The 405,529-nt window shown below is 43.5% G+C and overlaps 1 protein-coding gene, 2 long non-coding RNA genes and 2 other non-coding genes across 8 annotated transcripts; 3 read left to right on the forward strand and 2 right to left on the reverse strand.

Moving 5' to 3' along the window:
* Positions 1 to 6,339: 6,339 nt before the first annotated feature.
* Positions 6,340 to 379,948, forward strand: PPM1H (protein phosphatase, Mg2+/Mn2+ dependent 1H). 3 transcript variants are annotated; one of them, XM_066369322.1, is made up of 10 exons: positions 6,340 to 7,097; positions 148,052 to 148,217; positions 171,855 to 172,199; positions 183,758 to 183,870; positions 226,398 to 226,482; positions 259,646 to 259,764; positions 291,908 to 291,971; positions 295,666 to 295,773; positions 315,723 to 315,874; positions 379,908 to 379,948. In XM_066369322.1, the coding sequence occupies exons 1-10, from the start codon at positions 6,853 to 6,855 to the stop codon at positions 379,927 to 379,929; spliced, it is 1,419 nt and encodes a 472-aa protein (XP_066225419.1). In that variant the 5' UTR covers positions 6,340 to 6,852; the 3' UTR covers positions 379,930 to 379,948. The 3 variants fall into 3 exon arrangements, with proteins under 3 accessions (XP_066225419.1, XP_066225421.1, XP_066225418.1); XM_066369321.1 differs by lacking the exon at positions 379,908 to 379,948 and adding an exon at positions 345,285 to 350,017 and having other exon boundaries at positions 6,341 to 7,097; XM_066369324.1 differs by lacking the exons at positions 259,646 to 259,764; positions 291,908 to 291,971; positions 295,666 to 295,773; positions 379,908 to 379,948 and adding an exon at positions 345,285 to 350,017.
* On the forward strand, positions 184,064 to 184,171 carry LOC136396550 (U6 spliceosomal RNA). Its single transcript, XR_010749820.1, has one exon. It is a non-coding gene; the product is annotated as a U6 spliceosomal RNA (small nuclear RNA).
* On the reverse strand, positions 232,626 to 238,847 carry LOC136393209 (uncharacterized). Its single transcript, XR_010749060.1, has 4 exons — positions 238,668 to 238,847; positions 233,862 to 234,068; positions 233,468 to 233,608; positions 232,626 to 233,039 (listed from the first exon to the last, which is right to left on the reverse strand). It is a non-coding gene; the product is annotated as an uncharacterized lncRNA (long non-coding RNA).
* Positions 312,546 to 398,708, reverse strand: LOC136395124 (uncharacterized). Of its 2 annotated transcripts, XR_010749274.1 has the most exons (4): positions 398,494 to 398,708; positions 389,233 to 389,320; positions 319,440 to 319,509; positions 312,546 to 312,760 (listed from the first exon to the last, which is right to left on the reverse strand). It is a non-coding gene; the product is annotated as an uncharacterized lncRNA (long non-coding RNA). The 2 variants fall into 2 exon arrangements; XR_010749275.1 differs by lacking the exon at positions 389,233 to 389,320 and having other exon boundaries at positions 398,494 to 398,699.
* On the forward strand, positions 369,875 to 369,981 carry LOC136396476 (U6 spliceosomal RNA). The gene has a single exon (XR_010749762.1). It is a non-coding gene; the product is annotated as a U6 spliceosomal RNA (small nuclear RNA).
* Positions 398,709 to 405,529: the final 6,821 nt, after the last annotated feature.

Genomic DNA, 405,529 nt, shown 5'->3' on the forward strand with positions numbered 1-405,529 from the left:
ATACCTATTGATGACTGAGGCATATATACAGTCTGTAATAAACACATTGAGGGTCTCTCTGTTTCTGATTACTGTAATGTTTGAATTTAGGGACTCACTAATCCTAAATCTGGTAGCACAGATATTCCCAAATTTGTACCTGCAATAGGTGTGAAAGACATTTTTTTTCAGGGGCTCTCCTAAAAGGGATGATTGCCCCATTTTAATCAGGATATACCTCCCATCTGAAGTCCCAATTTTCATGAATTACATAATTAAGGAGTAAGTTTCATGAAAAATATTTGTCTGGAAAATCATGGGATGGGACCCTGAAATTAGAGATGGGTATAAAAATAAGATAGTAGATTTATCAGTCAGCTGTGAACTATAGAAATATTCAAAGTAATGTAATCCCTGCTTGCCTGCTGTTGGTAGAACAAGTTTTCAGTGTGTTGGGAAAACAGCTGTTAGGCTTGCTCGCTTGTACTTTGCATGAATTAGGGCACAAGAGTGTGGCAGCACCACATGTGTATAGTTTATGTAAGATTATGGGTGCTTGCCCTCAGGGCAGATTTCAGATTGCCTGCCCACCACTGTGAGGAGCCATTTTTGCTGTTCGTTAGCCTGAGAAGAGGTTTTCCCCTCCCTGTTTATTCATCCACCATTGCGAGACTCTATTAAATGGAAATGGCCCAATACTTTCTAGCTTCACAGTTTCTTTGCTGTCTGCCCAAACCCAATGTGGACTTGCCTGGGCTCACCCACTGGCATTACAGAAGAAAAGAATATATTCTCTATTGAAGTTAGTTACTGAATTATTCAAAAAAAAACATAGTTAAAAGGTAGTTATTCTACAACAAAAATTTAAGAAAGGGATTGTAAGTTTATCTGAGCATGTGGTTAGTTGAATGGATGACCACTATATAGTGATTCCCACTGGAAGTATAGTTCAACAAAGAAAAGGTTGTGAAGACCATTTTTGCTCAGTTAGATTTGCATCACTTAGAATCCTGCCCCCAAATTTAAAATTAGAGAAAGGGACCAAGATAAAATTACATTTCTGTTCTGTGAAAAATAAAAAAAGACTTATTAACAAGAATGTTATTTCACTAAAGGTTGAATTTTTTTTTTTTTTTGTAGTTTTCTGAAGTGAGAAGCAGGGAGGCAGAGCGACAGACTCCCGCATGCGCCTGAGAGGGATCCACCCGGCATGCCCACGAGGGGGAGATGCTCTGCCCACCTGGGGCATTGCTCTGTTGCAATTGGAGCCATCCTCAGTGCTCCAGCCAACTTTGCTCCAATGGAGCCTTGGCTGTGGGAGGGGAAGAGAGAGAGAGAGAGAGAAAGGAGAAAGGGAATGGTGGAGAAGCAGATAGGTGCTTCTCCTGTGTGCCCTGGCTGGGAATCCAACCCAGGACTTCCACACACTGGGCTGATGCTCTACCACTGAACCATCCAGCCAGCGCCTTGAATTTTTTTTTAATATAATTATTTGGTATATAGTAAACTGGAGTACTAAGTCATGAAAAAGCCAAAGGGTGACCCAGCAATTCCACTTCTGGGTATACAGCTAAAGAAACCTAAAACACTAATTAAAAAGAATATGTATCTTACCTCTATGTTCATTGCCATGTTATTTATAAGAGCCAAGATATGGGAACAACCCAAGTGCCCATCAATAGATGAGTGGATAAAAAGGCAGTGGTACATTTATATAATGGAAAATTAATCATAAGAAGAATGAAATCTTACCATTTGCAGCAGCATGGATGGACCTAGAGTATTAAACTAACTGAAATTAGTCAGTCAGAAGTAGACAAGTACCATATCATTTCACTTACATGTGGAATCTACAGAACAAAATAAATGAACAAACAATTGAAACAGACTCATAGATACAGAGAACAGATTAATGGTTGCCGGTGGGGGGGGGGGGAGGTTGGAGGAATGGCTGAAAAGGTGAAGGGATTAAGAAGTTCAAATTTGTAGTTACAAAATAGTCATGGCACCCTGGCCAGATAGCTCAGTTGGTTAGAGCATCGTCCCAAAGCATAAAAGTTGCTGGTTTGATCCCCAGTCAGGGCACATATAGGAACAGCTTAATTTACATTTCTCTGTCTCTCTCTACTCCCTTTCCTCTCTTGCTTAAATCAATAATAATAATAAAAATAGTTATGTGGATGTAAAATACAACATAGAGAATATAGTCAATACATTGTAATAAATATTAAATGTGTTGTAATGCCGGTGGCAGAGGCCAGGCAGGTTCACATTGGATTCGGGCAGATGGTAGAGGAACTGCGGAGCCAGAAAGCTATGAGCCATTACCATGTAATAAAGTCTCACAATGGCAGACAAGCACACAGGCAGGGGAAACTGCCTCTCAGGAAAAACAAACAGCAAAATGGCCCCTCACAGGCCCTGGCTGGTTGGCTCAGTGGTAGAGCGTCGGCCTGGCATGCAGGAGTCCCGGGTTCGATTACCAACCAGGGCACACAGAAGCGCCCATCTGCTTCTCCACCCCTCCCCCTCTCCTTCTTCTCTGTCTCTCTTTTCCCCTCCTGCAGCCGAGGCTCCACTGGAGTAAGGATGGCCCAGGCACTGAGGATGGCTCTGTGGTCTCTGCCTCAGGCGCTAGAATGGCCCTGGTTGCAACAGAGCAACGCCCTAGAGGGGCAGAGCATCGCCCCTGGTGGGCATGCCAGGTGGATCCTGGTTGGGCACATGCAGGAGTCTGTCTGACTCCCCGTTTCCAACTTCAGAAAAAAAGAATGGCCCCTTACAGTGGTGGGCAGGCAATTTGCACATTCACAGTCCCCCTGAGCGCAAGCCCCGTAGCCTTATACAGGCCATACCACATGGTGCTGCCACTCACTCACGCACCAATCAGGCAGAGTGCTTGCAGCTGGTAACTCCGTGAGCAAGCTTAACACAGCTGCCCCCCATTCTACCCCTTTAGAGTTACTTGTCTCACAATAGGTACATTACATACATTCCAAAAATGACAATTACAAACGTACCCTTCACAATGTCTCCCTGAGCACTCTGCCCAAGGAGTTAACTGGAGGCCCACCTCCAACTCCCCACCCCATGGTGCCAACAAGGCCACCCATTATAGGTGGGGGGCCTGTATAGTCCAGGGCCATGTCCATTGAAACAAAAAATGCCCTTGGTGCATCTCTACAACAGGGTGAGAGCAGCTTCCCAGAGCAGGATGGTGTCCCCCAGAGCTGCCCCCACCCTCCATCAGGGTCTCTCATACTGTCCAAAGGTGGCATGTCCATCCAACAGGGGAGCCAGTGCTCCTCTCTGGTTGTAGTCCAAGAGTCAGTCCACAATAGACAGCCCAGCTGTCTGTGCAAATCACCAAGGTAAAGGTCCATTACAAGCAACTAGGTTCACATAGGGCCTCAGACCTCCCCCCTCATCCCTGCCATCAGGGCAGCTCTGAAGATGCTGCCCCAAGGAGGAGTGCGTGGCAACGGTGTCTAACTTCTCCACCTCTGCTCCAGAGAGCATGATGCTATCTACCCCCTATGTCCCACAACCTCAGTAACCAGGCTGCCAGTGGCTCCATGGTTTTCTGCCTGAATTGTGCACCCAACTCCATCAGCTCTGCCTGGGTGTAGGGCCAGACTGCAGAATGCTCCACTGTCTGTGGAGGAGGCTGTGGCTGCCCCTGAGGGACTCTTTGCTGCTAGGTTTTTACCTTCTGGATAACCTCTGGCCAAGCTCTGAGTGTGCGGACGGCAGCTTCAGCCTGAGCCTCCTCCTCCTCAGAAGAGGAGCTGGAAACACCTGCTCCTGCAGACTCAGCCACTCCACCAGCACAGCTTCATCTGCTCCTGCGGCTGCTGGCTCTTGGCCTGAAGCTGAACTCGCAGTTGTTCCTCCAACAACTGCCACTGCCAATGTTCAACTTCCAAGGCAAACTGCAACTCAAGAACCTGTAGATGGCTCCAGTTTCAGGTGCTGTTAGTGCTCTGCAGCTCTCGAATCTGGTGGGCCTCCTTCTCCAGCTCTTGCTCCAGTTCACACAGTCGCTGCTCAGTATGCAGCTCATCCTGGAGCTTTCGACCTCACTCAGCTTCTCGCACAAAGCTCTTAGTTTTTTCTTGTAAGATAGTAAAAATCACCCAGCCCACAGTCCCCACGAGGAGAGCCACTGGGAACACCACTCCTCTATTCTACCCCTCAAGGGTGTCAGCAGTGCCATACCAATCTGCTCCAAGCCTACCCACTACTCCAGATGTAATGCCAGTGGCCAAAGCCTGACAGGTTCACGTTGGATTCAGGCCGACAGTAGAGAAACTGCAGAGCTAGAAGGTGTTGGACCATTACCATTTAATAAAGTCTCACAATGCAGACAAGCATACAGGGAAGGAAAACTGCCTGACAGGCAAACAAACAGTAAAATAGCCCCTCACAGTGGCAGGCAGATAACCCACCCATCCACAATCCCCCTGAGCGCAAGCACCCATAGCCTTATATAGGCCATACCACGTGGCGCTGCCACACACTCACACACCAATCAGGCAGAGTGCTTGCAGCTGGTAACCCTGTGAGCAAGCCTAACACAGCTGCCCCACGTGTGGTGCCACATGCCATATGGGTACTGGAATTATGGGGGTAGGGCACTTTGTAAAGTACAGTGTGTCCGTAAAGTGGTGGTGCACTTTTGACCAGTCACAGGAAAGCAACAAAAGACGATAGAAATGTGAAATCTGCACCAAATAAAAGGAAAACTCTCCCAGTTTCATACCTATTCAGTGCAGTTTGATGTGGGCTCATGCACAGATTTTTTAGGACTCCTTAGGTAGCTATCCCGTATAGCCTCTACAGACTCGTCACTGACTGATGGCCTGCCAGAACGGGGTTTCTCCAACTGCTTATCCCACAGAGTAATGTTATTCCTATGTAGTGGCGCTTTGTTATAAACATGCCAATATTCACGTTGCATTTTGGTCACGGATTCGAATTTAGCGAGCCACAGAACACACTGAACTTTCCTCTGTACCGTCCACATTTCGACTGGCATGGCCGTGGGCTGCTCCGCTGTATACACGGTGTTACGTCATCATCTGCGCATGCGCACATGCTGCCACATCATCCTCCAGAAACTGGGAGGGTTTTCCTTTTATTTGGTGCAGATTTCACATTTCTATCGTCTTCTGTTGCTTTCCTGTGACCGGTCAAAAGTGCACCATGACTTTACGGACACACTGTATAGATCTCCTAAACACTATGCTGTACACCTGAAACTAATACAAACAATACTGAACGTAAACTGTAATGGGGGGGGGGGGAGAATGCCTTAAAAATATTATAAAAGTAATCAACGAGGTTTACCCAGGCTTCCCAGAAGAGCAAGGATTCCAATTCCTCTTCAGAGAATTAGCTCCTCCTCCAACACCTGGGCTGCTGGGATGCCTTCTCCTATTTTGTAAGAACCAGAGCCTGTATTTACTCCTGAACTCCAAGTGTGGTGTCAGTGCATAACTCCTCAAGTAACACAGAATCCTGGCAAATTAAATGGTAGGTAAACATAGGAGCAGGATACAGAATAAGTAAACATGAACAGGATACGCTCTCTTGCAAAGAAAAAAAAAAGCCAATATTTAACTAATGCCACGCCTAAAGAAGCACATTTTCCACATTTTGTTTTAATGTAAGACCAACATTTTTTTATTGTTGCAAACATTTATTCATTTTTACTTTAGCATTTCATTGAGTTGCTCTGTTCCTTTAGTTTTAAAAGGCTCTTAATTTTGTAACGTTTGAAAGTAAGAAAAAAAAGAGGCTGCATTAATTTTCTCAATAGTAAACAAGATCAGCTTTGAAAATATACTTCTGTTGCTATATTGGAAGAAAACACTTGTATAAATTTATTGAGCCTTTAAGTACCAGGTAAAATAAAGCTTGCTTCAAATTTCTTAGAGCTCTGTTTTCTTTGCCATTAAGCTTATTCTGGGTTTCAAAAAGGTTTTGCTCCGCAGATAATGATGCGTTTGCTGATAATGAACAAGCGAAATAATTCTAGAAAGCCTAGGGGAAAACTTGAATAATGCCTGTGCAACTGTTGTAGGTTGGTTTTAAAGCTCTGCAAGTCTGTTGCACCAGGTGTTCCTCATTTCCACTTCAGGACGTGACCTCCCTCCAGGATTCCACCTGTCTTCTCTTTCCCCGCCTGCTCCCGTTTCCTTTCCTAAAGGTGTAGGCGGTATTCCTCAGAGAGCGGATTTCTCAACTGGCTTTTCCAGGCTGCCTGGCCCCACGTGACTTCCCCTAACACCTGTGCCGCCTTGAGCTTACAGCTCCCCTCTCCCCTCCGTCAGGTACAGACCCTTCCTGCCCCCCTCCTTCCCCCGCCAAGAGGTCGTGATCTTAGTGCGAGCCTCGCCGGGGCGTCAGGGGAGGGGCTGTGCTTCGGCCAAAGCAGTGGCTGGAGCCCTTGCAGCCTGATTATCACATGACTTGACAGCGGTAGCCGTGGCAGCAGCCGCGCTGGCTCCGCGGGATCATCTCGTGGGCTCAGTTCCGCTCACGCAGGAGTCGAGCGCAGCGGGCGAGGACGGGCCCTGCTGCGGTTGCAACCGCCCAACCGCTGGGGCGTGCGGCCTCTCTCCAGGCCCGCCCGCTCCATGCCTCGCCGTTGCGGAAGTATAACGAGGGGAGGCGGTGGAGGCACGGGACGCGGGAAGCCTGGGCTCGGCACCCTGCAGCACTAGGCTCCCGGAGCCGCGCGGCGCCCACCAGCGACCCGACTGCTCGACCGCTCGGCAGCCGCAGCAGCCTGCATGCTCCGCGCTGCGCCTCGCCGGGCCCCAGCCTCCGCCTCCTGCTCGCACCGCTGCTGCCGGGCGCCGGAGTAATATGCTCACTCGCGTGAAATCTGCCGTGGCCAATTTCATGGGCGGCATCATGGCTGGCAGCTCAGGCTCCGAGCACAGCGGCGGCGGCTGCGGAGGCTCGGACCTGCCCCTGCGCTTCCCTTACGGGCGGCCGGAGTTCCTGGGGCTGTCTCAGGACGAGGTGGAGTGCAGCGCCGACCACATCGCCCGCCCCATCCTCATCCTCAAGGAGACCCGGCGGCTTCCCTGGGCTACAGGCTACGCAGAGTGAGTGCAGCGACGACGGCGGCTCTCCCGCTTTCCTCCCAGTCCTTCCCCTCACGGTTCCAACCCCCCTCTCTAGTTCCTTGGCCCCAGGGTTCTCTGGCTGCCAGCTTCCTGGCCTCGGCGGGTACCTCTTAATTTACACTGGCCATTTCTGTCTTCTCCACGTCCCCTTCCCCCATCTCGCATCCCCAAGGACGCGGTGTCTCCAGCCCGGGAATGGGTGGAAGATGGGTGGGTGAAGCGCTGCACCGTGGGAAAGCTAAGGTTGGACAGATCTGTGGTTCCAGGGGGCTCCGACACTTGGGAGTGCGTAGAACAGTTCTGCTGAAGTTTGAAACAGAGCAGGGAAATGTGGTATTTTCGCCCTCCTCGTCCCAATTCTTTGTGCCTCCATATGAAGAGTGTGGGGTAGATCCTGGAGGAGCGGTCCAGGCGAGGGGTGGTGGTGGCGGAGGGCGGTGTCCGAGTCCGGGAGGCGGCTGCGTTCGCTTGTGTGGTTGCATGTTTCAGGTCTTCGTTTCTCCGACTTCAGTCTAATAGCGCATTTGCTTCTTTTTTAGCAGGTAATAAAACATTTCGCGTTCATTAAATGGCAACACAATTTCCCCCAGCCATTCGGGAAGGGAAAACTTACCCCACTGTTTAATGATAGCATTTTGGTAATCAGCTTTGGCGATTAGGCGAGCGTTTTTGAGTGATTTATTATTTCAAGAACCAATTGAGTTTTGTTGACAACCTGGAGTGGAACTGGGAAAAGAGGGAGGATTTTAATGGCCTCTGCCCCACTCTACGGCTACTCCTCCATTGACCATTAATGACCATTTTATGAATGGTTGGCTAAGTAATGTTTCTCTGTTTGCATTATGAAACTGGGAAACTCCAAAGGTGGAATTTAAGGAGACCGGCATTCCAGGGTTAATAGTGACCTGGCAAATGCAAAAATGCACGTGAAACCTTGCGACCTGGCTCACCTGCCCCTTTAAGCTTTAACTCAGTCTGCTCTGTAATCTGGGCCCTCCCTTGCTCTTGCACAGCCTTGCACGCTGATTGGTTTATCGGGAACCAATCAGCTCTTCAGACGCCAGAGCGCTTTGATGCTGACCCTATTCTTGTGGCTCGCATATCCCCCCCCCCTTAGTTCCAGACGCTTAGGGTTCCGGTGTGAGAGTTGGTCTGGAAGATTCCCTGCTTGGAGCCTGGAATTCTTTTTTCCTTCCCCGTTCAACATGTAACAGTTTCTATGTGGACTGAAATAGAAAATGTGTATACATGGGGCTAAGAGGGCTGGAGTGTGAGAGAGTGAGGAAGTAGAAGTGAAAGTGCTGGGTGCTAAAACAATAAAAATGAACACGATAAAGGGTAAGCGTGGTAGAGACGTTTGGGTTGGGGGGTACAAAATAGCTTTGTAACTTATAGGAGAAAGCCAAAGGAAAAATAAAACACCTGTGTAAGAAAAGACCTAAAGGAGGAAAAACTGCCTGCCGAAACATACCAAGCACTGTTTCTTGACTGGAATAAGGAAATATGTTTAAAAGTCAGTTTGGACCTTTTGCTAGACAAAAGGCAGCTTGGAATCATAATCCGCCCTGCAATTTAGAGTCCCTTGTGCCTGCCTGAAACCTGAATGTGTAGGGCGGGGTTGTCACTCCAGTGGGTTTTCCTGGGCGAGGGCACCTGTCTGAGGGGCGGAAAGACAAGCAGGCAAATGGTGAGAAAGATATGAAAGGCAGGAAGGAAGCTGTTAAGACATGAAATGTGGGAGCTACTTGGACACAATAAAAGGAGTACCTCAGATAATCAGTACAGAAAGCGAAAGGAGGAAATCCAGCAGTTTGTGTTGGGGCCCTATGGCAGGCACATGACATGCCAAGGACTGTAAAGACTATAAAGGATCTGAAACAAGACATGTAGGAGAGATTGTACTTACAGGGTGTGACCTTTTCCTAGCTGGATTTTAGTTTCCTCATCTTTAAGAAGCTTACCTTTTCTTAAACCAGGACGAGAGATATTCAACTGGAAGGTTAAAAAAAATCCCACTGTAGAATGTCTAATTTAAAAAATTATAAAAATAGTATACACATGTTAATTCAAGCAAATACCAGTATACAAATGTAAACCCTTTCTCAGCCTCCCCGAGGTAATGACAAATTCAGTGCTTGGTGCATGTGCACCTTTCTAGGCTTGATTGGATGCACCTATAAATATGTATCATGCATTTCTTCTTTCTTTGCTAAACAGACCCATTACTAAGTGAGTTATTCAGTCGCATTTCCATAAAACACTATGTTGCGGACTTTATTCCAAATCAATACATATAGAATTTCCTCATTCATTTAAAACATGTTCATGGTACTAGTAACAGCTAACATAGTGCTTGCCATTTAGTGCTTGTATCTTCCATGTTTGTATATCATTTGATTTTTCACAACAACTCTCTAAGGTAGTGATTTTCAACCTTTTTCATTTCATGGCACACTGTAAGTGACTACTATAATTCTCCGGCGCACCAAAAGATAGACTTTTTGCTAATCTGACAAAAAAAATAGGTATAATTTTGATTCATTCATAGTGGTTGGTTACTGCTGTGTTGGCTGTTGTCATTTTTTTTTTTAATTTGACAGTCTAAGGGAAAAGAGGTCAGTTCCCTGTTTTAAAAATTCTTGTGATACACCAGTTGAAAAATCACTGTTCTAAGATAGGCACTAACATTTCCATCTTATAGATTAGGATACGGATCATGGAATGGTTACGCAACTTTCCCCAGAGTCATACCACCTAGCAGAACCTGTGTTTGGACCCAAGCAGTCTGACTGTAGCCCAGACAACAAACTACCTCCTCACATGTATGAAATTATGGTACATGCATTGGTACCTACAATTAACCACTAATGTCATTTTGCTGTCTCCCTCTGTCAGATGTTGTACTGTTAGAGATGGAATTAAGCAAGGCTCGTGGAGACAAAATACCTTGACAAGGCAATTTTAATAACGTTTGCAGAAGAGTGTGCTACCGCTAGTGAAAGCTAGCCAGCCAACGCACAAGCAGAGGGCAAATTCTGCTTTTATCCCTAACGCTGGCCCTAGGCTACTGGGTCTTGCTCCATTGGCTGGAATGTTGACTGTACAATCTTATTCTTTCTCGATTGACTAGTTCAAATGGCTGCACAAAATGAGAAGGGAGAGATGAGGGTATCATTGACTAGATAAGGGGGTTTGGATGGTTGGAAAAAAACGGATGACCGGATGAAGGGGACTGGTGGAATGGTAAACAAGTTGTTTCTTCTTCCACTCCCTGGTCTGAGGAATCCAGATGCAGGGGGTTGAGAATTGGTCGAAGAAAAGAACATGAGGTAAACATTTCCTTCAGTACTGAACTACTTCCTCAAACTTGAAATTGTAGTTTATCTTCCTGCAAAAATGTAACTTGAATAACCAAAAGTGGCTGAAATAGGAAAGGGGAGAGAAAGGCAAGTACGGATTGGGGCTGTGATTAAAGGCTGCTACTAGCAATAGTCCCTGTTGCAATAGGATGTACTGGAAGGAGGAATTATCTTCTCTTTGTTCTAGGAGATACTGGAGAAGGGATAGTATTGGTAGGAAGAAGGCTGAGAGTGGGAATAAGATGCTAATGAGTCAAGGCCAGAGTCAGAAGTGGTTTGCTTATCTCTCTAGAAAGCAAGCTTTCCTGGGGAGAAAGAATTGGTATCACTTAGTGAGTGAAGAATTAGTTGAGCTCTAGTGTTGATGACCTTTTGGACGATAGAAAAATTGAGAAATGGTTTATTTATCGCCATTTACTATTAATCCTTTTCAGGAAGAGATACTCTCTATAAATTATAGAATTAGAGAATTAGTTTAAGCAATCTATATGAGACTTGGGGATCCAGAAACTGAAGACCCTCATTTATTAATTCAGTATTTATTGGCATTGGGCAGGGTGGAATTTCCTGTTTCTTCTAAAAGCTTCCTATTGCTGCTGAAAAGTTTAGCTGTTTGATTAAGGACTGCATGCTAGGTTTACAAGCACTGCAGGTACAGATAACCTCTGCAGGTGTCCCCAAACTACGGCCCACCAGCCGCATGCGGCCCCCTGAGGCCATTTATCCAGCACCCCGCCTCACTTCCGGAAGGGACACCTCTTTCATTGGTGATCAGTGAGAGGAGCACTGTATGTGGCAGCCCTCCAACAGTATGAGGGACAATGAACTGGCCCCTTGTGTAAAAAGTTTGGGGACCCTTGCTCTAGAGAGCTAAAATCTTTCGCAAAACTTGCACTTTGACTTTGAAATAATTTTAGATCTGCACAGAACAAGCCCATGGGAAGCAACAGTCAGACCCAGAGACCCTACTTGGCAACTATGTACTTCTTTTCTCTGCAGGTGCTCTCTGTGCTTCAGGGACTTGGAAGTCAGTTCAATTTTTAATGGGTTAGGAGCCCATTTTTTTAATTCACTTTTTTTTTGGGGGGGAGAGAAAAGGAGAAGTGGGGAGGAGCAGGAAGCATCAACTCCCACATGTGCCTTGACCAGGCAAGCCCAGGGTTTCGAACTGGCAACCTCAGTGTTTCAGGTCGTTGCTTTTCCACTGTACCACCACAGGTCAGGCTAGGAGCTCATTTTGACTTGTTTTTCTTCTTGACTTTTCTCCTATTGATGGTCACTTGGACTTAGAGTTACAAATGGATACGGATTTTGTGCTTGAAACAACCCTGCTAGAGAATGCCAGAGAATGTCCAATATTCTCTATATGAAAGCATCATATTCAGGTTTTTTATGTGATAAATTTCTTTGCTTGTTCAGAAAAAAAATAATTATAGCATAATTTTACTTAGGTGATAGCTGTAACTGTGCAATTTTTTTAGTACCTTTTTCATTAAAGTGCCCTGAACCAGGGTACCAAAAAAAAAAAAAAAAAAAAAAGCTACCTTGAGAGTTTCTGTTAAATGTACATTACATAAGTTCTTTGAGTCTCATAAAGTTCAAAATTATGAAATTTTGGATGAAATAACTTTATTTAAATTCTGCACGCAACTCAAAAATTTATGGGACACAGCAAAAGCAGTCCTGAGAGGGAAGTTCATAGCATTACAGGCATACCTTCAGAAGCTAGAAAAATCTCAAATAAATATCTTAACCCTGCATCTAAAAGAACTAGAAAAAGAACAGCAGGTAAAGCCCAGAGCTAGTAGAAGGAAGGAAATAATAAAGATTTTCAATTTCTTGAGGAATCTCCATACTGTTTTCCACAGTGGCTGCACCAGTCTGCATTCCCACCAGCAGTGCAGGAGGGTTCCCTTTTCTCCACATCCTCGCCAGCTCTTATTCTGTGTTGTTTTGTTGATGAGTGCCATTCTGCCTGGTGTGAGGTGATATCTCATTGTGGTTTTAATTTGCATTTCTCTAATGATTAGTGATGTTGAACATTTTTTCATATGCCTATTGGCCATCTGTTTGTCCTCTTTGCAGAAGTGTCTATTCATTTCTTTTGCCCATTTTTGGATTGGATTGTTTGTCTTCCTGGTATTGAATTTTTCAAGTTCTTTATAAATTTTGGTTATTAACTCCTTATCAGACGTATTGTCAAATATGTTCTCCCATTGTGTAGTTTGTCTTTTTATTCTGTTCTTATTCTCTTTAGCTGTGCAAAAGCTTTTTAGTTTGATATAGTCCCATTTGTTTATCCTGTATTTTATTTCACTTGCCCATGGAGATAAATCGGCAAATATATTGCTGCGAGAGATGTCAGAGAGCTTACTGCCTATGTTTTCTTCTAAGATGCTTATGGTTTTACGGCTTACAAGTAAAGCACAGAGGTAGTAGAAGGAAGGAAAGATCAGAGCAGAAATAAATGATATAGAGGCTAAAGAAACAATACAGAGGATCAATGAAATTAGGAGCTGGTTCTTCGAAAAGGTAAACAAGATTGATGAACCTTTAACCAGACTCATGAAGAAAAAAAGAGAGAGGACTCAAATAAATAAAAGTAGAAACAAGAGTGGAGAAATAACTGACACAACAGAAATACAAAATATTGTAAGAAAATACTATGAAGAACAGTATGCCAAAAAACTAGACAACCTAGATGAAATGGACAAATTCCTTGAAACATATATCTTCCAAAAATTAATCTGGAAGAATCAGAAAACCTAAACAGACCAATTACAACAAATGATATTGAAACAGTTATCAAAAAACTCCCCAAAAAGAAAAGTCCTGGGCCTGATGGCTTCACAAGTGAATTCTACCAACTATTCAAAGAAGAACTAACTCCTATCCTTCTCAAGCTATTTCAAAAAATTCAAGAGGAAGGAAGACTTCCAAGCTCCTTTTATGAGGCGAGTATAATTCTGATTCCAAAACCAGGCAAAGACAACACAAAGAAAGAAAATTTTAGGCCAATACCCCTAATGAATTTAGATGCTAAAATCCTCAACAAAATATCAGCAAACCGGATCCAGCAATATATGAAAAAATCACAACAGCATGATCAAGTGGGATTTATTCTTGGGAAGCAAGGCTGGTACAATATTTGCAAAAAAATCAATGTGATTCATCACATAAACAAAAGGAAGGAGAAAAACCACATAATTTTAATAGATGCAGAAAAAGCATTTTATAAAATCCAGCACCCATTCATGATCAAAACTCAGCAATGTGGGGATACAGGGAACATACCTCAACATGACAAAGGCCATCTATGAGAAACCCACAGCCAACATCATACTCAATGGACAAAAATTAAAAGCAATTCCCTTAAGATCAGGAACAAGGCAGGGGTGCCCCTTTTCACCGCTCTTATTCAACATAGTTCTGGAAGTCCTGGCCACAGCAATCAGACAAGAAAAAGAAAAGGCATCCAAATTGGAAAAGAAGAAGTAAAACTATCATTATTTGCAGATGATATGATAGTGTATATAGAAAACCCTAAAGTCTCAGTCAAAATACTACTGGACCTGATAAATGAATTCAGCAAGGTGGCAGGATATAAAATTAATACTCAGAAATCAGAGGCATTTTTATACACTAACAAATGTCAGAAAGAGAAATTAAGGAAGCAGTCCCCTTCACCATTGCAATGAAAAAATGAAGTACCTAGGAATAAATTTAACCGGGGAGATGAAAGACTTGTATTCGGAAGATTATAAAATATTGATAAAAGAAATCAGGAAAGATACAAACAAGTGGAAGCATATACCGTGCACATGGTTAGGAAGAATAAACATCATTAAAATGTCTATATTACCCAAAGCAATTTATAAATTCAATGCAATACCGATTAAAATACCAATGACTTACTTCAAAGATATAGAACACATATTCCAAAATTTTATATGGAATGAAAAGAGAACATGAATAGCCTCAACAATCTTTTTTTTTTATTTTATTTTTTTTATTTTTATTTTTATTTTTTTTTTATTTTTCTGAAGCTGGAAACGGGGAGAGACAGTCAGACAGACTCCCGCATGCGCCCGACCGGGATCCACCCGGCACGCCCACCAGGGGCTACGCTCTGCCCACCAGGGGGCGATGCTCTGCCCATCCTGGGAGTCGCCATATTGCGACCAGAGCCACTCTAGCACCTGAGGCAGAGGCCACAGAGCCATCCCCAGCGCCCGGGCCATCTTTGCTCCAATGGAGCCTTGGCTGCGGGAGGGGAAGAGAGAGACAGAGAGGAAAGCGCGGCGGAGGGGTGGAGAAGCAAATGGGCGCTTCTCCTGTGTGCCCTGGCCGGGAATCGAACCCGGGTCCTCCGCACGCTAGGCCGACGCTCTACCGCTGAGCCAACCGGCCAGGGCGCCTCAACAATCTTGAAAAGGCAAAATGAAGTCAGAGGTATCACACTTCCGGATATCAAGTTATACTACAAGGCCATTGTACTCAAAACAGCCTGGTACTGGCATAAGAACAGGCATATAGATCAATGGAATAGAACTGAGAACCCAGAAATAAACCCACAGCTGTATGGACAACTGATATTTGACAAAGGAGGTAAGTGCATACATTGGAGTGAAGACAGACCTCTTCAACAAATGGTGTTGGGAAAATTGGACAGCTACCTGCAAAAAAATGAAACTAGACCACCAATTTACACCATTCACAAACTAAACTCAAAATGAATAAAAGACTTAAATGTAAGCCGTAAAACCATAAGCATCTTAGAAGAAAACATAGGCAGTAAGCTCTCTGACATCTCTCGCAGCAATATATTTGCCGATTTATCTCCATGGGCAAGTGAAATAAAATACAGGATAAACAAATGGGACTATATCAAACTAAAAAGCTTTTGCACAGCTAAAGAGAATAAGAACAGAATAAAAAGACAAACTACACAATGGGAGAACATATTTGACAATACGTCTGATAAGGAGTTAATAACCAAAATTTATAAAGAACTTGAAAAATTCAATACCAGGAAGACAAACAATCCAATCCAAAAATGGGCAAAAGAAATGAATAGACACTTCTGCAAAGAGGACAAACAGATGGCCAATAGGCATATGAAAAAATGTTCAACATCACTAATCATTAGAGAAATGCAAATTAAAACCACAATGAGATATCACCTCACACCAGGCAGAATGGCACTCATCAACAAAACAACACAGAATAAGAGCTGGCGAGGATGTGGAGAAAAGGGAACCCTCCTGCACTGCTGGTGGGAATGCAGACTGGTGCAGCCACTGTGGAAAACAGTATGGAGATTCCTCAAGAAATTGAAAATCGAACTGCCTTTTGACCCAGCTATACCACTTTTAGGAATATACCCCAAGAACACCATAGCACTGTTTGAAAAGAAGAAATGCACCCCCATGTTTTTGGCAGCATTGTTCACCAATAGTGAAGATCTGGAAACAGCCCAAGTGTCCGTCAGTGGACGAGTGGATTAAAAAGCTTTGGTACATATATACTATGGAATACTACTCAGCCATAAGAAATCATGACATCGGATCATTTACAACAACATGGATGGACCTTGGTAACATAATACTGAGCGAAATAAGTAAATCAGAAAAAACTAAGAATTATATGATTCCATACATAGGTGGGACATAAAGATGAGACTCAGAGACATGGACAAGAGTGCTGCGTTTACGGGGTGGGGGGAAGGAGCAGGAGGGGGTTGGGTGAGGGGAGGTAGGAGGGTGTTGGGGGAGGGGAGGGACACAAAGAAAATAAGTTAGAAGGTGACGGAAGACAATTGGACTTTGGGTGATGGGAATGCAGCATAATGAAATGTCAAAATAACCTAGAGATGTTTTCTCTGAACATATGTACCCTGATTTATCAATGTCACCCCATTAAAATTAATTTTAAAAAAGATAAATAAATAAATTTTGCACGCAGCCCATAAGTATTTGGGTTTATTTTGGAATCCATAGGCTGTTCAGTCTGCCTGTCTTTGGCACTAATTAACAGTTACCAGTAAACTGCATGACTTGCCTGTCAGTGGTGAAAACAGAGAAGCCACTGTTTCTCTCTTGCTCCAAAGCTCAGAAATCCCCCGGCCTTTCTTTTTCCCTTGTAACCACCTCTGGCACACCCACACTTCTCACACCCCTTAGCACAGCTCCTGCCCAAGAACTTCCCGTTTGACTTTTGCAACTGAAAAACCTCCAGGTTCTTCACTTCTTGTTGTACAAGGATAGAAAATGAAATGGGGGTGTCTCATTTAACAGAGCTCTCCGCAGCACTTAAGTCCAGTTTTCTTACATACTTCTCTAACCTTTCTGGTAACCTGCAGAAGTGGTTGATTTTCCTATTTTAAAGTAGATGACGACGAGGCTCTCCTCCATTTTTTAAATTTAACAGTACTACAGTGTGTCTGTAAAGTCATGGTGCACTTTTGACTGGTCACAGGAAAGCAACAAAAGATGACAGAAATGTGAAATCTGCACCAAATAAAAGGAAAACCCTCCCAGTTTCTGTAGGATGATGTGGCAGCATGTCTTTACAGACACACTGTATATAGTGAAGTCATCCCCTCTAGGGTGGAACTCCTGGGCATGCGTTTTTCATAGGAAAATGCATCAGCTTCCTTCAAAGTCTAGCTTCCGGCAGGGGGTTTAACTAGTCTGAGGGGTCGTGTTTATTCTGTTTCATCCCCAGTTAGGTAGACATCATCTCTGATACTGCTCTACCACAAAGTGCTTCCTCATTATCATTGAAACAATACTAATTAATAATTTAAAACTGATACTAGAATTGTTTTCTAAAAATATTCTTGAAGATAATTTTTATTGAGATATTGTGACACATAACATTAGTTTCCTATGTACCATGTAATATGTATGTAATGTAAAATAATCACCACAGTAAATCTAGTTAACACTCAACATCCATAACATACATAGTTGCAAAATATTCTTTCTTGTGATGAGAACTTTTAAGATTTACTCTTAGCAACTTTCAAATATGCAGCACAGGATTATCATTATAGTCACCTTACTGTATGTTATATCCCCAGACTTAGTGATCTTGTAATTGTAAGTTTAAACCTTTGACCATCTTCTCCCATTACCCCCACCCCTGGACTCCCTCCCCTGGGCCTTCTTCCTTTCCCCACAACCCCCAGTCTGTTCTCCGTATGAGTTCGGGGTTTTTTCTTTTAGATTCCACAAAAAAGTGACATGTTACAGTATTTGTCATTCTCTGTCTGACTTCCCTTAGCACCGTGGCTTCAAGGCCCATCCATGTTGTTGCAAGTGACAGGATTTCATTATATTTTTATGGTTAAAAAATATTACATTTGGACGTCACGGAAATGGCGCCGTGAGCAGAGCGTCCGACAGATCTCCCCAAAATCACAACAAATTTATCAACTAGAAACAGGAAAATTTATCTTCGGAGCATTACGGAGTTCCACACAAACTGAAAGTGAAAGGACTGTTATCACTTGAATCTGAGAGACGAGGGTGTGGAGGAAGCTACCGCAGGGACGTTCATTCAAGCCGCGAGGAAGTGCGCCTGTGGTGAGTCATCCCGCACTCGGGAGCCGCGAGCCGCCGCGAGCAGCGCCCGGGTCGGTTGCAGACCAAGCACCGCCGCCGCGAGCAGCTGCGAGCAGCGCCCGGTTCGGTTGCAGACCGAGCACCGCCGCCACGAGCAGCTGCCGCGAGCAGCCGCAAGCAGCGCCCAGGTCGGTTGCAGACCGAGCACCGCCCACACTCCGGAGCAGCGAGTAGCCACTGGCGCGCCCGGTCAGGTTTCAGACCGAGCATTGCAGACCGAGCACCGCTAACGTTCCCAGCGGCCCGCGCACGGGGAGCGGGAGAGGCCCCAGGGCGGTATTCCCTACTTGGGAGATTCTCTCCGCGGGCGGGGCACCTCACCCAGCCATTCAAGCTAACAATCAAGCGTTGGGGGAGGGGCGCGCGCAGGCAGCCTGAAATACCTTCGGGAGCACAGCTGCCACCCAATTACTGAAATTAACTTAACCCGTGAAATCTGCGCACCCTCTGTTCTAATTGATAAGATCTCTCTCAGTTCACCGACCCAAGACAAGAGGCGTGATATTTTTTAGTGCCTCTCGCTAAAGGGGCGGGGGCAACTTCTGATTGATAGAGCCTCCATATTCAGGGATAAACGCTAACAAGAAGGACTTGGCAGATAATAAGATCTATACTACACTAGTCGCAAGCAGAGACTAGTGCCTCTTCTTCCCAGCCAAAACAGGCTACAAAGTGTGGAAAGCCTGGGTTGAGAGGTCCAACTGAATGCTAGGCGCTGAACAGTCACCTTGACAACAATTGACTCCCACCCCCGCCTGATTACATTGGAGGCCCTGACTGCCAGAGCCTTTCCCAAAGCCTTGCACTGAGTGGGGATAGAGTGGGGATTTCCCAGCTCTTTGAGCCTCTTACTCCCCAGGCAGAAGCAGTGGCAGCCTTATAGCTGGATCACCAGGCTGCTAATTCAGGAAGGGGGGACTAGGAGAGAGAATCCACGAAAGCAAACTCTCTCATCGTTGGACCCTGCAAACGCCAACAAGCCTTGACTACCAGCAAGACTAAAGCCAATTATATGACATTGCCATAGAATCCCATCAACTGCAAATCCCTACCTAAGTGTGACACAGGGGCAGAGCCTGGGGTACAGAGTCACCGACCAGGAAGAGGGAGAGAAAAGAAAAAGGAAGAAGTTAACATCTCAAAATCAAGAAAAATCCACAGACTTTACAACTTGTTCCACTAATTTTTTTTTTTTTTTGTTGTTGTTGTTGTTTGTTTCTTCTATCTTATTGCCTTTATTTCCTCCACCTCGGTCCTTCTATTCTCTGCCCATCTTATGCTTCCCTTTTCTTGAACTACACTACCCATAAGTGTTACATTTTATTTCTCTTCTTCATCCTCACCCTCCTTTGGGGTTATACTTCAGGACACTTAACTCTCACTCTCTCCTCTTTTGTTTTTTTTTTTGTTGTTTTTTTTTTTTTTGCTTTATTTTGTTTTTTTCTCTTCCTTTTTTATTTCTTCCTTCGTTTTTCTCTTTTTCTTATTTTTTCCTTTCTATTCGTTTTTTCTTTTCTCGTTTTACTTTCCTCCCATTTAATCCTAAATCACGAACAAATTAGTTAATTTGGGACTCAAGGCTTTTTTTGGCTTTATTTTTCTTTTTCGCTTTTGTTTTTGTTTTTTTCTTGTTTGTTTATTTTTGTGGCATTTTGGGTCCTCCCAACCCAAGGTCTCCATTGTATTTGGTCTTTGCTCCACTTAATACAACAGATTTTTACTTATTATTGTTATTTTTTTCTTCTTTATTATTCCTTTTTTTGTCCTTTTTTCTGGTTCCCTCTTATCCCTCTCATTATATCTCTTAGTTGACCATCACCCGCAGGCAGATCATCTTATGCTTGTCTAAGATTTTCTTCCTTTTTTTTTTTTTTTTGCATTTAGTAGGTCCCTACTCCCCTTTTTTTTTGCCCCTTGAACTCTTCACCGCAAACCAGGCCCTCCATTATAGGCACGATATTTCCCTGAGGAGGGGAGAGGAGGGAAGGAGAAGAAAGAAAAAAAGGGGGAAATAATAAATTATTACTGCTTTTTTTTGTGGGGTGTTTTACCCTTTTTTTTTTTACTTTTTACTCTTTATTAATTCTAATTAGTGCTATCAACAAGACCACCCTCAGATGCCAATAAGAAAGAGGAAATAGAATATTATGGATACAAAAGAAAGAGAGGTAACACAAATAGATGTGGAAAAATCTATGGAGAAAAGACTTAACATATTGGAAGCCTTGGAGCTAAATGACAGAGAATTTAAAATAGAAATCTTAAAAATACTCAGAGATATACAAGAAAACACAGAAAGGCAATATAGGGAGATCAGAAAACAACTCAATGAACACAAAGAATATATTACCAAGGAAATTGAAACTATAAAAACAAATCAAACAGAAATGAAAAACTCAATTCACGAGCTGAAAAATGAGGTAACATGCTTAGCTAGCAGAACAACCCAGATTGAAGATAGGATTAGTGAAATAGAAGACAAACAACTTGAGGCACAACAGAGAGAAGAAGAAAGAGACTCAAAAATAATAAAAAACGAGAAAGCCCTACAGGAATTATCTGACTCCATCAGAAAGAATAACATAAGAATAATAGGTATATCAGAGGGAGAAGAGAAAGAAAATGGAATGGAGAATAAACTCAAACAAATAATAGACGAGAACTTCCCAAGCCTGTGGAAAGAACTAAAGCCTCAAATTCAAGAAGCAAACAGAACACCGAGTTTTCTTAACCCCAACAAACCCACTCCAAGGCACATCATAATAAAGATGACACAAACCAATGACAAAGAAAAAATTCTCAAGGCAGCCAGGGAAAAGAAGAGTACAACATATAAAGGAAGGCCTATTAGATTATCATCAGATTTCTCAGCAGAAACTCTACAAGCTAGAAGAGAGTGGACCCCATTATTTAAAGCCCTGAAAGAGAGGAACTTTCAGCCAAGAATACTATACCCATCAAAGCTATCCTTCAAGTATGAAGGAGATATAAAAACATTCACAAATACAGAAAAGATGAGAGAATTTATCACCAGAAAGCCCCCACTCCAGGAAATACTAAAGGGGGTTTTCCAACCAGATTCAAAGAACAAAAGAAAACAACACCACAAGTAACAGCTCCACCAAGAACACAATAAAACCAAACTTAAACTGTGACAACAAAGGGAAAAAAAGGGGGGAGAGAATGGAGATTAACAGTAGCAAAGGATGATGAAGTGCAGAAATACTTATAAGATAGGGTACTACAATGAATATGGTAGGTACCCTTTTCATTACTTAATGGTAACCACCCTAGAAAAAACCACCACAAAAACACATGACTTAAAAAAGGTAGCAACAGAGGAAAGAAGTATGGAACACAAACAAACAGAAACAAATGATAGAAAAACAAAAGAGAAGAATCAAACTAGATACAAAACTAACAGAAAGCAATTTATAAAATGGCAGTAGGGAACCCACAAGTGTCAATAATTACACTAAATGTAAATGGATTAAACTTACCAATAAAAAGACACAGAGTAGCAGAATGGATTAAAAAAGAAAATCCAACTATATGCTGCCTACAAGAAACACATCTAAGCAACAAGGATAAAAACAAATTCAAAGAGAAAGGCTGGAAAACAATACTCCAAGCAAACAACACCCAAAAAAAAGCAGGTGTAGCAATACTCATATCTGATAATGCTGACTACAAGACAGAAAAAGTACTCAGAGACAAAAATGGTCACTTCATAATGATTAAGGGGACACTGAATCAAGAAGACATAACAATCCTTAATATATATGCACCAAACCAAGGAGCACCAAAATATATAAGACAGCTACTTATTGACCTTAAAACAAAAACTAACAAAAATACAATCATACTTGGAGACCTCAATACTCCGCTGACGGCTCTAGATTGGTCATCCAAACAGAGAATCAATAAAGATATAGTGGCCTTAAACGAAATACTAGAACACCTGGATATGATAGACATCTACAGGACACTTCATCCCAAAGCGACAGAGTATACATTTTTCTCTAGTGTACATGGAACATTCTCAAGAATTGACCATATGTTGGGCCACAAAGACAATATCAGCAAATTTAGAAAAATTGAAATTGTACCAAGCATATTTTCTGATCATAAAGCCTTGAAACTAGAATTCAAGTGCAAAAAAGAGGGGGAAAAACCCACAAAAATGTGGAAACTAAACAACATACTTCTAAAAAATGAATGGGTCAAAGAAGAAATAAGCGCAGAGATCAAAAGATATATACAGACAAATGAAAATGAAAATACGACATATCAGAATCTCTGGGATGCGGCAAAAGCAGTAATAAGAGGAAAGTTCATATCACTTCAGGCCTATATGAACAAACAAGAGAGAGCCGAAGTAAACCACTTAACTTCACACCTTAAGGAACTAGAAAAAGAAGAACAAAGACAACCCAAAACCAGCCGAAGAAAGGAGATAATAAAAATCAGAGCAGAAATAAATGAAATAGAGAACAGAAAAACTATAGAAAAAATCAATAAAACAAGGAGCTGGTTCTTTGAAAAGATCAACAAAATTGACAAACCCTTAGCAAGACTCACCAAGGAAAAAAGGCACAGGACTCAAATAAATAAAATCCAAAATGAAAGAGGAGAGATCACCACAGACATCATAGATATACAAAGAATTATTGTAGAATACTATGAAAAATTATATGCCACCAAATACAACAATCTAGAAGAAATGGATAAATTCCTAGAACAATACAACCTTCCTAGACTGAGTCATGAAGAAGCAGAAAGCCTAAACAGACCAATCAGCAGGGAGGAAATAGAAAAAACTATTAAAAACCTCCCCAAAAATAAAAGTCCAGGCCCAGACGGTTATACTAGTGAATTCTATCAAACATTCAAAGAAGACTTGGTTCCTATTCTACTCAAAGTCTTCCAAAAAATTGAAGAAGAAGCAATACTTCCAAACACATTTTATGAGGCCAACATAACCCTCATACCAAAACCTGGCAAGGATGGCATAAAGAAAGAAAACTACAGACCAATATCTCTAATGAATACAGATGCTAAAATTCTAAACAAAATACTGGCAAACCGAATACAACAACATATTAAAAAAATAATACATCATGATCAAGTGGGATTCATCCCAGAATCTCAAGGATGGTTCAACATACGCAAAACGGTTAACGTAATACACCATATCAACAAAACGAAGAACAAAAACCACATGATCTTATCAATAGATGCAGAAAAGGCTTTTGATAAAATACAACACAATTTTATGTTTAAGACTCTCAACAAAATGGGTATAGAAGGAAAATATCTCAACATGATAAAGGCCATATATGATAAACCATCAGCCAACATCATTTTAAACGGCATAAAACTGAGGACTTTCTACCTTAAATCAGGAACAAGACAGGGTTGTCCACTCTCTCCACTCTTATTTAACGTGGTGCTAGAAGTTCTGGCCAGAGCAATCAGACAAGACAAAGAAATAAAAGGCATCCATATCGGAAAAGAAGAAGTAAAGGTATCACTTTTTGCTGATGATATGATCCTATACATCGAAAACCCGAAGGACTCCACAAAAAGATTATTAGAAACAATAAACCAATACAGTAAGGTCGCAGGATACAAAATTAACATACAGAAGTCCATAGCCTTTCTCTATGCCAACAATGAAATATTAGAAAACGAACTCAAAAAAATAATCCCCTTCACGATTGCAACAAAAAAAATAAAATACCTAGGAATAAACATAACAAAGAACGTAAAGGACCTATATAATGAAAATTACAAAGCATTGTTAAGGGAAATCGAAAAAGATACAATGAGATGGAAAAATATTCCTTGTTCTTGGATAGGAAGAATAAATATAATCAAAATGGCCATATTACCCAAAGCAATATACAAATTTAATGCAATTCCCATCAAAATCCCTATGAGATTTTTAAAGAAATGGAACAAAAAATCATCAGATTTATATGGAACTATAAAAAACCCCGAATAGCCAAAACAATCCTAAGGAAAAAGAATGAAGCTGGGGGCATTACAATACCTGACTTTAAACTATATTATAGGGCCACAATAATCAAAACAGCATGGTATTGACAGAAAAATAGACACTCAGACCAATGGAACAGAATAGAAAGCCCAGAAATAAAACCACATATATATGGTCAAATAATCTTTGATAAAGGGGCCAACAACACACAATGGAGAAAAGAAAGCCTCTTCAACAAATGGTGTTGGGAAAACTGGAAAGCCACATGCAAAAGAATGAAACTCGACTACAGCCTGTCCCCGTGTACTAAAATTAATTCAAAATGGATCAAAGACCTAAATATAAGACCTGAAACAATAAAGTACATAGAAGAAGACATAGGTACTAAACTCATGGACCTGGGTTTTAAAGAACATTTTATGAACTTGACTCCAATGGCAAGAGAAGTGAAGGCAAAGATAAATGAATGGGACTACATCAGAATAAAAAGTTTTTGCTCAGCAAGAGAAACTGATATAAAAATAAACAGACAGCCAACTAAATGGGAAATGATATTTTCAAACAACAGCTCAGATAAGGGCCTAATATCCAAAATTTACAAAGAACTCATAAAACTCAACAACAAACAAACAAACAATCCAATAAAAAAATGGGAAGAAGACATGAATAGACACTTCTCCCAGGAAGAGATACAAATGGCCAACAGATATATGAAAAGATGCTCAGCTTCATTAGTTATTAGGGAAATGCAAATCAAAACTACAATGAGATACCACCTCACCCCTGTTAGATTAGCTATTATCAACAAGACGGGTAATAGCAAATGTTGGAGAGGCTGCGGAGAAAAGGGAACTCTCATCCACTGTTGGTGGGACTGTAAAGTAGTACAACCATTATGGAGGAAAGTATGGTGGTTCCTCAAAAAACTGCAAATAGAACTACCTTATGACCCAGCAATCCCTCTACTAGGTATATACCCCAAAACCTCAGAAACATTGATACGTGAAGACACATGTAGCCCCATGTTCATTGCAGCACTGTTCACAGTGGCCAAGACATGGAAACAACCAAAAAGCCCTTCAATAGAAGACTGGATAAAGAAGATGTGGCACATATACACTATGGAATACTACTCAGCCATAAGAAATGATGACATCAGATCATTTACAGCAAAATGGTGGGATCTTGATAACATTATAAGGAGTGAAATAAGTAAATCAGAAAAAAACAAGAACTACATGATTCCATACATTGGTGGAACATAAAAATGAGACTAAGAGTCATGGACAAGTGTGTGGTGGTTACCAGGGGTGGGGGGAGGGAGGACAGGGGGAGAGTTAGGGGGAGGGGGAGGGGCACAGAGAACTAGATAGAGGGTGGCGAAGGACAATCTGACTTTGGGCGAGGGGTATGCAACATAATTTAATGACAAGGTAGACATGTTTTCTTTGAATATATGTACCCTGATTTATTAATGTCATCCCATTACCATTAATAAAAATTAAAAAAAAAATTACATTTTATATATGTACCCTGATTTATTGATGTCACCCCATTAAAATAAAAATTTATTTATAAAAAAAAATTACATTTTACCATATTTTCCCATGTATAAGACATTTCCATGTATAAGACGCACCTTAATTTTGGGGCATGAAATTTGGATAAAAAATGTATTACGTAAAGTTATTGAACTCAAGTTTTATTCATCATAAAATTGATACAAATCCTCATCACTGTCAAAACTCCCGTTCATTAGCTTGTCCTCATCTGTGCCTGATGACAAATCACTGTCTTCATCAATGAATGCAAAAACAAGCACGAAAAAGCGGGAAATGCAAGTAAAAAAAGCTACAACCACTGTATAAGACGCATCCAGTTTTTCGACCCCAAATTTTGAAAAAGTGTGCATCTTATACATTGGGGAATGTGGTATATATATAAATATATATCTACGTATGTGTGTATATGTAGATCTTTATCCATTCATCCGTTGGTGATTTAGCTATTGTAAATAATGCTGCAGTGAATATAGGGGTGCACATATCTTTTTGTATTTTTCTGAAGTGAGAAGTAGGGAGGCAGAGAGACAGACTCCCATATGCGCCCAACCAGGATCCACCCAGCATGCCCACCAGGGGGCGATGTTCTGCCCATCTGGGGTGTTGCTCTGTTGCAACCTGAGCCATTCTAGCACCTGAGGTGATGGCCATGGAGCCATCCTCAGCGCCTTAGCCAACTTTGCTCCAATAGAGCCTCGGCTGTGGGAGGGGAAGAGAGAGACAGAGAGGAAGGAGAGGGGGAAAGGTGGAGAAGCAGATGGGTACTTCTCCTATGTGCCTTGGCTGGGAATCGAACCCAGGACTTCCACACGCCAGACTGACGCTCTACCACTGAGCCAACTGTGGCCAGGGCCCTAGGAGTGCACATATCTTTTTGAGTTAGGTTTTCATTTTCTTTGGCTAAATACTTAGAAGTGGAATTGCTGGATCATATGGTAGTTCTGTTTTTATTTTTTGAGGAATCTCTGTACTGTTTTTAAGTGGGCTTGCACCAGTTTATATCCCTACTAACAATTCAGAAGAATTCCCTTTTTTCCACATCCTTATCCATACTTGTTATTTTTTTTTTATAATAGCTGTTCTAATGGGTGTGAGGCGAACCTCACTATGGTATTGATGTGTCTTTTCCTGATGATTAGTGACATTGAGCACCTTCCCATGTACCTGTTGGCTATAAATATGTCTGTGCAAAAATGTCTATTTAAATCCTCTGCTCATTTAAAAAAATCAGACCATTTGTCTTTTTTACTATTGAATTGTATGAGTTCTTTTATATTTTGGATATTAACCCCTTATCAAATATATGATTTGCAAATATTTTCTTCCATTTGGTAGGTTACATGTTCATTTTTTGATGGTTTCCTTTGCTGTGCAGAAGCTCCTTAGTTTGCTGTAATCCTACTTGTTTATTTTTGCTTTTGTTGTCTTTGCTTTTGTGTCAGATCCAAAAAAATCATCTCCAAGACTGATGTCAAGGAGTTTACTGCCTGTGTTTTCTTTTAGGAGTTTTATGATTTCAGGTATTTTTTTAAAGATATTTTATAAATTACTTCCTTTTTTAAGATTTTTTAAAAATTTATTCATATTTAGAGAAAGAAGAGAAAGAGAACAGGGTGGGGGGAACAGGAAACATCAACTCCCATATGTGCCTTGACGAGGCAAGCCCAGGGTTTTGAATTGGTGACACTTTATCCACTGTGCCACCACAGATCAGGCTATGGTTTCAGGTCTTATGGTAAAATCTTTTATCTATTTTGAGTTACTTTTTGTATATGGTGTTAAGATAGTGATCCAATTTCATTTTTTTTCATGTAGGTCTTCAGTTTTCTCAATACCACTTATTGAAGAGACTGACCTTTCCCAATTGTATATTCTTGGCTTCTTTGTTGTAAATTAACCACATGTGTGTGGGTTTATTTCTGAGCTGTCTATTCTGTTCCATTAATCTATGTGTCTGTTTTTCTGCCAATACCATACTGTTTTGATTTCTATAGTTTTGTAATATTATATAATGGGAAATCAGGAAACATGATGCCTCTAGCTATTCTTCCTTAAGATTGCTTTTGCTATTAGGTTTGTGTGTGTGGTTCTATACAAATTTTAGGATTGTTCATTTTATTTCTGAGAAAATGCTATTGGAATTTTGATAGAGATTGCATTGAATCTGTACAGGATGGGGCAAAAGTAGGTTTGTAATTGTTCATATGGAAAATAATACAACAATTAATAAATAACAATACAAGAATTAAACTCTGTTTCATGTACTCACAACTGTAAACCTACTTTTGTCCCTTTCTATATCATTTTGAATTGTATGGACATTTTAAAATAATTTCAGTCCGTGAGCATGTAATATCTTTCCATTTTTCTGTGTTATCTTCAGTTTCTTTCATCAATGCTTACAGTTTTCATGTACAAGTCTTTTACCTCCTACATTAAATTTATTGCTAGGTATTTTATTTTTTTTATATGCAGTTATAAATGGGATTTTCTTAATTTCTCTTTCTGGTAGTCATAATTAGTGTATAGAAAAACAATTGGTTTTTGTATATTGATTTTGTATCCTGCAACTTGACTGAAGCTATTATTCCCAAAAGTTTTTTGGTAGAGTCTTTAGGGTTTATAATACATAATATCATTTCATCTGCAAATAGTAAACAGTTTTTACATCTTCATATCTGTGGGATGCTTTCTGTTTTTCTTGCTTGATTGCTCTGGCTGTGACTTCCAGATATGCTGAATAAAAGTGGGAAGAGTTGGCCATCCTTGTCTTATTCGTGATCAGAAGAAAAGGGTTTATCTTTTCACTCTTGAGTAGGATGTTAGTTGTGGGCTTATCATATATGGCCTTTATTAAGTTGAGGTACATTTCCTCTATGCTCACTTTATTGAGAATGTTTATCATTAATGGATATTGAATTTTTTCAAATGCTTTTTCTGTATTTATTGAGATGTTTATATGATTTTTATTCTTCATTAATGTAGTCTGTCACATTGATTGATTTATGTATGTTGAACCATCCTTTCATCCTTGGAATAAATAACACTTAATAATGGTGTGTGATACTTTCTAATGTATTGTTAAATTTGGTTAGCTAATATTTTGTTAAGTAGTTTTCCATCTATATTAATCAGGATGTTGGCCTATAATTTTCTTTTCTTGTGCTGTCCTTGTGTGGTTTTCATATCGGGGTAATGCTGGCTCCTTAAAATGAGTTTGGAAGTATTCCCTCCTCTATTCTGGGAACACTTTGAGAAGATAGGACAAATTATTTTAAAGAAATATATCTTTAATTTCTGATGTTTGGTAGAAATTAAAAATCAAGTACCTTTGTAGTTTTCTCTGATTTGTTTAATTTGAACAGAGGATTGATATTTTTCCCCACTGAATTTATGCTGTTTTCTTTCAGGTAATAAACATCATCTGCTTTTGTTCTGTCATCCAACCAGTGAAATCATTGAGTTCCTACTATGTATCAGGCACTGGCCCCAGGCTGACTCCATAATATGACATAGTCCTCATCCTCAAGAAAAGCTTATGGCATAGTCTTTCTATCATTGATGTCATTTTTGAAATGAAATCAGGGACCATTGAGGTTAAAAGAGACCAGCACTGAGTGGTGGGGGGTTGTTTTGTTTCCAGTGTCTTAATGCTTCTGAGCAATTAGAAATCTGAGTATTTGGAGCCTCCTCTAATCCACACTAGGGAAACATGCTGTTGTTTTTTTTTTCCAGCAAGCATTATGATTAGCTGCCAAGTTCTCTGTACCTGCATAAAGGTATGAATAAAAAAAAACAACATTATTCTGACACTTGTTAAAATAGTAAGAAAGACTTACCTGACCAGGCTGTGGTACAGTGGATAGAGCGTTGGCCTGAGACACTGAGGACCCAGGTTTGAAACCCTGTGGTTGCTGGCTTGAGTGCCGGGTGCCTGGCATGAGCGCTGAGGTTGCTGGCTTGAGCGTGGTATCATAGACACGACCCCATGGTTACTGGCCTGAAGCCCAAGGTCGCTGGCCTGAGCAAGGGATCACTGGCTTGGTTGGAGAAAGCAATCAGTGAACAACTAAGGTGCTGCAGCTATGAGTTGATGCTTCTCATCTCTCCCTTCTGTCTGTCTTTCTCTCTCTCTCTCTAAAAAAAAAAAAAAGGTAAGGAAGACTTTATTGATTGAATACTATTGCAATAGGGACATTGTAATAGGAGGAGATTTCAGGCTTAACTCCAAATCCAGCAAGGCTGATGGGAATTTATCACCAATGAGTTGAGAAGGTCAGTGGATGGAAAATTACCAAGAGGAGACATCCAAGTTAGGGGAATTCTTATTGAAGGTAAGTTAAGGATTTATACATCAAAGGTAGAAAATGAGACAGTTGATTAAATAGCAAGGCTGATCAGGTTTGACGGCTAAGTTCCTGACATAAAAAAGAAAACAAATCTGTTATCTACCATCATCAACATTAAAACCAGAAGTATAGAAGCAAAAAGTTTTTAGTTTTTTGAAAAAGTTGTGATATTGCTCCTATTTTTCTAATTTTCCACAAAGTTAGGAAACTGAATTTATCTGCCCTAGAGGATTTGCAAGGCCCTTTTCAGTTTTAAACTCTGTGAGTTTCTGGAGTTAGGCTAAGAACTAGTTTACCTCCAAGTTAAGTTTTTTCCCCAGTAGGGCCTCCTGTCACTTTTATTGTGATTACAATTTTGAACTCTTTTCCCCCAACACTGTACTATGAATATTTTCAAACTGCAGAAAAGTTGAAACCCTTATATACTCAGTACCCATATGCCCAGCGTTTAGATTGTGCAGTGCACTTTTTGCTATACTTGCTTAATCATTTGCCTATATCAGTACAATCTTGTTCTTTTTAAGTATATGTTTCTTTTAGTCTAGTGGCTATGATTTATCCTATTAGTTTATTTTACACAGTAGATTAGAAATCAGGCTTGTTTAGCTTTGATAATTTCAGTTGAGAAAACCTCCAAACAATTGAGTCCTCACCCCAGATTTAACTTTTACAACATTGATACCCTGCAAATGCTCACTCTGTACACTGTTCATAACATTCACATAACGGAGAGCTTTATGTGGGGTCAAATTGGCAAGTAGAAATGGATGACACATCTCTTTGCTATGCTCCTGCTTAGTTAAATCAGTAAGTAAATTAAAACTTGAGTCACTCCTCTTTTCAGCTGGTACACAGTCAAACATATATACTATGGATTTGAGGAGAGTACAGTACTTGGTTTGCTATAGACTTCAGAACGTGTTGCCTGGAAAGTAGTTGTGATGAATGAAGGCACCATTGTATTATGTTTTCCTTAATTCGAGGTAGATATAGTCCCCTGGGTGCTGTAGGGAAATCGAAATTCCTGCTTAATTGCTCTTTCTCTGGTGTGGTCAGATCAGTTGGCTCTTCTAAAATGTGGATCCTAGTGTTTTCTGTTACACTGTTTCTGCCATTGTTCTCTAAATGTAACATTTAAGTGCTTACCTGTATTTTCTTGCAGTGTGGGAACTTTATGCTTCCTTATTTAGAAGAGGATAATGATAACCACCAATTTACATCTGCGTGGCTCTGGATGAGTATGAAGACCCTGCCATGTACACTTAAATATAAGGATCTTTTAACCTAATATTTGGTTTAAGAGGAAAATAAGGCCGAGAGAGAACCTAAGACTCTCTTGCAGTCCCATGATCCTGGTGACCATCACAGATTCATTGAATCTGGCCATTCATTATGTGAATTTGTTCATTAATAAAAACACATCCTATCCCTGTAAACAAAATGTTACCAAAGAAAGTGTAATGTATAATATTTTGTTACTTAAAGGAAACTAATAATGCCTCTTCTCCAGGTGGCTTTAAATTGATAAGGGTATATTATTAGCACATCAAGTTTTGTAAAGATTTTTGTCAAAGCTTTTAAAAAGAAAATTGACCCTTGAACAATTCTGGTTTAAACTATACAGGTCACGTGTTTGTAGATTTGTTCCCCCCCAATAAATGCCTAGACTGTTTTTGACCCATGATTAGGAGTCTGTGAATGCTATGGGCTGACTGTATGCATTGATCTCTACCTTTTAATATAAAGGACTTCAGCATCCATGAATTTTAATATTGCAGAAGAGGATGCGATCCTGGAACCAAACCCTTGAGGATACTAAGGGACATCTAATATAGTTGAATTTGGGGATAGTAAAATATTATATGTGGGCTCTGGCTGGGTAGCTCAATTGGTTAGAGCATCATCCCCAAATGCCAAAGTTGCAGGTTCGATCCCCTGTCAGGGCACATACAAAAATCAGCCAATGAATGCATAAATAAATAAGTGGAACAACAGATCGATGTCTCTCTCTCTCTCTCTTGCTCACTCTAAAAAAAATCCCCCAAAACAACAAAAAACAATAAATAAAAATTAAAAATTATATGTGGATTTTCAGCTGTACTAGGGTCCGTGCCCCTAACCCCAGCATTGTTCAAGAGTCAATTGTAGTTCTATTGAGTATAATAGACTTTGTTAATTATACTTGATATTCTTAATATATGTGTACTTCCTAAACTTAACAGTACAGGTCTTGTCAAAATTTCCATCTTAACTTAAGAGTGTTTTTTTCATATTTTAATGGTTATGGAACACTTTAAGTCCTAATACCAATCTTTGTAGTGGTGTTTTTCTAAAGTTAATAAACAGATCATGTGTTATACCATAAATAGCTACTTAAAGTGAGGAAATATACTTAGGTATTCCAAATGATGCCACTCAAATTATGAGTCAGGCTTTATGAGAGAGCCTCTTTCAAAATTTACTTTGGGAGTTCTGTTTCTTAAATTCTTACTTAATCATAATTAAGTTTTTCAGGGGCTCTTGCAGCGACTGTCTGGTGGAGTGCGTGCACCAAAGACTTGCACAAGTCTGGCCTAGTGGAGTCTTGCTGGATGGGTGGTGTAATTAATCAGCACAGAGCAATGGGGCTGAGAGAGAGAGAGAGAGAGAGAGACAGGTTGTCAAGCTGAATGGACCAAAGTTGTTCGTGTACTCCACTGTCCTTTCAGGGAGTTGACGAGTAGACATTTAAGCTAGTAAAAAATGGTGTCTCTTTACCATATCACTCCCCTCCCGTCCCCTCCCCTCCTCTTCCTTCCCCTTCCCTTCTCTCCCCTCCTTCCCTTCTCCCCTCCCCTCCCCTCTCCTCCCCTCCCCTTCTTTCTCTTTCTCTTTCTCTCTCTCCCCTCCCTCTTTCTCTTCTCTCTTCTCCCTCCCCCCCTCCCTCCCTCCCTCCCCCTTTTCCCCCCTTCCTCCCTCCTTATCACCTTTTTCATGTAATTACTGGAAGGAAAAAAACCTCAAGTGATAGATTGATTTTTAAAATAAAAATGCTGTGGATTACTGAACTACTATATTTAGGTAGTCTGCTATGGTGTACTAATAGTTATTCTGTGCTTTTTTGAAAAGGTGAACGTTAACAGATTATATTTAGAACACCCAGCTGGCAAAAATAAAAGAGAAAATAAATGTTTAGTAGGAAGCAAATTTTCAGGTACAGTGACTATGAATAGCCCTTAAGAGGGAGTAGACAAACTGATGTAACTATAGAAAGAACTATAGTTTTATTATTATTATTATTATTATTATTATTATTCAGTGAGAGGAGGGGAGGCAGAGAGACAGACTCCCGCATGTGCCCTGACTGAGATCCACCCAGCAAGCCCATGAGGGGGCAATGCTCTGCCCATCTGAGGCTGTTGCTCTGCTGCTCAGCAACCAAGTTCTTAGCTCCTGAGGAGGAGGCTATGGAGCCATCCTCAGTACCCTGGGCCAACTAGCTCCAGTCGAGTCATGGCTGCAGGGGTGGAGAAGCAGATGGGCACTCTACCAATGAGCCAACCGGCCAGGGCTGAAAGAACTATTTAGAGGCTTTTTTTCCCTTTAAGATAAAAGGGAATAGCTGCAATATATTGTTACAAATAAATAATCTATGAGATTGAACTTTAAAATATATGTTTGGGAAAAAAAAGCAATTTTATCAGCCTTTTAGGACAGCGTTTACCCTGTGAAGTAGATTTAGAGAGCCAGATTTGATGGCCATTTGACATCCTTCCCTGTGTTCATCCATAATGGGGCCAAGCTGCTCTGTTGTTAGAACCAGGTGTCTAAGCCGGGCTGGTGATTCAGTGCAGCAGCAAATGGGAAGAAGAGCAGAATTGGCAACTCGGACTACAGCAGCTGGTGTTTGGTTTTTAAAATAACTAGGGTCTCAGCTGGGAATTGCATCGGCCCATAGTTGAAGCCCTGCCTCTTCCCCTCTTCCCCTCTTCCCCTCTTCCCGTGCCCCCAGGTCGTGGGGTCAGTGCTGAGAGGGGCTGTGGAGGAACAGTATGTGTGTATATATATGTATGTATGTATGTGTGTGTGTGTATACACACACATACATATGCATGTATATGTGCGCGCGCGCGTGTGTATGTGTGTGTGTGTGTGTGTGTGTGTGTGTGTGTGTGTGTGTATGAACAAAAAGGGTCACAAAAAATGGCTGCAGGGATGACTGAGTCATTTACTCAGGGTGGGATAAGAGGTCCTGCTGCAGTTTCCCCTGAAGGCAGGGAGGGTGGTCTACCACTTGATTGCTGGCCTAGTTAATTATTTCAGAATGTGGTGACCTTTCTTTGTTCCTAGAGGTTATGCAGGAAGGGCCCTGGTGTAATAAATTCCAGCCAAAATTTTCCTGTAAATACAGGTAGGGTCTCAGACCACCCCTGACGCTCTAGAGCAGGGGTCTCAAACTCAACTCAGCATGTGGGCCACAGAGCAAGATCACAGCCGTTTGGCGGGCCGCACTAGGTCTACAAAAGGCAACTGTTACGCAACACTTTTCTCATTGCAGTTGAAAACAAAAAATCAGTACAAGCACAATCGTACATGCAGTTTACTCAGTGTCACAAAAAGACCAGAAACTGTAGTTCGCATCACAACTGCTGTTAACTAAGCTAATATCTAGCTAGGATGCTAGAGAAATGAAAAATACAAGTAGGCCCCTAGGCTTACTTAATTTTATCCAAAATATTTTGAACTTCGAGGATTAGTCTGCGGGCCGCACAAAATTGGTGGGCGGGCCGCACGGCCGCAAGTTTGAGACCCCTGGTCTAGAGAATGCTTCCTTGTTGATGCGCACTGTGGAAGCTTCCTTGTCTGGTGATGTGTTCCTCCACGGTTTGGTGAGATTTGTACACTCATAATTCTCTTTTTCTTAATCTAGCTATTAGTCTAGAACCCAGGCTGATGTTTCTTTGTCTAGTGATGTTACATAGCTTATTGCTGTGTTGGTTTTTCTTCTTTATTCTATGTACTTTAGGTTACATAACATTCAAAACCCTTTTGATTTTGCTTTGATTACTTTTTATTGTTATTAATCATAATATTTCCCCCTAAAGTCCATCCATGAGTAACTGCAAGTCTGTATGGTGCCTCCTGCACAGCACGGGGGCCATCTGGCCACACTGGCCCTTTCTCACCTTGAATACTACCTGCCGCCCGCCCTGCAGCCTTGCCCGCCGCAGAGGAACCACGAGGTGGCATTGGTCTCCAGTGGAGCTGTCCTTCCAGTCCTCATTCCCAACCTTATGACTGTCATGGACCTTATTTTTAAATATATTTTTCTTGAATGGGTCCTTTGTGAAAGATTTTATCCAGCAAACTATATAGAATAAGTATTAAATTAACCAGGCACATGTCATCTTCTAGAGTCAGCAGAAAGGTTGGAAACTAACATTCAGCCAATACCAAAGGATTAACCTTTGTTTCAGTAAATGGGTGAGTCCTTATTGCCTACAGTCTATTCTTTATTAGCTTTTTTCCTTCAATATTTAAAATAGCTCAGGTCTCCTATTGCTTACCTTCCTGGGTCCTGGACCACAAGTTGAAATTCTGCCAATAGGCTTGACTTCAGCACCACCCTTGAGTTTTCAGCCAGGTGTGCTCAGATTCCTGTCAAAATCATTTTGTTTGGGATTCAGATCTGTAACACCTTCCTTGAGCACATCACTTCAAAGTCCCGGGTGTCCTTTTCCTGTCGAAACACTTTGTTTTGATAGTTTTATTTTCTTGGCTCAGAGTGCTGCTAGTTGGCCGAGAGACCTCATGTTTGTCAGCTGCAAGTTTAGTTAAACTCATGCTGAGAATATTCTTTTTCTAGCAGATTTTTGACTTTTGGGCAAAAGTTTATCTTGTAAAAATTTATATCAGTCACTGACTGTGAGTGAGAAAGACTTGAAAATATTTTTCAGGTGTCTACAAATGTATCAGGGTAGAAAAAGGCATTGATTAGGACCCTAGAACTTTTCTCATTGCAGAATTGATACGTGTTCATTAGAGGCACTTTCTACTTCTCAAAAGTACTATGAAAAATATAAACATTATCTACAAATTATATCACTCATAATTAGCTTCAATTGGTAATATGCATATATCTCTAAATACATTTGTATTTATTTACAAAATGGAGTAATTCTACATGCTAATTATTAGTTTTTCACTTCAAATGGTGTGACTGTCTTTCTATGTAAATAAGTATTGTACTCTTTTTTAATAGTTGCATTGTATATCCTTGATGGGTTTTTGTAAAAAGATTATTTTAAAATTTATTTGAGAGAGAAGGTGAGGGAGGAGCTGGGAGAATCAACTCATATTAGTTACTTCCTGTATGTGCCTTGACCAGACAAATCCAGGTTTTTGAACGGGCAACCTCAGCATTCCAGGTCAACACTTTCATTTATGTTGTTAACATACAGTATTTCATTGGTGGCAACCAATTTTTTACTATTGAAAACAGTCTGGGCCCTGGCTGGTTGGCCCTGCATGTGGAAGTCCCGGGTTTGATTCCTAGCCAAGGCACACAGGAGAAGCACCTATCTGCTTCTCCACCCTTCCCCCTTCCCTTTTCTATCTCTCTCTTCTCCTCCCGCAGCCAAGGCTCCATTGGAGCAAAGTTGGCCCTGGGTGCTGAGGATGGCTCCATGGCCTCTGCCTCAGGCACTAGAATGGCTCTGGTTGCAGCGGAGCAAGGCCCCAGATGGGCAGAGCATCCCCCTTGGTGTGCATGCTGGGTGGATCCCGGTTGGGCGGGTGCATGCAGGAGTCCGCCTTTCTGCCTCCCCCCTTCTCACTTTGAAAAAATACACCCCCCCAAAAAAAGTCCTGAATGAATATCCCTGTGGATAAACCTTTGTTAAGCCTTAATTTGAAATGTGGCCCTGGCCGGCTGGCTCAGCGGTAGAGCGTCGGCCTAGCGTGCGGAGGACCCGGGCTCGATTCCGGCCAGGGCACACAGGAGAAGCGCCCATTTGCTTCTCCACCCCTCCGCCACGCTTTCCTCTCTCTCTCTTCCCCTCCTGCAGCCAAGGCTCCATTGGAGCAAAGATGGCCCGGGCGCTGGGGATGGCTCTGTGGCCTCTGCCTCAGGCGCTAGAGTGGCTCTGGTCACAACATGGCGACACCCAGGAGGGGCAGAGCATCGCCCCCTGGTGGGCAGAGCATCGCCCCTGGTGGGCGTGCCGAGTGGATCCCAGTCGGGCGCATGTGGGAGTCTGTCTGACTGTCTCTCCCTGTTTCCAGCTTCAGAAAAATGAAAAAAAAAAACCAAAAAACGAAAAAAGAAATGTGACATTCTTCTGGGGAAAAATGTTTGAATTGGATTTTTTTTGTATTTCTAGTGACATTATTTAATGATTTGGAAAGATCGATGTTAAGATAAAAATTGTTTTGAGAAAAGGTCAGTATGTCCTTAAATTTTTTTTGTTTATTGATTTTAGAGAGAGGAAGGGAGAAAGAGTGAGAGAGAGATAAACATGGACTTGTGGTTTCACTTGTTTATATATTCATTGGTGGATTCTTTTATGTGCCCTGACGGGATCAACTGGCAACCTTGGTGAGTTCGGGTGTTAGGAAGATACTGTAACCACCTGAGCTACCTGGACTGGGCTATGTACTTTATTTTAAAATACTTCACCAAAGGAGTGTTTTGGTGAGCCAGGATTACTGATTTAAGGAACATTGTTGATTCTTTTTTATATATTTGGGATTAAATAATGAGTTGTAGAAAAATGACCCTAAGAACTAATTTAAGACCCTACTCTGAAGAATTGTCCAATGCTTCTGTCTTTCTCCAGAACTAACAGCATTCATTGGCTATCATGCCTCTGATGTCTTATTTTTGCTTTAATGCTTAGTCAATAATCTTGAAGGTGTGGGCATTATTATATGCATTTTAATTCCTCTAGTACTTAGTATAGAGTCATATACAGTACATTGATGCTCAAATATATAGACCTGATATAGTGGGGATATAATCCTTATGGTTCTCTCTTTTTATTCAGAAAATTAAATTTAACAGGATGACATTGTTCAATAAGAGTATATAAGTTTCAGGTGAACATTTCAATAGCATTAGAACTATTGATTATGTTCTATATCCATCACCCAAATCAAATTATTTTTGGTCATCTTATATTTGTCCTTCTTTACACCCTCCCTTCCACCCCTCCCCAGAAGCCCCTCCCTGACATTCCCCTCCCTCATGTTCCCCACTTTTATCTATATCCATGAGACTGTTTTATATCCCACCCATGTATGAAATCATACAGTTCTTAACTTTTTCTGATTTACTCACTTCACTCAGTATAGTGTTCTCAAAGTGCATCCATGTTGTCAGAAATGGCATATGTCATCATTTCTTATGGCTGAGTAGTATTCCATTGTATGTACATATGTACCACATCTTTATCTAATCCTCTATCAGGAGACACTGGTTGTTTCTATGTCTTGGTCACTGTGAATAATGCTATGATGAACATGGGGTGCATGTGTTGTTATGTACCAATGTTACCAAGTTTTTGCGGTACCCAGTAGAAGGATTGCTGGGTCATATGTTCTATTCTTAATTTTTTGAGGAACCATGCCTCAAAATTAGTACAACCATTTTTCCCATAATGGTTGCACTAATTTGCATTCCCATCAGCAGTGAATGAGGGTTCCTTTTTCTTCACAGCCTCTCTTTCTTCACAGCACTTGTTATTATCTGTCTTGTTGATAATACCAGTCTAACAGGTGTGAGGTGGTATCTCATTGTAGTTTTGATTTGCATTTCTCAAATAGCTAATAAAGATGAGCATCTTTTTATGTATCTGTTGGCAATCTGTATGTCCTCTTGGGAGAAGTGTCTGTTCAGGTCCTCTCCCTATTTTTTAATAGTATTGTTTGCTTGTTTGTTGCTGAGCTTTGTGAGTTCTATACATATTTTGGAGATTAACCCCTTATTGGAGCTGTTGTTTGCAAATATCTCCCATTTTGTCGACTGCCTATTTTTTGTCAGTTTCTGTTGCTGTGCAGAAGCTTTTTAGTTTGATATAGTCCCACTCATTTATTTTTGCCTGTACTTTCCTTACCTTTGGGGTCAAATTCATAAGTTGTTCTCTATGGCCAAGGTCCATGAGTTTAGTACTTGTTTTTTTCTATGTAATTTATTGTTTCAGATCTTTTTTTTTTTTTTTTTTTACAGAGACAGAGAGAGAGAGATTCAGAGAGAGGGATAGACAGGGACAGACAGACAGGAATGGAGAGATGAGAAGCATCAATCATTAGTTTTTCGTTGCACATTGCAACACTTTAATTGTTCATTGATTGCCTTCTCATATGTGCCTTGACCATGGGCGTTCAGCAGACTGAGTAACCCCTTGCTTGAGCCAGCAACCTTGGGCTCTAGCTGGTGACCTTGGGATCTCGAACCTGGGTCTTCTGCATCCCAGTCCAACACTCTATCTACTGCGCCACTGCCCAGTCAGGCTATTTTTGTTTCAGATCTTATATTTAGGTCTTTGATCCATTTTGAATTAATTTTTGTGCAGGGAAACAAACTATAGTCAAATTTCATTCTTTCGCATGTGGCTTTCCAATTTTCTCAGCACCGTTTATTAAAAAGAGGCTTTCTTTTCTCATTGTGTGGTTTTAAATCCTTTGTTGAAGATGATTTGCCCATATATATGATATATATGTGGTTTTATTTCTAGGATCTTGATTATGTTTCATTGGTCTGTATGTCTGTTTTTCTCACAATACCATGCTGTTTTGATTGTCCTGGCTCTATAGTATAATTTGAAGTCAGGTAGTGTGATACCATCAGCTTCATTCTTTTTCCTCAGGATTGCTTTGACTATTTGTGTTTTTTTAATGGTTCTATACAAATGGTGATTATTTTGTTCTGTTTCTTTAAAAAATGACATTGGGGTTTTGATGGGGATTCCATTAAATCTGTTTACTGCTTTGGGTCATATGGCCATTTTACTTATATTGATTCTTCCAATCCATGGTCATGGAATATTTCTTCATTTCATTGTGTCGTTTTCAATATCTTTCAATAATGTTTTGTAGTTTTTAGTATATAGGCCTTTCACATCCTTTGTTAAGTTTATTCCTAGGTATTTTATTTTTAATGTTGCAATTGTAAAAGGAATTAGTCTTTTGAGTTCATTTTCCAAAGTTTCATCATTGGCATATAGGAAAGCAATAGATATTTGTACATTGATTTTGTATCCTGTGATTTTACTATATTGGTTTATTGTTTCTAATAGCCTTTCTGTGGAATCTTTGGGATTTTCTATATATAGGATTATGTCATATGCAAAAAGTGATACCTTTACTTCTTCTTTTCTGATATGAATGCCTTTAATTTCTTTCTCTTGCCTGATTACTCTGGCTAAAACTTCCAGTACTATGTTGAATAAGATGGAGAGAGTGGGCAGCCTTGTCTTATTCCTGATTTTAGAGGAAAAGCCTTCATTTTTTTCAGCATTTATTATAATATTAGCTGATGGTTTGTTCTGTAAGGCCTTTATTATATTGAGGTATTTCCTTCTATTCTGATTTTATTGAGTGTTTTAAACAGAAAGGGATGCTGTAACTTATCAAATGCCTTCTCTACATCTATTTGATAGGATCATATGGTTTTTCTTCTTTGTTTTGTTGATGTGGTGTATTATGTTGATCGATTTCCATATGTTGAACCATCCTGTGCTCCTGGAATGAATCCCACTTGATTGTGATGTATTATTTTTTTAATGTGTTGTATTCAATTTACTAGTATTTTGTTTCGGATTTTTGAATCTGCATTCATTAGCGATAGTATTCTTAGTTTTCTTTTTTTGTTTTGTCCTTGCCAGGGTTTGGATTAGGGTTATGTTGACCTCATAAAGTGTGTTCGGGAGTATTGCTGCTGCTTTTGTTTTTGGAAGACTTTGAGAAGGATAGATACAAAATCTTTGAATTTTTGATAGAATTCAGTAGTGTAGCCTCTGGTCCTGGACTTTAGTTTTTTGGGAGGTCTTTGATAGTTGTTTCTGTTTCCTGCTTATGGGTCTATTTAGGTTTTCCACTTCTTTATGACTTGGTCTAAGAAGATTATATAGTTCTAGGAATTTATCCATTTCATCTAGGTTGTTGAATTTGGTGGTATATAATCTTTCATAGTATTCTACTATGATCCTTTGTATATCTGTGATGTCTGGTAATTTTTCCTCTTTGATTCCAGATTTTGTTTATGTGAGACCTTCCTCTTTTTTCCTTAGTGAATCTAGCCAGTAGTTTGTCTATTTTATTGATCTTTTCAAAGAACCAGCTCTTTGTTGTATTGATTTTTTTTCTATAGTATCTTTTTTGTTGTTGTTGTTCTCTATTTCATGTGTCATTGAAGGCTGCTATTTCCTTATTGATTTTTTGTTTGAGTGATCTATCGAAAGTCATCAGTGGTGTGTTGAGATCTCTAAGGGTGATTGTCTTTTTGTCTGCTTCTATTTTTAGATCAGTTAGTAGATGTCATATATTTTAGTGCTCCCTGGGTCAGTGCATATATATTAGGAAGTAGAATGTCTTCTTGAAACAATGTCCCCATTATCATTATGAAATGCCCATCTTTGTCTCTGGTTACCTTTGCTGTCTTGAAGTCAGCATTTTCAGATATGAGTAGGACTACACCTGCTTTTCTTTGGGTATTATTCACTTGGAGAATCATTTTCCAACCTTTCACTCTGAGTCTACTTTTGCCCTTGCAGCTTAGATGTGTTACTTGAAGGCAGCATACGGTTGGGTTTTGCTTTTTGATCCAGTCTACTACTCTGTGCCTCTTTATTGGTGAATTCAGCCCATTTACATTTAGGGTAATTATTGATGCTTGAGGATATCCTATAGCATTTTATGTTTTGTTTTCTGGTAGTTCTGTGTCTTGTTCGGTTCTTCTCTTTTTTTTTCTGTCAGTTGTTTTTTTGTTTGGTGTTACATAGTTCTTTCCCTTCTTTCTTTTTTCTAACTGTGTATTTCAGTAGTGGCTTTTTTGTGGATGGTTACCATTAGGTTATTAAGAGAAAAATGTTCATATGTACAAGAGTCCTTTGTCTTCTTAGTGCTTCTGCACTCCATCCTCCTTTGCTTCTGCAGATTTTTATCTTCTCCCTTTTTATGTTGTTGTCACAGATTTTCCTTGTTTTTAGTGTGACCTTGTTGGAGCTTTCACTTACAGTTTTTATTTGTTTTGTTGTGTCTGGTTGAATAACCCCCTTGAATATTTCCTGCAGTGGGGATTTTCTGGTGATAAATTTCCTCAGCTTTAGTATGTCTGAAAAAGTTTTTATTTCTCCTTCATATTTGAAGGATAACTGATGGATATAGTATTCTTTGCTGGTAATTCCTCTCTCTCACTACTTTGAATGTTTGGGTCCACTCTATTCTGGCTTGTAGAGTTTCTACTGGGAAGTCTGACGATAACCTCACGGACTTTCCTTTATATGTTATGTTCTTCTCTTTCCTAGCTGCCTTGAGGATTCTTTCTTCGTCATTGATATTTGATAATTTTATTATGATGTGCCTTGGAGTAGGTCTGTTTGGGTTGAAATAACTCAGTGTTCTGTTTGCTTCTTGCTTTCGAGGCTCTTAATTCTTTCTATTGGCTTCGGAAATTCTCATCAATTACTTGTTAGAATAGGCTCTCTATTCCCTTTTCCTTCACTTCTTCTGATGGACCCAGTATTCTTACATTGCTCTTTCTAATGGAGTCAGACAATTCTTGTAGAGCTGTTTTTTGAATTCATGAGTCTCTTTTCTCTTCTCTCTTTAGCATCTCTAGGTGCCTGTATATCACTGATTCTTTTCTCTACCTACCTTATTCTATTAGCTAAACTTGCTACCTCAGTCTTCACTTCATGTATTGAGTTCTTCATCTCTGTTTTTAAAGTTTTAATCTCCTTGGTGAGCTCATTAAGTTGCCTATTGGTGTTTTCTTGCATCTCATTGAGTATTTTCATAACTTCAAATTTGAATTTTCTGTCTATTAACTTGAAGGTTTCCATGTGATTGAGATTTTTTTCTGGAGACCTTTCATTTTCATTCTGAACTATGTCTTTGTTTTGTGTAGCCATGGTATTTGATTTCTTCTTCCTTGATGGTATTTGAGAGTGGTATTGTTAAAAACTCTAACAATGACAAAAAAAAATTAGAAAAATAAAAATTAAAGAACAAAAATAATAAATATAAACATTTAAAAAATTATGACAAGTTAAAAAGAGAAAACACAGAAAACAAAGATAGAAGACCAAAAAAAAAAAAATCAAAAACAAAACACCCACAAAAAATAAGAATAATAAATATAAAAAAGAGAATGAAGTTCAAAAGAGAAAGAAAAAAAATAAGTGAAAATAAAAGGAATAAATTTCAGTTTTGAGAGGTTTCTTCTAGTAGATGTCACTGTATTACAAGTTTTAGCTCTGAAATTCCTGGGCTGTCCTCTGCTGAGATGTTGCTGTCACAGTGATGTAGGGGGCGACAGTCAAGTTGGTGTGTAGCGCGTGTTTTGAGGGCTTTTTGGTTTTGGCTTTATGGCCTCCCTTTTCTGGCTTTCTGGCTCTAACAATGGTGATCTCAGCCTTCTAGGTGCTCTTCCACACGTCTCAACAGACCTGGGGACCAGATGTGGAGCATCTCTGTTCTTCTGGGGAGAGAGTGGCTCTGGAGAGCTAGCTCTGGCATTTGTCACTGCCGCTCTTCTACCTGCAAGGTGTGGGAGGCGGGATCTAGGAGGCTGGGCTAGGGGACTGCACTTTAGTTTTCTCTGGCTCTGCCAATTGTGCTGCAGGCAGACTGTGGGAACACTGGCCGTGACCCTGTGCTCTGGCCACTTCTGTTCAGTATCTCCCTCTCTGCCCCTCTATCTCACTGCTCCTCCTGGCAGAAGCAGACCCAGTCACTCTGAGTTTTTCTCTCTACTCCTCAGACAAAATCCAGACACCCTGAGCTTCCCTCCTTCCCGTATTCCAGCAGAATAAAAAAAAAACCCCAGTCACTCTGGGTGTCTCCTCTCTAGAGCCCACTGCTCATGCATTTTATCTTCTGCCTCCCTTTTCACCCCGTACCACCTTTAGTCCACTCAGTGTGTGGATCTTTCAGGAGTCCTGCAAGCCCGTATGGGGTTTATTTGCAGTGTTATAGTTGATCAATTTGTTGAAATTTCAAGGGGAGAGATCAGAAGTATCTTTCACGCTGCCATTACTCCTACACCATCTCAATATAGTTCTCTTCATTTCAAATGAAGGAAAGAGCTCCCTTATTCTATATTCTGATGTCAAATTATGTCTTTAACTCCTGGGATTACAGCAGTTATCACAATACTTACAAATTTCAGAAATCCATCTTCTCAATAAATGTTTGTAGGGGACATTGCATGATATTCTTTGTATCTGGAGTGCCCTGTGGTGAAACAGAAAAAATACTTCTGGCTTTTTTATTCTTAGCTGGAGGTAAGCAGTAGGAACAGATCCTGCTGGAAAAAGTAAATTTCTTAGTATTCCTGCTGAGAATGGGAAGTCTATGTGGATACTGAGTTCAGAAACCTGTTGAAGTTTCTGCATTACCAATCTTTTCTCTGCCCTTTCATTTGTTCAGCTTTTTTTTCCCTCTCCCTCATTTTCTTTCCTTTGTAGTGTTTTGTTTGTTTCTGGTATATTTATAAGGCACATGCTTATTAATCCCTTTCTATGCACAAGCTAAAGCATTATAAATTAGGCACAATACGATTTAATTCATCTGTGTCTGGATTATTTATACTGAAACTTGTGATTTGCTTTTGATTCTAAGGTTCAAAGTCACCCATGGTAACTGGCCCATTTCTCTCTTTTTCCAACCATAAGCTATTATCTTTTTATTTAAAATCATGTACATGTAGATATGAACCAGTTAGCATAAAGAAATTTTGTATTAAAATTTAACTTTTAAGTTAATTTCTACTCCCATATTGGTATTGGCTCTCAAGCTGACCTAGAGAGCTTTTGTGTTTGTCAGCTATGTATAAATGATGTTTGCTATATTAGAAATTAAAGCTCTGAGAGATTAAAAAAGTATTTATAAATTGATTTAAAAATAAATATATAAACATTTTGAATGAGAAATAACCGTATTTTTCAAAACAAAAACAATTTAGCAAGAGGAGTGGAATCATTGTACACTTGCATATGTCTTCAGTGTCTTACTTGCTTCTGCATTTAATCTGTATAATCACACTTATGTGTACACTCCACTTACACTCATGGAAGAAAGAGTAAAAAAGGAAAGTAATACAGTAGCATTGTGGTGAGATTATTTCAACCTTATCTATCCCTTGATGGGTCTTGGAGACTTCCAATGGGTCATTATACCTTGAGAACTGTTGATGGAAAGGATAAAGATTTAGCATCATATTTTATCTTATTTTTTTAACCGTATTTTACAGATAGAAAAACCACTTTAAAAAAAGTTAGTGCGCCCTGGCCAGTTTGCCCAGTGGATAAAGTTTTGGCTCAGTGTGTGGATGGTCCTGGGTTTGATTCCTGCTCAAGGCACATAGAAGTGACCATCTGCTTCTCTCCCTATCCCTCCCTCCCTTCTCTCTTTCTTCCTCCCTTGCAGCTAGTGGCTTGATTGGTTCAAGCATTGGTCCCAGGCACTGAGGATAATTCTGTTGGACTGAGCATCAGCCCAGGGCACAGAGGATAGCTGGGTTGGTCTGAACGTTGGCCTCAGGTGCTAAGGATAGCTTGGTTGATTCGAGCATCAGCCCAAGATGGAGATTGGATCCCAGTTGGGGTGCATGTGGGAATCTGTATCACTATCTCCCCTCCTCTCACTTAAAAAAAATAAAATAAAAAAATTTTAGAAAAAGTTGTGGTGGAATGTAATGCTTCCACTTCTAAAGAATGTTTGTACTGATTCAGGAGGACACTTATCCACACTGTCTGTGGTGTGTCTTCCAGATAAAGAGGACTTTCTTCTCTAACATTTGGGCTGTTTAAGACTGTTTGACAATTGGGAGGGGTTAGTATAATCCATCTTTTAATAAGTAATAATAAAAATAATAGGGACTAGAATTTTCTAGTTAGGGCAAAAGAACAAACCTTTGAGCACTTTAGGGTTATAGCAACTCTTGGGGTATTATTATTGGTATTGTACTGGTTTTCTTTGTATTGTCATACATTTACTATATATTTCACATGGGCTAGAGGGCAAAGGATACAGAGGTTTAGGCTTAGACTCTTATTGGGAAGATAAGCTCATAAAAAGAGTAAAACCTAAGCAAAGTGAATTGAAAATCTGATTACACTTGATTTAATGATGAGAATTCATACATCTCACAGTATGGTAAACCAAGAATGGTGGGCGGGTAACTAAGCCTCTTGCTTGGAGGACAGCCTTTCCTCCCCCATCCGGTACAGCACTGCAGGAATGAGCACCAAGTGCTAACATTGTTTCTAGAGCAAATGAAATAAAAGTAAACTTTTAAATAGTCTATCCTGGATTAAAAGGGACTAAAATTTTGAACTTTTTTCTAATTCTTTTAGAGTCTCAGTCGTTACTGTAATGTTCCCAAAAGTTATCATTTGAACTCTTTGAAGAAGAAATGCTTCAAAAATGGTGGTGATCATTCCCCCACAATTGGTTCCTATTGGTTCTACTTTAGGATGTCCTTTTTGAGGCATGATTCAATTATAGTCAAATTACAATTTGTAAAGTTATGTGGCTGTCTGAATCAAGTCTATGAACAGTTGGAAAAAGGTGTGAAATTGCTTGAAACTGCCTACAGATCCTTCCAGAAAAAAAACAACACAAGAATAAAGATTGCAACCATTTTTAAATTTAGTTCTTCTCATTGCCTGACAGTAGGTGACCTGAGAACACCCCCAGTGTTCTCAGAATTGTGAGTCCTTTGGCAGTGAAATTGCTGTGGAAGCAGCTGTATCATTTTGATCAATACCTTGAACGTCTATGTGGCCCTGTAGCCACTGGTATCATTCTGCTCTTCTCAGTGTCTCTGACCTAAGAGGAAAGGACACCGTGTCTTGCTTGAGATTTAGCTTTGAAAAGTCATGTAAGTCAAATTGTATTTTAAAAGCACTAAGAAATTTGCTACTTAAAATATGCCCTGAAGGACATAACATTGAGACTTGTTCTCTTCATCAGCATTTGGTTCTTTGGGAGTTGAACTTGACTATGCTACGTTTTTCTGCAGTGGAGGATAACTAAGTAGTGTGTTCATTTCAAATGTTAGCGACGAGCAGCTAGCTAGCATCTAGCTTCCTTGTAGGTCGTCAGGGGTAAGTGGCTAAGGCTGAGTGGTTGGGACTCTGCCTACCTCAGCTTCTTCCCTAATGTGCTTTTTGATGTCCTTACAGGATTGATTGATTTTATTTTTCAGTATCTTCGTTCATAACAGAACTGCTTGTGCTTGCATTTCTGTGGTAGGGTTATTTGAATTTGAATAGGAATTATTCAAAACAGTGTGCCCTAATTTCTTTCTCACAGAAAAAGTGTGCTCTTAGTGTTTGAACTTAAATTGCACATCCTTTCCTGAGTTATTTATTTTTACCATGTCTCAAAACATTGATTTTTCTCATTTGTAAAGCTAATTGTGCAGCTTTATAAGAAACTACGTAGTTTTTTTTTATTCCATAAATATAACTGATCAGGCACTTATAAATTGAAAGGTGAACCATCTCCATTTCAATCTACATGGTATTTAAGCTTTTCAGAGTATATAGTAGGACGAACACTGAAACAGAAGGTGTTTAGATTGGGTTATGCTTATGTTCATAAAATGAACCATTTGATTGTTAAAGTTATGTTTATTAAAGAAAATAATATATGATCAACAATGTTCATTTTAATAAGTCATAGGGGGTTCAAATAAAACTGAAGACTATTTAAGCTAGTTTGGCAGAAAACACTAAGTTAATACAGTCTTCTTCAGTCAGTTAATATTCATTAAACCCCCAATGAATATAAGGATTTTTAAAAGTTGCATATCCTATCTTAAGAAGTCCACACATGAGCAGGGGAGATTCTATGTGTATGACTATAATGAAGCTATGTGGTAAAAGAATTGATGAAATGCGATGGGAAACCTAGCAAATGGGTGTGGGAGACGGGCTTAGTTTTTTTTTTAAGAGTTTTTTTCTTTTTAGTTTTTTTTATTCATTTTACAGAGAGAGAATCAACTCCCATATGTGCCTTGACCAGGCAAGCCTGGGGTTTTGAACCGGTGACTTCAGTGTTTCAGGCTGATGCTTTATCCACTGTGCCACCACAGGTCAGGCTAGGGCTTAGTTCTTTCTGGGGAACATGGGAAGGGAATTAGCAAAGTTGACATTGATCTAACCCTTGAGGAATGTGTGTTGGCTAAAGGAGACCTATGAGGAAGACAACTCCATAAGTAAAAGCATGGTGATATGAAAGTGACTATTTCTGGGAATTAGAATACTTTTTGTTATTATCTGTAGGTCTGTTCTTGTAGAGCAGTGGTCCCCAACCCCCGGGCCGCAGACCAGTACCGGTCTGTGGTCCATTTGGTACCAGTCTGCAGAGAAAGAATAAATAACTTACATTATTTCTGTTTTATTTATATTTAAGTCTGAATGATGTTTTATTTTTAAAAAATGACCAGATTCCCTCTGTTACATCCGTCTAAGACTCACTCTTGATGCTTGTCTTGGTCACGTGATACATTTATTCGTCCCACCCTAAAGGCCTGTCCGTGAAAATATTTTCTGACATTAAACCGATCCGTGGCCCAGAAAAGGTTGGGGACCGCTGTTGTAGAGGATCCTCAGGGAAAATCTTCACCTGGAGCTTGAACCACTCTGACTAAACAGAGTGATTCCCCCTTCTTATGGAAAGAGTGGGTGCTGATAAAATTCTGACTGCTCTTTATGTCTGCCGGGCATGGCCTCTGGAACCTCCCTGTGAGACTGTGCTTCCCTTCGTTGTGGTAAAAGGAACCATATCTGAGTAATGCCTATGCATTTAGGAGTGCTGCTGGGCTGCTGGTGGGGTGTATATGTCTGCATTAGGTGCTGAGTTGTGGAGGGAAGTGGGAGGTACCTGAGCTCTTACCTGCTGCCCAGGGGAGGTCTCGTGGGATTTGTCATGGATGGAAGACTAAGGTGCATTCACTATGGACCTCAACTTTTGCTACAGGAAGGTAATAATGAGGCCTATCTCCTTATTTGCTGGTAGGGTCAGCTGGATATGTTCTGAAGAGGCTCTGTGGCATTCTTAGAACCCCCCTTAAGAATCACCGAGGATGGTGGCACAGTGGATAAAGTGTCAACCTGGAAATGTGGAGGTTGCTGGTTTGAAACCCCAGGCTTGCCTGGTCAAGGCACATATGGGAGTGATGCTTCCTGCTCCTCCCCGCTTCTCTCTCTCTCTCTCTTCTCTTAGTAACAAATAAATAAGAATCACCCTGGAACTCCCAAAGGTCCTGCCATGAGACACAGGGCTGCAGACACAGCCGACACTGCTCGTGTTTGACAAGAAATAAAGAGCCATTAGAACCCTGAGCCAGTGTTTTCTTTTCCTGGGATTTCTCACGCATTGCAGTTAAAATCAGAGGAAGAGCTTTTTCAGAAAGTGTCACATCTTTAAAAATACAAAGAGACCAGGGATAGGGCTGAAAGCCAAAAAGGTGGATTGTGATGAAAATTGTGACAGGTCTTGTATCTCCTGATAAGGAACTGTATACTGTATGCAGTGAGCAATCACAAAGGATTCTTTTTCTTTTTTTAAGGAAGGAGGTATTGAGAATGATATGAAATGTATTTGGGAAAAGTCATTGGTAGGCATGTGAGAGAAACATAGAGGTGAAGGGGAGGTGTGATGGGGAGATGGAAGAGGGGACTGTTGGAGGGTTTGTACAGGTAAAACTAGCAGATTATGGGGACTGATGATAATGAGGAAGAGATACGTGGTAGAGATGTCCAGTGCTTACTGTTCTCTGAGTCTCTTCCTGTCTGGGCACATAGGAGGCGTACATTTTTCTGTTCCCTTTTCCTCAAGGTTAGCCCATGTGACCTGTTTTGGCCAGTGCATTGTGACCAGAGGCCAAAAGTCCCTTCCATGCTGAAGCATTTAATTGTCACTGGAATACTTTCCAGCACCATTTTCCTCTTGTACAGTAATGAGGAGGCTGTGTGTTTTAGATGGTTCAGGTACAAGTTGTTGGAGCTTCAGTCAGCTAAGTCCCTGTAGGGAGGACAGTTGTTCTGTAGTTGTTCAGGTTTACTCTGATGGACATTTGTTGTATGAAGCTACTAAGATTTAGGAGATGTTTGTTACTATAGCATAGCATATCCTGACTAATACATGGTGACAGTCTGTAGCAGGGGTCCCCAAACTACGGCCCTCGGGCCGCATGCGGTCCCCTGAGGCCATTTATCTGGCCCCGCCGCACTTCTGGAAGGAGCACCTCTTTAATTGGTGGTCAGTGAGAGGAGCACATTGACCATCTCATTAGCCAAAAGCAGGCCCGTAGTTCCCATTGAAATACTTGGTCAGTTTGTTGATTTAAATTTACTTGTTCTTTATTTTAAATATTGTATTTGTTCCTGTTTTGTTTTTTTACTTTAAAATAATATATGTGCAGTGTGCATAGGGATTTGTTCATAGTTTTTTTTTTAGTTCGGCCCTCCATCGGTTTGAGGGACAGTGAACTGGCCCCCTGTGTAAAAAGTTTGGGGACCCCTGGTCTATAGCATACATTTGAAGATAGAACCTAAAGTAGAAAACAGGTTTTCCTTATTGTGTTCCATTTCATACTTAGTAAGTACCATGTGAGAAAAAACCTGCACCCACGCTGGTTTACAGTTAAGTAGGTTTCTTCGTAGGATTTCTTAGATCTTTGGATTTGTAGTGGTAAATTTTGAAATTCTAAGTTAAGGGGAAGAGTCTACACTGCTTCCTAAACTTATCCGACTATGGAATCCAGTTTTCTTTTTTTGGGGGGGGAAGTGCATTAACATTTTAGGGACTGCAGTTAAGGAAATATCAAGTTATGTAATTGCAGTGGTCCAGGCTTAAAACTATTTGCATAAACAGAGTTCTTGACTGGAAAGGAAGGGTGGATTTGAGGGGAAAATGGAAAGGATTGACAACAGTGGGCATTTATTTTTTATTTTTATTTTTTTTTAAATAAATTTTTATTAATGGTAATGGGATGACATTAATAAATCAGGGTACATATATTCAAAGAAAACATGTCTAGGTTATTTTGTCATTAAATTATGTTGCATACCCCTCACCCAAAGTCAGATTGTCCTCCGCCACCCTCTATCTAGTTCTCTGTGCCCCTCCCCCTCCCCCTAACTCTCTCCCTCCCTCCCTCCCATGTCCTCCCTCCCCCCACCCCTGGTAACCACCACACTCTTGTCCATGTCTCTTAGTCTCGTTTTTTATGTTCCACCAATGTATGGAATCATATAGTTCTTGTTTTTTTCTGATTTACTTATTTCACTCCGTATAATGTTATCAAGTTCCCACCATTTTGCTGTAAATGATCTGATGTCATCATTTCTTATGGCTGAGTAGTATTCCATAGTGTATATGTGCCACATCTTCTTTATCCAGTCTTCTATTGAAGGGCTTTTTGGTTGTTTCCATGTCTTGGCCACTGTGAACAGTGCTGCAATGAACATGAGGCTACATGTGTCTTCACGTATCAATGTTTCTGAGGTTTTGGGGTATATACCCAGTAGAGGGATTGCTGGGTCATAAGGTAGTTCTATTTGCAGTTTTTTGAGGAACCACCATACTTTCCTCCATAATGGTTGTACGACTTTACAGTAACAGTGGGCATTTAAAGGAGGTTATATTTAAAGGATTGACTTACTGGGCATTTAAAGGAGGTTATATTGTTTCAGTATACCAGCTCATTTCCACTTGCTTTCTTCCTAATCTCCACAGTGCTGTCTAGACCTGTGTCCCTTTCCTCAAGCTAGGAGTCCCTTTTCTAATCCTCTTTGTGGGCAGAGGGTCTTTTCACCTTACAAAATCTCTGTTTGACACGAGCTCCTCTTCTAGTTCACCGCGGGACATCTTTAAAATCATTCCTTTAATTCCCTGCTGTCTCAGATGGAGAAATGTTCTGCCAAAATGTTACTATCCCCTCTTCCTGCCCACCCCCCACATTTGTGCCTTGTCTTCCATTTCCTCTGTTATCCCAGCATCTCGAGCCTTTTCCTCTCCATTGCGTCTCCCTTTTCCCATAGATGTTAAGTCATTGCTTTTGCATCAAACAGCTTATCTCCTCTTCTAGTCTGCATCATCCCTTTAAGTTACTGTTGCTCTGCTCTTGTAACCCCTTTATTTCCTTCCTTACAGAAACTTTGGAATGCCTGCTCTGCCAAGAACTCTTCTGGGTGCCAGGGATACAAAGACAAATAAGATAAGCCTTTCCCGACTGGCTGATCCATCCAATTGGGCAGGCCACTGCCGTAGAGTGTGATAGTGTCACCTCAGAGGAGCAGCCGCACCATATCATGGGGTGCCAAGCAGGAGCGCAGAACTAGGCTGGGTCATCAGAGAAGGCTTCCCGCAGGAGATGAGTGAACTTGAAAGAAGTCAGCCAGCAGAGGGGCTGGAGGGAGAACAGATGTGGGTGCACTGAAAAGTGAGAGTAGGATGGACTTCAGGAACTGTGGGTGGTCTCCCCTCCTTGTTGCTACTTCAGTGCTACTTAGAAAGAGGCTCACAGGAGGTCACCAGCGACTTCTGAGGTCCAGATCTCTGCTGGAGCAGCAGCTGTGGCTGCTCACTGTAGTTCATGAATTCATTTATCTCTTAGCTTCTGAAGACACTTTCCTTCTCATCCTTTTAAAGATTTTTCTAACCATACTTTTCTCAGAAATCTCTGTCAAATACTGGTGTTCCCAAGCTCTCCAGACCTCTCCCTAGTCCCCTCACCATTTCCCTTAGCAGTTATAAAAAAGAAAAATCTAGCCCTGGCTAGATAGCTTGGTTGGTTAGAACATTGGTCCGAAGCGCAGGGGTTGCCAGTTCGATCCCTGCTCAGGGCACTTACAAGAACAGATTGATATTCCTGTCTGTCTGTCTGTCTCTCCCTCTCTCCCTTCCTCTCTGGCTAAAATCAATAAATATAAGTTTTTTTTTTAAAAAAAGCCGACTTAAAAAAACTATACAACTTTCTTTGGAAGTCAACTTTATCTTCAGCCTTGCTTCCCTTTTTGCATGGCCCCTCTGCTGTGCTCGTTTCTCCACTGCGCCTTCCTATATCGTGTGCTTTACATGAATCTGAATATATATTTGTTTGAAATCTGAGTGTAAATTATAGGAGTTGCCAGGGACATGAAGGAGAGTGTGGTGGTTACCAGGGGAGGGGGGGGAGGGAGGGGCACAAAGAAAAAGAAAACTAGATAGAAGGTGACAGAAGACAATTTGACTTTGGGTGATGGGTATACAACATAATCAAATGTCAAAATAACCTGGAGATGTTTTCTCTGAACCTATGTACCCTAATTAATCAATGTCACCCCATTAAAATTAATAATAAAGGGAAATAATTTTAGGAGTTGTAAAGACCTTGGTAGATAGATACTCCATGCCCTTGTGTCAGTTATGAGCTAATGATTTTGCCAGTGCCAGGCGGAAGCAGTTTGATAATATTGAGACTTCTTTGTGCCAATACCTATGAACAGCTGGGGAACAAATCTACTTTTAGTTTCTAGAGCTACGTTGGGCTGTTAATAAAATTCTGTTATGTATGTTTTCTGGAAACCTGTGTGCTCTTCTTGTTCAATCACATCATGATAGATTCTTTTTCCCCCCTTTGGTAAATTGTCATGTAACAAGAAATAACCTGCATATGTCTTGTTAGATTTGTTAGAGCAAAAAAATTAATCGAGTCTATATATTAATTCAAAGTTTCCTTTTGGGATGTGATAGGTAGAAAGTTAACCACTCTTGTAGAATGTTTACATTTCTGCCAAAGCTCTTGTGGTGTGGTTACTCATGTTATCACCAGTTGTTTCTAGTCCTGCTCCTGGGTCCAAGGCTGTTCACCATCTTCCCTTCCACACCACCTGGTGACCAGCTCGCTTTTGGAGGCTCTGTCCTTCCTGGTGAGAAATGAAACAGTGTTCCCGCAGCTTTTATAGGCTCTCCTTACTGATTGCAAAATTTGTCAATATTTGGAAAATTAAAGTTAAAGGTTGCCTGGGGTATAAAAGTGGTTCTAGGTATTCTTAGTATATATCTCAGGCAGTATCCTGGGACTGTGAGGAAATAATTCTCTGGTAGATGAATGAGGGGGTTTCTAGCTTAAGTGGGTTTCACTTTTTATCTTAATTTCTAATTAGAGTCTTTTAATAACCATTTTGTGGCATTATTGGCTCAAGAGTATTATGAAGTAGATGTCATCTTTTCTTTTTTTATTGAAAAAGGGAACAGGTGAGTTACTGAAAGATTTAACAAGGATAGTCAACAAATGTTGCCATCTGCTGTGGAAGACTTTGGCACTTAGTGGTAACCAATATAAAACCTGGGGATTCAAGAATTTAATCTGGCCCTGGCCAAGTGATTCAGTTGGTTAGAGCGTCATCTCAATGCTTCAAGGTTGCAGGTCAATCCATGTCAGGGTACATATAAGAGCCAATGACATAGATAAAAGTGAAATGGTTACCAGGGGGAGGGTGTTGTGGGGGGGATAAAAAGGGACAAATATACGGTGACAGAAAATGATTTGACTTTGGGTGATGTGGGTACACAACATAATCAACAGTTCAAATGCTATTGAAATGTTTATCTGAAACCTGTGTACTCTTATTGATCAATATCAACCCTTAAATTTAATTTTATAAATAAAAAAGGAAAAAAGAATCAACCAATGAATGCGTGAATACGTGAAACAACAAATCTGCCGCCCTCTCTCCCCCCTCCCTTCCTCCCTCTCCTCTCCTTCTCTTCCCTCCTCACTCCCTCTCTCCCCAACTCCCTCCCTCCCTCCCTCAGTCCCTTCCTCCTCTACCTTCCTTCTCCTCCTCCCTCTCCCCTCTCTTGCTCCCTCCCTCTCTCACTGTCCTTTCTCTTATCTACATTCCTCTGCTAAAATCAATAAATTAAAAAAAAATTATTAAAACGAATTTAATCAAGCAGAGGAGATAAACTATAATTAAAGTATCAGGTGATAAATGCTATTACAGGGGAAGCTTAGGATGTTCAGGACATGAAGGGAGGCCTCTCTGACTCTGAGTTGTGGCATGGGGAAGTTTTTCTGGAGAATGACATTTGTTTAGCCAAGATTTGTTATACAACTGCTCTGAGCCAGGTACTGTGATAATTGTTGGGGATACAGCAGGAAAAGAAAACATAGTCCCACCCTGCAGAGCTTGTGGGTCAAAGCTGAGACTGAAGGATGAGTGGTGATTAGAGGAGTTAGCCAACACATTCCCTCAGGGTGAGAGGCAATGTGTAAAATCTGGATCTAAGTTGAAGCTGGAGAGGAGCTGGGGGCCAGAGGATGAATGGCCTGCACACAGTAAGAACTCCAGATATACTTGTTAACTAATGATTAGTAAATGAATTGTACAAAATCGTAAACACATTTCCTGGAAACATAGTATCTTAGGCAAAACAAACAAAAAAACCCCACAAAGATTTTGAATGCTACATCTGATGAAGAAACTTGTTAAATTATCATCATCATCATCATCATCATCATGTGAGAGGAGGAGAGATAGGCAGACTCCTACATGTGCCCTGACTGGGATCCACTGGGCAACCCCGTCTGGGGCCCATGCTCGGGTACCAAGCTATTTTTAGCACCTGAGACTGATGTGCTTGGACCAACTGAGCTATCCTAAGAACCTGGGGCCACGCTTAAACCAATCAAGCTACTGGCTGTAGGAGGAGAAGGGGGAGAGAAGAGGGAGGAGGGGCAGATGGTCACTTCTCCTGTGTACCCTAACAGAGAATCGAACCCGGGATGTCCATATACCAGGCCAATGCTCTCTCCACTGAGCCACCAGCCAGGGCCAAAGCTTGTTATATTAAAAATTGCCTTTTGGGCAAATAAAGAGAATTTTTATATTAGTAGGGTTTAAAAGTTTGGCAAACTAGTATAATTTTATAGCTTGTAATATTGTTGAGGGAGAAAAGAAGAGTCAAGAATGATTCTAGAGTTCTGGGCCCAATTCAGAGTCAGGGTGGCCAGGCTGGGGACTGCTATGTGTTGTCCTTAAAGGAATGGGCTCTGGAGTTTCTTGGCCCAAGTTCCAATCCCAAATCAGCTTCTAGCAGTTTTCACAGGTGTGAGCCCAGGATTAGCTGTAACTCATAGGATGTTTGTGAGAATTAAACAAATGTGGGAAAAAGAAAACATGACAAATAGTTACTTGTAATTATTTGTTGGATATATACTCTTACTGGAAGCTCCTTCAGGGTAAGGTCTGTGTTTGTTTTGTTTGCTGCTGTATTCCCAGCCCTGCTAGAGGCCTGGCCTGTGGTGCAGGGAAACTCCCATCATGAAATTAGGGGGCTCTGCTGGGGAGGAAATGTAATTTTTCCACTATCCTTCTAAATCCCTGCCCCATAATAAGAGACAGATTAACAGGAGTGAAATAGAAGTTTAATAGAATGTACTCTTCTTGATACCTGGGAGATCCCCAAGAAAACTGAGTAATGTCCCCAAGTGGCCCAAGACATTACCTTAAATCAGCGGTTCCGGGGTCGAACGACCAAAACACAGGGGTCCCCTAAAGCCATCGGAAATACATATTTTATTTAAAAATGTATTGTATAATAAATACATATTTTATTTTAAAATGTATAATACATATTTTATTTAAAAATGTATTGTATAATAAATATGTATTTTCCGATGGCTTTAGGTGATCCCTGTGTTTGTGTTTTGGTCGTTCGACCCCTGCCGGGGTCGCGACCCACAGGTTGAGAACCGCTGCCTTAAATACTTGACTCAGCAAGCCAAAGTATTGGGGGAGGGTGTGGGAGTGATGGTGGGGGCGGGGCCAAGCAAGTTCTGGGAGGGTTCCAAGCAAAGTCCAGTAAACAAAGGTAAGGCTGTTACACAAATGTAAATCACTGCCTTCTCCATTAGTAAGAATTTCTGAAGTTGTAGAGGTCCTCTCCATTCTGGTACAGAGGGGGAAGATACTTGTACAAATGAAAACTTCACTTATAAAATGTAAAAATCTCTTACAAAAGGGTAACTTCTAGGTTTTCAGAGCTTTCCCTGTGCTTGCTTTTTCTTCAAAGTAGCCAGACAAGCCTTATGCCAAAGAGGCATATTTTGGGGGGTGGGGCATTTCTGCTCGGCTTCAGTTCCAAAAAGAATTTCATTGCCTACCATCAAGGGGCATTATTGTAAGGGTTAAGGAATAGCTGGGGCAGTACTGTGAAGCCAGCTGGCTCTGACTCCCTATGTCTGGCGCAGATCCAAATCCTTCCTGGTCACCGGCACCATTCTGGCTTGGTGGTTGTGCATGCAGTTTCATAGTCAGGTGGGTCAGCTGTGTCCTCTGCTTGGGTGAGACTTTTGAGGCGGAGGAGCAGTGTGTTGGGAACTTTGTTGTACATGGGAACTACACTGCTCACAAAAATTAGGGGATCAAGGAACGTGCAGACACTCTAGTACTTTCAGCCTTTTGTATGGTGCATTTTCATCAGTGAAATAAAAGTTGGTTTTACATCTCATTTGCTTAATCAAACAACTTTTTTTTGACTTCTTGTTTGCTTTTCTGATGTTCTTGTTTAATAAAAAAATCAAATGCTTTTTTTAATTGCTTCATGTTCATTTTGAAATATCCTCTAATTTTTGTGAGCAGTATATTTGTTAGGTATTGCCTGATGTATTTGTTTTATAGGGCTACTGAGAAAAATGACCATCAGCTGGATGGTAGAAAACAACCAGTTTATTGTCGCACAGTCCTGGAGGCTAGAAGCCTGAAGTCTGGGTGTTGGCAGGGCCAAGCACCTGAAGGCTGGAGGGCAGAATCTCTTCCAGCGTCTTCAGGTGGCTGTTGGGAGCAGTCATCAAATACAGATTTAGACCAGAGGCTTATTTATAATACAGTTTTTAAAATTTCAGAGTTAAGGTTTTGTCTTAGCAATTTATGTGAGAAAGGGCTGCTGACAGGCAGTTGCAGTATAAAGAGTGGGACAGAGAATGGAAAGCACAAAGGACCCAAAACGGGGGAGTAGGGGTGCAGAGGGAAGAGCTTGTAGGCTTTGGCTGCAAACCGGGACACCCCATAGCTCAGACAACCTTGGGCGATTTGCGTATTGACTCAGAAGTCCAGTTTCTTCATCTGTAAAACTGTGGGGATGATATCCAGCTCCCAGATTTCCCGGTGATGAAATGAGATGTCCTGGAAATTTCACGCCGTGCCTGGCACACGTTGGTGCTCATTCAGGTTGTCTGTCTCAAGTAGGAGGAGGGGGCAGGAGAGCCAAGAGTGTTGCAGAAAAAAACAAATCCAGTTTTCGAAAGAAAAACATGACAGTTGCAAGGAGTGTGAGTCGTTGCCAGTTGTGAACAGACTCCAGCATTGGGAAGTGATCTGTTTTGGTTTGAGCCCTTCCTCAGGAAGAAAGGGGTCAACAGAATCTGAAGAACTTCCCCAGCCCCACTCTCACTCACTCTCTTCCACATCTGAATGTCACTGTTGTATTTAACTGCTGTAGACACATTAGCATACCTAATCTTTATAGATGCATTCTATTTCAGAGTGGAAAGAGGAGGAGTTTATTGTTATGCTATACATGTCTGATGACATTTCCCTGACAGACTGACGCTGGACTCTGTTGTGGTTAATTTCCAGGTATTCCCATGTCCTACTTTCAGTAGACAGCTGGTGGAAGCTTTATCAACTGTGCAGCATCTCTTTCTCATATCTTCTTCTATTGTCGGCTTTATCTTTTGTTTCCCTTGGGTGCCTAGTGATGGAAGAAGTGGACTACTGTATTTATTTCTGAATAGTCTTTCATGTGGAGAAATACAGTTTATACCCTCTGAACATTCTCTTGCTGATCCACTTTTTGTATTTTTTGCTGTCCAAGGGTTCTATTCATGGAGAGAAGCCCCTTCTACTATGTATATTTTAGTACTCAAACTATTAAGTTTATATTTAAAAATCAAATTTTAAGAATCAGCTTAAAAAAAAAAGAATCAGCTTCTTAAACACTTCTTCAGTTTACTTAAACAGGGTTATAAACTTTAGATTTAAATTTCTTCTAACAACTTAAATGACAATGATGATTCTTTTGAATACCCCATGCACTGGAAACAGCACTCAAAGATCCAGTGATTATGAAACATAGAACACGCTTAAACCTATTCTAAAATGCCAGTGCCGTGAAGGTTCATTGAGTTCTTAAACTGGTTTACTTTTCTCAGGTTTATAACAATATACATTTTGATGACTTCTAGCGTTAAAGCAATACACGTTTTGATACTTTCCCAGGGATGCAATAATACAGTAGTAAAAAACCTTATCAACGCCAGAAAAATAGCTGGCAGGATCTAGTTATCAAACAATTGCTTTTGGTCATCTCTGTGTTTATCAGACCCAAGCAACTGGTTATGTCTCTAGGCCCCTTTTTAAAAATTTGTCACATCGGTAAGATTGGAGCCTTCCTGTATAGGTCCTAGTTTTTTGAAGCATGCTGTTCCCGCAGAATGTTTTATTCTCCAAATTTTGCTGGGCTTGTGTTTTCATAGACCATTGCCCTGTCACCTTGGTGGTTGCCAGGTCTTTTTGCATCGTTGGAATCTTATGTGTGCTTTATGACTGACTGAACTAGTGGGCCATATAAGGGTATCGTCTCCCAGGGTACGAGGGATGTAGTCTGCAATTAGTTTTAGAACATTCAGCTAATTCATCATTTTGGCTTGGTTCAGCTTTCTTTCCCCTTGGTTATAAAGACTGAGGACTTGTCCTGTTACCATTATACTTGTATTACTAAGTTCCCTGTGTTCACCTTTCTCTGTTTGAATAAAGAAATATTTACTTATTATTTTATTTTATTAAATGTTTTATTTATTGATTTTAGAGAGAAGACAGAGAGAGAAAGGCAGGGGGAGGAGCCAGAAGCATCAACTTGTAGTAGTTGCCTCTCATATGTGCCTTGACTGGGATAGCCCGGGGTTTTGAACTGGTGATCTCAACATTCAAGGTTGTTGCTTTATCCACTGTGCCACTGCAGAACAGACAAACAGAGATATAGTTAGAGGAAGCAAAATACGTAGCACTCTTCCACTTACTAAAAAACAAAAACTGAGCCTGCCCAGGTGGTGGCGCAGTGGATACAGCATCTGACTGGGATGTGGAGGACCCAGGTTCCAGACCCCGAGGTCGCCAGCTTGAGCAAGGCTCACCAGCTTGAGCCCAAGGTCACTGGCTTGAGCAAGGGGTCACTCAGTCTGCTGTAGCCCTGCCCTCCCCCCCCCCCCGTCAAGGCACATATGAGCATTCACTCAATGAACAACTAAGGAATCACAACGAAGAATTGATGTTTCTCATCTCTCTCCTTTCCTGTCGGTCTGTCCCTATCTGTCCCTATCTGTCCCTCTCTCTGACTCTCTCTGTCTCTCCCACAAGAAAAAAAAAAAAGTAAAAAAAAAACAAAAAACAAAACTGAACTGATCCTCTTCTCCCTTTTGGATGATAACACTTTGTTGTATACTTTAACTTTTCTTCTGGTATTGTTATGAAATTATGCCTTTCACATTGGTATAGCGTTACTACCTTTGATGCCCATATTGTGCCATCTTGGCCAGTTTGTCCTTTAACAGTACCACTGACCTCTCGGAATACCTTCTACCTTTCTTGTAGTCCCAAGTTGGGCCTTGCCCATCCTTAATTTTCCCTGCCCCAGGATATATAATCATTACCTCTATGAATTTCTGGTTCCTTTCTTTGGGGAATAGCTTGAAACCAAAGTCTGGATGCTAGTTTTATGTAATAAGTACTTGCAAAGGACATTTATTAATACTGTGTGCCAGTATTGTTCTAAACCCTTTATAAATAATATCTCATTCAATTATTGTAACAATACTGTGATATAGGTACTTTTATCCCCACTTTATAGATGAGGAAGCTGAATCCCAGAAAAGATAAATCACACGAGTTGGTGACCCAGCCAGAATTCGAATGCAAGAAGTGTGCACGTGAATCCTCTGCTGTCTAGGGTGCACGTGAATGTTGCTGGCATGGCAAGACGCTGTTGTAACTATTGAATGCTATCTAGGTCAGAGTGGGAAATTTTTGTTTTAAAGTTTATAGGTTCCATTGATTTTTCCAAGAAACTAACATGTACTAAAACATCTTCAATTTTAGACACACTATTTTATGAACAAATAAGAAAAAAATATCCTACTAAAGACTTAATTAACTAGGACACAGTGCTCATCCCGAGGGCCCTGGGTGACTCCTGCATAGATCACGCACCTCTGGGGCTTTGAAGTTTCTTTCTTGTGTTACAGGGGAGGCAGTTTCTCTTGACAGCAATCCTTTTGCCCATTTATCATGTCAAAATGTGCAAAATTTTGCCTACTGCTGAGTTCCTTCCTATAGATCTCAGCAAACTCAGTCTTTACTTTTTTTTTCTATTAAGCCAAGAAGTTTCACCATTTCATTTAAAGTGAACCAATTATGGCTTCTCTTTGGCATATCCAAATTGCAAGCATCAATATTCTTGTGCTCTGGGGCTGTTATTAAGTAAAGTAAGAGCACTAAGGCAGTACTAAGGCAATCAATTTGATAACACAGAGGGCATGCGTGTCAGCACTGACACGTGTAGCCATTTTTGATGACATGCGGCCACATGAGGCTGCATACCAGAGAAGTATGGGGCTGCATGCCGAGAAGGACGTTTCATCCTCAGCTCTTGCATGGCCCAGGTGCAGGAGCCGAGGATAAAACATTTGTTGTAGTGTAGACACTCTGTGCTGGAGGTCTGTAGGCCAAAACCACAGAACTCCAGCACAGAGTCTCTAGTTCTGGGACTTCTGGTTAGGGGATCTTGACCTCACTTCCGGTGGCAGAGGAGCTGGGAGCAGTGGAATGCCGCGGGGACGCATCTCTGGGGGCCCTGTGATCGCCATTACCAGCAACCGCATAATCACAGCAACCATCATCCAATCTACTGTTCTGGGGTGTCGTGGATTTCTAATTGACCATCATTACTGAGATAAGTGAGGGGGAGGCTGGGAGAGGCAAGGGCCTGTGCTATAGGTGCCGTTTCCCACCATTAGAAATAGCGGCAGCCATCTTAATTTACATAAGATGCAACTTGCAGAATTTCAAGACAGCATCTGGGTTCAGGTGTTTGTCGACTTGAGGTCAAAGCTTGAGAATCTGGAAAGGTGCCGCTTGGAGAATCAAGAGGAGTGCCACTACGAACAGGAAATTTGGAGTGCCTGGAACCGATTACCAGACACTTTTAGCATCCTGAATCATATAGCAATGGCTTTACTCACAATTTTTCTTCTACATACTTTTGTGAGACCTTATTCTCAGCGTTAAATAATATCAAAACCAACAAAAGAAACAGATTGACAGATGAAATTAGTAGCCCTTGCTTGGGCTTGAAGTGTACAAAATACCAACCTTCAATTGAAGATTTAGCCAATGAAATTCAGCAACAAAAAAGTCACTAATAGGCAGGTTAGTTAAAGAATTCCTCCTCCCCCTCACTTATCTTAGTTCACAGCACCCCACACAAGTTAAATAATATCAAGACCAACAAAAGAAACCGACTGACAGATGAACAAAGAAGTCACTAAGCAGGTAAGTTAAATAATTAGTTTTTGGTTTATTAAATACAGTTATATATTACAATTATACGTTTTTGTTATTTAAACAATAAATATCGTGAAATTATGGGTTTTTTCTCGAAGTGACACACCACCCGAGTTATGCTCGGTTTTTTGGCGAATTTTGACACACCAACCTCAAAAGATTGCCCATCACTGGTCAGTCGTGTGGATGTGTACAACATAGACCCTCGACAAAGGGATGAGTTGTGCCCCAGGCAGGGTGGAGCTGGACAGGGAGAGATATCATCCCACTACTCAAAATGGCGGGCAATTTAAAACATGTTTATTTCTGTAATTTTCCATTTAATATTTTTTGCACTGAGGTTGACCTTGGGTAACTGAAACTACAGAAAGCATAATTGCAGATAGAGGGGGACTGCTCAGATTATTAATTAGATAATATGCATAGGAAGGACTATCTTTACCTGTTAGGAATGTGAAGGTATGTCTCACTTGGAGACCAGCTCTGCCCTTTTGATTCAGCTCAGTAGCCTTAATGTTAGGTGCACACGTGCTCTGTGGTTGCACGCTTGTTGAGGCAGTGTCTGTAAAGATGTGTGTCACTTTAGAGCAAGTACCACTGGCAGTGCCCATCAGCACACAAACGTAATTTTACCAAAAAGGTCTCTGTTGTAGGGCATCAACTGGCGTCGTTTCTCCTTGGTGTGCTTCAGATTTTATCTGTGAAATGGCAAGCTTTGCATAAAACTAGACAGCAAGTTTTGTTATTAATGATCCTCAGTCTTTTCCTCTAATATGAAGTTGTTTTAAGCTAAAGATATGAGAACTAACTGGGTTTGGGTGCTGATAATCGTTTTTCCTTCATTATAAATGTACACTTACTTCCTAAGTGTTTTGAAAATGGCTTTGAAGACTTAGGGTCTAATACTCATTGTGCGACAGGAAGCCTCCACTCCAGTTAGAAGGCCCCAGACTTGCAGGACTGGAATGTCTCCTCTGTTTCAAGCAAACTACCTGTTACAGAAAGAGATCGGGTTATACAGAAAGAGGTGAATGACCCTGACATTTTGTAGCCTCCAAGTCCTCTATGTCTTATAGATGTGGAGTTTTCACGACCACCAAGAAAACCAAGGAGTGTATGTGGGAAAATAGTAATTTTCCTCCCACCTTTCTCAGTTCTTGCTGGACCAATAATCAAATTGACATGAGACAGATTAGCAGCAAAAGTATCCAAATTTATTATGTATGTACATGCAAGGGTTCTATAAGAATATGAGAACTAAGGACAGATTGGGCAGTTAAGGCTTCTTTATAATCCATCTTGAGCTAAGGAGAAAGGAGTGGCGTGGTTTGGCACTTGAAAGGGAAGGAAAGCAATTCACATGAGGATAGAAAAGCAAATGTTTGGTAAAATAGTGTTGCATGGGTTATTTTTCACAATTGGACAGAGAGAGGACTTTGATCTAAGGAACCTGGCTGGGCTCCTCCTGTTTTTCATGCCTCATTCATAGTAAACTACAGTTATCTGTGATGATCGTGCCCTTCCTGGAGCAGGTCTCCTATCTAAATTCTTTTGGGCAGGTCTCCTATCTATCAATACATTCTTTTGGGCATTTAGGGGGAGGGTCAAAGGTTTTTCCTGAGTCTTTTCATTTCTTAAAATAAAATTGAATAGCCCTGGCTGGTTGGCTCAGTGGTAGAGTGTGGGCCTGGCGTGCAGGAGTCCCGGGTTCAATTCCTGGCCAGGGCACACAGGAGAAGTGCCCATTTGCTTCTCCACCCCTCCCCCTCTCCTTCCTCTCTGTCTCTCTCTTCCCCTCCCGCAGCCAAGGCTCCATTGGAGCAAAGTTGGCCCAGGCGCTGAGGATGGCTCCATGGCCTCTGCCTCAGGCGCTAGAATGGCTCTGGTTGCAACAGAGCATCTCCCCCTGGTGGGCATGCCGGGTGGATCCCGGTCGGGCACATGCGGGAGTCTGCCTCCCTGTTTCCAACCTCAGAAAAATACAAAAAAAAAAAAAAATTGAATATCTTAAAATAATGTCCCAAAGAGGCATATTTTGGGGGTGGCCAACTCTGCTTCCCTCGCATGTCTGGGTGTAGGTGGCGGTGGTGAGGGGAAGGGCCAGAGAGTTTGCTGGAGAGGATGAACTCTGAGGCGGCTCTGGAACTGTCTCCCTGCCTGCGGAGATGGAGGTGTTGGGTGCACTGCGCGGTGTCGTCCTCGGTCCTGGGACCAGAGTTTGTGCAGTAAGTGTTGCATTGAGACCGAAATTGACATCCTCCTATACTACGTTCCCTGGCCTTGCTTCCCTCTTTGTAAAATCAAAAACTGAGACTATACTTTCAGGGTTTTTTTCTGTAGTTCATAGATCACATATTCCAAAAATTTATATGGAACCAAAAAAGAACATGAAAAGCTTCAGCAATCTTAAAAAAGAAGAATAGCCCTGGCCGGTTGGCTCAGCGGTAGAGCGTCGGCCTAGCGTGCGGAGGACCCGGGTTTGATTCCCGGCCAGGGCACACAGGAGAAGCGCCCATTTGCTTCTCCACCCCTCCGCCGCGCTTTCCTCTCTGTCTCTCTCTTCCCCTCCCGCAGCCAAGGCTCCATTGGAGCAAAGATGGCCCGGGCGCTGGGGATGGCTCTGTGGCCTCTGCCTCAGGCGCTAGAGTGGCTCTGGTCGCAATATGGCGACGCCCAGGATGGGCAGAGCATCGCCCCCTGGTGGGCAGAGCATCGCCCCTGGTGGGCGTGCCGGGTGGATCCCGGTCGGGCGCATGCGGGAGTCTGTCTGACTATCTCTCCCTGTTTCCAGCTTCAGAAAAAAGAAAAAGAAAAAAAAAAAAAAAAAAGAAGAATAAAATGGGAGGTATCACACTTCCTGATATCAAGTTATACTACAAGGCCATTGTACTCAAAACAGCCTGGTACTGGCATAAGAACAGACATATAGATCAATGGAACAGAACAGAGAACCCAGAAATAAACCCAAAGCTGTATGGACAACTGATATTTGACAAAGGAGGTAAGGGCATACAATGGAGTAAAGACAGCCTCTTTAATAAATGGTGTTGGGAAAATTGGACAGCTACCTGCAAAAAAATGAAACTAGACCACCAACTTACACCATTCACAAAAATAAACTCAAAATGGATAAAAGACTTAAATGTAAGTCGTGAAACCATAAGCATCTTAGAAGAAAACATAGGCAGTAAGCTCTCCGACCTCTCTCGCAGCGATATATTTGCCGATTTATCTCCATGGAGAAGTGAAATAAAACACAGGATAAACAAATGGGACTATATCAAACTAAAAAGCTTTTGCACAGCTAAAGACAATAAGAACAGAATAAAAAGACAAACTACACAATGGGAGAATATATTTGACAATACATATGATAAGTGGTTAGTAACCAAAATTTATAAAGAACTTGTAAATCTCAACACCAGGAAGACAAACAATCCAATCCAAAAATGGGCAAAAGAAATGAATAGACACTTCTCCAAAGAGGACATACAGATGGTCAATAGGCATATGAAAAAATGCTCAACATCACTAATCATTAGAGAAATACAAATTAAAACCGCAATGAGATATCACCTCACACCAGTCAGAATGGTGCTCATCAACAAAATAACAGAGACTTAGTGCTGGCGAGGATGTGGAGAAAAGGGAACCCTCCTGCACTGCTGGTGGGAATGCAGACTGGTGCAGCCACTGTGGAAAACAGTATGGAGAATCCTCAAAAAATTGAAAATCGAACTGCCTTTTGATCCAACTATCCCACTTTTAGGAATATACCCCAAGAACACCATAGAACGGCTCCAAAAGGAGAAATGCACCCCCATGTTTGTGGCAGCATTATTCACAATAGCGAAGATCTGGAAAGAACCCAAGTGTCCGTCAGAGGACAAGTGGATTAAAAAGCTTTGGCACATATATATACTATGGAATACTACTCAGCCATAAGAAATGATGACATCGGATCATTTACAATAACATGGATGGACCTTGATAACATTATATGGAGTGAAATAAGTAAATCAGAAAAAACTAAGAACTATATGAATCCATACATAGATGGGACATAAAAATGAGACTCAGAGACACGGACAAGAATGTGATGGTAACGGGAGGGGGGGGGTGGTGTTAGGGGGGATGGGGCGAGGAAGGAGAGGGGGGGAGGGGCACAAAGAAAACCAGATAGAAGGTGACGGAAGACAATTTGACTTTGGGTGAGGGGTATGCAGTATAATCAAATGTCAAAATAATCTGGAGAAGTTTTCTCTCAACATATGTACCCTGATTTATCAATGTCACTGCATTAAATTTAATAATAATAATAAATTTTAAAAAATCAAAAACTGATGTGAGGATTTGATGAGAGGACGTAAGGACACTGGCCAGCCACATAGGATCTGCGCAGGATACGTTAGCTCCTCCCCTCGCCCCCACACTCTCCGCAGACCTCTCCTCTCTTCCCCAAGGGAGGCAATCAGGATTCAGAGAAATGAAATGGCTGGCCTGTATGGAGGAATTGGGGCTACACTCAGATCATTTTAGTGCTGCTATCTCTGCCTCCCAAGAATACTGTGCATGCTTTATTTTATAAGTGCAGGGCCCTGGGCTGACTGGGGTGCAAGGCATTTTAACCTTTCTCTTCTTCCTAGTTGGATCAGGTTGTATTGTTGTTTGACATACAAATAAAGATAGTTGATTTGTCTCAGTGAAGCTCGCCTGTCCATATGGTTCATTATAGTTAGTGTTAGAGGTGACTCCTTTAATTTGTACTTGGATGTTTAAAAAATGTAATCAAAATGCAGCCTTTTTAAAAAAAGGTATGTGCCTCAGAGATTTGTCTGTCAACGTCTTGTAAATTGGATCATTTTCCCATCAATTTACATTCTAATATCAGTTGTTTTGGAGATTTTTGATGTTCAGTTGTCAGAGTCACCTGTTACCTTTTTGGTGTTTTTTTCTCAGGCTGTCAGGTAGTTAAACTTCAAACAAATACGTGAAATACACCAAGGAGTTCTAAGAGAAACAATAAAAATGTCGTTTTGTAGTATCATGATCCTATGCTTTGTATGTTTAACAATATATTATGCTGCATGCCCCAATTTCTAAATTAAGGAACAAAAGAGTTCTGTTGATACTTGTTACCTTTCTCAGTTCCCCATGCTGATGTTTTCATTCTAGTTTATCCCTAATCCTGATCAACATGCTCTGTGTACTCATCAGAAATCAGGATGTATGCAGAGCCTTTCAGGGCCTCCTAATTGTCTTAAAACCAGTTTGAAGGCTGTTTGTCTTTCAGTTAAAGGTTGTTCTCCAGTAAGGAGTGAAGGAATATCGCAAATTTTAATGTACAAACTTAAGAAAGCTACATAGTAGAAATGGTAAATTTTGAAGCTCACGAGTTATCCAAGCATTCAATAATATATTTCAAGAAATTGTTTAGAGAAATGTGGGTTGATCATTACCAGATAAAATTTTTACCTCTAAGTGTCTGTCTTCTGAAGCTTTTTATTTTGCAAGTCAGCCTGTTTTCTGTATTTGCAAAAATCTGTGTATTCGAACCTTGAAAAAGACAGTCTCTTAGCAACATAGGACGAAGAGGAAGAAATTAAGAAGTGTGTGATGATTTGCGTACGTTCTCACTGTTTTGAAAACCACCCTAAAAGATGGGTATTTTTCAGTCTGTTTATACATTTCATAAATTTAAGAAGAACAGAATCAGAGTGGTGTGGGTTCCTGTGTGCCCTTTTCCTTTTGGCCCCCACACGTGCGCGGTTATATTTTGGCTCACTTGGAGGACATAATGGGAATTCATAATTAAGAATTAATTGAAAGTGTGTGGAGGCCTTTCTGCTCCATAATGAACTTAAAAAGCATTGCCTTGATAAACAGAAGGATCAGTTTTAAAGAGAAAACAGAGTTCATGAACCTCATTTTAAACCTCTATAATTTATTTAATTAACCTTGGAAGCATTTTGCATCCATTATGAATCCATAGATGAGGAAATGCAGGAGTTGCTGCTGTGCCCCCATTTACAATAAATCTCATTATGTGCTATAGCTTAGTTCCTTTGCTTGTGAGGAATAGCAAGTGGGGGCAGAAGGGGAAGATTTGTAGTAAGGCTGTTGCCTGGGCTAGGCTGAGAAACCTAGCCAGGACTCGGGCTGCTCCTGTACATACTTTTGTGAAAGCAAGCCACAAGGCCAACTCAGATTTTGAAAGAGGGGGTGGTGAATTTATCTGTTGATGGGAGGAGCAGCTTGCATGCATAGGGATGGGAGGAATTTATGGTGTCCACCCTTGTAAATGATTTTTTACATAACTTAAGAGGAGTATTCATTTATGTCTCAGATACTATATTCCATTGATTTTGTGTTTACTCTGGTAATATGAATGTTTAGGTTAATTGCATGTGAAAGGTCTTTAAAAATATTAAATCATGATTCAACACTGAAACAAAAAGTTCTTGTGTTCATAAAAAGTCATAGAAACAGCCACAGGATTCAGTTTGATATCAGTGCAACAAATTTTTGTTGTCAAAATGACCACAGTTCTTATTTTTTGCAAAGAAATAACCAAGAGCTTTGCAGGATCTGAGACAGAGGTATGTAGCTGAAGCTGTGTGTCTAGTTATGGCAAAAGTATTGCCTTACAGATGATAAATTAGGCAACTTGAAAACAGGAGCAAATGTAGATCCCTTCAAAGAGATGAAAGGAAGTTCAAAGAAATAAGTGGCCAGTGTATCCAATTCGGAAGTTGCACAGGATTTGTTGAGGCAGAGAACTTCAATTTATCAAACTTCCTGTCAATTTAGAACAGGAGCTGCTTATTTTCTAGTGATTTGTCACTTGAGGAAAAATTGGGTTTAGACAGGACGTGCTGATAAAATCTAAGCATTCTTGAAAAGGCTCTGAAATTTTTCATGTTGTTAAAGATGCTAAAAAGAGATTAAAGGGGCACGCATTATGACAGCAGTTATTGTTGTGATACTTTGCACAGTTGCTGGAAGTTGAAAGTTGCAGCTATAACAGACATAAACTATATAAAGCAATTCCCGAGAAAGAGTTCTTCCCTGAAGACATTACTGTGCCTGTGCATGCATGTATGTGTATGTGTGGCACTTATAATCACCAAAGGTATGAATCCCAGTAATATATTTGAAAAGCCTTCCGTTGTGACATCGTGTAAGAACAAGAAAGCACCAGCTTCCAAACCGGCATGTGAGTGTCTGGATTCTGGAACTGCCTAGCGGGGGAGCATCGGTTGTAGAAAAACGGATGTTGGCAGCTGAGATAAAATGATTTGGAATGGTCAGCTTGGCATGTGGAGATGTAGGACTGTCTTAACCAGTTTATTGTTTTATGTTGGAACAAGAAAGAGATGAAAAGTCTAATTACATAAAGGTTTTTCAATAATTATGGAATAGTTCCAAGTATTAATATAAGAAAGAACTTTGCTCCAGTTTACTTGGCAGCGTTTTTTCTTAGTGGCGTGCAAGCGGATGGCTCCTTTTATAATTATAGACATATAGATTGCATCTTAGACTAGGTAAGTATGTGCCAGGCACTGAGCCTAGAGTTGCTCCTTTCATGGAGCTTCCAGTTTAGGGAACCGGGAGGATTTCTACTCAAGTCCTAGCATGCATTTCAGAATGCATTTTCACAGAGAGGGTGTGTATATGAACAAAATTAGTAGTCAGCCAATTACTTTTATAGAAAAATTAGTTCAAGTCCCAAACAGTTCCAAATTTTAAAGGCATTAAGTATTAGACTTAGTTTCTTGATGAGATATATATATTCCCAGCTGATCAGTAAATTATGAGGGTATTGTATAGATCCCATGAATAACCGGTGAGAGATTTCAAAATCAGTGTCAGGTGTGAAGCTTTTAGTTGTTAATGATGGTTTACTTCTGCAGGGGGTAAATGCTCAAACACTTTTTGCCTTTAATTTTTTAGAGCAGTTTTAGGCTCACAGCATAATTGAGAGGAAGGTACAGAGAGTTCCCATATGCTCTCTGCATATATGCATAGCCTCTTCCATTGTCAACATACCCCACCAAAGGGGTACATTTGTTACAATTGATGAATGCACATTGACAGAACACTGTCACTTGAAGTTCATAGTTTGCATTGGGGTTCACTCTTGGTGTTGTCCAGTCTATGAGTTTTGACAAATGTATAATGACATGTAGCCACCATTATCGTGTCACACAGAATAGCTTCACTGCCTGCAAAAGCCTCTGTGTTCTGCTGATTCATGCCTCCCCACCCCCTAGCTCCTGACAACCACAGATGTTTTTTACTGTTTTCATAGTTTTGCCTTTTCCAGAATGTCATATAGTTGGAATCATTCCATATGTAGCTGTTGGGCAAACAAGTGTGTTAGTTTTGCTCGCTTGCACTTTGCCAGGTTGGTGTAGGAGCACGGGGAGCACCATGTGTGTGTAGTCTGTGTAAGGCTGAGGGTGCTTGCCCTCAGGGTGGCAGGTTGTAAATTGTGGATTGCTTGCTGCCATTGGGAGGGGCCATTGTTTGCTGGAGAAGGGGTACCCCCCTCCCCAGAAAGAGAGAGAGAGGTGCTTTTTCTCTGCCACTTGCTCTTCTGCCGTTGCGAGACTAACAAAGGGAATGGCCCACCATCCTCCAGCTCCACAGCTCCTTTACCGTCTGCCCGAATTCAGTGCAAATGTGCATGGCCACAGCCACTGGCCTCACATCTGGCGCAGCTGGCAGGATTCGGATCAGATTGGTATGGAGCCACCAACATCCTGGAAGGGTGGGTCGTAGGAGTGGTCGTTGCTCTCCAGTGTATAGTTCCCTATGGCTCTCCTCTTGGGGACTGTGGGCTGGGTGATTTTTACAGCCCTGAGAGAGGCTGCCTGAGGCTGCAAGCTCCAGGGTGAGCTGCAGACCCAGAGACAACAACATGAGCTGGAATGCTCACTGGAGAAACAGCTGCAGGTCCGAGAACTGCAGGTCAGGCTACAGGCTGAGAACCAGTGATGGCTTGAACTGGAGTGAGCACTGGAGAAGGGGGCCAACTGGGTTCGAGAGCTACAGTTTGAGATGCAGGCTGATTATCAACGGCACCTGAAACTGGAGCAGTCTCTGGAGAAGGAATTACAGGTTCATGAGTTGCAATTTTCCCTGGAAACGGAATGCTGGCACTCACAGTTGCTGGAGACACAATTGCGGGTTCAAGAGCTTGAAATTCAGCTTCAGGCTGACAACTGGCAGCTGCAGGAGGTGGAGCTGCATTTGAGCAAATGGAGTGGCTCTTAGCTGATGGAGCAGATGTTTCTGTCTCTTCTGAGGATGAGGAGGCTCAGGCTGAAGCTGCCATCTGCAGACTCAGAGCCGGGCCAGTGGTTGCCCAGAAGGTAAAAACCCAGCAGCCAAGAGTCCCTCGGGGCAGCCACAGCTTCCTCCGCAGGTAGTGGAGCACTCTGTGGTCTGTCCTCACACCCAGGCAGATATGATGGAGTTGAGGGCACAATTTAGGCAGAAACCTACCGAGCCCCTGGTAGCCCGATTGCTGGAGTTGTGGAATGTAGGGGTGGATGGCATCATGCTCTCTGAAACAGAGATGGAGAAATTAGCTGCCATTACCACGCACTCCTTGCGGCAGTGTCTTCAGAACTGCCATGACAACCCGTGAAACCATTTCCCATACAGTGGTCGGCAAACCGCAGCTTGCGAGCCACATGCGGCTCTTTGACCCCTTGAGTGTGGCTCTTTGGCCAGCTTAGGAGTACCCTAATTAAGTTAATAACAATGTACCTACCTATATAGTTTAAGTTTTAAAAATTTGGCTCTTAAAAGAAATTTCATCGTACTGTTGATATTTGGCTCTTTTGACTAATGAGTTTGCCGACCACTGTAGGGAATGGGTGATGGCCACCATTCTTCTGGCAGAATGCTGGAGACTTGCCAGGAGCAGTGAGTAGGTAGCACTACTATAGTGAGCTAGTAAAGGTCTTTCGGGAACTAGGTTTGAAAAATGCTGCTTTTCACCGAGATCCCGTGGGCCAGATGAGGAAGTGTTTATGGCAGGAATGAGGGACCTGCCATAACTCTGTAAGTGCCCCATCAGCCCTTTTTGGGTCACTAGTGGCTATCTTGGGCCCCTATGTGGGGTAGTCCGTCAGTGCAGTTACGCAGATGGTAGCAGATTTAGGGGAGCTGGAGACAGCATGGATCATAAAGCAGTGAGGGCTGCTGCCTGTGCTGCTACCCCCCTCACCCCCACCCCTGCTGACTAACAAGGGAAACGGGCCTGTAAAGGTTACTTGAACACAGATGTGGGTAGATTTAGTTGCAGCTGTAACAGATAGAGAAATTGGATGGCAGGTCTGATACAGTTCTTTTGGAGCTTTGGTGGCAACTTGAGCCAAAACAGAGGTCCAGCTGCTGAAAAGGTGGGGGGCGCAGCTTCAAGATTACTTATTGGAGACAGCTGTGTGAGAGGAGACTCCTCCTCAAGATCCGTTTTTCCAGTTTGAATAGGGGGAAGGCCAAGAGACCTGTCCGGAGGCAAATTAAGGTCGGTTGAGGCCCCAGGCACAGAAGAAAATATTGGGCCCCTTAAAAAAAAGGGGGGGAAATAAAAATACATGTTAACCATATTTTTTAATAAATATAAAATATTATGTCCTGGTAATGTTAAAATTGCTCACATGAAACCAAACTTGGTGTCATTAGAGAAAATATAAAGTTGGGGTTTTGCAAGGCCCTTTAGAAGTTGGGGCCCAGGATGTGTGCCCTGTGCGCCCCCTGTTAAATCCACCCCTGGACATGCCTAACAGGAATGTGCGGAGAGGCCTGAGGCCCCATGTGAAATTGACAGTTCATTAATGACCTTCTAATGTGCAGCAGGTGTTGGCATTAGAACATAATAGGTGCTTTTTTTGTAGCAGCAGCAACAACAGATAAGAGAACTATCAAGGGGGCACAAGCCTTGAATGTATTTAACCCCGCCAGGCCCTGTGAGCTTGCGGAGGGATTTGGATGGGGCTGTGGCAATGGACAGAGCGCTTATGGAAAGGTGCTGAGGTCTGTTCATAAAGAGCTGTGTGGCTAGTTGCCTGTAATGGGCCTTTACCTTGGTGATTTGTACAGACAGCTGGGTTGGCTATTGTGGACTGATCATTGAGCAGTATAATGGACTCTTGAACTGCAATCCGAGGGGGGCATTGGCTTCTTGTTGGATGGATGTGCCATTTTTAGACAGTATGAGAGACACTGATGGGGAGACCCAGTTCTGGTGGAGACCCTCCTGCATCAGGAAGCTGCTCTCATCCAGTTGCAGAGACGCACCAAGGACACTTTATGGTTTCCATGGGTACACGCCCTCCCACCTACTGTGGGGCAGGGGGCTAGAGATGGGCCTCCAGTTAATGGGCAGAGCGCTCAGGGAGACATTGTGAAGGGCACCTTTGTAATTATTGTAATTATATAACTTGTGCTGTGGCTATAGTCTGTTTATGTAATAAAGCTCACTCCTCACACAGGGACCATCGTGGAAGATACTTGTCAACTAGATTGTGAAGTGAGCAACCCTAAAGGGGTGGAATGTTGGGCAAAGTAGTGTGTTAGGCTTGATTGCCTTGTACTTTGATAGGTGCTTGCCATCCGGGCAGCAGATTATAGACTGTGGATTGCCTACTGCCATTGGGAGGGACCATTGTTTGCTATTGTTTACCAGAGAAGGGATTTTTCCCCCACCAGTGGTCGGCAAACTGCGGCTCTTTGGACTCTTGAGTGTGGCTCTTCCACAAAATACCACATGTGGGTGCTACGTCAATAAGGAATGTACCTATCTATATACAGTGTGTCCGTAAAGTCATGGTGCACTTTTGACCGGTCACAGGAAAGCAACAAAAGACGATAGAAATGTGAAATCTGCACCAAATAAAAGGAAAACTCTCCCAGTTGCATACCTATTCAGTGCAGTTCGATGTGGGCTCATGCACAGATTTTTTAGGGCTCCTTAGGTGCTATTCCATATAGCCTCTACAGACTCGTCACTGACTGATGGCCTATCAGACGGGGTTTCTCCACCAAACTGCCTGTTTCCTTCAACTGCTTATCCCACCGAGTAATGTTATTCCTATGTGGTGGCGCTTTGTTATAAATGTGCCGATATTCATGTTGCACTTTGGTCACGGATTCGAATTTAGCGAGCCACAGAACATACTGAACTTTCCTCTGTACCGTCCACATCTCGACTGGCATGGCTGTGGGCTGCTCCGCTGTATACACGGTGTTATGTCATCATCTGCACATGCTCACATGCTGCCACATCATCCTACAGAAACTGGGAGGGTTTTCCTTTATTTGGTGCAGATTTCTCATTTCTATCGTCTTCTGTTGCTTTCCTGTGACCGGTCAAAAGTGCACCATGACTTTACGGACACACTGTAGTTTAAGTTTAAAACATTTGGCTCTCAAAAGAAATTTCAATCGTTGTACTGTTGATATTTGGCTCTGTTGACTAAGGAGTTTGCCGACCACTGCTCCAGCCTGTTTGCTTGTCAGCCCTGAGAGAGAGAAGAGGTTTTCCCTGCCTGCTTGCTTATCTGCTGTTACAAGTCTCTAACCCACCATCCTCTGGCTGCACAGTTCCTTTACTGCATGGCCATAGCCACTGGCCTTACACTCATGATCTAGATTCTTTTTTTTTGTTTGTTTGTTTTTGTTTTTGCATGTGGATGTTTGGTTGTTCCAGCACTATTTGTTCAAAAGACTGTCTTTGCCCCATTGTTTTGTCTTTTCCCCTTTGTTAAAGACCAGCTGTCTATGTTTATAGCATCCCTCTCTGGGCTGTCCTGTTCTATTAATCTATTTGTTTGTTCTTTTGCCAGTCCCACACTGATTTATTACTATAGCTTTATACTAAGTCTTGAAGTTGGATAGTGTTAATCCTCCAACTTTGTTGTCCTTTGATATTGTATTGGCTATTTTGTTTTGTTGTGTTAACTTCAGAATTAGTTTGTCTTGTTGTGTTAACTTCAGAATTAGTTTGTATCGGACTACACTAATAACTTGCTGAGATTTTGATTTTGATTGTATTGAAGCTATAGATTACATTGGGATAAACTGACATCTTACAGTAATATCTTCAATATTGAGAACCTTTTCATTTTGATATTTTGAAATTCTAGCTGTGGAATGGATGTAAGTTGAGGCTGCATGTGGTCTGGCAACTAACTTCTGTCAACTGGTTAGGTCAGAGTTCTAAAGAGGTGTTGCTAGAGATTCTGGGTAGTTCAGTTTGAAAAGCATACATAGGTCACTGCAAACCTTTGTTAATATCATCAACTTCCTCAAGTTCCATAATCACATTTAAGAATGTAGGCTCTGGAATCCCACTGTGGGTTTCTAATACTGGCTGTAGGTATCACCTTGGGTCACTTAACAAGATTAGGCAGATGACCATGTGCAGCCTCACCCTACATCATGTCTTGGTGTTCTCTTGTCCATAGGGTCCTATCTCTGTGAAAAGTGTTTCATACTCCAGGTGTCCTGCAGGTGGTGAGCTGCAGCGGGGTGCTGAGGGTTTAGAAATAGGCCTCTGGCTCTGTGGTCCTTTTCCATCTTCTAACTACAGAGGATCCAGCTGTCTGAGAAGAATGGAATTACATGAGGAAATGCCTCCTGCCTGTTCTAAGACTTGGACCTTGAGTTCTTGGTTTGGAGCCTGGCAAAATATTTGCAAATGCTCAAATTGCTGTGTAGTCATGGTCGTGAACCCTGTACTCAGTGCATTCACCACACAGGTGACCGAGTGGAGACTGGTAGGTTAAAGGTAAATGGGGGCTTCTGACCAGGCGGTGGTGCAGTGCATAGAGTGTCGGACTGGGATGCAGAGGACCCAGGTTTGAGATCCCGAGGTCGCCAGCTTAAGCGCGGGCTCATCAGGTTTGAGCAAAGTTCACCAACTTGGACCCAAGGTCACTGGCTTGAGCAAGGGGTTACTTGGTCTGCTGAAGGCCCACAGTCAAGGCACATATGAGAAAGCAATCAATGAACAACTAAGGTCTCGCAACGAAAAACTGATGATTGGTGCTTCTCATCTCTCTCCGTTCCTGTCTGTCTGTCCCTGTAAAAAAAAAAAAAAAAAAAAAAAAAGGTACATGGGGGCTTTGTGGTTCCTGTGATTGGAATTGGGGCCTTCTTGTTCTTAGTATCTTGTTCTTGCTATTAGCAGTCCATCTTTTCAGACATGGTTTACCGTCTTGCTTATGTCAGGGATCAAGGCTGGATTTTGGGTACTGTTTTGGTAAAATTTATCCAAGCAATGCCCATATCATATCCTGCTAGGTCCCAACCTTACCCTGAGGCTCTGGAATGTTTTCTACCATGGGAATCAGAATTCCACTTGATTAGAAGGTTCAGAGGCATCTAGCACCCTAGCGCTGAATCAGAATAAAGGGCATTGACTCCAGTTGAGATGTAGGGATCAGCTCAGGCAGGTGTGACTGGGGAGAGATTGCAGAGCTCACAAAGTGGGCCTATGTCCATGTCACATGGAACCAGAGGTAATGAATGGGATGGGGATGGTGCTCGTTCAGCTGGGAGCCATGCCCTCCTGCTTCGTAGACCCAGTGACATCATGACTGGTAATGGTGACCTGTCATTGTCATGTGTTCAGAAGAAACATTGGCAGGGATGCCTCCTTTGCTTGTCTGGAGGGGAGCTGGAGTGGAGGTAGGCAGAAGTGAGCCTGATGGACAAGGTGGGGTGGTGCTGAAACTTTCTTCTACAGGACCAGGCTCAGGTAGGTGATGGGATACAAAAAACAGTTCCTGACCTCAAGAAGTATAAATTTTATGAAGGTCACCCATAGAAATAAATATATGTACACTCTCTCTGAGAGATAAAGTGAAGTATTTCACAGAAGAGCTATTTAGGTTGAATTTCAGATGTTAAGTAGGCATTTGCCAAATAGATGGAGCTGGGGATTTGTGGGGTAGGGTAGAGAGTGTGCAAGTAATAGAAGTCTCATGTGCAAAGGCACTGAGGTATGAAACTGCTTTATGGATACATGTGAGAGTTTAAGAAATTGTTCAGTATTTCTGAAGAAATTTTAAAATAGAAGTGATATCAGACTTAAATTTCTGAAATCAAGTATTTTTTTCTATTACAAAAATATCAGAAAGCATAGAAAACTACAAAGAAGTAATACTTGCCCCAGGTATGGGTTTGCCCTTCCCTTTGCCTCCCTTAGTTCCTGCAGTGTTCTGGGGCCAAGCCTTGGTTGCCACTCCCAGGTCTGGCATCTGTTATCACTCTCACCACACAGGACTGACATTGTACTATTACAGTAAGTCCCTGAGTTACAAACATCTGACTTACGCACAACTTGTACTTAGAAACGGAGCGCCATAAGGACTAGTGGTAATCAACTGCAGTTGGACATCAGTGAAGATCATATCATAGAGTTGCTTTACTCCCATGGCAAAGAACTAACCAATGAAGACCTTATGGAACTAGAGCAGCAGATGATAGCATTTAGGTAGGAAAACAGGGACCTAGAAACTCCAGAACAGAAAAAGTTTTCTGCAAGAGTTGCTGATGTCTTCTGTCTCATTGAAGCAGGAATTTCAAAGTTAGAGGAGCAAGATCCTGATACAGAGAGGTTCACCAAAGTTTACTCTACAGTTACCAAAGGCCTGAGATGCTACAGGACCATTTCTGATGAGAAAAAGTAAAGCTGTGCAAACCTCCCTTGATGCCTACTTCAGGAAACTGATTCCACCCGCAGAATCAAACCCTGATTCTCCTAACACCAGTCCCACCCTCTCCAACAAGTCCATCACCTTCTGCACCATCCAAGATTGTCTAAAGTTGTATCTGAAAATGTTTTAAGTATTTATATCAGGGGTCCCCAAACTTTTTACACAGCTAGTTCACTGTCCCTCAGACTGTTGGAGGGCTGGACTATAAAAAAAACTATGAACAAATCCCTATACACACTGCACATATCTTAAAGTAAAAAAACAAAACAGGAACAAATACAATATTTACAATAAAGAACAAATAAATTTAAATCAACAAACTGACCAGTATTTCAATGGGAACTATGCTCCTGTCACTGACCACCAATGAAAGAGGTGCCCCTTCCGGAATTGCGGCGGGGGGGGGGCTGGATAAATGGCCTCAGGGGGCCGCAGTTTGGAGACCCCTGATTTATATGCACAGAAAGGTACAAATGAATGCTATCTTAAGACAAACATCTGTCACTAAGTTGCACTTAACAGGTAAGTGTATCTGTTCCAGCATACATACAAATTCAACTTAAGAACAAACCTACAGAATTTATCTCCTTCATAACTCAGGGACTGCCTGTATTTAATCTAGACTGTAACACCTAAACTAGCAAGAACCAGGACTGTCCAGTTTGTTCTAAAATCTAGCATGGCACCTAGTAGGTGCTCAACAATTGTTGAATGAAACAGAGTTTCAGTACACAGAGGTAATTGCTGTAAATTACTGTAAAATAGCTTCCTTCATTTTTTTATGCATAGACTTATTGGTATTGTTGAATTTTCTAATATTTGACTAGTTTTCTTTGTTTTTGAGAAATGTCTGTTATTTGTCATGTTTGTTTGCATATTTTAGAACAATAACCCTGGTCATCTAGAACTTTGCTATTAAACATAGCCATTAGCCATGTATGAGTATTTAAATTTAGATGTATGGTAACTAAAACTAAAATGTCAGTTCCTCGGTGACACTAGTTATATTTCAAGGGCTCAATAGTCACATGTGGCTATTGGCTGATATCTTAGATAGTGAAAATATAGAACTTTTCCATCATCTCAGAAGTTTCTATTGGACAGAACTGACCGAGAGGATGAATTGGTGGGGAGAAACACTGCAGGCGGGGAGACCAGGTAGGTATTCTGTGCCTTGTGTGAAGCATGAGATGCCATCTTGAGCTGGGCAGTGACACTGTCCGTGGTGAGGCAGGATTGAGTTAGAGCAGGGGTCCCCAAACTTTTTACACAGGGGGCCAGTTCACTGTCCCTCAGACCGTTGGAGGGCCGGACTATAAAAAAACCTATGAACAAATCCCTATGCACACTGCACATATCTTATTTTAAAGTAAAAAAACAGGAACAAATACAATATTTAAAATAAAGAACAAGTAAATTTAAATCAACAAACTGACCAGTATTTCAATGGGAACTATGGGCCTGCTTTTGGCTAATGAGATGGTCAATGTCCGGTTCCATATTTGCCACTGCTATCCGTAACAGGTGATATGATGCGTTCCCGGAGCTGTGACGCGTGCGTCCCGCGTCACCGAAAGTAGTACTGTACGTGAGCGACGCCGGGCTTTGCGGCACCACCACATACAGTACTTCTAGCATCCTGTGCTCCTCTCACTGATCAGCAATGAAAGAGGTGCCCCTTCTGGAAGTGCGGCGGGGCCAGATAAATGGCCTCAGGGGGCTGCATACGCCCGCGGGCCGTAGTTTGGGGACCCCTGAGTTAGAGGACTGTTTAGGGGAGAGAGTCAATTAGATTTGGGCTGAGATGAGGCAGAGGGAGGGGTTAGGTAGATGTCAGGGTTTAACCAGGGCAGCAGAACAAGTAGGTAGATGGTAGTGTGTCTGTGTGTGTGTGTGTGTGTGCGTGTGTGTGTATGCATGTATTAAAGGGATTCCATTACAAGAAATAGGGTTATGCAGTTGAGGGCTGGCTAGGCAAGCTGGAACCCCACAGGCTCAAGGGGAAGCTTTGTGCCCACAGGTAGCTGTCAGTCCTTCCTCCTCCCCTTTTCCCACTCTCCCTCCTTCCCCCCCACTCCCCTTCCCCCCCACTCTCTCCTTCCCCCCCACTCCCCTTCCCCCCCACTCTCTCCTTCCCCCCCACTCCCCTTCCCCCCCACTCCCCTTCCCCCCACTCTCTCCTTCCCCCCCACTCTCTCCTTCCCCCCACACTCCCCTTCCCCCACACTCCCTCCTTGTCCCCACTCTCCCTTCTCCCTTCTCCCCCCACTCTCCCTCCTCCCCCCCACTCTCCCTCCTCCCCCCCACTCTCCCTCCTCCCCCCCACTCTCCCTCCTCCCCCCCACTCTCCCTCCTCCCCCCACTCTCCCTCCTCCCCCCCACTCTCCCTCCTCCCCCCCACTCTCCCTCCCCCCCACTCTCCCTCCCCCACACTCTCCCTCCCCCACACTCTCCCTCCTTCCCCCCTACTCCCCCACACTCTCCCTCCTTCCCCCCTCCTCCCCCCCACTCTCCCTCCTTCCCCCCTACTCCCCCACACTCTCCCTCCTTCCCCCCTACTCCCCCACACTCTCCCTCCTTCCCCCCTACTCCCCCACACTCTCCCTCCTTCCCCCCTACTCCCCCACACTCTCCCTCCTTCCCCCCTACTCCCCCACACTCTCCCTCCTTCCCCCCTACTCCCCCACTCTCCCTCCTTCCCCCCTACTCCCCCACACTCTCCCTCCTTCCCTACTTCCCCACACTCTCCCTCCTTCCCCCCTACTCCCCCACACTCTCCCTCCTTCCCCTCTACTCCCCCACACTCTCCCTCCTTCCCTACTTCCCCACACTCTTCCTCCTTCCCCCCTACTCCCCCACACTCTCCTTTCCCACACTCTCCCTCCTTCCCCCCTACTCCCCCACTCTCCCTCTTTCCCCCCCACTCCTCCCACACTCCTTCCCTACACTCTCCTTGCCCCCACTCTCCTTCCCTACACTCTCCTTGCCCCCACTCTCCCTCCTTCCTTCCTACTCCCCCACACTCTCCTTCCTCATACTCTCCTCCCCACACTCTCTCCTACCCCCACACTCTCCTCCCCACACTCTCTCCTACCCCCACACTCTCCTCCCCACACTCTCTCCTTCCCCCACACTCTCCTCCCCACACTCTCTCCTACCCCCACACTCTCCTCCCCACACTCTCTCCTTCCCCCACACTCTCCTCCCCACACTCTCTCCTTCCCCCACACTCTCCTCCCCACACTCTCTCCTTCCCCCACACTCTCCTCCCCACACTCTCTCCTTCCCCCACACTCTCCTCCCCACACTCTCTCCTTCCCCCACTCTCTCCTTCCCCCACACTCTCTCCTTCCCCCACTCTCTCCTTCCCCCACACTCTCCTCCCCACACTCTCTCCTTCCCCCACACTCTCCTCCCCACACTCTCTCCTTCCCCCACACTCTCCTCCCCACACTCTCTCCTTCCCCCACACTCTCCTCCCCACACTCTCTCCTTCCCCCACACTCTCCTCCCCACACTCTCTCCTTCCCCCACTCTCTCCTTCCCCCACACTCTCTCCTTCCCCCACTCTCTCCTTCCCCCACACTCTCCTCCCCACACTCTCTCCTTCCCCCACACTCTCCTCCCCACACTCTCTCCTTCCCCCACACTCTCCTCCCCACACTCTCTCCTTCCCCCACACTCTCCTCCCCACACTCTCTCCTTCCCCCACACTCTCTCCTTCCCCCACACTCTCTCCTTCCCCCACACTCTCTCCTTCCCCCACACTCTCTCCTTCCCCCACACTCTCTCCTTCCCCCACACTCTCTCCTTCCCCCACACTCTCTCCTTTCCCCACACTCTCCTCTCCACATTCTCCTCCCCCCCACTCTCTCCTTCCCCCCACACTCTCCTTTCCCCACACTCTCCTCTCCACACTCTCTCCTCCCCACACTCTCCTTCCCCCACACTCTCCTCTCCACATTCTCCTTCCCCCCACTCTCTTCTTCCCCCACATTCTCCTTCCCCCCACACTCTCCTCCCCCACACTCTCCTCTCCACACTCTCTCCTCCCCACACTCTCCTTCCCCCACACTCTCCTCTCCACATTCTCCTTCCCCCCACTCTCTTCTTCCCCCACATTCTCCTTCCCCCCACACTCTCTCCCCCACACTCTCCTTTCCCCACACTCTCCTCTCCACACTCTCTCCTCCCCACACTCTCCTTCCCCCACACTCTCCTCCCCACACTCTCTCCTCCCCACACTCTCCTTCCCCCACACTCTCTCTCCTTCCACGACTCTCTCTCCTTCTCTGATTCTCTCTCCTTCTCCGACTCTCTCTCTCCTTCCCCGACTCTCTCCTTCCCCGACTCTCTCTCTCCTCTCTCCCCCACTCTCTCTCTCCTCTCTCCCTACTCTCTCTCACCTCTCTTCCCCACTCTCTCTTGCCTCTCTCCCCTACTCTCTTTTTCCTCTCTTCTCCCTTTTTCTCCCTCTCTGTTCCCTCCTCTCTTCCTTTTCCTCTTCCCTTGTCTCCCTCCCCCTGGCTCTACTTTTTCTTTCTCTTCACTCCCTTTTTTTCTCCCCATCTCCTCCTCTCTCTCCTGTTTGAGACAGCATATCCAGGATAATCTCCTTGAATGTCAACTGATCAGGGATTTAATTATATCTGCAAAATTCCTTCCCAGCAGCACCTAGATTAGTGCTTGATTGTGTAACTGGAAGAGCATGTGCACTATGAGATGGCTGTGCCTCTCCTCAGTCCTTTGACTGTCTTGAGAGACTCCTTTGTGGGGCAGCTGTGTTAGGCTTGCTCGCTGGTGTAACAGCTGCAGGTGCTTTGCTTAATTAGTGCATGAAAACGTGGCAGAGGCGCATGTGCATATAAGGCTATGGGTGCTTGCGCTCAAGAGAGATGGGGGATTGCGGATGTGCGGATTGCCTGCCCGCCGCTGTGAGGTGCTGTTCTTCCTGTTTGTTTACCTGAGAGGTGGTTTCCCCTGCCTGTGTGCCTGTCTGCCATTGTGAGGCTTTATTAAATGGAATGGCCCTAGTGCTTTCCAGCTCCGGTTTTTCTACTGTTTGCCGGAATCCAGTGTGAACCTGCCCGGTCTCAGCCATTGGCGTTACACTCCTCCTTGCGGCCCATGTTAGCATACTAGAAAGTGAATTCTGGGGAATATAGTTTTTCCTGGCCAAGTTGACAGCACAGAGACATCACCAACAATCCCAGTTTTCTGACTAGGGCAGTGGTGAGAATATTTGTGTTAGATAAACTGAGGTCAGGAATATAAGAGGAAGAAGAAGGAAGAACTTTTTTGCCTGACCCAGCCGTGGCACAGCGGACAGAGCGTCGGACTGGGACGTGGAAGACCCAGGTTTGAAACCCTGAGGTCGCAGGGTGGCTCATCTTGATCGTGGGCTCATCTGGCTTGAGAGTGGGATCATAGACTTGACTCCATGGTCACTGGCTTGAGCAAGGGGTTACTCTGCTGTAGCACCCCACCCCCCGTTGAGGCACATATGAAAAAGCAATCCATGAACAACTAAGGTGTCGCAACAAAGAATTGATGCTTCTCATATCTCTCTCTTCCTGTCTGTCTGTCCCTCTCTCTGACTCTGTCTCTGTCCAAAATAAATAAATAAAATAAAAATTTAAAAAAGAAAGGAGAGACTTGAGATTGAGAGGAATAGCTGATGAATTTACGTGTGACTTGCTGAGGCTTTGAAGTGCTGCAGACTATCCTGTATCCAGCTCATAACACTGTGTTCAGGGTCTGGACGGAGGACACAGATGGTAGGTCCTCAACATATTCATGAGAATTAGAACCAAGAGCTGTACTGCTCATCTAGGGACAGGAGGAAGAGAGCCTAGAACAGGGAATGCCTGCTCCTGAGGAACCAAAACGGGCTGAGCTACAATAGAAACGTCCCAAGGTAGAGCTGAGCACAGACAGGTGGAAGGCGTGGTGGTGGCCTAGTGTGCAGTTTGCTCTTTGCAGACGGAGGGAGGAGCAGGTGAGGCTGACTTGACAGCTGCTGCATGATCAGGGGAGGATGGTGCAGAGTCAGTGGAACCGAGAGCTCTGACAGGGCATCAGTGTGCCCACCTTTTCTGGGCTGCCTCCAGGCCAGGGACTGCAAACTCAAAGGCTAGCAGGATGCTGGCACGAAGGAGATAACCCCAATCCAAACTTGGGGCGCAGGGAAGGCTTCACAGAAGAAATAAAAGTTCAGATCACCAGATGGATAGGAATTTGCCAGATGAAAAGGGGACTAAATACCCTGCATTCCTGATAATCCCAGTCAAACTTGTTTTTTGCAAATTAATTTTTTAAAGCTCTTTGCAACAGTGATTCACAGTGTAGTCTGTTCTCTACTGGGAAGATGTCTGTAATTCTACTAAAGTGCATCATCTAAATTATATTACAGATGTATTTTATAATTGTATCAGAACAGCGAGAAACAAACGTCTTGCCATGCACACAATCAGTTAGCCAAATTAAGAAATTAAGGAATCTTTAATGCTGGTGCGGACCACACGGAGGTCTAAGCTTTTCAAATCAGTGTGGTGGGGAACACAGTTTGGGGCTAGCTTTTAAAGGGAAAATTACATACTGACTGAGGAATGGGGAGGAGAGGAAGCAGAGCAGTAAAACAAAGCAGTGAAACAAGCCTTCTTTCAATGTTTATCTATAGGGTTAATTCAAGGAGAAACATTCTGAGAACACCTGCAACTTTGCAAAGCTAGCCCAGCGCCACAGTCTCGGAAACCAGCCTCAAGGGCCAGGAATAGGGAGTCTTTTCAGAAAAATAAGTTCTGCTAAAAATCTCTTTGTTTTAGAGAAAGTAAGTTTTGCCAAAAATTTTTCATGTTAAGAGCCTTTTCTACACTTCAATAATATATAATTGTGTGTGTGTGTAGTTGTTAATTTAAACCAGTTTTTCTCTCTATTTTTATCTAGGAGCATGCTTAAATTGGAGTAAAATTTGTTTTATTCTCCAGAGGTCCAATTTAATGGTAGGCTTTGTAAAGGACCTTTGGTAATAAAAGTTTTATAGTCCTGTGGACATCTGCTTCTGGCAGAGATAACTTTATTTATTTATTTTTTTAAAATCTTTTTTGACAGAAATAGAGAGTCAGAGAGAGGGATAGATAGGGAAAGAGAGACAGGAAGGGAGAGAGATGAGAAGATCAGTTCTTTGTTGTGGCACTTTAGTTGTTCATTGATTGCTTTCTCATATGTGCCTTGACTGTGGAGCTACAGCAGACTGAGTGACCCATGCTCAAGCCTGCGACCTTGGGTCCAAGCTGGTGAGCTTTTGCTCAAACCAGATGAACCCATGCTCAAGCTAGCGACCTCAGGGTCTTGAACCTGGGTCCTCCGTGTCCCAGTCCGACGCTCTATCCACTGCACCACCGCCTGGTCAGGCTAGCAGAGATAACTTTAGGAAAGATGTCTTAATCCAGGTTACCACCCTGGCTGCCTATCACAATCACTAGAGGCATTCTTCAGAAATGCCCAAGAAGGGCCCTGGCCAGTTGGCCCAGTTGGTTGGAGTGTGTGTCGTGCTGATGTTCCAAGGTTGTGGATTCCATCCCCGATCAGGGCACATACAGGAATCAACCAATGAATGTGTGGATGGATGGAACAGCAGATTGGTGTTTCTCTCTCTCCCTACTTCTTTCCTCTGACCATCTAAAATCAATATATAAAATAAAATATATACCCAAGAGGGGTCCCCACTCCTTGGAGAGTCCAGTTGAATTGGTCTGCAGAGGAGCCTGGCCATCAATACCATTTTTAAGCAGCATAGAAAGTTCTAGTGTGCCGCCAAGGTTGAACACCTGGTTTGATCATAGCATTTGTATCTATTTTAGGCAGAGGGAAAGAAGAGCCACCATAGGTTCCTGAGGCAGCTAGGGGAGAAAAACAGTAGGAAAACCACTTCTTCCTAAACAGTAACTCCCTAGAACAGTGTATTTTCCCTTGCCCCCCCCACTGAGAGGGCGAGAACCCATTGCAATGGCCTGGACCAGTCCTGTCCAGTGAAAATCCTCCAGTGGAAAGGCTTGGCTGCCCATAGAACAGAACCCAGTCACTGCCACAGGTGAAATGATAGGTGTTGGGAAAATGGCTGTGTTAGGCTTGTAGCTGGTGTACCGACTGCAAGCACTTTGCTTGATGGTGCATGAGCATGTTTGCACAGCCTATGTAAGGCTACAGGTGCTTGTGCTCAGGGGCATTGTGGACGGAGGATTGCCAGCCCACCACTGTGAGGGGCCATTTTGCTGTTTGTTTGCCTTAGAAGCAGTTTCCCCTGCCTGTGTGCACTCATCCACTGTTGTGAGACTCTTAACGCTCTCTGGGCCAATGCTCTCTGGCTCTGCAGTTTCTCTACTGTCTACCCGCATCCAATGTGGACCTGTCTGGGTCGGCCACTGTCATTACAATAGAGGAGAATATATTTATCTCACAAATAGCTTTCAAGTAATGGTTTTCAGTTTTGTTTTGTTTTAAAACAGCAAAACCATCTATTGTAAAACAAGTTTTGGGTTTTTTTAAAACTCTAACCTTCACCCTACAGCTACCACTGTCCCTGAGATTCTTCTTAGGGACACACTAGGGTTCCTCAAAACACAGTTTAAAAACCAAAGCATCAAGTGCTCAAGCTACTTCTGTCTGAATAGAAGCAAAAATAGCATCAAATTGAAACCAGCTGTTTTCACAACAAGCACTCAAACGTGGTCTATTATTTCCTCCTGAGGTTTTTCCCTCCAGCAGAGCCGAGTATCTTTCCATCTAAACAAAATGTAACGTGACAACCCCTGTGGGCTGGAGGACATTTTTCTTCTTTCAGCATGGGTAATGTTTTTTTTTAAAACAGGAAATAAGTACTGAGAATTAAATAAAAAATTTAATTTTAGACTGTGGATGAAAAAAAAGTAAGATGCGGTTACGACTGAGCCTGGGAGGACCTGCACCGTGGCCTTGCAAACTCAGGGAACTCAGGTAAACACAGGGTGGTCTAAATCAAACTTCTCTGAGAGCCATTTATGGTGGGTAGTCATGTCCTAGGGAAGAACTTTCTCTCAACAAGGGTCAGTTCTGGCTTTTACTCAAGACTGTCTGCTGTCTTTTGCATCTATGATAATGCACCTGATAACATGCCTTTGGAATGTGAGGGGGCCAGACACCCCACCAGAGCAGAAGCCAATAGACCCCTTGTTGTTATAGTTACATGAACTGTTAACTGTCCTGGCCCTGCCTATGTAAACGTTTCAACTACATAATACGTTTTCACTTTTACCCAATCCCAGAGATCTCCCCCACTTCGCCTTCTCCCACCTCCCTAACCTACCACCAGTCAATTTCATGTAACCCCTTACGGCTTCCCCTTTCACTCTGATGTATAAAATACGTGGTGAAATTGCCATTTCCTGGAGCACTTTCTCAATCTGACAGTTTGGCTCAGATAAACTCATAAAAAATTCTTACAGGTTTGGAAGTTGTTTCACGTTGACAAGACATTAAAATGAAGTGCCTCAGACTTACTCCTTCCTTCTTCACTTAAAATGTCTGAGCTGGCATCCCTCCAAGACAAAATAATAGTAATTACTTTATGGTATTGGGTTGTTACTTCATGTCTAATAGAGCAAGTGCTATTAACCATTCTGGTGTGTTCTGTGCGGTTTCATTCTGCGATTGTAGGTGAATCATTTATTCCTCCCCGTGGTTGTACCCACCAGGCGCAGGAGCAGACAGTGTCTTCAGATCATGGGTAACCTGTTTAATAAAGTCTCATAATGGTGGACAAGCACACAGGCAGGGAAAACCTTTTCTCTGGCACACAAACAGCAAGAATGGCCCCTCACGGTGGCGGGCAGGCAATCTACCATCCACAATCCCCTATCTCTCCCGAGCTTATATAGGCTCTGCCCTGTGCTCACGCACTAATCAAGCAAAGTGCTTGCAGCTGGTACACCAGCGAGCAGGCCTAACACAGCTGCTCCACAGGGCGAGATAGACATCAGGACCTCTGCCAGCGGTGCCTTAGTTCTGTTGGAATAGACACATGGGAAGAATAAAAGAAGGTGGGATACACTGGCATGGGGGAGATGGCTTGTGAGCTGGGCCCCTCAACAGAGTAGGGGGAAAGGAGCAGGGAAGGTATTTCAGACAGGTAGGCATGACCAAAGGTGGTGGTGCGTGTCAGAGTTCAGGAAAGGAAACTACAAATATATTAATAGGGACAAGTGAGGCCAGAGAGGTAGTTCCAGTAGCAATAGAAGCTGATGCTGAGTGTTGTCTCCTCTGTGGCTGATGGGCAGCCATTCTCTGTGAAAATACTTAGTGCCTGCCTGCTAGGGGCTGTATAAATAGTACCTCCTGGTCTGTGTTCAATAACCAGGGAGCCCAGTGCATCTGCAGCTACTGCACAAATAGCCTATAATAGCAAGCAGGCTGCTCACACTGTATTTGAGTCCTGGGAGGAAGGCCCTGCCAAGATTTAAAAACATTTGGCTAAGCGTACGCCTCCAGAATGGTTCTCAGGCTGCGCATAGACTGTATTTCTAATCAGAGCAAAATATACATAGTCTAGGTCAGGGAACACCATACACCTATTTCTAAGATTATAGAGAGTGCTAGGAATAAACTTGGTGAAAGAACTTAAGCTTTTACTTGAGATAGTTGTAAGGTTAACCCGAGGTCGTCTTGATGCTGTGCTAAGGGAAAGACATAGCACTTATGTAATTCCAGTGGCCAAGGCCAGGCAGGTCCACATTGGATTCGGACAGACGGTAGAAAAACTGTGCAGCCGGAAAGAGTTGGGCCATTCCCTTTAATAGAGTCTCACAACAGTGGACAAGCATACAAGGCAGGGGAAACTACCTCTCAAGCAAACAGCAAGAATAGCCTCTCACTGTGGCGGGCGGGCGGGCGGGCAGGCAATCTGCAATCTCCCATCTCCCTCGAGCGCAAGCATCTATTCTATAGCCTTATATAGGCCATGCATGAGGTAGCTAAGTACTCGTGTACCAATCAGGCAAAGTGCTTGCAGCTGGTAACCCCTCAAGCAAGCCTAACAGCTGCCCCATAATGTGAGTGTGTGCTAAAAAAAATTAAAAAGGTAGGTGGCAGTTACATCATTGGCCTTGTTGCTTGTAGACAACTGGGCATAATTTAGGAACTAGTCATTGGACTTATATAACAGAATGTCATGTTTGCAAGGGACTGATAAGGGTGTTCAGATCTCACCAGTCTTTTCTGCATTAGTCAAGTGTGGAGCAGCTGTGTTGGGCTTACTCACTGGTGCACCAGCTGCAAGCATTTTGCTTGATTAATGCGTGAGCACGTGGCAGAGGCACGTGTGCACAGTCTATATAAGGCTATGGGTGCTTATGCCTGAGAGAGATGAGGGATTTGCCAGTTATTGGAATAAAGGATAAAACCACGCAAGATACTTGAACACATTTTGAACCAGCCCTTTTACATTCTTTTTATTCATCTTAAACTTTCGTTCTACCTTAGCAGTGTCTACTTATTCTGTGTGAAGGTTTTTTTCTTTAAAAACGCCAACTATAAATTCCATTAACCCCAAGTATCAGAAACACTTTGATTTTGCTGTTTGAAAATATTCATGACATTTTAACAAAGGCACTTACCTATAAAAACCTGATATTGTAAAATTTCTGAAATCCCCAGTTCATTCTGGCCCTTGGATTCTTACCTGAACGTACCTGTCCACACCACACCATCCTCCTGTGTCCACCCTTGAAGGAAATGCTTTTCCTTCAAAGTATTTATTTGCCTTTAGTTCTGTGACTCCCTTACCTTTAGTATGAGTGCTTAAAAGCACACCCTCATTGGTTTCTATAGTAACACTCACTGTTTTTTCTCATTAGGGTTTTTTGGGGATTGCCTAATCAGAGCTTCTAGACTTCATGAATACTCTTCTGTTTTAGAATTTCATGCCCTAGCCCAGCAATTTTTCAACTGGTGTGCCACAAGATTTTTTTAAAACATGCCACACCTGTTTAGTGAGGGGCACTGACCTCTTTTCCCTTAGCTTCTCAGATAAAAAGAATTACAACAGCCAACACAACAACAGCCTTCCAATGGGAATGAATCAAACTCATACCTATTCTTTTTGTGAGATCAGCAAAAAATACACTTTTTTAGTGTGCCGCAGAATTTCAACAGTTAATGTGTGCCACGAGATGAAAAAGGTTGCTGCTCTACAGTCTTGTCTGTGTTATTTGAGAACTTCTAAACTAAGCTTTACCACTCAATATATGACCAAAATGGTAGCTTCTATCCATGAAACAGTAAGACTTATCCCACACTTGAATCTATATATAAATATAAAAAAAGTTCCCACCAATGTTTGGATACTCAGTGGCCATCACCTGCCCTGGGGCAGTGCCCGTGGGGACTCAGCTGTGGCCAGGAGGAGCCTTGCAGAGAACTGATAGCGGAATAGTTGTGATTTGACCGGGATCCTTTGTGACTCTCCCCTACTCCTACGTATTCTCTCCATGCCTCAGTTCTCATCACATAGGAATACAAGTGTAAGGTATTTTTCTCCGCCAAGAAGGAAGGAAGGGGCCGGAGCCATGAAGTGTGGAATAACAAAAGGCTTTATTGAGTACAGAGCGCACATCCCGCCCGACGAGGTTCCCTGGCCCCGAGGAAAGATGGAGGCCAGGGAAGTTGCAAGGGGTGACCCGTGTGGGAGATATTTAAAGGGTCCTTAGGGTGGTTGAGCTAATATGACATGGTGAAATCTCACTGGCTGGCAGACGGTTGCTTTTTTCCAAAGGGTTCCTGCAAAGCCTCTTTTGGCGCGCTTGGTTGTTGGTGGTCCTAGCCAAAGTTTGCGGGTCTGGGTTCCCCACGTGACCATCCCCCATTATCCACCGATCTTACAACAAGGCTGAGCGGTCAAGTGTTACACGATTTGGTATTGGACTGAAAATGGCAAGGCAATTTATTTTCCATTCCTAAATTAACATAAAGCAAGAAGCATGTAAATAATGTCATGCTTGTCTTAAGATAATGTCTTCTTAGTTTTCTTTGAAGAGAAAGGCAGTTAAAAGTATGCCTGTGGGCCCTGGCCGGTTGGCTCAGTGGTAGAGCGTCGGCCTGGCGTGCGGAGGTCCCGGGTCTGATTCCCGGCCAGGGCACACAGGAGAAACGCCCATCTGCTTCTCCACCCCTCCCCCTCTCCTTCCTCTCTGTCTCTCTCTTCCCCTCCCGCAGCCAAGGCTCCATTGGAGCAAGGATGGCCCGGGCGCTGGGGATGGCTCCTTGGCCTCTGCCCCAGGCGCTGGAGTGGCTCTGGTAGTGGCAGAGTGACACCCCAGAGGGACAGAGCATCGCCCCCTGGCGGGCAGAGCGTCGCCCCCTGGTGGGCGTGCCAGGTGGATCCCGGTCAGGCGCATGCGGGAGTCTATCTGACTGTCTCTCCCCATTTCCAGCTTCAGAACAAAAAAAAAAAAAAAAAAAAAAGTATGCCTGTGTATGTGAGACGGTCTATCAGGTTTGGTCTTTGACTTTCCTAACAGAAAATAGTGTCTGACCTTAGGTGATAGTTCCCAGTAGTCTCGAGTCAGCTGTGTTTCGGTTTCTCAGGTCCCATCTTGGTAATAGCTTAGAAAGTTGTTTAAGAATGTCAGAAATGTGCCTTTTATATTTGACTAAAAATAAAATGAAGATGAAGACAGCTAACCATTTTAAAGGTAGACAGCTACCACCAACAGCTGGAGAACTTGACCATCTCTTCAGTGCAGATTTACGTCCTGCTTTTAAAATTTACTTGAGATTAGGATGTTAAACTGGATATAATTTATATCCAGTTCCCTGGTCCTTTAGGTTTTTCCAACCAAGCTTTCTTTTCTTTTCAGTTACTTCTCTTCATTTCACATTGCCACTACCCTGTGCCGGACACCGTCTCCCCATTATTGTTTTCATCTCTCTCGAATTCATTTTCTGGACTGGAGAGCAGCCAAAATAATCTAAAATTGCAAGTCAGATTACAGCATTCCCTTTCTCTTGCTTCAGACCCTTAATGCATACCTATTACATAGGGGATAAAACCCCAGACTCCCTGTAGTCTGCCGTGAGGCCCATGATCTGTCTCTGGAATGTCTCTTCAGTTATATCTTCTACAGAACACGTAACTCCTCACTGTCTCAGGGACTGTCCACATGTCTGCCTCTGTCTGCTTCTCTCTGTGAGAACTACTCTTCTCCCTCCCACCTCACCTGGCTGGTTTCATGCCTCGGCTTAATAGGACTTCCTTAATAGAACTCTCTAACATTCATATCTAAGTTAGGGCTCCTTGCTGTATTCTGTCATAGCTCTTGATTATTTTCTTTCTTGGCAGTTATCTCAATTGTAATTAATCTGTGTCCTCACAATCTGTTCAGTTTATGGAGGCTAGAGATCATGTTTGTTTTGTTTTCTACTCTAGTCCCCACAACCTTTTACACAGCCTGTTGTATACTGCATGCCAAAGTATTTGCCAAGTGAATATGCCGAGGAATAGATCAGTGCTGTTTTGTCTTACTAGACATGGTGAGGTGGAAGGCACGCTGGCACTGCAGTAGGAGTAGGAGCGTGTGGGTTCTAGACCCTGTTCTGGCATATAGCAGTTTTGTCTACTCTCTTGACCACCCTGTGCTCCTTTTGTTTAAGTTGGGGATAATGAGCCTGACCAGGTGGTGGCACAGTGGATAGAGAGTCGGACTGGGATGCAGAGGACCCAGGTTTGAAACCCTGAGGTCACCGGCCTGAGTGTGGGGTTGCTGGCTTGAGTGTGGGATCATGGACATGACTCCATGGTCGCTGGCTTGAGCAAGGGGTCACTCGCTCTGCTGCAGATCCCCTGTCAAGGCACATATGAGAAAGCAATCAGTGATTAATTAAGACTAAGGAGCTGCAACCAAGAATTGATGCTTCACATCTCTCTCCTTTGTCTGTCTGTCCCTGCCTGTCACTCTCTCTGTCTCTGTTACAATAAACAAACAAAAAAAAAGTTGGGGATAATGATCTTGACCTACCTGCTTTGGGGAGATGTTATAAAGATCAAGTGAGTCATTTTGTAGTTAAAACTACTTGGGAACTGCATGGAAGAGTGCATTTTTATTCTTAATATCATTGCCTTGAGAATGACTAGCAAAAGATAAAGAGAACTGAAGGACCTGGAATTGGGCCAGTACAAAAGCCTGGGGACAGAGTGAAGGCCAGACTCAGCAGTGTGTGTGTGTGTGTGTGTGTGTGTGTGTGTGTGTGTGTGTGTGTGTGTGTGATATGCAGAGCTGCATGGGGCTATCCCAGCTAAGGTCTTTGTGGGCAAAGCACGTGTAGGATGTAAGTTGGGTATTTTAGTCTTACCAATCTCCACACCTTTTCCACTTAGAGGCCGTGTTCCACAGTGGGATGACACTCATCTTCAAGGAAACGTCTTGAAATCTAGTCCTGTTCTGCCACTGACCAGGTCTGTGGCCTTAGAAACATGTTTAACCTTTACTTCTTTGTTTCCTTAGCTATACAATAGATTGGCAAGGAAAATATTATTATTTTTATTTCTTAAATGGTTGTTATCAGGAAGGATTGAAGGACTGAATGAAATAGTATTGAATATATGTAAATGTGCTTTGGAAATGTATGAGATAGTATATGCAGAAAGTAGTATCTAAATTCAGAATTGTGAAAGGTTCAGTATAATTGCCCATGGTACCTCCTTTGCATGTAATTTTATATGTAAATTTTTTGGCAATACATCTTAACTGAATAATTTCATTTGCACTTAGGGTACTTAGGAATGCAACAACTATTATATGTGGGGTTGTACACCCCTTTGGGAAAAGACTGTCCACTCACTGATTAGTCTAAGGGCAGTACTATATCTTGGTCAACATTGGTTAGCAAAAGAGCACTTCTCACTATTTGTGCATGGGGACTGCTAAAATGTATGCAAATGTAAATTTTTTTCCAGCTCAGAGAAGTCATGAATGTAGGGCATAACACATCCGGGAGAGGGATTGAGCTGGGAAGTGTGCCTTCAGCTCACTCCATTTGGAACACCTCTCTGTGCCGACATTATAGCACCTCTGTCTCCTGTTACGGATTACAGTGGCTTCCACAGATGTGTGAATTTTTTGGCTAGAGCAGAAAATTATTGACATTTTGGTCTTTCAATTAACATGTTTATGCCTCATCCCAGAAATTCTGGTGAAATTGCAAAAGCCACATGTAAGCTTATGGAGAAGTATTATTTGTCAGAAAACTTAAGTGCTGCATTTATTTCCATACATCCACATTTCAGAAGCTTAGTACGAGCTGTTGGCAGGATTTTGCAATCCTGGAAACTGATATTAAGTTCTGTGCCCCACAGTGAAAGTTAGAGATGCTACAGGTCTCAGCCCTGTGTCGTCCGTAAGTTCCTTGTTGTGTTTAAATCGAGCTGTAATTCACATACCATACAGTTCATCCTTTTAAAATGTACCATTCAGTGGTTTTTAGTCTATTTAGTATACATAAAATCAGAGCTTTTATCACTTTTATTTAATTCCAGTAACTTTTTGTCACTCCAAAAGAAATCCTGTACTACTGGCAGTGACTCCCCGTTCTCTGCTCTCCAGCTTCCAGCGATGACTAAGCTACTTGCTGTCCCTGGGCATTGGCCTGTTCTAGACATTTTCTATAAATGGAAGCATACAATGTGTGGTCTTTTATGTCTGACTTTTACTCAGCATAATGTTTTCAAGATTCATCCATGTTGTAGCATATATCATTATGTCCTTTGTTTTTATGGATGAGTAATATTTTATTGTATGGATATACCACTTTTTTATCCACTTATCAATTGATGCATATTTGGATTGTTTCTATTTTTAGGCATTTAGGAATAATGCTGTTGTTTTACATTTGTATATTAGTTTTGCAAGAACATACATTTTCAGTTCTCTGGCTACATACTTAGGAGTGGAATTGCTAACTTTTTCAGGAACTGCCAAGCTCTTTCCCAAAGTGACTGCACCATTTTACATTCCCACCACCAGTGGATGAGAGTTCTAATTTTTCCATATCCTTGCCAACACTTTTCTTTTTTATTATAGCCACACTAGTAGGTGTGACGAGGTAGATCATTATGGGTTTGATTTTCATTTCCCTAATGACTAAATGTTGAGCATCTTTTTGTGTGCTTTATTGGCCATTTGTATATTTCTTTGGAGGAGTGTCTATTCAAATTCTTTGCTGCTGTGTTTTCTAGGAAACGGAATATTGTCATTCCCCAGGCTAGGAAACTGTCACGCTCCCATATTTCTACCTACCCCATGAACAGAACCACACTGCCCGGTTGCTAAAGCCAGGAACCTGGAAATCTTCTCTTCTCACCCATTCAGCATATTTAACCCGTTAGTGTGTCCTGTAGTGTCTTCTTCCAGATCAACCCATCCTCTTCTCCATCCCCGCTGTCGGGCCTGGATTCCGGTTCTCCCATCTCTCCTGAGAAGCTGCTGGTCTCCTGGCTTCAGTCTGCTCCTCATCTCTCTCCTACATTACCTGTAGTAGATCTGCTTGCGGGGAATGCTTCCAGGGTTCCCCACATCCTGTCTCAAGGCATCTCCAGCCTTGGCATCGTTTCCTTTCCTTCTCCCTTCACAGCCCCTGGGCATGTTTTTGTTACAACATTTATCTCACAGTATTGGTGGGGTCTGGTTTTAATCACGGTGAGTTCCGTTTTCTTTCTTTTTTCTTTCTTTTTTTCCCTCCCTCAGTGCTTTTATACTTTCTGGGATAAAGTACCACTAAAATATTTATTCAGCACATATTCCCTGAGTGCCCACAATGTGCCCGGCCTTGTGCTGAGTGTTCAGGGCTGCCAGACATGATCCTGCCTTGGGATGAAGGGTTAGTAGAAAGGGATTTGTACAGACTGAGCAGAAGTCAGCTCAGAGAAAAGTTGGGACAACAGTAGTCCAGACCAATGGTGCAGTGTGTTTAGAGGCCTGAAGTAAGAAATATCTGAAATATCTTGGTATGTTTAACTGAGAAAGACCAGAGATTAGAATCAGAGGGAGTACTCTTGAGGCCGCTGAGGGAGGCAGGGGTTTTAGAACAGGTTAAGGGATTTTAGATTTTATCCTTTAAGTACATGGAGATGCCATTGAAAGGATTTTGAGCAGGAGACAGGATCCTGTCTTGCTTGTTTTAAATTAGAATATCCACATGGAGAGCTTTCATTCAGTGCTTACTTTGGAAGGCAGAGAGGGTGGACCTAGAAGAGCAGCTCACAATGCACCAGAGAGATAGTGTGCATGGTGGGAGTGCCTGCATTCGATCCTGCCTCTATTATTACTCTGTGACACTGGGCACGTCACTCAACTTCTCTCTGCCTCAATTTGCACATCCATAAAATGGGGCCATTGACTTGACATGTCCTTTTGAGTTAGTAATATGTGTAAAACATTTAGAACAAATTTTTGGCATGAATGATCAAAAATATGTCTTTTTTTGTGACAGAGACAGAGAGAGGGACATACGGGAAGAGAGAGAGATAAAAAGCATCAATTCTTTGTTGTGGCACCTTAGTTGTTCATTGATTGCTTTCTCATATGTGCATTGACCAGGGGGCTACAGCAGAGTGAGTGACCCCTTGCTCAAGCCAGCAACCTTGGGCTCAAGCCAGCAACCATGGGGTCATGTCTATGATCCCACATTCAAGCCAGTGACCTGTGCTCAAGTTGGATGAGCTCACGCTCAAGCCAGCGACCTTGGGTTTTCTAACCTGGGTCCTCTTGTGTCCCAGTCCAACGCTCTGTCCACTGCACCACTGCCTGGTCAGGCCAAAAAATGTCTTATTACCACAATTGAAAATATTTTAAAAGAATGACTTTAGTAACCCTGTTAAAACATTTGTAATATACTAAAAATAGGCAATAAGATATAAATATCTAGGATAAATACAAGAATTTGATTACTTTTATTTCACTATGCTATATACTCTTGTTTTTAACATCTAAAGCCAAATACTGTGGTGGTGAGAGCCGGTATGAAATTGCGCACTGCGGTCGCAGCCAGTCACACTGTTCTGTGTGACCACATGGGCTCTATGGCTGTAGTGGGTACACACAGTGACCAGGGGCTGGGAGTTGTTCATTCTGGCTTTACTCCAGGCCCTGCTTTTTTTTTTTTTTAATTGTGTCACGTGGGGCAAGATTTGTAGGCTTAGGGGACCTCAGCTCTGTACGGAGAAGTGGGGTCTCCTCAGGAACTCTTTGGACATTGATAGTGGAAAACCGATAATATGCAAAAAGCACTTTGCACAATGTTTGCCCAGCGTGGGCACTCATGCATGTGAAAGTGGCTTCTGCTGTTTAGTTTTCATCATCTCTGTAGCAGTTCTCTTCCCCATTTGCACTTCCTGTAGTTCCAGTTCTGCATCTTCTCCTGGTAATGTCTGCACTACATGTGGTAGTTTCAGTGGAAGTGCAAGTAGTATTTGTAAGTTAAAATTCAAGCTCAGTGTGTGCTGAGGTTCTGTTGCTACAGACAAAGTAAATATTTGACAGTGGTCAGTCAGTTAGAAGGTGGAACTTTTGCTCTCCAGCCTCGGTCCCTTCTGTCACCCGAGCAGTGAGAGGTCAGCCTGGACAGCGAGGCGGACTGAGGGCCGCTGACGGCAGCGGCTGGAAGCGAGGACAGTCGTGGGACCCACGTGTTCTGCAAATTTAGATGTTCCATGGCCCTTAAAAGGAAGTATCTCCTGAATCCTTTCATTTCTAGGTTCTATTATGGGAACGTATACTGAGCCGAGAGACCCATGGTCTCATGTACGTGGTTTATAAGAAATTTGATTAACTTTGAGGTGTTTTTGGTATTAAAGAAAAAATAAAAATTACTTCGAGGCTGTGAGAACCACACTGCTGGTTTAGGACAAGGCAGAAGGGGTCATCGTGTATTTGGCAGATTGTTGATAGCCTACACTGCTCTTGACCTTGGCAGAGTGCTAAGTCCTATTACATCTTAGTAGAATTGATGAGAAATGGAAACCAAAATGGCAAAATGAAAACAGAACTAACTCCCTGCAGCCACCCTGGAGTAGAACAGGGCACATTAAAGCAGCTTGCTGGAGCCGGGGGAGAAGCAGGCATTTGCTGCTACCATTGCCCTTTTAAACATCATAAGCAAATTCCAAGAGAATGTTTGCTTTCATTGCTGGTTAAATGTATTCATAAGACCTTTCCAGAAGAGGAAGCTGGTTTAAAGTAATTGTATGGGCTGTGATGATGTCATAGACAATTTTGTTTCCCTGGAGTTATTATTAGCACCGATGTGGGAGATGTGGAGTTGTGGGGAGGAGGCAGGAAGGTAAAACCCAGGAGCAAAGCACAGAAGAAGGCAAAACAATCCAAGGGGGAAGTTTAAGATAAAAAGTTTGAAGGGCCCTTGATCTGGTGTAAAATGACCTTTTGGTACCGGTCCGCAGAGAAAGAATAAATACTTAACATTATTTCCGTTTTATTTATATTTAAGTCTGAACTATGTTTTATTTTTAAAAAATGACCAGATTCCCTCTGTTATATCCGTCTAAGGACTCACTCTTAACGCTTGTCTCGGTCACATGGTACATTTATCCGTCCCACCCTAAAGGCCGGTCCATGAAAATATTTTCTGACATTAAACCAGTCCATGGCCCAAAAAAGGTTGGGGACCACTGGTGTAGAAATCAAAACCTTTAATCCAATATACAAACAAGGAAGTCTCTGATACAAAGTCACTTATCTGAGGCATAATGGGATTCCTCATAAGAGTGCACTACCCTCAGTCACGCAACAGTCAAGGGTGTGGGCAAAAGCTTAGTTTTGAAACTAAGCCATAGGCTATAATAACTTTGCCAGCCTACAGCCTGTCTCTGACACCCAAAGCAAGCAAACATATATGTCATATTTAAAAAACTTATTTGACCAACATTCCACCCCTTTTGCTTGCTTCAAAATCTAAACCACAGGTATCTTCCATGATGGTCACTGTGTAAGGAGTGGGGTACATTGCCACAGTACCAACTACAGCAGTAGGATTAACAAATCAAAAGCTATGGGCGAAATGAGAGCTGTCAGTGGCACCAAGAGGGGCAAATCTTTTCCATCTGGCAGAATACAGGCCAGAATTTTGTCTACAGACAGCACAGTAGCTGGCACCAGAGGCCACCCTGAGTGGGCATACCAAACCTTACTGGCCAATACACCAGCACCTGCTGGTTCTATGTGTAGTAAAATAGGAAACTCATTATTGGCCTTAAAGAAATTATGAAGGTGCCCTTCATAATGCTGTCCCCCTGAGCACTCAAGGGGTAATACACTTCTACCTTAGGTGGCCAGGTGCTGGTTGCCCAAGGAGTTAACTGGAGGTCCACCTCTAGCCCCTTTCCCCATGGTACCAACAAGGTTACCCATCTCAGATGGGGGGCCTGTACAGTCCAGGGCCAAGTCCATCGAAGCCGTTGGCCTTTAAGAAGGACTGTTGAAGCAGGTAAGAGCACATTGCTCTGCTGTCCAAAACCTGGCTCGAGTAAAATGTTCTTGGTGCATATCTGCAACTGAATGGGGGCAGCTGCCCAGTGCAGGAGGGCCTCTTCTGGAGCTGGGCTCCCCCGTCGAGGTCTCTCATTCAAAATCTAGAGTACTGTCCATAAGCGGCATGTCCAGGAGCCGGTGCCCCCCTCCTGTCACAGTTCCTGCTTTAAGAGTCCATTATACCACTCAGTGATACCAGCAGCCTGGGGGTGGTAGGGAACATGGTACTTCCAGTCCACCCCCAGCTCTTGAGCCCATTGCCTCACCGTTGAACTAGTGAAGTGAGTGCCATTGTCACTTTCAAGGACCAGCGGTCACCCGTACGCAGCACTCAGGCTCCAGAGCCTGTATGACTTCCCTCTGGTCAGGGTTACAGGCGGGGTAAGCAGCAAGCAGACTAGTGGCAGTATCTACACAGGTGACTGCAAACTTGGACCCTTCTGACTTTGGTAAGGGTCCAATGATGTCTATCTGCCATCGTGTCAGTAGAACATGACTCCTCTGGACCTGTCCAGGTGACACTAGTGGTCTCCAGGGTGCTCCTTGGAACAAACTGCACATTGCTCACAGGCTGCAAGTGCCGGGGTCCAGCCCTGGGGGGAATCCAGGGGTCCCACAGGAAGAGACGGCGTCAGCGCGAATTGAGTGAGAGAGCCGAATTCTTTATTTTCTCTTTATTCTCTCGTTAGCATTTATTGCCAGGTATTTCTGCCAAATGCTGGTCTTTCTTTTTTTTTTTTTTTTGTATTTTTCTGAAGCTGGAAACGGGGAGAGACAGTCAGACAGACTCCCGCATGCGCCCGACCAGGATCCACCTGGCACGCCCACCAGGGGCAAAGCTCTGCCCACCAGGGGGCGATGCTCTGCCCCTCCGGGGCGTCGCTCTGCCACGACCAGAGCCACTCTAGCGCCTGGGGCAGAGGCAAGGAGCCATCCCCAGCGCCCGGGCCATCCCCGCTCCAATGGAGCCTTGGCTGCGGGAGGGGAAGAGAGAGACAGAGAGGAAGGGGGGGGTGGGGGGTGGAGAAGCAAATGGGCGCTTCTCCTATGTGCCCTGGCCGGGAATCGAACCCGGGTCCCCCGCATGCCAGGCCGATAGCTTTCTTTTTATACACACACACTAAGTTACAATCACATGGTATTTTGAATACATTGATTAATCATTGTTTTTGTTTCACTATGGTTACATATTTCCAGGTAACAGTTAATTCATATCTATAAGCTATAAATCAGGTGGTAAACCATTCAAAGTACAGTTACACAATAACTTGAATAGCAATAACAATATTGGTACAAACTTCTAAAAGATTAGTACTAATTAATAATGCTACCTTACTGTTGTTGTGAGTCAGGGGCGCAGAGAGAGAGATTAGCAGACGAAATCATCAAGGACTAGCAAAGGACCACCGCTTGCACAGGCAAAATGGCCCTGAGTTCATGCAGTGTCCTAATTTTTTTCACAAGACTTCAAAAAGCTTTTTACTGAGAAATTGGCATAACATCAAGAGTAACTTTTGCTTAAAGATACATAGAGTGCACCTGCAAGATAGCTTAATAGCAACATAATATCAGAAGGCATTAATTGCTATTGCTTCTATGGATCCCACCACATTCCTCTCCTTATCTGAAGGGAAAACCTTGGAAAGTACAAAAATCTCATGAGAATGTTTCACTGAGAAAAGCCCAGCAACTGCCTTCAGTCACAAAACAATTCTCTCAGCAAAACATTCTTTTCTTGCCGGCTGCGCTCCCATCCAAGGCCACGCAACGGGCCACTCCACTACACCTTACCTAAGATTCTATTATCTAGTCAAATTTTATTTATTTACTATATTCATACACTAGTTAAGTTCTAACTATATTCTTCTCAGAGTGTTCCACCACCTGCAGGTCAGGTATGCAAGAAGAAAGGAACGTTTCTCTACTCTATCACATGAAAAGGCAGGGAGGTAAAGTGATGGATTAAGTGAAGGCTGAAAGGTGCTCTGTGTATAGTTACTGTTTCCTGCCTATTCATAAGTCACAATCTATTCTTTCTAACATGATTAATAAGAAGAAATTCTCCTACAAACTTAACCCTTTACGAGGGATATCATAGCCAGCCTCTTATGTTTATGAGCCCAGTTCAAGGGGCTTACAGGCTTTTCTGTGGAACTCACACCCTCTGTCTCATTTCCAAAGAAATTACTACGAATCTACAGGGAAAGCACAGTACTATATTATCCCTGTGCCATAAATAATAGCACACACCCAGAAAAGGGGGGATATAAGGCCAGATTAATTCAAAAAGGTCAAAGGGGGAAGCATCGTTGTGCCTTTCCTTTGTGGTGACTTTGTCAACCTGCAGCCATTGGTCTTCACTGCGGTGACTTTGTCAACCAGCAGCCGTTGGTCTTCTCTGCTGTGACTTTGTCAATCAGCAGTTTTTGATCTTCTTCTTCTGTGACCTTGTCAGCCAGCAGTTGTGGGTCTTCTCCTGCTGTGACCTTGTCAGCCAGCAGTTGTGGATCTTCTCTGCTGTGACCTTGTCAGCCAGCAGTCGTTGATCGGCTCCCGACATGCAAGTACCTCTGTATTGGACACAGGCAAGTTCCACGCCTTAACCGTAGCCCACACAGTTTTCTGTCCTGCATGGAGCAGGCGCCGGTGGAGCCACTGCGCAACATCACCTGCAGTCTCCAACCATCACACCCTTGCCAACGTATCTGCCTCATCATTCCCAGGATGGGCTAGAGGGGCATGCCCCGTGACACGATATACTGTCACCTGCTTTTGGTGTCCTGTTTCCCGTAAGTCCTGCCACATGGCCTGACCCCATAGTGGACAGTGCATTACCATCCACTGGTTAATGTGCCAAGTAGTAATCCAAAGGGTCAGTCCACGATAGACAGCCCAGCTGTCATTACAGATCACCAGAGGTGAAGGTTCATTATGGACAACGAGCCAAACAGCTCTTAATTCTGCCCATTGGCTGCTTTGGCCTGTACCCGTGTTCATCCATATAGTCTCAGTGGCTGGATGGAAGGCTATAGCCGTCCATTTTGCAGGTTGGCCCCTGCTGGAACCATCAGTATACCAGGCATCCTCGGAGATGGGCACCCGCCCCTCCTGGTAGGGACTGACTTCAGGTTCTGCCTCCTGAGCCCCAGCTGCACCAGACTATAAGGTCGCATAGGTGACTGGACCCAAGACTTCCTGCAGTTCTGCCCTCAACAGGCTGGTGCTAAGAGCATAGCATTGTTGCAGGTAGGCACCCCACTTGGCCAGGGTGGACATTTGGGCCATACCACTATGGGGTTTGGTAGCCCAATCTCTCACCCATCCTACAATAGGGTATGTTGTCTTGACTGTAACTGGTGTTGTGGTTGTGATACTCTCAGTGGCCAGGAGGGCAGCATACACAGCTGCCACCGACTCACTGCCCCTGGCAATTCTCCAGCATTCTGCCAGAACATACGAATGGCAGCCATCACCCATTCTAATAGAGTATGGTCTCCTGGTTAGCCATGGCAGTTTTGAAGACGCTGCTTCAAGGAGGAGTGTGTGGTGATGGTGGCCAATTTCTCCATCTCTGTTCCAGAGAGTATGATGCCATCCACCCCGATGTCCCATAATCGTAGTGACCAGGCTGCCAGGGATTCAGTAGGTTTCTGCCTAAATTGTGCCCCCAGCTCCATCAGCTCTGCCTGGGTATAGGGCTGGACCACAGAGTGTTCCATTACCTGGGCAGGAGGCTGTGGCTGCCCCTGAGGGACTCTTTGTTGCTGGGTTTCTACCTTCTTGGCGACCACTGGTCGGGCTCTCATTGTGTGAATGGCAGCTTCAGCCTGAGCCTTCTCATCCTCAGAAGAGGAGTTACAAGCGCCTGCTCCCACTGACTCAAAGCCAGTCCACCCGCATGGATACTGCTGCTCCTTTGGTGACCCTTTAGGCTCCTGTGGCTGCTGGCTTTTGGCCAGAAGCTGAGACTTGAGCTCTTGAATCCGCAGTTGTTTCTCCAACAACTGCCGGTGCAAATGTTCAGCTTCCAGGACAAACTGCAACTCAGGAATCCATAATTCCTTCTCCAGTGCTCACTCCAATTCCAGCCTTTTCTGTCGTTCAATTTGCAATTCATACTGAAGCTTTTGACCTTGGGCAGCTTCTCGGAGAGGACTCCTGGTTTCCTCTTGAGTAAGAAACACGTAGCCCATGGCCCCTAAAAGGACAGCCATGGGGAGCCAGAGCAGCAACCAGTACTCTACCCTACCCCTCAAGGGTGGCGGCCCCATACTGATCTCCAAATCCTGCCGCAAACTATGCCAGTTGTATGGCTAGGAGCCACCATTATGGCCATTCACATGCAGGTTCCCATTGGATTCGGGCAGACGGTAAAGAAATGGTGGAGTCGGAGGATGGTGGGTCATTCTGTTTATTGGTGTCTCACCAAGAGGGCAAGGGATCAGGGAGGCCCCTGCAATGGTGATAGCAGGAACCCAGAGAGTGAGCCCCCGCTCTGTCCCCATTTCATAGTGTAGAAATCAAAACCTTTAATCCAATATACAAACAAGGAAGTCTCTGATACAAAGTCACTTATCTGAGGCATAATGGGATTCCTCATAAGAGTGCACCACCCCATATCATGCAGCAGTCAAGGGTGTGGGCAAAAGCTTAGTTTTAAAACTAAGCCTTAGGCTATAATAACTTTGCCAGTTTACAGCCTGTCTCTGACACCCAAAGCAAGCAAACATATATGTCATATTTAAAAAACTTATTTGACCAACAGTGACCAACTTTTTTACAATGAAAATGAGGACAAAAATAAATTGACGAAAACAATATTGTAAATAAAAGAAACATTTTATTCATTGCAACAATAATACATTGTAATATGATAAATGCATAATAAAAACATTTGTAATATTTTATATTGTAATTATGCTTACATGCATATTAATTTTTAATAATTGTAAGAAAAAAAGTACTCATTTAGATACAAATATGTCACATCACACGCAATGGATCAACTCTGCATCGATCGAATACGGACATTTACAGATTAGTCTTCCAATATCAAAAAGAGGACATGTAGGAGGACACTTTTCGAGGGAGGATGGAACTTAAAAAAGGACTGTCCTCCCTAAAGGAGGACGACTGGTCACCTTACAAATTACCACACTCTGCCTTACATTCTGTGAGCATTTGAGGAACAACTCAGCTTTTTGGTGTGTTTTTCTGGATTGTGAAGAAGCCTCTGGCAAGGCTGGACCAGGAGGTATTTCTTACATAAACATCTGTGGAATGCCCACTGTCTATGCAGCCCCGAGGCAGGAGGGGAAAAGTTGTTTGGGAGACCTGTGAAGTACTGGTTAAGACTGGCTTCAAAGGAGCTTGTTCTTTAGGAATGAGAGTCAGGGACTCATTACTAAGGGATGGACAGAGAAATGGAAGAGGGCTGTTTTATTCATGGCTGTGCAGCACATTACGCTGAGCTTAGTGGCTTAGAACACAGATCTGTTATCTCACAGTGTTTCAGAAGGTTAGGGATCAGTAAGCGGCATAACTAGGAGGTCCTGCCTGAGCCTCATGATCTGCCATGCAGGTATTAGCCAGAGGCTTGACTGGGACGAGAAAGGACTCATTCTCACTTGGCTGGCAAATTAGTGCTAGGTTTTAGAAGGAAATCTCAGCTTTTGCCATGTGTCCTCAACACATAGAAGCTGGCTTCCCCAGAGTGAACCATCCAAAACAAAGAGCCAGGAGGAAGTCATGATGTCTTTTATTATCTATGCATATGCCATTATATCTATCATGTTCTATATGTTAGAAGAAAGTCATTAAGTCTTGTGCAAACTCAGGAGGGAGAGAATTAGCCTCCACTTTTTGGAGGGAGAGGTGTTGAGAAATTTGTGGACAAATTTAAAAACCATCAGAGATGTGTGCAGGTGCCAGGAAGAAGTCAATGCTATAAATAGGGTGCTGGAGGGACTAGGCAGGCCATTGACTTCCCAGTGGGATAGGGGCATCAGAAGTGTTAGAGTTGCAGTTAAGCAAGACTGGTGGAGACAAAATACCTCGGCAAGGAAACTTTAATAATTTATGCATAAGGGTGTGCTGCCGCCTAGTGAAAGCCAGCCAGCAAGCATGCAGGCAGGGGTTTGGGTTCTGTATTTATCCCCAGTGGGCCCCAGGCTGGGTCTTGCCCCATTTGCTGGGGTGGTGACGTACAATTTTACTCTCTCAATTGGCTAGTTTAAATGGTCGCGTGAAGGGAGAGATGAGGATATCATTAACTGGATGAAGGGGTTGGGGAATGATTGAAGAAATGAACATGAGATAAACAAGTTGTTTTTCCTTCAGCAGGAAAGGGTCAGGAAGCCTTGCTCAGGTCAAGGGACACAAGAAGAATAAAACAAAACGTTTTATACAAGTCTCTTTTTACTTTTCCTCTAAGCAGTTCCATGTTCCAATGATGCCTCCTCCTCCCATGGAACATGACAGTGAGGCTGCATGGAAGAGGGAACACTTGAAATGCACTGTCGAGTTTGGCTTAGGTAAAGACATACTAAATAAAAGCTCTTGTGCCCAGTTGATAAGATTATAAAATGGGCCCTGGCTGATTGGCTCAGTGGTAGAACGTTGGCTCAGTGTGTGAAAGTCCTGGGTTCGATTCTTGGCCAGGGCACACGGGAGAAGCGCCTATCTGCTTCTCCACCCTTTCCTCCCCTTTTTCTCTGTCTCTCTCTTCTCCCACAGCCAAGGCTCCATTGGAGCAAAGTTGGCCTGGGGACTGAGGATGGCTCCATGGCCTCTGCCTCAGGCGCAACTGAGCAACGCCCCAGATGGGCAGAGCATTGCCCCCTAGTGGGCTTACTGGGTGGATCCCAGTCGGGCACATGAAGTCTATCTGCCTCTCTGCTTCTCATTTCAGAAAAATGGGGGGAAATAATTATAAAATTATCTGGGCCCTAATAGTAATTGTGACCACTGTAGTCTAACCCTTTTCCATTTCTCGTATATGAAAGTTACTCCTGGTCAAGAACAACTTGGGTGTTCAGCTGGACTTTATAGGGAATCTGGCAAACATACTTTTTCATATGTATCTCTCACTGGAGGGAAAAGCCTTTACTAGTCAGGAAAAGAGGGAAGAAATGTTATAGAGGGAGAACCAGAAGAATGCAGTAGAAATTCAAATGAGGGTGAGATCTACTGGGGAAGGTTTGGGAGTAGGGAAGGTAAACCTAGAAGCTGAGCCCTAAAGGGTGTTTGGGATTTGACTGGAGCCACAGAAGAGGGGAGGGCAGGGTCTGGAGGAGGGGTAAGGAGAGGGGCTGCATGAACAAAGGGATCTCAGGATGGTAGTTTGTGGGATGGTTGCCTACCCCCTGGCTTGGCAGATTAGTTATTCTGGCGAGCAAATTAGATTGGTGAAGTCCTTTTGAAGAGCTTGGACCAGACCCTTGTCAAAGCTCTTGAGTACACTGAGGTGATGCCTTCATAGAGATGAGACTATTTTAACTGGAAGAAATGAACAAAAGGAGGAACAGTCATCCACTAGATTTAGCTGGTCCGCTGAGTGGGTGTTGTTCCCCTCTGCTGAAGGTGCTTTTATTTGACCCTAATGAGGAGTGGGCATTTTTTCTCATATATGAGCTTCACGTTGCCAAATACTTTGTATTATTGGCAGCTTATCTTCGCCCATCATGCATGTTCAATATTTACATTATCATCTTAAAGCTGAGCCTTTAAAAAAAAAATCTAAAATATTCTATTGAGGCTTCTTAGAGTTAGAAAATATTTTCAAAGGTCAGTAGAGGAGACCGTTCACTCCAATTTATGCCTTTTTCTTGTTGGCTTACCTTCCTTGAGTTGCGTATTCAGGGCATGTTTCTTAGTACAAACTCAGAATTATTTTACCCATATTGCACCAGCATACATAAATCTATTTCAGTATTATATGATAATTCTGGTTTTAGGAAAGGTTACTTTAAGAAATTTTTTCTCATTGGGAAAAGAAAGTTAAGGGCTCGTGGTATTTAGATTTGCACAATTTTCTTTCATGAATGGTTTTAATTCATGAAATTTTTTTTAAGGAATGGTTTTAATATAATTTTAAATATATTTTGTTATTGTAAAAAGAAATTAATTGATTTATCAGAAATGACAAGAACATAGTCTTGGCCAGATAGCTCGGTTGGTATGAGTATTATCCCAATACACAAAGGTTGCAGGTTCAATTCCCAGTCAGGGCACATATAGGAACAGGTCTCTGTTTCTGTCTGTCTCTCTAAAATCAATAAATAAAGTTTTTTTAAAAAAATGACAAGAATGTACTAAATATCATTGAAGTCCTGAATAGCATATGCAACCTCATAAAACCAGCAAATGTTTATTGCAAACATTTGTATACATGAGAATGTTTGCTGAGTAGCCAGCTACCCTAGGTTCACATTGTCTTATTTTTTCAAGTGTGATGATACCTGTTTCTGATTTTAACCAATATTGGTCCTTGTATTACTAATCATCATATTTCAACTGCAGTGACATATCCGGCTTTCTTAATGCAAACCTACTCTGCAGAAGACATGCCCACCTTCTTTAATTGCCTCTCGACCAAGATTCTTCCTACCTTGACACTGCTGATGTTGTGGGTGGGATACCTCTTTATTGTGGGGAGCTGTCATGTGCCCTGCAGAGTACTTAACAGGGTGCCAGAACTCGACCCACTAGATATTGGCAGCATCCTTGACCTGGTTGCTACCGCCAAAATGTCTCTGACATTGTTTGTTCGTTCGTTTGTTTTTAGTGGGGGGGGGGGGGGGGGAGACAGACAGGAAAGGAGATAGATGAGAAACATCAATTCTTTGTTGCAATTCCTTGGTTGTTCATTTATTGCTTTCTCATATGTGCCTTGACCTGGGGGCTCCAGCAGAGTGAGTGGCCCCTTGCTTAAGCCAGTGACCTTTGGGCTCAAGCTGATGAGCCCACACTCAAGTCAGATGAGTCTGCTCAAGCCAGTGACCTGGGGAGGGGGGTTGAACCTTTCAGGGTCTCAAACCTGGGTCCTCAACATCCCAGGCTGATGCTCTATCCACTGCATCAGTCACTGCCTGGTCAGGCTCTAACATTTTTAAATGCCCCCTGAAATAGGACCTCTACTCAAAATTTAGAGTCAGTGCTGGCAGGTGAGTGTGGAAAATGAAATTATAATATTGATGTGTATGAATGGAGCAAGAAAAGAACCTGTGTCCCACAATTAGGTGTACATATTGTTTTGTCCATTTTTATCAGGAGCCTCGATAAGGGAAATATTTTGAGAATGAATTTAGATCCCTGAATTCTGTTGGCTAATTGAGGGAATGACCTTTGCCATCTCTGTGACTCTTTTACCTATCTCTGTCAAAGCAGAGAATAAGCCTAAACCCTTTTCAGCTTTAAAATGTAAACTCTTCCATTCCCCAAATCTCAGTTCTCCCTTTTACTTCACTTTGACTAACCTGTGGCTTAAAACAGCAATAATAATGCTATATTGTGAGATTAATTTTTACTTAACAAGCAAATCTAAAAATTTCCACTATTAGGTTTATAGAGAATGATTACATCATTTCTGTTTGCTTTCTTTTGGAGAATGTTAATATGGTAGATAAATTTCCTTAAGTATGAAATCAAATCAGTCAAGACTTTGCCTCTGGTAACTTGAATGCATATAACTGGCAAGTTAGCCATAACATTTTCAGAACTCCTTAGCATTTTAAATGAATATTTCTGAATAGAAATATTTGAGTTGTGAAATGCATATACCTTAAGAGGATGTTTGAAGTTATAATTGTTTTTATTTGAACAGTTCTGTAGATAGAATTCATTTTGTATAATGGTATTTCAACAAATTTAAAGCCTTGAGTAATTCTAAGGATTGCATGATACTATTCTATCTGGGAGAACAACAACAAAAAACTTAAGAAAACTATTAAATTTTCACTAAAACACTTGGAAAACATTGAAATGATGTGTTAAACAATAAAGGATAAATTGGTTCTATGTCTCTGCCTCTTTTTTTTAAAGATTTTATTCATTTTTAGAGAGAAAGGATGGGGGGGGGGCAAGAAGCATCAACTCCTATATGTGCCTTGACCAGGCAAGCCCAGGGTTTCAAGCCGGTGGCCTCAGTGTTCCAGGTCGACACTTTATCCACTGTGCCACCACAGGTCAGGCTGTCTATACCTTTTATATAGGAGAAAATGATTGAAATCTCTGACTAATGGATCTTCTCAGCACACTTTTTAAAGTTGGCTATTCTGTGAGTCATCTGTTTCTAAAGAAAATACTGAAGTGGCTGGCTTTCATTACTATCATTAAATTTATTTAGTAAGAAAAGGTAGCTGTCTGTACATATTTATAAAAGCTGAACATATGTCAAGCTTGCTAATGTTTCTTTTTTTTTTTTTTTTTTTTTTTTTTTTTTTCATTTTTCTGAAGCTGGAAACAGGGAGAGACAGTCAGACAGACTCCCGCATGCGCCCGACCGGGATCCACCCGGCACGCCCAACAGGGGCGGTGCTCTGCCCCCCAGGGGGCGATGCTCTGCCCATCCTGGGCGTCGCCATATTGCGACCAGAGCCACTCTAGCGCCTGAGGCAGAGGCCACAGAGCCATGCCCAGCGCCCGGGCCATCTTTGCTCCAATGGAGCCTTGGCTGCGGGAGGGGAAGAGAGAGACAGAGAGGAAAGCGCGGCGGAGGGGTGGAGAAGCAAATGGACGCTTCTCCTATGTGCCCTGGCCGGGAATCGAACCCGGGTCCTCCGCACGCTAGGCCGACGCTCTACCGCTGAGCCAACCGGCCAGGGCTTGCTAATGTTTCTTAAGTTTATTTTTACTCCAAATTCTTCTCAACTTTCCCTTACAAAAATGATCAACATCCATGTTCATGCATCTGAAAGCCTTGGAGTCTGGGGAAAAGGGTCTAGTGCTGTTTACATCAGTTTGTCACTCTCAGACCATTCACATTTATTTTGAACAGAGCACTGATTTATAGTTAGAAGCCCTTGTATCTGTGCTTTTGTGTAAAAACCTTTCTGGAAGGTCTTCTCTTTCAACTAATGACTGTTACTATCTTCTAATCACTGCTATCATCTGTCCACCAGAGTCCCTGCCTCTCCTGGGAGCAGCATATATGGCCAGCAGCTGTCTTACAGTGGAAATCCCTGATTTCCCAGTGGATTCTGTTTAAGATTTTATTCTTTTTATCTCAGCAGCCCACTCTGTAGGCCTGCCATGATCTTTGCTCTCTGACCACATTTCCAGGTGGAAAATTCCAGAGCAGGGATTCTCTATAGTTTGGTATACTTTATTTCCAAAGGCTTTAAAGGGCAACAATGGGAAACGTTGGTGACCCAGGGACCAACTTTGCTCATAAGTGTATGTTATTTGGCCCACACCATGTTTTTAAAATCTAGAAAATTTCCATAATGTAGATTCTTGGCTTCTCTTAAAATGCCAGGGGACTTGGCAATACTGAGAGCCATGTTCCCATAATTAGCTGCAGGGGGGTTGAGGCTACCCCTCTTTAGAGAGGGACACTTGCTCTTCAGTTTGCCGCAAGCACCACTGTGCCCTAGATGTAACACGCCAGCCTAGGCAGCAATTGAGGCTGTGTCCTGCCCGGAGAACATGGAGACCATCTGTAAAGCCAGGAGCCGTGGCCAGGGCCACCAGCACAGCTGCCACCTGGCTCATGCAGGTTTGCACTGGATTCGGACAGTCGGTAAAGAAACAATGGAGCAAAAAACTGACAGGCCATTTTCTTTAATTCTAGCTTGCACCCGGCGGGCAAGTAAAACATACACTGGGCTCCAAAACCCACTCACATTCAGTGCTCACAAAGCCACTGACTTATCCGAGTTTTCTAGAATCAAAGGTTTCTAGCTCACCAGCCTTATTCTCCTCAGTTCCCCATCTCCTTCCTTATCCCAGATACAAACTCAGCACAAACTGGCATCTCACTCAGCACTCCGCCATCTTGGCTGCTTCTCCTGGCCACTCCACATGGCCTCCTTCTGCTCTCTGCTCTGCTCTCTCCTCTAATGATAATCTCAGGAACCAAGAGCGCAAGCTCCCGCTCCGTCCCCATTTTATAGTGTAGAAATCCAAACCCTTAATCCAATATACAAAACAGGGAAGTCTCTAATACAAAGTCACTTCTCTGAGGCATGATTGGATTGTACCACCCCACATCAAAACGGGTGGGAAAGGCTTAATCCCAAAACCAAGCCCCAGGCTACATGGATTCTGCCTGCCTTTAGCCCACCCCAACACACATTAATATCACCTGGGCAACGGCCTCCACGTGGGCAGTGCCATCTTTAACAAAGTGAGCATAATACATTTTATCTGCCCAACACCATCCTTCCTGGAGGTCTCAGCAGTGAGGGTGCGCTTTTTCATCTGCCACTTTCTCTACAACTTATACTTTCTCTTCTGCAATTAAAATATATACTACTCGGAGTGAAAGGAAGCATGATGAGATACATACTTGAATATACAAAGTATGCAATGTGCTGGGGAGAAGAGGAAAACATGTAAAAGCCAACACAGCAGGAGACAATTTAACAAATAGAGAAGGGGAAGCAACAAGTGTCAGCTGTTGTCAACCCCATGTCTGAAGGTTTTGTCATTTAAATCGCAGTTATGTTATCTAGTTACAGTTTGCAGAACTGGAAACTAATTAGAATGTTTCAGTTTAGTGCTTCATAGTGGTAACTGGCAGTCAGTGAGCAAAGAACTGCTCTGGCACTTTGGGCAAGTTCTAGTCTAGCTAGTCTCATCAAAGCTTTGAAGGAAGGAGGTGTAACCCCAAGTCTCAGGAGAGAAATGAGTTTCATAGCTTATATTGCTAATAAAGGGACAAGGTGGGATTTAACCCAGTCACATTTGATGTTTAAACTGATACTCTTAGCAAACCTCACTGCCTGTCTCAGTAAGTTTCTAATGTCAATCAAATTCATACTGTTTTTGATGTGACTAGGAAGACTGCGATTCTATTTTCTAACCGGGAAGAGCGGAGGTATAAGGTTGACTCTTCCTTCCTTGCGGGATTGTTGAAGTGTTAGTCGAGATGATGTATTGTAAAGTGTTGGGTTAAGGACTGTTGGTCAGATTTAGTTTGTAAATATGATTTTTAAATTTTGCTGGCTTACAGTTTGCATTGGGGGCTGGGCAGCGCCAGGTGTATGTGATCTGTGAAGTTGCAAATTACCTTCCTGCTTGGGAAGGGCCATTGTTTTGCTAATGTTTGCTAGAGGAGAGGTTTTTGGGCCAGAAAGTTTTGAAAGGAAAGAGCAGAAGGGGAAGAGGGATTCTGCCCCCACCACTGAGAGGTGCAGTAGGATTTCCTTTTCCTCCGTGATCCCTTGCCCTCCAGGGGAAAAGCAGGTTTTCCGCTTTTCCCTTGGCTTTCTGTGGCTTGCCTGTCTTGGTGAGACACCAATAAACAGAATGGCCCACCATCCTCCAGCTCTGCTGTTTCTTTACCATCTGCCGGAATTCAGTGAGAACCTGCATGTGAATGGCACAGCGGTAACAAGGACAAACACTATAAATAACCAGAGAAGAAGTGCAGTTCTGTCTTTCCACCTGCATATTCACATTGCTGGTATGGCCAGGAAACGGAACAGCAGCAGTTCAGTGCTGTAAATTAGAGAAGAGGATGGTGGAATATGATCCTCTAGAAGCAGAGGCTATGGTTTTGTTGTAAGTTTAACCTTTACACTTAGAGGGAGAAGGACAAGGCCTGCCAAAGCTTTCAGCAGTAAGTTATAGGAACAGCATTAGACAGAAATCCCATAATTTATAATCAGGGTTATCACCATGTGTGACCTTAAACAACTTGAGCAATTTTCTGTAATTCAGTGTTTTCATCTGAAAGTTGAAGCAGTTCATCGGAATTGTTTCCGAATTCCCAGCTTGATTTTCCACAATCATCCATTTGACATTGAACTGTGTGCTTCTTGTTAGTTTCTTCTTGTTTTGTTTTGCTTTTATCAGTGACTCTTTGTCCAAGTTTTTAGTCTTGTACGGAATACTTTCAAAGGTTTCAAATGTTGGTTCATTGCAACACCCCATCCATCTTCTCAAAGGACAAACATACATACTTGACACCCTCTCTCAGCCTCTTGTGCTTATGAAGATCTCTGTTAGCACACGTTTTATTCTTTTTTAAATTTTGGAATGTCATTTAATAAGTGAAAGTGAAGCCTAAAGAGGAAATCCCAGGCAGAAGGCTCCAACAGTAACTGAAATGGGGCTTTGTAGTTTGAGAATCGAAGATCCTGGTGCCAAGATTGGGTGTCAGGTGATAGCTTTGTTTCTCTCTCTCTTCAAGCAGGTGATATGCTTCCTGACTTCAGAGGTTTGAATGCAAAGTGTCAAAGGCTTTTTCTTCATCTGTAATTGTTCCATGAGACAATGAGCAGCGGATTTTGGAGGAGGAATGATGCTACTGCTTGGCTCACTGATGTGAATGAGCAGCTATTCAGAGCTCAGATTACTAACTGCAGATGTGAAAGAATCTTTTTCTGTCATTTGCTGAGACAGTTAACTTCCTTCAAAATGTGGCCAGTGCTGTTATTAAAGATAATGCATCATGCTATTTAAAATGCAAGTCACTGTGGGTTCATTTTGAAAATAGAAGCTTTAGTATCTTGCTTTAACCTGTATAATAGGAAGAGGGGCAGAAATGTGAACAAATGACTGATTCCATAGCTAGTGTGCAGTTGTGACCAGCATGTATTTATAGATCTGACCTTGCTTTTTATACCCTCTTCCCACCTCTGCCCCCATGTTTTGTGCATGAATGTTAATGAGGAACTGGAATTGAACCACATGCTTCCTGCGGGCTTGTTTCCTGATTGAGTCACTTCTTCAGACACCTCCAGTATCTCTTCCACAGATGCATTTCCCCCATTGTAATTATTAGCTTAGCTTTTGACTTTATACAATTTTAAGTAATCTGTATTTACAGTATTTCCCCATGTATAAGACGCACCTTAATTTGGGGGCCTGAAATTTGAAAAAAAAAAGTATTACATAAAGTTATTGAACTCAAGTTTTTTTTTGTTTTTGTTTTTTTTCTCTTTTTAGGGCCACAAACATTTTAGCACTCAGCAACATCGTGTTATTTTTTTTTCAGGAAAGTGAGGAATAAAAGTCAATTTCAAAATAAACAAGACTTATCTTATAATCACAGCCATCAAACTCATACTCTTGAGATTTGTGGTTCGCTGAGCTCCCCGTCACTAGAAACAGGCCCTGTTCAAGTTTTATTCATCATAAAATTCATACAACTCCTCATCACTGTCAGAACTCCATCCATTAGCTTGTCTTCATCTGTGTCTTCAACAATGAGCGCAAAAGGTGCAAAAAAGCGGGAAATGCAAGTAAAAATAATCTACAACCACGGTATAAGAGGCACCCAGTTTTTAGACCCCAATTTTTTCGGAAAATGTCTTATACATGGGGAAATACGATATATCAAATTTGAGGCAAATAATGATAAATTCATGATGATATCTCTTTATGAGTGACAATTATAGGTAAGAAAAACATGAAATCCTTAAACTGGCTTTTAGATTATATTCTCTTTTAAATCCTGTTAAAAAATGAAAACAATGTTTTGTACCCTTTTTCTGTTCATCTCCCCGCCCGGTGGTGGCAGGGCAGCTAGGGGAGAGGTGGAGGATTTGCAGACAGTTGCAGAAAAGCAAACTTCTACAAGGAATGTTGCGTAGCCAGTTATGGAAAACATACAAAGCTTTTCCACTTCACAGTCACACACGATAAACTGGACCAAGTTGGCCAGTCATGCAGGAAACTCCAGGGAAAGGGCCTATCTCCATGAGTGCCTATTAACAACAACACACTACATTCGTTTGTATGTATTTGCCAACCTCCAGGCCTGAGTTCTTACTCTTTGGGCTCTTGTCAGTCTAATAGGGTAGAAGGATAACCTGGATGTGTAATTATGATACAAGGTGGTCTCTGGTGCCTCTGAAGGTCAGAAAACCATTGGGAAGTACCAGTAAGGGGGGGGACTGGGACAATGTCTTAAGCTGACCTGGAGAAAGAGTAAGAGGAGTTAAATGCTCAGGGATTCCATCATTGTAACACTTTAATTTATATATGGCGCCTGTTAAGTTATCTGATTGCTAAGTGTTGTTCCTGTTGCCCAAACTGAGCCTTTTAGTAGTATTAAAACACACTGGTGCCTGACTAGGCGGTGGCGCAGTGGATGGAGCGTCGGACTGGGACGTGGAGGACCCAGGTTCGAGACCCCGAGGTCGCCAGCTTGAGCAAAAAGCTCACCAGTTTGGACCCAAGGTTGCTGGCTCAAGCAAGGGGTTACTCCATCTGCTGAAGGCCTGTGGTCAAGGCGCATATGAGAAAGCAATCAATGAACAACTAAGGTGTTGCAACAAAAAACTAATGATTGATGCTTCTCATCTCTCTCCATTCCCGTCTGTCTATCCCTATCTATCCCTCTCTCTGACTCTCTCTGTCTCTGTAAAAAAGAAAAAAGAAAAAAACACTGGTGAGTCTTGTATATCATGCATTCTGAGTGGAGGTGATAAAACCCTTATGGGGGCAAAAATTGGTTCTTGGGGGCAAAAATATTTAGGGGTTGGGGAATAAGTTCGTAGCGTTTTTACCGAAGACTTTTATTTAAACAAAAAACAATAATTATATCAATAAGTTAATCAATTATATATTCGCCGTTGCTGTTTACAACCTCTTCCCACCTCTCAACCAATTTGTTGATGCCGTTCCGCCAAAAATCGCCTGGTCTGGTGTCAAAGAAGTTGTTGAGCCAGTTTTTAAAGGACCTCTTTGTTATCGAAGGTAACGCCCTTCATATGGTTTGACAGGGAGCGGAAAAGATGGTAATCGGTAGGTGCAAGGTCCGGAGAATACGGCAGATGCTGAAGGACCTCCCATTCGAGCTCTTAGAGTGCGGCTTTGACGACTTTTGCAACATGGGGCCTGGCGTTGTCGTGAAGGAGTATGGTTTGACCATGTCGATCATGTCTTTTCAGTCGAATAGCCTCATTCACGCGGTGTAGCTGGGCAATGTAGAGCTCCTTGTTGACCGTGGCATTCTTTTCAAGCATTTCCCAGTTCTTCATCGAATTCAGAAGGCCTTCCACTGCGGCACGTGTCATCGACGTCAATGTCGCCATTTTTGAACTTTGCAAACCATTTCCGTGCTGTAGACTCGCCTATGACACCTTTTCCATACACGTCGCAAATGTCCCGGGCTGCTTCGGCAGCTTTTTGACCTCGATGAAAAGCAAAGAAGAGCAGGTGTCGAAAATGTTGATTTTTGCCTCCTGGGTATTCCATTTCTAAGCCTCAAAACTAATAAAAAATTAAATAACTCAAAAATACAATTAACATAGTTTTGTAGAGCAGAAAGAGTTTTATCGAATGAATACTTACCCTTTGCCAAACAGCAAACAAATCGTTGTAAAATAAAAGAAAATATAAAAATGCTACGAACTTATTCCCCAACCCAATAGATACATATTACAATGGTTTGTATACCTCCAAGGCGCAACTGTCCCTGAGAACTCTTTTTCCTTACAATTTAATTGCTCTTGTTGGGGAGCATTTTTTTGTTTGTTTGTTTGTTTGTATTTTTCTGAAGCTGGAAACGGGGAGAGGCAGTCAGACAGACTCCCGCATGCGCCCGACTGGGATCCACCCGGCACGCCCACCAGGGGGCGATGCTCTGCCCCTCCAGGGCATCGCTCTGTTGCGACCAGAGCCACTCTAGCGCCTGGGGCAGAGGCCAAGGAGCCATCCCCAGCGCCCGGGCCATCTTTGCTCCAATGGAGCCTCGCTGCGGGAGGGGAAGAGAGAGACAGAGAGGAAGGAGAAGGGGAGGGGTGGAGAAGCAGATGGGTGCTTCTCCTGTGTGCCCTGGCCGGGAATCGAACCCGGGACTTCTGCACGCCAGGCCGATGCTCTACCACTGAGCCGACCGGCCAGGGTCTGTTGGGAAGCATTTAAAAATATTTTTCCCCTTAGGAAAACAGTAGTGAAAATATTGAGAAACTCTGCTTTAGATAATCATCATCTCTCATGCGTATGCAATAAATGGCACTTTATTTCAGACATCACTATTTTTAGAATAAATAATAATGTTTATAATGGTTTCACATGTGAAACACGGTTTGTTTCTCCTCACTCTTAAGCATCATTTTTATTACCTGAAAACATTTGGTGTAATGCATGTTATGTGGGATTAAAAATAGTACTCTGGTGAGTTCTGTGTGAAAGATACTAGTTCTTGGAGAGGGAGGGAAGTCACAGAACTGTTTTTATCTGTGCTCTCTATTAGGTGTAGGTTCAGGGCTCCTTTAGATCCAGAGCCCCTTGAAAGCTCAAATTCCCCTCAGGCTTAAAACAGAATATTCTCATCCCCCATTGTGAGGTTATAGTTAATTTGTTTGTTATTCTATCTTAATGGCTTCCTGGCCTTCACTTTGAAATGTAGCAAAAAGTTTACCTTTGCAGGAATGTCAGGGAAAGCTTCCATTGGGAAGGGACCTGAACATTAGGGGAGAGTAAGTCACAATAGTTGATTGTAAAAGCCTCGCCACAGGCTCAGAGACACCAGATCCCAGCTGTTCCTAGGAGATTCCTGACCTCCTGACTGTCTTTAAAACTTACCAAGGACACCAGAAAGGACCATACTGATTAGGCCTGTGCTACATCGAAAGAACTTATGTTTCTGCAGCTGAATCCCCCTCCTCCTGCTCACCATCAAGTCAGTGACCAAGGCCACAAACCCCCGATATGCTAGTCGGAGCAGGTCCAGGTGCAGGCAACCCAATGCCAGCAAATTCAGGCAGTAACCCCATATCTAACACTCCCTCCCACAGCTCAGTGCTGACACCCTTTGCTGGTCTCAGCCTGCTGCATCCAGGTGCTTTTAAAACAAACTTTTCTTTTGAAACACACTAGCCTCGTGTTTTTGGTTCAGCCTGTGGTTTCTGCCTTTCAACTATATGCCATCACTTTGGAATAGTAAAAGCTTTTCTAAAATGTGGGGACTTAGGAATTTGCTATTTGTTGTACTTTTAATTTTAATAAACAATTTAAAAATTGATTCTTTTAGATGAGGGTAATGTTCCATTTGAAGATCTACAGCAAACATACACTGGGACTTGGTTTTAATGATAAGTCAAATGAGAGCCAAGAAAGGAGTATGAAGACATGAGGTTGTAGACATGTTCTTTATGCACAGCACCTTGCTGCGTGAATGGCTGCCCTGGGGAAACCCTCCCAAAGGGCCGCTAAGCATGCATTCTTATGAGAACCATAAGATATAATACACATATAACACGTGTTTTGCAATGAACATAAGGTGTATATAGTTTTTCGAATTAGTGTTGTGGGTTTCTTTGAGTATGTACCCAAAAGCGAGATCTCTGGGTCATAAGACAGTTCCAATTTTAATTTTTTGAGGAACCCCCATACTGTTCTTCACAGTGGCTGCACCAGTCTGCATTCCCACCAGCTGTGCATGAGAGTTCCCTTTTCTCCACATTCACCTGCACTTTTTATGAAAAGTCCTTCTGGACCAAACGGCATTAGTGGAAGTTAATTTGAATGGTATGTAGCCTGTCCATTTCTGTAAATACTTTGTGAACTTTGTCTTTATTCCTCATTCCTACTTTTCATTCCCCAACTTGGGCTTTCAGTGCACTTAACTTGGGAACCACTCCCTCAGTTAGTTAGATAGGGAGACAAATGAGAGGAGGAATGGCCTCCCTCCCCCTTGCATTTGTTTTAGGAGCAATGATGAGAATGTCCCTTTATCACTAAGCCTTCCCCAGAGCAGAAAAATTTTCTTCTGAACCAGAGCTAGTTTCCCTACAGAATAACCTCGACCTGTGGATGATGGAAAATGTGACAGTGACCATAACTCCCTTTCTAGTGTGGCAATCAGGAAACTAATGAGCTATGTTTGAGGCTTGACTTGAATGTGTCTAAATTATAGTAAGCCTATGGGCATCTAAACTCCTCCCCTCCTTGACCTTTCATTCTATTATTTTCTCCATTAATTTGAGGTTAACATTTATTTTTAACCATTTTATTGTATGCATTTGTAAAAGCTTTCATTTCTTCAGAGGGTTAAATCATGATGATTCTTTTCTCAACTTTTTATTCTAATAAACATTACAAACATACAGAAATCTAGAAAAAATAATTCAGTGAATGCCCAAATGCCTTTTACCTAGATTCACAGTTTAGTAACAATTTGCTAGTTTGCTTTATATCTCTATATACTTTTTTGTCTCTGCATCTTTAAAAACTCCTGTCCCTAGGTATTTCAGTTTGAATCAAATAAGGACAAGCACATTCTCTTACATACCACCAACGGCCTTCCTATTAATGCAAAAGTATCTAGCATATGGTTCACATTCATTTTTTCCCACTACCCTAGAAATATTCTTCATTGCTTATTTTAATATTAGGTTGACTTTTTCAAGAAACGAAGCTAGTTGTCTTCAGAATATCATATGTTTTGTTGGTTTTCTGATGGTGTTTAACCAGATTCTCCCCCTTTCCACTTCCAATACACTGAAATTTATGCCTAAAGGCTTGGTTAGATTGGGAAGAATCCTTTAATTGTGACACTATGTACATTATATTACATCACACCAGTAGCCATATCATGGCAGGTTGACCCATTTGTACATCTTTGATCACTTGGTCAAGGTGATGATCATCACACCATCACCCTGAAGGTGTGTTTATCCCCATAAATTAGCATTAGTCCATGACGTGGTGCTTGGGCACCATGTAATGACCCTTTTGCTGGTAATCTTTCACTTACAATATATAACATCCATTGGTGATCTTTCCACAAACCAGTTGTATTATTGGGATTGCCAAATAATTGTTTTTTAATGATCAATTGTGGCAATTTTTTTTGAAGAAGTTTTTCTCTTTATTAACCAGAAGTGAACTGTTCTTCCTTAGAAGACAGGATCTTCATTTAATTTCTCTTTAATTGATTGATTTTCAGAACAAGTGTCGAGCATAATAGTCATTTCCAGTGGTAGCAATTTAGTTGTTTTCTTTCTTTTTTAAACTGTCAGTGTAAAGAAAACCTTCCAAATCTGTAAGAATTTTTATGAGTTTATTTGAGCCAAACTGTCGACAATTGCCGGGAAGCAGAGTCTCTCAACAGATTGAAAAAGTGCTCTGGGAAATGGGGGTTTCACCATGTAGTTCATACATCAGAGTCCAAGGGGAAGACAGAAGGAGGTTACATGAAGTTGATTGGTGATAGGTTAGGGAGGCGGGGAAAAGCCAAGTGGGGAAATCTCTGGGATTGGGTAAAAAGTAAAACTGTATATTGAAACTTCTTTTACACAGGAGACATATGAAAGGTATGGTAATTAACAAGATAATAACAGTGAGGGGGTTTGTTGCTTCCTGCTCTGGTGGGATGCCTGCCCCAAGGAGACAGAGAAAGATCACCCCTACATTACAAAGGCCTGTTATAAGGTATACTAGAAAGCCCGGCGGTCATACGAAATGACCGCTGTTCTAGATATTATAAATTGTAATTAAAATGATTTGTGCAAAGGTGTCTGCTAATTCAAACTGAATTACCCAGGGCAGGCGGCGAGGACGCCCCTTTGCTTACTGCCCCACGGGGTTTCCCCCTTCTACTTGCTTAATTGCTTAAAGTAGAGTGCAGTGAAGGAAACCACTGGAGGTACATTTCTTAAGAGCCACCACTAGCTCAATAAATGTGATTTAAATAATAAAATGTTAATTCACATGTCAAAGATCTCTTTGTACACAACATTTCTTGTGTAGATCTTTCCATCATTTTTAAGCTCGCCTTGCAGAGGACCATCAATTATTTTTAATTTTACGTCCATTCTTTCACGAACTCTTGAACAGGCAACATAAAGTTGACCGTGTCCAAATGCAGGCTCAGGTAAAAAAATGCCAACACGCTTAAGCGCTTGGCCCTGAGACTTATTGATGGTCATAGCAAAGGCAAGTTTTACAGGAAATTGTCTACGTCTCAATTGAAACGGCAACCCTGTTTGAGATGGAGCCAAATCAATTCTTGGAATGACATGTATTTCACCTTTAGAGGAGCCAGTCAAAGACTTAGCTATTATGACATTATTTTTCAATTGGAGAACCTCTAGTCTTGTACCATTGCAAAGACCCCTTCTGGTGTTAAGATTTCTTAACAGCATAATAATTGCTCCAATCTTTAACCTCAATTTGTGAGGTGGCATGCCAGAAGGCGACAGACTATTTAAAAATTCCGTTGGAAAGTTGTTGGCACTCGCTTTATTATCAGCTACTACGGAATCAACACTTAAATATGTCGTGTCGTTCCCTTCTATGATATTTAAGACATCATCATTTAGTTTGTCTGTATCAGAATTTTTAGGACACAATATTGCTCTTTCACTAATTTGACTGATGTTTCCAGGCTGGATTTTATTACCAAAAACCCAATCCACTAAACTATCTTTGCATATCATTGACAAAGGAATCTCAACAATGTCTTCACTCAATCCATTATCATCAGAAAGAGTTCCATTTCCAAGTTTTAAAAGCCAAATCGATTAGTTTCTAACTTGAAGTTTAAGGACTGACAGTGTTCACATTTAATATTCATGTCACCAGAGGAATGCTCAAAAATTAAAGTTTCTCCGTTTGAAACTGCTTTAATCCTTTTTGCGTTTCGGTCAGCATTACTCTCGTTTTTTTGCATTTCCCTCTTGCCTTTGTTCAAGGGACTCATTTTGTCGAGACAGGCTTTTTTGTCTTGCATCTGAGGCAAGCCTTGTTTCTCTATGCTCATCAGTCTCATTTTGCCAAGAAAGACGCATTTGCTCTGCGACTGAAGCAAGCCTTGTCTTTCTCTGCTCAGTGGTTTCTTTTTATCGAGAAAGCTGTTTTTGTGCAGCTTTAGCTCCTTTTCTCTCCTCTTCAGTGCTGTATTTTCTAGGAGGCATTCTTAAAAGAAATTACGTTAAGACATAGTTTTTATGTAAACCAGATGATTGCCAATGCAAACAAATGTTCACCTTCCCCCTGACATGCTCAATTTCTGTTCAGCCTTAAATTGTTTCAAAAGCAGATGATTGCCAATGCAAACAAATGTTCACCTTCCCCCTGACCCGCTCAATTTGCGTTCAGCCGTGGCAACTTCACCCCATTGGCTAGAACAGTTACGCAAGCAACCAATAAGCTATCGGCAACAGACACTTAAGCCGCATATAATAAAGATTATTGTAGATGCAAAAGGCAACAGACACGTTTCAAAGCAATCCTTGACCTTTGTTCAGGTAGAGAATAAATCCCTAGGACATGACTGCCCACCATAAACCGCTTTTAGTTAAAAAGTTTCAATTTCAGACCGTCCTGTGTGTTTACTTTAGGTCCCTGAGTCTGCAAGGCCTCCTGGCAGGCTTTCCCTGGCCTTGTCAGGTTCAGCATGTGGCCCCTTTTCCTCCACAAAACTATCACTGTGGATGTAGGAATTTTTTTTTCTATGTAAAAATCTGTTCCAATTTGATAATGTTCAAATTATCTCCAAGTTAGCCAGTTATAGCTCTTTATTATCTTCGTGTGCTTTGTTTTCTAGCCCCCAAAGCTGCCTCTGATTCATGTTGTACTTTATAGACTCATCAAGAATCAGACATTTCCCCAAATAGGCCTGGTTTCTTTCAGTAGGAATGTTATTTAGAAACGAAGGTCTGTGTAAAGCCAGTATCCATGGCCACCATCACAGCTGCCTGGCCCATGCAGGTTCGCATTTGATTCGGACAGTCGGTAATGAAACAACGGAGCCAAGAACTGATGAGCCATCATCTTTAATCTTAGCTTGCACACAGCAGGCAAGTAAAAACACACACTGGGCTCCAAAACCCACTCATTCAGCACTCACAAAACTACTGACTTATTTGAGTTTCCTAGAATCAAAGGTTTCTAGGTCACTAGCCTCATTCTCCTTTGTCCCCCATCTCCTTCTCTCTACACAAACTCTGCACAAACTGGCTTCTCACTCAGCACTCCACCATCTTGGCTGCCTCTGCTCTCCTCCACGTGGCCTTACTCTGCTCTCCAACCTGCTCTCTGCTCTAATATTAATCTCAGGAAACGAGAGAGCAAGCTCCCGGTCTTCCCCACTTTATAGTGCATAAATCAAAACCTTTAATCCAATATACAAAATAGGAAAGTCTCTGATACAGAGTCCACCCCACATCAAAAAGGGTGGGAAAGGCTTAGTCCTAAAACCAAGCCCCAGGCTACAAGAATCCTGCCTGCCCTCAGCCTGCCCCCAACACCACACATTAATACAATCATGCCCATCCCAAGCAATCACCTGGGCAATGGTCTTCCACATGGGCAGCACCATCTTTAACAAAGTGAGCATAATATATTTTATCTGCCCAACAATTTAAAACAATAATAACAAAAATATTCTGTTTATCAAATGTTAATTGAAATTTCTGCTTACGAGAAGTTAAAGCTGAGTTTCAAAAAAATAATATGAAAGTGCAAAACTATAAATTATACTGGGAAACAAAATTTTTGTTGCATCCACAAAAACACTTATTCTTACCTAATTTGAGTGTGCTGATCTCAAATCTGACATTAGTTTTTCTCCGTAAGCTACAGTTTTTTTGCAATTCAAGATTTTAGGTTTTCATCTTATTGTAAAATTTTCAACAGTTTAACATAATGAGTAAAATGTCTTCTTGGGCATCATCTTTGAAAATATAATTTATATAATGCAGGAAATACACTAATACACTAAAAGATACGATTGCATCAGAATTTGTCTACAATTTCAAAATAGAACTATTAAAATACTTATTTTAATCATAAAATTTGTGCAAAACTTATTCTATTCAGGCAAAAATTTGCTTTTGTAGCTCTTGCATTTGTGTACTTGTCAAGGACAATCTCATTCGATGCTCCAGCAGTAGTCTGCTCATCACTAACAGCTCCAAGATTTTCGGCAAACTTATCAAGGTGACTGTTCAGGAAGTGAATCTTTTTTTTTTTTTTTTTTTTTTGTATTTTTTGTATTTTTCTGAAGCTGGAAACGGGGAGAGACAGTCAGACAGACTCCCACATGTGCCTGACTGGGATCCACCCGGCACACCCACCAGGGGCACACCCACCAGGGGCGATACGACGCCCCAGAGGGGCGTTGCTCTGCCTCGACCAGAGCCACTCTAGCGCCTGGGGCAGAGGCCAAGGAGCCATCCCCAGCGCCCGGGCCATCTTTGCTCCAATGGAGCCTTCTCTGCGGGAGGGGAAGAGAGAGACAGAGAGGAAGGAGGGGGGGTGGAGAAGCAAATGGGCGCTTCTCCTATGTGCCCTGGCCGGGAATCAAACCTGGGTCCCCCGCACGCCAGGCCGACGCTCTACCGCTGAGCCAACCGGCCAGGGCCCAGGAAGTGAATCTTAACGCTCATGTTACATCCAATGTCACGGAAAGCTAACAGCATCCTTTGAACCAGAAGTTCATAGTTTTCTGCTTTTTTGTTGCCAAGGAAGTTCTTAGTAACTGCCACAAAAGACTGCCAAGCTGCTTTCTCCTCCTTATTCATCTTCCTGGCAAATTCTTCATCACCTATGAGGGTTCGAATCTGAGGTCCATCGAAAATACCTGCTTTTATCTTCTCGAAAGACAAGGCAGGAAAAGCAGAAATAATATGTTGAAAACATTCACTTTCTCTATTCAAAGCCTGAACAAACTCCTTCATTGAGCCAAGTTTGATGTGAAGTGGGGGAAAAATGATCCTGTCTCGATTAACTACAGGTTCATTCGCAATATTTTGCATCCCTACTTCCAGAGCTTTACGTTTTGGCCACTCCTTCTGTGTCCAGTGTTTCTCCCGAGCTCGGCTGTCCCACAAACACAGAAAGCAAGGATACTTCGTGAAACGTCTCTGTTGTCCTAGCAGGAAATTTACCATTTTAAAATCCACACAAATGATTCAGTTATGCTCCTCATACTTCAGAAAGTCGAGGATTTTTTTTATGTCATTATAATCTTTTCGCAGATGAGTTGAATAACCAATTGGAACTGCTGAAAATAGGCAATATATGCATGTGTCACAAATGATGAAATATTGCGCCTTTGATGTTGACGTGTGTAACAGCCACATATATAACAGAAGGTGTCAGGACTGTTCTTACTTTTACGCCTACTCAAAGAAGCCATGATTCAATCTTAAAACAAAATAAGAGGGTGTTTTTATCAGACAATAATTTTTTACATTTAAAAACAACTACAATTATGTAAAAGTGATGTTTGTAAAACATTAATTGCCTTGTGGTTATGTTCAATCCAAGAGTCATTGCCCTTGAACTCCAATTTAATAACCAATGCATGCCATTAAGTGTAACAAAAAGAAATTAAAGTTACATAAAAACTAGAGCATGCACCAAAAACTGGATTTCAGATTTGGAATCAATGATTCAGAAATATATAGAAACAGTTCTAAAACCTCATGCAACATAAAATGAAAAAAAAACATACAAAACACATACATTAAAATTTTGAAACATCTATCTAAACAGCTTTGGAGTTTGGAGCTGATTAAAAGTTGTCATTTATTGTTCAGGTTACTCTATAAATGGCTGTTTCTAATCTCTGGGAATTTGAGAGAGCCTCTTCTAACAACTAATGGTGTTACCTTTGGATTAGAGTGAAATTCTGTTTATGGAGAGATATGGATGCAGTATTAAGTTTTTTCTTTGTTTATTCATAAAAAGAAACAGATAAGTGAAATACTTCACTGAAAACTAGTACATTCAATCTGAGACTTAGTGCATTTTATCATTTTGTAACTTGTTTCTCTGGGAGGGGAGAATATTTTAGTGGTTTGTGTTTTATATAGTTCTTACCAACAACCTCTTAGTTGCCAGCTCTAGTAGATACCTGGCCTGTTCTTAGCACCTGCCACTTTCCTTTCGTACCTCCTTATCCCCTTGGCTTCTGTGGCACCAGCAGACCTTAGGTTTTCCTTCTGGATCTGTGAACTTTCTGCTTCCTTCCTCTTCAGTGTAGGTAAGTTGTGGAGATAGACTTTGAAATCAGATGGAGATCTGACTTGGCTTTACCACTCAGTGGCTCTCTGAACCCATCTTAGTTAGTCAACTTGCTGGATTCAGTTATTTTTTTTTTAATGGGACAAATACCTTTCCTATCTATCTTACTGTTGGGAGGCTCAAATGAGATGATGTACAATTAAATTATAAAGTATTGACAAGTGTTATATTATTCATGTTCCTTAATAGTGAAAAGTATCTTGTATTTAATTTGAATATCGATAGTGTATAATTATCTTTGATATCAGAATAGTTACCCTATTGAAGATTTACCTTCCTGCTTGATACGCTATGTCAGTGGTAGTCAACCTGGTCCCTACCGCCCACTAGTGGGCGTTCCAGCTTTCATGGTGGGCGGTAGTGGAGCAACCAAAGTATAAATAAAGAGATCAATTTAACTATAGTAAGTTGTTTTATAAAGATTTATTCTGCCAAACTTAGCCAAAATCCAACATAAAGTACTTGGTAAGTAATTATTATTATATGCTTTAACTTGCTGTAACTCTGCTTTATAAATTTTATAAAGTAAAGTTACTTCCCTACTTTATAAATCACCATTACTGTGGAACTGGTGGGCGGTTAGAAAATTTTACTACTAACAGAGATACAAAAGTGGGCGGTAGGTATAAAAAGGTTGACTACCCCTGCGCTAAGTAATTAGAGTTCCCTTCATCCCTTTGTATTGCAGCCACTTCCACCACTGGGTAGTATATGGCCAGTAGCCGCCTGGCTCGTGCAGGTTCCCATTTGTTTCAGATAAATCATAATGAAACAACGGAGCCAAGAACTGGTGGGCCATTATCTTTAATCCTAGCTCACACCTGGCAAGTGAGTACATACAGTGGGAAAACACTTCCCTTTCCATTCAGGGCTCCCAAAGCCACTGACTCATCTGCGTTTTCCTATAATCAAAGGCCCTCACCAGTTCAGCGGAGCTTACAAAGCCTCTCACCTCTGTTCCCCATCAGCACAGCCTCCATCTTGGTTGCCTGAATCCTCTGCAACCACGTGGCCTCTCTCCCTGCAACAACATGGTCTCCTCCAGTACATATTAGCATAACCAAGCCCCTTCCCAAGCATGAAGGTAATTAACTGTATCACCTGGGCACCATTTTTAACAATAAAAATAAGCAAAACCAGAAAATACAGATTTTCCAAACTTATTTGTCCAACAGCTAACCTTTCCTTCCCTCACCTCCTCTTACCATTGCTTTTTTACTGCTGACCATTTTCTTCTTCTCTTTTTTATTTTTTTGTATTTTTCCAAAGTTAGAAGCAAGGAGGCAGTCAGACAGACTCCCGCATGCGCCCGACCAGGATCCACCTGGCACGCCCACCAGGGGGTGATGCTCTGCCCATCTGCGGTGTTGCTCCTTTGCGGCTGGAGCCCTTCTAGCGCCTGAGGCAGAGGCCATGCAGCCATCCTCAGTGCCCAGGCCAACTTTGCTCCAGTGGAGCCTTGGCTGAGGGAGGGGAAGAGAGAGACAGAGAGGAAGGAGAGGGGGAAGGGTGGAGAAGCAGATGAGCGCTTCTCCTGTGTGCCCTGACTAGAATCGAACCCGGGACTTCCACAGGCCAGGCTGATGCTCTACTACTTAGCCAACTGGCCAGGGCCTACAGCTGACCATTTTCTAACATTGGTCATGAATGTGGTAGACTCTCAGCCACCACTACTCAAATTCACCGCTCCCTTGAAGCTAGTGACTCATTAGAACCTACCCATACTTTTATTCTCAGCTCATTCATTGGGGGTTCCCGTGGCCCCAGTCATGTTCCTGCCACAATCCCAGTGACCCACTTTAAGTTCATGTTCCTGCCATCATAGCTCCATGTCTCTCGGCGATCCCCCTTTCCATCCCTAGAAGCCTCTTGAGCTTCTGACTCTGGCAGTATTAACCAGTAGCAGCGGCCGTAGCACAGGGCACTTGACTGCCTCACTGAAGAGAGTTCCAGTCCTTGGCCTCAGCAAAGGACTGTGTTTCATCCAGGTCAGAGCTGTTCAGTGTCACTAGAAAACCAAAAGTATCGCCATCACCTGAGAGCTTTTTTTTCAGGCCCGACCTTAAACCTACTGAGTCATAATCTATGGAATTGGGAATCGGAAACCATGTTTTAACAAGTTCTCATAATAATGCATAGGTATACAAAGATTGGAAATCATTATAAACAATGGAAGATGAAATTCTAAATGGACTTTTCCATAGAAACAGTGTCATAAATTGCATTTTTAGGTATTCAGTATTATGCTTTATTAGTTTATAGTTTTAGTAAAGTTTCCAGTTAAGCCTGTAAGTGGGTCTGATGTTTGGGTCAAATGTAGATTAAGTTATCAGTCATCTTATTCAGAAACCTTTTGTACTATAGAACCGTTTAGAAATACACTAATGAGTTAGGAACTAATTTTGAAAATGTAGGATGGTAGATTTTTGCACTATTTTTATTATTTGCTGATTAGTTCATACTTTGTGTCAATGCAGAAAGGATATGTTCCAACCAGCATACAAAAATATGTGCGATTTAGAAATGTAATGAGATGAAAATTAGGCTCATGGCCTTTTTTATGAAGAAAACGTTTCCTCTGTCATGGTTCTGATTCCGCTATGAAACTTCATTCTCAGCCATTTAGAGCCTATTTCTGACTACAGCCAGGAATCTAGAACAATGGGCTCTATTTTATTGTCCAGATTGAAATGCAGTAAGGAAGGTAAACAGCTCATTTCCAATCTATGGAATTTCCAACAGTTTCTGAGACTTATGTAAGTTCCTCTATATCCCAGGGTCATGATTGGGATGGTGATTAGTTCTCTTCAACTGCTAAATTTCTAATAACTGAGCCTTCTACTGTCTCCTGATGGTAAGCTTCAGGTTTAGTTCTCTTTATTAGTTTAATGTGTATTCATAGAATACAGCTTAAAAAATAATTCTCTCAATAAACATTGATTAGCTCAATTGATAACAAGTCAAAGATATTCAGGGGACTACTGCCTAACCAGTGGCTCTCAGAAGTTTATCTTAGGCCTCTGTCCGGTCATAACTGTCAGAATTTTTCTACCTTTTTTAAAAATTATTTTTTTTAATTATTATTATGTTTTTACAGAGACAAGAGAGTCAGAGAGAGGGATAGATAGGGACAGACAGACAGGAAGGGAGAGAGATGAGAAGCATCAATCATTAGTTTTTTGTTGCAGCACCTTAGTTGTTTATTGATTGCTTTCTCATATGTACCTTCAGCAGGCCTACAGCAGACCGAGTAACCCCTTGCTCGAGCCAGCGACCTTGGGTCCAAGCTGGTGAGCTTTGCTCAAACCAGATGAGCCCACACTCAAGCTGGCGACCTCAGGGTCTCGAACCTGGGTCCTCCACATCCCAGTCCAACGCTTTATCTACTGCGCCACTGCTTGGTCAAGCTGAACCTTTTTTTTAAAAGTGTCTCTTTTACTGCTTAGGACAGGTATCTAGAGAGTCTGGAGCTTGTAAAAGAATTTTAACTCCAGGTTGCTATTTCTCCCCTGAGATCCACCTTTCATTCAGGAGATATTTGACTGCCTGCAGTGTATCAGGCACTACACTAGTCTCTGAGAATACAAAATCAAATAAGATTCTACTTCTGCCTTTGAGTTATTTACTTATTACTATAATAATAGCACAAATGAGTGTGTATGAGAATTGGGTGTTATTAGACTCAATCAGCAGCTGACAGCCACCCAAGGGAAATTTATTATAGAATATTGGGGTTACCCAGATATTCTAAGAATGAATAGGTCTTGGGAACAGTTGGAACTAGGTTAGGTACTTAGACTCCACTGAGATTCTCTTTATTTCTAATCTGTCTCTTGTTTTACATAATCTGCTTCACTTCTTTATTGTCTCTCTCTGCCCCACACCTCTTTGTCGCTTTCCATTTACCGTGGAGCAGGCCTAACAGCTCAGCTAGGATCAGGTGGCCATCTGTAGACAAATCAGCTATGGCTAGGGACCACTCAGGTGTGTGAGTGGGATGGAGGGGGGTAAAAGGGAAAGACAATATAAGAGAGAGGATCTAAACAGATAAAGTATGGCTCTGCCAAGTCTTTGCTAAACAGTTCCCAGTCATTTATTCTCTCTCTCTTTTATTTTTCTTTCAGTGAGAGGAGGGGAGGCAGAGACAGACTTCTGCATGTGCCCCAACTGGGGTCCACCCAGGAAGCCCACTAGGAGGTGATGATCTGTCCATCTGGGGCGTTGCTCCATTACTCAGCAACCAGAGCACTTCTTAGCACCTGAGGTGGAGGCCATGGAGCCAACCTCAGTGGCCGGGGCCAACTCACTCCAATCGAGCCAATGGCTGCAGGATGGGAAGAGAGAGAGAAGCGAGGGGGGAAGGAGTACAGAAGTAGATAGGCACTTCTCCTGTGTGCCCTGACCGGAATTGAACCTGGGACTTCCACACACATGGCTGATGTTCTACCACTGAGCCAACCAGCCAGGGCATCTATTTTCTTAGTCTACACCAGTGGTAGTCAACCTGGTTCCTACCGCCCACTAGTGGGCGTTCCAGATTTCATGGTGGGCAGTAGTGGAGCAACCAAAGTATAAATAAAAAGATAGATTTAACTATAGTAAGTTGTTTTATAAAGACTTATTCTGCCAAACTTAGCAAAAATTCGACATAAAGTATTTGGTAAGTAATTATTATTATATGCTTAACTTGCTGTAACTCTGCTTTATATATTTTATAAAGTAACTTCCCTACTCTATAAATCACCATTACTGTGGAATTGGTGGGTGGTTAGAAAATTTTACTAATAACAGATACAAAAGTGGGCGGTAGGTATAAAAAGGTTGACTACCCCTGGTCTACACAGTTGCCCACATTTACAGCTACAGAAACTGGGTTTTAGAAATTAGCTTGCCCAAGTCACACAACTAGTAAATGGTAGAGCTAGGAAACCAGTTCAAGTTTCTGGTAATCTTCATCAGAGTAACCACTAATTACTTAATGGTTACATTGCAATGTTTTAAAACTATAAAAAGCAACCTTAAGACAATGTGGTGCTACTTTCACTGAGCATTCAAGGACTGGAGGGATTTGTCCGACAGGAAGAAGTTAGAGTATTCCTGGCAGGTGGAAACGTGTGCGAGAATTGTGTGTAGCAACACTGCTCTCTGTAAACAGCAGGCTATGTGTTATGGCTGAGCATGGAGGATGTGAGGAGAGCAGGTGGGGAGGCTGGAGATAGGGAGAGGTGCAGATCATGAAGACCTTTGTATGGCAAACTAAGGAATTTACATTTTATTCTGAAGTCCCAGGGGTCTGTTTGTAGAAATTTGAGCATGGGAGAGACATGGCCATATCCACGGTTGAGAAAGTCTGGTCACACCCTACAGGTGTGTTGAGGGTGGGGGAAATAACTGGGTAGGAGGTCTTTTTTTGCAGTAGGGCTTGGAGGATGTGATAAAGCCCTGAATTAAGATTGCAAATGGGGATTTTAGTCATAGTTGTGACGGAGACACTAGACAGTGGTTCTCAAAGTGTGCGCCAGGGCACACTGGTGCGCCCTAGAAGATTTCCAGGTGCACCCTATGGTATCCCAGAGAAATATGTGCCTGTTTGGGACCAAAAACCAACAGGGTTTTTGGAGTTTAGATTTTTGGGGGACAGAGGTGTGGGGAATTGGCTGTAAGCTGACAGTCTGCCCAATCCCCCACCTCACTTGCCTGATTAGGTTGCAAAAGGCTGTTGAGCTGTGGGGCTGGATTGTTTACACTACCCCCCATGTTCCCCAGAAAAAGTTTCTTCTATCCTTTGTTTGGTGTAAAGTTAAGATGATATGTATGGTGGGGGTTTTGGATTGATGATTAAACATAAGGAATTGTCTCTTGAAGCCTTTTGGATTTCTTAAAAGAAGAATATGTGGCAATATCTAAAGAAGCTTTGGACATTTTACTACAGTTTTCAACATTCTTTTTATGTGAATTAGGATTTTCTACCCTCAACACAATTAAGAGTAAAAAGAGAGGAATTCTTCAATGTATTGATGAGGAAATGAGAGTTTGCCTTTCAAATATATGCCCAAACATTGAAGAAATCGCTAGGACACATCAGGCTCATGTTTCTCATAAACACAGGAATGAAAAAACTTAACAAATTCATGCTTGGATCTGCCAAATTTGCTAAATCTTACTAAGAATGTATCTATATATATAAAAAGATAACTTTTTTGTTGTTTTTTATTTTTTTTATTTTTATTAACTTTAATGGGGTGACATCCATAAATCAGGGTACATATGTTCAAAGAAAACATGTCCAGGTTATCTTGTCATTCAATTATGTTGCATACCCATCACCCAAAGTCAGATTGTCCTCCGTCTTTGTAACCCCTCTTTTTTATGAATTCTAAAAAGCATAACTGAAAAAATGTAACATAAAAATGTTTTTAAATGTCAGAATAAATTTAATTTTGTATTTATTTCATTTAATTACCATAAAAGCACGCTTGGACTTTATATTTTTTTCTTTAATATTTGACTTAATTATTATAACATATTTCTCAGAAATGTGTATATAGTGCTCCTCCAATTATTTGTAGGATTTTAAATGTGCCCCGACTTCAAAAAAGTTTGAGAACCACTGGGCTAGTAGGACGGAGATGCTCCTGGGAATTCGTGGTCCACTAAGGCAGGAGCAGCAGAGGGAGGATCATACCTGAGACAGCGGCAGATTGCAGGAAGAAGGAAGAATGAGTACAAGTTTGGGCATCTTGAATTTGTGCAATATGCAAATACAGATACTCTGAAGGCAACCAGCCATCTGTCCTGGAGATATGACTAGGGAAGTGTTTAGTACTTAGATCTTAAATGCAGCCTTGGAAGTAGCGAAGGGCTCCCAGGGAATGTGGGGTAGGAAGGAGAGCCCTGTTGGGAGCCGCAGGGATCAGCAGCTCTTAGGGCTCACTAGCAGCCCCCACACCAAAGGTCTGGTTGGGATAGGATGTTTCAGTCAATCATATTTCCATTTCAATTTGCTGTATGTCGAGTATGATTTACCAGATATTAGAGAATTATCTTTGCAAGACAAGTACCTTTCTAAAGCCATGTTCATGTAAATTAATTTTAACTCTGAAAGCAGTTGCGGTTTTGCATTAACTGGAGGTGTGGGTGAGGGCAGTGATAGATCAACTGTTGGAAAATAATCCTTAGAACCTTCCCATTCAATGCAGAGATCCTCAGAGGGTCCACAAAAGGTGGCACACCAGCTTTTGGACATTTGCAGGGAAGAGATTCCCACTGTCTGAAGTAATTCAGTGCTTTGCTGTGCAGCTTTGCACTGATGGTGTCGGAACTCCCTGTCTGCCACCTCCGGGTCCCCTTTTGGCCTCTGGGATTGCCTTTCGGCACAGCAGTGTTTCTGTATTGAGAGAGCGCCCCATCCTGGCCCGCCATGCCCTTTCCGTGGGGCTCCCACTGAGCAGAGCAGTATGACTGAGTGCGCACCTGGTTGTGATGCAGAAGGTAGCATTCAGATGAAGGTTCCACCCAGAGACACACTCGTCTGTGACTGCATCAGCCACTGCTCTGCTGCGTCTGTGTGGGGTCTCACTCCACATGTTCTGCTCCCAGGTTCATTCGTGCTTATTATTAAATATGTTTTTTTCTTTGGGACATAGACTCATTTTTCCTGAAACCAGGTGATGGGACACCCCAATAACCATATTTTATTCTTTAAGAAACAAACAGGCAGGCTTAGCACTTGGTCGTCATTCTGGTCTTTCCTATGGGGCGTGATGGAGAAAATGAGTTCCTTTCTTCATTTATTCGGCTAACAGGATGGAGTGCCCCCTCTCTGCTATGTGATTCACGGTTGCGGAGACCATAGCCAAAATCAGCAAACACAATCATGTAGTATATCTTTCCTTGAGTAATGAAAATATATTGGTAGCTTACTTTGTTCTTTGTATTTAAGAATAATATTGGGCATCCAGTTTACAATAATTTCCATTTTCATGCATTTGTCTTCTTCAATGTCATAGCAAACTTTGTACTTTCTAACTTTTTGAGGATGGAGAGGTCAATTTACCTAAAATGGAACCCAGATTGGCCCTTCTGGGGCCTCAGTGTAAACTGGCATGGTCTTTCCCTTGTAAACTGGGGAGGCTGGAATTGTTAACTGAGACTTGACATGGTCTGTGCACAAAGGTAAAGAAATGTTAGATAACAACTAGCTTTCAAAGGGCTACTTTGTTATTGTTCACTCTTTAATCTGGAAAGAAAAGCAGACTTTCACTACAAATTAGTGTTGACAGGGGTAAAGATTTTCCAAAGCAGATTGTTTTCAGTTAAAGTTATGTGTTTAAAAAAAAAAAAAAACTACAGTAATGAAAGAGAATTTTTTTTTTTTTTTTAGGGAGAGGAGGGGAGGCAGAGAGACAGATTCCTGCATGTGCCTCAACCAGGATCCAACCAGCAAAGCCCACTAGGGGGCGATGCTCTGCCCATCTGGGGCCCTTGCTTCGTTGCAACCGGAGCCATTTTTAGTGCCTGAGGTGTAGACCATGGAGCCATCCTCAGTCCCCTGGGGCCAACTTGCTTCAATTGAGCCATGGCTACAGAAGAGAGAGAGAGAGAGAGAGAGAGAGAGGTGAAAGGGGGAGGGGTGGAGAAGCAGATGGTCGCAGGTGTGCCTTGACTGGGAATCGAACCGAACCTGTGATATCCACACACCAGGCCAACCTGAGCCACACTGAGCCAACTGGCGAGGGCCGGGGAAATTATTGCTCTTAATGTCTACTTGCAGTAATACTGTGCTTGCCTCAGAAAAGGCATGTTGGAGTGCTGAAACCCTGAGACATGTCACAATTTCTTCTTGTAATACCTGTGTTCTATTTATAGGTTGTTGTGCAACTAGTTTACAAGAGCATCATTTTTGTAAACACAACATGTTGTTTAAAACGTCAGTTGCTATGGGGAAATGCCAGAATAGCTTGTCTCAGATGTTTAACTAAGTCATTTTGTCTGTAATATTATTGGGGTCAATAAAATGAGGATAATGACACCACCTTTTTTGTGTTCAGCATTACAAGCATTAACAAAGTTGTTAGTTGTAAAGTGCTTTAAGCAGTTTGGTTTTCCAATAGTCAGAGAACCACCCAGTAAGCAAGTATTGCTAATTATGCCCATTTTACTGATGAGAAACTGAGGCACTGGGAGATGTAAATTAACTTGCTGAAAGTCATGCAGATACTCACTGTCTGATCTAGGGTTTCAGACCTGTGTAATCTCATTCCCCCAAACCGCATCCCAAATTTCTAGCCAAGAGAAATGTGTCTGCCTGCCCCCCACCTGGTGTTTCCTGACCTGTCTTGTGTTAAGGTGGCATAGTCCGCACATTTGTGGATATGTGGCTGAGTGGCCTCCCCCTTTCATATGAAGGACAAGAGAACATTTTTAAAGGTCGTCTTTAAAGCAGGCATCAGAACTCTCAAGTTAGAGTTTTATCCTTCTTACCAGCAATAATACTCTTCTGCATAAAATTGTCCTTCTTGTGTTGCTTTAAGGTTAAAAGGAAAATGTCAGAGCCCTAGATTGCCTGGGACTTTTCTTTATCCCAGAGCAAGGTAACAGCTAAGATTGTGTCTGGGGTTTTTTGAAGGAACGGCTGGTGAAGATTGATTTATTATAAATAATGTCTTTGGAGATTAGAGTACTTTTATCTTTTGGTTTCATTTTATTACATTTTATTAGTTTCAGTCTTTTCTTTCTATTTTTTTTTTAAGTTTTCTTAAATGAGAAGCAGGGAGGCAAAGAATCAGATTGCTGCATGTACCCAGCCAGGATCTACCCGGCAAACCCCCTATAGGGCAATGCTCTGCTCATCTGTGGCCATTGTTCCATTGCTCAGCAACTGAGCTATTTTAACACCTGAGATGAGGCCATGGAGCCATCCTCAGCACCTGGGGCCATCCTGCTCCAACCAAGTCATGGCTATGGGAGGGGGAGAGAGAAAATTGAGAGAGGGAGGGTTGGTGAAGGAGATGGTTGCTTCTCCTGTGTGCCCTGACCAGAAATCAACCCAGGTCGTCCACACACTGGGCTGACGCTTGACTGCTGAGCCAACCGGCCAGGGCAGTTTCAGGCTTTTTAAAATTCACATTTTTAAGTTACACATTTGAAATTGGCTTTCACTTTTTAAAAAAAAAATTTCATTTCTCTCACATTGCTGATGATACAGACACATCTGTTGAATAAAGAAAGGAAACCTTACTTTTAGAATTGGAATAGGTTGAAGCACATTGCTTTTCTCCCCTTTAATTATCAGCAGAGGTTAACAAGCATGTGCAAGTAATATTGTTCTAAAACTGCAAAAAGTAGTTTTCTACTTTATTTAATGTGAAACTACCCAAACTCAGAATCATTTTGGGGGAAGGCCTTTATTTTTATTTCACTTGGCCCCAACAGAGTAGCACTGTGCCATCATGTGGGAATTTCTCCAGCCACTGAAAGGGTGCAGACTTCCTTATCTAAAGCGGAAGTTGAACTTTGGTGATAGTAATGGTTTTTACAAGAGGACCCAGAGAATAACTGAAAGGAGATGTCCAAAGGCAGCTTTTTTATTTTTATTTGTACTGTGTTAAAAGTTCATTTCTAAACAGCCAATATGACAAAGAAAACACTGATGATGTCTGTGTGGGGAGATTTATAGGACAACACCATATCTTTTTTTGATCTTGGGTGTCTATTTTTTGATCTTCATTTATTGAATTGTATTGGTGAAGTGAATAGATTCTAACAATGGCCACCAAATAGAACCGAAAAATATATCCAAAGCTGATGCTACGAGTAACAAGATGCACATTAAACTACCCAACCCTACAGTATCTCTCTCCTTTGCTTCACTTATACATTATTTGTAAGCATATGACATTTTTAGCTTTTGACTTACAAAAACAGTTTCAGAGAGTTCAGCCTAATAGTTAAGTTCAAGAGTCAGCACACATTTTCTGTAACACTATTGATAGTACATAATATCGGCTTTGTGAGCAAGGGACAGTCTATCAAAACTACTAATTCTGCCATTGTACCTGGACAGCCACCATAGACAATATGTGAATGAATGAATGTGGCTGTGTTCTAATAAAACTTTATTTATGGACTCTGAAATTTGAATTTCATATGTTGCGAAATATTCTTCTGATTTCCCCCCCAATAACTCAGAAATGAACAAACCATTCTTAGCTTGGGGGCCATACAGAAACCCACAGTGACTTGGATTTGGCCATCGAGCCATAGTTCGCTGACCTGGTTAAGTTGAAGTGGGCTTCTGCCGCCTTTATCATTTCTGGGATCATGGAGCATTCTGTTAACCAATCTCACGATCTCATCCCACAGAACTCTCCACCTTCAAGACTTGTTACATTTCCTCATCTCCCTTTGTGATCAGTGTTCTGCCTCAGCTTGTTGCCACAGAAACCTGAGAGTCCGTCTTCCTCTCTCCTCCACCACCATGTCCAGCAGATTTTACTAGGGCTTCTCAGTTTATCTGCCTCCTTGCAAACCCTCTTCTCTCCTCCACCCGGAACCATTGATTGGCTCACAGCCTGTTTGTCACCCGGACTATTGTACAAGACCTTAACTGATCTCTTTGTTTTTGTCATTTATCCTCTATCATCCATCCTCTGTTAGGCCATTACTTTCAGTTTCCTAAATAATTTTTATTACACCAGTCCTTTGTTTAAGCATTTTTAGATTCCTCCCATTGGTCACGGGCTCTACAGGATCAAGTTCCCATAGGATTTCCTGGGTGCTTCGGACTTGGATCCCAGACCACATCTATACTCAGGTCACTTCCAGCCACTCTTTTTAAAGTTCACGTCACCCTATATTTTTACAGGCTGTTCTTGTGCGTGAAGAGCCTTTCCTGGTCTTTTCTCTGACGGTTGTTCTCCCGCAGTTCATAGGACTGAGCCTCACCTGTGACCCTTTCCCTGACGACTTTTGCCGAGTTGACCTCCTCTTCTCAGCTCCCTTGTGACACATACCTCAGCAGCGGCATTGGTTTGAGAAAATTGTAGTTACTTGTGAAAAGGTCCCCCTGTTGATGACTATGGGCCCTTTGAAAGCAGAAAGCATGTCCTAGTTGTGATCATTCCCTATTTGGTTACACAGTAAATATCTTAAGTAATTATTTTAATCAATGTGGTGAACATACACTGTCCGCCTAATAGTTTTCTCGGTTTCTGTGTGAAGTCACAGAGATCTGATTGCAGGATTGCAGAATCAAGTGACGCTGGGGCCAGAGCGGTTCCTTACGTGGCAGATGTGGACAGCGAGGTCTGGGCTGTGCTAGTGAAGACATGTCCTGCCTCGTGGGGCTGCCTCCTGTCGCGTCCGGCTGACTGGTGTCACGCAAGAGTTTGACAGCTATGTAGCCTGATGCATTGGTTTTCAAGAACAATGGGGAAAATTAAGATTTTTTTTTAATGTAAATATTTTCATTTTTAAATATTGGCAACTAGTTCTTTTTTAAAAAAAAACTCTTTGTGGGCAAAATTTTTAAAATAACAACCTGTCTGTAGACTGAATGTGGACTCTGAGACCCCAGCTCGCAGCCCCTGATTGGTCACAGGCCTTCATCAGCCATAGTCAGAGCCTGGGAACCAGAAGGTGTAAGTTCGCATGGTGGGAGAAGACAGGCAGGTATGTGGTCTTCTCCTGGCTGTGTTTACCCTGCCTTCTCAGCCATGCTCTCTCCTCCCTGTGTTGCACTTAGTCAACGTCCCAAATGTGAAAACCAAACACCAGAAAATTCCGTTTCATATCATCCTTTCTCCTTCCTTGGTAACACCCAGCTGACTGTTAATAGAATGGGCCTGGGAGACCTCTGCTCCCCTTCCTACCCTGAGCGGGGGCTGCAGCTCTCTGGGGGAAGCTATTACTCTTGATGGATGTCTGCCCACATTTGCTGATGGCTGTTACACGAGGCCTAAGTTTCTAGTCAGAACCTGGTTTTCCTGTACACACACACACACACACACACACACACTTAATCACACACACACACTTAATCTCACACACACACACACACACACACACACACACACACACACACACACACACACACACTTAATCCCTTGGAGCTAGGAATTAAGTTGTCCTTATGCTCCAGCCTGTATGAGTGGTCAGTAACCACTTCAGAGAATCACCTGAGAGGTTACATGAAAAAGAGAATTTTAATAATTGATAGCATATTTGGCCTTCCATCAATGATTCATTTCTCACCTCTGTCCCTGCAGCCTTTTGCTGTCTGCTTCTCAATTGTTTGTGAATCCTCAATAGCTCACCTCACCTGATGGCCTTTATAAAGCATCTCCTCTTTCTTACCTAGTGTAAATTGCTGCCTGCTTAGAAGTGTTAACACTTAATGTAAGCTTTTCAGCCTAAACTGTTCAGGTTTTTATTTTCTTTAAAACCAAAGCAGTAGAACAACCACCAAACACACACACACACACACACACACACACACACACACACACACTTCTCTTTTTGGTCATTTTCTGTGGTTCTGGGACCAGAGCTTCTCAGTCCAGTAGCCAGGGTCTCAGATGGCATCTGTGGGCATGTCTGGGTAGGAATCTAGAAGCAGCAGGTTCATACCATGTGAGTGCTTTCCTGTGTACAGATCACGCTCACATGTATGCAGCAGTGGGATTCAGCCGGTATGTACTGGTTCGGCAGAACCGATACCTAATTTTTTGTTGAGTTTGGTGAAATGGTTGTTAAAATGGCACTTGTCATCAGGGTTCTCTCTAAGGTGGGCACCCGGGCAGCCGCCCAATGCAGAAATCACAGATTTACATTTCTTACTCTTTTTTAACATTCATCTGCATAACAGTGTATTCTGAATGCCAATAGTAATGTTATATTACTACATAACATTACTACATTACTACAATAATAATGTCCCCCTGTTATTCCATCTACAGGGGGAAAAAATTGATAGAACTGTGCTTGTAATATTTATTTATTCATTTCATTAAACTCATTATATCTTTGATGAAATACTACATTTTAACTCCCTCACATGTGTTACCTTAGAAAATGAACAGATAATGTAAAGAGAAAAAATGCCAAACACCCAGGGGGTGACAAGCTGTTGGAAATATCTTAAATAACAGTTTTATTATTTTTTGTCAGGTATTATTTCATATTTTTTCATTGATATTTTAAAACTTTCTGATAATCTACTTTTGTATACCTCTTTTATTGTTCTTATTTAAGTATTAAAATGCATGAAATAATAAACTACCTTTCAGTATATCTTTTTTTTTATACTTAAAATGGTCATGAGGGCAGAAAACAGGTTGTTGATTATTTTAATCCCACAGCTGCATGTATGGCTTGAGTGTTACAATAACTGAGGAGAGGACTCAGAGGAGTGCTGGCGTTGCTTGGGCCCCTGTTCTGGGCAGGGTCATGCCATGCCACTTGAAGGCTCTGTGTACCTGGAGGGGGCCATGTGTCTGTGAGGCAACCAGAGGGCTGCTGATGGGAAGGGGTGGGGGTTGGGGATTCTATCTAAACCAGCATGACTGGATAAAGCCCCCCACCTGGGCCCAACAGAACAGGTAGATAGCTTTGTATTTGATATATTATTATTATTTAATAACATACTATCAATATATTGAGTGCTCACTGCTTGCTGGTCACTGTTAAATACTTTTCATGCTAGAGCAGTTAATTCTTACAACTCTTTATGATTAGAAGTGACTTACCATCCCCATTTCAGTGGGAGAAGGCAACTTGGGCAGGAACTCACAACCAGACCTGTCATTGGCAGAAAGCAAGTTAGTACCTGAGAATCCTTAAAAAAGTCAGCTGTGACTGTCCTTTGTTGATTGACTGACTGTCTTTTATAAATCTTTTTGATCCACTATGAGTTCTCTGGACCAGTGGCCTTTCCAGTGGCCTTTGTGACAAAGGCTCACTACTTGAGAGTACTTGTCTCTGTTTAGTAATAGGAACCTGTTCTATGTGTTATTATCAGACAAGAGTGCTTGTAGTCAAGGTTTTGACCAAATGAGAAAGCAAATATCTTGGTAGTTTAATCATTGCAATTAGAAGCAGTACTTTTCTGCTAAAATTCAGGTGGAGTAGATTTTTTTTATAAAAATTGTGACTAGAGTATGTATTTCACAAATAGAAGGCAGGAAACAGGTTTTCTAAGTGTGTGACAGTAGCATAGAATGAATTGCTTGCTCTTTTTAAATGGGTTCTGCTATTGCTATGCTCTTACACTCATGGTTATAGTCATTCCTGGTATCCAGGTCATAGCTTCAAGCTGTATCTGATATTACACAGATGATTTTTCACTTCCAAGTACTTAAAATCCTGTGTTTACCTGGTTTTACAAGAGGGGATAACCTAGGCGCTTTGATTCACAGGATATAAAGGAATTCCATTTTGCCATGTGTCCCTCTCCCAGGGTAAATGTGCTGTGATCTTCTAAGAGTTGCAAGACCTGGATGTTAACTTTCTGTATTGAAGAGCCAGTAGCTACCCTTCCCCTTCATCCTCTAACAGTTCTTTCACCCAAATTTTAATCCTAACTACAAAATTACCCTATTCTTAATTTTAGATTACTAAAATCTCCCCTCCTCAACACACACATACACACACACACACACACACACACACACACACACACACACTCACACACTCACACACTCACACACTCACACACTCACACTGCACCCACCTCCTACCTTAATGGCTCCCAGGATTTAATCCCTGAAGTACTGCTAAGGAACTGAGGTTTCTTGAAGGTAAGTGACTTGACCAAACTCTCTGCCATCCACTATTGGTGACTCACCTTTAAAAAGGAGAAAATAATGGTGGCTAACTGCTAGAGGGGGCAGGAGGATTAAATAAGTGAATTACTAAATGTAAAATGCCAACAGCGGTCCCCGACACATAGTTAGTTCTCAAACAAATGTAAGATACTATTATGACTCCACATCTGGGATGTAGCAGAATCGATCCCTGTCTGATTTTGTTAATTCACTCCACAAAGATTTGTTGAACATCCATCATGTTGCTACGTTCTGGGAAGATAGCTTGTGTTCTTAACTGCTATGCTTGATTACCTGCTGTTTAATGTCAAGGATGTTGTTTTCCTGCTTTGTAGGAAATTGGAAAATAAGGTCACCAAAGATAGGATGATTGGTGGTCCACCAGCATTTTGTTCAAGTCTTAAGCATCATGGGTAGGTTATTGTTTAGATAAAGCATGCACATCTTATAGTCCTTCCTGTTGATCTCAAGAGAGTGCCGACTTTATATTGGAGCATTGGACAAGGGGGAGTGTAGCTACTGATATAGAGACTTGCATTTAAAGAAATCATTGACTCTGTTAACAGTATGATGCTCCTTAGCTTGAGAAGCGAAGTTTTTCTCAATTTGTACTAGAGTAAAGGTTTCCTTTACATTTAGTAAACAAAGTATTTGCCTTTGAACAAAATCAAATATATAAGTTGATAGAGGCCAAGCTTTTGAAAATAAAGTAAATTGAGAAAAATCAGGACTTTCTCTTAAAGCTGTATAGAGTAAGGAGTTTGCAATAATATAAAATGTCAGATAAGAGTTGCATTAAAAAAAAAAGCAGTGGCTTTAAATTAATATGACCTTATCATATGAATCAGATATCTGACCAAACAGGTTGACAGGGTTGGGGCTGCTGTTTTCCCAGTAGGAGGCCATTGCTGACTATGTGATATTTCACTAGTGTCCTTCACAAACTGAATTCAACATGAAATAGCAAGGCAAGGCCACTGGATTGTTCTCTGGCCTTGATGAGTCATTGCAGTACAGCCCTCTGAGCCAAGAGCTGATAAGAATAGGACACATGGTAGGAAAATCAAACCACTAAGAGCTCAAGCAGGAAGCACCAGGAGCTCAGAAGTGTGTTCACAGCTCTGCTGTATTCAGCTGAGTGACCACGTGCATGCCACAGCCTTCTAGGACCCTGCATTTCTTGTGCATAAAATAAAGTTTCTAGGGTCTCTTGCTGAAGTTCAACTTTGGAGTTTAATATCTGCTGAGAGAGATAAGAGAGAAAGCTCTTTCAGAGGACAGTGCTTCGTGATTTATGTAATTATAGTAGCTTTGTTGACTGTTGGAAAATAGCAGTGGCAGATGAGTCAGCCTGGCATGCAGCTATTGGAGATCAGGGACGCTTTTTTTTTTTGCTTAAAAAAAAAAAGACCTGAGAACAAGATAACTTTAGGTGCTAGTGGTCAGGGTGATGCCAAGTTCCAGAAATAGCAGCTAGGCTCTTGTACAGAGGACAATATGGTAGGGGCGCTTGTCACAAACTGGTTTTCCCAGGAGAACCTCCATTTCATCTGTCCCTGGGCAAGGTGCTCCCATGGGAGGCCATTGGGAGTAACATCCCCATTCAATGACCAGTCCCACCCCCTGAACATGTTGGTTGGGACATCACTACCAGTGTCTAAGAAGAAGCAGGTGGTAGTTTTGAACCTCCTCCTTCGGCCTGGTTTTGTTTTCCAAGGAGGGGCATAAAAAGTCATTTTTTTTCCTGTATTGAATGCCTCCTTAGAGCAGGGGTCTCAAACTCAACTCAGCATGTGGGCCGCAGAGCAAGATCACAGCCGTTCGGCGGGCCGCACTAGGTCTACAAAAGGCAACTGTTACGCAGCACTTTTCTCACTGCAGTTGAAAACAAAAAAAAAAATCAGTACAACAAGCACAATCGTACATGCAGTTTACTCAGTGTCACAAAACGACCAGAAACTGTAGTTCGCATCACAACTGCTGTTAACTAAGCTAATATCTAGCTAGGATGCTAGAGAAATGAAAAATACAAGTAGGCCCCTAGGCTTACTTAATTTTATCCAAAATATTTTGAACTTCGTGGATTAGTCTGCGGGCCGCACAAAATTGTTCGCGGGTTTGAGACCCCTGCCCTAGAGTAAAGGTAGGGCAGCAGCTAGACCTTGAGCTTTGCTGACCTCCATCCTTCCATCCTCAAGAGGATCAGAACACCAGAGGCAGATTTGATCTCAAATCTCAAAGAGATGGACGAGGATGTCCACCTTCTTACAAATGCCCCTAGGCCAAAGACTTTCAAACTCTGCAAGCAATAATCTAGTTTTTAAAAAAGTTACACAAAACTGTAATATATAAAATGAATGAAAGTAGGTCTTTGTTTCTAAAAATAGGATTAAGTTGAAGTTTGTGATAAACCCAATAAGAATAATGATTAATACAGAAGTTTTGATTAGTATAGAAATTTGAAATAGGAGAAATAACAGATGACTAGTATGGTCTTTTCACTTAAACATATAGGTAAGTACAGTTGTACGTCAGTATTTGTGGGACATTGGTTCTAGGACCCCAGAAAATACAAAATCTGTGGGTGCTCCAGGCCCTGATTATAGAAAATGGTGTAGGACAAGGCACATAGTTGGCCCTTCACGTCACAGATTCCCAACCATGGATTTTCGATCAATTCAAAAATACTGTTTTCGATCCAAGGTGGGTTGAATCCAAGGTTGCAAAACTCATGGTTGAGGGGGCTGTAATTGCAAATGGTAATTTTTTTAAAACAATTCTCCTTTCTATCAAGTGATACAAGTCAATTAAAGAGGAAAGGTGGAAGGCTTATTATATATACCAAGGCTGCCCAAGATATATAAACTGGCACATATTTGTTCAGTGTAACACAGGGGATGAACTTTTAAATTACAGGTATTGTCTTTTTTCCCCAACATTTAAACAGGAAATTTAAAGTAAAATGTTATAATGTATGAGACACCTCCAGAGAATCCCGAGCTTTGGCAGAAGAGTGCTTGTACCCCACTCCCTAGTTCTTGCGGACTCAGATCTCAATTTGTTCTCTGTTTCCTGTTTGGTTGTGGCGTGGATGTGTTGACTTATGGAGATCTATACAGTTTTCACAACTAAAGAACATTTTATATAAGATATGGTGAAATTTGAATGAGATTTGCAGTTTGGTTGACAGTATTGTATTTGTGTCAGTTGCTTGTTTTGATAGTATGCTGTGGTTACGTAAAATGTTACCATTGGAGGAAGTTGGGTGAAGGGCACATCCGCACCTATAGTTATTTCAGAATTTAAAGGTAAAAAAGAAGTCATTTGAAAACAGTAATCTTATACTCGTTAGGAAATACAGCCACATTGAGTGGTATACACACCACAGCTATAAAGGGGATTTTCATTCATTTAACCTTTTAAAAAAAAAGCATCTTTTCTTTCCTTGCTGCTGAGTTCTGAATCCTCCACACCCCTATCACTGACTGTGCTGTGACACTGTTGAAGTTTTGTAAAGAAAACACAGCCAAAGGCACATCTAGGAGAGCTCTTTGGAGAAATCTGTTTTAGCTGCTGCTTACTTACTTAATAAGAAAATGGTGCTGAAACCCAAGAGCTCAGTCTGATACAGAAAAAGGCGCTTGAATAAGGTAGCATGTTTTTTGGAATCACTCCTATGCTTAAACATTTAGTAATTAGGCCAAAGCATTGTTAACATGCCGTGATATCACGATGTGGCTGCCTGTGCAAATCAGCGTGTCCTACAGCCTCATGTGATGATGCACTGTGGTGAGTATTCTGCAGAAGGAGAGAGAAAGGATTAGAGATAACTTAAAAAGAATGAACCTTGGACCCACTCCCTTCTCTGTGTGTAAAGTGAAAGTGGGCATGGCAGTAGTGTGCTGTAAATTACTTCCTTGTTCTTTGATAAGATTGATGGTGATTGTGCCTTTTTTAAAAAAATACTTCATTTCTTGATTTTACAGAGAGGGGGTTGGAGGATTGCGAGAAGTATCAGCTCATAGCTGCTTCACTCTAGCTGTTCATTGATTGCTTGTCATATGTGCCTGGACCAGGCAAGCCCCAGGGTTTTGAACCAGCGACTTCATCATTCCAGGTTGATGCTCTAGCCACTGAGCCACCACAGGCCAGGCTGGTTTTGCTTTTTATCACTTGGAGAAATGCAACAGAACTCCCTCAGGGAACAGATCTCTCTTCTTTGTTATTGCCAAAAGAGTGATTATCTTGTGTGTTTTGACTATAATGGATCGATGGAGTTGATCACATCTGTCAGATACCTGTGAAGGTGAACTGAGCTCAGAACAGTGCGTTAATGAATGTTTTAATGTGTGTTGATATAATTCTGTTTTTATTTATTTTTTTATTTTTTTGTATTTTTCTGAAGCTGAAAACGGGGAGAGACAGTCAGACAGACTCCCGCATGCGCCCGACCGGGATCCACCCAGTATGCCCACCAGGGGCGACGTTCTGCCCCTCCGGGGCATCGCTCTGCCACGACCAGAGCTACTCTAGCGCCTGGGGCAGAGGCCAAGGAGCCATCCCCAGCGCCCGGGCCATCTTTGCTCCAATGGAGCCTTGGCTGCGGGAGGGGAAGAGAGAGACAGAGAGGAAGGAGGGGGGGTGGAGAAGCAAATGGGCGCTTCTCCTATGTGCCCTGGCCGGGAATCAAACCTGGGTCCCCCGCACGCCAGGCCGATGCTCTACCGCTGAGCCAACCGGCCAGAGCTGATATAATTCTGTTTTTAAAAAAACCTGATCACTCAGGAATATAAACGGTCCTTTGTTTTAAGTGGGGGTGTCAGTTTTGTGCCAGGTGTGGAGTGGAGACTGCCTTTGCTGACTCTGGGGACAAAGCTCTCAGCGTTCTGGAAATCACTGTCTGACCAGCTTTCCTGGCTTCTTCTCCAGGGTTATCAATGCCGGGAAGAGCACACACAATGAAGACCAAGCCAGCTGCGAGGTGCTCACTGTGAAGAAAAAAGCCGGAGCCATTACCTCTACCCCCAACAGGAACTTGACCAAGAGACGGTCCTCCCTTCCCAATGGGGAGGGGCTGCAGCTGAAGGAGAACTCGGTAAGGCCCTCTTTTATCCCTGGCTCTGGGGGGGGGGGGGGAGCACGCACACTCTGGTCTCCCTGTGAGATGGTCGAGCTGAGTCCAGGTCTGTCATGGAAGAGAGAAAAGCTGTGTCCCTGGAGTTGGTGGAGTGGCAGGTGTCTACTCAGGCTCTCAAAGTTGAAGGTGACATATGTATAAAGAACTGGTGTTTAGGTTTTTAATCTTTAAAGTAAATAAAACACCCCAATCATATATAGATTTTATCGCAAGAATTAGTATAAGGAACGTCTGATGGTTTGAAGGTAGCTGCTACAAGGGTTTTGAGAAGGAAATGGTTTTGCAGCCTCCACAAAATGTGGAAAGAACTGTCGCCGTTGGCTTACAGCCCTGCTATGACTTTGCCCTTTATTTCCTTTTCTGGCCCATTGGAGTTGTCCAGTTGGAGCCTGTGCCTGATGCTATGGAAAATTAATATTTGTTTCACTTGGCCCAAAGCCCTTGTATCCCATGGGATGGCCCTGCACAAAAATCACAAAGCGCTGCTCCTCTCTCCAGTTTCTGGAGGATAAAACAAACAGCCCCAGAAAATTCAGAAGAAACATTCAGAAAAGAATAGGAACTAATACACACTCTGTCCATCAGCAGGTTACTTAGTCCTGCAGAAAAGAGACATCGAATGAATGACCCAAATGTGACTATTTATTCTGACAATCTTGATGATATTTTGTATGTAAATTTTTATACGGTCGGAAAGGACCTAGGATTCTCTTTGTAGAATAAGAAATAGTGTCTCATTGCATTTATGTTTAAGGAAAAAGAGTACTGATTTATTCTGATCGTATTATTTCAGCTCAAAATGAGAAAACAGAGTGACCCCTGGAGACTTAACTGCTGTGCTTGGTTTGCAAGACTGAAAGAAGCATTGACTTCTTCCAAAGTCAGATGGGCAATGTAGACTAATAGTGGTTAAGGCGCAGGTTCTGGAGTAAGACATCGTAGTGCAGTCCATTACTTATTAAGCTATTAATTTAGGAATAGTTGTTCATTCTTTGTATCTCTGTATTCTTGTCTATAAGAAGGAAATAACATGGTAGTAACTACTACCATGGTTAGAACAGGCTGGTTGGAAGTATAAAATCCAAAAGTCAATAGAAAATGTTGAGCTAGAATCTTAATGAATCAGTCTTGGATAAATACTGTATTAGTGGGTGATTATCCTGAAGTTAGTCCCACTCATGTCATTCTCTATGGAGAATGCCCACTAAATTTTGTATATTTATTTATTGGCTAATTGGAGATCACACAATTTCTTTCATACCTACTTTTCAGATTTGGGGGATTGAGTTACTATGGTAAAGGGCTTAGAAAATGTACAACATTAATGATGATTGGGTCTGGGTGCCAGTGACTCCCTGCCACTGGGATTATACAGTGGTTTCTATAAAAATAAGACATTTGCCCCAAGGCCAGTCAGTGGTGATAGCATTTTTTCTTCAGGTGAAGTTCCTCTTAGAAATGGAGCCAAGAGTAACTTTTTAACTTCCTGTCCTAGGAGCGGAGAGATCAGTGTGTAAGCACTTTCGGATGGAGCCTTGACCTCCTGTGAGGGTCCTGATCTCTGAGGGGTCTGTGCGGTGCTGGCTGGAGCGGACACACCCTGTCCTCTTCCCCTGCTGCAGCCGCAGCTGCCTCCCTCCTAGCTGCCTGTGTATTAGGCCTCTGTCAGAGTTTAAGGCAAGAGCCATTTTGCCTTTATTTATTTATTTATATTTTAAAGATTTTATTTATTGACTTTACAGAGGGCAGGAGGAGCAAGAAGTGTGAACTCGTAGTTGCTCCCTTTAGTTGTTCCTTGCTTGCTTATTGCTTCTCATATGCGCCTTGACCAGGCAAGCCCAGGGTTTTGAGTCAGAAACCTCAGTGTTCCAGGTCACCACTCTATCCAACTGTACCACCGCAGGCCAGGCATGTGCTGCCTTTATTTTTTATGTTATGTATATCTTCCCAAATTTTACTATTTTAATCACTTTCAGGTATACAGTTCAGAGTGGCATTAAATGCATTCATATTGTACAACCATTTCCACCTTCCATCTCCAGAACTTTTCATCTTTCCAAACTGAAACTCGATCCCCATTAAACACTCTCTCCCGTTTCTCCCCCTGCCATGAGGTTGCCCCTGGCAACCACCATTCCACTTTCTGACTCTATGCATTTGACTTACTCTAGGTACCTCATGTAAATGGAATTCTACAATATGATATGTCTTTTTATGTCTGGTTTATTTCATTTGTCATAATGTCTTCAAGATTCACCCATATGTAGCATGTGTCAGAATTTCATTCCTATTTAAGGCTAAATAATACTCCTTTGTGTGCATATACACCATTTACACCATTTTGTTCATCCATAATGCTGCTGTGACATGAACATGGGTGTACTGATATCTGTTCAGGTCCCTGTTTTCAGTTCTTTTGGATATATTACCGCCTTGGAATGGCTGGATGATACGGTAATTTTGTTTAATTTTTTGAGGAACCACCATACTGTTTCCTACATCAGCTATACTGTTTTACATTCTCACCAGCAATACACAAGGGTTCCAGTTTCTCTACTTCCTCACCAACACTCATTAATTTCTTTCTTCTTGTTTTTTAACAGTAGTCATCCTAGTGGGCAGAAAGATGTGTCTCATTGTGGTTTTGTATTTCCTAGTGATTAGTGATTTGAGCATCTTTTCATGTGCTTATTGGCCATCTGTATATCTTCTTTAAAGAAATGTTGATTCAAGTTCTTTGCCCATTTTTAAATTAAATAGCCTTTTTTATTGTTGATGTTTGCCCTGCTTTTTAAAATCTGGAGAAACTATAATCTAGGGTGGCCGATGACTCATGGAGTGCTTGTGTATTGGGAACTAGATGCTGAGGATTCAACAGGGAGCACAGCAGACTGAAATCCCTACTGGCAGGGAGCTTATGTTTATTGAGAGAGACAAACAGTTAAAATACATAGTATGGCAGATGATCAACTCAGTGGAAAAAGCAAAGTAGAGAAGCAGGAATACAGGAAGTGGGAGGTGCAAGTAGTTAGAGAAGGCACCACCGAGATGGTGACATTCGGGCAAAGACCTGAAGTGCAACTGTTTGGAAAAAGAGCATTCTACCATTCCAGATAATTGCAAGGACCCTGAGGTAGGAACAGGGCTGGTGTTTTAAAGAAACAACAAGAAGGCCCACGTGGCTGGAGCAGGGAGAGAGGAAAGCCTGGGCTGCAGAGGTGTTGTCTAAAAGGTAATGGGAATGTGGTGAGGCAGTCCGGCAGGACCTGAAAGGCCTGTTATCAGGACTTGGGCTCCTCCTCTGAATGAACAGTTTACTAAGCAGAGGACACTGGATACACTCCTTAAGAGCCTAGTGATCTTCCCATCTAAAGGACATCCCTTAACTGAAATACGGCGGTGCTTAGGAAAGGGTAGTGGCCTAGGTTTCTAAGCAAGAAAACATCTGCAGGAGAGAAGTAAGCTGGGTCTGCCCCTCCCCCATGGATCTGTCTCTTCATTCCACAAACATGCGTTTAGCGCTGTCCGTATGCTAGGCTTGGGGATAGGAAATGAATTCAGCACAGTTTCCACAGCTGAGCTGAGGAGGCAGAAAGAGTCAATAAGCAGCTGCACTCCAATAGAGTGAGTTTTAGGAGAAAGATGAAAAGTCAAGATTTTTCTGAAAGCCTAACTTAGATTGGTCACTGGCGCTTTGGGAAACAAGGAAGGAGAGGGGATACATTGGATTATGGAAGGCTTCCTGGAGAAAGTGACATTTCAGCTGCCATCTTGAAAGAGTAAGAATTAACCAAGCAAATAAAAAAAGGAGTTTCTGACAGATGGAACTCACAAATGCAAAGACTGGTTGGCATCAGAGCACAGGAGGCACATCTTCCAGTGTGGTGGAGCACAGTAGTCGCCTGGAGCATGACAGCCAGCAGCAGCAAAGCAGGTCTCACACATGAGGGCCGTTTAGAGCTCTAAGAGGCTGGAGTTTTAACCAAATGACCTTCAACATGAGCATAATGGACAAGACAGTGATGGCAGTGGGGAATCTCACTTGGCAGCGCTAGGGCAGCAGACTAGAGGCTGGGCCACCTAGGAGACTGGCTCGGACAGAACTCCGGGTGAGAAATGATGAAAGCTTGAAATCAGGCAGTGAGTAGAGCAAAGGAAGGCTCAGAAGAGAGAGTGTGAGAGACACAGTATTGGTGACCTGCTGACCAACTACATGGGACAAGGAAGAGTTGAAGATGCCAGGTTTCACCACTGGGAGCTGGTCCTTGAAGGTGAGCCATGGGAACAGGCACAGGTTGAAAGATGAGAGGCTAGGGAGAAATGACTTGAGTTTTGAGGATTCTAACTTACCAGGTATGTATGAAGTTAGAAACGTGGGTGTGGAACTCAGGAACAAGTCTAGGAAGGGGCTTAGATTTTAGGAGTTGCAAATCCATTGAAGTTCCAAGAAGACAGGAAAGCTTCAAGGAGGGGAAGCCCTGAGCCATGGAGAGGTCATAACAATAAGGATGAAAAGATGGGCAAAAACTATAAACGAGAAATGGGGTTGCAGGATAAATAATGGCATGATTACCATTTGCAGACAGAGATGACAGGCAGGAAGGGTGCAAAAGGAGGGTGCATGGGCTCCCTCTAGAATACCTGTGCTTCATTTCTCCCCCCTTCTTGACCTCTTCATCCCCAGTGAGTTTAGTAAGGTCAAGATATATATCTACATAGGTTTCTTTCATGTGAATATTACCTTCTTAGTGAATATGGAAGAAAACCTAAAATTGTCTGTGAATAAGATTAAATTCACACTGAAAATAAAAAGGAATTATAAGAGTTTTAATATGTTAGGAACATCATTGGTATTACAGAGGAATCCACTAGAAGTATAGCTTTCTATTTGATGACATCTTTTGTATTGAGCGGCAATAGGGTAGCAATAATATTTTTTCTTACTACAGATAATTATTAATTGGTATAAAGAAATTTAAGGCAACTTTAAGCCATCTATTATGCCAATTCATCAAGAAATCTTTTAGCCAAAGGAGTCACATTAATCTTCTTGAGTGAAAACAAAGGTTAAAAAATAACTTGGTGGATAAAATAATATAAGCTATATCATGCCTCTCCTGGCTTCCATGAGGCATTTACAGAAGGAGAGTTGTTTCTCTATGTTTGAGTGAGCTCTTGACTGCAACACCTGACTCATGAGAAAGAAAACACAAATCAATTTCAGGTTCCATCTACAGATAAGGAAAATGTCAAGGTAAAGGAGCAATGTTTGAAAGATGTCATAAAACTAAAAAAAAAACAAAAAAAACTTAAAAGGGATACAAGTAAGAGTTTTTATTTTTTAAAATTTAGAGATTAGTGATATAAGTAGTGAAATAAAGAAATAAACATCTCTTTCGCCCTGGCCGGTTGGCTCAGCGGTAGAGCGTCGGCCTAGCGTGCGGAGGACCCGGGTTCGATTCCCGGCCAGGGCACACAGGAGAAGCGCCCATTTGCTTCTCCACCCCTCCGCCGCGCTTTCCTCTCTGTCTCTCTCTTCCCCTCCTGCAACCAAGGCTCCATTGGAGCAAAGATGGCCCGGGCGCTGGGCATGGCTCTGTGGCCTCTGCCTCAGGCGCTAGAGTGGCTCTGGTCGCAACATGGCGACGCCCAGGATGGGCAGAGCATCGCCCCCTGGTGGGCAGAGCGTCGCCCCTGGTGGGCGTGCCGGGTGGATCCCGGTCGGGCGCATGCGGGAGTCTGTCTGACTGTCTCTCCCTGTTTCCAGCTTCAGAAAAATGAAAAAAACAAACAAACAAAGAAATAAACATCTCTTTTGAGTAATAGGTAAGAAGTATTAAAGTCTCCGGAGTGGATGTGAAGGAGAGAAGGACAAGTTAGGGCTGGCCCTTTCCCCATGTCTGGGTCACGTTGGCTGGTTTATGTGTGAAGAACCATAAGCCCACAGCCAGGTAGGGTGGAAGCAGGTGCTCAATGACGAAGTACAAGCCTCTTAATGTTTCCATGCCTCTGATTGTTTGGGGATACAAGGTGGGTATCTAGGAAAGAAGAGACTCTAAAATGCTGGTACATATTTCCAAAAGGTGTCTTCGTGAGATCTTCCCTTAGGAAAGATGTTGTCACCTTGCTGGGCAGCACCTGAGACTTCACAGCCTCCTGTCTGCCTCCCAAGATCTGTGGGAACTAATCACTATCGGTAGGTTTTCTTACCTCTGATTTGAGAGATTGTAAGGAGTCTTTATTTATCACACTCATTGCTGGTGCAAGGGAAAACATAGCTTTTCCAAGAGCTTTGCTTTTCAGTTCTTAAGGGCCTCGTTCTAGGAGCAGGATAAAAAGAGTGTACCCAATGAGTTCACTCTTGAGGGCATCTTATAGACCTCGTAATAAGAAGTTCCTGTCCTTCCCAGACAAGAAAAAGTTGGAGGACTTTATCACCACCAAACTAGTTTTATAAGAAATATTAAAGGGACTTAAAAAGAAGAATGAAAAAATATTAAAAATCTGAATAATTAAATGGCAATAACTATATAGCTATTAATAATTACTTTTTATTTAAATAGATTTTTTAAAAAGCTGGGGTATCAAAACTTACAGACTTTAAAACAAAGTCTATACCAAAAGACAAAGATGTACATTTTTATACATTAGCCAAGATATGGAGACAGTCTAAGTATCTATTGATAGATGATTGGACAAAAAAGTGATTACACATACACACACTGGAATATTACTCAGCCATAAAAAAGAGTGAAATCTTACCATTTGCAACAACACAGATGGACCTAGATATGTGAAATAAGATCTAATATGCTAAGTGAAAAAAGTCAGACAGAGAAAGAGAAATACCATATGATTTTACTTATATATGGAATCTAAAAACTGAAATACACAAATAGACAAACACATAGAAAAAACTGAAGGTTGTCATGTGGGAGGACATTTAGGAGGCTGGGTAAAGGGATTAAGAAGTACAAATTGGTAATGACAAAATGATCATGGGATATAAAGTACAGCCTAGGGAGTACAGGCAGTAATATTGTAATAACTGTGTGTGGTGAAGGATGGGTACTAGACTTATCTGGGGGGTCACTTCGTAAGTTATATCAATGTCTAACTACAGTGTTGTACACCTAAAACTAATACAATATTGAATGCCAAATATAACTGAAAAATAAAAGTTCCTGTCCTTATGTAAGATGTGTGATGAGAGAATAAGGCATTGTAGCATTAACCAGGACATCCTCCCCCCCCCCCCCCCCCGCCCCCATCTGACTCCCTGCTTGGAACAGATTGTTTTGGGCTTAAGACTAGACTTGTGGACACATGAATTCCAAGTCTATTTCCTTAAAAGTACCCTCATGTTGTGTAATTTAGTCAAAACACATCAAAGTATGTAGTTTCAGCGTCTATTAGTTCATTGTCTAATTACAATAGCCAGAGATGGCCATGCCCCTGGCGTGGCCAAGTTCATCAGCAGGGGAGAGGAAAGCTGATTATCTTTCTCAGCAGAGGCTGGGACAGCACTGTGGGAATTCATGGCAGATAGATCTGATCAAATTGGGGTGGGGAGAAGCAAAAGGGAAATGAGAAGGGGCTGTTTGAACTCTCTGGAGTGAAGATTAGCTGTTCTATCCTGTTTTTGCAAGGACTCTTACCTCCAGCTATACTAAATGAAGGTCACTTGTGATTCCAAAGCGACAATCCTGGAATATCTGGCCCTAGTTTGGCAGTCTGCTCCCTGCAATGATGTCAGCGATAAAAACAAACAAAACAACAGGAGCAGCCTTTTCTTTCTCCCACTGTGTTTGTTGCTCTAAATTTTCCCTCCTAATGAAGGCCTTTGTTCTGTGCATGTCAAAAGAATAATATAACCTTTTAAGTATTGCCTTAGATTCTTTGAAGCCAGAGTTCAGCGGTTTCTGTAAAAACTCCTGGTTCCAGGGACTGGGACTCTCGCCAGTGGTTAAGAAGGATGACTTTCTAACCATGTTGTCAGGATGATGTCAGAGTAACTTTACAGTTTCCACCACCATTAAAATTAATAAAAAAAATTTTTTTTTAAAAAGTTGGGCAATATGGCAGGACAATCTCTTTGGAAAAGTCTGAGATAAAGGAAGAATAACTCCTAATGTTCGTGTGTATAATTTCAATATCATATGATACTAAGTTTTTCTCCCATTTCCATTATGATTTCTCTTTTGATTTAGGGGTTATCTAGTAGTGTACCCCATGTCAATTTAGCAACTGGATAACAGCTCTTACTGACTCAGTCGAACTGACTGAAATGAAATTGTTCATCATCTATTTTATTGTCCTTATAGTTTACTTTGTCTTGCTAAATTATTGATGTTTGCATAAAATCCTGGCCAAAAAGAAAAAGCTTTCTGATTGAATAATTGAGTGTCTTGAATTTGAATCTTAGTGTTACCTTGTGTTTGTGAACATTCCTGAGCTAATTTATCCATCAAGAATAATTCGCAATACAATTAAACCAAAACTGTTGGGAACTTTACACTCCCTATCTCTCAGAAATTAATGTTTATTTAGTATATTTTAAGAAATAGGACTAAATTGCCAGTTAGAAATAAACTCCAAATGAACTAAACTTATCCTCCAGCTCACTGCCTCATAATGTTGGAGGAACTGAATCAAAGAAATCTGCATTTTATATTGTCAGCTCCTAAGAAGAAAGTAGCATTCTCACCTAAGTATATGAAGTTAAGGGTTCTGCCCACTGGGAGCAAAATACTTGAATAGTTTAGTCAAAGAGAGGTATGGTTTAAACCAGAGGTCTCAAACTCGCGGCCCGCAGACTAATCCACGAACTACAGTTTCTGGTCGTTTTGTGACACTGAAAAGTGTTGCGTAACAGTTGCCTTTTGTAGACCTAGTGCGGCCCGCCAAACGGCTGTGATCTTGCTCTGCGGCCCACATGCTGAGTTGAGTTTGAGACCCCTGGTTTAAACCAACAATAGAAAAGCAAACTCTGCAGTATGGGCAGGATTCTAAGTAGACAGCCATAGAACATGGATCCTAGGCAGGACATCTATGGAGTTGCTTGTGTTTCATCCCGGCTTCCTCGGCAGCTTACTCATGTCCCCCTTGCCGTGTTACTGTGCAGACCAGATGAAGACCTGGAAATTGACAGCACTGTGGATGAAATGCCTAAAGCAGTTACTCTAGATTCTGAATTATCTTCCTCTCTGTGGGACCTTGAAAACTGGCCAGAAACTTGATGGAAATGAAGCCATCTGGTAGTAGCTTTTGCGAAGACTAGGTCAGGTCTGTGTTCCCCAGAGGGAAAGAAGTTCCCTTTTCTTTGGCCTTGAGAAAGGAGGGAGGCAAGTGCATCCAGTGCTCATTCCCAGCCGTGGGATTGAACTCCAGGTGGGATTTCCACACTGTGATAGTCCTTGCTGTTGGCAGGTAGGACCCTTCCCCAGGTTATCTGAATACCTGGTGGTTGGGGTAAGAAAGGGACGATGAGTGTCAGATGCGCTGAGTACTTGTGTCTTCAGGGCCCGCAGCCCACAGGACACCACTTTTTCCCACAGGACAGCTATTTCTAAAGTAGCAATCTCAAAACCAACAGTTAAAGACAATGTTTTTTGAATATGTACCCCTGTGTTTTTTGATTTGTTGATATATAACCATACTGCTGTATATCCATATAGTATATAGTGATCCTAGAAATGTTATATTACAGATATTTTAATATATTAAAAAAACTAAAGGGGCAATAAGGATGAAAAGGCAGTATTTAAAAATAACAGCTATCAGTTGTGTTGTGTTTATTATATACTAGGGCTAGGCAAAGACTTCATGTTCCCATTAGCTCTCAAGGCCCAATCCATCATTAACAGTGGTGAGTATAATTCTGTATTTCAGCTGTCTCCCTGAGCATTTCAGATGCTTTTGGCTAGAAAGATTATTATTGTCAGGTTTGACTGGACTGGCATTGCTTGGAGTTAGTAAGTGCCTGCTGGGACATGTGTTTTATTCGCTCGTGTTTTCTGTCTGCAGTTTCTTTGCAGGACGCTTTTTAAAACCTGTTTTCTATTTTGTGAGGGAAAATTTAGTTAAACACTAAATAATGTAATGGACAAGACCACTTAGTTGGGGGCCCAGGCACCCAGCCATCGGTTGCAATATGCCAAAGTTAACAAATGTATGGGGGCATCCAGGCTGCTGGAGACAGTGACAAAGCCCCCACCGGAGGGCACCAGAGACAGCCTGTGTGAGAGATACCAGCAGAGCTCAATTTATTCAGCTTTAGGTGAAAACACATGAACGCATTTCTGATTTTCCTCCTGCGGGCTGACTGGCTGTTTTTACTACCACCTCTGCTTTGCATGCTTTACTGTGAAAAGTGCTCACTAGGGAGGGGGTAGCAGGAGGAGGTTGCGGGGGTGGGGTGGTTGCACGTTGTTAGACATTTGTGCAGTGAGAGAATGCAAAACCCTGGCTTCTTTAATCTGGTACAAACGTCCAGCTCATTTCTCAGTTTTCTTTGTGTTTCCTGCCTTACAGCTCAGCACTTCTGTTCAACTCCAAAGAGAACAGGGAGATTTTGTCTGGAATGTTCCTTCCTGGTCAGCGTGCCCTATGAGGGGCTGCCTCCTTGCCTCGCAGATGGCTCGTGAGGCTGTTTTCCCTATGGGATCCCCAGAGTCGATGGGGCTCCTGTTTCACTAGGACTAAAGTTTGGGCTGCTGGGTTTTGACATGCGTGATTAGCTGTGCTGGAATTGCACCAGAAACGAAATGGACATGTGCTGCTTGTATCAGGACTTATTTCAGCAGCCCATTCAGTTCGGAGCAGTCTTAGATTTGTTGCGATTCTCAGGAATCTCCTCCCAGTTCTGGTGTTACGGAAGATCATGAACACAAGAAAAATAAAATAAGCAGCATTATTAAAAAGCTGTTTCTAGCCTGACCAGGTGGTAGCGCAGTGGGTAGAGCATCAGACTGGGATGCAGAAGGACCCAGGTTCGAGACCCCGAGGTCGCCAGCTTGAGTGCAGGCTCATCTGGTTTGAGCAAAAAGCTCACCAACTTGGACCCAAGGTTGCTGGCTCGAGCAAGGGGTTACTCGGTCTGCTGAAGGCCCGTGGTCAAGGCACATATGAGAAGGCAATCAATGAACAACTTAGTGTTGCAATGAAAAACGGATGATTGGTGCTTCTCATCTCTCTCCGTTCCTGTCTGTCTGTCCCTATCTATCCCTCTCTCTGACTCTCGCTCTGTCCCTGTAAAGAAAAAAAAAAAAAGTTTCTAGAACTTCTGAGAAAGGAGGATGATATAACATTGAGCCTACTGTAGGAAGTCCTAAAAGAGAACCTGTGAACTTTAAACTCCCAATTTGTCACCTTCTGGAATCTTTCTTTATTTGGCTACAGGTGTATTCTTGAAAAGGGGTGGGAATGCATGTCTGAATTGTAAATCACATATAAGACTATATTTAAAAATGACTTTTAAATATATTCATGTTTATCTGAAGCAAAAACAAGGTAAGTGGTTAAAATATCAGTAGTTTTAAAATTCATGTGTCAGGAGTATATTACTCTGCATGTAAAGAGTTTGATTTTTCAGGTGTAACTTTCCATTCTGGGTTGGTGACTCCCTGACATCGTCTGATTCTACCAGAGATTAATCTGGGGCCACTGCAGAGAAGTTTTAGCAATCAGATCACGACCTGGGACATGGATGCAATTACTTGGGCTGCAGAGCAACAGAAGCCAGCGAGATTAATTATACAAGTTGTGTGTATTGGGAAATCAGAAAGGTCCTTTAACTTGGAATCTGAAGGAATTGGGTTCTAATCTTGATATCGCCACATACCAGAGAGTTACTTGACTGTCTGTGCCCTAGTTAAACCTTTGGTAAAATGGGATAATGATGCCCATTTTTTGGTGGTGGTGTGAGGATTAAACATATTGGGTGCCCAGTAGATAGACTTTGAATGTAGAGTTCCCATTGAAAAGTAATTTAGGAAGAAGCTACACAGTGGAGGTAAGTTAGGACAGGAGATACACATGGAGGGAGATGAGCACCCTGCTTGGCAGAGTTGACAATAAGAAGCTACCGTGCACATCTTGGTGTCCCTGGGTTACGGGTACCCTGTGTGCCTTACCTGCTCCTCCCCTTCCCCAGGCTGTTTATTAGTGAGTGTGAGGAATTACTGTTACCTCTAGCTTTTTTTGTTTCTTCTATACACTGAAACATCAAACCCTTTACATGCAGAGTAACATACACCTGACACAATGAATTTTAAAATTATTAATTTTTAACTATTTACCTTGTTTTTGCTTCAGATAAACATGAATTAAAAGTGCACTCTACTTTAAGGAAAACATAATCAAGGCATTTCTTGACTTACCACATAATTAAATTTGGCAGCTATTACTTATGCCTCACAAAACAGTAACTTTGAAGAAATTCTCCAGTCATATTTTAAATTATATCATTTATAAAAAATATAGTTTTATATGTGATTTACAATACAGACACATATTCCCACCCCTTTTCAGGAATACATCTGTAGCCAAATAAAGGAAGATTCCAGAAGGTAACAGATTGGGACATAGTGTTATACATTTTATTTATTGTTTAAAAAATTTTATTCAGTATAACATTTCTTTTGCTATATAGTTTTATGAATTTTAACATACGTGTAGATTTATGTAATCATGACCACAATCAGGATACAAGAGTTCTGCCACTACAATTCCTCCATCTTATCCCTTTACAGTCACCCCCACCCTCCGAATCCCATGGTCATCTGCACATACTTTTGTTTGTTTGTTTTATTAAGCGAGAGGCAGGGAGGCAGGCAGACAGATTCCCACATGTGCCCCAACAGGTATCCACTTGGCAAGCCCCCTACAGGGTGATGCTCTGCCCATCTGGGGCCACTGCTCCGTTGCTTGGCAATGGAGCTATTTTAGTGCCTGAGGCAAGGTCATGGAGTCATCCTCAGCACCCGGGGCCAACTTGCTTGAAATTTTTGAGCCATGTCTGCGAGAGGAGAAGGGGTGGGGAGAGAGAAAAAGAGAATGGGGCGGGGTGGAGAAGCAGATGGTTGCTTCTTTTGTGTGCCCTGACCAGGAATCCAACCCAGAACTTCCACACGCCAGGATGACGCTCTACCACTGAGCCAACCGGCCAGGGCCTGCACATTTAATACAAATCTTCCACTCCCGTGGCACCATGCACCTCTGCTTTCTAAGACACTGGGAGTTGCTGGTCACGTTGTAGATCGTCAGCCTCAGGAGATTGGGCACCGTGCTGTTCTCTCTCTCTGCTGCAGCCCAGGTCCAGTATGAGCCTGGCACATGGGAGAGGAGACACTAGGGTGTGTCTTAAATGAATGAATCCTTTTTTTCCTATGAAGTCTGTATCCTGGTTTTATCTTGTTCTTTAAATAAGGAGACAGTTGAGAGAAGGCATGAAACTTGCCCAAGATGACATAGTAGTAATTCCTGGACCCAGGTTTGTCTTGCTCTAAAGCTTATGCTTTTCCTATGCTAAGACATATCATGACAGGTAGGATTTGTTTGTGTTAACTCATTTGAAAGTGCATGTGTACATTACCCAACTTTTAAAATAACTATGGTGTGATGATACCTGTGACAGAATTACCCTTGGACCATTAGCTAATGTAAAACCTGAAACCTTGTTTATTTACCATATAAACTCAAAATCTTCTCCGAGCTAATACCAAATTGAGGGAGTAATCTTGTTTCTAAAGTGGCTCACAGTATGACAAATGAGATGGTGTCCCTAGTTGTGGGAACGTGGGTACGTGCGGTGGGGTGGCAGGGATACTGAGTGAACCTGTGGCCGTCACATCCCTGCGTTGGTACTTTTGCTGAGTCAAGCGGGTGAAGAACACAGCTAGCTCTCCAGCTTCCCCTGCAGGTGCCTCAGCTCCTCAGTCACTGATTCAAAGTAAAGCAATAACAGTGTGCATCCCAGCAGGGCATAAGAGCTGAAGAAAAACTCATGTTTTTAATACTGCAACTCTCCAGGCAGAGGAATCTGGATGTGTGTGTGTGTGTGTGTGTGTGTGTGTGTGTGTGTGTGTGTGTTTAATTTTCCTTCTTAAGAAGATAGGACAGGCCTTAGCTAAGAAGAGGATGAAGTGTGGCGTGTGTGTCTCACACTGGTCACATAAGGGCCATTAGGCTTAGCAGGTCAAGTACAGGCAGAGAAGGCAGTGTCCTGTCCCTTTGGTTTCCTTGGAGACCCTCGGAGATCCCCAGGATTCTGCTTGCACAACAGACATGGCCTCACAGGGCTGAGAGCTCATAACTAAAGGTAGATAAGTCAGCTGCAATCTTGAAGTAGGTTAAATTTATTATATTCTGTTGTTTTTGCAAATGTAAAGGGTCTCACATAAAATTCTTACTTCCCGAGCAGCCAAAGTTGAGAATTCCTCCTTCTCATGAATAGAGGGCTGTGCAGAAGTCAGGAGACCTATGTTCTATCCCCATATCTGCCGTCAGTTCACTGCGTGACCCTGGGTAAGTCACTTAAACCTACCTGGACTGACCGGATGAGTGGTGTCCAGACTGGATCCACGATTCTGATTTGGCAGCTTAGGAGAGAGGAATTTAGTATAAGGTGCTGAAGTGATGAGTTCCTTTGACAATTATTTCAACTAGAGCAGCACAGTTTTATCAGTTACAAATGTCAGTCAGGGTTTTGCAAGATTTTGGACAAAAGGATACCACTGTTGTTAAAAAAAAAAAAAAAGAAAGAAAAGAAAGCCCTTGAACTAGATTAAACCCAGCCCATCAAGAGATTTCAAAACCTTCAGTGTCCTGTGGCAGGGAACTTCAAATGAGTGATATACTGTAAAAACAACCATGAAGTGGGCCTTTACCACGTGCTTCTGTTCCAGGCCAGCTGGTAAGGTGGAAGAGAGACAGAAGCACAGAACAGCCAGTGGGTCCAGAGCACCCTTTCTATCTTAGCAAACCTTACACAACAGAGCACACAGTATTCTCAGTGCTTCATACCTGCTGGCTCAGTAAGCCTTCCTCTAAGCCTATAAATAATAACTCTATGAGGAATAGTTATTATCCCCACTTTGTAGGGAAGAAAATGAGGAGCCGAGACTGCTTGAGGTCACCACCTAAGTGATGCAGCTGGGATCAGAGTCCCTGCTCTACACCGTCAACCCCTGTGTTAAGCTGAATACCCTTCCCCACACCCCACTGGCGCATGGACAGGAAGCTGGTCCCAATGTGCACTTGGCACTTGAAACCACTTCTTTTCAACCTCAATTGTAACCTGGGTAGTATTTTCTAAAACACAAAATCTGATCATATTTCTTTTCTCAGCCTAACAACCCGCTCAGGAGCTGGCTCCAGTCTCTGAGCCCCAGTGTGTAATCTCTGATTTAGTCCCTTCCTCTCTTTGACTCCGAGTCCCACTTCCACACTCCCTTGCTCAACCCCCATCTGTCTTAGAATTCATCTCAAATATCACCTCCTTCTGGAAATCCCCACTGCACCCTGTACCCACCATTCATCATATGAAATCTCTGGACGGGCTTGGCTTTATGTAGTTCCAGGGCTTTCAATTTTCTTTTTTTAAACAGTTGTATCTTTTTGTCCAAAATCTTGCAAAACCCTGACGTTTGTAACTGATAAAACAGTGCTACTCTGGTTGAAATAATTGTCAAAGGAACTCATCACTTCAGCACCAACTAAATTCCTCTCTCCTAAGCTGCCACATCGGAACCAGGGATCCAGTCTGGACACCAGTCATCGGGTCAGTCCAGGGAGGTGTAAGTGACTCACCCAGGGTCATGCAGTGAACTGACAGGAGGTAGGGGCTAGAATGTAGGTCTCCTGACTTCTGCACAGCCCTCTATTCGTGAGAAGGAGGGATTCTCAACTTTGGCTGCTCATTATAATCTCAGGGGCGGGGGCTTTAAAAGGTTTCAAGGGTGGGAGCCCACCTTCAGAGATACTTAATTGGTCTGGGCTTGACCCCCACTCAATCAGTGCTGGATTACTCAGTCAGAAACAAACTTCTTTTTGGAAAAATTGCAAGTATTAGTTGTGAAAAGTATTAGTTGCATTTTAGACTTAAGCAGACCAGAGTTTGTAGCACTGCTGTGCAAAGCGGTTTTCCAAAGGGAGTGCTGAGTGCTCCGGCCCTCTCGGAAGTCCCCCCTCCAGGTTTCTCCTGACTGCCTGGAAACTCCCGGAACACTGTCACCTGGTTGTTGTGGTAGCTGCACAACGCTCCACCTGGTGGAGGAAATGGCTGGAATATTTGTCAGAAGAATGTTAGAATTGCTCTTTAAAAATGTAGTTGTGTTCCATGGCAGTGTAGCTCATGTTTTCATGCGATTTGATCTTCTTCGGTTTAAATTGTGGCTCTAGGAACGTGACGATGTTTGGTATAAAAGCCTCTGCACCTGGACAGTGAGACAGCTGCTCCCCTCCGTCCCGCCTGCCCCTGTGGCAGCTTCCTCAGAGATGTCTGCTGGGTGTTCGTTTAAATCAAGCACAGAAGGGCCATGTGTGCAGGTGTTAGTCGGGCGGCCTGGGCTCTTTGGGGAATTAGATGCGATAAGCAAGAATTCCCTGTTGCCACTTTTCCCTAGTTGTGAAGATGTAATATGACAGTATCTTCTTTACTGATATAGCAAGTGACAGGAGCCAGTGGTGGGTTTCATCAATGCTGCCATTCTGGCTGGCAGCTATGATAAAGCACGAACAGTATGTCAAGATGTGTGGAATGACAGTACCTTGTTTCTGTTGGTGACCAAGGCCCAGGTATTGCTGATACCATGGTGCTTTGTTGCCTTAACAGTCATAACAGGAGGAAATGCTAAATTTCAGAAGTTTGTGAAAACAAAGATAGATTCATGGATTCCCTGAATTCTATCCAAGGGTGCCTTAAACTAAGAACCTTTCTCCAGCCTGGCCTGTGGTGATGCAGTGGATAGAGTGTCAACCTGGAATGCTGAGGTTGCTGGTTCAAAACCCTGGGTTTGTCTGGTCAAGGCACATAAGACAAGCGGTCATTGAACAACTAAAGTGAAGCAACTATGAGCGGATACTTCTTGTTCCCCGCTCTGTAAAATTAATAAATAAAATCTTTAAAAAAAAATACACACACACCTTTCTCTGGGGGTTCAGTTTTATTCTACTTCCTCATTCTTTTCTGTGCTTGTGCCTTACTTACCTCACATGCTTCCTTCCTGCCCCGCATGCCATAAATCTCAGGACACGAGATACACATGCACATCCTTTCTTCTCTATGTCCCCAGCTCCTGTTACAGAATCTAACAACAGTGGCTGTCAAAGGGTCGTGAAGCCTGTATGACAGGACACCCAGAGGTAGGCTGTCCAGGGCCTGTGTGGCATCCTGAGCAGATGTCAAGGGCCAGGCTCCTTCTGACTGCCTGTACCACCCTGCTCATTACAGCTTTCATCCTTCATTGCAAGAGGGTTATTCCAGCTTCAGGTGTTGCTTCTGTGACCCAGTGCAATGCTGGTGGCTAAGGCCAGGCAGGTTCACACTGGGTTTGGGCAGACAGCAGAGGAACTGTGGATTTGGAAAGCATTGGGCCATTCCCATTTATTAGTCTCACAACAGCAGATGAGCCAACAAGCAGGGAAAACCGCTTCTCATAGCAGTAGGCAAATGAACAGCAAAACGGCCCTTCACAGCAGTGGGCAGGTAATTCGCAATCTGCCCTGAGGGTAAGCACCCATAGCATTACCTAAACTATACATACTTGGCTCTGCCACATGCTTACACACTAGTCATGCAAAGTGCAAGCGAGCAAGCCTAACACAGCTATTTTTCCAACATTCCACCCCGTTAGGGTTCCTTGCCTCACAATCTGTGTGTCAAGTATCTTCCATGATGGTCCCTGTATGGAGAGTGAGTTACATTACAGGAACAGAAACGAAACAGTACCGGCTACAGCAACCAAATTACAAAGACACAAGCTATACCAAAAATGACAATAATTACAAAGGTGTCCTTCACAATGTCTCCCTGAGTACTCCGACCAGGGAGTGAACTAGAGGGTCACCTCTAGCCTCCTATCCCACAGTAGATGGGAGGACCATATCCATTGAAGAAAGTATCCTTTGTGCATCTCTGCAACTGGATGGGAACAGCAGCGTGGTGCAGGAGAGCCTCCTCAGGTGCTAGGCCCCCTGTCAGGATCTCTCTTTACTGTCTACAACAGTGTATCTATACAGCAAGGGAGCCAGTGCCCCCTCTAGTTGCAATCCCTGTTTCAGGAGTCCATTACTCTACTCAGTGATCAATCAGTCCATGATAGTGCAGCAGTCTGTACAAATCACCCAAGGTGAAGGTCCATTACAGGCAACTAGCCATACAGCTCTTTGATAAAGACCTCAGCACCTTTCCATAAACTCTGTCTGTTGACTCAAGCCCCATCTAAAACACTCAGCAAGCTTACAGGGCTTGGTGGGGTCAAAGACATTCAAGGCCTGTGCTGCCTTGACAGTTCTCTTAGCTGCTGCTGCTGCAAAAAAGCACCTATTATCTTCTAATGCCAACACCTGCTGCACATTATAAGGGGACCAGTGGATTACCAGTTTCACATGGGGCCTACAGCTCCCTGCCTATCCCAGTTAGACAAGTCCCTAGGCCTGTGATAGCGAACCTTTTTATAAAAACCACCCACTTTTGCAGTGCTGGTCAACCTGGTCCCTCCCGCCCACTAGTGGGCATTCCAGCTTTCATGGTGGGCAGTAGCAGAGCAACCAAATGGCACCACAATTGGCCCACCAAAGCTCTAAAAGGATTTTATTAGATCTGCCATCTAATTATTCTTTATCTGCCCTGGCCACAATCAAATCTACCAATATCTGTATTTGGATAACCTTTATAGACCAGTTTCTCTTGTTAATCATGGGGGAAGGGGGACAGCATGGCAACAGCCTGCATATCCTTACGGTTTAGTGCTGCCTCCACCTCCCCCAAATCTGCCACCATCTGTGTAACTGCACTGATAGGTTGTTTGCCACTAGTGAACCAAAAACGGTTGATGGGGTGCTACAGAGAATAAGATCTTCATTCCTGCTGTAAACAGTTCCTCATCTGCCCCATGGGACCTCAGGTTGAAAGCAGCATTCCTCATACCTAGTTCCCAAAGGACTTGTTGCAGCTCAGTATAGGACTGCCACTGACTCACTGCCCCTGGCAAGTCTCCAGCATTCTGCCAGACCATATCAATGGCAGCCATCATGCACTCTAATAGGGTATGGTTTCCTGGGTTGTCATGGCAGTTCTGAAGATGCTGCCTCAAGGAGGAACAGATGTAATAGTGGCCAGTTTCTCCATCTCTGTTCGGGAGAGCACGATGCCATCCACCCATATGTCCCGCAACCACAGCAACTAGGCTGCAAGGGACTTGGTGGGTTTCTGCCTGAATTTTGCCCCTAATTCCATCAACCCTGTCTGGGTATAGGGTCACACCACAGTGTACTTACTCAGTGTGGAGCGGGTTGTGCCTGCCCTGAGGCACTCTTGGCTGCTGGGTTTTTACATTCTGAGTGACCACCAGCTGGACTCTGAGTCTGTGGACGACAGTTTCAGTGTAATCTTCCTGCTCATAAGAAGAGGACTTGGAACCACTTGCTCTTGACTCAGAGCCACTCTGCTGGCACAGGTGCTGCTCCTTCCATAGCAACCATTTTGGCTCCTATGGGTGCCAGCTCTCAGCCTGAAGCTGATTCTTGAGCTCTTGAACCTGCAGTTGTTTCTCTAACAGCTGTAGCTGCCAATGTTCAGGTTCCAGGGCAAATTGCAGTTTGCAAACCCGTAATTTCTTCTCTAGAGATTGTTCCAGTTCCAGGTGTCATTGGTGTTCAGCCTGCATTTCACACTGCAGCTCTCAAAACTAGTCAGCCTCCTTCTCTAGTGCTGTGATGGCGAACCATTTTATAAAAACCACCCACTTTTGCAGTGCTGGTCAACCTGGTCCCTCCTGCCCACTAGTGGGCGTTCCATGTTTCACGGTGGGCGTAGCGGAGCAACCAAACAGCGCCGTGATTGGCCCACCATGAAGGCTGGAATGCCCACTAGTGGGCAGGAGGGACCAGGTGGACTAGCACTGCAAAAGTGGGTGGTTTTTATAAAACGGTTCACCATCACGGCTCTAGTGCTTGTTTCAGTTCAAGCCATCACTGTTTCTCAGCCTGTAGTCTGAACTTCGGTTCTCAAATCAGCACTCTTCCTCCAGTGACCGTTCCAGCTCATGTCGTTGTTGATGCTCAGTCAGCAACTTATCCTGGAGCTTTTGACCTTGAGCAGCCTCTTGCACAGAGCTCTCGGTTTCTTCTCACGGGGCTGTAGTAAACACCCAGCTAGTGGCCCCCAAAAGGATAGCCACAGGGAACCATATGCTGGAGAACCACTCCTCTATCCCACCCTTCAAGAGTATTGGGGCTCCATACCTGTGTGATCTGAATCCTGCCCACTTTCCCAGATGTAATGTCAGTGGCTGAGGCCAGGCAGGTCCACATTAGATTTGGGCTGACAGAGAAACTCTGGAGCCACCAAGCATTGGGCCATTCCTGTTTAATAGTCTTGCAATGACGAGCAAACTGGCAGGGGAAAACCTCTTTTCATGGCAGCAAGCAAACAAACAGCAAAATGGCCCTTCATGGTGGCAGCAGGCAGTCAATCGTCAATCTGCACTGAGGGCAAGCACCCATAGCCTTACATAGACTATACACACATGGCTCTCCCACGTGTTCACGCACTTAACAGGCAAAGTACAAGCAAGCAAGCCTAACATAGCCATTTTCTCAACATTAGGCTAAAGCCAAAGTTCTTCAAGTCTTGGCAGGACTGAGTGGTTTAGCTGCTACCTCCGTCTCAACTGTGATCTCAGCCCCCTCCTCTCCTCCCTCAGTTCCCTTTTCAGTCACGTGGCAATGGTTCAGTTTCCTCTTGCTCATCAGGCATCTTCCTACCACAAGGCCTTTGTACCTGCTCTTATGGCTGCTCAGCGTTCTCTCCCCTTCTTGCCTTATCTTGTTTCCTTTCAGGCATCCCGGTCCTCATGTCTTCAGGAAGCTGCCTCCATTGTGCCCCTCTGCAGGCTGACCTCACAGCTCTAAGAACCTCTTCTTGTAGTCCTCACCCAAATTTCATATTCTGTTTATTTGTGTGATTATTTGATCAGTGTCTAGCCCCCTCCTGCTGGATTATTAATATTAGTCCATATCTGATGTCTCTTTTATCCAGTCTTATCCCCACTGCCTACTTTTTTGTGTGTCATGTAAAGAGTGCTCAATAAATATTTATTGACAAAAAACAACAAACCAAAACCAAAACAAAGAAACCTACTACTTTATCTCTTAGCACCTAGCACAGAATTGAGTGAAAAAGTATTAAAGGGCACAAAATAGAGTAATGATATATGTCACCATAACTATATAGTACCTTCCAGCACCATTCTAAGACCTAAAATGGTGGTTACCAGGGTAGGGAGTAGGAGAGATGTTGTTTAAGGAGACAAACTTGAAATGAGATATAATGCATAATATGGTAAATATAGAATCAATATTGTATTATAATATTCACACTTGCTAAAAGATTGGGTCTCAGTTATGCTAACCACAAAGAGTAAAACAATTGCATGATGTGATAGAGGTCCTACCTATTGCTATAGTGGTAATCATATTACAACATATAAATGTATCAAGTCAACATATTGCACACCTTAAATTTATACAATGTTGTATATTAAATAAATTCCAAATAAAAAAATAAGATGGACTGTAGGGAAACAGCTGTGTCAGGCTTGCTCGCTGGCACTTTGCATGATTGGTGCGTGGGCACATGGCAGAGCCACGTGTGTGTAGCATACACAGGGCTATGGTGTTTTCCCTCAAGGCGGTTTTCTGAGATTGCTTGAGCGTCACTGGGTCACTGGGAGTGGCTGTTTTCCTGTTTGCTTGCCTGCCGCCTCGAGGGGTGATTTTGCTTTGTTCACCTGCTAACGGGAGAAGTTTTTCCCGACCTGTTTACTCCTCTGCCTATTTGCTCCCCTGCCATTGGAAGACTCTAATAAAGAGAAATGATCCTATGCTTTCCAGTTCTGCAGTTCCTCTACCATTTGCCTGAATCCACTGTTGTGAACCTGCCTGGCCATGACCACCCGCATTACATGGACCAAAAACACTTTATTTGATGGCTTCCGCTCTAAAAAGAACCCAGTAAATATTTATTGCAGAATACATAAGCCTAGCAGTCAGAAGTGGATGCTGGCCCTGGCCGGTTGGCTCAGCGGTAGAGCGTCGGCCTAGCGTGCGGAGGACCCAGGTTCGATTCCCGGCCAGGGCACACAGGAGAAGCGCCCATTTGCTTCTCCACCCCTCCGCCGCACTTTCCTCTCTGTCTCTCTCTTCCCCTCCCGCAGCCAAGGCTCCATTGGAGCAAAGATGGCCCGGGCGCTGGGGATGGCTCTGTGGCCTCTGCCCCAGGCGCTAGAGTGGCTCTGGTCGCAATATGGCGACGCCCAGGATGGGCAGAGCATCGCCCCCTGGTGGGCAGAGCGTCGCCCCATGGTGGGCGTGCCAGGTGGATCCCGGTCGGGCGCATGCGGGAGTCTGTCTGACTGTCTCTCCCCGTTTCCAGCTTCAGAAAAATGAAAAAAAAAAAAAAAAAAGAAGTGGATGCTGTATGAACCTTACCTATTTAATTTCAGTATTTAATATCTTTCTCCTACAGCTATATCATAATTGAGCTTCTCTTCTCTCTGCCCCCCACTAAGATTTTAGGCATGTGTGATTCAAACGTGGTTTTTTAAAACTGTTCATCCTGAAATTATCTAAGAATCAGCTGGCAGGTACTAAGTTCATGGGAGGGAGGGAGCGTGGTTTTAAGGGTAGCTTCAGGGTGGGAGGGGAAGCAGGTGCTGAGCGACAGCTGTGAAACTGGGGGGGGGGGGAGGAAACGGGAAAAGAAGATTTGAATTGGTGGCATCTTTATTTTCTTCCCAGTAAAGAGATGAAAAGGTCTGGGAATGCGCTGAGGTTCCTCACTGCGTCAGTGGATGGTGATGATGCGAATTGGTGGCATCTTACAAAGCCTGGACTAAACTGGGTGTCTCAGGGAAGCACATGTTCTAAAAATTCAGGATCGAGACCCAAGAAGATGATGCTGTTAAGTGAGAGTGGAAGGACCCTAAAGCAGGAAAATGAGTCTACTTATTTTCCCTTGAAGAACTTGCAAAAAAGGGCCTTTCTCCAAAGACTCCAGTTGAGAAGTAGATAGAAAAGCTGGATTTCTAAACACATCTGTTTGGAGTTTCACCTCAAACACCTACACATCAAATTAAAGTAGAGCTTGCCTCTCCCCAGGTGGTAACTGAGCACGTGGTAATTTGAGGTCCCTCCAACCCCCTGGAGAGGCAGGGACCGCTTCATCCCTTGGGTGGTGGTCACAGCAGTGACAAATATGGGGACCCTTCCCTGAGTATCTGTTTGACCTCACTGTGTGCAGACCAAAGACAGACAGCCAGGGGACAGTGGCTACTGCGGCTCTCACGCCTCCCTGTCACCCTCTCCCACCAGGAATCAGAAGGTGTTTCCTGCCACTACTGGTCGCTGTTTGACGGTCACGCGGGGTCTGGGGCCGCGGTGGTGGCGGCGCGCCTGCTGCAGCACCACGTCACGGCGCAGCTGCAGGACATCGTGGAGATCCTGAAGAACTCGGCCGTCCTCCCGCCTACCTGCCTGGGCGAGGAACCCGAGAACACATCTGCCAGCGGCCGCACCCTGACTCGCGCTGCCTCGCTCCGTGGAGGGGTGGGCACCCCAGGCTCCCCCAGCACCCCGCCCACGCGCTTCTTCACACAGAAGAAGATTCCACACGAGTGTCTGGTCATCGGGGCTCTTGAGAGTGCATTCAAGGAAATGGTAGGTGGGGCTCAAGAGTCCAGGGCCCCAGGGGCAGGGAGGGCACTTGGGCCAAACCCCTACTTCTTGAAGGTTCCCTGGTAGGGCGTGTCTCTGACCTGTCCACTTGTTGCGTGGTTCCACCTGGCTCCACTGTGATGTCTCCCTTTTATAATATGGTTTCAATTCTCAGTAGGAGTTGGCAGCAACGTCGAGTTCCTGGCATTGCATTCTGGCCAAAATTAAAAAGAAGATGAAAGTGAGAGGTAGTGTGTGAGGCAACAAGCTTATTAAATAAATGTATGCATTACTGCTTGCCTTTCGGCAGCCACATATTAATGCCAGCTGGTTCATTTCCACTTAATTGAATTGAGCATGGTTGCCATCTGGTCTGTGCATGTGTATGGGTTCCAGATGTTTGGAGAAACAGAGCTTTAGTGCAGTGCTCAAAGTGACCCCCCTTTTACAAATCTGATCTGAGAAGAGCTCTTTTACCATGATTGGCAAGGTGGTGCTCACTGCTTTAAAAAAAAAAAAGTACCGGCCAATATCCAAGACTCATTTGTTTTGCTTGGAAACAGGGATTTGTTTGTACATTTAAATTTGAATGTGTCTGATCAATGACTTCAGCCTCCTTCCCTATCAGCCTCTCTGCTGTTCCTGTGCCTGTTGAGACTGCAAGGAAGGTGGGGGCTGCTCTGCTCCCACCTCTCCCCTCTCTGAGATCACCTGCACCAAGTCAGTGGTTTGGGTTCTAACTAGTTTCTCCGTGGAGGGAGCAGCAGCCTGCAGGCGGATAAAGAGGAAGAGATATGTAAAGATAGCGTAGGACTTGAGTAAGGCGAGTAGGCGGAATCGGAGGTGCACTGATGAGTAAATAATATTACATAGCATCATCTGATTTGTTTATTAAGCAAAAATAACTCATATATTTGCCCCTCAAACTTACACCCGTTCTTCACTTGAACTCATCCCTTTTTTGGTCCCAGTGTCTCTCTCCTGTCACACAGATAACATTTTCCCTGTGAGCAGCAGGTGGTTTAAAATGCCCCTTTATCTTAGGAGTGTCTGGTAGTCTCCAGTCCCGAGAAGAATACCACGAGGCTAGAAAAGCTGAATTAGGAAAAATGGAATCAAGGTAGTGAAATTGACTCCTGCTGAGGTTTATTTAGTTCTTATCAGTTCTCACTCTCCAGCTATCATGGGAAGCTCTGATGTGAATGAGTGTGTCTAGACACTGGTGTTCAGAATGCTTATATTTGAGGTAAAAGTTTGACCATGGGCTTATAGCCCTAATGGGAGAAATGCGAAAAGCAAAAGAAACTTGGGGTTTTTCATTTTTCAGCCATTGCCAGTGCGGTGACATCATCGACTGTTACTTGGAACTCTGCTGTATTCTCAGTTTTATCCACCAGAGGCCAGTGTCACATTGTGTCAGGCCTCTGCAGAGCCTCAAGCTTTTCTGCCTGTTAACTCAGTGTTACCATCAACAACTCTGCTTGAAATGAGAGGCCCATTCAGAAAGATACTTAGTAACAGGAGCCTCATTCTTGTTGTTTATATTTTTTCAGCTTTTAACAAGCCAGTTTGATTACCTGAAATTTATCTTGGAAACTTAATTATCAGCAAAAATAGTTTCATTTTCCTGTGTAGTTCATTCAAGTACACAAATACAGAGGTGGACAAAAGCAGGTTTCCAGTTATGAGTATGTGAATGTAAAAAAGCCAGTAGCCACGGCCACCATCACAGCCACCTGGCCCGTGCAGGTTCACATTTGATTCGGACAGATGGTAATGAAACAACGGAGCCAAGAACTGGTGGGCCATTAGCTTTAATCCTAGCTTCCACCCAGCGGGCAAGAAATACACAGAGTGGGAAAACACTTCCCTTTCCATTTAGGGCTCCAAAGCCACTGACTTATCCAAGTTTCCTAGAATCAAAGTTTTCTACCTCACCAGCCTTATTCACTTCTGTTCCCCATCTCCTTCTCTCTGCACAAACTCTGCACTAACTGGCTTCTCCTTTAGCACTCCACCAACTTGGCTGCTTCTCCTCTCCTTCACATGGCCTTTTCTCTGCTCTCCTTTATCTGCTCTCCTCTCTAAAGCTAATCTCAGGAACCAGGAACCGAGAGAGAGCAAGCTCCCGGTCTGCCCCATTTTATAGTGTAGAAATCAAAACCTTTAATCCAATATACTTCCTTGGTATCCAAGGAAGTCTCTGATACCAAGTCACTTAGGGTGGGAAAGGCTTAGTCTTAAAACTAAGCCTTAGGGCCTGACTGGGCGGTGGCGCTGTGGATAGAGCGTTGGACTGAGATGCGGAGGACCCAGGTTCGAGACCCTGAGGTCGCCAGCTTGAGCATGGGCTCATCTGGTTTGAGCAAAGCTCACCAGCTTGGACCCAAGGTCGCTGGCTTGAGCAAGGGGTTACTCAGTCTGCTGAAGGCCCACAGTCAAGGCACATATGAGAAAGCAATCAATGAACAACTAAGGTGGGTGTCACAACGAAAAACTAATGATTGATGCTTCTCATCTCTCTCCGTTCCTGTCTGCCTGTCCCTATCTGGCCCTTTCTCTGACTCTCTCTGTCTCTGTAAAAAACAAACAAAAAACCCAAAAAAACAAAAACACTAAGCCTTAGGATATAACAACCCTGCCTGCTTACAGCCTGTCTCCCACACCCAATGCAAACTATAAGCGAGCAAACCTATATATCATATTTACAAACTTATTTGACCAACAGTGAAACAGATTTCATTCTAGTATTATTCTTTATCAACTAGTGCATTATTTTCCATACAGAAAACTGTAAGCCTACTTTTGCCCACCCCCTGTGTTTATTGACAACTAACTGCATGCCAGGCCTAACGGGGGAAAGAACATTGACCAAATCAAGTGAGTCAAAGCTGGGCATTAAGTAAGCTATAAATGGGAAGGACCTGGAGAGAAGAAACGCAGGATGATGTAGGGGTGTGATTAAAAGAGTCAGGTGTGGAAGCTTCCCTGGATAAGTGAGGCCCAGTGGAGGCAGGAGTGTGTAGGAGGAAAGCAGAGGAAACCTTTTGCGTGAAAAATGTTGGAGAGAGAACTCAGGTGGGCCACAGGCCACAAGCTGGTGTCCACCATGGTTAGAAGGTAGATTTCAAAGGTAAGGATGATGGCAGGTGGACTGGAGAGGCGGTCTGGAGCCCACCTGTGGCGGGTCTGGTGTGCCATACTACAGATCTGTGGCTTTAAGGCTATCTCTTATTCCTCAATCCAGTCCACCCCTCAGCTTCCTTTTGACATGTTAGTTTTTTCCCAGATGGTCTCACCTGGACCCAGAGGCCCACCTGGACCTTGCACTGTGTGTGGCCTTATTAAACGACATACTTATTCTTCGGTTTTCATGGTGCTTGGTGGGGTGGCCCTACTTCCTGCCCTGCTAGCAGCTAAGCCAGTTGATGCCTGTTGGCCCAGAGTAATCATTAATACTGTCTCTGTGTGAATGATGTATTACGTTAACACTGATTACAGAAATATATGCTTAGCTTTTCTTTGCTCAATCAGGGACTTCAGAAGAAATTTACTCCAGTGTCATAGATACAGCGCATGACTTAGCCATTCAGTTGCTTGGGGTGAGCTTCCGAAGCCCTAACACAGAAATTACACAGTGTGCTTTCGATGTAATGGCTTAGAAGGCCATAGCCAGCTCATATAAAATACTTTTTCTTTCCTGTTCCTCTCAATATTAGAAGACAATCCCTTTGAGAGGCATTGTTTAAAGGTAAACTTTGGGTTTTGGGGACACCCAACATGCAGCTGACTTCCTTATCTTGGTGGCCTGATCTTGCTGGTTCCTTCTCAGGCTTTCCAGCCGTTCCTGATTTTTTCCCTCACAATAGCCAGCCACTTTCTAGCTTTGCTGTTTCTAAGTGTTCTTCTGGTCTTGCAGGTTATGTGCCATTCTGATCCTGTATAATAGGGAAACTCGGCATTAAATACGATCCAGTCATTTCAGCTGTGTGGCTTTCTTGCTTTCTCTCTCTCTTAATTCTTGAAGCTTTCCCAAGCCCAGCACCTTAACCTCAGCTCTGCTTCACTGATGAGATGTAGCTCCCACCCCACCTCCTCATGCCCTTCTCAACCACTAGTATAGATTGAACTAATATTTTATAAACGGCATTGTTCTGGACACCATGGGGGTCTAGAAGTAATAGATCAGATTGTTATATTTAGGTACATTTGTCGTCACAAATTATATGACTGTAAAGATATACAATATCTCATTTATTTTGATGTTCTAAATAACATTAAGTAGGGTGGTGGAATGTTGATTTCTATCTGAAAGGACCAGTCAGTTAAAAATATTCAGAAACATCAAGCCCGAATAAATAGTACTTGTTTCCAGGAAGAAGTAGGTATTGGTAAAAATATATATATAGACTAACATAAGTAGGGAAAAAATGTTTTCAACAAGGAAGTCGCCTGACCAGGCGGTGGCACAGTGGATAGAGCGTCGGACTGGGATGTGGAAGACCCAGGTTCAAGACCCCGAGGTCGCCAGCTTGAGCACGGGCTCATCTGGTTTGAGCAAAGCTCACCAGCTTGGACCCAAGGTCGCTGGCTTCAGCAAAGGGTTACTAGATCTGCTGAAGGCTCGCGATCAAGGCACATATGAGAAAGCAATCAATGAACAACTAAGGTGTCGCAATGAAAAACTAATGATTGATGCTTCTCATCTCTCTCCGTTCCCATCTGTCCCTAACTATCCCTCTTTCTGACTCTGTCTCTGTAAAAAAAACAAACAAAACAAAACAACAACAACAACACACCAAAAACAAAGAAGTCAACCGTTGTATCAAATACTGGAAGCTTCTTGGAGGGCGCTGCTTCTCTTTTCCTCGTCTGTCCTTGGGGTGCTGGTGTAGCACGTGGCTTGGGATGAAGGTGACCTCTGACCACAGCCTGTCATACTGTGCATGCTGGCAGAGGCAGGCTTGCCATGTGGCACCCTAACTGTATCTTATCTTGATCCTTCTTCATCTTGAGAAAGCTGCATAGCCAGTCCTGTCTGTGACCACTCAGAAAATGAACCATGGCTTCTTAAAGGACTAGTGTCAGAACTTTTTGAGTCACATCAGTCCTGTTCTCCAGGAATGCTTTGTGACAGTGCCAATTTTAGCAGCTAGGTTTTGTCACCTGTTGTGTTTAGGTTACTGTTTGACCCAAGATGATAGATGTGAATAAAACCAGTAACTCCTAAGGCCTGATGTCAGTGCCCTCCCCCCACCTCTTCACCTCACCGCACAATTCAATAGTCAGTATTTCAGATTCTTGTAGGAAGTCACTTGCATTATATATAGTTGCAGGAGACCTTTGCCCTTCAAGGAATAAGAACCAAATCAGCAGTGACTAGCTTTTTAGCCTGCCACCTACAGGATTTGAGTTCTGGACATAGGCAGGAGAAGATGAAAAATCTGTCTTATTTCCTTTTCAGTTCAGGTATAGATTCTTCACCACAGTGAGGAATGCTTTATAAATTTGGTTGTTACAAGGGAGAAAAATGGCAATATTTTAACTTGTAAAACTACCGTCCCTGTACCTGTTACTGATTAAATGGTTGGAAATACACTCAGTTTGGCTTTGTTGGTAAAAACCATATGGTGCCTGACCGGGCGGTGGCGCAGTGGATGGAGCATCGGACTGGGATGCGGAAGACCCAGGTTCGAGACCCTGAGGTCGCCAGCTTGAGTGAGGGCTCATCTGGTTTGAGCAAAAGCTCACCAGCTTGAGCCCAAGCTCGCTAACTCGAGCAAGGGGTTACTCGGTCTGCTGAAGGCCTGTGGTCAAGGCACATATGAGAAGGCAATCAATGAACAATTAAGGTGTTGCAATGCGCAACAAAAAACTAATGATTGATGCTTCTCATCTAACCGTTCCTGTCTGTCTGTCCCTGTCTATCCCTCTCTCTCACTCTCTCTCTGTCTCAGTAAAAACAAACAAACAAACAAAAACCCCATATGGTGACACTATAGTGAAAAAGAGGAAGATGTATGCAAAGCTGTTTTATAGCTTAGAAATTGTAGTGTTTTAAAAATTAGCATCTTCATGGTAAGTTGTGGACCTGCGCGTCTGCCTGTATTTAAGCTAGAGTTAGTTTTGGTTTGTCTTTGTTTCTGGAGTATCAGAAAGTTCCTCCGAGAAGGAATAAGCATGTGATTCCACTAACAACCAGCAGGTGGCAATATTAGGCAGTGCTGTTTTTTTCCTTTCCCATTGCCTGGCTGACAGATTGGCTTGTTCTCAGAATAAATCGAGATCGGACCCAGATACTAAAACCATGCAGAATCATATTATTTGTGACTGACACTATTAGCAATGTGTTCAGAACGACGTTTTAACCAAGTTAGGGGGAGCTGCCAAGTTCTTTTGAAAGTACCCCACACTTGCTTCCTTGTGCTGCCTGATGTTTCTTTTCTTTTACAACCTGAAATCGGTAGAAAACAAAGAATGATCATGGTGTTGCGTCATCTCTGGGACTTTCAAACTGAATTACAACCATCCCGAGCCATGTATTTTCTGTCTTGCAATTCTTTCCTGCTGAACTAGTCCCATTGGACACATATCTCTTTTTTCCTTTTATTGTCCTCAAGTCTTAAAAATTGGATTCATTCTTTGATGTAGACATAAAGCTAGAAATATTTAGGCAGACATAACACAGGATAAATCAGTCCTTCTAAGTAGAAAGTAGCCTTGGGAGGTCTGCAGGACTTTTGGTGGAGCAGATAATCAATTATCTCATTAATTGAATCTCAAGTCATTTTAGTTGATCCTTTTAGACCCTACTTGAAGAGGTATGATAATGTACATATTTTTTGCTAGTTTTTCTAAATTTGAGTCTTGAGGTTTGCTCATGTTAACTAAAATAGTTTAGCCAAATAGTTTTAGCTAAAATGAGGAAATATTCCAAATTGGTCTGTTTACCACAAAGCAGTGCGTCATTTTTCCCATGATTGCATTGATTTAAAAAAAAAACAAAAAACCGGAAGGTTTTTAAAAATAATAATAATTTTACATATTTTTGTATATTTTACCTAGACTTTGAGAGGCATAAGCTAATTGGAAAAGTTGAGAGTTTGAAGAAAATAGTTGACTTAATGGTAAATGTCTTTATTAACTTCATTTATCATGTTAGATCTGGTAGTAAAAGAACCATCCAGATGGTTCTTTAATGTTCCTTTTAGTACTAAGAGTTTGTGAAACATCTTTTACAGAGGAGAAGGTGGCATACGAAAAAAATAAATGCTATTTTAGCTTCTAGGGAGGGGAGAGGGAAGCAATTATTTTTAGAATATGGTCTAGTTACACCCAGTTTTTGGAGAACTAGAAGAGTGTAATTTAATATCAGTGAATCCTTCAGGGTGGCGAAGTCTATGGAAACACAACTTTCAAATCTTTGTCACTGTGATTCCAGAGAGCACACCCGCAGTTAGCATGTGTGCTTGTGTGCATGTGCGCACTTCCGCACAGGTATGCTACCACCCAAATGGAGGTGGTGGTTGAAAGCACGAACGTGGCCTGACCTGTGGTGGCGCAGTGGATAAAGCATCGACCTGGAAATGCTGAGGTCGCCGGTTCGAAACCCTGGGCTTGCCTGGTCAAGGCACATATGGGAGTTGATGCTTCCAGCTCCTCCCCCCCTTCTCTTTCTCTCTCTCTCTCTCTCCTCTCTCTCTCTGTCTATCTCTCCCTCTCCTCTCTAAAAAAAAGTGAATAAATTAAAAAAATAAATAAAGATTAAAAAAAAAAGAAAGCACAAACGTGTCAGCCAAGTTTCTTGGATGAAGTGTAGCTAGGCTTTAGTCCATTATTTATGTAAAAGTGCTGCCAAATTTAGCATTCCTTATACTGGGAGAGCTAGAGAGAGAAAGTAGTTGAAACAGGAAAAGAGGAAAGAAATGATGAAATTAATTAGAAGAAGAATGATTGAATCACTATTGATATAACAAAGGATAACTGGGCAAGCTAATTCGAATGTTTTCCCCAAAATTAAAGGCAAGTATAAATACTGCCATAGCAGAAAATCTTAGTGTTGAACACTCTGCCTCAATTTTTTTTGTAAGGATTACATAATTGTATAATCAGATTTTCTTGTGATGCAAACCATGATAACATTGCATGTGTGATGAAGAATAAACTTGAGTCCCAGAGGACATCCTTGCTGCGGACTCTGTACCACAGCGTTTCCCTGCTTTGGATCGCACCAGTGATTTAAGGCTGTCGGGAATCATTCATCCCCCCGCCACGTGCAGCATGCAAACAGTTGGGTGCTCAGGGATTTTTAAGAAAAATTGTCTTTCATTCTGACTTCAGGTATTTAAACAAATATTGATTCTGGATGTGAAAGGATAGTTTCTGTAGCTAGAGCACTTCCTTCCGATATATTAAAAGCTATAATAATATTGGGTGTGGACTTTACATACCAATTTATATGTTAATATGATGAAATATGTATCATAATATCATCTTTATTTATTTAAATGGGGGGTGAGTAAATCTACCCACAAACTTTTTTGTGGATAGGGTTATTGGTTCTGTTTTATACTTGTTTGGAGGTTCCGCTGGCTTGATGCTTTTTTCCTCCTCTTTCGCTTCTCTGTGACCCCTCTCTGGCCTCCATCCAGGCCTCTCCTCTCAGCCTCCAGCCATCCCTGGGCAGGTTCTGAGAACCACCCATTCAGTTCTTGTCATGCGACTTCATTTTAACTGACTGTGGGTTCCTGCCTGTCATCTCAGTGAGCCTTTGTTTGCATTGTAAGCTGTTGTTTGTGAATTGTGGAACACGGTTCTCAAGTCACGGCACAGGTAAGGTGGTGGGAAATCATTTCGAAAACCAGGGACGTTTTGAATGTATGACTTTATTTGCCCACTTAGTAGGCATTTAACCACCTTCTGCTGGCCTGGTGTGGGTGCTGAGGGTCTAAGCAGCGAGGAAGAGAGGTCTCTGCTCCCAGTCCTGGATTCCAGCTGTGGGAGGGACAGATGTCCTACTAAGCCCCTCACACACACCATCTAATGTAGTCCTCACCACAGTCCTTTAAGAGGCTAACTTATACCATTTTAAGTATATTTGTAAAATCCCACGTTGTCCTTGAAGGGAGTCCTCATGCTTGACCCTTGTGCAGCTTTTTATTTTTTTTAAGGTCTCACATATTTGTTATTGAACCAACCTACTATGCAGGGAAAAAATCAACAAAGAGAAAAAATAATTTTTTTCAATAATTTCACAATAAAAACGCCCAACTGTCCAGACAGAAGTGATCTTTCCAGTGCAGGCAACCCAGCCGCAGCATAACTGAGCGAGCCAGCGCTCAGGTGGGAGTCCTAGACCCGGCTTCATTTCCTCCCCAGCACCTCCTCTTGGAGCTGTACCTAATTTTATCACCACTTCTCACCTGAATCTATTGGACTCTGGGCCAGGCACCTCTTGATCCTACGAGTCTTGTGAAAAGACATGGCAAAGAAGAGTCAGCTGTGTGCACCACAAGGGTGGAGCCTGGTGCAGTTTCTGAGGCTGCTGTTCACTTACCCCCTTGTTGGAACTTTTCTTCACTTGCAAACTACTATATCCCACGTCCGCATTCTCTTCCCACTCCCCTTGGCATTCCAGCCTTCCTCCCCCCCTCCCCTCCCCCTCCCCTTTCCCCCCTCCCTCACTTCATTCCCAGGATGTTGGTTTCTCCAAGCTCCTGTCTTTGTACTTTTCCTCTCCTTCCTTTTTAACGCTGATTCTGTTCTATAGCCTCAGCTCACGATCCTTTGTTTCCAGTTGCCCACTGGTGATTTATCTAACTTTGTATTACAGCTTCTGGCCCCTGGAGTAAAGCAATTGCTGATAAATGCTGGATTACTAAATTCTCTTACCCTTTCTATGAGGAGCTGGCTGAAGCCACTGAGGTCTAATTCTGTGGGTTTCTAAGAAAGTGCCCTGGCCCTCGGTCTGCCACTGGCACCCTCACAATCAGCCAGGCACCATTTATTTTTCTTCTGTACTTAGCGCCCAACCTACATTCTTCCTGCCTCTGCCCCATCGGTAGATTACTGCTGGGATGTTTGGCATTATTTTAGCTAGTGTTCAGTTTATTTTCCTAACTCAACTCACATTTTCTGAGGTGACGGGACTTTTGCTGCTGTCACTGACATAGAATTTGATGAAGACATCTGTCTTGAGAATGACGCATATCTGTCAATAGAAATGTTGGTCTGTTTTTACTCTTCTTGGGGATGCGTCATTAGTTGGCAAGTAAAAACATAGTCTATGAAGGTCACCCCACTTCTCTGCATCTGAACAGTGAGGTTAATGATATGGTTGTGAGGACGGACGAGATGAGATTCTGTGTAAAGTGCTTAGCACACTACCTGACGTAGAGGGTGTGCTCAGTGAAAGTTGAGGGTTACTAGGCATGTGCATCCCTACTGTGAATTAGTGGGAAGAGGAAGTCAGACCAGAGTCCTGGAGCTTAGATCTTTGATCGGTAAGACAGGAGGTTGGACCTAGCCGGGTAGCTCAGTGGAGAAAGCATTGACCCGGTGTGCCAGAGGTTGCATATTTGACCCCTGGTGAAGAGCAACCAATGAGTCCACAACTAAATGGTACAATGGGTTGATGCTTCTCTCTCTCTCTCCCTCTCTTCCCCTCCCTCTCTTCCCTTTCTCTCAACTCAATGGAATTAAAAAAAAAAAATAACAAGAGGTTGAGTCCTGTCTGCATTGAATAAAGGACACCGTCCTTCAAGTCACCTCTCTTATCTAGCTGTAAAAGAAGCCATTGAGCCTGACCAGGCAGTGGTGCAGTGGATAGAATGTTGGACTGGGATGTGGAAGACCCCCAGGTTCGAGACCCTGAGCTCACGAGCTTGAGTGTGTGCTCATCTGGTTTGAGCAAGGCTCACCAGCTTGAGCCCAGGGTCGCTGGCTCAAGCAAGGAGTCACTCGGTCTGCTGTAGCCCCCCCACCCCGGTCAAGGCACATATGAGAAAGCAATCAATGAACAACTAAGGAGCCACAACGAAGAATTGATGTTTCTCATCTCTCTCCCTTCCTGTCTGTCTGTCTGTCCCTATCTGTTCCTCTCTCTGACTCTCTCTGTCTCTGCCACACAAAAAAAAAAAAAAGAAGAAGAAGAAGCCATTGATTGGAGACTGGCATTAAAACCATTGACCAGGTCCAAGCACGTGGCATTATCAGCCCCTCTGTTGTATTTCCCACATGGTAGCTCAGGCAGTCCACACAGAGACTAAGTTTCCCATAAGCTGTGATATTAATTGGATACAGTTGGTTTATTCTTCTCATTTTTTGCCTGATTATATCTGTTTGCCATCTCTTGTTTCCTGTCTCTGGTCTGCAGATGGTCTGGCGGGCCAGACTCTATGCCAGTATCCTCTCCAGAAATGCTCATTGGTTGTGGAAAAGTCAGTTCTGAGGATTCTCTTATCTCTTCTTTGAAGCACATTCAGACCCTTAGGGAGAGATGCTAAGAAAGTTTTTGATACAGGTTCCTGTACAATCCAGCACTCGTTTGTTTTCTTCTCCAGGACCTACAGATAGAACAAGAGAGGAGTTCGTACAATATATCCGGCGGCTGCACGGCCCTCATTGTGATCTGCCTCCTGGGGAAGCTGTATGTGGCAAATGCTGGAGACAGCAGGTGAGCAGACTAGCCTCCTGGCTCTTACTGATTCCTATTGCCTTTTGATACTTTTTATCTTTTTAAAAATATGATTAGGAATAAAATAATTCCACTTGGATTTAGCTGTTGATAAATACAATACAGGTCTTCTCCTTCTGAATTAAAATGCATTTAAGAAGAACCAGTCAGCTGGTACTGAAAGGTAAAGGCCTTGCTCAATTGGGCAGCACATACACTAAATTTGGAACAATACAGAGAATATTAAGAATGGCCCCTGTGCAAGGGTGGTACATAAGTTCGTGGGGCATTTCGTATTTCGGAAAAAAAGGAAAGAAACAAAAAGCCCATCTTCTCTTTGTCCATAGTACCAGTTCATATGTATACACCTGTGATTAATCTAACCCAGGATATCCAGACATTTTTTTACTTCAGAACCTGATTTTTAATGAAAGCTTAGCAGAGGCATCCCATGTGAGAGTGACAGGAGAGAAAGGAATTTGAATGAAGTGGGTGTTTGGAGGGGACATGGGGTTATGCCCTGGCTGGTTCCACTTCTGCTCAGTGACTGCACTGTCCCCTCCCAGAAGCCTGGGAGGTTTTCCTGTCACGTGCATGCCCTTTGAGGTTGCCTTCTCTCTTCTGGGTTCAACCAAAAGGCCAAGAGACTATGGTTAACCCTTATCTATCTAGCATTATGAGGATTAAGAGTTACATTTTTAGTTTAAATCACTTATGTGCTCTGGCCAGATAGCTCAGTTGGTTAGGGCCTTGGTCTGGCAAACTGCGGCTCACGAGCCACATGTGGCTCTTTTTTTTTTTTTTTTTTTTTGCATTTTTCTGAAGCTGGAAACAGGGAGAGACAGTCAGACAGACTCCCGCATGCGCCCGACCGGGATCCACCCAGCACACCCACCATGGGGCGACGCTCTGCCCACCAGGGGGCGATGCTCTGCCCATCCTGGGCGTCGCCATATTGCGACCAGAGCCACTCTAGCGCCTGAGGCAGAGGCCACAGAGCCATCCCCAGCGCCTGGGCCATCTTTGCTCCAATGGAGCCTTGGCTGCAGGAGGGGAAGAGAGAGACAGAGAGGAAAGCGCGGCGGAGGGGTGGAGAAGCAAATGGGCGCTTCTCCTGTGTGCCCTGGCCGGGAATCGAACCTGGGTCCTCCGCACGCTAGGCCGACGCTCTACCGCTGAGCCAACCGGCCAGGGCCCCACATGTGGCTCTTTAGCCCCTTGAGTGTGGCTCTTCCACAAAATACCACGTGCGGGCGCTACCTCGATAAGGAATGTACCTACCTGTATAGTTTAAGTTTAAAAAGTTGGCTCTTAAAAGAAATTTCAATCGTTGTACTGTTGATATTTGGCTCTGTTGACTAATGAGTTTGCTGACCACTGGGTTAGGGCATAGACCTGAGGCACAGTTTGATCCCTGGTCAGGGCACATACAGGGACAGATGTTCCTATCTCCTGCTTTCTCCCTCCCTCTCTCCCAAATCAATAAAATAAACATTTATTTTTTAAAAAATCACCAATGTGTTCTCACTTTAGGTGCAGGGAGTTTTTAGATTAGAGACATTGTAAAAAGTGTTCTAATATGTATTACATACTTCTCTGCCCATTTAATAACAAAAGATGTTGGCTTTCTAGCAAGACTTTTGCTAAAGACTGACTCTTTTCCTTCCTCCCTCCCTCCCTCCCTCCCTCCCTTCTTTCCTTCCTTCCTTCCTTCCTTGCCTATCATCAGTTTTTCTTTGTGACAGCTTAGTTATTCATTGATTGCTTTCATATGTGCCTTGACCGCGGGCCTTCAGCAGACCAAGTAACCCCTTGCTAGAGCAAGCGACCTTGGATCCATGCCTCTGTGGACTTTTGGTTTCTTGTGGTCAGGTCCCTGACAGGGTGGATGTAAGGCCAGTAGCTGTGGCCACCATCACAGCCGCCTGGCCCATGCAGGTTCGCATTTGATTCGGACAGATGGTAATGAAACAACAGAGCCAAGATCTGGTGGGCCACTAGCTTTAATCCTAGCTCGCACCCAGCGGGCAAGAAATACACACAGTGGGAAAACACTTCCCTTTCCATTCAGGGCTCCCAAGCCGCTGACTCATCCGAATATTCCTAGAATCAAAGGTTTCTACCTCACCAGCCTTATTCACCTCTGTTCCCCATCTCCTCCTCTCTGCACAAACTGGCTTCTCCTTCAGCACTCCACCATCTTGACTGCCTCTCCTCTGCAATGCTGATGGTAGGATCTGAGCGAGAGAGCCCCCTGGTCTGCCTTATCTTATAGTGTAGAAAATTAAAGCCTTTAAGCCAATATACAAATAAGGAAGTCTCTGATACAAAGCCACTTATCTGAGGCATAAATGGAATTACTCATAAAGTGCACCATCCTACATCATGCAACAGTGTGGGGAAAAACTTAGTTTTGAGAAGATCTTAGTATTAAAAGGGTGAGAAAGGCTTAGTCTTAAGACTGAGCCTTAGGCTATAATGACCTTGCCAGCCTACAGCCTGTCTCCCACACCTAATGCAAACTGTAAGCAAGCAAACATATATATCATATTTACAAACTTATTTGACTGACACCTTCCAAGCTACACTTCTAACAACTTCCCTTTGCTCCTAGCCCACTGTGAGACTGGGCTGGGAAGTCTCATGGAGGTCACAGAAATGGAAATTTATACTTAGGAATACTGGCACAAGATTATTGTGGTCAAGATAGTGACCTTATTTATCCTTGGTTGCTGAGATAAGATGAAACAGTGAGTCCATGTCAGAGGGACTTTCTAATAGAGAAGACCAGAGCTTTACCACACCAAGATTTTCAGGGCCCAGTTCTCTAATTTGCTGATGATGTGAAACCAAGTAAAGGGGATGATTAACAAGATTCAAAATGACCTTCAGTGCCTGGGAGGGTGGGCTGACCTTAATCAGGAGAAGCATAACCATAGTCAAGATGAAGTGCAGTATCTGTTGAAAAGGAGAACAAAACAAAACACTATCTGGATAGGGGAGAAAGACTTAACCACCGGTTCTCATTTATTTAAAACCTAATTTAAATTGATGGTAAATTCTATCTGGTTAGTGTTGTGATCATAGGCTGCAACATTTGAAGTATAAGGCAAATAATAGCTAATGGTTTTCAGCTGGCTTACTTTGCCTATAATATGCCATTTCTAATTTCTAGGGCTTTCCACGAATAACCTAATTAATCTTCACACAGAACCTTTTGGGGAAGTGCTGTCATTAATTTGATTTTACACATGAAGTTTCTCTCTAGGTGACACACTTCAACATGCACATGAATGAACAGGAACCTTCCAAAGAGACCAGAATGAAGAGGGATGATGAAAAGTCAAATTAACTAGAGTCCCTTTTCCAGCTAGGTGAACAAATAACGTGTGTTGCTATAAAAGAGATTTTTGGGTATTTGCAGGTATGGGGCGGCGGGGGGGCCAGTCAGGCTTGCTCTCCGTGCATCTGGTGCAGAGGTGACAGCCACAGGAGGACAGGTCGTGGTTAAGAGCAGGGACTCACTCTGCCTGGGTTGATCTTGGCTCTGCCACTTTTAGTTGTGTGTGACCTCGGGCCAGTCTCCTGTTTCCAGGGCCTCAGTACTGATACCTCTCAATGGTGATGATGGTTGTACCCACTTCATAGGTTAGATTAGATGAGCAGATAGGTGGAAAGCTCTTCACACAGGATCAGGGCCTCAGTAACTGCTCAGAACTAGCTAACTGCTGTTTTCATTGTGCTCAATTCGAGTTCATTGAGAGCATTCTGTACTCAATGGGAGCTGTCCAGAAATGTGGTGAGCTGCTGTGGAAATAGTGGGTTCTCTCTCTTTTTTTTTGGTATTTTTTTCTGAAGCTGGAAACCGGGAGAGACAGTCAGACTCCAGCATGCGCCTGACCGGGATCCACCCGGCACGCCCACCAGGGGGCGACACTCTGCCCACCAGGGGGCAACGCTCTGCCCCTCTGGGGCGTCGCTCTGCCACTACCAGAGCCACTCTAGCGCCTGGGGCAGAGGCCAAGGAGCCATCCCCAGCGCCCAGGCCATCTCTGCTCCAATGGAGCCTCGCTGCGGGAGGGGAAGAGAGAGACAGAGAGGAAGGAGAGGGGGAGGGGTGGAGAAGCAGATGGGCGCTTCTCCTGTGTGCCCTGGCCGGGAATCGAACCCAGGACTTCTGCACGCCAGGCCGACGCTCTACCACTGAGTCAACCGGCCAGGGGGGTTCTCTCTTAAGGAAAATATTTATGCATAAACTGTATTACCACCTAGCAAGAATATTGTACTAATTAATTTGATTTTTCAAAGTCTATTAACTTATGACTTTAGGAGAATCTTAAAAATATTGTGACTGTTTTTTATTCTTATGAGTTGCATGATCTCAGTTTGTATAAGGAAAGGCACAGCTGTTTTCTGTTGTACACTGGCATATGAGGCAGGCTAAGTATGGAAGCAGGAGATCCCAAAATTGGCCTAGAGAAGCAATGGCTTTGTTTTCTGTAGGCATTGGGGGACCTAGGGTGAAGGAGGGTCTGTATCCTTAACCCTTCTCTTCCAAAGTCTCTGAGGGGTCTCCATCCAGTCAGCTGGACAGGAACAGGGGATGGAAGGAGCACTCAGGGAAGGTTTTCTGGCTGGGGCCCAAGGTACACATCATGGCCACATGCTTTCCATTGGCTGGAATTCCGGTACAACCTGAGTGACGAGAAAGACTGCAGGGAAGTGTAGTAGTTGTTGACATAAGACCATCCAAACCTTTAGAAAACTTTATAAAAATTTGTTTGAGACGAACAGAGGACAGACACATCTGGAAGCAAGATCTTGACAGACTGAGGAAATGCTCTGAAGAAGGACAGTTCTGCAGTTTTCTTTCCTCTTTTCTTTTATTATTTTTTTCTGGAGACAGAGCAACAGGGAGAGACAGGCAGGACAGGAAGGAAGGGAGAGAGATGAGAAGCATCAAGTCTTTGTTGTGGCACCTTAGTTAGTTGATTGCTTTCTCACACGTGCCTTGACCAGGGGGGCTAGAGCAGGGCAAGTGAACCCTTGCTCAAGCCAGCGACCTCGGGGTTTCAAAACTGGGTCCTCTGCATCAATGGAAAGCCAGTAGCCACGGCCACCATCACAGCTGTCTGGCCCATGCAGGTTCGCATTTGATTCGGACAGATGGTAATGAAACAACAGAGCCGAGAACTGGTGAGACATTTAGCTTTAATCCTAGCTTGCACCCAGCGGGCAGGAAGTACACAGTAGGAAAACTCTTCCCTTCCCATTCAGAGCTCTCAAAGCCACTGACTTATCTGAGTTTCTTAGAACCAAAGGTTTGTACCTCACCAGCCTTATTCACCTCTGTTCCTCGTCTCCTTTTCTCTGCACAAACTGGCTTCTCCGTCAGCAGTCCACCATCTTGGCTGCCTCTCCTCTCCTCCATGTGGCCTTTCTCTGTTCTCCCCTCTAATGCTAATCTCAGGAACCGAGAGAGAGCAAGCTCCAGGTCTGCCCCACTTTATAGTGTAGAAATCAAAACCTTTAATCCAATATACAAACAAGGAAGTCTCTGATACAAAGTCACTTATCTGAGGCATAATGAGATTCCTCATGAGAGTGCACCACCCCACATCAAAAAGGGTGGGAAAGGCTTTGTCTTAAAACTAAGCCCTAGATTATAAGGATCCTGCCTGCTTACAGCCTGTCCCCCTACTTCCAATGCAAACTATAAGCAAGCAAACATATACATATTTATAAACTTATTTGACCAACATGGCACCTTAGTTAGTTGTTCATTGATTGCTTTCTCATATGTGCCTTGACCAGGGGGAGCTACAGGAGAGCAAGTGACCCCTTGCTCAAGCTAGCGACCTCGGGGTTTCATAACTGGGTCCTCTGCATCCCAGTCCAATGCTCTATCCACTGCGCCACTGCCTGGTCAGGCTGCAGTTTCTTTATACAATGGGTATTAAGGGAAGGAGTGTAGGGAATATTGCCTGAAGGTGGGAGGAAGCGAAGGGGGGGTGGGCTCTCTAGGAGTGTATTACAGGGTAGTTAACAAGATTATGTGCTTACTTTGAGAGTAGTTATGTCTCCAAAGAGTCTGGAAAAGCAGATTGCTATGGCATTTCTAAGGTGTGTTAACCTAGATGAACAAGAACAATGGACATGCCTTGCTTAAGGCAGAGATAAACCTTTTTTTTTATAGGCCCAGGTGTGACTACCCACCATAACCTGTCCAGTTTCAAATTTATGATCAGTGTTGGGCAGATAAAATGTATTATGCTCATTTTGTTAAAAACGGCGCTGCCCACGTGAGGCCGTCGCCCAGGTGATATTAATGTGTGTTGAGAATCCTTGTAGCCTGGGGCTTGGTTTTGGGATTAAGCCTTTCCCACCCTTTTTGATGTGGGGTGGTACAATCCAATCATGCCTCATAGAGGTGACTTTGTATTAGAGACTTCCCTACTTTGTATATTGGATTAGAGGTTGTGAAGCTACAGTATAAAGTGGGGGCAAAATGGGAGTTTGCCCTCTTGGTTCCTGAGATTATCATTAGAGGAGAGAGTAGAGCCAGCAGCAGAAGGAGGCCACGTGGAGTAGGCCAGGAGAAGCAGCCAAGATGGCGGAGTGCTGAGTGAGATGCCAGTTTGTACAGAGTTGTATCTGGGTTAAGGAAGGAGATGGGGAACTGAGGAGAATAAGGCTGGTGAGCTAGAAACCTTTGATTCTAGGAAACTCGGATAAGTCAGTGGCTTTGTGAGCACTGAATGTGAGTGGGTTTTGGAGCCCAGTGTGTGTTTTTACTTGCCCGCCGGGTGCAAGCTAGAATTAAAGAAAATGGCCTATCAGTTTGTGGCTCCATTGTTTCTTTACCGACTGTCCGAATCCTATGCGAACCTGCATAGGCCGGGCGGCTGTGATGGTGGCCCTGGCCCTAACTACTGGCTTTACAATCACATTGGCCTGTGAGGTTACTTTTGGTCAGATTTATTACAGAGCTCCTTTTTTGTCCACAGTCTAAGTTGTGTTCGCAGGCCCAAGGGACACAGTTTCAGCCATCACTGGGCATGGAGGAGGATATTCATATTAGGTTCAATTAGTTATGATGTCTTTATTTGTTGTTCAATTTTTCCCCCATATCTTTTTTAAAGCCCAAACATCAGTTACCTCTTTTGTTACTTTAATTTTGTTATTGTTAGTCCTAAAAGAGGTATATTAAATTCAGCTTAGATAGACAGTGAAGATAGAACTGTCTCACTGTAACCCACTTTTATCTTGGAGAAGAATACATTTGGATAATGAAAAAGCTTACAAGTAAACAGCATGCCAAATATTTGTCTTTAGGAAGTTCATCATAGAAACTAATATTAATTCCATGTGTGTTAGTCAAATAAGTTTGTAAATATGATGTATATGTTTGCTTGCTTATAGTTTGCATTGGGTGTGGGGGACAGGCTGTAAGCTGGCAAAGTCATTATAGCCTAAGGCTTAGTTTTAAGACTAAGCCTTTCCCACCCTTTTAATACTAAGATCTTTTCAACATCCTTCTAATACTAAGATCTTCTCAAAAACTAAGCTTTTCCCCACACCCTTGACTATTGCATAATGTGGAGTGATGTGCTTTTACAGGAATCCCATTTATGCCTCAGATGAGTGGCTTTGTATCAGAGACTTTCTTATTTATATATTGGCTTAAAGGCTTCAATTTTCTATACTATAAGATAAGGCAGACCAGGAGGCTCTCGCTCAGATCCTACCATCAGCATTGCAGAGGAGAGGCAGCCAAGATGGTGGAGTGATGAAAGAGAAGCCAGTTTGTGCAGAGAGGAGATGGGGAACAGAGGTGAATAAGGCTGATGAGGTAGAAACCTTTGATTCTAGGAATACTCAGATGAGTCAGTGGCTTTGAGAGCCCTGAATGGAAAGGGAAGTGTTTTCCCACTGTGTGTATTTCTTGCCCACTGGGTGAGAGCTAGGATTAAAGGTAATGGCCCACCAGTTCTTGGCTCCACTGATTCATTACTGTCTGCCTGAATTCAATGAGAACCTGCATGTGAATGACCACAATGGTGGCCCCTGTGCATACAATGTGAAAGAAGAAAGGTTATATGAGTATATTGATGGTTTATGATTTTGCCAGTTTTATTGAAACTGATTTTTTAATTTTAGTTTTTCTTCTTTTGAGATTATTTTTAAATGGTCTTAAAGTTATGGTCTTGACATTATACCAGTTTAGTTTAATAATTTAGAAATACCAATTTAATAGTTTAGACTCTCATCTATTCTCAAATTGTAGTTCCTTTGTCTATTTTTTATTGAGGCACATTTCTCTTTTTGAGGTCATCCTTAATAGAGTCAAATTAATTACTATACACCAGTGGTTTTCAACCTTTTTTACACTTGGGGGCCAGTGAAAATAGGAGAATTATTTCAAGGACTGTTAAGGCAGAAATAAAAAACATTAGTAGTATTTTGTGTGTTGTCTCTTAGTTATAATAATATAAAATGAAAGTTCTCTAAAATAACCAGATAAACAGTAAAAAATGTATTTATATTTTAATAGGACACAGCAGACTGGCCTGAGATTTTTGGCAATTGGTAGTTGAAAAACACTGGACGAATCAATAATAAGCATGTCTCACTCCGTCTTAATGTTAAGTAGTTGTAAAGCCAGTAGCCGTGGCCACCATCATAGCCGCCTGGCCCATGTGGTTTCGCATTTGATTCAGACAGACGGTAATGAAACAATGGAGCCAAGAACTGGTGGGCTATTAGCTTTAATCCTAGCTTGCACCCAGCAGGCAAGAAATGTACACAGTGGGAAAACACTTCCCTTTCCATTCAGTGCTCCCAAAGCCACTGACTTATCCGAGTTTCCTAGAATCAAAGGTTTCTACCTCACCAGCCTTATTCTCCTCTGTTCCCCATCTCCTTCTCTCTGCACAAACTGGCTTCTCCTTCAGTACTCTGCCATCTTGGCTGCTTCTCCTCTCCTCCACGTGGCCTTTTTCTGCTCTTCCCTCTAATCTCAGGAACTGAGAGGGAGCAAGCTCCCAGTCTGCCCCATTTTATAGTGTAGAAATCAAAACCTTTAATCCAATATACAAACAAGGAAGTCTCTGATACAAAGTCACTTAGGGTGGGAAAGGCTTAGTCTTAAAACTAAGCCTTAGGGCAGTGGTAGTCAACCTGGTCCCTATGGCCCAATAGTGGGCATTCCAGCTTTCATGGTGGGTGGTAGCGGAGCAACCAAAGTATAAATAAAAAGCGATTTAACTATTATAAGTTGTTTTATAAAGATTTATTCTGCCAAACTTAGCCAAAATCCGACACAAAGTACTTGGTAAGTAATTATTATTATATGCTTTAACTTGCTGTAACTCTGCTTTATAAATTTTATAAAGTAAAGTTACTTCCCTACTTTATAAATCACCATTACTATGGAACCAGTGGGTGGTTAGAAAATTTTACTACTAACAGAGATACAAAAATGGGCAGTAGATATAAAAAGGTTGACTACTCCTGCCTTATGGTATAACAACCCTGCCTGCTTACAGCCTGTCCCATATAACCAATACAAACTATAAGCAAGCAAACCTATATATCATATATACAAACTTATTTGACCAACATTGGTGTATGTTTCCTTGTGCATGTGTTACACTGTCAGAGCCCCAAAGTGAAGATAATATAGAGCTGGCTAAAATGCCACTGAAGGAGCAGGATTCAACAAATATATAGATGTCAGCCATGAGCCAGGGGAAACATGGTGAATGAGCAGACCAGGCTCTGGGTCCATATCCAATGCAGCGTGATGGAGAAGTGCAGAACTTTGGGAGACAGATAAGCACTGGGGTTTAATGAGTGCAGGCTCTCTTGGGTAAAAGGGGAAACTCTAGCACAAATGTAGTTGTGTTCTTTGGCTCCCAGAATAACAGCGACTGTACACTGTATCAACAAGATTCCTTTGCAGGTGGAAATTTCTCGCTGCAGAATCCTGTGGCCTGGGCCTCTTGCACAGTGACACTGCTGTGGTTGTGACTAGCACTGGAAAACTTGGTTGGCACTTAGGGTCATTTTGTGATACAAATACTTTTGGTGGGATCGTACTTGGTTTTGTGAACTGTGAGCTTCATTGAATCATCAGCAGTGGGAAATGGTCTGAGGTATTTGTGGTTTGATGGCAGGGCATTGCTCTTCACTGAGCGGTCCTTAAGGGTGTGCAGTGTATGGTGATTGGGTGGTTAGTGTGCTCTGGGTACTTATCTGGACAGGGTGTAGAACCTTCCACTTTGCCCTCGAGCAGACACCCAGGCTGCTCTGCGGGGCCGGAAAGCTGCCTGGACTTGGTCTACAGGGCAGTGAGTGAGTGAGTGAGTGTGAGCAACCTGCTCCAAAGATGCCAGAGTTGCCTGCATATCAGAATCACCTGGGGAACTTTTCCCTTTTTAATTTGCTTGTCTTTCAGCATTTTATTATGAAAATTTAAAACGTACAGAAAAATTGAGAGACAGTGCATTCCCATATACCTAATACTAAAATTCTGCAATTACTGTAATAATATTTTACTCACATATCTATCCACCTGCAAGTCTCTCTGTTAATCAAGTGCAGATGTCTGTGTACCTGCCTTGGGGATTAAAAAAAAAAAAAAAGCCAGGCCCCTGTTCTCAGACTCAGTCAGAATTATTGGAGGTGGGGCTGGAAGTACTTTAAAAGCACTCCAGCGGTTCTCCTGGCACTGCGGGTCCAGTCCAGATGCCCTTTGGAGTTGCCGTGGAAAATGAGGCCCAGAGAAAGCCCCTTCCTCAGGCTCACCTGTAGCCTGCAGCAGGGCCAGGACTAGAATCTAGGTTGTCGCCTGTTTCTGCTCTTCACTCTGCAAGATTTTGCTTCGTATGTATCTACTCAGCAACATCAGACCAGATAATACCCTGCCTGCTCTTCCTGTCCGTGAAGGTTTGCTGAGTGCAGATGTCTGATGCCATCCATAGTTGCCTCAATGAAAGAAAAGGAGAAGGAGCTCCGGACTGGGAGGTGAACTCCAGCCTCTCTCAAACTGCACCCTCTAAAACCCGTCACTCACCGACCTTCAGTTCCCTGCTTGAAAACAAGCAGAGTCACCAGGATCTCGTTAATTTCAGGATGGCATACTGGTCTGAGATCTGGTGACCACTAAATGACACCAGCTGGAGGCTGGCATGGCCAGCCAGCTCCCTGCATCCCCAGGCCTTGATCCATTTTCCTCACTTGTCTTTCTGGCTTAGATCCCAGAAGACAGATCAGATGCCCCAAAGCTTGAGCCCAGGAAAGATTTTCAGCTGCTGTCAGTGCCAGCTGTGATGAGAACTGGGCTGTAGGGGTTGCCCCAGGCCTGAGTCTCCTGGGATGCCTTCCCCAGGCTCTGGTGGCTTCTGGACCACCCAGCACTGACCTTCACTTCCTTCAAGCCTCAGAGGCCCTGGCTTCTGGCTCCAGCCTGTGTTTGTTACCTGGACATTAAGAGTGACCATTTTTCATAGCTTCAGCTCTTATTCTGAACTTGCAGCTCACCAGGTTAGTGGCTGTGTGCGGGTCTGATGGGCGGGCACCAATTTTCCCTCAGTTTGTATCCTGCCGTCCAAATGGGAAGTAGTCTCTCTCTCTCTCTCTCTCTCTCTCTCTCTCTCTAGTGAGAGGAGGGGAGATAGAGACAGACTCCTGCATGCGCTCTGACTGGGGTCCACTCGGCAACCCCTGTCTGAGGCCAACACTTGGACCAACTGAACTATACTCAGCACCTGAGGCCAACACTTGAACTAATCAAGCCACTGGTTGCGAGAGGGGAAGAGAGAGAGAAGGGGGAGAGGAAGGGGATGAGAAGCAGATGGGTGCTTCTCATGTGTGCCCTGACCGGGGCTTGACCCTGGGATGTCCACGTGCTGGGCCATCGCTCTATCCACTGAAACAACCAGCCAGGGCAGTCGTTTCTCTTTTACCCCTTAGGACTGCCTACCTATAGTGCCTACTAGTACTACCACCACTATGAGGACTACTGTCGCCATAACTACGACTGCTAGTACTGCGTGACAAGGACTGCTACTACCGGTACCGTTATTACTAGTAGTGCTGCCACTAGCACCACCACCACTACTGCTAGTGTTACTGCCATCACTAGTAGTACCATTACCACTAGTACTACAGCTACTGCTGCTGCCGCCTGCCTCTCAGTCGGTGGCTTCAGTAACAGGGATTGGGGGCACTTCCACGTATTTACCCTCTACTGCTTCTCTCTCCGCCTGGGTTCTTGTTGACTTATCCCTCTGATCCCTGCCCATTTAGGGTCTCAGTGTGCCGCAGACCTCAAGAGCAGTTGGCATCACTTTGTCCTTGGGGAGGATTTCTTTTCAGGTCATGGCTCGGTATGGTTTTGATTCAGGCCAGCTTCGTACCTCAGACAGGTGTCACTGTTTGACTCAGTAATTGTTTGTGTTAAATCCCTGGTCGGCAAACCGCGGCTCACGAGCTACATGCAGCTCTTTGGCCCCTTGAGTGTGGCTCTTCCACAAAATACCACATGCGGGCGCTACCTCGATAAGAAATGTACCTGCCTATATAGTTTTAAGTTTTAAAAATTTGGCTCTCCAAAGAAATTTCAATCGTTGTACTGTTGATATTTGGCTCTGTTGACTAATGAGTTTGCCAACCACAGTGTTAACCCAAGATTTATGTGGGTTATTTAAAAAAGCGATGTGAAATAAAAAATGAGATAGAAATCTAAAATGAAGTTTTCAGAGAGTGGCAAAGGGAGACCCTCAACCAAAGGGCACGTGTGGGTCTGGGTGGAGGACGGTCAGGACACAGAATGGAATGGGGATGTAGAGTGTGCACTTGGAACTCTCTTGGGCTTGAGTTGATTTCTAGCTGCACAACTTACAGCATGACTTTGGCAAGGTACAGGATCTCACTAAGGCCCACTTTGATCATCTGTTTTAATAAAATACTGATAGCCTCTTATGGCAAACTGTTTACGATTAAACAAGATGATACACATAAGGCAATTATCTTGTTTCGTATGTAGTAAGACAACATAGTAATACTAGTTAGCTCTAGTCGGTATGAAAATAGGAAGTCAGAAAGACTAGATATTGACTAAAAGTACAGGATTTAGAGCCAAGCATCTTGGGTTTGAATTCCAGCTCCCTCAGTTACTGTGTGACCTTGAGCAAATTACTTAGCCATTCTGTGTGCCAGTTACTTTTATCTGTAAACAGGAATTATAACAGTTTCTATATCATAGAGTCAGTGTGAGGATCAAGTTAGTTAATTCAATTAAAAAGTATCTGCAAGTCCATTGGGTGCCAGACAATGTACCGAGAATTAGAAACTTAGTTAATAGTGGAGATAAAAACCCCTGTTCAGCCTGACCAGGCGGTGGCGCAGTGGATAGAGCATCAGGCTGAGATGCAGAGGACCCAGGTTCGAGACCCTGAGGTTGCCAGCTTGAGTGCAGGCTCACCTGGTTTGAGCAAAGCTCACCAGCTTGGACCCAAGGTTGCTGGCTCGGGCTCGAGCAAGGGGTTACTTGGTCTGCTGTAGCCCCACGGTCAAGGAACATATGAGAAAGCAATCAATGAACAACTAAGGTGTTACAACGAAAAACTGATGATTGATGCTTCTCATCTCTCTCCATTCCTGTCTGTCCCTATCTATCCCTCCCTCTGACTCTGTAAAAAAAAAAAAAAGAACCCCTGTCCAAAAGGAGCTTGTGGGTGTGTGTGTGTGTGGAGAGAGACTGGTAATCATTAAAATACAGAAGTAGAACATACACATGTTAAAGAATTGAACATGATGTGCTGATTGAATGTATTTGAAGTGTTTAGACAAGTGTTTATCTTCTATATAGAAAGTACTTAATAAATGTTAGTTTTTTAAATGTTGATTATTTATTATTGCTGTTGTTACTACTAATACAAAAGATGCCACTTTAATACAGCTTAGTTTATAATAAAAACATGATGCAAGGTAAAATAAATGTTGTGCTACAATGTAGATGACTTGGTTATGAAAGGGCTACACTGATTTTTGGCTGGTGTAAAGTGTGTGTTGTGAACTGTTCAGATAGTATTCCTGAGCTGTTTCAGGACTCCAGGGTGGAGTAAACTCATCTTATCCAGTAGTGCAGCCAAATACTAGCTCTGGACTGTAGAACTATGTTCTCATGAGAGTGGATCTGGATAACATGCTCAAGTCAAGCTGACACATTTGGTGAGACCATGGTGCTGGTGGTGGGGCTCCATATAGTTTACAATTATACTTTAGGTGGTAGGCAATCTCTAATATGACTTTGTGTTTGTTTTTTACCTAGTGTCTTGGCAAGTAGTGGGTGGTCTCTCAGGAACACAGAATAAGTCCTTTTTCAGCAAAACCCTTTTAAAAAGCCTACAGGCATGCAGCAAACAAGGTGGGATTTTTTTGTTTGTTTTCTTTTTCTTGCAAGACTTAGCTGCGAAGTCAAGGTGCTCAAGGACTCAGTGCCCCATGGAGCTTAGGGGCACAAGAAGCCCTCAGTGGCTGCTTGGTCCGGAGCCTGCCTAACCGTCTGCATCAAGTTGTCTGGCTGCGCAGCTCTCAGACCCGTGCTTTTCTCTTCCAGGGCTATCCTAGGCATAAAGAGGCTTTTGAAGTTGCAAGAATGGGAACTCATTCCCAACCATGGGCCACCAGGCCTGCCTGCAAAAATTGGATTCATGCCGTTTTCTTGCAAATTCATCCATCTGTGTGCTAGCCCTCCCTCCCACTCCCTGGAACCCAAAGTTTTGGTTCTTTTCCATGTCAAAGTTTATGTGTAGTTCTTTCTCTCCTCTCAGTCATGTTCTTTGTAAACCTGAACTGGCACATCATAGCCATCATTCTCACCAGTATTTTAAATACATATGGTCCCTCTTTCAAATGGGCTGCTTCAGTTCTCAATGTTAATAGGTCATCTGAAAAATGGCTAGGCTATATTAGTCACTTCTCAGACTCTTCATTTAAACAAAATTGTAGCAAAGAACCTGTGTGGTGGTAAATAGCACAGATTCTAGAGACAGACTAGCCACGCTCTGGCTCTGTTACTTATCATAGTGCTGCGTGAGCCTGAACAAAGTACCCAACCTCTCTGTGCCTTTCCCCCCATATCAGTGCAATAGGGATAATAAGAGACCTTTTCTATATTAAGGTTGGTAGAAGGATTATAAGTGTGTAAAATGCTAAGCACTGTTTCTGGACTATAGTAAATGCTCAATAAATGGATAATAATTATTAATCATTATTATTAACATCATTATTATCCTTCATCAGGAGTCCCTTAGAGTTTTCCATGGAGTTGTTAAAAACCACAGCACAATACTGTGATTTCAGTATCATACTTTTCCCATGGTGTCTTGCCTACAGGAGGCATTGAAGAAATTCAAATACAGAAGGGCTGACAAACCAGTCTTCATGCTGTGTTCTAGAAGGGATACGTAGTTAGCTTATGAAGAGTCAGTCTCTCAAATAGGCTGAGTCTGTTCAGGCCACCAGATGGGTTTTGTTGATGACCGGCAGCTACCTGCTTGCCCTCTGCCTGAGGGTGAGGGATGCGTGTGAGACGCTGCACCAGGCCTCCTACATGTTGCATGAACTCGGGCTCTGCGTACAAACCTCTTCATCCCTGAGTAGCCTGGGTCTGAAGGTCAGAGCCTTCTCGGCATGACAGTGCTACACCAGGAGGAGTTAGACCCTGCCCTTCTGCAGGGCCGCTGTGCTTTCTGTAGTGGGTATTGAATCATATCATGCAAGGCATTAATTACTGTTTTACTCCTTGCCAGCAGGCAGCCTTCTGGTTAACCGATTGTTTCTATTAGAACTCTCAGGCTTACCATGCTGGGAATTGTCTGGTGGTGCTAGGAAGAGAAATAGCACTCATAGGTTTCCTAATGTGTCTGTGTATAGTAATGTGTGTAGCACATGAATATGTATGAAGAGCTGTTAAAGTAAGTATGTATCAAGTTAGGCCTTAGAGAAATCAGGCAGTGGGCTTCAAAAGCCAGACGAACCAGCTGTCTTTTTTCATCACTTGGCATTTCACGGGAGTTTACACCTAGCTTTATTTAGCTTCAGAGGCACACTGATTTCTTCCAGCAGATCAGCATTCGTTGGCTCCGGGCCTTACTTACCTGAAGTAGTGACTCTCTCCCCACCCCTTCCCTGCAGTACCACTTCCTTTCCCACCTTGCCCTGCAGAGTGGAGGAGCTGGCTAGCTGCCCTCCAAACATTTTTCCTCCAGGGCTCCGGAGATTACCGGGGACTGCGTTCCTCCGCTTTCTGTGCAGTTGCTGTGGTTACATAGCTGAGTTTCAGCCAAGGGGCCGTGAGCCACTTCTCAGGCCTGGCCCATGAAAACTCCTTGCATACCGGAACTGTTGAATTGAGTCCTCCCAAAAAGATATGGCCAAGTCCTCACATAGCTGTGAATGTGACCTTCTTTGGAAATAGGACCTTTGCAGATGTCATGAAGATGGAAGTTAAGGTGCAGTCATACTGGATTTGGGAGGCCCTAAATCCAGTGATGGGTGTTCTTATAGTAAGGCCGTGTGGCTGCACAGAACACACAGGGAAGGTTATGTGAAGATGGAGGTCGCAGTTGGGGTTAAGCTGACTAAAGTCAAGGAACAAGGTGTGCTGGGAAACACCAGAAGCTAGGAAGAGGCAGTGAAGGATTCGCTTCTAGAGGCGTCAGTGGGAACATGGCCCTGTTAACACTTTGACTTCAGAGCTTTAGCCTCCAGAAGTGTAGAGTCGGGTCCTGTTGGTCTAGGCCCCTGTTCAGAAACTGCACTCAAGAACCACATGTGGCTCTTTGGCCCCTTGAGTGTGGCTCTTCCACAAAATGCAATGTGCGGGCGCTACCTCGATAAGGACTGTACCTACCTATATAGTTTAAGTTTAAAAAATTTGGCTCTCAAAAGAAATTTCAATCGTTGTACTGTTGATATTTGGCTCAGTTGACTAATGAGTTTGCCGACCTCAGGTAGGCTACCAGGTTTGTGGTAATTTATGCCAGTCCTAGGAAATGCTCACACACACTGCCCTCTCATTCTTCCCTGTTCTGCTGACTAGAGGTTAACAAACCAAGGCAGGCTCCACAGGCGTGTATGCTGAAGGAGGCAGAATTCCCACAGCCTAATTACCTATGATTCCCACTCCCCACCCTCCCATGCTGATAGTGGGCTTTATGTTTCATATGTGAAGTAAAAATGTATCATGATAAAGCCATTGACATGTATAGGGTTTATCTTTTAGAGCAGCTAGTATTACCTTAATTAAAACACCTGTTTACAGAAGGTCTGAAGTTAGCTGCCATCAATACTCAGCCTTTCCCTTCTGGAAACAAGCTCTTGGGTGGCTGTCAGGATTTCACTTTCCTGGTTCCTCATCACACCTGTTCCTAAAATGCAGCCCGCTTTAGCCAGCTTCTGCACATCTGATCCCTGAGCCATCTCATGAACATTCATCAACCACTTACACCCCGATGTTGCCAAATACATAAGCCCAAACCAGACTTCTCTCCCATGACCACCTGCCTCCATCATCTCTCCATCCTGCCTCTCTGTGGAGCATCAGGGGTCTTCCAGGGGGGCACATGGAGCGTCAGCCTTCCTGCTACCCTCAGGCTTCGTCACTCCTCTTCCTCCACAGCCCCAAGCCTAACCCGCCTTCTGAGCCTATGACTTGGCACGTAGGGTAAGTACTCTCCAGATATTTGTCAGACATGGTAACCATGAACTTGCCACTTTTCAGTGTTTTCAAAGATCCTGTTGAGAGAAGCAGTACAGAAGGAGCATTTCTAGTCCTAACATCCTCTAGAAACTCCCCTGTCTGTCCCCAGATGAAGGCTGGCCCACACACTTGTGGGCCCCCTAAGTGGTTTTCTGAACTGCTTTCTTATGCCAAAAGCTTCCCTTGGAGAAGGTTACAAGAAGCAGCTCTTGGAAATGTTGCTATATTGCTGTAGGGGTCCTGCCAGAGCACTTGATTATTTCAACACGCACTGTCCTTTTTCTCAAGTACCATGGAGACTTTTCTGTCTGCGCTGGAGGGAAAGCCGGGGTCGGCCCTACACTAGGGAGCTAAGAGGGAGCCAAAGTCTGCTGCTGAAGTTTAAATGAGATATGTGCCATTCCTGACCGAAGGAGGGACCAGGGAGACAACAAGAAGTGCCGTATGTCTGATGTCACCTGCAGTCAGAACTGACAGGACACGGTTCGGTTGGGGAACAGGCTGGTGTTTTTCATTTTGGCCCTGGGATGAATAAACTGATCATGGTTGTTGTCTCAGTGCTGCCTGTCAGGGAGCACCTGTCACCACGTCTTAGGAAAGTTAAGAGCCTTCCCTCACATATATTTTTGTATTAACTTAATTCCTAGCTTCCACTGGATGTCCTTCATTTTATTTTTCACATATATTTATTTTTTAATTTTGTGTGTGTGTGTGTGTGTGTGTGTGTGTGTGTGTGTGTGAAAGAGAGAGAGAGAGATATCTCTCTTTTTAAAGTCCTTTCTGGAGCAAGGTACAGTCTATATAAATAAGATGTTCTGCAAACCTTTTTATGCTTAAAATGTCCAAAACTAAAGGAGTTTTCTCAAATGGTGCCCTTTCCCCTGCTCCCAATTTTGTTTTAAGGTGCCATTAAGATGTTCTGCAAACCTTTTTATGCTTAAAATGTCCAAAACTAAAGGAGTTTTCTCAAATGGTGCCCTTTCCCCTGCTCCCAATTTTGTTTTAAGGTGTCATTACTCGAAACTAGAAGCCTAGAATAATTTACAGTGACTGCGCTTTCTCCTTTCCCTTCTCCTCTCCTGTGTCTAGCACCAAATCCTGTCAGTGCCAATGGCATCTTTTGCAGGCTCCATGGAGAGATCCAGTTTCCTTTTGCTGGTACCCATTCGGTCACTAAAATGCTGGTGGCCACACCCTTCTCTGTTTAAAGCCTTTCAGTGACTTCTCATCTTCAGAATCAAGTCGAGACTGTCTCGCTTCATCTCCTGTCACTTCTTATCCTCGCGTACCAAGCCTTGGCCGCACCAGACTGCATGCTGACACCTCCCAGAACTGCACTGCCCTCTGGGCCTTGTTGGGGTAGCATGTTGCTGCTTTCGTCTTTGTCTTTCCAGCACCTTCCAGGATGTCTTCTAGAAGACTTGACTTCTGCATCACTTATTCCTTGAGGTCTTCCCTGTCAGCCTCTCCCTTTCCTGTCCCCTGGTGCCCCTCTGGGTGCCAGGGCCCCAGAGACCCCTTCTCTGTGCCGTTGCCTCACTTCCACACCGCAGTGTCATTGAGCGTCTCTCCCGCTCTCCCCTAATAGACCAGAGCTCGTTTGTGGCAGGACTCAAATCTCATGTTTGTATCCCCTCAAAGCTCTTCCAGGCGCAGGCTCAACTCTGCTTAGGCTCTTCAAAAAATTGTTTATAAATGGGATTGTTGTTTGAAAAATTTGTGACAACGCTGATGTTGTGGGCTTTGTAATACTTTCTAAAGGAGCCTGGGCCAGTGGGTGCGCCTGGTGTAGGGACGCACTAAACAGTGGGTGCACAGGGACCTGGAATAGGAGGCGACGGCTAATTATGGGGAAAGCACCCTTGCAGTCCCTGGCACAGGGTCACCTCATAAACATGGCCTCCCCCACCGTCCCAGGTCCCACTCCAGTCAGACCCGTGTCCTGTCCGTTCTGACTGCAGGTGACATCAGACATACGGCACTTCTTGTTGTCTCCCTGGTCCCTCCTTCCGTCAGGAATGGCACATCTCTCATTTAAACTTCAGCAGCAGACTTTGGCTCCCCCCTTAGCTTTGTCCTCCCAGACCACTTTTCACACACAATGGGAATAATCTTGGTAAAAGATCAGATCTCTGTTCTAAGCCCCTCGGAGCTTATTCTTAATATCATTAGAATGCCATGCAACCTGCCAGGTCCTCTGAATGGCCCCTGCCCACCTCTCCAGCCCCCTGAGCCTGTCTCATTGTCCTCACTGACCCTTTTCCGGCTCTTCCCAGGCCAGCGTGCTCCCACCACGGATTCTTCACATGTGCAGGTGCTTCTGCCTGAGCTGCTCTCTCCCTGGCTTTGCACATGGCTCCCTGCTGCCAGTCCTCAGGACTCAGTGTCCCCTCCCGGCCTCCCTGTCTCAGCACCCCAGCACCTCCCACAAAGATCTCTGCTTTTCCCAAGCTGTGCGCATGTGCGGTAGAGACTGCTCTCTCAGGTTCCCCCTAGAGCCCGGTGCTGGCGCAGGGTGGGCACTCAGGTAACACTTGCCAAAAGAAAGAAAACCGGGGAGGAAGAGATGTCTTGGGCGTTCTCATTTGATCAGTGAAAGTGTGGTGTTACTGGAGCTCCCATTACGCTCGAGGTCACATGGATTTCAGTTTAGTCAACCTTGTGTGGTGAAAATCTTCAAGCTTCTTTGGAATCTGAGCCCTTCATCTGCACAGTGTTATTTTTATTTTGTTCAGTATAGTTATTATCTAACAGTTGAGACAGCTTCGCTTCAGCTTGGTGGTCTGGCTCTGTCTGGCATTTGCAGCCATGATCGCCTCTCACTAATTTAGGGCATGCCTAGATTTCCAGTGCATGTGTTCCCTCTTGGCAATGTAGGACATAAGCCAGGGGACTTCGCTGTCCCCAGATGATGCCTCTTAACATACTGGCTGCAGAGTAAGTGATCTCTCTGGGTGCCTACTCTCTCGTTTCTTCTGGGTCACTGCCATTTGTTCTCATTTCACTATTTTTGTCCCTGATAATTGTCTGGAGGGAAATTCACCAGAGGTCAGCAGTTTTCGTGTTACTGGATTTTACAAAGGGACAGGGGAGGGGGGGTGGTCAGCACTGGTGTTGGGGCAGGGATCCAGTGCTGCCAGAGAAGGTAGCTGCTGGGTTCAGGTGGGGCTCCAGGCCCTGGGAAGAGCCCTGATGTTTGTTAGACGGTAGCAGAGTGCATCAGTGGGTGTCCCCAAATGTTCAGAATCAACCAGGAGTTTAGCTGGGAAGTCTATTGTGTGAGGAGGAAGCAGAGCGTACTAAAGGAAGAACCCCGAGGTGACCATGAAGACATGGCTGTCAGTCTGGCCAAACCGCTAGTCTCCCTAGAGCTTGGTGTCTTCATCCCTAAAGTGAAACATTTAAACTACTGGGATTTCTAAGCTCAGACATTTCTGTAAAGAAATGTACAGTAGTTTACCACATCTCTGCATCATGCACCTCTGGTAAATATTTGATCCAAAACTTACTTTGGAGTCACAATTAGTGATTTCGGTTTTCCGTATTTGACAAGTGTTCTCTCTCATTTTTTGCAGTGAGGGGGCAGCTGAGGAAGAAATGATCTCACAAGAGGTTGTAGCCATTTATGTGCTTTCAAATGCTTTGTCAAGTTATGAATAATTAGACTTGTGGCTGAAGAGCAGTTTACCACACATGAAGCAGGTGATTTGAAATGTCCCATTTTACCTGTTGACTCTGCCTGGATTCAGTGCTCAGCCCTTGATGGGTATTTATGTTTATCTCCACAGCACATTGTCCAGTAAAGGTTCTGTATAGCAGAGTCTGGCTAGCATGTGGATAAAACACAATCTTTAACCTAAGGCTCGGTGTGTACCTCTCAGAAGTACTCTAGGTCTTCAGGCTATCTGGTCACTTACTATAGAAAAAGTAATTTTTAGTCATCCTTCATGCCAAGAGAAGTTGACTGAGCTGCCTGATAATTCCTGGCTGTGGGAGGAAATTGCTCTTGGGTTAGATCCCCTTTCTTTTCTGCAGTGGAAAGGTATCAACACAATGTATAGCCAGTGTGGGGAGAAAGACTATAATTTTGTAGGCAGAAAGATAAGGAGTAGAACAAACACAGATTTGGTCAGGACACTGATTGGGGGGGTGGTACTATTGCAGTGATTTCTCCCACACTCATTCTCCAAGGAATATGCATTGTAGATCATTTAAAAATCCCTTAGACATCATAAACTGGTAAAACAGGTTTAACTACGGATAGACATTTAAGTTGTGTAAATGCAGATGCCCCACACGTGCAAGGGCCCACCTTTGGTGAGAAGACTAGGCATTTATGAATCACACTCAGATAGTTTTCATCAGTGAGGTTCATGTGAACTCGGAAGCTGCCAGACCTCAAGGCAAAAATAGATGCCCTTCAAAGACTTTGTAGCTTGTCTGACCAAGCGGTGGCACAGTGGATAGAGCATCAAACTGGGATGCAGAGGACCCAGGTTCGAGACCCTGAGGTCGCCAGCTTGCACGCAGGCTCATCTGGTTTGAGCAAAAAGCCCACCAGCTTGAACCCAAGATTGCTGACTCGAGCAAGGGGTTACTCGGTCTGCTGAAGGCCCGTGGTCAAGGCACATCTGAGAAAGTAATCAATGAACAATTAAAGTGTTGCAATGCACAATGAAAAACTAATGATTGATGCTTCTCATCTCTCTCCGTTCCTGTCTGTCTATCCCTCTCTCTGACTCAGTCTCTGTCTCTGTAAAAAATAAAAAATAAAATAAATAAAATAAAAAAATAAAGACTTTGTAGCTTCCAAGAATTATTCATATGGAAACCAAATGAAGATGTTGCTTCTCATGAAAGAGTTCTCACAACTACAATGAAAGACTAAGTGATCCCAGCCAAAGTGAGAAAGTGTTAACTTTTTCGTCTAGGATTGAAGGAATGTGACTATAATTAGGGTATATTACTTTAGGGTTCTGGGACAGTTTCAAGCACTTCACTTCAAACACTACAGTTTCGTCTTTTGAACAGCAAATAGGTTTCAAATTATAACAATGTCTCTATTAATGCTCTAATTGCTTCTCAGCCTCGCTTCTAAATTGCACAAGGCTGGGGGTATGAAGGTTTGTGTGTGGAAAGCCTCCATCTGCGTTTCTCCTTTGAGAGATGGTTGTGAATGGAACCAGCCAATAGGAATAGGACAATTATGCTCTAAGAGTCTCTTGTTCTCTGGAGTGTGTGACCTGCTGACGGATGCTAAACATTTGAAATGTAAACTTGAATAGGTCCATAGAAATTGGGACACGGAAAGATGGGATTTGATGAATTGTGTTTCTCTTCAAGTGTTTTGTGAAGTGGTGTTATGGTAGGAAGTGCCTCTCAACAGGGTTATTATAAGAACAAGCTTACAACTTGAACCGTGCCCTCCCCTCAAAAAAAGAACATTTGAAAATGGCGTGTTTTTGGTGGAATTACTAGAGTGTATTTTATTCCAAGGAATTTGCTTCTTCATTAAATTTTTTCTTTATTTCTGTGTGGTCTATAAGGGTGAACTGGTTTATTTATTTATTTATTTTTTATTTTATGGTCTGAGGAAGAAGTTAAACTTGTTTATGTAGAGCTTAAGATTTTTTAATTCACCTAAATATCTTTAGTTGGTTTTTTTTTTTTTTGGTTTTGGGGTTTTTTTTTTGTTGTTTTTTGGGTTTGGGGGTTTTTTTTGGTGTACTAGTCTATAGTATAAATATTTCACATCCATTCTTTTTTGTGTGTGTGACAGAGACAGAGAGAGGGACGGATAGAGACAGACAGGAAGGGAGAGAGACAAGAAGCATCAGTTCTTCGTTGTGGCTCCTTAGTTGTTCATTGATTACTTTCTCATGCGCCTTGACTGGGGGGCTATAGCAGAGCGAGTGACCCCTTGCTCAAGCCAGCAACCTTGGGCTTCAATCCAGCGACCCCGTGCACAAGCTGGTGACCCCGCACTGAAGCTGGCGACCTCAGGGTCTTGTACCTGGGTCCTCTGCATCCCAGTTGAACATTCCATCCACTGTGCTATTATCTGGTCAGGCTCCCATCCATTCTTTTTTTTTTTTTTTTTGTATTTTTCTGAAGCTGGAAACAGGGAGGCAGTCAGACAGACTCCCACATGCGCCCAACTGGGATCCACCCAGCACGCCCACCAGGGGGTGATGCTCTGTCCATCTTGGGGCATCACTCTGCCACAATCAGAGCCATTCTAGTGCCTGAGGCAGAGGCCACAGAGCCATCCTCAGCGCCCGGGCAAACTTTGCTCCAGTGGAGCCTTGGCTGCGGGAGGGGAAAAGAGAGACAGAGAGGAAGGAGAGGGGGAGGGGTGGAGAAGCAGATGGGCGCTTCTCCTGTGTGCCCTGGCTGGGAATCGAACCCAGGACGCCTGCACGCCAGGCCGATGCTCTACCACTGAGCCAACCAGCCAGGGCCTCCCATCCATTCTTTTAAAAACATTTTTTAAAGTTTATTTACTGGTTTTAGAGAGAGAGGAAGGGGGAAAGAGAGGGAGACAGACATCGATCTATTCCACTTATGGATTCATTGGTTGACTCTTGTATCCTCCCTGAATAGGGATTGAACCAATAACCTTGGCATATCAGGACAGCTCTCTAACCAGCTGAGCTACGCAGGGCTTCCCATTCATTCTTGTGTTGCAAGTAGGAGTGTTATTTCTACTGTTTCGTGGAAGTTTCTACTTTGGAGACTGCTAACCCAGCAAAGACGGGAAGCAGTTTATCTATCAAAAGTCCCTCTCCTGATTTTGTTGATGATATTCTTTCTCTTTCCCTGCCCTATAGTGTCCATACTAAGATAATTCAGATTCATAATTGAACCTTCCGGAGATGGAGGTGACTGGGGAGAGCAGGCTATACAGCTGAGTTGAGAGGACTCAGTTGCCAACACACTTAAAGATTCAAACAGTGCCCAACAGTTGGTCTTTGGCCACAGGTCTCTCTTTTGAACCTTGTCTGTGAGGTTGGTTTTTTTCTGGTTGCCCAGTCTCTTCCCCACCTCCTTTTCCAAATGGACCAGTCATGGCATCGAGTGCTTCTGACAAGCTCCGGAAGAAGGGTTTTCTTCTTTGAGTCCTTGGAGATACTCTTTGGCTCTGGTCAAGTCTTTGCTGATGTCATAACCACTTCTCCCACCAGCTTCACCAGGTCCAGCTGGTTCGTGGTCAGAAATCCTGGTTTTTCTGTCCCTCTCCTCACTGCAGGTCCTGGTAGATTGTTCCACAGGTTTTTAGACTTTCAGGTGCCATCATCTTTGTCTGGCATCCTGCTTCTCCTAGTGCAGCTGCCCTGCACCCTATTCTCTCTCCTCCCCTCCCTTCCCCTCCTTTCCCTTTCTCACCTTCTCCCCTTCTCCCCTCCTCCCCTTCCTCCCTCCTCCCCTTCTCCCCTTCTCCCCTCCTCCCCTTCCTCCCTCCTCCCCTTCTCCCCTCCTCCCCTTCCTCCCTCCTCCCCTTCTCCTCTCCTCCCTTCACCTCTCCTCCCCTCCCCTCCCTTCCCCTCCCCTCCCCCTCTTTGTGGCTGTTTCTCAATACATACTCTTCGCTTCTCCATAACCACAGCCCCATTGTCTTTGGCTCAGCCATGTCACCATGTCTCTGTCTCAAACATCCTCTTTGTTTCTGACAGCCTTCCTCTTCAGGAATGTACATGCTTACTTCAGGAAACATTTGTAAAAAAAAAAGAGAGAAAACAAAACTTTTTACTATTACATAAGCAGTTTATGTTACTTATGTAGTTAAAAAAAATACAAATAAATAAGGTGAAGTAAAGAAAGGCAAATTTCTACCACCCAGAGGTGATCACTCACTCTTCTCCTTGACAGTCCTTCCGATAGTAAAAGGCACCTGTTGTGATTCTCTACAATCTTCTCTTCTTCAGAATAATCATTTCTGGATTCCTTTACATGTTCTTCAGAGCTGCTAGGAGCCCCTTAGCATTCAAGCCTCTGGCCTGGTGTGATGAAATGTCTCTCTTCTCACATGGCACCACTCAGAACTGAATTGACCCACAGAGTGCAGGGCCGATGGGCACCCCGTTGTAAAGATAGCGTCTTTCCAGCCCACTGTCATTTTCCAGACAGCCATGCCACAGAGCCGAACTATATACAATGACTGAGGGACTGAAACACTTTAATTTTGTGGATCTTTTTAGTTTTTTTTTTTTTCTTTTTAGTTTTCTTATTTTTACTTTTCTAGGTCCTTTATGTCAACCAAAGGAGCATCAGGGAATTTCTCAGTTTCTAAACTTCAAATAGATATTCCACCTGTGGCATTTCTTTTACTTGGACCAAAAAAGGGATGGAGGGGAGAAGGATTAGTAACGACTTGATTTCCTCTCCAGGAGGACTCAGTACAACCACCAATGACTACTACTTTCCTTCATGAGACCTCTCATCCTTTTCTGTCGTGACTTTAGAGTCTTACTTCAGTTTGATAGCAAGTCCCTTCTCCTTAGTTGGCAGAATCTGTTGTCTCCCTTGTTGTGAACTGGACCTGATCTGACTCTCTCTCATCTCTGGCCACATGTCTCCTTCATTGCTATCCCTCCCAGATTTCAGACAGAGCCGTGACAGCCTCATTGTCAAGAACTTTTGCGGCCCCGAGATATGAGTAACACTGGGGAACAATTTTTTTTTTTTCATTTTCTGTTGCATGAGGTTTTAGAACTGTTTCTATATATTTCTGCATCGCTGATTCCAAATCTGAAATCCACTTTTTGGTGCAGGCTCTAGTTTTTATGCAATTTTAATTTCTTTTTGTTACAGTTAATGGCATGCATTGGTTTTTAAATTGGAGTTCAAGGGCAACGACTCTTGGATTAAACATAACCACAAGGCAATTAATGTTTTACAAACATCACTCTTACATAATTGTAGTTGTTTTTAAATGTAAAATATTATTTTCTGATAAAAACACCCTCTTATTTTGTTTTAAGATTGAATCATGGCTTCTTCGAGTAGGTGTAAATGTAAGAATAGTCCTGACACCTTCTATTATATATGTGGCTGTTACACACTTCAATGTCAAAAGCGCAATATTTCATCATTTGTAACACATGCATATATTGCCTATTTTCAAGTTCCCCTTGGTGATCAAGACAAGAATTGAGCTCCTCATATTGTGTGTCATAATTGTGAGGAAATGCTTCATGACTGGACAAAAGGAAAACACAAAAGAATGCCTTTTTGGTATTCCCATGGTTTGGCGTGAACCTAAGGACCACAGCAGTGACTGTTATTTCTGTCTGTTCCATACAAAGGGCATGGCAAGAAAAATGGCATATGATCGCATATCCTAATATTCCTTCAGCAATACGACCTATCCCACAGTCTGAGACACTCCTGGTTCCAGTTTTCAATGGTTTTATTTCTTCTAAGGATGGTTGTAGAATCTGAAGGGTCTTCTTCTGATGCCAAGCAGTTATTAACCCCTCAGCAGTTTAGCCAACCTGAATTGAATATCTTAGTAGGAATGACATAAAAATTGTCCTCGACTTTCTAAAGTTATGAGGAGCATGACTGGATCATTTGTGTGGATCTTAAAATGGTAAATTTCCTGCTAGGACAACAGAGAGGTTTCACGAAGTATCCCTGCTTTCTGTGTTTGTGGGACAGCCGAGCTCGGGAGAAACACTGGACACACAAGGAGTGACCGAAACGTGAAGCTCTGGAAGTAGGGATGCAAAATATTGTGAATGAACCTGTAGTTAATCGAGACAGGATCATTTTCCCCCCACTTCACATCAAACTTGGCTTAATGAAGCAGTTTGTTCAGGCTTTGAATAGAGAAAGTGAATGCTTTCAACATATTATTTCTGCTTTTCTTGCCTTGTCTTTCGAGAAGATAAAAGCAGGTGTATTCAATGGACCTCAGATTCGAACCCTCATAGGTGACAAAGAATTTGCCAGGAAGATAGATGAATAAGGAGGAGAAAGCAGCTTGGCAATCTTTTGTGGCAGTTACTAAGAACTTCCTTGGCAACAAAAAAGCAGAAAACTATGAACTTCTGGTTCAAAGGATGCTGTTGGCTTTCTGCGACATTGAATGTAACATGAGCGTTAAGATTCACTTCCTGAACAGTCACCTTGATAAGTTTCTTGAAAATCTTGGAGCTGTTTGTGATGAGCAGACCACTGCTGGAGCATCGAACAAGATTGTCCTCAACAAGTACACAAACGCAAGAGCTACAAACACAAATTTTTGCCTGAATAGAATTTAAGCTTTGCACAAATTTTATGATTAAAATAAGTGTTTTAACACATTCTATTTTGAAATTGTACACAAATTCTGATACAATCATATCTTTTAGTGTATTAGTGTATTTACTGCATTATATAAATTATTATATTTTCACAAAGATGATGCCCAAGAAGACATTCTACTTCATTATGTTAAACTAAATGTTGAAAATTTTACAATAAGATGAAAACCTAAAATCTTGAATTGCAAAAAAACTGTAGCTTACAGAGAAAAACCAAGGTCAGATTTGAGATCAGCACACTTGAATTAGGTAAGAACAAGTGTTTTTGTGGATGCAACAAAAATTTTGTTCTCCAGTGTAATCTGTTGAAGCCAGAGGACTTGATCCCATTGTAACATTTTCATCTCTCTTGGGTCTTAGTTTGTTTGGTTTCTTTTTTAAACTCACAGTTACTTCCCTGTTCTCAATCTGAATTGAAATAGTATTTCATCTGCTGTGACATCCATCATTGTTATACATCTCCTCTTAGACAGCTAATTAGTCTCTTCCTCATTCACTTCAGTTTTTCAAAAATAACTAAAGAAGGTCATTTCTGTTGACTTCACCATGTTCCATAAGTGCAAGTCTGTTCTTGGCTTCAGCCTAGCAAACACTTTATTTTATTTTTATTTTTGAGAGGCAGGAGGGGAGATAGACAGACTCCCACATATGCCCACCCGCAACCCCTGTCTGGGGCCGACGCTTAAATCAGCTGAGCTATCCCCAGTGCCTGGGATGACACTTGAACCACTTGAGCCACTGGCTGCAAGAGGGGAAGAGGGAAAGAAGGGAGAGAAGGAGGAGAAGAGAAGCAGATGGCCTCTTTTCATGTGTGCCCTGGACACTTGCATGCCGGGCTGACACTATTCACTGATACCAACTGGCCTAGTGAAGGCTTTTGATAGATTTGATGGTACCATCTCTCCTTGTCCTTCCCATCCGAAGAAATGGGATCTTAAATTAACCCCATACTGTGGTAATAGTCTGAGTGTGTGCAAAATGGCAAAACAGTTTGTGGGTCAAATAAGTTTGCAAATATGATGTATATGTTTGCTTGCTTATAGTTTGCATTGGGTGTGGAGGACAGGCTGTAAGCAGGCAGGGTCGTTATAGCCTAAAGCTTAGTTTTAAGACTAAGTGTTTCCCACCCTTGACTGTTGTATGATGTAGGGTCGTGCACTCTCATGAGGAATCCATTATGCCTCAGATAAGTGACTTTGTATCAGAGACTTCCTTGTTTGTATATTGGATTAAAGGTTTTGATTTCTATACTATAAAGTGGGGCAGACCAGGAGCTTGCTCTCTCTCAGTTCCTGAAATTAGCATTAGAGGGAAGAGCAGAGAGAGAGCAGAGAAAGGCCATGTGGAGGAGAGAAGCAGTAGCCAAGATGGTGGAGTGCTGAAGGAGAAGCCAGTTTGTGCAGTTTGTATAGAGAGAAGGAGATGGGGAACAGAGGTGAATAGGCTGGTGAGGTAGAAACCTTTGATTCTAGGAAACTTGGATAAGTCAGTGGCTTTGGGAGCCTTGAATGGAAAGGGAAGTATTTTCCCACTGTGTGTATTTCTTGCCTTCCAGGTGCAAGCTAGGATTAAAGCTAGTGGCCCACCAGTTCTTGGCTCCGTTGTTTCATTACCGTCTGTCCGAATCTAATGCAAACCTGAACGGGCCAGGTGGCTGTGATGGTGGCCACAGCTCCTGGCTTTATACAGTTCAATAAACATTTCTTCAACTGTAGATGTTAGAGAGAGTCTATGTGTGGAATGAGATCCATTAGGGAAGGTATAGACAGCAACAACATTTTACAGAGGTGGGTGAAAACTCATCTAGGTGTTTTGGAAAGTGCAGGGAGGAATAGGAAGCTGCATGGCTGAGATATAGAAACTTGTGTCCTGTTCTGGACACTGCCTACCAGTCCCAAAAAAGTTAAACAAATATATGGAGAGAGGATGAGGCAGAAGAACACATTTTATACTTGGTCATAAATCCCAGTGCAGTCCCTTTACGACCTAGGCTGGAACACATTGAGATTATCTGTTGTCTAAACCGGAATCAGACCCGCACTTAGGAGCAGGCAGCCTGGTCGCCCCTTCCCCTAGCCCTAGTAATGAGGGACAGTCATTCCCGAGAAACAGCAAATACAACAATAAAATGAGAACCAGTGATACCCCCAACCTTCCGGTCAGAACCAGTTGAAGTCAGAGCAGCAGGAGCCCTGCCTGAGCCCTCTAACCTGCAGCCTGTTTAGGAGAAGAGCCGGAGTGAAGAAAGCTTGGGGGGTGGGGGTTGAGCTTTCCTCCAGGCAGCCTGCCATCCTCAGCTTCAAGCCGCTGTCCTGCTGCAGCTTTGTGAATGAAGTGTGTCTCCGAGAAAGCCACATGGTAGGAGCTTTTCCCAGGCAAGTGCAGCCGTGATCTGCCACAGGGCTCCTGGGAACAGGGGTTGGGGCTCCACAAGTGCATCTATCCTGAATCTGAGCCACACTTGGGAGAAAACTGAAGAGGTATTAAGAGATCTTCCTCCCCTAGTCCGATCTGGGAATGACTGCAGAGATATCTGGTCTTAAAGAACAATAAATACTTATGAATATATTAAAGTTTCAGAAAAGTCCTGTGACAGAGAGGAGTGTTTCCCAAACTCTTCTGAGTGTGGATTTTTTTGGATGGTTTCCTATTATCACTCAGAAGAGCATTACATGGAAATATTATAGAGGCCAACCTTACTTCATTGATTTATTTGGTGACAAAGGTTTGCCAGATAAGTGAAGGAACGGACCCATCTTTCCATGTTCTCACTTAATATTTATCTCCACCTTTCCTACATACATTCCCTAGAACATTTGTTTCAATTCCACCAGTAGGCACGGCCACCATGACAGCCGCCTGGCCCGTGCAGGTTCACATTTGATTTGAACAGACAGTAATGAAACAACGGAGCAAAGAACTGGTGGGCCATTACCTTTAATCCAAGCTTGCACCTGGCAGGCGAGAAATACACAGTGGGAAAACACTTCCCTTTCCATTCAGGGCTCCCAAAGCCACTGACTTATCTGAGTTTCCTAGAATCAAAGATTTCTACCTCACTAGCCTTATTCACCTCTGTTCCCCATCTCCTTCTCTCTGCACAAACTGGCTTCTTTTTCAGCACTCCACCATCTTGGCTGCCTCTCCTTGCAATGCTAATTTCAGGAACCAAGAAAGAGCAGCCCCCTGTCTCTGCCCCATTTTATAGTGTAGAAATCAAAACCTTTAAGCCAATATACAAATAAGGAAGTCTCTGATACAAAGTCACTTATCTGAGGCATAAACGGGATTCCTCATAAGAGTGCACCACCCCACATCATGCAGCAGTCAAGGGTGTGGGAAAAGCTTAGTTTTGAGAAGATCTTAGTATTAAAAGGGCAGGAAAGGCTTTGCCCGACCTGTGGTGGCGCAGTGGATAAAGGATCAACCTGGAATTCTGAGGTCGCCAGTTCAAAACCCTCAGCTTGCCTGGTCAAGGCACATATGGGAGTTGGTCCTTCCTGCTCCTCCTCCTCCTCTCTCTCTCTCTCTCTCTCTCTCTCTTCTCTAAAATAAATAAATAAAATCTTTTTTTAAAATAAGGCTTAGTCTTCCTTAGGCTATAATGACCCTGGCTGCTTACAGCCTGTCTCACACACCCAATGCAAACTATAAGCGAGCAAACATATACATCATATTTACAAACTTATTTGACTGACAACTATCATATAAACATCTTTCTCCTCTAGTCTATTTTTCTAGCACTGACCTCATTCCTTAGCATCACATTCCCAGTTCCATCTCTGTACTCACTGCCCTGAAATCAGCATGCCCAAATCAAAATGCAATATCATCTCCTCCAGACCGGCTTCTCTTCCTGCTTCTCCTGTTCGCATCATCACCGTCCATTGACGCAGTGAGGAATCTCAGCGCATTCCCAGACCTTTTCATCTCTTTACTGGGAAGAAAATAAAGACACTTAGGATAAAAAAAAAATTTTAATACATTTTATTTTTAAGACTTATCTGATCCCATGGACCTAGTCCAGACTCATTCTTTTATTTGGACAGTTGCAGTAGCTTCAAGTATATTAAGGGTCAAGTAGGACTTTTGCTGCAAAGGGAGATTTGGCATGGGAACCTTTCCCATATCTGTCCAAATCTTAAATTACAGAGATGCTTGGGAAAATGTTGAGATTATGGCATTAATATTAATGAACAGGGTTTTAAAGCTAGTGATCAAGAGAAGAAGGAATATTCCCATGCTATACTGTTCATCTCCCTTCTTTTCTGTGGAATTTTGGGGGTATCTGAACACATGACTGGAAATGACAGAAGGGAAGTCAGCATATCAAAGGCTAAGTGAGCTCACTAAAGACAGTTTGTTTTTTCATTCATGCAGGTCCTTAGGCTCACAATTGTGGACTGTTATTATACAAAATAACAGTTTCGGGTAGTTGACTGTACTAGTTTGACTTTTGGATATGTGAATTTCCTTTAACAATTCCATCAGCATTACTAATAAGCTATCCTTAAAGTCCTTTTGCACATAAACTCATTTAATCTGTAGAAAGTGGTATTGTCCCACTCTTCAAACAGAAAATTGAGTCAGGGTGACTGCTGATGCTTGTTCATAGCTTTAAGTGGATTCCAAGCCCTGATTGCTTTTCCCTACACATCATCTGGCTCCCAAAACTCAGGTGATGGTTATGTTAGTGGGTGAGAGAGGCTTCCCAAGCCTTTGTTATGTAAGGAACTGACATGGGTCACCATCAGCAGGTAGTGGCAGAGAGGGCCTATGGGAAGGTATCCAGCCAGTAACCTAACAGTGAGCCACAAATAAGGCCACCTGCCCTGCCAGGTGAAGTCGTGTAGTTTATTCTGAACAAGGACAAGCGGGATGTCCTGTTTACTTACATAGTATATAGGTTGCAAGATCTTCCCAATACATTTTACAGTCTAGAACAAGTTGTGGATTTGGCTTTGTTCTCATGCAGCAGATGCAATTCCTGATTTATAGAATCGTAAAGAAGCAACAGCAAAGGCCGCCTCCAGACTCTTGGCAGACGAATATAGACACAGTTCCCTCGTGTCCTTTTGAAGAATTCCAGGGGTGGAGACCCACGGGCTTCGGTCAATGTGTAAAGGGAAGATCAGGAAATTCTTTTGCCATTTCCAACCATGGAATCTTACTGATTTGATTTAAATAGAATTTCCTCTTGTTTGTTTTATTTTGAGCATGAAGAACCAGTTACCCACCATTCTTTGAATAAAACCATTTCAAATTGCGTGAAGGGGACTGTGATCCAATCACTCCTCATTCTTTTATTCAGACCAAAATAGCAAAATTGCTTTAACGTCCCAAAAGCATCCATTTTCCACCCTTTGAATTGTTTTTATTTCTCTTCTCAGGATTCTGTTCAGTTGCTCCATTGTTTTGCCTCTTTAAAGTAAAGAGGTCAGAATTGGACACAGGTCTGACATGGGTGTGACTAATGAGGAGCATTACTAAATAGATTGCTTCCCACACTCTGCCTGTCTTACCTGCCTGAGCGTTCAAACCGTGAGCTATTGTACTCATCAGTTACTTAAGGAAGAAAAAAAAAGAGAGAGGGGTAAAAAAAGATCAATCCTACTCCAAAACCCCACTGCACTAGAGAACAAAATAAATGCCTTTGGTGGCCTCACCCAGTCTGGCTACCTGCTATTGGGAGAAAAATATGCTCGCTTTGGGGCTTGAGAAATGTTTGTATCTATTTGCGCTGGGGGCTGTGTATGGCTGTGGGTTGAAGATATTGACCCTGCACTTGGGAAGAACAGAATATAAACCCTAGGACTCAGGTGGGAGATGAGTCACCAAGTGTTCAATGTGTGCATTAAAACTGACGCATACAGGCAAAACTTTTCCAGAAAATTGCTTTTGCTTTTTTTTTTTTTTTTTTTTTTTACAGAGGCAGAGATAGACAGGGACAGACAGACAGGAACGGAGAGAGATGAGAAGCATCAATCATCAGTTTCTCGTTGCACGATGCGACTTCTTAGTTGTTCATTGATTGCTTTCTCACATGTGCCTTGACCGCGGGCCTTCAGCAGACCGAGTAACCCCCTGCTGGAGCCAGCGACCTTGGGTCCAAGCTGGTGAGCTCTTTGCTCAAGCCAGATGAGCCCGCGCTCAAGCTGGCGACCTCGGGGTCTCGAACCTGGGTCCTTCCGCATCCCAGTCCGACGCTCTATCCACTGCACCACCACCTGGTCAGGCCAGAAAATTGCTTTTAAAACTGTAAAAAATAAAAAATCCACTGTGGGATTCTCAGAAATAAATTTAGTTTGGAGTCCATGATCCTTTACGAGAAAGTTTTAAATCCCACCAATTGGGAATGTGAAATGATACAGCCACTTTGGAACTCCCATTGGCAGTTCCTCGAAAGGTTAAACAAAGAGTTACCATGTCACTCAGAAACCTGACTGCTAGAGGTGTGTGTGTGTGTGTGTGTGTGTGTGTGTGTGTGTGTGGCCAAGAAAATTAAAAACATATATCCACAAAAAAACTTGTACATGAACATTTATAGCAGCATGGTTTACAATAGCCAAAAAAAGTGGAAACAACCCAAATGTGCATCCGTTGATAAATGGATAACAAAATGTGGTATATCCATATAGTGAAATGAATATTCATTTAGCCATAAAAAGGATTGCAATACTGGTGGATGCTACAATAAGGAGGAACCTTGAAAACATTATGGTAAATGAAAGGAACCAGGTACAAAAAGCCATATATGGTCCCATTTATGTGATGTATCTAGAACAGGCAAATGCATAGAGGCAGAAAGCAGATTAGTTGTTGCCAGGGGTCCGCAGGGAGGGCAATGGGCAGTGACTGCCGTGGGTCCCACAGGCTTCTTTCTGAGGTGATGAAATGGTCTGGAATGTGATAGTGATGGTTAAACAATCTTAATACTATACTACAAACATTTTATGGAATGTGGATTATATTTTTAAGAGATAATAGAAAAAGCAAACCCAGTGTTAATTTATAGATGGATTCCTTGTTTCGTGTTTTGTCTTTTTCTTTTTTTTCTTTTTGAAATAGTATGTGCCTCAAAAAGTTTATTTTAATGACTATGAGGCTTTTACTTGGTCTGGAAAATATTGCGCTGGTGCATTGGGTTTTATGAATGTTGCTTGTGTGGCAAGATGTTTGTTGAGAGTGGCTAAATTATGCCATTGAGAAATTATTCTGGGTGGTGTGAGGCCAGACTAGGCTGGTTGTGACTGAAACAAGGAACATCTGACTCACTTCTTGCTCTATATGTGGTCACTTGTTTTTGATGCTACTTAAAGATCTGAGAGGGTTTTTTTCCTGACCATATTTTTGTGAATATTGTTGTGGAGAAACTTAATTATGTATTTGAGGTCCTGTTAAATGAATCATCTTTTTGGCAGACTCTTGCTTGTCCATTCTGAAAATGGGATGGCTAGAAACACACCCAGACTAATTCCAAGCTCCTGGAATTATTTTTTCCTGCAGCTATTTTTTGACACCTCTAATTAGCATTGACAGCCTGGTCATTCTCTGATGGCGGTAACCCAGCGTGTTGCTCTGTCAGCTGCCCTGCTTTCTTTGCCGGGGACACATTCCCAGTACCTTTGCAGGAGACAGATGCCTCTGTTGCATCCAAACAGAACACACGAGGTCTGATGCTGTCCGACAAATGGACACCTCCTCCCTGTACTTTAGACTAGACCTACTCTCTGTCAAAAAGGGTTTTCCAAATGCTTTCTCTTTTGTCACCTTGTACCAGATTTTCTCCCCTATTCTGGAAATGTGCGGTTTAATGTTGCGTTTCGAATCACTTTCAGCTGAAAAGTGTGTAATGGAATCAGGGCATCTCATGAATACTCTTAACAGAGTTAAAGATGGCTTTTGTTTGCAGTCCGAGGGAACTGGTGACACAGTGAAATTACATTGAGGGACTTACTTGATAATAGGCTCCTTGTCCTTTATTCCTTTATGATTTATGAGATGCGCTAAGGGTGACTTCTCCCATCCTGGCACATCTGTGTTGGTTTATATTTATTAGAATCTAAGTTGTGACCTCCGCATTCTGAATCCCAAGTCTCTCACAATGTAACCTCCTGGGTAAAAAACCACCAGAGCCTCCAACACCCAGAAAGTGTGCATATTGCAAAACCTTCCTCTTTCAGTTTTCTCTTGACCAGTTTCCACTTTTGACTAACTTGAGGAACAAAATGTAGGTCTTTTGACCCCACATTGTAACATTGAACAATTTAAGTAGCAGGATTTTCTAGGAACTGTTCTCTGAACTCAAGGTTCCTATAAATTAGTAATAAATTGCCTTTATCCTCTCCTGTGGCTAATATTTGGTGGGCGAGGGGGGAGGCAGTGTCAAAAGAGAATTTAAAAACTTGTTTATGTCTTTGCTTTATCTCCTCTTCCCCCACCTGTGCAGTGGACTCATAAGAACACATTAAACCTCATTATTCTCCATGTTACTAATAATGCCCATCTATTCTATAGGACAAGATATTAAGCAAAGCATACATATTGCAGTTACCATCTCTGTGAACAAAAGGCTGGCTTTAACTTTGGGGCATGTACTTAGGAAGCACCCCTTCTGCCTGGTAAGGAATACCAGGTGGGAGATTGTTGCCGACTGATTACATTGGCCCAATACCTTGTTACGTCCTTACTTCAACTCTGGCCAGACGCTGAGTAGGTAACAGGATGTCATTGAATTTCTGACCAGCCATATCCACAGGTCCAGACCTGAGGTCCCAAAAGGAAGATCGAGGCCGGTGCCTAACTCTGCTCGACTCTCATTGCTGTCAGGGCTGACTCTCTTCTTTTTAAACTCTCCCGAGGAAAAATATTTCCTAAAATAATGAAGTAGAAGATACAAAGCACACAGGATCCTGTCGTGACAGAATGTGGTGTTAAAGGCATGTCCCTACATTATCAGTGGTTTGATACAAGATTTGTCCACCTTCACATGCTCTCCGTTCCCTTTGAAACTTCTTCTACTTCTCCAGATTGGAGACCAGCACCCTGACAGACTGACCCTAGTGATCAGAGGATGAAAGAAAGGAAGATCAAAAGGAAGCCAGGACTCACATGGAACGAGGCATCTGAGTTAGGGACTCGAAAGTTCGGCTGCCAGAAAGGCTGTCGTCTTTCATCCACAGATGTCTTCTATAAAGGAGGAGCTTGACAGTTCAGACAGAAGTGAAGAATGTGATGTACACAGATGAATTTGGATATAGTGATCTACTTCAGGAAGTAATTAGCTAGGGTTACCCCAGGAGGGAACGTTGGAATTGGATGCTGGTACCTCCTTCTGTGTGAATCTGAAATATAAAAGCAGAGTCAACATCAAGGTGCCCAGTAAGGTCAGGCACCCCTTTCCCTGAATCTCTCGTGTCACTTGTCAGTGTTGACTCAGCCAGAACACAATATCGTTCTAGGTCCATTGTCTTTTTGTAAAACCACTGGGAAAGCATTATGGATTTCTGAGGGCTCGGACCAGATACAGTGAGATAGTTACAGATAATACTGTTGCTACTAAGAAAACGTTTTGTTTGGGGCCTTCACTCTGAATAAGTCTGCTCATCCACTCAAGTCCGGGTCACTGTTCATTCATCTAGTCACGTATCCATTGGGAAATTGTTCTTGTGTGTCTGCCGCAGGCCAGGCACTGAGCACTGGCGATTCAGAGACTCCTTAGGCTTTGCGGGGAAAAGATCCTAGGGTGATTAGAGACAGCCGTGAAAGCCAGTTGTCGTGGGGAGGACAGGTAAGGGCTGTGGTACAGCTGGGCCCACCACATCATGGAGCCATAGAGAAGTGGCACCGAAGGTGAACCAGGAAAACATTCTCCTGGGCAAATCCTCAGGGAGGAATTGGTTGGCCAGAAGGAGGGAGAGGCAGAAGCATAAGGAGTAGCAAGAGTGAGGCTGAAGCCAGAAATAAAGGCGAAAAGCAGACAGTGAAGGAAAACGGAAATGCTTTGGAAGGTATCCAGGGGCTTTAGGAAGGGGTGTGACGTGATGAGAGTAATGCTTCAGAATCATCACGGGCCAGAGGCTGGGTCTGGGAGCAGGGGAGCAGACAGGTTCTAATGAGGACAAGAATTGAGGCAGCAACAGTGGGAACCAGAGTAAGGGACAGATTCACATGTTATTGAGAAGGAAAAATCTGTAGTGCTTGTTTGGACATGTAGGGTGAGAAACATGAGAAGTTTGAAATGCCTCCCTGGTCTGGGATGGGCAACTAGTGAAAAGTAAAGTAGTGCTGGTCCCTGAAATAGGGGACGTTGGAAGGACAGATTAGGGGGTGTGGTGGGAGAAGGATTTTCATTAAGTTTGCAACATGCCGAGTCTGAGAGGCTGGTGAATAGCCACGAGGAGATAGCTGTTGGCAGGTGATTTGTTCCAGCCTGGAGCACAGCAGCGATGTGTGGACTGAAAAGGATATTAGGAACCATCAGCATATGTAGTGGTTGAAGCTATTTATTTATTTAGTAAATATTAGGGGCCTACCGTCAGAGCCAGCTTCTGGGTGTGTGACCTGTACTGTCACAGAGGCCTCACTCTCAGAAGGGCCCCACAACTGGTTTAATGCTTTGCTATCAGTAGTATCCTAAAATTCTCCTTAACAAGTAGTCCTGCATTTATTTATTTATTTTTACAAAGACAGCGAGAGTCAGAGAGAGGGATAGATACGGACAGACAGACAGGAAGGGAGAGAAATGAGAAGCATCAATTCTTCGTTTAGGCACCTTAGTTGTTCATTGATTGCTTTCTCATATGTGCCTTGGGGGGGGGGGGGCTACAGCAGACCGAGAAACCCCTTGCTTGAGCCAGTGACCTTGAGTCCAAGCTGGTGAGCTTTGCTCAAACCAGATGAGCCTGCACTCAAGCTGGCGACTTCAGGGTCTCGAACCTGGGTCCTCCGTGTCTCAGTCCGACGCTCTATCCACTGCGCCACTACCTGGTCAGGCAGCAGTGCAGTTCTTGCCTTAGGAATGAACTGGCTAGTGTGGTGGTCAGACAAGTCATCAAAAACAAAATGTGATGGTTTTATGTTAGAATTACCAGGGTAAGAAAGCGTGTAGGAGAGACCTCTGAACCTAATCTCGGAGGTTGAGGAGTTGGGAAATGAGATTGCTCAGGGAGAGAGGATAGAGAGACAAAATGGTAGCCCATACAGAAACCTGAGAGGGAGATTCCTGGGGTTGGAAGGAAACCAAGAGAACAAGTATCCCAGACGCCAGGATTGGAAGACTGTCAAATGCTGCCAAGGAAACTGGGAATGTGGTCGTGCCCCGTGGATACAGCAACCAAAAGGCCAGTTGGTGACTTGTGAGAGCAGTTGGGTAAAGAGAGGGGCAATAATGAATTTACCTATGAGGGGTCCGTGAGAGGTGCGAGCAGAGACACTCTGAGTGTAGATCATTTATAAACTTTAGCTTAGTAGAAAAGAAAAAAAGAACAGACTCTAAAAGTGGGGTTTTAGATGAGGCAGGTATCATTTGTTTTTTGTTGTTTTTATTTTAAACACAAAGTGCTTTGAGCATGGTGTTGAACTCTGGACAGAGAGCCACTGGAGAGGGGTTTGGGAATATGGAGAGAGAGTAACTGATGTAGGCAAAATTATGAGGCAGGGAGTGATGGGCGGCCTCTCTCCAGTCAGCAAGAGTAAAGAGGAAAAGGTAGCTGAAGGAGCAGGTGCATTTCTGGGTGGAGAGGCCCACCTCTCTTGACTCTGTGAGTTCACCCCACTTCACTTATGTAAGTGAACATCTGCCTCTTAGTTCTCGCTTTTTGCTTTAAATTCCAGGAAAAGTTTTTCCTGTCTCATCTGTTCCTTTATTCAACAAATATGCATCAGGTTCATGCTATGTGATGGGCACAATGCCAAGCATTTAAAATAGGCGAATGAACAAAACAGACAAGGCCCCTGACCTGCTGACATGTAGTTCCTGCAGTAGAGTCATACTTGGCCTGATTGGGTGTGTTGGCTCCTCCTTGCAGGCCCGCGCTGAGTGACACCCAGCCTGCCTTCTCCTCGCTTTCTGACATTCTAGTCTAACTTCCCTATCTTCTTACTTTTTTTCATTATCTTGTATTTCCTTCCAGGAAACCCACCTTTCCTAGTTCAAGCCTGGAAGCTGGAATTCAGGGACCATGTAGGGAAAGGGAAGAAAAGGATCTAAGAGTAGTTTTAAGCAAAATTTTGAAACAAAAGTTTGCCATTGGCATTCATTACATAATGCTGCTTTCTCTACTCCTGCAGGCTTTCAGGGTCCTTCTTGCTCTTAGGCCCTCACCTGCACCTTCCTTTCACGTTTCTCCATCTTATATCAAACTTCCTACTCCCTTATTGTAGTTATCTTCAATTGGTGACTAGGACAAAGACAATTTGAGTGAACTCACACTGATGTGTGAATGGTGGGTACCACCTTGGGAGGCTGTGACTGAATTTTACAGATAGCTCTAAGTTTATAAGAAGAGATCTTGAATTTGTCCTACTTCTGGCAGCATAATACAAGAAGTGATACAAATACCAAAGCAGGATGCAGCATCCTCTTCTCAGAGTCAGCGCCTTAAATGTTTCCATCTTCTCACGGCTTCCACTGTTTTTCTCCTATACTAAAAATTCTCTAAAGCCCACAAGATTGTCGTTGTCATCTCCTCCTTTGCCTGCCCCTTCTCCACCGGTTTCTGTGAGAGTAGCTACTGGTCACCAGTGCGGGGGGGTGAGGGTGGTGTCTTGACAGCTGCAGCCATTTATAGGGGTTGTTTCTATGTCAGGGACTGCCTCTGCAGAGAGGGGGGGTGCCGGGGGCTTCTTGGCACAAAGAATGCAGCCTCCCCTAGAGTCAGCGAGGCATCGCCCAAGCTGAGCTCATCATGGGCGCTTTGTGTTTGTGGTTGTCACAGAGACGCGTGTCAGGTCTCTGGTCTCTGGCTGCCTGGTAACAGGGAGCTTTGGGTTTGAATCGAATGCAGTTTCCCAAACCACTTCCCTTTGTTGTAGAAATGGCAGCCTTCCACCATAACCGATAGATAGCTGGAAAGTGGCTATCAGGACCCACTTTAAAACAAGGTCTAAGAACAGGAGGCCCCGCTGGGAATAGGCCTCGGAAAGGTCGCTCCAGTTAGCGGTCCTGTAGCCTCTCCTTTAGACATCTGCTTTGGAGAGCTCTGTTCTTTCAGAAAGTCCTTGAGTCAGCAATAGCTCTGGGGCACACTTTTGGGAGTGTATAATAATTTCCTGAGCTTAAGATGAGGTGAGAGCAGATTTTCCTGGACCCAGGATGTTACCCTGGAAACTCAGGAGCATTGGTCAGGCATTCTCAGGCTCTGATGAGCCTATGACTCGTCTGGGGATCTTACTACGGTGCAGATTCTGATGCAGTAAGTCCAGGGTGGCACCCGAGAATCTGCATTTCTAACACATTCCAAGGTGAGGCCAGTGCTCCTGGACCACAGACACCAAGTAACAAGGATCTGGAGCTGTACTGTCGACTACATTAAACACGAGCCACTTGTAACTGCTTGAATTTAAAGCTACATTAATTAAAATTAAATGAAAATAAATCCCATTTTTTTGCTCTGGCCGGTTGGCTCAGTGGTAGAGCATTGGCCCGGCATGTGGATGTCCGGGGTTTGATTTCCTGCCAGGGCACACAGGAGAAGCGCCCATCTGCTTCTCCACCTTTCCTCCTTCTCCTTCCTCTCTCTCTCTCTCTTCCCTTCCTACAGCCAAGGCTCCATTGGAGCAAAGTTGGCCCGGGCACTGAGGATGGCTCCATAGCCTCCACCTCAGGTGCTAGAATAGCTTCAGTTGCAACAGAGCAACGCCCCAGATGGGCAGAGTATGCGGGAGTCTGTCTCTCTGCCTCCCTGCTTATCACTTCAGAAAAATACAATAAATAAATAAACAAACAAACAAATAAATAAATAAATTCCGTTTCTTAACTGTACTGACCACAACTCAAAGGCTCTGTACCCACACATGGCAGCCATCTAAAACTGCACAGATTAAAACGTTCCTGTTATCACAAAAAATTCTGTTGGAGAACACTGGTCCAGAGGGAGCATCTGCTGCATCATTTGTTTATTCATTCATTTATTCACTGAGCATCTGTTATATGCCAAATAGTAATGCTGGAGCTAGGCATCAATGCATGGTGCAGTTAGCAGAAAAATGTCAGTTCACTAGAATGTGAGATTTTTTTTTTTTTTTTTAGAATGTGAGATTCTTAAAGTACAGATACTACAGTGAGGCGAGGGATCCAGAGCTGGTACCAGTGACCTTTGCCATACTGTTGGAGGAGAAAGGGTCCCCTGGGCATTTCATGTGTGTTCTCAACCACGCTGTGGAGTTAACACAGAACTGGGGCACCTGTGAGATTAGCTACTGACAATGCGTTTTCACCATTCCAGGGCTATAATAATCAGAAATGGAGAAATCATCCCTATGTCTGCGGAATTCACCCCAGAGACGGAGCGCCAGCGACTTCAGTACCTGGTAAGGGGCATGTAGGTTTGGCAGAGCGCCCTGGCATCAGGGCCGGTGTTGGGGCTGTTGTGGAGGAACGTGTTGCTCCTGACATGGGAGCAGGCCCGCACCAGTCAGAGGACATATGGTCTGAACTCCCCACCCACACCGTCTGGATCACACATCCTGGCTCCATGTGTGACGACACACCCCACCTCCGTGAATTATTATTGTGGCTGATTTTCTCCCATCTGTGACTGATCGAAGCCATGGCATGCTCTGTTTCTTTTAATTGTTTGGTATGTACAATATGAAATGTATTGAAGAACACAGTTACCTTCTTCATTGGCCTGGTACTCACTTTAATTGAAACAGAGGGGCTCGGTCTAAACCACATTGTGAGAAGGAAGGCAGTCCTGAGATCTTGCTGACACTCGACTTACTTCATGCTCAGATAGGAAGTTTCTAGGGCCATTCAGGAGAGATGCAGGTGTCAGAAAATCTGTTTCTACCCTGAAAATGAACTCTCCATGTAGATCACTCTCTTTGGGGTAAAATTATGAGCAGGCTCTAGGATGCTGTTCGCTTGTTCAGATCTTGAGAATTTTTGCTTCACTTGAAGATTTGTGTTTTCTAGAAAACAAAACAGACTTACTTCCCTGCCCTCCAATTACAGGGGTAGAGCATCAGGCTTCGAGTCTCAGTTTACACACTTTGGTCATCATCCTATATAGATTACATTCTGTGAGGCATCTTTGGGGACTAACCATGTGAATAGTTTTGTGGATGAAACATCGTCTTGGCTGCTGGCTTTATAGACAACACAGCTAAGCTGTGACCCTCTGCTCTTAGGGAAGAACTGATCCAGGCTCCACAAAAAGGACTTTGTTCCTCTTTCTGAATTTCAACATGTATGAACGGCCAGGGTTTGATTATTTTGGTCAGTTTACACCAGTGGTTTTTAACTTCCAGTCTGCCAGAATTTCAGTGCTGGTCTGTGAAAGAGTTAACCACCCTGATATTAAAATTATAGAGACTATAATCATTGGGTCGATAATCTTCATACAACATTAGGGTGGTTAACTCTTTCATGGACTGGCAGTTGAAAACCACTGATTTAGACAGTAGCTGTACTTGCCCTGTTTTCTCATCTTTTTGTTTGTTTTACTCAATAATTAAGCTGTGTTGCTTTTGGTGGTTATCTGGCACATAAAATAGCAGGAACCCAGAACCAACGTGAAAACATTTCTTCACCTTCAGACAGACAGGAAGGGAGATGAGAAGCATCAGTTCTTCATTGTGGCACCTTAGTTGTTCATTGATTGCTTTCTCGTATGTGCCTTGACCCGGGGGGGGGGGGGCTACAGCAGACAGAGTGGCTCCTTGCTCAAACCAGATGAGCCCGCCCTCAAGCTGGCAACCTCGTGGTTTCGAACTCGGGTTGTTTGCTTCCCAGTCCGACATTCTATCCACTGCGCCACCGCCTGGTCAGGCTTTTCTACCACCTTTTGTTTCCTAACATTCCTGCTGTTGTTTTCAAGCAGACACACTGGAGGCCGCTTCTAGGAGCCCAGACTTATGAGCTCTCATTCTCTTAGGCAGTCTGAGCGGATGGAAGGGACCTTGCGGCACCTGGCACCCGTGGAAGGTCTTTGTTCTGGCCCAGCTCTGTGACTTGTCAGTTTGGTAGCTTTGTGCAAGTCTCTTAACATTTTCCGACCTCGGTTTGTCACATAGAAAATGGAAAACTACCATATTTACAGATGTGTAAGACGCACCCTTTTCTGAAAAATTTGGGATCTAAAAACTGGATGCGTTTTACACAGTGATTGTGGCATTTCAAATGCCATAGATGGAACTGAGGATGAGGCAATATATGAAGACAGTGATTCATCATCAGACACAGATGAGGACAAGCTAATGGATGGGAGTTTTGACAGTGATGAGGAGTTGTATGAATTTTATGATGAATAAAACTTGAGTTCAATAAATTTATATAATACAGGTTTTTTTTTTTCAAATTTCATGCCCCAAAATTAAGGTGTGTCTTATACATGGAAACGTCTTATATATGAGGAAATATGGGATAGATTGGAGAGTCATTGAGGACCTTCGAGCTGCCAGGTTATCTTCCAAGTAGAGTTCAGAACAGCTGGCCTTCTGGCCACCTGTCTGGTTTTCTCCAATCCATCTTCCACAGAACCACACCAGTGATCTAATCACAGTCCTTCTCGGTCTTCTGCCGAAAAATCTTTTCCCACAGTGCACAGAGTGTAGGCCCCACTTGGCAGACCCAGAACCATGGTCCCACCCACCTCTCCTACATCCTCTCATGCTGCCCTCACCAGTGCCACTGTGCATCCTGGGCAGTCGTCAGAGTCAGCTGTCTCCCATTGACAGTACACGCCATGATCTCTCTCTCCAGCCTTCATGACTTTGGAAATAGGCTCTGCCTGAATGAACCTTCTCCTCCTCTCTGCCAGGAAAACTCCTCATTCTTTGAGACCCCAAAGCAAATGTCACTTCTTCCAGGAAGTATCTCCTTACCCTCCCAGAGGGTCAGTCTTCAATGGTCACAGGGCACTGTGTAGAGGCCTTCAGTGTATAGTATTGTATTGCTTATTTCAATGTCTGCCTGCCCTTACAGACTGAGTCCTAGAGGCAGGCCCCATACTTAGTCACCTCATATTGCCAGTACTTAGTTCAGAGGGTGTTCTGAAGCAGGTTCTGTTGACTGGCTGAAAGAACCAATATTCATACTGATGTCTGGGTCATTACTACACAGTCCTCTCCCCTCCTCCATCCCCTAAAACCTGTCACAGTGGGCACCAGGCACATGCCTGCATCACCTCCTTGCCCCTTAGTGGAAACTAGTTCCTGCTTTCTTGCTAGAGGCAATGGGTAATAACAGGTTAACTTTTTTGTTTTTGTTTGTTTGTATGTTTGTTTTTGGTGAGAGGAGGGGAGATAGTGGAGCAGACTCACACATGCGCCCCAAACAGGGTCCACCTGGCAACCCTATCTGTGACTGATGCTCGAGTACCAAGCTATTTTTAGTGCCTGAGGTTGATGCGCTCCAACAGGGCTATTCTCATTGCCTGGGGCCACGATCAAACCAATCAAGCCTCTGGCTGTGGGAGGGGAAGAGAAGAAGAAGGGAGAGAAGAAGGGGGAGAAGCAGATGGTTGCTTCTACTGTCTGCCTTGATCAGGAATCGAACCTGGGATGTCCATATGCTAGGCTGACGCTCTATCCACTGAGCCCCCAGCCAGGGCCTAACTTTTTGTTATGAAATAATTTCACATTTTCGTGTTACAAGAATGGTACAGAAAGTTTAAAACAATGACCTTTGAGGAGGGATGGGTATGCTGACATTTTTCAGATTCCTAACTATCAGTTGTCTATTTTGGGATGGTCAGAATAAGATGTGTGTGGCTTCAGACTGCAGCTTTGTCACGTAACTGTGTCTGCGGTTTCACCAAAGCCCTTTATTGATCCCAGCTTCACCGACCCCAGTGGGTACTGAAAACCTCTGAATGCAGATGGAAGGATTACATGAAATGACATATGCAGATGTCTATTGTGGCACCTAGTACTCATCTGGTGGTTGTTGGACAAGTCGAATTCTTGCAACTTCAAATCCTGCTGACCCACAAACCACAATAATATTTTTCCTTGTTTTTACTTAATCACTCATAATGCTCTCAAGATTAGTGTGTATTTTGATGTCACTCTTGAACACTCATTGTGGACCCTGTTAGTCCACAGCACTGAGCCTAATGTCTGGATTTCTAAAAGTTAAGAACATTGTCTCCATTCTTTTTAATCCTTACTCCTATATCACATGGGTTTCTCTAGAATGAAAACTGTTTTCCCAGACAACACGAGTGTAAGTGAACAGAACATAAACTGTCCTGGTTGTCCAACTGCCTATTCTGCTAGGAGTTTTAAGAATGCCTTCTTGGAAATGCACAAATCCAAGGATAATATTCACATGATTGATCATGTGAATCTCTGTGAAGCAGTATTTGAATTAGGGGATGTATAACAGAAAATAACCTTTGTAGTGAAATCTTTATGGTAAGGTATTGAGACAGTTAGGATGTTTTTAGGGTAAAATCTTGAAAGTGATATCAATAAGAGAAAACAGAGGTGTATTGTGCACTTCTCTCAGTCCAACTGTGGCCTGGGCTGTGTGACCTCAAGTCCCTCACGTGGTATCTCTGAATCTCATTTTCTCCTGAGTGAAAGGCATCAGAACACTTTCCTTGAGATACTCGTTATGTGTTCTGAAATTGCAATGAGAAGTGATCCCATGGTAATATAAAATGTAGTATATCTTATGAGTTTGAATGCATCTAATTTTGCCAGTTCAGTTTTTTGAAACAGTTTTCTTGAGTGAATTGTGAAACAGTTTAGTGTGGTGATAGTTGTTTCCTTTACATGATTTAAACAAGTTAGTACGTAGCTAGGAAGTTAACATATTCTTTATTCCTAGATCAAATTAAATTTTATTTTTATGATGTGTGAAGAAATATTTATGATAGAATGGTTGAAACTTCTAGGTCCTTAAAGACTTGATGTGAGCAGCTGTCTGCAGTCTCAGTGCTGTTTAACTTATAGGAATGGCTAATGTTTTTTTTGGAGGTAGGGAGGGTTGAGAGCCCTTTTTACACGAACCATTTAGATCTGTGTGGAGAGGAATGTTCTTGTATGCAGTCTGGATTGTGGGGGAGTAGAGACCTGGAAGCAGACTACAAGATGATGGATGTGCAGGCTAGTGAATTCTGTCTGGTCTTGCATCCTGACCTCAAATGGCCCTTCCTGCAGCTCTCAGGTTAATGTGAACTTTGTTCCGTAGATTCTTGGGCAAGGTGTGATTAATCAAGCAGGCTTGTGGGTTTCGCTTGTTCACACAGAATGTGGCAGGTGTGTGAGGAAGGGGTCAGGGGCCGTGACTTCGCCCCAGCAGCTAGGACGAGCTGATGATCCTGTAGTCATGAATAAGCCTTGCTCTTCTGTTGCGAGGCTTTTTATTTTTTTAAAATGTTATCAGGGTGATTAAAATAAAACATTTAAGGGCGTCCACCTAGCTAGACAGAATGTTTTAACGGAGTCAAGGCCCAGATCGGAGGGAAGCGGTCTGATCTGTGGACATTTCTCAGCAGAGTTGACTGCTCTGATGCTGTGGGTGCCAGGAAATCACCCCACCTTTGCTTGATTCAGGTGACAGCCCGGCACGGCTCTCCCAGGGCACCTCTGTAGCCTGTAGGTGTGAGAGTGATGGCTTCCCTTCCATTCGGCTAGACATATTTTAAACTCTGATTTGATTACATTAAGATGTGCTGGTATCATCAGACCTTCAAATAATGTACTGCTGTCCTTGTAGATAATCCAACTCTGCAGCTGTTTTTCATCAAAGGCAGTAGACAGAAGAAATAGAAGTGGGTTTCAAATACACATTTGATACACACAAGTGCAACATGATCTGAGATGATCTCTTGCAGTGCCCTTGGGAGTGCCCCCTGCCTCCTACACTGTGTCTGGTTCTGTTTGCCCACTGTTTCCCTGGTGCTGGGCTCAGAAAGCGTTCAAGAGTTATCATCAAGAAAGTGTATTCTGTAAGCCTGAACTCGCTTTTAAGACAGGAGGCTGTGTTCGGGAGGGTGAGGTGTGGTCAAGACTAAAAGTAACCAACCCACCATCTCTACATCTCACTTAACCTTGAGGACAGGTTGTTCAGTTTGGGAGTCTGGCTTTAGTCACAGGGGAGCAGCCTCACTGCCACTCCACCTTGCTTGATGACTGACCTGGGGGAAAATTCACTCCAATACTCACTTAACCCCCTTTTGCAAAACTGCATATGAGTTTTAAAATGTCTAATTAAAAAATAGCAGGCTGGCCTGACTTATGGTGGCGGAGTGGATAAAGCGTTGACCTGGAACACTGAGGTCACCGGTTCAAAACCCTGCACTTGTCTGGTCAAGGCACATATGGGAGTTAATGCTTCCTGCTCCTCCCCCCTTTCTCTCTCTTTCTCTCTCTCTCTCGTTCTCTTTCTCACTCTTGTAAGGTATTTTTCCCCGCTGAGAAGGAAGGAACAGGGCTCGGAGCCACCAAGTGTGGTAAGTTCAAAAGGCTTTATTCAGTACAAAGCATTCCCCGGACGAGACTCACTGGCGTGCAAGATGGAGGTCAGGAAAATCGCGCACGGAGAGACCGTGTGGGTAAATTTAAAAAGGGGTTCCTCTAGGGAAGTTGGGCTAATATGACGTAGAGAAATCTCACTGGCTGACAGTCAGTCGCTTTTTTCCAAGGGGCTCCTGGGAAGTTTCTTTTTGCTTGCTTGGCTGTGGATGGTCCTAGCCAAAGTTCGCGGGCCTGGGTTCCCCACGTGACCACCCCTCTATCCATCGACCTTACATTCCGATCTTTTTGTGTTAATAAGGGGCACCGCTTATTCGTCTGGCTACTTCCTGCTGAATAGGGGCGTCGTGGGGAGGGGGAGATCGGAAGGTGGTAGTTTTGAGGGGTGTCAGGAGGAACATCCGTTTGGCCATGAGTTGAGAAGCTTCGCTGGTGCGGTTCTGTAAAAAATTTTTAAAAAAGAGAGGCAAATATGAGTTATACGTTGATAATTAGAAGATTTAGGTAGGATAGGAGCAGCCCAGGTAAGAATAGGTGGCTGCTATTAGGAGTTAAGCAGGTTGTAAGAGGAGAGATTTTTGCTTAATTTTTCTTGCATACAGTTCAGATTGAAGCCTCTTTTATCAGGCCAGTCTTACTGAACAGCATTGCTCCCTGCTTCAGCTCACTCTGGTGGCAGGTTCCCAGTGGGAGGGACAGGAACAACACGAGGGTCTGCATGGCCCAATTTTTTTGTGAGCTGCAGACGAGTAAGGCCCAGTGGTTCTGACTCCCAGTAATCCTGTATGGGAGCAAGTTTGAGGCGAGAGACATGATACCAAGGTGTTTGCCCTAGGAGCTTAGCTGCAGTAGGAGTAGTCATTATTACCGTATGGGGTCCCGTCTATCTGGGTGTAGGGAGCTGGGCTGGAGCTCCCTTAGAAGAACCCTGTCTCCTGGCTGGAGGGGGACCGCTGGCTGTGTTTCATCTGGCCCCCCTATGGGAGGAAGGGTCCAGTCCGCGTGTTCCCTGAGAAGATGGCGAAGTAAAGACAGAAAGGAGAGGTACGTGGCAAGAGGAGGGGGGTTGACAGGTAAGCTGTGATTGATTAGGAATGGTCTACCATAAACCAGCTCAAAGGGGCTGAGTCCAGTGGGGTTTCGCGGGGTTGCCCTGATTCTGGTGAGTGCCAGGGGGAGGAGGTTTGGCCAGGAGAGTCTGGTCTCAATGGAAAGTTTAGTTAGCTGACCCTTCAGGATGCCATGGGCCCTTTCCACCTTACCTGATGATTGAGAGTGATAGGGTATGTGGAGTTTCCAGGTGATGTTGAGAGAGGTGGCAACCTGCTGGATTATTTGGGCAGTGAAGGCCGGGCCATTGTCTGACTGGATGGTAGTCGGCAGTCCAAACCGTGGGATGATGTTTTCAACGAGAATGGAGGCAACAGTGTCTGCTGTCTCTCGAGAAGTTGGAAAGGCTTCTATCCATCCTGAAAAGTTGTCAACAAAAGTTAAGAGATAACAGAGTTTTTTGTGAGGGAACATATGAGTGAAGTCAGTCTGCCAATCCTGGCCTGGCACATGCCCCCTCAGCTGATGAGTAGGGAAGCGAGCGCGGAGTCCCCCTTGTGTAGAGGTTTTGGAACAGATAGTGCATGCTGCGTGTACCTTTTCGATAGTCTGCTGGAGGCCTGGGAAGAAAAAGAGTGGTTGTAAGAACCGATAGAGAGCTTTTGGCCCTATGTGTAATGAACAGTAGATATCAGAAAAGAGAGTTTCAGCCCGTTCTTTTGGTAAGGCAATTCTATATCCAAGAAATATCCATCCCTGGTTGCACACGTCCCCACCCTTTCTGAGGAGGGTCTGTTCTTCCTCAGAAGTGTAGGAAGGTTTCAAAGGAGGTGGAGAGAAACATGAGAGGAGAGCGGGAGGCTCCCAGGGTGAGGTTTCGAGCTGTCGCGTCGGCCCGAGCATTTCCCAAGGCCACCAGGTCCTGAGAGGTTTGATGGCCCCTACAATGTACCACAGACACCTCAGCGGGAAGCTGTAATGCCTGCAAAAGCTTAGAAATGAGAGTAGCATTGATTATGGGGGAGCCCCTGGTAGTGAGGAAGCCCCTTTCCTTCCAGAGGGCAGAGTGGCTGTGGGGGATAAGAAAAGCATATTTAGAGTCAGTATATATAGTTATGCATTTTCCCTGGGCCAGAGGGAGTGCCCGCATGAGGGCAATCAGCTCTGCTTTCTGGGAGGTGGTGCCCTCTGGCAGCTGTTGAGCTTCTAGGGTGGAGGAGGTGGTGACCACCACGTAGTCTGCCCGTCATCGTCCGTTGGGTCCCTGTACAGAACTCCCATCTACAAAGAGTATTAGATCTGGATCTTTTAAAGGAGAATCTGATAATCCATCTCGAGGTCTGTTGAGGAAATCTATTAGTTCCGTACAGGAGTGGGTGGGTTCCGGAAGTGTCGCTGGAGCTGGCAGTAGAGTGGCTGGGTTGAGTCGGGGAGAGGGTAAAAGAGTGACTGAAGGGTTTTCGATGAACAGGAGGTGAAATTCTTATAGGCGGGAAGGACTTAACAAAGAAAGAAATTTGTGTGAAAGGAGGTCAGTGAGCCTGTGGGAGGAGAATACAGTGATGGGTGGGGAAAGGGTGAGCTTAGTAGCCTCCTTGGTGAGTTCATCTGCTGCGTTCAGTGCCCGGAGGCAGGGCTGCCAGCCTTTGATGGTGGTGTCCAATTGTTTAGAGAGATACGCCATGGGGCGGTATGTAGGCCCCACAGGTTGAGTTAACATGCCAACAGCATTACCGTGCTTTTCATCAGTGAAAAGATGGAAGGGGCATCTGGATTCGGGTAAAGGGAGAGGGGGAGAGGAGATGAGGGCATCTCGAAGGGTACAGAAAGCCCTTTTGACGGTGTTGGGGGATGTGAGAGATCCCGTAGGAGTCTCTTTTGCAGCCTTGTAGAGAGGTTTGGCTAAGAGAGCAAAATTGAGAATCCAGTGTCTAAAAAAACCTATTAGACCAAGGAAAGAAAGAATCTGATCAGTGGTGGTAGGTGGTTGGAGACTGCAGATGGTCTGAATTCGATCTAGGGTGAGACCTCGGGTGGTGGGAGTCAAGGCGATGCCCAGATAGACTACAGACTGAGAGTGAAGTTGAACCTTAGTAGGGGAGACACGATATCCCTTCATGGCAAGAAAGTTAAGAAGGGTAGCTGTGTGTCTTCTTGAGGCAGACAGGGAGGGACTGCAGAGAAGTAGGTCATCTACATATTGTAAGAGAGTACTAGTCTCGAGATCACATGCAGCTAAATCCCGAGCCAGCGCCTGTCCAAACAGGTGTGGGCTGTCTCTGAACCCCTGGGGCAGGACGGTCCACGTAAGCTGCTGGGCTGCATTAGTGTCCGGATCAGTCCAAGTAAAGGCAAACAGAAAGTAAGAGTCAGGGTGTAGAGGAATGGTAAAGAAGGCATCCTTGAGGTCTAGGACCGTGAAGTGAGTGGTGTTTGATGGAATGTAGACAGTAATGTGTAGGGATTAGGGACTACTGGATGGAGGGGAACTACTGCCTCGTTGATTAGGTGTAAGTCTTGGACGAGGTGATAAGCTCCTGAAGGTTTTCGAACAGGAAGGATGGGGGTATTGCAGGGAGAGTCTGTGGGGATGAGTAATCCTTGGTTTAAGAGGCAGGTAATTATGGGTTTAAGGCCTTGGTGATGACTTGCTGAAATAGGGAATTGGGGCCTAGATGGAAATTGGGAGGGATTCTTTAAGCAGATGTGTACAGGTGGGTGGTGGGTTGCTACCACAGGGGTAGAAGTGTCCCAGACCTGAGGGTTGACAACATCTGGTGGAATAGGAGGTGTGACCGGGTTAGGGTGATCTGTGGTAGTGGGAGAGTCTCTAGTCAGGAGTGGTAGGAGTAAGTGGGAAGATGCTGTCAGCTGCATAGTGGCCCCTAGACTGTAGAATGTCCCGACCCAGAAGGGGTACAGGGCACGATGGCATGACTAAGAACAAGTGTGAAAAGGGGATTCCGTCCAAACTGCATGTCAGAGTTAGTGTGCGAAGAGGAGAAGAAAGGGTCCCACCCACTCCCATAACCGAGACCTGTGAGGGAACTAGAAGTCCAGAGTATGAAGGCAAAACAGAGAAGGTAGCCTCCGTGTCCACAAGAAATGATATGGACTTACCCGCTACCTGTAGCATCACCCGTGGCTCAGAGAGAGTAATGAGGGTCTCCGAGTCCAGGCCGCATGAGTCGTCTGCGAGGCCTAGGAATTCAAATGATGGCCCCGCCTGGCTGGCTTGACCTCCCATCTAAGCAGCCTGTCCTCCATGTAGAGACATCAAGGATGAGCCTGCTGCCAAAAGGGGACAATCGCTCCGCCAGTGACCAGGCTGCTTGCACTTAGGGCAGGGCTTAATGGGCAGCCTCGGGCAGGGGCACTGCCGGGACCAGTGACCCTCCTTGCTCCACTTAAAGCAAACTCCTGGTGAGGATCCTCTTGGCGGCCCGGACCTAGGTCGAGCACCCTCTGTGCCTTGCCCTTGTTGCTCTGTCGGCCTTAGAGCTGCCACAAGAGCCTGGGTTTGGAGTGATACCTTCTGCTGCATGCAGGCCCGGCGTTCTGCCTCAGCCTGTTCCTCTCGACTGTTAAAAACCTTAAATGCCATGTTCATCAGGTCTCGGATAGGAGTCTGGGGACCCTCTTCTGCCTTTTTAAGTTTCCTCCGAATGTCTGGGGCCGATTGGGAAATAAAGTGATTGGATAATACAGTGGCCCCGGCATTGGAGGTAGGGTCTAAACGAGTGTGGAGGACCATAGCGTCAGTGAGGCGATTTAAGAAGAGAGCCGGATTTTCCTCAAGTCCTTGAGTAATTTCCCTTAATTTGTCATAGTTAACTACCTTTTGTACTGCATCCTGCATGCCAGTTACAAGACATTCAATCATTTGGTCTCGTCGTCTCCTACCTGTTTGTTCTGTCTGGTAATTCCAGTTGGGGTCCGTGTCAGGGACCGCCTCTGGGCCCACCAGCATTTGAGGGTTTGAGGCGTGGACCTTATCTGCATGAGCTCGCGCCACTGTCCGGATTCGGTCCCATTCATCGGGGGTAAGGGTAGAAGACATAATAACATAGAGATCATGCCAAGTGAGGTCATATGCCTGAGTGAGGTATTGGAATTCCTTGGTATAGTTGGTAGGATTAGAAGAATAAGAGCCCAAACGCTTTTCAATTGCAGACAGATCAGAGAGGGAGAAAGGCACATGAACCCAAACAACTCCTTCTGCTCCAGCCACCTCGCGGAGAGGGCACAGGAGGCTGGCTTCCTCTTGTAGCCTGGAGTGAGATCGGGTGTGAGCACTGACTGGAGAAGAGAGAGAGAGAGAGCATCATTTGCAGGTGGGGAAGCAGGATCTAGCGAAGAGGGGGAAGGAGTCCGATGGGGCCGAGGGAGCCGAGGGAGTCTTGCAGGAGGGGAAGAGAGTTCCTCAGGGGAGTCGGAAAAGGAGGAGGAATCTGGAGCGGAGGGTTTAGCTGAGGTTTCTCTGGCCAAGAGGACATGCGTTGTAGAGCAACCGACACAGAGTTTAGGATGAGAATGCAGATGCCCAAACCCCTGAATATAAGGGATTTCTGACCACTTTCCAGCCTCCTGGCAATAATTCCATAAATCAGTAAGGATGTTAAAATCCAAAGTCCCTTCCTGAGGCCACCTGGTCTGGTTATCCAGCGGGTATTGTGGCCAGGCTATGCTACAGAAGAAGATTAGTTTCTTCTTTTTCAGGGAACGATCAATGTTTGAGAGATTCCGGATTAGGCACCCCAGGGGTGTTTTAGAGTTAGGTTTGGATCCCTTTGCCCCCATGGTCACCCTCAGTTCTCGGAGTGGTCTGACTTGAGTATTAGCGTCCTAAAAACTCAAGGTCTGGCCACGATGGAAAAGGTAAAGTAGAAATGCTCCGGACGTCTCCAAAGCAAATGCACTAGGTCGGAAGAGAAGTCCCTGACGCAGCTGCGGTTTTGGACAGGGATTCTCGGAGGAAAGAACTGAGGCGGGGGGGAGGCTGGAGGTGGGGAACTTACCACACCGTGCGCTGAGGTCCTGGTTCTTTCTCGGAGGGAAGGGAGAGAAGAGCGGTCCTTGCAGACTTCTGATTCCTCCCAGGTTTCGGCACCAAAATGTAAGGTATTTTTCCCCGCTGAGAAGGAAGGAACAGGGCTCGGAGCCACCAAGTGTGGTAAGTTCAAAAGGCTTTATTCAGTACACAGAGTTCCTCGGACGAGACTCACTGGCCTGGAAGATGGAGGTCAGGAAAATCGCATACTGAGAGACTGCGTGGGTAAATTTAAAAAGGGGTTCCTCTAGGGAAGTCGGGCTAATATGACGTAGAGAAATCTCACTGGCTGACAGTCAGTCGCTTTTTTTCCAAGGACTGCTAGGAAGTTTCTTTTGGCGTGCTTAGCTGTGGGCGGTCCTAGCCAAAGTTCAAGGGCCTAGCTTCCCCACGTGACCACCCCTTATTATCCACCAACCTTACAACTCTCCTCTCTAAAAAATGAATAAAAAATAAATAAAGATAATAATATTTTTTAAAAATGGCAGGCTGAAGTGGTTGACATTTTTCCTTTTTACTGTAGAGTCCATTGATGACACAGGTGTCACAGAAAAGCCAGGAAGTTTGTGGAGTGCTGGCCTGGCATGGCCCAGGGAGGGAGAGGCAGAGCTTCTGTTTGGCTAGCCTGGGAGCACTGCCTGCTCAGGGCAGACTCTGAAGACATTAGCCCCTATAACTGAACCTCACCCCTTCCAGAGCCTTGATTTTTAAAACGAATATAAATGGATGTTTTGTTTATGCCAAGGTTTGGTGGAGTCAAAGGCTTGATATTGAGGCATTATAAACCTACTATGCAGATCTAAGAAAATGGATTCCATGCAGCTGAATGAAATAATTACAAAAATGTGTCCAGAAATTTTCTTCTTTGAATAAATTGTCTTTCTACACAGTTGCTACACATATTTAAAGTGTAGACTCTCTAAAGCCCACAATTCCCCAAACCAACATTTTGAATTAAAGTTATGCATGTAAAGCCAGAGCCGTCTGTCCATAGGGTATTGATTTTGGTACAAAGCAAGGTAGTATCATGCATCCTTCATATGAAAGTTAAATATGCTTTGAGAGAGGTACATCAGAGTCACCGAGGCTTATTAGGACAAACACTTAACTCTATGAAATATTTTTGTTCTTCAGTTCCTTCATCTGTGAAATAGGGTAAATTACAGGCCCTTCACAGGATTGGTAGGAGGATTAATGAATTAACAATTATAATGTACATACAACAGTGCCTAGATCAGAGACAAAATAAAATCTCTTAGTTTACAAATCTAACTTCATAGGAAGAACTTTTTAATAGCCATCCTGCCTTCGGGACTACTTCTGTGCTTCTGTGGCCTTTTATAAAATTTCTAATTTCCATTTGCATGTACAAGCAGAGGTTGGAGATACACAGGCACGCCCTATTTTGCTGACATGAGTTGTTCCCTCTTCAAATGAATGCCTTTCCTCAGATTTTTACTTAGGATAAAAAACATTAGGCAAATGAATATGGAAACCTTATATATTTTATATAAATGAATAGTTTTTAGCCCTTATTCTATACACTAAACTGTTGTAGAGTTGACAAAACTAGGCAATTTTGTTTAATATATTCATTTGCATACCAGTTTCCATGCAGCCTCTTTATCATAAGACATAAATTTTATAGTTTTAAAGTTATTTTAGAGGCGCACTACTTCTCTCTGGTTAATCAGTGTAGTCCAATGTAAAATGTAAACGTGAACCTTTCTTGACATCCTCATAAACCAGACAATTTCATCAGTATTCAATTCTGTAGTAGCTTATATATACAATGTTGGTTCTTATTATTTTGAGAATTTTAATAACAAATTAAGACTGAGAAAATTCTTTATGAAAGACTCTAACCCATGTGTATTTAGATCTCAGCCATATCACATTTTTCCTTCTTCCTTTTTTTCTTCCTCTTCTCCTGTTCTTCCTCCTCCTCTTCCTCTTCCTCCCCTTCCTCTTCCTCCTCTTCCTCTTCCTCCTCCTCTTCCTCCTCCTCCTCTTCCTCCCCCTCCTCTTTTTCCTCTTCCTCCTTCTCCTACTCCTCCTCTTCCTCTCCCTCCTCCTCCTTCTCTCCCTCCTCCTTCTTCTCTCCCTCCTCCTCCTTCTCTCACTCCTCCTCCCCCTCCTCCCCTTCTTCACCCAAACCAAAATATTCTATTTCTGCCTGTAAATCAGGCAGGCAACCTTGGCTCTGGAGAGCCGTCTCATTTGACCATTAGTGATTAACAGTGGTTTGGCTGACATTATTAATTTCATTTCATTTGTGACCTTAGACTTTCTGTCACGATAAATCATCTTGAAGTGGAAGGCTTCCAGTACTTCTCTTGTATAATCTGACGAGGGTTGTTTTTTTTCCTTCCTTAAGAGCAAGAAAAAGGATAAATTACTCAATTTAAAAAAAGATTTATGTTAAACACTGAAAACCCTCATTCCAATAACTTCCTTACAAATATTGAGAGGTCTGAACATATGAAAATGAATGCAGATAAAAGTTTTCTAGTTAGAGGACTTTATAAAATGTCTCCTGTAACAGATTCTGCCCTCTCATTGAACACATGAGTGTTTTTACTTTCCATATTCTGCAGATGGGAATGGAAACTGAAACAACTGCTTTGGCAAAGGGTTTGGCAGTCAGTCCAAAAGCTGAGCAGTCCCACTCCTAGGTACGTACTTAACCATAGTGTGTGCAGATGTTCACCGAGAGACTAGAATGTTTACAGCAGCACTGTCTGTAACAGCCCAAACTAGACACTGTCTAACTGCCCGTGGAGAGCAGGGTGGGTACATAAGAACTGCAGTGTCACAGGATGGGATGTTGTGCAGCACCAGGAATGAATGAGTTGTAACTACACACAGGCTTCATATCCAGCAAAGGTGGCTGCCTATAGGACTCCCTAGGAAATGGAGAGGTGGGCAGAACCAATCTGGAAGTTAGGGTAGTGCTTCCCTTTGAGGAGCAGCAGTGGTTGGACAGGATCCTGACCCCAGGGTGCTGGTAATGGTCTGTCTCTCAGTCTGATGCCAGTTGCATGGGTATGTTCAATTTGTGAAAATTATCACCCTATACACATATGATACAAGTACTTTACTGTGTATATATATATATATTTTTTTTTTCATTGAAAAGTTTTAATAAAGTGTGCTTTCACTTTCTTTAGCAGTATATTACCCTTTGCAGAAAGGGCCCTCCTCGGTTCCTTGCAAGAGCCTAAGGTGACGTGGCAGGACAGGTTCTTTGGGAAGCCACACCCCTGCGCCACTCCGCCCCACACTGTCTCCTCCACAGAGCAGCTGCCGGGACTCCTCCACACACCTGCCACTTCCTGCTTCCTTGCTTCTGCTGCTGTGAGCCTTCCTTTCTCTCCCCCATTGCTGTGTGAGCTCAGACCAGAGGGGCCTCTTCCTTTTAGTCTGAATTCAGAGCCCCAGCACCTGCCACACCCTGCAGGAGCTCCTGTGTTAGCTGCACAAAGTCCTTTGGCTAGATACCCCAAAACCTGGGACAGCCTCCTCATTGGCTGAACCCACTCACTGGCAAGCTGGCAACAAAGGCAGCAGAAAACAAAATGTATTAGAAGGAGGAAGCATTTTATATACCCCAGCACGTAATTTTGAATAGGCTCCAGACTCATCTTCCCCATGTTCATAGGAAGCCCTGTGTTCAGTCACCTCCCATAACCTTGACATACATGTCCCTGCTGGCGCCCGGGGTCCTGCTTCCACTCCCCTTTTCTCTCTGCCTTGCCAACTGCTCAGAGCTCTTCCCTGTCCCAGGAGGGTGGGGCTGAGGTCTGTGTGCTCTGCAGTGGAACACACCTGACTTAAGGCTTCTCACCCACTCTGCTTCCTAGAGGGTTCCAAAAGGCGTCTCTTCTCCCAGCTCGTTCCCCTCCTCTCATGCTTCAGACCCTCCGCAACCCAGAGACCCTTATTGGAGTGGGATGTTGATTCACAGTGAGGAGTTCACCTCTCTCCCCTTCCCGTGAGGCTGGTCCCTTGAGGCTGGTTCTGCCCAGGATGAGAGAGAACAGTGGTCAGAAGAAGACATGCAGTCCAACCACCCCCTCCCTGGTGTCCAGCCACTGCTCAGTATAGCAGTGTCCTCCAGTATCCTTTCTGGAGAGATGTCCCTTCTTGTTACTGGTAGATGTAATCATGTCTGGAAACTGTTCTCATTAGCTGCCCAGACACTAAATGACAAGGAAATGTCCTAGCCTCTTTTTAGTAACCATCTGCTCTCAGAACCCTTAAGAGACTTATGGTGACCTACCTTAGGTTTGGCCAGAGCAGCAGCTACCAAGCTTTTTGCCCAGGTGTTATTTGTGGTCTACATGCCGGGTGTACTTCTCACCCCCGCCCCTCGACAGCGTTCTGTTATATATCCTTGAGGAAAGCCTCAAAATTTTGGACAAAAATGAAGGTACAAAAAGTGGTACATTTTTTTCCCATATGGGGTATGCCGGCACACTTTAAATTAGATTTTAATATAAAATATGTTTCTATGTTCCTATAATAGTTGGCATGCTTCTTAGTAGAAAGGAAAAATAGCACTATTTAGATAGTCTTAAGAGTCATGAAATGTCATGATATTTTATTTTTTTTTTTTTTATTTATTTATTTTTTTTATTTTTCTTTTTTCTGAAGCTGGAAACAGGGAGAGACAGTCAGACAGACTCCCGCATGCGCCTGACCGGGATCCACCCGGCACACCCACCAGGGGTGATGCTCTGCCCACCAGGGGGCGATGCTCTGCCCATCCTGGGCGTCGCCATGTTGCGACCAGAGCCACTCTAGCGCCTGGGGCAGAGGCCACAGAGCCATCCCCAGCGCCCGGGCCATCTTTGCTCCAATGGAGCCTTGGCTGCGGGAGGGGAAGAGAGAGACAGAGAGGGAAAGCGCGGCAGAGGGGTGGAGAAGCAAATGGGTGCTTCTCTTGTGTGCCCTGGCTGGGAATCGAACCCGGGTCCTCCGCACGCTAGGCCGACGCTCTACCGCTGAGCCAACCGGCCAGGGCATGATATTTTAAATGGTGTAACTGCACTCCACCACACACATGTGGTTTTACAAGAAGGGATCTCTAAAATTATAAAAAGTTAGCTAAATCCAAAATATAGTCATTTATGTGCACGTTTGTTTTTGTGTGCCATGGACCTTAGTTGTAACTTTTTCAAAAGATTGAAAGCTACATCGTATTATTTTATTGTGCTTAAATAATCAACAAAAACCATTGTCAGGGTGTGCTGTGGTCATTTGTTTCAGCAAATACTTATTTACTGTGTTAGGTGCTGTGCCAGGCACTAGGGTGTAGCTGAGGTGTGTTTTTTTTTTTTTTTAATTTAATTATATTTATTTTTTACAGAGACAGAGAGTGAGTCAGAGAGAGGGACAGACAGACAGGAACGGAGAGATGAGAAGCATCAATCATTAGTTTTTCATTGCTCGTTGCAACACCTTAGTTGTTCATTGATTGCTTTCTCTTATGTGCCTTGACCGCAGGCCTTCAGCAGACAGAGTAACCCCTTGCTGGAGCCAGCGACCTTGGGCTCAAGCTGGTGGAATTTTTGCTCAAACCAGATGAGCCTGCACTCAAGCTGGTGACCTCGGGGTCTCGAACCTGGGTCCTCTGCATCCCAGTCTGACGCTCTATCCACTGCGCCACCGCCTGGTCAGGCTGTAGCTGAGGTTTTAAAAATAACACGTATTTAAGAATAGCTGATATTACTTGCATCACCATGAAGATGTGTCTATAACATATTTATCTCCTAATAGCATCATTGAAGAGGAAAAGATAAAATATATCCAGCATGTTAGGTAAATAAGCAGTCTTTAGGAGAGTGTCCAGAGGTTTTTCTTGCTCCTTTCTTAGATTTTCATCCTAGTTAAGTCCACATTTTTCGCAAGCCAGCATCCCTAAGAAATGTACTTTGGGAAGGGGCCGTCGTCCTGTGTTTATATTTATGAGCTGCCCAGGTATGAGCAGTGGGGTAAAACATGCCAAGATTGTCCATGAATCTTACAAGTTTGCAGTTAGGAAATTACTGGGTTTTATGGCTGAAAAAACTGAACAAACTCCTGCTTCCACCTTTTACAGACTTGAAACTTTGAATAGGTTGCTTGCATTGAATTAGAAATAAAATCATTTACGACCTGGGAGATTCCAAAACGCTGACTTGAGCAGTTCTTCCCGTGGTGTGGAGTAGCCCTGATGAGTTAACACTAACCAGGCGCACCCCTGATGCCAGGCAGACCCTCAGTAGCCCGTTCTGAGTTCCCAGGTTGTTGAGAGCAGACGCCTCTCCGCTGGCGTGGGGTGCCGCTGCTGCAGCGTGCCCTGCACTGCCCCAGCCCGGGTTGGGCCATTAGCGTTCCTTCTTTTTTTTTTTTTTTTTTAATAATTTTATTTTTTTAATGGGGTGACATCAATAAATCAGGATACATATATTCAAAGATTACAAGTCCAGGTTATCTTGTCGTTCAATTATGTTGCATACCCATCACCCAAAGTCAGATTGTCCTCTGTCACCTTCTATCTAGTTTTCTTTGTGCCCCTCCCCCTCCCCCTTTCCCTCTCCCTTTCCCCCCTCCCCCCCTGTAACCACCACACTCTTATCAATGTCTCTTAGTTTCACTTTTATGTCCCACCTACGTATGGAATAATGCAGTTCCTGGTTTTTTCTGATTTACTTATTTCGCTTTGTATCATATTATCAAGATCCCACCATTTTGCTGTAAATGTTCCGATGTCATCATTTCTTATGGCTGAGTAGTATTCCATAGTGTATATGTGCCACATCTTCTTTATCCAGTCATCTATTGATGGGCTTTTTGGTTGTTTCCATGTCCTGGCCACTGTGAACAATGCTGCAATAAACATGGGGCTGCATGTGTCTTTACGTATCAATGTTTCTGAGTTTTGGGGGTATATACCCAGTAGAGGGATTGCTGGGTCATAAGGTAGTTCTATTTTCAGTTTTTTGAGGAACCACCATACTTTCTTCCATAATGGTTGTACTACTTTACATTCCCACCAACAGTGTATGAGGGTTCCTTTTTCTCCACAGCCTCTCCAACATTTGCTATTACCTGTCTTGCTAATAATAGCTAATCGAACAGGTGTGAGGTGGTATCTCATTGCAGTTTTGATTTGCATTTCTCTAATAGCTAAAGAAGATGAGCATCTTTTCATATATCTGTTGGCCATTTGTATTTCTTCCTGGGAGAAGTGTCTGTTCATATCCTCTTCCCATTTTTTTATTGGATTGTTTGTTTGTTTGTTGTTGAGTTTTATGAGTTCTTTGTATATTTTGGATATTAGGCCCTTATCTGAGCTGTTGTTTGGAAATATCATTTCCCATTTAGTTGGCTTTCTGTTTATTTTGTTATCAGTTTCTCTTCCTGAGCAAAAACTTCTTAGTCTGATGTAGTCCCATTCATTAATTTTTGTCTTCACTTCTCTTGCCTGAGGAGTCAAATTCATAAAATGCTCTTTAAAACCGAGGTCCATGAGTTGAGTACCTACGTCTTCTTCTATGTACTTAATTGTTTCAGGTCTTATGTTTAGATCTTTGATCCATTTTGAGTTAATTTTAGTACAGGGGGACAAACTGTAGTCCAGTTTCATTCTTTTGCATGTGGCTTTCTAGTTTTCCCAGCATCATTTATTGAAGAGGCTTTCTTTTCTCCATTGTGTGTTGTTGGCCCCTTTATCAAAAATTATTTGACTATATATATATGTGGTTTTATTTCTGGACTTTCTATTCTGTTCCATTGGTCTGAGTGTCTATTTTTCTGCCAATACCATGCTGTTTTGATTGTCGTGGCCCTATAATATAGTTTGAAGTCAGGTATTGTAATGCCCCCAGCTTCATTCTTTTTCTTTAGGATTGCTTTGGCTATTCGGGGTTTTTAATAGTTCCATATAAATCTGATGATTTTTTGCTCTATTTCTTTAAAAAATGTCATTGGAAGTTTGATGGGAATTGCATTAAATTTGTATATTGCTTTGGGTAATATAGCCATCTTGATTATATTTATTCTTCCTAGCCAAGAACAAGGTATATTCTTCCATCTCATTATATCTTTTTCGATTTCCCTTAACAATGGTTTATAGTTTTCATTATATAAGTCCTTTACATTCTTTGTTATGTTTATTCCTAAGTATTTTATTTTTTTTTATTGAAGTCGTGAAGGGGATTATTCTTTTGAGCTCGTTCTCAGTTGTTTCATTGTTGGCATATAGAAAGGCTATTGACTTCTCTATGTTAATTTTGTATCCTGTGACCTTACTGTATTGGCTTATTGTTTCTAGTAGTCTTTTTGTGGATTCTTTGGGGTTTTCGATGTATAGGATCATATCATCTGCAAAAAGTGATACCTTTACTTCTTCTTTTCCGATATGGATGCCTTTTATTTCTTTGTCTTGTCTGATTGCTCTGGCTAGAACCTCTAGTACCACATTAAATAAGAGTGGAGAGAGTGGACAACCCTGTCTTGTTCCTGATTTAAGGGGGAAAGCCTTCAGTTTAGTGCCATTTAATATGATGTTAGCTGATGGTTTATCATATATGGCCTTTATCATGTTGAGATATTTTCCTTCTATACCCATTTTGTTGAGAGTCTTAAACATAAAATTGTGTTGTATTTTATCAAAAGCCTTTTCTGCGTCTATTGATAAGATCATGTGGTTTTGTTCTTTGTTTTGTTGATATGGTGTATTACGTTAACCGTTTTACGTATGTTGAACCATCCTTGAGATTCTGGGATGAATCCCACTTGATCATGATGTATTATTTTTTTAATATGTTGTTGTATTTGATTTGCTAGTATTTTGTTTAGTATTTTAGCATCTGTATTTATTAGAGATATTGGTCTGTAGTTTTCTTTTTTTGTGCCATCCTTGCCTGGTTTTGGTATGAGGGTTATGTTGGCCTCATAAAATGTGTTTGGAAGTATTGCATCTTCTTCAATTTTTTGGAAGACTTTGAGTAGAATAGGAACCAAGTCTTCTTTGAATGTTTGATAAAATTCGCTGGTATAGCCGTCAGGGCCTGGACTTTTATTTTGGGGGAGGTTTTTAATGGTTTTTTCTCTTTTTTCTCTACTAATAGGTCTGTTTAGGCTTTCTGCTTCTTCTTGACTCAGTCTAGGAAGGTTGTATTGTTCTAGGAATTTATCCATTTCTTCTAGGTTGTTGAATTTAGTGGCATAAAGTTTTTCATAATATTCTACAATAATTCTTTGTATATCTACGGTGTCCGTGGTGATTTCTCCTCTTTCATTTTGGATTTTGTTTATATGAGTTCTTTTTCTTTTTTCCTTGGTAAGTCTTGCCAAGGGTTTGTCAATTTTGTTGATCTTTTCAAAGAACCAGCTCCTTGTTCTATTAATTTTTTCTATAGTTTTTCTGTTCTCTAATTCATTTATTTCTGCTCTGATTTTTATTATCTCCTTTCTTCGGCTGGTTTTGGGTTTTCTTTGTTCTTCTTTTTCTAGTTCCTTAAGGTGTGAAGTTAAGTGGTTCACTTGGGCTCTCTCTTGTTTGTTCATATATGCCTGAAGTGATATGAACTTCCCTCTTATCACTGCTTTTGCTGCATCCCATAGATTCTGATATGTCGTATTGTCATTTTCATTAGTCTGTATATATCTTTTGATCTCTGCACTTATTTCTTCTTTGACCCATTCATTTTTTAAAAGTATGTTGTTTAGTTTCCACATTTTTGTGGGATTTTTTTCCTCTTTTTTGCAGTTGAATTCTAGTTTCAAGGCTTTATGATCAGAAAATATGCTTGGAACAACTTCGATTTTTCTGAATTTGCTGATGTTGTTTTTGTGGCCCAACATATGGTCAATTCTTGAGGATGATCCATGTACACTGGAGAAAAATGTATACTCAGTCACTTTGGAATGAAATGTCCTGTAGATGTCTATCATATCCAGGTGCTCTAGTGTTTTGTTTAAGGCCACTATGTCTTTGTTGATTCTCTGTTTGGATGACCGATCTAGAGCCGTCAGCGGTGTATTGAGGTCTCCAAGTATGATTGTATTTTTGTCAGTTTTTGTTTTAAGGTCAATAAGTAGCTGTCTTATATATTTTGGTGCTCCTTGGTTTGGTGCACATATATTAAGAATTGTTATGTCTTCTTGATTCAGTGTCCCCTTAGCCATTATGAAATGGCCATTTTTGTCTCTGAGTACTTTTGCTGTCTTGTAGTCAGCATTATCATATATGAGTATTGCTACGCCTGCTTTTTTGTGGATGTTATTTGCTTGGAGTATTGTTTTCCAGCCTTTCACTTTGATTTGTTTTTATCGTTGTTACTTAGATGAGTTTCTTGTAGGCAGCATACAGTTGGATTTTCTTTTTTAATCCATTCTGCTACTCTGTGCCTTTTTATTGGTGAGTTTAATCCATTTACATTTAGTGTAATTATTGACACTTGTGAGTTCCCTATTACCATTTTATATCTTGCTTTCTGTTAGTTTTGTGTCTTGTTTGATCCTTCTCTTTCGTTTTTCTATCTTTTGTTTTTATTTGGTTGTATTCCATACATCTTTCCTCTGTTGCTATGTTTTTTCAATGGTAGTTACCTTTGAGTAATGAAAAGGGTTCCTACCCTGTTCATTGTAGCGAACTATTTTGTGAGTACTTTTGCACTCCATTGTCCTTTGCTACTGTTAATCTCCATCTTCTCCCCCCCTTTCTTTTTGTTGTTGTCACAGTTTAAATTTGGTTTTATTGTGTTCTTCTTGGAGCTTTTACTTGTGGCTCTGTTTTTTTTTTTTGTTCTTTGTATCTGATTGGAGAACCTCCTTTAGTAATTCCTGGAGTGGGGGTTTTCAGATGATAAATTCCCTCATCTTTTCTGTATCTGTGAATGTTTTTATCTCCTTCATATTTGAAGGATAGCTTTTTGATGGGTATAGTATTCGTGGCTGAAAGTTCCTCTTTTTCAGCACTTTAAATATTGGGGTCCACTCTCTTCTAGCTTGTAGAGTTTCTGCTGAGAAATCTGATGATAATCTAATGGGCCTTCCTTTATATGTTGTATTCTTCTTTTCCCTGGCTGCCTTGAGAATTTTTTCTTTGCTGTTGGTTTGTGCCAATTTCATTATGATATGCCTTGGAGTAGGTTTGTTGGGGTTAAGAAAACTCGGAGCTCTGTTTGCTTCTAGAATTTGAGACTTTAGTTCTTTCCACAGGCTTGGGAAGTTCTCATCTATTATTTGTTTGAGTATGTTCTCCATTCCATTTTCTCTCTCTTCTCCCTCTGATATACCTATTATTCTTATGTTATTCTTTTTGATGGAGTCAGATAATTCTTGTAGGGCTATCTCATTTTTTTAAATTTTTGAGTCTCTTTCTTCTTCTCTCTGTTGTGCCTCAGGTTGCTTGTCTTCTATTTCACTAATCCTCTCTTCTATCTGACCTGTTCTATTAGCTAAGCTTGTTACTTCGTTTTCCAGCTCATGAATTGAGTTTTTCATCTCTGTTTGATTTGTTTTTATAGTTTCAATTTCCTTGGACATATATTCTTTGTGTTCATTGAATTGTTTTCTGAGCTCCCTAAATTGCCTTTCTGTGTTTTCTTGTATGTCTCAGAGGATTTTTAGGATTTCTATCTTGAAATCTCTGTCATTTAGCTCCAAGGTTTCCAATATAATAAATTTTTTCTCCATAGATTTTTCCTCATCTAGCTGTGTTACCTCTCTTTCTTTTGTATCCATGATATTCGATTTTCTCTTCCTTAATGGCATCTGAGGGTGGTTTTGTTGATAGTATTAATGATATTTAATAAAGAATAAAAAGTTAAAAAAATAAAAAATCTAAAAGTTTTTTTTTAAAAAAATTAATAATGAAATAAAGAAAAATAAAATAAAATTAAAATGAAAAAAAAAAGAAAATTATTCCCCCCCTCCTTTTTTCCTCTCCTCTCCTCTCCCCTCTTTCTTGAGAAAATCTTGTGGTGAACTGTGAATTATAACAAACAATGCCTGTAATGGAGGGCCTGAATTTTGGAAAAGTAATAAAGGGGCAAAAAAAAGAAAAAAAAAAGAAAAAAGAACGGGGTATGGACCCACAAAAAGCAAATAAGGAAAAAATTTGGGTTAAGAATAAAATGATTTGCTTTTAGGTGTTGGTTGACTAAGAGTTATGATGAGAAGAATAAGAGGGAAACAGAAAAATGGGGGGACAAATTAAAAAATTATTATTGTATTTAGTGGAACAAGAACTAGATAAAATGGAGAGCCAGGGATGAGAGCACTGCTAGTGAGTTAAAAAGGTGAAGTAAAAACCCCCCAAAATGCCACAAACATAAGTTTGAGTCCCAGATAAGATAATTTGTTTGTTATTGAGGTTTGAATGAGAGGAGATGTAAAGGAGAAAGGAAGAAACTAATATAGAGGGAGAAAAGAAAGAGAGAGAAAAAAAGAGGGAACCACTAAAAGAAGAAAAAAAGAAAAAAGAGGAGAGAGAGAGAGAGAGTTAAGGGTTTTGGAGTGCAACCCTCATAGAGAGAAAGGAAGAGGAAAGAAAAGATAATGGGAGATGTAACACTTATGGGTAGTGTAGTTCAAGGAGAGGAGAGAGTAAGACCGGCAGAGTTAATCGGCCAAATTGGAGGAGGAAAAAAAATATCAAGAATGAAAATAAGAGAAACAAATGAACAAATATAATAAAATGGGATAGGTTATATAGTCTGCAGATTATTCTTGATTTTGAGAGGTTATCTTCTTGCTTTTTCTTTTCTCTCCTTCTTCCTGGTCGGTGACTCTGTACCCCGGGTTCTGCCCCTTTGGCACGCTCAGGTAGAGGTTTGCAATTGATAAGTCTCTATGGCGATGTCATGTATTGTGCTTTAGTCTCGTTGGCAGTTGAGACTCATTAGCATTTATAGGCTCCGACAGTGAGAGAGTCCGTGTTCCTGGAGCCTTTCTCCTAGTCTTTCCTTCCTCAATTAGTAGCCTGATAATCCAGCTATGGGGTTGCTGCTGCCTCTGCCTGGATAGTAAGAGGCTCAAAGAGCTGGCAACTCCCCACTCTATTCCCACTCAGCACAGGGCTCTGGGTAAGGCTCAGTCAGTCAGAGCTGCTAGCATAATCAGGCGAGGTTTCCGCCCACTCAAAGACCTCTGGCTCTGCCACTCTGTCCGGTAACACAGGCAGGCGCCCACTTCTGGGGCGCTTGGAGGAAGCTCTTGCTCACTATCTGCATGCGCAGACCAGGATATCTGGCCAGCAGTCTCACGCTCTGAGTGAAACCCCCAACCGCATGGAAAAGTTGCAGCGTTGGAATTGGCTCTCGCTCCGTCCCCGTGCGCGACTTTTTCAAGGTGCTGGGGCGGCCCGAGATTCCACTTTTGCCCACACAAAGGCCCCTGACTCTGCCCCTCTGTGCGATAACACGGGCGCGCACTGCCGCGGCACTCGGAGGAATCTCTCGCTATCTGCGCACGCAGACCAGGATATCAGGCTGGCCGCGTTTCCCTCTGAGTGAATCCCCTACCAGTACGGAAAAGTTCCACCATTGGAATTAGTTCTCGCTCCCTCCAGTGTGCGGTTTTCCCAGGGCGCTGGGGCTGCCCAGAGATTCCGCTTTTGGCCCACACAAAGGCCTCTGACTCTGCCTCTCTGTGGAGTAACATGGGCACCCACTCCCGGGGCTTTGGAAGAAATCTCTCGCTCACTATCTGTGCGCGCCGACCAGGAGATCGGTTAAAAGGCTGCCCCGCTTGTCTTTCTTTGTCTGGGTTTGGCGCGAGTGTTAGCTTATATTGCCCGGGTTGCCACAGGAACAGTTTTTCCTCGGCTTGGATCTCCGTGCCACAGCCTGGTTCGGCCGTTTGTGCCGCGGCCTGGATCTATTCACCCCCTTTGCCCGCCTCAGTTTCTATATTCACAGTTCCCAAAGAAAGCCGCCCTGTTTAGGTTAGTGAGGAAGGCGGAGCATTTCTTACTTTCTATTTCCTTCGGGGTTTGGTTATATAGTTAGCCAATTTTTCACTCGACCATACCTTCGGGTGTATTGCGAAACATCTGGAGGCTCCAGGGATAGGTTTTTCTGTTTCTGATTGAAGATCTTGTTGAGTTTTGGGGGAGATTTATCGGTATCGCTTCCTACCCCGCCATTACTCTGACGTCATCTCCCGCGTTCCTTCTGATGATTGGAATGAGAAGGGACAACGAAGCTCCTCTCAACAGCTTTCTAAAACCTAGTTAAGAACTGGGTTCTCAAAAAATAATTTTTTTTTTAAACAAAAGGAATTCATGTTCAATGGTAGAAATATACATGACCAGGGGTAAGCTAAGAAAACTGTCATAACATTTTATAATATTTGGAAGCATTTGAGTATAGGTCCATGTATCAAACCTTCATATGGGGAAGCCATTCCCCCCCCCCCCCCCCCCGTGCTGAATGTGGAGAAACGGCCTTTGTTAGGAGTATTGAGGTTAGAGGAATGGGGCCCGGATCTGATGGGATTAGCATCCGGGGCAGGAGAGGCACCAGAGTTGGATTTCTCCCTTCCTGAGAGCACAGAGGATAGTCCGTGGGGAAGGGGCTGACTGTGTGCAAGCCAGGAAGAGCCTTCACTGGCAGCCTGCCTGCTGGCACCTGGCTCTTGGACTTCTCAGCCTCCAGGACTGTGAGAAATAAATTTCTGTTTTTTAAACCCTTCATTATTTTCAAATAAACAGTCCCGCTGCCGAAGACAGACCGTATATGTAAACTTTACTTAAGTATCGCCCAAAAGGATACACTAATGAGAAGTGCGCTTTCCTCTGCAAACCAACCTGTGTCCCATTATATTTTTTATTATTCATCTCATTTTTCATTAATCAACCACCTATTTTCTCTCCTTTTTACTTAGCTCTTGAGGGTTTTTTTTTCTTCTTTTTTTCCTTTAACACCAGTCACTCCATCAGGTCTGACAAATGCAACAGTCACGAGTATGGAAGTGCTCGTAAGAAGGAGGGCTGTGATTAGGATGTGGTTGGTGATTTTAACAACTAGTAAAACTATTCAATATGTCAGAGGTACACAAAAATACACATATTCTGTGGTGGGCCATGACTAACAGAAAGTGTGTCATGCAGCCTGTGAACTGTGCTGTGGCAATTAGCAGGACAGGAAGAAGAAGAACTCTAACAATAGGAAAATCTAAGAGGCTGGGCGACATCAATGTTCGTGGGGGCTAAATATTACAGTATTTCCTCAGAGCTAAGATGCCTTTGTTTTATTTTCTGATATATCTGAGGTTGGGCCATTTTACAATTGATCATTGCTGTCAGCCAGGTGGCAGGCATGATGTGGGTGTCATGGATGTCATCTCTTGGGCATGTGCAGACATCAAAGAAGCAGCACCACACTTGTGAGGATGGGAGTCCAGCTGCTTAGAAGAAACTCTGCAGACAGAAAACGAAGCACTCTTTGAACCTTTTTCAGATCCAGCTAGTTGCACTGGCTCAGGCAGGTGTGAGTCAGACTTGTTCGGCTGCATTCCTGACTTGTGAGTCAGAAGTAAGCAGGCTCTAGATAATTGCAAAGCTGACTTAAGAACTTCACACCCCTGGCTTTGATGCTTGTAGTTCTTTTGTGAATTATTTAAGAAATGCTGCATCATCAATGCGCCCCTGGAACACAGGCCACTATTGTGTGGGAAAGCATGAACATGAATGATTCAGAGCTGACAACTGACGAGAGCTGTTGGATTCTAAATGTGAAAAAGTTTTGGAAAGCCTAAGCCAATATACTTCACTTTTATATTCCTTTTCAAAATATACACACTAGTGATAAATAATAAAGGTTTGTCTAAGTCTAAAAGAGCTCTTTTAAAAAGAATCAAATAAAAATCTGAAGTAGTAGGAAAGATTGTACCTCGTTTAATGGGCAGCGTTTTCCCCCTTAGAGGTAATAAAATCATGGTGCAGTGAATAAAGGACATCCTGACTTGAGGAAATACAGCAGCCTTTTGTCATCATGGGAGCCGTTGAGAGCCTGAAAGGCTGCAGATGTCACAGCATTTAAGGCCCCGTGAGCCTGCTCATCCTCAGAGGGAGAGGCGAGGCGGCCCCTGCGGACAGCAGAGGCATTCCAGCTGCCCGCGGACACCTGCCCCCCAGGTCTTCCTGTCCGGCTGCCTGTGCACCTGTCTGGGCGAAAAGGGCGTTAGGGCACCTGGAGAGGGCACATTGAAGGGCCCACTCATTCTCCTGTTCGGAGGCAGAGCGTCTGGAACTCGGCACATTTACTCTTCTTAGTCACTGGGGTTGGTGAAGAAATGTACTTAGGGATGACCTTTACATCCTAACGTGTGTGCTAATGTATCTATGTTTACAATCACGCGTGCCGTGATTTATAATCATTTATATAGCCGTTCCTCAGCGTCTCTGAGGGACCTTTGTTCCAGGATCAACACGGATGCTCGGGTCCCTTATATAATATAATGACATAGAATGATGTGGACAGTTGGCATCCGCAGATACAGAGAACTGACTGTATATATCCATGTCTTATATAGAGATCTGTGTATATATGACACGATTCACATAAGCTGTCACACTCACATACATATATTGTTTGATAACCTGCTTTTTACAAATATATTACCTCTTTCTGTGTCATTACATAGTCTTTATAGCTTTGTTGTAATGACAGCATAGGATTCTTTTGTGTGGATTTACACTAGTTTATTTAATCATCCATATTATTAAATGAGTTACTTGTTGTAAAATAATGTCAGGAGCATCACTGTGGCCAGCCCTGTGCAAATCTGTACTGTAGTTAAGCTGAATCCTCATAAGTATCTCTTTGAGACTGAGATTTTGTTTATTCTACGAGCAACAAGATCACAGGCCTGTGTTGCCCCCCTTATTGTTTTTTTGCAAATGTGTGTATGGGTTAGTTAAAGGACCCACATAAGGGTTAGGGTGGGGGTGTGGGTATATTGTAATATTAAACTCAGGCTTTAGGAACCACCCACTTCTGGCTAATAACCTCGGACTTGGTGTCTTAACCTCTTTGGCCCTTAGTTTCCCATTTGTAAAAGCTTTGTAGGGTTGTTGGGGTAGTAATACAAGGCATATCAAGTGTACGGTACATAGTAACCCCTATATCGGTGCTAGTCCAGCTTGGGAGCTAGAGGGTGAGACAAAACTCCATGCTGACACAGTCCCAAGGTTCTGAGGTGATAAGGGTACCTAATGGATGCTACTCTTTAGTGACTTCCTGTGCCTCTGCTCCTTAGTTCTTTTTTTTTATAAATAAATTTTTATTATAATGGGGTGACATCGATAAATCAGGGTACATATATTCAAAGAAAACATTTCCAGGTTATCTTGTCATATAGTTCTGTTGCATACCCATCACCGAAAGAGAGATCGTCCTCCATCACCCTCTATCCAGTTTTCTTTGTACCCCTCCCCCTCCCCCTCTTCCTCCTTCCCTCCCCCCACCCCCCCGTAACCACCCCACTCCTGTCCATGTCTCTTAGTCTCGTTTTTATGTCCCACCAATGTATGGAATCCTGCAGTTCTTGTTTTTTTCTGATTCACTTATTTCACTCCGCATACTGTTATCAAGATTCCACCATTCTGCTGTAAGTGATCTGATGTCATCATTTCTTCTAGCTGAATAGTATACCATGGTGTATATGTGCCCCATCTTCTTTATTCAGTCTTCTATTTTTTTTACAGTGATTAAAAGCCTTTAAGCAAACTCTTGGCCTATACAGCAAGAATCCATAAAAGAGTAGTGTCCTTAACATGTTCACCAAGTCCAAGTTGGCCCCAACACCATGCCAAATCCCTGAAAAATGCAACCCAACCACAGTTCAGTCTGTTAGGAGCTGTCACAGGGAGCAGGAGTCCAGGAAAAGTCCACATCCAGGAAAAGTCCGCATGGCACTGGAATTGTTGTCACCATTCTATACTTTGCAGCTCATGTCCAAGTCCCAATGACCGCTGCTTCTAGCTGGTAATGATTCAGGTAGACTGGAAAAGCCATTTGCAGCATGTGTGGATATGGAGCTTCTGTTCTCCTCTGCTTGGAGAGATGAGACCAGGTTGCTCTTCCCTGGAGCTCTGCGACTGTGGCATGGTAAAGAGAACCTTGGGATACACTAAGCTGGGTGGCAAAGGTAGATTCATAATAGAAGTTGGCAAAAGGGGGAAAGAGAGCTCTAAATTAGGAGTAGGTCCCAGCCTGAAATATGAGTGGGGCATTGAGGTAGGAGGAATAAAGGAAACACTATATATTAAGCAAAGCAGCAGAAAATAGGACTATCAACACCCACAACAGAGATCTTTGAGGGAAGAATAAAAAACCTGACTATTCAGGCAAAACATAGTTAAGTGGCCCTTGTGCAAATGAAATCAGTTTACCTGCTTCTTGGAAGAAATACCCTAGGCTCGTCCACAGTGTCGTAGATGGGGCCGACGGCCCTGGGCACCTTCAGCCTTCAGTGGCAAACCCCAGCATTCTGGGCAAGGTTAGGTCATAGGTGGCTGGAGCAGGGCTGGAAGAGACTGAACCCTCCCTTAGAGGAGTGAGGGGGAAGCCTACCTTCCAGTGTCCCTGTTTCCTCACAGCAGAGGCATGTAAGTCTGGCAGACTTTAGCTCAATGACCTTCCTTTCCACTATTGAAGCAGGACCCAGATGGCATCCTATGAGACCTCTTTGGGTTCTGAGGTGATAAGGGTACCTAATGGATGCTACTCTTTAGTGACTTCCTGTGCCTCTGCTCCTTAGTTCTTTATGGGTGGACAAACGTAGAGGAGAAAAAATAGCATGTACTCTGTAAGCACAGCTGGCTTCATGGGCGTGTGACTTGTGCAGTTGCACAGGGCTCTAGGCTTCGCTTAATGCTCTGCTGTTACTGTCCTGAAACTCTTTATTTTGAACAGAGGCTCCATATTTTCATTTTGCTCTGGGCCCCACAAATGATATAGCCAGTAAGGTTGTCAGAAGGGTGAACTGAGAAGTGACAAAGCATTTAGTTAGTATCATCCTCAGGATGTAATAGGACTCAATAGTTATTAAATGGATATAATTGTTCTGTGAAAAGAGACAACCATGGTAAGTGCATTAGAGATATCATTTCATTATTAAAAGTGTGAAATAAATATATAATTAATCTCATTGTATAGATTAAAAAAAGTTGAGGCCGGAAAAGTTAAATCACCCCCTAAAATTACATGGCTTATAAATGATAAATGCAGAGCTTGAATTCAGACCCATGTCCCTCTCACCCAAAGCCCACACCATTGACCTGCCCTATTAAACATTAGTTCCCTTCCTTCCCAGAGAACCTCTCTGTTTAAGAGTCCCAGGGTTTAAGCATCCTTGATCTCATCAGCAACCCAGCCTCATCCTTAGAAGAGGTTTCAGTGTCCCTCAACAAGGACCCAGGGTGTCTATCAGACCTGGAACCTGTGGGGGCTGCAGCAGACAGTAAGGACCCTTGCTCCTGTCCTGCCTGTCACGTCCCTGAGCCTGCTCAAGATCACTGGCTCTAAGCTCCATTATCTGGCCAAATCTGACCAGCCTGGTGACAGTTCAGCTTGCTTCCTTTTATTCATGATATGCTTAGCTCCGGATGACAGATGCTCAACAAAGACCTCCAAAACCATTTTGAGAATCAGCAGATCTGCAGTGTCAGGTCCTGGGAAAGGGACTGGTGGGAGACGCCTGTTTCCATTGGACTGAGGTTATGGCCACCTGTCCTATGGCAGGAATCCCTTGTTTTCCTGCAGAGCCAGGCGGCGGGTTGCTCTGCCCACTCTTTTACTTGCCAGAAAGAGAAAAAGAATATTCGTTTCACCATGATGCTACTAGCAGGCCTACGATTTGGTATGAGGAAGTTCAGGTTTTCTTACAGTGTGTGTCTTCTGAGCAGGGAAGTTCACACTAAGCATTTCATCTTTTCCATAGCTGGATCTGAATTTTGAACATGACAATGCGACTGTTTGTTGTGTCAAAGCAATTCCCTCAGTGGCTGTTTGCTCAATACTTTTGTAGTGTGAACAGGGATTTGGGGGAGGGGAAGAAGCCATCTGCTGTAGAATAGTCTTCCAATTACATGATCAAATTACTGCAGTGCAAAATGGAGGGCATCCAACAGAAAATTCTGTCTGGTGTAGCCAGCCCCAGCCCACTCACTTAGGCCATTGTGTTGATGTGGAGACTCACAGGTTTCAAAGGCAAGGCCATGGTAACTAGGAGTGTGAGCAAGAAGACAGCAAGGAAAGCCAAGGAAGAGAGTCAGAGTGAACTGTGGCCTCACCAGCATGCCAGCCAGAAAGTGAAACCATCTTGAATTTGAATTAGACAGCTAACCTTGGGAGAAACTGTCTTTTCACTTGGGTGATATATGTCTTTGGTTTCAATTAATTTTTCTTCTTTTTTTTTTTTTGTGAGAGAGAGAGAGAGAGACAGAGAGAGAGACAGAGAGGAAGGGAGAGAGATGAGAAGCATTAGTTCTTTGTGACACTTTAGTTGTTAATTGATTGCTTTCTCATGTGCCTTGACCGGGGGTGGGGGGAGCTACAGCAGACTGAGTGACAGTGGGGTCATGTTTCTGATCCCACATTCAAGCCAGATGAGCCTGCGCTCAAGCCGGCGACCTCAGGGTTTCGAACCTGGGTCCTCAGCATCCCAGGTCGACAGGCTATCCACTACACCACCACCTGGTCAGGCTCAATTAGTTTTTCATATCAAATGAAAAAGTTACAGCTTTTAATAAGTTAAGTCTGTGGTTTTTATTTACATTGAGACTCTTAAATCTATTTATTTTCCTTAAAATATAAGAATAATATTTTTGTTGTTTTGAAATATGGCCTGTCTTGATTTGCAAAACATCCTAGAGTCTTATTTTTTCCCTTTAAATCTGTGTGTGGGTTTTGTTTTTTTTTCTTTTTTTCTTTTTGCTATTAGGCATTCATGCAGCCTCACTTGCTGGGAAATGAATTCACACATTTGGAGTTTCCAAGGAGAGTGCAGAGAAAGGAACTTGGAAAGAAGATGCTCTACAGGGACTTTAATATGACAGGCTGGTAAGAACATGCCTCCCTCTCCCCTGTGCCGAGCTGTGTGGAAAGAAAGTATCACCACCTTAACCAGCCACTTACGCGATTTGAGTCAGGATGTGCACCAGCCACCCAAGGCTGTGGGCCAGGGCCAGGGCGACGCAGCCTCTGTTCTTGGCTCCTGGGCACAGTTCTCAAGTCACCGGGCTGGTTGCCTACCTGCCTCTCTGAGGTTCTCCTTGGGGCCACGAGAGCGCACAAAGATGACATAATTCCTCACCTGACACACAGCAGACTTCTGGGGGTTTTGAAAACACATTAAACTTGTTTTTTAGGCCAGGGGCTTGAAGGAGTGGGCCAAAGGTTAATTGGGCCAGACTGACTTAGATTTGAACCCTATTTCTCACCTTTCTAAATGGGTAAAGTTGCATAAACAACTTCACCCCTGTGAGCCCAATTTTCTATGGATCTAGTGAAAAAATACATACTCTTCGAAGGGTCATTGTAAGGACTAGAAGTAATGAGCTATCATTGTTTTATCACATTCAAAATGAAATAAGCTATCTTGGCAGGGGGCATCTCACTCCCAAAACACACCTGTCTAAGCACAAGACCATTTCTGTTGCAGATCAGTGGTTAACAGGGACTAGAACCACACCTATTTCATCTGAAAAATAAATACGATGATAAAGTACTTATATTTATACTAGGGTTGGTGCAAGGAATAAGTTAGAGAGCAGTTCCAGGCACATAGACATGTAGGTAAAGATTTGCCCTTAGGCCCTGTGGTCCTGACCAGTGAGCCTCTTGCCAGTCTGAATGATAGCCAAAGAACGAGACAATAGACCCAACCTCCAACACAGGCAAAGAAGTAGATTCTGTTATCTCTTCTTCGTTGACCAAAATAGCTATAACAGATGGTCACAGTCCCAATTCTTGTGGTGATGACTTCTAGGCTGGGAATCTTCTTGTAGGGTACATGCTATCTTCTTAAAGGAACAGTTGAACTACCCAGAGAGGGAAGGGGCTGATCTAAGGTGCTTCTTGTTATACTTAGCCATCCAAAAGAGGATGTCCTCACCAGTGTCCACTCTTCTTTCTCTACAATAAATCAATATACTGTGGCCCCAAAGCCAAATTCTACCCATGGCCCCTTTCTATAAAAAGATTTTTAATTCAGGCATATTTGTTTGTGTACCTTTGATCTTTAGCTGCCTTCACACACATCAGGACAGTTGAGTAGTTGCAACAAATACCCTGTGACCCATAAAGCCTAAAATATTTACTCTTAAAACATGAACATATTAATGAGAAAAGGTCCACTATATATGCAGCTCTTAGTTTTGTTGGAGTTTTGGTGCCCAAGTCATTACCCTAACCCAACGATTTTCAACCAGCATGCTGCAAGAATTTTTCAAACATGCACTACCTATTTATTCAGAGGCACTGACCTCTTTTCCCTTAGGTCAGGGGTCGGGAACCTTTTTGGCTGAGAGAGCCATGAACGCCACGTATTTTAAAATGTAATTCCGTGAGAGCTATACAACGACCCATGTACCTTACGCATTAGCCAATAAAAATTTGGTGGTGTCACGGAGGACAGCTGTGATTGGCTCCAGCTACCCGTAACCATGAACATGAGCGGTAGGAAATGAATAGATTGTAATACATGAGAATGTTTTATATTTTTAACATTATTATTTTTTTATTAAAGATTTGTCTGCGAGCCAGATGCAGCCATCAGAAGAGCCACATCTGGCTCACGAGCCATAGGTTCCCGACTCCTGCCTCAGATTGTCAAATTAAAAAGGATGTCAACAGCCAACGCAACAGCAGCCATCCAGTGTGAATGAATCAAAAATACACCTATTTTATTATCAGATTGGCAAAAAATATATTTTTTGGTGTGCCACAGAATTTTAGTAATTAGTTTATGTGTGCCATGAGATGAATAAGATTGAAAATTGCTGGCTTAACCCAACTGGGTGTTCTTTGTAAATTCATTTATATTCAATCAGCAGAATCAGCACTCTTACAGAAAAGTTTAAGATGAAGGGCTACTCTAGTTTGGAAATCTGTGGTGGGTTTTGGTCTGGATTTTGCAGAATTTGTGATGATGAAAGGAAAGGCATCTCAGGTCAAGAACCATGTGATATTAAACACACAAAAAATAGTCTGTCCAGGTAGCAAAATGGCAAAAGGAAGGGGAGTGTCTGGGACATCAGACTGATTTGGGATTGAGAGAATATATGAGAGGATAAGGGAAGCCAGGCAGAGACATTTAGATTTATTTACTCTGGGAAACTGTAGCTACTCTTATGTGTTTCTGAGAAGGAGAATGAATGATAAAAGCAATGTTTTAGGAAAGTGGTTCTAAGAGGAGTTTGAAGGAAGCTGACAAGGAGAGAAAGCAGATGTAGGTACCCAGGGGGAAAAAAAATCAATAGAGAGGATATGTGAGGTCTCAAGAGCCAAGTGGAGGGATAGAGGCAGAAGACAGAGAAGGAAAGGAAATGAACAAGAAGCTAGATTATATAGGCCAGGGGATAAATGGAAGATGTAAGTCATTAGTTATTTTAGTTACCTGTTTAAATACATCTCTTCAAGTAGTTGGTAAGCTCCCTGAGGGGGAGCCTCATGACTGGTCCTGTTCTCAGCACATAGTGAACAGGAAGCTATAACTAACTGGGTGAAAGGAAGAAAGGGGAATAATGGACAGAAGTTGAGGGGCACAGGTAGGCATTGTGAATGGCCAATGGGAAGAGTAGGAATGAAGAGCTTGCATATAAGACATGGAGAACTTGAGCAATCCTTCTGTGCCAGACAGGCAAATGAGATCTAAGTAGTCAGAACTAGGTTCAATAAATGGTTAAAGGTTACCTTCATTGCCTGACCAGGCAGTGGTACAGTGGGTAGAGCTTTGGGCTGGGACGCTGAGGACCCAGGCTTGAAACCCAATGTCACCAACTTGAGCGCAGGGTCACTGGCTTGAGCATGGGATCATAGACATGACCCCAAGGTCACTGGGTTGAGCAAGGGGTCACTGACTGACCTAGAGCTCCCCAGTCAAGGCACATATGAGAAAGCAATCAGTGAACAACTAAGGGGCCACAACTATGAGTTGATATTTCTCATCTCTCTCCCTGCCTATCTGTCTGTCCCTTTCACTGTCTTTCTCACTAAAAAAAAAAAAAGGTTACCTTCATTTCATAATTTTTTAACTGTAGTTAAGGTGCGGGGAATATATTATATCCAAGTTTATATGCTTTCTCTCTCTTACACATACACGACACTAGCATGGTTCTAAGTCAATAAGCAGCCTATAAGTAGGCTGTATTTAGTGTAAGGAACGCCACACTGAGCTTTGAGAAGCCAGGGTGAGAAGGGCTTCCTCAGACATGATTAGCTGATTTGTTTCAGTGTGGTTCTCTATGTGGCTTGGGCTCCCATTCTGGCTATGATTGGAGATCAACGTACACCTTTGCTTTATTTCCTGTTTTGGTTTTTTTTTGTTTGTTTGTTTTTTTACAGAGACAGAGAAAGTCAGAGAGAGGGATACATAGGGACAGACAGACAGGAACGGAGAGAGATGAGAAGCATCAATCATCAGTTTTTTGTTGCAACATCTTAGTTGTTCATTGATTGCTTTCTCATATGTGCCTTGACAGGGGGCTACAGCAGACCGAGTAACCCCTTGCTCGAGCCAGTGACCTTGGGTTCAAAATGGTGAGCTTTGCTCAAAGCAGATGAGCCTGTGCTCAAGCTGGCGACCTCAGGGTCTCGAACCTGGGTCCTCTGTATCCCAGTCTGATGCTCCATCCACTGCGACACCGCCTGGTCAGGCCTATTTCCTATCTGTTTTTACTTTTGACTTGAAGATGATATTTAAGGGAAAGGAGAGCTCTTTACATCTTTGTGGGAAGAAGTTGGGAAGTCTAAAATCAATTTAGACCACTGCCTATGTGAACTCCTTTCCCCAATTTTTTATTTTTTATTTTACAGAGACAGAGAGAGAGTCAGAGAGAGGGATAGACAGGGACAGACAGGAACGGAGAGAGATGAGAAGCATCAATTATCAGTTTTTCATTGTGACACCTTAGTTGTTCGTTGCTTGCTTTCTCATATGTGCCTTGACCGTGGGCCTTCAGTGGACCGAGTAACCCCTTGCTCAAGCCAGTGACCTTGGGCTCAAGCTGGTGAGCCTTACTCAAACCAGATGAGCCCGCACTCAAGTTGGCGACCTCGGGGTCTCAAACCTAGGTCCTCCGCGTCCCAGTCCGACGCTCTATCTACTGCGCCACCGCCTGGTCAGGCTCCTTTCCCCAATTTTAATGAATTCCCTTTAAAAATATTTTCAACCTCTAAAGAAAATCCTCTGTCTGATCTAGCACTTATGTTTTAGGACTTAAACCATGGGACCACAATTTGCTGCCTTTCTGAGCTAGCAATTCCGTGGAAAGGGAGATGAGGATCGGCAGATTGATTCCCCATGAAAGCCTTAAATTAGAATTGACCCTTGGGCAACACGGGTTTGAACTATGTGGATCCACTTACATGCAGGTTTTTTTAATGAATAGACAGTTGGCCCTCTGCATTGCTGAGTTCCTCATCCACGAATTCGACTAAGTGCAAATTGAAAACAGTTTTGTAGATGGGTGTGCACAGCCAGGAAACGCGGCGTTGTTCAAGGCTGAGCTGATGAGTACTTGGAATGTGTCATGTGCAAGGACACAAATCAGTCCTTGCCTAGTCCCTCTATGTTTCTTGGCTTCAGAATTCAGCTTGGCCTCTGACCTTGGTTTCTTTCAAATCTAACAACTAAAGGGTTCATCTTCTGCAAAGCTATGTGTTTGATCCTTGTAGTAAATACCTAGTTGTGGAACTTCTTATTCCCCCTTGTCCCCCATGAATCATGACAGTAATGCGGGGTAGCTGATAGTTACTGGGGAAGCTGAGGCGCAGGCGCTGTGATGAGCGCTCTACATGACTTCTCATACTTAATCCTTTGAGCTAGACACCTTTTACAGGTGAGGAAACTGAAGCACAGAGGCTAAGTCACTCAGGGTTCCAGCTAGGAAGAGGCGAAGCTGGGATGTGAACCCAGGCCGCGTCACGTCAAGGTGTACCTTGTGTGCTACTGTGCTGACTTGCTGGATGCTGGGTGGGTCCTCCCCTTGTCATTTTGCAGTTGAGCAAATTGAGGCTGAGAAGGATTAGGCGACCTCCTCAGCCTCCACCAATGCAGATATGTCAGCATTAGGACTAGAACCCAGGTTTCTGACTGGTGCAGGGTTCTTTCTGATTCAGTGCACCAGTCAACTTTTCTTCAGGGTAAGATTAGGCACTGTTATTCTGTTTTGAGCTATAGCATTAATTTAAGCAGGGGACGTGTAGTCAACAGGTTTACTGTCTCCTCGAGTCCTTGAGGGTGCAAGAAGGTGAAACAAAGCATTTCTGGAGCAGTTAATCACTTAGGCAGCAACTGTTCAATTCTCAGTCTGACCCTAGACCATTGGCCATACTGAAACATATTTCACACTCACCATTAAGCGCCTGTGTATGATTTTGGGGTATGATGGTGGGGGAGATCCCCAAAGAACCAGCTCTCTGGTTTTAGAAAAATGGGCTGCTCTCACTAGAGTAGCATCATGCCAGTGTTCTGCGGTATGTCTGCAGCAGGGAGGAAGTATGGGAGAGGATGTCAGCTCTGGGAAGCCTTGTCTCATAATTAAGGATGAGTCTGTTGACTCCTAGCAGGGGTCCTTTCTCTTCCACCCTTGTGCTTTCTCAGAGACTATGGAGCAGCTTGGCAGGCCCAGATTGTATAGAAGACAAAAGGTTATTGTCACCAGGACCTTCAGAATGAAATCAAGTCTCTTCCCTGACTCCCCCACCTCCCTTCCCGCCTCTCCTCAGATAGTTTGCCCAGTGGTGTGATTTACAAAGGCATTTTCTAACAGAACTCCCAGTGCTGAGTTGGTCCCTGGTGTTGCCCAGCTCTCACCTCTCTGACTGGTGTCACTGGTCCTGGTGCCAGAATCCTGGCCTTGAACTCAGTGCAAGCTGGTGCCCCTCCTCCCCAGCCCTTTGTGTTCAGCTGCTATTGCGTGATGCACAGTAGCTGGCATTGCGAGCTCTGTGGTGTCCCGACTCGCAGCCCTCTGAGGCCTCTCAGGCCATAATTTGCTGGCAAGCATCTATGTTACCGAGTTGAAACAACAGTTTCTCACAGCTGGCTTTGTGGTCCCGGGTCCCTGCGCCTGTGCCTGCTGGTGATTTTGCTGTCTCGTGTAAGATCAATATTCACAGCGCTCTTTGTCCAGCCACACGGGGTGACGAGCACGCTGGGGGCCCAGGAGGACAATCGCATGGGAGGGGCTGCAGCTTCTTCACCCCTGGCGGCAGGCCAGCAGCTCCGGCAGCTGTTTCTGAGCTGATGGGATTTATAGAGAGAGTGAGGGCCAAAGAGGAAGAGAAGTCCATTGTGTGAATGTGAGATTGCTTCCAGATGGTTCTGGTTATGAGTAAAGTACACCAGAATTCTTTCTTTAAGCAAAGCCTTTCTGACATTTATGATAGTCTTGTTTCAGGGGACGGGCAGGACTGTAACCTGAGATGGCATGGCTTCTCATTAGTTTACAGCTTTGGGAGACAGGCTCCTTGGTACTGGGCCTTGCTCTGCCAAGATTCTGGGGCCTTGGGCAAATCCTGGGCCTCTCGCTTTTCTTTGTAAAATGCTTCCTTGGCCCCATGCTGCTAACCTCTGCTTCTGCTGGGGGAAGGGCTCTGCTCTGCTCTGCTCTTTCAGAACGTCTGGAAAAGATAGGTTCCATTAGAAGGGTTCCAGAGACGGTGACCTTCCATTTTTATCTCTTGCAGCCCTTGCTCTCTACGATTTGACTTGATGACACAGCAGGGTAATTTTCCCTCCTGCATTTCCCTTAAAATGATGAGCAAATCAGGACTTTCCACTGGGAACAGAATGGGGTCAACTACCATTTTTTCTCCCTCTTAGCATTCCCTTTTATTAAAGCAAAGGAAATCTTTTCTGTTCTGTGTGCTCTCTAAACACAAGTGGCCTTCTAAATTTAAATTAAAGGTAAATAAAATCCCAATTCGTTTTCCAAGTTGCACTAGCTCCACCTCAGGTGCTCAGTAGGTACACAGGGGTAGTGGCCACTGAATGGGACCTTGCAAATACAGAACATTTCCCTCACGACAGAAAGTTTTGTTAGGGGGGTGATGATGACACGACACTGCCCCCCTTGGTCATGTGAGGGTATGGGGTGGAGGGTGTTGTGAGGAGCCATCTGTAACCAAACATCCCAACAGCAAAGACTTGGTTTTTTTCTTTTTTCTTTTTTTGTTTTCAATATTTTATTGATTTTACAGAGAGAGGAGAGAGGGGGTTGGGAGAGTGAGAACTATCAACTCATAGTTGCTTCACTTTAGTTGTTCACTGATTGTTTGTCATATGTGCCTTGACCAGGCAAGCCCAGGTTTTCGAACAGTAACCTCAGTGTTCCAGGTCAATGCTTCACCTACTGCACCACCTCAGGTCAGGCAAGAGTTGTTTTGTTTTGTTTTTTTGTTTTTTAATGGACAGCTAAGCACAACCAGGGAGGCCAAATAGTGTGGCCACATTCTATGGCTTTTGTCCTCTCAACTGCTCGACTGAATCACCTGGGGATGGAATAAGCACTTTTCAAATGTTCAGGGACATTAGTCATTGTGTTTCGGGCAGACTTGTCCCCAGCAGTCCCTCACTGGTTGGCCTGAAGGGAGACCCTTTTCTTTGGCCCTGTTCAGCAGCACCTCACTCTCCAGCCTCCCCACCGCCACCTAAACGGGTGGCGGCCATTGACACTTGTTTTCTGGGCTCTCCCTGTGATTTGTTGGAGAGTGTTTCAGAGCCTGAGGAAATTGTTTTTAAGTGAGAGAGACAGAGAGAGAAAAGGAGGGACAAACAGACTGGAAGAGAGAGAGATAAGAAGCATCAATTCTTCATCATGGCACCTTAGTTGTTCATTGATTGCTTTCTCATATGTGCCTTGATGGGGAGGAGGGGCTACAGCAAAGTGAATGACCCTTTGCTCAAGCCAGTGACCTTTGGGCTCAAGCCAATGATCATGGGATCATGTCTATGATCCCACGCTCAAGCTGGCATCTTTAGGGCTTTGAACGTGAGTTTCCTGTGTCCCAGGCCAGTGCTCCATCCACTGCACCACCTCCTGGTCAGGCCAGACCCTGAGGATTAAATTCAAAAGCAATTTCACTGCCAACCCTTTCCATTCTGTGTGGGGTGACCTTTATTCTTGATCCACAGCCTGGAGCCCAGCTCGGGATGAGAGCCATGGCCTGACAGCCCTGGGCTGCTTACCAACAATCCAAACATTCTTGGGAAGAAAAACTCACTGGAGGCAGTGCCCAAGCATGGTCTGGAGCTGCTGGGTCCAGCTTTAGAAGTAATGTAGATCCCGCTTCTAGCTCGTTCTTCATTGCTCTTTTTTTCAGTGCCCTCTGATGGTGCAGCCAGCCAGGCAAACAGGGACAGGACGTGGGTAAGCAGATTGAGAAGTGCCGCAGAGAGCCTGATGAAGCCAGCTCAGAGCTGCACTGCATTTAATATAAATTGATTTATTGAATCAAGCACAGAAGCCCTGTTGCAGAAACCCCAGGCTCTACCCTCCAGAGAGCCACCTAATAAAGCAGCCCCAACTGACACTCCTCATTACCTTTTCCACTAATCCCCGGGCAGTTTTTAAAGGGATAGTGTTCCTCTTTTGGGCCTGAATTTATATGCTGGCCGTTCCTGTGGGTCTAATTAGTTCAGCATTATTAGTCTTACTGGGAAAGCCTGCATTTGCTAACGGCTTGACTCTTGAGTTTTAAAGAGTAATTGGAAAATTCATACCCTGTCCTTTTCCCTCTTTTTGTGTTTAATCACTTCTAACCCAGTCTTTGGAAATGTACGTGCGGATGTCTCTGACAAGCTGTGCTGGGCAGGGAAGGATTTCTCTGTCCTGCCTTGGTGAGCGAGTTCTGACCTTCCTGTCCTACCTTAGACCTCGTGGACATGCTTCTCAGGATCACCAGAGAAGTATCACATTACGTTGAAAGAAAGCAGGCCTTTCCCTAGTAAACCTGGGATTCATTTCCTTCCAGCCACTCTTATTTTCATAATTTAATGATTATGATCCACCTTGGCAGCAGTCTGATTGCTAATAGCAATCTGGAAATCTGACTTTGTAGAGAAAGGAGGGGCTTGTTTGTCATTTCAGAAGATTTTTAACCCCAAACCACAGTGGATTGTCCAGGATGGGGATTGGCAAGGACAGAGATCAGGCACCTGGAGAGTCCTTGTGTTCCGAGTTCCTGGGGCTGCAGTCAGTGCCACGCAGCCCCATGTGGAGCAGGGACTCTTCTGGGTTCCCCAGGCTCAGGTGATGAATGGTTATTTGCGATGTGCATGTTCTGCATCTTTTCAAGATTTGCAGCTCTAGCTGCAGGAGCAGCAGGGAAGAAAGCCTGACCTGCTGTGTGCAGCACATTCTCCTGACAGTGATAAATGACTCCTTGCTCCCTCGCCCTCCTCCCTGCCGCTCTGCCCATGAGGCCTGTGTAGCCATGAGGTCTTTACAAATGGCTAGAAACCAAGATAGACAGGCATTGTCAGGTCACAGGGAGGAGAAAGAGAAGAGGGGCCCAGCCAGCTCGCTCTCTGTTGATGGTCCACTCACCTCTCTCTGCTTTAATAATAACTATAAATCTGTTATTCCCAAAAGTGGTCAAACTACCACCACACCTTTCATTTGCCCATGGACCCTTTAAACAGTCAGAGCATTTATCTGTCCCCATTCACATACCCCTAAGCAGGGTACATGCAGCTTCTCCCCAGTGACCCTGTTTGGATTACAGTCCATTTTGTGGTGCTGACTTAGCTCCAGGTGATCCAGGGCAGTTTGAGGGTATTAAGTGCTCACAAAACTACCTGTTAAATAGCCAGTATCTTTTTAGCCAAGGAACCCAGGGAGCACTTGTTTTGTATTTGGCAAACCTTTTTGTATACCTGCTGCTTATTGGACATTGAGTAGTAGTTAAGAACAGAGACGTGGAGCCAGGCTGCCAACTGGGTCAGTCCTCAAGTATGTCTTGGACAAATTGTGTCACCTTTCCCTGCCTCAGTTTTCCCATTTGTAAATGGGAATAATGATAATACCTAGTAACAGGATGTCATGAGTTAGTATGGCTGAGTGCATTGAACAAAGGCCTGGCATATAATAAGTGCTGAATGTGTCTAGTAATGTAATCATCAGATATTATGGAGGGTGGAAGTGTCAGCAAGATCCTTAAGGCTGCCTCAGGAGGTTTAAATCTAGTATGTGTTGAGGTGCTTCTTTTTCAAAGTAATGAGAGGCCAGAAGCCAAAAAGAAATCAGCAGTTTGAAGTAAAGTCAAGGTGTGCGAACCCCTTCTGCTTGGCAGGTCTGTCCCCTGGCATGACAGGTGAGGCTCTTGTCTATGAGAAGAGACACTGTCAGTACAATTAGGAAGCCATCCTGAGCCAGCCCTTCCATCCCTGGGTGTTGCTGGTAAGCTGTGTTTTTGTTATTTGATAGGTTTGGGGAGTCCATACACTGACTTTCTGTTTCCACCTGAGTCCTAGCTGCTGGACCTTGGAAGGTGTCACTGTTGCCCTCCTGAGCCATGCTAAGAATCTGGGATAACAAGCCCCTCAGTTGCAAAGCAAGTCTTCATGTAAGAGGGACCTTGTCAGAGAGGACTGTGCTAGTGTCATGGAGATGGTCAGCTGGGCCAGATGGCTTTCTGGAAACGTATTCAGCATGATAATTTTACCTATAAGTCTATTCTTAAAATCTCAGGAGGGAGATAAGTAGATCTGTTGGAATTTGTGACTAAATAATTAAAACTAGAGAGAATATAGGGCTTATAAAAAGGGGTTTAAAGAAAAGGCCACGTGGCTGTGTTAGAGCAGCTGGTTGTTTTAAGAGGGCGATTGGGATTGGGGCGGACTTCATGGCAAAATGTGTATTGCAACCAAAGGTCTGAAATATGAGAGTTCAAGAGGTTTGAGGGCAGGAAGGAAGGACATTCTGAGCAGAGGGCACAGCACCAGTAGAAGCCCAGAGGCATGGAAATAAGATGAGTGTTTGGGCAATGTGGAAGCTTGAGCTAAAAATCAAACTATTTTAGCAATCAGTGTGGAGACTGGGCTCCAGCTGGGCTGCAGCTGGTCCTAGAAATCTCCCCCACTCTGCGCTACACCAGGCTTTAACTCTTTATTTACTACTTCCTTGGGATTCCAGGGAAGGGCTCAGAGCAGCAGGTGGGGGTTTTGGGGGTGGGCCTGGGACAGTCACTATTTGCTAACCAGCACAAAAGTATTTCAGTGTTTTAAACCTCCTTACACACTTACACTGGGGTGTATCAGCTAGGTAACAGTCCTGGTGCTAGCCTAACATAAGTGACATGCAAAGGGAAGTCAGAGGGCATGACATGGACTATGGAACTAGGTCAGTAAATTGGAGTCAGCTCTTCAGGAACTTTGAATGCCACGCTAAGGATGGCAATAACAAACATGGTTTTAGTTTTTCCACCCATAAGATCTCTCCCCTTCTGTAACATGAGAACGACACACCCAGTGCAGAACTATAGAGCGGATAGTATATTCAGAAGTATTTGATTCTGTCCTCAGCCTATTTAAAAGATCCTGTTTTTCAGGAAATTCTAGAGACATGAGTGCTTCAGCACTCCCAACAGATTTCCAGGTACTTGACAACTCTGCCAAGGAAAGATTTTTCTATGTCCAACCTACACTCCTCCAGTTATAAAATTTTATTCTTACCAGAGCTTGGTAAAAGATTTTCCTTTTCCCTGCCACCCTTCCCTCCCCACCAGGTTTCAGAGTAGGAAAAAACTAGTATTGCTGGTTTCAAGTTGAAAATCCCACAAAGGTGCTAACCCCCATAGCTGATGGGAGCCTCTTTCTCAGAATTGGGGATGCTGGTTTAAAACCTCTGCTTAGCCCAGGAATCCATATGTGAGAATTGGAAAGCCACCCTGCCCCAAACCGCGAAGGATTTCATCCTACCATCATGTTCCTCTTACCTTCAGACAAGTAAGTCAGAGACTTCTTCAGAGCAAGGTTAAGGTTTCACATCCTTGCAGAAGAACTGAATGAAGGACTGGAAATGCAGGGACATGTTTATCTTGTTGCTCTGGCAAAGGCAATAGTACTCTACCAAATTCTAAACTGTAGTTCCTCAGGGATTAAATCAACATGTCAGCCTGACCAGATGGTGAGCAGTGGACAGAGGTTGGACTGGGATGCGGAAGACCAAGGTCTGAAACCCTTAGGTCACTGGCTTGAGGGCAGGCTCACCAGCTTGAGCGTGGGCTCACCAGCTTGAGCACACGGTTGCTGGTTTGAGTTGTGGGGTCATAGACATGACCCCATGGTCGTTAGCTTGAGCCCAAAGGTTGCTGGCTTGAGCCCAAGGTTGCTGGATTGAGCAAGGGGTCATTCACTCTGCTGTAGCAACCCCCCCCCCTTCGTGTCAAGGCACATATGAGAAAGCAATCAGTGAGCAACTAAGGTGCCGCGACGAAGAATTGATGCTTCTCATTTCTTTCCCTTCCTGTCTGTCTGTCCCTATATGACTCTCTCTCTGACTCTCTCTCTGTCTGTCAAAAAAAAAAAAAATCAGCCTGTCAGTCTCCTGGTGTTAATCAAGTGCTCTGTGTTTTGCTCAGTCGCTCTAAGAACAGAGCGCAGGACTTTATTGCTTATAAAGATATCAGTCACAACCAGGAGCCTGCTGTTGTGTTGGGCATTGGAGATACAAAGATTAAAACCATCCCTGCCCTCACGGTGCTTACAGTCAAGTGTAGGAGAGAGCCAGAGATGGGTGATTACGATCTTATACCAAAACTCGTAGAGAAATGTTTGCCCACAGTGAAGCTTTCTCATCTGGGGTGATTATTAAAAGCATTCCAGAATCTCTGAGGTCTTGGAATTTGTATTTTCTTAGGTCTTCCAGGTGATCCCCATGTATCCTTACACATTGACCTGGGGCAGCCCTGGGCATTCTTAACATGGAAGTGAGCAACAGCTTACAGAAATTATTTGTCAGAGAGCACTGGGCAGCCCAGGCCCTTTAACAAGTTTGTGACTTTTGGCGCCTGCTTATCTTCTTACTGTTGCTTGGGAACCTCTTTGCCCCTTTTGTAGGCCTGTGTTCAGGAGGTGGCCATGGACTAGACTAGCAGTGGAGGATAAGGGGTAATAAAACCCTTCTGTGCCGACAGTAGGTCAGAGTCAGTGGAGCCTCCCATTTTTGCAATTGCTGCTTGTGCCTGTACCTGGGGAGTCTTGGTTCTGGGCACAGTGTGAACATGCGGTAGGTCAGGAGACCATGTTCCCAGGGCACTTAACTTGCTGGTTTCTTGTTTCTTGTTCATCCTGAGTAAATGGTCCTTTCTCTCCAATTTTGCTTAATCCTTCCTGGTGGCCTTGGATTACCTGTGAAAAACTGGGCACCTACATTTGGAGATTTAGAGTCTTAATTTATTAATAACCAAACAATTGGAAACCTCAGGTTAAACCTAATCTACGGTGACCTTGTACACCTACTGTTTTGTCAAGAGAAGAAGTCTGAGAAGGTAGTTTTTAACTTCTGTGTGACTTATCAGTGTAAAACCTGGGGTGGGGGATGAGGAGACTTTACAATTTTTTTTATGATTTACTCTGAGTATGAGGGTCAGTAAGCATTGCTATTGCATAGCATGCTACTTTACTGTATTTACACACTCATATCTCTGGTAGGATAGGCAGGGGATCATGGTTAAGAGCACAATGCACTTTTGGGAGGACCTAGAAGTGAGCTTGACCTTAGTTTTCCCTAGTTGTGTAACCTCCATTTTCTTATTTGTGTATTGGGGGTTAATATTAATATCTGTCGCACAAGGTTATAAGAAGTAAATAAGTTTAAAAAATACAAATGCAAATGCTCAGGAAGATGCCTAGAAAAAAGCAAGGATACAGTAAATGTTGTGTATATTAGAATTCTGTAAGTGTTAGGGGTGTGGTGACAGCAGAAAGTATCACATTTGTTTGTTGGCTTTGTTGTCCACCTTTGAAGAGAGTAGGGCAACCTTGGTGCAGGAGCTGAGAAGTTCTCCCATCGGTGCTTCTAACCCTGGGCTTGAATAAGGTAGGGCTGAGCAGAACATTCCAGGTGAGTATGGGAATCCACAGGATAAACATCTATTTTACTGTTTGGGGGGGGGGATTTTTATGTGTGTGTTGAAATAAATGTGGATTATGTGTAGCTTGTGCAAAATTTTCATGCCTTTTTAAGATAAAACAGAAGAGTTGAGAAAATACAAGATGCTTACTTTGAGTTACTTGGACTCTGCCCACTGTGGTTTTACCTGTTCAAGGGCACTTGAATGGAAATTTTGAAGCTAGCTAGGTCAGATTCCCAGTATATGTGAGAGTGGCTTCCCCTGGGGTGCTGCAGGACTTGGTGCTTCAGGACACAAATATCAACTGTTACTTACCAGCACGAGAGAAGCGTGAGGCCAGGCTGCAAGAGCAGCGCATAGGAACTGGCTTCTGCGGGAAAACCCTCTTGTAGAAAACAATCGATTCACCCTTTTCTCCCCGCCATTCATGGATATGGGGTCAAGGTTGGTTATCCGTTGGTTTTTATGTATTGACTTGGTCTTGTAAAATATAAAAGCCAATGCAAATGAAATTCATATGTGTTTCAGAATGAATGGTCCCTGAGAAAGCAGAAATAATTCCAAATTCGTGTGCTCATAAAGTAAGACTCTTTGATTCATACCTGCAGGAGATTTAAATGTTATTGATTAAAATAAGAGCCTGACCTGTGGTGGTGCAGTGGATAAAGCGTCGACCTGGAAATGCTGAGGTCGCTGGTTTGAAACCTTGGGCTTGCCCGGTCAAGGTACATATGGAAGTTGATGCTTCCAGCTCCTCCCCCTTCTCTCTCTCTCTCTCTCTCTCTGTCTCTCTCTTTCCTCTCTAAAAATGAATAAATAAAAAATAAAAAAATAATACATACCTTAAAAAAAAAATAAGAAGCTCTCCTAGCCATGTGCTAATGCACACCAAGTAGATAATGAATCAAAAATAATTACCAAATCTGAAATTTTCCTGAAAGTCATCAAGAATATTTTATACTGAAATATAATTGGTTCTGTTTTACATGCACATATAATTGATTATATTTTCAAAAGACCTGATTCAAAGCATTTTCTTCTAGGTAAATCTTTTCCCACTGCTTAACCTTGGGCCTACGAATTAAGAGATGGCTTTTATTTATGTTACATATTCCTAGCACCTGTGCTAGTCAGGAAATCTTCACAAATGACTCCAGTAGTACCCGTTGGTCTCATCTGGTCAAACCCTGAGCTCTTCTGACTTAGAGCTACATACTAGGAGAGGGTTCTGTTCCTCTGTCCAAATTTTCAACTGTGGATAAGGACCCATTAATGGGTTTGAAGTCAACTTAGTGTATGGAGATGAACATTTTAAACAAATTAAGTAGCACAGGGAGAGAACAATATCAAAGTGTATATATCACGTGGTAAAGGTAAATACTGTTTTTTGAGATGTGTATGTATCTACACTGGGTTGCTGAGATTGATACATTTTTTACTGTGGGTCACAAAGTGTGAGCTCTGCCCTACCCAGTCTGTTGTCCCAGAGAACATGGAACACTGTGTGGAAAGCAAGCTCTGTTGCCTCTTGCTTTTATCCATAGGCCTATGATAGGAAGAGGAGTCTTTAGGCCAAAAGAGAGGAGTGATTATGAGTCCCAGAACACCAGTGCGATCTGCTTCAGGCATGCAGACTAAAGAGGAAAGGGATATGTAGACAAACTCCTAGATCTTGTGGATTGATCTACTAATCGGGAGATTCCCTCAAGGGCAACTGCAATGTCAGGGAAGAGACCCGGGGCCCCATTTTGGAAAACGTTTTCTTGGAGGGAGAGCCAGAAGATTTCCTTTCATTTGTTTCTCTCATCACAGCCAGCCAGACATACACAAGCAAGCTACATTGCACCAAACAGCTCTCTTCTGTTGTATCACCAAATACTAATCACACTCTTAAAATTCATGCATACACTGTACTATATTAACATAGTTACATCAACTTGTATAATAGCTTAGGACCCACAGGAGGCTTCAGTTAATTTAAATGACACTCCAGTAACGAAAAGGGGAAAACAAGGTAGCATTTGTTGGTGGAGCTCTGGCCTCACAGGGGAACTTCCCCAGGAATAATGTAATTAAGATACCCTTTGAGCCTGAACAGATAATGGTGCAGTGGATAGAACATTGAACTGGGATGTGGAGGACTCAGGTTAAAAACCCCAAGGTTGCCAGCCTGACCACGGGCTCATCTGGTTTGAGCAAGGCTCACCAGCTTGAGCCCAAGGTCGCTGGCTTGAGCAAGGTGTCACTCGGTCTGCTGTAGCCCCCTATCAAGGCACATATGAGAAAGAAATCAATGAACAATTAAGATGCTGCAAAAAAGAATTGATGCTTCTCATCTCTCTTCATTCCTGTCTGTCTATTCCTATCTGTCCCTCTCTCTGTCTATCTCTGTCTCTGTCACACACACACAAAAAAAGATACCCTTTGACTACAACTCCTAGCTCATAAATCCAGGGACCTAGTGCATCAAAATATGACCCCCAGCCTGACCAAGAAGTGGCACAGTGGATAGAATGTTGGCTTGGGATGTTGAGGACCCAGGTTCAAGGCCCCAAGGTTTCCGGCTTGAGCACGGGCTCATCCAGCTTGAGTTAGGGGTCACCAGATTGAGTGTGGGATCACAGACATGACCCCATGGTTGCTGGCTTGAGCCCAAGGTCACTGGCTTGAGCAAGAGGTCTCTGGCTCGGTTGGAGCACCCCGGCCAGGGCCTATTCTTAAATTTTTGAGACACCACCATGTTTTCTTCCATAATGGCTGTACTAGTTTACATTCCCACAAGCAGTGAGTGAGGGTTTCTTTTTTTTCCACAGCTTCTCCAATACTTGTTATTATATGTCTGTTGATAACAGGTGTGACGTGATGTCTTACTGTGGTTTTGATTTGCATTTTTTAAATTGCATTGTTCTAAAACTAGCAAAGATGAACATCTTTTCATATTTCTGTTGGTTGTTTGTATGTCTTTATGGGAGAAGTGTCTGTTCAGATCCTCTTCCCATTTTTTTTTCTTTTTTTTCTTTCAGGGACAGAGAGAGAGTCAGAGGGAGGGATAGATAGGTACAGACAGGAATGGAGAGAGATGAGAAGCATCAATCATCAGTTTTTCGTTGCAACACCTTAGTTGTTCATTAATTGCTTTCTCACATGTGCCTTGACCGCGGGCCTTCAGTGGACCGAACAACCCCCCACTCGAGCCAGCGACCTTGGGTCCAAGCTGGTGAGCTTTTTGCTTAAGCCAGATGAGCCCGCGCTCAAGCTGGCGACCTCGGGGTCTCAAACCTGGGTCCTCCGCGTCCCAGACCAATGCTCTATCCACTGCGCCACCGTGTGGTCAGGCTCCTCTTCCCATTTTTTAATTGGATTGTTTGCTTGTTTGTTGCTGAGCTTTGTGAGTTCTAAACCCTTAAAGGAAAAATACACAAAGACATGGAAGCTAATTAATATATTACTAAATAATGAATGAGTTAACAATGAGATTATGGAAGAAATCAAAAGATACCTTGAAACAGGCCCTGGCTGGTTGGCTCAGTGGTAGAGCGTTGGCCTGGCGTGCAGGAGTCCCGGGTTCGATTCCCGGCCAGGGCACACAGGAGAAGCGCCCATCTGCTTCTCCACCCCTCCGCCGTGCCTTCCTCTCTGTCTCTCTCTTCCCCTCCTGCAGCTGAGGCTCCATCGGAGCAAAGTTGGCCCGGGCGCTGAGTATGGCTCCATGGCCTCTGCCTCAGGTGCTAGAATGGCTCTGGTTGCAACAGAGCAATGCCCCAGGGGGGCAGAGCATCACCCCCTGGTGGGCATGACGGGTGGATCCCGGTTGGGCACATGCTGGAGTCTGTCTGACTGCCTCCCCATTTCCAGCTTCAGAAAAATAAAAAAATAAAAAAACAAAAAAACAAAAAAGATATCTTGAAACAAATGAAAAAGAGAACACAACAACCCCAAATCTATGGTTCATAGTGAAAGCAGTCTTAAGAGGGAAATTCATAGCATTATAGGCTTATCACAGACACAAGAAAAACCTCCGTCTAACGTTACACTTAAAGGAACTTGAAAAAAGAACATCAAAGCCCAAGGTGAGTAGAAGGAAGGAAATAACAAAGATCAGAGCAGAGATAAATAAAATAAAGCCTTAAAAAAATACAAAAGATGAAACCAAGAGCTGGTTCTTTGAAAATATAAACAAGATAGACAACTCTTTAACTAGGTTCATCAAGAAAGAAAGAGAAGACCCACAGAAATAAAATCAGAAATGAAAGAGAAGTAACAACTGAAATACAAGGGATTGTAAGAAAATATTACAAACAACTGTATGCCAACAAATTGGATAATCTGGACAAAATGAATAAATCCCCAGAAACATAAAATCTTCCAAAACTGAATCAGGAAGATTCAGAAACTCTGAATACACCAACTAAGGAAATTGAAGCAGTAATCAAAAAATTCCCCCAAAATGCAAAAGACTTGAATCAGATGGCTTCACAGGTGAATGTTACCAAACATTTAAAGAAGAACTAACATCTATCCTCTCAAACTATTTCAGAAAATTCAAGAGGAGGGAAGATTCCCAAGATAATTTTATAAGATCAGTATTATACTCATTCTAAAACCAAATAAGGACACTACAAAGAAAGAAAATTATAGGCCAATATTCCTAATGAACATAGATACTAAAATCAGCAACAAAATATTAGAAAACTGGATCCACCAATGTATTACAAAGGTCATACATACACCATGATTACGTGGGATTTATTGCAAGGATGCAAGGTTGGCACAGCATCCACAAACCAATAAACTTGACACCCCACATGCAGAAAAAGCATTTGGTAAAATATAGTACCCATTTATGGTGAAAACAGATAACAAAAAAATCTCTCAGCAAAGTTGGAATGGAGGGAACATACCTCAACATAATAAAGGCCATACATGACAGATCCACAGCCAGCATCATATTCAATGGGCAAAAACTTTGCCCAATAAGATTGGAACAAGACAGAGATGTCCTCTTTCACCACTCTTATTCAACATAGTACTGAAAATTCTAGCCATAGAAAACACAGAGGAAGAAGAAATAAAAGGTATCCAAATTAGAAAGAAATAAAACTGTCAGAATTTGCAGATAACATGGTACTATATATAAAGAAGCCTAAGATTACATGAAATGAGAACTAGTAGAACTGATAAGTGAATTCCATAAAGTAGCAGGATACAAAATCTAGTAGTCAGCTGCATTTTTATATATCAATGATGAATTATCAGAAAAGGAAACGAAAACCCATTTATAACACCATCAAAATAAATTAATCTAGGAATAAATTTAACCAAGGTTGTAAAAGACCTGTACTTGGAAAACTATAAGACACAGAATAAAGAACTTGAAGAAGATACAAATAGGTGGGAGCATGTATTGTGTTTATGGATAGCAAGAATAAGCATCATTAAAATGTCCATACTACCCAAAGCAATCTATAGATTCAGTGCAATTTCTATCAAGATAGTTGGTCCTGGCCGGTTGGCTCAGCGGTAGAGTGTCGGCCTGGCGTGCGGGGGACCCGGGTTCAATTCCCGGCCAGGGCACATAGGAGAAGCGCCCATTTGCTTCTCCACCCCCCACCCCCTCCTTCCTCTCTGTCTCTCTCTTCCCCTCCCACAGCCAAGGCTCCATTGGAGCAAAGATGGCCTGGGCGCTGGGGATGGCTCCTTGGCCTCTGCCCCAGGCGCTAGAGTGGCTCTGGTCGCGGCAGAGCGACGCCCCGGAGGGGCAGAGCATCGCCCCCTGGTGGGCAGAACGTCGCCCCTGGTGGGCGTGCCGGGTGGATCCCGGTCGGGCGCATGCGGGAGTCTGTCTGACTGTCTCTCCCTGTTTCCAGCTTCAGAAAAAAAAAAAAAAAAAAGATAGCAATGATTTTTTCATAGAACTTGAACAGATATTTCAAAAATTCATATGGAGCCACAGAAGATCCTGAATAGCCACAGCAATCTTGAGAAAGAAGAACAAAGTTGGAGGAATCACTCTACCAGATATAAAAGTATACTACAATACCATCGTATTCAAAACAGACCTATAGATCAATGGAACAGAATATAGAACCCAGAAATAAACCCATCTGCCTTTATGGTCAATTAATATTTGACAAAGGAGGCAAGAACATATAATGGGGTAAAGATAGTCTCTTCAAAAAATAGTGCTGGGAAAATTGGACAGGTACACACAAAAAAATGAAATTAGACCACCTTCTTATACCATACACAAAAATTAATTCAAAATGGATTAAAGAGTTTCGTGTAAGACTCAAAACTATAAATTGTAGAGGAAAACACAGGCAATAAAATCTCAGACATTTCTTGTATCAAATATTTTTTTGATATTTCTCCTGTGACAAGGGAAACAAACAAATAAAGTTTGTGCCCAGCAGAGGAAACCATGAACAAAATGCAAAGACAACTCATTGAATTGGAGAACAGATTTTCCAATGATACATATGATAAGGGGTTAATATACAAAATTTATAAAGAACTTAATCAATTTGGCCTGACCTGTGGTGGCATAGTGGATAAAGCCTTGACCCAGAATGCTGGTCGCCAGTTCAAGGCCCCAGGCCTGCTTGGTCAAGGCACACATAGGAGATTTGATGCTTCTCTCTCCTCCCCTGCCTCTTTCTCTCTCAGCCTCTTTCTCTCTCTAAAAAAAATCAATAAAATATTTTTTAAAAAATAACTTAAATAAATACAGCACACACACACACACACAAAAATCCAGTAAAAAAATGGGCAAAGGACCGATAGACCCTCTCCAAGAAGGAACTAGAGCTGGCCAATAGACAAATGAAAAGATGCCCAACGTCGCTAATCATCAGGGAAATGCAAACTAAAACCACAATGAGAGGCCTAGCCAGACAGCTCGGTTCAAAGCATCTTGCCAGCATAGAGGTCACTGGTTTGATCCCTGGTCAGGACACGTACAGGAACAGATCAATGTTTCTGTCTCTCACTTTTCCTCTCTCACCAAAATTAATCAAAAAAGTTTTTAAATTAAAAAAAACCCACCTCACACCTGTCAGAATGGCTTTTCTTCAATAAATCAACAAACAACAGGTATTGGTGAGGAAGCCAAGAAAAGGGAACTGTTGTGTACTGTTGGTGGGAATGCAGACTGGTGCAGCCACTGTGGAAACCAGTATGGAGTTTACTCAAAAAATTAAAAATGAAACTTCCTATGACCCAGGAATTTCACTTCTAGAAATATATCTGAAGAAACCCAAAACACTGATTCAAAACAATGTACTCACCCCTATGTTTGTAACAGCATTATTTACAATAGCCAAGATGTGGAAGCAGCCTCAGTAGATGAGTAGATAAAAAAGCTGTGGTACATTTACACAATGGAATACTACTTGGCCGTAAAAAAGGAAGGCAATCTTTTGTAATAGCGTGGATGGGCCTGGAGAATAATAAGTTAAATAAAGCTGTCAGAGGAAGAAAAATGCCAAATGGTTTCACTTATATGTGGAATCTAATAAATAAAATGAAACAGAAACAGACTCTTAAATACAGAAAAGAGACTGACAGCTGTCAGAGGGGAGCGTTGTTGGGGGACTGGGTGATAAAGATGAGTGGAGTAAGCAAAAAATATGAAATGAAAGACACAGACACAGATAACAGTGTGGGGATTGCAGGAGGGAAAGGGGGTGGAGGAGGTAGATGAGGTTAAGGGGGGATAAATTGTGACAGAAGCAGATGAGTTGGGTGGTGAACACACAATACAGTATACAGATGCTGTATTATAGTATTGTATACCCGAAACCTATCTATCTATCTCTCTAAATATATATATAAATATATATATATATATATATATATATATATATATATATATAATTTTTTTAACCAGTATTACCCCAATAAATTTTTTTTTTTAACAGAGACAGAGAGTCAGAGAGAGGGATAGACAGGGACAGACAGACAGGAATGGAGAGATGAGAAGCATCAATCATTAGTTTCTCGTTGTGCATTGCGACACCTTAGTTGTTCATTGATTGCTTTCTCATATGTGCCTTGACCGTGGGGCCACAGCAGAGTGAGTGACCCCTTGCTCAAGCCAGCCACTTTGGGTCCAAGCTGATGAGCTTTGCTCAAACCAGATGAGCCCACACTCAAGCTGGCGACCTCAGGGTCTCGAACCTGGGTCCTCGGCATCCCAGTCCAACGCTCTCTCCACTGCGCCACCGCCTGGTCAGGCAATAAAATTTTTTTTAAATTTGATCTAAAGACAAATTTAAGAAATTTCTGGGAGTTTCTTAACTGTGGATCTCTGAAACCAGGAAAAGGGGGCCTTTTAACAAAAACTTTAAAAAATTAAAAGGTAAGACTCAATAAAATACCAAAATTTTCTAGTGTGGCCTTAAAGGAAACACACGTGCATGGACCATTATGCGGTGAGAGGGGACAGGCCCGCCAGCTGCAGGGCCACCTCAAAAAGCAGGTAGCAGCTTCCATTCACTGAGCTCCATGGTTTGTCTTTGTGTTTGATTCCTTTGGTAATAGATGACTGGCTGGGCAAGAGAGCGTGAGTTGATTGCCGGTCCTGTGTTGCTTTTTCCAGAAAGGTCTGGGGAGGATGGGTGTGGAGAGAGGCAAGTCTGGGAGTGCCTTTATGTATTTCATGAACTGCTTAGTTGGGATCATGCCAAGCTCTCAAAAGCTACAAGTGGCATTTAGGTTCCATGTGTCTGTTCTTGACAAGCAGGCCTAAGTGGTGTTTCATTCCTGGCCTCCTGGGATTCAGGCTTCTGCTAAGATTGGCTGTAGGAAGATAAAAGTCGAGACCAAAGACCTAGACGCTTCTGCCCACCACCCCCAATCCAGACCTGCTCAACCACAGTGAAATGTGCCTCTTTCTGCCGAGAACTTAGGTCCTGCTGTGAGCAAAATGAGATTTCCTATTGCTTTTACCTCCCTCCTAGGGGGACTCAGAGCTTCTGGATGAGGGGGAAGATTCTCCTTTTCTATTTCAGACCAATCTACAAGCACTCCCTTGAGATCATGAGCTCTGAGATATCTTTGAGAGACTGTTCACATTAGAGCAGAACTAGGAACCTTTCTTGACAAGCTGTCCTTCGTGCTTTGATATCTTTAGCAACAGTAGGAAAGGTATGAACTGAGGTGTCTTGGGAGCTCTGCAAAAAGTGGTTTACCTGTGGGGATGTGCTGGCTTCCTGCTTGTGGTCACCAGTTCTTTGTGCCCTGTGTCTGCTGTGAAGAAAGATTGAGGTCCCTAGGAACTCAATAGCCACAACTTGTTTAAATAGCATCTTTTCCTTCACAAAGGACTTTCCCAGGCACATTTGCATGTGATGCTTGCAACCTTCCCTGAAGAATACAGCCGAAGAAGCAAATTCAGTGAGGTCAAGGGGCTTTCGCAAGTTCACACAGCTAATTCAAGTGAGGACTGGGATGTGACCTCAAAACCTCTGACTTCTGCCTGGTGTTCTTTTTTTTTTTTTTTTTTTTTTTTTTGCATTTTTCTGAAGCTGGAAACAGGGAGAGACAGTCAGACAGACTCCCGCATGCGCCCGACCGGGATCCACCTGGCACGCCCACCAGGGGCGACGCTCTGCCCACCAGGGGGCGATGCTCTGCCCATCCTGGGTGTCGCCATGTTGCGACCAGAGCCACTCTAGCTCCTGGGGCAGAGGCCACAGAGCCATCCCCAGCGCCCGGGCCATCTTTGCTCCAATGGAGCCTCGGCTGCGGGAGGGGAAGAGAGAGACAGAGAGGAAAGCGCGGCGGAGGGGTGGAGAAGCAAATGGGCGCTTCTCCTGTGTGCCCTGGCCGGGAATCGAACCCGGGTCCTCCGCACGCTAGGCCGACGCTCTACCGCTGAGCCAACCGGCCAGGGCTGCCTGGTGTTCTTTAATGGACCACAGTAGGATCCGCCAGGAGGAAAGAGAGAATTCAGGAAGAAAGCTTCCCAGGGGAGGAGAAGCATCCAAGGCCATGGCGAGAGGTTAGCAAGTGGAATAATGTGACTCACAGGGTGTACTGTTGGAGTCACATGCATGGATTGACAAGATCAGGCAGTCCCTAAAAGAAAACGGTCCCTTCCTCCTCGAGAAGGGGTCACGTTCTTCTAAAATAACTTTGAAGTATTGCTGAGGAAATTCAGGTTTAAGAAATAGTGGTGTATCTGTCCCTTATCCTAATGACTTAGGAGAGAAGGGAGACTGTGGGAAGTGATCTGTGTAGGTAGCACCAGAGCATGAACTTTGAGCTACTGGCCTGTGCATTGGGAGTCAGACTGGGGGCTCTGGCTAGAAATGGAGGAATCCAGCAAAGACTAGGAAGAATTTTCTCAAGTAGGAGACTTGCCTTCACAAGTAGTCTTTAACTGGAGTTAATATAGAAAAAGCAACCCTTGCAACAAACACTACCATTCTGGAATTATCAGGAGAAAGTAATAGGCAAGAGGATCACATATTTTTTATATATATATAATTTTATGAGTCTACTAATATATACAGGCTGAGGCAAAAGTAGGTACTTATCATTGTGAGTACAAAAAACAGTTTATCCTTGAGTTTTTTATTATTTCCATATGAACAACTGTAAACCTACACTTGCTCCACCCTGTATTGGTGATAAAAGGGAACCTAAAATTTTAATATGAAACAAAAATCTGTGATAGGACTCAACCCTGAATTTCTGCCATAGGAAAAAGCTTATCATAAAGGCAAAATGAATGAGGAAGTGAAAACTGGGGTGTATCTTGAGAGGCAAGCTTGTGTGCGAAGGAGGAAGTGCCAGCCTTCATTCATTTATTCAGCCATTTAGCTAGTAACTACTTTGTATCCATAATATGCCAGCACAGTTGTAGATATGAGGATATAGCAGCGAATAAGACAGAGTCTTGCTTCCAGGAGCGAATGTTGTGGGGTTGGGGGGAGCAGAATTTAAATAGATGAACAAAATAAATAATGTGGTTACAGTTTGTGCTGTGTATGTGCCATGAAGAATTGAAACAGGATGAGCGGGAGCACTGTGCTTTCGGTGGCTGAGCGGCCAGAGAAGGCCGCACAGCAGTGATGCACAGCAGCCAGTATGGGGGCTCTAGGGGAAGGATGGCCCAGGCAGACAGAAGGGCAAGGCTTGTTAAAGAAATAGCAAAAAGGCTGGTGTCACAAGCACAGCAGAATGATGAAAGATGTCAGATTGTGGAGGGCCCCATTGTGGGATTCTACTTCAAGATAATGGAAAAGCCAGTGGGGAGATTTAAACTGAGGAGTGATTGATGACTGTAGATTAAAAGAGAGAGAGAGTCCTGGCCAGGCAGCTTAGTTCGTTAATGTCGTCCTGATATGCCAAGGTTGCGGGTTCAATCCCCGGTCAGGGAACATACAAGAATCGACCAATGAATACATAGATAAGTGGAACAACAAATAATGTTTTTCTCTCTCTTGATCTCTCCCTCTCTCTCTGTCTAAAATCAATAAAGTTTGAGAAATGGTTGTGGGAGACTTTCTTACAGCACTGTTGGACAGACTAAAAATGCAAGCCAAGATATTTCTGATAAAAATAACAAAACTGACACAGAGACTAGAGGTGTTTATTCTAGAGGAGTCCTAAAGTTGTTCCTCACGGGAAGGATGAAGGGATGGCAGTGTGTCTGCGTGAGGGCCTCTCTGGTGGAGAGAGTGTTTGAAAGACGCCAAGGAGCCGCCAGAGGCCAGAAAAGGGTGTGCCTGTGAGTGGGCGCCCTCTGTGACTGGCGTGCCCGAGACTGAGAGGGCAGTCACAGAAAACAAGAAGGGGCTTTGCTTCTGTTTTGTAAACATATAAAGAGCAAGAAAACACAGAGGGCAGAATAAAGCCACTGCGGAGTAAGTAGTAGTCAGTGATTGGCTCCTTAGTTGAATGTTGTGCACTGGGCAGGCTGTTAGGCACCAGTGATACCACAAGTAGCAAAACAGCAATCTCTGCCTCACAGAATTTGGGGGGGGGGGGTGAACAAGGGAGCAGTAGAAAAAAATAAACACAATAAAGAATCAAAATACTTAAAAATCTTAAGTGGAAGTAAATGCCATGGGGAAAAAAAATCAAGCAGAGAAGGGGAATAGGACATTTGGGGAAGGAGAATGATTTTAAAGAAGGTTGTTTTAGGCCCTGGCCGGTTGGCTCAGTGGTAGAGCGTCGGCCTGGCGTGCAGAAGTCTCGGGTTCGATTCCTGGCCAGGGCACACAGGAGAAGTGCCCATCTGCTTCTCCACCCATCCCCCTCTCCTTCCTCTCTGTCTCTCTCTTCCCCTCCCGCAGCTGAGGCTCCATTGGAGCAAAGATGGCCCGGGTGCTGAGGATGGCTCCCTGGCCACTGCCCCAGGTGCTAGAGTGGCTCTGGTTGCAACAGAGCGATGCCCCGGAGGGGCAGAGCGTTGCCCCCTGGTGGGCGTGCTGGGTGGATTCCGGTCGGGCGCATGCGGGAGTCTGTCTGACTGTCTCTCCCCGTTTCCAGCTTCAGAAAAATACCAAAAAAAAAAAAAAAAAAAAAAAAAAGAAGGTTGTTTTATTACTTGGCTTTTATTATAATAGGAAAATCATTGGAGGGTTAGTGTTGGGCAATGACATTATCTGACATTTTTAAATAATTACTCTTGTTGCTCTGAGAATAGAGAGGTAAAGGACAGAATGGAACGGTTTTCAACACCTTCATTGCCTTCGCCCGAGTCCCGACACCATCCTTTCTGCCTTGCAGACAGCGGGAGCCAGACCCAGAGTCTGTACCAAAGATAGACACGGTCTGCCTGGATCAATGTTTTCAGCCATTTCAAATCCTAAATCCCTTCCACCCCGTTTTAAACATTAATATCTCATTGTCTACCCTCTACTGTTGAATCTATCTTCTGTGCCTTACCACCAGACAAGAATACAGTTTTTCAAATTGCACACACTTTCATCTACATGCCATTAAGAACTGTTGATACACCCCTTGTCTGGTAAGCTTGGCCTGGAGGAAGGTCTCTAATGACTTGGTTCTGCTTAGCATTTTTTCCAACTGCTGGAGGAAGATAGCAGAGCTCATTATCAAATTGAGCTTGACTAGCCTAGAAGGAGAACTGATGTCTCTGGGTGGGTTGGAACAATGGACTGAAACCAGCAAGATAAAATTAATAAGGGCAGTGGAATTTTCCATTTAGAGTACAATACCTATTATGTTGGTATAAACTAGAGAAGACCACAAATCTCTAGGGCTTTTCTTCTCATGGACTAATGGGGGGCAGTTTTGGTTGGTTGGTTGTTTTTACTCATCATTTCAATATATGACCCTAAACTACATGTATACATGCACATAATGCAAAAACAAGCTGCGGTAATTTTAAAAGAACAAGGTCTGTATCCAAGAAGTAACCATTTCATTTTATGTGGACCATATCGTAAGGGTTTTCAGTTCTCAGTACCGTTCTCTGAGGATGCTGACAAACTAGGAATTTGGTGCTCAGTTAATAAGTTGAAATGGGTGGTGACTTGGATGGTTAAGGATGGTGCCCAGGTCCTGTGAGGAACTGTTGAAGGCACTAGAAAGGAGGAAACTTCATGATAGCTCTCATCAAATATTTATAGCACTCTCAGGTAGAAGAGAGACTAGTTTTAGTTCATGTTTTTCCAGAAGATACACCAATGGATGGCTGTTTGGGTCAATTTAAGAAGTGGTTCATGCTATTCTTCGGTGGAGTGGTGCTGTTCTTCTGGTAGTAGGTACTATCAAGGTCCTAGGGCAGTGACTGTAATAGTACATTTGATGTCAGAGGCCAGGGACCAATAGGAGGTGTGTTGTAGGAAGGATTCCTGCATTTGGAGCACAACCAACTTATTAGTCCTCAGTGCTATCACTTCTAGTGGGTCCCAGGCGCCTGGTGCCTTGTCTTTGGGGCTTTGCAGAATCAACATTGCAAGAGGAAATTGTTGCCTTAAAAACAATGTTTATTGGGATCTTCTAAGAAAACTGCCTTGAGTTAGAGAAAGCCCTGTAATTTGGCCCTTTTTAAGCCTTGCATTTTTTTTCTCATCTTTTTGTTAGTTGGTCTCAAATATTCATAGAGCTTGACCCAAAATAAGAGTTATTCTAAAAATCTTTCCTACATCTTTCAGCTGTGCTTCAAGTAATTATTTGAATATGATCTCTGGCCAGTTATAGTATTGTAAAACTAGTGAGTAATCTGTTTCTGGAGTTATTTTTTAAAATTTAATCAGGATTTCCACCTGATCTGTGGTGGCGCAGCGAATAAAGTGTCAGCCTAGAATACTGAGGTCGCTGGTTTGAAATCCTGGGCTTGCCTGGTCAAGGTACATATGGGAATTGATGCTTCCTGCTCCTTCCCCCCTTCTCTCTCTCTCTTCTCTCTAAAATGAATTTAAAAATAAATAAAAATAAAATTTAATCAGGATTTCAGAAATCGTAGGAGCTGATGAGAAAGAATAGACCTTTTTTTGTTGTTGTTGTTAATCTCCAGTCACAAATACTATTCTCCATGTCTCAGAGCTCTCAAGCTTCAAGTCTCTGCCCTTGACCCCTTGCCTCCTCCAGCTGAAAGAGGGGTGGGGGAGCCAAGGCCAGCTGGAAGCGCAGGTTCAAGTCCACAGCCCAGACGTGGACTGCAATGAACTCGGAAGAGCAGGCAGGCCTTGCTGGTGGGCGGGGACTGGGGCGGTCCCTCATAGCGAGAACTGACTTGAGGAGCCCTCATTTCTGTGGACAAAGGCGCCGGCAGACTCTGTGGTCAGACTGTGGTCACGGGTGCAGTGACCTGGGAGGAGTGGCAGATCAAGAGCACAGATGGTTGGGTCCTGGCTTTTCTGTTTCCCTGTAGACTGTGGCACAGCAGCCACTAGTTTTGTCCACATGTAGTCATCTTTTGTTCTCTTGCCTCATACAGAAAATTCTTCTTCCTCTTTTGCCAAAAGTACCCGTTCATCAAATGCCTGCTTTTCACTCACTGAGAGGTGGATGACAAAGGTCTCCTTGAGACTCTTCAAAACTGGAATAAGAAATCCCCGGAGCTGAGCCCTGACATCACGTGTGTTTGGTGTGTTTTCTGGGAAAGTCTGAGTTTAGCCTCCGGGTCACTAACGTGTGTGAACTGGGAGAGGAGCCTCACCTCCCTGAACACAGCCCTTCATTTCCACACAGGACGGGCAGGGGGCTTGAGCAATTCCGGGCGCTGGCAGCAGGGGCGGGGGCGGGTCCGGAGTAGGGCATGTGAGTGTTCAGTGCATCTTAGCTGCTGGCTTTCTTGGTAGCTGGCAATCATTTATACAGACTTGAATCACATTAACTTTTAACTCTTCGGTATTTTACTCAAGACTAACTTAAAGATGAAGGGGAGATAGCATTGTACTTTCTCTCTAGTTTTTCACTCTTGTCATTTGTGGAGAGGAGGGTGCGGAGAGGACTCCCATTTGATTGAAAAACAAAATGACAGATACAGAATAACCCTTCCTTATCCAGAGTTCTCCCTTCTATTTTTAGTTTTTCTGTTCTTGAAGATGAAGAAACAGAGCTAAAATATAACATTAGCACTTACAATTGTTTTGATCTCGTGGGTGACAATTTCAAGATGAATGTCTGTCTGTTAGAGCTGCAATAACACAGACTTTATGCTCCTGATAATCTCTGCCCTGGGAGAATCGATTACCTGGGCTTGTGATGGAGTAACAGAACTGTTTTCTCTCTGCCTTTTCAAGCCATTAGGAGTGCTCTTAGCCTGTGTCTGCTGAGCTGGAAGTAATCTCTAGTCATGGACTACCAGACTGCTGCTTTGTCTCCCACTGAACTCCAGACTCTTGCTTCTGGGTTTCCAGGCTCCTCTCTCGGCACTGTCCCCACTGCGTCCTCCTCTGTCTGAGCCTGTCTTCTTACTCTCTACACCTTCTTCTCCACGGTCCCCAAGTTCTACTATGCTACTGCCTTCCTCTCCCCTGAGTTATATAGTCTGTCATCTTCAGGGTCATGCTGACAGGGGCTGTCACTCAACTGAATTTGAATGTTGGTTAATGGCACTTGGTCTACAGCAGTAATTCTCAACCTGGGCTGCACATTGGCATCACCTGGGAAGCCTAAACAAACTTCCAGTGCTGGGCCCCTTCCTCAGAGATCCAGATTGAATTGCTCTGTGCTGTAACCTGAGCATCAGGCTATTTTAAAGCCCTCCCGGGTGGTTGAGTGTGCAGCCAAGGTTGAGAACCACTGGTCTACAAACTCATTCAACCCCCAGGCTCAGTCTGTGTTCTAATAATAGCACTGTTTGTTCCCCAATGACTGGTATACTACAGTGTTTTAAATAGTTCATGTGAGTATAAAAACATTTAAGTAGCTATTTTTACTTTGTGTGAATTTGGTATTGTTAGGGACAGGAGATCCTATTTTTGATAGTCCAGTTCCAGAGCACTTCTGGGGTCACCTGACAGCAGCAGCAGGTTCCAGGCACTAAATGCTCACAACTAAGTAAGCTTGTCACATTCACAAGCCTATTGGGATCCTCACAGCAAGCCCACAAGTGATCTCCACCCCACCCCCCAGGTATTTGCCATTTCTGATTAACGCAGAACCCGATGTCCAGAGAGGCTCATCCACCTGCCCAGAGCTGCACAGAAAGCAGTGCTGACTGAACTTGAAGGCACTCTACCCCCACCCCCCCGGGAAGGAACACCCTAACTGAATAACGTCCTGGAAAATAAGGATGTGCCTGCTTTAGCTTTGGGGTTGGACTCTTTAAATTGGCTTGCATTCTTTTGTGTATATTTTGATTTCAGCTTCACTCCCAAGTTGCTTAGAGATGTCCTAGGCTGGGAGGCCATTTCACAATGTTGTTTCTTTCATGCACGCAGGGGACATTATGTTAGAAAAGCATCTTGCTTCTTGCACCTGACCTAGTAGAACCCACCCCCACTTTCATTTCATCTAGGTGGTGGGTAGGCAGTGCCACCCCCCTTTTGAAGAAGGGAAACTGGTGTGCCACGTATTAATTACCTACTAATAGTTATAGTTCGATAACTAATACTTATACCTCGATAAGTAATAGTTACAAGTCATCGAGCACTTACTAAGTGCCAGGCTGTGTACTAAGCTGTTTACTTCCTCTGTGCTTATCCTCATTTTCTAGATGAGGAAACAGACCAGAACCGGTGGAGATGCTTGCCCTGGATACAGCCAGTAATTGGAACCATGTTTTTGTGCTTGTTCTTTAAATCCCTCATGAGCAAAATTGCAAGACACAAGCTTCATTTGCTGCCTTGCCTGAGCCTCCACTGCATATGCAGTGGCATCTGGACAGCCAAGTCCCGGCATCAACCACTGAAGCATAAAGACTGGTTTTTATTTCTCTTTGTCAAATGGTCATTTTATAGCTATTGTGAAACAATTTTTTGCCAACTTTGAATATCAGACTAAGGTCAAACGGGCTCTAAATATTCCTTCACCAGCCATCCCAATACAAGGCTGCTTTAGTGTAAACAACCCCTGAAGGTGAGAACTGGCTCTTGGAGCATCACTCCATCCATCTCTGACTGCCGTTTCTCACAGTTTCAGAATCATGAGAAGGACCCTGTCTGTCACTGCTGCTGGGCACTTCATTACTGCACAGTCACTAAATGCTCAGGACGGGAACCATCTCCCCTCCTTGCTCATTATGAATATGCGAGCTTATTTTTTTTCCCTCTTCAAGCATATAAAGCCTGCTTATTATCTGATTTTTTAAAATATGAACACACACACACACACACACAATTTTGTAAGGGGAGTGACTATCAAGAAAGAGATCAGCAGAGATGAGAGCTAAGGGAGACTCAGGCCTGTGTCAGGGCACTGGGTCACTAATGAAGTGCAAACCTTTAAAGAAATGTTGTTTATCCCCCTACAGGGCATACAAAACCATTGAGGATGATGACTTGAAGTTTCCCCTTATTTATGGAGAAGGCAAGAAGGTAGGTAGGCACGTTCATTGCCCCCAGACTGGGAACCAGGCTGCCTTTGCATAGCCCGTGGCAATCTGTGCTTCCACTCAACAGCTCCTGATTTTATAGCCTTGACAGTTTGAGAGAATATCACCTCCATCATCCTTCAGATCTCCTGTCTTAATGGTCCAAGAAGTGGCAGGGTGAGGGAGGGGCGTGGCGAGCTCAAGGGACAAACTCTGTTTTGTGAAAATAACATCCCCTTTCTCAATCTATTTGAATAACTTTTTACAATGTGTAAACATGACCGCTTTCACATACATCATCCCATTGTATATCTGACAACAAGCCACAAGGCAGGCAGAGCTGGCTGTATTCTATCCATTTGGTAGACAGGCAGCTGGGACTCAGGTTAAAACTGCCCCAGGTCACCCAGCCAGCAAGGGGTGGCCCCAGCCAGGGCCCGCTGCCTCCTGGTGCTCGCACACTCCACCGTGGCAGTTCAGGTTGGTCAGGTCTGCTTCTGCACTTTCCCCGTGGGAGGGGTCCGGAGCTTCGCCATGCCTAAGCCGTGGGATCACTCGGACCTGAACCCAGGCGGGGACAGCGCAGACCATTTGTCACCAGCTCTCAGGGCCCCAGTCAGCCTCACACCCTGAGCAGCGGGCACACTGTGGAAGTGAAGGAAAGCTGCCAGTTGCACGGTGGTCTGTGAGCAGAGGCTGCAGGAGGGTGCAGTCCTGGAGCAGCTGTGAGGAAGCGCTGAAGCCACTTCCCAATCAGAACAAACACCTGAATCATCACATTCTTCCTGCAAACGCAGATACATTTCAGTAGGTGCTGAGAGTTCCAATTAGAAGTGAAATACATGGTTGCATTAAAAAGAATGTTCAACTGAAATTTTTTCCAGCATTTGATAGTTTTTTAGCGGGAGGAAGTGACTCATAAAAAAACTGAAGGATGCCTTCCTGAGAACTTGTGTGTGTGTGTGCATGTATGTGAGAGAGAGGGAGTTAGGTTTGGCCGCTCCGTGTAGCTCAGCAGTGATTTCATTGGAAGGAAGCATTTCATGGAGGGAAATGAAATGCAAATATCTGGTCCATGTAGGGATCACTTTTCAAATGAATTTGCCCCTTTCCTGGTGGTTCACTTTTGACCCCACTGTCCATGGTTGAGAGTCATGATGAGGAAGGGCTCTGTTCCTGATAGAATTGTTTGACCTTTCAGTACGGTGGGAACCATTAATGTGAATCCTTCAGCCCTGCACGTCAATAGAGTTCTTTGTGGGGCTGAGATTCTCAGCGTTACCCTGCTGGACCCAGTGAGCTTAGGACCACATCCTGTTATCACTGATCCCTACTTCCTGCCTCACCTGGTATCTGACACATGGCAGGCCTTCAATAGGTACATGAGCATTAAATAAGCTGTTCAGTTGTGTTCAGTATACTTTCCTTCATATCAACAATAAGATTTAAAGGAGCAAGGTTTTCCCACTTATGCAAAATAGTTCAATTTACCAGGACCTCATGCTCCTCAAGCATTTCAGTAAATTTGGGCTTGACGGTTTTGTGATACACAGTGGCAAGTTCTGTCATTGGAACTGTTGACCTATTTAAAAGCCACTGTGGCTCCTGTTGGCTCCCAGTTTGCCCTGCACCAAAGTGGCACACCAGCCTGCTTGAGGACATCACAGTTTCTTGAAACATCTTCACAACAGCAACACATTGGTTCTGTCTAGATCCTTTATGGGGGTTTCTCTTCCCTCTCTGCAGAACACTTTCAGAAAGTTTCAGAATACTCTTGCAGCATTACTTTTCATTTTATTTCTGCCAGTGCTTCTAAGGAATTGTGTTGGTGACATCTGTATGTTTTATAAACAAATTCAGTAACTAGCAGAAATATCAGATTTCTTTGAACATCCCCACCAGTGCTTTTTCCAGCCAGAGAGGGTGCCATTGAGAGGAGGCCAGCAGAAGGCCCGCAGGGACTCGGGGTCCACATTTAGAGTTGAACACCTCTCGGCTAGAAGGGAGCCGTCCCACCTCCCTGCAGAGCGGAAGCTGTACGCAGTCCACCAGACCAGACCCAGGCTCCACACCGGTGCCTGCTTTTGACCCCCTTCAATTCTTGCCTTTAAAAACTGTGTCATGGTTTTGTTTCCACTTTTTTTTTTACAGAGACAGAGAGAGGGATAGATAGGGACAGACAGACAGGAACTGAGAGAGATGAGAAACATCAATCATCAGTTTTTTGTTGCGACACCTTAGTTGTTCATTGATTGCTTTCTCATATGTGCCTTGACTATGGGCCTTCAGCAGACCGAGTAACCCCTTGCTCGAGCCTTGGGTCCAAGCTGGTGAGCTTTGCTCAAACCAGGTGAGCCTGCACTCAAGCTGGTGACCTTGGGGTCTCGAACCCAGGTCCTCTGCATCCCAGTCCGATGCTCTATCCACTGCACCACCTCCCGGTCAGGTGTTTTTTGTTTCCACTTTTAATGTAAACCTGCTCACCTTCTGATCTCAGATCAGCTCTGAATTCTGGGGAAACTAGGAGGAAGATGATAGTAATGTATTAGATTGTAATGTTTCTTAGCATAGGTAAGTTATTCTTACTACCCAAGCAATAAAGTGAGGATTCAAGCTCAGGTCTTTGAACCATGACACTATACTGGATATATTATTGTTGATTCAAGTGTTAAGCCATTTGGCTCATTTTCCCAGAATGACCTCACTCCTCCCCTTTGTGTTTACCTGTCTTGATGCTGCCCATCTTTCTGCACAGAAATTTAGTGCCACGTCCAGGGGACCTTCTCAGCAGAATTTTTACTTCCTCTGAACTAATAACCCATTGTTTCTATGTCTTTCAACATGTGGCCATATTTTATATATCATTAGACATGTGCCTCCTCTTGCCCTTACCAAGTTTCCTTTATAGCAGGGACAGGTCCATAGACAATTGATGCCCTCAGCATACTGTCTTCACTTAGTAGGTGCTCACTAAATTTTGGAGTAAATCTGTAGCATCCTGGGAGGTGTTAAGGCTGACTTCATAGGCATTAGTGTGGTAATCTAATCTTGCTTTCTTAAAGCATTGGGAAAACCAAAAACAGGTGGTAGGTTCTTAGCCGAGGTCTCTGTGTGGTTACAGCAAAGTGACGTGTTGTTCCTTTCCACCCAGAGGGAATTTGTGGAGATGGGGTAGGTATAGGGCTGCCAATAGTTTACTTTCTTCAGCCATAAAGTATAATACATGAGCTTTGGGAGGATAGCAGCTGCCACTGACTTCTCTACATCTTTTTTAGTGCCTGATGTGGAACCAGACACATAGATGGCCAGCAAATACTGTACTTGTAGAGTGGGTGTCTAACGGATGGACAGATGGATGGATGGATGGTGTGAATTGATTTGCGTAGCTATAGACATGACACGTGTATTGGATTTAGTTTCTTGGACACCCTTCCCTCCAGGCTCTAAAAAGAAAGCTGAAAAGAGACAACAGCAACCCATCAGATTTAAGATAATTGGTGGAAAAGCCACTTGTTAAGTGATCTTGGTGAGCCCTTTCTTGGAAACAGCTACCCACACACATTAGTCAGAAGGGGCACAGAGAGAGGCCGGAGGAATTGGAAACTGCTTGCTTCTCTCTTGGTCTGTGGCAGCTATACTGTGGCAGAAATCCTTTCTCTCTGTGTGTGCTTCTCATGAACCTCTGCTTTTACTCCTAGGCCCGAGTAATGGCAACCATTGGAGTGACCAGGGGCCTGGGGGACCATGACCTGAAGGTGCATGATTCCAACATCTACATAAAACCATTCCTGTCTTCAGCTCCAGAGGTACCACATGCGATTTTTGTTTCTATTTTTTACAATACAGTATTTTCTTACTCTATTCTTCCCACGACTCACACCCCATATCCAGACAGTAGCCGGCTTGTGTCATATGTTCTGTAGTATCTCTCATGCCTGCTACTTTCTCCCACTCATGCTCACTGTGAAGTCCTGTTTCCTACCCTCATCGCCTCTGTCCTGGTAGCTGTATAGCCCCTAGTGGCTTTGCCTGCCTTCTCAATCCGCCCCACATACTGCTGTCAAGTAGATTTTCTAAACTACCACTCTGATCCTGTTTGCTTAGAAGCCTTAAACAGCACGTCATGAGTTGGGGAATAGAGCCCAGACTCCTTTTATTGGCATTCAAGGCTTGTTATAAATTGGCCTTTTTTCTTTTTTTTAATACAGTGAGAGGAGAGGAGGCAGAGACAGACTCCCGCATGCACCCTGAATGGGATCCACCCAGCAAGCCCACTAGGGGGCGATACTCTACCCATCTGGGGTGTTGCTGTGTTGCTCAGCAACTGATCTCCTAGCACTTCAGGTAGAGGCCATGGAGCCATCCTCAGCGCCTGGGGCCAACTCGCTCCATTCGAGCTCTGGCTGCAGGGCGGGGGGGGGGGGGGGGGTATGGGTAGAGAAGCAGATGGGCGCTTCTCCTGTGTGCCCTGACCAGGAATTGAACCTGGGACATTGACATGCTGGGCCAATGCTCTACCACTCAGCCAACGAACCAGGGACTAAATTGGTCTTTTTAATTTGATCTTTACTCCCCTCTGACAGCCAGAAGGACTCTACAGTTACCAACATATGAACTTCAGTTTCCCATATTTACTTAAACTATTTCTTCTACCTAGAATGCCCTTCCCGCCCATCTCCAAATATCCAAATTCTTCTTTTTCTCTAGGGCAGTGGTTCTCAAACTTTTTGAAGTCGGGACGCATTTAAAATCCTACAAGTAATTGTAGGTACACTATATACAAATTTCTGAGAAATATGTTATAATAATTAAGTCACATATTAAAGAAAAAAATATAAAGGCCAAGCATTCCAAGTGTGCTTTTATGGTAATTAAATTAAATAAATACAACAAAATTAAATTTATTCTGACATTAAAAAACATTTTTATGTTACGTTTTTTGAGTTATGTCCCAATAGGCACATATTTCTCTGGAATACCATGGGGCGCACCTGGAGGGCTCAGCAGTGCGGCCTGGCACACACTTTGAGAACCACTGCTCTAGGGTTTAGCTTAGATACCTCTCCTGTGGAGAGTTCCCTGATTCCCCTGTCCTCAATCAGAAGTAAAGCCTTCTTCCTACTCTGGATGTACACAGAGCAGCTGCCTCTGACAGCACATTTACATCATCATTGTTGATATACATCCTTTCTCCCCACTTAGGTTTTTAATGACTTGGAGAGCTGGTATCATTCAGTTGATGTTTGGAGCAGCTAATTGGAAAACAAGTCATAAATTTGGTTTAAAAAAATCACTTTTCTTACAGGGAACAATATCAAGCACTATTTCAGAGTATATAATTTAGAAAAAATGTTGCTTCTAAGTTTTAGAAAAATATAGTAATAGTTCAGGGACTGTTTTCCTCATATCATAAGGAGGCTATAATTTGATGGCTGCTCATGCTGTTGTAGCATCCCCAGTATGCCCGGCTGGAATACGCTCCTGCCTAACTTTCACTTTTGGTTACAACCTGGTAGCAGCAGCTCCAAGCATACCATTTTCACCCGGGGCAGGAGGGAGAAGCCAGTCTCTCTGTGAAGATACTCACTCGCATCTCTTCAGCTAGAATTGTGTCACATGACCCCCTCGCTGCAAGGGAGGTTGGAAGAGAGAGAGCTTTCATTTTTCCAATAAAAGGGAGCCAGAGAGGGGTGAAGCAGGTAGCAGCAGTGTTTGTCTCCTGTGTAATTAATTGTTAAAGCAGCGCCTTGCCCTAGAAGGGCCCAGAATGTTTAGCCATAGTCCATCTGCATGTTCTTCCCAAGGGTAGGTACTGTTTCAGTGAAGGCTCTTTCTGTTGGAGAAAACAGGAAACCCATTCAAGCTAACTCAGAAAAGAAAAATGTTTATTTTGATGATCTTGGAAGAGATGTTTATGGTATCTACAAGAAAAGCCCTTGAACAGCCAGGTTTTGTGGGAGGGTGGGTCTGGACCCAAGGCGCTCCTAGAGAAGCTCAGAAGTGTGAGTCGGTCACCATCATGAGGGTATTCTGCCATCAATGTGACCACCTGTATTCCATATGTCTCTGCACCATCAACCCAGTTTCACACTCTCCCGGTTCCAGATTACCAGATAAAAATCTCATTGGCCCAATTCACCTTTTATACTCTGCTACAAGTGACTTTCCTGTCTGTAGATTGGCCCTTCGGAAGGTCGGTCCACTTGAGAGCCATTGACGGCAGTTGCCAAGGCCCGCTGTCTGGCAGGGCTGAGAGGGGCAGTTTCTTTTATTGCAGGGGCAGGCATCCAAAACACGTGTAGCACAGAAGGTTGGGAGGCCACTGAGAGGGAGTCTCCAGTGAGTATCAGGCATGGAAGACACAGATTTCCTGAGATCACCTATTAGTTAGCTTGGTAAAAATAATAACTACCATTTGTCCAGAGCTTGTAACTGTCTCTCTTTTAGCCCTCGTAGCAATTCTGCATGATGAAGACCATTACTACAAAAATGTGTCCAAGGTCCCCCAGAAGCTGGGGGACCCCTGGTCCCTCAGTTCTGGCCAGCATCAGAATCCATGAATTACTGCTGAAACTAGTCCTGGCCAGAGAAAAACAATAAATACTAGACCCGTGGACCTCTGTATTTTTCTCCTTGGGAGAGAGGCATTAATCAGATCTATTAAATGGTGCAGTCACATTTCTGCTTTCCAAAAGGGACTGATGAAGGGTGACTCATGTTCCTGTGGTAGGCGGTGTCTCAGGAGATACTAATTAACCATTTTGCTCCTTAAAGCAAAGTGAAAACCTCCTTCTCACCTCCCACCCCCGTACACATACATCATACATATGCTTTCTATCTAAAGTGAGAAGAAGTTTGGTTTGGTTTGAAGAAAAATTATCTCATTGCAGTTAAAGTATAGATCTTCCAATCACTCTGCTACTGTGGATCACAAGAAGAGATTGTAGTTTTAAAATGTAGGCCTAGGTTGGGGACACTCCCTGAGGACTGATGAAACGTCCCACATGGTTGATCAGAAACCCTCAGGTCACCTGTCTTCAGTGATGCTGGTTTGCAGGGCAGTGTGTTGGCGATTTCCACATTGATGAGGAATTGGAAGGATTCCAAAGGAAACTGGCAACCTCTGTAAAAATTTAAATAGGCTTGGAGAGTATAGAGTTGAATAAAGTGTAGAGTTTTTACAATAACCAGTCATATTTGTTAACTATTTGGTCTGGGCCCGACAACATACTATGGGTTTTTTTGTTTTGTTTTGTTTTGTTTTGTTTGTTTGTTTGTTTAATGCAGCATCTCATTTAATCCTCATGTGACTCTGGGAAGTATGTATGATTATTATACCCATTTTACAGAATAGGAAATTGAGATGCAGGGAAGTGAAATGACTCCCCCAACCTTGTACAGTTATTAAACAAAATAGTACTCATACCAAGGTCTGTTTAATTCAATCTGTGCATAGGGGAGAAAAGCCAAGTTCAGGGACATTTCTTTCAACAGTGGCCATGTGAACACTGGTTGAGGAGGCTCTAAAGAGACGGATCTCCTCTCTAGCCAGTTTTTTAGAGAAATAGTGCTGGCCTCAGATTTAAGTTGTAGAAAATGATGGTGTAGTAGAAAAAGTAATTGGGAAAGACAGTAATGGCCTTTAGTGTGTGCCAACCTGGGCCAGACAGAATTGTGCAAAATAAGATTGTGTACCCATAATTTAGCTGAATGGGTATGTAGTGTAAATCCCAGTATTCCTTTGCACGAGATTAAAATTTTTGTACATTTTAAATGCTTCCAGATGGAAAGGCTTTAGCCTGAGCCAGGAAAGGGGGAGGGAGGTTAGAGGGAAGAAGAGGAGCAGCTTAAATTAGCTACTCTGGATGAGTGCAAAGAAGATGGGTACAGGGGACCCCTCATCCCCCATCCTGGGACAGAAACTCCTTGTCCTTGGTTTGCAGTGTTGAAGTCAGGCCCTAGAGAAACAGACGGGGCTTCTGTTGGGAACCCAGGAAGCCAGGTAATTGATGTAAACCATCTAATGAAGAATAACTAACTCCCTTCCTGCCTTCCCTCCCCTGTCCCACCCTGCCCTGCCTTTCTAACTGTGCTGTCCCAAGAACATTCCTCTGCTGTGCTGTCTTTGCCAAGCATGGATCTTTATTTCACACTTGGGTTCTAAATTTCAAACCCAGCCCAGTCTGTAGCTTTAATGCATGGGTGGGGGGAGAGGTGATTTAGTTCTAAGAAGAAAGGATCAAATACCTTGGAAATCAGCATTGTTCCCTTCATCATTGTAGCTCCTAATTTGATTTGATGATTTAAATAAATCAAAACCATGTGGATTAAATTTACGTAAAAAACGCACAGGGGTTTAAAAATTAGAGGAGGGTTTCTAGCCAAACACATTTTCGGTTTTGCTGAAAACAGGGCGCTGGAAAACTCTTGAGTTTGCCAAACCCGAAGAGCAACGCCAGGTTTGCTGAGCCTCCCTCAGATCTCCTGAGGTCTCCAGCAGGGATTTCTGGCCAAGAACTGAATTCCACAAGAGGCCCTGTCAGCCGTGTCAGGCCTGCTGGTCAGGGGTGAGGGGCCGATGACCCTCCTTGGTCCTGGCACCTGTGGTCTCCGTGTAACAGCGTTAGCGGCGCCGGGCCTCCCATCCCCGTGCTCAGTGGAGCTCCTCGCCATTCCCTCTTTCCTCCCAGCCTGAAAGAGTTCAGGTGGAGAAGAAAGGATCTGGGAACCAAGGGCACTAGGCCCAGACCCTCTGCATCTTCTCCGTTGGCCCAGCCTGACACAGACAGTGTGTCGTTCAGTGCAGGAAGCTTGGCCCGGGCCTGAGTCCCAAACTTCCAGATGTTCTCTGCTCCACGCCCCTTTCTGGCCTGTGACAGGTCCTCCCCAGAGCTAAGAATCCTCTTCGTGTTACTTATACTTTCTGCCTCCCCTCTAAGACTGCACTTTTCGCCGTTAGCCCCCCTTTGAGCTCTCAGGAGAACGAGGTCTTTTCCTGCGTGGGGGCCGGTTTGCAAGACCCCTCCTCTGCCCCTGCCGGACTCAACCTTAGGGAGCCCGGTTTTCTCTCGACTTCCGTTCTCCTCTCCTCAGAGCTCAAGGTTCCTGGCAGCTGTGTTTTGTAACTCGTTCCCTCGTTTAGCTCATTCTTGGTTTTCTCTACCGAGATATTCTTTTTCCTTCTATCTGAAAGAAACAGTTTCCCTAAGAGAAGGAAGAGCTTAGACCCCAGTGTCCACAGGCCAACCCCAGCAGCAGTGTCCCCTGTGGCTTGCACACAGGACTCAGCCTGCCTTTCCCCTTCTGGCGGGGGGAGGGCAGGGGGGGAAACGCCTGTGTGACACAGTGCTGGGAAATGCACACGGAACAGCTGTGGAATGGCCTGGCGCAGGCCTGCTGCCTGGTTAGTAAATACAGGTCTCCCTTCTCAACACTGGTTTCTGGAAGGCTTCACATGTAGGAGTTCCCAGGATTGACTTTCATTTTAAGAGAGAATACAATTTTGTTTGGAACTCCCCTTTGGAATCCCATGCAAAGAGGAACGATATGTATTTTTTTAAATGCTTATTTTATTGATTTTAGAGAGTGGAAGGGAGTAATCAAAAGACAGGAACATCTGTTCATGTAGGTGCCCTGACCAGGCATTGAACCAGCAACTTCTGCATTTCAGGACAATGCTCATAACCAAGTTATTCAGCCAGGGCAGGAACAATATTTAGAATCTCACATTGACATCTTAATATTTACAGTCTTCTGATTCTTGGTAGCTTTTCATGCCCTTGAGGAAAGAGCATGGTGTTTTTTTCTATTTTGTACTCTGCATTTTAGCCAATCCATAAGAAACAGTACTGGTGCAGAATGACATGGACAATTGCTGTAGTGTACTCATAAGTAGTTTAAAAAGTGATATGTGTACTTGTGCACATATACATGTCTGTGTTTCTATAAATCTGGAAGAAACTTTCCTAAAATGGTAATGGTAATTATCTTTGAGTAGTAGAAGAAGAAAAACTTGTTTTAAAAAATTCTCTAAACCTCTCAAAAATACCTTAGGAGGCAGTGTGATACAGTGGTTAGAAACTCGGGCTGGTAATCAGTCTTGGCTTGAAGCTCTATCACTTCATTTATGAGCTGGGTGGCCTTGGGAAAGCTACTCTGCCTGGATCTCCACCTCCTCATCAATAAGAAGAGGACAGTGCAAGTGTTGTACCCAAGAACCTAAGGAACACGTGACATATATAAAGTACTTAGCACAGAATGTGGCATAATGAATATTAGCTCCTAGTTTCTCTTCACATTGTGTCGAAACCAGAAAACTTCTCTGGCTCTTTACAGAGGGGTCGTAGGTCCAATAGTGTTCATTGGACAGAACACTGGGGAACGTGGCCTCAGGGAGTTAGAATTTTTGGCCAGTTGGGAGATGAGACTAGATGAAGAATGATTAGCCATCAGCCCTGTGGTTCTTGCTATCTAAAAGACCAGGGGAATTCAGAGAAGGGAGAGACACTATATAATCTGAAGAAGGGCAAAATAAGTAGGACAAGAAAAAGGAGGAGGCAGGAGGCAGTCTGGTATGAAATCCGGTTTGCCTTACAGGGCCATAGAGCTCAGAAGGTTAGCTTGAAGGGTTACTAGCTATAATAAAACCAATTTTTGTGGAGTGTCTTGAACTGGACCTGCAGCATTAGATAAGGTCTTCGCAAGGGGGTAGCATGATAAATGTGGCGGTGGGAGCCTTAGCCTGGAACAGCAGGTCGATGGGGGCGTGGATGGGCGGGGAGATGCAGACAGGGAGGCCACTGTAGAACTGAAGCCACGAGGAGCTGAGCTAAGGCAGAAACTGTGAAAACCAAGAGGACGCATATCTGAGAGACATTTCTTTTTTTTTTTTTAATAATTTTATTTTTTTTATTTTTTTAATGGGGCGACATCAATAAATCAGGATACATATATTCAAAGATTACAAGTCCAGGTTATCTTGTTGTTCAGTTATGTTGCATACCCATCACCCAAAGTCAGATTGTCCTCTGTCACCTTCTATCTAGTTTTCTTTGTGCCCCTCCCCCTCCCCCTTTCCCTCTCCCTTTCCCCCCTCCCCCCGTAACCACCACACTCTTATCAATGTCTCTTAGTTTCACTTTTATGTCCCACCTACGTATGGAATAATGCAGTTCCTGTTTTTTTCTGATTTACTTATTTCACTTCGTATCATGTTATCAAGATCCCACCATTTTGCTGTAAATGATCCGATGTCATCATTTCTTATGGCTGAGTAGTATTCCATAGTATATATGTGCCACATCTTTATCCGGTCATCTATTGATGGGCTTTTTGGTTGTTTCCATGTCCTGGCCACTGTGAACAATGCTGCAATGAACATGGGGCTGCATGTGTCTTTACGTATCAATGTTTCTGAGTTTTGGGGGTATATATCCAGTAGAGGGATTGCTGGGTCATAAGGTAGTTCTATTTTCAGTTTTTTGAGGAACCACCATCTTTCTTCCATAATGATTGTACTACTTTACATTCCCACCAACAGTGTATGAGGGTTCCTTTTTCTCCACAGCCTGAGAGACATTTCAAAAGAAAACTTATTCTGACCAGGCAGTGGCGCAGTGGATGGAGCGTCGGACTGGGACGCAGAGGACCCAGGTTTGAAACCGTGAGGTCGCTGGCTTGAGCGAGGGCTCATCTGGTTTGAGCAAAGTTCACAGCTGGAGCCCAAGGTCGCTGGCTTGAGCAGTGGGGTCACTTGTTCTGCTGTAGCCCCAAAGAGCAATTATAGCTTGACCAGGCAGTGGTGCAGTGGATAGAGCATCGGACTGGAATGTGGAAGGACCTAGGTTCGAGACCCCGAGGTTGCCAGCTTGAGCGTGGGCTCATCTGGCTTGAACAAAAAAAAGTTCACCAGCTTGGACCCAAGGTCGCTGGCTCGAGCAAGGGGTTACTCGGTCTGCTGAAGGCCTACGGTCAAGGCACATATGAGAAAGCAATCAATGAACAACTAAGGTGTCACAACAAAAAACTGTTGATTGATGCTTCTCATCTCTCTGTTCCTATCTGTCTGTCCCTCTCTCTGACTCTCTCTCTCTGTCCCCATGAAGGAAAAAAAAAAGTAATTATAGTAAACTTTGTATTCTGAGAAAAGGAAACTGTTGTTGTTTTTGAGGTCTGAAGAAGAAAATAATTTTATGTCTTCTTCCTTCTGAGTTTTCTAAATCAATTTTAAAAATAGGTTTAGGCCTGACCTGTGGTGGCGCAGTGGATAAAGCGTCGACCTGGTATGCTGAGGTTGCTGGTTTGAAACCCTGGACTTGCCTGGTCAAGGCACATACAGCAAGCAACAAGCAAGCAGAAACTGTACTTCTCGCCCCCCTCTCTGTAAAATCAGTGAATAAAATCTTTTAAAAATTAAAATTAAAAAATTTTAAAAAGATTTAAGAGTCAGGTGAGGAAACCATGGTTTGGGTGTCAGACCAAAATGACCTCTTATTCTTCTCTGCCAGCCCCCAAATTAAACATACCCACTGGACAGCAGCTGTGGGCAGTCATCTTCCCCTCCCCTCCCCCCCCCCCACACACACAGAGGGAGGTCTTCCTCGTTTCCCACCTACTGGAGAACTGCAGCAGAGGGAGCAAGTGCTCCTTACAGACAAGGAGGGACCAAGGAGAGATCTCCAAAGGGCTCGCTGTCTAATGTCCTGTATCACCAATCCTACAGGGAGGGAGAGCTGGGAAGTGTATAGCACAATACAATGCCTCTGTGCCTTTGCTGACAGCAAGACAAACCACCCCAAAACTTAGAGGCTTCACAAAACAATTTATTGCTATCTTTCATAGCTCTGTGGGCTGACTGCGCTCAGCTGGGTGGTTCTCCCTCCGAGCCTCTCACGTGGTCACTGTTGGGTGTTAGTTGGGCTGGAGTCATCTGAAGAATACATAGGCTGGAAGTCCCACGTGGCTTACTCAAGGCTGGCAGCTATTGTCCGCTATTGGCTGAGAGTTCGGCTGAGAAAGCTGTGTGAGGCTTCCCCTTGCTTTCGGCTTCTGGCATGGCAGCAGGATTCTGAGAGAATATCCCAAGAACCAGGGACTTAAAAGTTCCAGGCAGGAGCTGTATACAAGGCTTTGTGAGACTTATCTCAGAAGTCCCAGAATGTCACCTTCGAGGTCAAGGAAATCACTCAGGCTGGCCCATTCTTAGGAGAGGGGAATTGGCACCCACCTCTTGAAGGGAGGAGCACTGTGCTTGCATAAGGAGGGAAGGAACTGACGGCAGCCATCTTGGGAACTCTACCACCACCTTCAGGTAGAAGTGCCCGCCCTGTTGGGAGGTCTTAAAGATTAAAGGAACGATCATCTGTCTTTCCAGTGCAAATAGAAGTTGATGAGTTAGCAGTTTAGTTAATTAAGAAAGGAAATCTAGCCCTGGCCGGTTGGCTCAGCGGTAGAGCGTCAGCCTAGCGTGCGGAGGACCCAGGTTCGATTCCTGGCCAGGGCACACAGGAGAAGCGCCCATTTGCTTCTCCACCCCTCCGCCGCGCCTTCCTCTCTGTCTCTCTCTTCCCCTCCCGCAGCCAAGGCTCCATTGGAGCAAAAATGGCCCGGGCGCTGGGGATGGCTCTGTGGCCTCTGGCTCAGGCGCTAGAGTGGCTCTGGTCGCAACATGGCGACGCCCAGGATGGGCAGAGCATCGCCCCCTGGTGAGCAGAGCGTCGCCCCATGGTGGATCCCGGTCGGGCGCATGCGGGAGTCTGTCAGACTGTCTCTCCCTGTTTCCAGCTTCAGGAAAAAAAAAAAAAAAGAAAGGAAGGAAATCTAGCTCACAATGTAGAGGCAGATTTATGACAAAACTAATTAAATGTGGGTATCAGGACCCTTCACTCAAAATAGCTCTTACTGAGTTCTGGGTATCTCCAGGAAAGGTAGAATGTTCTAGATGGAGAGGAGAAGCAAGGTTGCAATCAAATTATTTCTTCCATAAACATTTCTCAATAGAAGGGGACCTCAGTTCCCAAGATTCTAGTAATTTGATGTGATTTCTTTTCTCATTCTTTTTTTTTATTTTTTTTTTAGTGAGAGAGAATCAGGGACAGACAGATAGAAAAGGAATGATGAGAAGCATCAACTTGTGGCACTTTAGTTGTTCGCTGATTGCTTTCTTATATGTGCCTTGATGGGGAGGGTGTGCTTCTGCTGAGCCAGTGACCTTGGGCTTCAAGCCAACGACCATGGGATTTCGAACCTGGGTCCTCTGTGTCCCAGTCCGACGCTCTATCCACTGTGCCACCACCTGGTCAGGCTCTTTTCTTATTCTTAATAAACATTCACATTATTATCTAAGTTTGTATTCATAGTTATTTCTGTGTTCTTTTTCTTAAAGAGCTCCCCAAACTGTATAAACTTCAGGCCTCACAAGCCACGGATCCCACTGTACACAGGGAAAAGGCTGAGTTCTGTCTAAGGATATGTTGACAGTCTAGAGCAGTTGGAGTTAGCAGTTTTCTTTCCTTTTCTTTTCCAGCTTTATTGAGATATAATTGGCCTATAACAATGTATAAGTTTAAGGTGTACAACACATTGATATGATAAAATTATATATTTCAGAGTTATTACCACCATAGCATTAGCTAATCCCTCCATCACCATACATAATTACCCTTTGTTTCCTGTGGTGGGGACATTTCGGATTTCTCCTAGCAGTTTTCAAGTATATAATACAGTATTATTAACTAGAATTACCAGGCTGTTCTCCAGCTCCCCAGAACTTACTCATTCTTTAACTGTAAGTTTGTACCCTTTAACTAGTTATCTCTCCATTTCCCCAACTCACCTACCCTCATCCCCTGGTAACTGCCACTCTACTTTTCTCTGTGAGTTCAGCCCTATTGGCATTTTTATTAATCTCTGCAGTCCCGCACGTCAACATGATTTCACGTATCTGTCACCCTCGGGGCTGTGTAATTCCTTCCTGCCACTACCACCAGCACTTTGAAAATGACTGAAGGGAAAGTCACATATTAAGAGTGTGCAGAAACTGCTTTATTCCATTCTGGTGCCATCTGACCTTACAAAGGAGAGTCCATGACTTAGCCTGTCTGTTTCTCTAACTCTTACATCTCTGTAAAAATCGCTTACATGCATCCATGTGTCATTTACTTGGGCTGTTCCCATTGCACAGTGGTTTGAGACTTGCTACCCAGCCATTTGAATAAAACCCCAGTTTGACATTTACTTGAACATACACCAAAAAATAAAAAATAAAAAATCCAGCTTGGCAGCTCATAAAATTCATGGTCACACAACAGGAGCCAAACTATATATTATGTCAAACATTTCTTCTCATTGGAAATTATTTCCCCCTGATCCCCTCATGAAAAATACTTTCATTTGAATTTTACAGTTAAACATACAGTATCTTTTCTGCATTATTATATCTTTTTTTTTTTTTTCTATTCTGAAGCTGGAAACGGGGAGAGACAGTCAGACAGACTCCCGCATGCGCCCGACCGGGATCCACCCAGCACGCCCACCAGGGGCGACGCTCTGCCCCTCCCGGGCGTCGCTCTGCCGTGACCAGAGCCAGTCTAGCGCCTGGGGCAGAGGCCAAGGAGCCATCCCCAGCGCCCGGGCCATCTTTGCTCCAATGGAGCCTTGGCTGCGGGAGGGGAAGAGAGAGACAGAGAGGAAGGGGGTGGGGGGTGGAGAAGCAAATGGGCGCTTCTCCTATGTGCCCTGGCCAGGAATCGAACCCGGGTCCCCCGCACGCCAGGCCAACGCTCTACCGCTGAGCCAACTGGCCAGGGCCGCATTATTATATCTTAGAATAGTTTGAGAAGTTTGTTTAAAATGTAAACCCCTGGAATCCATTAGCTGGAATCTCTAAATCACTAGGTCTAGGGTGGGTCCCAGAAATTTTCATTTTTAGGTGATTTTGAAGCATATGCTCCAAAGACCACTCTTTCAATAATACTGCCATAAGCCATTCTTCACTGGGATGCAGAAGCTTCAGTTTTACAACCCTAACTGTGTTGGTGACGGATCCATGCTGGTAGTCCTGGACACACAGCACAGTTCATTCTTACAGTGTGTGTGGCTTACTGCCAGGCTGACGAGGCTGATGGATTAGACTCTCCCCTCTCCAGCGGAACTCAGGGCTGCCGAGACCTGGGCTGCCTGCTGCCGGAATAGCTGCCGTCAGTGGGTGGCTTTGCACATGGCAGGTGTCCCACAGTACACCAAGGTACAGGGTGACTTGCTTTCTGAAAACCTGCCATTGTGGGGAGTCCTGTGAGGTATTGATACACTGGTTACTTTCTGTCGTGATGGCCAGAAGGAGCAACTAGTAGAATAATTTATATGTCAAGTGACCATATAATGTATCCTCTCCACCAGAGCATTTTTGAGAGTCAGACAGGACACTTACTAATTATGCTGGGAAGGCAGTGCAAACCAAAGCCATCCCAGATGGTCCCTCTGTGTATGCCTTGCCTGCCTCTTGGATGAATTTGACCCAGCTCCACCGTCCATGTGGCACCCGAGCACTTTCACCCACAGGCTGGGATTTCTTCTGCCCCTGAACTCCATAAATGCATTTTTAGTGAATACAGACTTTCTCCTACAGTGATTAATGAGGTAGATGCAAGCCCATGTGTCCACTGATAATTCAATGAAGCTTTAATTTAGTGGTGAACAAGCCATTGGAAGCCCAGAGAAGGGGGCCGATCATGGGAGTGCCCCATAGTGGAAGGTGGAAATCCCTCCCTGTGGCTTATTTACTTCACTGAGTCATGAGGCTCCAGACTCACGTGGAAGAAATGGAAGCCTGTGATACAGCAGCCAGCCAGGCACTGGGCACAACTTCAAGCAACTCTTTACACTACCTAATAATATTTTAGCTGGTTTAGAAACTTCCTGAGCTGTTAGACTGTGCCTACCCTTCAAACTTAAGTGTTTATTTTGTCTGTAAACTCCAGAAGAAAAAAGAAACCCTCAAGAATATCTGTGGTATATTTAAAATATAAAATTATAGCCACAGCCAAAACTGCCAGCTCCTTTTGGGTAGCATGAGTAGCCAGCATATTTGTAATACTTTAAAATTCATTTACAGTCAGATGCTTTGAGGTCATGTGGTCAGTCACATCAAGGTCTAACTCATCCTATAATGAAAGAGTAGGAGACTGTTCGAGCCATAAGCATCCTCAGTGGCCATCTCATCCTAGCCTTTCATTTCACACAAGGAGACACTGATGATTCGAGAGGCCATACCCTGTCCCTCACCACTTCCCAGCAGAAATCCAGCACTTCAGCCAGACCAAACCATGGAAAGCTGCCAAGCACATCAGCCCTCTCTCACGTCCTCAGCCTTTGGCCCCTATAGTTTTGACATGTGAGGCATGTGATGTCCAACTCCTCACTGACACTCAGTTTTCCTGGCAGGGGTCAGTAGACTGAACCGTGAATGAACAAAGTGGTTTTGCCTAACTACTGAGAGGCAGCTGTGGGTCTCAGACCTAAGTCTTTGGCCACCAAATTTAGTGTGAATTTCATGACAGTCATATAGTGGAGACACAATCACAGTAGCGAATTTGGATGCAGTCTTGGTGCCAGAATGCCATTAGTGAAATGTTCTACTTGGTGTGCAGGACCACAAAGAGATATGCTGGAGTTTTCCTTGGGTAGAGGAGCCATATTCAGAGTTCTGTAGGTGAGCTTTTGGGTTGGCCGCATGGGGGGGGGGGGAGGGCACAGACTTGGTACTCCTCATTTTCTTTTGCCTGTTGGCCTCCTTTACCTTGGGAATGACCTGACTTTTCTGCCAAGAACACTACTGAGAGTCACAGTCACTGTTATTTGGCACTGACCCCCAGGCCCCTTGAGCCCACGCTTCCTCATCTCCTTCCACCCACTAGATGACCTTCGGGTGGACCACCCCGAGATCTGTGCCTTAAAAGGTAACATAGTGCAATGGAATTTGTAATTAATTACCTTTCCATGTTATCTCATTTGATCTTTAAAACATCTTTGTGAGAAAGGCGACACAGTTGTTATAATATTTATTTTTCTTGAATTTTTTCTTTCAGTTTTTTAACATAATTATTTCAGAGATGAGTAAATTTGACAGCTAAGAAAATAAATGGCTTGTCCCAAGTCCCAATGCCAGTTAGATTTAGGGACCTGAAGTGAGAGCTTCTAGCGACAGAGCGGGGCTCTTGCTTCCCCAGAAAGGTCGGCCTGAGCTGCATCGTCCAGCATTGAGGCCTTAAAAGGGAGCAATGGCTTAGAGAATGCTGAGCTGCTAAAGATGTAAGAGCTGTAACACATCCTAGAGAAACAACCGAGATTTGGCAAGTGAAAGGATTGATGGATTCTCTTCTAAAGTGGTTTTAAGAAGCCAGCGTCAGCTTACCGTAGTAGTGTGAGATCTTTTAACATGCTACCAAAACTCTGTCAGTAATAGAGCAAAGACACAAACATATTACTCAAATGCTGAAACAGCAGCCTGGGCTGGCTGCTAAGTGGAGGTGGTGTATTAAACGACTTGTTTGTCACAAGCTCCTGTGTAAAAGAGGTGGCCAGTGATGACATTAAGGACATCTCTAAGTGCTCTGGAGCTGAGGGCCCAGCAAGAGCAGTCAGCACATGGCTCATTCAGGGGCACATTAGCCAAGTGGGGTATTCATTGTAAGCAGGACAAGGCTGAACGTCTGATGAGGAAAATGCTTCCACTGGGTATTGATTGAATGGTTACCAGTGCTGTCTGCTCTGCTGTGGGGACAGAAGCAAAGAGGACAACTCAGAACTCACCTGTAAGAACTTACTGCCTAGGACAGAGCTTTCAAGGTGTGCCACCACCACCACCACCAGTATCGGCATCAGAATTACCTGGTCTGTATTTAAATAGGCTAATGCCTCACCTCAGAGCTACACAATCAGAATTTTTAAAGGTGGACCGGTGAATCTTAATTTGTTTAATTAGCACCAGGTGATTCTTAAACACATTAAAATTTGAGAATAACTGACCCTGTGGACAAGACTGATGCGTGAACCCAGACTGGTATAAATACCGCACTGTTAGTGCGGGTGAAAGGATTGGACTGCGGAGCGCCAGGGCGCAGAAGGACCTGCTCCTTGGTGCTCCTCAGGATTGCTTTGGCAGCAGAGGGTGCCAAACACACTCAGTCCAGAGAAGCGGTAGGTCCCTGAAGGAAGAAAAGTGAGGCACGAGGAGGATCTGTGGGAAATCAGCTCACTTGTTTGGATCTCTGTTCAAATAGTGCCTTCCTAGAGAGGCCACCAAAACCACCTCAGCCTGACCAGGCAATGGCGCAGTGGATAATGTTGGACTGGGACCCGGAGGACTCCGGTTCGAACCCTGAGGTCGCTGGCTTGAGCGTGGGATCATAAACATGACCCCATGATCACTGGCTTGAGTCCAATGATCACTGGATTGAGCAAGGGGTCACGGGCTCTGCTGTAGCCCCCCCCCATTCACACCCCCCACCCTGGTCAAGGCACATATGAGAAAGCAATTAATGAACAACTAAGGTGCCACAATGAAGAATTGATGCTTCTCTTCTCTCTCCCTTCCTGTCTGTCCTTCTCCCTGACTCTCTCTCTGTTTCTGTAAAAAAAAACAAAAAACTCTCAAATGGTTCTCATGTTACTCTCCTTATTCTTGTTGATTTTTCTTCAGAGCATCTATCATCTGACATTGGAATTTGTCTCATTTACTGGGTTAAAAGTTAATGAAAGACTTTGTCACTTTTGTTCACAGCTGAATTTCCTGTGATTGGCACATAGTAAATGCTCAATAAACATGTAATTCAGGCTCCAGGAGGGCAGATGGATCCACACAGGGCTCATCTCAAATTAAATTGTTCTGAGAAGCTGCAGGGAACTCCAGGATACCTCTGGCCTTTTGCTCCCTTTCTTTGCAGAGGGTAACACAGGAAGGAGCCATGAGAAGCCCTTACTGTGTTCTGTAGTTCCCCTTCAGACAAGCATTTGTATAATATGCTTCCCCTCCTGAGGCCTGCAGAGACTCTTCCCGATTTCTGAATCCTAGGGAGCCTCAGAGCCTATTAGTTTGATGTGAGGTTTCCCGGAACATTAAGAAGCTATTTAAAGAATTGAACGGGGAACTTTGGGGAGATGAGTGTGGTCTGACTGAGAAGGGCCAACCACAGCTTCAGAGAGTGGAGGCGGGACTGGAGCCCGCTGGCACCCTTTGAAGCCCTTGCCACTGGGGAGGATGAGCGCATGCAGGGAGATACCTTGCATGGAAGTCCAATTTTTCTGAAAGCTTTTTCACAAAATGTTCTGCATACAGGTTAATGTATAAGACATGGGTTGTAAGTAGAAAGTTGGCAGAGTCCTGTGGAAATTGGCTAAAGGGCAGGAAACAAAGGATAGCAGTAAAAAACCTAAAAGGATATTAATTAGGGAGTGCCTCAGGGAATACTGTTGAGACCAGCTTTTTACTATTTACATAAAAATTACTTGGAGAATGATGTTGAAAGGGATTTTCATGTTGGCTAATGAAACTGCATTGAAGAGCTGTGTATGGACATGTGACTAGTGGAATTAAGGGACGATTCACTTTATTGACAGAATTGCAAAGGAGTATTTTCTAACATATTTCTGTTTATCATCCCACATCCATTCTGTTCACCAGATTTCCAATTGAGTGGTGGGCAGGGAAGCTCCAGCTTGAACAGCTCCAGTCTCTGCTTTGGGGGGCCAGCAGCAAGTACTTGAGGAAGTTTTGCCATCCTACACACAGAGCAGGTCCTGAAATCAAATGGATATTATATTCAGACCTAGAAACCTCTCTTTTAAAGGGAACTGGCAAGCAGACAGTATCTGCTATTTGGCTACAAGCATAATATTGAGCCGCCTAATACCCATATCTACCCACTTCCCTCGGCATTTTCTATCCCGTGGAGCTCAAATTATCACAGAAACTCATTGTAGAAATACCCCAATAGGGCCCTGGCCAGTTGGCTCAGTGGACAGAGCATCAGCCCAGTGTGCAGACATCCTAGGTTCGTTCGCTGGTCAGGGCACACAGGAGAAGCGACCATCTATTTCTCTTCCCCTCTCTTCTCCTCTCAAAGCCAGTGGCTCAGTTGGTCCAAGCATTGCCCTCAGGCACTGAGGAGTAGCTTGGTTGATTGGAGCATCGGTCCTTACAGAAGTTGCCAGGTCTATCCTAGTAGCGATCCTGGTTGTGGCACAAGTGAGAGTCTATCTCCCCTCCTCTCACTTAAAAAAAAAACCCAACAGGAAGCGCGCAGTCTCCCTTAAGCAAAGTTATTGCATTCACAGTGAGCTAGGACTTGAAGTTGGGAGCCCAGGAGTGACATTTGCTGTCTTCTCTATAGACTCTGTGGGCATCACAGAGGCCACTGAGCCCTTGATTTCCTTGTTACACAACAGAGGAATGCCCTGCTGCCTTGGTACTCAGTGTGGTCCATCGACCTGCAGCGTTTGGAGCATGAGGGAGCAGGTTAGAAATGCAGCCGCTCGGGTCCCAGTGCAGAACTGAGCTAGAATCTGCATTGTAGCAGCAGCCACAGATGATTTCTAGACATTTGGGAAGAACTGCTTTAAGACACTTAGGAACCACAGAAAACAAAGTTTAGGGGATACAGTTATTTCTGTGGAGTGAAAATTGGACCACGTGAATTCAGTGACCTAAGGATAGAATTCTGGCATTTGAGACTTTCCAGTGTGTAAACTTAAGGTGTTTCCCCCCCCCCCATTTTCTTAATTTGGCCTCATCCAGTGCCTTCTGAAGAATGTAAATTTATCCTTACGTGAACATGCTTTTTGAGAAAGTGTGAAAAGTCAGTTCAATACTGTACACCCCTGAGTGTGGTGCTCACACTGGCCCGTTAGCTAATGGTTACATCTAGTTTGCAGGCTACAGAGGCCTGGTACCTGGAGGCTGTTTTCAGTTTGGCTGATGTTCAGAGGGCCCCATGGGTAGGTGTGGAGCATTTTGTTTCCTGCTGCTGGGTGTAGGCTGTTAGTCCACAGGACCAGTCCTGTGCAGGGTGTCACTGGCCTGGGAAAACCTTTCTAAAACACAGGCTTGATTTTCGAAGACTTGGGTTTGAACAGTTTGTAGGCTTCTTAGAATTGTATTCTCTCTAGATCTGAGATGAGGTAATGATGACTGTGATAGGGCCCAGGAGCAGCTGCTTACACTGCCTCCTCTCTCTCCTCCCCTCCCCTCCCTTCCCCTCCCTCCTCTCCCCTCCCCTCTCCTCCCTCCTCTCCCTCCCCTCCCTCCCTTCCCCTCCCCTTTCCTCTCTCCCCTCCCTCCCCTCCCTCCCTCTTTTCCCCTCCCTCCCTTCCCCTCCCTCCCCTCCCCTCCCCTCTCCTCCCTCCTCTCCCTCCCCTCCCTCCCTTCCCCTCCCCTTTCCTCTCTCCCCTCCCTCCCCTCCCTCCCTCTCTTCCCCTCCCTCCCTTCCCCTCACCTCTCCTCTCTCCCCTCTCTCCTCTCTCCCCTCCCTCCCTCCCCTCCCTCCCTTCCCCTCCCCTCCTCCCTTCTCTCCCCTCTCTCCCCTCCCTCCCTTCCCCTCCCCTCTCCTCTCTCCCCTCCCTCCCTCCCCTCTCCTCTCTCCCCTCCCTCCCCTCTTTCCCTTCCCCTCCCCTCCTCCCTTCTCTCCCCTCTCTCCCCTCCCTCCCCTGCCTACAGCTTTCACTCAGACATGTTTTCAGAAGATAGGATAGAGTAATGAGGGGGTTTGAAGGAGCTGGAAGATTGGTGAAGTTGATCTGCTGTTGTCCTCAGCTTATTAGGTGGTGGCAGTTGCTGGTTCTGCCACATTAGGAGTGAACAGCAATAAAATCCCAAATTTCTCCTCCCCCAACCTTTCCTCCCGCCAAGGGTGGGTGAATAAAGAGTTGTGGCCTAACCCAAATAAGGCTTGATTTTTAACCTCATTAGTTTTGCCAAGATTACTCCGTTCTTTTCAACGAGTTTAGGTGGATGTTGAAATATCCAAGTCATTCCAAGTATTAGAGATGAGGAAAGACTTAAAAGTTTGCCAAGACGTGCTTTGAAGATTCAGACTTAGCGTGTAAACATGTGTCTGTTGTAATTTAGACTAGATTGAGGCCCCTCAAACCCAAGTGCAGCATCTGAGCCCCATCCTTACATGAGATGAGCCCCCTGGGCCTTAAATAGGTAAAGCAGAAGGTGATTCAGTAAGTGCATTGAATGAAGTGTGCCTCCTTAGCCCTAGACCAGGACATACAGAGCAACTACCGGGGTCCTAGACTGGCCTTACCTCCCCACATACTAAGAGCAAGAAGCAAGGAAACCTGCTGGTCATTTTTATACTGGGAGCACCTGGCCCAGAGTAGGCCCTTAATTATGTCTGGGGAAGGAATGGGCAGGAATGTGCAAAGGGAGGAAGAAAGAAGCCCCTGGCTGCTCTTCTGACCAGTATAGCATCTATTTTAAGTTAATGTTCCAACTACATTGCAGGCATTACATTTTCGATTCATTTCTTCTTTGTCAAACTATTGAGCCCATATGTTGGGCCCCATATATCTGTACAGCATGTCTCCAAAGGAGGCAACCCTGGCCACAGAGCTTGCTGCGCAGTTGAGGACCTCACCGTACACAGCTGCACAGTGCTGGGCTGCGTGGGGAAAGGGAAGGGAATCAGAAGTGAGTTTGTTAGGGGGAATCATATGCTCACAACTTCTTAAGCAGGAGTATTCCCATTCGTTTCAGGTAAGAGTCTACGATCTTTCCAAATACGAGCATGAGGTGGATGATGTGCTGATTCTGGCAACTGATGGACTCTGGGATGTTTTATCAAATGAAGAAGTGGCAGAAGCAATCACTCAGTTTCTTCCTAACTGTGATCCAGATGACCCTCACAGGTTTGTGCATGTCTTTGATTATAGGGTTATTTCTTGAGCAGTGTCACATTTCTAATGTGACTGAAATTATCATAATTATGCATTTGCAACATTCATGATTTATAGTAGAGCTAAGAGGCATGGTTTAGTAACCAAACTTTAGCCTGACCAGGTGGTGGTGCAGTGGATAGAGCTTTGGACTGGGACGCGGAGGACCCAGGTTTGAGACCCTGAGGTCGCCAGCTTGAGCATGGGCTCATCTGGTTTGAGCAAACCTCACCAGCTTGAGCCCAAGGTTGCTGGCTCGAGCAAGGGGTTACTCGGTCTGCTGAAGGCCTGCGGTCAAGGCACATATGAGAGGGCAATCAATGAACAACTAAGGTGTCACAACGTGCAACGAAAAGCTAATGATTGATGCTTCTCATCTCTTTGTTCCTATCTGTCTGTCCCTGTCTATCCCTCTCTCTGACTCTCTCTCTGTCTCTGAAAAAAAAAAAAGTAACCAAACTATAGAAGGGACTGTAGTTTCCATTAGAGGCATGTACACAGCCAAATAAAGATCCTCCCTAAGTTGAACCTAGGTGCAAGTGGTAAAAAATTTGATTTGTAAGCATTTCAGTGTCTTAGTTAATATCCTCCAAAGTGGGAATAACTTGTGATCCTCCTGATAAGACTGATAGCAGATGCTCCCAGCATATATTTTCATCTACCGGAAATTGTTTCTTTTGAGAGAAACATTGATAAAGAAAAAAATTACAGTTGATATTCCTTTATAGCATATTGGCAATTTATCCTAAACAACCCTAGGTGACTGTCAGATAGAAACAGAAATCCCCTCTGGAGAACCTGTTTTCACTTATAACACTGTGAGTAAAGACCAGCCTACATAACAGCAGAGCGGGCCCTACTTCATTATTGGATTTATCATTCAAAAATATAAGTAAATATTTTAACATGTTTCAGAAATGTTTTTAAAAGCATTGAAAATATAAACAAGGATAAGACTATAAAATATTTGCAGAGATTTTAAAAATAAGGAAATGGAACTTCTGGAGATGAAGACTATAAAAATAATGTAAAATTCGCTGGACTAAAGAGAGAAGAGACAGTGGAAGAGAACCCTAGTGAACTGGAAAATAGAGCTGAATAATCCAGAATATGAGACAAAGAGAAGGAAAAATGAGGAATGAGATTAAGAGAGTAGGAGGCTAACCTAAGGTATTGTCAATAGAATTCCAAAAGGAAATACTATATCAGATGGGAAGGAAAAGAAAAGTTCTAGAATGGTTGAATGATACTAATATTAAAATCCAGAAAGCCCAAAAAATCTCAAGCAGAAGGAACGAAAAGGAAAAGTCTAATAGATATTTTATAATGAAACTGAAAAACTTTAAACAAACAAAAAAGGTAACTAAAAGCAGCTAGAAAGACAAAACAGATAAATGGGAATAGCATTTAGACTGGCAGCTCTGACTTAAAAAAAAAAAAAGGAGCCAAAAGACAGTGGAATTATATCTTTGGTTGGCTAAGAACTCAATTTTTAGAATTTTCATGTGTAGTAAAAATATCAATAAAGACATTTTGAGGCAAAACAACAGAAATTTTACTGCCAGCCAATCTCCTCTGAAGAAAATTCTAAAGCAGTGGTCCCCAACCCCCAGGCCACGGACCGGTATCGGTCCGTGGGCCATTTGGTACTGGTCCGCAGAGAAAGAATAAATAACTTACATTATTTCCATTTTATTTATATTTAAGTCTGAACGATGTTTTATTTTTTAAAAATGACCAGATTCCCTCTGTTACATCCGTCTAAGACTCACTCTTGATGCTTGTCTCGTAAGTTCGACAATTATATTTTAAAATACCACAGTTTTTGCGCCGGCTGCATAATTTTATTTTGTGCATTTATCCATCCCACCCTAAAGGCCAGTCTGTGAAAATATTTTCTGACATTAAACTAGTTTGTGGCCCAAAAAATGTTGGGTACCACTGTTCTAAAGGATGTACTCAGATAAGAAGTGATCCCAGATGGAAAGTCTGAGAAATAAAATAGATTGTTAAGATATTAGTAAATATGTAGGTATATTTAGCATATATTGCCTCTCTAAAATGAATAAGTGAAATTTTAAAAAAGGGATGACAATAGCCAGAGGGAAAGGGGAGCGTGGTGGGGGGGATAGGGGCAAAAGAGACTTTGCTTGAGGTGGTGGTACACAGTGACGTGTGTAGATGGCGTTATATTGAGTTGTGCACTGAAACCTGTATGGTTTGGTGAATCATGTCATCCCAATAAACTGAAAATACATTTTTTAAAAAAGAAAATGCATTTATATAAATATTATTCAACTCTATATTATTTGTATTAACTTCATAGACTATGATTATTTATAATCCTGGCCCCTTTAGTTGAAGGAAAGCCAAGATCCTCTTCCAATTCTAATGCTTATTTTTATATTCAGGAAATTCACCATTTAAAAATATTTATTGATAGCAATCACCATAAACAAATGCTAGGATTCAGAGACACAAAGGTAAACAAAAGATTATCTGTCATTTCAGGAACTCATTAAAAAAATGGTTGAAATGATAAATTTTATGTTATGTCTATTTTACCACAAAAAAACTCCCCCAAAAAGCAAATTTAAAAAAAATTAACAAAGTAGATAAAATTTCCCATAAGACTAATCAAAAACAAAAGGATGTGTATGTACGTGTGTGTGACAAATAAACAATATTAGGAATAAAAAGAACAGTAATAACCCAGATGCAGTGGCAATTAAATATAAGAGGATATTACAGGGGTCGGGAACCTTTTTGGCTGAGAGAGCCATGAACGCCACATATTTTAAAATGTAATTCCATGAGAGCCATACAACGACCCATGTACATTACGCATTATCCAATAAAAATTTGGTGTTGTCCTGGAGGACAGCTGTGATTGGCTCCAGCCACCCGCAACCATGAACATGAGCAGTAGGAAATGAATGGATTGTAATACATGAGAATGTTTTATATTTTTAACATTTTTTTATTAAAGATTTGTCTGCAAGCCAGATGCAGCCATCAAAAGAGCCACATCTGGCTCATGAGCCATAGGTTCCCAACCCCGGGATATTATGAACATAAATATATTTATTAATGGAAACATTGTAAAGATATTAATTCTCCCTAAATTGTTCTATAGAGTCAGTACAGTTATAACCAGAATTTTAGTGTTGTTTTCATGGAACTTCATAAGCTGATTCTATTTTCTTTGTGTGTGTGTGTGTGTGTGTGTGTGTGACAGAGACAGAGAGAGAGACAGATGAGGACAGACAGACAGGAAGGGAGAGAGATGAGAAGCATCAATTTTTTGTTGCAGCACCTTAGTTGTGTATTGATTGCTTTCTCATATGTGCCTTGACCGGGGGGCTACAGCAGAGCAAGTGGCCCTTGCTCAAGCCAGCAACCTTGGGTTCAAGCCAGTTACCTTGGGTTTCAAGCCAGCAACCATGGGGTCATATCTGTGATCCCGCACTCAAGCTGGCGACCACACACTCAAAACTGCGGAGCCCACATTCAAGCCAGTGACTTCAGGGTTTCAAACCTGGGTCCTCTGCATCCCAGTCTGATGCTCTGTCCACTGCACCACTGCCTGGTCAGGCCATAAGCTGATTCTAGATGGAAGAACAAAATGCCAAGAATGTTTGTGACATTTCTGGATGGTTCTTACCTTTTTAGATATTAAGACAAAATCAGGACAATTAAGACAGTATGGAAAAAATATAAAATTTCTTCCTCTCAGATCATACACTGAAACCAAGTCCAGGCAAATTAAGGCTTAAATGTGAAAGGCAAAATAAATACAAATTTTAGAAAATAGCATATAGAAGACAATCTTTATGATCTCAATAGGGAAGGATTTCTTTCTTTTTTTTGTATTTTTCTGAAGTGATAAGCAGGTGGGGGGGAGGCAGACAGACAGACTCCCGCATGTGCCCAACCAGGATCCACCTGCTACATCCACCAGGGGGTGATGCTCGACCCCTCTGGGGCGTTGCTCTGCTGCAATTTGAGCCACTCTAGCGCCTGAGGCAGAGGCCATGGAGCCATCCTCAGCGCCTGGGCCAACTTTGCTCCAATGGAGCCTTGGCTGCGGGAGAAGAGAGAGACAGAGAGGAAGGAGGGGGGGGGGTGGAGAAACAGATGGGTGCTTCTCCTGTGTGCCCTGGCCGGGAATCAAACCCAGGACTCCCGCACACCGGGCCAGTGCTCTACTGCTGAGCCAACTGGCCAGGGCTGGGAAGGATTTCTTAAACAAGACACAGAAAGCACAAATAATTAAAGATTGATAATCTTGACTACATTAAAGTTACCAAATTTGGTTCTTCTAAAGGCAACATAAAGAGAGGAAAATGACAAGCCATAAATTGGAAGATGGTTTTTGTAACTTGTATAACTAAGAAGGAGTTGATGTCCATAAAATAATGTACTCTCATAGATCAAAAAAGAAAATACAAAAATAAACTAACAGTAGAAAAATGAACAAGAACCAGTCATCAGACAGAAGAAAATTAATGGCCAACAAATATGTGAAAGAAATATTGAACTTAAATTGAACACTACAAATTAATATGTGGAAGAACTGCAGATGGGTTTGTGGATTTGTGGAAAGACACTGGCATTGCTGGTAAAGACGCACATACTATACATATACCCTGTGCTACTCTACCCAGGAACAATGGATCTGAAAGCAGGGTCTTTGGGCCACATGGCATCAGCATCAGCTGCGAACTTGTTAGAAATGCAAACTCTCAGGCCCCACTCCAAATCTAATAAATAAAATTAATGGTAGGACCCAGGAGTTTGTGTTCCCAAACCATCCAAGTGGTTTTGGTGCTGCTAAAATTTGAGTCATATGGCCCTGGCTGGTGGCACAGTTGATAGAGTGTTGGCCCAGCATATGGACATCCTGGGTTTAATTCTGGATCAGGGCACACAGAAGAAGCAACCATCTGCTTCTCTATCCCCCCCTTCTTTTCTTCCTTCCTTCCTGCAGCCAGCGGCTCAGTTGGTTTGAGTGTGGCCCCTGGCACTGAGGATAACTCGGTTGGTCCAAGTACCTCAGCCTCGGGTGCTAAAAATAGCTTGGTACTCAAGTGCTGGCCCCAGATAGGGTTGCCAGGTGGATCCCAGTCGAGGCGCATGTGGGAGTCTGCTGCACTATCTCCCCTCCTCTAAACGAAAAATAATAATAATAATAATAATAATAATTGAGCCATGTAAAAAGATATCTACAGAACTGTTATTACAAAAATGAAGTATTGTAAATGTCCAATCATAGGATGGATAACCAAAGAATAGAATACAGTTCAAAAAATGGAATGGACCTAATTTGTGCTCATTAACAGGGAAGAATCTCAAAAACATAATGTTGAGTTTAATAAGCACATCATAGAAGAATACACATTATGATTCTATTTACATGAAGTAGTAAAATAACAATGTATCCTAACCAGATGGTGACGCAGTGAATAGGGCATCAGCCTGGGCTGCTGGTTTGAAATCCTGATGTCGCCGGCTTGAGCACAGGCTCATCCTGCTTGAGCGCAGGCTCACTAGCTTGAGTGCAGCGTGGTCGCCAGCTTGAGTGTGGGATCATAGACATGACCCCATGGTTGCTGGCTTTAGCCCATAGGTCACTGGCTTGAAGCCCAAGGTCACTAGCTTGAGCAAGGGGTCACTAGCTCAGCTGCAGCCCCCCAGTCAAGGCACATATGAGAAAGCAATCAATGAACAAAGGTGCCACAACTGAGTTGATGCATCTCATCTCTCTCCCTTCTTCCTTCTCTCTCTCTCAAAAAAAAAGTGTATCATTTAGAGAGAGAGATGTTAGAACCATAACACAAAGCAAGAAAATTAACCTCAAATTCAGGATAATGGTTGCCCTGGGAGGAGATGTGTTAGAAGAGGTGTGTGCTTGAGGAGGGGCACACAGTGAGCTTCTAAGATGCTTGCTGGTAGTGTTCTGTTCTTTTAGCTAGAAGACAGGTGCATAATTGTTCATATATTATGTACATTCATTTATATGTAAACCATGAGAGGCAGTGTAAGTGTAGTGGTTAATGGCTTGGAATCTGTAATCAGGCTGCCTGAGCTCAACTCTTAGTTCTGTTCCTTTTGTACTTGTGACCTTAGGGAAGTTTCTTAATCCTTCAGTGCCTAAGGTCCCGCATCTATAAAACGGGGTTCCAATAGTACTAACCTCACACATGTATATAAAGTGAAGTGCCTGCTATATGGCAAGTGTCAGTGAGTGTTGTTGTTATTGTTGTTAGTTGCTATTTTTAGATGTTTTGTATATTTCAAAACAATGAAATTCCTTTAGGAAAAAAATGAAACTAGATGGTCTCTCTTCCTGGAATTGTTTGGCATAATAATTCTGCTCAGGTGAAAAGGAGTTGATGGTACTGCAATTAAAGATTCTTTTACTTATTTTTTTCTTCCTGAGTTTTTAGTTTTAATCTGTATTTGATATCTTACTTGTTAGCAACATTCTTATGTTCATTTTCTCTACTGTGATTAAAAGCTTTACACAGCTGTCTGACAGGTATGAGTGATATAGCACCCAACACCTTTTTCTAAAATCTCTAAACTGTCCTGATCTTGCTCACCAGCCTGTCTCTCTCCATGGCAACAAATCTGCCCCCCAGGGAGAGGTAACCTATGGGTAGTGCTGTCACTGGCAGGCGTGTGCCAGGTCAGAGCAGAGCAGGCTCCTGGGCTTGTCATAAATGTTACGTACTACAGTGGGGCTCACAGTGATCTCCCTGGAACAAACAGGGCAAAACCAAAACAGGTCTTCGGATTGCCTTTCTGGGAAGATGGCAACCAACCCCGGAGAGAGAGTCCTGTGTCAAACAGATGAAAGAGTTGGGAGAGCCCAGTTTTACTGGGAACAGAGTATCAGAATATCGGACTGATGGTCAGGAAAACTGTGGCTGCTTTTTGAGATCTTAAGACAGTCAGAGCTTTGGGGCAAAGCTGTTCTTCTTTCCGGAAAGACTCTCATCAGATTCATTCATCTAGGAAATGTTAAGGACCTGTTTTATGAGCTAAGGACTGCTGGACCCTGGGGAAGAGTCTTAAGCAAACAGACCTGATTCTGCCCTCTTGGAGTGTAAAGTCTAGAGGGGGTTCCAGAAGCGTAAGAGAGTCACAGGATGCGTGATTAAGGAGAGGTGCCTAATCTAGAGCAAGGCATGTCCAAACTTCAACCCAAGGAATAAATACGAATAAGGCAGGAAAAGCAGGGCTGAGGTGGACCCGGGCAGGGAGAACATGGCACACTGCAGGAGCCTGACAGCCACTACAGTGTCTGGGCTTTGTGTGCGGTGCTGCCAACTTCTGAGGGGGAGGGGGAAGCGGTCCAGATCACGCTGGACCTTATGAACTCACAAGATTAATGAACATGAAAATTAGTTGTAGGAAAGGAAGTCTGTGGTGAAGTAGAATTTATACAATTCATTCACTCTGATCCTAATCAGAAAACATTTTGTACAATTGGATGCTAAGACACGGGATATGGATTATTTCTCTACCCATATGTGTCCCTTAGTGATTTAAGCCATGCTAGAAAATCAAAGAGACTTAGTTTATTTCAAATGCATGACTTAGGAATGATATAAAATGATGTTCCCTTTCTTGTGTGACATATTTGTACATATCGTTGTGTAATTTGAAAGGAGGGCCTGACACTCATGCCCTGGTTTAATGTGTCTACTAGGGAGGCCCATGGACGGAGAGAGAGCTCAGTCCCAAAAGACGAGGCAGGAGGTTACCTGATGGTTCCCTCCTGACTGGGAGCTATTCTCATCTTGTCACACAGAACAGAAATAAATAGGAGTGGAGGCCCTGGCTGTTTGGCTCAGTGATAGAGCGTCGGCCCAGTGTGTGGATGTCCCAGATTTGATTCCCAATCAGGGCACCTAGGAGAAGTGACCATGTGCTTCTCCATCCTTCCCCCTCTCCCTTCTCTCTCTTCCCCTTCCACAGCCATGACTCAATTGGAGCAGGTTGGCCCTGGGAGCTGAGGATCGCTCCATGGTCTTGCCTTAAGTGCTAAAAATAGCTCTGTTGCCGAGCAACATCCTCAGGTGGGTAGAGTATCACCCAGTAGTGGGCTTGCTGGGTGGATCCCAGTCAGGGTACATGCGGGAGGCTATCTCTCTGCCTCTCCACTTCTCACTTTCTTTTCACTTTAAAAAAAAGTAAAAATAAAATTTAAAAAATAAATATGAGTGGAAGCCAGTCTCTCTAATATTTAAGCCTAAGTCATAATTTCTGTGATGAATAAAGATCTACTCTAGTTCCAGAGACTCTATGAGCCCTTCCTCAGACAGAAGGATTCATTTCTCTGCAAATGTAGCCCAGGACCACAAATGTTTGCCTATTTGATCATGGGAGTCGGGGGAGTGGAGGGCTTCTGGCTCCAAGCCTGAGGAGAGTGGCCAAACAAGGTCAGTCTGTTGTGTCATAGAAAGTGAGAAAGGAAAGATGTTCTTCCCAGGGTGGGCAGCCTGAGAGAGAGGAAGGAAAGCAAAGCAAGTGAGAGGAACAACAAAATGATTCTTCATTTGAGGCTTTGAATGGGCCTGTTCGAGTTTTGCCAAGTTCACCCCGTTTTGTCTAGAAATTTAGTAGGACAGAAAGTGGCAGGTCCTTAGTTAGCCCTGTGACAGGCAGAACTTTTGGGTTTTGTTGTTTGACTATTTGGCTTTTGTTTATATTGTGCAGGGGTTTTTTTTCTTTGCTTTTCCTTTTTCTTTTTAGTGACAAACTGCTAGCATTGTTTTCCTCTCATGACATAATTTCCAATAAGAAATGTAAATTAGCATCTGACTCTCCAGAATGAGTTGTGAGGGAAGAGATGATTAGTGTAAAGACATCCTAGCTGCATGATCTTCTTGACTCCAGTATATTAAGGTTTTGTTCTTGTTTTGTTTTGTTGTTGTTGTTGTCTTAACAAAACAGAACTGTCTTAACAAAGGAACTAGAAAATTAAAAGGAGGTTTTGTGGGCAAGCCAAAATGTGAATGCAGTGAGTTTTTTCTTTCTTTCTTTCCTTCCTTTTGATAGGAGTTTGGCCTGAAATGCAGCAGAGCTGCAGTCATTTGACTGAGTAGTCATAAAAGGAACTGTGTGTAGGAGATACACCAAGCTAACATTCTAGAGTGGGGTTGTTGAAGTCATGGAGGGTAGGCTACACAATCTGTATTCTTTATAATTCCAGTAAAATTTTCTTTGAAGGCCTAATGATCCTGCACAATTTGCAGAGGGTGCTCAGAGAAAGGTTTGGAAGGGGTTTGCTGAGGCAACATATCCGGGGTTGACTGTTCCTTCTGTAAGGCTAAAGGTGTGGGGGTGAGTCCGTGGAAAAAATATTCAAACCAGAGGCAAGTAATGTAAACACTCAAAGAAGATGCTTGATATTTTGTCAGAAAAGAGTAAGTATTAATATTACTAAAAGGAAAGGGCATAGGCAAAGCCAAGAGGAACAAGGGCCGAAGAGCCGTTAATCAAAATGAATACGTGGCATGGACTCACATTCCAAATGCGCAGGCGGAAGTCTGCAAGGCTCCGCCCAGTCCTTCCTTCTCAAAGCCTGTCTATAGAAATCTCATCTCTGTAACTGGGACCTAATGTCCTTTGGTCCCCTGCCATGACACTCAAGGGCTAATCATAGGTTATTAAGTCTGGAAGTACCAATATACTGTAAACACTAAAGAGCATTTCCCCAATGGGAGAGGCTTTCTCGATGGTCACCTCTCTAATGCTATTCCTCACATCTGTGCTCCCCAAGGCTCAGAAACGATGTACCTCACTAAGGAAGAGAGTACTCAGTGAAAAGGTAATAGTAAAACACCCACAAAACACTGACAGCAGGATGCTAATGTAGGCATTAAATGATAGCTTGTCTTACCTTGATAATATGAAATTTATTTTGGCAAAAGACAAAGGTTCTTTTTATGAAACCTTCTGCTGAGTTGGCTGAGCTAATTTCTACCAGCACCATACATTAAGTTTTGTTTTGTTTTAATATTTTATTTATTGATTTTTTAGAGAGAGGAGAAAGAGAGAGGGAAAGGGTCAGGGGTGAGGAGAGGAAAGCATTAACTCCCATAGCGCCTTGACCAGGCAAGCCCAGGGCCTCGAACCAGCAACCTCAGCATTCCAGGTTGGAACTTTCCACTGAGCCACCACAAGTCAGGGGCACCATATGGTTTTCAAAAGTATGCCTCAACTGCACCTCCCCCAATCAATTAATAGGTCTTACACAAACATCATTTGTATCTCATGTGGAGTTTGAAGACTACACAGAATCTGCATTTTTATTTCTTTTTCAGTGTTTAGCATATTCAGATCCCTGGGAATTTAGAAGTCAGCCTGTGATCCTGCACATGCCAGTCTCTGATAACACATGGCCGGCCCTTCTCTCCTCAGTGCTGTTTATGTGGTGTTGGAGCAGAGCTGCGTGGCCACTCACTATATATATAGTTGGAACATCAGGTTGTTTTAAAGGGCTTGCCAGGGAGGATTGAAGAGGACACAATCTATTGTAAACACTCATATTGAATTGTTGCTGTCTGGAACTCTAACATAAGCATGCACAACCTAAGAAACCAGAGAAGTGGTACCCAGGACAGAGGGGGTTGGTGCCTGGTGGGCATTTTCACCCTGTCCTGTGTGGGTGCGGTGTCCTCCCCAGTCTGTGACCTGGTACCTGCTGGCACACAAACCCGTGAGGGTCAGAGTAACCGTGTTGCAGAGTGCAGCTGTCATTATTCCAGTGTCCCAGTGTATTCTGCTGGAGTAGAGTCCACACACCTCAGGCAGGGGACAGAAGCTGGCATGAGCGGCTTCAGAGCAAGTCAAGGCCCATGTGTGGCTCCCCTCCCCACAGTGAGCCTAAGACGTGCCTCCTCCAGGATAAGTTGCCAGGGTTGAGCACAACAAAGCGCCCTTTCCAAGTCTCCTCTCACCCCCACCTGTTAAGCCAAATTCGGAGGGACCCAAAACATGAAAGACACGAACAAGGTCCGTCGATTACATACCAAAGCTTTATTGTCTAGCTTGGCCAAGCGGCGGCAGCTCCAACAGAAATCTGAGGGAGAGCGTCCTGGCCCTTTGTTCTACCTAGTTTTTATAGTTTTGTAAGTGGGAAGTACAGAAGCAAAAATTGTAATTAGGAGCCCTTTACCACTATTGGTTATAGTCATATGTCCTTTAACATGATAGGACCATGTTCAATTTGCAAGTCATACATCATTTTGGAGAAAACAAAATTTACAAGCCAACACAATGGTAGAAAGATGTCTCTTTACATATTAAAAGGCATTCCTGTATTATCTAGTGTTTATCTGCCATCTCTCTGTCCAGAGTCACACATGTTAACCACATGCATTTACATAAGAGAGGTAGTTTCGGTGGGGACAAATGCCCGGGAATGGCTCATTGCCATAAGAAAAGGTTTATTTTGGCTTTTCTCTCCCTGTACCTGGCTAGCCATTCACCCTTTTCCCCACAGGCATGGTGGAATGTCTGGGAATCCATGTTACCTCCCCTTTGCATTTACAATACAATGCCAAGGGCCATCCTGGTTATGCCAATCACACAGTACAGAGACTATTCTCACAATTTCTCTGCACACCTTAACCCAAATTAATAAAATGTTCTCCAAGCCTCTTAAAATATTAATATTAATTCTGTAGTTTTTGGTACCTTACAACACCTGCGGATGAAGTGGCTCAGTGGCTCCTCATTCCCCTCTCTGAATGGGAGGATAAGACGTGGTATCTACCAAAGGGAGAGGCTGGTAGGTGGGGTGAAGTGTAGGTCGAAGGACCAGGAGGTTGGCGGCCCCTAGCTGGCATCTGACCAGGGTGGCCTCCGTGCATAGAACACAGGGGCCGATCAGGAGCACGGCAAGGAGCACCAGAATGGGACGTGCAAGGGAGGAGAGCGATGTAGTGGCCCATGAGGGCCAGGCAAACCCGGGGACCCAAAGTCCATGTGCTTCTCTGTCCGAACGGCGTTTCTCCAGGCGGTCTCTGAGGAGGTCCAGAGATTGGCGGATGACTCCGGAATGGTTGGCGAAGAAACAGCATTGCTCTTGGAGAGCTGCACACAGTCCTCCTTGGCGCAGGAACAGCAGGTCAAGTCCCCTTCGGTTCTGCAGTGCAACTTCTCCCAGGGAGCCCAAAGATTTCTCGAGAACTCGGATTGAGCTCTCAAGGGCGGCGATGTCCTGGTCAATGAGTTCCTGAAGAGCCCTGAAACCGGAGTCCTGGACAGCTAGGGCCGAGATACCTGTTCCTAGTGAGGCGGCCCCTAACAGGCTGGCCAAAGCTACTGCCGCGGGGCCTATAGCCCTTTTTCTTCGGTGAGGGGAGTCAGAGTGTGACTGGTCATAGAGAGCCTCTAGGTCCTCCTCTGATAGGTAGGTTACTCGGGGAAAGATATGGACTAGAACACAAGCCTCCTTTAAGGTTTTGAGGATGAGAGGGTTCAAGCAGGAGGTTAAACCCGATGGGCAGGCCCACCACGCCCCTGTAGGGGCTAGATAGTAGGTTGAGTTATCTTCCTGGAGGGGGTGCCGGCTGGCGCAGAGAGTCTCCGAGAATTTGGCAGTTTCAGAGCCGATGCAGGTACCCTGTCCCTGGACTAAAGGCAGGGTGAGACGGGCAGGGTTCCCTTGGCAGCTGTCTGCAACAGAGCTGGTACTGATGGAGGCATTGAGGCCTACCCCTTCATAGTATGGGGCCTGCTAGACAGGCATAGCCAACAATCGCTGGTGAGATTCGGCAGGGAGTTATTAAGAGCCTCATATGCTAGGTGGATAATGGACAGGGGAGTTAGGGGTCCTGGGGAAGGAAGGATTGCTGTTTTCGGCCCTGCTGATGGCCCTATAGTAGGTTGAGTTTCTATTTTTGGGTGGGACTTTGGCTGCACTGGGTACAAGCCAGAGTTTGGTCCAGTTGCTATAGGGGGCGCATAAGTCGTTTCTGTCATGCGGATGCTAAAGGTGAATCAATAGTGATGCCCTTTCCCACCCATGGTTCTCCATGTGTTCTCAGGCCGTACTCGAAGACCCCATGTTTTTGGTGTGGCCCACGAGAGTTGTTGCCCCTCTGTAGAAATGCTAAGAGTAAGGGAATTGCACCCGTTCTTACAGTCAGAGTTGATGGCTCCCCTACGGATCATTATGTCATCGGGTTGATGAATTATGGCAGAGGAGGGGGTAGTCTCAATTGTGGCGCATTTGGGAGTATAACAGTAATACTGCTTGGGTCCTCCGCAGGCTAGCTTGCGGAAGGGGGACCCATACCCAGGGCAAATGTAAAAGGAGTGGCGCTGTAGCCTCTTCTGCCCACAAGTGTTAGGTGTACAGCTCCAGCCAACACCACAGTCAACAAACTGGAACTTCCTGCTGATTCTGCTCCCTTCTAGAGAACAAAAGTCAAAAACAAAAGTGGGCCAGTTGGCCATCGCAGGAGGCACTCTGGTGATAGAGCTCACAACCTGGTTAGTATCTGGATTTACTAGTTCCGATACTCGTCTGACGGAGAGATGAGGGCTCCCTGTTGTTGTTGCTACCAGCAGGGCTACGACCCAGATGTGGTAGGTGCGACACGAGTAAATCTGACCTTGAGTGGATCTTTGGGGTCCAGTTGAGCCCTCTATTTAACTGTGTCAGTTTGATCAGGAACTGGCTTGATGTGAGCTCGATGAATCCACACTGCGTGGCCAGCAACCTTTACGGCCGTGGGGGTACTGAGGACCACCGGGAATGGGCCCTTCCACCGAGGTTCAAGGCTCGAAGCTGTATACCTGCGGATGAGGACAAGATCCCCAGGATTACAAGGGCTCGGGGAGGCGGCCCCTAGGGGGCGGGCTCGCCTCACCTTGTCATGGATTTCCTGTAGGGCTTCTTCAAAGGCCTTCAAGTGAGAAATAAGTTGTGATTTAGTGAGTGCTGGAGTTAGCTCTAGGCCTATATGAGGGACAATTGGGGGGGGTCCCTGCCAAAGAGGATTTGGTAGGGAGAAAATCCATGTGTCCCCAGGGTGCACTGAGCCCTCAGGAGGGCGTAGGGAAGCCCTTCCACCCAACCTAAGCCAGTCTCCAAATGAATTTTTGTGACCATTTCCTTTATGGTCCTATTACACCTCTCTACCTGTCCTGAACTCTGAGGCCTATATGCACAGTGTAATTTCCAATCTATTCCTAACACCTTAGCAAGGACTTTTGATATTTCAGCCGTGAAGGCTGGGCCATTGTCGGACTCCAGGAAAAAGGGGAGGCCAAATCTGGGGATTATTTCCTGTAGCAGTGCCTTTGCTACTGTGGATGCATTCTCTCTCCTAGTTGGGTAGGCTTCTGGCCATCCTGTAAAAGTGTCCATAAGCACTAGTAGGTAGCGGTACCCATATTTGCCGGGCTTCATTTCAGTAAAGTCCACTTCCCAATGTTCCCCCGGGGTTGTTCCCCGATACCTGATTCCAGACGTCTCAGGGCTTCTGCCAGCATTAACCTGTAGGCAGGCCTGACATCAGCGAGCAACTTGTTCGGCCTGTCTGCGTACATGTGGAATCTAGAACCAGGGTGACACCAGGGTTTGCAGCTTCTTTCCACTTAGGTGCGTTGCTCCGTGGATTTCCTCAAGAAGCTTTTCACCTAGGGGCTGTGGTAGGGCTACCTTACCCTGGGAGTTCTTCCACCATCCGCTTGAGAAAGTCCAACCCTCTCGTTGGTATGTCTCTTGTTCTTCTTTGGAGTAAACTGGCTTTTCCTGGATGGTGGGTTTTACGGTGAGGGGGAGAATTTGAGCGGCAACCTCCCTGGTGGCGGCGTCTGCATACCTGTTTCCGCGAGCTTGAGGGGAGTCCCCTTTTTGATGTCCGGGGCAATGGATGATTGCCACTTGCTTCCGGAACCAGAGGGCTTCTAACAGGCTGAGCATTTCCTCTTTATTCTTGATTTCTTTTCCTGCTGAGGTGAGAAGCCCTCTGTTCTGGTAAATTTGTCCGTGGATGTGGGCTGTGGTGAAGGCATATCGACTGTTCGTGTAGATATTGGCTACTTCACCTCGTGATAGTTCTAAGGCCTTGGTCAGGGCAATTAATTCTGCCTTCTGGGCTGAGGTACCTGGGGTAGGGCTGAGCTCCAGAGGATTGTCCCATCTCCCGAGACCACAGCTGCTCCTGCCAGTCAATGGCCCTCTCGGACAAAACTGCTGCCATCCGTATAAATGTCCTTTCCCCCAGGGATAGCCTCATCCTTAAGGTCCTCTCTGGTTCCCTGTGCCCCATTCAGTACCTCTATGCAGTCATGTCCTGGTCAGTTCACTGTTCCTTCTGGCAGCAACGTGGCTGGATTCAGTCCTCCTACAATCTCGAAGGTGATCCAGGGCATTTCTAGGAGCAAGCCCTGATAATGAATGAGACGGGAATTCGAGAGCCATTTCCCTGACGCCTGGGTGAGAATTGGTACCAGCGAATGGGAAGTGATGATTGTGAGGCTCTGCCCTAAGGTTAACTTGTCCGCCTCTTGCGCCAGGGCTGCCGCCACCGCTAGATGCCGCAGCAGGTTGGCCAGCCTCTTGCGACGGGGTCGAGCATTTTTGAGAGGTAGGCTATGGGACGCCTCCAGGGTCCTAGCTTTTGGGTAAACATGCCAACAGCGGACCCTCCTTTTTCAGTCACATAGAGATCGAAAGGCTTTTCTAACTTAGGCAGCGACAAAGCGGGGGGGGGGGGGGGCCTAACCTGAGCCGTTTTCAGATCCTTGAAAGCCTGGGCACACTCTGGGGTCCATCGGAGAGGCCCATCCCCTTTCGTGGCTTCGTACACAGGTTTTGCTATGTGGGCAAAACCAAGAATCCAGATTCTGCAGTACCCCACTGTGCCCAGGAATTCCCGAAGCTGTCGCTTGCTCATCCTGGAGGGCCTGGATGACTTGAGTCCTAGACTCAGCTAACACCCGCGTCCCTTGGCTGATTACATATCCTAAATATTGGACAGTTTTCTGGCAAATCTGGGCTTTTTTCCAAGAGACCCTATATCCCCAATCCTGTAGAGCCTGCAGTAGCCCCTCTGTAGCCACCGTGCATTCCTCTAGGCTTGGTGCTGCTACCAGCAGGTCATCTACATACTGGAGGACAATTGCTTTAGGGTGTGCCACCCTGACAGGGATCAAGTCTTTTGCCAGTGCCTCTCCAAACAAGGTCAGAGAGTTCTTGAACCCTTGAGGCAATCGGGTCCATGTTAATTGACCGGAGTCACCCGTGTCAGGATCTGCCCACTCAAAGGCAAACAGGGCCTGGCTCTGCGGAGCCAGGGCTATGATGAAGAAAGCATCCTTTAAATCAGGGGTCTCAAACTCAACTCAGCATGTGGGCCGCAGAGCAAGATTACAGCCATTCGGCAGGCCGCACTAGGTCTACAAAAGGCAACTGTTACGCAACACTTTTCAGTGTCACAAAACGACCAGAAACTGTAGTTCGTGGATTAGTCTGTGGGCCGCACAAAATTGTTCGGCAGGCCGCATGCGGCCCGTGGGCCGCAAGTTTGAGACCTCTGCTTTAAATCTAGGACCGAGAAACACGCTAAATTGGGTGACAACTGTCCCAGGAGGGTGTACGGGTTTGGCACCACCGGGTGAATGGTTTCTGTCCGGGCGTTTACTTCCCTAAGATCCTGGACCGGCCTGTAGTCATTTGTGTCCCCTTTACGTACCGGCAGCAGCGGAGTGTTCCAGGGGGATTGGCATTCAGTTAAAATCCCCGCCTCTTTAAGTCGGCAGATATGGGCGGCTATCCCCCGCCTGGCCTCAGGCCTAATCGGGTATTGGCGTACTCACACAGGTACCGCCTGGGGCCACAATGACGGGCGGGTGGTGGCTCACTAGCCCAGGCGGGTTATCCTCCGCCCAGGCTTTGGGGAATTGAGTCCTCCACTGTCCGTCCGCCCGGGGCCCGTTACCCGTTCATTCAGGCGGTGCTCCTCCACCAGCGGCAGGGTGAATGCAATTGTCTCCAGTTTGTTGAAAGCGATGGCTCCCATACCCCCTTGGAACGTGATGGAGGCACTCACTTTCCGCAGTAGGTCTCGTCCCATCAGGGGGTAGGGGCAGTTGGGCATTACTATGAACGAATGAGTGACTAACCCTCGTCCCAGGTCTACCGTCCGGGCTGTGGTCCAGGGATATCTTTCGGCTTTCCCTGTAGCCCCTTGCACGGAGACTGTGTTCTTGTAGAGGGGCCCCAGGGCTTCTTTCAGGACCGAGTGTTCCGCCCCCGTATCCACAAGGAAGGATATGGGTTTTCCCCCTACTTGGACTGTGACCATGGGCTCAAGGGGGTTTAGCAGAATTGAGCCCCGGCCCCGTCAGTCCTCTTCCTCAAACAGAAGGGCTTTGGGTTTTTGTCCCTGGCTGCTCGTCCCTTTTCCTTTCAACTTGGGGCAATCCCGCTTAAAGTGGCCTTGCTCACAGCAGTAGGCACATTGATCCTTTCCTAGGGGCTCTCGGCGGTTATGCGTTTTCCCGCGGCTACGCTGCTTTCCGCTGCCCTGCTGTGTTACAATCCCTTGTTCTTGTAGGGCCATCACTAGGAACCGGCTTGTCTCTTTCGCCACTTTTATCGCTTCAGTGTCCCTATTGTTATACACCCGAGTGGCTATGCTTACTAATTTTTCCCTAGTTCCTCCATCAAATCCCTCTAATTTCTGTAACTTTTTTCTAATGTCTGGGGCTGACTGGGTAACAAATGGTAGGTTAACCGTGTGCCTATTGGGTTCCGCATCGGGATCGATGGGAGTCCAGGTGCGGTATGCCTCTAGTAGCTGCTCTAAGAATGCGGCAGGGGATTCCTGCGGTCTCTGCGTTACTTCACTTACTTTGGTCAAGTTTGTGGGTTTGCGAGCTGCCACCCACATCCCGATCAGGAGATACTGGCAGTAAGTTGTGAGCGCATCCCTACCGCCTCCGTCGTTAGGGTCCCAGTTAGGTCTCTCAGTGGGGAGTGCTGCTTCTAGGGCTGCCCGCCCCGCGGGGGTGTCTGGGGCTTCCTGGCCCACCAGAAAAGCACGTCTTGCTTCGGCAGGAATATGTTCCCACTGCTCCGTTGTGAACAGGACCTGCAACAACCTCTGGCAATCGTCCCATGTTGGTCTATGTGTGTGAAAAATAAACTCAAGAAGAGCAGTTAATGCTTGGGGTTTCTCGTCAAAAGAAGGGTTTTGGTGCTTCCAGTTGTACAGGTCAGAAGTGGTGAAAGGCACATACACGAAAGCACCCCCGGGGACCTCTCTGAGGGGCAGGAGGGTGGACTCCTGCCTCCCGGCGGGGCTTGCCTCACTGTCCCTGTCCTCCCCTTGGTAAGGGGTGCCCTGCCTGGGGTGCGTGGGGGGAAGGGGGGGCTCGGGACGAGGCTCCCAATATGGAGGGGGCTGCAAAAGGAGCTCATCTTCTGGTGCGCTCGGCAGGACTTTGGCCTGGGTTCTTCTCTGGGCCTGGCCACTCTAGTTACTAACAGCCTGCTACTTCTTTTCAGGGAGCATTTCTGCATCCACGGAGGGGGTTGCTCACAGAGAGTGACCCAAACGTCAATGTAGGGGAATTGGTCCGGATGCCCAGGCCTGCCTGTTATTACTGACCATAACCTCCGGGCCAGGACTGAGTCGAACGACCTTCGGTGGGCCAGCTTACCCCAAATGTGGGCCATTCATGTTCGCACAACGTGTGAAGGCAGCCCTTGGAGAATTTCTCCCTGTACACATCCTCCTGTGGAACATAAGCCAGTTTAAAATGAGAAATCATACATTCAAGGGGGGACTGCAGATCTTTGCTGCTTCTGCCACCCATGTCTGGCTGTAGGGAGAATAGGACCAAGACGAATGCAGTGACAAAAACAGATAGACAAACAGCAAAAACAGATAGACAAACTCAAGGCGCCACACTTCCCTTGAGCTCAGAATATCTAAACTCAAACGGGATTCCCTAAAGGCAGGCTGCCCCCCAAGTCTCCTAACCTCGCATCTGAGGAGAGACGGCCACTGACCCTTTTTCCTGGCCCATCAGCCAGGGCTCACATGGCAAACAGTCACGATCTTGTTCTACTTACCCGGGGTTGAACAAGAAAGCTTCGGTGTGCAGACTGACAGCGGTCTCTCTTTTCCCGGCCAACGCACCAAATGTTAAGCCAAATTCGGAGGGACCCAAAACATGAAAGACACGAACAAGGTCCGTCGATTACATACCAAAGCTTTATTGTCTAGCTTGGCCAAGCGGCGGCAGCTCCAACAGAAATCTGAGGGAGAGCGTCCTGGCCCTTTGTTCTACCTAGTTTTTATAGTTTTGTAAGTGGGAAGTACAGAAGCAAAAATTGTAATTAGGAGCCCTTTACCACTATTGGTTATAGTCATATGTCCTTTAACATGATAGGACCATGTTCAATTTGCAAGTCATACATCATTTTGGAGAAAACAAAATTTACAAGCCAACACAATGGTAGAAAGATGTCTCTTTACATATTAAAAGGCATTCCTGTATTATCTAGTGTTTATCTGCCATCTCTCTGTCCAGAGTCACACATGTTAACCACATGCATTTACATAAGAGAGGTAGTTTCGGTGGGGACAAATGCCCGGGAATGGCTCATTGCCATAAGAAAAGGTTTATTTTGGCTTTTCTCTCCCTGTACCTGGCTAGCCATTCACCCTTTTCCCCACAGGCGTGGTGGAATGTCTGGGAATCCATGTTACCTCCCCTTTGCATTTACAATACAATGCCAAGGGCCATCCTGGTTATGCCAATCACACAGTACAGAGACTATTCTCACAATTTCTCTGCACACCTTAACCCAAATTAATAAAATGTTCTCCAAGCCTCTTAAAATATTAATATTAATTCTGTAGTTTTTGGTACCTTACAACACCTGCGGGTGAAGTGGCTCAGTGGCTCCTCACACCCACCCAGTCACCACTGAGCCCTGCCAATGTTCCAAAGCTTGGGAGAGCTTTTCTACCTGCTCAGAATGCAAAGAGGATTCCTCCTCTGGTTCCCATCATACTCGATGGAGGCTGCCTTTTATATGCAAATGCTGGGAACCAGTTAGTCCCGTTCCTGCCACCTCCCCTCCCTCCTGGAAGACCCTGCGTGTGCCATCCAAATGGCAAACACAAGTTCTCACCCAGGTAGAACTATTGAAGACTTGAAGGCATGGTTACAGCCTGAGGCCCGAAATCAACTTATTTTTGACACTCCGGGCTGTTTCAGTTGCGGCTGATGGGAAAGAAGATTCTACTAGAGGTGGATGACTCAAGGCAAAACTACTGGGGGAGCAGAAAGACATTTTATGTCTAACAAACAGTAGCTCACCTTTATTGATCCCTGACCCAGTGCCAGGTACTGTGCTGAGTGCTTTGTAGAAGAGTCGTTTATTTCTGGCAGGAACCTTCGAGGTCTGCACTATCATTAGTCTAGATTTATATGAAAGAAGAGAGGTTGCTAAGAGGCTGAGGAATTTTTCCAGAGCCACCCATCTGGGCCTTGGTAAAGCCGGGGTTGGACCCCCTCGGCCACCACCACCCCACCCCCTGAGCCCTCAGTGTGCTCCACGGAGGAGGTGAAAAAAGAAAGAAGGGTCACAGAAAATGGCAAGGACAGCAGAGACAATCAAGGATTTCTCAGCCTCCTTCCGCCCTGACAGGAGAGGCAGTGGTTGCGGAAGGAGCTGCTGGTCTCCCCAGAGGTCTTCAACCCCTCTTCCTCTTGTTTTTCTTCCCTTCCCTGCTGGCCTTTCTCTGCTCCCTCCCCCAGGGGCTTGAGGAAGCCCCGGAGCCTGGCCCTGTGAAGTGCACAGGGTCAGATCCATCCCTGGCCCCTGGAATGCAGAGCATTCCTAATGATAATCGATATTGAAAGCTTCAGCCAGAGAAGAAAAATGTTCTCAAAATACAAAATCTGTCTCCCAGAGAGGCTCTTCATTAGGAGAGAGGGAATACTCAGACTACTCCAGCATTTCTCTACTGTGGTCTGACCAGGCATTCTGAAGCCGTTCAGGAACAGCCCCTGCTGCTCCAGGTCCAGCTTCCAGGCCGCCAGGCTCCTTGGCCTGTGTGAGAGTAGTCCCTGCTGCTGCACCACAGAGCCGCCTCCCTTCCACTGCCATCAGCAGTGCAGGACTGTTGTTTGCTGCTCTCCTGTATGTTGGACTCAGATTCCTCCCGCAGCTCCCTACACTCTCCCGTCTGGCAGGTGTACACCCTCGTGTTTAGCCTCAGTACCGAACCAGTTGAGTCCTCCGATTTTACTGATACATTAAGCAGTTTCTTTCATTGTCAGCAAACCAGGCAACCCTTGTCATATAGAAACTGGAGAACAAAATAGGAGAGAGGAGAAGCAGTTCTTTCCCTCCAGAGGAAGTTGTTTCTCCTTGTACTACTCTTGATATAAAACAACCTTGCTAGTGGTTTCATGGCTGGGCAAGTTGGCTCTGGAAAAACACGGCCACTATCCTGGCTGAATATTGGGGCCAAGGCAAAAACGCTCCCAAGGGTCAGGTTCCTGGGGCTCCTGAACGTTCTTTCTGACTTCATTTCAACAATGGGTCTCCTGTACCAGGAAGGAAATGTCAGGAAACTGGGCCTAGAGTTCACTTTCACTGTTAAGTTTTGTTTTGTTTTGTTTTTTGTATTTTTCTGAAGTTGGAAACAGGGAGGCAGTCAGACTCCCGCATGCGCCGACCGGGATCCACCCGGCATGCCCACCAGGGGGCAATGCTCTGTTGCAACCAGGGCCATTCTAGCACCTGAGGCAGAGGCCACAGAGCCATCCCCAGCGCCCGGGCCAACTTTGCTCCAATGGAGCCTTGGCTGCGGGAGGGGAAGAGAGAGACAGAGAGGAAGGAGAGAGGGAGGGGTGGAGAAGCAGATGGGTGCTTCTCCTGTGTGCCCTGGCCGGGAATCGAACTCGGGACTCCTGCACACCAGGCTGACGCTCTACCACTGAGCCAACCGGCCAGGGCCTCACTGTTAAGTTATTGAAGGTAGCATTTGACCTGTCCCTTCAGTTGTCTGCACAGATGGCTCATTAGAGAAGGCCTGAGCTCCTGCAACAGCATTGGAAGACAAGGACCCAGGGATTCTCCCTACATTTCCCACTCAGGTTGAGGCTGGTCTTCCTGAAGCACCTGGGTTATGGCTAGAAGCTGCTGAAGCTGAGTTTCTAAAAGGAGAGGGAACTGGCTGGGTAGGCCTCTCACACAGGAAAAGAAAAACCTCCTGTGACTTCTGTACCACCCACAAAACCTATGACTTCTGTACCACCCACACGGTACAGAAGTCATAAGCCAAGAAATAACAAAGCATGTTCTAGGGCCGGAAAAAACCCTAGTGTCTCCAAGTAAAGGCAAATCTTCAAATCTCTATAGATAACTTAGGGCACAAAATTACTATGTTTAACCTCTACTGAAGAGAAGCCTACGTCTTATCTTCAAACCCACCATGAGAAAGAACAATCAGGTATAGTGGAACCTTCCTTCCAACACTCCCCAAACTTAATAGAGTAGGTTGAGAGAAACTTCAAACTTGTGATAGAATCGGAAGGTAAGAAGAGATGGATTTGGAAAAGAACAATGTAGAAATTCACAATGATAAAAAATATGTCATTGAAATAAAGTAATTCACTGAATGGATTGAATAGTAAACTGCTAAAGCAGGAATAGTTGAATTGAAAGATATGATAGATAAAAAGAAAATAAGCTGAAATCTATAAGGTAAAAAGATCTAATAGGAGTTTATGGAAAAAATATAAATAGTAGAGGAGAGGAAATATTTTAAAAATTCACAGCTAAGAATTTTCCAAAATAAAGTATCTTCTCAGTTTGAAGAAGTTAAACTAATTTCCAAGTATGGTAAAGGAAAAGGAATCCTCACTGTTATGTCTTAGTGGAACTTAATACCATCAACAACAAAACGAAAACAATTTAAAAATAGCTACCAGGGAGCCTGACCTGTGGTGGCGCAGTGGATAAAGCATCGTCCTGGAGTGCTAGGGTCGCTGGTTCAGAACCCTGGGTGTAAGGCCAGTGGCCATGGCCACGCAGGTTCACAAGGGATTCGGGCAGATGGTAAAGGAACTGTGGAGCCGGAGGATGGTGCGCCATGCTGTTTTATTAGTGTCTCACAATAGCAGTTGAGCAAGCAGGCAGGGCAATCTGCTTCCCTGTCTCTCTCAGGACTCATAAGTGAAACAGGCCAGGGAAGTGGGGGAGGGAACCCCTTCTCCAGCAAACAATGACCTCTCCCAATGATGGCAGGCAACCTGCCGCCCTGAGGGCAAGCACCCGCAGCCTTACATAGACTACACACACATGGTGCTGTCCCGTGCTCATGCACCAATCAGGCAAAGTGCAAGCAAGCAAGCCTCACACACTTGTTTGCCCAGCACTGGGCTCGCCTGGTCAAGGCATATATGGGAAGCAATAGCTGTGAGTTGATGCTTCCCCTCCTACTACTGAGTTTCTCTCTATCCTCTCTCTAAAATCAATAAATAAAAATCTTAAATAAGAAAAAAGAAAAAAACCTACCACTGAGAAAAGACATTTCCTTACAAATTGTATAAAACACACTTCTCAACAAAAAAGTCAGAAGTAAATAGAATCTTATCTCCAAACTGCTGAGGGAAAAATAATGTTCACTCTAGCATTCTCTATCCAATAAAGTTGACAGATTTCTGGTGGCATAGTGCATACATAAAGCATCAACCTGAAACGCTGAGGTCATTGGTTCGAAAGGCTGGGCTTGCCTGGTCAAGGCACATATGTGAGTTGAAGCTTTCTGCTCCTCTCCCCTTTTTTCTCTCTCTAAAATGAATAAAGTCTTAAAAAAGAAAAGTAATATATACCCAATAAAGCTATCATCCAAAATTAAAGGCAAAAATAAAGAATTTTGTGGTTCAAAGACTGGGTGAGTTTATTCCTCATGGGCCTTAATTATTAAAAAGGATTACTAAAAATGTACTTCCACAGAAGAAAATCAAATCCAGAAGGAAGGAATGAACTTCAAAAAGCAAAGAAGTTAGGCCCTGGCCGGTTGGCTCAGTGGTAGAGCGTCGGCCTGGCGTGCAGAAGTCCTGGGTTCGATTCCCGGCCAGGGCATACAGGAGAAGCGCCCATCTGCTTCTCCACCCCTCCCCCTCTCCTTCCTCTCTGTCTCTCTCTTCCCCTCCCGCAGCGAGGCTCCATTGGAGCAAAGATGGCCCAGGAGCTGGGGATGGCTCCTTGGCCTCTGCCCCAGGTGCTAGAGTGGCTCTGGTCGCAACAGAGCGACGCCCCGGAGGGGCAGAGCATCGCCCCCTGGCGGGCAGAGCGTCGCCCCCTGGTGGGCGTGCCGGGTGGATCCCGGTCGGGCGCATGCGGGAGTCTGTCTGACTGTCTCTCCCCGTTTCCAGCTTCAGAAAAATACAAAAAAGGAGGGAAAAAAAAAAATAAAGCAAAGAAGTTAGGCCTGACTGGTGGTGGTGCAGTGGACAGAGTGTTGACCTGGAATGTTGAGGTTCCTGGTTAGAAACCCTGAGGTCACCAGCTTGAACACAGGTTCATCCAGCTTGAGCGTGAGAACATTGACATGATCTCATGGTCGCTGGCTTTGCAAGGGGTCACTGGCTCAGCTGGAGCCTTCTGGTCAAGGCACATATGAGAAAGCAATCAGTGAACAACTAAGGTGCCGCAACTATGAGTTGATGCTTCTCATCTCTCCCTTCCTGTCTCTCTCTCTCTCAAAAAAAAAAAGCAAAGAAGTTAGTATATTGGGTTTCCTTGTATACGTTTTAAATGATGTTAATATAAGCTAATAGTCTTTAAAAAAAAACAAGGTGAAATGAAAATAGTCGGTAGCAACATGGACAATGAAAGATGGCATTCTACAATCCTTTCATTTTCAGAAGGAGGACATAAATATTGATTACCTAATAAACGAACACTTCTAAACCAACAGAGGGAAGAAAAAGGTATTAAAGAAAGCTATTGACCTGATAGAAAGCAGGAATAAAATAAAAATAAAACACAGTAAGTGGAAGGTACAAAATAAGTGTAAGTCTGTCTATCTGCATGTATGAATGATGGCAGAAAGATCTAACTTACATCTATAAGATTAGTTTTATTTAAATTAGCTATGTACCATTAATGAAATACACTTAAAATAGATAATAAAACATTTAGAAGTCCTACTCTGCCTTGTGGATTTTATCATTGAAAAATATCAAGGTGAAAGGTAGCATTGAAAATGACTGGATTATTTTTATTTATTTATTTATTAGCAAAAGTGAGAGATGGACAGGCAGGAAGAGTGATGAAAATCATCATTGTGGCACCTTAGTTGTTCATTGATTATTTCTCGTATGTGCCTTGACCAGGGGGCTCCAGCTGAGCCAGTGACCCCTTGCTCAAGACAGTGACTATGGGGTCATGTCTATGATCCCACGCTCAAGCTGCTGACCCCACGCTCATGTTGGCAATCTCAGGATTTCAAACCTGGGTCTTCAGCTTCCCAGGCCAATGCTCTACCCACTGTGCCATCACCTGGTCAGGCGATGACTATGGATTCTTGTCTAAGAGACTGGGAATACCATTAACTAAGGAAGATAGATGGGGAAGACCCACCTTGGAAGTGAAAATATTAACATTTACTGGCTGCTTCCTAAGTCTTAACTGGAGTCTACAAAGGAGATTAGGAAGGAGCTTTGGAGAGAAGAATTTGTGCCATGTGTCATGGGAGCCCAGCCACGGGAAGATAACTTGAAGTGTGCGTTGGCATGGAAGCTGCAAAGGGAAGGAGAATTCAAGAAGAAAAGACACAAGGCTTTAAGGACAGACTGCAAGATGATTAGCAGGATCTGTGCTGGAGTAAGGGTGAGCAGAATGAGTACTGAGAAGATGCCCTTAGATCAAGCTTTAAGTGAACAGACTAATAGGGTGCTGGGCCTACTGGTAAGAGATTAAGGAAGAAATGGAAAGCAAGAAATAAAGAAAGCAAGAATGGATTTCATTTTCTCAGGAAGTTCAACACCAAAAGGGAAGACAGGATGGATTGTGAAAAGAAATGCAGCCTCAAGGGAAGTTATCTTGGAATAGACAACAACCATTTTTAAGAATAAAACTAATTACCTAGAGCTTTCAGGGAAATGAGTGTCCTGGGTAATCATCTTTTCTTCGTAATGTAATGCTGCCTTTTAAAACACCAAAGCTAATTTTGACCAATTTGGAAATAACCTAAGTCACCAGCAATAGCAATATCAGCATGGTGAATTGCCTTTAACCATGAATGATACTCCTTCATGACTTAAATAAAACTCATTAGACTTTTTGTTGTTGTTTTGTATTTTTCTGAAGTGAGAAGGGAGGAGGCAGGGAGACACCTCCGTGTGCCCGACTGGGATCTACCCAGCAAGCCCACCAGGGGGCGATGCTCTGCCCATCTGGGATGTTGCTCCATTGCAACCGGAGCCATTTTAGTGCCTGAGGCAGAGGCCATATAGCCATCCTCAGCGCCCAGGCCAACTTTGCTCCAATGGAGCCTTGGCTGTGGGAGGGGAAGAGAGAAAGAGAGAGAGAAAGGAGAAGGGGAAGGGTGGAGAAACAGATGGGTGCTTCTAATGTGTGCCCTGGCCGGGAGTCGAACCCGGGACTTCCACACGCCAGGCTGACACTACCACTGAGCCAGCAGGCCAGACCCCCCATTTGACATTTTTTAACCTCGATTTCTCAGTCATTGCTATTGACTGCAGGACCTGTTGAGGCCTACAGGACTATATACCTCTGCATGTGCCACAGGAGCTATCTTGAATTCTTTTTCTTTTTTTTTTTTATACATTGTTGAGTATTTTTCTTTTATTATCAGTGATCTTCTCCCATAGTTTGCCATAATTTTCTGTCTAGTCTGCTCATAAGCTGGGTTAAAGTGTATTCAGCCCTGACAGATGAATCTACTTGGTATATTGACTCAGCCAAGTTTCTGAACTTAAAGGCTAAGGTCCACACCCTAGCCAGTCACCAGATTACTCTTGATATTTGTGGTAGCCTTTCCCTATGTGGTTATATCTCAGATATACAATTTAATATAAAACCAAGAGTAACTTGGTATGAGCACCTGAGAAGAGCTTTTGAACATAGTATACAAGCTGCAGTATTTGAATTTAGGAACATTTATTTATCTCTTTAGCCAAAGACCTCTTTGGAAGCCTTTATGTATTTGCTGATCTCAACAGAAGAACCCTTAGAGAGGGCTAATTAGCTATATCTTCCTTCAGGTGTAACAGATTCCCACCTCTAAGCTGATAATTCTCTCAATACCAGTAGAAAAACGGAATGTCTCTCCTTCTCAATTAACACCCATCCTCCAGAAGAAAATAGCATTTATTGTGTATTAACTGAAATAAAATAGCCTCTGCTTTCCCACCTTGTATCTGTTGCCTGGGTGATACAAGTAGATTTGAGTTCCACAGACTGTACAACCTGGAGTCTTAATGATCCAGAGACCATCAGCTACAGACCTTGGTCTTAAACAGTGCAGCTAGGGGCTAGATGCAGGTCTCTTTTGACATGAGAATTGGTAAATTCATAAAGGGTTTTAATAGAAAAAAATGGAGAGTTTCTGGTGTTCTGAATTCCATAAACTCATAATTCTGAAAGTGAGGCAAAAATATCCTAAGTAGGGAAAGGCCACTAGTAATATCAGGGTGGTCTCTCATTAAGGCCCAGAGGCTGGCTCCTTATAGGGTGACATTTATTATTTTGGTGATTTATCAGAGTCTGGCTTTTAGCTTTTCAGGTTCAGAAACTAGTTTAATCAACATACAAAGAATAGATTCATTATCAGACCCGGGCTTACCTTAACCAAGCTTACAAGATTGATCTATAAACCAAAATGTCAGTTGACATTTATATGGAAAAATATAACTGATTGATATTCTTAAAAGTATAATTGATCAGCTCATTCTTTCCCTGAAGGCAGGCCCACACAGGGAAGCAGGTCATAAACAAGTTAGTTGGTGAACATAAAATCAGAATAAAGTTGAATCATGTTTAATAACATAGGCTAAGAGAGTAATCCAGCCACAGTAAATATGGTCCCACCAGTGAAACTAAATTTCTTTAAGTCTGTAGGCTAAGACAGTCTCTGTCCTGATCAGTATTTGGATAGACACCTGCCAATGTCTTGTTTCGGTTTTTTTATGCCTCAAGGCTAACGTAGGCCCAAATCCACCCAAGTCACCTCCCACGTTAGTCTTTCTCTAGATATTAATACTTTCCATCAGCTTATATCATAGCTATTCCTTTGCTTAAGTTTACAGTTTAAATTTCAATGAACAATCTTATGTTCAAATTTCTGTGGCCCCCTCACTCTGCTCACAGTGGTCAGGAGGAGAGGGAGAGGGGGCATAGATAAGGGGTAGGTGGGGGAGCTCACCCGCTCTAAGGGTTATCAGTCATTCACCAATAAATCTTACGTGTTTTTGCTATATTCCTCTGCTACCTGTATATCTTTAATAGTTTTCTTTAAATCAACTCACGTTTTGAAAATAACTTTATTTAAAAGATTTACCCCTACCACCTGGCCAGGCGGTGGCGCAGTGGATAGAGTGTTGGACTGGGATGTGGAGGACCCAGATTTGAGACCCCAAGGTCGCCAGCTTGAGCGCGAGCTCATCTGGTTTGAGCAAAAACCCACCAGCTTGAACCCAAGGTCGCTGGCTCCAGCAAGGGGTTACTCGGTCTGCTGAAGGCCCGCGGTCAAGGCACATATGAGAAAGCAATCAATGAACAACTAAGGTGTTGCAACGCGCAATGAAAAACTAATGATTGATGCTTCTCATCTCTCTCCGTTCCTGTCTGTCTGTCCCTGTCTATCCCTCTCTCTGACTCACTCTCTGTCTCTGTAAAAAATTAAAAGATTTACCCCTACCATAAATGGAAAATGACTATTCTTTGTCCTAAAAATAAACAGACCGAAAATAAAAGCTCATTTTTGCCATGTACTTTTTTTAGCTAGACACATTTGCCAGGGAAAACTCTAAGCCTGAGCAGGTCCGTGTTGACAGTACACTAGCACCAAACTGAGACTCTCTCCTTGACATCATCAAAAACCTCAAAAGAGGAATGAGCAACAGAATAATTTAGGAGGTCATTCTGTCTTTGTCCACCTACCATGTGAAAAATAATTTACATTAGGTGTCTCACATGTGAGGGAAATGTGACCTAGGTTTTTTGAGAGTTTAAGGGAAGCTGAAAATTGTTTCCATAGCTGTAGTGATGCCTCCTTTCTGGCCTCACCTGAGCCCTCATCTTGCCTGGTACTGCACTGATAACCAACCCCTGCTTCTCCCTGCACAGGTACACACTGGCTGCTCAGGACCTGGTGATGCGTGCCCGCGGCATCCTGAAGGACAGAGGATGGCGGATATCTAATGACCGACTGGGCTCAGGAGATGACATTTCTGTATATGTCATCCCTTTAATACATGGGAACAAACTGTCATGAAACGGCTCAGGATTGTTAGATCAGAAGGAAGAAAGCTAGGATGCCTCTGGGCAGGGTAGGGCCGGGAAGTGCCCTGCAGAGTTCCAGGTGATGCCACCTCTTCCCATCCCAGATGGGGAATTTGTTGCCCAAAGGCCTCTGGCTGTGCGTCAAGAGGATCCTTAAGTTTCAGTTTCCTCTTTTGTAACAGGTCTGGATACTCAACAGAAGCAAAACACGAAGGCTGCTATGGAGTGTTTATGTTTCCTTTAGTAGGCCTCCTAGGTAGCCCTTTCTCACTTTGGGTATACACATCATATTTATTTTGTCTGGAGTGCTGGGGTGGCCATTTTCAGGTCTAATTGGCAGAAGACTCTTCAGCCTGATGTCAAGCTGCTCTTTTCTCTACGGGTTAAAAGTGCTGCATTGGAAAATTGGGTATCATGCCTCAGAAAGTGTGAGTGCCCGCCTTCTCGTAAGCTTGAGGTTTATTTCAGGGAATGATGTCTATGTGTCTCTCTTTATTCTTTCATGGTGATGATGGGGTGAGGCAGGGATTTTTTTTCCTTTTTTATTCCTTGAATCTTAATTGTTTCCATAGAACAGGCCGGGGACTTTCCAATTTCGTGCTGAGGAATTTGTGTGTCAAAGTCCAAACCGGGCTGTCGCCATATCCTGCAGTCCACACCCCCAGCCATCTGGAGCAGTGCCCTGGCTGACAGAGTGCTGTCTTTGTTGTGTAATAATTTGTTCTTGAGTTGAATTTTCTCAGTAAAGCAGTGTTTTCATGAAATTTGGGCTATTTCTTTGGACCAACAGCTCCTCTATTGTCCTTAAGGGTCCCCCCTGTGTGGCTTGAGGTTTCGGAATCTGGCTTTTCATTTCTGGAATGGTTGCTTCTGACCCCCAGCCCAGCCCCTGCTGTGCCCTGAGGACAGATATAAGCAGTGTTTAGCAGGGCTGTTTAGGAAGTCCCTGTATCAGTCAGCTCATCATACCTCACATCAGGACCATTCCTCCACTTTGAATCCAGGTTCCATGGGCTGTGACTGTCTCCAAGACCACTCCCAACAACGTGCACGTGTCAGAGTCTCAAGAAACAGTGGGCCTACTCTTGCCATCGTCTTTCAGCAAGGCCCACACAGACTGAATCTGATAAAATGGAATTTGAGTTGGGTTGGCTGGTCATTCTCATGCTGTGCATCTGCTCCTTCTCCACAGAAATGTCCCCGCCACCCAACCACTCGGACCCCAATTCCCACTGTCCCTCTTCCTCTGAGTGTCCCTCACTGAGCATCAGCAGAGTGGAGTAGTTCTACCTGCTGCTTCACTGCCAGGAGGAATTGCAAAATATTTTTAGAAATCCCTTCTGTCTTTTAGACTGCTTCTCTGCATTGGGGGTCCTTGTAGAGCAACATCCAATTACCAACTCTTCTTCCTGAAGAGCTCCTGTGGTATCATCACCATCATGACAACTTTTTGTAATTAAACGTCCAATAAAGAGGTCATTGGTGTGATTTCCCCCCCCACCCCCCAAATGCTGGAGAGTGAGTTCCAGTTTTTTTGTTTGTCTGAAGCCCTTCCCACAGGAGCAGACAGGAACCGTCCCACTGGATAGTTCATAGTCTGCAGTCCTGAAGTTACATACATTTTCTTAGAAATGGCCTGGACCCTTCCTATTCTACGTTCATCCCACAGTATGGAAACAGTGTCCAGTCTGGCAGGTGAAATACTGTGGGAATTCATCCCCAGGGAGGTCATGAAAATGTTGCCTGGGAAGAATTGGACTACAGCCTTGTTAGGAGTGTTCATCTGACAGCTTCCCTCCTCCTCCAATAAATCTTAGCTTTCTAGCAGAATATTATGCTCTGGAAAAACGTGCACGCATGCTACAGCAGTGTGGTTCCTGCCTTCACCCTCAGAGCCACACAGATTGGAAACTTGAGTTTTCCCTGGAGGACTGCACAGCAGCTTTAGGAGCTGTCCTCAGAAGCAGTCACTGCTCTCCCATGTTCCCATTGCCTTTCATTTTTTTCCTTTCCTGGGCTTCTATGTAAGCCCTGTCTTGAATTTCTCCAGTTTTATTTGAGCCAGGAGAATCCGAGTTTGGGTGTAGATGTGTAGATGTCTTGACAACCTTCTACTCAATTCTTTGATCCATTTACTGCCAAGACATGCTTCAGGAAAATCTCTGGAACCCCCTTATTCAATTTATCCAATTCTTGAGCATTAAGTCCTACTGATTTTAATCAGAAAGGTACCTAGGAATTATTTTTAAAGCCCCCTCGAGCAGAAAGATCTCAGTAGCTAGTTGAAGCCATGATTCTGTTTGGGGAGGGGAGGGAAACTACAAATGAGGTAAATAAATCAAATGTGGAAAAAATGATTTGTTAATGCTCATAGGAAATACCCCGGCACTGATACTGCTCTGTGAGTTGAGCTTCCTCAGTCCCGGCCTCATTACCGGGCCGCACACAGTCCCATGCAGGGCAGTAACTGTCTACTTACCAGGCTGGCTCCTGGAGCATTCCTGGAAAGGTCAAAAGGTAACACTCAAAATTCCGCAGAACCTATTTATACGTCGTGGTTCTGAAATCTTATGTATCTGAGTTAGAGTCAAATCTGCTTGCCCTCACTGCCTCAGAGGAAGTCTTGTTTAATAAAAAGCTTTCGTTTTCCGAGTCAGCTGTTTATGGTTGTCCTGGGGTGTGCATGGCCACTTCCTTTAATGAAAGGCTCTTTCAGTTCTAAATCTCGTTGCTGGGCTGGCCCCTGCTCTGTAGAATATTTGGTGACACTCTCTTCCCTAAAGAGAGCAAACTCAGACTCCATCCTCACTGCAGCGTTTTCCAGGCAACACCCTACCTGTGTTGTGGGAACACCTGAGGTCGGCAGTGCCAGCAGTCTGAGGAAGAGGGTGTGTTCTGCTGTGGTGGTGCTTACATAACTGCTGTTCTTGGGCTCAGAGGAAGAGCTGAGAATTGGGTGAGGCCAAGGACTCAGCTGTCTAATAGGACAAAGCCAGAAAATGTGGGACTTTCAGTTCTTTTCTACAGTATTCAGCCTTGGGAAATTTCGGGTGTTTAGCATTTTGTTAGCAACCTAAACCTCCCTGGGGCTGCATGAACTCAGCTGTGCTCACTCTTTTCACTCTTCTTTGTATTCGCTTACTTTCTGGAAGACCTGCTGCTGTAGATAGCTATTGATGGGTAGGGATGAGAGTCCCAGACCCAGATTTGGCCTCAGATCTTGGCCATTCACGTAGGGGTTTTTGGTTTATCAAGAGGACTAGTATGGAAACACTTAGAAAAATCTCTCCCACATCCTTAAAATTCTGATTCTCCTCTTGATCTCATCCCCTTTCTCATTTGCAGTCAACCTTCTTTACAAGGCTACGAGTGGCCAGTGGTTTTCTTCCCAGCACAGCTGGAGGAGCTGTCCTTTCCTTAAGTGACTCAGCAGCCTCACTCTCTTCAGAGTGAAGCTGTTAAGTTTTTATGAGATTCTATTTTCAGTAAGTTAGTCCTTCTGGGACATTTGGATAAAGCAGTGAGAGTCACCGTCTATGCAAGGAACAACCAGACTGACCCAAAAAGTTACCAGATCTAAGAAAAAAGGAAAAAGCATATGTTAGGAATTTGGATTTTTTATAAAGGTTTTTTTTTTAAAGACTTTATTTATTTCAGGAGAAAAAGAGAGAGAAGGGGTGGGGGAAGCAAGAAGCATCAACTCCCATATGTGCCTTGACCAGGCAAGCCCAGGGTTTCGAATTGGTACCCTCAGCATTCCAGGTCAATGCTTTATCCACTGCACCATCACAGGTCAGGCAGGAACTTGGATTTTTGAGGGTTTACAATTGCAGAGAAATTTCGCAGCCTGCACACCTTAGTCCACCTTGCTGAGCAATCTATGGCTTTGCGTGGGTGATGTGTGAGTACACTGGGGTTTTTCAAAGGACACTACATGAGCAGCCCAATTTGACTTATATGTCAGCATCGTGGCAGCTCTTTGTCAGATTTGAGTGCCAGTCTGGGGAGTACTGCACTTCTAGTCCATGATGTTGTCTGTAAATAGCTTTCATTTTTCCTCTGCGTCTTGTATGTTTTGTTCATGTAAAAACCAGGCAGACAGTGACCAAATGAGGCTGTATATGTACTGTTTTCTACTATGATGTACTTGAAGGAGAATCTCGTGTCCTCCCCTCTTCCAACCTTCCATAGTATTTTGTGTTTGTCTGGGGAGTCCTGAGGTTACTCCTTTACTCCTGTTTTGCTTCCATTTCCTTTGTTTCTTCTGGGGGCCAAGGGAGGTCCACAGTGGAGATCATGGAGATCATTTGTAAGGACTGTATCGTAGGGTCTAGGTTTCCAAAATGCTCTGCGTGCAGCAAATGAGAGGGATCTGCCTGAAAGTGGTTTCAGAACCCTGTACTTTATGCTTTGTGATTGTGAAAACTTGACTTCTGTAACCCAAAAGTGAAAACTGTTTAGTATTGGGGATTTATTTTGTGTGTTTTGAAACTTAGGTTCAATGTTCCCTCGGAAAAACTAAAGAAATGTATATACTTAATGACATTTTAAAATAAAATATATATGTATATAGGATACCTTTAGTAAAACCTTTCTGTGTCATTTCTTTAATTCACTGTGAAGTTTCTTCATATCAGGTAATGAAATGATAGTGAGAATGCCGTGATCTAATACGGAGTTGTCAACTGTGAGGAGACTCAAAAGCAAATCAAAGGGAATGAATGCCACCACTATAATCTTCACAGGAACAGCAGTAAAGGTTGCACATTTTAACAAGGCCACCAGAGGAATGACCATGGATATTACTCCCAAAAGTTATTCTTCCTTATTTTATTGAGGTATGACTTACATATAGTATTATATTATACTAGAAAGTCCGGTGGTCATACGAAATGACCGCTGTTCTAGATATTATAAATTGTAATTAAAATGATTTGTGCAAAGGTGTCTGCTAATTCAAACTGAATTACCCAGGGCAGGCGGCGAGGACGCCCCTTTGCTTACTGCCCCACGGGGTTTCCCCCTTCTACTTGCTTAATTGCTTAAAGTAGAGTGCAATGAAGGAAACCACTGGCGGTACATTTCTTAAGAGCTCTACAAAACTATGTTAATTGTATTTTTGAGTTATTTAATTTTTTATTAGTTTTGAGGCTTAGAAATGGAATACCCAGGAGGCAAAAATCAACATTTTCGACACCTGCTCTTCTTTGCTTTTCATCGAGGTCAAAAAGCTGCTGAAGCAGCCCGGGACATTTGTGACGTGTATGGAGAAGGTGTCATAGGCGAGTCTACAGCACGGAAATGGTTTGCAAAGTTCAAAAATGGCGACTTTGACGTCGACACGTGCCGCAGTGGAAGGCCTTCTGAATTCGATGAAGAACTGGGAAATGCTCGAAAAGAATGCCACGGTCAACAAGGAGCTCTACATCGCCCAGCTACATCGCATGAATGAGGCTATTCGACTGAAAAGACCTGATCGACATGGTCAAACCATACTCCTTCACGACGCCAGGCCCCATGTTGCACAAGTCATCAAAGCCGCACTCCAAGAGCTCGAATGGGAGGTCCTTCAGCATCCGCCATATTCTCCGGACCTTGCACCGACCAATTACCATCTTTTCCGCTCCCTGTCAAACCATATGAAGGGCGTTACCTTCGATAACAAAGTGGTCCTTAAAAACTGGCGCAACAACTTCTTTGACACCAGACCAGGCGATTTTTGGCGGAACGGCATCAACAAATTGGTCGAGAGGTGGGAAGAGGTTGTAAACAGCAACGGCGAATATATAATTGATTAACTTATTGTATAATTATTGTTTTTTGTTTAAATAAAAGTCTTCGGTAAAAACGCTACGAACTTATTCCCCAACCCAATAGTTATCTATTACTCCCTATAGGTCTGTTAATATTTGCTTTATATATTTAGGTTCCCCTATGTTTGATGCACAAATATTTACAAATGTATTGTCCTCTTGTTGGATTGACTAAGTGATATTCTTAAGTATATCCTTGCTGAAGGTAGTAAGTCAAGACTCTCCTTAGTCACTTAAACATTATAAGTATTACAAAGTGTTAATAAAATGTGCCATCTTATAAAGTAACCTTAATAGGTGAGATCAGACATCAAAGAATGTTAATTCTACTTAGTTCTAGAGTCCAGGAAGTTAAAAGTAATCTAGAAAATATCAATACAATGTTAAAAATAATCAAAAGTATTAATTCACAAAGAAAGCTAAAAGCTGCTCTAGCTTATCTGAAGCTTGGTTCAAAAGACTTGACTAGATAGAAAATACTCATGTTAAGAATGATTTTATTATAAAACTTTCCCAACTCTTTTCACCTTCACTTGTACCCTAATACTTATGATGCCTCCTCCTCCCCATTTAGCCGTACAAATTCATGGAAAGAGTCAACCCTTGGATTAGATTCCTGAAGATGAGAGGAGTCTTCTAGCATTCTCATGAGCAGTGCTTATCTTATCAGATTAGCCCATGGAAGCTGTGGTAGATTGTCTCCAAAGGTGGCTGCCAACAGTGCCTCCTATGTCTGTTCACCAACGCTCCTTTTCCCATCAAGAAGTGGCATTTGTTGCTCCATCCCTTGAATCTGGTTTGGCCTATGATTTGTTCTGATTAATACAAAGAAGTGACTTTGAGAATTCCAAGCCTAGATCTCTGGAGGCCTCGGAGCACCTGCTTTCACTCTTGGAAGCCAGCCACCCTACAAATGTCATACTAGATTACTGAATGATGAGAGGCCACCAGGGAGATAACCAGAGTACCCAGACATTGAAAGTAAGGCCATCTTTGATCCTCAAGCCTCACCTGAGACATTCCAGGTGGTAACAAAAGAGAGAGGCCCAGCCAGCACTTGAGGTGTTCAGGCCATTCCAGCTGAGGCCACAGGCAATGCAGGTCAGAGGGAGCCATCCACACTGAGCCCTGCCCAAATTCTGGCAGACACACAGAAATGTGAGCACATAAAATAGTTTTTGTTTTAGCCTGACCAGGCAGTGGCGCAGTTGATAGAGCGTCGGACTGGGATGTAGAGGACTCAGGTTCGAGACCCCAAGGTCGCCAGCTTGAGTGTGGGCTCATCTGGTTTGAGCAAAGCTCACCAGCTAGGACCATAGGTCATTGGCTTGAGCAAGGGATTACTCGGTCTGGCTGAAGGCCCACGGTCAAGGCATATATGAGAAAGCAATCAATGAACAACTAAGGTGTCGCAACGAAAAACTAATGATTGATGCTTCTCATCTCTCTCCATTCCTGACTGTCTCTCCCTGTCTATCCCTCTCTCTGACTCTCTCTCTGTCTCTGTAAAAAAAAAAGGTTTTTGTTTTAATATTTGTGTAGTTTATTATACAGCAATAGATAACTAAAACAGATAACCTAGCTCAAGGGAATTGGGGTAAAGTAGTTAAAATTTTAAATTAAAAAGAGAAGCCCTGGCTGGGTAGCTCATTGGTGAAAGCATCATCCTGACATGCCATGGCTGTGGGTTGGATCCCGGTCAGGACACACAACAATCAATTAATGAACGCAGAAATAAGTGGAACAACAAAACGATGTTTCCCTCCCCTTGCCTTCTTCTCTTTCTAAAATCAAATTTTAAAAAAGAGAAGAAAATGGCACTGACAAAGTACATATGTAACTTTGGAAATAATCCTCCATATGGCACCTGGTAGAGGGACTAAAATGAAGAAAAAATAGTAATGCGGAGACTTTAATTGATGGCTGCATTGGTGTCTCAGTAAGAGTTCTCCACACCTATGCTTATATTTCTTCATGCAGTTTACAATGCTCATTAATAAGCCAGGAAAACTACAGCTATGGGGGCCATCCATAAAGGGGTAAAAAAGGCCTTTAACCCCTCACTTATGATGGGACCATCTCAAGTTGTACTACTTAAGACCCTTGGGAGAGGCAAGTCATTCTTTGGCTCCTAAAAGTGTTGCTTGAAAATGTTAGGTTATATCTCAGGGAAAACAAGATAACTTTTAAATTGTGATTATGTACATGTATCATATATTGTTTAAAAATTCTCATTTAAAAATCTCTGGGCACAAAATACTTTAAACTTGTTGCCATCCCAGTTTTTTCCTTCAATTAAATGACACACCAAAGAGTGATTTTGAAATTCTCTATCAATTAGTATGTCTTCTTAATTGGTTTTGCTGTAATTAGAGCCTTGTAAAGACTGTTGATCTCTATACATCTTTCTACATTTTTAGTCTCTTGTCTTGTACTTCTGATGAAATGGTCCAGCCAGCTAACTTCCTCTGCTTTATCAATTCCACTCAGGCTGCCTACAAAAGATTAATCATGCGATGAACACAAGGTATGGGCCAGGTGCACCTTGACTGTCTTCCAGGTCTGACCAGATTGCTCGTGTAAGGGGCACTTGGACAGAGCTTCGAAAGGTCTGAATGCAGACCTGGAGGATAGCCCTCCTCTGAAAGAACCATAGAAATTGAAGTTTTCTCTTTTACTCTCTTTTTAAATTGTATTTACAAATATAATCAGTGAAAAGTAGAAGTAGATGAGCTGGTTCAGAAGGCACTGTTGTAAGGTGGAGGGGGAGGAACAGTTGACATGGGGATGGAAAAATGAAGTTGTAGCAGCAGAATGTCCCAACCAAGTCATTTCACACCCTTTAAGCCTGACTAGTATTATAGTAAGAAGACATCTCTGATTTAGACTAAAAGTTGTGGAACCTGAAAATAGTCTTAGCCCCTATAAATTAGGTATCTCCTGTGTATTAAGTTTGGTCAATGTGAAAAAAGTTGGGATGAGATTCTGGAGAACTGTGAAATCTATTTTCATTGTCCTAGGTGGAAAATTGCAATTTCTTTATTTATTCATTTTGAGACAAAGAGGAGAGAGAGAATGAGAGGGAGAGAAGGAGGAGGAGCAAGAAGCATCAACTCCCATATGTGCCTTGACCAGGCAAGCCCAGGGTTTTGAACCAGCAACCTCAGCCTTCCAGGTCAATGCTTTATCCACTGCGCTACCACAGGTCAGGACAAAAATTGCAATTTCTAATCCTGGAAGCCTTAAGCATAAGTTATGGGATATGTGGCCAATTTACCAATTGCACAGTAGAGTTTGAAGGAAAATTAACACTGTGGTTGTTCTTATACTTATGAAAAAGATAAGTGCTATCATTATTATATATATGTTTCTTGGAATATCATCCACCAGGCCCACCCAAAGGTTATTTAATTCTTAGGTTATGGTTCAGCAAATGTTAATGGGCCACTTGGACTGTGTCACAACTGTTCAACTCTACTTTGTTACACAAAAGAAGCCATAGACAACCTGAGCTAGGATCTGTCACAAAGCATTAAAAGTCAAGCTTGCTTGCATTCATTCATTCATTCATTTACTATTGAACTTATTGGAGTGACATTGGCTAATAAAATTACACAGGTTTCAGGCGCACAATTCTATAATACATCACGTGTATATATGTGTTCACCACCCCAAGTCCAGTCTCCCTCCATCACCATCTATCTCCTCAAGCTTTATATTTTGATCAGAAAAATTAACTCATGAAAATATGGCATGATCTTGCCTCTCTGGAGTGGAATGAATAAGAATGTCACATATTAATGAAGACAAATGGCATATCATAAGAAAAAAATAGGGTCAGTAATCATTTATCTTGTTGTGTTGAGTTATAAACAGGGTAATTTATAAATTTGACAGATCTTTGTTACTAAGACAATCTCAAGGCCTTTAGCCACAATGTTGGTGGATGCATCAGGGCAGCGATACTATATTTCCTTAATAATCAGAAACCATCAGTTATATAATCTGCCACCAATTCAAAACAGTTAAAATTTTAAACATTCAAGAAGGAGATTATTAACCCATCACTTACCACACTCCAGTGAGGAGCTGGGGGGAACATTTATGTTACTGCAGGAGGTCCTCGGGCTATGACACAGTTCCACTGCTATGACAGTGAGGCGCACGAATTTTGGTATAAAACACCCTAACCCAGTGGTTCTCAAAGTGTGTGCCAGGGCACACTGGTGTGCCCTAGAAGATTTCCAGCTGAGCCCTATGGTATTCCAGAGAAATATGTGCCTGTTGGGGACCAAAAAACCAACGGGGTTTTTGGAGTTTAGATTTTGGGGGGACAGAGGTATGGGGAATTGGCTATAACTGACAGTCTGCCCAACCCCCCACCTTCAACTTGCCTGATTAGGTTGCAAAAGACTGTTAAGCTGTGGTGCTGGATTGTACCCTTCATGTTCCCCAGAAAGACTGGAGGCAAGTTTCTTCTATTTGTTTGGTGTAAAGTTAAGATGATATGTATGGGGGGGGGGGGGTCTGCACCCAACACAAGAGTAAATAGAGGAATTCTTCAATGTATTGACGAGACAAGAAAATGAGAGTTTGCCTTTCAAATATATGCCCAAACGTTAAAGAAATCTCTAGGACACATCAGTCTCATTTTTCTCATAAACACAAGCATAAAGAAACTTAACACATTCGCGCCAGGACCTGCTGAATTTACTAACTCTTACTAAGAATGTATCTAAATATATAAAAAGAACGTTTTTGTCATTTTTTAACTTTTTAACCCCTCTTTTTTACGAATTCTAAAAAACATAACAAAAAATTGTAACATAAAAATGTTTTTTGGCCCTGGCCGGTTGGCTCAGCGGTAGAGCGTCGGCCTGGCGTGCGGGGGACCTGGGTTCGATTCCTGGCCAGGGCACATAGGAGAAGCGCCCATTTGCTTCTCCACCCCCTCTTTCCTCTCTGTCTCTCTCTTCCCCTCCCACAGCCAAGGCTCCATTGGAGCAAGGATGGCCCGGGCGCTGGGGATGGCTCCTTGGCCTCTGCCCCAGGCGCTAGAGTGGCTCTGGTCGCAAAAGAGCGATGCCCTGGAGGAGCAGAGCATCGCCCCCTGGTGGGCAGAGTGTCGCCCCTGGTGGGCGTGCCGGGTGGATCCCGGTCGGGCGCATGTGGGAGTCTGTCTGACTGTCTCTCCCCGTTTCCAGTTTCAGAAAAAAACAAACAAAAAAAATGTTTTTTAATGTCAGAATAAATGTAATTTTGTCGTATTTATTTCATTTAATTACCATAAAAGCACACTTGGACTTTATATTTTTTTCTTTAATATTTGACTTAATTATTAAAATATATTTCTCAGAAATTTGTATATAGTGCGCCTACAATTATTTGTAGGATTTTAAATGTGCCCCGACTTCAGCAAGTTTGAGAACCACTGCCCTGACCTAACACAAATGGAACACTGCGCTTTTAACAGTCCAAAATGGCGTAAGTAAGCATTCTGGGGGACACCAGCTCCTTTACTCATACGCCACGTTGCTGCATATTCTTCCACCACGAAAAACCAAACTAGTTCGCCCATGTAGTCCATAAGTACAATGCTAAGGGCATAAGCCAAAACACTCATGTCTCAATTTTTTAAAGTTTTATGGGCATGAGCATTGTAAACTTGAAATGTCATTTGTCAAGACTGTTGTATGTAACCCAAGGAACCCCTGTATTTATTAGGTCCTATGTGGGTACTTGAGATCTGGATTCTTTTATACCCTTCTTGGTAAATAGTATCACAATTTACAAATAAGGAAATAATTTTAGCCTGACCAGATGGTGGTGCAGTGGATAGAGCATCAGACTGGGATGCAGAGGAACCAGGTTTGAAACCCCACGTTCGCCAGCTAGAGTGCAAGCTCATCTGGCTTGAGGGCGGGGTCACTGGCTTGAGCGTAGGATCATAGAAATGACCCCATGGTCGCTGTTGTGAGCCCAAAGATCACTGGCTTGTGTAAGGGGTCAATCACTCTGCTGTAGCCCCCTGATCAAGGCACATATGAGAAAGCAAGCAATGAACAACTAAGGTGCCACAACAAAGAATTGATGCTTCTCATCTCCCTTCCTGTCTGTCCTTACCTGTACCTCTCTCTGTCTCTGTCACATAAAAAAAATAATAGTAATTTTACTTCATTGTGATCACAGAACATACTTTGTGTGATTTAAAAAAAAAATTTTAATTACAGTTGACACACAGTATTAGTTTCAGGTATATAACATAGTGATTAGCATTTGTATAACTTAAGAAGTGATCACCCCATACATAGTTATTACAATATTATTGACTATATTCCCTATGTTGTACTTTATACCCCTATGAATTTTTTTTTAATTCAGTGAGAGGAGGGGAGACAGAGATAGACTCTCGCATACACCCCCACCAGGACCACCTGTCAAGCACACTAGGAGGCAATGATCTGCCCACCTGGGGCAGTGGTCAGCAAACTGCAGCTCTTTGGCCCCTTGAGTGTGGCTCTTCCACAAAATACCACATGCGGGCACTACCTCGATAAGGAGTGTACCTACCTATATAGTTTAAGTTAAAAGAATTTGGCTCTCAAAAGAAATTTCAATCGTTGTACTGTTGATATTTGGCTTTATTGACTAATGAGTTTGCCAGCCACTGAGCATTGCTCTGTTGCTCAGCAACCAAGCTCTTCATAGCACCAGAGGCAGAAGCCATGGAGCCATCCTCAGCATCCAGGGCCAACTCACTCCAATCAAGACATCACTGCAGGAGAGGAGAGGAGAGGAGAGGAGAGAAGAGAGAGAGAGAGAGAGAGAGAGAAGCAAGAGGGGGAGGGGTGAAGAAGCAGATGGGCACTTCTGCGTGCCCTGACTAGGAATTGAACCCAGGACATCCACATACCAGGCCGACGCTCTACCACTGAACCAGCTGGCCAGGGCCCATGACTTTTTTTAAACTTGCAATTTGTACTTCTTAATTCCTTCACCTTTTTCACCCTTTTCCCCAAAACCTCTTCTATCTGGCAACCATTAATTTGTTCTCTTTACGAGTTTGGGTTTTTTTGTTCATTTTGTTTTTGTTTAGATTCCACATTTAAATAAAATCATATTTGTCTTTTTCTGATTTATTTTACTTAGCATAATGTCACAAATGGCCAGATTTCATTAATTTTTATGTCTCATATTCCATTGAATATATGTACCACCTCTATCCATTCGTCTTATCAAGATACTTAGGTTGCTTCCATCTCTTGGCTATCGTAATTAATGCTATAATGAACATAGGGGTGCATATATCTTTTCAAATTAGTGTTTTGGGTTTTGTAAGATAAATACCCTGGAGTGGAATTGTGGGGTCATATGGTAGTTCTGTTTTTAATGCTTTGAGGAACCTCCATATTATTTTCAGTGGCTGCACCAATTGGCACACCCACCGACAGTGCACAGGGTTCTATTTCTCCACATCCTTACCAACAGTTCGTTGGCTGATTTACTGATGAGCGCCATTCTGACCATTGCGAGGTGATATCTCATCCTGGTTTTAATTTATATTTCCCTGATAGCTAGTGAGTTTGAACATCTTTTCATATGTATCTCCTCTTTGGAGAAATGTTTGTTCAGGTCCTCTGCTCATTTTTTAATAGGATGTTTGGGTTTTTCTGATGTTAAGTTATATGAGTTCCTTATTTATTTTGGATATTAACTTTTTATTGAATGTATCATTGCCATATATCTTCTCCCATTCAGTAAGTTGTCTTTGTTGATGGGTTTACTTTGCTATGCAAAATTTTTTATTTGATTTAGTCCTTTTTTTCTTTTGTTTCCTTTATCTAGGGAGACATATCCCCCCAAAATAAGAGCAATATCAAAGAGTTACCTGCCTATGTTTTCTTCTAGTTTTATAGAAGGTCTTTCATTTAAGTCATTATCCATTTTTAGTTTATTCTTATATACAGTATAAAAAAGTGATCCAGTTTCATTCTTTTCCATATATCTGTTCATTTTTCCCAACACCACTTATTGAATAGATTGTCTCTACCTCGGTGTATATTCTTGCCTCCTTTGCAGATTAATTGACTGCACAGGCATGTATTAATTTCTGGGCTCTATTCTGTTCCATTCATCTGTGTGTCTGTTTCTATTCCAATACCATGCTGTTTTGATTACTATAACCATTTAGTGTATTGAATAATTTCATATCAGGTAGTATGATAACTCCAACTTTGTTCTTCTTTTTCATGATTCCTTTGACTATTTGAATTCTTTTGTAGCTCCATATAAATTTTAGAATTATTTGTTCTAGTTCTGTGAAAAATGCCATGGGTATTTTGATAGGGCATACCTTGAATCTGTAGATTGCTTTGGATAATATGGACATTTTTTTTTGTATTTTTCTGAAGTTGGAAACGGGGAGGCAGTCAGACAGACTTCTGCATGCGTCTGACCAGGATCCACCTGGCATGCCCACCAGGGGGCGATGCTCTGCCCATCTGGGGCATTGCTCTGTTGCAACCAGAGCCATTCTAGTGCCTGAGGCAAAGGCCACAGAGCCATCCTAAGCGCCCAGGCCAACTTTGTTCCAATGGAGTCTTGGCTGCAGAGGGGAAGAGAGAGACAGAGAGGAAGGAGAGGGGGAGGGGTGGAGAAGCAAATGGGTGCTTCTCCTGTGTGCCCTGGCCGGGAATCGAACCCAGGACTCGTGCACACCAGGCCGACGCTCTACCACTGAGCCAACCGGCCAGGCCCTAATATGGACCTAATTTTAATGATAATTCTTACTGTCTATAAGCATGTATAGCCTTCCATTTATTTGAATCTTCTTCAATTTCTTTCTTCAGTGTCCAAGTACAGGTCTTTTGCCTCCTTAGTTAAATTTATACCTATTTTATCTTTTTGATGTAAACGGGATTATTTTATTAATTTCTATTCTGATGTTATTGGTGTATAAAAATGCAACCAAATTTTGAATATTAATTTTGTATCCTGCTACTTGACTGAATTCAGTTATTCTAATACAGTAGTTTTTGGTGAAATCTTTAGGATTCTCTCTATACAGTATCATGATCTGCAAATAATGACAGTTTTACTTCATCTTTTCCAAGTTTTATGCCTTTTATTTCTTCTTGTTGTCTGCTGTGGTTAGAACTTCCAATACTGTGTTGAATGAACGTGGTTCAAGTGGACATCCTTTCCTTATTCCTGATCTTAAAGAAAAAGCTTTTAGGTTTTCACTGTTGAATATGATGTTATCTGTGAATTTGTCATATAAGATCATTATTATGTTGAGCTGTGTTCCCTCTATCCCCACTTTGCTGAGAATATTTACCATAAATGGATGTTGGATTTTTTCAAATGTTTTTACTGCATCTTTTGAAATGATCATATAATTTTTATCCTTAATTTTATGTTCTATATCATTTTAATTGATTTGCAGATATTGAACCAACCTTGCATCCCAAGAATAAATCCTACTTTATCATGCTATACAATCTTTTTAATGTATTATTGAATTGAGTTTGCAATATTTTGTTGAGGATTTTTGCAATTTTTCTTTTGTAGTGTCTTTGTCTGGTTTTGGTTTAAGGGTAAAGGAGTTTGGTAGCATTCCCTCCTTTTCAATGTTTTGGAATAAATAATTTGAGAAGAATAGGTATTAATTCTTCTTTGAATGTTTGGTAAAAATTCACCTGTGAAGCCATATGAACCAGGACTTTTATTTATTGGGAGTTTTTTTTATTATTGATTTGATTTCTTTGATAGTTATTTGTCCAGATTTTCAGTTTTGTCCCCTTATCCAGCCTTGTTATATGTATATTTCCAGGAATTTATCAATTTCTTCCAGGTTGTCCGATTTCTTGGCATCTAATTGTTCATAGTATTTTCTTATAATTCTTTGTATTTTGTGGTGTTGGCTGTCACCTCTCTTCATTTCTGATTTTATTTGGGCCCACTTTTTTTCTTGATGAGTCTGGCAGAAGGTTTATCAATTTTATCATTGCAAAGTGTCAACTCCTGGTTTCGCTGATCTTTTGTAATTTTTTAAGATTCGATTATGTTTCTTTCTGCTCTGATTTTTATTATTTCTTTACTTCTACTCACTTTGGGCTTTGTTGGTTGTTCTTTTTTCAGTTCCCTTAGCTGTAAGGTTAGATAGTTGGAGTGTTTTCTTGTTTCTTGAAGAAGGCATGTATTGCTATAAATTTCCCTTTGGCTGTGTCCTATAGGCTTTGGGCTGTGTGTTTTCACTTCATTTGTCTCAAGGTATATTTTGGTTTCTTCCTTGGTCTTGTTAACCCATACATTATTTAGTAGCCTATTATTCAGCCTCCACATGTTTGTGTGTTTTTTCAGTTTTCTTCTTGTAATTGATTTCTAGTTTCATAACATTGTGATTGGAGAAGGTGCTTGATATGATTTCAGTCTTCTTAAAATTTATCAAGACCTGTTTTCTGGACTATCGTGTGTTCTATCCTGGAAAATGTTCCATGTGCACTTGAAAAGAATGTACATTGTGGTGATTTGGGGTGAAATGTCCTAAAAGATATTAAGTCCATGTTGTCTAAGGTATCATTTAAGGTCACTGTTTCCTTGTTGAGTTTCTATGTGGAATATCTATTTTTATCAATGGAGTATTAAAGACCCCTACCATTATGACATTATTGTCAGTCTCTCTCAATATGTCATTTAATATTTGCTTATTTTTAGGTACTCCTATGTTGGGTGCATAAATGGTTACAAGGGTTATGTCCTCTTGTTGGGATGATTCCTTTATAATTATGAAATGCCCTTCTTTGTCTCTTGTTATGTCATTGTTTTAAAGTATATTTTGACTGATTGCTCCCCCGGCTTTTTTTTTTCCATTTCATTTACATGCAAAGTCTTTTTCAATCATTTAACTTTCAGTCTGTGTGTGTCTTTTTTTTAAGATTTTATTTATTGATTTTAGAGTGAGGAGAGACAGAGAAAGGTGGTAGGGGAGGAGCACGTATGTGCCTTGACCAGGCAAGCCCAGGATTTCGAACCAATGACCTCAGCATTCTAGGTTGACACTTTATCCACTGCGCCACCACAGGTCAGACTGTATGTGTCTTTTGATCTAAAGTAGGTCTCTTGTAGGCAGCATATGCAGTGGTGGGGTTCATGCAGTTTGCACTGTTTTGGTAGAACCAATGCCTAATTTTTTGCTGAGTTCAGCGAACCATTTGTTAAAATGGTACTTATAATCAGAACCCTCTCTAAGGTGGGCACTTGGGCAGCGCCCAATGTGGAAATCACAAATTTACATTCGTCTTTTTTTTTTAAGTGAGAAGTAGAGAGGCAGAGACAGACTCCCACATGCACCCCAACCGGGATCTACCCAGCAAGCCCCCTACCAGGTGATGTTCTGCCTGTCTGGACCACTGCTCCATACTCAGCAACTGAGGTATTTTAGACCTGAGGCAAGGCCATGGAGCCATCCTCAGTGCCTGGGGCCAACTTGCTAGAATCATTCAAGCCATCTCTGTGGGAGGAGGAGAGAGAAAGAGAGAGAGATGGGGAGGAGAGGGGTGGAGAAGCAGGTGGTTGCTTCTCTTGTGTGCCCTGACCAGAATCAAACCCAGGACTTTTGCACACCAGGCCGATGCTCTCCCACTGAGCCAACCAGCCAGGGTCTCCTTGTTCTTTTTAAACATTCGTCTGCCAAACAGTGTATTCTAAGCTCCCATAATAATGTTCATTCAGTCCATAGGTGGAAAAAATTGCAAGTGAGGACACCAATCAAGAAGCAATATGGAAATATCTTAAATAACAGTTTTATTGTTTTTTTCAGGTATTATGTAATATTTTTTCATTAATATTTTTAAACTCTTATAAAATCTAGTTTATATACCTCTTTTATTGTTCTTATTTAAGTATTAAATGCATGAAATAATAAACTATCTTTTGGTATATCTTTTTTTATACTTAAAATAGTAGGGTAGAGAACCAGTTGGTAAATTATTTGAATCCCACCACTGAGCATATGTAATAGTCTTGTTTTGTTTTGTTTTATTCCCTTAGGCACCCTATTGTTTTGATTGGAGTATTTAGTACATTTACAGTTAAAGTAATTATTCATAGGTATGTAGATGTTGCCATTTTATTGTTTTCTGATTGCTTTTGTTATTCTTTTTTCCTTATTTTCTTGCACTCTTCTATGTCAATGACTTTCTGTCTTGTTGTATTTGGATTCCTTTTTCTTTTCTTTTTTATTTTCTTTTATTTTTTTTTCATTTTTTCGAAGCTGGAAACGGGGAGGCAGTCAGACTCCCGCATGAGCCCGACCGGGATCCACCCAGCATGCCCACCAGGGGGCGATGCTCCGCCCCTCCGGGGGTGCCACTCTGTTGCATCCAGAGCCACTCTAGTGCTTGAGGCAGAGGCCACAGAGCCATCCTCAGCACCCGGACCATCCTTGCTCCAATGGAGCCTCAGCTGCAGGAGGGGGAGAGACAGAGAGGAAGGAGAGGGGGAGGAGTGGAGAAGCAGATGGGTGCTTCTCCTGTGTGCCCCGGCCAGGAATCAAACCAGGGACTCCCGCACACCAGGCTGACGCTCCACCACTGAGCCAACCGGCCAGGGCCAGGATTCCTTTTTCTTTATTTATTGTATATCCCCTGTAGATGTTTTTGTTTGTGATCGCCGTATGCTTCATATATACCAAGCTATGTTTATAGTCGTCTGTTTTAAGTTGATGGTGGCTGAATTTTAAACACATTCTAGCATCACTATCATTTTTACTCACCTATTTCTTTTTTTTCAATGTTTATTGTATTGATTTTAGAGAGAGAGAGAGGGAAGGAGAGAGGGAGAGAGACACAGGAACATCAATCTGTTCCTGTATGTGCTCTGATCAGAATCGAACTGGCAACCTCTGTACTTTAGGATGATGCTCTAACCACCTGAGCCTTCCAGCCAAGGCTTTTCCCTTGAGTATTTCCTATAATCGCTTCTGGCCTGCAGAGTTTCTTTTTTTTTTTTTTTTTTTCTGAAGCTGGAAAAGGGGAGAGACAGTCAGACAGACTCCCGCATGCGCCCGACCGGGATCCACCCGGCACGCCCACCATGGGGCGATGCTCTGCCCACCAGGGGGCGATGCTCTGCCCATCCTGGGCGTCGCCATGTTGCGACCAGAGCCACTCTAGTGCCTGAGGCAGAGGCCACAGAGCCATCCCCAGCACCCGGGCCATCTTTTGCTCCAATGGAGCCTCGGCTGCGGGAGGGGAAGAGAGAGACAGAGAGGAAGGCACGGCGGAGGGGTGGAGAAGCAAATGGGCGCCTCTCCTGTGTGCCCTGGCCAGGAATCGAACCCGGGTCCTCCACACGCTAGGCCGACGTTCTACCGCTGAGCCAACCGGCCAGGGCCATATTGAAAAATCAGCTCAGTCTTATGGGAGCTGCCTTGTAGGTAATTAACTGCTTACTCCTGCTACTTTTACAAGTCTCTCTTGCGGCCCTGGCCAGTTGGCTCAGTGGTAGAGCATCAGCCTGGCATGCAGGAGTCCCAGGTTCGATTCCCGGCCAAGGCACACAGGAGAAGCACCCATCTGCTTCTCCACCCCTCCCCCTCTCCTTCCTCTCTGTCTCTCTCTTCCCCTCCCACGCCAAGTCTCCATTGGAGCAAAGTTGGCCCGGGCGCTGAGGATGGCTCCATGGCCTCTGCTTCAGGAGCTAGAATGTCTCTGGTTGCAATAGAGCAACGCCCCAGATGGGCAAAGCATCGCCCCCTGGTGGGCATGCTAGGTAGATCCCGGTCGGGCGCATGCAGGAGTCTGACTGCCTCCCCGTTTCCAACTTCAGAAAAATATCAATCAATCAATAAATAAATAAATAAATGTCTCTCTTGCCTGACCAGGTGGTGGAGCAGTTGATAGAACATTGACCTGGATGCTGAGGACCCAGGTTTGAAATCCCGAAGTTGTCAGCTTAAGCATGGGCTCATCCAGCTTGAGTGCGGGGTCACTGGCTTGAGCATGGGATCGTAGACATAACCCTATGGTCACTCACTGGCTTGAACAACAGGGTCACTAGCTCAGCTGGAGCCCCCCGGTCAAGGCACATATGAGAAAGCAATCGATGAACAACTAAGGTGCTGCAGTAAATAATTGATGCTTCTCATCTTCTCCCTTCCTGTGTGTCAGTCCCCACCTGTCTGTCTGTATGTCTCTCTCTTGCTTAAAAAAAAAAGAAGAGTTTCTCAGTCTTTAATCTGGTATTTTTTATTTAATTATATAAAATCTTATTTATATGTAAATAAAAGTAAAAAATTTAATTATATTTAATTTATAATAACCTGGGTTATATATCATGTGTCTTGGTATGGGCCTCTTTGGGTTCATCTTATTTAGGACTCTATGCCTATTTCCTTCACCATGTTAGGAAAGGCTTTAGTCATCATTTTTAAAAATAGGTTTCAATCCCTTGTTCTCTTTTCGTTCTGGTACCCCTATGATGTGATGTTGATATGCTTGATGTTGTACCAGATATCCCTTAAACTATTCCGATTTTTAAAAATTCTTTTTTATTTTTTCTGTTCTGATTGGGTGTTTTCTGTTACCTTGTCTTCTAAATTGCTGATTTGTTCCTCTGCTTTTGCTAATATGCTGTTGATTAACAGCTGTGATGTTAAGCAATTGTTGCTGGTTGTTTTTGACTAATGCCCTGGGGATAAGGCTGTTCACACAGAGCAAGTCAAGTAAAAAAAAAAAAGGCCCTGAAAATGTCTCCTTTCAGACAGGTCAAATAGTGACAATTTTCTGGGGATGTGGACTTCGGGAGCAACTACAAACCCACTCTGCCACCTGCAAGTGACTGCTAGTTTGCTGGGTCTCAGAGCTACTATGTTGTGAGTCTGTTGATGGTGTTCAAGGCTACCTCTGATCTGCAGAGAGGGGAAAGGAAATGGATCAAGTTAAAACGCCACAAAGTTTTGTTGCAGTCCTTTGGTTAAATTCAAGAGTTCTGAAAAAACTGATTTTGACAATATTTTGCCAGTGTTTTCTTTGCTTGTCTAGAGAAGTAGATTTTAAGAGGTCCTTAGTCTAACATTCTAGAAGCCCTTTTCCAAATGAGGAGAGAAAGATTCAGGCTGATTAAGAAGTTGCCCAAGGAAACATGTTAAGGACACTACTCTTTTATGGATTCTTGCTGTATTGGCCAAGAGTTTGCTTAAAGGCTTTTAATCACTGTAAAAAAAATAGAAGACTGGATAAAGAAGATGGGGCACATATACACCATGGTATACTATTCAGCTAGAAGAAATGATGACATCGGATCACTTACAGCAGAATGGTGGAATCTTGATAACAGTATGCAGAGTGAAATAAGTGAATCAGAAAAAAAACAAGAACTGCAGGATTCCATACATTGGTGGGACATAAAAACGAGACTAAGAGACATGGACAGGAGTGTGGTGGTTACGAGGGGTGGGGGGAGGGAAGAAGGGAGGGGGGAGGGGGAGGGGTACAAAGAAAACTGGATAGAGGGTGACAAAGGACGATCTCTCTTTGGGTGATGGGTATGCAACAGAACTAAATGACAAGATAACCTGGAAATGTTTTCTTTGAATATATGTACCCTGATTTATTGATGTCACCCCATTAAAATAAAAATTTATTTATTAAAAAAAAAAAAAGTTGCCCAAGGAAACAGAGCCAAGTAGCACCAAAGCCAGCATTTCAAATCCAAAGCTTATAATTTACATGCACCTGCCTTCCATTACAACAGTTTTTTGAAATTTCTCATTAAATAATAAGCAGTACAGTAGTCTCCCCTTATCTGAGGGAGTACGTTCCAAGATATCCAGTGGATGCCTGAAACCAGATAGTACATGTATACATATTTTTTCTTATACATACAGATGATTAAGTTTAATTTATAAATTATGCATGCTAAGAAATTAACAAAATTAAATAGAACAATTATAAGACTATAATAAAAGTTATGTGAATGTGATCTCTCGCAAGTAATTTTTATATTCTTCAATCCAAACCTATTCCTGAATCTATATAACCATCTTTTGCTTGCAGTAAATGGTTTGGTATCATTTGTTTTAGGGGAGCCCTTGCTGAAGTCTTGATACAGTAGGCTCAATGCTTTCTGAAGCAACACATTGCCATCAGTCAGAACACATTGTCTGTTCATATCTTCCACCCACAAATTTAGCGGCTTTTCCATCTTAACTAGGCAGTTACCACTCGCTGTGACTGTAACATTTGCATTTTGAGGGACAAGAGCAAAATTAGCAGGAATTTTTTTCTTCATAATTTCACAGGTAGAATATTCATTCTTAACATAGATCTTAGCAACGTCAACATTTGCTTTTTTTCTTTCCTTATTAAGTCATAAACTTTCATCTTTCTACTTAAAGGAAGTACTTGATAGCTTCTCTTTGGTATATACAAACTGCCAGCATCACTACTCTTGCAATGTAGGGCCGTTACTAAGTAAAATAAGGGTTATTTGAACACAAGCACTGTGATATAGTGACAGTTGATATGATAACCAATACAGCTACTAAGTGATTAATGGGAGGGTAGTGTGTAGAATGTGGATAGACTGCATAAAGCGATGATTGACATCCTGGCTGGGGCGGGGCAGGATGGGTGGCACAAGATTTTATCACAGTATTCAGACTAGAGCACAATTTAAAACATATGAATTATTTATTTTTGAAATTTTCCATTTAATATTTTTGTGCCACAATTGACCACAGATAACTGAAACCATGGAAAGCAAAACTGCCTAAAAAGGAGGACTTCTGTAGTACAAAAACTCCATTGTATACACACTTATTTGGGTGTCTTTTTTTTAAGCAAGCGAGAGACACAGAAAGGGAGAGAGATAAGAAGCATCAACTCTTAGTTGTGGCACCTTAGTTGTTCATTGATTGCTTTCTCACTGTGCCTCGACCAGGGGACTACAGCAGAGTGAGTGACCCCTTGCTCAAGCCAGTGACCTTGGGCTCAAGCCAGTGACCATGGATCATGTCTAAGATACACGTTCAAACTGGCAACCCAGTGCTCAAGCTGGTGAGCCTGCACTCAAGCCAGTGACCTTGGGGTTACCAACCTGAGTCCTCAGCCTCTCAGGCTGATGCTCTATCCTTTGTGCAACTGCCTGGTCAGACTTGGGTGTCATTTTTAACAAAGCCTTTTCACATCAAATCTCCATCCCTGAACTTTGTGGTGATCAATGTCATCTACTGACCCCAACACTATTTTCTATAAAATGTGTTTCTGTCCCGGCCATTTTATTTCCCTCTCATTCTAGTTTTCTCTAGTTACTCAGCTAGAGCTCTATGTCAGCATCTCTGTAGCACTTACTATGAAGGTTCATGTTGGCAAGGCTTATCTTCAGGATGAAATTGACCACCAGACTCAAATGAATGGCTTGCTACTTCAGGAGGATCGACCACAATATTTGAACTTTCTATAAATTTTTCAGTAATGAGTGAGCAGCAGGTAAGCTTTAGCTCTCCATACATGCCAATTAATAGTTTGAGAAAAGATACAGAGGATCTGGAGGAACTGAATAAACACGTTGAAATTCCTCTTACGCTGGCCCTGGCTGGTTGGCTCAGTGGTAGAGCATCAGCCTGGCGTTCGATTCCCGGCCAGGGCACTTAGGAGAAGCGCCCATTTGCTTCTCCACCCCCCCCCTCCTTCCTCTCTGTCTCTCTCTTCCCCTCCCGCAGCCAAGGCTCCATTGGAGCAAAGATGGCCTGGGCACTGGGGATGGCTCCTCGGCCTCTGCCCCAGGCGCTAGAGTGGCTCTGGTCGTGGCAGAGTGACGCCCCGGAAGAGCAGAGCATCGCCCCCTGGTGGGCAGAGCATCGCCCCCTGGTGGGCAGAGCATCGCCCCTGGTGGGCGTGCCGGGTGGATCCCGGTCGGGCGCATGCGGGAGTCTGTCTGACTGTCTCTCCCCTTTTCCAGCTTCAGAAAAATACAAAAAAAAAAAAAAAAATTCCTCTTGCGCTATAAGTATTCTTAAATAAAACAGATCTTACATGCTTGAGCACTGCCCTGTGATAAAAGGAACGGGTAAAGGGAAAGGGTTCCCAGCTGCACTATCACAAAGCTGAACGTGTTGGGATGGAGGGGCATTTGCTGCAGTGCTATCAGTATCGTAGCTCTGGACACCTCTCTATGGTGACCTGAAATAAGAGACCATTTCATATACTGACAGGATTTTTTTCAGTGATCTACTTGACCTTTGTCACTGGGTTCAGCAATAAGAACATTAATGACCTTTTTTACAGAACAAAACCCAATAAATTTAAGCTTAAGGGAGCCTAAATTCAACAATGCAGTAGCCATGAACATTGATTAGTCAATGCCTGAATACCTGTCTCTTTCTGTAAGGATTCTGTGCTCTGGCTGCACATTAAAATCCCTGGACACTTAAAAAAGATCTTGTCAACAAAGCCCTACTTCAGACCACGTAAGTCAGAATTCCCTTGGGAGGGACCCAGCCGTCAGCATTTTAAAAGTGTTCTCCAGGCGATTCTAATGTGAGAAGTAAAGATATTAAGGACACACCCCCCTGAACTAGAGTTGGTAGATGTGGCAAATAAAAACTACTGGACACCAGTGCTTGTTTTGGCAGCACATGTACTGAAACTGGAATGATACAGAGAAGATAAGCATGGCCCTTGCGCAAGGATGACAAGCAAATTCATGAAGCGTTCCATATTAAAAAAAAAAAAAAATACTGGACACCAGCCCTGGCCAGGTAGCACAGATGGTTAGAGCATTGTACCAATATGCCAAGGTTAAGGGTTCAATCACCAGTCAGCACATACAAGAATCAGCCAGTGAATGCATAAATAAGTGAACAACAAATTGGTATTTTCCCTCTTTCTCTCGCTAAACCAATTAAAAAATAACAAAACACTACAAGACACCTAGTTACACCTGAATTTCAGATAAAGAATTTTTAAAAATATAAGTATGTCCCATACAATATCTGGAACACACTTAAAAAATTATTTGTGCCCTGGCCGGTTGGCTCAGCGGTAGAGCGTCAGCCTAGCGTGCGGAGGACCCGCGTTCGATTCCCGGCCAGGGCACACAGGAGAAGCGCCCATTTGCTTCTCCACCCCTCCGCCGCGCCTTCCTCTCTGTCTCTCTCTTCCCCTCCTGCAGCCAAGGCTCCATTGGAGCAAAGATGGCCCGGGCGCTGGGGATGGCTCTGTGGCCTCTGCCTCAGGTGCTAGAGTGGCTCTGGTCGCAACATAGGGATGCCCCGGATGGGCAGAGCATCGCCCCCTGGTGGGCAGAGCTTCGCCCCATGGTGGGCGTGCCGGGTGGATCCCGGTCGGGCGCATGCGGGAGTCTGTCTGACTGTCTCTCCCTGTTTCCAGCTTCAGAAAAATGCAAAAAAAAAAAAAAAATTATTTGCTGTTTATCTGAAATTCAAATTTAAATGGGTGTTCTGAATTCCCTACACAAGACAAAACTGAATATTAAACTAAAGGGTCTACGTAGAAATAAAGGTCTATACAGCATAGAAATATCACCAGTTGGTAGGTTCTTCTTATTCACACACATGCAAAAAAGATAACATGAAACAATTAAAAAGAAAGGCCAAGCTTTGCTGACCTGTGGTGGTGCAGTGGATAAAGCCTTAACCTGGAATGCTGAGGTCGCGGGTTCAAAGCCCCGGGCTTGCTCAGTCAAGGCACATGAGAAGCAACCACTACGAGCTGATGCTTCCCGCTCCTCCCCTTGCCTTTCTCTCTATAGTATATCCTCTCTAAAATCAATAAATAAAATCTTTTAAAAAAAGAAAGGCCAGGCCAAAGGCATCCCAAATAAAAGAGTTCCCAAGTGATGGAGGAGGAGGGAGGAGCTCAGGAATACTCTAGGGAGGCTTCCTAAGGGCCTTAGTTTGGTAGGGTGCCATAACAAAACACCACAGACTGGGTACCATTCTTGAGGCCAAAAGTCCAAGGTCCAGGTTGGCGGGTTTGGTTTCTCCTGAGGCGTCTCTCCATGACTTGGCTTGGCATTCTCACTGTCTTTTCTTTTGGTCTGTGTGCATGCATCCCTAGTGTTTCTTTGTGTGTCCAAATTTCCTCTTATGAGGATACCAGTCATCATTTTACCTTAATTACCTCTTTATAGGTCCTGTCTCCAAATACGGGCCCATTCTGAGGTACTTTGGTTTGTCTTCAACAAAAGAATTTGAGGGGCACACAATTTAGCCCATAGCAGTGCCTCTGACTGGACTGCAGTCCTGGGGGCTGTGCGGGAACACAGTGGGTCGACCATGATTGATTTTATGTTCTCTTCCCAGTGCCCCCCAGCCCAGAGAAACTGCCCCTTGAGTTGACCAGGAAAGGGGAAAAAGGCATTCCTGAGGGAAGTGATAGAAATGAGAGTCAGGAGGGCAGAAGAGGAGTCCAGTCTTTTCTGGGGGGAAAAAAGAGGGAAAGGGGGAGAGTGATATCAGGCAGGAGGATGACAGAGGAAGGGAAGGGACCGTATACAAAAGAAAGTAAGACAAAGATATTCACTACTCCAGAGGTTGAGGACACTAGGAAAGAAAGGAGTCAGGATACAAGAAAATAATCACGAGTTCTACAACAAAGGGAAGAACCACAAAAACTACCCTCTTTCCCCCCCAAAAAATACAACCACTACCAAAAAAACACAACAAGATTTCTAGCAATTCCCTCTGTCCCTTTTAGGGGATTTTTTTTTTTTTTCCTCAAGCATTATAAGGATTCAGAGAGGAGACTGCCTAGTCTTCATTTTATTGAATTCTCGGGCTTGGTCAACCTTCCAGAACAGAGTTCACTGTCTCCAAGCAGCTGACCTGGGTTTTATTGCACTTGGGCATGAATATGCATGGTTAAGAGCCAAAATGTGTCAAGGCTGCACAGGCTTGTTCTGGTTTTAGGCGGTGTCAATGGAAAAAACAGCCGGGAAATTCCCCCCCCCCCCCCCCGGGAATTTTTATGCTGAAATTACCCGTGCAGATTGGGGGCTACGCAGGGCAGTGGAGGCTCTGGCGGGTGGAGAGAGTCTAGGGAAGTATGGCATCTTTGGTTTTGGGCATTTAAACACAGCACTGTCTTCCTTTTCTCATGGTGGATGTTTACAAACAGGGTGACTGGGCTGGGGTGGACTGGCTAACACTGCAAGGGAAAGCCAGCCACGAAACCACTGCAGTTTTCCAGTGCGGTCCAAACGCCTGGCGCGCTGGCTTCCCTGCCATCTTTGTCTCTGCCTAGCCCAGTGCGAGCGCCCGAACCCTCCGGCGGATTCCCGGCTCGCAGGCGGAGCCGGTGTTGCTGGGCTTTCCTTCACCCACCGCCAAACGCTCACCCACAGCCACTCACTGCCATTCCGACATGAGTGAAAGGCAACTTAGTAAGAGTGTAAACAAAAGCCGGGCTGAGAAATGAGTTTTCCAGGCCAGCAATCCCATCCTGACCACGGCTGCAAATAGTCTTTCGGAGCGGCACAGATGAGAGTCCCAGTATCTGGGGTCAAGGCCATCTAGGAGCTGGGCCCTGTCAAACACCTGGGTGCCGCCCAGACATGAATTGGGGTGGGCGGGAGACTGAGCGTGTCCAACAGGGGGATTTCTGTGACAGCTGATAACCACAGACCTGACCGTCCCCCCTCCCCTCCTCTCCAACCATGGGGAACTTCCCCCTCCCGACCGCCGCCCACCGCCCGCCGCGACCCCCTAGGCGGGGGACTTCGAGCTGAAATAATCTTAGTCTTCTGAGTTAAAAGGGACAGACTGCCAGGCCCTCTAATTTATGGTCCTATTGTAATAGCTCTAAGGTGATTTATCTGACCGCCGAGGCGATGGCAAAGACCTGGAGAAGAATGATTGGCCATGCAAGCATTGTACATTTTTAATTGGCCTTATTATTTTTAAGCAGAGTGGGAAAGCAATCTCTACTGAAACAGGGAAGTCGGTTTGGCAACAGTCTCGTGTGGAGCCAGTTTGGGGCTGGCAACGGTTTAGCTTTTGTCAAAACTGCAGGAATAATGTATTGCTTATAAAGTCAGGGAGTTTGACAGAATGTGCTAGCATGCTGATCAAAACAGATTTGGTTTGAAAGAGAGTGAGGATCATTTGTTTTGACCGATTCTCCCCCCCCCCCGCCCCCATTTTTATATTTGTACATACCAAAGACATCAGTGCCTTGGAAGTGGGAGGATGGCAGAAAAGGTATTTTTTTGTTTTTATTTTTAATGTTTGAGTATTGGAGAAAAGTAATGCAACACGTATGGCTTAGAAAGTTAGGAATTGTGGGAATAATGGGGAAAAATAAGTATCAGAATCTGCTTCTAAAAATGTTATATTTCACAATCATTTGTGTGTGGAAAAAAATCTTCCCTTTTATCTTTCAGACAATAGAGCTAGATTTTGGGGATATATAAATTACTGGATCAGCACACCAGTACACCACACTTCACAAGGGCATTACTCTGGGTTACTGTAGTAACTGTCATTTAAATGTCACCATTGAGTGATATAACTTAGTCTATTGAATAAAATGGACCATATAAGAATATTGGAGTTGTAATATTAACTGGAAAATATTTTCATATGAATGAATTACAAATCAATAGGGGTAGACATGTAATTCAAATGTACACCCACTCATTTTTTATATTTGTGTGTGTAGAACTCAAATGTAGACACACAGCACTTGGCAACCTCCAAATACAATTCTTAACACTGTTCCTGAGGGGGCCAGAACAAAGCCAGAGAGAGCACAAGAAAATGTGACTGCTTGGGGAGGGGGCAGATTAGTGTCACATGCAGTGGCACAATCATTTATTTATAGGTCTAACCAGAAAACAGACTGGGAGCAACTGAGTACCAATTTATTTTGCTGCCTGAACCGATGAGTGGTTGCCTTAAATGTCATTGAGTTGGAAAGTTGTGGATTTCATTCACTGCCAGGTTACAGGAAGCTTTCAAGCAGGTCTAGAGGCAGCCGGTAATTGTCCTAACACCTAACAAGATGGGCAAGTGCAATCCTGCTGGGTGGAATTGGCTCAGTGGGGGGAGGGCTGCCTGTCATTACTGACTAGTCTTATCAAATGTTGCTTGAGTAGAAACAAAGGTGGCCCATTTAGTCCTATTACAAGAGCAAAGTGAAGCAGAAGGTAAGAGTTACTTTCTAGAATAACAAAAATGGATCTGGAGGTCAGGAGTGGAGACTTGTTTGAGCCACAAGCCACAACATGTGCACATGACACACAGGTCCTGTGTCTAACTCCCTAAATGTGTAACATTCACATGAAACAAGTACAATAATAGAGGTATGAAGGGAGTGCAGTGGAAAATCAGAGTTTAAGAGACTGTAAGGGTCAAGGAAGATTTTTCCTTGTTGACCACTGCACTGGGTCATGAAGGATGAGGAGGGATGAAGGTCATGCTAGCTATGGTGAATCAGAACATAAAGGAGAGGAATAAATGGCGACAGGATTGCACTTTCCCACCTTGATAAGTGACAGGACAATTACTGGCTGCCTTCTAGACTTGTTTCAAAGCTTGCTGTAACCTAGCAGTGAATGAAATACACAACCGTCCAACTCACTATTTTAGGCAGCCATTCATTGGTTCAGGCAGCACAATAAAAGACCCTATCAGGTGTCCCCAAACTACGGCCAGCGGCCACATGCGGCCCCCTGAGGCCATTTATCCGGCCCTTACCGCACTTCCGGAAGGGGCACCTCTTTCACTGGTGGTCAGTGAGAGGAGCACTGTATGTGGTGACCCTCCAACGGTCTGAGGGACAGTGAACTGGCCCCTTGTGTAAAAAGTTTGGGAACCCCTGCTATATGTTTGAGTTCAAGCTGCATCTCACCTCTTTGAAACTGTTAACAAGGTGGCAGAAGTTTCACTCCCTAATAAAGATGAGCAGTCAGGTGTCTCATATAAACATAATGGAAAACTATGTATGTGTCTTTTTTTTTTTTTTTTCTGTATTTTCTGAAGCCAGAAACGGGGAGAGACAGTCTGACAGACTCCCGCATGCGCCCGACCGGGATCCACCCGGCACGCCCACCAGGGGGCAATGCTCTGTCCCTCCGGGGCGTCGCTCTGTTGCGACCAGAGCCACTCTAGTGCCTGGGGCAGAGGCTGAGGAGCCATCCCCAGCGCCCGGGCCATCTTTGCTCCAGTGGATCCTCGGCTGCGGGAGGGGAAGAGAGAGACAGAGAGGAAGGAGAGGGGGAGGGGTGGAGAAGCAGATGGGCGCTTCTCCTGTGTGCCCTGGCCGGGAATCGAACCCGGGACTTCTGCACGCCAGGCCGACGCTCTACCACTGAGCCAACCGGCCAGGGCTATATGTGTCTTTAAGCCTATCTAGCCATAATTACTTGCAGAGCAAGCCAAAAATCACAGAAGAGAACTAATTCTAATATAATCATTTTTAGCTTAAAATCATCCTACTCCACGAATATGACATGTGACACACAATACGAGGTGTTGTCTCGGTGTGGCTCTCTCTAAGGACAGACGCTGTGGCCGCTAACCTGTGCTTTCCGTACAGCAGCACAATGGTGTGGTCTGCCCCTTGCCTGTCCCTGCTGCGCTGTTCTCCGACACTGCAGGAAACTCATCTGTCATCACAACACAAATCAGCTCCTTTCCTTTGCATTCTTTTGCTCTCTTGGAAGCTCCCTCCCAGGACACTCAGAGGATGCTTCTCTTTCTTCTTCTCAGTCTCCTCCTCCCTCTGAACTGCTCATTGTCAAGTACCAGGACTATGACCACAGAACTGACTGCTGCCTCTTTTGTCTTAGTCAGCCTCACAGGCTGTGTCTTGTCGCAGCTCTGGTTTTCTCTACAGCCATGCAGTGTGTATGGAACCTCATCTTAGAGAACACACTTTCCTTGGTCATGGATTCAGAGCCATCACAAACAGCTTTTCCAACACCTCGATTCTCACAGTGCTCATTTCTGATATTATCTGAAAGTACATCTTTCCTTCCTTGGCTGTAATGTTCAATACCTCACTTCAGGTGAGAGGCTTGCTTGAAGGAATCACAGTGCCTGTGGATCTAGTCCTGAAGCCTGTATAGCCTTGGAGCTTGCTGATGGGCCCTGTGCTTGTGACTCTGATGGGCCTTGGGGTTATTTTAAATTCATTTCATTCATCTGAGGGGATGTGGAGATGAAAAGAAGCCTCTGATCTAGGGCAGCAGACACCGAAATGTGTAACACTCTCATAAGATACTGTAATAATAGAGGTATGAAGAGAGCACTGTGGAAAATCAGAGGAGAAGGTGTTTAAGAGTCTGTAAGGGTCAGGGAATGTTTCCCACATGTGGTGATCACTGCCATGGGTCAAGGAGGAGGAGGAAGAATTGGTGAACAGGAGAGGTCATGCTAGCCACGGGTAGAAAACAATGCTTAGATGAGAGGAAGAAATGTAGGACAGATGGAGACAGAGGAAGAAAGCAGTCCATGGGGTTGATAGAAAAGAAAAAGAATAAACAAAAGAGGGAGGTAGACCAGAGTGAAAGGAGAACTAATAACTCTCTGCTACTGCTGAACTGCACCATGCCTCGAACAGCCAGGCTCACTCCAGGGCAAACATCATGACTACATCTAGCTCACCAAAAGATGTTGATGCTTCAGGAAACAAAGTGACTCAGAATGTTCACAATATGGCACTCAGAACGTAAGCGATCTAAAAGAAGAAAGGCCCAGGCATGGGTGGTAGGATTATGAATGATTTTAATTTTCTTTTTACTTATCTGGAGTTTCTATTTTACAGTGAGTGTAAATACTTACACATAAACTACTTAATGGGCAACTAATCAAGTGCTCTTTAATATAAATACAATCTAATAAAAGGGTTTCTAATGTTTAAGTTCATGATAATGGCATCTGATCCATATAGGGAGAGGTAAGGGTAAAAAATTGGGACTATCTCATCCAGTGAGCAAATCTGTAGCAATAGTTTTGGGTTCCATTTATATGTATGTTCCATTTATATGTATGTAAATATTGCTGCTACCACCATCTTCCTTCAACCCAAAAGGACGGAGAACCTATAGTCATCTTAGTATTCCTTGCCCCTAGCATAATACCTGGCACAAGGATATGCATGTTTAGTGTTATTTAATGAAAGAATCCTAGGCTTTCTGACCTTAAAACCAGGACTCTCCACTACAAGAGTGATCCTCATACTTCAGCATGTGTCAGAATGATCTGAAAGGCTTGTTAAAAACACAGGACATTAGCCTGACCTGTGGTGCTGCAGTGTCAACCTGGAACGCCGAGGTTGTGGGTCCGTAACCGGGGCTTCCCCAATCGAGGCACACCTGAGAAGCAACTATAAGTTGATGCTTCCACTCCCCTTGCCATGCCCCTGCCTCTCCTTCTCTCTCCCCCCCTCCCTAAAATCAATGTAAAAAATAAACAAAAAAATAGGACGTCGGGCCTCCCCCAGAACTTCTTATTCAATAGGACTGGGCCGGCCCAAGAATCTGCCTTTATTTCTAACCGGTTTCCTGGTGGTGCTGATGCTGTGATCTGGACCACACTTTGAAGGCTACCGCACTAGAACATTCTGTTTCCAGAGCTACAATGACCAAGAATGCTTTCAATTCAGTTCATTTCTGCCCAGTTCTAGGATTTGTTGAAGGGATTACAAAAAACATATTGCTACTATTTGGGATCTTTACAGATCATAGGGATTAGTCAGAGTTCAGATTAGCCTACATGAAATGGAAAATAATTTATACAGGCAGGTACCGCTTAACATTTTGGTCAACAATTGACCACAAATACAGTGCTTGTCTCATACATTTATAAAGGAGCTGAAAACTTATTGCCTAGTGGCATTGTTTTGTCATAGTACAACTCATCACTCATATGCTGGTGTAAATACTGTACTGCCACTCATATAAATGAGTGGCACATATAGTTATATGCAGTCCATAATACTTGATAATGATCATAAATGAATGTTACTGGTTTATGTATTTATTACACTATACTTTTTCTTTTTTTAAATGAGTGGAGCAGAGATAGTGAGATAGATTCTCGCATGTACCCGGACCAGGACCCACCCAACAACCCTGTCTTGGGCCAATGCTCCAGTACTGAGCCATTTCTAGCACCTGAGGTGCATGCGCGTCAGTGCCAGGGGCCACTGGCTGAGGGTGGGGGAGCGTGGGGGAAGCAGATGAGTGCTTCTCTTGTGTGCCCTGACTAGGAATTGAACCAGGACTTCCATATGCCGGGCCGATGCTTTATCCACTGAGCCAACTGCCAGGGCCTACACCATACTTTTTATCATTATTTTAGAGTACATTCTTTCTACTTACCAGTATGCCATGTTACACCAACAGCAGCCTCATACATCTCATGTTTATAGCATCTCTTGACTGCACCATTTTCTTTTGTGCTTAATTTAACCTCACGTTGTTTTATAAATGTAGTGTAGCCCAAGTGTACAGTGTTTATAAAGTCCACATTGGTGTACAGTAATGTCCCAGGCTTCACATTTACGGACCACTCGCTCACTGACTCACTCAGAGCAACTTCAGTCCTCCAAGCTCCATTCATGGTAAGTGCCCTATACAGGTGTATCATTCTTTATCTTTTATACTGGGTTTTTAGTGTACCTTTTCTATGCTTACATATGTTTAGATACACTAATACTTACCATTGTGTATTAATTGCCTACAGTATCCAGTACAGTAACACGCTGTACAAGCTTGTAGCCTAGGAGCAGTGGGTGATACCATATACCACCTAAGTCTGTGTAAGTGAGTGCACTCTGTGATGTTTGCACAAGGATGAAATAATTTCTCAGAATGTATCCTTGTCATTAGGAGACACATGACTGTATAGTAGGATGACAGTGTATGGTATCAATAAATTCTATGAGAATTAGAAAGGTAGAGATCAATGTCAACTAGACTAGCATGGAAAAGCTTTACAGAAAATCTAGGTTTGGAACCTTGAAGGATGGCATTTAGGATAATTATTGCTATATATCAAATCACCCAAAACTTGGTAGCCCAATACTACTATTGCTATCTCATGCTGATTAAACTGGGAGTCACAGTTGACAGAATCCCAGTTGGGATCTGTCATGTCGATACAGTCAGATAACAGCTGGGACTGGAGTCACCTCAAGGCTCAACTGGGCTGCTTGTTTAGGACGGTTTTTTCAATCACACACCTGGCACCTCAGCTTCTTCCATGTGGCTTCTCTCTCCAAAAGAGTTGCCTGGATATAGTAATGGGAATTCAGGCTTCAAGAGATAGGAAGTGGAAAATTCCAGTCCTCTTTTTTAAAAAGGCCCAAATATATATCCATATAGGTGGGATATAAAACTTGAAACTCATGGACATAGATAAAAGTAAAGTGGTTACAGGGTGTCAGATCGAGGGGAGTAAAGTGGGACAAACATACAGTGACAGAAAATGATTTGACTTCAGGTGACAGGCACACAATTCAATCAACAGTTCAAATGCTGTAGAAATGTTCACCTGAAACCTATGTTCAATGTCACCCCATTAAATTTAATTTCTAAAAAAAAAAGCCCAGAACTGGCACAGTGTCACTTCCATGATATTCTATTGATCAAATTAGTGACAGTATAGATTATTATTTTCCAGAGTCAAGAGTACAGAGGAATAGACTCCCATCTCTCATTCGGGGAGCAGCGTGTGTACACAGAAGAGAAGACACTGATGGCAGCTATTTATGGAAACAAGAGACCACAGGTGGGCAGAGGAAACAACCACAAGAACCAGAAAAGAACCAAGAAGAGATCTCAAGGCTCCTACAGGGTAAATCAGAGGATAGCTGTCCCTTGAACAACTCGGGTTTTAACTGCACAGGTCCACTTACTTATTTATACATGGATTTTTCAACTGACCCACACAGTTCAAACCTGCATAGTTCACGGGTCAACTGCAGTTGAAACTGAAACAAAGAGACATCTGATCTGGTAAACAATAGGGAATCACTGTAAGGTCATAGGTAGCAAAGTGGCTTTCACTCACTCAACACACCCACATGCATTGTTTGCTTCCTGGCATCTGAGTGAAGTGGTGGGCAAACCACCAGGGATCAGAGTTTAGTGGGGATGCAGGTGTGATGGCTGCTTACAAAGCAGAAAGTGTAGGAAGTTATGAGACCATCTAACTCAGAGGGAGCAAGAGAGGGAGGGGCAGCTGCCAGGATTGTTTTTAAAAGTCCTCTGAAAAAACTCTATGGGCAAGATTAAAGGAAGGAAAGAAGCCAATGAAACCAGTTAGAGGGTGGTAGCCATAAAGGTGATTATAATTAGACATTTTATATCTCCTCCTCCATCTCTAATGAATGAAGATTATGGGGGTATACATAGATGATGATGCGATGTTAAAGTTGTCATATCCCTTTTAAAGATTTGGTTCTTCCCAATATATAAAGTCATCTGATAAAACCTGTAAAGCATAAGAGGTGGTTGAAATGAAGCCAGAACATTATTTGGCACACCGGGAGATCACATCAAAGGCAGTGGAACAGAACGTTCCTTCCACATGCCCCAAAAGCACCTCCTTGACTCTAAAGGAAGAACTTACTGTACTCTTTGGAGGCACACAGAGTCATTGACTAACCTTTATGAAAGGAATTTTGTTCCTGTCCAAATTAGATAAGTTCATGTCTTTAGGATAATACCTGCAGTAAGTTGCTTATGTACCGTACCAAGGAAACAGCAACTGCATATTAACCTGAGAGCGCACACCCTGCCGGAAGCACGCGGTACTGGTCCTGCCCCTTGCCTGCTGCCACCACCACTCAACTATAGCTGGTGCATTGCAAAATACATGGCAGACAATCAATGAATATATGACTAGTTTAAAGTGTGTATCAAATTTTGTATAGATCACAGATGGTAATAGACTAGGTACACTGTGAGTACTTTACTCTGAATCCTAAACTCTGCTGAGGGCTCTAAGTATGCAATTAGTTAACTATTTAGAACAATAAAGGAACTTCCACCCTATTACCAAGAGCACACAAATAATTACTCTAAGCCCTAGTGTAGAGTACATTAAAATAACTTTTCAAAAGAAAATGGTGACAGTTAAGACAAGATGAGGTAGCAATTTCCTGTGTTTTCAATCCTGTCTTCAGGCACCTCTTTTCCTGTCTATTCCTTAGCTCTTTGCTAGGTTTTATTCACAATCCTTCCCCAGGTAGATGTAGGTGTGGAGAGTAAGGGAAGGAATTAGTAGAGGTGTCCATTTTCTTCTTACTAGCTGGGCCATTGCTAACTCCTGTCAGAGTAGAAGAGGAGAGAAGACAATGGGGGAAATGGAAAAAGAGAAAAATGAAGAAGGAGGGAATCAGAGCAAGCATAAAGGAAATGAAAAGAGGCGGCCCTGGCCAGTTGGCTCAGTGGATAGAACGTAGACCCAACATGTGGACATCCAAGTTCGATCCCCAGTCAGGGGACATGTGAGAAGCAACCATCTGCTTCTCTCCCCCTTCCTCTACCCCTTCTCTCTCTCTTCCCTTCCCATAGCCAGCCTGACCTGTGGTAGCACTGAGGTCACCGGTTCTAAACCCTGGGCTTGCCTGGTCAAAGCACATATGGGAGTTGATGACTCCTGTTTCCTCCCCCCACCCTTTTCTCTCTCTCCTCTCTAAAATAAATAAATAAAATCTTTAAAAAAGAGGGGAAAAGGTACTGAATAATAATCTGTAAGGCCGATGGCTGTGGCCATGCAGGTTCGCATTGGATTCAGGCAGCCAAGAAAGGAACTGTGGAGCCAGATGATGGTGGGCCATTACATTTATTAGAGTCTCACAATAGCAGATGAGCAAGCAGGGAGGGAAAACCACTTCCCTCTCTCTCAGGGCTCACAAGCAAACAGACAGGGGGAAGAACCCCTTCTCTGGCAAACAATAACAAAAAATGGCCCTTCTTAGTGGCAGCAGGCAATCCACAATTTGCAATCTGCTGCCCTGACGGCAAGCACCCACAGCCTCATATAGACTACACACACGAGGTGCTGCCCTGTGCTCATGCACCAATCAGGCAAAGTACAAGTGAGCAAGCCTAACACACTTGTTTGCCCAACACTTTGTAAGTTTCCTACCTTATTGATCTTACTGAATTTTTCATTTTCATTAAAGTCCCATCAATAAATCTTGTTTACCTGGGGCTCCCTGGGAAGCTGTTGTGGATCAATGCTTTTTTTTTTTTTTTTTTCTGAAGCTGGAAACGGGGAGAGACAGTCAGACAGACTCCCGCATGCGCCCAACCGGGATCCACCTGGAACGCCCACCAGGGGGCGATGCTCTGCCCACCAGGGGGCGATGCTCTGCCCCTCTGGTGTGTCGCTCTGTTGCGACCCGAGCCACTCTAGCACCTGGGGCAGAGGCCAAGGAGCCATCCCCAGCGCCCGGGCCATCTTTGCTCCAATGGAGCCTCGCTGCGGGAGGGGAAGAGAGAGACAGAGAGGAAGGAGAGGGGGAGGGGTGGAGAAGCAGATGGGCGCTTCTCCTGTGTGCCCTGGCTGGGAATTGAACCCGGGACTTCTGCATGCCAGGCCGACTCTCTACCACTGAGCCAACCGGCCAGGGCCTTGGATCAATGCTTTTATTATTCTTAGAATTCCTCTTGTTTAATGGAAAGAATCCTTAAGCTTTTGTCTATTCACAAGGATTCAGAGGGCACCACCCTAAGTCTTTCTGGCATCTTAATACTTCTGCAGTTATAGCCTCAGCTTCATCTTTACCCTGAGTTTCTGTGACTGGGCCATGAACCTTACTTTTTTTCTGAGGCCTTTTTTTTTACTTTGGGACTATTTTGCTGGGAGAGACTGATCATCAGAAAAAGATCTCATTTTCTAACCCAGCAAGTCCAGACTCCTTTATGTTTTCTCCAAATTTTGCTTAAAACTTGAGTAATTTCTTCTAAAGCTCATCATTATCTATATTTTATGATATACAGCTATGACATACCAGATGCAACTTTATCCTGTAGCATGAAAAATCTTCAGGCCAATTCATGAGGTATATTTTCCATTTCTACATGATCACAGGCAACAGTTTTATTAACAAGGGCTTTTCCTCCAGCTTTAACAAATTTCCCCACACTTCCCTTTAAGCCCTACTGACAACAACCTCAGGAGCCATCAGACTTCTACTAATATCTTCAAGGCTCTTCCAACCTCTGCCTGTAGCTGTTCCAAAGCCAGTGTCATATGTTTTAGGTTTTGTTACAGTAATATTCCATTTCCAGGTCCCCAGATCAGTTCTGGTTCTCTATTGCTGGTTCTGGGATCATCTGAAGGCTTGCTCATTCATATGTATGGTACCTGGTCTGGGAAGACTTAAGTAGCAGGGGGAAGAAACAATTGGGGTTCCTCATATATCTCTCCCTACCTCTAAGTGATCTGTCACTGGTCTTTTCAGCTGGGAAGCTTCAGGGTAGCTGTTCTTACATGGCAGCTTACAGCTTCAAAACTTTGTGTCACATGGAGACAAAGAGAGGAGCACCTATTATAACCCTGTCTAAAAAGTCACACAACTGTCATTTTAGTCATATTCTATTTATTGAGACAGTCACAAATGCTACTTAGGTTCAAGAGAAAGAAACACAGACTACTTTCTAATGAACAAAGTGTCAAGTAGTTTGCAGATATGTTGTTAAACTACTGCAGTTGGAAGAAGGAAAAACAAAGGGCAGAAAGGAAGCGTTAGAACTGCTGTTAAAACCATGCTTTGCCAGTTACAGTTGCATGACTAAGTGATGAAGGTCAAAAGCTGGTCAGGGGCCACATTCACTCAAATGTATTCAATTATCCCACTTTTTATTCTCTAAGGAAGACCTGTTTTCTCTTTTTCTTTTTAAGATTTTATTCATTCATTTATTTTTAGAGAGGAGAGAGAGAAAGGAGAGAGAAGGGGGAGGAGCAGGAAGCATCAACTCCCATATGTGCCCTGACAGGGCAAGCCCAGGGTCAAATGAAAGAGACAAATGTTTCATCAGGAAAGTTATGTTCTAAACAGAGTTAGCAAGCTATTGCCTGCAGGACAAATCTGGCCCATAAGCTGAGAATGATTCTGTGTTTTCAAAAAGGAAGAAGAAGGAGGCAGGAGGAGAAAGGGAAAGGGAAGCAGCAGTATATCCAACAGAGACCACATGTGACCCGCAAAGCCTAAAAATAGTTACTATCTGGCTCTTCACTGAAAACATTTGTAGATCTCTATTCTAAAGCACTTTACCATAGAAATGTTGACCTGATACCTATGTACTGTTACTGATCAATGTCACCCGATTAAATTTTCAAAATAAAATTTAAGTAAAATAAAGCACTTTCAAATGTTTATTCAGATGGTTACCGTAGATAGAACAGCATACCTTTAATATACAGATTTTCCTTGTAAAATACTAGATCAGATACTACACAGGACCTTGTCCTATGAATTATCCATTTTCTATTATATTTTCAATCTCATATCTCCATATTCTTTTTCATTTTTTCTCTACCTACTTACCAACATTCTCAGCTCCTCATAATAAACAACCTTTCCTCCCCTACCACCTCCCTCAAGGTATGTGTGTGCAATTTTCTTTTTTGTGTGTGTGTGACAGAGAGAGGGACAGGTAGGGACAGACAGGCAGGAACAAAGAGAGATGAGAAGCATCAATTCTTTGTTGCGGCACCTTAGTTGTTATTACTTTCTCATATGTGCCTGATGGAGGGGCTACAGCAGAGCAAATAACCCCTTGCTTGAGCCAGTGACCTTGGGCTCAAGCTAGTGAGCCTTGCTCAAACCAGATGAGCCCGCGCTCAAGCTGGCGACCTCGGGGTCTCAAACCTGGGTCCTCCACATCCCAGTCCGACACTCTATCCACTGCACCACTGCCTGGTCAGGCTGCAATTTTCTTTTTACCTTGTGTAGCACTTCTTGCTTCAAAAGCCATAATTTTTTTTTTTTTGACAGAGACAGAGTGAGTGAGTCAGAAATAGGGACAGCCTGACCAGGTGGTGGCACAGTGGATAGAACATTGGACTGGGATGCGGAGGACCCAGGTTCGAAACCCCGAGGTCACCAGCTTGAGCATGGGCTCATCTGGTTTGAGCAAAGCTCACCAGCTTGGACCCAAAGTCACGGCTTGAGCAAGGGGTTGCTCAGTCTGCTGTAGACCACCAGTCAAGGCACATATGAGAAAGCAATCAATGAACAACTAAGGCAGCGGTTCTCAACCTGTGGGTTGCAACCCCGGCGGGGGTCGAACGACCAAAACACAGGGGTCGCCTAAAGCCGTCGGAAAATACATATTTATTATACAATACATTTTTAAATACGTATTTATTATACAATACACTTTTAAATAAAATATGTATTTATTATACAATACACTTTTAAATAAAATATGTATTTATTATACAATACATTTTTAAATAAAATATGTATTTCCGATGGCTTTAGGTGACCCCTGTGTTTTGGTCGTTCGACCCCGCTGGGGTCGCGACCCACAGGTTGAGAACCGCTGAACTAAGGTGTCGCATTGAAAAACTAATGATTGATGCTTCTCATCTCTTTTTGTTCCTGTCTGTCTGTTCCTGTCTATCCCTCTCTCTGAATCTGTAAAAAAAAAAAAGAAATAGAGACAGACAGGGAGAGAAATGAGAATCATCCATTCTTTGTCACAGCACCTTAGTTGTTCATTGATTGCTTTCTCATATGTGCCTTGACCGGGGGGCTACAGCAGAGTTGCTTGCTCAAGCCAGCGACCTTGGGGTCATGTCTATGATCCCATGCTCAAGCCAGTGACCCCACACTCAAACTGGTGAGCATGTGCTTTTAAGCTGGATGAGCCCGCACTCAAGCCACAACCTTGGGGTTTCAAATCTGAGTTCTCCAAGTCCCAGTCTGATGCTTTATCCACTGTGCCACAGCCTGGTCAAGCAAAGCGTTTCTTTTAAAAAGAATTTATTAATTGATTTTAGGGAGAGGGGAAGGGAGAGAGACAGACGGAAACACTAACCAGTTCCTGTATGTGCCCTGAACAAGAATTGAACCCACAACCTTTGCATGTTGGGAGGATGCTCTGAACTAACCTGCCAGGGCCATAAAAGTGTTTATTATTTCCAAAAAATAATCATAAAGGCAAACAACAGAATAGAAGAAAATATTTGCAAATCATATATCTAAGGGATTACTGTATTTTTTGCTTCATAAGACGCACCTAAGGTTTTAAGGAGGAAAATAAGAAAAATAATATTCTGAATCAAATGGTGTGTTAAAATATTTAATATGGCACAGTGGGTAAAGCATTGACCTGGAATGCTGAGGTTGCCTGTTCAAAACCCCAGGCTTGCCTGGTCAAGGCACATATGGGAGTTGATGCTTTCTGCTCCTCCCCCTTTCTCTGTCTCTCTCTCTCTAAAATGAATAAATGAAATCTAAAACAAATTAAAAAAAATTTAATGAAATACTATATTTTTCGCTTCATAAGATGTACGGGCATTTTCCCCTCCACTTTTTGGGGTGGGGTGGGGAATGCGCCTTATGGAGCAAAAAATATGGTGGAACTCAGCCTGTTTGCACTGGTTCGGCAAAATGGATACCTAATTTTTTGTTGAGTTCAGCGAACCGGTTGTTAAAATGGCACTTGTAATCAGGGTTCTCTCTCAGGTGGGTGCCTGGGTAGTGCCCAATGTGGAAATCACAAATTTACATTCTTTACTCTTTTTTTTAACATGCATCTGTGCAACAACATATTCTAAGCGCCTGTAGTTCATTTCGTCCATAGGTGAAAAAATTTGATTGAACTATGCTTGTAATATTTATTTGTTCATTTCATAAAACTCATTATATATACCTTTGTTAAAATACTACATTTTAATTCCCTCGCCTTTATTAATTCAGTAAACAAATATATAATGTAAAGAGAAAAAGTACTAAACTAGGGAGTGACAAGTTGTCATTGGAAATAACTTAAATAACATTTCATTGTTGTTTGTCAGGTATTAATATTTTCATTAATACTTTAAAACTCTTTCTTATAACAATCTAGTTTTGTGTACCTGTTTTATTGTTCTTATTTAAGTATTAAATGCATGAAATAATAAACTACCTTTTGGTATATCATTTCTTTATACTTAAAATGGTCATTAGGGCAGAGAACCAGTTAAACTGTTTGAATCCCACCACTGGTTAATACCCAAAATATATACTTCTCACAAAAATTAGGGGATATTTTATCACTTCGTATGATATCCCCTAAGTTTTGTGAGCAGTATATAAATACATCATAAAGCCTGACCAGGCAGTAGCACAGTTGATAGAGCATCACTGTGGGACTCTGAGGACCCAGGTTTGAAACCCCGAGGTTGCAGGCTTAAGCTTGGGCTCACCAGTTTGAGAGTGGGATCATGTCTGTGATCATGGCTGCTGGCTTGAAAGCCAAGGTCGCTGGCTTGAGCAAGGGGTCACTGGTTCAGCTGGAGCCCCCCAGTCAAGGCACATATAAGAAAGCAATCAATGAACAACTAAGGTGTCACAAGTATGAGTTGATGCTTTTCATCTCTCTGTCTTCCTGTTTGTCCTTGTCAGTATCTCTCACTAAAACAAACACACACACAAAAAAAATCTCATATAATTCAACAGCAAAAAAAAAAAAAAAGGAAAAAAATTTCAATTTACAAATGGGCCAAGAATCCAAAAAGATTTTTTCCCAAAGAAGACCTACACATCACTAGGTACATCAAAAGCTGGTCAACATCACTAATCATCAGGGAAATGCAAATCAATAAACCACAATGAGTTATCAGCTCACACCTCTTACAATGGCTATTATCAGAAAGATAAGCAATAAATGTTGGTGAGGATGTGAAGAAAATGGAACCCTCATGCACTGTCGGTGGAAGTGGAAATTGGTGCAGCCAATATTCAAAATGGTATGGAGATTCCTCAAAAAATTAAAAACAGAACTACCATATGATCTAGCAATTCCACTTCTGGGTATACATCCAAAGGAAAAAAAATACTAACCAAAAAAAATGTATGCAACACCCCGCCCCCAATTCACTGCAGCATTACTTAAAATAACCAAGACATGGAAGCAACCAAAGTGTCCACTGATGGATGAAAAAATGAAGAAAATGTGATACATACATAATACACACATATTAGCTACAAGAAAGAATAAACTTCCTACTTGCAACAACAGAGATGGAACCTCAGTACATTTTGCGGAATGAAGTAAGTCAGAGAAAGACAAATGCCATATGTTCTCACTTATCTGTGGTATCTAAAAAATAAAAAACATTGAAAAAACAATTCACAGATACAGAGAACAAATCAAAGGTTGCATCACAGAAAATTGTAAAAATATGTGGTCGTGGATGTTAACTGAACTTATTGTGGCTATCATTTTGCAGTATGTACATACATATATCAAATTATTATGTTGCACATCTGAAACTAATGTCAATTATATCTCAATAAAAAAGGTCAAAATCCCTTACTCTTATAGGTTACTCATGATCTAGCCCAAAGCCCATTTCCAGCCTCTTTGTCTATACCACCATTCATGTCCCTAACACCAGATTCCTATATAACATTAATGTTGGACTATATAGTACTCCCTGGAAGTTTGTAACTTTTCTCATGCTGTTCTTATAACCAGAAATAACCGTTTCTTTATTCTTGTCACAGTGAAAACATGCTTATTCCTCTTTCATACTGATCCCGAACCCTGCCGATCATAATCATGATGGAAATTGATTACTCAGTGTTCTACATCCCTACTGCATGTTGCTGTGTACAGGTCCACAAAGCACTTGTTTTATTGTTTTCATTTCCTCAAGTAGAAAAGCACCTATTCATCTTTATTATCTAATAAATACACAAATTAACAATTGTTTTAAAAAATGATTGCATGAGTAAATGATCCCAGATCCTTTTTCATTTTTCCTGAAAACCCACCTCTTTCTTCAAGTTCATTCAGGGGTGCAGCTATGGTGTTCAAGTTGGTCTCTTTTTTCTCACTATGGTTTTTTTATTCCCAGAGCTCCTAAAATTTTAGAAGAAATCAGCCTGCATTCTTTAGAGAAATTTTATGGCCCATTTCATTAAATCATTCTCTCAGCACTTTAAAACTCCACCTATCTCCCAACATGACCTTCTACTTAGCTTGACTGCATGCATTTCATCTCCAGAGAGGTATCTGTTATGGGTATGAAGGAAACATGTTGATATGCGCTTTCACAAAGGTTTTTACTTAAACTATTAAGAAAAATGTCTGTATGGATACTAGAAGACACTAGAAGAGAACCATTAGAGAATAACATCTTGCCAATTCAGGCTCTTCTTGGTTTTAATGTGACATGTTAATATACGGCTCACAAAAATTAGGGGATATTTAAAAATGAATAGGAAGCTATAAAATATCCCCTAATTTTTGTGAGCAGTGTAATTACCTATCTCCTATATTGTATGTACAGTGGACCCTTGAACAAGATGGGGGTTAGGGGCAGGGCCTCCCACGCAGTCCAAAAGCCACATATAACTTTTGACTCCCCCCCAATTTTATTTTTTGTAGTTTTCTGAAGTTGGAAACGGGGAGGCAGTCAGACAGACTCCCGCATGTGCCCGACCGGGATCCACCTGGCACGCCCACCAGGAGGCGTCGCTCTGTTGCAACCAGAGCCATTCTAGCGCCTGAGGCAGAGGCCACAGAGCCATCCTCAGCGCCCGGGCCAACTTTGCTCCAATGGAGCCTTGGCTGCAGGAGGGGAAGAGAGAGACAGAGAGGAAGGAGAGGGGGAGGAGTGGAGAAGCAGATGGGCGCTTCTTCTGTGTGTCCTGGCCAGGAATCGAACCCGGGACTCCTGCACACCAGGCTGACGCTCTACCACTGAGCCAACCGGCCAGAGCCTGACTCCCCCCCAAATTTAATGGCAGTTGTTGCTTGGTGTCCACAGATAACAAAATCTGCAGATGCCCAAATCCCATATATGAAAATGGCAAAGATCAATGCATATAGTCAGCCCACCCACCTGAAAATTCCCAATGGTGGACAGAAAGTAGTCATCTAGTTTGATGAATCCATGGATGGAAACCTGGAAATAGAGCGCTGACTGTATATTGAAAAAAATTCGTGCACAAGTGGACCCTATAGTTCAAATACATGTTGTTCAAATGTCAACTCTATATATTAGTGAGCCACAGAGAATTACTACTACAGCTGGAATTTAAAAAAAGTTTATTTTTGGTCTATTGGTTCCCCTTCTCCCTCCTTTATTCAAAATTTATTTTTAAAGATCAGGTCACTTGTCCTATAAACTGGTAGTCAGAGCGAGAAACTTGGGTAGTTCAATTTTTTGAACTTCATGGATGGTGTTGAGGAAGAACAGAATGTCTCGTTATCCCTGTTTTTGTAACATGAGGATTGATCAGTGGGTTTAGGCGTCAGATTGACCCATACCTGAGAGCTCCCCATCAGCATTCCACCTAACAGCTTTAAAAGCCATTGAGGAGGCCTCGCTTGATTATCTCATTAGCTGCTGCAAAATGTCAGTCTTATTTCTATCATATCATCTGTATTTTTAAGCTGGAATTATTCTATAATGAAAAAGTTTCCCTCACAACTATAGTTACCTTGAGGCAGGGGTCGGGAACCTATGGCTTGCGAGCCAGATGTGGCTCTTTTGATGGCTGCATCTGGCTCGCAGACAAATCTTTAATAAAAAAATGTTTAAAATATAAAACATTCTCATGTATTACAATCCATTCATTTCCTACCGCTCATGTTCATGGTTGCGGGTGGCTGGAGCCAATCATAGCTGTCCTCTGGGACAACACCAAATTTTTATTGGATAATGCATAATGTACTGGGGTCATTGTATGGCTCTCATGGAATTACATTTTAAAATATGTGGCGTTCATGGCTCTCTCAGCCAAAAAGGTTCCCGACCCCTGTCCTGTGGTCTAGTTTGTAGTGTATAAAGCAGGATTAAATACTTGATTTTCTTTCCTGTACGCAATCCCAGCAATGCTCATAATCAGTTCTCCATGGCTTGTACCATTACAATAACCCAACACTCCTGTTCTAGGGAGATGCATTCTATGAGGACAGCTCAACACCCTACTCATATAGGCAGTCTTCCTTTTTGAAACTTATGTTTAGAATGTACATCACAAAACTGTCATGTCTGACTACCCTCTGAAGAAATCTAGATTGTGCATATAACATTTTGTGATGCTCCACTGGGCCAAAACAACTATAATTTTTTTAATGCAGATGCAATTAATAACAAAAATCAATGGAAATAACTTTTTCTAAAAACTACATTACCACTAGCAGTTCTGGAGCGAGGACTCTAGTTAAGTGCCAGAGTGGAACCCGGGTGGCACATGATAGTGCTCTATACATGTTTATTATTATAGTAGACAAATGTGTTGCCTTTAGAATACACATTCCATTAAGGGCAAAGATTTTAGTCTACTGTGTATTCCCTAGTATAGAGCAGGTACTCAACATACTTGTTAAATAAAATAAATGGATTTATCTGGAACATATTATGTATGAGTTTCATTCACTAAAAAAGAAATTAAAGACAAATAGAATTATCTTCACTGATAATTCACCTAAAGTCCTATTATACGGCTCACAAAAATGAGGGGATATTTTATTGCTTCATACTCATTTTGATATGTCCCCTAATTTTTGTGCAGTATAAATATATAGTAGGTAAATGTTCCTTAAAAACAGGAAAATATTTCCATTTTTTTATATACTTGTTTTCAGAGTTTAGTCACCTTTCTGTCATCTATTCGGATAATATTAAGTCAGTGCTGCTACTACAATTAGCCTATGCCTTACAACTATATGCTTTTCTGTTTAAAGAGGGTTTTTAAATATACTGTGTGCAGAATACTGAAATAGCAACCTCTGATTTTAGCTAGAGAGGAAGGGACAGAAACATTGAGTTGTTCCTGTATGTGCCCTGACCAGGAATAGAACCTACAACCTCTGTGCTTTGAAACAAGCTCTAACCTAACTGAGCTATCTGGTCAGGGTGAAACAGCAACTTCTGAATCGTAACTTTTTTGTTAGTTTATGTTCAAAGTGTTATGAAACAACACACAATTTAGATCATGTCATTGTAGTTGGTTACTTAACCAGAAAGAGCAGTTAAGAAATTTTTTATTTCTAACAGAAAACACAAATACGTGATCTAAATTGCCAATGTCCATAGACACTTTTTAGTCCCTAATTTACTTGACTTTTAACATTACATGGCCTCCTGAGAAACTCTGACACCCATGATAACACTCTCAATTATAATGGAACTAATGGAATTTGAAACCTGACTCAGAGCAAATGATGTATTTTCAGAAAGTGCTGAGGTTGGATAAGAAAGAACTAGTAACTTACCCTTGAAAATCAACACAGGACATATCTTAGGTTTGTTCATAATTTAATTAAAAGACACAATTTGTACTGTTGGGTGTCAAACTTTAGTAGCCAGAAATCTGTGTAGGCACAATTACATTACATCTGAACAAAACAGCTTTTAAAAATTTTTTATTTTAGAGAGATTGGAAAGAAGTGATTTGTTGTTCCACTTATTGAATACTTATGCATTCATTGTTGACTCCTGTATATGCCATTGTCTGGAAATTGAACCGCAACCTTGGTTTATTAGGACAGTGGTCTAACCAACTGAGCTACATGGCCAGGGCACAAAATAGCTCTTTTAAAGAAAGGTAACTAAAATGAAAATAACAATAAAAATCTCCCAACTTGAGGTATGAAAGCACACTATTCCATATGGAACTAGTAGCACTGCAGTTAAAATTCATTCAGGTAACATCCCAGCATATTAGTAGCATATAAAACAAATTTTAAAATGTAAGCCACCCGGAGTACCATCATCATCTACAACTGTATTGCTCATTTCCGAGATCTCGATTTCACTTGTAGAATGACAACTGGAGGCTACAAACAAGACACCTAAGATACACGATCTAAGCGCTCTCTACTTCTCTCCCTTCAGCTTTCACCCACTTTTTCCCTGCCTGGTCTCAAAGGTGAAGTAGGTCACTGATGTTTTCCTTAAGCACTTCATGTTGGAACTTTTCTAACTGCATATTCCTTTAGGGCAGTGATCTAGCCATAAAATTAAGGTTTTTCCCATGGTGCCTAACAGTAATACCTAACACTTAAATGCACTGCTTAAATAATCATTCATGTGACTTTAATATTTTGTCTTATTCACATATCAGTGGCACCTATGGCTTTTTAGATTTTACAAGGGACATAATTTTCCTCTTGGGTATTACCTATCTATCCTCTTTTTTTTTTACAGAGACAGAGAGTGAGTCAGAGAGAGGGATAGACAGGGACAGACAGGAACGGAGATGAGAAGCATCAATCATTGGTTTTTCATTGCGCGTTGTGACACCTTAGTTGTTCATTGATTGCTTTCTCATATGTGCCTTGACCGTGGCCTTCAGCAGAGCGAGTAGCCCCTTGTTGGAGCCAGCGACCTTGGGTCCAAGCTGGTGGGCTTTTGCTCAATCCAGATGAGCCTGCACTCAAGCTGGCGACCTCGGGGTCTCGAACCGGGTCCTCTGCATCCCAGTCCGACGCTCTTTCCACTGTGCCACTGCCTAGTCAGGCCTAATTCACTTTTGAAAGACAACTGTCCTACTACCTTTCGTTGTAATTATTTTTAAATGTTTGATTTTAGAGAGAAGGGAGAGGGTGGAAGAGACAGAACATCCATCTGTTCCTATATGTGCCCTGACCAGGGATGGAACTGGCAACCTCTGCACTTTGGGACAATGCTCTAACCAACTGAGCTATCCAGCCAGGGCTCACTGCAGAAATTATATATACTGCGCACAAAAATTAGGGGATACTTCAAAATGAATATGAAGCGATAAAATATCCCAATTTTTGTGAGCAGTGTAGTATTCAGTGGGAGAATAGTACTTCCTTTGTCGCTTTCTTTACTTCAGATAAACAATAGGTGGAGAGGATGTAGTTAGAAATCTCAGCTTTCTTGGCTCCTTGTTCCTATACACTTAAGAGCTCATCTATGCTGTCAGATTCATCTAGCAATTCTTTTGGGGCTACTCCACAAGACACAGTACGTACGGTCTGAGTGCATCCTTTCTGGTCAGTTTTACCTACCTGCCAAAAGGTAATTTTATTTTCAAAAAGCTTATAAAGTTTTTATATATAAGATTAACAATCAGGAACTCTCACTTTGGGGCATGAAGCATAACTGTTACCTAAGAAGATTCTCCAGGTGTCCCATATAACAGTAACACTTATAGTCCCAACAACAATTGACAAGGACCTTTATTAAAATGTTGTTACCATAACCCAGCTTTCCTTTGGTCTGGTACTTATTGAGAAGGGCACTCAAAATACTACCATATCATTTCCAATTAGTGGCTTTCTGCTAACACAAATTACTTAAATGCTTGACAACAGGTCTGTAACAAAAAAGCTAATTGTGCCAAATGTCAAAAATACCAAGACTGGAAAGGTGTACTTTTGATAAGACAAATTCATCTTACAGCAAACTGTCACTGGTACATATGTTCAAGTAGGTAACTTTCACCACTGTGTAATATAAATGTGAAAGGCTGATACATTTGTAAGACTGGAGATTAAAGCAGAAATAGAACTATGGTATTAAAAACAAGCTGGCTGTGGCAGTATTTTGTCTTGTAACTTAGCAAACAAGAACATATCAATCTTTACATCCAACAATTCAAATATGTTCCTACCATGTGGGCAATATAGTTTTGGATGAAATTTACTTTAAAAGATGAGGAAAGCCTAACCTGCAGTGGCACAGTTGGTAAAGCAGTGGTAGTCAACCTGGTCTGTACCGCCCACTAGTGGGCGTTCCAGCTTTCATGGTGGGCGGTAAAGGAGCAACCAAAATATAAATAAAAAGATAGATTTAACTACAGTAAGTTGTTTTATAAAGATTTATTCTGCCAAACTTAGTGAAAATCCGATATAAAGTACTTAGTAAGTAATTATTATATGCTTTAACTTGCTGTAACTCTGCTTTATAAATTTTATAAAGTAAAGTTACTTCCCTACTTTATAAATCACCATTACTGTGGAACCGGTGGGCAGTTAGAAAATTTTACTACTAACAGAGATACAAAAGTGGTTGGTAGGTATACAAAGGTTGACTACCGCTGGTAAAGCATCGACCTGGTAGCTGAGGTCACCAGTTCAAAGCCCTGGGCTTGCCTGGTCAAGGCACATATGGGAGTTGATGCTTTCTGTTCCTCCTCCCCGTCTCTCCCCTCTCTCTAAAATTCTCCCCTCTCTCTAAAATGAGTAAGTAAAATCTAAAAATAAACTAATTAAAAAAAAAAAAGCTGAAGGTAAACTATGAATACTTTATTTGAATAGTATTGTTTCCTATCCACTTATCCATTAAAGTTCTGTAAGTTATTGGTGGAATCCGTAATATTTTGAGATACAGATGAACAACTTTTGATCCTCTATAAAATGTAAAAAAAAAAAATCAGTATTGTGGGAAAGGCAATGACCTCTGTTGGATGAGAGTTAACTTGATTGTTCTGGAAAATTAAAGTTCTTACAGTACAATTAGAATTTTGATTATTTCTTCATAAATCAAGATTTGAAGTAGTACCAAGATTTTCATCATTTAAAAGAACTGGCACAATAAAGTCCTAAATTTACTTTTATATGAATAAAAGTAAGCTCAAAGACCCAACATTCAAGTATTTCTTGCATTTCAAGATTCACTGTAAGGTTTTATGTTGCTCTTCCCACAAGGCAGCTCCATTCAGATGAAATCAGATTGAGTAAGATTATGGCTCAAAGCTAAACCAAACCAAATCAAGGAACACTTTATTAGATCACTTTTGAATTACAAAGCATCAATCAGACTCCTATTGAAGGGGACAGAAAGGATTCAGTTGGCTTTTAAAGTTTTTCTATGTGCCGCCTTAACAGAATTGCTGCCTTCAATGAAGCATCAAAAATTAAACCATGGAAAATTGTTTGTCATTTCATTACATTCAAAACTAAATAGTCTGTACAAATCAAAACCAAGTCAATTTAAGAAAAGTACTAAAATTTACAATTGATGTATTTTAGTGAATTAAAATTTAAATAATTTTCCTTTCCACCCAGACTTCAGGGTATTTAAAATATCAAGTAATTTCATTAGCTATCCATATTAAGTTTTCTTTGTAACAATTGTATTTTCATATTTGCAGTAGTGGTACATCAGGAATCAAAATGGGCGTTAGATTTTAAACACCAAATATTCAGAAACCATACTTTGATCTCCCAACTAGATCCTTTCTGCCCACTCTAAAATGCAATGCAAAAAACAAAATGATATAAAAATTTATCACTTAAAATGAAAATCAAAGACCAAAACAACCCACCACCACACAATTTGAATCATCAAAGTTAAACTAAAAGAAAAAAATGCCACTCAGCACACTGTAGAAAGAATTTATTTGCCTCACTAAAAATACTCAAAAGTGAATTTAACTATAAATTCAAGCTTCTCACTAAAGGAACTGCTAACAAAGTTTAAATACAAACTTTTAATTGCTCTTGTTGTACATTTAAAAAACTCATATTTACCAAGGGAACATATCAAAAAGCCAGATTTAATGTTTTAAGGCATAAACTTTGTAATTAATGGGTCTCCTATTCTGCTCCCAATGCCAGTTCTGCACGAGGACAGTTTCCACTACGCCGACCTACAGCTACAGGACGAACTAAAACGAGTAGAAACTAAATTGAACATCTACTGGAAGAAGAGTTGAAATAATTTAGAGTCGAAAGTTGTCATTATCTTACAGTTTCACTCCTTCAAGAGTAAAAAAGCGAAGCCAAAGGCTTAGCTCTTTCCTCCGCTTTAATAATGTCCCCGTCCGCCCCTGTCTCGCAATTGCCTCCTCCCTCCGGGAAAGTACAGCAGGAACGGTTCCGCACTGGCCGAGCGCGCCGGGAGCCGGGACACTTCGGGCTGTCCCCGCGCCCCGGAAAACAAAGGGGATTCCCAGCCATTGTCCTCCGCGGCGCTGAGCATCACCAGCACTAGCAAGGCAGTAGCTTGCGCAGTTATCTCCACAGCGGGCAATGTCACAACCCGACCAACAGCACAAACTACTACCTCAGCCAGGGCCATGGTGTCGGGAGGCGCCGGCCCACGCCGAGGGCGAGCGAAGCGGCTCCGGCGCTCCTCCATCCGTCCTCCGCTGCCGACGACGGCTGCCGGCCCGCGCCCGCCGGAGGCCCCGCCCGGCCGCCCCGGGGATCACAGGCGGCGCCGGCACCCGGGGCGGAGCTGGCCTGGCCGCCACGGGCTCCTGTATCTAACCGGCCGCCCTGGAAACAGAAAAGGTGCGCGGGGACCCTGGCGGCGGCAGCGGCTCCCGCCACTACCCGAGGAGCTCGTCTCCGGACCAAGCAAAAGCAGGAGGGGCGGCCACAGCGCAGCCACCTGGACCAGACGGTTCCCGAGCGGCACGGAGCGGCGTTCCCGCGCTTCGCCCGCCAAGAGCTCCGCGCGCCCCCTCCCCGCGCGGAGCCCCCTGTGGGGGCTGGGCGGCGGCTAGGCCACCAGTAGATCCACGCTTCCACGTCCGCTGCCGGCCCGCTCTCCACACGGCTGCACGCCCGGGGCGCTCCCCGCAGCGGCGGACACCGGCGCCGCCGTAAGAAAGCGAGGGACAGCTCCGAAGTCCCCAGCCGCACAGTCGCCAGGACCTTTGGGGGGTAATCTCGTCCGCCTCTGCAGGAGGCGAGAATAAAACAAAACCCCGTAAAACTGAAACCCAGCCAAGCAGCGGTGGCGGCGGTGGCGGCGGCGGCTGCGCGCGTACACTCGAGCCGCCTCGCCGCTCCAGTGCGCCGGGACCAACCACATAGAGATCCCTTAAGGCCGCTCATACACTGCTCCCGGCACGTGACCGCGCGCTGGCCCCGCCCCCGCGCCGCCATCTTACATCCGGGACAGAGGCGTCGTCCCTTTCCTCGCCTTAGCTAGCTTCGACGTGTCACTAGGAATCAACCCCCCAAAAAGGGGGAACCCCCGCTTCCACGTCACCAAAATGCTGAGGCCGCGAGCTCTGCCCCCAAGTCCGATTAACGGGGCAAAGTGAGGCCCCTGACTTCTCCCGGTCTTTGCCCGTAGAGAAAATGGCGGCACTTACCGCCGTCTAAGCAGACACGTTGGACTGGCATCTGGGGTGTCAAGTTGCCGGCACCTCCTTTCCTGCCTGGCAAGGACACGGCCATCTGCGCCCCACCCCGCGGCGTGGCCACAGTGTTCCCCTCTGCAGGAAACGGGCGGGAAAGCCGCTGCCCCGCTTGCTTTAATGCGCAGGCTCCCGGGACTTGTGGGTCCCTTTTTTTTTCCTCTTAAAGGCCAACTGCCGTGAGCCACCTCTGCTCCCTGCCCGGACAAGTTACTTTTTGCCTCCCGGGGAATTTTGTCCTAAATTAACAAATCATTTTCAATAAAAATTAAGCTGCGGTTAGATAAAATACAGAACGTGCAGTTAAGTTCGAATTTCGAATAAACGAATTTTTTAGTATATGTGTGTCTCTTGTTCTTAAAAAAAAAAGTCATCGGGATTTAAGATTTAACTGGGCGTCTTGTATTTTTACCTGCTAAATCTGGTAATCCTACTAGTCACCGTGCTCCTGAATACCCAGACCACACTTAACAAAAGGAATGGAGAAATCGGAGAGTGCGTGCAGACTTTGGGCTGACTGCGCACGGACTTGGAGCCTTTCGTGGAAACCGGAGAGCTGAAGTCCAGACTCCAAAATCTGGCAGCAAGGCATAAAGGGGCACCCACGTGTAACTTGTTTTTGGAAAAGATTTCTTTGTCCTTAAACCAGCACAATATAATGTTTTATAACAGATTCTCCCAGCCAAGGGACTCGTTGAAAATTAAAGATTACTTAATACTGTTTCTGTTTCTAGTCTATATGGTATTGGTGATGTTACAGTTTCTTGAAAAGTAAGTTTTCAAGTTAGAAAGAATCCTGCCTAACATGTTTCAAAATAAATATGTAATATGAAAAATTAAGGGGAAAATAACTTGCTCACTGAAGTATCTCAGTGCTATGCTTATTCGTATTTTAAAGCAACTGCTGAAGGTAGTTTATCTGGGATGTCCAATCTGAACAATTTCCAATGAACAATACTTAGGTATTTTTTGGTGTATACAGAACACACTTGCAATTTAATGCTTTATTTGAAGCATAAACTCAACTGTACATCACAGTGATGCTTACCACAAAGTCTATAGAAACTTCACCTGTAGTTTCAGTATGATTCACACCACCCTGTCCTGATCAGCAATGACTGGGCTGCCAGGGCATCACCCCTCACTGCTCCCTCACCACACAGTGGACCACATTATCCTGCACCATTAACAAATGTCATCTGTCATAATGGTACAGATTTTCAAATGGTCCTTCAACAGTTGTTTGGTCTACAATATATCGATAAATTGCAGCAATAAAGTTCCCAAATAAATTTAGTTATTACACTAATGGAATCAGATTCCTTTCTACACTTAAGCTGTTTTTGACAGTGCTAATACCAATGCAGTCAACATCCAGACACAATGTGCTGTTACCTCTTTATTTTTCTCCACCCATAATATCCAGAATCTAAGCATCCTTCCCAAATATGACTACCTGCAGCTAATCAATTCTTCATCATGACCTCATGGCAGGAAAATTGCAACAGCTTCTGATCTTAGTCTTCCCTATTTATCCTCCCTCCATTCCATCTTGCTTTTAACTGCAAGTTTATCTTCTTTGGTTTCATAATTTACTCTAAAAATAATCTCTAGGCTCCTGCAATCTCAAATCTAAACTACAATGTGTCTGTCAAGTCACGGTGCACTTTTGACCGGTCACAGGAAAGCAACAAAAGACGATAGAAATGTGAAATGTGCACCAAATAAAAAGAAAACCCTCACAGTTTCTGTAGGATGATGTGGCAGCATGTGCGCATGCGCAGATCATGACGTAACACCATGTATACAGCAGAGCAGCCCATGGCCACGCCAGTCGAGATGTGGACGGTACAGAGGAAAGTTCAGTGCGTCCTGTGGCTTGCTAAATTCGAATCTGTGACCAAAGTGCAACGTGAATATCGGTGCGTTTATAACGAAGCGCCACCACATAGAAATAACATTACTCGGTGAGATAAGCAGTTGAAGGAAACTGGCAGTTTGGTGGAGAAACCCCGTTCTGGTAGGCCATCAGTCAGTGACGAGTCTGTAGAGGCTATACGGCAGGGGTCCCCAAACTACAGCCCGTGGGCCACATGCGGCCCCCTGAGGCCATTTATCCGGCCCCCACTGCACTTCCGGAAGGGGCACCTCTTTCATTGGTGGTCAGTGAGAGGAGCATAGTTCCCATTTAAATACTGGTCAGTTTGTTGATTTAAATTTACTTGTTCTTTATTTTAAATGTTATATTTGTTCCCGTTTTGTTTTTTTACTTTAAAATAAGATATGTGCAGTGTGCATAGGGATTTGTTCATAGTTTTTTTTATAGTCCGGCCCTCCAATGGTCTGAGGGACAGTGAACTGGCCCCCTGTGTAAAAAGTTTGGGGACCCCTGCTATACGGGATAGCTACCTAAGGAGCCCTAAAAAATCTGTGCGTGAGCCCGCATTGAACTGCACTGAATAGGTATGAAACTGGGAGATATTTCCTTTTATTTGGTGTAGATTTCACATTTCTATCATCTTTTGTTGCTTTCCTGTGACCGGTCAAAAGTGCACCATGACTTTACGGACAAACTGTACTCTCCTTAGCTTGCAAGGAATTTGATGAATGGGCCTCTCAGTTCCTCATGGGCAATCTTGTTGCACACAACATACCAAATGTATTCTCGTATTTCAGATGTCTTGCTCACATAATTTGTCTTTACCTGAAATATACCTCAATATCCTTTAGAAGTTTAGAACCATCCAAAATCGACCATCTCATCAGTGCCCATTATAAGTTCTATGACCACCACTAGCTTTTTTTCATTATTGATTTCCCTTAATACTAGCATTAATAAACCTGAATCACAGAGGGCGAGGCTCAGTTTCTCTGCTTTATAATGCCATACTAATCTGTATTTGTCTCCCACAGTATTTTGCACACTTCTTTAAGGTCTTCTATTCCCTGTAAAACTGTCAACTCCACGAGGGCAGAGACTAACCCAATTCCTAACATATGATAGGAGCTCAAATGTTAATGACACAAGTACTTAACGATATACAATCTTGAATTTTAGTATTATTTTATGTATGTGGTTTCCTCAACTAGCTACAAGCACCTGAGCACTCCTAATGACTTCTGTCACATACAGCAAGGACACACTTATAAGCATATAGTAGTCTTAACATGCAGTGCTTGTCCCAGTAAAAGGCAAAAAACCTCGGGTCCCTTTATGAGAAAGTTTAGGTTTTCTGCCCATCTTTGAATGATATGAACCAACAGTGTATTTTATTTATATTAACACCCACCTAGCACTTACCATGTACCAGGGACAGTGCTTTATAGCACTTCTTATCAAAACCCTAATAAAGAACTCTACGAGCTAAACACTATTAACTCCATTTTACATGAGGAAACCAAAACAGGTTAATTAACTTGCTTAAGGTCATACATCTAGTAAATAACAGAGCCGGTATTTGAACTTAGGAAGTCTGGCTCCAGAGTGGAATCTTAACTACATGTTATTGCTATAACATAACATACAAATCAGTATGCTATTTAAAACTGTCCTGGACCAATAAGAGAAAACCCAATACAGCTCCAGAGGTCAGAGTCAGTAGACAAATCTTTTCTTCACAGCATTAGAAGTTCCAAGTGTATTTGTCTTAACACCTATTCATAGAAATAACAGTTGTGTAAAAGGTATTTTCACTTTATTTTAGTAAGATAGATCTTAATGGAGTGAGAATCTTTTTTGTAAAACATGAAATTAGCATGTTGTAGTGAACTGCTTTTGAAGCAAGACATGCTAATTCACAAACTTTAGCTGTGTGATTCTAGGAACTTCACTTCAACCTTTAAACCTTGACTTCCTCCTCTGTAAACTAAACATAGTATTAACTTTCTTGCAGGGTTCCTGTGAGGATTATTATTCCTTTCAGGAATAATGTAGGTAAAGCTGACACATAATAGGTACTCCAGAAGTGATGATTAAAATTAGAGCTCTGGTGGGATAATTCGGTTGGTTAGGGCATTGCCCGAAGTGCAGAGGTTGCCAGTTCGATCCCTGTTCAAGGCACACACAGGAGCAGGTCAATGTTCCTGTCTCTCTCTCTCTCTCTCTCTCTCTCTCTCCCTTCCTTTTTCGCTAAAATCAATTGGAAATTAGAAAAATTGTCATAACTACACCTGATTGCTGTAAATATTTTGTAGGAATTTTTCAGTATGATACATTTTTTACATAATTCAGGTTTTCAAAGATATTTAAAACAAACTTCTTCTGAGAGGTGGAGGGATGGTCAAGTATTGCTACAGACAGTCTCAAAATTAGCTTCACTAAATTAAAAATAAATAGAAATACTTATAAAACAAAAGAAACGATTATAAGAATCTAAACCACTTGAGGATTATGTTTTTTACCTGACCTAGAATTTCCTTTTAAGTTTAATGTTTTTTGACATAGAATCTTTACACAAAGTTCTATATCTGCTTTCTTTCCAAACTGCTGATAGAATATTTCATAATGTCCTTCTGTGTATTCTTTTATTTTATATTAATAGTTTCAACAAAGCCCTCAAAAACACACCTTCCTTATTCTATTTTTATAAGTTTTCCCAAACTGACAGCATATGTAAGCCATCCTAAACATATTCAAATCATTACTTATAAAGTCTTTGTGAAACAGAATCAATGACACAGGGTGTCAATAATGTGTTTAACCTAATGGGGATGAGAAAGCAAACACAAAGTATATTAAAGAAAAGGTGAATCCTTTATCATATCTGAAAGTAAATTCTCAAAGTGGTTATGATTTTTAAGTTACACTGAGAAAACTAGCACTGCTAGAACATTAAGTAAAACCCTAGAGTCATGCCGAGTGGTAACTGTAAAGCAAAATAAGGATCTGTACTATCACAGCTATTACTATGCAGTTTTTGTGAAAAATCTATCCTAGGCCACAAAGAAAATCTGGGTTTGAAGCCAAGAGATTTCATAATTATAATTTGTAATTGATAACATCTCAACAGCATAAAAATTGCAAGGACAAAGTGTAACAACAGCAGCATTACTTTCAAGAACTGTGTTGGAACTAAAAAAGAAACTCACAAAATTAGATAAATATATCCAGTCTGACATAAACACCATATGGGTAACTACCTTAAGAGACAGGAGTTGTATGTTATATGTTAAAATTATGACACAGAAGTAGTAAAAGCTAGAAAGCAAAGGCAATTTGCACAGTTGAGTCTGAAACCTAATATTTTATTTTATTTTTCTAGATAAAAAGAATAAGATTGTATTATTATAGCTTTGGAATTTTTCTCATATCTAGTAAACTTCATAAGCCAAGAGCAGTTGTTATACTGCAGTAGTGTCCCAAATAATGGCATGGTTTAGATCTTTCCTGCTTGCGCTATTTTCTGAATGTTAGTTTAAAATAAAACAATGTAAATTTGCAGCAACTGAAAATGGTATCAAAGTTCAAAGGTACAATACTTTATTTTTGTCTGAGGAGCCAGAATAAATTCCATCGGTTAATTAAGAATGTTTCAACTGACCTCTATCTATTTCACTGTAAGCACCAATCACACCGACCAAATAACACCCTAGAAAGACCTGGAGAAAAGTACTGTAAGAGTCTAGGTCTTTGGTCAAAAGAATACTACTGGGGTCGGGGGCGGGGAGGGGGTAGGGAAGGAGGGAGAGGGGGAGGGGGAGGGGCACAAAGAAAACGAGATGGAGAGTGACAGAGGACAATCTGACTTTGGGTGATGGGTATGCAACATAGTTGAATGACAAGATAACCTGGACATGTTTTCTTTGAATGTATGTACCCTGATTTATTGATGTCACCCCATTAAAATTAATTAAATTTATTTATAAAAAAAAAGACTACTACTTTGTAACAGAAAACCAGAAACAGCTGAAATACATAGGCAATATGTGGCATCAAGTCCTTCTACTTAGATAACATAAATCTATACAATAACTCAAAGCATCTGCCTCCAAAACCAAAAAACAAACCAAAGGGGAAAAAAACCTAATGTAAACTGATTTTAAACTCTTTTTTGAGAAAAGTGCTGTGATCTCTCTATCCATATAACAGAAAAGACATGATTATTCCACGTTTAGCTGCTGAATTCATCATAGTTATAGAAAATCCCTTTTGTGAGCAAGCATCCTTGCTGCTGAATCTTGTGGATTCAGAAAGAATTACTCAAATTACTTTAACTTCTTCAGCTCTTTTGAAATGACACAGAAACTTCACCTTTGCATAAAAAAGTAACAGAGTCTCTTATAATAGAAAGACAGTTGGCAGTGATTCTCTTGAATAAGATACAACTGAACAGGTGAAATTGGAGGAAGAGCCAGAAGAGGCAGAGAATGAAAGATGAATGTAAAGAGAAATAGAAAAATTGGGGGCAAGTATAAAAAAGAAGATAATTATAAATTTTTTAAAAAGAAAAGTGAAGAGAAAGGAAGAAACTGATGGAGAACAAGGGAGAAAAATATAGTCAAAGTTCTCAAGTAGGATATAGTAATAAATTTGTCAAACACCCTAAGAATATCGTGAAGTCAACTCCAAATTCAAACTATGTACTTTTAACTCTAAAAAATTCATGAGAACTTATTTTCATCTCTGTCTTAAAGATTAGAAAACAAAGGCTTTGAAAAGTTAACATGTCTAATAAAAGGCAGAGTGCCTCCGCTACTCACAATTAATCAAGATTATAAGAATATTTATATTCACAAAAGGACAGACTCCATTCTCCTTTAAAGAGCCAGCATTGCCAGTGATTCAAAATTACTAGATATGTAAAAAATTGATATTTAACTCCTCTGAATTAGGTTTTATATAAATTAAGATACAAAGACATTAAGTTTCTTTCCCAATCTATAAAAACTTTTCATTCAAATTGAAAGCATTAGTCTACTTGCCAGGAAACAAAAATTTTAATTCGTGATTCAGAATTATAAAAACTTTTCCCATCATATATAAATTGGTAAC

This window comes from Saccopteryx leptura, chromosome 2 (assembly GCF_036850995.1).
Source record: "Saccopteryx leptura isolate mSacLep1 chromosome 2, mSacLep1_pri_phased_curated, whole genome shotgun sequence".
Lineage (NCBI taxonomy): Eukaryota > Metazoa > Chordata > Mammalia > Chiroptera > Emballonuridae > Saccopteryx > Saccopteryx leptura.

Coding starts and splice junctions, on each gene's coding strand:
- PPM1H (XM_066369321.1), top strand. CDS start 6,853: ATGCTCACTCGCGTGAAATCTGCCGTGGCCAATTTCATGGGCGGCATC. Junction 148,218..171,854: donor TGCAGCTGAAGGAGAACTCG/GTAAGGCCCTCT, acceptor CTCTCCCACCAG/GAATCAGAAGGTGTTTCCTG. Junction 172,200..183,757: donor AGAGTGCATTCAAGGAAATG/GTAGGTGGGGCT, acceptor TTTCTTCTCCAG/GACCTACAGATAGAACAAGA.